Genomic DNA, 573,921 nt, shown 5'->3' on the forward strand with positions numbered 1-573,921 from the left:
ATTAGTTGAACCCTCTGGTAAAGAGTTTATCCAAATATCTAGATTGGTCTTGGACAGCCATCTATCACTGGTCCTCCCTGTCAGGGTTGTTAAGAAGATCATATGAGATAATATTTATTAAAGAAAAAAATCACTTAGCATAGTGCCTAGCACATAGTAGTCGCTATATAAGACTTATTCCCTTCCTTTTCCCCTTCACAGCTTGGTAAGATCTCTATGAATTCAAACTCTACTGACAAAGACTTAGAAAATCTAAGGTTATCTCCTCAAGGCATTGGAGGAGGAAGAAACAACTACAATATAAGACAGAAAAGAAGATTAAATGAATAAAAGTCAGATAGTAAATAGAAATTTAAGGGCAGAAGGATTACTTGTAACTGGGAGAGGGGAAGGATATCAAGGAAAGGTTTCATGGAGAAGGTAACACCTGACCTGGCCCTTAGGGAATCAGAAGAATGTCAAGTCAATTCACTTCAATTCAAGAAGTATTCATTAGGTGGAAACCTTTATCCATGACAGCTGGGCCCACCCCCCAGCCCAGACAGCTGCATTTCACTGACACCTGCCTTTCCACATCTGCAGGCACATGATCATTCATGGATCACTCATTCTGCATTTCCAATTCATCTCTCTCCTCCCCCAAACTGATATCAATCCAGTCTTATTTCATATGCACTTAGGGATCTACTAATCAACAAATGAGCCCTGAGGGGAATGCTTTTGTAAAAGGAAGTCTTTCCCACCATTTTTCTCCCCTTAATTATAAGTCTGAGATTCATATATTGGCTCTGGAGGGATTGGAGGTTTGATGGATTTGGGTTTGGGGTTTTTACAGTGGATCCAACTTGTGATACATCTAGTTTTAGGGGAGCAGGGCTAGTCCTCAATAAAATTATGAATTTAGTTAAGCCTCTCTTAGGTGTTGCCAACCTCATTCATATTCACTTTCTCCTTTTCATAAAATCATAGCATCCCACTTTTGGAAGGAACCTCAAAGGTCATCTATTCTAACCTGCATCTGAATAAGAATCCACTGTACAACTTTCATGAAAAGTAACCATCCAGCATTTCCTTGAAGACCTCTATGAAGGGGGAAACTATTTCTTCCCAAGGCAACCCATTCTACTTCTGGTTATATAAAGATTTTTTTAATATCAAGACTAAATCTGCCTCTGAAACTTCTAGCCTCTGCTCCCATTCTGCCCTCAAAGGATCTGACTCCTCTTTGAATACAGTTTCCATGTAGCCCCTTCCTCAAAGTCTTCTCTTCACGGAAAGGAAAAGTCTTCAATTCCTTCAACCCTGTTTCATGTGGTAGGATCTCAAGGTTCTCCATCATCCTGTCTCTTTTCATCTAGAAGCCTTCCAGTACATTAAAATCATTCTTAAAATGTGGTAGCTAAGAGGGAGCACAACACTATTGGACACTAGTCCTCTCAAAATACAGCCTACACTTTCCTTAGCTTTTTTGGCTGTCATATCATACTGTTGACCTGCATTGAGCTTGCAGTTCATTCAAATTTCCAGTTGTTTTTCTTTTTCGGAAGAATTCATATCAAGCCATCTCTCTCATGTGAAAAATTTAAAAAAAAGGAAACCTGAACACTAAGAGAATGTCATGATATTAAACTTCATCTCGTTAGGTTGGTTCATTGTTCTAGGCTGTGGAGATCTCATTGCATTCTGAATATGTAATTCAAAGGGATAGCTCTCCTCATCTTTGAATCATTTGTGATTTTGATAAGCATGTACATATGCTTGTGTCAAAATCATAGATAAAAATGTTTAAATAGTGCAGGGATAGGCACAGGTCTCTAAGGCACTCCACTGGAGACTTTCTTTTGATTTGACATATTAATAACTATTCTTTGGGTGTGGTGATTCAAACTATTCCAATTCATCAAAATGTAATATTGTCTAGCCTACATCTCTCCATTTTTCCACAAGAATAACATGAAATACTTTTCCTGTGCTTTATTGAAATCTAAGCAACTAAAGTCTATGGAATTTTCCTTATCTACCCTATGTAGTAACTGTCAAAAAGGGAAATGGCCTTAGTCTGGAATGGTGTTTACTAACCATTTCTTCAGTAACAAGTACTAGATTTGTTTTTTTAGGAATCAAGTAAATCATCAACCTATTCTTTGTGAACTTCATTTTCTTCCCCTTTTAGAAAATTAGAACATGTATCCTTTCAATCTCATGAAACTATCCTCATTGATATTTCAGAATTTGTAGAAAGCTATCCCATCTGCCAGTTCTTTCAGTATTTGGGAATATTGTTAGTTTGACTGGAGCTGATGAATTAAATCCGCCAAGGACAACTAGGTGCTCTCTTCCTATTTCCCTACTTACAGATGTTTTCAACTCTTTATTAATAATTTTTATTCGAGTCTTTCCAGTTCAGAGCTGAGTTTATTCTCCTTGACAGAGAAGATAGAAGCATAATAATAGAGTAGTTTGCCTTCTCTCTTTCATGGGTCATCATTGCCTTATCTAGCCCAGAGCAGTGGTCCTTTTTTCTTGGACTCTCTGTTTTACTCCAATATAGCTTTAAAAATAATCATATCTGTCACCTGGATGAAGCTCTTTCCCCTGTTTCTACAGTAGCAAGTTTCTTCCTAATTTCATGCCTCTCTTCTCTTTAACCCTTTGTCCAGGAAAAAAATCCAGTCTTCAAAATTAATCAAGACCTTCCCATTGGTAGCTGTGTTCTTATAGATGACAAGACCTTCAGCAATAACAGTGGAATGCTAGGCATCATGTTAGGGAGGAGATGGGGGGAATATGTGGGGAGGAAACCAATGAGAACTGCCTGGGAGCCCTTAAATCAAACTATATAATGACCAGCAATCTATCTTGATAGAAAAGCCTTTCTTCTCAAGGCCAGAACAGAGGAGGTATATTTATGGCATTCTATATTATAACTTAGCAAATATTTTCCGAAAAAACAATGATATAATTGATTCTCTGATACTATTAATATTCTAGCTTAGCTTCATCATAGCAGAAATAGACTTTTGCAGGCTGGCCTGAAGCTAACCACCACTTGTCATACTATTTCCATCAGAAAATGCATTCTGAGGTTCTAACAAATAGATTACAAATGTGATTTTAAAACATTCTCTGTATGTATCAGAACCTACCCGCACTCTAATCACTCCCTGATTTCCCTCTTCTGCACCTTTGTTTATACTGTCCCCTCAGTAAGAATGACCTTTCTCATATTTTCCACTCTCCAAATTCCATACATCCTTAGTTCAGAGTTCAAGTCCCATCTTCTGTAGGAAGAATAGTGTGGTTTTTCTATCTCATACCAATCTCTCTATTTTTTTTTCCTCCTATAGCACTTAGTTTCCCAACCACCTACTCTAACACTTGATTTTGTTCAATCTTGCATTCTCTACTGCTTAAGTCATTATAAGACAGAATGATTATGTGGGACTTTAAGTGGATCTTGAAAGGTAAATGTTTGGGACCTAAGCAAAAGAATGAGAGAACTAGGTGAGGGAGGGGGAGAGCATGTGAAATGGCATGAGAAAAGGCGAGGAGATGGGAATGAGTATAACACGTTCTTTTTTATTTCATCTTCTTTTCACTTAATTAAATTTTTTCATCATCAAAGATTTATTTTTTTTCCTCTCCTACCACCTGTCACCACTGGGGGGAAAAAAGAAGAAAGGAAAAATAAAACCCTTGTAACAAATATTCATGGTCAAGCAAAACAAATTCCCACGTTGGCCATAGGCAAAAATTGTTGTCTTATTCTTTGTATTCGTATATCACCTCTCTGTCAGGGGGTTCATAGCATTCTTCATCATTGGTTCTCTGGAATTATACTTGATCATTGTATTGATCAGAGTTTCCAAGCTTTTCAGAACTGTACATTTTACAATACTGATGTTATTACATCAGTGCTTCCCTTGATCTCTGTATTTTTTTTACTCTGTATCAGTTCATTCAAGTCTTCTCAGGTTTCTCTGAATCTGTCCTTTTCTTTATTTCTTAGAAGGGAATAGTGTTACATTACATTCTTATACCATAATTTGTTCAGTTGGTGGTCACCCTCATACTTTCCTAGTTCTTTGCCATTACAAAAAGAACACCTGGGATAGCATTTTTAGAGCAGATGAGGAAATTAGTCTGGTTATATTAAAGGTATGAGTTGGAAAGGAGGTAAATTTGCTCTCCTAGGAAGGCTGATAATTTCACTGGGGACGTAAGACTCATAATATATGAAAAGGTATGTGCTAGTATATATACTCTATACTCTAAGTACTATAGGAGTTTAAAAAGGGGAAAGACTAAAACACAATAAACTTCCAGGCAGGCATATCCACTTCCTAATAGGAAAAGCTACAGAAACCAAAGTAAGAGAGGACTTTGGCCTTTGGCAGTAGCCTCTCTGTGCAAATTCATTGTTATTTGAGTCATCCAGCAGAGGGTAAGAGGATTATTTTGCAAAATGGACCATAGAGTCAGAATCCCTGGGCTTCTGATTTGACCTGTACATACCAAGGTACAGGGAAGAAAGTAAGAAATGGGAGCCCTGTGTGATCACAGCAAGAGGGATGCTTGCAAAGACTGCTTCTCTACAGGAAGGGGTGGGAGTGAATTTCCTAGGACCCTTGGCACAAACCTATAATGAGAGAAGAGCTATTAGGCCCTGTCCATGTATAGCCATCATTGTGTTATGGATAAAGCAAAGAATAAGAAAAAATGAACAAGAAGTAATGAACTATCGGTGACCCAGAAATCAGGAGTTACCTATTGTTCCCCCATTCTGTTTCACTAAAGGGAAAGAACTGGGTTATTGCCCGCTACTTCTGGCATTCCTCCTTGTCTCTATTGGAATTGAAACCACTCGGTGATGCTCATAGTGAGACTAAGTTGAGGAGAGCTGGTGTTCCGTAGCAGCAAGTATGGATTACAAAAGGTTTCCAAAGACAGATATGCTGCAGTCTAGCCCTGTTGTGCCCAAGCAGCAGCAGAAAGTTGCCTAATGAAAGGTTACCAGTGTAATCTTCACCAGCCTGCAGATAAAGGTCATTTGTTTAGATGCCAAGAGGGCCTGCCAAAGTGCTTCTCAGTGGTTTGTTTTCTTAATAAGGTTGCAAGTTGCCCCTGTGATATTGCTTGTACTATTTATTTGGTCAGGATTTAATTCAACAAGGAGTTATTAAGTCTCTACTCTGCTAAGCATTCTGAGTACAAAGGAAAGAAAACTGCCTTCTCTCAAAGAATTAGGAAGGCCTAGGTTCAAGTTTTGTCTCTGATACATGCCAAGTGTTATGACACTGCCAAGTCACTTAATTCTCTAAGACTGTAAGTTGCAAAGTAGTTGTTGGCCTGCATTGATTGCAGACATTTCTTCATTGGGAGTACCCTACCCCACAGATCTAGAGAAAGGAGAAAAAACAGTAATTTGAGGGTGAATAGCACTAATCCTTGAGAAGACCAGGCAAGAACTCTCAAGGGAGGTGGCACCCTTGCTGAGCTTAGAGGGAGCTAGGGATTCCAAGAGGCCTCTGAGTCATGACAGACGTAGGGAACAGTGTATGCAAAGATCTTCCCTCACCCTTTTCTTCCCCAAACTAACATGAGATTTTTGACATCTAAATTCCTCACTATCCCACAGGGATTTATCCAAATGAAGTAAGTCCACAATAATGGTTTCATCTAATTATAATTGCTCTGTGAGATAGGTAAGTGGGTATTATACCCATTTTACTGCAGAGAAATGTTGTGGATAGAGAACAAGTAGGGTAGTTTGGTTGAAACTATATGCTTTAAGGAGAATAATATGAAATCAGTCTGGGAAGACAGGTTGAATTCAGACTGTGAGGGGTTTTATATGATAGAGGAATTTGTGTTTTATTCTAGATACAATTAGGAGCCACTGAAGTTTCTTGAGGAAGGGAGAGGCATGGTCATTACTTTGGAAATCAGTTTGGTGGCTATGTGGAGGAGAGAATAGAGACAGTGGGAAATGGAAGCAGGGATACCAGTTAGGAAGCTATTACAGTTCTCTGTATGTACCCGTGAAAGATTTCTCTACCTGCAAGAATCAACTCAGATGCCACTAATTTCATGAAACCTTTCCTGATCCCTCCAGATGAAAATGACCCCTGCATCCTCATTGTTCTAGAACAGTTTCTCTGGTTGCCTTCTTTTGTCTCAAATCTTATATTATGATAGCTGGATCACCATTAAACTACAAACCCCTTGAAGATACAAGCATTTCTTACGCTCTTATCTCTAGCACTAGCACAGTGTCTTACATGCAATGGGTGCTTAATAGTTGCATGTTGGATTAAGTTGGGACCAGGGGAAAATAAATCAAGGCATTGATTGGAGATTACTAGATATAACTTTCTAGTAACTTATATGAGAATCTAAAAGAAATATAGATGATCATCTACAGAGCTTAATTGGGAGGTGCTGATAGAAAGCATTCCATGGATGGTAGTTCTGTTGGGCTGAACACTTGAGCAGGAGAAAAAAAGGAAGACAGAAGAGGAATGGGTCAAGGGATAGTGAAATACACCTTATTGTCTGAAGAAAATAGTTTGAATTTGTCATATAGAGAAGTTTTTCAGCCATCTAGTTATTCAATAAACATTTGTTAAGTGTCCACTATGTGCTAGATGTTGACTCTCAATTAGCTATTCTCAGGGGTAAGTGGGTTGACATTACAGAAAGTAGATAGTAGTGAAAAAACTCCCCTGATGGGAGGTTAGGAGACTTGAATTCTAGTTCTTGTTCTATTACAAGCTTGCTCTGTGACCTTAGTGGTAGTCAGCTTATCTTTCTTGGCCTCAGTTTCCTCATCTGTAAAATAGGTATAATACCCACCCATCAATCTCACAGAGCGATTATAATTAGATGAAACCATTATCATAGACCTACTTCATTTGGATAAATCCCCATGGGATTGTGAGGAATTCAGGTTCCAAAAGTCTTATTTATATTAGTTTGAAGAAAAGGGACTGGGGTGGGGGGAGGCAGTAGTTAGGGTAATTGTCATTTAGCTAAGCTGCACAAACAGGGCCCAAAGTTAAACTTCAGAAAGAAGGATAGAAAACAAGGAGATTGATAGAAACAGTCCTTATTGCCTTAGGAAAGGCTTCAATGAGAAAATGGAACTGAAGCTGGTATTTAAACGATGAATCAAAAAAAAATTAGTCAAAAAAGTAATATATCCCAAAGGATGGAAGAGTGCACACCAAGATCTGATTGAGTGGACACAAGGAAGCCAAACTATCACCAATGATTATGTAGCACTTTAGGAACCATGAATTAACTCATTTCATTGTCGTAACCATGTTGAGGCATTCTTATTATAGCTATTCTACTAACTTTGGGATTCCATAGTTAACATAGAATTCCATGTAACTTTAGAAAAACAGCAGAATTCTAATTCTATAGGAGGAATTCTAATTCCAAATGAGGAACGTCAGGCTTGAAAAGGTTAAATGACCTACCTATAGTCGCATATCTACTAATTGTCAAATTTGAGGATTTAAGCTAGAAGCTTTCTTAACTCCAAATCTAGAATTCTTTCCATGATGCCATCCTGCTTCTCCAAATGGAAGGGACGATGTGTTGGGGTAGAGGAACATTGGGCTGAGACTCAGGAGCTCTGGACTCTAAGGAGGGTTGTTCTGTGCATCTTCAAGCCTCTCATTTAATCCCGCCAATCCTCCATTTCTTCAACTGTAAAATGGGCATACCAGTACCTGCCTGGCGCTCATAACAGTATTGCCACACTTTGCAAGTGCAAAAACACTAATCCAAGTATGAGATGTAGTTATAGACCCAGAAGTTTCTAACATGCAGCTGGGCACATGGTAAGCATTCCATGAAAACAAATGCATATGGATGAGAAAGCTTATTATTCAGCAAAGTAGCTACTAAAGACACTATGACAGTCAGGCAGGAGTGAAAGAAAGCTTCAGGTTTGTATAGCTTCCAGGCCTGCTTTCCACCCCCAAAGCCTAACCCCATTTAGTTCTTCCAGGAGACAACAAACCATATACCCAACAGAGTTCCATGCAGGCTCAGCCTTTCTCAGGGGAAATGGCCGCCTGGCTCCCCCCACTGCAGTAAACAGCTGTGCTTCGGGAGAGAAGTTCATTTCCAAGGAAACCAGAAAAATTTCAGGCATCAGGGGAAATTTCCACCACAAAGAAAGTGATTCCAAAGGGGTTTTGATAGTGCCTTGGAAAGAACTCCAGTGGATGGAGAAAGATAAACTGAGGGCATATGAACTTGGGTGCCAGGAGGGAGATAAATTTACCCCCAAAGTGGAAATTTAAGTTTTTCTTTTTTTATTCTTTTGCCATAGGGATATTCTTTCCGACTAGAGTGCCACAAAGGGAGAGGGGAAAAAATAAAATTAGTGGAACCTCATTATTAGGATATGATTAGCTTCAGGCACAATTCTGCCATTCGGATCTGTATGGCCAGTCTGGATGTCTGTTGTACACCACCCCTGAGTGGATGGGTCTGTCTCCTTTTGGGAAGGTCAGAAAACTGAAGCTGAGCTTCTCCACGCACATCTGAGAACTGAGCCCTATCCTCTCCCCTCTGTCCCTAGCTAGACTCAAATTTAAACACACACACACAGAAATCTGGCCTCTGGTGTTTAGCCCATGGTCACAGACTTTTTTTCCCGAGTCAGTTATCCATCCCCGTGGAGATCACTTTACATGTACAATATCAAATAATATACCAACTTACAAAATAGCTAGCTACAACAGACACATGCATGCATGTGCATGCACACACACGCACAACTGTGCATGGCATGCAAAATGATTGATTGAACTAATTTTTCCCGTTACTATCATTTTATCCTAACATGATAAAGTGAGTCAGTTTCTGTATCTCTCTATGTACGTACGTCACAGAATTGTGTGGGGACCGAGAGCTGGTCTGGAACTATGTAATTCAGAGAGATGTAAGACATCGTGAGCTCTTTGGAGAAAAAGACACTGTTGCCTTCACAAATTGTTCCAGATTACAGAATTACCCTCATTTAGCATTTCTGAAATTCTCCGTATTCTAGCTGTTGTACTGAATAGGAAAAAACACACACAAACATATGGTGTTTGAACGCTCTCAAGGAGCGTTCACCCTAAAGAGACCGAATTCTACAGACATCCAATATGAAATAAATTACATTTAAACATATTTCTATAGACTTCTTTCTTCCCACCATCATATGCTATGTAACCCTGAGAGTCCCCATCTTCTCTTTACTCTCCCACAATGTGCAAGAGAGGAATGATAATAGCAACTCCCATTTCTAGAGCTTTCCTCAAAGTCACCCCATGATGCTGGTACTCCAAGCAATACCAGCCCCATTTGACAGATTTGGAAGGGAAAGTCCAATAACTTGTCCAGGGTGGTGCAGCTGGCAAATACTAGAACCCAGGACTCCCGATTCTCAGACCAGGGATCTTTCATCTACTCCCCAATGATGAAGAGTGAACATAGCTATTCAAGAAGATTCGGTTTAGGCAGATGAAGCCACTGATTCTAGGTCCCATGGCAATCCAGTTTTCCACAAAGGACTGGCAGGGTCTTTGAGGTGGCATAAATGAGTAAAGAAATGAGCGGGCAGAACAGGAAGTGACCAGCCCGTCATGAAGTCTCCTGGAATACTTCTTAGCACTTGGGCTCTCATTTATTCTTACCCCATTTTGAAAAGTGTTGCGTAGAAAACTTGCCCCTTGGTTACTCAAGAGAGCATTTTGCAAACATCAGGCTAGCCAACTCTACTCTTAATTCCTAGTTCTTTCTCTCCCGGGCTCTAGCTGCCTAGAACAACAGGGTAGAGCTACAAAGTGTCTGCATTCATATTCAATCCTCTCTTTTCTGCTTCTCTCCTGCCTCCCTCCCCCCTCCCCTTTTTCTTTTCTCCTCCTGCCCTGGGGATGTATTTTGCATCCTTTAAATGATCTTGTTTATTCTATGTGTCGGAATATAGTTATCTGAATATTAATTATGGCTTTAGTGAAGTTCATCGGTTGAATGCAGGAACTGAGAATTCCTCCTTCACTTTCAGCCACCTGCTTTGATTTCTCTGTTTATCTGCTTGACTGAGCCGAAATCAGTTTCTGTAAGTGAAAGTCGGCTGCTCAGAGCAGATGTTAATGCTCAGAAATAGTGTACGGTCTGCTATTACCATATAAGTAGCATAATACTAATAAATAGAGGCATGTGTCACCCTGGAGGTGGGGCAGGAAAGGAGAGGGTCCCAGAGCAGGCCACCAAGGACCAGAAAAGAGGAAAGGCTAGAACTAGCTTAGGCTTGCCCCCACCTCAGACTGGACTAGGGCTGGTCCCCCACTTACCACCAGCACCTAGGGCCTACAGCCCAGTTCTCTGCATGTTCCTGGCAGATGATTAATGAAAGCAGGATTTGTAACCAAATTGTAGTGCCATTAGCACCAAGTCACGACTGACAACTAGATATATCATCACTGAGGTTTCTATCCAGCTAACTAATTTAACTATGTGAAGATGGGAAATGTTCCCTGCCAACCACACTGCATCGGAAACCCACATTGGTAATGGAAGCAGGGGTGAGTCTGCTCACTAACGAACCAACCAACCATCCAGCCTGGTGGGGGACACCAGCGTTGCCATTGAAAACAAACAAACCACTTTGTTTTTCAAAGGCTTTGTAATAAGTCAGCCAGAAACAGAGATGAGGACAGATAAAACACAAGAACAATGCAAACCAGATTCTCCAAACTCCTGAAAAAACAAAGACAGATGTTAAGGTTGGTGGTCTTCCTTTGAAACAAGAAATGAATTCAATTCAGTAGAGGGTTGTTTTTTTTTTTTCCCTTTTCATTTTCCCCTAATTTCTCCCCATCTCTGCAGCTCCCAGCTTTCTCCAGGAGAGGGACTGCCAGGCACGCTAAATAGATACAGGTGGGCCTCGCTTTACATAGTAGTTCTGTTGCCTAATGTTTGCATGTAAATTAAATTTTTTGTAAAGTAAATCCTATTTTAAATGCACTGTGGGAGCTCATTAGAAAAGGTCCCATGGGACTCTTTTTATAAAGTGAAGAATCCTTTTTTAATAGGAATAGTCTCTCCTTAATTGATCTGGTTTGCACGTTGGGATTTATGCATAGCCAGGTTTCTTAAATCAGGGTCCAACCATATTCCTTTGAGGGCTCTGCCTCCTGACCTTCAGAAAGTACAGGATGAAGTTTTCTCTTCAGCTCATTGGTGATACAGCTTTCTCCATTATTCTCATAGCATATATAGTCAACTCTGGGGAGACTACCCTAATGCTGTGCAAAGAGAAAGCATCAGATGACCCTGCGTTCAAGTCCCACATATAATTTTGGGCAAATCACTTATCTTTTAGTTTTTTCATCTGTAAAATGGGGCTAATGATCCCCAATTCTACTTGTTTCATAAAACTATTGAGAGGATCAAATGAGTTAATTGATAGGAAAGGGGCTTTAAAAAGCATAAGGTACTAAGTGTAAGTGGTTATCATTAAATGAGGGCCTCAGCTAAGAGTCATTCCCTTCCTCTTCTCTACCTCCTCCAATGCCTCAAAGTAGGCCCTGGGGAATGAGGTCAGTCAGCAGAGTGGCCCCAAATTGGTAGCAAGCAGCTCTTGCTTCCCAAGCTCATCAGTCGGCCAGCCTATGTCTATACCTGCTAGTCAAAGAAAAAAAAAATCTGAAAATTCATGACAAATATATCACTTCCACCTGAGTTAGCAGGAAAATTGGCAGGAGGGGAAAGTATGCTTGGGACCTGAATAATTGTCTCAGTACTCCACTTCCCTTGGGAGGTGAGGGTGGGGGTGGGGGGGTGTTAGATTCAGCCTCAAGCAATATCATCTGCATTTATTATAATAAACTCTAACACTGCTATAGCATTTTATGCTTTTCAAAGTATTTCCCCAACTATTATCTTATTTGATCCTTGACAATAACTGTTGGTTGTCAAATTATCCCTATTTGACAGATGATAAAACTGAGGCCCAGTTTATATTTTGAGGCAGGAAAAGAAAATTCTTTCTACATATACATATAGGCTTTTCTTTGGTCAACCAAACATAAACCAATTTGTTTGCTTTTTTCTTAGCCAAAATTTAGAGAGATGGTTGCAGGGCAATGGAATGGTTACCAAGCTAGGAAAAGGAGTCCTAGTTCTATACCTATCTCTTCTTTACCTAGCAGAATGTGCTTAACCTTAGGAAAAGCCGAACTCTTTGGACCTGTTTCTTTAGCTTTAAAATTAAAGACATTAGCTAAGTAACTTCTAAATTCCCTACCAATTGTAAAACTCAATGAGTCTTCAGTAATCATAAGTAGCCCAAATTTAGCTAGAACATAAATTATGTGTTGGGAAATAATGTAGAAAGTCTTGAATACTAAAACCAAGGAATTTGGATTTTATCCTGTAGACCAGAGGTATCAAATATATGGTACATTAAAATACAACAGGGAAATACTTCATAAATAAAAATACAGTAGAACAGAGATAATGTTACTATGTGATTTTCTTAGTCAATATGCAGCCAGCAGGGATCCTTAGAGCTGGTTTAGTGGCTCGAGTTTCTATTTGAGTTTGACACCACTGCTATAGACTGCTGGTCTCCAAAGTGAGGGCTGTGGCATGACCCTAAAGAGGTATGTGTGTGTTTGTCCTTTGATGACAAAGAAGACTATGCCATCAGAGAAGTAATGACATGGTTTGCACTTGACTTTGTTTTGAGTGAGGGAGGGCTGTGCAGGTCACCAGCTTCACTTCTCCTCCAGAGCCATTTGAATCCAGTAACCAAATATTCATCAGGATGAATGACCCAGGATGAGGCAGTTGGGGCTAAGTGACTTGCCCAAGGTCACACAGCTAGGGAGTGTCAAGTGCCTGAGGTGACATTTGAACTCAGGTCCTCCTGACTCCTGCACCGGTGCTCTATCCACTACACCACCTTGCTGCCCTGGTAGGATGGGTACTAATCCAAGGTTGGTAGGCCTGTGAATTGATCTAATTCACAGGATTGTGCACACCTTAGAGAGCAAGTGATTAAACACTCTTAGGCACAGACCTCAGAGACAAAGGGAAAGACCACACATGAGCAAATTTTTTACAGCAGTATTTTGTTGTAGCAAAGAACTAATAAGAAGGTGAGTTTCCATGAACTGGGGAATAGCTGAATGATGGTTGAAGATATCCATCTTCATGCAATGTCACCTATATTCTAGCCTATTGTAATCAACTCGGGAGAGGATGAGAAGATAGTAGGTCCCACTACCACCCTCAGATTGAATTATGGACTTATTTTCAACACAACAACCACAGCCATGCCTTTCAACATTCCTTCACTCAACCCTCTTCCACCAATGGCTGCTAGGATCATGGGTCCTTCACTGAGGTTTTAACCTAAGCAGGCCCAGCCATCCGCAGTAGGAAAACTTTCTTCCTCTACGTTTCATTAACCTTGGCAATGGTCAGTGAGCAAGTCCACCATATTTCTCCCCTCTCCCCAACACCACACACACTTTCCACTTTTCAGTGGGAAAGCACAGGATGAATAAGTTCCAATTGCACTCCCCCCCCCATCCCCACCCTGATTCCAAACCCCTCTTTCTAATTCTGTAGAGGACACCAGTCAGTCAACAAGCTTTTTTTGAGGGTTTATTATATTCCAGGCACTGTGCTAAGCTCCAATGATAGAAAGAAAAGCCAAAATACAAGGAACTCATAGTCTAAAAGAATAGACCACATTAAACAATAGTAGTTAGGTAGGTTACCAGATAAAGGTAGTTAGAAAATGCTTTCAGATGGAAGGTATTATCCTTCTAATCACCCAGAATTAAAACCTCAATGTCATCCTTGAACCCTAATTCTTCTTCACCCCACATAAGGAATCCCTGGTCAAGTCAAGTTCATCTTGACATCATTTCTGGTATGCATCTTCTACTCACTACTGACAGGGTTACCACTTCAGTTCAGACCCTCACCACCTTTCCCTTGGATGACTTCAATGGCTCCTTGATTTGTCTCCTCTGCCTCAAGTATCCCCTCACTCCTCTTCATACTCCATTCAGCAGCCAAAGGGATGTTCCTAATGTGCACGTCTTACCATGTCACTCCCCTGGTCACTTAACTCCAGTGGTTTCCTATTACCTCAAGGATCAAATATTATTTCTTCTTTATGTCTTCCCTTTTATTTAGGTTTGTTTGCTTTATAACATATAAAATCATTAGCCCAATATTGCATGGATAGGGATAGTAATGCAGGGATAAGGATAGGAACTGTGACTTTATGGATACAGGGAATTCCTGGGTGAGGAATCATAGGTAGACACCTTCTCTGTAATTTATAGTCTTGGAGAGGTACCTAGAGCACTAAAAAGGTTAAGTGCCAGAGTCAGACAACTAGTATGTGTCCATGGTAGAATGTGAACTCAGGTCTTCCTGGCTTCCAGGACAACCCTCTAGCCACTAAGTGCCTCCCCAATGCATGGATATTATTTATAAATAAACCCACCCCCCCAAAGCTTGAAGATAGCCCTGGTAAATGTAAAGGTAATCAGATCTAGACTTGATGTTTCTTATCCATCCTCATTTTTTATTTAACTGATTTTTTTTTCATCTTTTCTACCTTTCTTTTTTCCCCTCTCCTTTCTTTTTATTTCTATTGATTTTCTATTTCTATTGATCTCAAATGAAGAAAAATTCTACTAATCCTGAACCTAGAAAAGATGAAAGATAAGGCCAAAAAAGCTCGTCAGTACAGAACAACACAGAAAACTATCTCTTGGGAAAGGTGACCAACTCGTCCCAATGGGAAGGAGGAAAGAGAAAAAATAAAGAAAGAGAAAGTAAAACTAAATGGCATATATAGACAGTAAAGTCAAGGAGATTAGATTAACTCATGTCTTCTTCTTGGACTCTTAACCCTTGTCCTTCATCTGGGACTCAGTACAAGAACCTGTTATAAACATAGACTCCTAGAACTAGAAGAAATCTCAGGGGTCATCTCACCCAATCACCCCACCAAGGCAGAAAACCTCTTCTCAGCAAAGTGCTGGACAAATGACCTTCTCATCTGTGCTTGAACTCTTAACCTGTATGGGACCAAGAAAAGCAAATCTGGTCCTTCTTCCACTTGACAGACCAAATTTTATTTTTCTCTGTCTATACTGTCTGGCATGTTACTGGGGAACACAGGAGGGATGCTTTAGAGAGGTGGCTAGGTGGTACAGTGAATAAGAACATTGGATAAGAACATTGGTCAAGAAGTGCTAAGTTCAGATGTGGCCTCAGAAACTACCTGTGTGATCCTGTCATTTACCTTCTATCTGCCTCAGTTTTCCTAAAATAGAGATAATAATACCTCTTTCACAATGTTATTGTGAGGATCAGTTGAGATAATATTTGTAAAGCTTTGTAAACCTTAAAACTTTATACTATTAATACTAGCTATTATTAGCATAAATACTTCTTAAATTATACTGAATTGCATTGAACTGACTACAACAGATCTTAGAAAAGAATGAAAAACACTAATGGTGTAAAATGTAAACAGTGCCCCCCCCCTTTAAGCAAATAGCATACATGAGCATCTACTTTAAACCAAAAAGATAAATTAAGACGTGATCCTTCATTTTACAGATAGTTCTTCACTCTACAAGAAGACTCACTAGACGAATCCTTTAAATGGTGATCTTTCTTTGCATTTTGTAATTAAAAGGTATCTTGAAATTCATTCAATCCACTTCCTCATTTTCTAAATGGTAAAATAGTTGTGACTTGTTTTACCAACGCAAAGATCTATGGGTGTTTTTTTTTCTTATTAGGATCATAGAGGTAGGTCTAAGTTGGGGACAACCACTCCATGACTTAATAGATGGGTCCTTAAGTGCTGTGATGATGAGAAAGAACCCATCCAGCACCATGCAGTTCACATGGAAATGAACCTCCCCAAATTTTGCTAGAGTGATTCTTTCACAACAGCCACTGAGTCTATCACCAGGTTCATACGCTTCTCTTATCAGTTTAGTAGATTCTGCCAAAGTTTGTATTCCATAGTCCTAGCCTTTGAGAACCCAGGCTCACTTCCACTCCAAGATGAGGCAGTGAAGGAGGACTTTAATGAAGGGGGTGTGACTTAATTTACATAACCAATTAATTTTACAATTGAACTTTTCAGGGACATGGTAATTGTGAAGCATGAGGTTCCCTTGTGGTTTCTCAGGCTTAAGTGTTGGAAATGACTATTCCCCTATACCATGTGCAGACAAAAGGTCTCCCCAGTGGCAAAGGAGCCCCTCATTTTGTACCTTTTTTCCTCTGTCCCCCAAATTTCAGTATCTGCTTGGGCAATGCTTCCAGTACCCAAAAAGCTCAACTTAATGTTAGGCAGAGCAAGCAGTGGCTTATAATGGAGTCATGTGAACAATATCAACTTTTTCATCTCCTTCCTAAAGTATCTCCCCCAATAGCCTATCAGATCAATGCAACACTATCAGCATTGTACTCTCCTGCTAAAATGCAAATCCTCTTGAGAGAGAACAAATGAAGCCATCACCACCCAAGAACATCTGAGTGTGAATGAGCCTATCAAATTCTTCCCTATGTAACAGCTAACTGAAAGCAGGGTTTGATTGGAAGGTACAGATAGGACAGAGAAAAAGAGATAGGTCCAGAATATAGGGCACTTCCCAAGAAAAACAGACCCAGGCGAAGGGCCTCAATATTAGAATACTTTGTCCTAGAGGATCTGGGGGAAAGGAGGACTGGAAAGGTTGGAAATGTCAAAGACAAACTTGTTGGGCTTCACAATTTTGTAGTAAGTTTGTCCTTGAGCCCCAGCATGGCACATACCCAACACAACACACATAACTATTAAATTCATTTTGCACATTTAGGAAGGGGAGGGAGAAAGAAAACTCTCTTAGACAGAAAAGGCCCTCATATTTCTTTGACATATCCATAAAAGATGAAAGGAATCGTCCTTGTTCTCCTCTCAAAGCAGATTCCATAATGGACTAGATTTCTCCTCAGTGTACACCCCCTCCAGCCAGCTGGGTGTCTCCCCAATGCACATGGTGTCTGGAAGCTAGATATTTTCCTAGTACTCTGGGGATATGACTATTTTAGTGTATCTCCAATGAAAGAAATATGTGGGAAAGTGGAGAGCTGGGAATGAATGCTCCTATTCTTGGGAATATGTGATCCTATGAACAGGACTGAAACATTTGCAGGCCTCTCTAATGCTCTCTCCTTCCCTCATAATGCCCTGCCTTCTCCCTGTCTGGGTCTGGGAGTCATGGAGGCTATGGGGAGGATTAAAAGAAAATTCTTTTACTGCTGCTGTATTTTGTGACTCAGACTCAGTGTTATAAAAGTTTAGAAACTGGAAAGATCAGTATGGATTGGGAGAGTTAGGAAAGGCTTGCTCCTTGAGGAGCAAGTAGAGTTCAAGATGGGTCATAAAGGATGTGTAGTAGTATCACCTTAGATGTGGAATTTGAAACCAGGTTTCCCTGACACGAGGTTCAGGTCCCTCCCACAATTCAATACTTAACACTAATGGAACCTTCCCATTCCATTCTTATGCATAAACCCAACTTTAACTTCCAAACAAATACATACATCTAGGTTATCTGGTCCTGGTTGGGGGTGGGGAAGTGGGAGATACACACATAACACACACACACACACACACACACACACACACACACACACAGTTTTATTTTAGAATAGATCTGGGAAATTCTTTGGTATGTGACACTCCCATGTTTACACCTAATACTTTGCAAAGTATTTCTTGTCTGCAATCTCATATGATTCTCACAACAGCTCTGAGAGGTAGTTAAGATGCATAGATGTTGTTTTCTCCCAATTTTATAGTTACGTCCATTTCCAGAATGCTTTTAACTTGACAAAGTTCATTCTTCCCATTGTACAGATGAGAAAACTAAGACTTATAGAGGTTAAGTGACTTGCTCATGGTCACAGTCACACAGCTAGCGACGTTTCAACGTCAAGATCTCTTGATTCAAACTGATTCCAATTCATTGCTAAGGAACATAATAATAATAACAATTCTCATCCCCCCACAGAGGCCACAAAAGGATCTGCCTAGGCTCCCTCGACTGAGTTAGAATGAGAACCTAGTTCTCCAGTTCTTGGTATAGTTTTCTAGTCCTCTTCTTACTGCAATCATATTTCTCCCCTTCATTGCCTGGGGATCAATCCTGAGTCAACTGGTTAGAATTCAGCTGCACTACCAACACCCCTGAGGGTCTAGAAGAGAGTCCTCCTCAGAGGCAGAGAGAGGACCACAGATATTGCTGTTCTGACTCTTCATGACCCCACAGACTGTATTGTCCATGGAATTTTCTTCGCAAAGATACTGAAGTGGTTTACCATTTCCTTCTCCAGGAGATTTAGGCAAGATGTTACGTGACTTTCCCAGGGTCACACAGTTGGTATCTGAGTATCTGAAGCCAGGTTTAAACTCAGGTGTTCCTGATCTGAGTGCTTTATCCACTGAGTCATCTAGCTGCCTCAGGACCATATTACCTATAAAGATTTCTTTTCCATGAAGCCTTCCCTGGATGAATTAGATTATTTCCAGTTACTACTTTCTCCTCATTTTTTACAGCTTCTCAGGATTCTTGTCTATACCATGAGGTTGACATATGCCCCTGTGTCTCTATAAGGAGCTCACAGTCCAGGTGGGGAGACAAGACTCAAACTATGGAGCAATGGGGAAACTACGTCAGTCAAAGTAGCATGGAACATGAGATTATATGGTTCAGACACTAAGTGATCTGGGAATACGGAGGAAAAAGGGACTAGGATAATCCAAGAAGACTTCAGGGAATAAAATGGTTTGTAGATATGAAACTAGAAGTCATCTAATTCAGTGATGTCAAACTCAAATAGAAATTTCAAAATTCAAAAAACAGATTTTCATACATATGTGCATTTAAAACGAAGTCTACCTAAGTGAGGCACCCAGTGGGCAGTGTCACTAAACCACACATAAAGATCCCTGCCAGCTACATATTGGCTTAGAAAACCACAAATCAACATTATCTATATTCTGTTGTATTTTTATTTTGTTCAAATATTTCCCAATTACATTTTTAATCTGCTTCAGATTCACTTGGGAGCGACAGGGGCCCACATTAGATACTACTGAGCTAGTCCAAACCCTTCATTTTATAGATGGAGAAACTGAGGCCCTTAAAAGCTAAATAACTTGCCTAAAATCATATATGTGGCAAATTGAAGGGCTGGGAGTTGAACTCCTGAGTATCCATAGAGTCCTCTGACTCCAAATCTGGCTCTTATTCTATTGTATCATGCTGCCTCTGGCTTTAAACTGAGTCTTGAAAAGGGATATGTGTTCATTCTGCATTACAAGCTATAACTCAGTCTCTGAATCTTCTGTGCAAGGACTTGAATCTGGTGAAATAACAAGATAATTCATGTTTGTCTCAGGGCATCTTAGGATATTCTGACTCTTATCAAGTTTCAGTGCCTATTCAAGCAGGTCTTAAATGTGATTTCTTCTTTAGAAAACGTTGATTCTGTTTAGAATTGGGCAGTGGGGACAGTTATCTTGAGTTATTAAATTGATCAGGAAATGAGGTTTCTTCTTAAGTAATTGTTAAGGGCAAGGGGAAATTAAGCCCAGACATTTTATGTTTCAACTTTGTTTAAAAAAAAAAAAACAACTTTGTTTCCAATAATCACAGTAAATTAATTGTTGGAGTAGGATCCTCTCAGACCACACTTTAGTGCATGGAGATTCTGGGTCCAGAACTGAGGATGATGATGAAGAAGATGCAGGACAATGGGCCAGATATGACCCATGCCCCCAAAATTGTGTGTGTGTGCATGCACGTGCGTGCGTGCGTGTGTGTGCATGTGTATGTGTGTGTTTGGGGGAGAATAGAAAGGAACTCTAAAATCTTGACACAGAAATAGACCATAGTCATTCGTTAAATGCTTCTCTAAGCATAAGCAGATCCTCAGGATTTGCTCCTGCCACCAGGAAATGGATTTAAGGAAACCACTCCAATTAAGTGAGCATTCTGATTAATCCAAATTTCCCTGCCCAAGACTGACTTTGAGATTCAGAAAATTCACAGAATCATGCTATATTACAAACATTACAGAATCATGTGATTTCCTTCTGGAGGAGGCCATCAAGATTACCTACTTCAAACTCTTTATTTACAATCGAAAGAACTAAGGTTTAGAGAGGTCAGAATGACTTACCCAAGATCACACAGGCATTTAATGACAGTTACAACTACAATCCAGGTTGTTTTAATACCTAGCCCAAAGTTCTGTCCATCATATCTTACTGTTGGTTAATTCTAGGCGTTTTATTTTTGTTTTTTGTTCACATACATACCTAGTCCCACTTTCCCATGCCACCAGCTAGGTGGCACAGTAGATAGAAGACTGGACTTGGAGTCAAAAAGACCTAGATTCATTCTTCTCCTTCTCAGTCCAAAGGTGGTTTCCTTCACAGAAGCTTTTCCTGAACCTTCTGTTATCAACACATATACACATATCGAATATATTTTATATTCACTTTGCTCCTTGAGGGACTGGGTCCCCAGGACCCAGCACAGTATTTGGCTCTTAGTAACACTTAATAAAAGCTTATTGATACTATAATAGGATCATAGATCTAGAATTGGAAGGGCTCTTAGAGGTCCCTTCATTTTATATATGAGGGAACTGAGACACAGGAAAGTTAGACGACTTGCCCAAGGACCCAAAGGTAGCATTAGAGGTGGAATTTGAACACCAAAGTCTCTGATTCCATAGTCAATGCTTTCTCATTGTGATAAATCAATTGGTATTTAGTGAGTGCTTTCTATATAAAACCCATCCTTATCCACTGTCCACCTAATCACCCCTACCCTTCAAATAAAAGTCAGTATCTATTCAAAACTCAGTTGTATCCCTAGCAGCTAAATTAAGAGAATCATTACATTCCACTTCCACACAGAGTCATACTCACAATCCTCTCACACAAACACACACACATAGACCCACACATACCCTCTCCCATATAAACTTTTATGTCTACTTCCAGAGTCCAAGATGTCTGAGCTAGATGAAAACATATAAATTACAAATTAAAATAAAAAACATTCAGAAGTCATTAGCCCCAAATAATAAGTGCCTATTTCTTGGTTCATCTGAGGAATGATGGGTGTTGATAAGCATGAAATCTTAAAAAGAGATCTGCCATTGTTCCATCCATCTAGGGCTGTCAGGGCTGCCCTGATCGAGTAATCAGAACACACTCTGGATAATGGGGAGAAATCAAAAGCCATATTCTGGACTGGCAGATGTATGTGTACAATTTGGCCAGAGAGTAAGAGAGACAGACAGATAGACAGCATTAGGAAAAATGGAGGAGGGGGGGAAGAGGGGAAGGGGGGGCAACCAATATAGGCAGAGAAGAGAGAGGCAAAGAAATGAAGTTGATAGACAACGATAGGGAGGAAGAGGGAGAGAGAGAGACAGAGAGACAAAGAGACAGAGAGAAACAGTAAGAGAAGGGGCAGTGAGACCAACAGAAAGCCAGAGGCAGAGAACAAGAGCGGGACAGATGTAAAGAGGGGGTAGAAAGAGGAAGGGGGGAGAGAGATAAAAGGGAGAGAGACAAGCAGAAAAGAGCTAAGAAAATGAGAGGGTGATGGGCACACAAAGAGAGACAAAGAGAGAGAGGCAGCTTGCCCACCCCAGCCCGGCCAGGGAGACAGAAAAATCAGGAATGACACAAAGGCAGGAGGAAGCAGGCACCGGCCGCCCTCTTGGCTCACCAAGGTCTGACGTAGTTACCCGGGCACCACTTTGTCTACCTTGTCATTCCAATAAAATTATTGAAATTGAAAACTGAAAGCCACTGGAAGGAGAAGAGAGTAGAGCCTGTGGCTCACTTACTATGCCTTGGGAAGCTAGTGGCTTCCCCCTCCCTCCTGCTCCAGGGGCAGACTGTTGGGGGCCCTGACCAGTCCTGCTCGTGTCACGTCCCAACAGCAGCCCTCTGCTCTCCAGGCTCCCACCACTCCACACCTTGGTTAATGAGTCTGTAATTGTTCCAACGTCATATTTTCACATCAGGACAGACGTGTGCTAGGTGAGCAAATATCAATATTTCCAGCAGATGCTTCATGGTATAAATCCTCCAAGCTCCAGCCTGGCCCAGCCGGCCAGAGAATTTACCTTTGGTTTAACAAGAAATAGGAGCTGAGTCAGGGATTAAGGCATGTCAAGTCAACACAGATAAAAGAGACAGACAGACAGAGATAGAGATATCATAACATAAGAGAGCCAGCTGCTAATTGTAGGGAAGAAATAGGGAGAGGAGGGAGGAAGGGGAGGACAGAAAGGAAGAGAATCGAGAGAAAAGAAAGAAGAAAAGTAAGAGAAAAGGAGTTAAGACAAGGCAGAACAAAATAAGGAAATGAAAGGATTGGGAAAGAGATTAGGTAAAGCCCTTTGCCAACCATAAAGAATTATATAAAGAGTGTCCCAAAAGTCTTAGTGCAGTTTTAACTTATTAAAGGGAAAGACTTTTTAGGACATCCAGCATAAATGCTATCTGATATGCTTTTCATTATTGTTGTCATCATTGTCATCATCATCATCATCATCAATATGAAGTCCACACTTTCTCAGAATTTAAGGCTCTTCAATAATCTGGCTTCATCTTATCTTTCTGCCCTGATCTATCCCCAACCTCCCCAGCACTTCACCATTCCAACCAGGATGTTATCTTCATTAGCGTCATGCACACCCTATTATTCCTAACAGATCACCCTCTCCTCTCCACCTACCCAAATTTCACTCACCTTTCAAGGTCCCCTTCAAGCCCCACCTCCTCCACGAAGTTCACATCGATATGCATTTTTAAAGCTCTTACAACTCTTCAAATTTGGAGCCTGTAATATAGACTTTGATTTCACTATTCTCTCTCCTTCCTCTAAGTCTTGTCTCCTGAACTAGGATTTGAATTGTTTGACATCAGGAATCATGTCTTTTCCTTCTTTTATATCATTCCTAACACCTTGCATGGAGCTGGGAATAAATGTTTGTTGAGTTGAGATAAGTCAGTGTTAAAATGGATTAATGAATGGACAGATGGATGGGTTGTTTGCTACTGAAAATTATTGAAAATAATTTGTGCTTTGTCACAATATAGATTCAGGTAAGACCCCAGGGAAACTGAGTGAATTGGTGGAGCGAGCTGGTGGAGAAAAGTCTTAGCAAGTACCTTGGAATTCAGATATCTCTCTCTCCTATTACCTAGTGCAGTAATAACCTGAGATTTCAAGATGAACCTATTGGGAAGCTTAAATGCTCAAGTGGATCCATGAGTTTATCAATTTGGGAGTTTCCTCTAACAATGCAGATTGCAACCTAGCCATGCTGGTTAATTCCTCATGCCTCTTGCCCATGTCCTCATGATCTGGTTATCCTCACCAAAGTTCAGGTTCATCACTAGGGGGCCACTCAACATGCCAGAGGCTTTCCTCACTTTATCCTGGAATCTCAAGAGTACCAGTGAAGTATTCTGGCCATGTACCTGTTATCCCTTACTCTTCCCATTTTTTCTCTGTGTCTTAAAGTTCTTTGGTGATATTCCTTATTCTTGTCCTTCACAGATCCTCATTGGTTATAGTTTGCAGCCTGTTCATAGTAACTGGCGTCTTTCCACTAGACAGATCTAATGCTGTTCCAGGTCTCACTATCATAAAGCAACATCAGTAAAATGTTTGTAATGAAAAGATTACCTTCACTCTTAGGGGCAGCTGGAAGTCAGTAAAGATAAAAGAAGGAAGTAAACAAATATTTATTAAGTGCCTACTATGTGCAAAGCACTTGTACAAATATTATCTCATTTGAGCTTCACAACAACCCAGAGGAATAAATGTTATTATTGTCACTGTTATACAGATGGAGAAACTGAAGCATATAGTTAAGTGACTTGCCCAGGGTCATGTAGCCAGTAAGTGACTGAGGCTAGATTTGAATTTGGGGTTTCTTGACTTCATGATCAGCACTCTATTCACTGTACCACCTAGTTGTAATATTTTACAACTTCCCCAAAACAATCCAACCTTCTCTCTTCTTCCTTTTCAACTCTGGGCACAGAGCACTATTCATTTGTATGATCTGCTCCAAATGTACATTGTTAGACAAGTTCTGTAGGGCATCCACTCAGAGTCATGTTGAAATCTGACCAATTAACATTCTTTATCCAATCGGTCTTTTCTGTGTGGTTGTACCTGCCACAGTCCTTTGAGTGATTAGAGATCTCTTCTAGGAAGTTCAATAATACTTTGAGACTTGCTGCAATCATCACAACATCCACCACAAACGAGAGCATCTGGAGGACTTTACCATTCACAGGAAATCCCTCCTCAACCTGGCTTCTACACTGGATCTCTTCCATCACTGTAGTGAATACTTCTGGCAAGCATATGTCTTTCTGTTTTATGCTTCACCTGATGTTTATCATCAGAGGGTCATTGAACAGAGTTATTTCTGTTGTTACATCTTTCCAAGGAATTTTGAATGATCTTGATATATGGAATGGAGGAACTTTGTTGTAAAAGGACTAATAAGACAGCATTTTGTTCTGCCACGTTGAATTTTTTCCTCAGTAATCAACAAACAATGAGCATAATGGAAACTTACATCTCATCTTTTGATCAATTATGATATAAGAAATATGTGTTCCATTGTTGAAGATAACTTGTGAAAGTCAATTTGTTTTTGACTAATACACTCATCAAGGATGGCTTCAGTTTGTGTATAGTTGACCTTCAGGAAGCTTATGTATAGATGGGAGAGTAGAAAATATAGTCAGTTGCTGTTAATGTTTTATTGGTCAACTTTTGTTGATATTAATAAGGGCCAAGATTTTTCCCCACTCCTTTACTGTTTTCTGGTTTAGAAAGCTTATAAATCAATCCCACCATGCTTTCCATCATCTGTCTATCTGTCTGTCTGTCTATCTATCTATCTATCTATCTATCTATCTATCTATCTATCTATCTATCTATATGTCTGTCTGTCTGTCTTTCTGTTTATCTATCTATCTGTCTGTCAGTATATATATATATGTTATTACACATATGTCTGTCTATATGTATGTACAAGGAATCTCAAAAGTCTTGGTGCAATTTTAAACTTTAGTAAATTAAAACTGCACTAAGATTTTGGGGATAATTTGTATATCTAATCTAGTCTGGCTGCTTTTCCTATCTTTGTTCTCTTTTGTACCATTTCTGTTTCCTTTATAAGCACCCCAGGGACTGTGATGTTAGGATTCAACTATGCTTAATGGAGAAAACAATTTTTTGTGAGGTTTTTTGCAAATCTTTATTTTTTTCTCTTTGCAGTCCTCTTTTGATTTTCATCCTTGATTGCCCTTAGAATGGCTTTGCTTAGTTGGATATTTTGCCAAGATGTCTTTAGAATGACTTCACTCTCCACTACTCTCTGCTTTATAGAATGACATTGCTCATAATCTTCCATAATCTTCCTTCTTCATAAGAGTTTACAAATAAGTTTATATTATAACCTAGCATTGTCTTTGGCAACCCCCTCTCCATATAGCAAGAAAGTCAAATATTTGCTAGCTAAGGCACATTCTAGGCTCTTTTAGTTTCCTTTTTAGCCATTAATTTACCTTGGTTTAACTCTAGAGAAATTACAATTGGTAGTGTTGTCATTTCTGTTGCCTATTTCTCTTCTTTATTATCAATCATTTGTTCAAATAATTCAGAGTTAAATATTCTTAATTTATGTCAAATCTTTTTCTTGCTACTATTATTTTTTGTTTATTGTAAATTCTGATCTTAGCTCTGATAAGTCAGTAGTCTAATTGTATACAGACAGCTGACTCAGGGATAATTGAAAGTTGCAGAAGAGGTGCTGACCTGGAGTAGCAGAGGGAAATTCCTCATGAGGGAGATCTCTATATCAATGGAATCACAAGTCTAGTCTCTAATCCTATCAATAAGCAAGTACTTCCTGAAAACCTACAATGCATTATGGTGAAGTTCATACTAGTAGAAAGATAAAACCAGGAGAGCATAGACTCTTGAAACTTGAAGGGCATGATCAGTATGGGCTATGGTGGTCTGGAAGGGCTCTGTAGAGAAGGCAAGAGATTTGAACAGATGAAAAAGAGTTGAGGATGGAATGAAATGCTGGAATCTAGCAGGCAAAAGAGGTGAATCAGATGAAATTTGTGTCAAAAATAGGGAGAATTATAGGGTCATATGGTATCTCTACCACCCCCATCTGTGGGGTGATGAGAAACCAGTGAACATAGATAAATATAACACAACTTCTCGATATAGTCCTACCTGCATCCCGGTCTTGTTATCAGACATAATAGGTCTTGATGCAACCAAAGTGCTGGCCTCAAACTAGTTTCCTATTTACAAAGAAAAAGAAAAAGAAATCTGTTCCTATAGAAAATGACTTTTCTTCTTTTTTGTTTTTTCAACCTTCCTGGCTGACTTGGGAAAAACAACCCAACCAATAAAAGAACCTCAATTAATTTGGCATCTTCTACACCTTCCACATGTTTCCCTCAGCTCAGAAGTGAGAACACTGGCCTGACCTGGAAGAGTCTCTGTAGATAGAGAACAGTTTTCTTCACTTGTACATTTGATTTCTTATTCCCAATTTCCTTCCACCAATCACCTTGTATTTATCAAACATCTAGGTGCATACTCAGCCTTATGCTAAACACTAGCTGGGGAGATTCAGAAGAAAACAAGGTCTCTGTTTTCAGGAGGCAGGTCGATGAGTTGGTGAGGCTGCCAAGATTCTTCCACACAGCACAATGAAAGAACAAAAGTAGGTAGTCTGTGACTTCACACTATGGTACAAGCAGTGCTGGAGGTGTTCTAAGCAGGAAGGGATCAATATAGGGTGGAATAAAAGCCTTCATTGAGGAGCTAGGACATGAACTAGACCTTGAAGACTGGGTAGGACTTAAATCAGTAGAGCAATGAAAGGAAAGAGGGCTTCCTAAGAACAGGCACAATTTTTCATGCAATCTCCTTTTTTCCATCCTTTGTATATGAAAACATTTGTGTTTGTTGATAACTACTGAGTTAGTAATTTAAAACAGTTAAGGGGAAAAAAGAACAAGCCCAGCCCCATCTGCCTAGAGTAGTAATTTACCTCGAGGCAGGGGGTTGGATGAGATGACCTTCAGCTTCTTCTGCTTCTTCATCTTTGCATGTTTGTTTCCCCACTTGGCAGAATGAAGGATGGGCTTTCACTGCAAGGGCAAGGAGATGAAGGGTCTCTACTTATGAGTTCAAACCTAGTGCCAGTCCCTGCCACACAGGTCTGCCATGTAGTCTGATCCTCTACTGAAAATGTCACCAGAAGACAGGTTCACTCTGATCTTTCTTGGAGCTTTGGCATCTGTGATGACATGTGGGCATCAAGATTTGCATATTTATTATAGATAAGCTGTCAAAATGTATGTTGTCAATTTCACCTTATACTCTGGATTTAATGATGCGCGTAAAGGACAGAAAATCTTTAATATTAATATTAATATGATTTTAGATTATAAGACCGCATTGTAGATATCAATCAGCCAACCCTTAAGGACATGTCACTCAAGTTGATATAGTTTATAGAAAATTAATGTAATCCATCCCATATGATCTATTGCAGGGAGCAAGAAAAAGGAAAAAGGAGGAGGGGGGAAACCATTATTACTTGCCACAATCTTCCAAATGTGCTAATTTGTGCTCTTGCCTGAAACATTATAAAATAGAATCATTGTATTTCAGAGCTAGAAAGGACATTAGAGAGCATCAAGTCCAACTTTCTCATTTTAAAGATAAGGAAACTGAGGCATAAAGGAGGTAAGTGCCTTAACCAAGGTCAGTCCAGCAATCAGTCAGCATTTATTAAGCACTTACTTTTGTGCCTAGTACTGTGCTACGTTCTAGGGACACACAGAAAGGCCAAAAGGGGGGTGGGGCCCACCCTTAAGGCATGCATAGTCAAATTTGGTAGACACCCTACAAATAACTATTATGCACAAGATATTTACAGAATAGATGAAAGTAATCTAAAAGAGGAAGACATTAGCAGCAGAGGACCAGGAAGGGCCTCTAATATATGTTATTCAACCGTAAACCTCTAGGCTGGCTTGTTGGGGTACATTTTAACCAGGAGATATTTTGGTTTCTGGGACCTTAGATGTCAAATCCTCATTACAAAAGAGAAAGAGAAGGAATTCATAATGGGGTTCAAATGGAGTGGAATGTAGAGTCCACACTCAAGATTTGCCCCAGTAGCCAAGCCTTATATGTATATGTATATGTGTGTATGTATGTGTGTGTGTGTATACTCTCTCCACTCTTAGGCATCTCCTTCCACTTGCCTATGATGCTTGAAATCTTTAGAGTTCATTCACCAGAAGTAGATACTTTGAAAGAACCATAATCTTATGGAGGGGTGGCAGGGGGCACTGTTTCTACCAATAAAGACTGGAACTATTTGAAGTTTGATGAGTTTCCATGGCCGGAAATTCATTACCTGATTGCTGACATTGATAAGGCTCTCTAAACTTAACTGTTATGCTTGGACAAAAAGCATACAGTCTGCACTGGGCTCCATCTGCTTGAGGAAAGCTACCAGATGTCTATTCCAATTTGTTAGGATCACATGACAAAAGGTAAGGCTTGACCAGAAATAGTACGACCATATCCCATTATAGACAAAGTGACACAAAGAGTTTCTTTGTTGTTGTTGTTGTTGTTTTTAATTGTGAACACACCTACTAAAAGCAGAGCTTCTACAAGCCCCTCACTGGGATTCACTATGCTATGTTGTCTCTGGGCTGCCATTCTGGGATAGTCTTTATGAATGCTTGACTCCACCATAGATCCCTTTAGCCTTGGCTTCTTTTCAAATGTAAATGCCCCTGAAACGAAGAGTGAATTAATATAACAACCTAATCATAAAGAAAATCCTCAGGGACCCTATGTCCAAGACTCTTGCCCTGCCTGACAGCTTTTGCCTCCCACAAGGCTCTAGACCCCCTTAGTGCAGATGGGTCTACTGGAGGATACTACTAATGTAAGAGCTCAGCTGAAAACTTCTGAGGGCCCTTTAAAAACAGTTGGGGTTGGACACACTGGGATAGCTGAGCCCATGGACCTGAGCTAGCCAGGTTGACAAAACCCAGTTGTTCCCTGGCTTCTGTTGGAGTAAAAGCTGCCATAAACTTCTCATGCTTGCTACCAGCCCAGGCTCCAGCACAGGCATTGAGTTCTTTGGTGTTAAGTCAACAAGCAAGCACTGAGGATAAAAAGAAAAGGGAAAAAAGCAGTCCCCATTCTGAAGAGAGAGTGTTACGCAAACAACTATATATGTACAAGATATATGCAGGATGAATTAGAGATCTCAAAGGAGAGGCATAACTATTAAGAAGGACCCTGAACAATTTCTTATAGAAGGTAGGATTTTGGCTGATATTTGATAGAAACCAGCTAAGTCAAAAAGTAGAGATGAGGAGGGAGAGTATTCCACTCATGAGAGACAGCCAGTGAAAATGCCCAGAGTCAGAGGAAAATGCCAAGCCTAAGGAAGATCAAAAGGCCCAGTGTTACTGTCACCATCACTGCTAAGTGTGTGAACAGGAGTAAGGTGTAGGAACACCGGGAAGGTAGGAAGAGGTTATAAGAGGTTACAGGTTATGTATGAAGAGTTTTAGGAGCCAAGCAGAGGTAATAAGAGGCCGCAGCCTTTGACACTGCCTCCTGGATGTCAAGACCACAGACTCTTGAACTTCTCTGTATCTGTTCCCTGTCCTACTGCCTTATTCTCCAGTGACTGGCCAATTACTTTCATACCTGCCTCAATCTTCCTTCTTCAGTACTGGGATCACTGACTTGAGACTCAGCCCTCTGGCTGGAGCAAAAATAAGATTTATTGATATTTAGTTTTAAAAGTTAGAGTCAAGGACACATAAGGCTCATCCTCCCTGACCTGGTCTCAACTCCCTTCCTGTTTTGTCCCACTGTCAGTGACTTAGGACTCTTCCCAGGTAGAGCAGAAGCCAATTAACAAAGGGGATACCCCTAAAGTGGGTAATTGAAACTGTATTTGTACTTCTGAGTCAACAGGCACAGTTCTGTGTGTGTACCTGTTTAAAGTACATTGAGCAGAGGGTGATATTATATATCTTCTCCAAACTCCCTGTCCTTTTTATCACCTGTTCCAGGAATAGACTTAGGAGAGTAGGTGGAATGGGTTTTCCATAGAATCTGATATAGTGCTGAGAACAGTTCCCTGACCCTCAAAACACATTTCCATCCTTTCCCACTTCCTGATGTGTGAGATCCTCTGCCAAATGATAAAATGTTTTATCCCACAATAAGAGTAGAGGCTTCAAATGCAAACACATCCAGGAGAAGGCCACATGATTTATATTCACACTCAGGTGTAAATGATCCATAATGGTGCATCTTTTCCTGATGTGGACTTGAGGGTCCTAGCTTGGGAAAGGAGGGAGGGGACTCTAGAATGGGGGTAAGGATGTTATTCAAGACACATTTAACTGACTTTACAACTAGGATGGCCTGCTTTGTTCTGTTCAGCTTTTGATATTTTTCCCCAAACCCATCCTGATTTAATAAAACTATGGGACTCTTAGTGAGGGATTTCCTCTACTACCCTAGCACTTTCTGATCTTAGAAAGTTGACTAGAGGGCATTGAGAGGTTTTGTGATTTACTCTGTAGCCCACAGCCAGTTCATGAGAGAGGCAGGACTTTCAAAACTTCAAGACCAGATAGCCATCCAACAGTCCTTGATTCCCTTCATCTTTCATTTTCATAGTCCGTATTTATATAGCACTCTACCACTTACAAAACAGATCCCTCTGAGCAATTCCATGAGAAAAATAGTACTGAAATTATTATCCCCATTTTACAGAAGAGGAAACTGAGGCTTGTAGTGCTTAATAGGCTATTCATGGGATTAGGAAGTGGCAGAACCAAAGGTGAACCTAGTTTTCAGATTTGAAGCCCAACGATTTTCCCACTAACCTTGTGGCAATCATATGTCCTGGATTTTCTTGGGAATGGTGAGAAAGACAGAGACAGAGAGAGATAGAGACAGACAGAAAGAAAGAAAAAGAGAGATGAGAGAGAGAAGAGGGTGAACAAGAGAAAGGGAGATAGGCAGAAACAGAGAGGGAAAGAGAAAAGACTGAGACAGAAACATAAACAGAAAGACAAAAGAGGGAAGATATAGAGAAGGACAGACAGACAAAAAATTGAGAGACAGAGGGAAGAAGAGGGGAGGAAAGAGACAGAAGCAGAGAGAGAGACAAAAAGAGGGAGATACAGAGGGAGGAGGAGGAGAGATAGATAGACAGAGAAAGCAAGAGAGAGAGAGAGTTTTGTACTTCAATGAGACCTTGCAAAAAAAAAAAAAGAATATCTTTTGTCAAACCATGCATCCTCATTGCTCTCCACAACTGTACCTGCCATTTTACCCCTTCATGCTCTCCTGAGTTTTACTCTAATAAGAACCGCAGGAGCCTGGGAGCTGACATAAGGCACTGAGAAGTGCATGGGGGTCTCCAAGAAGAAGCAGCGTCAGGCACAAAATTCCACCTACTCTGAAATTTTTCAGGGCTTACTCTTGAAGAGGAACAATGATAAATGAGCATGACCAGAAAAGGATAGTGAGGGGTCAAGAAACTATGTCCTTTGAGAGACCTTTGAAGAAGCTGGGGATGTTTAGCCTAGAGAATAGAAGAATTGGGGAGGGGGAGGAAGTGGAAGCTGTCTCCATACAATGAAATGACTGTCACATGAAAGAGGGTTTAGACTTGGTCTGTGTTATTAGAGAGGGCAAAACAAGAACCAGAGGCTGGAAGTTACGGAAAAGAAGAATTGTCCAACAATGAAATAGGTTGCTATTAAATATTATTATTATTAAATAGGCAGCATTCAAGTAGTCTGGGATGCTTGCCTCTCAGAAATGCTAGGGAAAGGATTCCTAAAATATGGGGAAATTTAGACTAGATGACTTCGGTAGTTTCTTCCAACTCTAAGATTCTCTGATTCTGAGATTCTGTGTCAAAGTTTGGAAAAGGGATAAAAATGTACAAATCTCAAGTGTGCCTTCTATTTCAGGATTTTCTAGCTCTAGGGCACTATTTAGAGAACCTTTCTAGTGAATTGTTGACTTCTTGAACAGTAATTTACTATATGACCTGAAGTGATTTCTGTGACCTCTTTGAGTCTCAGTTTACTCACGTGTAAACTGGAAATAACTGTTCTAATTAACGGGATTGTTGTGGGGCTGGAAGGATGTCAAAGTACTTTGAAAAGTATAAAGCTTTATACACTAAGACAAACGTGGGAGGTTATTACTGCTGCCTTGTGCTATGAGCATACACATAGATACAAGCTCGAAAGACCCAACTTGAAAGAAGCAGTCAAGAGGAGATCTGGACAACAGCTCTTTTTCCGAAGGAAATGAATGTTCGACACCAGATCATTTGGTCCTAGGGCTAGGGCTAGAGGGAAGGAACATTGTTCTTAGTCCCGTCAGACAGTCTCTTGTGTCCTGCAATCTGCCTTCTAAACAGCCTCCACTCCCAAGAGGCCCCAGCCTTCTCTGACTGCTGCAGGATTGGAGTCTGATATAAGATGGGACCAGTGGTTCTGAGACCAAAGTGTACCCGGTGGGATCTTCCCGGCTGAGAAGCTCCCTAGGGATGCGCCGATGGTCCAGCGCTCAAAGGAGACAGTATCTTCCACTGGAGCCCATAAATCTCCGAGCTGCTCAGAAATCCAGCCTCTTACCTCCCTCCCCCTCCACCCCTTCCTTCCAGTGCTCCCCCCGCCCCCCCATTCCCCTTCGCACGCGCGGAGGAAATCACGAAAGCCCTGACTGGTGTAGTTAGTTACCGCTGGAGTTTATATACATACACACTTCTTATCTGAAATAAGACAAAGCCTGGCTAGGTTCAATAAATCAAACCCTGGGGAAGAGCGGGGGAGGGGGAGGCGGGCAGCTGGGAGAAGGGGAGGAGGAGGAGGCAGCGGAGGGAGCCCGCCTGGGATCGGGCTGCCTGCCCGCCCGCCTCCTCGGTGACTTCTAATGGGGCCAAGTTGCTGGAGCCCGCCGTGCTCTCCCTCGCAGGCCCGCAAATCGGCTGGCATCTTATTTACATACAGAAGCCGATGGGATGAACACCTTGAGCATTTTTCATCCTGTTACGATTACAAAGCCTCCTCGGATACCTCTGTGTTAGCGCCTCTCTAACAATGGCAAAATGCTGATAGGAACGGTTTTTATTATTATTATAATATTTATGTTTTTTTAATCTTCCACTTGAGGTTCAGGGAAAGATGACCGGGAGGGGGAGGAAGGAGGACATCCTACACACACACACACACACACACACACACACACATACACACACACACACACACACACACACACATTCAGCAAGGCAAAAATAAATAGGGGGAGGACTCACTCGCCTTAGGGCTCCTGTGCTCTTCCCCTTAGCTTAAATCGAGGAGGGGGGTTGTTTGCCTGGGGAAGGGGGGGTTCCTCTGTAGCTTTCTTCCAGTTTCCCTGGAACGCCCCTTCTCCCCCACCTCTTTTCCTCCTCCACACTTCTTCCAAAGCTCCAGCTGCCCAGAGCTGGACAGCTCATATCTCTGCCTTGGGGTTGTGCCTGAGGTCGTTTATCTCCAGAAAAAGGGACACTGACAAACTAGAGGCGTTCCAAAAAGGGCAGCCAGATCGGTGGAGGAGCTGTAAACAATGTCAAAGAACGCTCCGATGAAGGAACTGGGGGTGGTTATCCTGGAGAAGTGAGGATTGGGGGATTTGATGATGTTTGGCTTTCAGTGTTAGACTGGTTCGTGGAAGAGGGGATAGCCCTCTTCCGAAAAACAGGAAGAAATAGTGAGAACTTAGGTCCAAAAGAGGAAGCCGAGGCGGGGTGGGGTGAGAGGGTAGTTTTCTGTTTAATATTAGAGACAATTTTCTAGCAAGTTCTCCATCTGTAAAATGAAGGGATAGGAACGAGATGAATTTTGGCGCTGCTTACGTTCTTAGGGTCTATGATCCTATGAACTCATGCCAGCTAGCTGCTAATGGAATGAACTGACTTGTAAAGAAGTGAGCTCCCCATCCTTAGAAATGCTCAAACTGAGAAGCTTCGCGGGCTTCTGCGGAGATTCCTGCACTGGGTAGACGATTAGATTAAATGACCTCTAAAATTCTGTCAGACTCGAAGCTAGGATTCTAAGATCCTATGTCACCTGGCCCCCACCAATTATTCCCAAGCTAGGCAATGTCTTTATCTCCCTGTTGCTAATATCTACTTTTATCTCTTCGCATGTATCCTTCCCATGTTTTCTCCCTTAATGCCTCTTGTTCAGCTGAGGATAAACGGGGTCATAATTACACCATAAAGTGAGGCGCATATTCTGTGTCGCTTATTGCTCAGGGGTCTGCTAATTGGAATTTATAAAGTTCAATAAAAACCGTAATCCAATAAGGGCCGAAACTCTTCTTCATTTATCTTAGGGGTAATATCCTGCCTGCCTGCCTGCCTGCCAGCAGTGGGGGGCAAAGTCTATCCTCTACTGTTCTAGAGTGTGGAAGAGCCCAGCTGTGCATACATCTGGAGACACCTCCAACCTTATTTAGGGGCGTAGGTAGGGGTTGAAAGGTGGGTATGCAACAGCGTTGCTAAAATTTTCAGAGCATGCATGAAGAACTGGAAGTAGAGATCAGAAAGTATCAGAAAGGCAAGGAGCAGTGGAGGAATTGAGGGGAGAAGGGGAGCCAGGGAAAGAAAAATTATTCCATGGGCTTAAGACACACAGCCAGCTGTCATAGAAAAGTGCTTTGAATAATAATAACAACATCTGGCATTTATGTAACATGTTAAGGTTTGCCAAGTACTTTACACATATTATTTCATTTGAGCACCACAGAAACCCTATAAGGTAGATAGTACAGTTTTTAATTATCATTATTTTACAGAAGAAAAATAAGGCTCGGTAACATTAACTGATTTGCTCATACCCACATAGCATAAGGACCATAGGTGGGGTTCAAACTCTGGTCTTTCTATCTTCGAGTCTAATTCTCTATCTACTATGTCACAACACCTCAACAGGGAACGTGATATAGGGATGTTACACCTTATCCTCTTTATGATATCTTCGTTAAGGTCCTCTGTGCTCTCACCCCAGCCCACCTTGTTTCTCACTACACAAACTCTATTTCTAGCTAAGCTGTACTATTCATTGCTCCCCAAACATATCTTAAAATTTCATGTCTCTGTTCCTTAGTGTGTTTTGTTCTCAAAGCCTAAAATGCTCTCTTCTCATCCCTGGTTCCATCTGTCAAAATCTTACCCATCCTCCCAGACCTGCCTCAAAGGTGCACCTCAGTTTATGATAAAGTTAGTGCCTCAGTTGAAGAAAAGGTAACCAGAAACAGTGTGGTGCAATGAGAAGAAATATGGACTCGAAATCAGGAGAGCTGGGCTCCCACGTCTGCAACAAACTAGTCGTGAATTTGACCTTTGATGAGACATTTAAACCAAGTGGCTCAGTGGATAGGGCATCAGATCTGTAGTCAGGAAGACTCATCTGCATGAGTTCAAATCTGGCCTCAGATACTACTAGCTGTGTGACCCTGGGCAAGTTGCTTAACCCTATTTGCCTCAATTTCCTCATCTCTAAAATGAACTGGAGAAAGGAAATGGCAAACCACTCCAGTATCTTTGTCAAGAAAATGTCAAATGGGGTCACAGAGAGTCAGACATGACTGAAAATGACAGAACAACAACAAAATCGGGAAGAATGTCTACACAGTTATCTCTTCCACTTCACAGGGGTTCCAGGCATGACAGCACTCCCCTCCACAATCTGGAAAATCTGTGTAAAATATTTTGGCCCTCCTTTCATACTAAAGAAGTCTGATTTTTTTCTTTTTCTTTTATGAGGTGTTTACAATAGCTTACAGTAAAAATTGGGTTAATATTATTCAATACTCTATGTATATTTTAGGCATTTCTGAGTTTCTAAACTTTTTTCTGTGTCACCTGCTGGTCTTTGCATGTCATCTGTGCCTTCCACAAAAGTCCTCCCCAAAATTCCCATTTAATCTCTTATGTCAACCCCCAATATATTGCAACCTCGATGAGGAAAGTTGTGACATAGGAGGGATAACTATAGTACCAGCTTCGCAGGGTTGCTGAGATAATCAAATAATACCATGTATGTAAAGTGCTTTTTCAGCCTTTAAAGCACTATAAATGTCAATTGTTATTATTGTGCTACCTCCTTAATGAAGTCTTTCCTGATTGTTGAAACATATGTGATCATCCCTCTTTTCTCTAAAATTCCCCTCAGCCTCCGTTTGCCACCCTACAGCTTTTTGGCAGGGATCACACCCTGCCTAGCTATTTGGATATTTCTCTTGCTTGCTTGCTGGACTGGGAGTACCTAGAGGGAAGAGATGATTCTCATACTTATTTGTATCTCTCTCAAAGCCTAGTATGATAGCTTACACGTAGTAAGGGCTCAATAAATACATGTGCATTGGAACAGAATTGAAGAAAATAGTCAATATTGCAGAGAACAGTATCTCAAACTAAGTTGATTGTGGTTCACCAGAGGTGATCCTGGTTGAGCTGCTTCCTAACCAAAAGTTCAACCTCAAGGAAGTTTCTTCTGTGTATCAAGAATAAGTGGGAAAGTGAACATGGATTAATGGGATCATAACTTTAGAGTTGGAAGGAACTTTATAAGTCTTTAGAAGTCCAATCTTACATTCTACAGATGAGGAAATAAGGGCTCAAAGGGTTTTAGTGACTTGCCCAAGGTCACATAGCTAGAAAGTACTAGAAAGAAGTGGAACCTGACCTCAGATCTTTCTGATGCTAAGGAGAGTTCTGTTTTGATTCTATCACAGTGGACAGATCTCAATCCCAAGGAAGGAGAATTAGAAAGGGATGCCCCTGGATTTGCTCTTCCCAATTCAGAAATCCCCAAATTCCCATTGCAGCCTAATCAGGCTCTTATTTCTTTAATACATGGATGAAAGCGTGGTATTATCAAACTGGTTACTCCTTCCATCCAAACTGTATCATCCTCTTTGATTCTTGTCCATATTCTCTCATATATCTAAAATAGAATATTTACCCAAGGCCCAAGGCCCTGGATAGAAGTCTTCCACTAAGTTTTTTTATGATTCAGTGAGTACCAGTGCAGGGCATAGACTTCCATCTATTATCTCTTGCTGCTACTACATGATTGATCCACATCCTTTTTCAGTCAAAATGGAAGATATCTTTTATACTCCTTCTCGCATACAAGTGATCTCTGCTAATATTCTGCAGTCTACTTATACTACCACATAACTCTGTACTGTCCTTTGGGGTCATGAACAATTTTAATTTATCAGATATTGATGTTCTGTGATTCTAAGATACATGGTATTAGTGGGAAAGAGTATATTAAAATATGGTTTTTGGGTCAGAGAGCAACTTAGGATCATGGAAACCACTACACAGTTTCACAATTGGAATATGGCTTACTTTTTCCTTCCTATTCTCTTCTGAGATCAGATCGTTGCCTACCTGCAATGCTTGTCTAAGATATATGCCCTGAAGAACTAATTCAATCCTCATGCAAAATGCCTATCCAAATCTAAATAATAGGCATTCTTCATCCATCTGGTTTTTCCTATGTTGATTGTTAGGCTGATCTCTTTTGAGTGGCTATGGATCTCATCGAGAAGAACCTGTAGTATTTCAGGGCCTGATGAAATCAGCACAATATCATGTGCAGAGAACAACATCCGGACAACACAGTTATCTATAGGGAATGCCCCTTTCATTTGAATTCTATGCAGTACATCCTACACGACAGCAGCAAATACCTTTGGTGAAAATATATTTCTCTGTTTTATACCTCACTTGATATTGATAATCAAAGGATTATTGAACAAAGTGATCTTTTTGGCTTCATCTGACAAGGAATATTATATAATATATGTGTTTTATAAATCTTAAAACGCTATAGAAAGTGAGCATTATATTAACATATGCATAAGAGAAGACTTGTTAGGAAGGGGTGTTAAGGCTACATCATGCTCTAACAAGTTATGTTTTAATGTAATCAGCAAACAATAAGTGCAATGGAATCATGTATACTCCATACCTTTTGGCTAATTATATGACTATGAAAATGTAATCTGATATGGAAAATTGTTTGAAGAATAATGCCAGTTCCCTTTTCATGTTTTCATTGAGAATAGCATTGTATAGATCATTCTTTCAAAGATTTTCTAGAGATGAAAAGTAGATATATTGTAAAGGTGATACCGGGTACATTCTAGCAGGACTCTCCCCAAAGGGCTAGGTTATAAGTCTAAGGAACCCTAAGGACCAAAGCACCATGACTCCTTCCTCCATGCTGGACAAGAGACAACTAGACAGGATTCTCAATGTGGACTCAGCACAACTGTTTCCCCTGCAAATCAGTAGGTACTCAATAAATACATATTGATTTGATTTAATGAGATGACCACCATAAAATTCACCTAATGTCACCTATAGTTATATAGGACTTCCTCAGCTTCCCCAAAACAAGTGATATAGAGCAGTGAGAGATTCATTCTCTTTGGGGAGCCACATGAGTCCTGATAGCATGACCTTGGACAAGGCACTGAAGCTTTCTTAGCCTCAGTTTTTAAATCTAAAACAAAAGATGATTTCAGTGATATGGGGAATTCCTATCTGAGGAAACTCCTACCAATCATATCACCTTCTTTATAACTTTAGTGTGTACTTGTCCTTCATTGCCAAAGAAGACCATGCCATCAGAGAAATAATGACATGACTTGCACGTGACTTTGTTTTGAGTGAGGGAGGGCTGTGCAGGTCACCAGCCTCACTTCTCCTCCAGAGCCATCTGAATCCAGTGACCAGATATTCATCAGGATGACTGGAGATAACCCAGGATGAGGAAATTGGGGTTAAGTGACTTGCCCAAGGTCACACAGCTAGTGAGTGTCAAGTGTCTGAGGTGAGATTTGAACTCAGGTCCTCCTGACTCCTGCACTCATGCTCTATCCACTGCACCACCTAGCTGCCCCATTCTTTACAACTAATAGTCCTAGGAAGTTGTATAAAAGCAAGGTTGTGACTTGCCCAGAGTCAGTCAGTATGTGTCAAATGTAGCTCCTGACCCCAGGTGTTACAGGCTCTGATGCCAATCCATTACACCATACTGTCTATCTTAGAAAAATAAAGCTAAAAAATTATAAATAGAATTGCTTTAAACAGCTCTTGTAAATGCTAGATATTGATATGCATTTTAAAGAAGAAAAAGTCAGTCAACAAGAATTTATTGAATACCTACTATGTGTCAGGAACTGTACAAAAGCTGGGGATACTAAGAAAAGCAACGGTCCCTGACCTCGAGGTGCTTAAATTCAAATTTGGGAGACAATATGCAAACAACTATGTAAGCAATATGTCACATGGAATGTAATCTCAGAAGTAAGATCCTTGCAGAGTGAAGGTAGTTAGGAAAGACCTCCTGCAGAAGGTGAGCTTTGAGCTAAATCCGGAAGACAATCAAGAAAGGCAGGGATTGGAGGTGAGGAGGGAGAGCATTCCAGGCAACAGAGACATTCAGTGAAAACTTAGAGAGTTGAGAGATTTTCTATTTTATCCTGGAGTTAATAGGGAGCCATTTGAGTTTACTGAGTAGGAAGGGTGTTGTGGTCAGACCTTTTGTGGTTCAGTCATTTTCAATTGTGTCCAAAACTCCTTGTGACCCCACTTGGGGTTTTCTTGGCAAAGAAACTAGAGTGATTTGCCATTTCCTTCTCCAGCTCATTTTACAGATGAGGAGACCAAGGTAAACAGAATTAAGTGACTTGCCCAGATTTGAACACAGGAAGATGAGTCTCCAGGTCCGGTACTCTTTGCCATCTAGCTTCCCTTGATAACTGTATTTCAACATAATTTCTTTCCTTTGTAATTTTATGAATTTTGTGTATTTAAAAACATTGTAAGAAAGGGTCCATAGGCTTTACTATATTCCCAAAGGAGTCCATCACATACACACACATACACACACACACACACACACACACACACGCATGATTAAGAATCCCTGGTGTAGAGGAAGAAAAAAAAAGGATCCTAGACAGACCTTTAAAGTAGTAGTAGTAGTGGTAGTAGTAGTAGTAGTAGTAGTAGTAGTAGTAGTAGTAGTAGTAGTAGTAGTAGTAGTAGTAGTAGTACCTAAGTAGTACCTACTTAAGAGTAGTAGTAGAAAGAGCACTCAGACAGGGAAGTAAGTTGGTGAACCCAGGAGACAAACTTAGAGGACAGGATCCAAGAGAAAATAGTGATAAAAAATGGTGAGAAGCAGCAGATGGGGTCAAGAAGGATGACAATTGGGAAAAGGCCATTAGATCTGGCAATTAAGAAATCATTTGGTGACTTTGTAGAGAGCCATTTCAGTTGATTGATGCGGTTAGAAGTCAGATACAGAGGGTTTAGAAACAAGGAAGAGGAGAGGAAGTGGAGGCACCTAATTTGAATGGCTTTCTCAAACTGCTTATCGAGGAGGGAGACAGAGAGATTTAGGACAGGGGCTTGCAGGGAGGATTAGATCAAGTGAAAGTGTTGTTGTTAAGGATGAGGGAGACATGGATGTGTTTGTAGGAAGGAGAGGAGGAAACAATGGATTGGGGAGCACTTAAAGACTGGAAAAATGATGGAGGGGATTATCTGCTAATAAGGAACCAAAAATTTTCACTAAATAATTTTGTTGTGTAGTTGTTTTTCAGTTGTATCTTACTTTTGTGACCCCTTTTGGGGTTTTCTTGATAAAGAGACTGGAATGGTCTGCCTTTTCCTTCTCTGACTCATTTTACAAATGAGGAGGATCAGGCAGTCAGGGTAAAGTGACTTCCCCAGGGTCACATAGTTAATAAGTGTCTGAGGCCAGATTTGAACTCAGGTGTTCCTAACTACAGGCCAGCACCATGGCATCACTCCTTTTCCTTTTCTGTCTTTCCCTCTCTTACTTTCTCCCTCTCTTCTTCTCTCTGACCATCTTATTCATAAGTAATACAAACATAATGATAATAATAACTGACATTTTATAGCACTTCAGATTTTGCAAATCACATTCCATAAGATCACAGATGTAGAGCTAAGAGAGACCTGATCCAAATCTTTCATTTTATAGATAAGAAAATTGAGACCAAGGGAGGCTGTGACCTATCCCAGATTGTCCAGCTAGTAAGTGACCAAGGCAGGCAGGATGAGTACCAGACTGTCTAACTCTGAAGCCAGTGCTCTTTCCCCGAACACCACATGCATGAGCTCATTTCAGCTTTACAACAACCTTTTGAGGTAATGTAGGGCTATAGCTATAATTAGTCCCATTTTACAAATGTGGAAAGTGAGATATATGGAAACTTACATACATGAAACACTTAGGACAGTTAGGTGGGGAAATGGATAGAGAATTGGATTTAGAATCAGAAAGTCATGAATTCAAAGTGAATTTTACAAATATGGAAACTGAGTGAGACATATTTAAGTAACTTGCCCTGGTCACATAGCTGGTTAATTGTCAGAAGTGGGATGTGAGCATATCTTCCTGGCTCCAGGTTCAGCCCTTGCCACTATACTAGGCACTGCCTCCCTTCTAACTGACCCTCTACCATAGACCAACCCAAGTAGCATCATTTTGCATTATCAACAAATTTAAGTATGGGCAAAGACCCTGCTCTTAACCTAGGTGCTAGGAGAGAAACTATAGGCGATTGTAGTGAGCATCTGAAGGAAGTGGAGGCTCCCCTTTTCCCTCAATTCTACTACCCCACATCTTCCTCTACACCAATCTTTCCCTCCCCTTCCCTCCCGATGGGAACAGTACAACAAACAGAACTTGACCTCCCAAAGTTCAGTTCCTTGAGGGGCCCTCCGCACTCAGATTGGCAAGCACTCTGGGAACTCCACTCCCCGTGCCAAGCCCCTGCCATGCAACAAAACCGTGCAGTTTTCTCATTACCCTCCAAGAAGCCGTAATTAGCAAGCAAGGCAGCTGTATTCTCTTTCGCCCTCCTGTTCTCTCTTTCTCTCTCAAAAATAAAATAAATCCCATCCATCAGGATAAATGCCTTTGCCATGGTCCAAAATGCAGATCAGCCAGCATTTCCCTCTCCAGGCCCAAGCTTCAGGGACCCTCTAGGCAGGGATGAGAGACAGGCTGCTGAGCTAGCCTCAGGAATGAAGGCCCTGAAGCGGCCTTCCCCCTGCTGCAGCCATCCACCAGGGGCAGGGTGGGAAGGGAGGATGATATGCAGTGGCATTCTGCCAGCACTAGGCCACACTGCAAGGACCAGCAGCCCACAGCTAATGTTTCAGTCAGGAACAGACCAGAGCTAAACATCCCCTTCATCCCTCCCTTCACCATCCTGTAGGAAAGTTCAGCCATCCTTTGAAAACAAAACCCATGGTCCTCATCCATAGAGAGCCTTAGGTCTAATGGGGAACTCATGAATCCTGGTCTTTGGACCTGTCCAGCCCAGCTTCCCCAACCTCTGACCATCTCCTTATGGGAGACAGAAGACATAGACTTCCTGCTTCAGGGGAGGTAAAAGACATAGACTTCCTTCCTCAGCCACTTACTACATGTGGAACCTTGGGAAAATCATTTTCTGAGCCTCAATGTTCTCATCTGTAAAATGGGAATAATGATACTTGCACTCTCTTTCACAGGGTTGTGACAAAAAGAACTTTATGAACTGTAAGCACTCCACAAATATAAGCTTTTATTATGATCAGCAAGCACTCATTATCCCAACATAGCACAAAGTGTCTACTAATAGCTCCCAGAGGGAGAGAAGGCTGATGGACATACGGTGAAATGTGGTTTGAGGACATGAATGCGCTGAGTTTAGGTATGCTAACTGCACTCTTGCCCACAGGTTATGCTGGCAGGCTCAGCTAACAAGCCCTATTTGCTGCCTGAATTTCTTCACCCCCATCCCACCTTACTCATAGTTCATCCCCTTGATATGAATATTACAGGCCACATCCCTCCAATACTTGAAATTCCACTTCTAGCAATGGAAATAGGCTACAATGAGCCATCTATACCTCTACCATAACCCTGTGACATCCTAATGCCCTGTGATGCCCAGGCACAGTCATTGGCCAAAGGAAGGGGGATAAGCTTAGATTCAGTCTAAGTTTGGGTCATTCTATAGCCATATCTATGGGTCACTCCATGGTGGACTATGAAGTAATTCCTGTCAATGTAGGCTGTCACTGATCAACACTAGAGATGACTCTATGCTTTATCAGATTAATTTGTGGTCTGGGTTAGAGGTATTCTTGTGGTAGGGTCTAAGGGTCAGTGTGTGGCCAGGTAGAAAGTTCATCATCCATGGCAGGTTAGTGAACAGTCTGGGATCGGGATTAGGAGTCAATGTGAGGTCAAGGTGACTATTCCTAAATAGTCAATAGTCAGGGATAAGAATCACTCCATGACTGGTGATAGATATGTGTAATTATGTGTAGGGCCAGTCTGTATCTAGTTTCAAGAGTTATACTACATCTGGGATTAGGAGTAAGTCAATAACCTGGGTGACTAGAATCTGAAGTCCATCTGTAGTAAAATTTGGAGGTCAGTTTAGGGCCAGGATATATGGGGAGAGGAGGGAAATTAGGCTCTAGAAGGAGATAATTTTGTAGAGATGCTTCAGGATGAGATTTCAGACTATGTCATAAGTTAAGGGTCAGTTGGCATCCAGAATTAGAAGTCTTTCTGGGGCCAGGGCTAGAGGCCAGGTCTTCTTCAAACTTGATGTTGCTGCTTAGAGTAACAGCTGCATCCTAGTTTCTAAATAAATATTCATGAGGTTAGAGGGCCAAGTCAGCTTTCATGAATTCTCATAAGAGAAAGGAAATTCCAGACTCAACTTGGAATACCTAATACCCTACAAGAAACACCATTCCCCTCTTATCCTGAGTGTCCTTTTTTCTTTCCTCAGGGCTAGAGGATGAGAGTGAAGGAGTAATGCAATTTGGGGCTCCTCCTTAGGTTTTTAGAAGGTGTCTAGGGACTCTTTAGTCCAGCTGGGCTCTTCCCATTTGGAACAGTGGTTCCAGAGAGACCTTTGGTTATGGAGGGGTTTAACATGCTATTTTATGGACAAAAATAGGTTTAAAGGGCTATTATTTCCCCCACCCTATACATGAAACCTTGGCAATCAACCATCTAGAGCAAAGATATCTACCCTCATTCTCTTGCTTTGACTTTATCTCCCCCTCCTTCCTAGCATGCACTGTCCAATACAACTAGACTTTTCTCTCCCTCCACCCATAGAGACCATGCCCAATCCCATCTCTCTATCTTTGTTCACCATATTTCTCCATTTCCCTGGCCTCTATAATACCCTCACTCCTCCTCTTCACCTGATAATAATAACAGCAGTTACATACCATCTACTGTCTGCTAGGCAGTGTGCTACAAACATTATTTCATTTGATCCCTATAACAACCCTGGGAGGTATTATTATCCCCATTTTACAGGTGAAGAAACTGAGGCAAACAAGTTAAGTGAGTTCCCCAAGGTCACACAGCTAAGCAGTGTCTGAGACGGGATTTGAACTCATTTTCCTGACTCCAAGCCCAGTGCTTTATCCGTAGTACCACCAAGTTGCCTAATACAAAGTTCTCAATACCCAGCTGAATTCACATCTTCCTCAAAAGTTTCCCTGACCACAACAGTCTTCATGGAGCTCTAACTTATGTAGGGAAAAACAAAAAGGTAGAAAAGGGTATCTCTGATATTAGCGATTATGTAGGGTTGGGGTGGGGTGGAGGAAAATAAAGAGGGGAAGGAAGAGAGAAAGCAATCTGTTAACAGAACTAATAGAATCATGGTAATGATAACAGTTAATGTATGCAATGGATTTTATCAGAGGGCTATACATTATGAAAGGAGATGGTCCCATCATGCAGTGAGAGCAAGGGATAGCCAAAGGGAATCTCCCATGCTTCATTGGTGTCTATTCAACGTCAAGAGATCTAGGGAGAGTTCTTTAACAAACTGTTGCACTCCCAGGGGAAAAGTTCCAGGATAAGAAGATTTAAATGAGTCATGACTTCAATTATTTAAGGTCACAGATCCATGTAAACATCAAGTATATAGGCTTCAAGATATACAAGAAACCTTAAATATATTATACATAGAATAAAAAGGTGGAAAGGCAGCTGTAGCATGAATTGTACTGAAAGCTGGCTCTGGGTCAGAGAATCTGGGTTCAAATCTCAGTTCTCTTACTTATTAGCTATCTAATCCTGGGCAAAATGCTTCCCCTCTCTCAACTTCAATAGCCTCAGCTACAAAGTAAAGAGGAGGGGGCACAGTTAGATTATATGATATCATATTGTCACTTCTATCTCTAAATGCTATGACTGTGGGGACAACCTAGTCTAATCCTTTCATTTTTAGCAATAAGGTAACTGAGAACCAACGTTATTTTTTAGTTCATGATCATATATAGTTTTCTGCAGTTCTCAGTTTCATGTAGACCAATCCTATCTACCCAACTAAACTGCTAACTTCTTGAGGGCAGGAATTTACTAAAGATTAGATTGATAATTAACTGTCATCTTCATTTGCAAATGAATTCTGGATGGGGGGGAGAGAGAGAGAGAAAGAGAGAGAGAGAGCACCTAGTGCAGTGTCTTATAGATGGCAGGTGCTCACTAAAAATTTGATGGGGAAGATGATGAGGATGATCACCAGTGCATATATCTTATGGGGTGGGTATGCTGGCATACCTCAAGGACCTCCTCAAGTCAAGAGCAAATGAGAATGAGATGAAATAAATGAAGAGAGAGAGGGAAAGAGAGAAAGTGAGCTAAGTTCCTCATACAGACTTGATACATGGAGCAAATATAATACCAATTTTTGCCCAGAAGAGCTATATGGGGGTGTCAAGATTTTAAGCCCCATTTAAATCCTGAGAGGGTTGACCACTTGTAGCCTGGTAGAATAGAGGTCTTCTAACCATGTGTTCCAAATGTGGAGAAGCTTACAGGACAGAAAAAGATAGACAGATGTAGTAGAAAGCCTAGCTGGATCACAGATTGATTTTTAAAAAGACAAAGAGGAATCACAGAAGAAGTAGTTAAGATAGGCAAGATGGAAAGAAATCTGAAACTGAACAGCTCAGTTACCCCTCCCTGCATCTTAAAGCTTTTCACTGTACTATACAAACCACTGCTATACAGCATGCCTGCTTGATGACAAAGAAAGATAATTGGCTCTCATGCAGATTTAAGCCCAAAGTTATCAAATAATAATCACATGCAGAAAGACAGGCAGGCAAATGGGCCTAGAGAGCTGCCTTTTCCAAAGGACTGGGATTTGTTAAAAGTGTCTAAATCATGCTCTCACAATGGAACAGGGAAATGGAGATTTTATAAAAGAAAAGCTTTCCTTTTAATGCTTGGATACATTCTTTAAAGTTCCTTTGTAATTAGGGCCGTAATTTATATAATTTATTTTTAAAATATCTTTTTTTAATTTCCACCCGGTCCAGTTAAAGTTGAACTGGAAAGCCGTGGTAAATGATTTTTTTAATAAAACTGTTTAAAGGATCCCCAACCTGAAACAGAATAAATATGTGGATTTTCAGAGGGAAGGGAAAAAATCATATATTGAAAAAATAAATTTCCTTACCCATTTTGCATCCTAGACTTTATTACAACTAGAAAGATTTTTTTTTTTAATTTCAATTCACTTCCAAATGAAGAAGCTGTTTGTTTATAGCTGGTGGTTCCAATGGTAAGTAGGCTAAATAAGTGAACTTCTAGGTGTGTTATTAGTCTATTTTAATTCCAACTTCATATAGTACTTAACCTATGTTATACTGCATTATTTGTCTTTTTATGAATAGGCCCTATCTCTCCAACTAGACTGGAAGTTCATTGAGAACAGAAACAAAGTCATATATTTTTATATTCCCTATAGCACCTACTTAAGTATCTTTTAAATGATAGGTACTCACTAAAAATTTGATGGGGAGGAAGAGACGATGATCACCAGTGTGTATATCTTATGGGATGGAAACACTGGCATACCCCAAGGAGCCCTCCTATTGGCCCTTCCCCTCAGGTCAAGAACAAATAAGAATGTTCCTCCAGGATGTGCCCACCCATGGTCCATGCTCTCCTGTAATGATGATATGCAGTACCTCACCAGAGGTAACACACAAATTCAGGAAGCCAGAGGGAAAGGGCAACACCCAACAAAGAGTCTATTGGTGTAGGAAAGACAGAGAAACGAGAATGGTTTGAAAAACAACATGAGTTGTTCACAAAGCTGGTCCTTTGCCTAGGCCATTGGCAGCTGCTTACATGGTGTAAGTAAAAGCTTCAGGAAGCCTTTAGATACATTACATGCATTCCTCATTATTCCCTTTTTTAATGGTGATACTTAAATAAGATGTGTTGAATAGAATGTCATTCCTTTAGCTTAAGGTTTTAGGATTCAGATTCAGATCCCAACATGCAACTGTTCTCAGTCATTTACCCCTTAGTGTGAATGAAGGATCTAAGAGCTGCTTTTGTCAGTGACCCAACGTCATATGATCAGAAAGAGCAGAGCTCCACAAAAGGAGATTGACTGCTCTACAGACAAACTTGAAAAAACATTCTAGTTTTGCCTTAGATCATCCCTGGACATCACAAAACTGTGCAGAACTTTGTCAAAGGTTGCATGCACTTGAACCAGGCTTATTTCAAGAATTCTGTCCCTGACTTAGTGGGCTTCTGTCACCAAAAAAAGAACAACATTCACTGGTGAAGAAGGCAATTATAGGTCAATTGCCACCATCCTCCTCCTCCTCCTCCTCCTGGTCTCCACAGTTGTAGGCCTATAGAAAAAACTCTGGACTAAAATTCAGGAAATGTAATTCTCTAGCCCTGAATCTGTCCCTGATATAACCCTGAGGGAGAAAAACCATGGAAACAGCACAGAAACATCCTGACTCTTCATGTGAGCAAGATAAAAGCTGAGAGATGCCAGAAATGAAGTTTCCAAAGGGTCCAGAGAGGAGGAAGTGAGGAAGAGAGATGAGATCACGAGAGTAGGTGAGGGAACAGTAGAGAGAGGCAGGGATACATAATAAATGCCTTTCAGAATTCTAAAGGTGACACTCAACACCTGAAAACCACCACTCTGAGTTTCAGTTTCTTCATCTATAATATGTGAATAACAATTGAGAAGGCCTGTGAGGAACCAATAAAATCATAGGTGAGAGGGTTTTCAAAATGACAGAGTACTTTAAAGGAGATAACGAAGTGAAAGGAAATAGATGTGTGTATACACAGAACAGGCAGGAAAACCAACAACAACTATAATAATAGATAACGTTTAGATAGTGCTTTACAAAGAGTATCTCATTTTAATCTCACAACAACCCCTTTTACAGATGAGAGAACTGAGGCAGAGATTAAGTGATTTGTTCAGGGTCACCTAGCTAGTATCAGAGGCTGGATTTGAACTCAGAGATTCCTGACTCCCCATATTTAATTTAGATTAGATATATAGCTCAGGCAATTTAGTGCAAGAGGAATTCAGAGCAGTGAGTGATTACTGCAGGCCAGATTTGTTATTGGTGGCACTCCAGTTTTGCCCTAAAAGACAGTCAGAATTTGGATACAGTCGGGGAGGGAGGGAGGACACTCCAGGCAAGTGAAAGGACACAGACAGAGAGCGAGAGCCCAGGGCATGCAGGGGACTGTGAGGAGACCAGAACAGCTGTAGTTGAGGATTCATGAAGGGGAGAAAGGAACATCTTTATGAGAATCATCAAATGTTTCCTATCAGAAGTCCGTTTTATAAAATGCTCTCCAGGACCACTCTCTCAGAGGAGAAACTGAACTCAGATTCCAGGAGGCAGAATTGTACAAGGCGGGTGATGCTCACCAAAGAACTAGTGTTGATTTTATACTTTCCACTGAGAATTGAGCATTCACTGAATGGGGATAGAAAGACACATACATAAAACACATTCTGTGACCTCAAGAAACTTACAGTCTAGTTGGAGAGGAGCCCCATGAATGGTATAGATTCACATATACATAGCAATCTGGAGCCATTTGTGCTAGGCTAAGCTTCAAAAGTGCAGACAGGAAGTCCTCCAGAAGTTGGAATAAAAGGGACATCAGTGAGGCTGAGGCAGTTACAGAGAATTCCTAGAGGAGTCAGGACTGTAATGGAACTTGAAAGGATGGATATGATTCAGATATGGGAAGAGATGACCTGAGAGGGAGGGAATGGTGACAACCTCGGACCAATTAGTTCTTGACCTCTCTCCTTCCTAACATGTGAGATAGAGAATTTTCTCACAACCATTTGGGATACCAGCAAGAAAAATATCATTCCACTCTCACACAAAGACTAAGGCTATATTTGCACATGAAAGAAATGTTTCTTCCATTGCTCATTGCTTCACCAATTTTGCCTACGTTTCCTGAGTGTGTCAGGCAAAAGGGGAGGAGAGTAGAGAGGGGGCACTGATCTACAGCCCCTAGCCAAGTGCTTCAAGAACAGCCCACTTTTGCAGCTCACTTCTAGAATCAAGACAGGAGAGAAGATCCTTCCATCTTCCTTCTCCATAAAATCACTTCATCTCCTTTTCTTCCTTGTCCCCCTAGTCACTCAGCACAATACCTCACCTTGTTTCCAGAGATTTGGGATGTTCACAATCTGTTCACATGCAAGTCCTCCCTTGTAAAACTGGGAAGTTGGTCAAGTTGTTTTGTGGACCCCTCCTACCTGCCTGCCCTCCCAGGTACCCCTCCCATGTACAATCTTATCCCTCCTCTAGTGCTCTCCAGCACCACACCTTGCCTTCTTCTCTCCACCTCTATCTCCAGTGTTTGTCTTCCCTGGATAGCAGCCCATATCCCAGACCAACCCTATGGGATTGGCAGCAGGAAGAGATGGAGATAAGATACCTTTCCCCCAAACTCCACAGAGGGATAAAAATTCTGCCTCTCCAGCACCTCAGCCCCCAGCTGCTTTTCTCCTCTCTCAGAAAGACTGCAGGAGCTGAGAGGCCCCCAGGCCACCACCTTGTTGCCAAGGAGACAGCAATTACTCTGGAAGGTTGGGGGGAGATCTGATGAACTGCCCGCCATTGCCCGCCTCCCAACCTTCCCAACCCCCTCCCCGAAGTCGCTGACTTTGCGTTAAAGGTCACGTTGAGCAGTAAATGTTTGCCTTCCAAAATGACAGATTCCCCCTGTTTGGGGGTAAGCATGGCAAGAGAGAAACCATTTGTCAAAGTATTTATAAAGTGGGTCTAGATACTGGAGTTGCATTCCCTTTAGGTTAGGAAAAAAAGAAAGAAAAATCATATAAAAACTTCAGAACTGAACGGAAAAGAACAATCTAGTCGAAGTTGTCTTATGGACCAACTTTTCTTTTTTCTACATGTTATTTCCTTTTTCAAATTTTACTTATTTTATTTTTAACTTGTGAAATAAAAAAAGCATTTCTATGACATAGTAGAATAAAAAAAGATGATAAATCTTTGACTGATTAAATCATTTTGACTATTATAAATACCTAAACTTATTTATGTAAATTTTATATAAATATACATAAATAAATAATATTTATATCACTACAAAGGACCTATGAATGAAAACACTGTCTGCATCCAGAGAAAGAACTATATAGAATGATTTTACATTTATATATGTGTGTGGGTATACATATATGTATACATATGTGTGTATACCCACACGCATATACACAGACATGTATATATGTATACATACATATGTGTGTGTCTAATGATAGTCATGGGGGAGAGAAAAAATGGGGGAGAAAGAAGTGTACATGTTATTTCTGAGCTTTTACTATATGCAGGGTCTTATGATAAACTGGAGTGAGGGATATAAAAAAAAGATGAAGACAAGGTTCCCTATCCTAAAGGAGCTGATGATCAAGTAAAGGAGACAAGGCTCCTAACAACAACCAAAAGGTCTCCTGGTAAGTCCCACAGGAGAGTTACAAGGGACAAGTACCTTTCAAGTACAAGCAACTGAAAGTGAGATCAAGATAAGCTAGAGGCACTGAGGGAAGACTTCTTGGAGGAGGAAGGATTTAAGTTAGGCATTGGAGAATAAGTGGGACTTGGATACGGAGATAAGGGAGAAGTTATTAGGAGATTTGGGGAAAAGATGGTAGGAAAAAACTCAATTGACTCAAATAGCATCTCCAGTGTGACTGCAAAGAGGGTCATATAACCTGAGAGTTGGCAAGATCCTTAGAGATATGTGGTAGGTCTTCCTTATTTGACAAATCAGGAAATATGTCCGGAGTAAGAAAGTACTTTACAAAGGTCACATAGGCAAGTCAGTGGCAGAGCTAGATAGCTTGACTTGCTCCAAGTCTAGAACTTTCTCTCAGTTCAAGGTCTCAGCTGCTTTCTGGTTATTTGCAGTTTGCATAAATATAGGTTTAACAACAATAAGCACTGTAACAAACAGCGACAAAAATAGCATTTATGTAACACTTTGAGGTTTGCAAAGCACTTTGCAAATATTATCTTGTTTTATCATCACAACAACCTGTTGTCATTAGTTCCATCTTACAGGTGGGGAAACTGAGGCATGCAGATGTTAAGTGATTTGTCCGGGGTCACACAGCTCGTGGGTGAAGTGAAGAGAGGTATGAACTCAGGTCTTAGTGTTAGGACCCCAGGCTCCCAGAATTTTAAAGCTGGAGAAGACCATTAACTGTTTCTTTTACACAACACTCATTTCCACCCCTGAGGTTTTGAATATGTAGGCCCCCAGATCTGGAACACAATCCCCACCCGAAGTGCAGTTCAGGTGCCACCAGTCAGAGAAAGCCTTTCTTGATTCCCTGTTATCTCACCTCAGCCATTCCAACAGCTGGGTACAAGGAAATGTGGGGCTCACCATGACGTAACTACTGATACAAACAAAGGGCAGTCAGGGATAATGATGGAGATGGATTTCTTAGACTCCTAGATGGATGGGCACCACAGTAGGGCCCCACAGAGAATAAAACACTGTCTCTCAAATCGGTAACGTCTGGTGAGTTTTTATAAGGTTCTTATCTAACAGGGTCAGGCATTGGTGGAAGGAATGGAAGAGCCTGGACCTAGGAAGTGAAGCTGATTCATGCTGGTTAGGGAAGGGAATTGGAGGCTAGTTAATATTCAAATTCCCCAGTGACCCAAAAAAGGGCTCTGGGCTATTACTCTGGTCTTCTGGTTTGTTTAGTTTGTTTTTGTTTGTTTTTTGTTTTGTTTTTAATTTTGTTTTCTTTTTAGCTTCAGGGACTGCTTTGTTTACCAAGTCAGGGAACTGTGGTCCTTACAGTGACTCTCTCTCTCTCTCTTTCTCTCACTCACTCTCACTCTCTCACTGTCTCTTTTCTTTTTCTATCTCTATTTTTTTGTCTCTCTCCCACCTCTTTAAATTAATTCATATAATTATCTTAATACTTTGTATTTACTCATCTGTATACATTGTACCTTCCCACTAGACTGTAAAGTTCTTGAGGGCAGGGGTTGTCTCATTTTGGCATTTGTCTCCCTAGCACCTAGTGCACAACCTTTCAGTCTGTGCACAATAAGTGTGTGTGAAATTTAATTACAGGTGAGGAAACAGTTTTAGTGAGCGTAAGCACCTTAGAGTCACACAGGTACTAAGTGGTGCAGTCCCTCTTTTGTCTTCTGGACTTTTCCCCTTGAAAAGCATCTGTTATCTCTAATGGGTCATGTGAATAATTATTGTCTCCTATCAGACACGGTAATGTGGGGCAGAATGATATCTGGGAAGGATGACAAAATCACCAGATGAAAAAATCGGAGAAGGAAAGAAGTTTGGGTTTGGGTTTGGGTTTTTATAGGGGTGGGGCATTTCACAGATGAATAGCTTTGTAATGGGTCCTATCCCAGCCCAGCACCAGTCACTCTACACAAGAACTCTCCCAATTCCTCCTTGCCCTCCCAACTCCTCCTGAGAAAGGGCTTGGCTTTGAATCTTTCAAAGAGGATTATGAGCCCTCTCCACCCTCTCCTCTAAGGAGGCTGCTTTTGTCCCCACTTCCAGAGTGTCTTCCCCTAACAGGCAAGAGAGAGGGTGCCTATGAGCTCCTGCACATGCACACACACATATACACAGGACAGGAACAGCTGGCCCAAGTTCCACGTGGCTGCACCCATGGCATTTGTCAGCCTAGAGGAGGGCCAATCTACCTGGGCGTACCTGGCACCATCCATCAGCACAGCAGGGAGCAGAAAAATGAGAGCCATGCTCCTCCTTCTCCTCCCCCACCCCCACCACACCCTGAACAGGCTTAAACAGCTGAGCACATAATGGGAGCCACAGCCTAAGTCCAGAACACCTGCCCCAGAACTTCTGTCAGGTAATTAGCAGAAGCACATGGGTCACTGAGGAACCAGCCTCCCCTCCCCACTACCACCTCCGCCAGCACGGAAGTATTCTCCATCTCCCATCCTCCCCACTGAATCCACCCTGCATATCACAAACTGAGCTTTTTAATGCCCAGATAGGGGACCAGAGGCCTGATGAGCACAAGTGAAGCTTTGCTGCAGCACACTGACAATGTCAAGCTGGGGGGCAACACCCTTCCTCTCCAAGGTGACTGCCATTCCTTTGCCTCACTTTAAGGTCTTCCAAAAAATTTAGCTCATGCAGCAAGATCACCCCTAGCTTTACCACTCCTCCCAGGAACCAATACAGCTTTGCAACTGAACCTCTTCAACCTCCTCCCCTCCTTCCCTTCTCCCTCCCTGTCCTACTTCTCCCCTTCTCTCCCTCCCCTCCTTTTCCCTTCTCCTCCTCCCTTTCCCCACCTCTCAATTTTTTTTATTCTAGATAAAAAATATTACTAATTTCAGTTTGCACTGGCAAATTTTGAGATTGAAGGAGTCTCAGAAATAATTTACACTAATTCCCCCATTTTACAAATAAAATTGCAGTAGCCTAATGGTTGTCTGAGATCACATAGGTGGTAAGTACCAAATTCAAGTTTCATGTCAAGATCTTTTGACTTCAGACCCCGTGTTCTCCCCATACTCCTCTGCTCACAAACCTTCAGTGGCTTCCCATCAGCAGACTGGAGCAGATTTTCTCAGAAGGCCTTTCCCACTCTAAATCTTATCCTCATGTTCTTCATATCCCATTCCTTTCTCCACTCCAGTTCAACTATACCTCACATTCACCCAAGGCCTGCTCATTCTTGACTTGAAACCTCTGTTCATGCCTCAACTCTCCTCTCTACCTATCCAAATCTTATCCAACCTTTAAGGATCATCTTGAGCCCAGAATGCTTAGAGGTAGTCAGTGGCACTGGACCTGAAGTCTGGAAGACCTGAGTTCAAATTTCCACATTAGATTTACTGTGTGACCCTAGTCAAGTCACTTAATTTCTGTTTCCACCTAGTCTCAATTTCCTCAACTACAAATTGGGGGACATAATTGGGGATGTACCTACCTGGCAGGGTTGCTATGAAAATCAAATGCCATATTTGTAAGCAGTGTTTAGCACAATACCTGACACAAAGCAAGTACTATACAAATATTGATTCTTTCTCTCCATCTAACATCCCATCTCCTCCATGAAGCTTTCCTGAATATTTCATGACCAGGTGATTTCCCTTTTTTATGAACTCTTATTACACTCATAGTCAGAATCTCATAGCTTAGCATGTCAATAAGTTACTTTGATTCACATGAGCTAATTCATTCAGTTATTCAATCAGTCTTTATTGAGTGTCTCCTTGGTGCAAGCCATTATGCCAGGTACTATAGGAGACATGAATAGTCTGCCTTCAATGAAGTTACACTCTATTGTGGGGAGAGGAGGGTACTAGAGAAGGACTAGGCCTATGACCTCCTTAGGTAGGGAACCCCCACACTGAGAGGTTAGGTAACTAACCCAGGATCACCCTGATCATGAGTATCAGAGACTTATATGCAGGACTTCCTGATTTGGAAGCTATATTTTATTCTTATATTTTTCAATGGAATTCCAAAAGCAGTGGTCCTGGGACAAGTCAATATCCTACTATTATTCTTTTATATTTAATGTTCTCCAGACTGTTCACAAGTGGATAAAATCACTGTCTTTTCGAAGTTGAATAAAAGTATTAGCAAGTAAGCTCACCCTCTCTAGACTCAAGGAAAGCATTCACAGCACAACTCCAGCATTAGACAGTACAAGAGATAACATGTATCTCATCCTGTTCATGTAAGAATTTTTGTCTACTAGGTCTCTATATTTTGAAAACTTCCTATTCCAAAATTATGACGATTTTGTGCAGCAGCATCTATTAAAAATGTTGTCAAGTTTTTATGAATCAATGCTATATCTGGGCAACCATAAACAATAGTTTCGTCTGTGATAATAGACACATTCCAAAAGAGTTGAGATCTCAAAGATACTTTGAAGTTCATATTTCTAGTGCTGGAATTTCTGAGTTGTCAGTCCATGAAAATCAGCAAACTTCTGCCAGATTATTCTAGCCACCAGATCACGTGTGGCTAGAGATTCAAGAAGTGTTGAACTTTTATAGCCTTCAATGATGTGTTGCAGCTTCTACTGTTTCCATGAATAACATATGAATAACATGCATTAATCTCTAAATCTGGGTTCAGTAATCTCTACTACTGAGAATCTGGAAGTCCGAGGCTGATGAGTTGGGGAATTCTGAGCTACTGTGGGCTAAACTAATCCAGTGTCAATACTTAGTCAGCTACAAAGTTAGCTCCTGGTAGATTGGGGAGGGGGTGGGGGTGGTGGAACAGAGGGGAGGAGAGGGAAGGTCATCAGGCTACCTAGGAAGAGATAAATAAACCTGCTCAGGCCAGAAATGGAACAGGTCAAAACTTCATGGCATCAGACCCATGAGGGGCTTTTGCGCTTCCAGTCTGGAGAAGATGGGGAAACCCAGTCTCAAAAAGAGAAATCAATAAAATAACACTTTTCTCATTTCTACCAACATCTACCTGGTCCTGAAGTACCACCATAAACTCCTCTGCTTCCATAAACAAATCTACATTTGTTCGATGTGTTTTGTCAACATACTATTGACTATGTTGATATGGATTTTGACCACGATGGGCCCTTTTATTCCATCCTTGAATCTTATGCATTTTATAGACTCTATCCAAAGGTAAATCACTTTCAGTTACTTTCAACAAATCCAGTGAAGTGTACCTAGTACTAGCTTTGGCTATTACTCACTGAAGTAATATCTACTAGATCCAAAGGATTTCTGTGGTTCATGACTTATTTATCATGTAACTTTGATGTCTATCAGCCTTCTTCCTCCTTTTGGTATGGGAGTGTTGATTTTTCTACAGTTGCCTTGAGTTGATTGACACTATGTTTCATTAATATTGTATGGATTTCTGTTAAGGCTTTCTAAATTTGTTATGGTCCATTTTTCAGTAATGAAAGTATATATTAAGATTGATAATGCATAGATGTTAATTGACTTAAATATATTCTTTGTGTTACTATTTCTTTCTCATCTTTATGTTTGATTATTCTTCGGTGAAAGGAGACCCTAAGAGAAATCACTGTCCTACAATTTATGTCTAATGTTTGATGAACATTTGATAAATAAATATCTCGGGTAGAAAAAATTATCCTTATGGCTATTAGTAATGGAATAAAAGTATTGGGATACAAACTCCTCTTCTATGGAATCATTGAAAATATCTTTAGGATAACTTCCCTCAACTACAGGAAGATGGAGGCCATTTCTATTTATTCCTATTACCTATTATTCCTATTCCTATTCTATTTATTCCTATTTATTACTTATTCCTATTACCTATTTATATCTCTTTTGCTAGGTCTGTATATTCTGAGAGTTTTTCATTCACTATAACTGAGAGGCTATGAATATGTGGTATGGTGACCTCTATTAAAATTATTTTCTTAAATTTTTATGGTTCTATGCTTTTTTGTTGTTTTTCAGTCATGTCTGACTCTTCATGACCCTGTTTGGGGTTTTCTTGACAAAGTTACTAGAGTGATTTACCATTTCCTTCTACAATTCATTTCACAGATGAGGAAACTGAGGCAAACAGGGTGAAGTGATTTTCCCAGGGTCATATAGTTAGTAAGTATCTGAGGTCAGATCTGAACTCAAGACAATGAGTCTTCCTGACTCCAGGAACAACACTCTATTCACTAAGGTGCCACCCATCTTCCCAGATTCCATGTTGTTTCTTGGCAGTTATGGGCAATAGCTTTACCTATGATGGTGTTCCAGGTCTAATATAGTTTATTTGTTGAATTCTCAAGGATGTTTTGAGGTTTGTACGTGAGGTATAGGAATTTCTAATCTATGATTTTATGAAGAATGGAAAGCTTCTAATGTCTCATTCTTGCCACGTGAACATGTTTTAAGAGGTATTTGGCAAGTGTTATATCGTTGCAGGGTATGTAGGTGGTACAGGTACAGGTCACAAAGAGCTGAACATGATGAACAACAAAAATATTTTGCAACCTACACTGATATGTTGTGGTTATCATCACATCATTATCATCCTCCTCCTCCTCCTCCTCCTCCTCATCATCATCATCTTGTTTTTCTCCTATTTGTATACATTTCAGATAGAAACAGTCCTGGAAAAGTCATTATCCTGATATTATTCTTTTATATTTCATGTTCTAGAGACTTTTGCATAGGTAGGTAAAATGGCTGCTTTTGTAGCTAAGTAAAAGTGTTGGGCACTTACAGCAGCAGCAGCAGCATAACATAGTCAACTGCCTTGCAGCCAGAAAGACCTGGATTCAGAACCTTCCCCAGGCACATATGGCTATGTGACCCTGGACAAATGAATTAACTTCTCAGTACTGCTAAGAGTGTAAGTTTCATAGAAAGTGCTGACCTGCAAAGGTAGAGAGAATGTCCTCATCCAGGAATTCCCTCTATAAATGAAATCACTGGTCCAGTCTCTATCCCTAATTCTACTAGTACTATTTGTACTGCATTAGATGGCTCAGTGGATAGAATGCCAACTCTAGAATCAGGGGGAACTGAGTTCAAATCTGGTCTCAGACACTTACTAGCTGTATGACCCTGGGCAAGTCCCTTAACCCTGTTTGCCTCAGTTTCCTCATCTGTAAAATGAGCTGGAGGAGGAAATGGCAAACCACTCCAGTAGCTCTGTCACAAAAATCCTCAATGGGGTCATGAAGAATCAGACACAACTAATTGATGAAACAACAACTATTTGTACTATCTGTGACAGCAGTCAGCTAGCTGATTATCTAAGGAGCTAAGTCTAGAATCCAGGCTTTCTGAGTGCTTTTACCACACTACCATATTTATGCTGAAGAAACTACATGCCTCTCTGAAGAGAAGAATTCACTCACTTCTCAGTCACCAGATATAGGAACAGTCACAATTGTAGTATTTTCTAGTCCAGGACAGCTCGCAGACCTCTGGGGGCCTGACTATCCACCCTGATGTGAGAGAATCATAAATGACTGACTGGTGTGTGGATTCACTGGAGAAAACTTCATTTTGTCTTTCAATGAATAAAACCAGACCTAGCTAATGGTTTCTAGCTCTGATGTCAAAGAAACTAAAGAAAAACTTGCCTTTGGGCTGGGAGAGGCCAAAAGGGATTCTGGGCACGAAAACATGCAGCGTGGCTTTTTTTTCTTCCCCACTGAGTCTGTTTTAGTCTCTCTCTCTTCTTGGCTGTCCAGCACTGTGACTGTCACTGGTGCTCCAACCTAAAGCTTTCTCTGCCCCAGAACAACAAAATGTTCCCAAACAGGTAGGCTTCATATCGAGTTCTCTTAAGCCAGACTTTGAATCAGTAACTATGCTACTGACCTCATTTTGAAAATGCATTCATTCAACAAGCATTTAGCATGCATCTGCCAAGAGTTAGGCGCTGAGCTAGATGCCAAGGATACCAAGTCCCTAACAACAAGCACTACCGCCACCACCTAGCATTTACACAGAAGAATAAACATAAAATATGTACAACATAGCAGCAAAGTAATTTTGTGTGTGTGTGTGCAGCACTAGCAACTGGGAAACGAGAATAGCTTTCCCACAGAAGATGATGTTTTAGCCGAGTTTTGAAAGAAGCCAGGGAATCTAGGAGGAAGGAAGGAAGAGGGAGTGCTTTCCAAGCCTAGTTAATGTCAGGTTTAATGGAGGGCTTTGGATGAGATGACTTGACAGGGGGCCATAGTTAATACTACCAAGTGGGTCTAGGAATCTCTAAAGCATTTGGAGACCTGAGAAGACTGAGTTGTCTTAAGAACCCGTCTCTTCCTGGATTATAAGGAAGTCCCTAAATTCAGAAGCCCCTAAAATGGAGTTGAAAGGATCAACTCTGAGTTCTCAAAATGAAAAGATGTCCTTAATAATAACACTAGCTAGCATTCATATAGTGCTTTAAGGCAAGCAATGCTCTTTACAAATATTATTTCACTTTATGCTTACAACAATCCTGAAAGGAAGGTGTTTTCATTAATCCTGGGAGGTAGGTGATATTATAATTATTCCCATTTCACAGATAAAGAAACTGAAGCTGACAGGACAGTCAGGGCTGGCAAGTGACTATTTCTTAAGTAACTTGCCCGGGGAAATACAGCTATTGTCTGAGGTAGGATTTGAACTCAGGTTGTCCTCATTCCAAGTTCTATGCACTATCAACTGTACCACCTAGCTACTTCATAGGTAACACTGGCAGAGTCTTCTCTCTCCTTGTCTTTGGTAGTTACTTTATTTTTCTAAATAATTGCTTCATTAGCCCCCATTTTCTTTTCACATTGCTGTCACTTGTTCACCCTAAAATTTCTAACAAAGAAGTATAGCTAAGCAACACATTGGCCATATCTTGACAATGTATGCCTCATCTCTCACCTGTAGTCCACCCCTGTCTGCAGAGACGAGGAAGCATGCTTCCTCACCAGGTCTATGAAAACTGGCCCCCTTCGTTGACCAGAATTACAATGCCTTTTTCCTTTCCGTTACTGAATACCTTTTTCCCTTAAAGAGTTTGATCCATCATAACTTGGATTTAGGATTTAGAACTAGAAGGTACCTTAGAGATATCTATTTTTAACCCTTCCTTTTCCAGAAGAGAAAACTAAAGAGCAGGAAGAGAAGGCACTTGCCTATGGTCTCATAGGTAGAAAGTCATAGCAAGTTGCTTTGGCTCCAACTTCAGTACTTTAGCATTTATATCACATTTGGTGAGATAACAGGGAGACACCGCAACAGGGGCCATGTTTGCGTCTACATTTGCTTTATGTCCCCTGTGAGAGTGTGAGATCCCTGAAGCCATGGACTGAGGCCTTTCTCATTGCTATATTTCCCTTACCTCACCCCAACTCCTACATATCATATTAATTAGTTAACAAGCATATATTAAGGATGCACTATATGCCAGGTTCTGTGCCAAGTGCTAGGGATGCAAAGACAAAAATGAGACAGCCCCTGTTCTCAACAAAACATGTGCAAAATAAATACAAGGTAATTTCAGGCAGGGCGGCACTCGTAGCCTGGGGGAAGGGGGGTTAGAGGGGAGACCAGAAAAGTCTTCATATAGAAACTGACACCCATATTGGGCAATGAAGGAAGCTAGAGATTCTTCCAGGTAGAGGTGAGGAAGTGCATTCCAGGCATGAATAACAGGCAGAACAGAGGCATGGAGGACTAGTTGGTCTGAACCATAGTGTATGAAAGTGAATAATGTATAGGGACTCAACACATGTTTGTGGAAGTGAATTGGAAGTTTCTATGTGGCCCTCCCACCCTGTGCTAAATACTATGGGAGAGACAAGAGAAAGGAAAGGTCCATGCTCTGGGAAATCTCACAGCTGAGTTGGGGAGACGTGACTAAGACATCATGAAACAATTAGGAAATCATCCAGGAAAAAATATAATTAACACAGTAACATGGAGGGTAGGGAAAGGAGAGGTGGTGGGTAATAGGAGAATATGGATCCCAGAACAAGACCATAGACAGTATCCACATCACCCTAGCCTTCCTCCTGGTCATTTGACAAAATGAAAATCCATGTCCTCAGAGGGCACTATGCCATCTAATGGAAAGAGTCAAGAGATTTGAGTTCTGGTCCTGATCCTGGAATTGCCACTTGAGGAAGTCATTTAATATCCCTAGACCTTGGCTTCCCCATTTGTCAAGTGGGGACAAACATTTTTCTCCTCCCTACCTCACTGGGTTGATGTGAGTATCAAATGAGATCATGTCTGTAAAAGCCTTAGGAAACATAAAAATGTCAAGAGAGTGGCTGGTCTTTGTAAAGTTAAAAGCTCTATCTTAATTTAATGCAAGGTTTTAATATTGGTTTGGGGTCTGACTCCCCCCACTCTCCACCCCTACATGACAGATTGTCTAGAGAAGTTTCACTGAAACTAAACCAGGCCTCTGCTTGGGCTCTGGAGATTGGATGGTGTGGAAGAAAAAAACTCAAAACCCGAAACTGGAAATTAGAGTAGCCAGGTTCTTTCAAATCCAGGATCTGCTGCTTAGTAGCTGGACAATCTTCAGTTAGTCCCTTAATGTCTCAGGGCTTCAGTTTCTTCTTCTTCTTTCAAGTCTCTTGTCTATCCCACCATGGTGAGATTGAAATGGGATCAGGGATGCTATCTGCACAAGAGAGATGATGAGTAGTTCACTGTCCTTCTCCACAAGCTACCAGCTTTGGGTAGAGAAGGCTGTGGAGCGTTGCAGGCATGGGCAGAGGGCATTCATTGTAGGCATCACGAGGGCAACTGCTTGTGTCAATACACGGGTGGGTCTTAACACACCAGGAACCAATCAGTGGACATCTCTTGGCCGACTTGGTTTTTTGGGTCCATTGTGTTTCCCCAAACAAGCTTATACAATTAGTTTCTTCTTGTTTCCTAAATTATTTTTGCCACTGCTAATTATTTCACACTCCATATACAAGAGTTATTGGGGTGGGTAATGGGAGGCGAGGGATCGCTTCAAAGGAGCATCACCAGCTCCATGAGGTTCAGGCAACTCTGATTTGTTTTTCCACTCAACCACCCAGAGAGAGAACGTTAAAATGCCGACACAACAGGGGAGGAGGCAGAGAAGAAACAAACATTGGGTCTGGGCTAGGAGGAAAGCAGTTTCTTCCGACCTCCAGCCAGCCATGATGATGTCTGGGCATTTCAGTGTCTTCACCTAGAAAAGACAGTGGAGCTACTTCCTTGACCTGAGGAGCAGGGCTTGGGGCAGGGAGGGGAGAGAGTGTCCTTTCCCTTCTGTACGTAGGAGAAGAAAAATAATATCAGTTTGGGGAATCTAAGGGACAGAACTGGAATCTGCAATAGCATAAAATGCTCAGAAAGGAGAGGTACAGTCAGTTCTCAGAAAAAAGGATGAGGTGGCACTTGATGATGAGGCCCTCTAAAATCAAGAAGAAGGTCATTTGCAACCCAGGCTGAATGGAAGAGATCCTGAGGGAATCATTCTTCCCAGAGGTAGCCCAAACTAGGAAGAGAAACTGTTTTAGAAAGGAGAATTTATAGCCTGACCCTGCTCTATGAGGACAGGAATCCGACACAAGTTCTAAGCCATCCTTCAAGGCTTTGTCAGAGATAAGATCCAAGGCAAGAAGCTGAGAAAGGTGAATCACAGAACTGATTCAAAAGATCATCAACCTGTGTGACCTTTGACAAGTCACTGGACCTCAGTTTTCTTATCTGTAAAATGAATTGGGGTGGTAATCTGTTACTGGTGATCTCTAAGGTACCTCTTGTGGGCTGCTTACATTATAATTAGCTTTGTGGATAAAACCTCCCTGTCACAGGGCTTATCCTCTGCCCTGGGACCCTTTTTAATCTCTGACACTCCCCGGTGAAAGAAGCCCAACAGGGTTTTTAAAAGTCAGAATGGAGATCAAAGCTAACTCAGAATAATAGCCATTCCACACTCAAATACACATGCAGAAAATAATTAAGCATATACTAACATCTGGTATTTGTATTAACACTTAAATTTTTCAGACACTAGTTTCATGGATAATATTTCATTCATCCTTAAAACACTCCTAAAGAGTAGGGAGTCTGGTATTATTATCCCCATTTGACAGATAAAAAACAGCCTGGAGAGATTCAATGGCTTGTCCCAGGATACATAGCTAGTAAGAGTTAAATCAGAGAACTACCAACTGACTGCCAATCTAGGACTCTTTTCCACTAGAAAATTGCCAAAGCACTTATGAGATTTCATTCTCCTGGGACTTGGTGGGATTAGTTTTCCTGTCGTAGGGGATAAAGTTCTGGACTTAAGAGTCAGGAAGACCTGAGTTCAAATCCTGCCCACATCCTTACTAGAAAAGTCACTAAAAAGAAAAGTTATTTAGCTTTACCCTCAGCCTCAGTTTCCTTATCTGAAACTGGGATAATAATAGCACTGCCTCCCAGGATTGTTGTGATGATCAAATGTGATAATATATATAAAGTGCTTTGGAAATCTTAATGTGGGCTATTATGTCTACCATCATGGTGTCCAATTCTAGCACCTATGTGGTTTCTCTCTTCTTAATCTTGCCACTACATTTTCTGTGGTTTATTGACAAAAGGGAAAAGTAGAAATAGAAACATTATCTTTGAGGACAAGGTCTGCTTATTTCGCTGTTATTATTATATCCCCATTATTTAGTACAGGGAATTGCACACAGTGGGCACCTAATAAAAGTAGAACTGAAATAGACCATACAATCTAAAAGACTGTTTCTAGCCTAGACTGGATGAGGCAAGAACTTGCTGTCTAATTTTTTTTAACCACCATAGTTTGGCCCCATGACCTTTTGTCTAGGCTAAGAGCCCACACTACTGTCTGCTTTATGGCCCCTAAAAGGCAATAGAGATATTCTATGAAGACCACTACCCATGGATTTTGAATCACCCACATGGACCTAGCTCATTTGCTAGTTTACAATTCCATATTTAGTCTCAGTCAATCTGGAACATTCCTTTTTCCATTAGTGCTCAACCCATATGTTTAGGCAATCATCATGCAGTAGTTTCTTCCTCCTCTCTAATCTGTGAGGAGACAAAAGCACTCACTGAAAATAATATTACAATGTGTCCATCACCCAGAACAGGAATAATTCAGCTCACTTAATAGCTGACATTTATATGGCTCTTTAAAGTTTACAAAACACTTTGCGCATATAAACTCATTTGATTGTTAATACTAACTTGTGAGGAAGATTCTATAGGAATTATTATCTCTATTTTACCGTGAGAAAATTGAGTCTCTGAGAGGTTAAGAGACATGCCTGTGGTCATCACTCAGTGGCAGGATTCAAACTAGGTCTCTACTGATTCCAGGTTCAACACTCTTTCCACCACACCACAAATAACAATCTTTTTTATTACTTTGGATTTTATATCCTTAGGGAGAACTAAGAATTCCTGCTTGAAATATTCAAAGGGAATGGTGAGGGGATGGGGAAAGATGGAAAAGTGTCTCTGATGTCTGCTGATTGTGAGAGAACTGGGTTGGTCATCAAATAAACCCTGTGTTCCACCCCAAAAAGCTCCCTAATTGCTACGACTCTGCATCTGATGGCATTAGGGTGAAGGATAATTTGAAAGGAGGTCAGGATTACCATCCTAACGTCTTCCTCCCAGGTATAAGTCAAACCCTCTGAACTCCTCTCAGGTTCCAGATAGGAATCTATCCTGTGGAAATATTCTTAAACATTCCCTGAGCCATCTTGAATGTGAGACTAGAAAGAACCATTGTTTAGTCAAGTGTGGGAAAACAGGAAAGAGAAATGGAGAAGGGGAAGAGGACAAACTGAATTAAACACTTTATAAGTATCTCATTTGATCCTCACAACTACTCTGGGAGATAGGTGAGATTATTATCTCCATTTTACAGATGAGGAAACTGAGGCCCATAGAGATTAAGTGACTTTCCAGGGTCACACAGCTAATCAGTGTCTGCAGCTAGATTTGAGCTTAAATCTCCCTGTCTCCAGGTCTGGTGCTCTATCGACTGTGTGACCTAACCACAGAATCCCTGTGGGATTGAAATAAATTGGCAGAAGGCATAAAAACTGTACAGGAGAACTTTCAATGCTGAGACATCCCTCAGATAAAGAAGGGCCTTGTGAAATTTTGCAGCAAAATAGAGGAAAGCAAACCTATGTTTATATCCCTGAGGAACCACATGAAAAAGGATTTTTGATAGATACAATTTTTTTCAGATGTTAGCATGTACATTTCCTCCCAGAACCTATATTCACATCATGCAGAATCTACACATGGTTCAATTAAAGAATGATACAAGAGAGATTATAGTCAACTACTGGAGGATCCAAAGTCAGAGAAGGCTCCTTGGATGAGCTGGTACTTGGGTTGGGCCTGGAAGAATGGATAAACTTGGATTAGGTTAAAGTGGAGAGAAGTCAAGTAAGCATTGCAGATGTGGAGGAGGAACAGATAAGACAAGGGGAAAAGTTGGGCTTGGTACATAGGAAATCCTCAAGAGAAAGTGATCAGCGTAGTACAATAGATAGCTTACTGGTTCTGGAATTAGAGGATATGAGTTCACATCCAATCTCTGACATTTACTAGATTTGTGATCTTGGGCAAATCACTTAACTTCCTTGCCTCAGTTTCCTCATCTGAAAAATAAGAGAGTTGAAACAGATGGTCTCTGAGGTCCCTTCCAGATCTGGGTTCTATGATTCCTCATTAGGAATATTGTAGAGGACATTCATATTCAGGTCAGGGACTGCATAAGATTACCTCTGAGGCCCCTTCCAACTTTGTGATTCTATGATTTGAGGAAAAAGCATGAATATATCAGGGTCAATAAAGTAACTAATCTTGTTGGAACAAAGGAGGTAGAAGAGAGAGAAAGGAAACCCAGAAGAAAAGGAGAGGGGGAGGCAAGATAATCAAAGGTTTACTCTGTTTTTAAAGACCTTATTGTCTAATCACTCACACACACTCCTTCCTCAGATGAGGCAAGGGAAATAGTCCAGGATGGGGACAGATCCTTTCTCTCTCTGCAGCTGAAGATAATACAGGTGAGCAAGTCGAGGATCAAGGAGCAACACAGAACATGGTTCACTTCATTTTAGGCTAAATGAATGAGAGAAGGGACTAAATAATTTGACATTCAAAGTTCTCTTTCCTATTGTCATATTTATAAGAGGCTCTTATATGACTTTTTCTTTGAGGAAAGAGGAAGGAAGGAAGGAAGGAAGGAAGGAAGGAAGGAAGGAAGGAAGGAAGGAAGGAAGGAAGGAAGGAAGGAAGGAAGGAAGGAAGGAAGGAAGGAAGGAAGGAAGGAAGAGAAAGAAAGAAAGGAGGGAAGGAGGAAAGAAGGGAGGAAAAGAAAGGAGGAGAAAATAAAAGATCGAAAGAACAGAAAAAGAAAGAACAACATTGCTCTCCCTGCCTCCTGGCCTCCTTGCTTCCCTCCCCCTTTCTGTTGCTAAGTAGATGGTAGGTTTATTTGCGGCTGTCAGTTCCCAGTAGAAAAATTCTGTTTTGGAGAGCCGCCTAGATGGAAATGGCTTCAGCACCGATTTCACCGAGAAAGTCTGCACGGTAATTAGTGTTCATGAGGGAGGAATTGAACTGGCAAACTCCCAAGAAAACTACACCCCAAAAGTTAGCTCTAGTCCAGAGGGCCACATCAAATCCAACTCCAGGACATGTGTCTCTATTGCTATATATAGATGCATACTCACAAACAAGCAGCTCTGCTGCTCTCAATTTGTAATTCTCAGGCATTCTCCTCACAAGCAGCTTTCTCATGGGGTAATGGGAGAAAGAAGAAGGTTTTTTGAGAAATGAAATCCACAGATACTCGCCAAATTTAATGTGAGTCAATAGTTTTAAGATATTTGCTAGGACTGGACATATAGTAGGTGATTAATTAATGTGAAAGGGGGGAGGGTTCAATGAAGGGAGGAAAGAAGGAAGGAGAGAAAGAAGGAGGGAAGGATAGAAGAAAGGGGAAGGGAGGAAGGAAGAGGAAAGGAGGAAAAAAGAAAAAAGAAAGAAAGGGAAAGGGAAGGAAGGAGAGAAGGAAAGGAAGAAGGGAAAGAGGACATTATGATCAAAGCCTTTTTGTATTTCTAAAAAAACTTAGCATCTTAAATCTCATGCCCACTTGTCTTCAACATACGACCTCTGTTCTAGCCTTCTAGAGTGTGTCCTTGAAGTACCGTCTTTTTGCTTGTGCTATTTCCTCTGCCTGTAGTACCTCAGTCTCCTTTCTGCCTATTTGAACCCTGTCCATCCTTCAAGGCCCTGCTTAAGTCTCTCTCCCCCAAAAAGGTATCCCTAACTTCTCCAGCCCATAGCACTCTCCCTCTCTGATCTCCTATGCCCTTGATATCCAAACCACACCAGAAGCACTTGGTTGAACCCTACCCTACCTTGTTCCCTGAGTGTTTTATCTGTGAGTCTTTGGTCCACTATCTAGATTGTGTGAGTGAGTACCCTACTCACAAGCAAAGACCCTCCCTTCTTACTTCATCCAAATACCCTGCAGTGACTGATACAGGCCCAGACAGAAGGGGCTAAGGAGATATGGGTTAAATTGAATTAGATAAATCATTGTCCTAGTGGCCTGCCAAATGCCAACTGAAAATATTCAACTTAACCTCTTGCCATCTGTTTCTTTTTTCTTCTAAAGACATATGCCTTGGATCATGAGTGGCTAGTTTGGAGGGTTAGAAGGAGAATCAGAGAGCACATCTGGGCTTACTTGCTACAGCCCCTTCTGCGTGGGCAGCTGGAGAGCTTGTAGCCATGAAACCCACCTAGGGGCATCTTCTTCTTCCTAGAAGTAGCAGATGATCTTAGAATCAGCTGCTGAGAAGCAGCTGGAGGTAGGATGGGAACACAGTTGGAACAGTCTGGGAGTACAGACGGAGTGGTCTGGGAAAAGATTTGGAGTGGTCTGGGAACACAGCTGGAATGGTCTGGGAGCACGCCTGGAGCTGTTCCAAGAGCCCAAGACAGACTGGTCTGGGAACATGGCTGGAAGCAGTAAGGGCTTCACAGCTGGCTCTTCTCCTGCATTCCCTCCCATGCCTCCATGGAGGATTTGGAGCTCTTCTGTTGGAGGTCTTGGGAAATTATCTGTTCTTTCTCCTACCCCCTTTCTCTTGAATGAAAAATTGCTGGTGTAATAGTACAACAGTACAATCTTGGACCAATTATTTAAAAGCAATAAGTGATGCTTTATGACAGTCAGTGAGGGTACATGGGGCACAGGTAGATTCAGATACAGAGGATATGGGCAGAATGTAGCTTTGGTGGCAGCTCCCCCTATCTAGATGGATAAATCTCAAGCACCGAAAGCAGTCCTCTTCTGGTCTAAGGTTCTTTCTATAAAGGATATTCTGTGTCTCTTCCATAATCAGCTATTTCCATCACCCACTGGGGAGACTGCGAAATTAGTCTTTCCCCACTCTAGCCTTGGATATCTCCCTGCCAACCCTTGTCTACCCAGAGGAAGCAAGATATAAGAAAACAAGGCTGTCCTTGAAGGATCAACCCCCTTTCACCACTGACATGTAGACCTTTTCTCTTGGGATACTGGACATTGTATCCACACTCTTTGCTGGGCATCGTCTTCCTGCCCAACCTTTGCCATTGGCCATTCTTTGTGGATGCTGACCACAGTTTATTTGAAATTTGCTTCCTTTCTTCTCCTCCAGTTCTTTCTGATTCCTCAGTGGATGATCTCAGCCTACTTGTAAGGATTCTGCTTCCTGCCTATTGCCTCCCAGTTACATGGTATTCATGCACCCTTCCTCAGAGCAGCTGCTCCTTCAGCCATGACCCACTGCCCAAACAGCACTCCATGATCAGCACAGCACGGTGGGCAGAACATTAGATCTGAAGTCAGAGGACGAGGGCATGAATCTAAGCTGTGCTGCTTGTAATCTACAGGACCCTAGCTACATCCCTTTCCAACTGGGGTTTCCTTTCCTTTATCTGAAAAAGGAAGGGGTTAGAGTAGATTATCTCTAAGGTCTCTTCCACATCTAAATCCATGATTCTGTGGGAGTTCAGAGAAGGAAGAGAAATACGTGGGCTGGAATAATCAAGGGAAACTCCATAGAGAGGGGGACCCTGAAAGATGAGGAGGATTTGTCAGACTGAGAGGAAAGATGACGTTCCCCCAGCTGGAGGAACACAAATGCTAATCAGAAACAGAAATGAACATTGTGTGAAGTGCAAACAGTGAGGCAAATAGCCTGGATGGGACAGAGGATGCATTTGGGGAAAGAGAAAAGTAAAAGTCATAGAGTGGGGTGGGAGTAGTTCACCACAGACACAGCTGGGAGGGAATCAGAAACCATACCATGAGTAATATTAGGACCCTGACTCTCTGTGTCCTTGTCAGCTCCACTCTGGCCTAGAAACCATAAGACCAGAGAAGTACTGGTGTTATGGGTATATGTGCTCAGTAATCCCTGATTATTGAATGAATACTTGATGAATACTTCTCTGAGACCCATGAGCTTGAGAAGAAAGACAAGGAATAAAGCTAGGGTTTTGGGGAAGATAAGAAAAAATATTTTAACCTTCAGAGGGGAAAGAGGGTCAAGAAGTCTGCAGGTTCTTTATTCCAAACCTAATTTTTTTCTTTTCATATATCACCCAGAGTTCTACAATGCTACACTCAGGCAATACTCTATAATAATGAGTGCTGAGAAATGGAGTGGGATGGGATGGGAAGGGAAGGGATAGGCTGGGATGGGATGAATTGTTTCTGTTTCTTTATTTGTAAAATGGTCTAGGCAGACACTCAAGGGTACATACACAACTGAAACCTCAGCAGATATAAAAACATAAACCCTTCATAAATGCCCTACTGGGACAACACTGTATTCATTAAAGTCCTGGACTTGATTTCTAGTAGGGGTACCAATGGTTGGTCATCTTCAGGCATGTTATTACCTTCACTAATACCATCCTCCTAGGACAAGGATTGATTCAGACAAACTGTTATTCTTCCTTATGAGAAATTAAGAATCCAAACTCTTCCTGACTCTTTGTCAGTTTCCAATTTAGATAGCCTTTCAGAAGTAGCTCCTGGTATGAAAGGAAAGGTAACCTGGGATTTTGCGGTCATCAAACTATTCACTTCGAACCCTAAGGAGAGATTTCAATTTTAGCCTTTGGAGTTTTAAATGTACCTCAGTGTTGGCTCATCTTTGAAATCCTTCAATCTTATCTCTTCTCAGCCTTTCTCAGCTCTCTTCTCTTTAAAATTCCTCCCTAAGTAAAGAGGCACTCCCAAAGCCAAGAAGAACTGGACTCAAATCTCACTTGGCAAGTCAGTGTTCTAGACAATTCCCTGTGGCTCTAAGTAGCCTAGAAGCTTCTGACCTGAAGTGTTGGAGGCACTCCCTCACCAGGGATTCCCCTACATCACTGAACAGGTCTAATCCTTATCCCTCATTTTTATGAATTAGGAAAATAGGTTCCCCGACCCCAGTAAAAATGTTAAGCAAAATCAGTGATTGGATCATCTAAAGACAAATCAGGTCCCAACTCTGCCACTTACTCACTATGTGATCTTAGGCAAGTCATCTAATCTGTCTGTTCCTCAGTTTGTTTGTGTGCAAAGAGAGAAAACTGGACTAAATAACCTCTAAGGTACCTTACATCTCTAAATCTATAAACCTTATTCTTTAGTTGTTTCAATTATATCCCACTCTCTGTGATCCCGTTTGGGGTTTTCTTGACAAAGATACTGGAGCAATTTGCCATTTACTGCTCATTTTACAGATGAGGAAACTGAGGCTAACAAAATTAAGTCATTTGTCCAAGATCACACAGCTAATAAGTGTCTGAGGCTAGATTTGAACTTAAGTGTTCCTGGCCCCAGGCCATGTGCTCTATTCACTGTGCCATCCATCTGCCCAATCTATAGATCTAAATTAGTTGTTTTGTTTTGTTTTTTCATTTCCAACAGATTGCTTGGGTTTTTCAGTGTACTTTTGAAGAGAGCTCCAGGTCTTTGTTACAGAAATGCATCTAATCTGTAGGCTCCGTTTGCCCCTTCACCACATCTCCTCAACCCTTCCCTCTCCCTCCTTCCCTCCCTCCCATCTTGTTCCATCAGCCTGGGATTCGACCAGAACACTGGAGATGTCATCTTTGCAGTCCACATCCACTGGCTCCTCCCACCTTTAGGGTAGATATTTTCCGTAAGATGAATTACTGATGACCTAACCATGACTCTAATGATGATCTAGCCATATCTACAAGTCCAGCCAGCTGACTGGAAGACAAAACTCCAAATGCCCATCCAGTAAACCCCCTCAGAAAAACAAAATAAAAGGAGCAGAGGCATACCATGGTATCAATTCCACCTGTGAACCAAAACTTAACCATTTGAGGGCATCACCCAGTGAGGATTTCCCTCTCATCCTCTGAAGCAGCTCAAAGGTTCAATACTGCTAAGTGCCCAGGATTTAACCTATACTATTGATGTTGGGTTAAGCTCAAAGGCTAGATGTAAGAGTTGCTTAAAAAACTGAATGCATTACTGAGTAAAGCACTCCAGCTTTGGCCTGTCGCATTGTTTGCCTCAACAATGTTTTGTTTTCTTTAAAATATACACACGCACACACATACACACAGATACATACGGAGACACATGCACATGCGCATGCACACATGCATATTTCCCAAATATTGATACTACAATAAGGGACTCCTCATATCTCTCCTTTTAAAATGACCTCTCTTTGATTAGAAAAGTAAAATTAACTTGTTTAGGATCCTTTCTTGTCTTCTTTTTAACACAAATATTTAAAGGATCTGTAACTTTTGTCAGCATGGGAATGCCCCATGCCAAGTGATCACAATCTATCTATGACACAGTAGATCAGATCTAAGGACCTTAGGGTAAAGGGCTTGCAGAGGTGTGTGTGTGTGTGTGTGTGTGTGTGTGTGTGTGTGGCCCAGGGTCACCCATCTCATGAGTGTTTGACTCCAAGTCCAGCACTCTGCCTCTGATTATATTTTAAATGAATTTCAGAGTACTGAAAAGGTGAAAGACTGAGGGGTGAAGTAAGGATAGAATGAATTTACTATCCCCAATTTATAGGGAGACAAATTGAGAGTTAAAACTCTTGGGTTTGAGTTCTATTTTAGTCACTGCTAGGGATGGTATAAAATGAGAGTATTGGACAAAATGATCTCTAAAGTCCCGTACAGCTCTGAGATTCTACTATAACAAGCACTTGTTATAGGTTTAACAATGAATAACAGTTAACATTACTATAGCACTTTAAAGTTTGCCAGGTACTTTGAAGGAAGTAGAATGAGAAGGGCAGGGTCTCTGCCCTCAAGGAATTCACAGTATCATTAGATTTAGAAAAAGAAGAGAGCTTGGAGGCCCTCCACTACTTTACTTTATAAGATAGGAAACTGAGTCACATAGAGAGCGAGTTGCCCAGGGTAACACAGCTAGTAAATGTCTCAGACAGTGTTCCAACCCAGTTGTTCTTGATCCCAAGTCCAGGACTCTCTCTATAATGTAATGTTGCCTTTCTTTAGATCCACAGAGGGAGAATAGAGTGAGATAAGGCAGAATACTATCAGGGACTAAACTGTATGGTTCATGGACAACTAGGTGGTGCAGTGGATACAGCACCAGGCCTGAAGTCAGGAAGACTTCCAGAGTTCAAATCTGGCTTCAGACACTTATTAGCTGTGTGATCCTGGGCAAGTCACTTAACCCTGTTGGCCTCAGTTTCCTAATCTGTAAAATGAGCTGGAGAAGGAAATGGTAAACAACTCCCATATTTTTGCCAAGAAAAGCCCCAAATGAGTCAAGAAGAGTCAGACACAACTGAAAAACAACAAAACTATGTAGTTCATAGTCCAGTAGGTCAGAACAGCTTGGACCAGAATAGTTCAGGAAGGCTTCATGGAGGAGGAGGTACTTGAGCTTGGCAGAAAAGAGAATAAGGACATTCCAGTTTGGAAGAACAGTGTGAACCAGAAATACACATGTTTCTTTGTTTTGAGTTTTTTTTTTTTTTGGTGGGATGTCTGTGTTCGTCCTTCGTTGCCAAAGAAGACCATGCCATCAGAGAAATGATGACATGACTTGCACTTGACTTTGTTTTTTGAGTGAGGGAGGACTGTGCAGGCCACCAGCCTCACTGGGAGTGGGGGGAGAAGAGAGCAAGAGTCAGAGAGAAACTGGACTGATTGAAGCGTGTGCAAAGTCTCAGGGAAAGACTTCTAAATTCTATCTGCCTTTGTCTCCTGCCTTCCTTGGGCAATCACCTATTCCTCTTCTACCGCAGTTTCCTCCCCTGAAAGAAGGGAATAGTAGTGGCCGCTCCCTCCCTCTGTCACAAGGACAGAGGGAGGTTAGATGAGATCATGTTTGGAAAGTCTGCCTATCCCTCCAGAGAGAGCAGCTCTATCAATAGGAGGAGGCAGAATTACTGTCTTTTTCTAAGACTTGAGTAACAGTGGAAGACTCCTTTGCTTCTTGCCTTTGACTCTGCCCTACAAAGAAAGGTTCCTTTGGTGGGGGTTGGGGAGGAGGGGAGAAGGACCATCCCCCTTATCTGAACATTCTGTTGAGACACAGGGAGAGTTTCATTCAAATCAACAAGTGTTTATTCAGTCTTCTTCCCTCCCTGGTCTTATGCAAGATCCTATGGAGGATTTGGAAGAAGATAATTCCTGGTCTCTGAGAGGTCATAGTTTAGCAAGAAAGGCAAGAGACAGTTAGGTGGTATTCATTCAATAAACATTTATTAAGTATTTGCTATTTGCTAGGCACTACGTAAGGTGTTGGTAAAGTTTATGCTGGGTAGTGCACTGGACTGGGATTCATAAAGACCTTACCTTGAACCCTGAACACTTACTGTGTGACCCTGGACAAGTCACTTCATCTCTTTCACCCTCCATTTCCTCATCTGTAAAATAGGGATAATGTCTGCACCTACCAATTAGGGTTGTTATAAGGATCAAATTAGATCATGGATGCAAAGCATTTTGCAATCTTCAAAGTGCTATTTAAATACATACTAATTTCTATTATTATTGTATGATATTGGAGAATAATACAGGACAGATTGTCCCAAGAGCTACATCCTGATGTTCCAATTCTAGGCAGTGCTTTAAGATGTTGGAGAGGTGTTGGAGAGTCCTTCAGGAAGGTATGACTTGAGTCCTGAAGGAAAGATTTGGACATGTGGCAAGATGTAGGAGAGGCATTACAGGATATGTGGGGTGGCAAGAGCAAAGATTCAAAAGAACAAAGTAGAGTATTTTGAGACAGACAGTAGTGAGTAAAAGTGTTTTACTCCATTCATGCTTAGACATGGAGAACACAAGATTGGATACATCTATCTCTGAAGGCTTAAGATTGTATCTGAATTCACATTTCTCCACCTAGAAGGTTCAACAAGTCCATTTCATCAAAGTTTACTGGATATTTGGAGTCCTATTTCAGAAAATCTAACATAAAACTTATTAACCAGGTGAGTTTAGGGAGGAGTATGTTTCAGGAAGTTTATCCAGTTGTAGAAGTCATCTCAGTATCTCTTTAATAGCAAGATCTCATTTCTCATATCAGAGTGGCAACATGGCTCCTTTCCTCAACCACTGCCTAAGAAATAAGCATAAGCATGCCTACATTTATATCTTGAAAAGGATCCCTCTGAAGGTATCAGACTGTACCCACAGCCCAGAAAACCAGAAGGATCCACACCTAAAAGGAAAACTCATATTGACCAGAGAGCATTCCATATTTCTTAGAAAGGTGAAAGAAAGGATCCCAATAAAAGGAAGGCAGAGAAAACAAAAAGGAAACATAATGGTTCAGAACGTCTCTCCAAAGACTACTCATTCTCTCTGTCTAGGAACCTGATTCTTAAATTGAACAAGTGAACTGCCTATACCCACACCAATGACCGTATGGTACAGTGAAAAGAGCTCTGAAGTCAGACCCTGAGTTCATATCCCACCTCTGATGTTATCTGTATGACTTTACACAAGTCACTTAATTTTGCTAGACCTCAGTTTCCTCATATGTAAAATAAAAAACTGGTCTGTATGGTCTCTAAGATCTCTTCAAGCTCTCAGTCTATGATTCTTTGACAAAGGGACTGTGTTTTAGAACCCACCAGAAGTTACTCAATAAGAGTATAGGAGACCCAAGTCCTTCTCTCATCTTTTCCATATAAACTAGGGTCAATCATTGCAAGTATCTGTGCTTCAGCTTTTACATCGATAAAATGGGAATACTAACCCCTACTTTGTCTCCCTCCTTTGAGAGTTCAGTGAGATAAATGATATGGAAGCCTAAAATCAGTAAAAGGGGTGATGGTGGTTATCCCAGGAGAAAATGGGAATGGCCAACATAGAGAATGGAGGAAGCCCTTCCAGTGACTCAGGGCCTAAAGTTATGACCCTATGCCAGAGTCCTAGAATGGCTGTAACCCTGAGGCAAATGTGCATAGCTAGACTAGGTTTGACTTCTCTGATAGGCTAGGCTATTTAAAAAGCCGACATCTTTCCCGTGCCAGTCTCCATGTCCCTTAGCGACTCGTGTCTGCACTGCCTAGAGACGGAGGATCATTTTGCCAAGAGAAGGGAGAGGCCCATCAACATGTCATGTCCACTTTTTGTCCTTTTTTACGGCATTGTAAAGGCTGAGCAGCTAACACCAGACGTGTAATTCTCAGCATTTAAGATGTAAGTGAGGGCATGCTTGCAAGGAGAGACATCTTTTAAAAAGGTTCAGCTCTCTCTATTTTTAACCCTCAGGATGTCAACAGAATTCTTTCTAATCCAGCAGATATTGAGGCTGACACAACAATGGTTTTGGATTAACAAATATTTATTAAACATGGACAATATGCCCAGGTACATGTGTGACAGGCACAGGAGAAGGCACAGACCATCTCTTCAAAAGTCATAGAAATGAAAGAATTAGTGAAGAAGCTGGGTATAGTGGAAGGGACACTGGATTCAAAGATGGCAGATCTGGATTCCACTCATTAGTCTTGTGACTTAGAATGAGTCATTTCATCTCTTTGGGCCTCAGTTTTGCAATCTATCAAATGAGAGGGTTGTATTCAATGATCGGGAAGGTCTCTTCTAGCTCTAAATCCTATGAGTTAGAGAATAATTAGTGTTTAACAAGGTATTGTTAAGTGTAGAGAACATGAAGATCATTTCACAATACTTTCTATGTATGTCGCCATTTCCCACGCATTGTCTCATTCCCGTGAAATGAGAGAGATGAACTATATTTTGGATTCTAGGATTTAGTGACAGGATGCACCTTAGCACAGGACTTGAATTCGAGAGAGAATTGAGTTGAAATCCCACTTCTAACACTCACTGACTGTGTCCATGGACAAATAACATCCTCTCTCAGCTTCAGTTTTCTTATCCATAAAATGGAGATTATTCTCATTTGGTCATTTTTTAGTTATGTCCTGTTCTTTGTGAACCCATCTGGAGTATTTTTTTGGCAAAGATACTGGAGTGGTTTTCCATTTCCTTCTCCAGCTCATTTTACAGATGAGGAAACTGAGGCCAACAGGATTAAGTGACTTGCCCAGGTTCACACAGCTAGTAAGTGTCTGAGGCCAGATTTGAACTCAGGAAGATGAGTCTTTGTGACTCCTGACCCAGTACTCTATCTGCTGCACCACTTAGCTACCAAATGGAGAAGACAGCAATAATAACAATACCTGTGTGAGGCTTACACACACACACACACACACACACACACACACACACACACACATAAAACATATATATGTGTGTATATACATATATATGAAGAACTTTGTACATCTTAAAGCATTTTTAAAATGGCTACCATCATAATAAAGTCCAACTCCCTCATTTTCCGAAGGAGAAAACTGGGGCCAGGTAAAGCAAAATGACTTGCTCAACATCACACAGGTAAAAAGTAGATGACCTGGCATGTGGATCCACCTCTTCTGTCTCCAAATCCATTGCTCATTTCCCAATACTATGCTCTCCCCTTAGTTGATGGCTCAGGTCCCTTCTAGCTCTGATAATCTATGATTCTATGCCCTTCATGCAACGCCTGATAAGCTCATCCCCACTGAATAGGTAGGGACTGAATGTGTTCCTTCTTAGAGGGTGTGATGACAGATATGGGTTCTATGACCAGTGAAGCTCAGAAAGTAGTGAAAGGGAAGAAACCTTGGGCCAAGGGCAAGGTTTCCTGGATGCATTCCAAAAAATAAGCCGATGCCCTTAAAAGTTGAACTGATCAGCAAGGTCTATGGCCCAGAGCAGGATGTTTTCCATAGGGCTCTCTGGATTTTAGAAGTGGAGCCTGGAGAGGGGAATGCTTAATTGGAATGAGCCCCTAGTGGTAGCATCTGAGGAACTGTGGCAGGTCAGTCATGTGGGGCAGTGGAAGGAGGATTGAACTGGGATTTAGGAGACCTGGCGCTGAGATGTTAATGAGTTATGTGCCCAGGAACAAATCACTTTATTTCTTTGAGCCTCAGTTTACTCTGTAATAATCTGTAAAAAGTGGGGATGAATACTACCTGTACATCAGAGGGCTATTATGAGAAAAATGCTTTGGACACTTTAAAGTTCACATAGAAAGTGAGCTATTGCTATGTTTTGAATGGGGAAGGAGAATTTCTCTACTCATGCATAAACCTGGCTCTGCTTCAAGTTAATTTGCTCCCCTCTCACCAGGCCTCCTGTTCTTCTTCATTCCCAATTCTGCCCCCACCCAGCTCTTCGGATCCTTCACAAAGGAAGATGGATGACTCTGTGCAATACAGGGGGGCCTCAAGGACTTCCCCACTGCTCACTCCCATCATCATATCCTCCCTACCCACCCCAAGCCCACTACTTAGTCAGTAGCAGCCCTTTGATGTCTTGCTATTTCCTCTATAGGGTTTTAGGAGCAAAGCACTTTGTAAACATTAAAACATGATCAAAATATAAGTTTTATCATCATCATTATTATCTGACCCTCTCCACTGCCAGGTGGGTCAGAGAAAATCTGGAGCTTCACAAATCCAGGACTCCATAACGTCTTTCATTTGTGTAATTATGGGCAAGCTAGGGGCAGCTGGGTGGTGCACTGGATAGAGCACCAGTGCAGGAGTCAGGAAGACCTGAGCTCAAATCTCACCTCAAACACTTGACACTCACTAGCTATGTGATCTTGGGCAAGTCACTTAACCCCAACTGCCTCATCCTGGGTCATCTCCAGTCATCCTGATGAACATCTGGTCATTGGATTCAGATGTCTCTGGAGGCGAGGTGAGGCTGGTGATCTGTACAGCCCTCCCTCACTCAAAACAAAGTCAAGTGCAAGTCATGTCATTATTTCTCTGATGACATGGTCTTCTTCAGCAATGAAGGATGAACACATAAGATGGGTAAACTATTGTATCCTTCTAGAAATAGATACCAGCTACCATGAACACCTCTGAGACTCAGTTTTCTCATCTGTAAAGTGGGAATGACAATTCTCATCCCACCTACCTCACAGGATTGTTTTGAAGAAGGGCTTTGTAGACCTTAAAATGCTATAGAAATGTGAGTAGTTATTATTTCGTCATCTGTCAAATGGTATAATAGCACCTGTCCTCCCTCCCTCTAATGTGAATCTTCCCTGATGAGTATCTTTAAGTTCTGTTCAAGTGTAAGGTGCTATTAACTTTTCCTTTGGCAAGACTGGGGAAGGCCCAGTTCTCCAGGGTTCTTTCCATGACCAAGTCTTAACACTGTCAGGGAGCTCTTTTTGCTCCGAAAAAGTTGTTTAAGTTATCTATATTTTTCAACTAAAGAGGGACTCATTGTGGTATACTGGGAAAACCACTAGCTATTGTTTCCCAGAATCTGGGTTCAAATCTCAGCTCTGCCACTTACTACCTGTGTAATTACTTACTACCCGGGCATATTTATCCTTTCTGGGCCACAGGCATTCATCTATAAAACAAAGGGGTTGGACTCAGTGACCTCCAACATTCCTTCCAACTCTAAATCAATGATTCTGTGCTTTCAGAAGCCAGTCCTTGCTCAGAAGGTCAGGCTGGGCCACTCCTGGTGTTACAAGTGCTGGCAATGTTTACTGCCTGGCTTGCAATTTGGATGTTGTTACTCATGATACCATATGGCACTTCTTTGTGGACTTCAAGGATCTTCCCAGGTCTCCAATCCTAGCATGAAAGGATATCAGAACTAGGAAGGACCTAAAAAATATCCAGTACAACCCCTCCCCATTTCAGAGATGAGATAACTGAGGCTCAGAGACATGAAGTGACCCATTTACTCAGGGAATAAATAGCAGAATGCAGATGTGGACAAAGGCCCCATGATCGTAGATTCAGAGCTAGAAAGAATCTGAGATTGTTGAGTCTGATCCCTTTAATTTTCAGATGAGGAGGCTAAGAGCCAGAGTGGTTTAGTGACTCAGTCCAGGTCTTTCTGACCCCAAGTCCAGATCCCTAACCACTACACCATCCCTCCCCAAACCAAGAAGAAATATTTGTTAAGTAATAAAACAAGTTCAAAGGCTATGTTCCCTACCTTTTATGATCTTCTTGTCTAAGTGAGGCCATGACAGAATGGAGAGGGTTTCTCCAAACAAACATCATTTATACAATATTGGCGTGATATGCAAACTCACACCTTAACAAACATGAACAAGTTGATAAGAACTGAAAATCTGGAGGGGCTTCCTAGGGGAGATGGAGGGTGAGCAAACCAGAAAGGATAGTGGGACTTGAATGGGCAAAGAGGAAAGGAGTAGACATAGTTTGGTTACTGTGGAAAGATCAACATTTCTAGAAGGGATTCAGAGGAAGGTGATTCAAATTCCCTTCCCACACTTTTGGGTTATATCCTTTAATTTCTATTGACCTCAGTTCCCTCATTTTTAAAATGACGGAATTGGACCAGATGACTACCAAGATCCCATCCAACTCTAATACTATGATTCTATGAATACTAGCTCAGAGTTAACAATGTTAAATTTTAGATGTTAATTTTTTCTAGCAGAGACAGAAAGATACGAGTTATATCCCAGGGATGGGAAGCAGGTTTCTATTTCATCAAGCTAGTGGAGGCTTTCTGGAGGAATCTCAAGGACCATTTGAATACTGGTAGGGTGTTGGCTTGGAAACCTGGGGATCAGGGCAGAGAAGGTTATTCAGAACACAGAGGGTGAATCCTTTGTCTGGAAGGAAAAGGAGAGAAGCTGTCTTTGGAGCAGGAGGAGACTAGGAAGGGCTCACACACCCAGAATGAGGATTTTGGATCCTCAGTGCAGTGGGACAGTTGAAGGGCAGTGTAGAGGAAAGTGGTGGGGGTAGGGAGATGGGATAGGTCATTGTCAAAGTGACAGATGGAGAAGATAACTTTGGCAGCTGCACTGTGGGCAGGAGGCAGGGAGTCCAGAGAGGAGAAGGTTGTGATCATCCAGGAAAAAGATGGCTGAGACTTGGTTTGGATAGTGCCAATGGTGGGGGGCAGGGAGGGGGAGGGGGAGTCCCAGGGACAATGAAAGGTAAAAAGAAGGATTTGGACCAAGGACTAGAGGAGTAGAGAGAAGGCTATTGAAGACATTGACAAAATGCTGAGATCCTTTTCATGGTGACTTTATCCACAAATATTCAGCATACTTCATGCATTTAATAGTAGCCTACTATATGAAAGTTCTCCTAGGGAATGCACAGTCCCTGTACCTGATGAGCACACAGTCTGGGTGGGGATGGAGAGTCACACACAATAAAGAATCACTGAGGACAGATAAGTTCCTCCCAGGAGTGGTACAGACAATAAATGCTGTAGGATTTCCAAGAAGTGAAAGTACAGTGCGGTCTAGAGTAGTGAAGCCTTCCTAGAGCATGGACCTTTCAGGATGGGTAGGATCAGGACAGATGGAGAGGAGGGAGGGAGGAGGGCATTTCAGGCCAGGAACAGTGTGAGCAGAGACACAAGCTGACAGATCTCTCTTCACCATACCTAGTGTGAGTAGGGAATGAAACATTGGCTCCAGGATATCTGGGGAGAGTGACCTCTGTAGGCCTGTATTTTGGAGGACAGAGAGCTCAGGGGTGGATAGGAAAATTAACTTAGCTTCTATTTACAATGAGTTCACTCCAGCAGAGTGGGTGACTTCCCCTTAACTGGTTTTTTCCAAAAGTCATACCTATAACTACTGGTTTTCTTTTTCTCATCCCCAAAGGGGAGTGATAGTTCCTTCACCCCTTCACCTGCCTAAACAGAACCTGGTGTGGGACATCTTTGTACGCTGACCTAAAAAAGTGAAAATTAACCTAGAATAGATTGAATACCTGCTTCCACCATGTCACTCTAAGTCAATTTCCTCTTCCTTCCCAAATCATAGATTGTCCTTCAGCCAAATTAGTCTCCTCATCACTCCATGAACATATGTGGTATATGCTTTCCTCCAATCACTTGCTCATTTTATTTCATTGTTGGGAATACCCTCCCCCATCTCCTTCTCTGACCCCCAGAAAGGGTCCTTAGACAGGAAAGCTCAAAACATCTATTGGGACTATTTTCAATGAAGCAAAGGTGGCTATACAACTTGGGAGCTTAGTTTATTTGTTTGATTTTTTGGTTTGGGGCTATGATTTCATCAGTAAAATGAACAACTGGTGTGAAAATTCACTTTATCTGAGCAAATCAACAACCCAACAGTTTGGTCCTAATAGTCTTAGAAAATTGCCTAAGGCACTGAGAGGTTTAGAGCCACTTAGAGAGTGTGCTGTTATTATTGGTGGTGGTAGTCCTTCGTTCTCATTTTCAAGGAAGACCTGTGATGAGCTCAAGTCTTCCTGACTCCAAGGCTACCTTTCTAGTCACTGCATCACTTTGTTGGGCAGGTTGGTGACATAATGGAAATGATGCTTTATAAAGATCAGTCTAGAAGGAGGATGTAGCAAATGGTAGAGGGGGAAGAGACAAGAAGGCCAGGACTGGTATAGTACAAGTTTGGAACAACCTTCAACTCACTTTATATGCCAGCCAAAGTACCCTCCTGTACTCCTTCCCTCTATAACACCAATGCATGAATCTGTAGAAAGAATGCTAAATTTGGAGTCAGTGAACCAGGGATTCAAATCCTCAGTCTACCACCTATTGCCTGTGTGGCCTTGTACAAGTAACTGAACCTCTCTAGGCCACAATTTTCTCATCTATAAAAGGAGTGAGTTGGATCAGATCAGAGGTGGGAAATTTGCAGCCTCAAGGCCACATGTAGCCTTCTAGGTCCTTGGGTGTGGCCTTTTGACTGGGTCCAAGTTTTAAAGAACAAATCCTTTTATTAAGGAGATTTGTTCTGTGAAGTTTGGAGTCAGTCAAAGGGCCCCACTTGAGGACCTAGAGGGCCACACATGGGGTTGAGGCCACAGGTTCCCTACCCCTGGCACTAGATCATTCTGACAGGTCTTTCTATCTCAAAATCTATAATCCAATGATCTTCCCCAATTCCCTGAGCTGTAATGACCCACCTCCTTAGATGATACATAGAATTTTGTTATGCACTTCACAAATGCTGTTATCATATTATAGTTGTCTGTGTTAATATCTTATTTCCTCACTAAACCATAAGCTCTATGAAAGTAGAGACTGCCTTATTCATCTTACTATCCCCAGCTCATAGTACAATGCTCTGCATGTGCGAGGTGCCAAAGAAATGCCTATTATATTATTATTCTAAGAGTCTGATTTTTTTTATTTTTCTTTTACTACATTTTTTGTGTATACACGTCTATCACCTACAAGCTCCTTTTGGACATGAGTCAAATCTTACTTTTTTGTATCCTCTCCTCCAACCCATTCCTCCACACACAGTGCCTAGCACAGGACTGAATACATAGTAGGTGTTTAGTTAAATTTTCCTAAATTGAATAAGCTGGTATAGAATCAACCTGAATATCATCATTATTCAGGCTGAGATGAGCCAACAAAAGTGGGTCAACTTCAGTAAAGCAACTCATTACTGGCTTGGGAGGCAATGTGGCAAAGAGGAGAGGGTGTAGGTCTTAGAGTCAGAAAGACCTGCTTTCAAATTCGATCTCAGACACCACTAGCTGGGTGACAATGAGCAAATCACTTGATCTCCCTAAGCATCAACTTCATCATCTGGAAAATGGGGATAATGATGACTGAGCCTGTATGATTATATTATTATGAGATTCAAAGAAGGTGCTGTGTGTACTGTGCTTTGAAAACTACCAAGGACCACATAAATGCCAGTTATTGTGCTCATGTTCACTGGCCCATAGCAGTAAGCCCTCTAGCCTGTGAAGTTGTGGTTTCCTTCTATAGAAAAGGAGGTATAGTTCAAGTCAAAAATCTTTCTCCACAAACCTTGATACCTGGCTCCATCACACCATCTCAACTACATTTCTTCTTCCTGCCTAAATTATACCCTCTTCTTTAGCCATATTGATCTCCTCACTGCCCAATGAACATGTGGTGGATGTTTTCCTCCTGTCCTTTTCTCATTCTGTTCCATTATGGGGAATACCCTTTGGAGATAGCTTTGAGGTTACTTTGGCTGAAAATAGGGAAATAGATGAGATCATAGAATTTTGGAAGAGGCTGACCATAACGTGTGCTACTAACTCTAAGAGCAATATGAGAACAGAAGAAGGAGAGAGCCATGTTGTGGGAACCACTGGAGAAGGCTTCATGGACAAGGTGGGAGTAGAGCTGAACCTTGTAAAGGCGGTAGGATTGGAACAGTTGGACAGTCCAGTAGGGGAAAAGGAAAGAAACAGGACCCGAATAAGCAGAGCCACAGATGTAAGAATGAGTAATGTCACTCATATTAAAGACAATGAGTAGAACGGTTTGACTAGAGTGGAGGGAGCATATTGGATTACAGTGAGAAATTATGTTAAGTAGATGAGGTATGGCTAGATCAAGATCGTCCTTGAAAGCCAGGCAGAAGAGTTTGGACTTGATGTGGTAGGAAATAGGGTAATAATGTAGGTTTTTGAGTAGTGAAACAAGCATTTGAGGGAAGATTACTCTGACATCAATAGAATGGACTGAGAAAGGGACTATAGGCAAGAAGACCACCCAGAGATTATTGGAGTAATCTAGGCTTGAAGAGACTGGAAGAGGACCCTGAAGATGGAGGCAGGGGCCAAGGTTTCTAGCTAAAATGATCAGGAGCTTTCCTGGAAGAAATGGGGGTGTTGGGAAGAGGAAACAATTCTGTTGGAAAGACCCCAGGGTCTTGGGTGTAGGTATTTTGAATCTGATGATAATTTAAGTGGTAAGTTAAGCATTTATAAAAACAGGTAGAAGCGAGACATCAGAATTGTAATGAAAGAGGGTTATTAATGGAGAAAGGGTGGTTGAAAAGAATGGATGGACTTCCTAGAGAAGAGGGAAAAGGGTAAAGGAAAAGATCATCATAGAGAACAATCATATTTAAGGACTGGAAAGAGAAGGAAGAGCTAGCAAAGGAGATAGAGAAGAAATGGTTAAAAAGTGAGAACTGAAGTGTGCTAAGGCCATAATATCACAGAGGACAGATGAGAATGGGGTGGCTGACAATGTAAAATGCTTTAGGAAAGTCAAGGATTAGGAGGGGCATGGAAGGTCTGACAAAGTTGGTCACACTGACATTCATTCCCATTCTCTAACCTTTTTGGACACTCTCCTCATAGCTCCCTATCTTGCAATTTCATTCCTACGATTCCCTTGTATTCAGCCAGCTGTCAATTTCACCTAAGGGGTTAAATACCAAACCCAAAGGAATGAAGATCTAAAAGTGAAATTGCATATATTATGACTGTCTAATGGAGATTATCATTTCAAGGGGTTCTTCCTCATATCCATAATATCAAGCCAAAGGTTTCTTCTTCTTGACCCCCTAAAGCAGAACTAGAGCAGATGAATAGAAGTTACAGGAAGGAAGCTTTTCGATCAATGTAAGAAAAACATGAGAGTGATACAAAAATGCTCTTTTGTGGAGTAATGAGTTTCCTGTCACTGAAAGTATGTGTACTGTGTGTAAATTCAAACTGGATGACAAGGTGACAGGTATATTGCGGACAAGATTTATTGTTAGTCTTTCCAACTCTAAGATTCTATGACTCTTGGGCACCTTCCTGTTTCACCTCCATGTAAGGCCTACCCACCTCCTCTCCCCTTTCTCTTTGCTAATCCACTCCCTTGTTGCCAGTTTATTCCCTCCCCAAATTCCTTTCTCCAAGGCCAACTGAGTCTAACCACCCCTCCTGAGGCTTTTTTCAATTTGATAGACCTGATGTTTTATTTAAAAAAAAAAAAAAACAACAGATCTGCCTTCCTTTGGTTAATTCTGTAATTCAATTAACAGAAAGGTAGGCCATTGGGGAGGTAAGTATGTATGTTAGGGAGGAGAGGTAGGAGAGACTTGAGGATGTTGAGTCCCTCCTCCTGAGATGATTACACCATAGGCTTTCTAGTCCTACATTTCTCAGGAAATCATATTTCGCTCACTTCATGCCTTTTATTCCTAAAACACAGAGACTTTTTCAATTACTGAGATCTCCATGAAATTAATTTTACTGGGTTATTTGTTTTCTACTTCCCTCTTTACACACACACACACACACACACACACACACACACACACACACACACACATACCCACCCCTAAGATTGCATCCTCATACTTTCTCAGAAATCAGTAGCACCATCTCACTTCCATCCCATCTGAGTTCTTCACCTGCTAAATAAACAATACCCTCTTTATAATCCCCATGTTGGACCAAGGTCCCACGGTGAACTCTTAAAGCTCTTGAGCTCTGTAGTTATCTAGAATAATAGCTGGCATCTCTTAGGGTTTGCAAAGCACTTGGCTTTATTTGATCCTCTCTCTAGAGCACGTCTGAGGCAAATACAGGAATCACTACCCCCATTTTTTAGAGAAGGAAGCTGAGGCTCAGAAAACTTAAATGACTTGTGGTCATATAGCTAGTGAGTGTTAGGGCCCAGATTCACATCTACATCTTTCCTAACACCAAGTCATGTGCTCCTGTCACTATGATTCTAATGCCTCCAAAAAAATATTTGCCTTCCTTCAACCACCATTCTTATGTTCCTTTCTGTCTCTCTGCAATATCTTCATCTTCTTCTCTATTCCCTTATTGCTCTTTACTCCTTTACTAGAAGAATGTCTTCTCGTTAGAGCAGGAAAGGACTTTAGACAATGACGTCAAACTCAAAAAGTATTAAATCATACGGTAAGGCTCCATATAAGTTACATGTTGACTTAGAAAACCACAAATTAACATTATCTATGTTCTATTGTATTTTAATTTATTCTGGCAAATATTTGCCCATTAAATTTTAATCTGGCTCAGACCACATTGAGGATGTTGAAGGACCCCATTTCTGGACACTTCTGGCCCTAGAGACCATAAATTCAACAGCACATTTTACAGAAAGGGAAATTGTACCCTAGAGATGTGAAATTGTTTGTCCCTCTCTCATCCCTTTGCCCCCTCATCTCTTACATTTTCTCTGATTATCTATTCACTCCATGATCTAATGTTAGTATTTTTCCCTCACCCTCTTTTTCTCCCATTTTTTCTGCCTTGCCTCTACCCTCCATTTCTACTCTCATTTCTGCTACAGAATTTCCAAGGATGAGGGATAGTACAGTTGGAAAAGCAGTAGTAGCTTTAAAGTCAGGAGAATTAGATTCAAATTCTGGCTCCTTTTACTATCTGTCTGACCTTGGACAAGTCACTTAAAACCTGTGAATCTTGCTTAATTCATTGGATTGGACTAGATGGATTGGATTGGATGAAATGATTTCTAAAGTCCATTCCAGCCCTAACGGTGCTATGATTCAAGATCCATTGAGATATTAGACAGAATGAGGACTAGAACTGTGATTTCATTGGCACAAGAAGTTCCCTCTACCGAAGAAAATCACACCTTCTCTGAAACTTAAAGTCTTAGAGTTGCCCAAAAAACTGAGAAATTAAGTGATTTTTGTCCAGTCTCACAGCCAATATGTGTCAGAAATGGGACTTATCCCCAAGTCTTCCTTCCTTTAAGGCTAGCTTTTTCTCCATTATGTCATGCTACTTCTTGAGATATTGGTTATAATAGTGATTTAAAAACTAGAAAATACTATACAAACTTAAGGATCATTAATAATGGTTTCCTTTTCTAGGTCTGTTTCTTCATGTATTAAATATGGGAGCTGGACCAGGTGACTTCTAAGTTCGATCCCAATGCTAAATTGGGGAAGGGCTTCTGGAAGTAAGGATGTTTAATATTCACGTATGTGGAGAGGCAATGATGTGACATGCAAGGGGAGAATTCGATTTAGATTAGGTTTAGCAGTTAAAGACATGAAACTGAAAATAAGGCAAGAGGAAAAGGATGGATGTGAATCTCCACCATAGAGGTGATAGTTGGAGCTATGAGAGTGAAGAAAAGTGTAGAAATTAGAAAAGATCTGACAGACTCTTTGGAGAGATGTCTACAGTCAGCAGGAAGGAGAAAGAGAAACCAGTGGAAGATAACTAGAAGGTACAGTCAAGAGGGAGGAGGAGTACTGGGAAAGTGTAATGTCATAGAAAACAGAGAAGGAGCTTTCCTTTTTGCAAGAATAATAATAGCTAATATTTATATAGTTCTTTCTAAGGTTTGCAAAATGCTTTAAAAATATTATCTCACAACAGCCCTGCAAGGTAGGTGCTATATTACCCCATTTTAAAAATAGGGAAACTGAGGTTCACACAGAGGTTAAAGTGTCTTGCCCAGGGTCACACAGCTAATAAGTTTCTAATGCTGGATTTGAACTCATTTTCCTGACTTCTAGAACTTCACTGTTCACTTTACTACCTAACTGCCTCCAGCAATTAGCATTTCTGTCCCTCTTCTCTCATGGGGCATCAGAAAGTGTGTCAGATTTGGGGTCTGAGGACCTTGATTTAAATCCCAGATTTTTGACCTTTGGCAAGTTCCTTAATCTCTTTAGGACTCAGTTCCCTAATTCATAAAATTGGGGGGAGGTTTGAACTAGATGGCATTTCAGGTTCCTCTGAGCTCTAAATCTGCCCTGCTTTCCCTCAGTATTTAATCCTAGTTCTTAATCCCATCCCATCCCTATGATTTCCTTCTTTGTCACTCCTATACCCTTCCATAAACATTATTTTTCTCAGTGCCTCTTCTATCCATCATGACACTCTCTGGCATGTGACAGCGGGTTGTAGGGCAAGTAGCTGGGACAAGTTTGAAGGAAATTTGGTTCACAAAAAAGTCTGGTGATTGAAAATGAAATGTTAGTCTGTCATTTGCCATCACTCAGACCTTGTCAAAGGCCCTTGTCCTGGTGAAGGGAGCAGCTTACAGTTCTCTTGAATTAGGGATGGGTCAGTGTTTATGCCCATAGAGGCAGCCATGGAGCTATTGGCTTTTTAAAAGGTCACCTGAGCAGGTGAGCCATGAGAAGTCTCCCTGAAACAAGAGTCACTGAAAGTTGATGTTCCTAAAGATTCACCCCAGCAAGAGGTCACTACTCTGTTGGATTAGCTTCACACATAACTCTCTGTCTCTCCAAATTTTGTCAGGACCCAGCTTAAGTTTCTCCCCCAAAAAGCCCTCCCAGCTAGTCCAGCTCTGGGCTATGCTCACTCTCTGACCCACAGCTTGTGATACTTAACACCCATTGTCTTAAATAGCTGCTTAACTCTTTACTTCTATGATAGTGGAAGGAGGATTAAAATAGAATTCCCATCTCAGTGACTAAGAAGTTGTATGACTTAAGCAAATCTGTTTGGGCCTCAGTCCCTTCATCTATAAAAAGGAGGGATTTGATTGGATGATCTCTAAAGGTCACACCTCCTAATTTTCTGTGATTTTATGCTTTAGTATGTGAGTTCTGTCTCCCAGCTAGAGTATAAAATCTATGAGTGAAGAGACCAGTTCTCCTTAGTCTTGTTGAACTGAATTGAACTGAATTGTCTTCACCTTCTGAAGGAGTAAGCTCCCAGTTGCATAGCTCATTCTGGCTCTAGCCTCTCACCTGAGCCCCACATCTCCAGATACCTAGTGGACATTTTAAACAGTTTGTTCCACGAGCATCTCAAACCAAATACATCCAAAACAGAATTCATTATCTTTCTTTTTAAAATATTTTTATTCTGACAAACATCAACAAACACGAATATTTCCATATATAAAGAACAGGAAAAGGACTGTATACAAAGCTATGAATCACTATTACTTGCAGATTTTTTAAGTATATAATAAATTCAACACATTAGTTTCGTAGCTGTCCTCATCTATCTCCCTCTGAATTTCCTTCTTATCTGAGCTATACATTTTAAAATGCTTCCATGAGTCTCTCTTTTCTACTTTCCTTGAGTAACCCCTTCTTCACTCCAATCCCTTTTCCCCCACAAAAATAAACCAATCATTTATAACAAATATGCATAATCAAGCAAAACAAATCTACTCATTAGCTATGTTCAAAAGCTTATGTCTCCTTTTGTGCCTCTAATCCATCAGTTCTCTGTCAGAAAGTGGGGAAGTTAAGGTTGGTCACTGTATTGATCAAGATTATTAGGTCTGTAAAACTGGTTTTCTTTACAGACCACTGTTATCATATGAATAGTTCTCCTGGTTCTGCTCATTCCACTCTCCATCAACTCATACAAGTTTTCCCATGTTTCTCTTAATCTGTCTCTTTCATGAATTTTTTTATAATGCAATAATATTCCATTATATTTATATACTATTATTTCTTCAACTATATCCCATTGCCTGGTGTGCTACAGTCCATGAGGTCATGAAGAGGTGAACACAACTGAATGACTAAATAACAAAAACAAAATATTCCTATTAATGAGTCCCCTTGGTTTTCAATTCCTTGCTATAACAACAACCAACTGCATCTATTAATAATTTTACTAAGAGAATTTTTTCCCTCTTTCTTTGATCTCCTTTGAGTATATTCTAGTTATGGTATAGTCCACATAGTATGGGTATATGGGCTTAATATACACTTCAGTCACTTTGGGGTATAGCTCTACTTTGCTTTCCAGAATGGCTTCAACCAATTCACAACTCCACCAACAGTGAATTAGTAAGCTTGTCTTCCCACAGTGCCTCTGACAGTTGTCGCTACCTGCCCCCCCTGCCATTTTTCTTCATCATCTTTAGTAATCTTATGGTTTTGAGATGAAACTCAACAATGTTTTAATTTAGATTTCTACTATAATTAGTCACGTGAAGCATATTTTTATATGGCAACAGATAACTTGGATTTCTTCCCTTGGAAACTGCCTATTCATGTCATTTGACCATTTATGAGTTTAGTAATGCCTCTTGTTATTATATATTTGGACAAGTTCCCTATATGATGTCAGATGCTTATATTAACCTAATTTCTACCAGACCGATTTCCAGTTATCCCAGCACTGTTTATCGAATACTGAGTTCTTACCCCAGTAGTTAGAGTCTCCAGGTTACTGAGCACTATATTATATAACTAATTTGTTCCACTGAGCAGCGTTTCTACTTTTTAACCAGTGTCAAGTAGCTTTGACAATTATTACGTTGCATTACAGTTTATCTGGTGTTGCTAAGCCCCTTGACTTCCTATTTTTTTTTCATTCTTTCCCTTGAGATTCTTGACCTTTCCTTCCTTCAGATGAATTCTGCTATTATCTTTTCTAGCTCTATAAAATAATCCTTTGGTAGTTTGATTGATATGGCCCTGAATAAATTACTTTATATAATGTCATTATTTTTGTTATGTTGACACAGGACAAAAATAAATGATTAAATCTCTCCCAATTATTTAGGTCTGGTTTTATTTATTTTTTTTTTTTGGAGTATTTGGTAAAAGAGTATTGGTAAGGAGTATTTAGCAGTTATATTTATATACTTCCTATGTGTTTTTGGTAGGTATGCTGACAAATATTTTATACCTTCTATAGTCATTTTGAATGGAATTTCTATAGCACTTTCTATTATTTTGTTGGTAATAAACAGAATAGTTGACAACACATCAGTCCTTTATATCCTGTTAGTTTTCTGAGGTTATTATTTTTTTAACTAATTTTAGTTGAATCTTTAGGATTCTCTAGATTCCCATCCATCTAAAAAGTTATCATTTTGTTTCTTCTTTGCTATTTTCTCAATTTCTTTTTCATTTATTTTTGCTACAACCAGCATTTCTTACCCTATATCAAATAACAGCAGTGATAATAGACATCCCTGACTTACCCAGGATCTTATTGGAAAGGCCTTTAGTATTTCTCCATTATGTATATTGCTGGCATTTTGCTTTAAATAGATATCATTGGCTTTATTAAGGAATGATCAATTTATTCTTATGCTTTGTAGTGTTTTTAAGAGAAAAAAGCATTATATTTTGTCAAAAGCTTTTTCTACATATATGAATATAATAATGTGATTTTGGGTTGATTTTGTCATTAACATGGTCTATGCATATAATTTTTAATATGTTACTATTGCTGACTTTGTTACTTTTTATTCATTATATTTACATCAAATCCATTAGGAATATTTTATTTTCTTTCCTTGCTTTTTCTCTCCCTGCTTCCTATATCAAGATCATATTTAGATCATAGAAAGAATGTGATAGAACTTTTTCTTTTCCCATTTTTGCAAACTTTTTGTAGTACTAGAAGTGTTTTTGAATGTTTGGTAGAATTCATTTGTAAATCTATCTGATCTTGGTGTTTTTTCTTTGGAAGCTCATTTATGGTTTGTTCAATTTCCTTTTCTAATATTGGGTTATTTAAATTCTCTATTTTTTGTTCTGCTAATCTGGGTATTTTATACTTTGGCAAGCATTCATCCATTTCATTGATCAATTTTGTAGGCATATACTTGAGCAAAATCATATCCAATAATTTCTTTTATTTACTCTTTATATGTTGTGAATTCTCATTTATTTTTGGCACATCTATTCTCAGAGCACTGGAAGTTTTCAGACGCCCTTTGGTTGCCTACGTTCAGAGTACTATAGTCTTCTGGTGTGGGAAACTCACTGAGCCTCAGGGAGTCCGGGTACGTGCAATCAGCTCCCAGTCCCACATCAGAACTCTGGTTTTGGTTTTGGTTTTTGTCTTTTTACTATCCTAGAGCTTTCTTATCTGAGTACTTCAGCCTTTCTACCCCTGAACACAGAGTACTATTGGCTTCAAGTGCCCCTGGAGTATCTCTCACATATATTAAAAGGCTTCCTTTTTCATTTTGTTTCCTGAACTCAAATTCCTTTTTCTGGTGGGAACCCTTTCTCAATTCCCCCAACTTCTAACTGTCTTTTTATTCAGTCCTGATCTGCATAAAGGTGCTTCCTATAGCTTTTCTTTGTTTTTTTAATTTTTCAGACTGGTGCTCTTCTTAGACCTTTGCTGGAATACATAGGGTTGAGCTAGTCATCCTAACCAGAGGCGGAATTATCATCCCCACAAACCCACCCCTCTTCTGATCTTCCTTATTTTGGTTGAAATACCACTATCCTGCCAGCCACCCAGGTTTCAGAATCTTGGTGGCTTCTTTGGCTCCTCATTCAGTCACCACACATATTCAATCAGTTGCCATATTATGCTGTATCTACCTCCACAAATTCTCTCACATTTATCCCCTTCTCTCCACCCACATTAGTTCAAGCCTTCATCACCTGGACTATTGCAATAGCCTTCTAATCCTTCTCCTTGACTCAAGTTTCACCCTGCTCCAATCCTTCCTTCTCATGGCTACCTAGGATTTTTCTAAAGTACAAGTAGAAATGTAGCACTTCCATATTCAGTAAAGGTGAGAAGCTGCCTGTTACCTCTAGGATGAAAGAGAAACCCCTCTCTTTAGCAGTAAGATTCCTTCATAACCTTCTTTTCCAGCTTAATTACATACTGCTCCCTTTCATGGATTCTATGAACCAGTCAGTCTGGCTTTCTTACTGTCCTTCATATGTAGCACTCTGTTTCCCTTCTTCCTATCTTTGCACTGGGTGAAAACCCATGCCCAGAATGTATTCTTGCCTCACCTGTCTTTTACAATCTCTATTTTCCTTCAAGATTCAGATTAATGTCATTTTCTATATGAAGCCTTTCCTTAACCCCTAAGCTACTAGGGCACACCCTCAAAAATCACTTGTTTGTTCACATCTAGTTCCCATCTCTTTTACATATGCATACATACATGCATACATGCTGTCTCCTCTGATGGAATATAAGTACTTTGAGAGTAAGGACTATCTCACTTTTGTCTTTGTATTCCCATTGTACATTGACTGGCATAGAGTAGTTACTTAATAAATGCTTACCAATTGATTGCTCAGTTCTACTGTGTTGGCAGCTTGTGACTGGTTCTCAAAGTCCTTCATCAATTTAGTTAGTCTGCATGTTAGTACGGCAGAGGATCCCCATGGAATCTTCAGTTTGGGGGATAAGGGGAAGAGATTTTTTTAGTCTCAAATATTAACAAAATTTTGTAGTATTTAAAAGCCATCTGTTTTTCTTCCTTGGGGTTTTGGGGCAGCCAAAAACATTCTTTTCCTATTCCCATATCTTTAGGCCTATTTCTTCTTCCCAGCCCAACTTCTTTGCTTTTCCAAGTCCCTGAGCAAAATGGCAAGAAGGAGAGAAAATCTATCCAGCTTCCAATCTTCCTGGAGAAAATAGGCTGGACCTTTGAGTTTTCCTGGATTTATGGGCTCTGAGATTTAGCATTAAAGGAGCCTGAGAGGCCACCCAAACCTCTTGATATCCTTGATGAGGATATCAAAAACTAAAGAAATAGAATATCTTGTGCAAGGTTACATAGGTAGTAAGAACTAGGTGGATCTGAGCCCAGGGCCTCTGACTCTAGAATCAAAACTTAGCCCTATACTATCCTGCCTCTGCCATGGACCATGCTTCCAGGCTCAAGCCTGATTCTCTGGGAAACATCCTTAGAATGAAAGACATAATGACTATAGAGCTAGGGGGTTGTTGGAGGCTAGATTGAAACCAAGATATCTTTGCAGTCTGAGACCAAAGAGAAGACAGAGTTATGAATGCAGTTGCCATAGATATGATCCAAACATCAGAACCTAGAAGTATAAAGAATAAAAGGGAGTTAGTGTAAAGGAGTTAGTTAGGTTAATGTAAAGGGCACTTGACTTGAAGTCAGGACAACCTAGATTGCACTTCTGCCACTGACACTTGATGAATCATCCTGGGCAAGTCACTAATCTGTGATCCTCAATTTCCTTATCTGTAGAATGGGGAAACTATTTTGACTACCTACTTCATAGCTGTTTTTTTATAAGGAAATTGATCTGTAAGCCTTAAAGTGTTATAGAAATTCAATTCAACATGAATCTGTTAAATATCTATTACAGGTAGTTCCAAAGGCAAATAAAGAATCCCTTGAAGTAGACTCATGTATTTGAATTCACATTATTAAGTTATAATTCTGTAAAATGTGGTCATTGGTTACAATCCAGTGGAAATAATGTAAATTTGAATAATACTACCATTTTACAAGATTTATTATTTTTACTAATTTGGGACCCAGTTATATGTGAAAGGTACTGTGACTGGGGAGGCAAAGAGGAAATTTAAACAATACCTAGCCCTCAACAAACTTATATTTGAATGGGAGGGGGAGTGTTATAGTCAATCAATCAATAAATGTTTTTAAGGGTCTACTATGTATACTATGTGAGATATCAGAAAAGGCCTTCTCCTGTAGGAGGTAGCTGATAAGCTATGAAGTGAAGGATTACAGATTCTAGAATTGGGCATGAGGAGAAAGTACATTCTATACATGGAGAACCCCTCGTGGAAAGGCAAACAGTCTTAGATTCACTGGAAAGGAAAGACCTGCCTTGTTAAAGACAACAGAAAAACTATAACAATGGTTCATGTGATCACAGATTTAGAGCTAGAAGGGATCTTACAGATGAGGAAACTGAGGGAGAGGGAGAGAAAGTATTTGCCCAAAGTCAGGCATGAAATAAGTGGCAGAATTGAGATGTGAACCCAGACCCTCTCATTCTAAATCCATTGCAGGCCAAATCTGAGTTATGAGTTCTGTTATTTAGGGGAGGCCATGGAGTATTCACAAGGCAGTACAATATTCACAGTCAAAGCTAATCTGCCACCAGTACTATCTGAGAGCAAGTGGATATCCATAAGAATTGATATTCTTGCATGGGGTGGATTGATCAGTACAGATACTCTCACCCAGGATGCCTCCCCATGCACATCCATTTCATTCTTCTCCACATACGTCTGCTGATCATCCCCCTTCTCTAGTCTATCAGACACAGGGTATGAACCACACAGTCTAGTACTACATCATACACTCTCATTAATGAATTTTTTAAAAGTTTATTATATGCTTACTATGTGCCAAGTCCTGTACTAAGCACTGGAGATACAAATACAAGCAAGAAAGATGTTCCCTGCCTTCATGCAGCTTACATCCTAACAAGGGAAGACAACACACATGAGGGAATGAGTGTTTTTGGTAGCCCTAGTTTGATTAATGCTTTTAGGGCCATATTTAGAAATAGGGGAGAAGGGCTAGGAGAGACATCAGCATGGCATGAAGATGGCCAAGGTGTAACATAGTGAGTCTGATTCTAGGCTGCATATGGTGAATGCTAACCAATCAGAAGCCCAGCGTGCCCAAGTGGGAGCTTAGAGCACCAGGAGCCCTAGAGCATGGTTGAGAAAGACCCTTGTAGATCTGGGCTTTTGATGAATGGTCACCTGTCAAGTATTGGTCTGTTATTTTTTACATGAGTCTTATCTCTCCAGAAAGGCTTCCCTAAGATAGGAAGAATGTTTTCTTCTCTACCCCACCTATGACACCTGGCAGAGGAATGGACACACGGGAGGTATCTACTGATGCTGGGGTTGAATTGTACTTTCTAGGCTAGTATATGCCACACAACCTCAGGTTCAGCAACCAGGGAGGGGTGCCAAAACTGCTTGACACAAGACAGCTACCTATATGCCAAGGGGATATGGGATTAAAAAAAGAAGAAAATTAGACTGCACTGAGTTTCATCAGGGAAGACATTCTAGGCAAGTGAGGCTAGATAGGCATAGAGGGAAGAAAGAAGTATGGCTAGCAGGCGATGGGCAGGCTTTTCAGGCTAATGAGAAACAGGATGAATGAAGTTCTGACATTAACCAGCATTAACAATATTCTTTATACCATTGGAAAAGTCACTTTAGTAATAATAGCTAACATTTATATAGCGTTTGCTATGTGCCAAGTTCTGTACTAAGAATTTTATAAATATCATCTCATCTGATTCTCACAGCCCTGGGAGATAGATGCTGTTATTATCCCCATTTTTCAAATGAGGAAACTGAGACAGATTAAGTGACTTGCCCAGGGACACATAGTGAGTATCTGAGGCTGCATCTGAACCTGACTCCAGGTTCTATCCACTGGGCCACCTAGTTCCAATGGGCTCAGCTTTCCCCATCTAGAAATGAAGGGATTGCTAATGATTTCTAAGATTCCTCCAATTCTTAAGTTCTATGACTCTATAGACTCTTTTAAAGTCCCTGAATCCCAATTAAGGCAAATTACATGTGGATGGGCCTATCTACCTTCCTTTGTAGGGATCTGTCTTTAGGTTGGAAAAGTGACTTCCTAGACAATTGGTATTTATAATTAACTATCTCCTCCACTACACACATACACACACCTGCCCACCCACACCCACACCCATCCCCCCTCCACACACACACACAGTTACTTTGTTCCAGAATATTATTCCTGGTCCTTAGGAAAATAGGTGAAAAAAGTAGATGTCTCCCACATCTTCCATATCCCCATTCATTAATAATAACTCTCCTTTCTATAACCTTTAAGATTTACCAAGTGCTTTCCTCAATGATGCTGGGTTATCAGTAGTGAAAGTCCTATGATTTTATGGATGAGGAAGATAAGTCTCAGAGGAATGGAGAGATCTGCCTATAGTCGCACAGCCAGTCTGTGTCAAAGTCAGGTTTTCAACCCTGGATTTCAATATTTCAGCTCCAAACTCTTTTGCTATACTATATTGCTTCTCAGTCAGCTCGACTCTGGCCTCAGGCACTTACTTGCTATGTGGCTTGGGAAAGTCACTAACCGTGTTTGCCTCAGTTTCCTCATCTATAAAATGAGCTGGAAAAGGAAATGGCAAACCACTCTAGGATCTTTGCCAAGAAAATCCCAAATAGTCACAATCAGACATGACTGAAATTATAATTCATTATTGGTTGTCCTTCACTCCGATGCCTATAGGGTTGCATATGTTGAACCTCACATCAGCCCTTGTCAGCCTAGGACAGGAGTTCTTAATCTGTTTTGTGGTATGAACCCTTTTGGGAGTATAACAAGGCCTATAGATCATTTCTCTTCATGTTTCTAAATTGCGAAAGAAACAAACTATATTGAAACACAATTATAAAAATATTTTTTAAAACAAGTTCATGGAAACCATAAGACCCCCTGGTTTAGAGCTTCCTCCTCCATGACTCCTCCTTAGGCAGGCTTATCCTGGAAAATTTTTCTTCCTAATCAAATTTCCCATTTCCTCAGGGTCATGATTACAGCTTGCTATGGAGACAGAACTGATGCAATAATCTAGTTCCCCCTACAGGTACTAATAACTGATGGCCTGACACCCTTCCAGGGATTTTAATAGGGAATGATGCCTAAACTCGGAGAGTTAAAGCTCTAAGCATCATGGCAGGTTGATAGGGAGATAGTTGAGGGTGCCAGGGCCTTCCCTGCACTCGTCAGCTCACACTAAAAAGGCAGTTGCCTATGTACACAGGACCAATCTTACCCTGTATTAATGGAGCTCTCTTTTCTCCAACCCCCTCTCTCTGACTTCTGTTTGTGCTCCTCTTTTCTGTTCTCTTCAAAACCTCATCTCTCCCCAGGGACTACTTCAGAGATCCTCATATTTCTAAGTGACTACAGTTCAATAGGTTGAGGATGAATTCCCAGCTGGGAACTCCTACATGGGAGTAAGTAAGCCTGGGCCCAAAGAACTACACACCTGGCAAAGTGTACAGCTGCAGGAGTGCATTATACTTAATGACAGTAGATCTTATGATGGCATTAGACCCCAATTAGTGCTTGGGCAGCTGAGGGAAGAGCCCCACCCTCTTCCACATTCATCAATTCATGACTTTCAAGAAAAAAGGTATCTTTAGTTTGGGAGTTTGTTTTCACAGGCCATCTGAGTGAAAATGGTGGGGAAGTTTGTTTCAATCAGTGTGTCTGTCTGACTGCCTCTCTATAGGAGGATCATGGCCCTGGAAGCCTCTCAGTTATATCACTAATTATTCTGTTTCTAAGCAAGGATGATTCCAGGATGGATCAATGCATATATTATTCTTTAAAGGGAGAAAAAACCCTCTGGAGGATTGATATAGCAACATCACATTGTACTATATGGTCCTTCTCAGTCTATACCAAAATCTCATCCTGCCTTTACAATGCCTCATCACTCTTAGAGTCCACAAGCTCTTCCAAATGGATAACAGTAAACCATCTTACTGTAGTCCATTTCCTCTTTTGCCTTATGAGTGGAAATTTCAATGGAAATTGAGCAAAGCAGTAATCTGGATCTCTCTGTCTTTCCCCTGCCTTTGTTTCTTCTTCACCCCATGTCTAACCCTGTTCTTCCTCTCCATCTCTTTCTGCGTCTCTTTCCATTTGTCTAGCCCATCTGTGTCCATTTCTATTTGTCACTGTCTTTATCTCTCTGCTTTTGTCTTTTTCTTTTTCACAATCATATACCCAGTTCAGGAGTCCATAGTTTTGAAGTCAGAACTGTGAGGTGTTTGGTGAAGCCATGAGGTATGTCACCGAGGATGTGAGAACAATCATGAATGAGTCATGGAAAATAGGGGTTGACAAGGAATCGTGACTGAGTTGCTGAATGCATTCCCTATTCTCCCCTCTCTTCTCCCTTCTGGGAGATTCACAGACACCTCCTCCCCAATTTCTGTGAGTGGGCCTTTCTCATAATCTTCCCACCTACCCCACTAAGACTGACAACAACTGGCAGAAACCAAGAGCTCTTAAGAGCTCAAGGTACTCTTCCTCTGGCTCCCATATGTCCTTTCTCTGTCACTACCCTTTAAGATCGGGTTTTTCCATACATAATTAAGGGAGGGAGGGTACCACAGTTATTCAGTGAACAGTGGATTCTTCCACTTCCCATTTCTATCCTTTTCTTCCCTTCTGCCTCTGCTACCCACTTATCCAAAGCCTTTATGAAATTCTGGGCTATCCAGAATCTCCCACTCTAGATCCAATCTAGACTTGCCCAAGTAAGTACTCTGTGACCTCCATACTCACCCAATACATACATCACAACCTCAGATACTTTAGGGTCCTAATTTCAACAAACTATACCATTATAATAAACTAATTCATAATGAGGTACAAGTGGCTGATAACTAATTAGTGAGTTGTCCCTCCTTATTATTGATCCTTTAATAGGAACCTTTGGTACTTTATAAGATGGATCATTAATAGTAATGGGGCAAGCTATAAGGGAAATATTTGGGAGTGACTGAAGCCTTCGTAGAGCCTCCACACCACAGTTATAACATTTCTCCTATCTACCCCCTTCTCTCCATTCATGCAATCATCATGCTAATTCAGGCTCTGATTTCTTGTCACATAGACTATTGCAATAGCCTCTTCATTGGTCTCTCTGTCTTAAGTCTGACCCTACTCCAATTTCTCTTCCACCTAGCTGCCAAAATACTATTCCTAAATTACAGATTTAACTATGTCACTCTTCCCCTCCCTTTCTCCAGGGGCTCCCTATAACCTCAGGATCACATATGACCTGTATATACATATGATGGCATAGAAGAAATGATATATACCATCTCTTCCAGATCTAAATCTGTGAACTTATCATTATAGTTATACATATAGTCACACATATATGTCTATTCTCTCTCCTTCTATAGAATTCAAACTCTATAAGAGTTCTCTATTCTGTTTTTAATTTTGTATTCCCAGCTCCTAGCACAATGTTTGACATGAAGCAAATGATTAATTTTTATTATTTTAATTAATATTTTAATATTTGAGCATTGATTGGCTAATGTGTGTAAGGCCAGCCCTCAAGGTGTATTGAAAAGGAACCAGACTCTGAATCTCAGGTGTTCTGTTTACTATCCATATGACCCTGAGCAAGTCATTTCCCCGCCTTTAGCTTCAGCTTTCTCATCTCTAAAATGACATGAACAGGAAGGACCCTTCTTCTAAATCTCTAATTTGGAAATCCCTCAGTCATGTATTACAGTGCAGAGCTAAGTTAACTCACTCAACAGCAAGGTTGTATGTTTTCTCTCTGTCACACTCTCTTCAGGAGAGTTTTCCATGACAGGCCTCTTTGGTTCAGTCTTGGGTTTTCCTTTCATCCAAGTTGTGACCAAAACAGGACACTTCCAGCCCAACTAGGTCTCCTCACATCCATCATAGTCATCACCATCTCCACACCTTCGTATATTTCATTCTCTTAGATAAGAATGCTTTCCCTATTTCCTTCTACCTAACCAAATTCTAATCATCTTTCAAGGGTCAAATCAAACCCCATCTCTTCCATGAAGCTTTCCTTGACTTTCCTTTCTCTGACCTGACATTTCATTTAAAAGTCAAGTCATACAATCCAGCCTTTGATGATAAAATTTCCTGTGTTCTAGCACCTAGCTCCCAGGGTTATTATGAGGATCCAATTAGATAATGTTCATAAAATGCTTAGCACAGTTCCTGGCACAAAATAGGTACTATATGAATGCAAATTATTATTATTGTTATTTTATGATTCACTCTTTCAGAAAGTAGGAATTTTGTCACATCAAACATATTGTGAGCTTTTAAAGTGTAAAACATTGTCCTAGGGGTAGACACATGGCAGTTGCTCAGGTCAGTTACGTTGAATGAAGAAGAAATCAAGGGCCACATCGGGGAATTTTCCTTTGTCTAAGAATTCCTCTTACCCTTAGGACCATGGCATGATCCCCTGAATTGAGTTGTAAGCTGTGCCCTAATGCTCATTCCAATGCAAAAGATCAATTTACTAATCCCAGATATGCCAATAGCTTCCTTGTCTGGGCCTCAGTGTTCTCACCTTTAAAATCTCCAAGATGGTATCTGTCCTATACTCTATATTCTGAGACATGAAAAATAAAATAATAGTTCTGAAAATGCTTTGATGAAATTAAAAGGCATGCAAATGCCAGACACTATTGCTAATATTTCACTTGTATAATATTAATATATGTGAACTGTAATATCATATTATTGAAGGGCAGCATATTGTAGGGGAAATAAGGCTAAAATTTAGGGTAAAGTTTTTAGGTAAAACTTTTAGGTAAAGCTTTGAGGTAAAGCTATGACATTTACTAGCACTGAAACCATAGTTAAGTCATTTTATATGTCTGAGACTCAGTCCCCTCTCCTGTATAATGCAGGTAATAATACTTATGATATCTACTTTGTGAAGGAGTTATGAGATACAAACTACTCTGCAAACCTTAAGGTGCTATATAAATATGAGTTATTAATATTTTTACTTACAAAACTAACTTTATACAGTAGAAGTATTCCTGAAAACGTGTGCACAAATAAAATATTTGTATTACAAATTATGTTTTAAATGAATAAGAGAAGGTGGCCAAAGTACATAGTGTATATAATCAACAAATCTTTATTGACTTTAATTAAATTGAAAGGAAACTATAATGAACATTTCTGCAAAGTGAACAATGAATTTCTGTAAAATGAATAATCCCTTTCCCCAATTTACCTCATATTGGAAACTACTTATTCACAGAGCATTGGTATAAAGTGGAAATCACCATTTATGAAATGTGAATGGCATGGTGAAGCAGTATGGACAGCATTAACGGGACAGATGTGGGGTTGGAGTGTGACTCCCTAGATGTCAGTGTCTTTGATCTGAAAAATGAAGCCTGTCAGTTCTCATTCTTTGATTGGTATATGGGAGTCAGGGTTTAGGTATAAAGCTAGCAATAATAGTTGATCTTTCCATGATGCTCTGATGTCTGCAAAGCCAAACCCTCAGAAAGTTTCTCATGTTCCAAATGAGACAACTGAGGTTCAGATAGATTTACTGACTTGCCCAAGGCTCCCGTAAAAATAGAAGCAGCATTTGAACCCAAATCTTTCCTGATGTCAATACTAGCACAAATCCTACCATCTCTCAATTGCCAAGTCCTGACAGTGCCACGCACACTGCAGCACTGACCACTGTAACAATCTCTGCCCTGATTCTTGCTGTAAAATGATCAAGCTGAAGAAGTCACCATGTTAAGCAGTTATGATAGCAAGAAACAAGGAGAGGTGGTTGCTCTGGATTTTGAAAGAGTTAAATGAAACAGGTCTCTGACATCAGTAAGAGGGTAGAGATGGAGCACACTGTGTTAAAGAAGGAGGACATAACAATCTATGGAGAGATTTTGTGGAGCACAGACATAGATGAGCACCTTCAAGCCACTTCGGGAGGAATGGAGTGCACATGAAGGCCCTGAGTGCCAGATTAAAGGCTTGTGAGACACCCTGGCTTAAGTCCCTGGGTTTCCTTGGGAGAAAGATCTAAAGAGGATGGAAGACCCTGGGCAAGTCATTGAACTCCAATTGCCTCCAAAAATAAAAATAAAGAGGATGGGAAATAATCCAAGTAGGAGAAATCTAGTTCCTGGTCTGTATAATTTAGTTTTAGTAGCAGTAGTAGGATATTGGTACCAAGTTCCCTGTTTCATTATGGGGTTCTAGATCTTTACTGATATGAGAAAGACCTCTAAGAGAAACTTTGCTGGTATTTCTATTTTTCTTTGGAAATACAGAAGGAGACAAGGGGACTCACAAAGGGTCAGATTCAGGACCCTTAGAAAATGTGGTCCCTTGACCTTCCCACCTGGGATGAAAGGAGACAGACAGGCAGAAAGCATGCAGCCCAGCATGTGGTCTGGGGTGTGCAGATAGATGGCTCATAGCCCCTATCAAATCAAATTCCACTCAACAATAATTTATTATGCACCTACTCCATGTCAGGCACTGTGGTAGGCACTGGGGATGCCTCTCCTTCCCCCAAAATGGAGTCTCTCCTCTCAAGGACCTCCCAGTCTATTTTGAATTTCTAAGTTCACCAGCAGCTGCCTCCTCGAAGCTATTAGCACCTATCCTGGCTCTTCCCAAGGTCCCTTGCTCTCAGCTGGACAAATGGTGGAAGAAAGGGTCTGGGTCTATGACATCAGTAAGGGAACGGAGGCATGTGATGTTTCCTTGTTCTCTGAACCCACAGACCAGGATCTGCCCTCCTCCCTAAAGATTTGAGGGGAATATTTAGGGCCCAGTTTCAGGCTACCATCAGTATCTTAGCAGAACTGACCCTGGCTGTCAATTCATTCCCCTCTCCCATGGGCTAACTCCTAATGGATTATGACATTTGGTGCACACACATCCCTCCCTTTCCCCGTGGCACCTCCATTTCCTTAGAGAGCCCTTAGAGACAAAAATAAAGCCTTCAAGACCCAAAGGAGGTGATGCTCTGATGGTGGAATTTCAGGCGCGGTGGCAGGCAGGTGAGGAAGAAAGCTGTTACGTGGTTCTCTGTTTCCACACAAGTGCTGCTCTGTACCTCGGGCTGCTTAGGGGACAAGCATCTTCAAAGCTGCATTTCACCATTCCCTTGCCTGCCTGCTGGCCTGCCTCTCTCCCCACCCCACTCCCCTCAAAGTAAATCAATTTTAGGTTGAAAAGGAGAAATGAATTCTTTCAATTAGGGAGGGGAAAAAAATTCCTCATGGCTCTAAGCCGGTCTGGCTGTGCTCGCTGCGCACTGTTGGCTCACTTCTGAGATGCAAACCGAGTGCCTGATAAATGGGAATGATTTGAATATCCTGAAAAGACTCAGCCCAGGGCCAGCTCCTGCATGGGAAGGATAAGACTGGCCGGATCGTAGAGCTTTTCTGCCTCGGCTTTTAGTGGCAAAGTCAGGGAGCAAGGAGGGTCCTGGAGGGTAGCTTAACCTTCTCCCCTCACGCTTTATGTCCTGGCCCTCTCAGGTCACAGGAAAAGAAGACATCTTTAGTGGAGAGTAGCCCTCTAAATGCTTCTTCAGATGGAGTGGTGGCAGAGCTGGCACGAAATGATGGTGGGTAGAAGGGAAGGGATGTAGATTGTAAGAAGCTGGCTATAGCTTATTATAAAATTGGGGGGGAAACATGTGGAACTTAGGAATTTCTGTGTTCCTTGGTGTAGACATACATGCATATACACACAGACCCACACATGTAACCATGTCTCAGACCATCCATAGACACATATTATACACACACATCCATATCCATGCATGACTATATACACATAGGATTTTATGGGATTATATACACCCAGGATTTAGAGATAGGGAGAGCCTTAAAGGTTATCTTATCCAATGCTCTTATTTTACAGTTGAATAAAGAGAATCAGAGAATGAAAGTAATTTGCCTAAGGTTGCACAAGGAGGGAGCAGCCTACCTGCACCCTACTACCTATCAGCCTGACAGCTCCCTACTACCTATCAGCTTACCGCCCACCAACTAGGTCCTCTGACTACAAAATCACTGCTCTTTTCACTATACACAATGACTCTTATAAACAATCCCCCACTTACAGACAGGTGCTAGAAGTACACTCATTCACACACACACACACACACATACACACACAGATATATACACACATATATATGCACAAGAGAAACACACTCCCATGCTTGAACTCACAAACATAGTACAGACATACAATTATGCATATACATAACACTGTTGTACATGTCTCACATACAAATACACAGGTGTAAATGTCCATGTATACACATACAGGTCCATACCCACATGCTCCTGTCCCAGCACGGTACACATGCTTACACACACACACATACACACACACACACACACACACACACACTCACGCGTGCGCGCACACAAGCATGAGCATGCGCACACACCTCCTTTTTCCTCTTTCCTGGAAGGCAGGACCAGCTTGGCACTTAATTGGTGTAGTTGGTTTCTTATTATTGTTGTCATTTTCAGTCATGTCCTACTCTTCCTGACTCCATTTGGGGTTGTGTGGCAAAGATCCTGTCATGGTTTGCCATTTCCTTCTCCACCTCATTTTAAAGATGAGGAAACTGAGACCAACAGAGTTAAGAGACCTTCCCAGGGTCACACAGCTAGGAAGTGTCTGAGGCCAGATTTGAACTCAGAAAGATGAGTCTTCAGCACTCTATGCACTGCGCCACCTAGCTGCCTACATAGTATTATGTGGAAGGAACCTGGAAGGCCCCCCACCACATTATATTATCTCCTATGTCCCCTTGTCTTGGCCTCTGAAATATCACCATCCTTGGGGATAAGCATTGATGTTTCCAACCTTCTCTTGAGAAATATGAACCTCACTGTCTTTCAGTCCACAGCTCTTCTGTGTGAGTATACTAAGGGGAAGGGATTGCTATGGGTATTAGAAAGAGCTCTGAATTTGGAATCAGAGAACCAGGGTTCAAATCTCCACTCTGCTATTTAACACCTGTATGAGCTTGGACAACTCGCTAACCCTTGAACTGACATTTCCTGTAAAATGTAGAAGGTTGGGCTAGATAATCTCTAAGAAAAATTTCAGTTTTACATCATATGGCCCCATATACTTCCTGAAGTAGGTAGGTTTTGATCCTGTGGTAGACAAAGGGAAAGCACATGTAAAGAAGACAGAAGAAGGAAGTTCAAGTTAGGACCATACAGAATGGCCTTTGCAAAGGCGTTTCCAACTGACTCTGCTTTCTTCCTCCTTCTCCTCCTCTTCTTCCTCTTCTTAGACTCAGGGGTCTCTCTAGTAATTCAATTTTATTGAACCATTAATTAAATACCTAGTTCGTGCCAGGCCTGTGGTAGGTGAGGGAATTGCAAAGGCAAACAACTTCTCCTCGAATGCTTTTCCTGAGAACATCTTCAGATTCTTACTGGGCTCTGCCAGCATGCTTTGTATAGAGGCACTTGAAGCTGGAGCCTCAGATGTCGGTGGAACCGACAGCCAGATGACACAATTGAGGAGAAGGGGAAGGGAAAGACACCCCAGGGAGAGGAGGGCGACAGCACGAGGAAAGACGTCAGAGAGGTCTCTGACCACTATTCATTTTCCTCCCCGGGTGTCTCCATCAATAACCGTCTATGGAATGGATGGGGGAAGGTGGATGCTGCCAGGCATGATCATCAGGGATCAGTGGTGGGGAATGGGAGCAGGAGAGATTCTGCTCCAGGCTGGCCTGGCTCATTTCAGGAGGATAGGGCTACATGAAAGGTAGAAGGAGGGAAGGGGGGGCCTACAAGGCAGCAACCTATATGAAAAAAATGGAAAATATTTGTCTTCTGTGCCCTCCACCAAACCTCTATTTTCTTTCTCCTCTCTCCATGTCTATCTTTTCCCCCCTCTATTTTTTGTCTTTTCCTCCATCTCTATTGTCTTCTTTCACTTTCCCCCTCTACTTTCTGTCTCTTCCATTGTCCCATCTCTGTCTCTACTATCTTCCTCCTCTTTTCCATCTCTTGTTCCTGTTTCTCTCTGTTTTCTCTCTAGAGTCTCTGTCTTTTCTCCAACTCTTTCCTCTCTTTCTCTGTTTCTGTCTACCTCTGTCCCTCTCTCTGTCTCTCTATCTTTCTCTTTCTTCATCCCTTGCTCCCTCTCATTCTCTCTCCTTCCTTAGGGAAGGGAACAATAAAATTCGATGATGAGAAAAGGTTTAAATGTAATTAAATTTAGCCAGTCTTTGCTGAGTTCTTCCATGAGGTTATCCCTGTCCGAGGTGCTATTGAGGAAACAGAAGAAAAATGGTTCTTGAGGAGCAGAGTTTCTCTGGAGAGACAAGAGTCACACACATCAAAGAAGTAGACAGAGGACAATGTGTGATCAAGGGCTGGATCATATGATTCATGTTCTAAGTGCTGTACAAGTTCAGAGAAGGGGAACTCAGAACAAAGGATCATAGGAACTTAGATTTAGAGCTGGAAAGTACCTTAGAGATAGTCTAATCCAAATCCCTCATTTTACAGATAAGGAAACTGAAGTCCATAGAGATTAAATAATTTTCACAAAGATATGTGGGTAGTAAGCAGGTAAGTAGAGCAGGGATTTTAATTCAGATCCTTGACTCCAAATTGGGTGTTCTTTAATACAGGGTTGCTAGAGAAGACTTTATAGAGAAGGATGGATAGGATTTAGCTAGAATGAGGGAATAGGCTTCAGATGAGGAGAAACTTAAGTAAAAACACAGAGACCCAAATGCTTATGATATACTCAGGGGAAAACAAGGCAGTCAGCTCAGCAGGAATAGATGTATATAACTCCTTGAGATATATATCTTAAGAACTCTGACTTTGCTCCTGATATTGAAAATTTTTGCTCACTGGCAGACCTATAAATGTAGGCATCATCGTCTAGCTAAATTCAACTTTTCTCAGAATTACCCTAGCCAGGGGCTCACCTATATAGCGAATAAGTACTTAACCACATATGCACGATTCTAGGAAGATACTGTTACCTATCCTTCTTTGCTCTGTCACAGTGACTAAAATTACACAATTAGGGAGTCAGGGAGCCATTCTTTTGCATTAAGGCTTTGTCCCTAGTTAAAAAGCAAACATGCCTTGAAAGGGTAACTATTAAATCACTAGTACTTGAGTATGAATGGGTTTCTCAGATTATTTTGCTCTCTATTAAGAACAGCTTGGAAACTAGATGTCTGAGCAGGAAAAGGAACAAAAAGGGAGGTGGGGGAAAGGAGCTAGAAGTGGGGACCAGGAAAAAACATCAGGCAAAGCCTTGCTACGAAGTCCTCTCCTCTCCTCCTCACTGGAAGGGAAGAGATGGGCATCCAAGGAGACGTTGTCATTCTGTGTCACCACAAGAGAGTGCTGCTGCTCCCACCTCGTGGTCAGAGAGTAAACCAGGTGGTGAAAGAGATCTCTGAACTCAGGAACTGGGCTTGTAGAATCTAGTGTGGATGTCTGCATGTGAAATCTTGTGTGTGCACATGTAAGGAAGCATGGGTGTATCTGTAAGCAATCTGTGGGTACAATAGGAGTACATACTCTGAGGGGTTGGGGAGGGTGTAGACTATCTAAGTCCTTTAAGCATATATAGATTACAGTAGCAACTTTTACACAGGAAGGAGAGAGACAAAGGCAGAAAAGTAAGACTTTCAGAGAGAGGAGAGGAGAAGTACAAGGAGAGGGGGAAGGAGAGAAAAGTTGGAGAAGAGAATTAAAGAGAATGAAGAGGGATAAAGGACACAGAGAGATGGCAGAGAGTAAAGAGATGAGAAATAGGTGAGGAGAGGGATAAGAATCTGAGGAAAGAATCAGGAAAAGGGGAAAGAGAAAAGGAGAGAGGTAAGACGAATGGACAGTAGATAGAGGGGCTGTGAGATAGGGAGAGATAGGGAAACTTGGGGGAACATAAAGATGATGATGATGATAGAGAGAAGCTGAGAGGAGAGATGGAAGGAGAGGAGAGAGACTGCAGTGGTGAGATGGGGAAAGGGAATAGAGGTGAGAGGGAGAGAGGAGAGATCCAAAGAGGAGATGGAGAAGAATGTTCAGATCACTGCCTTGAGCTGAGTGACAGAAAGACCTAGCCCTCATATAGCCTGTGTCCAATCCTCTTTGGGTCAGCTGCCATCACTGACCCTTTCCTGCCTTTCTTTTCCCAGGCTGTGCCTTCCTCACATACTGCGAGCGGGAGTCAGCCCTGAAGGCCCAGAGTGCACTGCATGAACAGAAGACATTGCCAGGGGTGAGTCCAGCCTCTGCATCACCAACTTGGGTTCTCTCCTATTTCCCTTGGGAGCTGGGGAGGGAGAAGGGACAGTGGTTATGCCCAGATACCTAGGACTGTGGACTCAAAGTAGTGTTGCTGACATGTTGGCCATCTCTTATGGCTATGGGTAGAAAGTAGACAGAAGGCAAGACTAGAGCTGAGGATGTGAAATCCTAATCTACTCTTTCCCTTTCCTGAGCAAAGGATGGTGGTAATATTGGAGACACACTCTCAACTTCTCCCTAAGATATAAACCCACTGCACGTGATAGATCAACCTGACAGCCTGTTCTAACACATAGGATGTTGGTGCAAACAGGAAGGCGTGTGGAATAGGACAGGATGGAGGGGCGAGAGGAGATGAAAGCAAGATGAACTAGTAGAGTTTTACCTAGAACTAAGAATAGGTGCCTTCTTATTCAGGAAGACCTGGAGCATGAGATGGGGAGAGAGACCTTGGAAAAACAGATACCTCTTTTTATAACTCTGTATGTCCTTTCTACTTTCCATACTCCTGAAGTTCTTTGGGTTGAAGATACCTGTCAGAAAATTTAAGCTGTCCCCCTAATCAGATCTGGTACAGGTGAGGCTTTGCATTGCCCATAGGTGCAGCGCCCACCCCCACCCCTGCCTGGTGACAGCTCTGTTCTAATCAGTCTTCAGCTATCAGTAGACTTCGTGGAGCCATGGAAGACCCATTTTCTTGTGGCCTTGGAAGAATCCCACATATGCTTCCTCCTTCTACCCCTTCTCAGCTCTGACTTCAGAGAGACAAGGGGCAAGAAAGACGAAGGTATCATCTGCTGATGGGGCTAGAAGTCTAATGGGCGAAGGAAACTCTTAACACAAGGGAATCTAGAGCCCAGTGGTTTTTTAATGAAATTGGCCTCTTCAAAAGCCAGGCAAGAAGAGGTTTCCTTGATCCCAGGACAGACACCAAACATGTTCTGAGCTCCTTTGCAGGGGTGTGAGATCACCTAGGTTTATTTAAGGAGTCAGCCGTTGTCTTTGATAAACTATCATGCCCTGATCCTGTTTTATAGCTTCTCTGAGTGGGAGGAAGAAATTATTTATGGCCCCCCTAACTGGGTGTGATATCAGCCATTGCTATTATCTAGGCGAGTTCATCATCATAAAATAAGAAGCGTTCTTCAGGTCAAGGGTCCAAGTTTTCTCTCCGAGTGCTCAGTGACAGGGATATATAAATGGTTCTCTCTGTATCTAAGGATCAATGGATAGATGTGTATGCACATTCACATATATCTAACATAGATATGACATGTACATATGTCTAATATATACCACTCTGAGGCACACATGTGCTACATGTATAGGGACTTATGTGTACTTCTATGGATAGCTTAAACACAAAGAGGTGCAAGTGAATATAAACTTGTATATGCAGATAAGCACATAAGCTTACATTCCCTTGCCCCTGATGACACACAATGAAAGGGAAGTGGCAAGCGCACCATTAACAAGGGTGGGAGGGATTAGGAGGAGGATGCAGCACAGCCAGGAGACCTTCGAATCAAAGATCAGTTGGTTTGGCTTTGGGGGGTATTTTTTTATTTCCAAATTATACAGTGTCTGCCCTCACATTACCACAGCCTTCCTATTTGTTATTGCCAAGCACAGGCTGAGTCATTTTAATAATATGCACATGGATGCAAATGTATGGAAATGATGCGCCACGCAGATTCTGTGCGCAGCCTGGGCTCAGGCATGGTGGCCGTGTATGGTTGTGTGTTTTAGTGGAGTGGCTCCCTGCACATATTTTACAGTAATTACTTTCTGGATGTGCTCCGTGAGGTGACAGAAATATGTTCCACCTCATCCCATGTTATATGTGAAACGTAAAGCCATATTGTGAGATAATCAAAAGACTTCTGAGAAGGTATGTGTTGATTAATAAAGTGTTTATGGTACTTTGTTTTGAGGAAAATTGTGATAGATATTTTACAGCAACCAGAACGGAATTGAAAATATCACATTGTTATGGGAGGCCCTTCATCAGCCTGCGGGAGATTGCTGGAGAGTTTCAAGATTGCTAAAACCAAGGAATCAGACGGGGATAAGAGAGGAGAGGCGAAGAGATGTGAAGAGGGGGAAATTCAGGAAGGTGGAGGAGTGGAGGAGGGGGGTTGCTGTGAGGAGTCCAGCGGTGAGGAGAGGGGGTGGGGCAGAGCGCAGGCCTAAGTGTTGATTGTTCAGGATCCAACATTAACTTGTGGTTGTTTATTTTACATATAATAGAATAGCTGAATGATGGAGTGTATTAGTTCTTTAATAATTTATAGAAATACTTTGATGTTGCAGTAATTACATTAAAGGTCACATATCAAAGGTAATTTGGGTGAGCAGCTGTGATGGTTTCTCAGAAGCAATCAATATCACTGTCCGTGGTGCTGATTTCACCAAGGGGCCTGCCAGATTAAAGAAGGCTTATTACCAGGCAGAAAGGCCCAGGGGAAATCAAGAACACACTGGAGCGACGCACTATCCTCTTTTTCCACCGATAATTAACACTGTTCACCATAATCTGTGCTAATCCTTCATACTGGGAAATCCACTGGCATTTTCCAACATCACAAAGACAAGTTGGGCAAGTTTGAGGAAAAGAAGTGTGTCTGTTTGGAGGTGGGAGCAGAAAAGAAAGGACAAAGGCTGGGGATGGGGGGAAATCAGAGATGCTACATGTTATTCAGGGTAGCAGGGTAACGAATAGGTAGGGAAAAAAACCTTGTGATTGCAGTTTGCCATTCCTAGAGAATGCTGCCCCCACAGACTCACCCAGGTGCAAACAAGGAAAATTAATAAATAAAAATGATGCTTTAAAGTAGTCATTCTGATTACAGACAGTGGAACTGTTGTTATTATTATTGTTCGTCTATCCCCCTCCTATGAGTCTCAGGTTAAGAGATGATGCTAGGCAATGCCAGATAAGGGGCCTGATTGCCAGATAATCGGTGTTCCTGCCAGCTGAGTCAAGGGTCACATTGACTGGCATGGTTGGGGGTGTTGGGATAGACCACTTATTTGGGACAACCACCCCTGAATGCCCTAGCCGGACCCTTTTTTATGAAACTCAGGGGAATAAATATGAAAATAAGAACCTGGAAAACTGGTAACCTCAGCGATTTAGGCTTTTTTCCAGACTTCAAAATCCATTAAAATCAATCCATTAAAATCAGCCTTACACCTCCCTACTGAGGGGAGGGAGGGAGAGAAAGGGGGGAGGAAAAGAGAAGGGGGAAAGGATAGTACTAACAGCAGATTCTGTTTCTCAGCAAGTTACTGAATTGGCATCTCGCCTCTAATAGGAACAAAATCTGTTGCATTTCTACCACACATACTCACGCCACCAAAGAAATAAAACATGTAGCACTGTGTCCCACCCACCCTCAGTTAGATACAGAGAAAGAAAGGTGGTATTCTCTCTGGGAGACTGAAAATACCGAAAGAAGACATGTACAGGGCTGTTCTTGAAAATGGGGGCAGGTGCAGATATTACAGGCACGTCAGTGGGAACAACCCTTACCAAAAGCTGCATGCCAGCTGAGAGAGTCATTTCTGTGCCAGGGTCACAAATGGATTATGATTTCAGAGCCAGAAATGATTTGGGAAGAATGGGATTACCAAACCATGAAGCTTCATCAGAGCCTTTCCTTTGAACACAACCTTCTGCCCACATCCATGCAGGGTTACTCTACTCTGTCTCCTGTCCCTCTGCTCCTCCTTACCCTGCCATCCTCTTCTATTTCCAAAGTTTGTGATACAAAACACAGTTCACATTTCTATGTGGGGCAAATTTTCAGTCCATCAAAAAACCAACAAATATTTTTCAAATGCTTATTATGTGCAAGTATTTGAGGAGTTACAAAGAAGATTGTTATTCAGGTCCTGTCCTCAGGAAACTACAATTTAGTTGGGAAGACAGAAGAAGCATGAACAGATAGATGACTAATAGTACAAGGCAGTATATTCTAAGGGCCAAATGAATGACATAAAGGTAGGAGGCAAAGACAATAGAGTACTGAGTCAGGAAAACCTGGGTTCAAAACTCACCATTCATGCTTACTAGGACCTTTGGCAAATTATTCAGCTGTTCTGAACCTCAGTTTCCTCAGTTATAAAATTAAGGTTTTACACCTGTAATGATTAACCTCACAAGGCAGTTGTGAGGCTCTAATGAGATTATCCGGGCAAAATCTTTTGCAAACCTTTAAAGCACTATAGAAATATCTATTATTAGTGCATTATTATTCTGGTAATAGGTGCCATGGGAAAGAGAAGGAGGTAGGGTCCAGCTATGTTAGTCTGAAAAGGCAAAGTGAAAGAGACTGAACTTTAACTGGGCCTTAAGGGATTTCAACAGATAAAGAAAAATAGGAAACAATATTGCTACACAGGGAATATGATCAGAAATTGGGAGGGGTCTGCTATGTAAAGGATGGATTGGGTTTGTTTTGCTTTCCTCAAGTTCACCACAGGGCCTCCTGGATGGGTATTATTAGTTCTGCATCTTTGGAGGTCTTCAGGCAGAAAGACACTACTTATCCAATGTACTATGGGTAGCATTCCTATTTTGGATCTAGGTGCTACTAAATGATAAAAAAACAACAATCATAACTCCTCACATTTCTGTATCATGTTAAGGTTTACGTGGCAGTTCATTCACACCCTTCCTATAAGAATGGATATGTAATTATTATCCCCATTTTTTGAGATGAGAAAACTGAGACTAACACAGGTTACATGATTTACACATTGTAGTACAAGTGGCAAGAGCTCTAGCGGTCAAATGCAGGTCTCCTTATTACAAAACTCAGAACTTTCTCCACTACTTCATTCTGCTGTCATGTTCCTTTCTGGCTCTAGAATTCTATTGGTTTCCCTAGCTAGCTGGAGTGAAATTTGGGGGTAGGAGAATCAACTGGGAACATCAAGTTGAAAAGGTCACTTGGGGATAACTTGTCGAACGCCTTGAATTCCCAGTTAGGTCAGCTTAGAAGAAATCTATTAATTAAAATAGCCCCACTACATACAGGTATCTTTTGGATTTTGAAAGAAATCATCCTCCCAGGAGAACATGTCTGTTTCCAAATTAAAAACTGAGGACCCCAAAGGAGCAGACCAGATGTGAGGAAAGAGCAGATGCTTGCAGCCTGGACCCCCAGTGTGAGCTTGGCAATGGGATGGAGTTAACAGCCAAAGCTCTGGGCACTCAGTTGCTCTGCAAGGAAAAGGCAGCCTTCCTCAGTCTTCCTCTCCTTCTGCCCAGGAGATCAAAGGTTTTGGAGTGTCTCTGGGGAAGGGGAAAAGAGGAGTGGCATTCCACTTAGCAAAGGCCTCCCACAGTTTGATAGTGCAGCCTGGCAGCTCACTGGGCTCCGGGGGAGAGGGAGCTTCTATCTGCTTGGTAAACATTAAAGTTCCGATTCACTAGTTAAAGATTGGCTTTTGTGTCCTCACTCTGGCAACCTCTGGAATACAAAGCAAACTAACACTCCCTCTCTGTCTTCCTCAACCCCCTCATGTCAGCAGCAACTGACATGGACCATCCCTGCCACTCATCCCCCCTGAATCAGGTCCTTTGTGACTTTAAAAGGGTCATTTCCATGGAAATGCCATGTGGTCTTCTCTGAGCTTGGGGTGGGGGGAGGGGAGAGGAGAGAGAGTGCACAGAAGAAGTTAACATGGTCAAAATATACAATCATAGTTTTGAATAAAACACTTTCTCTTCCTTTCTCCCTCTTTCTCTTCCTCTCTCCTTCTCTTCTCCCCTTCTATACTTTCTTCTGTCCATTCCTTTCTCTCTGCTTTACTCATTGTACTCCTCTCTCCTTTTCCTTTCTTTTCTTCCTTTTTTCTTGGCTTCTCACTTCCATTCTCCCTCTATTCTATCTTCTGTTTTCTCCTCTTCTCTTTTCCCATTCCTTTTCCCTCTTTTCTTGCTGGATGATTTCTTTCTTTCTTCTCTTCTATTTGCATCCCTTCCCTTCTTTTTTTCCCTCTCTCCCACTCCTGCCTTTACCTTGACACCCAAAGGACACTCCAAGCTCTTCATGGGCTTTATGTGTTATTCAATGACAACTTCTCTCTCTCTGACAGTCCTGCCATTGGAGGATCAATCTAATTTTATGTACAACTGTAAAGATGAATGATAAGTAGAAAAGATCCAGGCAAGTACAAGATGAATAAATTATAAAGGGCAAATGATGACAAGACGGGGGTCCCTGGAGACAGTGATATGATAACAGAAACTAAAGACGAATTTATGATGGATGTAGTTAGCATGTACTGAGGCTGTTAATTCTTCAGGGTAGTTTTACAACTACTTGTGATTGGAGCAATCAAAGTATTTCATTTTAAAGAGAAACAGTGAATTTCCACTCATCTGCTCTGCACGCACATCTATATGGATGACTTTGTTGTTACGCATTGCCTGGGCCCCTTGGCATTTCTATCTTTCTTCCCACCCTCTGTAGCCCTGTCATCTGCTTCTCACCTCCAAACTCTGGGGCACTGAGCAGGAAGTGGGGAAGTTATGCTATGGAATGGCACAAGCTGCCAACAGTGCCCCTCTCCCATAAGTTTCTGGCTTCCTGACCCTGCTGCTCTTTCCTTTTGAGGACAGAGAATGTGCTCAGTTATGACTGAAAATTAAAACTGTTCTGTTCATGAATTTAGAGTCAGATGGGTAAAAGAAATCATCTTATCCTAGTCTTTTATTTTACAGGTGAGGAAACTGAGCCAAAGAGAGGGTTAATAACTTGTCCAGGGCTATATGGGCAGTAAGTGACAGGGCTGGTAGCTGAATCCAAGTCTTTTGACTTCTGATACAGTATTTCTCCAATCATTCTGAGCCCTTGAATCATGAGCAATATCTCCATCAATATATTTTCCTCATCTCTTCATTTTTTCTTTTTCATTTAGGAAATAACTAACAATTATCAATTATATACTGCTTTGTGATTTTCAACACACTTTACAATTATTACTTCATTTTATCCTTACAGTGACCCTGGAAAGTAGGGGCTATTATCTTTATTTTCACAGATGAGGAAACTGAGGCAAACAGAGGTTAAACGACTTACCCAGGGTCACACAACTAGTAACTATTGGAGGCTAGATTTAAACTCAGGACTTCCTAACTCCAAGCCCAGCATTCTATTCACTGCACCACCTAGCTTCCCACACCAAACCTTTCAATTCTCCACCTCTTGAAAATCTATCCACCAGCCATGCTGGAACTAAGAATCTGTATATGTGGGAAAAGAGAGAGACAAAGATGGAGCAGTTGGGTAAAATTATGTTGTAGGGTGTGTTGTCCTTAATGGAGGAAAATATACCTCACCATCAGGTCTACTCTTAAAACAACACTAGTCAGATCCTCCCTCATATGAGAGAAGAAGAAACTGTATTCATTCAGTCCCTTCAAATCAAACATTAGAGCATTAGTGCAAGTGTTTCTTTGTTCTTTCGGAGCCTTCAATCAGCAAGTATTCACAAATGCCTACCCTGCCCAGCTCTAGGTTAGGGGCTTTGAAAGGTCTTCTATCCAGGGAGTTCGCAGTCTAGTTTACCCACCCACAAGGAACAGAAAACAACAAAGTACAGCACACAATCAAGGGTGAGAAGGTACAGTTTATACTCTGAGTTATGGAAGAGGTCAGAGAAGGAGAGTAGTGTGGGTGGAAGTGGTCAGAGAAGGCCTGTAAAGGAGGTGAGTGGAGTAAATTCAGCTCTAAAGGTCAGAAAGGGGTCTAAAGGACAGAGTTGGGAGAGTGGGAAGAAGAAATGACATTCCATACATGGGAAATCTTATAAGCAAAAGTTCTAAGGCTACAAATGAGTGTGGCATGGGCAGAGAGCAATGAAAAAGTGAGATTTACTGGTACATATTGGAGAATAGTTGGGGGAAAAAAGTAAGAAAGACAGATTGAGACAGATTCCAGAAGACTGGTCAGAGGATCCTAAAAGGCTATATAACTGTTGGTGGTCAGCGTTCACAGAGGTCACAAGGTTGACCTCTGTTCAGTCAGTGTGTCAGTCTATAGCTTTAATCTTGAAGCCTCAGTTTTTCCTTCTGTAAGATGAGATCTCATTGTGCTCACTGTGTGCTGCAATAATTGCATATAATGGGTTCTGCTGATAATTCCCAACTTTCCCATCCACGGAGCAATAAAGTGTTAAAATGGACTTGGTTCAGTCCCCACTCCGGAGCTGACTTTCTCTGTGCCCCTAGGGGTAACATTGTTCCTCTCTAAACATCACCTTCCTTTCAGGATAATTGCAATAACACTACATGAAAAGTAGCTTAAAAGGCATCATCAAGGATAAGTATGACCCGGAAAGGAAAAGTCAGGCAACTGTGCAGTGAAAACAGACAGAGATAGATAGCCTGAGTGAGGCCCCAGGAACCTGGACACGTTCTTCTTTGGAGGATTTATGGAAAGACTTGAATAAGAATCCAAGGGTGGGTGAGCGTGGTGGAGGAACAGAGATCTGCACCAGTGGAAGGATGAGATCCCAGTCCAAATACCTGTTCTCCCCTGCCTACCTCTCACAGAGTTTTGGTGAGGTCTCAGTGGCCTCGGTTTCACTGTTGGTAAAATCCTAGGAGCTGAATAAACTCTCTCTCAGTTGATTTCTTTGTCTTTCTGTGTCAGCAAAAACTTTGTAGATTGTACAACACTAAATTAACATAAGGGATCTGGAGCATGGATATTGCAAACAACTGTGGTGATGATAAGAAGCTGTTTTTCTTTTTAATTTTTGTCTTTTGTTTCTAAGCAATTGTGTCTCAAGAAGAAAGGCCTGAAGGTGCACAAGTGCAAAGCCTTCTCTTTCTCTTTAGACTTCTCTAAGGGCCCAAGGACAATAAATCTGTTGATTCTCTTGGGAAGAGCATTCCCCACTTTTGGTCACCAAGGGGCTCCAAGGAGCACCTGGAGACATCTGTGGTTACACGTCCCCCCTGGTGACCAGTGAAAAAGAATGCAACTTTCCTTCTTATTCGGTATTTACTAAACACCTACCAGGGCAGTTGGTAGAACAGTGGATAGTGTCAGGCCTGAAGTCAGGAAGACTCCTGTTCCTAAGTTCAAATCTGGCCTCAGATACTTAATAGCTATGTGACCCTGGGCAAGTCACTTAACCCTGTTTGCTTCAGTTTTCATAATCTGTGAAATGAGGAGGAGAAGGAAATAATAAGCCAACCACTCCAGTATCTTTGCCAAGAAAACTCCAAATGAGGTCACAAAGAGTTGGCCACAACTGAACAACGAAAACACCTACCATGTGCTCAGGCCTGTGCTGGCAGGGTTTCTGGCCTCCAGGCTAAAGTCTAAGTCTGAGACGAGTGACCCAACTAAACCACAGTCTCCTAATTAGCCATGTGACCCTGGGCAAATGCTTTCCCTCTCTGTGTCTCAGTTGTTTTTTCATCTGTAAAATGAGGAGTTTGGACTAAATTACGTCTGAGGTTCCTCCCAACTCTAATATTCTCTGATTCCCAGAAATATTATTCAGGTAATTAAAGAAAATTACAAGAGAGTATAAAGTATCTGCCTATAAATAACACCAAAGTTCAGAGAAATACAGATTTGAATATCACTATGCTGCATAGTAGTAAAGGAAGGCTTCATGGAGGAAGCAGGATATAGTTTTTCACCAGATTGGATAGGGATAGGTGGAGAAGAAGGGGGTAGGGCATTCTAGATTGGGGGTATCAAGAGCAAAGATTCAGAGACAGAAATAAGAACAGGATGTTTGGGGAACAAGGAAAAGAATAGTCTGACCTGGGCAGAGGGTATACATTGGAGAGCAAGCAGAAGAAAGTCAAGTTTGGTGTAATGAGATTATAGAAAGCCTTGAATGCTAGCCTTACCCATCTGACTTTAATTTTACAGAGCACAAAGCCAGGGGGGGTTCTTCAGCAAGGAAGTAAAGTGCCAACAACTTTCCTATCCATATATCCTTCCCTTCTCAGGCTGAAATCTAGCTAACACATAACCTATGACCTAGGCACGTAATAAGCTCTCACTGGTTTTATGGATTCTTAAGGAGAGGGGCTCAGTTGAGTAATAGTATATAGTGAGATGATCCCTGCCTGTGGAGAGCACTTGGGCTCAACCAAGTTGAGTTGGGTTGAGGACAGAGCAAGATAAGTATCCAACAGGCAGACACAAGTCTGAAGAGGGGAGTAAAACCACTGAAAAGACCCAAGCCCAAGCCTGTCCATGAGAATGCAGGATCAGAGGATCCTGGGTCCAGACCTGGAAGGGACCCTCAAAGCAATCTAGTCTGAACCCCACGTTTCTGAAACTCAGAGAGATCAAAGGATTTGCCCAAAGTCACACTGATACTAAGTGAGAGAAAGATTAAACAAAAGTTCCTGTAGCTCCAAATTCAGCCCTTCTTCTACTACACAAGAATTCTCTGATTTGCCACTTATAGACGTAAGTGACATTGGCCAAGTCTAATCACCTTTTCTGAGCCTCGGGGAGGATAGGCTAGATCCTTGGTGACAAAATCAAATAGAAACAGAGGCCACTCCACTATTGATATGAATCCCTGAGCATAGCATATGGACACACTAACATTCTCTATACTGTATTGTATTATATTGATTTGTTAAACATTTGTCTATTACATTTTCATCTGGTTTGGGATATACCCCAAACGGTTGTGTATTTGACACATCTAGGACAGATGATCTGTAAGGTTCCTTGACACTCTAGCAGTCTACCATTGTAAAGAGAAATGAAATCCCCCAGGATTGTTAGTGGCTATTGTGGTGGAATTGGTTGTTTGTTGTTAATATTGTGGCTTCTGCTTTAGGAGTGTTTGTGTGAGTGTTTGTGGGGGGTGCATTTTTAAAAGGATGAAGGCCAAAAAAAAAAAAAAAGAAACAATTTTGGTCAAAATAAAGCCAAGTGGAATGAGTCCCAGACAGCTTGAAAAAACAGGGTTGTTTTCAAGAAGACAGAGGTCCCTGCCCCAGATGCACAATTTGGGTTTGATGGGATTCTAATCTGATTACCAGAGTCTCTGTAGAGTTTGCAGGCTTGTAACTGGCCACAGTCCTGGCAGTAACTCTCCTGAGGCTTAGAGAGCAGAGGTGGTAGAGACGGAGACAAGAATTGCCATTGCATGATCCCTGGCATCCATGCTGAACAGGAGTAGAGGTCAGGTGGGAGCTTGTTAACACCTCTACTTTAGGAGATGGGAGTCTGGGAATGGAGCCCAGTTCTGGGACAGAAAGAAGGGGGAATTCAATGAGTTTAACTAGGGGGTATTAAGTACCTGCATAGGACTGAACACTCAGCTATAAACCCTGAGGGGAAAACAAAGTTAAGGCATGGAGAGATTCTAAGCCTCATGGAGTTTAAGATTGGATACTCTGACAGACATTGGCTTCTCTGACCATCAAAATCTAAACTGGACTCACCCTTCAAGGTCCATTTCAACTACCTCCTCCTTCTCTGCCATTCTTTCTGAGAGAGAGACAGAGAGACAGAGACAGACAGAGACAGAGACAGACACAGAGAGACAGAGAGATACAGAAAGAGAGAGCAACAAATAGATTTTGGTATTTACATGTACATATCAACATGCATGTGTACATGTGTGGGCATGATTGGGGTCACATAGCTGGTATGTGTATATAAGATCATAGGATCATAGATTTAAAGCTAGAAAGGACTTTAGAAGACATCTAGTTCATCTCCTTCATTTCACAGATGAGAAAACTGAGGCACTAATAAATACATGTTGAATTGAACTTTCTAAACTGTCCTTAAACTTGCTGATACAGATCTAAAGGCATTAATGATCTATGCCCTCTCAAGATGGGCATCTCCTTTCAGACAGAATCCTGGCAGCCCACAGTCTTTTCCTTTAGGTACCAGTCCTATTTTCTTTGCCAACTGCCCCTGCACAGAGCTCAACCCCCTCTTACTCCAGGGAAGAACAGGGAGCTATGACTCTGCTACATTTGCCTACTCCACCCAGATGAGTGAGTCATCAATGCATCAAGGAACTCATCAGGGAAATCCAAGGAACTATACTCAGACTTTGCTTGATCTACATTCATACACTGCCCCCCAAAGTACAGAAGAGAATCTGCATGGTGTGATGACATGAGTAGAGGACCTGGATCAAGATCCCCTTTCTGACACTAGTCAGTGGACTACAAAAAAGTCACTTGGTTTCTCTTTCCTTATTCGTAAAATGGAGATGACAGTTTCAGTGGCTACCTCACTGAGCTGTTGTGGAGAAAGTGCCCTGTAAACTTTTAAAGCCATATATGCCTATGAATCATTACGAAAGGAACTGGATTAAGATCCTATTCAGATCTAAAGTCCTATGGTTATTGTTATTTGAAACCTTGCTATAAGGGACAGACAGTTGAATCTCTTTTCCAAAAATAAGACAGTTTTTCATCTGACAGGGTTGGTTTATCTGTGGTCCTACAGAGATGGCAGAGAGAGTAGAAATGAATAAAAATGACCCGGGCCTGCCAGGCCTTTCATGCTGTTTTTGCATAGAGCAGGGATTGTTAACCTGAGGTCCACAGACATAGATTTCCAAGGGTCTATGTAGTTGGATGGGAAATATATATGTGTGTGTACATACACATATGTATGTATATGTATGTATGTGTGTACACATATACATATACATATATATAAAACATCTTTTTTCCCACTAACCTCTAACTGAAATCTAGCCTTTCTGTGAATATAAGCAACAACATTATTCTGTGAGGGGAATCAAAGGTTTCACCAGACTGCTAAAAGTGTTCATGACACACCAAAAAAGTCCCTGGTGAGTATAATGGAATAAAGATAAATCTTTCAGGCCCTTGCTTTTCCGTACATTTCCCTATCTAAGGGAAAACAATAGGTTGGTGTTATTGTGCCCATTTCACAAATGAGAAACCTAGCATTCAAGGAGGTTAAGTACTTTGCACAAGGTCACATAGTCAGTTAGTGGAAGTTCCAGGACTACTAGCTACGTTTTCATCTTTTAATACAGCATTCTTTTCTGTACTCCCACACTACCCCTCTCAGGACACCCTAAGATTCCTTAAGGGTATGAACTGGGCCTTTGACCCCCTCCTTAATTCCCCACAGCCTCTATCTCAGTGCCAAGAACATAGTATACACTCAGTAAATACTTGATGGATTGACCAAGGTAAGCCAGGGCCTGGCTTTCCACAAGGGGCTCTCTGGTGGCAGATTACTGATGTCTCTTGCCCACTTGGGCCCGGGAAAGCCAATGTGTACCATCTTCCTCTCTCTTTATTAAACTATTTATCTGGGGGAACTTAATATTTTCTTTTAGGATAAACTGGAGATAATACGATGTGCTTGTTTTAATTTGTGAGGTTAACTGATCTAATTATCTGTGTGTGTTTATTTAAATCCTTTTGCACAGGGCGGGCTGCAGGTGTCTGCTTTGAATTCTGCCAACAGGAAATCTCTTAAAATGAGCTGATCTATCTCAGCAGGTCTTCTGGTATAAGGGATTTTCTAATAATGCATGAATTTATTAACAGCCAAAGATAAATAGAGGATTTATTTACATTAAACAAATTCATAAAAAACTATCTTTCTGCAGGCACACAGCTCCCCCTCCCAAATTCTACATAGTTAGCTATCTAACTATGAAATCAAGGGACAACTTTGAGACAGCAATGATGAAGATTCAAGTCCCAAATAGCTTCTCAGCACCACAATTACAAGATGGAAGAGGCCTGAATTGGGAGCACATTCCTTGAAAAAAGATCTGAAGTTTTTAGTTGACCCCAAGCCCAGCATGAGTCAAGAGTGTGATGTGATAGCTAAAAAAAAAAAGTCACTTACTCTCAGTCTCAAGAGAAGGAGTTAATTAATCATCTTCTTGTACTTCTCCCTGATCAGACCCCATTCAACTCCATTCAACAAGCAATGATTAAACCCCCTATTAGGTGCAAGGTACGACACTAAGTGTTGAAGATACAATGATAATGATGGAAAGCAGTAAACAGATCATGAAATAGAAGGTCCTTTAAGGGAGAGACAATTGTTGAGAAATGACATTTATAAAGTGTTTTAAAACTGGTAAAGCACTGTGCACATATTGTCTCACTAGAGCCCCATAAAACTGAAAGATTAGTATTCCAGATATTATTTTAATACTCATTCTACAGATGAGGAAACTGAGGTTCAGATGGGGATTGCATGATACGTCCATAAAGTGAATGTGGGAAGCAGTATTTCAAATCAAGTTCTTCTTGACTCCAAATATAGCATCTTAACTATGGCCATAAATTCTCAAATTATCATCCTGGGACCCTTTAAGGGCTTTCAAGACCCTTTCAGGGTGTCCAGAAGGTCAAAACTGTTTTCATAATAATGCAAAGACATTTTAATTTTTAATATGGTAAATATCAATAGCTATAACCCACATAAATAAAAAATTCTTGTGGAAGGTTCCTGAATAAATTTAAGAATGTAAAGGAATCCTAAGACTAAAAATTTCGAGAACCATTGTATGATGACACATGAGCTAGACTTCGATGAAACTAGGGAATTTAAGAGGCAGAGAGGAAGGGAATGCATTCCAGGGAGAGGGGATAGCCTGTACAAATACACAGAGGCCAAATTCAGGGGAAAGTGAGTAGGCCAGATTGGCTAGAATGTGTAATACCCAAAAACAAAAAAAAAAAGAGAAATGTAAAATAAGTCTGGATAGGCAGAATGGAGACAGACTGCGATAGACTTTAAATGCCAAGCTGACGAGTTTGTATTTTATCCTAGAGGCAACAGTCACTGAAGTTTCTAGAGCAGAGGAGTGTTATGGTCAGATTTGTCCTTTAGGGAAATTATTTTGGCATACAAATACTGTGTTCTGAGCACTGTTGTTTTTTTTTTTTTAAGGGGACATTAACAAATTAGAGCACACCAAGAGAACAATGACTACAAAAGTAGAAGGTCTAGACACTATTCTATGCGAAAAATGATTAACGAAACTAAAAATAGGAGGATTTGGGGAAGTAGAGTAGAAGGCATTGCAAGATTTCATAGTATAGTAATAAGAACCCAAGATTTGGAGTCAGACAACCTGGATTTGAGTGTTAGCTTTGCTATTTACTTCTCTTATGACTTTGGGTAAGTCACTTCTCCACAGTGGACCTATTTATCTCGAAAATGAAGGCCTTTGTCTATCATAGATTCCCAAAGTGGGTGATACCACCTTCTGGGGGGTGCTGGAATGATGGGAGTGGGCCAGCAGTAGCCTTGGGTGCAATTGGAGGTGAATTGAATAAAAATGAGGGGGCAGTGGAAACATAAGGGAGGAAGAAAAGAGAAGAAAATTTTGAAAAACCATTTGTTGTACAGCAGAGTTAAAGTAAACTAGTGATTACATTATTTTGCAAATAAACACACAAAATGCAAATTACAGCTGATCAGTGATCAAGTCCATCAAGTCCATTAACAAGCAAGTGTTGGGAGGTGACCATGTTATGCATTGTAGAAAGTATACCACGTATTGGCAGGAATACGTATTTGTAATGACTTGTTTACAATATGACACCATACAGTTACATGATGCAATATTGTATCATCAAAACTTCAGTGCAGGAAAAAAATACAAACTTACAATGAATTATTAAATTTGAGATGCATCATTTAAAAAATATTTTATGTCATTTTGAAATGATGCAAATTTCAAAACAACCATTAAAAAGTTAAAGAAAGTAGGTTTCGGGGGGGTGCAGAATTTTTTTAAAGGGGACAGTAGGTCAAATAAGTTGGGAACCTCTGGTCTAGATCAAGAATTCTTAACCTTTTATATGTCATGAACCCTTTCAGCAATCTGGAAAGCCTATGAAGCCCTTTTCAAAAGAATGCTTTAAAAAATCATGAAATAGAAAGGATTACAAAAGAAACCAAATATATTGAAATATAGTTATCAAAATATTTTTAGAAAACCAATTCACTGACCCCTAGGTTTAAAAGCTCATGGTCCAGATAAAGGCTCTAGGTACTAGAAGAAGTTCTTTCAAAATTTTAAGGGTAATCCTGTAGAAGAGGCATTAGATTTCTAGTCCTGAGCCTAGAGAGATGATGTAGATTGATAGAGATAGAGTGAATATAGTGATCATCTAGTCCTTACTCATCAAGGGTTTCACAGTTAATTAATGGCAAAGTTAGGTTGTAAGCACATGTCTCCTAGCTCCTAATCTAGTGTTCATCTGCTTCTCAAGAACACAGTCTGAGGGGAAACTTCAGGAAGGAAGGCGTCAATGTCCTCAGTTGTCCCAGGCTCTCCCCACCTCCTCATACCTCATCTCTCTATCTACCCCAGCTTCACTCACCTAGCTTAGGCTCCTGAGCCTAAGTCAGATCTGAGCTCCAAGGCATGTTGAGAAGCCAAGCATGGAAGAAAGAACAGCCATGCAACACAGGATCCTGGGAAGAATCGGTGGAATTGGGGGAGAAGGACACAGTTGGGGAGAGGACCAAAGCTGGATATAGCTGTCAGTTCCTTCCCAGTTAAGGTTTCCCCTCACACAAGACAGTGTATTTTGGCAAAACTTTGTATACATACCTACAATTACAAAAGTGTGTATATGTAGGTATATATATATATGTGGTATATATGTATATGTATATACATATATAAACACATATATAATCTGCTAGGTGGTGTGGTGGATAAAACACTAGGCTTGCAATCAGAAGATTCATCTGGCTTCTGACACTTAATAGCTCTGTGACCCTGAGCAAGTCACTTAACCCTATTGACCTCAGTTTCCTCATCTATAAAATGATCTAGAGAAAGAAATGGCAAACCATTCTAGTATCTTTACCAAAAAAACTCCAAATGGGGTCAGAAAGAGTTGGACATGACTAAAATGATTCAACAACAACAAAATACATACATATATACATACATACATATATACATACACACATGTATGGATACATGCAACATGTCCACCAAAAAAGTCTAACTAGAGCAATCTAAAAAATGGAAGGAGTTTTCCTGTGGAATAGTGACCTTACTGTCACCAGAGGTATTCAAGCAAGATTTGAATGATCATCTATCTCTCAAGAGCATTTTAGGAGAGATTTCAGAACTAATAGGTTCAACTATATGTTCTCTAAAGTTTCTTCCCACATCAAGTTTCTGTGACCTTCATTAGTATTCCTAATTAAACTTCCTTCTAATAGATCTCTCTCATTTACTCCATACAGGGTGTCCCAAAAGTCTTAATGAAATTTTAAGCTATTAAAGTTTTTTTAAAAGTACACTAAAATTTTGGGAAACCCTGTATAAATTGATTGTGGTCTGTTCCTGGTCTGATATCAAAATGAATAAACTGAGAAAGTTAGGAATGAGCCCTATGTGTATGACTTAATTAACAGATAGGCATGGAGCATCCTCTTGTGTATTCAGCCTTGTTCTGAACACTAGTGGGTAGAGAAGAGAAGGAAAGGCAGTGTTGACCTTTGGGGAGCTCCTGGTAAAAGAAGCAAGACACACTCAGGGAAGAATGAGAAGACAATCCAGTGTATGATAGTTACTACTGTTCTGTGGGTCAGGATCCAATTACAGGGCTTCAGAAGAGGGAGACAGCAGCACAGAATAGAGGAGGCAAGGAAAGTAACCCTTGGTATGTGCTCCAGATGTCCTAAGTCATGGAAGCTGAGGTGCCCAGAATTCTGAGTTGTTGAGTATGCCTATAGGTCTACATGCCTCTGTCAAGATGAGCAGAAACAGCTGCCTTTTAACTAGAGAGATCTTTTCACTTTTCTATGTACATGATACATGATAGACATGAATACAAATCCCCATGGAGAGATACATACATGTGTGTGCATGCAGGTGCACATGTGTGTACATGTTTGTATATGTATGTGTGCATACCTGTAAAGTAACACATATGCTCTCTTACACACAGAATACTCACATATACCTGCAGACAGATACACATGTATGCCAGTGCAAGGGTGCACAAACATTTTCTCCCTTTCCTGGGCCCTATTGGAATTGAAAGAGAACTGTGAGCTCTGTAGGGACACCTGAAGATAAACTCCTGATTTCTGATTTCCAGAGCAATTTGGACAAGGTCCTCTGAAATGCATTAAAATGCTAATCACAACATCGACTGAAACTCTGTGGCATCAGCGGGAATCAGGCAGCAGGGTGACTTGGGGAGAAATCGAAAGAGAACAGGTTCTGAAGTCCCAGCCTCCTCCTAGGCCTTTGTATCTCTCCAGCTCCATAGGCACCCTCTCCTTGGTCCTCTTACTTCCATCTTCTCCCTTTGGTCATAGGGCAGGCCCCAGCTCCCTGGCTTCTCTCCAAACACTTCCTCCCTGCTCCCCCCCTACCCCTTGTGAGAAGGTGACGGGCCCCAACAAGGTTCCTTACATTCTGTAGAGGAGGGGTGGGCTCACATAGACAAAGACAAGGAGAAATGGATGAAAGCTAAGAGAAGGAGAGAAAAGAGGAAGGAGAGGTCAGAGGGATAAAAGAGGTGTGCCCATGCTGGATTTGGCAAAAGAATGCCTCTGCCCTTCCCTCCCTGCTCTCAGTCCCACTTGGACCCCCTCCGATGCCCTGTGCCCTCAGGCTGCCCAGATCTGTCAAGGAGAAAAGGAAACAGTAAACTCACCCACACTGGGGGATAGATATTGAATGTTCCCCCAACAGGACCTGCATTTTAAAACAGAAGCCTGGAGAGGACACTATAAACAGCTCACATTTACAAAGCATGCAGGTTTAGAAAGCCCTCCCTTGTAAGGGCACTTGTGTAAATATAGAGATCCCATTCACAGGTGAGGAAGCTAAAGTTCAGGAAAGTTGTGTGGTTTGCCCCATCACACAGTTATAATAGGTAAAGCCTGGGTTCAAACCCAGGACTCCTGACTCACAGAGCAGTACTATTTAGACCACTACACTGTTTATCAAATAGTGGATTTTCAGGAACCCGAGTAAATGGATGGATGAGACATTGTGGCGGGGGTATGGAGGAGGAAATGAGACTTCCCATTTTCCTTCACACAGAATTATACAGGTGGCTGCCTACTCCAACTGCCATTAAAGACCACTTTGCCCTACCTCTAACTATAGGGACAAGCATGTGGTTGAAAATGAGAATGGGGTCACATAAATCTCTGTGGGGGGGGGGAGTTGGTGTTGGGGTATGTGTGTGTGTTTTCAGTTCAATTCAATAAATATTTATTAAGCACCCATTCCATGCCAAGGACTATGCTTAAGAGGTAAGGCTAAAAATAAGAGAGACAGACACTGTCCCCAAAGAGCTTAGAATCTAATGGTGTTCCAAAAGAAAGATGGATGGAAAGGGGAGAGCGGAAAGGGTTGCACCAGGGATACCCTGTGCACAGCATGATGTTCTCATGCAATGAAAATCAAACTTGAAAGGAATATATACATGTGTCACACTTATATTTTACATGTATGGTTCCTTGTTGTCTCTAGGAGAAAGTTGAAAGTCCTTAGCCTGCAGTCACAATCTAGCCCCAATAATCACCTTCCTCTTCCTCATTAGTGTGATTTCATTGTGGTATAGGCCTAATAGTATGAGAATCTCCTTTTTTAAATGAAAGTATATATACATATGTGCGTGTGAGGTTCCAAGGTGTGTGTGTGTGTGGGGGGTTAATTCTGAACTTTCCCAATGCCTTTTATTCACATTCTGTAAGTGACCTCACAGTTCATCAATGGTTAGGGTCAGTGCTGGATTTAGAAGCTGCAGCTTTAGGAAACTAGGAGCTCACTAGAATAATTAAAAAAAAAAAAGAAAGAAAGCAATGAACCAGTCCTGTCCATTCACAGATCTCCCCTGGTGAAGACCCAAGAATGCCCACAGGCCATAATTTCACTTCTCCTCTTAAATACCAAATTGTCATTTTGCTGCGTGACATCTGAAGACTTGCTACTCCATTCCTTCTACTTCACCCTTGAAAGAAAAGAAGGAAGGGAGGGAGGGAGGGAGGAAGGAAGGAAGGAAGGAAGGAAGGAAGGAAGGAAGGAAGGAAGGAAGGAAGGAAGGGAGGGAGGGAGGGAGGAAGGAAGGAAGGAAGGAAGGAAGGAAGGAAGGAAGGAAGGAAGGAAGGAAGGAAGGAAGGAAGGAAGGAAGGAAGGAAGGAAGGAAGGGAAAGAAAGGAAGGAAGGAAGGAAGAAAGAAAAAGAAAGAAAGAAAGAAAGAAAGGAAGAAAGGAAGGAAGGAAGGAAGGAAGAAAGGAAGAAAGAAAAGCAAGACTCTACTCTTCTTATTATAATGTTGTGGGGATTTTTTTTTCTTCCCTGGGAACAACTTAGCTCAGTGGCCCACAGACATCATCTTATCTTTGGGAGCTTAGCTCTGCCATAGGAAGGCTGCTATCTCCACTCTGCTTTGAAGTAGCTGACAGTGATAAAGAGCAGAGAGAGACAGGTGCTAATCTCTCCCAGGTCCCAGCTCCCCTGGGAAAATGTGCTGGTGTGATCTGGCTTGCCCCTCCTCCATTCTCCCCTTGTAGAAAAGGAAGGTTCTGGGCTTAGCTGAAACATTATTTTGGAATGGGGGAGGTATCATGACAGTGAGAAGCTAAACCAAAAGGTGAAAGAAAGGGAGCCCCACCCTATGGCTCAGGGTGGGCACTGAAGATGGTAGGCAACAGCCCTCAGGTTATGCTTTGAGAAATGTTTGTGAGGATCAATAGTGCCTTTGAGGGGTCTCTGATCAATCCAAGAAAGATGTTGAAGGAAGAGGGCTTTTCAAAACTTGGCCTGCTGGTCAGCAATGACTAACTGACTACTCATAGAAAATATCATAGATCCCACCATCACTTTGGCCTCTGCCTTCTGATTCCTCTTGGATTACAGATTTGCCAGTGGCTGGATTAAGCTTTCTAAAATATTCCTTTCATCCTTTCATCTCTCTGCTCAAGAACCTCCCATGGTTTCCAGTTGCTTATAGGAAAAAAATGAATGTACTTAGCCCAGAACCACAATCTGGTCCCAGGTTATTATCTGCCTTTCCCACTATCCTCTTCCTTCTCCTTCTCCTTCTCATTTTTGTTATTACTATGTCTTTGGATTATAGCCCTAATGGTATCAGATTATTTTTTGACATCTCATTCTTTCCCCACACAAATCTCCTGCTCCAATCAGGCTTCTTTCTCTGTTGTCCCCTATACATGCTATATGCTCTTTCCTACCTCTTTGACTTTACTCTTCCCAAATCTAAACCCAAACCCATCCATGGAAAGCCTGACCTACTTCTTTCCCTGCCCAAGTTTCCCTCATGACCCAATCTCTAGCCCACCTCCTCCAGTCTTCCCAGACCATGCCAGCATTTACAGATCTCCCCCTCCCTCAGGATCTACATTGTGAACCCCATACTTTTAACACATAGACACTACCATATAGTTGTCTTTTGTGCACATGTAAATTTTGTCTCACTGAGGATGAAGATCACATCTTCTCCAACACAAAGATGGACTGAATCCATCAAGCTCTCAATAAATGTATCCCAATTGAATTGTAATTGGACTAGATCTGTATTGGTAGCCTTAATGACACTGAACAATACAAGCAAAGATATAATTAGAGGCTCACAAAGTTAGAAGGAACCAGAGGTATCCTCTAAGCCAATGATCTCATCCTGAATCTGCATATTTATTTTCAGATTATAGAACTCATTTCGTTGCACTTGTATCTAAAGCTTTGTGTCACTTCAGAAAGATTTATAGATATAAGTTCAGGAGCATGCTGGAGCCGGCTTGAACCAGCTCTTGAGAGCTGAATTTTCAGTTTGAGCACTGACACCCCAGAAATCAGCAAATAGGCTACAAATCGGGGTTTTATTGTCTTATTGTTTAGACTTAAGCAAGTAATGGGGAAAGTGCAGGTTAAATTTAAAAGTATGTTGTGTGGACATTTTATTTTCTGGGCAGCCAGCTGTCAAACATTTACCAGCATATGCCTAGATGTAATTATATTGTCAAATGAACAAAAAGACGTAGGGTCTCATAATATAAGTGGGATGGTGTTACTATAAACCGCCTGAGAAGGCACCCTGGCTTCAGGTTGGGGTGGGGGGGTGTCAGTTTCTCCATTCTAGCCAATGGGCTGTGGAGGATTCCCCAGTCACTTTTCAAACTGGTTTTCCTAAAGCAAACATGTCACCCTCTCCCTATTAAATCAATTCCAGTGGCACTCTCTTGTCTCCAGGTCCAAATATTAAATCCTTTTTTCTAACTTAGCCCCTTCCCATCTTTCCAGTCTTCTGTTACCTTAAGATCTCCCTACCTCCTCCATTTGATCGAGTGACAGCAGTCTCTTGCCTATTCTAGAACTAGACAGCCATCTCCTGACTCCAAGCCTTTTCACTTGTTGTCTCTATACCTGGAATTCTCTTCCTTCACATTTCCACCTTCTGACTTCCCTTATCTTCCTTTAATCCTCAGATAAAATCACACATCCTGCAAGAAGTTATTTTTCCAGCTAGTGCTGGAATGCTAGTACTGGAATGCTAGTGCCTTCCTCCTATTGATTATTTCCAATTTATCTGGTATATATCTTTTTTAAATTTTTTAAATTTATTTTTGTTACGTTTGGAGTTTTGAGCTATCTCACTCCCTCCCTCTCAGTCTTGCACTAGAGAAGGCCAATGTTTGACATAGATATATATATAAAACTATACAATACATATCTTCATGTATCAGTTTTTCCTCTGGATCTGGATGGCATCTTCCTTCGTGGGTCCTTTGTAATTTATTTGAATATTCATATTTCTCAGAATAGCTTAGTCTATCTGGTACATATCTTGTTTGTGCATAGTTGTTTGTATGTTGCCTGCCCCATGTAGATTGTGAGGTCCTTGCCTTTTGCCTTTCTTTGTATCCCCAATACTTAGCAGAGTGCCTGACATGCAGTAGATGCTTAATAAATGCTTGTGGCCACAATATGATGTGAGAGTATAGTTCTATGTTCCACATGGGTCAGGAATCCTTCCTACAATAAACCTTGGTGTATAATCTTTTTAGTTGTTGAAAAAAAACCTCTCTCCATTTTATAAAGGGGGGAAACCAATTCCTGTATGGTCTGGTCGATAGGACCTTTCCCTTTTTTCCCTAGCTTGAAGAGCAGTGTTTTTCTACCACTGACCTGCCCCTGGCCTGAGCGAGTACTCAGAGGCTTGCAGATTCCCCTGCCAGAGCATTAAGTTAATGTGTGTTGTATCTCATTAGTGCCATTTTGTCTATGCTTGGGTTGGGTAATCTGATTGGGTATTTGATTGGATATTTTGTTTATTTATCACAGGGAAAACATTCCTTATTGCAAGTCCTTCATCATGTTTCCAGCCCCTCATCACTAAAGCAATAGAGATGATAAATTAAGAGCGAATAAATAAAATATAACAAAAGAAAAGGTAGCCTCTGTGCTATCGGCCTCCCTGAAGAGAGATTGGGTATCCTCCATGCATGGTGGCATGCCCTGGCCTGGGAAGAACTAGCAACTACTAGCTTCTAGGAGACCTTGAAAAATTCATTTAACCTCTCCCTGTTTCATATTCACAGTATGTAAAACAGGGATCATAACAATAAAATAATGATTGTTATTACTAGCATACCTTAAAGTTATGATACCTAATTTTTTTAAAGTATTTTCGCATACATTATCATATGTGAGCTCACCATAATTCTTCTGTGACCCAGGTTCAGGATCTTGGAGTCATCCTAAATTCTTCCCCCTTCCTTCTTGCTCTTTCCTTCCACTGCTACCCCAACACTACCAGCCCTCACCCTCAGCCATCATTTTCTAGGTCATTTTGGCTTTATCTCCACATTTCTCAAATATGCCCCATCCTACCCCCATGTCTTTCTCTGTCACTGTTTCTCTTTCTTCTCTGACTCTCTGTCTCTGACTCTGATTCTGTCTCTCTCTCTGGCTCTGCATCTCTGTCTCTCTGTCTGTCTGTCTGTCTCTCTCTCTCTCTCTTGCCCTTTCATACAGAAAGCCTCTCCTGATTCCTTTAGTTATTAATGTCCTTTTCCTCCTCTAAATCATGTATAGACTTGAATATCACATGTTACATCCCTTCAGTGAAGCAGGAACTGTTTCTGTTTTATCTATTTGTATCCTCCATGCTTAGCTTTTGGCCCTTACACATAGCAAGCATTTAATATATTTTTGTCCAATTGGATTGGATTGACCAGAAGTCATAGAATTTAAAGTTTAAAAGGACCAGCCTCCTTGTAACTTGTGAAGAAGGCAGATATCCCTATTTTACAGGTGAGGAAACTAAGACTCCGAACAAATAAATGACTTGGGATTATGTAGTCCAACTCCTTATGACTGGGGAAGATGAGGCCCAGGGATTAAACTGGTCAAACTAATAGAGCTAGTCAAATGAAGTCAGGACAGGGATGGACCCAGGACTGCTGACTCCAAACTCCTGAATTCAAAGACAGATAAGTCCTCTGGAGAGCTCCTAAAAGTCTTCTTGGGGCAGGTGGGGCTCACAGCAGTCCTTGAAGGACAGGAAGGGTTTAGATAGAAAGAAAAGTGGACAATAATAAATAATAGCTCACATTTCTCACCACAACCCTGTGATATAGGTATATAAAATGCCATTAGCCCCATTTTACAGAGGATAATTTATATTTGCATAGTATTTTAAGCTCTACAAATACTTTCCTCACAACAACCCTATTGGGTAGGTAATTTCAGTATTTTCACCCATTTTACAGAGGTGGAAGCTAGAGGCTGAAGGAGGAACTTCCTAGATTTACTTCACCATTATAAATGGGAGAACATTAACTGTCCCTGGAGGATTCTTTAAAACTCTGGGGACAGGAAGTGCCTTGCAGATACTAAGCATTTAATACATGGTTGTTGAATGGAAATGTCCAAAGAGTTGAGGGAAAGAAGACAATATGGTATAGTGGACAAGGAGTCAGGAGAAGAAAGCTTTAGTTCTGGCTTCTTTTCCTATATGTAAGATACCTGTAGCCGACACATAGAAAGAAGAGTATTCGATTTGCAGTCTGAGACCCTGGGTTCAAATCATAGCTTTGTCAGAGTCCAGGATCAAATCCTACCCCCAACATTTACTACATATGTGACCATGGAGAAGTTACTTAACCTCTCTCTTGCCTACTGTTTCTTTCTCTATCATGTCTGTCCTTCGTTGCTGAAGAAGACCATGCCATCAGAGAAATGATGACATGACTTGCACTTGACTTTGTTTTGAGTGAGGGAGGGCTGTGCAGGTCCCAAGTCTCACTTCTCCTCCAGAGCCATCTGAATCCAGTGACCAGATATTCCTCAGGATGACTGGAGATGGCCCAGGATGCATTGGGATACCTTGGGTCCTTTACTCACTTAGGGTGAGGCAATGCTCATTCATTGAATAGGCCTGTTTAAGAAGTAGCCAGGGCATTAGCTATAAAATCAGGAGGAAGAATGGGGAAGGGAATGGAACTATGAAGTTCCTTCTCTTCTCAATCTGTTATCCTATGATCTTGAATAGGGTTGGGGAACCTTCGACCTTGAGGCCACATGTGGCCTTCTAGGTCTTTGGGTGTGGCCTTTTGCCAGAGTCCAAGTTTTACAGAACAAATCTTTTTATTAATGTGATTTGTTCTATGAAGTTTGAATTCAGTTAAAGGGTTGAACCTGAAGACCTAAAGGGCCTCACTTGGCTTGGAGGCTGAAGGTTCCACACCTCTGATCTAGAACAACTGTGATAAACATCTTAGAAATTAGGGTCTCTGGAGAACTAGCTTCTCAAACCTAATTCTCATCCTGACATTGCCTGGGGCCAGGCAATAGTTTGGAAGTACAGGCTGAGCCTCTTCTCTGTCCAGGTCCTCAACTTGTTGAATATTCCCCAAGCCTGGGCCTCTTTGGAAACTGTCTTCTTGATGAAAAAATGTTCTTTATCATATCCATTCTTCTTGGGCTACTCAGTTCTACCGGCAGCCCTTTGCAGCCCCTCCCTTGGGTACCTGGAGTCTGGCGGCTTTCTTAGACTGACCAAAGGGTGGGTTGGAAAGCTTAGCTATCGCTTAAGATGCACACCAGCTGCCAGTACAGGTCTTCAAGGGCAAAAACATCAAGGACATTTCTGCTCTGCCTGCCTGGGTCCCAACTGCCCCTCTGCCCCTTGCAAGGCTCCAAATTTCCAGTTAAGGTGTAAGGGAAAAAAAAAATCTTGTCTCACCAGCGTGTGAGCCCTATGCTTTGAAGAGGTTTATGCATGAAACTAATTATGCACCGCTAATTTGGTCCCTAGCAGTTTTGCCGTTTAACATTCATTTGATTTGGGTTGTTCTGCTGACTGGCATTTCTGTAACTATGCCACAAGGCAATGAGCCCAGCCTGTTAGGGAGAACTGAAGGGGTGGCATGAGGGTATGAAGAAGGCGATGCAGCCAGTGCTTTGGGAGAACGAAGGGGCAAGAGGGGACTTTTCTGCCTCTACCTCCCAAAATAGCACCGGGAGGAAGGGTCTTTGTAAACCTGAAAGTGCAGCTAAGAATATGTGAGCTATGATTTGCCCCATTCTCTGAGTAATTCCATTTGGCTTCTGCAGGGAGACAGGAATTTGGGGAGGACGAATGGGTAGAAGGGTGCAGCTTCCTGATGGCTGCGATGTTGGGGATCTTAGGCATCAGAGCAAGGAGGAGGAGAGAGCTGCTATTACCGTAAACCAGGAGATAACCATGCTGCGCACAGGGGGGCTCATTAGTAGCCCATGATGGCCCTGTTGAGAATGAGAGAATCTTGGCTTTCAAATGTCACACTCGGCGGGTGGGGAGGAGAGAGGGAGGATGGATAATTGCCAATAAAAGTTTTAAAAAGTCCAATTTATGGGGAGCTTTCTGGAAGGAGCTGCTGGGACAAGAGGCTTGCAGTGTGAGCCTAACCAATCTTGGGGTTCTTGGCCTGCTACTGGGAAAATCAGGGAAGGGATGAGATACTGGAACCACATAGGATGAGAAAAAGGGCTCCCCTTTCATAGTTGCCTATGCTTCTATTTCATGGAAAAGGGACTTCTGATAGAATCTGCTTTATAATTTAGGGACTTTCCCTGGTAGCCCTGTCAATTCCATCTAGTTCAACAACTATGTGTTAAACTCCTACTAAACTTAAGGCAAGAGAGAGTGGAGTGTAGAGATTTGGAGTCTGGAAGACTAGTCCTGCCTCAAGTCACTTACTAGCTGTCTGACCCTAGATAAGTTACTTAACATCTCTCAACCTCAGTTTCCTCACCTGTAAAATAAGAATAATAATAGCACCTACCTCCCAGGGTTGATGTAAGAATCCAATGAGATAAGGCATGTAAAATTATATATAAATAGGAACTATTATTAATACCATTGGTATGGCCTTGGGGCATTCACTCAACACCTCTGAGTTTGAAGCAACCTATGAATGCATTTACTAAGTTATGAGGTAAGCTTCATCCCCACAGTTGGAAGGAGTTTCCCTGCTAAGGAAATCACAGATCCTTGACTGCCCTTGAAATTAGTTAGGGCTCTAGGAGATGGGGAGATAGGAAAATCATCGTGAAAAAGTCTCTGTCCTTCCAAGGAACTTAGATTCTCCTGGCAGGGTAGGAAAAATAGGATGTAGAAAGATATAGTACAAGAAAAATTGAGGAAGGAGACAGTACTAATAACTGGGTCTGTGGGCTTCCATCCTAGGCACAGGCAAAGCAGTTAGTTTGGATGCAGTAAGCCAAAAGGAATTGACATGACGAGCTGGAGAAATTGGACTGAGTAGAATTTTCACACTCCCTAAATTAAGTGGATTCAGAAAACCTGGGTTCTATGGCCAAATTCTGCCAGTAATTTGTGGTAGGGTCAATAATTTCACCTTCCTAGAGAAAAGCTTTGTAAAACAAAGATGTTTGTACCTGTCTCATTTGTTTTACAGGGTTCTTCTGATCTGTCAGGAGACATGAGTTCCAGTCCTGTCTCTGACCCATCATAGCTGTTTGACCATGGCAATTCAATTAATCTTTCAGATCCTGTTTCTCACCTACAAAACAAGGATAATAATATTTGTACTGGTGACCTACAGTACTTTTATGAGAAAAAAATGCTTTGTAAATCTGAAAGGGCTATTGAAATTTGAGTTATCATTATTATCAAACCAAATAATACAAATAAAGGGTGTCCCAAAAGCCTTGGTGCTGCTTTAAGCTATTAAAGCTGATGCTGAGGGCCTGTGATTTCTTATAGTCTTAGAGAGATGCTTGAGGCTCAGAGAGACTGAATGACTAGTGCTTGGGTAAACAGTTCCTAAGTGACAACTGCAGGATTTTAAACCCAGGTCTTCCTAAATTCCAAGTCCAACATGCCATCTATCCACTCTTCCATGGTAAGTAAAACTCAGCTTTTAAAAATTGCAGAGCACTCCAGTGAAGCTACATCATCATCATCATCATCATCATTGTCGTCGTCATTATTATTATTATTACAGGGTGAAACCTTCTTTGGGGCATTAGTGAAAAGATGGAGATATAGCTAAAAGTAGACAAGGTAAAAAGAAAATGAATTTTCTGACAGCAGGAAGGGATATTAGATTTCAGGCTGAACTTGGTGGCACTGCACTATTAAGACACTTGTTCAGCCCACCATAGGATGGTTATGTTAACTACAAAGATTAGCAACATTCTTCTGAATGGACAGAAATCTTTCTTGGATGTATAGTGCTGTGGTAGAGTAGAAAAAGTACCTGGCTATCTGGATTCATATCCATCTCTAATACTACCTTTGTAACTTTAGGCCAGTTATGTTACCTCTCTTCTCCGGATCTCAGTTTTCTCACTTGTAAAACAAGAGGGTTGAGTTACATGGCCTCTAAACTTACTTTTGACACCAAATCCAAGACTCTGGTTAGTACAGTTCTGTCTGGAGACAAGAATGAATCAGATGTATTCCTTCCTTTCTCACCATTTAATTGTTACACAAGTAGGTGCTCAACACATACTATCCAAGCCTACTATGGAACTGTGGGAGGTCCAAGAGGAAAGAGCTACCCAGAAAGAGCTGCTGTCCAGGTGGAAATAGAAGAGATAGGAACCACACATGTAAACAGTTGTGCAAAACGGTACAAGAAATACATTGTAGAATGTGTGTTGTAGACCATAATGATTAAAGTAGGTCAGAGAAGAAAGAGATCGTTGTGAAATAGGATTATCTAGGGAGTCTTCATGAAGAGACGAGCTAAATGTGAAGGTTAGGGTGGGACAGGATTTGGGTTGGGGGGAAAAAGGAGCCAAGGACATTCTAGGGAAAGGGCAGCACAAACAAAGGCGAGGTTTGCCTTTATATAACATGACTTGAAAATTTCATTGAAGCTTCACTGAAACACAAAACCAGCTTTGAGTAAATTGGGTATCCCATGATTACTATGCTCCCAGTCCTTCCCCAGCTACAGAGCCATGGCCTCCATGCTGTGAACTTTTCAGGTGCTGGCACAATGCATGATGGAAGTCAACTTCTTTCAATAGAAAATGCCTTTCATTATGTCCTCTACATACCTAATCTTTGCACATAGGCTACAGGAAAACCCAGAATGTAGCTTCTGTTAACATTAACCACATTCATTCATTGGCCAACGTCCAAGTAATATTCAGGAAGTCAGACATTTGCCTTTAGCCAGTGGATCAAGTCCAAACTCTTCCACTTAGCATCCAAAGCATTCTGTGATGCTTCCTGAGTGGCCAATCAGATCTCTTTATTCAATATCCTCCTTTACCCTAGGCCAAGCCAGTAACTTTGTCTCTTCTCCCCCCAAGCTCCACCTCCATGTCTTCAGTCATGCCATATTCCCCCCTCACCACAACTCCCTTCTTCACTTGCTATCAAACTCTAGCCCATCTTTCAAAGCTCAATCTAACTCTACTGGGAGGAATTAAATTCTATTCATAATCATTCCAGCCTATACTGATGTATCTCTCCTACAAATTCTCCATCACTTGTGAATATATCTCACCACCTGTATTATACTCTAGTTGCTTTACTGGCATTTGTCTTCATGAAGGATCCATGATCCAGTCTTGGGTCTCTGATTTCACTGACATACAGTCAATCAATCAACAAGTAATTATTGAGTCTCTATTGTGTGCTAGGAACTGAAGACAGAAATATAAAAAGTGAGACAGACTCTGCCCTCAAGAAGCTTACACTTAAGCTCCCTGGTACACCTGAACCAACTCTCACAGCTGATCCCAGGGCTTTCATATTTCATTACTTGGTAACCTTCCTGATTTCTGAAAACCAGCTTGTGAGCATAATCTACCTGGCCTCTGATCTAGGCTGGCTCCTTGGATTCATGGACCTCTTTGATATGACCCCAGATTACCCATCCTTTTTCAGATCCTGACACGGTTTCCTTGAGAGCTCCTCTTAGCACCCACTTCCCTCTTTCCCTCAAGCTTGTCTTCAGACCTCCTTAATACATTATCTAGAGTGTATTTATCAAGGTGACCAACTCAGAAACAATACAGCAGAGTAAAGTAATTCAAAGTTCAGAACTGATTGTCACCTGTGCTGTCTAACTTTATCTTTACCTCATATTCCCTAGGCCTAAACTGGTGTCTGGTCCTCCTTTGGTCAGGAACCCTTCTAAACCAATTCCTGGCTCCCATCAGAACTCCAGAAAAGAATGACTTCTTGCCTTCAGGACACACCTGACCTGACCCAGAGATACTTTCCCATTGTACTCTCGGTACAGAACTCTGACCCATTCTTCTAGTCTCATCAATTCAGGAGGCCTCCTCAGGGCACAGCAGGTTTGTTGGTGTTTCTTCCATGTGACTAGGGAATCACTGGGCTTACTGAGCACCCTCCTCCCTCTACTAGAAGGGAGTCGTGGCCTAGAAAGAATTATCCTGTAGAGCTTTGCTTTCTTCTCTTCCCATCGCCTCCAAAGCTGAATAACTCAACCTAATTCACACGTCAGTCCCCAAATCCATCAAACACAAACTTATTCTTTAATGGCATATCTCTACCAATATTTTGGGGGACAGGGACCATATTTTCTATTTCTCTTGTATCTCTCATATGCTGGGTACATATGTTCAAGGGAGGCCTATTCAATTGAATTATCCATATAACACATGATACACTTCATATCACATAACACATACCACATATTCTTAGGGTTTTTTCTTCCCTTGAATGGAACTTGAATGTCATTTCCCAGCAGTCTTGTTAGGTTCCCCCAGCAAACCTTTGGAGACCCAGCTCCCACATCAACACAAATGAATGGATATCGTTGCCGGCCTCTGTCGGCTGCTCCGAGGATGCTAACAGCATCACTGTCAACTCAAATCTCCCATGACAATGAGAGCCCGTCTGGATGGCAGCTTAGAAGTCCTGGGGCGGGTCCAGAGGGGGACAATCAGACAATCCTTATGTGAGCCTGTGGGAGCTTAAAGTTCTCCCTGTAAACAGACAAGAAGCCCTCAAGGTTAGCAGAGACCAGAGTCAGATGAGAAGATCTGACCCAAAGGAGAGCTAAACCAATTGACAGCTTTATTGCTCCAGGATCAGATGACCTCTGCTCTGCCACAAAGCCAAGTTTTCATCCCATACAGCCTGCCTGGTGTGGTAGAGTACTCGAATTAGTCAGGAGACTGGAATTGGAATCCTAGCTCCTCTCCTTATTAGCTGTGTGACCATGGGGAAATCATTTGACCTCTCTGAACTTTACTTTCCTCACTTGCAAAATGGGGCCAATAATGCTCATACTATCTACCTCGTAAGGATGTTGTGGGAGGGAATAACTTATTTATAAATCTCAAAACACTGTGTTAACATGAGCTATGAAGATGGAAGGCTGTTCGACCCAGTTCCCAGGAAGTGGATGACTTTCAGAATGGTAGATTATCTTGGTCACATTTCCTCCCCTAACTTCTAAAATGGGAGTTCTTAACCTTTTCTGTGCCCTGGGGCCCTTTAGTAGTCTGTGGAAGCCTATGGGCCTCTTCTAAGAATCATGTTTTTAAATACATAAAATAAAATTCACAGGATTACAAAGGAATCCAATCATATTAAAGATGTAATTCCCCCCCCAATCTAATTTGATAACCTCTACTCTAAAATAATATACCACTCCCCCAGTACAAGTGAGGAAATCCCACCCCAACGAAGGAATAACCAAGGTGCCACAGTGAGATTTTAAAAGGGTCTTCTATTTGGGATAAATTATACTTTCTATACTATACTATGAAAGATCCTATATTGAAAAAATCTAAAGTTAACATATCTTAACCAATAGTCTGAGTAAAAAGAAATGCGGGCTGGAAGTAGAGTCAGAAACTTTTGTTCTGTGAGGGGCTTATAAGAAACCCCTTAGTTCATGAGAACCTGAGAGAAATTAGGATCTCTTATCCAAGAGGATCACACTGTGGATTCAAAGGATCCATACAGTACTTCCAGGAAGGGCTAATCTTTACTAGATTTCTCACTTGCTCTCCCAAGAGGTAGATCTGCCAGGAGGCAGAGACTAATTAGTTCTGGATTGCCTACAGCACCCACTCATACTACTGTGCCAGGCTTAGTCCCACATACTCAGAAAACACTGGGATGAAAGAGATGGGTGAGTATTCAAAGGCAAAAGCACATAGGAACTTCTTACAGTGCAAATGTATTACATACAGATTTCTTACAAGAACTAGGTAGGTGAAATAGTAGAGTTGAAATAGTAGACTTGGAGTTAAGAAGGTCTGAGTTTGAATTCTGACTCAGACACTTGCTATGTGACCTTAAGCAAGTTACTTAACCACTTTGTCTCAGTTTCCTATCTGCAAAATGAGCTGGAGAAGGAAGTGGCAAACCAATCCAGAATCCTTGACAAGAAAATCTCAAAGTGGGGCCACAAAGACTCTACAAATGATGAGCAAAGAACTACACAACACCAGGACAGAAGAGCTGCTACTGAGTCTTGTCAGTCTAGACTACATTTCATGAAGGACAAGTAAAAAAAGGAGATATGGGAAGATAGTGACCTTATGGGGAATCAGACTACAGACCACAAAACCACAGAATTTTAGAACTGGATGAGACCTTTAAAGCTTATATAGCACAGCCCCACATTTTACAAACAAGAGACACTTAAGCTCAGAGAAGTTCAATATTTGCCCAGAGTCACCCAGGTAGTATGAGAGCTAGGGATTCAAACTCTGCTACCCCTCATTTTACAGATGAGGAAGCTGAGCCCTCAGAGATGTGAAATGAGTTGCTCAATGTCATAGCTAGTAATCAACAGAGCCAAGATGCAAACTCAGGTCTTATGACTTCAAATATGGTTGGGGGGAGGGGATTACACCAAATGGAAGGTGCACCAAGCAGAGGTCACGGGATGAAGTAAAACTCTGAAGTTCTTTCTTGGGCATTCCCACATCAGTACTTTCCCTTTTATTATGTTCTATGTAAAGGTGCAACCAAGCAAAGTCATGTTCATTAATGAAAAGGTTTATATCTAAGACCTCTGGGACTGAACAACAAATGAAAAGGAACCTCAGGTTTCTAAATGGAAGTCAGAGAATAGGGGAAAAAAGACAGTGAATGTTGGCCATAGAATTTTAGAGTTAAGGAGACTAAAATGTCTCTGATGTGATCCTCTCATTTTACTGATAAGGAAACAAAGGCCCAGAGAAACCATCACACAGCTAATTAATGGCAGATCTGGGACCATAACCTTTCTCCTGATACCTTTCCCTAAACTTCCTAACCCCAACTCTACTTTGGACTGGTAAAAATTTTAAATATTCTACTGAGAACCACTCAATCCTTGAAACTCCATCCTTATGACTCTCAGTGGGTCTGTGGGGGTGGGGGGGGGAGGACCCATGCCTGAAAAAAAGAAGGCAGCTGCAGCAGAAGGAGGAAGACATGTGGACAAGAAAGAGCCCTTAAAAAAGAAGCAAGGATCTCTAGTACTAAAAGTTTTATAGCTAAGTAAAAATTACATATACACACACTCAGACAATGGCAGCAGTTGAGAAATATTCCTCTGCACCACACTGGATCCAAGGAACCCAATGTTTTAGGAAAGCTGAAGAACAGCTAGAATCTGCTTTTCTATGGACCCAAAGTCCTAGGCCTCAGAGCAGCAATGGTGCCCTGTCTGATAAGGGTCAGGAACTCAGGAATCAAATCACATAGAAAGGCAGGATCCCCAACAAGGAGGAATTTAGCCAGTCCCTCAGCATTAAATTGACATTGATGGCAACATAACCAGATTGGACTGGACATGTGTGAAGATGGGATGACAGCAGGATCCCTGAGTGGCAGTAATGCAAAGACCCAAAAAAAGAAAACTACAAGGAAAGCTTAAGGAAATACTTGTCACAGCAAACAGACACACACAACTTCCAAACAAGAAGGTAAAGCCATCAGTAGCCAAGCCAGCCTAGCTTTACAGCCTTAAGGTCATAGGATTGGAGATTGGAATGAAACTTAGAGATCAACTATGCCAACCTTCTCAGGAAACAAAGGACTCTGGGTAGCAAAGAGGTGAAGTCAGCAAATGGGAGCAGGTTTCCCAAATTGTAGCAGACTTATGGGTTCTGTTGTTGTTCACCCTTTGTTTTCAAAAAGAACCAATCATGGGTGATGTCTTGACTTTTGGTGAATTGGATTTAAGTGAGTCATAGTTGCACAAAAATAAGCAAAGCTGAGAACACCAGGCTGAGAAAACTTCAGGTCAGACCATTGTCTTCTACCTATGATTCCCTCTGCACCAAGGATAGGTGCCAGAAAAATGGTGAAAGGGAGGGAAAAAGGCAGCATCACAAAACCCTAAGTGGAGATCAGTTGCAAGAACTGGAGAAGACAAGAATTAGAGAGGACAGGATGGCTGTCTTCAATTATTGGAAGACTAGGTTTTGGAAGAGAGATCTCCAGATTTGTTTTAGTTGGCCCAGGAGGCAGAACTGGGAACAGGGGGTGCTGATTTAGGCTCAACTTGAGGAAAAACTCCCTGACAACTGGAGCTGTACAAAATTGAGCTGTGATTGAGGAGCTAGTGAGTGACCCTTTACTGGAAGTCTTCAAGTAAAAGCTAGATAAACACTTCCAATCCCTGAGATCCAGAGTGAAATGAGTTTAAAGCTTGGTCTTTGAGAAAGAAATCTAACCAGTAAGCCCCAAATTAGCTTGGTAGTTTTTGACCATCAAAAATTTCCCTTCCTTTGGGCAGAACACCCTCAGGAGGAGAAAGTGAGGCTGGGGACTTGGCGCAGTCCTCCCTCTTTCAAATCAAAGTCAATTGCAAGTCACCTCATGCCCCTCCCTGATGTCATGGTCCTGTTCAAGAACAAAGGACAAACCACACAACCACAAGACGAACACTTATCAGGGATGTTGTAAAGGCATTTCCTTTCAGAGGGTAGGTTGGACCATTTTGTTGTTGAGTCGTTTTCAGTCATGTCCGACTCTTCAAGACCCCACTGGAAAGATTGGAGTGGTTTGCCATTTCTTTCCCCAGCTTATTTTATTGATGAGTAAACTGAGGCAAACAGGTTTAAGTCACACACCTAGTAAGTGTCTAAAGCCAGATTTGAACTCAGGTCTTCCTGACTCAAGGTCCAGGCCTCTATTCACTGGACCCTAGGTAACCTCTGAAGTACTTTCCAACTCTCAGCTCCCATGATAATGCTAAGGATTAAACATAGACACCTAAAACAGAGTAATCCTTTCCCCAAATCCACAGATACTCTGATTCTATGAGAGGGTGAAGAGGAAAGTTGGTTTAGAAAAAGGAAGTACTCTCTGCTGAATTCAGACAGATGTTTGAATTACATCCAGGTGTAGGTGACCCCAGGGTGAGTAATAAAGGCAGCTAAGAAAACTCTGAGTGTACACATCTGGCAGAGAATAAAGGGTAAAATGAGCCAGCTTTAGGCATAGCTTGTCTGTGTGGGGTGATTTGAAGGGGAGCTGGAAAGGTATCACCCCACCCCAACCATTAGTTTCTGGGTAGCTTAAAATTCCACTTTTAGAGCTTTATTTCTCCGGGTTAAGGCATCATCCCATTGAAATGCAAATGCCCTTGGGAAGGTTTATAGCCCATTATCCACCATTAGCACCACTGTGAATGGCTTATTGGGTCTTTCACTTAGAGTAAGAGCTAACTGAGAGAAAGATTTGATAGCCAGCCAGGAGGAGGTGAAAGTAGTTGCCCAGCCAGAGTCCAGGCCTGAGGAGAGAGGGGCTAGAAGTAGTCTGGGGACCAGTGAGTGGGATGCCAGAGCCAGCTGGGTTTTTGGGAGAGACTACAAAATGCCCAGAAGGGTGAAGTAGGAAAAGCAGGTTTACAGATCATAGATTCAAAGCTGGAAGGGACCTTAGGGCTCATCTAATTTTACACATGTAGAAACTGAGGGTCAAATGGAATTAGGAGTTTACCCAAGGTAACATTGTGAGTCTAGCAATAGTAAGGTACCTCCTGTACCCTTTCCGGGACACCAGCCTCACAATTACGTCCAGCAAGTAGCAAAACAAGGGGCCAAAGGGAATTAGAGGAGAAAGGACCAAAGCCCAGTTTGGGTCTCACAAGGGAGTCAGTAGCCCCTTCTCAGGTCCCAACAGTGGGAAGGGATAGGAGAAGCTGGAGAGAGAGGCTACAAGCTGCTTCACAGTAGGGGGTCTTCCCATGGCTGAGCACACAGAACCTTGTCAATAGTGAGGCTCCTGCTGTGTTAATTAATGAGTTACTCCAGTTGACCCTTGACCCACAAAGCAAATAAAGGGGATTTGTTTGGTTTCTATTAACTCCTCTGTTTTTTCAGCTGGGGACTGGAGAGTTGGGTGGCTTGATTTATTTCCCCTTTCCTTCCCTAGTATCCTCAGGGTCTTCGGAAGCCCTTAAATTAAACTCTTCTGCCCCAGACAACCCCAGAATGGAGAGACAGACTGACATTCAGACAAATGAGAAATAAATGAGACAGATATGGAGAGAAATAGATGGAGGTAATATAGGTTGATACAGCTTTTATTAATTGTTTGCCAAATACTAAAAGCTTGGGTACCAGGTTAAGTGTAGCAACCTAACCAACTGTAAGAGTTTCAGGATGAGCATGAGCAGGTTAACAAATTTCAAGGCACACAAGCATGATGGAGAGGAGGCTTCAAGCCATCTCATTTGTCCTAAGACACACTTTTGCGGAACTGTGGCCTGGCCACATGGTGCACTGTGGCAAAAGTCCGATTTGGAAGAAACTTGAGACAGAGACCACCTACCATCTTCTTTCCCTGCCATGGAATCTAACATAACTTGTTTGTCTCCAATATAGAGTTTATTCCCAGAAAGCTTTGATTCCTAATTAGCCTAGCCCTGGCCTCAGGTCATGACCCTTGCTGCTCAAGAATGGAGCCCAAGAACCTGAAAAGGAATGGGTCCTCTGTGTTCAGAAAGATTCTGAAGAAGGAAAAGAAGACCTACCCTCTGAGAATTCGTTATTATTGAACACAGTCTGTGATTTCAGTGGTGCTGAGAACTCCATCTTCTTATGTAGATCAGTATCTGCTCTTCAATTTATAGTCTTGGAGCAGGGATTCTTAACCAAGGGGTCCAGGATTACAGGGATGCACAAACCTGCAAGGGGAAAAATGACATCCTTATTTTCATTAACCTCTAAGTGAAATTTAGCATTTTCTTCAATCATTTAAAAACATTATTCTGAGAACACTGTAACTTAGCATCCTCGAAGATTGTCTGGGGGCACTTGCCGAAGGTCATATAGTCAGTGTGAGTCAGAGACAGGTCTTTCTGTTCTCCCATCAGCTTCACCAGATACCAAAAGGGGTCCATCTCACACACACACACACACACACACACACACACACACACACACACACACACACAGGTTAAGAACTTCTGTCCTGGAGAGTTACATGGGACACTGAGACATCAAGTGACTCATCCAGGGTCACATAGCCAGAATGTGTCAGAGGTCTTCCTGACCCTGAGGCAGATTCTCTATCAGCTAAGACAGACTACCTCAGAAATAAACATAGAATAGAAGGAAATGAATATATCTGGTCACCCCTCTCCTCTGCTCCAAAACCTTCAGTGTCACCTAACTCACATTCCCTTCCTGTCATTCATCGCTCTCCATTATCTGGCATCAGACTATCCTACCATCCTTATCTCATATTATTGACTTCAATGAGCTCTCTGTTGCAATCCTAATGGACTAGAAGTAACTTGTCCAGGGTCACACAGCTAGTAAGTAGATAGGATTTGAACATCTGTTCCTGATTCCAGGGGCAGCATCCTTTCCACTGCCCTTTGGGGAGCCAAGGAAGTTTCCATCCTCCTGAAGATTGTCAGAAAGATAATAGATAGCCATGGATGATGGATGGATAAGGAAGGAATTAGCTATTCAACCATCCAGAGTCAGGGCAAGGGGCCAAAGATTCTCTTCTAGTTCTTGGATTCCAAGGTTTAGCTCTGATCCTTGAAGCTAAAAACTACAGCTCGATACCCCATGTAGATAACCACTCAGAACATATTACCAGCTGTCTTGCCACTGCCCCAATTTTTCCCACCTGGCACAACACCCCCCCCTCAGAAAAGACCTCTAAAAACTATGTCCCACCCCCTTACTTCATCCCTAATTCCCTTTTCTGGAGAAATTAATTCACTTAGTTTTGGAATGCCCCTTCTGGGGCAGAACTACCCTGATTGGTGGATGAGGGAGTGAGTTCAAATTCACCAGGTCCCATTCCTTTACCTGGCTACAGACCAGACTAAGCTTCACATCCAATCCAGTCATTTCCCTGAGCCATCTTACCACATTCCCTACCCCTTTTCAATTCTTGCTTGGAGAACAGTGGTCATCAAAATTACCACTGCTTCTTCTGGAAAGGGCATTCCAATGCAGTGCCTATGGATCAGCTTGTCATCTCTGTGATTCTCCAGGCTCACCACTCCCTTACATGTGTAGAATATAAACTCCTTGAGGTGAGGGACTCTTTCCTTCTTGCATTGTGTTCCCAGTGCTTAGCATGGTTCCTGGCACAGAGTCAACACTTAAGAAAGGATCTTCTTTCCATCATTCTTCCATCATTTCCACTCAATCTTTGATTCTACAACCCTTGATTCTATTAGCTATAATTCTGCGTTCTATTACCTATAATTTTATTAGCTATGATTCTGTGATCTATAACCTTTATTGCTGGATCTGCCATTCTGTGAATAATGATGTACAATCTGTCAGTTCTGGGATTCAAGACTCCTATTCTTGGATTCTCAGCTTTATCACCTCTGGTCCTGTGACACTGGTGCCTGAAAGGGAGTTGGAAGAAAACCTGAGGATTCTTGAGGGAAATATCCAGTGTATCCCCTTTCCACCTCTTTATGGAAGAGCCAGAGGCATGTCCTGTATTAGCACCATGGGGCTGGGCAGTGTCGTTCATCCCTTTCTGTGGCCTTGGTCTGGTGCTTTGTGCCTTTAACTCTTTTTCTAACTGAATGCTCCAGAAGGGAGACACCTTAAATACAGAGAGAAGGAATGGTGTAGTGTTTGAAAACAAAAGGAGATTTAGGAGGGGGGAACTCACAAGAATCCCCAGAACAAATTAAACCTTAAAGCCTTAAGACAAAGGGAGGGAGAATTAATTTTTGTACAGATATGAAATGTGCTGGATCAGATAAGTTTCGTCATTAGAAAAGGCACTGAGGAGCCGATGCCTGGGTAAAGGTGCCGACTCCCATCTTCTCCTGCAGTCTCTAAGTACATTAAATCCATAAAACTCAATGAAAGCAGCTGCAGTTTTATAGAAATAAAAGGCTCTCATATTAAAAAGCCTAGAGATTACAAAAGGAAAAGGGAAGAAATATACACATACGTCTGTATTTTTTTTCTCAAAAGTACCACTTAGGAATGCAAACCCCTGGGAAGACCTGATGGAAAACATTCAAAACAATGAGGTTTTGGAACTGACTTCCTCCCATGATGTTCAGGAGGATGTATGCTAATGTGGATGGATGCTGGTTTAGGTTCATTCTCAGTCTTCCAGATGCCTGTGATTGGTCACAAGAGGGATTGGTCCAAAGAGTGCTTAGAGGCAGTGCATACAATTGCCTTTGGAATCAGAAGACGTGGGTTCAAATCCCAGTTCCCTGTGCAGCTGTGGGCAAGTTAGTTAGCCTTTCTGAGTCTTGTTTTCTTTATCTGTAAAAGGGAAATCATAATACTTGTACAGGGTTGTTGAAAGAAAGAAATGTTTTGTAAAACTATGAATATGAGCTATTATTGTAAACCAATGAATACAGCCCTTATTCAAGTGTTATTAATACATCAAAAGTCTATTTTTTGAATCTACAAAAGTAAATAAATACACTTGGGTTTACCCTTTTAGTCTCCAAGCTAATTGTTGTGCTTTTAAAATAAACTCTGTTGAGGTGATAACAACCCCTAATTAAGCAAAATGTTAACTTGAAAATAGAAGTGTTCAACACTGGAACAATTTTTGTTAAGCTTTGACAGAACTTAGCCTATTGATCATCTTAATCAATCAATTAAATCAGTTCACCAGTTAAATACCTGCCACAGGACATCACAAAAAAAATGTACACATGTCTCGTGCCAAAATACTGAATTTTTTAATAAAGCATTTGTGGGCCACTAAAATAAGTTTGATGACATAATTATCATTATTGATAACATATTGATATCTTATGCTAATACATACAATATGGAGAGAGTAGTATGGTACAGGCACTGTCCATAGTCGGTAGAGTCAGGAATATCTGCATTCAATAACTGTCTCTTATATGTGTGTAAGTGTATCTATTTATTTGTTCATATACATGCATATATCCACTCCGGGCTAGAGGCTATGAGAAAAACCACTATTAGGGTACAATTCTGATCCCCCCAAAACTTACCAATCTAGTTGGAATAATACAACCCAGCACAGGGAGGATCAGAGGTAAGTGTGGCACACGGTGAGAGTGCTGTAGTAGGAGGTTAGAAAAGAAAATCCCAGAAAGAGGGCCTCTGTTGCCTGGAGTTCTCTGTCTTAAGAGGGATGATCTACATAAGCCAAGAGGGCGGTGTGCATCATTATGATAGAGCAGAGCTGCTCCAGGTCCCTATGTCTTCTCCCAATAAATCGAGCCCGCCTCTCTCCCCTCTGAAGCAAAGGCCCTTGAGATGCCTGGAGTTGAGAAATTCCCCGTCATAGCAACGGGTACCTTTCAAGGCAACATTGAGCTGCTTAACGCCTGTTAGGATGCAAAGTGGTGTGATTTGTTTTACCGTTTCTCGGTGGACAAATCTTTTCCAAAGCTGTTTACAGTCATTTTTTGCCTGAGTTACAACTTCAACTTTCCTAATGTGATGGGTTTATCTGGAGGCGAGATGATAGGTTTTTGGCTAGAAAGACAAATGAGTGGATGAGGCGACATGGCAGGGAACAGAGACAAGTTATATGTTTGGTGCTTTTGAGTTGGGCTTTTTTTTTTTTTTTTGGTTTGTTTGATGAAGTGCTCTGTTAATTTAGTTCAAGTCCACAAGTCTTCACTAAGCATGTCTTATGCGCGTAGCACTGTGCTAGGTGCTGTGGCAGAGAATCAAAGAATAGGAAAAAGCATCTACTAGACTCAGAGATCAAAGCAACCTTAGAGGCTCCCTCATTTTTACAGAGAGGGAAAGTGAGGCTGAGAGAAACTAAGTGACTTGCCTAGACTCATACAACATGTAAGTGTACTTGATGAGGGATTAAAAACCCAGATTTTCCTAACTCCATGTCCAGCATTCTATTTCAATTACACCATTGGAACACAAGTCAAGGACCACAGATTTAGAGTTTTAGGGGACCTCAGAGGTTATTCCAGTTCAATGATCTCATTTTATGAATGAGGAAACTGAGGCATAGGAAGATTTGCAAAGTGTATCACAAATATTATATCGTCTTATCCTCACAAGAATTCTGGGAAGCACACTCACCTTGCCAATATTATCTTCATTTTAACAGGTGAGGAAACTGAGGTCTAGAGTAGTTCAGTTATTCCCCCAGGGTCCCACATTGAAGAAGTGACCAAGAAAAGGATTGAACCCAGGTCCTCTGACTCCAAAGCCAGTCAGTGCTCCTCCCAATCTACCAGACTTTATCCCTAAGATATCCTCCCCATCCCTCCCTAATTAGGAAGGCAAGATTCAGGATACAGGGGAAATGTAAGATATAGTGCTGAAGTATGTGCATGTATAACAACTAAAGATGTGTGTATATATAATGTATGGTGTATGTATATATAATACAGATGGATAGATAGGGAGATTCAAAATTGTGATCTAGAAAGCAAGAGAAAAGCATGTACTTAGCTATCAGGAGAGGCCTCATCGAGGTGGTGGGACTTAGACTTAGCAAAAGTTATAAATAAATTCCTTACCCTGGGGATGATTTCATATATTGGGGGGAAGATGGGATGATGAATGGACTGAATATTTGGAAAGAGATTTCTTTAAGATTTCTTAAACCTTTCTGATTTCACTTGTACTATTCCCCTAGAAAAACCACTACTTCTAACCTTCCACCCTCTCAACTGGTTTTTTTTTCTTTCCACTCTCTCAATTTTTTTTTCTTTCCAGATCACCTTTGATGTGCTAACAGCTCCTAATGGACATTGTTAATTAAACAAAGTGTTAAGCTGAAAATACAAAGTTCAGCATCTAAAACTTTGCTTATGTAGGTTCCTATCTTTTGCCTCACACCCACCTCTGCTTTGCTCTTTCCTTGATCTACTTCAATCTTGGCCAATTCCAATATACTTCCAATCTCAACCACACCTCTAGCCCTGGACTCTGCTTTTGTTCTTGTTCAATCATGACCCCATTTGAGGTTTTCTTGGCAAAGATTCTGGACAGGTCTGCCATTTCCCTCTCCAGCTTATTTTACTGATAATGAAACTGAGGCCAAGAGAGTTAAGTGACTTGCCCAAGGTCATACAGGTAGTAAGTATCTGAAACTAGATTTGAACTCAGCTTTTCCTTACTCCAAGTCTGGCTCTTTATCCACCTACCAAGGAGCCCCCTTCTCTCTGTAGTTCCTACTGCTTCCTGAGTTTGAGCTCTGCTTGTGCTGTGGAGCAGGACAGCGAAGTTGAAAGGGCACTAGATAAAGTCAGAAAATTTAGGTACATGTCTTAGCTCAGCTATATGACTGTGGGCCATTCACAGACTCTCTGGGCCTCAGTTTCTACATCTATATAAGGGGAATAATAATATGTGTACTACTTCACTAGAGTTTGTAATTAAGATTGAATGAGATAATTCTATAAAATGCTTTACAAACCTTTAAAATGCTATACAAATGTATGCTGTCATTGTTATCCCAAGTAGACTGCAGGGTCTTTAAGGGAAGGGATTGTGTCCTCTTTCTTGTGCACTTGTCTTAGAACCACAGTTCCTGCCCCTACCCCAAGACATATCACCTAGCATTGACCTGGGCATTCAGTAGACATTCAAGAAAGACCTGTGGGCTTGATTTGAATTTTTACCTCCTTCCTGACCTCCACAGACCTGGCTTCATATGGATTGATTTGAGATTTTATTATAGAAAGTTGATTGAGTGCAAACATTGTGCTGGCAGTTAGGGAGGGCATAGCATTCATCAAGGTCCAGACCCTGGGGTGTTTTTCTCTGAACTGACTGTTTTGGTGAATTAATTCAAGCAGCGGTTATTGAACACCTATTAGGTAGGCTGCGTTGCAGGGGGCGTGGAAGTGAAGGAGAACAGGGAAGTGGGAATGGAATAAAAGACACAGTCCTTGCCAACAAAGCTTACTGTCTATAGAGGGGAGATGGAACACAACCCCACCGGTGAAACAGTCGTGAGTTTTAAACAAGTCTGTGATGCTATAGTCAAAATCTTAGTGTTGAAATAAAGCCAAACCAGGAGGCTCTCTGAGCAGACTGCACTCAGTCAGGAAAGGTTTCCTGGAAGTTGTAGCGGTAATGGAGTGGAAGGTAGGATGGAAAGGATGAAGAAGGAAGAGAGAAAGAAGCATTTATTAACTACCTACTATTTGCCAGAAGTTATGCAAAATGCTTTACAATTGTTATCTCATTTGATCCTCATAACAACCCTGGGAGGTAGGTGGTTATTATTTCCATCGTGCAATTGAGGGAACTAAGGCAGAGTGAGGTTAAGTGATTTGCCCAGTAAATATCTGAGGCTAGGTTTGGCCTCAGTTCTTCCTAACTCCAGGCCCATCGATCTCTGCAGGATGGCACTACCTAGCTGCTGAGAGTCAAGAGCAGTGGATAGAGTACCAGACCTGGAGTCAGGAAAACCTGAGTTCAAATCTGGTCTCAGACAACTTACTAGCTGTGTGACCCTGGGCAAGTCACTTAACCCTGTTTGCCTCAGTTGCTTCATCTGTAAAATGAGCTAGAGAAGGAAGTGGCAAGCCACTTCAGGGTCTTTGCCAAGGAAACTCCAAATGGGATCATGGAGAGTAGTGAAATAATTAAACAACAAAACATTTAGAACACCACTTATCAGCTGTGTGACCTTAGATAAGTCACTTCAGTTCTCTAGACTGTTAAGTTTCCTCCTTTGAAATGTGAGAGGATGAGGCTAGATTTTTAATATCCCTGCTAGCTCTTTTTATTATTCTATAAATCTTTAGGAGAGAATTGAGCAAAGATTGTTGTTTATGAAGACAGAGACAACATTCCCAAAAACTTCTAGTGACAAATCAATAAATTTATTGAGTGAATTGTGCTTTGCACTGGGATATAAGGACAAAAGTGAGACAATGTCTGCTCTCAAGTAGCTTAAATGATAATTGTGGAGACAATACGTATACATAAGTATATATAAAGAATATATGGGGAAACAATCCAAGTAGTTTGGAGAGGGGAGTGAATTAGTTGCTGCTGTGGGAGTAGGGAGGGGAGAAGGTTCAGGAGAAGGGACTAAAGGTTTTGTGAAGATAGTAGGGATTGAACTGCATCTTGGAGTAAACTAAGGATTCCAAGAAGCCCCAGCCCATGTATGGAAAGAAAGAAAAGACTCCTGGGTTCTTGGTAACTAGTCCTATAATAGGGCACATGAATAAGTTCACTGCCCTGGAACCATTTTTCTGTTTTTGAATGTATGTACCTAGAGCAGATTGGGGTGGGGGGGAACATAGAAGAGACCTGCCTAGAGACCACAGACCCTGGAGTTAGGAATTCAGACTCTTGAGTTCTGCAAATATTTTGATTCCAGGAGGAAATAATTTTGAGTTCCTTTCCCCACTCCTTTTGCTTGTTTCTAATAACTTTTAGTTGACTCAACCCCTGTGAGATTTAGGGTTGGGAGAGGGTTAGGTACTTCAGCAGGTTTCTCTAGCTATACAAAATAGCTTATTTCCCTGAAATGGAGTGTCTAAAAGTACCTTTTCTTTTGTCACTCACATCCATTAATTTACAGTATGCTTTCTGAGAAGTCTCTTTTCTAGCCTCTCTAGGTCCTTCCTACTCTTTTAGCTTTTAACAGTGCTATCCCAGAGTCTATAAACAAATCTGTAAACAAATGCTTAAATACACCCTGACAGCCCAGCAGTGAATCTTTTTATCATGGGAAGGAGACTTTTTTTTAACACCCCCACCCCAACACACACAAAACTCATACCCAGTACATCTACTTTAGAAGTTCAGATTTCATTAGATTTTCTTCAAGTGGGACCTGCCACTGGCATCTTTTTCCACCACTGTGAAATGTGTCCCAGTTAGATTTTCTCTTTCTTCTACTCCTTCTCTGGGGCATTATGGACAGAAAACTGCCTCCTAGGCTTGCTTCAACACCAGTTCTTTCCTGTTTCACTACCTCCCCTCCAATAGGAGAGCCAATCAATCCACAAGCGTTTATTAAGCACTCACTAGGTGTCAGAGCCTGGGAAGCAGGTGACCTGAGCGGGAGGCAAAGAGCAAAGGAGATGGGTTGCCAGACCAGGATGCTCAGTGAGTAAGGCTAAATTGTTATTGGAAATTGACTTGGAAATTGGCCTTGGAAACTTACGCCTTCCTGTTCAGTATCTTTCCTTGCTTTATGCCTGGTAACTAAGGTATCCCGAAATGAAAAGACCCTCCTAGGGAATATAGACACATAATCATCTTCACTGGGGTGGGCAGGTAGCGTGAAAACCTGAAAAGAACCTCTTCACTAGTGCTGTTTCAAGACCAGGGACAGGTGAAAGGGGAATATATTTTTGGTGGGGACCCTCCCACCTCGTAAGGAGTTGTCTGGTGCCCTGGGCCCACCCCTGCATTTCGACTGGCATGGAAGGGAGCAGGAACGGAGAGCTAGGAGAGGGCAAGCATTTCAGCCACAGGGAGATCATCAAGGATCGCCATGGCAACAGGGGTGCAATTAAGGCCCGTTTCAGCTGCGAGCAGCTGTGAACACTTTATCTGCCTTGAATAAGATGGGGGGGGGGGGAGGTAGAACATGAGGAGGAAAGAGGAGTGGGGGGAGGGAAATGGTAGTCATTTGCAGACTTCTTCCTGTTCAACGTGAGTGAGAAACAAGAGACGGGGAGAGAAAGAGGAAGGCAAGAAGAAAGTAGCCCGCCATGGTTCATAATCAGCCTGGGCTTTCTATAAGAATCAAAGTCCTAACGAAACAGGTGAAAAGACACACTCGCCACACACAGACCACCTCTAACCTCATCTTCCTTCTGTCTCCCCAATACACACACTCGACTCCAGGTAGTCAGGATCTCTCAGTTCGATATACCATATACCCCCCCACACACACTCACACATCCCATTACCGTCAGAATATCTTCTCCCACCCCCTCCTGACCATCTGCCTCCTCAGCCTTCAAATGGTTGTTTTTCGACTCCCAATATCCAAGTCCCATATTCTTTAAGAAGTCTTCTCTGACCACTCGGACCCACGTGATCTCTCCTAGCTAAAACACTTCAACCTCCAAGACACAAAGTGCATCGCTTAAGTACTTATTGTCCTGTATGGTTCTCCGACTCCTCGCGGATATGCTGGGATCGCCCCCACTACTCCCTCCTTCCATGTTCCCATAGCTCATCACGGTGGGGAGGGAGTGTTGCCTGCTTATGCTAGTTAGATCAGAATGGTGATGATTTCTTGTCTGTCCAGGTGGGAGGCAGGGTCTGTTGAGAAGCCAGCATGACCCATTGCAAGGAAAGCTATAGCCCCAACTCCAAATGGTTTCTTAATTCCCAAAGAAACAGACAAGTCATGGGGTGGAGGGGGGGGGGGGAGCTGGGGAGAGGGGAGGAGACTTTGAGATGTTTTGGAAACAAACCAAAAGAGGGAGAAAAGAGGGCATTCTTCAGGCAGGGCTGGGGACAGCACGCAGAGAGGTCTGGTGGCTGTGTCTATTCCTGGCACTGCCCTTGATGTCGGTCATATTGGCTCACGATTCGGACCTCACTCAGAGAACCCTTCCTGCCTCAGGGATCACTGGAGAATTCTCCCAAGCCTGGCTTCCTTCATCTGAGACTCGAGTAAGAGTCCTAACCCTGTGCTTGTGCTCTGGGGGATACAAGCAAAGATGAAATAGTCCCCTACCTTCAGCGACTTCACAGTCTTCTGAAGGAGATATTTATTCACATTAAATAATTACAAAACAATCCGAGACAGCATGGGATCTAGGGCTAGGCTGGGAAGTTCAGATTCTAGTGTTTGAGAGAGTAGGTGGGTATTGGGCAGGTAAGTGGTACAGTGCATAGAGTTCTGGACCTGGAGTATGGAAGACCCGTTTTCCTGAGTTCAAATCTGGCCTCAGACACTTATTAGCCAGGTGACCCTGGGCAAATCACTCACCTTCTGTTTACCTCAGTTTCCTCAAGTATAAAATGAGGATAATTACAGATACCTACTTACAAGGTTTTTGTAAGGATCAAATGAGATATTTGTAGAGCATTTAACACAGCTCCCAGCCAACAGTAGGTGTTTAGAAATGCTTATTTCCTTCTCCTACCTTCCCTTCTTGACAAAGACCCAGGAGCCACCAATAATAAGGTGTACAGGTTTAGGTTTAGGAGGCTACTTACGTAGTCAATTTTCACCAGGTTCAATGAAGGGGAGATGTATTAAAGATAATTCAAAACCAGGCTGTAATAAAAAATAAATTTATATTAGACCTGGGGATATTTTAGCAGAATAATTCACTATTTTAATTATGGCTTAGGCTAATTTTACAATGAGAAATAAGTGCTTATGGGATACTTACCCTGTTCCTAGTGTCATGACAGAAGCTATGAGAGTGACAAAAAAAGAGAATCGAGCCCTTCCGCTTGGGAAGACAATGCATATAAGATGAAACAACCAAAGATAATCAAAGGAGGTTAGCACAGTGAAATGGATAGGGTATAAATAAGCTTTGAAGTCAAGATCTGGGTTCAAGTGTTGTCTCTGACATATACCAGCTGTGTGACCATGGGCCTCTCAGCGACCCAGGAAGCTCTCTAAAATGACAATTTACAAACTATAAATTGTAGAAGAGTGGATGATCTGCATTGGTGAAAGGAGTTTCCACACTGGGAAATCCCCATGCCAATTTAAACCACAGGTCCGGACTTTAAAGGAAGAAAAGTATACTTCTGTTTCATCCCGAAGTAAAAGACTGTGTGCTAGGCGATTTGTGCCACAGTTTTCAGTAACGACTGAGATCAGAAGAACTAACATTTTATATGCTGTAAGGTTTACAGAGGACCAACTAGGTGGCCCAGTGGATGGAATGCCAGGCCTTGGAGTTAGGAAGACTTGAGTTCAAATCTGGCTTCAGACACTTATTAGTTGTATGACCCTGGACAAGTCACTTAACCTTGTTTGCTTCAGTTTCCTCATTTGAAAAATGAGCCGGAAAAGGAAACAGCATACCTTCCTATATCTTTGCCAAGAAAACCTAAAATGGGGTCACAGAGAGTCAGACATGACTGAACAACCACAACAACAAGGTTTACAGAGCACTTCACTGGCAATATCTCATTTGAGCCTCAGAACAATCCTATAAGATTATTCACATTTTACACCGTGTACCTTTGAAACTCATGCAGGAGAAGTGAATTGCACATGTCCACACAGTAAGACTGGAACTTGGCTTTCTCATGATTCCAGTGCCCTTTCCACTAAACCTTGCTATGTGCCTTACCCCTCAGCAGAGATCAGAGATACTGGTAAAGGTTTCCTGGTCTGTGACTTGTAAAGAAATGGTAGGAAGAAACAGCCCACCCTCCATCCATCTTAGGCGGGAGACAAGCCTTTTTTATGGTTCTCAGGACAATTAATATATGTTGTCATGCCACATGAATTCTGCCTCTCCTAGACGTTAAGTTCCATGTAGGCAGGGACTGATTTTTTCTTCGTCTCTGTATCCCCCTTCCATGGAATAATAGAATACCCTGCTCATTGATGGCATTGATGGTGTTCTCTATTGGTTCCAAGTGGGCTCTAGCTCTCACAGGGCAGGGTTAAACATATAGTAAGCGTTGGAAGACTAACTGTTAAATAGTTAACGCTTCCCTTAGGGTGGGGCGCAGTGGAAGGGAAACAGAACTACTAAACCATTTTATGGATGATCTGCAAAGCAGCTACTATATAGTGGGAAATCAAAAGTTGACTGCCTTTCCCAACTTCACAGACTCTTTCCCCCCCATCCCCAATTTAATTTCCAGCATCTATTATGGGCTCTTATCCCTTATAGGCTTCTCTCCTTAGCTTAAGCCTCTGCACCTTCCTTCAACTGAGTTGGCAGAAGTCCATTTCTGTCCCTTGGGAGGGCAGGGCCCCTGTGTTCCAGCCACTATCAGCATCTTGAGAGAGGGCTGTCTTCAGCCAGCAGCTTCCTCTGGACCCCCCACAATCTGGAATTGTCAGCAGGGGCTGATTTATAGGCAGACCACCCCATTTATCCCCTTGTCTGTACCCCCTCCCCCAGCTGTTGTGCTAATGTGCTTCCCTCTTTCCCTCTGCCCCTACCTCCTTGGCAGACTCAGGACTGTACATCAGAGAAGATGTTTGTTTCCTCCCAGCCTGGGCACTTGGCTAATTAGAATAACAAAACCCAGAGCAAATCTTCAGGCAACGACCTGATGGGGCATCAATTAAAGTCATTGGAAAGGGGCACATCGTCTTTCTCTGTCTCACTGTCACCTTCCCCAGGTGTCTGCCTCTCTTTTGTGTTTTTTCTTTCAACAAATATTTAATGGCTGCCCACTATACGTTAGGTGCTTCACTGGGCAGTGAGAAAGAGGGGAAACAAAATAAGTAGGATATAGTCTGTGCCCCCTGACCGTCAGGCTGGCCCTTTTTCATCTTCTCCCTCTCAGGTCTTCATATACATCAATCTCCTCCTGTTTTTCTGTGTCTGTATTGCTTTCCCTCTCTCTGTTTCACTGTCTCTTTCTGTGTCTTTGAATCTGCTCCATTTCTTTCCATCTCTGTAATCTCTCCATCTCTCTCCTTGGCTTTTCTTTACACTGTCTCTTCTTTGCTTAGTCATTCTGTCTTCATAACTCAGCCCCTTTGCAGAAACTTACCCATAGGGAAGATGTTAGGGACTTCAGTTAGACACTGCCACCCCCACCCCTGCAAAAAACATCTTCTCTGAAATTCTCCCATTGTGTCTTCATCCTTTTTTGTTAAGCATGGCCCTTTTCTGGGGGCCTTAGTAGCCCTCCTCTCCCCAACCCTCTCCAAGGAAGAATATATTCAGATCTTTACAAAGTGTGAGTGAGTTTATCTACTACTTTTCTCCCATAAAGGATCTGGGCACCTGGTGAAAGATTGAGTATTTTTAGGGGAGGCTGGGAGTGATGCCAAAGGCTAACTTCACAATTTTGCTGAGGGCACAAATCTGTCCTGTCCACCTCATTTGCATGATTCCCCCAACCCTATACTGACCAATACACAGCCCCAGCTACTCACAGAGAGCCCTATGCTTTCCACCCTTGCCCCTGCTGAACAATCATCTGCCTTCAGACACACACACACACACACACACACACACACACACACAATCATTGCTTAATTCTTATTAGTCGTTTGGGTTTTGAACCTGAGACCCATTTCTTATTTTCTCAGTTTCTTTCACTATCCATTCCTCCCTCACAATTTCCACTTCCACTCACATTGCTTAAGGCAAGCTTTTAAAAGGCAATATGGTCCAGGTGAGAACCCCTAAACTGGGAATCAAAGGGCATCAATTCTAGTCCAGTGTTATCATTAATTTTCTGAATGACTTTTGGGCATCTCACTTCACTTTTTTCTTAGTCAAATGCAGATAATAATACCTACTTTGAGAAAGAACTCTGAAAAGTAAAAAACAAAAAAGGTTCATCCCAATATTGGTAGAAGCAGGTATCAATATACTATTGCTATTGATTATTATTGATATAGGTAGATAAATAGGTGAACCAAGGATCTCTCTCTCTCTCTCTCTCTCTCTCTCTCTCCCCGCCTTTCCCAAGTCCAGAGGAAATGAGACATGGAAACATAAGGTAATAATGAGGAGACAGAAATTATAGACCCCCAGAGTTTTTGATGCTCTAAGGCCTGAAGGACTATGGGTAGAAGACAAAAGAACACTAAGTAGTGAAGCCCCCAGCACCAGCATATCCTAGACTTGAGTATCTACTTTCTCCCTTCCCAAGTCAATTTCATGGGTCCTTCCATATCTAGGCTGTAACCATAAGTAATGGTTTGGAAGAGGCTGTCATCACATACCCTACATCCTCACAGGATGGACCCCCAACTCCCCTGAGGGACCAGTGTTATGATTCTGTCCTTTGGGGATATCACTAAACCTTTCCTATCTATCAACTGATCAATCAACAAGCTTTAATTAAGCACCTACTGGTAGCAGGCCCTGGGCTGAATGCTAGAGATAGAAAGGCAAAGCAAAACAACTTTGCCCTCAAAGACCTTGCATTCTAATGGAGAAACATGCACATATATAGATATATTCAAAAACATATATATAGGCATATATAAAGCAGCCACACTAGACAACCTGGGTTTGGAGCAGAGGGAAATACTGACATCGGGGGAACCAGGGAGTTCCTCACACAAAAGGTGACCCTTGATCTGAGCCTTGAAGGAAGCCAGGGATTTCAAGAGTCAGGGGTGAAGAGGGATTCTGCATTCTAGATATGAAGGACCAACAGTCCTTTCCTGATGTCATAAAGCCCTCTTTCCATACAACTCTCTAGACTGCAGAGGTCTTGAATACCTTTAATCCTTTAACAAGTGTGCACACAGATACAGCATACACACACATGCATTTCATACTTGCATATGTGTACAAAGGCACATACCAAGAGCACCCTCTCCTGGACATTGGCTCCAAGTCCCAGTCCAGCATTTAAAGTCCAACTAGGGTCACTCTTCTTTTTATTTAATGTCTCTCAAAATCCTCCTCAAGGTTCAGAAAGGCAAATTGGGAAAGGGGTGAGGTAGGAAGCAGTGAGAAGTGGAAATACCATCTGGAAGGCTCTTTTCCAAGAGTTTTTCAAGGCCTTGGGCTGAACCCAGTACATAGAGATGATTTGGAGAAGGTTCCCCTAAGCAGCCAGATGTGTGGAAGCTGATTTGGGCCTCCCCTTCCTCCTTTCCTTCCCCTCCCCTGCTCTGTCTTTTCTTCCTCTGGAAAGCTTTTCTTCTGGTCCCTGGGTTGTTACTGCAGGAAGGTTGAATATATTTGGTGGGAGAGGGGGAAGGAAGAGAGAGCGAGAGAGAGAGAGAGAGCGAGAGAGAGAGAGAGAGAGAGAGAGAGAGAGAGAGAGAGAGTGAGAGTCTCTTCTGGAGAAGGTTAGTTTTGTTTATTACAAGTGTAACCTTGGCTTATGGGGAGGGGCAGGACAGTGGGAATCGCTGGAGCCTGGAGGTATAAGATTTAATATTCATAAATGACCTTGCCAGGAACTACTTCAGCGCCTGGCCCCCTCTCACCCCTCCCATCTCTCTACCTCAAGACACGCAGATGGAGCTCTCCTCATTGCTTCCCATAGAATCATAGACTTTTACAATTTTACATAGAATCATAGAATTTTAAAACTAGAAGGCTCTTATCCAGACTCCTCAGTACTTTCTCCCAGAAAGCTAATCAAATTCTCTCCTATTATTGTTGGAACTATGCTAGGGTCATGGATCCTCCCAGCTATAGGTCTACAGAGTCAATATGGGAATATGGGCACAAATATTTCCATGGGTCTGTGTGTGCAATCTGTGGGTCTCTGTGTGTACGCCCAACTGGGTGGATTTGTGTGCATGTGTCCATGGCATTTTAGCATGTGTTGCCCTGTATTCACATATGCCTATGGATATGGAAATTCCTATGTATGTATTGGGAGGATCTCCCACCCCTGGCACTAGTCTAGGCACAGAGTAGGTGCTCAAACACTAGTTTTATTGGACTCAAAAAGAATTAAGAGTATAAGTAGACAAGCAGCAGGAAGAGTCCCTATTCTAATTCCAACCCTGCCTCTCACTACTTGGAGGCATTAAGCAAGTCCCTTAATCTGCTTGAGCCCTGCAACTAAGAAATCTTTCTTTCATCATCTCTAAAATAGTGATAATAATACTTGTTCTACATACCTCATAGGAGTGTTGTGAGGAAAACGAAAAATAAAGTACCAAAGGAGTGTGAGATGCTATCAAGTAAAGTAGAAGGCTGTAAGATCTAAAACACTAAAGTCCTGGTCCTGTTATGTGAAAAAAAAAAATTTGGAATCTTTAAGTTGAAAGAAAGTCATCTACTCATTACCGCCCCCCTCCCCCACAAACCTCCTCTCTTCCAAACTTCTGTATTTCTGTGGAAGATAGCATTCTCTCCTCAATTTTCTAAGATGGCAGCCTTGGCTTTATCTTTGACTTCCCAGTCTCCCTCAATTCACATGTCCAGTCAGCTGCCAAATCTTGCCATCCCTATCTTGGCAACATCTCTCACATCTGATTCCCTACAAGTTCTTCACTCAGGTACCACCTTCTTTAAGGCTCTCATCACCTCTCACCTAGAATATTGCAACAGTTTCCTATTTCCTCTTCCTGCCTCAACATCTCTTCCCACTCCAGTCCATTCAACACATGCTGCCAAAGTAATTTTCCGTAACACAGATCTGACCACATCACTCTTCTACCCTATCAACTCCATTGGCTCCTGATTACCTCTAGTCTGGGATAAAATATTAGCTTTTAAGTCCCTTCACAACCTTGCCCTAACCCATCTTTCCAGACTCATTGAAAATTACTCCTTCTACACAGTGGAGTCCAATCAGAACATTTGGCTCTGTTCCTCTAGCACGACACTCCATTGCCTTGCATTACCTGTCCCACATACCTGGAATGATTCTACTTTTCACCTCTGCCTCATAGAATCCTTCTTTTCCTTCATTTTATATTTATTCACTACATATTTATATGTGTCCTTGTTGTTTCCCCCATTAGAACAAAAGATCCTTTAGAGATGGTTCCATTCTTTGCATTTGTACCCCTAAGACACTGCATAAAGTAAACTATTTGTTGATTGACTGATTGATCTATTCCAGTTCTCCATCTCTAAATAGATTGGTTGAATATACAAACCTTCCAAAATAGATAATCAAATGGTTTTTTTTCTTGAAGGTGTCCAAAGATAGACTTCAGGGCCTCCCTTTGTCAACCTCTTTCACTCTTTAATTCCCCAAAGGTCAGGAAGTTACCTCTTATGTCTAACCAGGATCCCTCCTGCTTTAATTTCAGGCAGTCCTTGGCAGACAAAGGTGACCTCTACAACCTGCCAAGTGCTTCTCCCAAGAACTATAGGCAGGTTCTGACAAAAATACGAGAAATCTTTTCTGTCCAGTACACAGTCTTAGCTGCTAGGGACTTAACATTGGCTTTAAAGAGGAAAGACATGGATCACTTGACACCTACTCCCAAAATGTGCCTCCATGTGGCAAAAACCAGTATATTATATGTATAAAATTAAAAAGCTTTCATGGGTGCTGTTGACTTTTTTTTCCTTCCAAATTTGTAAGCCAAGAAAAAATGAAATAGAAATCAGTGGAGGTGAAGAAACAAGGGGCACTGTTTTTGTGGAGTTTGGGCCACTGGTCAGAGAGCAGCTTTCACAGGTCTTGGCCCAAGTCAGCAAGCACTTTCAATTCAATTTGACAGTATGAATAAACAAAGACCTACTATGTTCCAAGTGCTTAATAGGGGAATGCTACTGGGGTATAAAGACAAAAACCAAATAGTCCCAGTCAAAAGAATCTTACGTTTATTTTACTGGGGGAAACAACAAGTAAATATAAAAGAAATCAAAATAATTTGCGGTGGAAGGAAAGCACTAATGTGGGGAATGAGGTTTTTTGTTTTACAGAAGGCATTTGAAGTCAGCTAAAAGTTCCAAAAGACAGAGGTGAGGAGGGAGGCATTGGACACAGCCTATACAAACATGGTGATGGGAAATGAAAGACCATGTATAGACACCACTTATAGAAGATCATGCACTTAGTGTGTGTTCGTCCTTGGTTGCTAAAGAAGACCATGCCATCAGAGAAATGATGACATGACTTGCACTTGACTCTCTTTTGAGTGAGGGAGGGCTGTGCAGCCTCACTTCTCCTCCAGAGCCATCTGAATCCAGTGACCAGATATCCATCAGGATGACTGGAGATGACCCAGGATGAGGCAATTAGGGTTAAGTGACTTAAGGTCACACAGCTAGTGAGTGTCAAGTGTCTGAGGTGAGATTTGAACTCAGGTCCTCCTGACTCGTGCACTGGTACTCTATCCACTCCACCACCTAGCTACCCCACATGCATGTAGTATTGCTTGGCTGGAACGTAAAATTCATGAAGTAAAATAATGTGTAAGGATCCTAAAAGACTATGAAAGGCTTTACATGTCAAACAGAAGAGGCTGTATTATGTCCTGAAGGCAACAGGAAACTGATAAATCTCCTTAAGTAGAGGAGGTATGTAGTCACTTCTAGAATACCCCTTGGGTGCCCAGTCTTGTGCTAGGCTCTGATATTTGAGAAGATGTGAGTAGGAAGAGATTACTCTCTGGGTTTGGGAAACTAGATTCACATATATTAACAATAAAGTATATGTGATCTTAGGAAATATTTCATTGCACTTCTATGCTCAACACCTAGCACAGTGACTGGCAAATAACAGGCACTTAATAAATGTTCATTGATTTACTGATTGATCCACTATCTAAATTCACAAATAACTGCAGGAGTTATGAGGGGGTCAAGGAGAGAGCTCATTATAAGCAGGAGTAATCAGGTGAGGCTTCCTGGAGGAGAAAGTACTGATCTGGAGTGAAAGGTTGAAAATGTAATGCCATTAGCTCCCCCTGGTTTCACACTCCTAGGGCAATTTTGTGGTGAAACTTGAGCCAAGGTTGTCCAGGTGAGGTCAGGGAGCCCCTGACCTTTCCATCTTCAGAAACATAGGCTATACAGAGTCATCCCAGAAAAGTCATTGTGACTCACTCTCTACTCTGATTTCCTAATTGCCCTATTACTGTAAGTGATCTCCAGCCAAACAATTAGTTTCCTCATTTTTTTGAGCTACTTTTTTTTATTAGTCTCAACCTTCACACCCATGAAGTCCATAATTGGCTGAATGTCAGTGTTTCTCTGCAAAGTTGGTGGCATCAGCTAACTTATTCTCTCTCTCCATCTTTTCTACCTCTCTCCTTTCTCCGGTCTTGGCTGTTCCTACTGATACTAGGTTGGAAGTGCCAGCTACTCAGTGATGTCTTAGACATTCCAGCATGAGCTCTGTAGCTAGAGCCAAAAGGGGCTGTTTTTCAAGAACTAAGTGCTAACCCAAAGGTAGGATGTCCTTTAAGGACAAATCACAGGCTGCCTTCCTGGGAATGAAATTAGAGCTCCTTTCCCAAAAAGGAGCTTTCAGAAGGGTTTGGAAATAATACTGGCAATGCAGTCTGAGGGCTTCAGTTCAAATATCACTTCTGACAATTACTACCAGTATTACCTTGGCCAAATCACTTATTCTCTCAGAGTCTCAGTTTCCACATCTATAAATTGAAATTGGAATGGATGGCCACTGACATATCTTCCAACTCTAAAGCTCTAATCATATAATCACTGTCATTGGGTTATCATGGGTACCCCAGGACAAGTCTATGAGGGTGGCAGGGTAGGGGTTCTGATCCCTATTTACAGATGATGAAAACAAGACTAAGCAACTTGTCCAAGGATGAATGATAAGCCCACAACAGAGTTTTCAAGGGTAGGTGAATATACACAGATAGGACAAATACACAGAACAGCTCCAGCTAGCACTGATTGAAAGATAGCCTATGGCTTGAATTGTCCACAGCACACATTCTAGAATTTGGAGCCATATGCAAATAAGCCCATGATCATATACTATCTGACACTGTTCTCTGATCTTTAGTTTGCTTGTCTCCTCAATTAGACTAGGAGTTTCTCAAGGACAAGGACTATACCTTCTCCTTCTCATCTCCCTCACAAAAGTTCAATAGATCCTTTTAAAATTAATTTCTCCCCTCCCCTCCACCCCCTTTCTTCTTCCTGACTCCATTCTGCTGGATGTCCTCTGAGCTTGGAGGGGAGAGAGCAGACCGGCTGCCCCTCACATCCCAACCTGGTTATTAGTTCCAGCACGTTCTCCCTCACCAAGGTTCCTCCAGCCAAGATTGCCCGGAAAACTCCATGGGGAGTGTATAAGGGACACCTTGGGTCTAATGTACTAACATTTAATGGGCAAATCTATTCAGGCCCCTGCATTAATATAAAACTGTTTTGTTAGTTCTAAACTAGATAGAAAGTCACACTGGAGAAGGCTGTATGTGTGATCCTGGAGATGAGATACTATAGAGACATAGCAGGTACTTAGTAAAGGCTTATTTCTTTCTTTCCTTCCTTCATTCCCTTCCTTCCTTCCTTCCTTTTTCCCTCCCTCCCTCACACCTTCCCTCTTCCTCCTTCCCTCCTGCCTTCCTTCCTCCCTTCTTCCCTTCCTCTCTCCTTCCCTTCCTCCCTTCTTGCCTTCCTCCCTCTCTCCCTCCCTCCCTCCCTTCCTTCCTTCCTCGCTTCCTTCCTTGCTTCCTTCCTAACATGCCTTCCCTGCTGCACTGGCTATGTTCTATCCTCCATAGGACTCTCATCTGGACCACACCTCTAAACTCTAGGGATTGGTCAGGGTGAACACTAAAGGAGGCAGAGCTCTGAGAGTGCTGAGCACCAGCTGCATCAAACTGTTGTCTGGGAAACAAGACATGAACAAGACCCAATTCAAGGATATGCATATGAAACAATAACTAAATGAAAGGTAGTAGATGATCACAAGGTTCAACAAGTAGGGCTGAAGTTGCTCAGGGGAAGAAAAGAATTCTTCTCTGGCCTCATGTATACATGTCACAAACTCCTAATCTCTACATCCATCTATCTGTCTCTTTCCTTCTCTCTGTCTCTATCTGTCTGTCTGTCTGTCTCTCTCTCTCTCTCTCACACACACGCACACCCACACACACACACACACACACACACACACAAGTTAATAAATGAAATAAAAGACCCATTAACTGAATATTTTACTCATCTGAACTTCCCTGCCCCCTGCCCTGTCACCCAGACACTGCCTGACTCTTTAGCTATTCCTAAGCCTTTTGCGAGGAGGGAGAAACCAAGGGACTGAACAGGCTTACTTCTCAGAGCAGACGGAGTTGTGATTCCAAGAAGCATTGAGCTCACTGAACAAGACAGGTGAAACTCAATTCAGGGGTGGAGGGACAGCACTAGACAACAGGCTGGACCCAATAGATAGGGGTCAGTGACTCCTCTGCTCTTTTCTTCCTTCTCCTACTTATTCTAGCCAAATTCCAGAGCACAGGGACCCAGTATTGGAGGGGGAGCCCTTTGTGTCTAGATCACTTACCTACAACTGGACTAGGAACTGGGAGTAGTGATCAGGACAGACGATTGCATCGATTTTGATCCATGTCTGGAATCCAAGCCTAGAGATCTCAGGCTAAAAACAAAAAAAAAGTCCCCAGCAATCTGAAGCATCCATCCATAAGCCTATGACATAAGGCAAAAAAAGTCAACATTAATTAATCAATGGGCATGGGGCCCCCAGACATATGAATAAAATCCTGCAGGATACTGAAAGAGACATTGATGAAAAGAGTGTCACTCAGTATGGGTTAGACACCCCCCCAATTTAGATGGCTTATGTGGGCTCATATATCACTCCATCTTCACTGGTTCATGTAATAGAGCCCTTTCCTGTCTGTCTCCATCAGTTCCACCACCATACTATTCTTTACACATGTCATGCTCATTTCTGTCTTCTCTTCTCTCATTCTTGGAATTCCTACTCCCTCCTCTCTGAGGCATCTACAAGAAGCTTGGTGGTGTAGTAATCGAGCACTAAGCTTAGGATCAGGAAGACTTCAGTTCAAATCCAGACTCAGACACTTAGCTATGTAACCCTGTACAAGTCACTTAATTTCTATCTGCCTCAGTTGCTTCAGCTGTAAAATGGGGATAGCAATAGCATCTGCCTCCCATAGTTGTTGTGAGGATCAAATGAGATAATAGCCTAGCACATTATAAGCATTTAATACATACTTGCTTCCTTCTTTCCATTCTTCCTCCCTTCTTTCCTAGACCCAAAACCTCAGCTGTCCTTGCAGCCCCCAATCTTCTGCAAAGTCTTCTCCTGCTATATAGAAATTCTCCTTCATGTATATTCTGCACTACTCAATCTAATAGTTGGCCAAAGCACCTGTACTTAACCATCTAAACACTTAACTATCACCTGTGCCTCCCTAACTAGACCAAACTCCCCAGTACAGACACTTTGTGTCCTTCTCCCTTCCCCAGCAGAGTAATGCAGGACAGAGCTGAGCACATAATGTGGAGTTACAGGTTATTTGATTCAAGCTTGAGATTTGGGGTATCTACTGCCAACATGATAAAATGTTATCAAAGTGATCATCCCCAAACCTAGACCTCACTCTTTGATGGCCCCCATCAAAACCAGGATTCAGAGCCCAAGGAGCCTTAGGGATAACCCAGAGGGTTTTTCTGACAGATTTTTAGTCCTTTAAAGTATCAGTTTGCCTTCAAGCCTTGGAATCCTCTAATATGCTGGTCAGATAGATACGTTTAGGAAGATAGAACCAGCCTTAAGCAGAGGCTGAGTAAGCAACTGCCTATACAGGCATTCCACGGAGCACCCCCCCCCCAATAGCTACATAGATATGTGTAAAGATAGGGATATAACTTGCACCCACTTCTTCTGATGTTAAGACTTTATCTTTCTTTCATTTGCCTTTCATTTCATTTTCAATGGTATGTTGTAGTGAAAAGCACACCCAACTGAGCATCGGAAGACCTAGCCATGCCATGAACTAACAGTATAACCTTGGTCAAATGTTTTCACCTCTCTGGGCCTCAGTTTCCTCAGCTATAAAATTAGAGGGTTAGACAGATGATTCCCTAAGGTCCCTTTGAAATCTAACATTCTCTAATACCAACTAGTTCTTGCCCCTCCTCCAGCCAAGATAATTTCCCAGTCTACTGAGTCCCACCTGGACGCTATTGTGTGGGGCTCTCTCTTGGGTATTATTCATCTGGAAATATCTCCATCCATCTTTTTGACTTTCTGGTTAAAACACTCACCTAATCCTAACCTAATCCCTTTCAATTTGGGGAGAGAATTGAAGGGAAAAAGCATGTAACCGAATGGCCTAATGCTAACAGATGGGTAAAAGGTATGTATAAATTACGCCTGCTGCTGTCAATTCTGCCTCTCCAGATAAAGTGATATGAAAGGTGTTTCATTTATAGGGGAAATTAATTGCCATCTGTATGATTGGACAGTGTGAAAAAACCACAAGAGGTGTCCCATATATTTTTCTTGCTGGGCTTAACACCTTTTGTGTTTCTCTGGACCTGGGAGATTGTTAGCATTTACATGGCTGTGAGTGTTCCCCAATCTCCAGAGCTTCCAGGGCTGTTTAAGTGGTTCAGTCATCAGAGTCTGGCTCAGGAATTCACAGCTGCACATGGGTATCAGTCAGGAGAAACACAGAAACAAATCCAATCGTGGGTTCTACTTGTGTCTCACTCACTCATCTGCTAGGCATGGCTCAGCTAGGTGATTATTGAATGGATGGATAAAAAGTCTTCTGTACAGATTGCAGATAATCATTGTGGGATTAGCTTGCTGTATGAGCTCAGGCAAGGCACTTTGATCCTCTGGACCTCTGTTTTCTTACCTGCCAAACATAAGACTGGAAAGGTTGAGAGGATCAAATGAAATCACAGTTCATATAATTTAGCGTTGGAAGAGACCTCGAACTCCACCATTTTATAGATGAGGAAACTGAGGCCCAGAGAGATGAAATAAATGCCTAAATAGATTGTCTAAAGGAACAGAATAAGAAAGTAAGCAGAACCATTGCTCAAACCCAAGATCTCTGACTGAATCTAGTGTGCTTTCCACTACACAAGTGCTGTTTCCAAACATACTGTTGTCAGAGAATCAGCATCCTCAGAGCTAGGACTGTGACTTAGTCATCTTTGTAGCTCCCACTGACTTAGCACAATGCCTTAGACACAACCACAGGCACACAAGAAAGAGTTGTTAAATCCAAGTGGGGAGTTCCCAGTTCTATACATACGTAGGAAATATTCTTTGGAGAGTCACTAAACTTGGTGACCTTGGGTAAGTTGCTTTCCCTTTCTGGACTACCTTGTAAAATGAGGGGGTTGGACAAGACAAGATTTCTGAGGTTCTTTTCAGCTCCCACACTCTATTATCATTATTTTTATTGTGGTGAACTGGACATTCCCTGGAGAAAAGGAAACTTATTAGAGCTTGGACATCCATTTTTGTTTGGATAATGGGGAAGAAAACCAGGCAGTGATTCTAAAGAAGAGCAAATCCAAAGATCAGGGAGATATTTAGGGGCAGATAGAGTTTTCTTAGTGTTTTTTTATATCACATGGGTGGTTGCCTACTTCATCTCTACCTAGAGCCAGCCCTTGTCCTTGGTCAAATGCCAAAGCCCTCGGAGCTGGGGCCTGCAAAGCATACAGCTTTTGGCATTGGCCTGGTATTTTGTTCCTTCAAATCTCCTAAGGAGACATAAGGAGGTTGAGCTTGGGCAAAGGCAATTTCAAGTTGCCTGGATGAACCTTGCTTGACAAAGAGTAATAGCTTACATTTGTATAGCACTTTGAGCTGTCGTCATAACCATTTACAGATGAGAGAACTGAGGATCTGAGAAGTCAGGGTTTGCCCAAGGGAACTCAGCCAATAAGGGGGTGGAATGAGAACTTGAACCTAGGTCTAAAAAGACTCCAGGTCCAGAGCTTTTCCCATATCATCATGTTCAGTGCAATAGAAAGAATGCTAGGTTTGGAGTCCGGGGGCTTCTGCCACTCACAGCCTATGTGACCCTAGCCAAGTTGTTTCACTTTTCTGGTCCTCAGTTTCCTCTTCTCTCAAAGAAAGGAGTTGGGCTAGATGACTTCCCAAGTCCCTTGCCACTCTAAAATGATGTCCCTAAGACCTTCCTTCCCCACCACTACCCAAACCACCACAGGGTCCCTTGCTTTCTCCCACCTCTGGGTTTCTCATACACTTACTGTCCAAATGTCTGTTTTGGCATTTAGCATATCTCTCTGCTGCCTGAGATATCTCCTCTACTGTGGTCTAATTCTTATACTGTCATCTAAGTCTTTCATGGGGGTCTCTGCCCAGTCTCCAGCTGGGATCTCCTTGGGGGAAAAAATGCTGCTGTTCCCATGGATTCCCACAGGCCATAGTACGGGGCAGGATGCGAAGTAGTAAATTTCACTAGTTGGGTGATTGGAAAAGTCTTCTCTAATATTTTCCCATGAGTCAATCCTCACTTCACTCTGAACCTCTGGAGCATAAGAATGACTATGGCCATAGGGTCATGGGAAGAGTGCTAGACTTTGAGTCCAGAGTTCTGGGTTCTGATTTCTGGCTCTGAGGCTTACTAGCTATTTAACCTTAAGCAAGTAACTTCCCTTGTTTTGGCCTCAGTTTCCTCATCTGTGAAAAAAGAATAAGAATACTTACCCCTCTCCCTTACAGGAGTGTTGGAGGAATATATTATATAGATATATTGTCATTATTCTTATCTTTCAAGTATTGACATTTGAATTTCTATTAACTAGATATGGAATAATCATCATGACCAACTTCCTTATTTTATAGAGGAGGAGACCAGGACCTGTAAAGAATATGTGACTTTCCCAAGGTTCCAAAGGTAGCACAGGTAACTAGGTGGCATAAAAGTAGAGCAGTGGACCTAGGATCTGGAAGACCTGAATTCAAATCCACATAAAGATATTTGCTTGCTGGGTGAAACCTGTCTTCTTCAGTTTTCTCACATGTAAAATGGATATAATAATAGCATCAACCTCCTAAGGGTTGTTTTGAAGTCCAAACAATAATATTTGTAAACTTTAAAGGGTTTTATAAATGCTAGCTGTTCTATTATATTATTAGAAACTATTTCTTTTTACTGTGAAACAGTTTGCTGAGTACCTTACGCTTATCCAAATCAAAGTTAGCAACAGAGCAAGAAAATAGTCCCTCTGATGCCCAGGCCAGGGTTCTTTCCTCTCCAACAACTGCCTCCTTCATTTTACTTGTGCTCCCCCAGCCTCACATGGTCATTTTCAATCTGGCAAACTGAGGCTCACATATCTGAATTTGCTAACAGTGAAACTGCAAGTGCTTCATAGACCCTAGTCTAGGAGGTTCTGAGAAAGCGAGACGGACACAGAGAGAAAGAGGCAAAGAGTGTGTGGGTTGCTTTTCACTCCCTAGAAGCATGCGGACATCCACTGTCAATAATTTCTCTTGCCCCTAGGGACCTAGACCTGCCCTGCAGCTGGGGACAGTATGGGGTTGGGGAATTTACCTCTTCTAAGTCAACCATGGGAAGCTCAAGAGGGAAGGAAGAAGTAGGAGGAAGAAAGGTGTATGTCAAGGGGAATGGGGGCAGGGGTGGGGGGGAGGCACTGATGTCAGCCCCTTTTCTCCCCCTCCCTCTGCCAAGGCAGCTGGCTGGCCTCCAGCTTAGTAAATTGCTTTCTGGTTCCCTGAATTCACCTTGTTCTCATTCCTTCCTTCCTTCTTTTCTTTCTTTCCCAGGGGTGGGGCCTGATCAAGCACCACTGCACTGAGGGGGACTTTACAGTTATCCAACTGACAAATAGGTCTGCTGGACCTCTGTGAGGAGCCCCAAATTCTTCCAACCCCACCCCCAAAATGTCCCAAGGACAGAACCTTGGCAGACATAGGAGTCAATCAACCAGGTGCTTACTATATGTCAAGCATTGTACAGGAAAATGCTGGGGGCAAGAAAGATGTGAGGAAAGAGTGGGGCAGGTGCTATCTGAGGAAAGGGGAGATGGAAGAGGGAGGAGAATGGAAAAGAGGGGCATATATAGGAGTGAAGCCAGCTAACTAGATGAACTAGGACGCTGGTGGGGAAGGGGCTCTAAACATCTATGATGCTAAACAATGGGTTGGAGTAAGACAAGGGGAACCAGACAGGGAAATAAGAGGAAAGGGGACTGGGAAGTATTAGAAGGGTAGAGGAGAGAGAATGAAGTGGAATGGGTGGGGAGAAGGAGGTGCTTAGAAGTGATCTGGATTCAGAAGCAGACATTTAGAGTGGAGAGACTCTAGGTAGGGAAGGATTGAGGGGAAATTTAGTCGGAGCCAGCGAGGTAAGTGCTGTGGCTGAGTGTGATAAGCATTTGTAAGTTCGTGGTCTGTTTGTTTGTATGGTGGTGGGGGAGGAGAGTATGCATGTGTGTGTGTGTGTGTGTGTGTGTGTGTGTGTGTGTGTGTATGTGTGTTGATGCTTAAAGACCAGTCTCACTGCCAAAGTTACCAAGTCAAGACTCTTGTCCTGGGGAGCAGTGGCCATGGCAGTGGCGATGGTCTACTCAGGGAGTGCCACAGTATAGCTTCCTATTCCAGGTGCCTCTTCCTGGCTCCTCCCCCCACCCCAAACTAGGGAAGCAGGTAGAACGGCTTTCTCCCTCCTCCTGCTAAAGTGATCCCTTGGGGTACTTTTTCCTTCTGGTCTCCGTCACTGGAACATTGGCCTGAAGGGATGTAGGCAAGAGGCTAGAGTTGAACTATAGGGGAGAAGGGGCCAGAAAAAGTAGGGGAGGGGAGAACAAGTGCCATTGCTTAGGAGACTTAGCTAAAGGAAGGAGACTAGAGAAGAGAGAGTACATGGGAATGCAGGAAGCTTGGGAGATGGGGTGGAATGGCAGCAGGGAAGGGATGTGTGGAGGTGATGCTGATGGAATGGGTAGAGTGGAGGGAGCTTAGGGAGGCAGGTCATCCTCACCTTTCCCCCAAAGGTGGCCTTGTCCTTCTGGGCTCAGGTTACATCTCTCCCCAGTAAACTGCTTGGCCAGCAGCTCTAGAGAGGGAGGCTTGTGGAGAGGAAGTGAAGAAAGTTGGGATGAAAGCTAAATAACTGGAGCAATAGTGAAGGTAGCCTCTTAGATCCCACTACACTAGAGGTGGGGAAACTGGGACCTCAGATGGTCCTCTAGGTCCTTAACTGCAGCCCTTTGACTGAATCCAAACTTTGTCTTGAGGCTGACAGTTCCCCACCCCTGCACTAAACCATGTTCCTTCCTATCCATCTATACACTGTTAGCCACATTATATAAAAACACATGTATACAACACATATGCATGGTTCTGTGTACTAACGTGTGGGAGGGAAGTCTGGAGCACCCTGAACATTCAAGTCCCCCAGTCTATTTGATGAAATTACAGGGTGTCAGACCAGCCCATTTGTAGTTTGTAGGGATATTGAGCAAAAAGTGGTTTCCAGGTTGGAATGCCTCCATTTGCAGGATGAAAGGGATATGTAGCAGAGAAAATGAAAAGGAAGGGTATGCCCTCCCTCACCCCCAAATACACACACTCATTCACACATGTGTACACATCTGTACCTACATTTATACACCTACGCATGCCCATTCAAATACCTTCAAAGAATTTTGATTGTAGCCACAGCTTCTGGTAGGATAACATTCTCACCAATTTGAGTGCGGAGGGGGCAACATCTTATGTTATGGAAGACTTTTGAGATAATTGAAAGGGCTCCTGTAACAGAGGAAAGTGGGAACTCCACATTTCCACCATACTGTAAAATGAAGTGTTTTTCAAGAAAATTAGAATGTGCAGGGTGGGGAGCATGTCTTCTGCCTTTGAGTGAATGAGCATTTATCAGAACTATTAAGACAATGAGCTAATATTCTATTCAGATTTAAATAATAAATTAATCTGCATTATACTGAGGAGGCCTGAGAGAGACTTAATTATCTACTGTACTTTAGGGTAGAAATGAAGGTTGGGATGCGTGCTGGGAATATACAAAGGTACCCCTACTGCACCCAGCAGTGTAGGAGTTTAAATTCTCAAGCCCCCAGGGAAGATGTTGGAACTTGTTCTGAACTTCCTGCTCCAGAAAAGCCCTTACCACACACCATAGGGGTGAAGTGCCCTCTTCTGGGATCCTGAAGCCTGATGAGGAGGTGTTGAGGGCAGTAGGTACTTCTATAAGTGCCCTGTGTATCTCTTCTTCCCTTTTTACCCTGTTAAGTCACCAGTCTAAGATTGGGGAACCCACAGGAGCAAGTGAAATGTTGGGTTACTTGGTACTTGAAGCCTAAGGGAGTCACCAGTTTGGAGGGGGAGACAGTTCCAGTCTTGGGAAAATATTTCTGAACATGAAATTGTGCCTGGAGAAGAGCCCTCTAGACTGAGAATGTGCAGATCCAGCTTCACAAGGCACCAATTGACCTTCTGAAATTCGAACTTGGACTTCAGTTCTCAGGGCTTTCAGCTTTCACTTCCTCATCTTGGAAGCAGTGATGCTCCCAGGCCCCAAGTCTACCAGGCTCTCAGCTTATGGTGTAAAGGTCCCGCATACCCAACCTCTACCTTATTCTTCTTCTCAGCCCCTATCCCATTCTCTGGCAGCCTGTAGTCTTAGCTCAAATTGCTCTCTTCTTTCTCCATGTATTCCAGGCCATAAGAGAGTGTCACCTAGGTTTTATTTGCAAAGAAAAATAAAATATGAACTTTTGGAAATAAAATTACCTCACAAGAAAAAGGTAGTTGAGAGTATAAATAAAAGAAATCTACCTAGTCCCAGGAGGAATGTCACCTAAGCTTTTTAAGTTTTCTTAACTAAAGTTCTCCAGATCTTGCTTCATCCTTGATCTTTCCTAAGGAGAAACTTACAAGCCAACAGGTCAGCACTAAATCTCCAAATGGTCTCAGATCAAAGCACCATCTTCAAATGAAGAGCCCATCTTTCCCCTACCCAAGGGGAGAGAAAGAGAGGGTGACAAAGAGAGCATTTTTCTACACAAAGTAGCACAGCAAAAAAGAATTCTATGGGAAACCATTAATCTCTATTACATATAGCATGCCTTTTAAAAGTATATAATAAATTCGATATATAACTTTCAAAGCTGTCCTGCTTGTCTGTGTTTTCTTCTGAACTTCCTCTGATCTATTCTGTGTATTTCTAAAAAAAAAATGCTCCATTGATCCTCTTTTGTTTCCTTTCTCTCTTTTTTTGCCAACACTATCACTAGCTTCCTCCTCTCTCCCTTCAATTATCACCCCCCCATAAGAAAGAAAAAGATAATCTTTGTAAAAAATAAGCAAGCCAAGCAAAATACATTTATTTATTTGCCATGCCCAAAAATGTATGATTCATCCTGCACTTTGCATCCATCTCCCCTCTGTCAGGAGGTCAGTGCCCATACTTTTAGGGTGAATGCACCTGGAGCGAATAAATTAATAATGATGATAATAGTTTACATGACTCATAAGATCATATACCTAGAGCTGTAAGGGACCTAAGAGGTTTTGTAGCCCAACTTCCTTGTTTTCCAGATGAGAAAAGTAGACCCAGAGAGCTTAAATGACTTTTTAAAAATATGTTTTATTATTTGTTATTTTAAAAATTTATTGTTTTATTTATTATTATAATTGTTATTTATTATTTTATTTTTATTATTTATTGTTAAAACAAGTTTTAACATTTGGGTTTTTTTAAGTTTTGATTTCCAAATTAAGTGACTTTCTTTAAAGTTTGTAAAATGTGTTCCCCAAAAATTCTATGAGGTAAGTAGGCCAAAATTTTTGTCCCCATTTTACAGAATTTGAAACTGAGGCTCAAAGCGGGTAGATAGTATGAATACAGCCACAGTTACATCAGACTTAGATTTTGAACACAGGTCCCCTGACTCTCTAAATACACCTTTCTTTCTACTATCCCATGAGCTCACTGGATTATTCAAATAATCCAAAATTCACTCTTAGCCCTTCCTAGCAGTCCTCCCCAACCAAGATGTGAGTTCACACTGGCAACTCCACAAGCATCCTCTGTAGTCAGTCCAGGTGTTAGCCTTAGAATTGATTACACAAGGAGCTTTGGCCACTGCCCTGGGGGTGGGAGCTTAGTGCTGGCTGGCCAAGCCCTTGGAGGATGGGGAAATAGGACCCTTATGGTACTATGAACATGTTTCGTTTCCCAGCACTCCTGACAATATAGAATTGTACCCACTACTCTCAACACCTCAGCAGGCACCTGGAGTGATGGAAAGGTTATGTGTCAGTCTTATAGTGCCCTGCCTATATTTTTAGAGTTGGGAGAAGAAGGATGAAGTCTGTGGTTTCATCACTGTAGGAAATTTCCACAGTAAAAGCTGGGAATCAACAACTAGCCTGTAATTTGTAGTCCTAAAATTGTTGTTGAGGCCCACTGAGAGTTTAAATGACTTAACTGTGGTCACACAGCAGCTAATCAATCAACCAACATTTATTAAGCACCTAATATGTGCCAGGCACTAGGCTTGCTGCTGGGCACACAAAGATAAAAAAAGAAATCACCTCTGCCCTGAAGGAGTTTATATCTTATGTAAGAGGATCCTGTATTATTTTACAAGACTTAGGTAAATAATTTCCCCTTCACCCTACTAAAGGAACACCAAAGGAATACAGACAACATAGATACAGGTATGTCCATTACCTCAAAAAAAGATCAGAGTTTAGATGAGATAATGGATTGACTACAAAGTTCATAAAAAGACACCCCCTGTCTTTAGTGGGAATGAAATCTGGATTCTGGTCTAGGCTCCACTACTCATTCATTAATTTGCTGTGTGACCCTGGGAAACTTCTCTACCCTGTCTGGGACTCAGATCCCTTGTCTATAAAATGGAGAAAATAATATTTTGACTTCCCTGCAGAGGTATTGGGGAGATCAAATAAAATCTGTCACTGGATGTTCTTTGAAATGTCTAAAAGCACCAAATAATGTTAGTTCCTATTATTCAGAATACTTATCTCACTGTCTTCTGCTTTCTCATTTCTTTGACCCCTCATTTAATCTCTTAGACCTACACTTTCTCATTGGTAGGAGCAGCAATATTTGTACTTTCATAACTGTCAGAACTGGTTGTGAGGAAAATGATTTGTAAACAATGTAAACGTGAGTCATTGTTATGAGGTATTATTGAAAGCTCTTTAGGACAGGAATTCTGAACTTGGCATTTCCTTTTGTTGAAATCACAAGGATTTCATGATATTTTTTTTTCCTTCCTCACTTCTGCTTCTCTTCCTGAAAGGGAGGTTTTTCACACCCTGGGTGAGCCCAGCTCAGAGAATGCTATTTTCATCCCAGAAGCCCCAGCAACTGAGAGGTGAGCTCACACCTTTAGCTCCTCAAACATCTTCCCCACCTTGTCCAGGTGTAAACCCTAGAGCTAAGCTGGGGTACCAACACCACAAGAAGCTGAGCTGCTGCTCTGAAAATGGGGCTTGGAGCTAGGTTGGCCAACCCTTAGGACAGAAGAACATAGAGCCCTCATGGTACTTAGAACAAGCTTCCCTTCCCAACACCCCTGCTGTCATTGCCTAAAACCTCCAGAAATGGGTTCACAGGATTTTGAATTAGATGCTACCCTGGAGTTCAGATTACCCTGCCCCTTTGTTTTATAGAAGAGAAAACTGAGGCCCAGAGAGAGGAAGGGATTTTCATGAGGGTCAATGTGTGTGTGTGTGTGTGTGTGTGTCCTTTGTTGCCTGAAGAAGACCATGCCATCAGAGAAATGATGACATGACTTGCACTTGACTTTGTTTCTTTGTTTTTTTTTTGAGTGAGTAAGGGCTGTGCAGGTCACCAGCCTCACTTCTCCTCCAGAGCCATCTGAATCCAGTGACCAAATATTCATCAGGATGACTGGAGATAACCCAGGATGAGACAATTGAGGTTAAGTGACTTGCCCAAGGTCACACAGCTAGTGAGTGTCAAGTGTCTGAGGTGAGATTTGAACTCAGGTCCTCCTGACTCGTGCACTGGTGCTCTATCCACTGTACTATCTAGCAGCCCCTGCAGGCCAATGGGCAGCAAGTAAAAGGTGGTAGTGTTGTGGATTGAGTGGAAAAAGCACTGGGTTTAGAGTTGAAAAGACCTGGGTTCAAGTCCTGTCTTCAACAGATACAAGAGACCTCAGACAAGTAATATTGAACCTCTTTGAGTCTCAGTTTCTTTTTTTTAATATAACATAGGAGTAATTATAAGAATGTTGAATTTAGATTCAGAGGATCTCATTCAAATCCTGATTCTGTCACTTCCTTTCTCTGAATCTCACTTTCCCCATCTGTAAAATGAAAGGAGTTAGACTAGATAATTTCTAAGTCCTTCTCACTCTAAATCTATAATCCTATGAATCTGTTTCACAGATTGTCAAGAGGTAGGTGCCATAGAACGGTGAGCTATTTGTATTGTAAAGTACCAGGCCTGGGATTTGACCCTAGACCCAGGGTTCTTTCTACTACATCATGCTGCTTTTTCTTCTGCCATCCCTTCTCCCCCTAAGTGCTCCTACTTCCTAGTCAAAACAGAGATCCGGGGAATCACAGTAGGACTGTCCTTGGAGAGGTCATTCCAGAGACACTAGGCTTAAAAAAAAGCCTAAAAACTAGGATATGGTGCAAAGAGAACTGGAATGGAAGCCAGGAGCCCTGAGTGCTAGACTCTGCTCTCAATAGCTGTATGACCTTAGTCAAGTTGTTACCTCACTAGGCTTCAGTTGTCTCCTGTGTAAAATGAAGAGTTTGGTCTAGGACAACTTCTGGTTCTAAGCTTTCATAATGGTGTGACCAAAATATCCAGGCCCCTCAGGAAGGGAACTGGAAACAGAGATGGTCTTCCCCATCCCCTCCCCTACAATGTTATCTAGGGTTATCTATTCCTGGGACAGTGGGAGAACGTTTTAGCATTGCTTTTTGGAGTAGGCACCTAAGGTGACCATAGGCCTATGGAGGTCTTGTGAGGCCAGGTAAAACTGTTAGCTTCCTTTGAGGCCCACATCAAGTGCTACCTCCCACACAAAGCCTATCTTTATTCCCCAAGATGCTGGTGCCCATCCTCAGTGATTCTATTTTGGACATAAGCAGCTAGGTGGCATAGTGGATAGAAAACTAGATTTGGAGTCAGGAACACCTGAATTCAAATCCTTTCTTAGATAGTTTCTAGATGTATGACCCTGGCCAAGTCACTTAATTGCTTTCAATCTCAGTCTCCTCCTCCAAAAAATAGAGATGATAATAATACTGCCTACATTAGGGTTATTGTGAAGTTCAAATGTGACTACATGTAAAATGCTTTTCAGTTGTTTTTTCAGTGTGTATAACTCTTTGTGGCCCCATTTGGGGTTTTCTTGGCAAAGATACTGGAGTGGTTTGCTATTTCCTTCTCTAGCTCATTTTTCAGATGAGGAAACGGAGGCAAACAAAGTTAAATGACTTGATATACCCACCAGTAAGTGTCTGCAGCCAGATTTGAACTCAGAAAGATGAGTCTTCCTGACTCCAGGCCCAACACTCTTATCACTGCACCACCCAGCTACCTGTAAAAGTGTTTTGCAAACCTTAAAGAATATATATTATATATATGTATCTATATATATATTATATATGAATGTATGTATATGTATATGTATGTATGTATGCATGTATGTATAAGGCCACTACCTAAGATGATAAGATGCTCAGAAGGTATAAACTTGTAGAGTGGGTTTCTTCACTGGGAGTTCCCTATGCCAATACAATCAAAGATATAGTTTAAAAAGGGGACCTTATCATTCTGAATAAGATAGATGCTTAGTGCATTTCACAGCTTGAGGAAAGAGGGGAAAAAGGACAGGGAAAACTGCCCTTCTAGGGAGATATTTTGCATATCTTGCCTACCTCAGCTATCTCTCATCACTTTTCCTTGGTTCATCCCTCTTGGCAAAGGGTAGGAAACCTGTGGCCTCAAGGCCACAGATTCTGAACCCAAACTTCCCAGAACAAGTCTTTTTACTAAGGATTATTATTTGATCAAGATTCTTGACCAAAGCACTAAAAAGGGCCCCCCCAACACCATCAAAGGAAGGGAAAAATGGCCTTCTGCCTCAGGATGGTCTAGTTGGACTTGGCACCTGAGAGGCAAGGAGAAAAATTAATTCAGAGCTTCAGACTTCGCATCCTCTTTATAAACATTTACAACCAATCCTCAACTGACCAGGAGCCAATCTCAATTAAATTACTTTAAGTGGCAATAAACTTCCAACATGGAACTTTTGCTGATCTTCCCATGCTACAGTAGAAAGAGCACTGGATTTGAATGTCAAAAAGACATGGGGTTGATTACTATCTCTAGTACTTATAACTTGCTGCATTCCCTCTATGGGTCTCATTCTCCTCATCCATAAAAGGAGTAAGGATGGATTCAGGGGTGGGAAACTTGTACCCTTGAGGTCACGTGTAGCCTCCTAGATCTTCAAGTGGGGTCCTTTGACTGAATACAAACTTCTGATCTTGAGGCTGCAGGTTCTCCACTCCTGACTTCAAGGTACCTTCTAACTTTCAAGTCTATGAACCTAGTAAGTGGACAGTAGATCTGTCACCTCACTGAAGTGACTGTTCCCTCCAGGGTGCAGATGGCAGCCCATCCATGTCTGCCTATCATGTGTGATTCTTGGCCTTGTCCTCCCATAAATTGAGCATATGAGTTCACTCAGTATGCTGGAAGGCTTAGCATATCTACTCATTGGTTGGTGGACAAGGATCTCGCATGCAGAGCACCAGCACCCAAGTTTGGTATAGTCTAAATATTGTGTGATTCTGAACATCTTTGGCTCCATTTTGCACCATTTTGCCACTATGATTGAAGAATGCGGAGTTCTTATAGGACTGAGGACCATTTTTCATTTTCCTTTGTTTGCCATGGCCAAAGAATTCATCACCCAGTGGCTAGCCTACTGGTGATGAACTTCCCTCTCCTTAGCTAGGCTGGCCCATGTCCCATTGCTAGAACTCTACTAGACACCTTTAGAGTATAGTGGAGGCTGATAGAACTTCCACTTTGTGGGCATACCATTTGAGAACCCACAGTCAATTTCTTTCCACAGTGAGGTGTCTGAGCAGGACTTTGTGGAGGATAAACTATGTAAGTGATCCAATCCTTAGACTAGTCATTGAACTCATTCAGCACTTTCACCTAAGACCTCTGAATATCTCTTCTACTGCTGTCTTGAAATATCATTAAAATCTTGTCTTGTTATTTGACCTTTCACATGTTCATGTTCTGTTTCTCCAACTACATCTTAAGCCCCTTGAGGGTCAAGGATAAGGTCTGATACCTCTTTATACCCCTAGTACTATTCTTTGTGTATAGAAGGTACTCAATGAGTATTTGTTTATTTGATTTAGAGGTTTCTTATATTTTGCTTTTATTTTTAAAAATCTCAATTATAAAAGAAGGAAACTGATTGCAAAGATTCATTCTGAAAAATGAAACAACTTTCAGGGCATAACCTGGGCTTAGGACACATCCAACCAACCTTCCTATTTTTTCTCCATCTCTATTATTAGCATCATGAAATCTTATGGTTGAAAAAGACTTGGGAGATTATCCAGTTCCATAGGGAAATCTCTACAACATCTCCAGCCTCTCCTCAAAAGCTTCCAATGATAGGGAAGTCACTCTCTCATTAGGTGTTGAGTTCTTTTGTCGAACAGACAAAGTAGTCTTTTCAGATGACGGGGATGCTTATGTTCAGAATGATGACCCTAAACCCTGTAAAATATTCAGTCACCCGCAAATCACTTATGGTCACTAGTCTCAACCATAAATATAGTTGAGATAGGCAGAATATTTTAGGAAATATTTCAACAGCCAATTTTATCAACCAATGTAGCACCCATGCAATATTCATAGCACCAACACTGACTATGAATATGTTGGCATAGTTCTGAATCACAAAGTATAACAGATTCTCCATATAGAAAGCAGAAGAAAAACATTCATTCAGATACCAGAAAGCTGAATCCCAATACCAGAAAGCCAAATCCATCATAACAACAAAGAAATCCATCATGGTAACAGAGAAGTCCATACACATTATCAGGCTTTCCCACAAACAGGTTCCCCTAAGCAAAATGCCCTTCTCTTGCTTGCAGCCAGCTGCCTGCTTCCTCTGTCCTTCCCAGCTCTGACTAGTCTAACTGCCTTCCTCTCAGCTCTGCTCCAGCTCTTGCCTCTTCCTGCTCCACCCCTTCCTTCTCCACCCATTCAGCAAGCTCCTCCCATCACTGATGCATGTGACTCAGGCTTCCATGTGACTCAAGCAGGTCACATGGACGTGTTAATGGATGGGAAAGATCTTCCTATTCCATTAAGAATATATTAATTCCATTAAAAGTACATTAACCATATAACCCATCATATATTTCATATGTGCTCAAGACTGGGATGGGCACTTCATTGAATTCAATTCAATTTTACCAACTCTTCTAAGGTGCCTATAATACACAAGGCTCTGTATTGCTGCTGGGAATATAAAGATGAAAAATGACATAGTTTCTGCTCTCAAGGGGCTTACAATGTATGAAGGGGGTGTAACACGTATATAGAGAACAATTTAATACAATGTATGGTGAAGTGAGGGCAGTGGAGAGATCCAGACAGTTCTCAAGGGAAACTGAGGAGAAAGAACAAGGCTGGCTGGGAGCAGATGTAGGGGAGAATCAGGGAAGGTTTGATGGAGGTGGTGACTCTTGAAGGAGATAAGGCCCACTCTTGGAGGCAAGAGAAAAGGTGGGTAAGATTAGAGAGCAATTAGCATTCCAATTTAAATATAAAAGTGTAAGAGAAAGGGAAGGGTGTGAAATGAAGCTAGAATGGTAGACTGGGAGGGAGGAGGGGCACACTTCTTACTTAAATGTCAGGCTGAAGAATTTGTTGTTCATCATGTAGACAGTAGGGACTCCCTGAAGGTTTTTGACTAGGGGGTGATGTAGTCAGATCTGTGCATCAGGAACGCACAGATGAAACTTCAAACATCATCCCTGTACTCGAGCTACTTCCATCCTCATTTCATAATCCAGGTATATGCACATGCACCAGTGAACAGTACAAAAGAGGAGAGAAGTGGATGCAGATGTGGCTGAGTCATGCTGATTCATGCTGATTGTGTGTGTGTGTGTGTGTGTGTGTGTGTATGTGTATGCGTCTGTGTAAGCTTAGTAGACTAAAGGAAAAAGATACCAGGGAGAGGGGAAGCAGTCAGGGCAGGCTTTAGGGAGGACACTTTTGGGGACTTAAGGAGGGGCTGGATTTTTCTAAGTAGAAGGAAGAGTGTGGATATTTCAAAGGTATGGGTACAACATAATTAGAAATGAAATTATTAAATACATTCCCTTAGTCTTGGGCTTGCCAATTAAGCAACATTTGCATATAATTTGTATGTAATGTTGTAAATATGTGTGTGCTTTTCTTACTGTGCAACTCTACTTTCTCTCCTTCTTCTCTCTCTCTGTCTCTGTGTGTCTGTCTCTCTCTGTCTTGGTCTCTCTCTGTATCTCTATCTACCTGTCCTTGTGCCTCTGTCTCTGTCTCCTCTCCCTTTCTCTTATCTCTCCTCTCCTTTTTTTCCTTTCCTCTCCTCTCCTCTTCTCTCACTGTCTCTCTCTGTCTCTCTGTGTCTCTGTCTCTCTCTCACACACACACACACATACACATACACACACACACACTCACTCACACACTCACACACTCACACACACTCAACCAGCCACTCCCTACAAGCCAGTCAATCAATACCTCCTATATTCTTAGCCTTGTGGTTGGCAGCTATGGAAAAGACTAGAGAACTAGGACCACTGTTCTTACCCCTGAAGGGCTCAATGGAATGCACAAGTCACAAACCACACAGAGGAGAGATCGTCTGGACTCTCACAAGTCCGTTTCTAAACAGGGAGAGATACAGACATTATGCATTATCTGTATAAGTACCAAGACCAGAGGTAAAGGCAAAAAGGACTGTTCCCCCAGAGTTCAAGGGGCCCCAAAGCTCCTCATTCTTATTTTGAAATTAGTTTTAGTGGAATTTTATTTTATATCATGAATGATAATAAGCATGAATAACTTTAAGTTTTCTTTTATTAATACCTTTTGTTTTTACATCACATGTATTTCTGAATATACCAACCCACCTCCCATCCCCCTTGTAACAAAGATTTAAAAGGTGGGGGGAAGGCAGTTCAGCCAGACCAAACAAGTGTCAGTGATGTCTGACAATGTATGCAATGTTCCCCACCCATGGTCCCCTTCCTCTGCAATGAAGTGGGCCTGCATTTTCTCTACTCATCTCTAGGGCCAAGTTTGGTCATTATAATTACACCACATTCTGCTTCATTTTGTCAGCATGAATAGATTTTAAAGCCTAAGCATATTGAATATGATGCAACCGTGGCATCTTCATATTTCCAAAAGCATCAACTCCTACTTATAGCTCATTAATTGAAATAGTCAAGTGACTGATTTGGGGTAGTGGGGGAGCCATGCAACTATGCTGGGCCAAGCAGAATAATGCAACATTATGGGAGGTAAGCCTAAAAAGGCCTCCTGAAGAATGCAAATTTTGAGCCTTGCTAAAACTATGCTAGTTGATAAAACACCCACCCACACCCACAGCTGAAGCACAAGTGACAATATTATCCCCAGCTGATCTGCATTAAACCCCTACTATGCTCATGAACAAAGGGCTATGTAATCCAGGCACTGTGCTTCATTTGTTTTTACTAAAACGCAGAACATCTAAACATATATAAGTAGGCAATTTATTTTCATTTCATATCTGAAGCGTATACACCTTGTTATATTCTGCAGTTTTATCCTGTTTTGCCTTCCCAAAGATGTGAGCGTGGAGGCTTATTTATTAACATAGTGGCCATTAAGTAGCAGAAATGTTTCCTATTACAAACTATTCTAATATAAAGTTCCTCTTAATAGAAAGATAAGAAAATGGGGATGTAGGATGGGAAAGAAGGAAACAAACATTTACTAAGTACCTATCACACGGGCAGACACTGTGCTAACCACTTTACAGATATTGCCCCAGTGGATGCTCACAACAGCCCTGGAAGGTGGATACTCTTATGATTTTTTTTCTTTTGTAAAGGAAAATGAAGCAGAGAAGAATTAAGTTACTTGTCAAGGCTAAACATCCAAATCAGAATTTGAACTTGAGTCTTCCTGACTCCAGGTCTAGCCCTCTATTTACTGTTCCACCTGGCTGCCTCTAGGCTGTGAGTGGGAAAGGGGGGTGCACTATCATTCACTGCATATCTGTTGTTTTTGCTTATATGTTTTTCTCTGTTACAATGGCAACTTCAGCAAGTGGGAAAGGGAAAGGTGTGCTGTAAAAACAAAAGATAGCAATAAAACTTTAAAAAACTATTCTGAATAAAACTCTCCCTCATAAACTCCCTGTTCCTTGTCTTTTTCCTCAGAACTCTTTCATACTGTTTATTTACTTATTGGAAAACTGGAGAATATAAACTGCAGACCAACTAAATCTACATCTTCCCCATCAAGCCTCTTCTGTCCTTACAAGGCCACCTCCCTGGTTCAGACCCTCATCACTTTCCCCTAGACCTGGGGGTAATATCTCATCTATTACAGATTGCCGCTGACTACCTTTGTGGCCCTGGGGCAAGTCACTTAACCTCAGGGACAGTTTCTTGATCTGGAAAATGAGGGACTGGACTAAACAATCTCTAAGGTCCTTTTTAGCTCTTCTTCTATAATCTTCCAACCCTATTAGTTTGAAATCATTGTTTTTGCTATGATAGATACAGGGCAGGGAATTTGAAAGCAGGAAAAGTCAGTCAGTCGATAAATATTTAAGTGCCTACTATGTTCCCAGAATGGTATTAAGCACTGGAAGAGTATAATAGGAAAACTCTTGAAAGACTAAAGAATATTTGGCAGAAGATAGCATTAACTCACAAGATCAAGGAAAGAAGACCCAGAGGATGAGATTCTCAGGGGACAGGGAGAAAAACAGTGTATTTCACAGTTTTTCTGGGGGTTAGCTGACAATGCACGTGAGCTCAAACTCCTATTCATTGCAGTTGAAGAGAACAGGATTGTTGTTTGTCCCTTCTGTTTTTTCATGCCAAAATTTTTTAGGGTAAAAAGAATGGTACAGAAAGAGCATGATACTAAGAGTCAGAGTCCTAAGACCTGGCCTGGGTTTTGCAGATAGAACGCTAGGCATGGAATCAAAAAATTTGGGTTCAAATCCTGCCACTTACAAATTGTGTAACCTTCATCAAATCACTTGCCCTCTGCAAAAGGCAGTTCTTTGTCAGTAAAAGGGGAAAAAGAAACTTATACTACCTAAATTATGAGATTTGGTGAAGAAAGCATTTTGTAAATCCCCAAACATGATCCAGGTGTGAGTTGCTCTTGCATCCATAATATGAGGATGAGGCGTATCATTGGGTAGTAGGGAGAGAACTGGCCTCCAAGTCAAGACAAATTTGGTCAAAAGCCCACCTCTGAGACATACTGACTGTGTGACCCTAGACAGGTCGCAACTTCTCATCATTCCCAGGTCCTGCTCTGAGTTGCAGAGGAAATGCTGATCTGCACTGGTGAGGGGGATTTACTGATTGTGGCTTCCCTATGCCAATAAAATCACAGATCTGATTTTAAAAAATGAGGATAATACTTGTCTCATCTACCTCACAAGACTGGTATAAGGATCCAGTGAGATAATTTATGCAAATCCCATTGTAAACCTCCAAGTGCTATATAAATATAAGTTATTAACTTCCTGTGGAACCTCAGGCAAGTCACTTAACCTCTCCCAGATTCAGGTTCTCCAGCTATAAAACAAGAGCAATAGGGCCTGTTCTGGCTGCCTCTGGTGAGGTTTTTTGGGGTCAGATGATATAATGGATATGAAAGAGCTTCAAAAAGTATAAATCATGGAAGGATCATGATGATAATGATGATGGCACAACTTTAAAAAAAAAATGCTGCCTCTTAAAAATGAAGCCCAGAAACAGTGTGGACTGTATTAAATAGCTACCATTTCCAAAGTCATGGGCAAGCTTAGTCCCCAGCCTTCCTATTTCTCCTAAATCTATGAGCTGGGTTTGACTTAGATCCCAATATGGAAGATGTGAGTAGGAGAAGACAGTCCCTGTACTTCCAGTCTCATTGGAAAGTGGAGTCACTTCATAATTGTTAATCCAAGACCCAGTGAAGAGAATGGATGCATCTATTTATTCCCTCCCACAGCTGGAGCTACAACTCAGTGTGTGTATTCTACTACAGGGGATCAGAAGGACCATTTCCAATTGTGACTTTGAATTACTGATATAGTTCACTCATAAGGATTGCACTGGCCCAAGATAACAAATGTAGATGGCTATAGCTAGCATTTTAAGTTTTGAAAGCCACTGCTATCCAGTCATTCAGCAACTACTTTTTTTAGAATTTTTTTTTACTTTTTTAAACATTTCCACATTAGTCATGTTGTGAAAGAAGAATAAGAACAAAAGGGAAAAACCATGGGAAGAAAAAAAAAGAGAAAATAATACACTTCAATCTGCATTCAGACTCCATAGTTCTTTCTCTAGATATAGATAGCATTTTCCATCATAAGTCTTTTGGAATTGTCTTGGATCATTGCATTCAGCAGGTATTTCTTTTTTAAAAAAATTTATTTATTTTTAGTTTTCAATACTCACTTCCAAAAGTTTTAAATTTTCTCCTCCTCCCTCTCTTCTTCCCACCCAACACAGAGTGCAATCCAATATAGGCTCTACATATATATCCTTATTAAATATATCTTCATATTAGTCATGTTGTATAGAAGAATTAGAATGAATGGGAGGAGTCATGAGAAAGAAAAAAACCAAACTAAACAAGAAAAGAGAGTAAAAGAGAGGCTTTGATCTGCCTCTATATTTCTTTCTATGGATGTGGCTGGCATTTTCCATCATAAGTCTTTTAGAATTGTCTAAGATCATTGCATTCAGCAGTATTTCTTAAGCACTTATTATGAGCAAGGTACCTTGCTAAGGGCTGGGAATCCAAGACAAAAACAAAAATAAAAATGTGGTTCCCTACCCTCAAAGAGTTCACATTCTAGTGGAAGAGACGTAAAACAACACATTCATAAAATAGATTGAAGGAGTCCTGAGAGGGAAAGACTCTAAGAGTCAAGGGACTGAGAAAGTCTTCATGTAGAAGGTAGAAATAGGAGTTGAAGTTGAAGTAAACCAGGAACAGCAAGAGGCAGAGGTGAAAAGGGAGAGAGAGTATTCCACGTGTAGAAGACAGGAAATGCAAAAGCATGAAGAGGAGATATGGTATGGTTCAGTGAATTTGGACTGAAAAATGAACAGAAAGAGGGAAAGTGTAAAAAGACTGGGAGATTTGGATGGCGCCAGGTGATGAAGACCTATAAATGCCAAACTTAGGACTTTATATTTGATTCTAGATGTAAGAGGCAGTCCCAGAAGTTTGTTGAATTGGGAGGTGTGGTCAGATCTGTACATTAGGAAGTTCACTTTGGAGAATAGGAGCAACTTGAGAGGGGGAAGACAAGTCCAAAGGCTGTTTCAGTAGTTCAAGTAAGAGTAGATGAAGCCATTAGTGTGGGTGGTACTTGTGTGAATGAAGATAAGGGGAACTGTATGAAAGGTGTTCTTGTTGTGTTCATCCTTTGTTGCTGAAGAAGACCATGTCATCAGATAAATGATGACATAACTTGCACTCGACTTTGTTTTGAGTGAGGGAGGTTTGTGCAAGGTTACCAGCCTCACTTCTCCTCCATAGCCATCTGAATCCAGTGATCTGATATTCCTCAGGATGACTGGGGATGACTCAGGATTCACTGGGAGACCTTGGTCCCTTTAGGCCAAGGTCTATGCAGGTACTCACTTAGGGTGAGGTAATGCCCATTCATTGAATAGACCTCTTTAAGAAGTAGTCAGGGGATGGCCCCTTTAATGGGCAAAGAAAAAGAAAGATATCCGGCTTGGAGGGAAACAGCAACAGTTACTATTGATAATCACTCTGAAGCCAGGAGGGTCAAGAAGAGAGCCGGTTACAAGACAAAAGGTTGGGAAGACAAGGATAACCCTGGGGTTTTGACTCTGAGTGACTGAGAGAGTGGTGGTGCTCTCAACAGTAACAGAGAAATCTAGAGTAGGGGATGGCTTGGAGGGGAGGGAAGATTAAGAGTATCGATTTAGTCCTGTTGAGTTTGAGATACCTATGGGACATCCAATCAGAAATGTCCAAAAGTTGGTTCTCACACCTGAGTTTCCTAGCTCTATCTTTTGGAGAAGAAGCTGACAGAGGGAGTGTGGGTGGTGATGTCTTTTTCCCTGGAGACACTCTGCTGCTAGAAAAAGCACCTGACCCCACCTTCAGACCAAGTGAGAGCTGCTAATATAAACAGGCTGATTCACCTCACTCAACTCCTATGAAGGTTCAGAAGATGACTGCAAACACCGGGATATGGGAGACTTACAGGCTGTTAGAATTAGGAAGGATTTTAGAAAGTACTTAGTCTAACCCCCCATCATTTTATAATAGAGGAAACTGAGATCCAGAGAAATAGTAGATTTAGAACTGGGAGGAGCCTCAGTCATCTAGTACAATGCCTTCATTTTATAGATAAGGAAACTGAGGTCAAGTGACTTGTCCAAGGTCATATAGGGAGCAAGTAGCAGAGCTTGGATACAAAGCAAAGTCCTCTGACTCCAGAGCCATATCCAGTGATATATCTTGCCCAAGGTCACATGGTTATCGACTGAACTGGAACTGAAAACCAGGGCTCCAGACTACTAGTCCAGCACTCTTTCCTGACCTTCCTTTGCCATCACTCGGCAAAAGCCAAGCACTCTTTGCTCTACCTGGTGAGATTCATGGAACTTGCTGAAGCTTGGCAACATCTGGAACTCAGCAACACCTGTATATGCCAACTTCTGCACGTCTGTGTTTGCAAAATGAAATGTCCTGAAGTGAAAGTGCATGCAGCTTAATTTCCTTGTGAGGTTGAGAATTTTTTTTAAGTTTTGTTTTATTATTTTGTTTAAAAGCCAAGATTATTTGAGCTGCAACAGAGTGGTCTAATAGCACCATAGCAAGCTGCCAGGGCGCCAGGTTCTCACTCTATGGGGATAGTAGAAAATCCAAAGCCTATCACCCTGCTATTACAGCATTTGCATTTATATGAGGCACCGACCCCAAGTCTCTGAGTGCTTTACTCCCGTATACATAATGCATTTTTGTTGCTATTAATCAGTGCCAGGTTGAGATGAAAAGCTTCTATAGGCTTCTACAACTTTCCATTCAATTCAAGTCAACCAGTATTTACTGGGGACCTTCCCATGGGACTGGCCCTAGGCTAGATACTCTGTGGGGAGACAAAGGAAGTCATTGCCCTTAAGGAAGGCACAATCCAGATGGGGGTGATAAGATTCACCTCCATGGACAGGTTAGAGAAGAAGAGGACAGTGTGTGATCAAAGGATTGGGTTGTATAGCTCATACTCTCTGTGGGCTGTAAGATGTCAGAGTAGAACAGAATTATAACTAGCAATTTTGACAACCCAGGCCAGCACTATAAAATTTGACAGGGCAAAAAAAAAAAAATAGTAGGGAGAGTGGACATTGGGCAGTGACCTCAGAACTTGGGACAAAAGGAAATATCCTGGAATACAATGAGGGAGCAGGATGGTGGGGAAAAGACCAGGATAGAAAGCCTTGGGACATCCAGAGGTCATTGCTAGGGAGGCTACCAGAGGAGAGAAGGGTGAGGCTTGTCTGAGAGAGGTTGCCCTACCCTAATCATGGCTCTGGGAGAAAGAATATGTTCAATTGCGGGTTTTTTTCCTTCTAGAGGAATAAAATGCTATCACTGTCCTCTAAATTTTGGTATCTTGGGAAAAAAGTTCCTGCGCACCTTGCAGGAATTTTACAGGGGATATCTGTGAGGGCCAAGATAGTGGATAAGGCTAGATGAAGGAGGTAAAACTTATACTAAACCCTGAAAGATGGCTGGAATTTAGCTGACTGGGAGGGAGGAAAAGGCATTTCAGAAAATGACTAAAGCATGTGGACAGGCTTCATGATTAGAGTAAGGATGGAGAGTAAATTGGAGCCAAAGAGTAAAGGGTCTTTGTCACTCCCACAAGGAGTCTGTGATCACGAGGCCCAGAGCTTTTCAATTCCTCCAATCAATCATCAATATATATATATAGATGCATATATACATATGTATCTATATATATATTAAGCACTTATTATGTGTCAGGCAGTATGCTAACTGCTGAGAATACAAAGAAAAAGGAAAAAACAGTCCCTTCTTTCAAAGAGCTTACATTCTAACGGGGGAGACAACATGTATAAAAATACGTGTGTATATAATACACATAGAATGTCTCTTACAACAACATAATTCAGAGAATAGGACACTAGACTTAGAGTCAGAAACAATTGAGTCCAATCCTGTCTCACGTACTTACTAGTTTTATCTCTGGCCAAGTCACTTAAATTCCATTTGCCTCAGTTTCTTTAGTTATAAAAATGGGAATAACAATAGCACCTCTTTCCCAGGTTATTGTAGAATCAAATGAGATAGTATTTGCAAAATACTTTGCAAATTGTAAAGCACTATATACATGCAAGCCATCACTGTTATTAAATCTATGGCCCTTTAATAGTAGAAGGTAAGTAATCTTGAGAATAAGACACTAGCAACTGGGAGACCAGGGAAGGGGTGCTGACGGAAAATAGCATTTGAACTGTTTCTTTTTTTTTTTTTAATTCATTCTTGTAATTTTTATTCATTAAACGATTCAGTTTAAGAAACATTTCTTTTTTTTTTTTTATTTAACTTTTAACATTTATTTTCACAAAATTTTGGGTTACAAATTTTCTTCCCTTTTATCCCCTCCCCCCTCCAAACCCAAGCATTCTAATTGCCCCTGTGACCAATCTGCTCTCTCTTCTATCATCCCTCTCTGCCCTTGTCTCCGTCTTCTCTTTTGTCCTGTAGGGCCAGATAGCTTTCGTGACCCCTTAACCTGTATTTCTTATTTCCTAGTGGCAAGAACATTACTCGACAGTTGATCTTAACACTTTGAGTTCCAACTTCTTTACCTCCCTCCCTCTCCACCCCTTCCCTTTGGAAGGCAAGCAATTCAATATAGGCCAAATCTGTGTAGTTTTGCAAATGATTTCCATACTAGTTGTGTTGTATAGGACTAACTATATTTCCCTCCATCCTATCCTGTCCCCCATTACTTCTATTCTCTTATGATCCTTTCCCTCCCCATGAGTGTCGACCTCGGATTGCATTCTCCTCCCCATGCCCTCCCCTCCATCCTCCCCCCCACCCTGCTTGTGCCCTTGTCCCCCACTCTCCTGTATTGTGAGATAGGTTTTCCTATCAAAATGAGTGTGCATTTTATTCTTTCCTTTAGTGGAATGTGATGAGAGTAGACCTCATGTTTTTCTCTCGCCTCCCCTCTTTATCCCTCCACTAATAAGTCTTTTGCTTGCCTCTTTTATGAGAGATAATTTGCCCCATTCAATTTCTCCCTTTCTCCTCCCAATATTTCTCTCTCACTGCTTGATTTCATTTTTTTTTTAAGATATGATCCCATCCTCTTCAATTCACTCTGTCTCTATGTATGTGTGCGTGTGTGCATGTGTGTGTGTGTACTCCCACCCAGTACCCAGATACTGAAATGTTTCAAGAGTTACAAATATTGTCTTTCCACGTAGGAATGTAAACAGTTCATCTTTAGTAAGTCCCTTATGACTTCTCTTTGCTGTTCACCTTTTCATGCTTCTCTTCATTCTTGTGTTTGAAAGTCAAATTTTCTTTTCAGCTCTGGTCTTTTCATCAAGAAAATTTGAAAATCCTCTATTTCATTGAAAGACCATTTTTTCTCCTGAAGTATTATACTCAGTTTTGCTGGGTAGGTGATTCTTGGTTTTAGTCCTAGTTCCTTTGACTTCTGGAATATCCTATTCCATTCCCTTCGATCCCTTAATGTAGAGGGTGCTAGATCTTGTGTTATCCTGATTGTATTTCCACAATATTTGAATTGTTTCTTTCTAGCTGCTTGCAATATTTTTTCTTTCACCTGGGAGTTCTGGAATTTGGCCACAATGTTCCTAGGAGTTTCTCTTTTTGGATCTCTTTCATGCGGTGTTCTGTGGATTCCTTGAATATTTATTTTGCCCTCTGGTTCTAGAATCTCAGGGCAGTTTTCCTTGATAATTTCATGGAAGATGATGTCTAGGCTCTTCTTTTGATCATGGTTATCAGGTAGTCCCAGAATTTTTACATTGTCTCTCCTGAATCTATTTTCCAGGTCAGTTGTTTTTCCAATAAGATATTTCACATTATCTTCCATTTTTCCAATCTTCTCGCTATGTTCTGTGATATCTGTCTTTCTCACAAAGTCCTTAGCATCCATCTGTGCCATTCTAGTTTTGAAAGAACTATTTTCTTCAGTGAGCTTTTGAATCTCCTTTTCCATTTGGCTAATTATGCTTTTGAAAGCATTCTTCTCCTCATTGGCTTTTTGAACCTCTTTTGCCAATTGAGTTAGGCTAGTTTTCAAGGTGTTAATTTCTTCAACATTTTTTTGGTTCTCCTTTAGCAGGGAGCTGATCTGCTTTTCATGCTTCTCTTTCATCCCTCTCATTTCTCTTCCCAGTTTTTCCTCCACCTCTCTAACTTGATTTTCAAAATTCTTTTTGAGCTCTTCCATGGCCTGAGCCCATTGGGTGGGCTGGGACACAGAATCCATGATTTCTGTGTCTTTGCCTGATGGTAAGCATTGTTCTTCCTCATCAGAAAGGAAGGGAGGATATGTCTGTTCTCCAAGAAAGTAGCCTTCAATAGTTTTATTTCTTTTCCCTTTTCTGGGCATTCTCCCCAGCCAGTGACTTGACCTCTGAATATTCTCCTCACACCCACCTCGCCTCCTGGTCCTCCCAGCCAGCGTTTGGGGACTGAGATTCAAATGCTGCTTTCCGCCTTAGGGCTTTTGGCGGGGGCAGGGCTGCTATTCAGTATGAGAATTAAGTTCAGGTGGTCAGGTCGGGGCAGGGCCGCCTCTCAGTCTCAGTTCCCTCAGGGAGTTTATGTACAGACCTTCCACAATGGATCCAGGCTCCCGCCCGTTTGGGGAGCCCCTGTCTGCAACCGCCTCTCAGCTTCTATCTCCCCGGGGGGGCCCAAGCCATGGGGGCACCCCACTCCCCTCTTGACCCGCCAAAGAGACTCTCTCACCGACCCCCGTCACCTGTGGGTGAAGGGGCTTGTGCCTCTGCTGGAGATCCCATCCCTGAAGCCTGCTCAGATCTGTACTTCTCGGAGCCGCGGCTGCCGCAGGTCTGGGCTGGGCTCCGCGTCTGCAGCGCGACGGACCTTTTGCGAGAGGTTTGCAGGTCCCTCTGTGGGTGGAGGGACCTGCGTGGCCGCTGGAGATCCCGTCCCCGTAGCCTGCTCAGATCTTTTCCTCACGGTGTCGCGGCCGCTGCAGGGCTGCCCTCTGCTCCCAGTCCCGGCGCCCAGTCCGCAACGCGAAGGACCCCCCGCGAGAGGTTTGCAGGTCTCTCTGGAACAGAAGTCTCCCTCACTCCAATATTCCGTGGCCTCTGGGTGCAGAATTCACTGTGAGTTGGTCCCCTCTAGCCGTTCTGTGGGTTGTGGGTTACGGAGCTATGTGTATGTGCGTCTTTCTACTCTGCCATCTTGGCTCCGCCCCCCTGAACTGTTTCTTGAAGGAAGCCAAGGGTTCTAAGAGCTAAATGCAAGGAGGAGAGCATTCTAAACATAGGGGAAAGAGGAATATCTGCTACAAAGGTAAAGAGGTAGGAGATGGAGCAATATGAGTGATGAAAGCAAGTAGGTTGATTTGGCTGGATTGTATAATATGTAAGATGCTGTATGAGAAGAATGGAATATAAGAAATGGCCAGGTTGGAAAAATGTCTATTTAATCATGGAAGTAATAGGATGTCACTGGAGTTGAATGAATAGGAGAGTAACTTTGGCCTCTAGTGAGAGATAGACTGGAGTGGGGAGGAACTTGAATGAGGGAGACAAAATAGTAGATTAGTGAATTCCTCCCTGAACTCCATGGGTTCCTTGACTGTAGTAAACTGAGACCACTTCACCCTTACCATATGCCACTTCCCATTCCTACTAATCCAACCCTCTTGCACTTGGCTTTAGCTGGGATAGTTCCTGTTTCCCTTTGAATTTATTTGAGAAAAGCATTTACTTCTCAAAAGGAACTTTATTAGCTAACAAGGTAAGAAAACTAAAAAATAAATAGAGCCCAGAATTGTCAAGTTATAGAACATGGGACTCATACTGAACTGGTCAGAAATGGTGAGCACCACTTCCTGAGTCCAGCCACCTAGCCTATAATCAATTAACCAATCAATCAAAGGTGCATTTCATCCCAGGCTCTTTTCCATGGGGCATAGTTTCAATAATAGCTAACATTTATAAAGTGTTTTAAGGTTTACAAGGTTTAAGGTTTATACTTTCTCATATAATCCTCACGACAACTTGGTCAGTCAATCAGTTGGTCATTAAGCATTTATGAAGTGCCTACTCTGTGCCAGTCACTTTGCTAAGCACTGGTGATACAAAAGAAGACAAAAAAATAGCCCCATACCCTCAAGGAGCTCAGAGTCTAGTGGAGAAGACAACATGAAAACAACTATGTACAAACAAGATATATGACAGGATAAATTGAGATACTATTTTATATCCATTTTATAGGTGAGGAAAGTGAGGCAGACAGAGGCTAAGTGACTTGACCAGTCACTTAACTGTGTCAAGTGGTTAAAAGGTTAAGTGGCTTGGCCAGGGTCACACAACTCTAGGTATGTGAGGTAGGATTGTGAACTAAGGTCTTTATGGCTCCTAAGTCAAATGCTTTAGTCACAATGCCATCTAGTCTTGTAGCCAAAATTTGATTTTCAGGAAGTAGCAATTAAAATAGGGGATGTCCTGCCTTATAATACAAGAAACATGCTATTTAGAGCCTTCAAGATCAGTCAATTCCCTTGTCTTACAGATAAAGAAACTGAAGTCCAGATAGGTACAGTGATTTGTTCAAAGTCATGTAGGTAATAATTGGTACAATCAGAATCTGAACTGAGGTTCTCTGGCTCAGAATCCAATATAAGAATATTCCTACAACCTGAAAAGCATGCTATCTGGAGGAGAAGACACCTGGGCACAGTACAAAATGAATACTAGTATTTCAATAAGAGCTTGGAGGAAAGACCACCCAGGTAGAAGATTATAGTTCCATCACCTTATGTGAAATAAATGCCTTTGAATGATTAACATGATTTTGTTCAGGCTTTACCACTAAAGAGAAGAGAATCCATTGTGGCCTAAGGGGAATAGAAGGCAGTTTTCTGAACAAATGAGCCTTTCTAATGCCATCCCTGTTTCCGATATGGTCATATATATGAATACACATGTATCCAGGCACACTAAAATTATGACTATGAAAGACTTTCCTGAGTCTGGACTATGAAAGATCTTCCTGAGGAGGGTGCACATATCTTGGACTGATGCTCAGTGATAATCAAATCAACTATTCTAATTGATTGTTCAAGATAGTTCTGTAATATAAGACAAAATGCCATTGCCCAACAACAAAAAAGTGTCCAAAGAATATGAGCAGTTTTCAAAAGAAGAAATGCAAACTATCAACAACCATGAGAAAGAATGCAGCAAATCACTAATGAGGAAAATGTCAATTAAAATGACTCTCAGGTTTCTTCTCACATCCATCAAATTGGTAAAGATGATAAAACATGTTTAAAGTTGGAGGGACTGTGGGGAGATACACATACTAATAGATTGTTGGAAGAATAGTGAGTTACTACTATCGTTCAAGGGGGGAAAACTACTTGGAATTATTGGAGGAAATTAAGTAAATTGTTTCATTTAAACTTTAACCTTGTTACTCATTCTTATACTGCTAGGAGTTTATAGACAGAAAGACATGTCCCATATATAACAAACTATTTATAACAGCATTGTGTGTGTGTGTGTGTGTATGTGTGTGTGTGTGTGTGTGTGTATGATAACAAAGCAAACAAAAGGAAACCCTGGAAACAAACTATGTGTCTTTTTATTGGAGGATAGCTAATCAAATTGTGCATTGTGAATATATGTTATATATTGTAAGAAATGATGAATTTGAAAAATTCAAAGAAACATGGGAAGATTTATATGAACTGATGCAGAGTGACATAAGAAGGACCTGGAGAATAATATATGTACAGCCTGGCTATAATAGAATAAGGAAAGATATGGACAATGTTGATTCACTGAGTATCATTGTTACAAGGGAAGAGATTCTGTCTTAAATCTGGAAATGAAAGTGATAGAAAATAGCAAAAAGCATTAATAAAATTTAACAAAAAATCATCCAGATAACCTCTTCGGGAAATGCCTTCAGATCTTGCCTAAAGAAGCAAGGCATAGGGACAGAGAGGGAGCAACTTGCACCAGTCTAGTCAAAACACCAGTACTACCACCTTGACTCCCATTTTCCCTCATAGCTCAAAGGAGATAATAAGGTCTTGATCTTTGGAATAGAAAGGCTACCAGCTTATTTCCCGCAGCCATGATCCTGGGAAGTAACCTCTATGAAGATACAGCCTTGCAACTGTTCTGCTTGAAGACCCAGCTACACAACTACCAAGGACCCAGAAAAGACTCACCAAAGTCCTTGGCACTGTCAAGTAGTTCAATATCAGAAACAATATGATTTTTAAAAGTAGAAATTACATTATAGAAAAGGCATTACCACCAGCTTAGCTGCTGCAACCTTTAGATCATGGAAACCTGCAGCTGAAATCTTCATCTATGCTATCTTTCTCCATTAGAACCTTAGATGCTTCAAAACAAAGACTCTCTCTTTTCTGTTTGTATCCCTGGCTCCTAGCACAGTGCTTTGCACATAGTAAGCACTTAATAAATGGTATTTTGACATTCATGAATTCATTCATTTATTTCCATTGGTGCCCTTTGAGGGTATATTTGATCTTTAGAAATTGCCAAATTTATGTAGAGCCAAGTCTGGTAAATAAGGTGAAGAATTCCATTTTGGAACCCAAACAAGAGGTTATAAATGCCTCTAACACTTACCCCAGTGAGTTCATGGCACATAATAAGAGTTTAATAAATGTTTGTTGATTGATTGTGTAGCTTGGAATGGATCATTATAATAAGGTACTCTGCAGGGTCTCTAAAGTGGCTCTGAAGGCAGAACTTCAACGGGTAAAATACTAATTTGGACCAATGAATTCTGATATATTTGTAAAAAAAAAAAATATTCACACTATGGTTACATCTCATTGACACACATATTCCTCAACCTCCCCATCCCCAACTAGAGATACCCACACAGCCATCTTAAACATGATTCACATATAAACAAGATATATATGTTCTTTAACACAGACACATTAGGTTATAGTAGTTATTAGAGCTGAAGGGTAGCTTGGAGACCAGCAAGGCTTCTCAAATTCCACTGTCTCCATCTTCATTTTCCTCACTCTGCCACTGTCTCCTAAACCAAACTCCTTTGGCTCACAATCCCTCTCTCCAGCCTTGATGTTTGGGCCAAGCCAGACCTCTTCTCCTCTCTCTTTCATTTGTAATCACTCAGCCACTGACCAAGCCTTTTATTTTCCTCTTGTCATCCCAATTATTCCTTGTTTAATTAAAATTTGTTTCAGCTAATAGGCCTTAAATTAGTATTTTCGAATATTGACATCAATGAGACCTTCATTCATTATTTTCAAATGTCCTGGGGCTAATTGCTTTATCATTTGCCAATTATCAGTTCATGGGACAGGTAGCCACTGAATCAGGGGCTTGTACAGTGAATATGTTCAGGTGAGCAGATGTTTGCACACACATAGAGCCCCCCTCCCCATGCCTAGTAGTCCAAGTTTTATCCACATTTATTCCAGTACAGGGAGGATAGAGTAGAGAGGAATATGTATTTATGAATGTATATGGAGGGGGGGATGAAAATACATTGAAGGACTATAAGAGTTGCCTGAAAAAGTAGAATCAGAGAGAATCTGGAGACAGGCTATTATTGAGATCATTGCTCATTTCCTTTACTCCCAAAGTTCCACTCCACCCCAGAAGTGTATTCCATAAATTGGATGATATTCCTTACTATCTCTCCATGCTTGAAAGCGGGGTAGAGATCTGGGTGCTGCCTCACAAGTGAAAATAGAGAAAAGGAAGATTTGGAGATCAATTGCTATGTCTTCAAAGCTGAGAAATTGCCATGTGAGACCAAACTGACCTAGGGAGATTTTTGTAATCCAGAGAGAGAAAGCCAAAAAAAAAAAAAAAGAATGAGGTTCTAATCAATCACTAAGGGAATGGAAAGGTGAGACATAGTCATGTTCCTCCAAATTCTGGAATAAAGTTTGTCCTCCAGGAGGGGAGATTCTGAGGTCAATCCTAGCTCAGTCATCTCTCTCCCATAGGGAATGGCTGTAGGATACTCCTATCTCTAACAAGAGGCCCTGTCTGAAAACAGTCAGCAAAGCTTGGAGGCTTCCCTGAATGACAGATTCCTATTAGATCCCAGCAAAAAGTTCAGGGTGTGAGAATACCCTCAGACATGGCCTTTCAGAGAACTAGGTGTGATGGTGGATAGAGTGCTGGATTTGGAGTTAGCAAAATATGAGTTCAAATCATGCCTCGGCAACTTTCTAGCTGTGTGATTCTAGGCAAGTCTCTTACTTTCAGTTTACCCCTCTGTAAAATGGAGAGAATACTTAACAAGGTGTTAGAGGATCAAGTGAAATATTTATAAAGTGCTTTATAACCCTTAAAGTACTATCTGAGTGTTGGCCATTGTTATTTTTATTATTACTCTTTTGACCCCATCACCATCATCATCATCATCATCACCATCCTGTGATGCTCCTATCAGAGTAAGGGTTGAGGGTTGGTGGAGCACCTGAGTGGACCTCTGGGCCTCCCACTTGGTCCGGGAAACCTCTCTCTCCCTCTGGGCCTAATTCCACACTCTTCTCAGATCGAGCAGTGCCTGTAAGGAAGTATAAGTCCATTGCAATAAGTATTTTATTACTTGTAAGCAGAGCCTGGATTGACGGCGGATTAAAGGCGCTGAGTTCCTGGTATTGCTTTTCGGGATAGTCAGGCAATCCGTGGGGATTAAAGGAGCAACGGTGCTCATCTACCGCAAATGAATATCTGTCAGAGGCATTGACCTGTTAAAATAATGAATTTAATGTGCAGCAAACCGCACGCGGCGATGCGACATGGCCCGATAAATTGTTTTCCACGTGTGCTAATGAGACTCTTAAGGAAACAAGACAACACGTTCAGGTCAGCCCCCGGTTGCTCTCTCCTCCATGAGTTTCATTTCACGTATGGTTTTGTACTGTGGGGCCTGAGATCAGCTTCAGTGCTGAAGGAAAGAGGTCAGGTCATAAAAAGTACTTGTTCCCTCTTTGCTGACCCACTAGAGAAACAGCCAGTGAATGCTCTCATTTTTTTGCAGATGGAATATCTGCTTTGGGGAACATGGGGGTCCTCCTTCAAGGAAAGGCTCTCTCTTCATAATTATGAATGTTATCTTCCTCTGGTACTGGCATGGAGCCCTGGGCAAGGATCTGGGGCAGGAGTCAAGCTGACCATGGCAACTAGACACCCTCTAAGGTCCCTTCCTGCTCTAAGATGATTTTATGAACTAGGTTTTCTTACTGAGAGTTAGTATCTACAAAGTCATGTGCTGTCTTCGAGTGAGAGACATACAGAATAAAGCCTGTGGGCAATAGTACAATTCCCTGATCCTATAGCCCTTCCAGCAACTATATCCTGGCTCTGACAAAGGCACTTGAAGGGCAGCGTGAGCACCTTCCTGACTGCGGCTTTCCCCGAACCAATTTCTTCAAAAGGCAAGTTTGAGCCCCAGACCTCAGGAATTCCTCTCTGCAGATGCATCCAAATATCTCCAGATCCAGAGCCTTCTTGGACTTAGAGCCAGAAGATTTGTGTTTTGAGTCCTGTAACCATCCACAAGTCACTTGAGCATCAGTTTCCTCACCTGAAAATTTGAATAATAATACTTACCCTACTTCACGGGGCTGCTAGAAAAATCAAAGGACTAAAGTAGTCTTATGATGTTTCAAAAATATTAAATATTTTAATTAAAATATTAAAACATTTAAAATATGATATATTTTTAAAGCTATGAAAAGTATATTTCAATTTTGTTCCTTTCTTCCTAAGTCTTCTAAAGCTGGGGCCCCAATAATCTGATATGACCTATTTTTCAGAGGATAAATAGGTGTGAGTGGGAGTAGACTTGGTTGAGAAATACCTGCATTTAAATCATGTCTCTGACGTTTAACAGTAATATAACCAAGATATTAACCTCTTTGAGCCTCAGTTTCTCCATCTATAAAAGGGGATGATCATATCTGAAGAACCCACTTCTCAGGGTGTTAGTCATATATTATAGAATCATTTTGTAAGGAGCAAATGAAAGATGTATACAGGACTTTGTGAAGCTCAAAAGCCTCTATAAATGTCAACTATTTCAGCTCTTCCAATTAATATCTATGTAACCATGGACAAGTCACTTAACTTTTCTGGGGAACAGTTTCTTCATCTGTAAAGTGAAGAGACTGGACTAAGTAACCTCAAAGGTCTATTCCATATCTGAATCTATAGTCCTAAACTCAATGATTATTGCTGGAAGAGGAAAAATTCGTTTTTCTTTTAGCAAATGATTTTAAATGAACTCTTTACTCTCTTTCTAGAGTGCTTGCTCCCTCCCTAAGATGGAGGATATGAGTCACCATTCAGGAATTCTTGGGAGCAAACCAGTGATTTCTTTCATGAATTTTCCCAATAAGTTTTCTCCCTTCCCCCTCCCCTGATGAATATATAATTCCTGTCATAATTAAGTTTATTACAAGATATATTGGAACGCCTTGGTGAAAGCTTCTTCTTTTCTCTTCCTTCTTCTTCTCCTCCTCCTCTTCCTTCTTCTCCTCCTCCTCCTCTTCCTTCTTCTTCTTCTCCTTCTCCTTCTTCTTCTTCTTCTCCTTCTTCTTCTTCTTCTTCTTCTTCTTCTTCTTCTTCTTCTTCTTCTTCTTCTTCTTCTATTCTTTCTCCTCTTCTACATAAGTTGATTAAATGATTACTTCTAACCATCATGAAAAATAAACCCGTAACTGAATGGACATTTTGGGGAAAGGAGGGCTTCTCCATCCATAACTACTTCTCAAGCTTTCTTGATCATCTGTTTTTAGAACCTGTTCCATGTATTGGAGCAGAATTTCAGAATCACAAAATCTTAGAATCATTGAATAGGCCTTGGAGGCCATCATCCAACTTCCTCATTTTAAAGATAAGAAGTTAAAGCCCAGAGAAAGAAAGTGATGTTGCCAAAAATCACATAGCAAGTCAACACCAAAGTGAAAACCCAGGACTCCTAATTTCTAGTCTAGAAATATTTTCTTGCCTTAGAGCACAAAGGTTCTAATTGATGTTCAGGAGGAGTTGCTACACTCACATCCAGTATAATTAACTTTGCATTATCAATGGACTGATTATTTCACTGATGGATCATTCATATTCATTCATTCAATCTGTATTTACTGAGCAGCCTATCCCAGTGGTGAATAGGTAGAGTAGAATTAGGAGAATATTACAGCTGTGTGAGAAGAGAAGGGAGAGAATAAACAAAGTCATGGAAAAATGAATGACCATGGCATAGTGAAGAGATTTATGCTTTTAGAACTGAAAGGAACCTTAGATGTATTCCCCTCTCTGCCACTTACTGTGTCAACCTGGGCAAGTAAGGTAACCTCCTTGGGTTTTGATTTCCTTACCTGTAAAATTTAAGGTTTAGCCTAGATCAGTGGTGTCAAACTCTAATAGAAACAGGAGGCCGGTAAAACATACATAAGGGTCCCTTAGGACTGCATGTTGACTTAAAAAAAAACACAGATTAACATTTTTATCTGCTATTGTATTTTTTATTCATTTTGTTAAATATTTCCCAATTATATTTTAATTTAATTCTGACAAACTAGGGAGTGCTTCAAGCTCCAAGAGACTCTTTTAACTCAAGTTTATAATCCTAGAAGTCTCCAGTTTCTGTGGTCTTTTCACTGATTGGAGCAGAGGGTACATTCAGAAGGAAGAGCCAGGTAGTAGCATTTGGATTTTCTCCAAGAGAAAGAGAGAATGAGAAAAAATACAGGGAAACGAGCGTAGGGTAAAAGTAACCACTGTCTGCCTATGTGGCCTTGGGAAGCCATGGGCCTTTTCTAGGCCTCTAGTTTCCTTAACCGCAAAGAAAGTAACAGTGATCTGTATTGCCAACACTCATGTGAAGACAGGCTGAAGAACAGCTGGAAAGAGCTACTCAGGGGCCAGCAAGCCATATAAATGACAGCTCATCAGATATTGTTTTGCAAGAGCCACTAGAGACTGAGAAAGCCTTAGCCATGAGAGCCTTCAAGTAAGCACCTGCCATGGAGGCTCACTCACATTCCTTGCATTAAGGTCCATAAAGATATAGGTAAAAGTCCATGAAAAGTATAGTTTCCAACCTTGAAAGCAAATGTTCCTTCCATCACCTCCTAGGGGAAGCTATAGATAAAGCAGTTGCCTGGAGTCAATCAAATAAGGACTCAGATACCTTACCAGCCATGAGACACTGAGAAAGTCACTTCATTTCTTTGCCCAGGTTTCCCTAACTGTGAAATGGGGATAATAATAGTACCAAGGATTAGATGATATCACTTGTAAAGTGCTTAGCACAATACTTGGGCACATAGTAGGCACTTTAAAAATGTTTATTCCCTCCCTTTCTTCCTTTCCTCTCTATGAGGCTAGCCATCTCAGGCAGGCATGATATGAGAGTGCTTTGTGTTTGAGAGGCCACTTTAAGAGATTACATTAGATATGTGTGTCTTTCTCCATGTCAACATAAACCACTTCTCCATCTAAGAACATCCTTCTCCTCTCTGTTTCTCACCTTTTCAAAATCTTTCTTAGAAAGCCAGCTACTTCAAGAAATCTTCCTTGATTAATCCCACGGAAATTTCCTTGCTCCCTGACTCAGCACTTCTCTATGAAGATCCCCAATGCATCTGTTCCTAGGTTGTTCTACTGGTAGCTGAAATCAACCACAACTATTGACAAGGGACCCATAAGTAGAATGGAACTGTGTGTTTTATATGTGACCTGGATGTGAGGGAGAAGAGAGATGTTTCCTGTACTCAGGGGATTCACAGTTTAATTGGCTAGAATGAGGCCAACCAATGAAGAACCCATAGAATTAGACTGAAGCAGCAAATGCCCCCCAAGGGCATTGAATAGAAGGAGTTGAATGGTAAGTCAGGATGAAAAAACAGACAGATCAATCTAGAAGGGCTTCGTAGGAGAGGTGGCCCATGAGCTTTCAAGTAAGAGGATGAGAAGATGATACAGATAGGAGGAAAAAGTCAACCTGGAAACCCAGCAAAAAAAAAAAAATCTGCTCCTTCTGTAATAAAGGAGAATTGGGTTTTGTTGTAGGGGAAGATAGGAAAGGAAAGGAGGAAGGCTGCAGTTTAGGGGCTGGGAGGATGGAGAGGGAGCTCAAGCAAATCAACAGCTCAGGAGATGGATGATTCTAGGCCCACCTGTCTGTCATGGAAACTTGGAAGTCACTTCATGAAGGTCACTGGCAGGAAACAAGGAGAGCATCTGAATGGGAGACCTCTGTCCTAAGGCAGGTGGCAGGGAGCTGAGGATGAGCCACTCCTGGCAGACCTGTGGATCCCTATAAACTAACTGGGTGGGGCTATGGTTGTTTGAATCTCATTAACATAGATTCACAGCCCACCCCATCCCATCAGACCCCCACACTGCCCAGATTGCAAGGGGGCCCCCATCTTTGGAAACTGGTAAAGTATCAGCAATGGAGCACACAGCCTGGGAGAGGAGAAGGGACAAGGCAAGATCAAAGTGTGTTGCCAAAGAAGACCATGCCATCAGAGAATAATGACATGACTTGCACTTGACTGTTTTGAGTGAGGGAGGGCTGTGCAGGTCACCAGCCTCACTTCTCCTCCAGAGCCATCTGAATCCAGTGACCACATATTCATCAGGATGACTGGAGATGACCCAGGATGAGGCAATTGAGGTTAAGTGACTTGCCCCAGGTCACACAGCTAGTGAGTGTCAAGTGTCTGAGGTAAGATTTGAACTCAGGTCCTCCTGATTCCTGCACTCGTGCTCTATCCACTGTACCACCTAGCTGCCCTGGCAAGATCAAACTATTTAGAACTGAAAGGAACCTTAGAGAATAATTAGTCCCAAATTCTCATTATATTTATAGATGAATTTAACTGAGGGCAGAATTCAAACCCAGATCCTTTCAGCACACCAGGTTCAAGCTTCATGATACAGTTTGTTGCCTTTCCTTCTTCCTCTGAGGGCTTGAAGAACTTTAGAATGAATCTGAATCATCCCCCTAGCACTAGATTCTACAACACTGTTTTAGATTAATAACATTGTTCTCATATTGTTCCAAGAAAGCATCTGACCATCCAGCTTTTTTGTGAAAACCTCCAATGAGGGAGAACCTATTAGATCCTAAGGATACCCATTCTACTATTATATATCTCTCTTTGTTAGTCCCCTTTTTTTCTCTTTAAAGATAGACAATTTTATTAATTTCATTTACATATAAGGCAACACAAACTCATGGAGAGTAAAAGAATAAACCCTATTTATGATTAAACACAACAATGTTTCCTTTATTCCCATGGTCCCTTGTTCTCTAAATCAGCATTTTCCAAACCATTCTGTGCAATGTATATAGGTGTCCTATGAGAATATGTCAATGCTAGTGACACTTTTCCCCCTCTAAAATATATGAAATAATGTATGAAAAAAGTTCAAGATTCAGGGCAGTTTCTCCAGCTTTAAAATAGACTGTTTCTGCCAAGGTCCCTTCTAACTCTCAAGATGTATGACTCTATGTGTAATTCCTCTATTTCCCACTAGAAATGAACTTACATGCCCTCACCCCATCCTGGGAGTACTGTTTATTCCTAGACTCCCTGGTTTCAAGACTTACAGGTTTTGCCAATGCATTTCAAACTCAAAGGGTTCTGTAGTCACAACACAGTTGGTAAGTTTTTCCTTAGGTCCCTAAGTAGCCCTTTCCACCTGGTAATCCTAATTCTTCCCTCTGTAGTCAAACAGATGTCTACTATCTCTTCCACATGCACGACAGCCTTTCAGATATTCAAAGATGACTATCATATCTTCACTGAGTATTTTCTTCGCTAGGGTAAACATCCCCAAGTCTTTCAATTGACCCTCAGATGGCATGATCTCAAGGCTCTTCACTATTTTTAGTATGGGCCCCCTCTAATCAATATTCTTCCTAAAATATGGTGCCCAGAACTGAACCCAGTACTATCAATGTAGTCTGACCAAGTACCATAGTGGATAGAGCACTAGTCCTGAAATCAGGAAGACTCATCTTCATAAGTTCAAATTTAGCCTCAGACATTACTAGCTATGGGACTCTAGGCAAATCACTTAACCCTGACTGCCTCAATTTCCTCATCTTTAAAAGACACTAGAGAAGTAAATGGCATTCTACTCCATTATCTTTGCCAAGAAAACCTCAAATGAGGTCAGAAAGAGTCAGACATGACTGAAATGACTCAACAACAACAACTAAGTCTGACTGAGGCAAAGTACAGTGGGATTATCCCTTCCAAACTCCCAGAAACTATGTCTGTCTTAAAGTAGCCCAAGGTCTTTTCAGCAGTTTGGGGTCCCATATCACACTGTTACTTATCTTGGTCTTAAAGTACACTACAAGTCTCTTTTTTTTCAGATAAGTTGTTGTCTAACTATGCCTATCCCTTCTTAAACTTGTGAAGTTTATTTTTAAACCCATGTAGGACTATAAATTTATCCCTATTAAATTTCATTTTATTAGATTCATCCCAGTGTTCAAGATCTGTTGACCTTCTGACTGACACCCTTCTTCCAGGGTATCACCTCTCCTTCCAAGTTTTGTGTCATCTGCAATCTGGTTAAAGATGCTAGTCTTTGATTTTTTAAAAAATCTATTATCCTATGATCCTGGGTTAGCACAGGGCCATGTACAGATCCCTAGGGCACTCCACTGGAGACCTACTAGCATGTTTTCATCTCACCAATGACACTCTTATTTGAGCACACATTTTCACAACTCAGCCATAACTAGATCTTTAGCATGGCATGGGTGTTATTCATGGCCCAGGAAAAATTACTCCAGTGACAACAGTGAGAAAGTTAGATGGCTTATACATAATTTTTACTGAAAGTAAAGGCAGTGGGATGGTGTCTACTTTGTTCCACTGGGGAAATGAGGAAGGGGCACGGTTTGTGGGCCGTTGCTATTAGTGAAAACAAGATGTGCTTTCATATGTGTATTGTTTCTATTAGGTAAATAGACCGGTGAGATAACCCATGAACCCACTCCACTGGAGAAATAGGGAAGATGACCTCTGTGTTATTTTTGTGGGAGAAGAAAGGCAGTAGCTTAATTGTGTATCCGTTCCACTGGAGAAATAAGGCTAGGGGACAGATTATTCATAGGCATGAAATTAAATGAGGCAGCTTAAGAAGGGAGTGGGACAGTTCCAGACCCTCCTTCCTGAACAGGATAAGATGGTCTCTATCCCAGTTTACCCACCTCCCCCATTTTTAGACAGTCGTTTTACACAGCTCTTCTCTGTCTTCTTCATCCTCCCACTTTCTGCAGTCTCCCAGACATCTCCCTTCCTCCCCCTCTCATTTCCCAACCCTGCTGGGCTGGCTCTGCCTTCTGAGTGCCGGGCTTAATGAGGCTGGAGGTTTGGAGTAAATGTTACAGGGAAGGGGGTGGGAGATATATATATATATATATATATATATATATATATATATATACATAGAGAGAGAGAGAGAGAGAGAGAGAGAGAGAGAGAGAGAGAGAGAGGGCAGGCACTGCCTTCTCAGGTGATAAATATCCTGTTTGTTTCCACTGCTAAGGGCCAAGAAGGGGGCTAGGGGTGGGGAAAGCAGCTGTTTTTTTCCTAATGGGCCACAATGGTAGCAGAAGCAGACATGACCCCACCACCCCTTCCTGGTCTCCTAATCTGTTTCTTTAACCTTGATCACAGTCAGCACTGGGAGGGAGGTCAGTAGAACCAGGGCACTTGGGCTGTAGTCTTTACTCTGTTACTGATTTTCTGGGTGAATTTGGGCAAGTCAAGTTGTCTAAATCTTCTGACTCTCAGTTTCCTCATCTGTCAAAGGGGACTGTGTACTACTGGACTGGGGGCCCATTTCCTTTTCTTTCCCCTAATTAGTTAAAATAAGAAAGGGGTGGGTGGACATATAAGTTCCTGATTCTCTTAAGAGTCAGAGATTTATAGACCCAGGGCTCAAAAGGAACTTCGTTGTCATGTAGTACAAGCACCACAATGAGGAAACTAAAGCCCAACAGAAAGAGAAGTAACTTGCCCCAGGTCATGTGGCCAGTAAATATCCAAGATGGAATTTGAACCCAGGTTCTGTGACTCTGTAGGTAGCGTTCTTTACCATGAAAGCCCATTTGACTCCAAAGAATTGATTCCTACTGTCAGAATCAATAACATGTCAGAGCTATAAGGGAACCTTACAGATCATCTATCCCAACTTCCTCATAGTATAATACATCAAAATTTCTCATCTCTAAAATGAAAAAAACAGGACCTTCCTCTTATTTATGAAGACCAAATAAGATAGAGTATGTAAAGTGCTTTGTAAATCTTAATGAGCTATCAAAACGCCAGGTAATAGTGATCATTATTATTCGACACATGAAGAAATGTATCCCAAGAAATTAGATGACTTGCCTAAGGTTGTGGCATTTTTTCTAGGTCTTAGGACCTATAGTCTTCGATATATAAGATCTCTGGGAGAATGAATGTACTTATATCCTTTGACAAGAATTTAGCTCCCTTTCATTACACTGTGACAACCAAGAGGGCTGGAATTAAGTTCGGTCAGTGCTATTGAGGTGGAGAACTCCCCAAAGGATCTGACCACTTTTTGTACTAATTCCTCCAAACCTGGAGGTCTCCAAAGAAGCAGGTGAGTGTCAGCACTGGGCCAATGCAGACACATGGGAACACCCCCAACTCAGCAGGTTGATAACAGGGAAGAAAGATCCACTACCCAACATCCCAGCATTATTCCTTCCTGCCTCATTCAGTCTCTCTGTTTGCCTCATACCACATACTCATAGCACACTTTTCATTTCCATCCCTGGAAGTTACACACCTTAGGATCTTCTCCACTACATGGTGTCCTGGCAGAAATTCTGTTGCCTCCCATCTGTCTTATTCTTCTCCTGAACTTCTGAAATTGAAGTTATAGGATCATGGATTTAAAACTGGAAAAGGACCTAGAGGTCAAGTCCAACCACATCATTTTACAGATGAGGAAACTGAGACCCCAAGAAGTTAACAGACTTGCCCAACAGCACAATGCTGGGAAGTGTCTAAGGCAGGATCCAAAGCTGGGTTTACTCCTGATCCTCCAAACAGCATTCTGTGCGTATAGCATGTTTCTGAGGAGAATCTCCAGCAAGTTATATAGGGTGCGACCTGGGTCTTCCCTAGAAGTTTGTTTCCCCCTCAGGCAGAGGCTAGGGAGCCACTTGTATGTGTTAGTCCAGCTCAGCTGGTCAATTAGCATGCACTTACAAAGTACCTATTATGTGCCAGGCACTGTAGATACAGACACAAAAATGAAGCAATCTCTGCCTCACAGAACTTACATTCTATTGAGGGAGATGGGTACACATGGAAGGATTACCAGAACAATTAGAAAATAAATGAAAGATAATGAAATACAAGGTATTTAGGGAGGAAAGGTGCTATAGCCTTTGGAGGCAGGACAGGAAAGGCTTCATGTAGAAAGAAGGACACTCTGAGTTGAGTTTTGAGCAAAGTGGGAGATTCTGTGGGTCTGAAGTTTGGATTGTCTTCTTCATTATATGGCTTCTGAAAGGGGACCTTAGTTTGACTGACAGGTGGCTAATTCGGGTACAGGTTGGTGGAAATTCAATTCAGCAAACAATTCTAGGTCACCTACTCTGTATAAAGCACCTTATTGGGTGACGGGGATGCAAAGACGAGTGACATTGCCCTTGACTTCAAAGAGATTACATTCTATGGTGAGGAGGCAATATGTACACAGGCAAGTTGGTACAAAGTAGTTTCAAAAAGGAAGAAATTGCTAATCACTAGGGAGGCAAGAAAGGGAGAGAAAAGCTTTCTGCTGGGTTTTGAAGAAAGCTGGGGGGATCCTGCTAGTCAGAGGTAAAGAGGGAATGCATCCCAGATATTAATTCTACCTTTATAGAAAGGGCTTGCTAAGGAAATTGATCCCACAATTCTATTAGGGTTATTAAGTACCTACTATGCACAAAGCTCTGAACTAAGCAGCAGGGACAAGGAGGAAATAATAGCTTACATTTCTATAATATAACACTTTAAGGTTTGTTCATCTGTGTGGGCTATGTACTGTGGGGGATGCAGGAGAAGGGAATTGGGGGAGACCTAGTCCCTGCCCTTGGGGAGTCACTGAGAACAATAAAGGACTGCATGTGATTGAGCTCTGAAACGTGTAGTTCAGACTCTAAGTGCTGAAGTAGTTCCGAGAAGGGAGAGATGAGTGAGGGCTGAAAGAGCTGGGGAAAAGCTTCCTGAAAGAGGTTTTATGAATTACTTGGATCTGTAATCATAAGGTTTTATTGCATTAATATGACAGAGACTCACAGATCTGGGATGGCAGACCTAAGTGCTCTCCTACCTGGAGACAGAGGAATGGATGAGGGGAGCTCTGGTGTCAGGAAGGGGAAAAGAGACTTTCCACTTTGAGAGCAGAATGAAAGGATGGAAGTCTAAATGCATGATCTCAGTTCTAGTCCCAGGTCTGTGAAAGAATCCTTTGATGCTTAGGAAGTAAGTGAACCTCTCAGAATGTCCATATCTGTAAATTGTATAGTGGATAGAGAATACGGTAGATACAATTAGGAGGACCTGGGTTCCAGTCCTATTTCTGGCCCAAACTCATTGTGAGACCACACTTTACAATCCTCTGAATCTATAAGTCACAGATGAAAAGCTGATCTGAATTGGTGGAGGAAAGTTTCCCACCAGGAGTCTCCTTTACTGATGAAATCACAGGTCTGGAGAGGATATAAATGTTGTCATGATACCTGTTCTACCTATCTCTTGGGGTTGCCTTGAGAAGAAAGTGAGGCAAGAGGTGTTCAAGTATTCTCAAATGTACAAAGTGGGCAAGAGCAGAGAAGAGAGAGCTGCCAACTATTCTGAGATATGCAGGGATGGGAGAAAAATGAGGAGCCAGCTCCAGCTAGTGCTGGGCTTAAGAAGCAGGATTTAAGTTCCGGCAGTGCCCACAACTTGCTGACTCAAGACAAATGAAGAAAAAAAAAAGGAAAGAAAAAAAAGGAAAAAAGTTCCAGTCAAGCAAACCTGTAATATCAGAGGTTCACGTAAAGCTTTCACTCCAGTGGAAGGCTGAGGCTAAGGAGACAGAGCTGGAAGCAACCTCCTGCTGAAGTCTAGTAGATCCCCTTGGGATGCTACCAGCCTGCCCAGGGGAGACAGAACTCCAGGGGATCAGGCCATTATCTAAGCTGGTTCTAATGCAGAGCTTTGAGGGGTATTTACATGTAGGGTCTAACTGTGCTGTCTCTTTGCTCTCTATCAGGAACATGATAGCTAGCTTGAGAGTTCCTTCCATGCAGCTTTCAAGTGCTGTCAGATCTCCCTGCCTTCCTTACCTTCTCTATTTGACCTGCTTCCTACCCCATTGGTTTCTACCCAGAACACAAGTCACTCTTAGCTTAGTTGAAGAGGGTTGGAAAGCATACCCAGCCCTATAAATCAGTAGTTCTCAAAATGTGGTCCGGGGATCCCTTGGAGTCCCCAACATCTTCTCAAGGTATCTAGAAAATATTACGAAACTATTTTCATTTTAATATTAAGATGCTTTCATTTCTAACAAGTAAATATTGATCGATATAATGCACATAAAGAAGCTCTTTGGAGAATCCTCAATAATTTTTAAGAATATAAAGGGGTCCAAAAAAATTAAGCAACATTGCTATAGATCACAGAACCATAGATGTTAGAGCTGGATGAAGAATCCAAGGCACAGATAGGTTGAGTGACTTGCCTAGTGTCACACAGCTAGTAAATGTCTGAGATAGATTTAAACCCTTGTCTTTCTGACTCCAAGGCCAGCTCTCTATCCACTTGAAAGGAAAGGGACAGGGAGATACTGTTCCCTCTCCCTGATTTATAGCCTATTGGCTTTTTTTCCCCAAGAAAAGGGTATGAGCTGGAGTCACCTATCTGAGCCTCAGTTTCCCCTTCTGTATGCTAGAGACAATAATATTTGTAGTTCCTACCTGACTGGATTGTTGTGAAGATCAAATAAAATAACATATGCAAAGTACTTACTTCCTCCTCCAAACTTTCTTGAATGAGCACCATTTCCTTTACATCTCTGCCACCATCACCTTAGTCCACTAACATATCTGTGTAACTATAATAATTAATGATAACAATAAAGCAATAGCTGGCACTTCTGCAGCAGCATAAAGTTTGCAAGTATGCTACCAGGTAGAGTACAGATGCAGGTGTCATATTCCCATTTTACAGATGAGAAAACTGAGGGGGGTGGTTAAGTGACTTGCCCATGGTCACATAGCTAGTAAGTGCAAGAGGCAGGACTTATGCCATGATCTTCCTGGCTCCAAGTTCAACACTCCACTCTGGATCCTTGCTTCTCCCCTAGCTCTTTTTCTCCCTCCCTGCTCCATCTCCTTAGTTCATTCTGTATAACCAACATTATATTTTGTTACAGCAAACGTCTGAGCCTGACACTTCCTTGCTCTAAAACCCATTTTAGCTCCCTAGTTACCTATACCCCTCTAGATTGAACACAAATTATTTTGCTTATTGATCAAGGCCCTCAATAGTAGTCAGTCAGTGAGCATTTATTAAGCCCCTACAATGTGCCAGGTACTCTACACATAGCTGTGCTGGGTTACAAAGAAACCTGCCTTTAAGGAACTCCTTTTGCCTCTCCAAACTGATTCTTCATTACCACTCCCTTGCACTCATCCTCTGCCATGGCCAGACTGGTCTGCTATCCTGCCCTGCTCCACCACAAGCACATGTGGTCCATGTACATTCCAACACCTTTCCTTATATGATTCCCTTCCTTCCGAGTCCCTACTTCCCTTAATGCCCACATGGTATTTGATCCTTGACAATTTCACATCTGGATAATTCTTCTTTTATGTCTCCGTGTCTAGGATTGTAAGCTTTCTGAGAGTAGGATTCATGTCCTCTTCTTTTGTATCTTCCAGAGAGCCTTATAATGTGCCTTGAATACAGGAAGGATTCAGTGAATTTATCTGATAGATTTAAGTTGTTTTTTTTTTTAAATGGCTCATCGACATAGCCAATCAGAAAATGGGAATGACCTCTACTTGATTAGCTTCCCTAAGTGGGGGTATTCCCTATTAAAGCTTCAGGCTGGAAGAACTGCTGACAAGTCCATTCTCACTAAATACTGTTTATTCGTTGATAGGTTGGTGCTCAATCTCTTCTTAGAATTAATACTGGGAAAATTTCCTGGGCAAATGTCAACTTGGCCCACATCAGTCAGTGCGCAAGAAGTCAGAAGTATACAGTGGGGCAGCAAAGGGGGAAGCAGGGGACACAGGAACACAGGGAGAAGTGTTCTCCTAACTTTACCTCCCTGAAAAGAAGGACCCGAAGAATCCTTATGAGCCTTTCTTTATGGCAATAGGCTGGGCGTATGCCCATCACCACTCTCCATAATATGTCCCTGTTTGTAGATATGATGCCTCTCTCAGAATGTAATATCCTTGAGGATAAGGGCTTTTTCTTTTGTATTCCCTGGCACAGTGCCTGGTACATGTTGTTGTTTCTTTGTTCAGTTGTTTTCAGTCATGTCTGATTCTCCCTGATCCCATTTGGGGTTTTCTCGGCAAAGATACTAGAGTGGTTTGTCATTTCCTTCTTCTGCTCATTTTACAGATGAGCAAACTGAGGCAGAACAGGACAAAGTGACTTGCCCAGAGTTGCCCAACTAGTTATTATCTAAGGCCAGTGAACTTAGAAACATGAGTCTTCCTGACTCCAGATCCAGCACTCTATCCATTGGTCCACCTGATTCATAGGATCACAGATTTAGAGCTGGAAAAGATCTTGGAGGTTGATTCTAACATCTTCCTTTTAAAAAAAAATTACCCAGCACATATGAAATACCCAGTGTGCACACTGTGCTAGGTCAATCCTTTCATTTTTTTTAATAGATGAGGAACTGGGACTTGGAAACATTAAGTGACTTGCCCACTGTCACATGTCTAGTAAGTCAGATCCAAACCCAAGTCTTCCTGACTTTCTGGTACATTAACAGCGATATTTATATCCCAGAAAATTCACTTCCTTTGTGAACCCATCCTACACTCCTCTAGTAAATGGACTAGCCCTCAGCTCTCTGAACTCCACGAGCACTCAGGGCCTTCTCCTCAAAGGAAATCTCTACCTCCTTTCTGGCCCTTTTTCTATCCCATATCTGGACAGTTTACTCGGGGAACTGTGTTCCCAGGATTATACTCCTTGGTGATGAAGGAAAGTTTGAGGCTAGGCCTCCTATAGCCTCCTCTCAGTTTCCAGGAAGTCCACTTCCTAATTCTTGAAGGTTAGGAGCATAACTTTTCTTCATTCGCTTCCTGATGGCATGGACTTCAACCCTGCCCTTCCCTAGCTCCAACTCCCCAAATTGTAGAGACCTCATCCTTTCAGTCCAGTCTCGCCTGACCTGGGCCCTTGCATCCCCCTCCCCCACCCCCAATCCCAGCCAGGAGGTCATTATAACAGCCCTCCTCAGGACCTTGCTTAACCCCAACAGACATTTCTTGACTTGGGGGCTCCAGAAGAACATAGCACGCTTCCGAAGTATTGTGGAAGAAGTATCTCCTCTCTGCGTTCATGTGGTAAGTAACTGCAGCTGAAATAAATCTACCTCAATGCAGAAATTATAGAGGTAAGAAAAACCTAGGTTTTATTATCATAGGTTCAGATCTCAGACAAAAAATAAACCTGAATGAAGATGAGGATTCTAACAAGGCCTGTTATAGACAAAACTATGTCAGGATGACAGAGAAATCACTCTTTTACGTATTGCAATCTTGTGCTTTCCTCTTAGGCCATAAAAGTTGAAGAAAAGACAGATTCATAATTCCATGCTTCTTTCAATGTCATAAAAGTTGAACAAATTTAGTTAAGCAAAGTCATAATCTCATACATCCTCTAAGGACACAAACTTAGTTAAACAAACTCTGTAGGTAAGCTAAGTCAGGTTATAGATTAAGCTACATTTAAAGGGTTCACAAATAGGTTACAAAAGAGAAAAGGGATTTACGTGTCTCCAAGGAGTCAGGGACAGCTAAGAATCTTCCACTGGCTTCTTATGTAAGAAATGCTTAAGACCCTAAGGAAATTTTCAGATCCCATGGGTCAGGTTTCAGCCAAGTCAACAACCTCTCAACTAGGAAAAACAACCCAACCTTCCCTTAACATTATTATTCTTTGAACCAGGTTGTAGTCAGATGAGGTTAATATTACCAGAAGACAGGATTTTATTTACCTAAAAGTTTCAGGAGTAATGGCCTTGAATGCCAAATAATAAAATAAAAGGAAATCTAAAATTCCGATAACAAAAGAAATACATTTTCCCTGACACAAAATGCAATACATTTTATAAACCCTACCATAATTGGTAAGTAAAATGAGGTCCCTCTCTTGCTCATAATTTCATTGCTTAGGCTCAATCATGCTAAAGGCACATTAGAGGGATACTGGAATACTAAAGCCATTGGTTTGAGAAAAAAAAAACAAAAACTGTCTCACTCAAGACTGGCTTCCCTATTTGCTCTTGTCCCAGATATGACCCTAAAGGCAGCTGACTGTTCTTAATCATGCAAGAACCTTTCTGGAGGGTCTGAGTATCAGATCAGTCATTCAACTGGTTATTGAATTGAATTGAATACACTGATTACATTCTGGGCACGTTAGGAAATGCAGAATCTAAGGAAGCTCCTTATCCTAAAGGAATTTACAGTCTAGGCCATATATAACAAGTTAAACAATTCAAGAACAAAACAAACTCTCTTCTCATGCGATCCTCCCAGTCTTATAAGATGGGCAGGGAAGGTAGGTAGCTTCATAGAGTGAAGGAAAATATAAAAACAAAACAGAAACAACACTAGACTTGGCTTGAGAAGACCTGAATTAGTATTCTGACTGTGTCTTAAAAGCTGTGTGACCTTAGGCAAATCACTTAACTGATCTAGATTTGTTTTCTTGTCTGGAAAATGGGAATGTTAATACCCCCCTACTTCATACCAAATAAGATGATTTGTGCGAAGTGCTATTTAAGTGGGACTTGCTATTATCATCCCTTTTTGTAATAGATAAGGAAACTAAGTCACAGGAAATTATGTCATTTGCCCCAGATCACAGGGTATGTTATCAAGACAGCCCAAACTCTACCCCTAGTCTCCTGACTTCTGATCCAGTCTTCTTTGCACTCATGAGAAGACTGGACAAATTCATCTCTAAATTCCCTGCCAGCCCAAAGGTTCCATGACTCTAGGTCTAATAGATTGTGTGGAGGTTTATTAGAAGGTCATTCATTGTTACCCTTGACAAGTGGGTCAGATGGTACCGTAACTGACCCTTAAATTGCCATGGCTATGAGGGATTGATTCTTGCCTGCATAAGAGAAGGAGGGTCCTGAGGGACCAAGAAAGCAGAACCTGGGCCGTCTGGGAAAAGAAAAGGAGGAAGGAAGGAGAGAGAGAGCAGAAATGAGAGAGCAGGGCTTGCTGAATGCTCGGGATTTTATGACGGGACGTAAATCAGACCTGCCCGTACTTGACCAAGGTTGAAACCTGCCGTGCCGCACAGTAATTAGATTTTTAGACGATGTTCCCCCTCTGGTTTATTTATACAGCGGTAATTACCTCTAACAGAGCTGGGCACCAGCACTGCTCTTCTTTTCCAACCACACATTTACCCTTCCATGTTCCTGTTCCATGGTGTACAGAACAAGGGAAGGGAGGACTGAGTGTGTAAGGAGGAAAGGGGGAGAGACAGGAGGGAGAAGGGCTGTTAAATGAAGGTTCCTTCAGGGATGGAAAACCTCCAGGGGACAGACAGGTAAATCTTCAATATGCCAAAGGCACATTCATTAAATGGGACATTTTTTGGAGAGGGACAGGGACCCCAGGGGATGAGGCTTATTGAAAATACTTCCACGTATTTGTCATTTCACCAGTTTTGAGGAGATGTACAGAAGCAGTTAAGGGCTCAGTAGGTCCACATTAGGTTCTGAGGTCAGATCGTTGACCAAAATCACTTGTAGAAAAGAGATAATGCCTTAGATTGCAGTCCACCACACTAATACGATGGACACTTGTTCGTTACTTAGACCTCATCAGTGGGGACAGTTTCCTAGCACCATACTCTTGTCCTATGCTCCTGGTGACCACAATCATTTTTTAGGTATCTGAGTAAAGATCAGTCTGTGACTGTGTGAAAGTGTTATTTAAATGTCTAATTTAATGCTTCTATTGAACAATGACTATATATTCAGTTTTATGCTATTTCCTCCCATTAGAAAGTAAGCTCTTTGAAGGAAGAGAGTTTCTATTTTTTGTCTTCTATCCCCCTGTTATACCTGCTACTTAGTGGATATTTAATGTTTAATGAATTTTAAATGAATGAATGAATGTGCTTTGGGAGGATTTTAAGATGAATAAGAGGGCAGCTAGGTGATGCAGTAAATATAGCTCCAGGCCTGTAGTCAGGAAGACCTGAGTTCAAATCCAGCCTCAGACATTCACTAGCTCTGTGACCCTGGGCAAATCATTTAATGCCATTTGCCTCAGTTTCCTCATCTGTAAAATGAGCTGGAGAAGGAAATGATAAACCACTCCAGGATCTTTACCAAGAAAACCCCAAATGGGTCACGAAGAGTCAAACATGACTAAAAAATACTGAACAATAACACAAAAGATGAATTAAAATACCATCCCTGCCTTCAAATCACTTACAATCTCCTGAAGTAGGTAAGACATGAGTGGGATTAAAGGAACAGAAATGGGTTAAGTCTTTGGCCAAAGGTGAGGCTGGATGGGTCGGTCTGTGACTAGCATCAGAATATGGCTGCGTCATGGGTCAGATTGCCTTTAGGAGGAAAAGTCCAACTCTGCCTGAAGACCATGAGGTAGAGTAGAAAGAACACTAGCTCTGAAGCCAGAAGACCTAAGTTCAAATCCTGCCACTGATGCTTACTGCCTTCGCTACCTTCATCATGTGATTCAAACTCTTTCAGTTTCCTTATCTATCAGATGAGAAGCCTGGACTAGGTGGACTCCAAGGTCTCTCCCAGCTCTGAGTTTATATGTCAGCTGGGACCTTGTAAGATAATGTAGATTTCTCTGCATGGATCTAACTTTTTCTTATGCTGATCAAATCTACAAATTTAGCTTCATTCACATTTTGTAGTAACCACTGGACTTACTTGCCCAAAACAAAATTAAAGCACTTTGTTCACTGTGTCTCACAGTGAAGAATAAGCCTATGGAACTCATTTCTGCAAGAGATTAGAATGTACACAAAACAAATATCAAAAAAAAAAAAGAGAGAGATTAATTTCTGAGTCAAAAATCCTTATGGGTCTGTTATAGGGAGTTGAGCATCATTCTTTTTTTAATAGCTTTTATTGAATGATTACTGTATGTCTATTGCCAAATTGGGCTATACTTTTGAGGCTGGAGGCTGAGAGGAAAGACAAGCAACAAGAGGTGATAATGACATAGTCCTTGACCTTTGGAGCACAGTCTAGACAAGACCCAGATAAATGAAACAAGGAGTTACAGGGTAGGAGAGAGTCAAAATGAAGAAGAAAATTGATCCCTAAATCTCCTATTCCCAAATATGGGATTAAAGGGCATCTAAACCATGAGGAAATGAATGGTAGGAGTCCAGCCTTGACAACCCTCTATTGTTTCTTCCACCTCAGTTGCACTGATACAGATTCACAAGAATCTCTCTCCTTCTGAGCACGTGGCTCCCAAGGCTGGATATATCCCCTGATAAATGGACACATTTACCAACCTCCCCCCACCCATCTCTCCTCAAACCCCAGCTTTTCAGCCTTCCTACCTCCTCCACCCTTCAGCTCAGTCAGCAAGTTCTCTGTCTATAAACTAGGAGAAGAAAGCTGCAACTCTGCAGTCTCACCAAGATTTATGGATGGCCTCAAATGATAGAAAGGGGTTTTCTTTTTTCTTCCTTCCTTCCTTTCTTTCTTTCCTTCTTCCTGCATTCCTTCCTTTCCTTGAACTTCCTAGTTTTTCCTCCATTTACTTCTTTCTCCCTTCCTTCCTGCCATTTTTCTGCTTTTCTTTATTTCTTCCTTCCTTCCCTCTTTCCTTCTAGGCTTTCAGTTTTTTGCATGAATCTGGTGTCTAAGAAGCCAACTAAGAGACAGCTTTTCTTTAACTCTGTCACCCCACGGAATGATGCTCATGTTGCCCAGTGAAAACCCACGCATTAATTACATGAATTCCATCCTTACTGGATGAGGGGAGAGGCAAAGAGGATAGTGTTGTCAGTAAAGAAATCAAACCTCCTTGTGACAAACTGAGTGAAGACCAGCCACTTATCATTATTTACCAACCACCAATTGTGTGCCCAATCCTGTGCTGCCCTACCCTTTGAGAAAGGAGGAGGAGACATATTTCCTGCCCTCAAAAAGTTTAAAGTCTAGTTAGGGAATTGAGATGCAAACAATAAGACAATCAGAGAATAATTAAGGGTGAAGACCTCCTGTAGGGTATTCAGAGGTGCATGGTACCAAAAACAATAAGAGAAGAAGAAGGGCAGGGTGAGCCAGAGTGGTCAAGTCTTGTAGGATGGGAGACTGGAAGTGGACCCTGAAGAATGGGTAAGATTCAGATGAGAAAGAATGAAAGGTGATGTAAAGCAATCTAAGTAAAGGCTTCAAAAACAGGCCAAGGAAGGAAGGAAGGAAGGGAAGAAGGAGGAAAAAGGAAGGAAATAAGGAATCAAGATACATACATACATACATACATCAATAAATTTCAATAATTGATTTTGGCAGTCTATCATACTCTTCCTGTTCAGGTGAGCATGGCTTCTTTCAAGTCAGGTCTTGAGAGAGTTTTTCAGCTCCTATTAACACCTTCTACACTCAATTTCCCTTCTGGCTTGTCTCCTTAGTGGGGGGGGGAAGGGAGGGAAGGATGACATGTCCCATTAGAATTCAAGCTTCTTGAAGGCAGGGACAACAGAGAGGGGTTATTTTTGTGTGTTTGTATCCCAAAATTCTTCTCATATAGTAAACATTTAGTAATTTCTTGTGGAGTGGAATTCAACTGAATCAAATGCTACCTGACAAGAGGATGAAGGTCAAAACGAGGCAGACAGTCCCTCTTCCTAACGTGCTTTACCCCCCACTTCTCCACCCCCCAAGTAGCCATACAGTGAAGAGTTAAGTGACAGAGCCTTATTCCCCCCTGTATGAATTAATAATTGATTCAGTAACAAATCACTAATATTGCAGAAGTCTCGGTGAATGAGATAATGAATGTGTCCTGTCCAGGGAGCTCCGTGTGGTTAGGATTCAGCTGAAATTATTCATAAATGTGCTACTTTCCCTCATCCCCAAGTGCTGCTAGTTTAGCTCCTCTTTTTAATCTCCCCAACCTGTCACATTAGATGGTGAAAATAGTCAGACTCCATATACAGTGGAATATTAAGGGGGAACCGCCAAGACATTATGTCAAATTTCAATAGGTAATAGAAACAAAGTACTTGCAGACAGACCCTCTCCAGCTTCTCTTACAGTTTAAAAAACAGGAATTTTAAATACCTCCCTAGATGCTACACCCTCCCTATCAGTGAAAGAGTCCATGTCATAGAAAAGAAAGAACATGGCACCAAGATCTGAAAATCTGGACTCTAATCTCTGTTTTGCCACCAACTTGATGCATGATTTGGGGCAAGTTTCTTAAGTTTTCTTACATACAAAATGGTAATAATTCACATTTCTACAGCATTCTAAACACTTTAAATGACTTCCTTACAACAACCCTATGAATTAGGTAGTCTAAGTTTAATTATCTCAGATGAATAACATGAGGCTCTGAGATGACATAATATGCCTAGCTCAGATTGTGAAGCTAGTAAAGGTCCTGACAGGATTTGAACAGATCACCTGATTCCAAGATTGGTGTTGTTTCTACATTCCCATCTACCTTGCAAGGGTGTTGGTAAAAATCAAATAAAACAATACATGAAAAAGTGCTTTAAAAAAGTTTAAAGTGATATAGAACTGGAAGGCATTTTGATCAGGTAATTAGACTGAATTTCACTTCTCACTCCTCTCTAAGGAAGTGTTTACCTTCACTTCAGCCCAAGAGGACTACTCACTATTTCCCTGAAAATTGCTTATGTTTCCACCTCTACTCTTTTCTCATGCTATTAAACTCACTTGGAATGTCTTCCTTCCTATCCCTCCCTATTGAATAGAGATCCTCCAAGGCCTAGACTCAAAGCTTTCATTTGTATTTTGCTTCATGATTTCAAAATACTTTATAAATATTGTCTTAGTTCATCCTCACAACAATCCTAGGAAGAAAATGCTATTATTTCCCCCATTTTACAGATGAAGAAACTGAAGCAGATAGAGGGTAAGTGACTTGCACAGGGTCACACAGCTAGTTTAAATCTGAGATCACATTTGAACTCAGGTCTTCCTTAATTCGAGGTTCAGCACTCCATCTACTTAGCTACCTAAGTAATTGTCTCTGTCTGGAGGAATCTTGCCTTCCTCTGAACTCTATGGCCCCTTGTCACACTCTTATGGTCCTTACCACCTTCTGCCTTGGAATAAAACTATTTATACATGTACTAGTCTCTTGGAGAGCTGGGACCATGTTTAATTTGCTCTTGCTTCTCATAAAGTTCCTAGCAGATAGTAAACACCTGCAAGCTACAGGGTAAACAATAATAATTTTTTTAATAAATGGGTCAAAGACTTGAGATGAATCACATCAGATTCAACTAATCAGTATTTATTCAGAGTCTCATATGTGCCTAGCACCGTGTCTTCTCTTTCTGCCAACTATGGCTGCTCAGATTTGGAGTGGGGGCGGGGGAAGATGCTTAGAGGTCAGGGGGTAGGAGATGCCTTCTCAGAATTGGTGTCCAAAATGAGCAGCACTGGGAGACAAAAGAGGGAACAAGGAGATATGAGAAGAGGAACTCCCTGTTTGAAAGGATGAAACAAGGGTTTATGGAGAAATCCTCTGAGAGAGAGTGAGCTGCACTCCTACCCAGAGGGAGAAGGAGCGATGAAGGAAGGGATCTCTGGGTTCAAGGAGTTTGTACTTGTTTTCACTAGTTGAGTCAGGAGGGTGGCAGCTGAGCTGGGATAAGGAGAGGTCGGCAGCCAAGTCATAGGATCATAGAATTTAGACCTTAGAGATCTCCAGTCCAACCAGGCAGGCAGCAACATGCATTTATAAAGTGCTTACTATGTACCAGAGCCAAGAATAAGCACTGGGAATGGAAACAGAAGCAGAAAGGAAGGCCATCTCTGCCCTCTGGAATTTATATTCCAATAGGGGAAGATAATTCTCAAAAAGTAGTTGAAAAGCAAGGGACAGGGCAGAGAGTGTGAAGGAAGGTACCCAAACTGGAGAAATAATGAGGAAGCCTAGAGTGGCAAAAGAGGAGCCAGGAGGTGAATGATGGATGGAGAACCTCCAAAATAGAGTAACTTACCAAGAGGAGGAGACCAAAGGAATGGAGAAATGTTGCAGATGAGAGGGAAGCTGAGCCATATAGGTGAGAGTCCAAAGAGTCACAAATGTAGCCAGGAGTGGAATGCCCCTCCCCAAAATGGAGCTCCCCAGAATGGCTCTTTGTGCTTTCTCCCTCTAGAAACTGTCATATTTTTCTGTTTATACTTCCAGCTTTTAGCACAGTGCTTTGGATATTTTTATTGTTAGTCGGTCGGTTCAGTCATGTCCAATTCTTCATGACCCCATCTGGGATTTTCTTGTCAAAGATATTATAGTAGCTTGCCATTTCCTTCTCCAGCTCATTCTGCAGGTGGGTAAACTGAGGCAAACAGATTTGCCCAGGGTTACACAGCTAGTAAATGTCAGATTTGGTCAGATTTGAACTCAGGAAGATGAGTCTTCCTGATTCCAGATCCAGTGCTCTATCTACTGCACCACCTTTGTACATAGTAAACACTTAAATGCTTTTTTTCATTCACTCATTCATTTATTAATTTATGCACAGTGGAAAGATCACTGGATTTGGAGTCAGATCAGTTTTCAGTTATGTGATCATTATTTTCTGGGTCTCAGTTTCTTACCTGTAAAATGAGAGGGGATGCACAGTGAGTCAGATAATCTCTTAGGTACTTTCTAGCTCTAAAACCATATATTCCTCTCATTTTATAGAGAAGTTCAGTGACTTCCCCAGAGTCCTACACTAATATATTGTGGGGCTAGGATTCAAACCTAGCAACTCTGACTCCAGGTCCAGCGAGCTTTTCCCCTCTTCACTGTCTTGACTCAAAGACTGAGGCCAAAAGGCATTGTGGTAGGTGAGATTGATGGAGAGACTATCACAAGACCAGAGTTGGGGGAGGGATTCCAGAATTATCTTCTGTCCCTAGTTCCATGAATCCCCCCTCATACCCATCTCTGAGTTAAGCCCCAGTCATCCACCCCAACCCTTCAGATCAAGCTTTCCCCTTTCATCTACCACTGAACTTTCACACATACATACACAAACACACATTCCTGATCATGCCATAATAGTTACCCTCCCGAACTTAGCACAGACAAAAACATATGCAGATACAAAACCATGGAGAAACAGATATATAAAACATTTCAGCATATCTAAGCACACATAGACATGCAATCACAATATGTGCGTGTATGTGTGTGTATAAAATATATAACCATCTGCATAAAAACCTAGATTGGTACATGCATTCAAGCACATTTAAACATATGAATTTACATAGACCTACATGCAGTCTCATGCATGCCTGTATTCTAGGTAAGTTATTAAAAATGTAGACATCACTGGCTCCCAGGGTCAATATGTTGTTTTTAAATTTAAACATGAATTTCCATTTCATTGAGCCTCCAGGGCTAACAAGATGTGCTGTGACAGGAGCAGCTAGCTGGAAAAGGCATGATTGAGGGGTGAGCCAATAATGTGAGTGCACAGCCCAGAGTAGGAGGAGAGCAGCCAGGCCTCTCACCCTCTTCATTCCTTGATGCAACTTGGCCCCCAGCAGCTTCCATGTGGCCTGAGAGCCCTGAAGTCACATGTCACATCCACTCACCCAACTCTGAGCTCAGCCCTGGCTGGGCCCCTACATTCTACAGACCTAACTCCTTGTTTTCAAGAATAAGAAAACCATGCATGAGATAAAAGGAGATATCCATCAGTCAGTTCACTTATTAATCAATCTGTCTACCCATCAATCAGTCCACCCAACCATCAATTCATTAATCCATATGTATATAGGCATCATTTTAATCCAATTCAATAAACATTTATTAAGCAACTACCATGTGCAAGGCCCAATTCTAGGTACCAGAGATAATACAAAGATGAATAAGACATGGTCCCTGCCCTCAAGGAGCTTGTAATCAGTTCTGATTCAATAAACATTTATTATGTATGTACTATATATAGTCAGAAAATCAGGCTATACATCAACAGAGAAGAAACTGAGGCAGGAGCAGGCTTATTTGGGCAACAGCAGAGCCCAGGGTGGGGCAAAGGTTTTGTATTATATAGTTTGTTATTAAATTTGGATTGCTGGAACTGGCAAGGGGATAGAGTTTTAGTGGAAAATCTACAATCCAGCAATCCAATTCAACATAGAGTAATGAAGGACCCAGCCTGGCAGACATGGTGCTAGGCACTGGGGTCACAAAGATCAAAAAAGTAAAAAAAAAAAAATGGTACCAGGCCTGCTGGAACTGACCTTCTTCTCCATGGTGCTCCATTGTACACAGATAAATACATGAATTAATGAATGAATGAATTAAAAATACATAAATAAAGTAATTGCAGCTAGGAGAGAGTCCTGGTAATTAAGGCAATCAGGAAAGGCTCTGAATAGGAAGTGACATTTGAACTGAGCCTTGGAAGGAGTTAAAAGACCCCGCAACAGAAGGAAAGTGTATTTCAGGCATGAGGAGCAGTGTCTGCAAAGGCATGGAGATGGGAGATAGAATGTCGAAAACCTAGGAAACATACACCAGCTGTGACCTTAATCTAGAAGGGTTATTGTTCTAAAATCCACTGTACGTGACATAAAATCAAAAGCTATTTGCTTTGCAATAGGAGTTGTCAATTCACTGTGATTGGGACAAATGCTGAAAGGCTTCCCTGTGAGGGAGCTACCTGTCTTCCCCATCCAGACCCCTCAGTCTCTCACCCCTTGCTCCCCACCTTTGCTATACACAGATAGAGTTACCCCTCAGACTGATGGAAGTTATCAGCCCGACCAAAGCCTTCCCATTTTCATGGGGATTGAAGTTTGCTATTGAGGAAGCACAGAAATGCATATGTGAAAGATCCAGGGTATCTTTCAGTGGTTGTGGAAATCAAAGTTTAAAGGCAAGATGAGATGGAGAAAAGGGGAAGAATGGATAGAAATCTCACAGAAACTCATAAACTTCTCAATCTCTGTTTCTTGACTCAGCCCCAATGCCAAGGCACTCCCTTCCCCCTAGACAGCTCAGTCTTCCCTCTAGGGAAATATTCAAACACTAGCCTAAGACCAGAGTGATATTCTCTTACTCTCTTGAGGAAAGGGAGAATCTTTCTGTCTGGATTACATCACAGAATAAACTAAGTATGCTGAACCACAAGGACTTCTCTGTCTGTGCACGTTGTTCTCACCCTTGCAAAGCTCCATGCACAAGGATGTGCTCAGCAAAGGATATAGGTATGCAAGGACACATGCATGTCCTAAACAGTGACAATGTACAGGCATGCTACACATGCAAGCACATATACCTACCAGTACTAGCTTGTGTAACACATATCCACATACATGCATATATACACACACACTCAGTCACTAGGATACGCATGGATAACTTCCTAGGCCACACACCTATACAAACATAAGAACACTCATAAATACATCTCTATACATATACCTCTCCTACTTGCTAACACACACCCCAGATACTCAGGCACATACACATACGATTACAAACATTTGAATCCAAGAGTATGGCCTTTGCACACATGTGTAAACTCACATGAACATATACATGCATGTCACCCATGCTGGTGTCATACCCAAACAGAGATCTATGTTCCCCACTGGGCCCCACCCTGGTCTGTCTTTTCCAGTCACCATCTTTCCCTTGCAGTGGGCAGGGGTCTCTGAGATCCTTCTTGTTCCTCGAGAAAGGGAGGCTCAGATCTCTGACCTTTCAAAAATCCTTTTCAAGTTTAATCTCTCTGAGATTTAAGCAAACAAATCCAGCCCAAAGGGCACCTTCTCATTTCTGACTCTCCTGGGGAGAGGAGAAGAGGGGGAGGGGAGGAGAAGAGGGGGAGGGGAGGAGAAGAGGGGGAGGGGAGGAGAAGAAAGTAGATTAATTGGGCCTGAAAAATGAGCAAGTGATTGTACGGTCTACAATGGTCACCTGAGGGGAGCAGGGAGGAGACTGGCTAAGCCAAAGAGATATTTTCTTTATTTTTCTCCTCTTCTGCCTTTAAAGTGCCACATTCTCCCAAAGTGAGGCCAAAAGGGCGGGCAGCATCTGTTGTCCCCTGTGATATATCCAAAGGCTGCCATTCAGTCAGGATCTGATCACTCTGTCCGGTGCAGTATCACAGAAATGGATTGCTTCTTACTGATGTGTCATGTTACGGCCGTGGGGTTTGTTCAGTTTTGATTTTGGATACCTGAGCAGTGAGACCTCCAGGAGAAAAGATGAGGTGGTTCTGAGGGGTCCAAATCACAGAATCCCTTGTAAACCCAGAGCCGAGCTCCAACACCCCCCCTTTGTGGGAGACGTATCCTTAGAAAGTCATGAGCAGAAAGTGTATCTGTAAAAAGAGCCCTTTCTTCTATGCACAAGGGAAGTTCGATGTCAAGGGACCCGGAATACTTTTGTCAAGCAAATCATGACCTCCAATGTATGCATTCTGTGAATCCTTCCTTTTTCCAGCCCTTGTAGATTTTTGGCTTCTTTCTTACCCAATGTCTCCCCTTTCCTCCTTCTTATCCATTTCACCTCCCAACCTTGGGTTCTCCATACCTATCTTGATGCTTGCCTTGATCCTAAGAATAGGTTCTCTCTCTCTGGAGTCTGTCTTTTTGAAATTCGAGGATAATAGATCTGGAGTTGAAAGGAAACTTGGGGACCATCTAGTGCAGTCTTCTTATTTTATAGATGAGAAAACTGAGGCTCAGGGAGATGAAGTGATTTTTCCAAGGTCATACACATGATAATTACAAGCATCAAAGGTAAGACCTAAACCCAGACCCTTAGACTCCAGTGCTCTTTTTACTGCCACCAATCTTGTTCAAGAGAAAGGTTAATGCTCTGCTCCTCTCAAAATCCTTTCCTTCAGCCCTTAAATATAGCTGTCCCTAACTGTCTTCTAGTTCCAAATCTACTTTCTTGCTTCTCCTTTATCTCTCCGTCATACGATGTAGAGCCAAGGTGGTACTTTTTATCGAGGATTGTTCACAAGGAGAACTTATTCATATACGTTATAGACATATTCACATAGGTATAGGCAATCAAAAATATTCGCCTAAAGAAACCACCCAGCCTATACTGGACCATTCCCAAGTTTATTGAATGCATCTTAGTCCTTCCAAAACTCATCCAGGGTTTAGTCCCCGAACCATAAGGGGTGATTCCCATTTTCTCAGGGAAACACACTAGCTTTCCAAACTGCCTCCATTCTAGCCACCTCCCAAATGGCATGTCCCATCTCAGCAAATTTGTTCCATATCGCTCTGTCTCTCTATCTCTCTCTGTCTGTCTCTGTCTGTTTGTCTCTCTTTCTGTCTCTCTTTCTGTCTCTCTTTCTGTCTCTCTCTCTCTCTCTCTCTCTCTCTCTCTCTCTCTCTCTCTCTCTCTCTCTCTCTCTCTCTCTCTCTCTCCTCTCTCTCCCACTTTCTCCCCCCCTTCTCTCAACTACGTGTGGGGATAGGAGGGGGCAGGGTGAGGAGGATTCAAATAGGGAGGGAGTATACAGGTATTCAATGTCCACAATAGGGCAAGCTCTGTTTCCACCATACAAAAGAAAGAATCGTCCCCAACAGTTCACAAAAACAAAATATATTCATTACAGCAGTAAATGATATGAAGAAGAAGGTGAAGGAAGAGAGAAGGAAATGATCATTTTTTTTAAAATGAGGATGGGAATAATCCCCTCCATAGCCCCTGTTTCCTACTTCCTACATCTCCTTTCTCTAATGCCCGACCTGAACAAAGTACCTGTGTACTTGGAAATATTCATTCAATCACTTCTTTTAAGAAAAGAAAAAAGAAAATAAACCCCTCCCTTCTATTTCAAATCAATGTAAAATATTCCACAATAAAAAGCTATTTTGATTAAAAAGAAAAAAAGAATGCCTGAAATGTGTGTTCCACCACCACCACCACCCCCCAAAAGGTAAATTTGAGCTAATGGGAATCTTATTCTTTATTTAATATTCTGCTTATCTGAACAGGACCAAAAAGGAATCTAATATGGTGTATGTGTTGCTGTCCTGGTGGGCAGGAGGGAGGAGATAGGGGATAAAGGCCTGCAATTTCACTTAATATATTAAACCTGTCTGCTGGCTTTGAACCAGATTAATAACAGGAGAGGGCCTGAAAATCCCAATAAACGTATATATATTTTTTTATTTTATTTTATTTTATTTATTTTTCCAACATCCTTTCCTGTGCACTACACTGTGATTCATAAGCTAGCCCACCACTGGACTTTATTAAATACAAATAAAATATGTCTCCTCTTGCAGAAGCCCACGAGGTAATGAGGAAGTGAAATGACTAGGGAAGTCACTGTATCTTACTCACTTATGCTGTGATGGCAAAACCCCTGATCCAGTACCAGGGACAGTCTTAGTGCTAGGCAGAGATGGTGTTGAAGACCTCTGGGAAGCCCTCCTGAACAAAATATCTCCCCTAATCTTCTGATGCCAAACCCAGTTTTCCTTTACCTACACTACATTATTTTTAAATAGGTTGAGCAGGGAGGGGCCCAAGCACTGAAGAAAGGAATAAGGTGTAGAAAATGACCCTTGACCTCTCTTCAAGGGTCAATCATAATAACTCACACAGTTGTTGTTCAGATCAAATGATATCATGGATATAAAACCCTCTATGGCTACGGAATTGTGAGTTATTATTACTTTGTTCTACAGCAGTACTCAGTACAGCGACCCTTTAAATAATGTACTCTTGAGGCATGTAAAATCTTGTGCTATTTACAAAAATTGATTTGCCTGAAACATTTTTTTTAGGAACAGGGCACACTCTTTACATAAAATGCAGGGCTTTCATGGATGATTTAAATAAGTTATTAATGGGAGGGTTCTAGTGTTCTAGTTCTAAAGCACACTGGCCACTGGGGCCATGGTTGACCTCCTCTTTTTCCTTCAAAGGCTCATTCCTTTTTCTCAAAGTCTACTGCTCAATTGTTGGACAGCTCCAATGGTTAGGAAGTGATTCCTTCCATTACATTGAAATCTGCTTCCTTCTACCTTCCACCCACTGGTTCCTATTCTGCCCTCTGGTTGCACACAGAACATGAATGTATCCCTTAAATCGTCTTTTCTCTAAGTTAAATCGTTTTTAGCTTCTTCAACTGCATCTAGTACCATGTGGCTTCCTGACTGCTTCACCATCCAGGTCACATTCTATTTTGTATTGTTCTCTGATTGTTTCATGGGAACAACTTTAGTCTCCTTGCACCCAGGAGATGAAGACCTTGCCTAGGCTAGGACTATATGCCCTCCATCAGAGCAGGGACTCCCAGTGAGCAGGGACCATGTCTCTTCCATCTTTATTTTCCTCTGTGCCTGGTACAAGACTCTATATGTAGGGGTCATTCATTGTGGGGCATGTTTTTGATACCATGCCCCTGGGTATAAGGGAGAATGCAATAAAAGAGTTGTTGCCTATTAGCAGGTGTAGGGTCAAATGTCAGGGCATGTTCTTTCATTGTATGTTTTGTCATGTTAGCCACTAAACTTCCCAAAATCCAAACACCACACCCCCTCCATGCTTCTCTTTCTTATTCCAAGACCATGTTGACAAAGTCTATCTCTAGGTGGAATTCAGTATTCACCTTGTGGCTAAGGAAAGCATTAATCCCAACACCAAGGTGCCTACTCCTAGGAATCCTTTCCTTTAGCCATCCTTGATGGTGTTCACTATGGGAATATAAACTATTTTGAATGTTAAGTGAAGGAAAATACAAATAGCCAAAAGTTGAATCAGGATGATTTTTGAGTGGTCTGTTTGGGATTAACAGTAACTGTTACCATGCCCTGCAATTATGCAGCACTTTATACTATTTGAAGCACTTTTATATTCCTTATCTCATTTGATTCTCACAACAACCCTGTGAGACCAGGACATGTGTTATTACGTTAATTTTACAAATAAGGATCTTGAAGCCCAGAAAAGTTCAATATATGTCTGCAGTAGCACAACAATATAGGGACATATGTCTTTTTGTTCAGCTATGAGTAGAGTGGATTATCCTGTTTGGAGAAAAGGAACTGAGGAAATCACAAGAAATGGAGTTGAGAGTAGAAAGAGTGAGGGAAACAGTACAGCGGATAATAGAGAGAGGTGATGGACAGAAGGATAGATCAACTGATTGACAGATAAATTGATGGTCAAATAGTCAAATGTAGAACTAGATGACTCAGTGGATTCATAGAGGAACTGAGAACAATATATAGATGGACAGATGGATGCATGAATGGATGCATGGATACATGGATAGATGCATGGAGAGATGGATGAAAGCTGGGTAACTGAATGGATGCATGGTTGGATAGATCCCAATACCCCTCTACACAAAATTTCTGCACCAGTCAGACTGGTCATCTTCATACCACCTACGCATGCATTACTTACTCCTTCTCTGAACATGTGACCTCACCACCACCACTTTCTAGGATGCCCTTCCTTTGTATTCCTACCTAATCTTCACCTATCCTTCAAGGTTCAGCTCGGGACTCATTTTAACTATGCACCTTCTCTAGTTACAAGGTTTCATGAACTTTTTTTATCTACTTTTCTAACAAGTATTTATTAAGCATCTAATATATTCCTAGTATTGTCCTAGATTTTAGAAATTGAAGATAAGAACTGTAACAGTTCCTGTCCTCAAAGATCTTACATTCTACGAGGAAAAGCAACATGTATATATCTGTAAATGGAATCTTAAGTAACTGGGAAGGAGGGGGCGCTAGCAACTGAGAGGATTAGGCTAGGCCTTTTGTAGGAAGATGCTCTAGAGCTAAAGACTTGATGGAAGTTAGGAATTCTAAGAGGCAATGATGAGGAAGGAGTATGTTGTAGGCATGGAGATGGGGGGAACATGGAGATAGGAGGTGGAATGCATTGGAGGAATAGCAAGTAAGAGAATTTGGCTGAAACTAAGAATGCATGAAAGGGAATAATGTGCAATGAGCCTAACAGGGTAGATCTAGCCAGATTGTAAAGGATTTTAAATGCTAGAGAAGACTGTACAATTTACCATTCATTCAACAACCATTTCTTGGGTACAGTGCAGGATTCAGAAATACTGCAACCCCTCATCCTTACCATCAGCAGAGCATAAGTGATACCTTTTTCAATTCTGTCACACTGACGAGTGCCCAAATAAATTCTGTCACCACCAACATGCTTCCTAGATACCACACAGAAGAATCATCTCTACGACTTTGAACACAATAAGGTGTTAAACTTAATAAAGTTTGTTGAATTCAACCGAATCCTAAAACAACTCCCTCCCCTGAAAAAGCCAGGTGCCAATCATGAGATGGCGTGGTGCAGCATAAATAGTGTTAGATATAAAATCAAAGGACATGAGTTTAAATCCTGGTTTTGCCACTTACTTGTATGATTTTTGACAAATCACTTAACCTCCCTGGGTCTCAGTTTCTTTAGGGGTTGGAGTTTAGGGGTTGGACTAGATAACTTCTGATATCCCTTCCCATTCTAAATCCTATGAGCATCCACATGCAAATTAGTCATGCAATGGATTACCCAACACATCACCTCACCCTCACCCAACCCCATTGCCTGTCATTCTCCTGACTCCAAACAATAGTTCTTTTCCTCCATCACTCATAGGTTATAAGATTCAGAGCTAGAAAGGTCCTTAGAGATCAACTAGGTGAGTAAACTATGATGCAAAGAGACTGCATCAATGGATGTTGAAGGGAGACAATTGCCTTTGTTTTGATTAGTGTGGGCCACACAGAGGTGTGAGTTTTCTACAAGAAAAAGTGGTACTTTTAAAAGCCAAATAGAAATGATTTTTCAATTATCTATCATTTTGGATTATTCAGGCAAGAACTCTGCCCTGCCTACATCATCCACTCCCTCAGCATAGACAACTGACAGTTAACCATATGGAGCCTAAGGAGCCTTCACACAACTAGAGGCCTCCTTTGTGGGATTTAGAAGGCTGAGTTGGGCTGGGCTGGGCTGAGTATCGCCAAACCCATGGACTTTTTATTTTCCTTCTTTAACATCAACTAGGGTCAGCTTTCCATTCTCTCTTCTTGGAAAATTCACTTTGAACTATTGGGGAGTTTAAAAAGCAAATGCCCCCAAAATGCACAACAGCAAACCAAACAGCCCACAAAACATCCCACCAAGGCAGTTTCTTCCCATAAGCCTTTCTTATATCTTCTGTGACAAAAAAGATTTATAACAATTTTTTATTAAAAAAAAGCGAGAGAGGGAGAGAAGAGAGAGCTACAGATAATCAGATCTGAGGCACAGAAATGGGAGAGTAGGGGGTGAGGGGGGAGGCTATGAGTGTAAGTTATTTTAAAATATATGTTAGGGGCATGATGGATTTTTCCACTTCTGTCTGGAGATAGGGAGGGGGTAGGGGAGTGAGTGGCAAGAGCCTAGCCCCACCCAGTCTGAACTGATGGAAATGATGTGTGAAGGGAGGCTTGGGGAAGAATGTGATTCAAGGGGAAGGCTAGATTTTGCTTTGTATTTCAAAGGAGTATTCTCATGATTCTCCCTTGGCTTTGCTGATCCAACAGGCAATAACTCAGTATCTTTCTCCCTCCCCTTTCCTACCCAGCATCTTGCTAGTTCTTCCCACAACAGGTGGAAGAACAAGGAAAGAACTGAATGTTAGAACTTAAAGAGGCAATAGAGATAACATTATCCAACTCCTTTATGTTTATGATTGAGGAACCTAGGTTCCAAAGAGGCTGATTTCACAACCATTTAGTGGCAGAGATAGGACTGGGACCTGGTCTCTTGATTTGTAGCCCAGTGCTCTTTACAGCACTGGCTTTGGAATCAAAAGAACAGAATCCTGGCTCTGCCCCTTACTAGGCAACTGCTCTGTGCCTCAGTTTCTCCATCTGTTAAATGGGGTTAATCATGTCTGCATTGCTTATCTTACAGGGTGACAGTGAGTTTAAATAAGGTTTAATTTTATAAGTTATAGTACAAGCTATTAGGAACAGGAGCTTGTATTTGTACCATGGGGTGGAAACTGGTATCCTGTTCTCAAAAATGTGTCCCAGGGAAGGGGCAGCAGGAGGCACAATGAATGACCCCTACATATAGAATCCTGTACCAGGCACAGAGGAAAATAAAGATGGAGGAGACATGGTCCCTGCTCACTGTGAGTCTCTGCTCTGATGGAGGGCATACAGTTCCAGCCCTGGAGGAGGTCCCCATCTCCTGGGTGCAGGAAGATTAGAAGTTGTTCCCATGAAACAGTCAGAAAACAAACAAAATAGAATGTGACCTGGGTGGTGAAGCAGTCAGGAAACCACATGATACTAAATGCAGTTGAAGGAACTAAAAACTGTTTAACTTAAAGAAAAGACAATTTAAGGGACACATTCATATCCTGTGTGCAACCACAGGGCAGAACGAGGACCAGTGGGTGGGAAAGTAGAAGGAAGCAGATTTCAATTTAATGTAAGGAATCACTTCCTAACCATTGGAGCTGTCCAACAATGGAGCAGTAGCCTTTGAAAAGGAGTGAACCCTAGGAGGAGTGTTTGGAGAAAGGTTGGCTGACTGTCAGTCACAGATGATATAGAGGAGATCCTTTAGCCTAGAACCGAGGCACTCCACAACTTTTCTAGTCATGTGGTGTAGAGGTGAGATCATTGGACTTAGAATCAGAAAACCATTCCGAATCTGAATCCCAGCCCCATCACGAGTTATATGCAGAGAGTTAGGCACTTAACCTCTCTGAGGCTCAGTTTCCTCATCTATGGAATGGGCATGATAATAATAGTTGCACTAATCTACCTCTTGAGGCTGTTGTGAGAATGAATGACTGAATAAATGGTAAAATGTGGTACTTACAGTGTAACAGGAAATGTGCTAAAAGTTGAGATGCAAATAGAAGCAAACAAAGGAATGTGTGCCCTCAGGGAGCCTGAATTCTATCAGGGGAAGGGAGGGAGGCAAGAGGAAAGAGAGGGTATGCATCAGCTTTCTGCTTTGGAATAGCTCAAAAATACCATGGAGGCTGGGTTATCTAAGAGGAAAACTCATCTGTCAGAGCACAGAGATGCAAGAACAGAATCTAGGTGAAAAGCAAATGAGATAATTCACGTAGGCTAGGGAAACTGTAGAACATGACATGAATGTAAATTGTTATTACCCCCTTACACACACACACACACACACACACACACACACCCATACATACATACATACACACACACACATCATTCTACTTCTACTACAGACCGTTCTGTGCACACACTCTCACTTTTCTGCTTTTGCTTACCTCATTCCCCCAGCCTACTGTACCCAACTCCATTTTTCCCTTCTGAAATCTGGGCTACCTCAAATGCCATATCTCCATGAACTGTTCCTTTCTCAGACCTTAAATAGTGTTTTTTAACTCCTATAGTTTCTTCTCCATCATATAGTTATAGAATAGGATGCCAGCATGGTATAGCACAGGAATGGGGAACCTGTAGCCTCAAGGCCTAGGTCTTCAAGTGAGGCCCTTTCACTGAATCCAAATTTCACAGAACAATATCAAGAGGATTTGGATTCAGTCGACGGACTGCACTTGAGGACCTAGAGGGCCACATGTGGTCTCAAGGCTGCAGGTTCCCCATCCCTGGTATAGAAGAAAAGCCAGGGACTGGACAGTTTGCCTGCAGACCAGTGTTGAAATTGGGATTCTGCCATTTATTTAGCAGTGTGTGCAAGGTATTTCACCCATCTAGGGTGCTTATAAAAAGCATAGCTTTCCTTTCTACTTCTGAAACTCTTGATACTTTATATTAGTAGGTGTTATTTCCTTCCCACTAGATTGCATTTATATCTTAGTTATTTTTATATCTTCCCCAGCACCTGCCACAGTGTCCTGCACATAGTAGGCATTTAGTCAATGGTTATATAATGAGTTAATTAATGCTGCAGGAATATATGACTTTTAAGCTCTCCTAAATGCAATGTTTAGAGGATCTATGAAAAGAGATAATATTCACAAATGAACTTTGAAGAAAAAAATCCACAGACATAAGAATATAACTTACAATCAACTTGTTGCAGAGAAAAGTAGACATGGTAGAGATGTGTGTGTATGTGTATGTGTGTTTGTGTGTAAAGAGACAGATAGACATAGGGAGGCAGAAACAGAGACTACATATACAAAACATATATACATAGAAAGAGACAAAGAGAGACAGAGACAGAGAAAGAGAGACAGAGACAGAGAGACACAGAGAAACAGAGACTAGATATATAAAATATACATATACATTGAAAGAGACAGAGACAAAGACAGAGGAAGAGTAAGACAGAGACACAGAGAGAAACAGAGACAGAGAGGATAGATATAATATGTATATGCATAGAAATATATACATATACAGACATAATATATATATATATATATATATATATACATAAAAACGACAGAAACAGAGACAGACAGACAGACAGACAGAGATTCAGTCGTACCAGATAGTATCTGCTAAGCACCAGATGAGCTATACACATGAACAGGTGTTCAGAGAAGGGGTGGATCCCTGTGGACTGAGGTGGTCAATGAAGACTGCAACAGTGGGATTTGATTCCTAGGTGGGGTAGTGGAAAGAATAGTGTCATTCCTGACTCAGAAGATAGGCCCATCTAGCTCAGACACTTAAAAACTGTGCTGTAATCACAGGCAAGTCACCTTAGCTCTAGGGTCTCATTTATAAAAATGAGGAGGTTATATTCAATAGGTTGACCCTACCTAGCTGTTTATAGAACTGAAAGGTCACCTTGTCCAACCCCTTCATTGTACAGATAAGGAAAGCAAATGCCAGAGAAAGGAAATGGTTTGTCCAAGGTCACACAGGTAGTAAGTAATAGGGTCAGCATTCAAATCCAGTAGCTCCATTATCTCATTCCTAGGGAAAGGGATTGAGAGTGCTTACCACACAGGAGACACTTAATAATGCTAGCTGACTTACTGACATGAGCTCAGTGATGGTTTGAAGGGGGACAGTGAGAAAAGCAAAGATTTGGAGATTGGATCTTTACTCTTCCAAATGTCTCTATTTTGTCAAAGGCAGAACCATTCTTCCAGTCTCCCAGGTTCATAACTTTGGTGTTATCATGAACTCCTCACTCTTCCTATCCCCAACCCATCCAATCAATTGCCAGATATTTTACTTCCATAACATTTCTCAGATGGTAAATTCCTTAAGGGCAGAAACTGTCTTTTATCTCTTTTCGAGAGGCACTGAAGTGAAGAGGGACTTGAGGTCAGGAGATCAATTAGGAGTCAGTCCATTACAAGAATCTAGGTGAGAGGTGAAGAGGGTCTAAGTTAAGATGGTAAGCAGAGAAAAGGGGTCAAATCAATAAATAAGTCAATAAACATTTATTAAGCACTTACTTTGTGCCAGGCATTGTGCTAAGCCTGGAGGATACAAAGAAAGGCAAAAGACAATCCTTGCCCTCAAAGAGCTCACAATCTAATGGAGGAGACAGAAAAGAGAAAAAGAAAGGAAGGAAGGAAGGAAGAGGAAGAAAAAGAAAGAAAGAGAGGAAGAAAGGGAGGAAGAAAGAAGGAAGAAAAGAAAGAAAGGAAGGATGGAAGAAGGAAGGAAAGATGGAAAAAAGAAAGAGAAAGGAAGGAAGGAAGGAAGGAAGGAAGGAAGGAAGGAAGGAAGGAAGGAAGGAAGGAAGGAAGGAAGGAAGGAAGGAAGGAAGGAAAGAAAAAAATGTCCTTGTCTCCTCCAGTCAGAATTTAAGCTACTTGTGAATAGAGATTGTTCCATTCATTGTATTTGTCTTCCCCAGAGACTACTGACACATAGTAGGTACTTAATAAATATTTGTTGATTGACTGATTGGTTGGTTGATTGATTGAATGTGAATAGGAAATAAGGAGGCCCTATCGTCTTGGCATATCTTTCACAAAGGAAGAAAAACTAGGGAGCAGATTGGAAATGTTAACTGGTACCTTGAATATCTAGGGTCTCCAGCATCCCCTTTTGTACCCTTTCCTCTTTCTACAATTTCAGCTCACTGTATCCCCTTCCTCAGCCCAGGCTGAGTGTCCTCAGGTCCTAGTCACTCCTATGAAGGAGTAAAGTGTCAGAAAAACTCATTCACACTGAGATGTTAGGGACATGCTTTTCCCAATCCCTGGGGCACTGATATTTGAAAAAGCGGAGCTTAGAGAGAGATGCTCCCCCTAGGCTATAAACCCAAGCACCCCACTGTCACACACACACACACACACACACACACACACACACACACACACACATTCCCATCCACTTCTTTCCCACTCCTCCCATGAGCCTGCCTAAAGGAGGGGAGGGGAGTAAGCAAAAGGAGTGGGTGGACTGTGGGCTTCATGGATGGTGATTCCGTTCCGTTTTTAAACATTCTCCTCGTTTGCTAAATGAGGCTTTCGCTCCCATTCCCTTTGAAGCCAATGCTCATAGCTCTGTATGTGTGTGGGGGGGTGAGGGGGTGCTAGGGAGGGAAAGGGGAGACTGTAGCCTGCCTGACAGATGCTTAAGAAATTATGGGTGAAACTTGCTGACTCAGGACCAGAATTATTTGCAGTCCCAGGACTGTATTTAGTCCAATAAGCACTGTTCACGTACTCTCCCCTCTCCCTCCCTTCCTCCCTCTCCTTCCCTATATTCTCTTTCGGTCCTCTCCCCATCTCCCACCCCCCCACCTTTGAAATTCTTTTCTTTCTCTCTGTTCCTCCCACTTACTCCCTCTAACTCTCTGATTCTCTGCCTCTGTATGTGTGGTAGATGAAAGATGCATGGAATCTGACATCAGATCTGGGTTTGAATCCCAGCTCTGTAACACACTACCTAGACAACCTTAGAGCCTTGTTTTCTTCAATTGTAAAATTAAAGGGTGGATTTAGGTCTCTCAGGCTGTATTCCTATTCCCCACCCACAGCCAGTATCTTCTTTCCCTCTACTTTTCTCTGTTCTGTTTTCTACCTCTCCCCTCTTATTCCCTTCTCCCCTTAATTTCCTTTCCTTTGTTCTTATTCCCCATCCTCTTTCACCTCTCCCCTACCCTGTCCCTCTCCTTTACCTTTAGTCCATCTACTGGGGGCAAGTTCAATCATTTCATTCAGCAAACCTTCCTTTGATATAAAATCCTCTGTTTAGTGTTCAAAGCCTTTCATAAATACTTCTCTCTGTCTCTCTCTCCTTCCCTCCCTTCCTTCCCTCTCTCTCTCTCTCTCTCTCTCTCTCCCTCCCTCCCTCTTGTTCCTTGAACAAGATACTCCATCCCTTGATTCTGGGAATTTCCCTTGGAATGTTCTTTTCATCTCTGAAATCCAGCTTCCCTGTCTTCTTTCAAGTTTTAGTTAAAATCCTTCCTTCTACAGGAAGCCTTTCTCCTCCTATATTCTAGTGCCCTCCCTCTGTTGTGTATTTCCAGTTTATGCTGTATGTAGCTTATCTGTCCATAGTTTTTGCATGGTGTCTCCCCTTTTGACTGTGAACTTCTTGAAAGCAAAGACAAGCCTTTCTTTGTACCCTCAGCACTTAGCACCATGCTTGGCACAGGCACTCAGAAATGTTTATTAACTGCCTGACTTGAGTGCATAATATGTTCCAGATCCAATGTAGATGATGAGATATACAAAGATGACTAAGGTAAAGGGCCTCCCCTCTTTCATTGACCAGTCCTGTGCAGGAAACAGGAGCAGGAGGAGGAGAAGTTCTGCTCCTTGACATCAGGTTGAGAAGACCAGAGTCAGGCTCATGAAACAATGAAGTTCTGGACCAAACAATCCACCCCTCAATCTCACACTGTCTCATATTGCTTTCACAAGGCAATGTTGGTAGGAGGGAGAAATGAAAGAGCACACAGCACTTGAGCAAGGCCTTAAAGGATGACTGGGATTTGGAGAGTTTGAAAGGAGCAGCAAGGACATTTCAACTGGGCGATCCAGGATGAGTAAACACAGAGGCAAGATGGAGCCTGCTTTGAGAGGGAAGGAGTGATGATAGACTTAGAGTCAGGAGCCCTAGGTCCAAATCTTACCTCAGATACTTCCTGTGATGCAGACAGAAAATCAGTCCATTTTTCAGAGGCTCAGCTTCCTCATCTGTAAAATGAAGTTGATAATACTAGTGTTAATGTGAAGAAGGTGGTTGTGTTTTGCCTATCTTAAGGTGCTATAGTAAAGTGAGCTTTAATTAAATTCTAGTAGAATGGAACTGAAAGAATTCTTATATGTTACTTAATACCAACATTCATTTTATACCTCTGGGCCCATGAGTAGATGGAATTGGACCTTGGGTGCTCTGTCTAAAGATCCCCTCCTCCCCTTACCCTCTATACCACAACGTCCTCTGATACACCTTAGAGGTAGATAGTGCTTCTACTCAAGCCCAAATGAGAATGGTGAAAGCCACATACTTCAACATTTAAATCAGTAACGACTTTCCATCATTGTTGATGCTCAATTGTCTCCGACTCTCCATGACCCCATTTTGCAATTTTCTTGGCAAAGATATTAGAGTAGTTTACCATTTCCTTCTCCACCTCATACAGATGAGGAAACTGAGGTAAACAGGCTTAGGTGGCTTGCCCAGAGTCACAGCTAGTAAGTGTCTGAGGCTAGATTTGAACTCAGGAAAATGAGTCTTCCTGATTTCAGATCCAGCATTCTATCAACTGTGACAGTTAGCTGCACAAATTTCCTGTACTCACTGAATATTTAAATTGACCCTCAAGATGCAAACTTGGCACAAAAGAAGCCATTGTTTCTGTACAGGCTGGCCTCGTTTTATTCAATAGTTATATAGGAAAATATTAGACCTGAAAAAATTAGCAATTATCTAGACCCAGATTATTTTATAGACAAAGAATTTAAAGTCCAGAGAGTTACATTGAATTGCTATCAGATTTAACACACTCATGACACAGAGGGATCATGGGATTGGGAACAGAGAAGTATGACAGTCTGGACTGCAGCAATGACTCCATGTGTTAGCCCAAGTAAGTGATTTCACTTCTCTAGATGTCAATTGGCCAATCTCCCAGAAGGTGAAGATAATTCCTGCTCTACTTAATCTGCAGTATTCAAATAGGGAACTGAGAGCAAAGTGTTTTGAAAGTTGAACACACTTTACACATGTAAGGTGTTGTTATTAGCATGTGAGAAACTAAATAAAGAGACACGTTCATTTCTGTAGAAGATTGTCACAGCAGTAAAGTTATTTGTCCAACATCTTACAGTTCTTGGGGCACAACCAGAGGTGGAACCCAAGTTTTCTAACTTAGTCTTACACAATTCAATTCAATAAACATTTATTAAGTGCCTACTATGTGGCAGTTACCACCTTCATTTCTAGTCCTATAATTCTGATGACAATCCTTGACACCACTGCTCCTATGTAGGTGTTCCTTGGTAGTATGGCATGCCCTACTCATATGTACCATGACCCACAACTTGAATTCTTTGGAGACTGTGGTACTGCTTGACTGGTAGCCATACAACATCCTACACAAGTACAGATGATGAAAGGATGGGTCTTTGTTCCAAGGAGTAGCTTAAGTCACTAAAAGCTTTATGCAGTTTCCAAAAGAACCTCTCCTCTACCTCTACCTCCTTCACCTTCACCTTCATCTCCCCCTCCTCCTCTTCTACTGTCTCCTCCTCTTCCTCTTTAATTCTGGACCAAGTTCGTTGCCACAAACAATGAAAATGTTCCTTACTCATCTAGCTTTCTTCTTGAATCATGTCTTTGCCCATTTCCTCCTTTCACACATTATTTTCATCAGTTCAGAATGGGCAGGGCTAGGATGATACCACTTACCCCCACTTTCCCCTACTCTCTCATGCTCTCCCACCCCTCAACAAGAGTGAAAAAATTGCTCCCAACATGCTTTAAAATAATTTATACATACAGTCACGCCCCTCAACCCTTATTCTCCCAATGGAAATGCATCAGGGATAAGTTTGATGAAATCTGGGAGGACATCTTGAGGGAAGTGTGCTTAAGTGACTTTTTGTGTGTCATTGTGTACTGTCTGACCTCTTACAATAAACTGTTCACTTCCTGAGGGCAAGGGACAGAGTCTTCCATTTCTTGAGTATATCCCCTACAAGGTAGGGAGTGTAAAATTCTTCAGAAATGCTAATATGCCACAAATGGTTAACCTCACTTTCTTGCTACTATCTGTATCTGGGCTCAATTCACAGGACGTAGGGTAGGATTGTAAAGGAAGAAATACCATGCTCTGTATCTGTCTTGATAAACACCAGTGGAAATGGCCTCCCCACCTGCCACTCCCCTGCCCCCTTTGTGATGAGAAGGATGTGTCAAAAGACCTGGCTCTTGTCCTACTTTTGCTGTCAACTAAGCTGTGTGATCTCTTGGGCAAGAAGCTTCTTCTTTTCTGGGACTCTGTTTCCTCATTTATTAAAAAAAAAAGAGAAAAGGTTGGGCTAAATAACTTATTAATGAACTAGATGATCTCCATAATCTAATATTCTATAATTTCAGGAAATTCACTGGATGCAAACAGATACTTAGCAACTGAGTACTAATATTAGCAATAGTTGATTGTGTACAAAATGATTAAAAGTTTGCAAAGGTCTTTACATATATCATTCCATTTGGTCTCCACAAAGATCCTGTGAGTTTGCTTCCATGCCATTTTGCTGATGAGGACACTGAGGGTCTAAGTGCTTGGGTGATAACTTGTCCAGGGTCACACTGTTAGAAAGCATCTGAGGCAGAATTTGAACCCAGGCCTTCCTGACTCCTAATCTACCACTCTAGTTACTATACCAGGTTGCCCCCAAAGGCAGGCTTTACCAAAATGATTCCTTGCTCGCCAAATAACGGCATGAGAATTCCTTCATTAGGAATTAACCTGCCCTAACCAGTACTTCTAGAATGGAGTTCAGCTTCTTCCTACATGTTCAGGAATGTGATACTTGGGTGAAATCTCCTTCTGGCACCTAGCCCTAATGGGTAGCAGCACCTTGAAACTCCAAGGGACTCTTTACACCCAGGCCTGTGCACACTTCGGGAAGTGTGCAGAGCGTTTGGGGTTGAGCTCTTCCAGCGGCAAGATAGGAGCCTGCCTCTGACAACGGCCTTACTATTTTGCCAGAACAAAATTCATGAGCCTCTGATAAATAATTCAGGCTCCTCCATCTGTGGAAATGTTAGATTTGGCCTAATTTCCCTCATAAACAAAGAACATCATCTGCTCTGGAGCTGTAGAATAGGCACAAGTCACATTTTTAAAAATATATTACAGGAAAGCCTCATTCATTCAGAGTTTGAGATAAGTGAACCTAGGCCAGGACTGTAGTTGACCTTTCCAATATCAAGGAAGACAAAATTTGTTGGGAAACTGAGTCAGATTCAAAGGCAGAGGGAAGTGTCAGCTCAAGGGAACAAAATTTCTGTGGTAAGTAAATAGACCCTGCTAATTATAAATTATTCTTATCTATTCATTGAAGCCAGCACTGTAGATTTCAAAAGAAGGAATTTGGTACATCAAACTTGCATGTAAATGGATGTTGATAATTACAAATTATTCTTACCTATTCATTAAAGTGGACCCTTTAGAAGCTTGCGTTTGAAATACTTAGCCATAAGGTAAAGTAATAAAATGTATTTCTTTAGAAGTATTGACCATCTCAAGCTGACTTCCTTCTGTTTTCCTGCCTCCAATTATTCTGAATTAGTGGGGTTTGAGCAGGAAATATGCCTTGGACAAGCTACTTTTTTTCTCTGTATATGTCTCAATTTCTTCATCTGTCAAATGGGGATAATGATCCCTGCTCTTTTTATCTCTCTGGGTGATGAGAATCAGATGAGATCATGTATGGGAAAGTATATTGAGAAACATAAAGTGCTCTACAGATGGGAAGCATTATAAAATCATTGTCTACAAATGGAAGCAGGCAGAAGGGCCAATCCCAGGTACCATATGTTCATTTTAACCGGGACCTTCTGGAGACACTGCTCCTGACTGTTGTGTAACCCTTCAGTAACAGCCTAGAGCACCGTGGTTTGCATGTATATAGGTGACCAATAAATGCTCAGGTGAATGAATGACTGGTCAGGGGCCAGGGGTTTGAATACTAGAACTCTGTCCTTTCCTATCCAAGTGCCCTTGTACAAGCCTTCATTGCCTCATCTGTAAAATGAAGGTTGGATTACATGATATCTGAAGTCCTAATGTCTACTACCGTCTAAAATCTAGTTACTAGTATCTAAAATCTCTTCACAAAGGACAAAGTCTTCCACAATGAGAGATTCATTCATTCATTCATTCAATAAGCCACTAATATATGAAAGCCCTGAACAAAGTGTCAACCTAGGCCAAACCATTCATATGAGCCTCTATTCTCATAGACCCTATAGCCTAAGTCATGAGATATGACACTTAAAGAAGTAACTATGATAGAAAATAATGTATTGTATATTCCAGTGGTTTGAACCAAAGTGCTCTGTGAGGTCTGAGGGAAGAAGGTTGCCTGATTTGTCCATCAGGGGACACTTCATGAAGGAGAAGGTATTTAAACTGGACTCAAAGGATAGGCAAGAATTCAGGAGATGTTTGGAAGGGGGGATTCCAGGATAGCAAACAGTATCTCCCACAATTCAATTCAACAAATGTTTAAGTATTGAATATAAACAAGACAGTGCTAATTGAGGATTATAAAAATGAGGGAGGGTGCAGGGAAGATCCATTGATCAATTCCTGACCACAAGAAGTTTACAGTCTCTTTTGCCTACAGCCAGGAATTAAAGACAGGTCCAGCTGGACCTGAATTCAACCTGGGAGACCATCCAGCTCAACTCCTCATTTTATAAAGGAGGAAATAGAGACCAAAAGCGAGTGATTTGCTCAAAATGGAGCCAAGATCCAAGCATTGCCTCTTTCAGGGCTCTGCACCATACATACTGTCTGTTCTTCCCATCATCTCCTTCTCCCTTCCCTTCCCCACCTCTAGCTACTCCCCATCCCATTCTCTGCCCTCCTCCCTCCCGCTTCGAGGAGATCCTCTCTGATTCCAGAATGGCCAAGGAGTCACTCTAAAGCGGAAGAGTGTTCTCATTGAAGGTCATTGAAATTGAACCATTCCCCACCTGATCCTTTGAAATTCCACCCCTCCTGCTGGGGCTCTCCTTCCCACTCTTTCCCAGCCCTGTCTTCCACAGGTTCTCCTCTCTCTCTCTCTCTCTCTCTCTCTCTCTCTCTCTCTCTCTCTCTCTCTCTCTCTCTCTCTCTCTCTCTCTCTCTCTCTCTCTCTCTCCCTCTCCCTCTCCCTCTCCCTCTCCCTCTCCCCCTCCCCCTCTCTCCCTCTCCCCCTCCCCCTCCCCCTCTCTCTCTCCCTCCCCTCTCCCTCTCCTCTCTCTCTCTGTCTCTGACTCTCCCTCCCTACCCCCAAGCGCAAGCACATCAGAGGAGGAACTAATTTTGTCTGGACTATTATTAGATGGTGAGAGAGACAGGGACAGCGTGCAGGCTGTAAAATGTCTCCTTTCTGTGCTTGGGTCGGCTGGGTTCTCTGGCAGGTAGTATCCAGGGCTTGCTTAGCCTGCAGATTGCTCTAGCAAATGGCACATTAGCCAACCTAAGCACCTGTCGTTGGCATTCATTATTGGCCAGAAGCCCCCTTTTATGGTCTCTCCTGGGGTGGGGGGTGGCTATGAAAGGGAGGAGCCTGCACACAGGTCAGAATCATAAAGGACACAATAGGAAGGAGCTGAGTAGTACAATGCAAGCAAGACCAGAGTCAGGGCCTGTGTTCAAATCCTGACTCAGCCACTTGCTTCTCATCTGCAAAAGGAAGAGAGTTTTATCATCTGATCTCTAAAGTCACTCCCGGGACTACATCATATGTCATTATGACTTAACAAGAAACTCTTTTGGAAGATGTCAAGGAACCTATTCCCAGATAGGTGGGCAGAGGGCAACACAGGGTCCCTTTGGTATGGGATGGCAATGTATCTGAACCCAGGGCACAGTTTTCTTCCAACAGTATTTCCAGAAAACCTTGGATCATATTAATTCATCCCTCAATAAGTCTTTCCCTAAAAACCCAGCAGGGGAGCTGGGGGGTGAAGGAGAAACCCCAGGCCTTGCCCTTGGGTGAGTTCAGTTGGTTGGCTAAGATTGACAGAGATGGACTAATCAAGCACTTAAAGTTCTGGTTCTGGCTATAAATATTATAGAGGACCAGAGGGAAAAAAAGAGTAGTCAGGGACCTTCCTGGGGAAGCTGGGACTTGATCTAGGTATTAAAGGATGGTTTGAATTTAGATAGGTATAGAGGGGAAAAGAAGGCATTCTAATCAGAGAAAAGACACAAAGAGGGAAATGGGCATCACATAGATAGATTCATAGATAAATATGTTTTTATTTATGTGTTTGTGTATTTGCATACATATTATTAATACATATATGATGCTCATTTCCCATTTCACATATATTTGTGTGTATATGTATATATACATATATGTACATGTGTATGTGTGCATATAGACATATACGTGCGTGTGTGTATATATAGAGAGAGAAATATATATATACACACATATGTGTATGAATTCTTCTTCTCCCTCTCACATATGGAAGAAAGAAAAATGAGGCCTGCAAAGTGATAGATCAGTCATTTTGAAGTAGATGGTAGGTATGTGTAAGGAGGAAAAAGGAGATATGGCTGGAAGGCTGTGATTTAAGAAAATACAGAATGTTGAACCTAGAAGGAACCTTAGAGAAAATCTAGTGATCCAACTCTTTCATTTCACAAATTAAAAAGACTGAGGCCCTGAAGCAATCATATGACTTGCTGGAGGTCACGTGGCTAGTCAGTGGAACAGCAGGGCAATGGAAACCCTCTTCTTCTGGCTTCCTTTCTCTTTTTTAAGAGTCTCAAACACCACAAAAAGAAATGTGGTTATCATTAAGAAGCTCGTCTAACATACTGGATTGGAAGCTCTCAGAGGGTAGGGATCATATCTTTCCATTCTTTTGTCTTCCCCAATACCCATTTTTGCCCAGCATAATGTTTGGCACATAATAGCAGTTCAATAAATATTTGTTAGCTGTAACTTTTCCTTTCTCCAAAGTATCTATGGGCTCTGAAATGAGAAGGTAGCAGGGAAGTTGGCCATAATATATTAGGGGTGGGAGAACCTCCAAAAAGTTCACAAACTCAAGAGGGGAGTCTGAGGGGGGAAATTGCAGAACTCCAAACAGCTGTGTGAGGGGTCTGTACCTGCCAGATGAGAGCTGCAGGTTGCTTCTTCTAAAGTGGGTCAGGGAGGAGGAAGGGGCCAAAGCAGGCCTTTAGGTAGGGGTACAGGGACAGGATGCAGCATGGGTGGATCCCGGGTGCCATAAAGTCGTGTAGGAGCTCATCCAAGGCTCAAGTGGCTCTCCTCCCCAGCAGAGCTTTGGAGAGATCCCCCCGCCTCTCACACTGCTAGCGTGAGAATGCTGGGACAGTCCAAATGAAGACATCCAGACAGGAGGCTGTATCTCTGGAGACGGAATCCTGGCTCCTGCTACTTTAATTAAGAAAAACAAAAGATGTGAGCATTTCCTGGGAGACTCTGAGAGAGGTTAAAAGGATGGGGTTTTGGCTTCTTCCAAGAAGGCTGTCTGGGAAGGTTAGCTCAATGGACTGAAGTGTGGAGCTAATGAGACTAAGGTCACAAGTTCAGTTCCAGCATGGGCCAATTAGAAAAACTCAAGGACCTGATGCCAAACTGACCCTGAAATCAAGCTCCAGACTGACCCCAGACCCCAACCACACCTTGACCTCTTCTTAGCTGAGGTTGGCCACCTAATTTCTCCTATAGACTGACCTCTCCCAGAATGACCCTGACCACAGATTGATCCCTGGCCTCAGGTCTAGAAAAATCCTATATATTTCTCGTACATGTTGGTCACAAGAGACATGAGGTGAGAGTGTGGAAGATGAGGTAAAAGTGTGATGGTTCAGTGCAACCCATCTCCACAGCTAGAAACACACAGCTCAGATCACGTGTACAATAGAGGGCATATTAGAATAAGAAAGAAATCAGAGTGTGGTCTGTGTCAAATGTTGCCTCTCTATTGTTGTGACACCTCCCCAATGGTCCTAAAGATATTTGGCTAAGAGGGGATCCCTGGAGGTAGGAAAGAAGCGAACATTTATTAAGCACCAATGAAAGTACCAGGCATTTTACAAATATCATCTCATTTGATCTTCATAAAAACCTTAGGAGAGAGGTACTACTATTTTCCCTCATTCTGCAGTTGAGGAAATCAACCAGGTTAAATGACTTGCCCAGGATCTCATAGCTAGTGCTTGAGGTCAGATTTGAACTCAGGTCTTTTCTGATTTGAAGCCCAGAACTTCATTCACTGAACTACCTAGGTACTGCCAGTCCTGATGCTTCACCTGGTCCATTTCCCAACTATAGACAATCAGGATGATGTGGGTGGGAAGGACTTTAAAGATGCACCATTTCAGCCCTATTCATTTCACAAATAAAGAAACTGAGATCTGATATCCAAAGTAATATGGTGAATTAGTGCCAGAGCCAAACTTTAAGCTCAGGAGGGACCCTGTAGCCCATCTCATTCAGTAAAGACTTTTTTTTAGCCTCCTTCTATCTCTGAATTGAGTATTAAGGTCCTCTTTTGAGAAACTCTTTGCCTGTGTGAGAGGCCACACCCCAGAAGTCTTTCTTCCTCATGGCTTTCTTTCCTTATATCTAACTCAAATCTCTCATACTGTAACTGAAGGCTAATTTTTCTAACTTTGTTTTGACATATGGAGAAGGAAGACCTAGTAAAGTCAAGCTAGAGAGATCCACAACATTGTGAGCTTCTTCATCCATAGCCAGTTTCCTAAAAATGAGGGGGGGGGAAGGGGAGAAAGGATGGGCAGAGGGTGAAAAAGACCTCTCTGTTTAGCTCCCAAGACTGAGCAGACTCCTGTCCACTGCCAGGTGGCTTCTAAACTCCTGAAGATACCACCCTGGATTCTTCAGTTGAGGATATCTCAGGATGCGTGGGGGAGGGGAGGGAGAGGCAGGGGCAGTCAGTTATCGCCATTGTTCCCAGCTCCACCCATTAACCCATTAGCCTGTACCTTGCTCCCCACTCCACCTCACCTCTGCTCCTCAGGGCTGCCATTCAACATTAAAAAAAAAAACAACCCAGCTTTCGAAAACCTGTGAATTGAAGCACTTAATTTGCTTGTCCAGAGCTGCATCCTTAAGTTGACAGTGACAGATCGGTTCCTGGTTGCGTTCTTCTCTGATCAGGATGTTCCCATTCCTTTCCATAGGCCAGATTCCCAGCTTTTGGACTCAACAGACAGGCACATGTGAACGGATGTGTGCCTGTAGGAGAGCATCTGTGTGTACTGGTATATTCGTGGGGGTGGGATTAATGTGTGTATTATATAGATGGGTGTGCCAGTCCATGTGTGAAGACATGGCTGGAGGAGGGGAGTAGATCTACCAATGTGCCTTTGCATGAATGTGGACAGTCAAGGGCATGCCTGTGGATGGAAGTGTGTGTACATAGGTGTGAATGCCTGTGTATACAGGTGAGTGTACATGACCATATGGGGGAGAGGGGCATGATCTGCCTTATACTATGTACATGTAAGTATATGTAGCCAAGGGACAGCTGTGAGCATGTATAGGTGCCTTCTTGCATATGTATGTGTGTGCTCGGGGCTCTGAACTTCTCCAGGGGCTATTAATAGGGTGTTCAGTCCATGGAGCCCACGCTCAGGTCAATGGGAGGATGGCAGAAATGGGACCCTGAAGCCTCTTCCTCTAGCACTGTTTTTCTCCACAAAGATACCATTTTAGCTCTGAAGTGGTGCCTGGCAGTTCTGAGTGAGGTGACAGGGTGATGGAGAGAGAGATTAGTGTCCAAAAGAGCTGAAAAACCTAAAAGAACTTAGCCCCCACCCCAGGCTTGCTAGAGCAGGCTTCCCAAGTGCCTTCTGTCAGCTGCCCTTGTCAAGGGGTGTGGAGAAGGCAAGCTGGAGGGAGGAAGTGGGGGCCTGGGGAAATGTGGGGATAGAGGAAGAGAAGGAGAATAGGCCTCTGCTCCACCCCGTGCTGGACCACTTAAGTGTCAGGGCTGTGGCTCCTGAGGCCACGTGGCCAGATGTTCAGCTGTGCCTTCATCTAGCTTTTTATGGTTGAGACCAAAAGGGATGATTCTCCCCACACCCTCCTTGCTCTTTTCTCCAAGAGTAAACCAGAAGCTGTATTTATTTTCATACTTCTTGGAGCACTCTCCCTTCCATAATTGCCTTTGATCCTCACAAAGGCCCTTCACGGTATTTAGGACAAGTCTTTATTATACCTATTTTACAGAAGTGGAAACCAAAGTTCAGAAGAGCTGTGAAACTCCCAGAGATTCCCAGCAGGTTGACCCCCCCCAAAAGCCAGCAATAGTCTCTTGTTTCTTAGACTAGTTCTCCCTATGCTCTGTCATATGGAGAGCAGATAACCAATCTGACTTGTTACCAGATTATGTTATGTGAGAAAGTCACAGTAGAGTGTGTGTGTGTGTGTGTGTGTGTGTGTGTGTGTGTGTGTGTTAGAAAAGGAGAGTGGTTGTAACAGAAGGGACTTTAGGGCCAGGCTGGGGATAAAAGGGAAAATAAGGGGCCATTACAGATTCCTAAATTGAGGAGTGTCAGCCCTGATAGTCCTAGTCTGGTTCCAGGGGAACTTTTCAATCATTCATTCTGCAAGTTCATTCAACCAGAAGGTATTGAGGCTCCTATGTGTGCCTGTCTCTCTGTAATGGTGATAAGGGACACTGGAATAAGGGGAGGGGGAAGGTACCTAACTTTAGAGTGTTCATTTTCTATCTGGGAAGGCCAGAATCAGACCCATGAAATAACAAGAAAACACTACAGGATAACCCATGGTCAGTGATTTGATATTTCAGTTCATGTTTTAAAATTAAACTGAAATCTTAAAGGACAGGTAGGATTTGAGCAGCCAGGTGCCATAGAGCACTGGGCTGGGACCTGAGTTCAAAGCTGGCCTCAGCCACGTAGCAACTGTGTGACTCTGGGTAAGTCATTTCACCCTGTTTGCCTCAGTTTCCTCATCTGTAAAATGAGCTGGAGAAGGAAATGGTAAACTACTCCAGTGTCTTTGCTAAGAAAACCCCCAAATGGGGTCACAAAGAGTTGGACAAGACTGAAACAACTGAACAACAAAGGATTTAGGAAGGTAGGAGGGAGGCAAACATTTCAGGAAAAGAGAACAGTAGCAATCAATTAGTCAATAAGTGTTTATTCAGCAACTAATATGTGCCAGATCCTGTGCTAGGCTCTGGGGGTACAAGTGCAAAAGTGAGACAGCCACAGCCCTCAAGGACCTTCATAGAGGCTGCCCTCCTGGACCTGGGATCTGGAGACAACACACACACGCACGCACGCACGCATGCACGCACATACACATATGCACGTACACATGCACACATGCATACAAGTGAAATCAGAGCAATCATCTATTCATCCATCAAACATTAATAAACATTCCCTGTCCTTATGGAGCTAACAGTTTGGTAGAAGGAGGAAACCTTTATTACACAAGATTATATGATAATAGATACCACAATGCTTTAAGGTTTGCAAAGTGTTTCTATATATATATGTATATACATATATATGATATATTATCTAATTTGATCTACACAACTACCCTATGAGGTATTATTATCACCCCCATTTCACAGATAAGAAACTGATCCTAAAAGAGTCTAAGAAAAAGTGACTTGTTTAGGATCACAAGGCCTATAACTGTCTGAGGAAGGAGCTGAACTCATGACCTCCCTGACTTCAAGCCTAGTTTATTCACTATACCACCAAGCTGCCTTGATAATGAGTGCCAACAAAAGTTATAAAGCATAGTGATGTGTGAGGTCCAGCAAAACTGCCATCACAGATCAGTGAGGGGTCGGGGGAGTCTTCCTAGAGGAAGCAGCATTTACATTGGGTTTTGAAGGATGAGTGGAAAGTCACCAGTTGAAGAGGGGGAGAACAGGCATTCTAGGCAAGGGAAGAGCATGAGCAGACACAAAGATGCCTAGATGTAAAGCACATGCAGGAAGCAGAGAGAGATCAGATTTGTTTAGGAATATATGGAGGGAAGTCAAAAGGAGTAATTCTGGAAACGTATAAGAGAGTCAAATTGGGAAGCTAGGGGGGCTTTGAATTTCAGGCAAAGGTGCCTGACCTCTTCTAGGTGGCGAATAGGGGACTACTGAAGGTTTTTGAAGTATTGTGTGACCTGTTAGCCTAACAGAGTAAGCAAGGATGGGTTGGAGCAGTGAAAGAATAAAGGGAAGGAGTCTAGTTAAGAGGACATTGTAGTAGTCCAGAGAGGCAATGAAAGTCTGAATGAGGTGACATAGTAGATAAAATACTGCTTTTGGAATCAGGAGAATTCCCCTTCCTGAGTTCAAATCTGGCCTCAGACACTTACTAGCTGTGTGACTTTGGGGAAGTCACTTCACCTTGTTTGCCTCATTTCCTCATCTATAAAATGAATTGGAGAAAAAAATGGCAAACTACTCCAGTATCTTTGCCAAAAATACACCAAATGGGGTCGTGAAGAGTCAGAAATAACTGAAATGACTGAACAAGAAGAAGTGATGAAAATAGATAAGATAAGTTTGACACAAGAGATGGAACTGATAAAATGGGCAAAGAATTGGACATGAAAATTAAGGGGCAGGGAAGAGCAAAAGATAATGCCAAAATTTTAAGCACAGGGCAAAGGGTGAATGATGGTAATGCTGATATATATATATAGTGAAAATGCTGATATATAGAAAGAGGAAATACAATCAGCTCAGTTTGGGACATATTGACTTTAAAGTACCAGAAGGACATTCAGGCAAAGATAGACAATAACCAGACTTGTATGGTATATCGGACAATGGGCTTGGAATTAGGAAGACACAAGTTCAAATTCTGCCTTAGACACTTACTGGTTATGTCACCATGGGCAAGACACTTAACTTCTCCAAGTCTCGATTTCCTCATGTATAAAAATAAAGCAGTTGAATTAGATGGTTTCAAAGGTACTTTCTAGCTATAAATCTATGATTCCTTAGGCAGTTGAAGGTGAAAGTTTGGAGCTTAAAACCAAGACCAGGCCTGAAGATAAAGATTTCTAAAGCAACAGCACAGATGGGGTACATGAAGCAATGGGAATAAATAAGATCCAGGAAAGAGTTGTAAGAGAAGAATATTTGGATAATATTTGAGGTTAGGTGTGGGGAAAATAATGAGCCAGTGATGGAGCTAAGAGGAATGATTTTATCAGTACTCAGAAAAGCTAATAGAGTTCAGTGTCCCTGAAGTCAGAGGAAGAGCCAGAATCCAGTAGGAAATGATACTCAGGAGTGTAGATTGCTACAGAGAGGTTAAAAAGGATGAAGATTGAGAAGAGGTCTTAGGACTTGGGGACTTGGTCATCACTGGGGAACTTAGAGAAGTTTAAGTCATGGAAAGTAGAAGACAGAATGCAAGAACTTGAGGAGAGAGTAGGTAGTGAATGAAAGATGGCTTTGGGTTATTAATGATTTCAATTCCAAATAGCTTTTTATGGGTGTTCATCCTATTTGTGTATGAGCAAAGGTACAGGAGACAATTGGTTGTAAGTCCAGGGACAGCTATGAGGAGAAGGGTAGGGTTTGGGGGCAAAAGATAATGAGGTCTCTTTCAGATATGTTTGAGATGCCTGCAGGACATCCAGTTTGAAATGCAGGACTGGAGCTCAGGAGAAATATTAGGTCTGGATATATAGATCTAGGAATCATCTGACAGCATAAAGACTATCATTGAACCCATGAGAACTAATGGTATCAACAAGGAAGATAATATAGAGGGAAAAGAGAAGGCTCAAAACAGAGCCTTGTGGGATACCCATGGTTAGTGGGTATGACATGAATGAAGTAAAGGAGTAAAGTAAAGTAAAGTAAAGGAGAACTCACTGAAGGAAGAGTTCTATATTATAATACAGAATAATATGGAAAGTATTTGTGTGTATACACACACACACACACACACACATATATATATATATACAGTTGTATGTATATATACACACATACACAGATATTGATAGATAGATGTAAATATTGCTTTATAATGTAATCACTACCAGGATCAAATTAGGGTTGGATCAAATTACGGTTTTTTAAGAATGGGAAGGAGGGAGAAAAACGGGAGGAATCAGTAGATAAGGAGAGATTTTAAATAAGAGAATGAGGATGACAATTTTGTAGAGAAGTTGGGAGAAGATGGTAGGAAGGTGCATGTAGAGGGATCAACTTTGGCAAAGAAGATTACCTCTTCATCCTTCAGGGCACAGACTGTGCTTTATCTATCTTCACATATTCCATATAATCATTTATCTATCATTCACATGTTAAGAAGGAGGTTACCTTCCAATAATGTAGATAGAGCACCTTGTTTTAGAATTATATCCAAACATAACTACCAAGCAGCATGTGGTAAATGCCATATAGACAGTATGTATTTTAGTTCAGTGGATGGAGAGAACACTGTGGACTGGGGTGATTTCAAAGAAGACATGGGATTCAGGTTAGATCTTAATGAGTAGAATTTGGATAAAAAGATGTAAACGTCTTGAGGGCAAGGACTGTCTGACTTTGGTCTTTGAATCCACCACCTAGTATAGCATCTTACACATGATAGACACTAAATAAATGTTTGACTTAAGAAGGAAAGGCATTTCAAAGTAAAGAAACCCACCATCTCTCGGCTCCAGGTATTTCCTCTGGCTGATTCCCAGGACAGGAACATTCTCCTCCTTTCACTCAAACTATTTACCTCCCTGGCTTCCTTTAAATTCCTACTAAAATCTCACTTTCTATAGAAAGCCTTCCCCAACCCCTGTTAATTCCAATGCCTTCCCTCTGTTAATTATTTCCTTTTTATCCTACATATAGCTTGCTTTGGATACATTTGTTGGCATATTTTCTTTCCCATCAGAGGAGTGCAGGGACAACTCTTGTTGTATCCCCAGAACTGAGCACATGGTAGGCCTATAATAAATGTTGATTGATTGAATAAAGGCATGGCAGTGGGAATGGATTTGACATATTCAGAGGACTGATCTGCCTGGAATGGAAGGTTCTATGACAGAGGTGGAGTGAAAAGAAAGTATTTTTAGGCCAGGTCATAGATGACTGGACCTCAATTGCCACATTGACAAGGTTAGACTTCATCTTATAGGCACCAATGATGGCTTCTTAACCTGGGGTCCAAGGATCTCCAAGGGGTCCATAGATAAATTCCAGGGGGTCTATCATTTTTAAAATGATTTTATAGCTATTTTATAACTAGTAAATGGTTCCCTTTATAATCCTATGCCTTTTACTTCATACATTTTGAACCCTTATTCTGAGAAGAGGTCTATAGACCTCACTAGACTGCCATAGGGGTCCATGACACACAAAAAAGTTAAGGACCCCTGGATTATAGGCTTTGGGGCAAGCAAGAGATCAGTGTAATGAAATATCATTATTGAATGAACAAGCTGGCAGTGATATTCAAATTATATGGGGCAGGAACAGAACAGAGGCAAGGATTCCCTTTAGGAGAGGAAGATATTACAACAGTCTGGGTGTGAGTTGACATGAACCTGGGTTAGGACCAAAGCAGGGTATCTACAGAAGAAAGAATGGGTGCCAGAAATATCCCAAAGAAATAACTGACAAAGCTTGGGAAGTAAAGATGAGATGGTAGGCAAGCAAAAGGGAGAGGAAGGTGTGAAAGGCCTTGAGCCTGGATGAATAGTGGGAGAATGGAGGTGCTATTCACAGAGACAGAAACACAGAAATCAGGAAAGGGAGCTGGCCTGGATATTCGATGCAAGGGGAGCTAAACTCTACCTACTTCTAGACAAAGAGGTATCTTAGCTAAGGAATGGTCCCTAATTTCTGTACCCAGAAGATGAGTATCCAGAGTAGATTCCCAAGTCTGAGTGTCCCTCCAGTTTTCCAATCTTTATGCCCCTCCCTATACAGCCTCTTGCCCCCACCACACAACCAAAGTGGAATCAGGCCATTCTGGGTTGACATGAGAGGGCCCTGGTGAAAGTGTTATTAAGACATCTGTGTCTCTAATGAAAAGTTACCGGGCAGGAGAGAGACACAAATCATTATGAATCAATTTAGCCCTGGCCAGCCATCTGCAGTGTGATTCATACTAGAGGCTGAGTTAGAGGCCGGCATTTTAAATGGAGTGCAGCATCAGGGCTGTCTGAGACAGGCTCTCCCTGAACGACTTACAGTCTTTCCCCCGCCCACCCAAACTGCCTTGGCTCAGTGCAGGAAAGAACTCAGAGGCTGATCAAAGGAGGCTGGATAGCTGAAGATGGTGGGGCTATCTCCCCAACTCACTCATCCCAACCTTCTTCTCTGCTTATAAATGCATATAAATCACACATGTGTGTGTTAGAAGCCATGTGTGGACATGAATACATATATGTGGGCATTAATATCACTGTGTATGGGTATAATTGTGTATACATTCATGTGTGTATATTGTAAGGATATGTCTAGAGACTATATCTAGAAACCATATGATTTTTAGTGTGTGCATATGTGTATGGAGAGAAACTGAAATATAAGCAAAGTTCAGCTAGAACCTTCTGAGCCCCCATTTTCTCCCAATCTCTACTTTTACCCATCCTTTTCTCTTTGAACATCCTCAAAATTTTACCCATCAAGGTTATGCCAGCTAACCTCCCCCCTCCCTTCTCCTCTCCCCCCTTCCTTCCCAGGATCACTCCAAGGCTCTGTTATCACTCCTAATTCTCCTCCTTCCTTTCAGACAATCATCTCACTCTCTCAACCAATGCATTCAATTGGCTCTATAATATATTGATAGAAGAGAAAGGAAAGCCAAGAAAGTGTTGGAATGCAAGGTTTTACACAGAATGAAAAGCTGGGTGAAGGAGCTGGGTGAGGGGATAATAAGCCTTAGAGCAGGTCTGAAAACCAAGGGAAGCCAAACTGAAGGAGAGGAGACAGTTCATTGAAGGGAAGGAAAAGACAACAAGAATTTCTATGTCCCAGGCATGGTGTTAAGCACTTTATAGAAGTCTCATTTGATCCTCACAACAACCCTGAGAAATAAGTGCTATTGTTATTCCCATTTTACAACTGAGGAAACTGAGGGAGGAGGTTAAGTAATTTGCCCAGTAAGTGTCTGAGGCTGAATCTGAACTCAGGTCTTCCTCCCTCTCAGATCAGCACTTTATCCACCGTGACACCTAGCTGCTTTATTGGTTTTATATCCCCTCCCCCCCCCAAAAAAAGATCTATCTCTCCTCCAAGCTTCCTTATTTCTATTGAGGTCAACTTATGTCTACCCTACAACCACCCCTGGCAGTCACTCATCATTGACTCCTTTCTCCCTCTCCAAATCCAAGTCTTGTCAATTTTATCCTTACAAGTCAACATCATTTATATCGGTAACTTTAATCCCATTCATACCATCCCTAGATTTGTTCAGGCCCTCCTCACCAAGGTCTTGCCTGGATTATTATAACACCTTCCAAATTGGTCTTATTGCTTCGGTTTTCTCCCCTCTCCAATCTGTCTTCACTCAGCTGCCAAAATGATCTTCTGAAGGTGCAGATCTAACCATGTCACTCTTGTGCTCAAAAGCCTTCAGTGGCTCCCTATTAAATGTTTTTAAAAATAGAAATAAAAACTCCTTTGTCTGCCACTGGAAGGCCTCTTCATCTGGCTTCCACTTACATTTTCAGTCTTACTGTATGCTTCTCCCTACAATCCTGAAAACTGAGCCAAATTGGTTGTATCCATCCTTCTCCCTTTCCCTATAGAATATAATGCTTCTTGAAGGTGGAGACTGTTTCCTTTTTCTGTCTCCAGAGCCTGGCACTTAGTGGGTGTTAAATGATCAAATAGATCATATTTCTATAGTCCCTTAAGGTTTAAAAGTGTAGGTTTTCTTGCAACAGCCCTATAAAGTAAGTAGTGGAAGTCTTATTGTCTTCATTTTATAGGAGGAAATTCACTCAGGGAAGTTAAATTACCCATAGTCACATAAGCATGAAGTGTTAGGAGGATTTGAATTCAGGTCTCCTGACTTCATGTCAGGAGTTGTTATTACTTGTGTTTGTCCTTCGTTCTCGAAGAGGACCATGACATCAAGATGATAACATGACTTGCAGTTGACTTTGATTTGAGTGAGGGAGGGCTGTGCAAAGTCACCAACCTCACTTTCTTCTCCTGTGCCATCTGGGTCCCCTGTACTGAACTGCATAGAGTTTTTCCCTTGGGTGTAGGAGTTTTTGGAATGATCTCTCTCAGTAGGTTCCTGATGAGACACCTAGAGCATTCATGGGAAAGGCTTCGTGGGGCCATTGAGAAGTAGTGAGGGGTACCCGCTAGATTACAATCTATTACTGAAACAATCAGTGACCTCCTCGGTATCCTGCCCTGAACTCAGACAGGAGAAAGAAGTCACTGTCCTCATGGAGCTTATATGGGAGACGTGATAAAACTGCTAAGACATAGGACATGAGGAAGAGCTGGCCTGTGTAGTTCAGATGCTAAGAGCTGTAGGAAGTCAGAGGAGAGCAAAGTTCTTGTGGGCCCCAGTAGTCATTCTGGAGAAATCAGGGCTTCAACTGGGCTTTGAAGCATGGTAGGAATTCGATCATCTGAGTTGGGTTTGGGAGAGAGGAAGAGGGCTTTGAGGAAAGGCATGCCATGCGTGAAAGCCAGGAACCATGAATAAACATAGGCCCGAGGAGGTGAAAATTCAATAATAAATGGAAGAGCTGGGGAAATGTGGGGAGAGGGACTTGGAGCTGGAGTGAGCTGGAGCCTGAATGAGGCAGGGCCCCTCCTGGACTGCATTAGCATCAATCCCCCCCATCTCCACCTCTGCCCCCACCACCCCTCCCAGAAGCAGCTGCCAAGAGGTCACTTCCCCACCCATTCATGGATTGGTGTCTGCCCCCCAGAGAGCCAGGAATGAAGGAGCTCTCATTGTCATTTGTGCCCTGTTGGCTCAGAACAAGATGGCAATTTGTTGTTATTTGTTGATTTCTTTTGTCATGCAAATCCCGGAGGCCCTAGCCCTCACTAGCTTGCCGACTGGGGTGGCTTTGGGGGTTTTGTCTTTCCTGCTGCTATTGCTGCAGTTGCTATTGCTTTTTTTTTCCCCTTAAGAAGTGGGAGGAAAGAAAAAGAATATTACTCATTTAATTTCTTGTTAGTGTTTGCTTTTTCCCCCCTCAGAGGCTGCTTCCCAGCTCTAGGCTGTAGCAGCAGATGGGGATGGGGGAGACTGATATGAGTGAAGTCCACATCCTGCCCCCCTCCAATCCTCCCTCCACTTCTAGGATTCCACATTTTTAACATTTTGAGTGGGGATTTTGCATTCCGGAAACAGATTCCAAATTCTGAAACTAGATTCTGCATTCTGATCTGGACTCTGGAGTCAAAGGACCTGGGTCCAGATCCTTTGTCTGACCCTACCTGTATGACCCTAACAACTTATTCTGTGTGGATTTCAGTTTCTTCATCTATCAAATACAGATGGTCCCTAAGGTCCTCTTGAGCTTTAGATATCCGATCCTTTGGTCTTAGGTTCTGAAAGTGATAGTGTGGGACTGGACTGGGAATATGGAGACCTGGATTCTGGTCCTCCATCTTCCTCAAACTAACTCACTGAGTAAGCTCAGTGGATCAAGCAGCTTCATCTGCCCTGGCCTCTCTTCTTTGTCTATAAGATAGGTAATATCTGGTGGGCATCCCAGATCTATGATTCTGTAAAAGTAAACTGAGTTCCCACCTGGTCTCTTTTTGCCCTTTGTCACCAAGGATCATAAGGCCACAAAGCAGCAAAGGTGTAATTTATAGAGTTGATTGTAGGAAATGAGACCTAGAGTGCCAGCCTAGGGATGGGACTCAGAGGCCACCTAATCTAGCTTCCTCATGGAGAAATGTAACCTGCCTCAAGTCCCCAGAGGTAGAGGTGCTAAGTGTCAAAGTGTCAAAGCCAGGATTCAAACTCAGAATGTCAACTTCAAATTAGAGTCTTCTAATCTCAGGTCCAGTGCTCTTTTCATTGGGCCATGCTCCTTCCAAAGATACTAGTCGAAAGGACTAAACTATGCATCATTTCCCTTTCACTTGGTAACTCAATGATTAAAATGTTGGACTGGAGGCAGGAAGACCTAAGTTCAAATCCTGTCTCCAGCACTTAGTAGATGTGTGATCCTAGCCAAGTCACTTAACCTCTTTATGCCTCAATAAAATGAGGATTATAACACCTAACTCTTTGGGGCAGCTAGGTGGCCCAATGGATAGAACCCAGGGCCTGGAGTCAGGAAGACCTGAGTTCAAATGTGGCCTCAGATACTTACTAGCTATATGACCCTGAGCAAGTAACTTCATCCTGTTTGCTTCAGTTTCCTCATCTGTAAAATGAACTGGAGAAGGGAATGGCAAATCATTCGAAGTCACAAAGACTCACACATGTCTGAAATGACTGAACATCAAATGTGCCAGACACTGTGCTAAGTAGCAGGGATACAAAAAGAGGCAAAAGATAGCCCCTACCCTCAAGGACCTTATGATCTCAGGAAAAAACAACATGGAAGCAGACATATGCAAAACAAGTTATAGACAGGATGGAATAGGAAGTAATTAACAGGGAAAAGGCACTATATATTAAGAGGGGTTGGGAGGGCTTTCTATAGAAGGTGGGATTTTAGCTGGGACTTAAAGGAAGCCAAGGAGGTCAGTAACCTGAGTGGAGGTGGGGAGAGTGTTCTAGCCCTGGGGGAGGGGGGGTTGCAGCCAGAAAGAATGCCCTGAGCTGAGAGATGGATCGGCTTATTCGTGAAACAGCTGGAAAGGTACTTGGAACCAGGTTGTGGAAGACTTTAAAAGCCTTTAAAAACAGAGGAACTTACATTTGATACTAGAGGCAATAGGAGCCAATGGAGTTTGTTGTATAGAAGAAAACATGGTCAGACATGCATTCTATGAAAACCACTTTGGCAACTGAGTAGAAGACGGCGGAGGTGAGGATGAGGGAGGGTAGGAAAGACTTGAGCTACAGAAACTGGTGAAAAGGTCAAGTGAATTGTACTGGGAAGCTTCCCAAGAACTCTGAGAATAGCTGAGGAAACAAAGCATGGGAGTACACATACACATACATACACACACACACACACACACACACACACACACACTACTACCACCACGGTAGCAGCAATGCGTGTGCCCTGAGGTGATACCCCAATTCTAAATCCATGATCCTCATGTTGCTCACTTTACCCCTCTACACCTCAGTTTTCCCACTTCTCAGATGGGCAAAATAACACTTCCCATACCTACCGCACAGGGTTGTTGTGATAATCAAGGGATAGAATGTGTACAGCACTTAGAAACCGGCACAGGGAATGTCCTTTTTCACTTCAATAAATAAAAGCTTTGAATGCCATAGAATGCTTCATGGAAGGCATTATTTTTATTTTTTAAATGATGTCTCAGTACAGTGAATGAAAATTTAGGTACACAGGCATGTATTTGTAATCACAGGCTGTAATATTTGAATTGGTTCTCTCCAGATATTGCTGGGCATCAGAAAACCTCATTAAATCGGACCCCAATGGTTTAGATTTTGAGATTTTGCTAATGGAGGTCAGTTGACTGCTCACCTTTGCACTGACTATGAAAACAGAGTTCACTCAACAAGACTGAGGGGTCAGCATTTATATTTTTTAATAATAGTAACAGCTAACATTTATATAGTGCCTACTATGCACCAGGCACTGTGCTAAACACCATAAATATGATCTCATTTGATCCTCACAAAAACCTCATGAAGTAAGTTCCATTATTATCCCCATTTTTAAGTTGAGGAAACCTAGGCAGACAGATTAAGTGACTTGCCCATTGTCACACAGCTGGTAAATGTCTGAGGTCAAATTTGAACTCAGGTCTTCCTGACTCCAAGTCCAGTGCTCTCTTCAATGTACTACCTGGCTGTACTAAGTAGTACATTTTAAAAGATTAGGAGGGAGAGAGGGAAGAGAGGGTTTAGTGACTCAATATGAGTCAATAATGTGTGAAGTGAGAGTTTCAAAAAGAAAACCCTCTTAAATTGTGTTAAAACCTAAATCTGTTGTCCAGAATGAGGGAAGTGAATGTCTTCCTATTTTCTACCAACCATGGTCAGACCACATGAGGAGTCTTGTGTTCAGTTCTGGGGGATGCAGTTTAGAAAAAAATAAGAAAAAGTTAAGAAATGGACAGAGGACAGGGTACACTTGAAAACATGCCACTAAGCAAACTGTAACATTTATTCTGCTCAAGAGGATATTTCGGGACAACATAATTGATGACTTAGAATATATGTGGTTGGGGAGGAGCATCATATGGAAGAGGGACCAAACTTATAGTACAGGACCAAGGGAAAGAAATTACAGGGAAGTAGATTATGGCTCAGGACACTGGCAGGAGAGAGCAGGAGAAGACCAGAGAGCATTTGAGAGGCTACTGATGAGGGCCTGACCTAATGTGATGGATGACCACAGGAATTAAAAAGGAAAGGGTATATTTAAGAGAAAAGGAGAGGATGAAGGCAGAGAGAAGAGTCAATATAACTCCAGATGTTGCCCTTTGGAGATGGATAGTACCACTGACAGAAAGAGGAAAAGAGGAAGGAAATCAGAAGAGGGAGCTGGTTTTGATGTTGTGGGTAAGGAAGACATTTTGAACAGGGCGTCTCTTCTACCTTCTAGTTAGGTCAGATTTCCTTTTCCATCCTGGGAATATATGAGGCCTTCTCAAAATAATGCCCTTACCTCAATTATCTCCTCAGTTTCAGTGCCTCTGGATATCACCAGTCCTGTGCATTAAATGAAGTAGGTGGGCACCTATACATGATTTAAGAGGTGCTGCAAGATTTCCCATCCACTCCTTTCTGCTTCCTGAGTCCCTCCGGAGTTTCTAGATCAGACTTGGTATGGGGGAGGTCCTGTGGACAGATGCCTGCCCTGCAGCTTCCTGACAGCTGACAAAGTTACAAGGACGGAGATGTCAGGAAGGACGGATGATCTCTCTCCCTCGAGCAAATGCCCCTGTGCTCCATTCCATTAGGATTGATCAAGTTGGGTCAGGGGTCCTGCTGCCCTCAGCCAGTCACCTGGAGCTTTCACAATGACTAATGAGGCTGGTTCTGCTGCTAGAATCTGGGAGAAGAAAGCCAAGGGCCTGGCCTGGTGGCTCTCCCTCCCAACTCCTCAGTGCTCCCCAGTCCCTGGATGCCTCTAGTGCTGTTTGGATGGCTTCCTTCTTCTATTCTCACCCTTTGCCTCTCATTCAGTTCCTGTGTATTGGTTGTATTTTCTCCAGCTTTTCCTGTCTGGTTCTTTCCCTCCTTTCCTTCCTTTCTTTCATCTTCTCTCATTCCCTCTTTTCTTCTTGGTTTCTTTCCCTTCTTTTCCATCTCCCTCTTCTTCCTTTCCTAAAATACCGATTGAGCATCAATACACACTTCCCAGCTAAATTGTGTTCCCTAACTTGGTTGCTGTTTTTCCGTTGTTTCAGTTGTGTCTGACTCTCTGTGACCCCGGGGGAGTGGGGGGAGAGTTTCTTGACAAAAATATGAAAGTGGAATGCCATTTCCTTTTCCATCTGATTGGACAGATGATGAAACTGAGGCAAAAGGGGAGAACTGAATGGTCAAGGATCACACAACTAGTAAATGTCTGAGGTCAGATTGAAACTCAGGAAGATGAATCTTCCTAACTCCAGGCCTGACCCTCTAACCACTGTGCAACCTAATTGTCTTAATAGTTCACTAACTACTCCTAAATTTTTAAAGTACCCCCTTACACTACCCCTCTGCAATATACACACATAACCTGTACACTACCACCACTACTACCCTCATACGTATATATGCACACAGCCAGACAGATCAACTCTGGATCAATAAACCACTCTTTAGTAGGCACATACTATGTGTTCAGCCCTGAGCTGGGCACTGTAGGGAAGATGGCAAGAGAAATTGTCTCTGACTTCAGAGAGCTCACAGTCTATCTCAGAAGACAAAACATAAAAAGAAAAAAGGCAAGGGTTTAGATTATTGATCAAATAAAAGTTGTACAGAATGGACAGAATGAGGGAGGAAAGATAGAGAGATAGTGATAGAAAGAAGGGGAGAGGAAAAAGAGAGAGGAAGAAAATGACAACGGCAGAGAGTACTTCATTCTCTACTGCTGGTCCTTAGAAAAGTGTTGACAAAACTATATTTTATGCATATGTGCATGTAGAACTGTATGCCAGAGACTTTGTGTGTGTAACTGGATTTGTGAAATTGTATGACTATGTGTATTTACGTAAATGTGTAAGATTTTTTGTGGTTTTTATGTGTGCATATATATGTATGTATGTGTGTATGTATCTATGACTATACATTGTCATATATAGATGTGAGCAGATTTTTTTGTATGGGTAGTGAGTATGTGTGTCTTATATGTGTATGAACATTTGAGAGGGGGCAGCTAGGTAACCCAGTGGATCAGGAAGACCTGAGTTCAAATCTAGCCTGGGCAAGTCATTTAACCCTGGTTGCCTCAGTTTCCTCATCTGTAAAATGAGCTGGAGGAGGCGATGGCAAACCACTCCAGTATTTTTGCCAAGAAAACCCCAAATGGGGTCATGAAGAGTTGGATGTGACTGAAATGAGTAAGCAACACGAACATATGAGCAAAATTTTTATGCATGTGTGCACAGATATAATTACCTATATGTGTGATGAGGTTTGTGAGACTGTGAGTGTGACAGTGTGTGTGAATACCCATTTGTGATCCTTTGTGTTGTACTTATAGAGTATGACCATGTATGACACATGTGACTGCGACTGTGAAATTCCACATCTCAGACCACATAAGAATATGGGTACATGGAAGGCCAAGAATGCATAGGAATGCATGATCATATCACAGCTGCTTTCTCTCATTCTTCCTCCACTCTCCCCCTCCAGAAGTCCAGCTATCGCAAGCAAATTCCGTCCTTCCCCTCCCCCTTTAATCAATCCCGTGCTTTCTTGTCAGAAAGATGAGCTACGTACTTCCTAAGGATAAGATGATGGATGAAATATGAGGAATAATTAAATTAGTAGTGTAATGGTGGCGTAGACGTCAATTAAAAAAATATTTCCATTGTCATAATGTCTGCCCATAAATTTTAGGAAGCCTATGTTTCTGTGACCTCTCGTTCCTGGCAGCTAGAGTGTGCTTGGCAGCTTCTAGCATACTGTGAGGGTTTAGGTCAGATGGGGAGGAGGTGATCAAGGTAGCATCTGATGTGAGAATTGCTAGTACGATTTCATCAGCTTCAGAGTTTCCCTTTTCCTCCTGCTCCTGCCCCTGTGGTGTACCCGAATCATATCCACCAATGACAGTCATCTAGTGGAGAAAGCCCAGGACAGGCAGTGTGGATACTGGGCTTCTGGCCCAATCTCTGCCATTGTACTGTGTGAGTCTGGGCAAATCACTTAACCTCTCTGGGCCTTGGGGTAGCCATCTGTAAAAGGGAAAGAATGATTGAAGCTTTGCCCATTCACAAAGAGACACTGGAAAGGGAAATGGGGTTAAAGACGGAAGAGCATTTGGGAATGTGAACGTGCAGTATAAATATCAACCACGGTTGGGCTATTTCTAGTTCAGCCTGACCCAGGCTTCCCTTCATAGAACAGCCCAGCTCCTCCCTACTGACCAAGGATATTCAAAGGGCTATTGTTGGGACAGAAATCTCCTGGAGAGAAGACAGGTGTCTAGAAGTCTTCAAGATTCATCTTTCTGTACTTGTGCTGAAACATAATAGAGCCCAGATCTGTAACCCATTCATCTAATAAACCAAAACCTCCTCCAACTGGCAACATGGTAACTGATGTTTAACTTGGTATCCTTCAGCTTCCATATTTGTCTTTCCTCTCCAGCTAGAGCCACAGAATAATTTGTTGTTGCATCCTTTTTTTGTTTTTGTTATTGTCCAGGGATGAGAATGTATTTTTGTGCAGAGTCTGGTAATATTTCTAAGTAATTCAAGCAAATCTCTTCAAAAAGTTTGCATGGAGCATTTTCTGTCCCCCATTGGAATATAGGCTCCTTGAGGGCAGGAGCAGCCTAGAGGGTTTTGTCTTTTGTATCCACAGGGCCTAGCTAGTCCCTGGTACCTAAAAGAATCATTATAAGTGTTTGTTGAATTATGCCCAACCCTTTGATAGGCACTGTGATCACTGGCCTAGAGGAAACACTAGTAAAGAAGTAGAGAGAGGAAGGAAGGGAGGAAAGGAGGAAGGGAGGAAGAAAAGAAGTGAGAGGGGAGGAAGGAACAAAGCGAGAGAAGAAGGTAGAAAAGAAGAAAAGTGAAGGAAAGGAAAGGAAAGGAAAAGAAAGGAAGGGAAGGGAAGGGAAGGGAAGGGAAGGAAAGGAAAGGAAAGGAAAGGAAAGGAAAGGAAAGGAAAGGAAAGGAAAGGAAAGGAAAGGAAAGGAAAGGAAAGGAAAGGAAAGGAAAGGAAAGGAAAGGAAAGGAAAGGAAAGGAAAGGAAAGGAAAGGAAAGATGTAGGAAGGGAGGGAGAGAAGGAAAGGATTAAGTACTAGACTGTGTGGTTCTCATATTGGTCAAACCCATAACTAAGTTGGTGCAACCAATGTTTTACTCCAGAATTTCAATATATAGAAGGCACTGGAAGCTCTTCAAATTCTTCAGAAGTTTAGAAACATCTATGCTTACTACCTAGTTAGCAGGAAAAATTAATTAAGATAGGAAGCTACTGGATAACACACCCATCCCCTTTAACCCCACCCCATGACATTTTCCAGATGAGTTTCCCTCTGCCACCACAGGGAGTCACTGTGTCTCAGGGTCTCTGCATCCCCTGAAGCTTGAACTGAATTTGTTTCAAAAGTCAGTTTCACAGTGAATTTCATGCTGATTGCCCTTGGCATGAAAAATGTTTGTTATGGCTCTGACAATGACAAATAAGTTAATGTTAAGTACCAGCAGAGATATCCATGCTCTGAGTGGGAATGAGCTTAAATCAAAAATTAGCAAGAGATGCATGTTGAGTGAGAATCAGGGTCACCTCAGAAGAAATCCTAGAAGGCTTCCTTGAATTGGAGGGAAAGTTAAGAATCTATTTGAAGGTCAGGAGGGGAGACCACTGTCAAGCCTGGGCAGGGAGGGTGTTCTAGCCCGCCCCCCCCCCCCCCAATGGCAACCTTGGAACCTTTCTAGAAATACACTAATAGGCTTGGGTAGCTGGGATCAGTCAATATCACTCCATTCTTTTATTAGCTCTTATTATCATAACTGCTCCCTGTATTGCCCATTATGCTAATGAATTAGAACAACAGACCTAAATTCCTGTTTGGTGTTCTGCAGAACTCATTAGTAACTGAAAAGGATTCCAAGTGTTGGGAAGGTAGAGGCAAAAATGAATTACAGGGATGTTACCAAAGGCTTGCAGAATTAGGGACAGAGGGAGGGAGGGATGTAGGGTTCCCACAAGAATGAAGAAGGAATCCCATGGCTCCTCCCTAGAGTTCATGCCCATTGTCACAAGCTTCCCAATCACGTTGAGCCATAAGTCTTACAAGAAATCTCCCTACCCCAGGCCTCTTATTTTATATGACTTCTTGAATAGACCTTTGGTGGGTGTGGGATCAGGGCTATCCCCCTGACAAATAAATGGGGTTAGCAACATTAGTTCACTCTTTGCCCTTCTTATTCCTCCCTCAGCAGTTCTGATTTACTTTTTTTGGGAAAGGGAGGGTTAAGCAATCAGGGTGACTTGTTCAGGGTCACTCTCCTTAGACTGGATTTGAATTCAGGTCCTCCTGACTCCAGGGCCAGTGCCTACCTGCCCCTCTTGTTCACTTTCAAAACTTTACCCTTTCCTATTATCTCATTATCTCAGGTAAACAATTCTCATGAAAGTATAAATGATACTTCCAGCGATTTCGTGTTTGTTTGGGGGAGGGGGAGTTTCCTTAACCTAAAAGATTGAATCCAATGGTGAAATTTCAGACATTTCTCAATAGGTTTAGTGTTTTGTAGGGGGTAAGTGAAGCTTTCTACTAGAGAGTCTTGAAGTATCACCACGTGTAGACAGTTACTTACCATTGTTTACCAACACGTAAGGTTGGATCTGAATGACATATTACATTTTCTGTACCTAAATGACTATATTCGTACATACTAATTGATAATGGGTATAGAGTCTTTGAATCTAAAGAGAGGCTAAAGCGCAAGAAATTTTGGTGACTAGGTGAGAAGAGATCTGTAAAATAAAGAAGGGAATGACTTACTTTTATATAAGTTTGAGACCAACATTAAATTCAGGAAAACAAGGCAAGAGCATTTGGTTGTGCTTGGTTCAGAAATAAGGAGTGATTCGATGCAGGGAAAATGTGATGTGATGGGAAAGACCCTGGATTTGGAGTGAGAAGACCCAAGTTCAAATCTTGACTGTACTACTGGGTAACCTTGAATAAATCATTTCACTTCTTAGTGTCTCTATCTGCATAGAACAGTTGAAAGAACTTTGGATTTGGAATCAGAGGGCCTTGATTAAAATCCCAGCTCAGATGTTTATTTCCCATGTCACCTTGGGTAACCCTGAAATTGACTTTTGAGACAAATTCAGTTCACATTGGAGTGGAGAGGGAGGGACAGGTACAGAGACTCTGAGACACAATGACCCCTGTGATCAGATATGGTGTATACCACAGTTTGGTGTGGAGTAAAGGTATGTGTCACCTGGCACCTATCTTAACTTTTCTGGGTTTCAGTTTCTTCATCTGTAAAATGAGGAGGTTGGACTAAATAAATGGCCTCTGAGCCACCTTCCAGCTCTAAATCCCTGAGACTAGAGGCTCACTCATGTCCTTTCCAATTCCAGTTCTTACAGGGGAAAAAAACAATCTAAATAAATAAATAAACATTAATTTCCTGAATGACCTTAGGTAGAACTTAAGTCTGGACCAGGGCAATCATAGATGGACTGGAAGTGAAAAACCACTTCAGCTCCTGTCCCTGCTAAATCTAAGGGTGAAAAGTTCAGGTAAGTCTCGTTGGGCTGGAAAACACTTTGAGTTTCTACTTACCTTATTAAGGTCCATTTAAGTGTTACTGGTCAAAGTTTTGGTCTGATGTAAGTTCAAGCCAGGCTTCTCAGGGCCTCAGTTTTCTCATCTGTGAAGGGGTAATAACGTGTATTCTTTTGCCTTGCAGAGTTGCTTTGAGGAAAATATTTTGGAAACCTTAAAGCAATTCTAAAATGTGAGTTACTATTAATAATAATGATAAATCTGTAATTTTAACCAAAGGTTCCAGAAAAGAAAGCAAGCTTTGTCAGAAGAGAAGCTGTAAAAGACGTGTACCAGTGAGGGCCACCTCAGCTGCTAAGAGAAGGGCTGAAGGATTTACATTCCAGTCAGACTGAGTTGATGATAGCACCTAGTTCCTTTTGGGAGGAGGGTCCTTACAAATGATGAGACTGCAATCTCTCTCTGCTGAGAAAGCTGGGACAGAAGGGTGGAGGTTGGGGGAAAGTCTTTCCTCACACACCATTCACATCCCACCTCCATTTCCTGTCTCCTTTTCTCCCACCCCCCAGTTTCTCCTCAGATAGTTGAGCAAGGAGAAGACTGAGACATAGCCCACTGCTGTAAAAGAAGCTATGGGGATTTTTATTATATGATTAGCAGCCTAAACTTGAGGGTTTTGATGTCAGAACAAATAGGTGAGGTAGAGGCTAAGAGTCTCTGTCTTTGAAACTGTTAAGAGAAAACAGGGAAAGGATTTGGAGTCATACATGTTAAAGACCCTTAAGAAAGGTACCAAATTGTACCTAGATACTCATTTAAAAGCTTATTTTCATGACTACTTTCCTACCTAATATTGTTATGTCCAATACATTTTAACCAAGAGTTTATGGAATTTAGAGCAGGAAGCAACCTTGAAATCATCTCAGTGGACTGCTTTATTTTAAAGATAAGGAAACACACTCAGAACTGGGGAGACTTTTCATCAGGTTGCATAGGTAGAAAGTAAGAGCTTGCCTGGTGCTGAGGGTATTGAGGGTATGATCAGGAGAAGTTATGACCCCTTCCTGAAGAGAGCTCAGTCTAACTGGAAAGACAAGACTAGCACATGTAAAAGAACAAAATAGCCATGCAAGACCATTTATAATTAAATCTCTGATTATATAGGACAAAACTACAAGTTACAGAATTTCAAAGAAGAGTGACATGTTGGCTGGAGAAACCGTGGTGGTTTCTTGGTGGAGGTGGGTCATATTCTATAAAAGAATGGATGGGATTTTTATAGACCAAAGGTTCTTAACCTGGTAATCTGTGTACTTTTAAAAAAATAATATTATTTTGATAGCTGTATTTTAATATAATTGATTTCCTTTGTAATCATATGTATTTTATGCATTTAAAAACATTATTCTGAAAAAGGGTCCACAGGTTTCAGAAGACTACCAAAGGGGTCCAGGACACATAAAAAAAAATTAAGAATGAGTGGGAAAAGAGAAAATATTTCATGTCTGGCAAAAACACAAAGATAGAAATGGAAATGATTTGTTTGGAGGACAATGAGGGTACCTATCTAGCTAGAGCATAAAATGTATATTAGGGAATAGTAGCAAAGATCTTGGATAAATTGTGAGGGGAGAGGGTGGCAACATTGTGAAGGGTCACATCACCAGCTAAAGAATGGATGGTGTCTGGGAGCCCTGGTGGGAAGAGTGATAATGGGGTATAGAGACAGAGGGCCTGAGTAGGATGACTGCGATGAAGTGAGCTATTCATATCAGGTGAAGGGAGCACAGGTGGAGTGGCAGGGCATTGCCCTCTGCATCCTTTCCATTTGTATTTGGTCCCTATTGGAAGTGTCTTCTCTGCCTCAGGAAGGAATGGGAAAGGAGTAAGCAGCTAGGATGAGGTGAATACCTTGGAAGAACCATGCCAAGGTCTAGAGCAGGAGTTCTCTACCTCGAGTCTGCAAACATTTCTTTTAATATAACTACATTTCAGTAGAATTGGTTTCCCTCACAATCCTATGTACTATTTTTTTTTTGCACTTAAAAACACTAGTCTTTAAAAGGGTCCTATAGGCTTTCCCCAGCTGCCAAAGGGCTCTGTGACACAAAAAAGGGCCAAGAACCCACAGTTGAGAGAGAGTTTAGGGGCCCAGGCCACTTTGTGAGCAAACGACCTCATAGAAAACTCTGAGGTTGAAAGCATCCTTGACCAGGACTCACTTTCTTCCCATTCTGGGTCCAAAGCCAGTCTGGTCAGTGAAGGGTGTTCAGCAGCTCGGAGCTAGATACCCTGGCTCCTTCTCTGCATTCCCACATTCCACCACCCCTGCTTCTGCTTTCACAGGATTATACATCCAAGCTTCCCTCCTCCGCCTTTTCCTTCCACCAGCCCCAAGCCATTTTTTTCTAAGCAGACTTATTTATTTGCAAACTTTAAAGCATTGATAAATGTCAGTTCTTCTTTTTATTATTACTACCATTTACCAAGTAAAGAGTACATTCAGAGATAATACTGAGGGGCCCAGGGAATCTTGGTGCATCAATGAGCTGAATCTGCGCAGCGCTGTCACGACCAGGCTACAGCTCACAAACTTATGAAGATTCTCCAACTCCAGAGAGCTTTCCCACATTCTCTCACCAGTCTGCCCCATGATTGCCACCGATGGTTTCATTTAGGGCTAGAGCTTTGGTGGACTTTGGTTTCTGTTTCTGCTTTCTCACTCACCTACCAAGGAAATGAGGGCATCCTTTTCCCATCCATCTTAATGATTTGGCTCCCCCACCTTCTTCCCAATTCTAAGCTAGTAGCCATTTGTTCAGTTTCTTTTGTTTTTAAAGAAAAAAAGAAAAATTCATTTCATAACTCTCAAAATTAAGACCTTCTCAACCTTTCAGGTTCTGTTTCCTATACTATGTGATAAATAGTATAGGAAAATTTAGGGCTAATGGGATCATTGAGATCATCTAGTCAACCCAGTTTAACTTGGGAGACAAAATTCATGAACAGGAAACCTTCCGAGAAAGCACAGGCTAGCAGCATATCAAAAGCTTCCTATTGCCCACTGAATAATGTATAAACTCTTAAACCGGATATTCAGTACTCTCCTCATTTCACATTATCACCCTTTACTTCTATTCTAGCCAAATGTGCCTACTCTTTTTACCCCATGTTAGTTCTCCCCATCCCCTCTCTGGCCCTTTAAGAAGGTGCTGTGCTCTTCGAGCAAAGCAGAATTGCAGTAGCTCAAAAGAAATATGAGATGCACAAATTTAGAGACATCTCCACTCTAAATGTTTATATGGACTATTTGTGCCCAACCTGTGGTAGAGCATTCCAAGCTCATATTGGCTTAATCAGCCACAGTTGCACACACTGTACCTTGACTCCAACATAGTGATGTCATTTTGGTCCTCTTCAAGAAGAAGGGACAACAGTGGACTCATTCCTTCTACCTCCTGTCACCCCCATCTCCAACCCCTGTACTACTTATCTGAAGCTTTCCCTGATTGCTAACCATCTCACACCCCCCACAGGTGAAGGTCATTTCTTCCTTCCTCAAATATAGCTCTTGACTTGGACCCCACACCCCCATACTGTAATTTAGAGTTGCCTAAAGACTAGAGAAGTTAAGTAAAATGTTGATGGTCATAAAAGCAATAACCTTCAGAGGAAGGATTTGAACCTTTCTGACTGAGACCTGATACTACACTCTGATGCTTCTCATTTTCCCCTTGGGTCACAGTTATTGGTGTTCTCTTGTTTCCAATCCTTTGGCCTTGAACTCTCTGAAAATATCATCTTAGGTCATACTTATCTATGTATTTGGAGGACCTCATTCATTGCCTTGCACCTAGAAGGTGCCTAATATAAATGTGAATTGAGCTATTCTGCAATGCCCAATGATTCAATATGTAGGAATGTAAAGGAGCTCAGTCCATTCTCACTGTTGCAGAGAGGCAGCAAGTCTTGTTGGACAAGGTAGAACTGGGCAAGCTGAAGCTGCCTTAAGGGTCATCCTCACTATCTTCCCAACAAGGCGCTCTCTTTATTCTGGGTGCCTATCTCCTTCCTGCTTCCCCTAATGAATCTGTGAATCTGCACCTTGCACACACACAAGTGAATACATATGCACACACTCTGGAATCCCCCCCTTTCTTATAAGACAGTCTTCACTGAGGAACAGTGAGAGAAGGTTGGAAACAAATAATACTTACACCTGTGTTATCTGACGGCGTGTGGGCCAGATAACACCCAGTGATTTTCTACTTTCAGTGAACTTAGGCCTGGAAAGTGGAAAGGGTCAATACAAACTATAGGAACATACTGAAGAATCTTTTGAAGTTATTATTCTACAAACTTACCATACTGAAATTCTAGAGAAATGTGAGCCTGAACATTACTTTAATGAATATCAAGATCCAAAATATTCCCCTCCACACCCTCAACTGATTAATATTGTAATACTCATGAAGTCACTCGTACAATGTCTATGCCTGTTCTTATTAGGGGCCAGCAGAACTGATCTGGAGAGATGGCCTGTCTCTTGTTCCAGCCCACCTCCCTTTCCTACAACCATCCTCCCCCTTCCCCTAGCCCTCCATCAGCACTCCAGTCCGGACTCTGACAAGGGCTTCTCTCTCACTAATGTTCCCTCCCTCCTCTCCTCATCTCCTCTCTTCCTGCTTTCTCTTTCCACAGAGGCAGGCTGAAGACAGATATTAATGTGCAAATTAGCGCAACCCGACTGGGTCCAGATTGCCACTTAGAATTTGCATATTAATAAGTGTTTTTTTGTGACAGTGTTTAGCAGATCACGGAAGGGCAGAGATTCTCCCTACCCCGCCACCCCTCCCCCCCCAAATAAAGGAGGGAAACAAGAACACTTCAGAAACTGGATCCTCCCATCCCAGATCTGCCTCAATCAACCAACCACCCAAACAATCAACCAATCAATGCACATGTCTGCACTAAGATGGGCCCAAGGTGGGACCCCTGTAGATGGGCTTTATATAGAGACCTGGGAAGTCAGGAAAAAGAGAAATCCTATAGGGCCTGTGGTGTGCTTGAAAAGATAGAAGTCATCCAGATATAAATAACATGTGTGATTAAGCACTAGATAATACAGTCTGGACTTTGAGGGCAAAGAAGGCAGGGGGAGCAGCAGTAATCAGGGAGGACGTCCTGGAGGAGGCTGGATAATGGGCCTTGAAGCACATCGGGGTTTACTGCATAGCAATGTGAGCAGCTCATTATGGCCACACCACAGCTGCTGGCATGCCTGGATAACCATAGCCACAGACGTATGTGTCACCTCCTGCCCCAAAACAGATTGGGGTACAGTGGGAAGAGAACTGGACTAGATATCAGGAGACTGAATTTGAGTCCTAGACCTGGCTCTGCTACTTACCCTGGGCAAATCAGTTTCCTCATATGTAAAATTTGAGATGATACCTGCTTCTATCTCATGGGGGTATTTTGAAGCTCAGAAGGAGATAACTGATGAAAAGAATAAAGGATTATATAAATTCAAAGAGCTGTTTGGAAACCAAGAGAAGAAAATTAGACACTTAATTATAAATTCTGTATATATGTGTGCATAGACATATATGTAGACAAACATCTCTCTCTTCCCCTTTCTCCTCTCTCTCTTTCACTCTCCTTACACACACACACACACACACACACACACACACACACACACACACACATACACACGTTTAGGGCCTGGCATGCTATGGTCCGTGGGGTCACCAAGAGTTGGACATGACTGAACGGCTGAATAACAACAAAAAAACCACAAATAAACAGATGTCTAAATATATAATATAGAAGCCAAATGATAAGAATCCTTTAAGGAATGACATTTTCTGGGTAGTTGAGGTTTTACCATTTTCTACTCTAAAACATTTTTAACATATCATACTGGAAAGAGCCAAGTTCCAATCCAGAGCCATTTCTCCCAGCTGTATACATCTGGGTTAGTTACTTCACCTCTGGTAAATTTTCAAGGTGATCATTTATCCCTTAGAAACTGGCAAACTACAAAATTAGGACTTTATTGTTTGTTGATTCTCTCAACTTGAGAAAGTGATAGAGAAAATTTTAATATTGAAGGTCAGACTTAAAACTGTCATGACTTTTTTTTTTTTTTACAAAGAGCTGGTTGTGAAACATTTATCAGCATCTCCCTGTTTTTATGCCTGTTTTCTCATCTATAAAATGGGGGTGATAATAAAAGTTGTACTAACTACTGTACAGAGTTGCTGTGAGGATCAAATGAGATAATGTGTGCACATAAAGTGCTTTGGAAGTCATGAAGTACTACACCAATCAATCAGTCATCAAGCATTTATTAAGTGCCTCCAGCATGATACAAAGAGAAAAAAACCAAAACATTATTCCTGCCCTCTTATTTGGTATCTTCTAGGCAAAGATACTGGAGCGGTTTGTCATGTTCTTCTCCAGCTCATTTTACAGATAAGGAACTGAGGCAAGCAGGGTTAAGTTACTTGCCCAGGGTCACACACACACACACACACGTAATTTTGGAGCGGATGAGGCACTGGCAGCTCTGGGCGCGTGTTTTGAGCTAAGCTTTTTTAGGGATTCTAAGAGGCAGAAATGAGGGGAAGACACATTCCAGGCAAGGTTATGGGAGGTAGAACATTATGTGTGAGAAGTAGTGAAAGAATTATTGAGGCCCAAGTATAAAAAGTTAATATTTCACTCCCATCATAGTAAAACTGGTCCAGGAGCATTGGGCCCCATTCAGGACCCGTGGAAAGAGCTATATCAAAAAGCTAAGAAGCCCCATTCTATGAGATCCCTTCTGTAAAGCCAGGAGGAGGGTATGAATAGGTGGCAGCTGAGTTAAATGAAGTACTTCAGCACCCAGACACCAAAGGATTACTAAGGAGGCTGGACAAGAGAGTCTATGGAAGGGTGTGCTTAGTCTGCAAAGTGGGCTAGAGACAGATTGCGTAGGACTTTAAAAGCCCTTTACTGCTGTTAACAAATTTGCCTTTAGCAACATCCCCACCCTTTCTCTACCTGACCTTATAATTGATTGTGGGCTAGGAAAATAGATCACAAAATCACAATATTTCAAAGTTCAAAGAAACCTTCAGTGCTCTCTAGCCCAGCCAGTGTTGGCAAACGAATTCCCTGTACAACCTGCCCAACAAATCTGTCCCCTAATGAACCTGGTAAATATTCAAGCTTGTTGAAACTGTACAATAAGAGTGAGTAGATACCAAATGAGGAAGTTTCCCTTGAATCAAGTAGGTGAACTTTGTGACATCTATTTTGACTGCTCAAAAAATCATTCCAAATTCTCAACTATATTGCAGATAGGTAAGATTGCCAGATAATTGAGTTTCCAAGAAGGGAAGTATTGAGGTGTGTGAAAGGTTCCCCTAAACTTGTCTTTCTGAGTTGAGATAAGCACTCATTAAGCACCTGCTATATGTCAGGCACTTTACAAAATCTTATTTGATCCCCACAAATGGCCCTGTGGGGTAGGTGTTATTATTTCCATTTTACAGTTGAGGAAATTGAGGCAGGCAGAGATTAAGTGACTTGCCCAGGATCACACAACTATATTAAGTGCCTACTGTGGGCAGGTATAGCTGGGGATATTTAGAAAATGATGACACAGGCCTTGATCCCAAGAAACATGCAGTCAAATAAGGGGAAGGACAAATGTTCCAAAAATGGAAGGGCAAGTGAGATGAGTATGCATAGAAGAAGACCAAGCTAAGTGGTCCAAGAAATATGAGAAAGGAGAGATAACTTTCAGTTGCAAGGAGAGGTGAACATCAAAAGAGGCTTCATGGAAGACATGACGTGAGTTAGACCTCAAAGTAAGGGAGGACCTTAAATAGATAGAGATGGTGAAGAGAATGTGGGATGGCAGGAGCAAAAAAGCAAGGAGGGAAAGGACTGAGTAACCACTTAGGTTTTTAATGAAATGCTTAACTAAAGTTTACTCAGGCCTAGCCTGGCCCAGAGACTTTCCTTCTAGACGGCTCTAGGGACCATTTTGGAATTCACCACTCTTTCTTCCTAAATGGAGCTCATTCCCAGGTTTTACAATCTCAGGCTTACTCTCAATTGGCAAAGCCTCCTAATTAAATGGTATTTTTGTTTTGTTTTTATTTTTCTATTCCCCCTCATAATTACTATGTAATAATCAAAAGTTTTTCCATTACATTTTAAGGTCCTTGAGGCAGAAACAATTTCTATTTTGCCCTCAGCTCCCTGTTGCCCTCATACAGTAGGTGCTTAGTAAATGCTTGTTGAGTGATGAATGCTGAAAGGGGCTTTAGAGATTAACTAGTCCAAAACCCTTAATTTTATAGATATGGACACAGAGACCTACATAGAGGAAATGATTTGTCGAAAGTCACACAGCTAGGAAGTAATATTTGAGGAAGAAGGAATAAGGTCTCTCTGGACAAAGAAAATGGTACTCACTGCTTTTCACTTCCCCTCTCCAGATCAAGGAACAAAGGAGAAAATAGAATTAAATTGCTGTGTGTTTGTCCTTTGTTCCTGAAGGGACCCATGACATTGGGGAGATGAAGACATGACATGTAGTTGACTGTGCTGTGCAAAGTCACCAGCCTCACTTTCTCCTCCAGAGCCATCTGGGTCCAATGGCCAAATATTCATCAGGACTACTGAGAGATCCTAGCCATTTTACTCTGACCAAATATACATACATACATACATATATATGTATATACATACATACATACATACATAGTTCCCATTACCTCAAAAGTCAGAATAATTCCCCAATTTAGACTAATTTTACTAACACATGGGTCCACCCCCAAGGTCACAGACAATGTCTTTCTTTACATATGTGCATTCATTCTTTCTGATCTCCCCAATGGTCTCTTTCATCTGCTTGGAGGGAATAAATTGGGTCTCTGGAAAACTGTGATCTTGACAGATGTGAGCTATTTCCCCAGCTGTCCTGGGGGAAAATAAAGTGGGTTGTCCCATCCCGGCCAGCCTAACATCCTGGCCCCCCCCCCAACACACACACACACACACACACACACACACACACACACACACACACACACACACACACACACACACAAAACACCTGGGGTTCCTGGAGCTGACAGGAATGGTCAGAGAGTGGCAGAAAGAGGATTCTACTCCAGGTGTCAGACTCCTCTTTCTTTTTTGTTCTTCTACCTCAACAGATTTCATTCCAATGTTTTCTTGGACAAATAAACTTTAAGTGTCCGTTGAAAAGAATGACAATCTCTCTTAGGAGGCTTCAGGCCAGGCCCCAGGCCACTTGCTACTCTGGCTTCTGGGTGAATTAGGCAAGGTCGAGCCATCCTTCAGTTCTCCTGGGAATCCCTCCGCTTCCTTCCTTCCTTTCTGCCCCTCTCAGCCCCCTTATTCCTCATAGGGCTCATCAATAAATATTCAATTAATGTTTCCTGGTGATAAAGATCTCAGGCTGAGTGATCAGGACATAGGGAGGATGAATGGGGCTGCTAAGTCTGGCAGCAAATTCTGTGCAGATGTAAGAAGCCTTCTGGAGGGGAGGGTTGAGAGTCAATTTGACACAGACAGGGGGCCTACTGGGGTTCCCACAAGCCAACGCAGTAATATGAGCATCCTTTGTGTGAGTGGGTAGGGGGAGATGCAGGGTAAAGAGGGGACGTAAGCCCCATCCTCAGGGGGGAGACAGTCCTTACCCCCAAGGAACTACATTGGATGCATTATTAACTGTATATACAATAGAAATTCATAGAAAGACAAGATAAGCTAGAATAGTCAGGGAAGGTTTCATGAAGGAGACAGAACATGGAAAGCGTGCTGAAGGCTGATGGCAGGATCCGGAAAGAGTTAAAGAAGATGTGAGGGCATTGAGGGGGTAGAATGGTGGGGAGTATGAGTACAGACAGGAACGAACGAACGTGACCTGGACAAGGGACAAGACGGAGAGTTCCCCCAACCTGGCTGAGGGAGAACATCAGTGTCAGGAAGTAAAGGGAGAAGAAATCAGACAAACTGGGAACAGATCAGAAGGCCTTGAATGCGAGGGGGATGAGTTCTGATTTTATCAAAGAGATCTTGGGGAGCCATTTCAAATTCTCGAGCAGCAAAGTGATATGATGAGATCAGTCTCTGAGAAAGATTATTCCAACAGAAGTATTCAGGGTGAATAGTAGGTAATATTTGCATTTTAGCAGAGACCTTGCAATCTAAAGAAATAAAGCTCTGTTAATGGAATTTCAGAACCTCTCTTAGGACCCTTCAATTTATACCAGGTATAAGCAAGCATAGTTTAAGGACACCTCAACCAATATCTAAAGGTACTTCATTCATTTTGCCTTCCCCTCTCCCATGTGGAAAACACTAGTGAAGGTTCAATCTAGGGACCCCTGGAAGTTGAAGAAGGGAGGGGCTCAAGAGCCTTAGTGCCGAGTTTTCAGCTACCATTCCCATGGAACTGTTGTCATGGAAGCCCTTCTCAGAGCTCTGTAAACCTTCACGAGACAGAAAGTCGCATCTCCAGGCTGTCCTGCATTCTCTCTACTTGTGTTTGTGAACCCTTTTTTTTTTTTTTAAAGGGGCTAGCCAAGGGTGAAGACCCAATCTGAGGCTCATTCCATGTCCAGCTGAATTTTCTTAGGGCAAGGTGGGGGCCAGAGGCAATGAAAGGGAGTTTCTTTAGGCCTGATGGAATCCTGATCGTGGCAGCTCATTTGGGGCAAGAGTTGGTTTTTTTTTTCCTCATGGCCCCTAATTTGCAGTGTCAGAGTTACCCATTATCGAGGCGATTAAATTTAAAGACATTGCAGTAAATGCTAGCATACAGAAGGCATCCAGCATCATTAAAATGTAATTGGAACCAAAGCTTAATGAGGTAAAAGAGAAAAAAATACCCACAATCCCTTTAAGGCTCTCTCTCCCCACTCCTCCCTCTTCTGCTCTTCCCTTGCTCCATGGGTCTTGTTGGCCACTGTGAGAGAGAAGAAGAGAGAGACAGAGACAGAGACAGAGAGAGAGAGAGGGATGGAAGGAGAGAGAGAGAAATTAAAAGTTACTACAGAATTATCCCTTCAAAGAATGAGAAACTAGGTGACAAGTACCCTGATCTTCCAAAGGAACCAGGCCCCTCAAATAGCTGTTAAGTATACATACATATATGTATTTATGTATTATATATGTACACATATATTATAATTAGCTAACCTTTATACAGTGCTTTCAGGTTTGCAAGTACTTCATGTTGTCTCATTTGCTCCTATGAGGTAGGTGCTATTATTATCACCATTTTACAGATGAGAAAATGGAGGCAGGCTAATGTGAAATGACACCCAGATAGTAAGTGTCTAAGGCAGGATTTGAACTCACTCAGTTCCTCTTGATTCCAAGTCCAGTCAGTTCTCCAGTCTGTCACCACAAGCCTGTTACTTAGGCAGTGTAAATATTAATATCCCCATTTTACAAATTGAGATTCAGGTTAAATGACTTTTCCAAGTTCATACAACCTAGTCCTTCTGGCTCCAAATCCAGACTTCTTTCCAATGCCACCAATTGCAATCTGACAGACACAAGAACCCAAGGTACTGATGGATACCAGGACACAGAAGAAGCTGAATATTCATAGTGTCAAAGGAATTCTAACTGAAAGGGACCCTAGTGCTCCCATAGGCTAACCCCTTCATTTTCAGTGACCTGCCCAATGTCATATCAGAGGTCAGGGTTTGAAGCCACGTCTCTAAATTCAGCACTTTTTATACTATATTGCTATTTCTCCATGTTTCACAAAACAACTCTAGAGCTAGATTTAGTCATTCCATAGACTGAGACCACAGTATATTAGGTTTGTTTTACATGAGGGGTACAAAAATAAGGAAAACCATTATGTGTAACTCAGCTACAGGGAAGGGTGGTTTGGCAGGAAGGGTAGTGGTCATCAACTCAGAAGATCTGAGTTCATGTCCTGGTCCATAACTTGGTATTATTAAAGTTTCAGTAGGAGAGCACTTACACCTTGGAAACTGGCAAATACAACCCATCCCAGCTTGATTTATTGTTTTGTTGATTGTCTAGACTTAAGAAAATGATGGAGACCATGCAAATAATGCAGATTAAACTTGAAAATGTATCATGGGTAATTTTTCCCCTGGGGAAGATCATTAAATATTTTTAATAGTATTTTATTTTTGCCAATTACCTGTAAAGATCGTTTTCAACATTCATTTTTAATAAGATTTTGAGTTCCAATTTTTTTCTCCCTCCTTCCCTTCCATCCCCTTTTCCTCAAGACAAGAAGCAATATGATATAGGTTATATTGCACAATCATGTAAATGTATTTCCACATTAGTCATGTTGTGAAAGAACAAAAGGGAAAAGTCACAAAAAGAAATGAAAATAGTATACTTTGATCTGTATTCAGACTCCATAGTTCTTTCTCTGGAAGTGGATGACATTTTCCATTATGAGTCTTTTGGAATTGTCTTGGATCATTGTATTGCTGAGAAGAGCTAAGTCCTTCATCACACAATGTTACTGTTATTTTGTACAATGTTCTCCTGGTTCTGCTCACTTCACTCAGCATCAATTCATGAAAGTCTTTCCAGGTTTTCCTGAAGTCCTCCTGCTCATCATTTCTTATAGCACAGTACTATTCCATTACATTCATATACCACAATTTGTTCAGCCATTCCCCAAATACTGGGCATCCCCTCAATTGCCAGTTCTTTGCCATCACAAAAAGAGCTGCTATATTTTTGTACATATAGCTCCTTTCCCCATTTTTATGATCTCTGTGGGATACAGACCTAGTAGTGGTATTGCTGGATCAAAGGGCAGACACAGTTTGATTACCCATTGGGCACAGCTCCAAACTGCTCTCCAAAATGGTTGAATCAGTTTACAAGTCCACCAACAGTGCATTAGTGTCCCAATTTTCCCATTTTTTCCAACATTTATCATTTCCTCTCATATTAGTCAATCTGGTAGGTATGAGGTAGTACCTAATATTTTTCTAATCAATAGTGATTTAGAACATTTTTTCATATGACATTTTCATAGATAGCTTTAATTTTTTTATCTGAAATATCCTTTGATCATTTATAATTGGGGAATGACTTGTGTTCTTATAAATTTGATTCAGTTCTCCATACATTTGAGAAATGATGCCATTATCACGAACATTGGCTGTAAACATTGTTTACCAGCTTTCTGCTTTACTTCTTTCTCATCTTAGTTGTGTTTGTTTTGTTTGTGCAAAACCTTTTAAATTTAGTGTAATCAAAATTATCCATTTTGTATTTCATAATGCTCCCTGCCTCTTGTTTGGTCATAAATTCTTCCTTTCCCCATGGATCTGACAGGTAAACTATTCCTTGTTCTCCTAATTTGCTTATAGTGTCACCCTTTATGTTTAAATCATGGACCCATTTTGACTTTATCTTGGTCTGTGATGTGAGATGTTCTGTACCTAGTTTCTACCACATTATTTTCCAGTTTTCCAAGCAATTTTTGTGAAATAATGAGTTCTTATCCCAAAAGCTGAAGTCTCTGGGTTTATCAAACAGTTAATTACTACAGTTATTTACTACTGTGTCTTGTGTACCCAATCTATTCCACTGGTCCACCATTCTATTTCTTAGCCAGTTCCAAATAGCTTTGATGATTACTGTCTTATAATTTTAGATCTGGTAAACCTAGGACACCTTCTTTTGCTTTTTTTTCATTAATTTCATTGATATTCTTGACCTTTTGTTCTTCCAGATTAATTTTATTATTTTTTTTGAGTTCTATAAAATAATTTTTGGTAGTCTGATTGGTATGGCACTGAATAAATAAATTAATTCAGGTAGAATTGTCATTTTTATTATGTTAGCTCGGCCTACTCATGAGTAATTGATATTTTTTCAATTGTTTAAATCTGTTTGTGTGAAAAGTGTTTTATAATTCTGTTCATATAGTTCCTGGGTTTGTCTTGGCAATTAGACTCCTAAATATTTTATATTGTCTACAGTTATTTTAAATGAAATTTCTCTTTCTCTCTGTTGCTACTGAGCTTTGTTGGTAATGTATAGAAATGCTGATGATTTATGTGGGTTTATTTTATATCCTATGACTTTACTAAAGTTTTTAATTATTTTAAGTAGTTTTTTAGTTGATTCTGTAGGATTCTCTAAGTATATCATCAGCAAAGAGTGATAGTTTTGTTTTCTCATTGCCTATTCTAATTAGTTCAATTTCTTTTTGTTCTCTTATTGCTAAAGCTTTCTATTTCTATTGCAATCTTGAATAACAATGGTGATGATGGGCATCCTTGTTTCACCCCTGATTTTATTGGGAAGGTTTCTACCTTATCCTCATTACAGATAATGCTTACTGATGGTTTTAGATAGATACTACTTATCATTTTAGGGAAAGCTCCTTTTTCCCTATGCTCTCTAGAGTTTTTAATAGGAACAAGTGCTGTGTTTTTTCAAAAGCTTTTGCTGCATCTATTAAGATAATCATGTGATTTCTGTTGGTTTTGTTATTGAAATGGTCAATTTTGCTAATAGTCTTCCTGATATTGAACCAGGTATGTATTTCTAGTATAAATCCCACCTGGTCATAGTGTATTATCCTGGTGACAAACTGCTTCACCTCTTTGCTAATATTTTATCTAAATGTTTTGCATCAATATTCATTTGGGAAATTGGTTTATAATTTTCTTTCTCTGTTTTGGCTCTTCCTGGTTTAGATATCAGCACCATATTTGTATCATAAAAGGAATTTGGTGAGACTCCTTCTTTGCCTATTTTTCCAAATAATTTATTTGTATTGGAATTAATTGTTCTTTAAATGTTTGGTAGAATTTACTTGTAAATCCATCTGACATTGGAGATTTTTTCTTAAAGAGCTCATTGATGGTTTGTTCAATTTCTTTTCTAAAATGTGGTTAAGTATTTTATAACCACTTCTTTTAAGTCTGGAAAATTTATGTTTTTGTAAACATTCATCCATTTCACTTAGATTGTCACATTTCTTGGGTTAGATAAAATAGCTCCTAATTATTGCTTTAATTTCATCTTCATTGGTGATGATTTCACCCTTTTCATTTTTGATACTGGTAATTTGGTTTTCTTCTTTTTTTTAATCAAATTAACCATTGTCTTCTTTGTTGTTTTTTTTTCACACAACCAGCTCTTAGTTTTATTTATTAGTTAAATAGTTTTCTTACTTTCAATTTTATTAATCTCTCCTTTGATTTTCATAATTTATAATTTGGTGCTTAGTTGGAGATTTTTGATTTGTTCCTTTATGTAAAATTTCCCCTAAGTACTGTTTTGGTTGCATCTCATAAATTTTGTTATGTTTTCTTATTATTGTCATTCTCTTTAATGAAATTATTGATGATTTCTATGATTTAATCCATTCATTTTTTAGGATTAGATTATTTAGTTTCCAATTAATTTTTGATCCATCCTTTCATGCTCTTTGTTACATATAATTTTTATTGCATTATGATCTGAAACAAATGAACTTAATATTTCTGCCTTTCTGCACTTGATTGTGAGGTTTTTATGCCCTAATACATGGTCAGTTTTTCTGTAGATGAGAAAAAGATATCCTTTTTCTATCCTTTCTATCTCCATTCAATTTTCTGCAAAGATATATCTAACTTTTCTAAAATTATATTCACCTCCTTAATTTCTTCTTTATTTTGTGGTTAGCTTTATCTAGTTCTGAGAAGGGGAGGTTGAGGTCCCCCACTAGTATAGTTTGCTGTCTATTTCTTCCTGTAACTCACTTAACTTCTCCCCTAAGAATCTGGATGCTATACCACTTAGTGCATATATATTTAGTATTGATATTACTTCATTGTCTATGGTACCTTTTAGCAAGATGTAGTTTCCTTCCTTGTCTCTTTTAATTAAATCTATTTTTCTTTTGCTCTGTCTGAGATCAGAATTGCTACCCCTGCTTTTTTTACTTCAGCTGATTATATTATGCTCCAGTTTTTAACCTTTACTCTGTGTGTGTGTGTCTCTGCTTCAAATGTGTTTCTTATAAGCAACATATTGAAGGATTATGATTTTTAATCCACTTCCATTTCATAGGAGAGTTCATCCTATTCACCTTCACATTCATGATTATTAACTGTGTATTTCCCTCCATTCTATTTCCCCCTGTTTATACTTTTCCCTCTCTCTCCTTTTACCCTGTCCCTCCAGCCACTCCCTTCCCTTCTCTTTTCCCTTCCCCTCCTACTTCCCTTTAGGGTAATATACATTTCTTTATCCAACAGAATGCATTTGTTATTCCCTCTTTGAGCCAAATCTGATGAGAATAAGGTTCAAACCATGCTCACTCTTCCCTTCTTTCTCTCTATTGTCTCTGCCCTCAGGGAACTTATAGTTGACTAGGAAGATATGACATGTACACAGAAAAGGAAATCCAAAGCATATAGAAAGTATGGCAAAATAATATTTAGAGGGAGAAGGGACTAATTATGGGGATGGCAAGGTGGAAATGATGAATAGCTCATGGAGGACAGAACACTTGAACTATGCTTTGAAGGAAAGTAGGGTATTCTAAGAAGTAGAGGTAAGGGGAAACAATATTCCAGAAATACCTTCTTTCCCCTATTACATGCTTCTTCCATGTAATATAATTTACCCATTTTGCCTCCTTCTTTCCTCTTCTCCCGGTACAATAATTTTTTCACCCATTTATTTTTTTTATCATCACATCAAAGTCAATATGTACCCATACCCTCTGTCTGCATATACTCCTTCTAACTGTCCTAATAAAGATACAGTTCTTAAGAATTACAAGTATCATCTTCCCATGTATACATGTAAACAGTTTAAACTTATTGAATAACTTTTTTCTTTCCTGTTTACCTTTATATGCTTCTCTTGAGTCTTATATCTGAAGATTAAATTTCCTGTTTAGCTCTGGTCTTTTCATCAGGATCCCCTATTTCATTGAATGTCCCTCTTTTTCCCTGAAAGATTGCATTTAGTTTTGCTGGATAGTTGATTCTTGGTTGTAATCTAAGCTCCTTTCCCTTCCAGAATATCATATTTCAATCCCTCTGATTCTTTCATGTAGAAGCTGCTAAGTCCTGCATAATTCTGACTGTGGTGCCCTGATATTACAATTGTTTCTTTCTGGCTGCTTGCAATATTTTCTCCTTTACCCAACAGTTCTGGAATTTGGCTATGATATTCCTTGGAGTTTTTATTTTGGGTTCTCTTTCAGGAGGTGATTAGTGAATTCCTTCAATGACTTTAATCCTCTGGTTCTAGGATATCAGGCCAGTTTTCCTTGACATTTTCTTGAAAGATTCTGTCCAGAATCCTTTTTTCAATCATATTTGAGGTAGTCCAATAATTCTTAAATGATCTCTCCTGGATCTGTTTTCCACATCAACTGTTTTTCCAGTGAAGTAGTTTACATTTTCTTCTATTCTTTCATTCTTTTGATTTTGTTTTACTGATTCTTCATTTCTCATAAAGTCATTAGCTTCTACTTGCCCAATTCTAATTTTTAAGACATTATTTTCTTCAGTTAGCTTTTCTACCTCATTTTCCATTTGGCCAATTCTATTTTTAAAGGAGTTGTTTTCCTGAGTGATTTTTTTTCCATTTGGCCAATTATATTTCTTAAGGAATTGTTTTCATCAGTTTTTTGTGCTTCCTTTTTTATTTCTTTTATCACAGTTCTCTTGCATTACTCTCATTTCCTGTCCCCAATTTTCTTCTACATCTCTTATTTGATTTTTAAAATGTTTTGTGAGCTCTTCCAAATAAACTTTTTGAGCTTGAGACCAATTCATTTTCCCCTTTGAGTCTTTGCATGTAGCCATTTTGACATTGTTGTCCTGTTGAGTTTGTGTGTTGATCTTCCCTGTAGCCATAGTAGCTTTCTATGGTGAGGGATCTTTTGAGGCTTTTTGCTCATTTTTTAAAATTTGAGCTCTGCTCCTGGGTTTGCCTAATATGCTAGGGTGGCCTGGACTAGTTGTACCTGTTGTGTCCTGGGTTCTGGGGTTAGCAATTTGCCTGCTGCCCTGGGGCTAGAGGCCTCACAGCTATCTTGCTGAGCAAAGACCAAAGGGCATAGGTTGCTGATGTATGCTGTGGCTAAGAGTGTTTGACTGGTTGCCTAGACACTGCCTGCATTGATCTCCACTCCCCTTTTACTCAAGTGAGGCAAACTTTTCCTAAAGTCCTCCTAAATTATTTTGGGCTAGAAAAATCATTTCATTCCATCTTTTTGTGGGTTCTTTTACTCCAGAATACTTTTAGAGGCTTGATTTAATATTGTTTCTGAGGAAAACTGGGGAGAACTGAGAAACTTCCTGGCTTCTCTCTGCCATCTTGGTTCCACCTGTTAAACATTTATCAGCCAGACCTTGCCTGGTAATTGTTTGATCCTGAGAAAAACACTTTACCCCTTCATATCAGTTTCATCATTTGTACAACTTTCCCATATTAAGAGGAAAGTGCTTTTTAAACCATAAATTACCGTATAAATGAGGCATTGTTATTATTGTGTTGTTATTATCTGAAGAGTAGATCATATAATGAAACAATTTTTAATTTCTATTTAAAATCTCTAAAAAATTTTTGGTTTTCCTCAGGGAAGATGTACCGGCCATTTTTGAAAACAGTTTCTATATATAAGGTTTTGTATCAGAGGTAGTTTGTAAAAGGCTTTGGAGAAGTGGTGATTGGTAAGGGGCCATTGTATGTAAATTATAGGCAAGTATGTGATATGTATGATAGAGGAGCTCTTGCAAATGGGGAGGCAAGGGTGGGATGAGGGAAGATATTAGAGAAACTCCTGAATGGGGGGGGAGGGTGTTAGGGAAGAATGAGTCTTAAGAGAGTTTCTTACAGAACTGTAGAGATATCCAAAGTAATTGTAATCTCTTTTTGCGTGGTCTTTTCCTTGACCATAAGAGAGAGGACTAAGAGAAAAACCCAACACAGTGGACCTTTTAGTTGATTTGTGAGGCCAGGAAGACAAACTAGTGCTGTGCCTTTAATTAGCTCACTTGCCCAATCAAGGTGACTAGCCTCCTGTGGTTGTGACCTAGGGTAGCTGTTGGCTGCTGAACAGAGTCATCCAGAAGGGCTTTTGATGCCAAACTGGCTTGAATCCTGGGATTGTAGAATGGTTTAATTCTAAAACAGGAGTTAGAATAAGTTTAAAAGGATTATTTCAAAAAGTCTCCAAAACCAATTAGGTTAAACAGTGACTAATAGTATTAATGACTGACAAGTTAGTATTAATGTTAAGTAATACTATTTTATTAATATTACTTAGTAAGTAATACTAAGTTACTAAAATGTAATTTAGTAAATGGCTAATAGTATTAAAGACTGCTGAGTTAATATTAATGTAATACTACTCTATTAATATTACAAAGTAATACTAAATTACTGATATAACAATTATATAACATATAATAATATAAATCTTTATATAATGTAACTTAATTAATAATTAATGACTCATAAGTTAGTATTATGTAATACAATTTTGTTATTACTTAGTAAGTAATACTATGTAACTAATGTAACTTAGTAGCAAGTAACTGAGAGTATTAATGACTGGTGAAGCTAGAACCAAATTTCTACCTTAGATTCTGCTTAGGTTAGTCTGTATGGATTGTCTTTTAAAAAAAAAAAGTATGGTAATATTGCTTAATCTCAATCATTCTATTAGGAGGTTGTTTTTTGCTTGCTTTCCAAAGAAAAGAGGACATGTCTGTATCTCTGGCACCCAGGACAGTGCCTAGCACACAGGAGATGCCCAGTAAGTACTTGCTGATTGATTGATTCATGTCATGCCCAAAACTGACTCCAATTTCCACTCCAATACTTGAAGATAGCGATCAGGTTGTCTTCTAAGTCTGCTTTTCTTTGGACTAGCAACATTTAGTTTATTGTATTCCTTCTTCTATGGAATGAACACCAGACTCCTTACTATCTTAGTCACCTTCATCAGATTTCATTTTAGCTTGTAAATATCTTTCTAATATTGCACCCAGAACTCAGTGCAATATTCTAAATGTGGTCTGACCAGGACAAGAGTATAATGGGAGTGTCAACCCCTCATTCTAGACAGTATATCTCTCTTCAAACCCTTCATTATATAGCTCTCACCTACCATTCCAGTCTTTTTTTTTTCATATCACTCCTATACAATAATTCTCATTTCTAGTCATTATTGGCCTGCTAGCAAGCAGCTGCCTGTACATGAAATTCCATTTCCCTCTTCCTTACCTTTGAATTGCTGGTCTCGCATTTCTGGAATATTGTTTCCTCTTACCTCTACTTCTTAGAATACCCCATTTTCCTTCAAAGCATAGTTCAAGTGTTCTGTCCTCCATGAGCTATTCATCATTTCCACCTTGCCATCCCCATAATTAGTCCCTTCTCCCTCTAAAAATTATTTTGCCAAACTTTCTATATGCTTTGGATTTCCCTTTCTGTGTACATGTCATATCTTCCTAGTCAACTATAAGCTCCCCGAGGGCAGAGACAATTTTGTTTTTGTCTTTGAACTCCTTTACTTATCAAGATTCCTTGTATGTAACAGGCTCTTAAGAATCTTTATTGGATACAGCTTCACATTGCATTAGTTTTCTTAGACACTATGTTAACAAGACTCATATTGATCTTCCAGGCTACTAAAAACTCCAGTTACTTTTCACAGAAATCTAGCTACACCTCCTCAATCATATGCTTTGTAAGGACTTTGCATATATCTGCATTAAAATTTCATCCTATTAGATTTGGCTCAGCATTCTAGCCTGTGAAGATCTTTTTGAAGTAACTCAGTTATCCAACTAGGTAACTATGCCTCCCAACATTGTATCATTTGCAAATTTGATATCTCTGCCTTTAACTGATAAAAATGCTAAATAGTCCAGAGCCAAGAACAGATCCCTGAGGCTCTCCACTAAAGACCATATTTCTTGATATGAAACCATAAATGACTATTCTTTGGATTTCATCATCCAACCAATTCCAAGTTAACATCACTGTATCCTCCATCTCTATTTTGTTCTCAAAGGCAGGTTTGAGCCCCAATTTCCTTGTCTATAAAAGAGTTATGGTATTTGTTCTACCTACCTTACATGGTTGGTGTAAGGAAAGTGCTTTTTAAACCTTAAATCATCAAATAAATGTAAGTTATTATTCATAAACCAAGTCCTTCTAACTCCCAAGTAATGCTTTTGTTCCCCTGTGCTACATTTCCTATGACTGATATAGGATTCTTTCTAGGTGCTCTTGTTTAGTCATTTTTCAGTTATTTCTGACTCTTTGTGACCCCATTTGGGGTTTTCTTGGCAAAGATACTGAAGTGGTTTGCCATTTCCCTCTTCATTTCATTTTACATGTGAGAAAATTGAGGCAAACAGAGGTAAGTGACTTTCCCGGGGTCATGCGGCTAGTTAAGTGTCTGAGATCAGATTTGACCTCAGAAAGATGAGTCTTCCTGACTTTAGGCCAGGTGCTCCATCCACTATGACACCTCAGTGCCCCATATATATGATCATTTAGAGCTAGAAGGGACTGCTTAGAAGCCATGTAGCTCAATCCTCTATTTATACTCATAAAGAAACTGAGACGCAGAAAAGCAAAGTGAATTGTCTAAGGTCCCATAGCTAATAAGGTGGAGAGCTGGGATTTCAACCCCGATCCTCTGACTCTAGACCCAGGACATTTTCTACCATAGTGTGTTACCTCAACTAGAGTTCACTGGTGTCCGTCCATATGATCTCCAAAGTCTCCTCCTCTTAATATGTCCATTTTACCCATATTTCAAGGCCTACCTTAATTCCTATCTCTACAAGCAAGCCTTCCCTAACCACTCATTGATTACACTCTACTCTGAACTCCTATAGCATGAGGATCCCCAAAATCCAGGACTTGATCCTATGCTGTTTTATGTGTTGGAATCTTTTCCCCTAACTAGACTGGGAGCTCCCTGAGGACAGGGCTTATGTCTTCTCCTTCTCCTACCTCTCCCATAGTTCTCAGAACAGGACTGTGCCTTCACTTGCTAGCTAACTTGCTGATTGATAAGTTGATGGGGCAGAAAACCAACTGCAATTCTCCTACACTGAAGCCCCCAAAGCCCCCAGACCTTCCCACCTCTCCCTGAGGCTGTCCTCAGTCCTTGGTCCTGTCTCCACCCACACACAGCTGCTGTCTTTCAGCTAATAATCAGGCCTGGGCAAACCCAGCTGTGTTTTGCATAAGTTGATCATCGCAGAACTATTTTCCCAACATTTCTGGGTTTTAATAAAACCCTAAAAAATAAAAGTATGTTTTACCCCAAGAACGATTTCCCCTTAATTTTTGGTTTAATTTTTTTTTTTTACTTCACTTTAAAGCAGGGAATGCTTCAGAAGGACATCTAATCATTGCATGTACATACATCTGACTGGTTACCCCCTCCATTCTGCAAGATGTTAATAACAAGAAGCTCTCTCATTTATAGAATTGTTTTTGATTTTTAAAGGGCTTTCAATCTATTATCTCATTTCACGGATCCAGAGATCAAGGAATCACAAAGCTGAAAGGGACCTGGGAGGTCAGCCAATCCTACTTCTTTTCAACATGAAGACCCTGAGCCCAAAGAATGTGCCCTGACCCAGGAGCAGCGGAGCCAGACTCAAATCCACTTCTCTTGACTCACAGCCCATAGCTCATTTTATCCTCATACCTCTTAGAGGTAGGAAGAGTAGAAAATATCATAATCCCCATTTCTTAAATGAGGCAGTTGAGGCCCAAAGAGATGTATTTACTTACCCAAGGACACAAATACAGTCAGTTCTAGGTAGAACCTCCCAATATCTGATGAACCAATTAATACCATCCCAAATTCTTTAGCTCTGGCAGCCATGTTGTCACTAGGGCATGATCCCAGCACTCTGAATCTATGGGGCATCAGGTTCTTCAGGAGGACTCTTCTGAGAGCAAAAAAAGCCTAGCAGCTATTTAGGAAAAAAAGAATGAGGCTGGGTGTTGATCTGAGGTAAGCTCTTCCCCCTTCTCCTGCAGCCACTCACTAAGGCAGACAGCAGGTTCCCTAGCAGTGACCTCCAACGGATCTCTGCCTCTTGTCCCTTAGTTGAGGGCTCCCTGTCCCCTTTTATGCCCCCTTCTACAGTGGGAGGAAAGGAGAAAATGAGTGCCAGACACTGTGCTAAGCATTTTTTAAGCATATGTTATCTCATAGCTGTGACAGGAAAACTGGGAAATGGCCTGTATGCACCTCCCCATGCCCCACACCAATCTTCTCTTTCAAAGGTCCTGCTTATGGCACTCCCCAATTTCCACATCCAGTTCTGAGGCCTGCTTCTGATACAGATGCCCTCTGAATCTCTCTCTTACCTCCTCCCTACCTAGCTCTGCTCTCATTTAGCTATCAGCTTAGGGAAACATCTTATAAACTCTTTTGCCCTTGTGGTTTGATAACTGATAATAGCTTAATTTTTTAAGTTTTCCTAGTGTATTCACATTTTTATAGGGGCCTTCAGTGCCATAAGTCAAAGCAATGGTGCTCTAAATGCTGGGATTTCAGGCACATGGCAGGTAGGTGGAGGAGACTGCTTTGTGCAAGGGGCCCTTATATCATAGTATGCGGGCTTTCTCCTGTGTGTAGGTACAGAGCTGTCTGGCAACTGGTTTTGTTCCATAACATAAGGAGAGGATAAATTCAAGACAGAAACAAATAACAGAACACCATCAAATTGCAAATACTGCTACTAGGAACTCAAGCCATTGTTTTCTGGAGCAGGAGGAGAGGGAGGGGACCTTGATCTCTTCCCTTTTTTTCTTTCTCTGAGTCTTTCCTCTCTTCCTCTCCCCCTCTTCTTACCCTTTCCTCTCTCTGTCTTTATTCTTTTTTATTTCTTTCTCCTCTTGTTCTATCAAAAAACTCTCCTCCTGAGCCCCTCTACCCCAACATTCAATTCTCAAATCCTATCTGGTGAAATTATTGACCCAATGGTCTCCGGGATCTGTAAATTCTGGTTGTTGTCTGTCCTTGGCTCAGACTGGAACCCCTGTGAGGGCTATTCCTGGGTCCCAGGGTCTATCTTAGACTTTTCAGACTGATAAACGGGCTGACTTAGGTCACTTTAAGAAGTTATCGACAAATCCAATTCAACAAATTGCCACAACATATTTCAACAAAGTTGAGTGTCAGCTAATTTCTATGGACAAAACCCTATGTCTTTCCTAAGGCACAAGGGTCCTAAACCTTCATCTTTACAAGGTCTCTACCTCATGTTTTCCTTCAACTTCCCAGTCTCTCAGTCTCTCAGTCAAACAATGATTGTTATACAACAATCACCAAGCCAGGGAGGTATCTGAGAGGAAGCTGGGACTGAGGTAGGGGTAGGGTTTGGGCGTAAAGAGTGAAATCACTGAAGCGCCTTTTGGAGTCAACAGGAAAGGGGCACAGGGTATGAGGAGCTGGGATAATGACAGTAGGATGTGAATTTGATCATGGCTGGTCCTCGCTCAATCTTCTCCTCTGCCCTGCAAAGGGAAGCCGATTTAGCGAGGACATTCCCAGGACCTTTATAGGCTGCTGACACACACAAATACGTTCCTCCTCCTCTCCCATGCTACAGGCTCCTCTGCCCCTTTCTCCTCCTTTCACCTCCCTCTTTTAATTTCTTCCTTCTCTCCCTCATGCTTTTGTACCTCTTCTGGCTCTACATCTATGACCCTTCCCTTCCTCCCTCCTCCATCTCTCTTCTCACTGTCTTTCCTCCCATTTTTCTCTCCCTTTTTCTTATTTCTCCCCTCTCTGCCTCCTTCTCTTTTCCCTCCTTCATCCTTTCATGTAGCCCTCTTTCTCTCTCATTCTTTTTACTCCTCCTTTCCTCTCCTCTCCTTGATCTTTTCCAGGCTTCCTCTGATTCTGATTACAGGTGTGCTCCCACTTTAAGCAAAGCCAGCGTGCATAAGTCTCAATGCATCCAAAAGATAAATTAAGGAGAGATCTTTCCCCCCACTTTACTAAAGGATACTCTGCTTTAACAAAGGGTTGCAGAGCCCGGAATCCTGCATATAGACAGTGCCCCCTGGTGTCTACAAGGGAGGATTCCACTGACAGAAAGGTGATTCTTCCCCATGTTCAGGTACTCAGCGCTCCTTGGCTTGACTAAGAGCCAGCGCTGGGTCATTAGACGTCGTCTCGTCTGATCCCATCCTATTGTAGATGAAAACGATGAAGCCCATGCCTAGAGTACTAGGAGCTAAGATCTAAAACCAAGCACAAGAGCTAAGATCTAAAACCAAGTTACATGATTCCAAGATTCAACTCTTTTTACAACATTACTCTGGTTGTCCTGGAAGAAACCTTAGCAATCATGTGGTCCAACCCTCTCCCCCTTCAACCAGTGAAAAAAACGGAGGCTGAAAGAGGAGAAGGGCGTTGCCTAAAACTATAGAGATAGCGGCAAAGCCAGGATTAGAACCCAGTTTGAGCCCTCACACCATCGCTCTTTCTACAATGTCACATTTTTATAGGAATACCATTCTGCATAAATTGAAGTCTACCTGTTCCATGAGGAGCAGGGGTCTCTTTTAGTAATAATAATAACTCATTTACATAGCACTTTAAGATTTGCAAAGCACGCTCTGAGTCCCAAACCTGTCCAGTGGTTGGCAGAAGTATTTCACAGATAAGGATGACAAATCTCAGAGTGGTCAAGGAACTTGTCAACAGTGGCACAGTTCAAACTCCAGTTGCCTCACTCTGGATCCAGTAATCCACACATCCCTATACCATACTTCTCAATCTTAATCTATCTCAGCTCTTTCCCATCCTCATCTCCCAAGCAAGTCTCCACTAGAGTCTATTTTCTTAACATCAGGAAAACAAAAGAGACATTCTGGTTGCCCAACCTCTTGATGAGGACCTGGACAGACATAATCCCTTTTTGAACCTCAGTCTCACTATCTTTACAATGGGAATGATTGTCACAGCTCTGCCCACTGCCTTCAGGGCTACTGGGAGAATTAAAGAAGGAAATGTTCAGAGAGTGAAGCCTCAGTCATGGATGAGATGGAAAAGTTTCATACTAACTTCTTGATGTATATCTAGATGTATATCTTGCAGTTTATTTGCAAAGCACATTCATTCTACTATTTCTCGAGTCTCATAACAAGTCGATCAGTGGAGTTGGACAGGTAGTCTAGTTTGACCTCTTTGTGGCACAGAGAGACTAAATCATTTGCTCAAAGTCACACAGCAAGTCTAGACAAGAACCCTAGTCACCCAGCTCACAGGTATCCCATAGTCCTGGTTATGATAAATTTAGATAGTATAGTCATTGACCAGGGACCCAGAACCCTGGGATACAACTCAACTCCTGTTTCTTCCATGAAGCCTTTCCTGATTATCCTAGTTCACTTGGATTTCTGAGTCACTAAATAAACATTTATTAAATACTTATTGCATGACAAGCGTTGTGCTAAAGACTGAGGAGACAAAGAAAGGCAAAAGAAAACTCCATCCGTCAAAGAGCTGACATGCTAAAAGTCAAGACAATATGTCAGTTTGATATGTGTGTGTATATATACATATATACAAATGTATGTCTATATATGTGTATACATATATCATGTGTGTAGAAATGCATGGATATATGTTTATATACTTGTATGCATATACATATATATATCTGTGTGGTTTTATATATAAATATACATGGATAGATGATAAGTAGACAGATAGACGCAGAGTAGATTGAAAGTAATCTCCAAGGTAAAATGCTAACAGTTCTACAGAATGTGGAATTTCAAATGAGTCTTGAAGGTAATGAACCTGAGTCAGAAGTGAGGAGAGCATTTTAGGCATAAGGGGCAGCCAGAGCAAAGAGATGGAAAGAACAAATGTTGCATGTGAGGTACATCTATATAAGTTGTATTGTGGAGTACATGGCCTTTAGAAAAATGTAAGAAGACAATATAGCTGGATTGTTGGGTACATGGTGCATGACGGATGCGTGTAGGGTGCATGAAGAAAACTTCAAAGGTAGGAAGGGAGGCAGGTTGTAAAGAGCTTTCAATGCCAAAAAGAGGACTTCGTATTTGATCATGGAAGTAGGAAAGAGTCACTGGAGTTGATTGAAAAGGGGGTGGCATGATGAGACTGCTTTAGGAAAATCACTTTGGCAACTGAGTGGAAGATGGGTCGGGGCAGGGAGAGCCTTGAGTCAGTAGACTATTGCAATAGTTCAAGGAAGAGGAGATGAGAGCCTGTTCTGGGTGCACGGGGTGAGTGATGAGAAGGGGGTAAGACTTTGGGGACATCCTGCATCCTGAGGTAGACACTGCAAGTTACATTGTCTCTGTTTTATTAATAAGGAAACTGAGCCTCAGAGAAATTAAGGCACTTGCCCACGGGCACACAGCTAGTATGAGTAAGAGATCTCTGCTGATTCCAATTCTAGCACTCTTTTCCAGACTGCCAGATTGTGGAGCGTATTGAATGCCTGGGTGTCTGAACTCAGCTCTGTAAGCACTGGGGAGTCATTGGTGGCTTCCAAGCAGTGCATGCCATAAGCATGGGGCTGTCTCTCTTATTTTTATTAGGAATAGCTCACAGTTATGTAGTACTTCAAAGTTTACCCAATGATTTCCTTAGAATGGGAAATGCAAGTACCCTCCTTGTACAGATGTCCAATGTATCTCCATTTTATAGATGAGGAGATGGCCTCAGTGGCCCAGCATCACATAGCTAGGAAAAGCCTGAGATGGAACCAGAACCTAAATTCTCTGACTCCAAGGCCAATGCTCTTTCCCCTACCCTTAACATCAATTTCTCCAAAGACTTTCTCCAGCTCCCCATAGCCTGGAACTGTTGGAAAGCAGAGCCTGTTGGGAGGAATAGTAGGAAGTGGGTGTAGGCTTTCGATTCAATCCAGCAAACGCCTATTACATGTCTACTACACACTATGGCCCTGTGCTGGACAAGGAGAATGCAAGCATAAAAAGACACAGCCTTTGTCCTCAAGAAGCTTGTAGTCTAGTTAGGGAAAAGGGGTAAGACACATACATAAATAAATACAATAAAGTTCTGTCCTTGCAGTGAGAGATGAAAGGCAAAAGAGGAGGAGGAGGAGAGGAGAGAAAGGGTGCATTGCAGCAGGCCTGGAATCGACCAAAGGCCTCCAGAAAGCTTCTCTCGTATACTCGCGCCTCATTAAGAACTCCATATCTGCTCAGTGACTAACCTTGCAAATGAGTTCGTGCTCAGTAAAGGAAATTGATTACTTTCCATTGCAATTAACATCTGGTCCCGGGTCACATCGTTAGGATAATTTGTTATAGAAAAACCAAAGGAACTAGCTACTGGGTAATAAAGGTTCTAGTGGACCCAATTAAATAGGCCTCTTCCAACTGCAGTTAGGCAGGGGAAGAAGCAGGATTAGGAGTAGGAGTAGGGAGGTGGCCTATAATGGGGAAGGACTTCTTGGGCCAGGGGCCAAGAAATTATGAGATAGGCCCAAAGAGATGATGTCATCTTTGCTAAGACTTCTTGGTTGACAACTGGCACAGTGCTGGCCCTGGAATCAAGAAGACCTGAGTTCAAATCCAACTTCAGATGACAACCAACTGTGTGACTCTGGGCAAGTCACTTATTCTCTGTCTGCCTCACTCTTCTCATCTGTAAAATGAGGATAATAATGGAACCTATCTTCCATGGTTATTGTGAGGATCAAATGAGATAATCGTAAAGCTCTAAGTATAGTGCCTATAGTGTATGTTTTGTATATACATATATATATGTACATATATATAGTGCATATGCTATAAAAATATTAGCTGGTGGTGGTGATGGTGGTAGTAGTAGTATAGTAGTGGTAAAGGTCAGAGTGTAAAAGTTATGAATTTAAAAGCCATAGATTAATTCCTAATCCAGGCCATAGTCTAATGCTTAAACTTTAGCCAGAGAATGACTTCTGACTCCAGCATCACTGACTCCTAACCCCTGGCCACAGAGTGACACTGACATATGCTCTTAATAATAACCCGAGTCTCTGACTCCAACTAAGTTATTTCATTAACATGACATTGGTCCCCAAGAAGACCAAGGACCAGAGTGTAAATGGAGCTTTGCATCCTATCCCTACTCTTGAAATATGTCCCACAGCACATAAAGAGTTGTTTGAGAATAGCAATTTATAAACCCATGATACACGTGACATATGATGATGATGATGATGATAACTTTCAGTCAATCAATAAGCATTTATTAAATACCCACTAAGTGCCAGACACCACGCTAGATGCTGGGGATATGAAAACAAAAGTTAAATAATCCCTGCCTTTAAAAAGCTTATACTATAACTAGAGAGAAATAAAATGAAAAAGTATAAAAACTGAAATGAGATCATTTTGGGGAGGAAGGTACTAGAAGCTAGGGGTGGAGTAGGGCAGGGTCAAGAAAGGCTTTATGGTGCTTGAGATGAACTTTCAAGGGAACCAGGGGATTCTGAGGAATGGAGGTAATGAGAAAATGCAGTTCAGTTATAGTCAGCTCCCAGTGTGAAGACATATAAAGAGGAAAGGAAATACCACGAACAGGGAATAGGATGGATGAAGGTCAGTTGAGGTGAAGGGAAGCTATAGGTAACAAGACTAGAGAGGTAGGTTTGGACCAGGTTGTCAGGGATTTTAAAATGCCCAACAGAGGAGTCTGTAGTTGAGCCACTGGAATTAGTAAATAGACCACACTTTTGAAAAATCGTTCTGGCAGCTTTGGGGAAGATGAGTTAGAGAAGGGAAAACAAGGTTCATTGTTGTTCAGTTGTGTTCGACTCTTTATTAAAGACACTGGAGTGGTTTGCCATTTCCTTCTTCAGTTCATTTTACAGATGAAAAAACTGAGGCCAACAGGGCTAAGTGATTTGCCCAGGGTCACACAACTAGTAAATATCTGAGGCTGGATTTGAACTCAGGAAGATGAGTCCTCCTGACTCCATGCCTGGGCACTCTATCCACTGTGCCACCCTGCCACCTAGAAGAGGTAGGGAGACCAATAAGGAGATGATTGCATTAGTCTAGGTGGGAGGTGATGAGGCCCAAACTAGTGTAGTTAGTTAGAAAGAAGATGCTACCCCAATACCAGGAAGTGACATGATAGAAGAAGAAATGGAGCTAGAGTCATAGAATCCTGATTTGGCTCTGACTGTGTTGCTTATCTAATTTATACATTAGATCAGGGTATCAGTTTTCTTGTCTGTAAAGTAAAAGGGTTGCCATAATTGATGTCTAAGGTTCCTTCCCACCCTAAATCCTATAAGGAAACTCCCAGAGGGGAAAGCCCTTCCACAATGCCATTGTGGGGGTGGTGTATGCCCTAGCCATTCATGGCAGGCTCGCACCCCCTCCCCTCAAATCAGTGTCCATCAGTCCATTAGTCCAAGCCTAATGGCTTGGTAGCTACCTCCCTGTCAGGCTCAGTGAAACAGCAACTTTTTTCTTGGGACAGGCAATCCAGCAAACCTAGGCTGTACTGCTGTTAATTCTCACTTCCTTCCGCTGTTCCTCAACTCTAAGTTCTTCCATAAAAATCCCCCAAAGTTACCTTCGCGGCGCATACATTTGCCAGGCAGACAGATTTATGACAGTTACATGTATAAATATTTATATGCTGCGGCAATGCAATTTTGGAGGGCACACATACAGGCTTCCTGACAGGTTGACACACACCTCTCCCCACCCTAGACACATCCTAGCCTGATCACCCTCTTTCCCAAACCAGACTTTCCCAACCCAGACCCTTCTGTAGATGTCCAACATTCACACCCATGACCATACTCAAATGGAAATACACAAGTCACTGGGCATTGCAGTGTAGCAGAATGATAATAATTACTGATATTTCAATGATATTTTAATGTTTATATCATCTCTCTCTCACACACAAACACACACACACACATACATACATCTCATCATCAAATCCTTCGCTTCTCCCAAACAACCCAGTGCTATTATCCCCATTTTACAGAAAAGGACACTATAGCTCTAAGGGATTGAATGACTTACCCAAAGTCACACAGGTGGTACATAGGGAATGACAGGATTAGAACCTAGATCTTCTAACTCAGAGTCCATCAGTTTCTCTACAATATCACACTGCCTCTTGTAGACACTCCTCCTACCCTGACAAAAGAAGCATGTTCATATACACAATTCAACACACAAACATATGCATACACATGGCACTTACCCCCAATACTTACACACAGACCCCTGAGAATTCACACAGCACCCCCAACTAACCTAGTGGATGCAGAAACCAGCATGCATAAACATACAAACTATGTGCTGAGAGAAGAAAGGAAGTGAGTTGTTTCTGCTGGAGAGTCTTATCCCCTTCCATCCAGTGCTCAGTGGAGCCACAACGAGGGCAGAAGCTATGGAGGTGGGGGTGGGAGCTGGGGGCAAGGAAGAACATCCCACGGAAGGAGAAAAACAGAAGCAAAGGAAGAGGAAGAAACAACACTGGGGTCGGAGAGGTAGAGAAGAGAGTGAGAGTGAGAACAGGTAACAAGAGGCAGTGAACAAACCAGAAACAGAGGGTCAGTGCTACCCAGGCCAGTCATTTAAAAAAAAAAAAAGGCTCTTTTGAAGAGATGAATATCTACGTGGGTTGAAAGCAATGTGGGGAGGTGGGGGAGGAATAAGGGGTACCAATCAAAAGGAGTTTCCCTGGGGAAATCGTACCACATTGGTGAGTTAATGTGGAAATGAATCACCCGGCCTCTTGGCGCTACTTGGCTCCTGCGAGCTGGAGTCTGCCTCCTCTCTGGCGCGTGAATTACTGTAGATTTGGGTAAAACACACGCTTCCAGCCCATCGCTCAACTCCTACATTCCCTTTTCGCATTTTTCATTTGGCAAGAGCTGATGTATGGCGGCTCATCACTCCCCAATATTATTGCACGATTAAAGGACGTATTTAACAGTGCTGCTGTATATCATCGGAGCATCTCACGGAGCCGGGCTTTCTGCATCAGAGCTGGGCAACTCATCCTGTTGAGAAGGGGAGGAGGGGCAGTGTGATGAGGACTGAAAAGGCCAACGCTTCTGGGTCACTAGATTCCCACCTAGTCCTTCGCAGGCAGCCCTGGGAGTAGTTGAGTTTGGTTCAGCTAATGGATTGGAATTCACTTGTCTTCTTTTCATGAGCAAGGCAAGAGATCACCCTGGTGATGTCATTGGTCCCACCCCACCCCAAACAAGTCCCAGTACTTGCCCACAATCCTCTGGCAGGAGCAATAGATTTAGAATTGATTGTCAGAAGACCTGCTTTTAAATTCTGGTTCTGCTACTTACTATCTAAGTGACTGTGGGTGAGTTACATTACTACTCTAGACCTCAGTTTCTCCACCTGTAAAATGACAAGGCAGGACTAGATGACCCCTAATAGATAATAATAGACCTTACAGCTCTAAGTCCTATGATCTTTTCCTCACATACCTTGCTCATTACCACGTCTGACTGCCTGCTTCCTAGAGTACCCTCATCAGTCTTTTCTACCTTTGAAGTCTATCTCCAGAGTGACCTCATCTTTGAAGCCTTTGTTGACCACTCCAGCTGTCAATGGTTTCCCCCACCTCGTTGCTTCTCTGAATGGCACAACCTTGATCACACACTGCCCTGAATTGTTCTTTCATTGTTGCATGCGAACTCCTTGAGGAGTTCCAGCCCTTAGACTTTATTCTATCTCATCCCCACTACCCCCCCCCCCATTTGCATCCATTGTAAAACTAAGCAAAAAGTATGCACTCAAATATTCACTGAGTCTTGCCCACTGTCCCAGGGCTGGGACCTTTTGTCTTCTTTGTTGATTCGTTCCTGTCATATCCAATACAGGGCTGGGCACATGTAAGATGCTCATTAATGCTTGTAGATGAATTGGCCAATTTTGCCTAAACCTGGCAGAAAATATGAGAACTAGAACAAACAGATTATTTCTCTGTTACTTGGAACTGGAGACTAAAGGTAGGAGGAGAGAAGCCATTCACAGAATCCAGTGTTCTTCGGGAGCCTGGGAGAGAAGGTCACTAGTAGAGACATGGGTCTCCTCTCTCATTCTTTCTTTAACTGTGGTTTCCATGGCTTTATTACCTTCCTTAATATTAATTATTTACTGGGCACTGACAGCATCTTCTATATTGTAAGACACATGAAAGTATAAGCTGAGTGTCCCAAATACACATTCAGTTGGGATTTAATAAGACAGTTATTTATATCAACCAAACACCCTAGAAATGCTATAAAACCCACGCCTGGCAGTCTCCACATATGCAGAAGAGACTGTGGTCTCTGAGGTGCTTGCGAAGCGGGGAAATAGGGTCATGTTCAGAGAGAATAAACAGATGCTTACAGTATGTAGTGTGATGTGAAGGCACTAGGAAGGTTTCCCTTAACTCTTCACTGAGACTCAAATTCCACCATTAGAGATTCATTTCTTTGGATAAAGTAATGTTCTCCTCAGTCTTCTTTTTGAAAATGCAAATAAATACCTCTAGGAAAGGCATACGTTCCATCTCTGGAAATGGAAAGTGAACTAAATTTGCCAAATGTTTTTTATTTTTCTTTTTTTTTTATCAAGAACTGGTACACAAGAGCACTGAGTGGGACAGGGAATACTGAGAAGGGGAAAGAAGGGGAAGAAACATACTAAAGGGAGTCAAGATAAGAATTCATTAACTTTAGAGAACTCAAGAGAATTTCTTTCTGAACTTGAATGATTTCCTATTCTGCTCTGTGCCTCCATAGCTAACTGAGATATGGGGATAGTATTTGTCTTAGATTTAAGATCACAGAAATATTATTCTATCCCACTCCCAGGTTATCCTTGGATTCCGGCTGTGACAGAAGGCCAAAGACTGGGGGTGGGGGTGGGGGGCAGTCAGGGCAGGATTGTCCACTTTGATGTTGTCCTCATAGGGGAAAGTCTGGTTCCCAACACTCTAGAAACTCCCTTCTACAACCTGTTTGGGAATCTGTCTCTTAGAATGTATCTACACATCCTTCTTCAAAGGTGAAGACCGTTTCATTTTTGTCTCTGTATCCCCATTGGCTAACACACTGCCTGGCACACAGAAGGTACTTAATAAATGCTTACTAGTTGGTTGATTGATTTTGTATTAGTTCATCACTGAGGCACCCTGTCCAAGAAATAAGTCCCTAAAAAGTTATGTATTTACCTTCAAGGGATGAAATAATCTAGAATTAAGGCTTACATTTACTTCCTTTCACTTCCCTGGGTCCTCAAATCCTGGGTACTGAGACTATCTGTGTCCCTTCCTTCCCTCCTTTTCTTGAGATTATATTCATACCAATAGATATTTGTAAATCACTGCTTCTAGTACTGTTCTAAGACTCTTTTATAATATCAGAAGTCTCTGCTCAGACTTTATCTTTCTAGTCTTAAGACCTTTAGGAATAGCAATGACCCCAGTTTGTTTTAAGTGGTGCAGTTCACAGTCATGGCTGGAAGCAGTAGGTCAAGTGAGATGATATCAAGGCATCTTTAGACAGTATATGAATATATATTATTATCATTGTTGTCATCAATCTTGCAAACAAGGGACAAAGGAAATACAGCCTAGTGGAGGAGACAAAATAGGGAATAACTAAGAGGCCAACTATATACTTAAGACAGTAAATCCCATAGGAGCTTAGAAGGGGAAAAGATCAGTATGAGGAATGGCAGTTGTGGAAGCTTCTATGAAAGAGATGGAGCTTTAATGGGTCCTTGAAGGATGGAGAAGATTTGAAGTATGGAGAGTATTTGGATAGGTAAAGATGTGAAGGCAAGACATTTGGGAGAGGGGGCAGGGGGAAGGAACAAAGTGAACAGAGACAAGGACATGGGATAGAGGGATCTAAACTATGGTAGAAATCAAGGAATGCTTGCTCCAGAGTCAGAGGTTCTGGGTGATCCCCAGAGGCTTACCTCTGAAGCTACCTGTGTGACCTTGAGCAAGTCACTTAACTTTCCTGGACCTCAACTTCCTTATCTGTCAAACAGACATTGCATTAGATAGTGTCTAAGATTCCTTCCAGCTCTAAATCTATGGTGCAACTCTCCTCTGACAAGATGAACCCTGAAGTCCTCTCCAGGTCTAGTTCTCTGATTCTGTGAATGTTTGGGGAAGATGCAACTTCTTGTGTTCCAAGGACAGAGGAATGTGGATCTATAGGTTCCATCAGGAAAAGATATCCAGTAGCATTCAGAGGAAGAGCATATGAGTGAGGATTCTTGGTGACTCTCTGCTGCAAAAAAGTACTAGGACCATGGGGTAAAATACTGGAATCATGGACTATTGCCAGGGATGGAGTGCAACTAGTAAGGGCTAGAAAAGGCTTTAAATGAAAAGTAGAGGAAGGAAGAAAACTGTCTACTTATATCTGCCAAGCTCAAAACCATAGACAATAGTAGACACAACAGAGGAAGAACCAGAGTAGAAATGATCAGTAATTTCCAGGAAACATGTCCAAGAAGAGGACAACAATGACTTTACATACCTCTACTCAAATACCCAAAGTATGGGTAACAACTGAAATAGACAAATAGTGAAATAGAAATCTGCCTCAAGGAGGTCATTTCTACCTCATAGATCCAAGTTTTATGGTATGAGACTTTTGACTGGATTACAGCTCTGGAAGGTATACCCTTTTTAAAACGAACAAGAGAGAAATAGAATACAGGAATAACATTGTATATTAGGAAATCAACTCATGGGAAGAAATCCAGGGACTGGAAAGGTAATCAGGAAGAACATTTGAACAAAGATCAGTGGAGGAAGAAATAGCAGTGCAAGTATACTATAGGCCATATAGACAGACAGAGGAAATAGACCAGAAGTTTGGAAAAGACATCACAAAACTGGTATGGAGGCATGGTATGGTAGTGATGGGGGATATCAGTGTACAACATCTGCTAAAACTTTCTCTCTGCCTACAGCATGGCAGCTGATAAATTCTTGACTTACTTTCATGACAATTTCTTTCTTCAAAAGATGAAAGAGGCAATGATGGGGACTTCTCTTCTAGATCTGGATTAGTTAATTCAAACTAATATGTATGATGAAGCCCTGGGAAAGTCAAGCACATAATTTGACATTAGCCCTAGATTTAGAAACTGTGGATTTCAAAAAGTTCAAAGAAAGGCCATGTGAACCTTGGCCTAAACTTGGGAGGAACCTAGAAGTCAATCTAAGAGGACAGATAGTAAATTGTCAAGAATGAATGTCTAATGATTCAAATATAAGAGGATCTGCTGTGGAAGAAAAGGGGGAGCTGATTGAAGAGACTGAACTGGATGTACTCATCCACCAGGCTAGAGTAGAAGCTAGGACAAATAGATTAAGATGAAGGCAGAAGGGCTGTCAGGAGTGCTAAAGTTCAGAAGAAGCTATGCCTAGCAATAAATGCTAAGGACAGCAGAAGAGGGTTTTTTGTTTATTTTGCTATATTGGGGGCAGAAGAAAGATCAAAGAAAAGACAGGGGCTCTTGCTCAGGCTAGATGAAACTATGATAACTGATGATGGAGAGAAGGTAGGCCATTCAACTTTGATTTTGGTTCTGTTTTCCCTGCAAAGGAGAATGATCTTTAGATGGGAAAGGATAGATCAGAAAGGGAGTTGTAAAGGAAGGGAGTTGAAGCACAAACAAGAAAACACACATACACACACACACATATATACATATATATACATACATATACCTCTCACTTGTTGTTAATGAGTTCAGTTAATGAGGCCTTGAAAAATTACCTCCCAGGATATGAAAAAAAAAATAGTAGCTCTGATTGCTGAGTGTCTGGCAGTAGTCTTAGATAGGTGGGTGGCACAGAGGATAGAGTGCTGGACCTGGAATCAGAAAGAGCCTAGAGCACTTAGTAACTGTGGGACCCTGGATGAATCTTAACTTCTTTGCTTCTCTCAGCTTCAGTTTTCCCCCTCTGTAAAAAGGCGACAATAATGGTACCTGCCTCGCAGGGTTGTTTGGAAGATTGTGAGATAATATTTGTAAAGTACTTTGCAAATCTTAAACTGCTGTATATAAATCTAGCTATTACTGTCCTGGGGAGAGTACAGGAGGTGCAACAGGACTGGAATAGGGAAAAGTCAAAAAAAGATGAAGATGGAGTCTGGAAACTGGAGACCAACAAGCCTGTTTTCAAATACTGGCAAAATTTTAGAACAAATTTTCATTTAAGTGATGATTTATGAGCATTTAGGAATGGAAGAGGGGGTCACCAAGAGGACAGATGTGTTCATCAATGACAAATCTTATCAGACTCTCCTCACTTCCATTTTGAAGACCCATTGAGAGGAATGCTTACGTCATAATTTGCTGTTGTTTAGTCATTTTTCACTCACGTCCAACTCTTTGTATCAGGTTTTATTGCAAAGATACTAGAGTGGTTTGCCATTTCCATGAGGAAACTGAGGCAAACAGAGTGAAGCAACTTCCCAGGGTCACACAGCTAGTAAGTGTCCTTGGCCAGATTTGAACTCCAGACTGTAGCTCATCAACTGCCTTGATGTCATAATAGTACACCTAGATTTCAGCAGAGTATTTGACCAAGTTTCTAATGTGATTGTGGTAATACTGTTGGATCACACTGACCCAGAATTGTGAGTTAGGCTCATAGGATCCTAAATCAAAGGTGTAGAACTGGAAGGGATCTTAGAGGTCCATGAGTACAACTCCTTCATTTTACAGATCATGAAACTGAGTTCCAGAGAAGTTAAGTGAGTTATCCAAGATAAAGTAAATGGCATAGATAGGATTTAAACTCAGGTCAAAACAGGTACAATTAATGGGGGGTAATCATTAATGCATGCATGTTGGCTTGAAAAAAAATTTTTAGGGGATTTCCTCAAAGACCTGATTGACCCTGTGCGGTTCAACATTTTATGACTTTAGAAGAAGATAGAGATGGCATGCTTATCAAAATTGCATATGGCACAAATCTGGGTAAGACAGCTAACGTTGAAAGTTGAAAATTGGGGTCCAAAAAAAGTATTTCAACAGGCATAGGAAAGAGTACTGAAACAATGAATAAGATGAAATCTGCTAGAGGTCAATGCAAAGTCTTATGCCTGAGTTCAAAAAATTAATTTCACAAGAACAAAGTGCAGGGAGATTGGCTAGAAAATAGTTTATGTGAAAAAGAGCTGGTGGGTTTTGTGGCTTCACAAACTCAAGATAAGTCAGTAGCATGATGAAGCAATTAAGAAAACAAATGAGAGCTTGGACTACATTAAGTGATTCATCATGTACAGAACATGTCAGACCACATGTGAAGTATGTGCTCCGTTCTGGGGACCATATTTTTAGAAGAACAAAGGCAAATTGGAGCACATCCAAAGGAGCAGCAACAAGAGCGGTGAGGAGGCTACAGACCCTGTCATACAAAGGAACTGGAGATGTTTAACCTCAAAAAGAGATTTAGAAGAGGCATATCAGCTGTCTCCAACTACTAATATGTTTGTCATGTGGACAAGGAGTAGATGTGTTTTATCAACCGCAGAGAGCAGACCTAAGATCAGTGATGGGGTGGAAATTACAGATACACATTTATCCTCAACATAAAGAAAAATTTCCTAACAACTGCACAATTGTGGGAAAAGGCTGCATCAGGAGGTAGTGGCTTCCTTCCCCTTCACTTGAGGTCTTCCAATAGAGACTGGATGACTACTTTCTGGGGATCTTGTAGATGCCCTTTCTGGAAGAAATAAGGAGAAAGGTTGAATGCAGCAGAGGGCTGGTAGTAAGAAGAAATGAGATTGGAAAGAGAGGTCCTTGCAGAAAGGAATTTAATATCAAGCTATTATTTCAATAGTTACCTGGGAGACATGTAAGGCTTTTGAGCAAAGGGATGATATAACCAGAGCTATGTTTTGGAAAGTCCCAACCTTAACATGAAGGATGGAGTAGAAAGGCAGAGATTGGTGATAGGGAGATGAGGTAGGAGAAAACTATTGCAATAACCCAAGTCTAAAGTGAGGAGCTCCTAAATCAGGGTGGCTGTAGGAGAGACAAGAAAGAAGAGTCAAGAGATATGTATGGAATGAAGGGGGGGGTTTCTTCTTCATTCCCTACATCTCTCTTAACTCTTCTTTTGAAATATCTCATGTAAAAATGCATATATGTTGTCTCAAAGGGGAGAAAGCTTTGACTGAGGGAGGAAAGCCTTCTCCAACTCTCTGCCATTACCACAAGCTTCTGACAGAATAGTTAGAAATAAGAAGGTGCAAAATGACTGTGCCCTAGGAGACTGACATAGGATAGGGTTTTTAATGGCCTTAGAGCGGAGAGATTTCAGGATAGAGACACTGGATAGGGCATAGAGGATCAAGGGGCAAAGAGATCAGACAGGTTTGGACATTGGAAGCTGGGAAGAGTGTGTGTGTGAGTATGTGTGTGTGTGTGTGTGTGTGTGTGACAGAGAGAGAGAGAAAGAAAGAGAGAGAGAAAAAGAGAGAAAGAGAGAGAGAGAGAGAGAGAGAGTATGTAGGATGTTTGTCTCATTAAAGAATAGTCCTTTAAACGGAATAGGAACTCATCTAAGCTTGAAAAATCAGGAGCCCCCCTCCTTTTTTTTCTCCTCTATCCTTCTACTTCCTTATTCTTCTAGAATGCACAGGCTAGAAAAATGCAAATCCCCAGAAGAGTGCAAGTATATCAGTTCCAATAAACCTATCCTCCAACACACACATGCACACACACACACAAATACAGCCAAACAAGTCATACTAAGACACATGTCTATAAATATATGAGTGTGCCTGCAAATGTAGGCATGCACGGTGATTTATAGATGTATGCACAGACATATTGTGTAGGCAGACACATAGATACACATCTGTGCACACCTGTACGGGTATGCCCCCTACATAATCTGTATACCCAGGAAAACATACCCCTGCATGGAAACCCACAAACATGCATCCTTCCCAGTATTCTGGAACTTGTAGATTGCCTCTTTGCAATATACCAAGGTTGCCTCAAACCCTTGGGTCAGTCTGGGAAAAAATGACTTTGCAGCTGAAAATGACAGAGAATGACCTCAAAGGTGGGAAAAGTAGAAAGTTCTACAGTTGAAAAAATGATTTGAAAGCAAACCATCTTCATGGGAGAGGTAGACTGGGAAAAGATACAGATACAGCTGAGAAAGGAGATCTCAGAAAGGAATAGATGTGGACAAAAAGGATGCAGATAGAAAGCTGAAAGTTCCACCTTTAGCGACTCTTCCCATTTCCCCCAGAAGAAAACAGAGAGTATCCCTGGGAAACCAAAGACTATCTAAGAGACACTCCACTGCTGTGTAGGCAAGAGGAAGCCTATGGCGAGTGGGGGCAGGGTGTCTCTTCTTAAAAAAGAAGGGAACACTTCCATACATAAAGGGCAAGTCATATGAACAGAGGGGCCAAACGTTAGTTTCCCTTCAAAACCTCCATTCCAACTATCCAATTAAATTTAGCTAGAAATGACTAAATATTTCCCATGGACTCAGCTCCCTATTATGGGAGAGATGGGGGAAAGGCAGGTCCCTGTCCTCAGGCAACTCATAGAGAGGACAAGAAGAAAAGCTGTAAGGAGAATTAGAGAATCATCAATTGTTTAAAAATCATTTTTAAGTGCTTGCTATGGACCTACAATCACTAAGCTAGGTTCTGGAAATATGAAGATGAAAATAAAGCAAGTCCTTCCCTCCAGAAGCTTCCGTTCCATCAGGGAGACAATACGTTCATAAGTATCTGGGAAATAGGTATAAGATGATGGAGAGAAAAGTTATTAGCAGCTGGAAGCATCTGGGAAGGTTTCAGCTGGAAAACAGCTCTTGAGCTGAGTCTTAAAGGAAAGTAAGGGCTCTCAGAGGCAGAGATAAGAGACAAATGTATTCTAGACACGAGGATGCCCACTTTAAGGTGAGTAAATGGGAAAGGGAGTGTCACGGATGAGGAACAGTAGAAAGGCTAGATTGACTGGATCAAAATGTATGAAAGAAAGAAATGTGTGATGTCTGAAAAAGCAGGTTGTCAAGATCTTCAAAATGCCAAGCAGAGGAGTTTATATTTGTTCCTAAAAGTAATAGGGAGCCTTTGGAGTTTATCGAGTAGGAGAGTTCCATGGTCAGATCAATGCCGTAGGAAAATCATTTTGGCAAAATAATACAGAATACTGTCTAGTCAAAAATAACAAGAAGAACTCAAAGTATTTTCATTATAACCCCCTGAGGGAGCTAATATTATGCCCATTTTACAGATGAGAAAAATGAGTCTTAAAAGTGAGGTGACTTATTTGAAGCTAGTTAGAGGCAGAGCCAGTCATTATACAGAAATATCCTGATTCCTACTCTAGCACACTTTCTTCCTGACATTTATGATTGTATGAGACCATGTTTCAGACTGTAAGTGTCATAAGAGTTTGAAGGCCAAGTTCAGCTGTGTGAGTTGGAGCATTTTGGGAAAGCATCACAGAAGAAGACAGTTTCGTGTGGCCATTCCAGAATAGGTGGGATTTAGATGGGGGATTTTGTGGGGACACAGAGTGAGGTGGAACAGGGTAGGAAGCAGTATAAACAAAGACACAAGTTAAGAATAATGGTGGTGAACATCTCACCTTTATCTAACACTTTACAGTGCACAACATGCCTTCCTCATAACCAGTTTTTGTGGTACGTAGTTAGCATCTGCCCCATTTGACTGATTTTAAAAAGTGAAGTTCAATGAGGTCTAGGGCTGCCTCAAAAATCACACAACTATCAATGAGCAGGATGTACTTGGGGAGAGTGAGAATACTAGCCTGCCTACAGCAGAGGATAATAGAGAAGAGGGGAAGGTGACATTGGAAGGACAGTTTGGGACATGGTCAGACTTATTTTCTCCTTTCCTCTCTCCTCCATGGCTGGGTACAAAAATGGTGCTCAGTATGTACTTGTTGAAGGAATAAATGAATGAATAACCAGAGAATCATATTATTTGGAACTGGAAGGTATTTTAATCCAACTTCCTCATTTTACAGGTGAAGAAACTGAGACCCAGTAGTACTTTGAACCTCTTGAGACCCATAGGATTGTCCCCATATAATAGGAAAAACAACAACAGCTGAAGTTCAGAATGACTCATTGACTCCTTGAGGGACATACAGTGAATTTGTGTTAGGGCAGGAACTAGAACCCAGGTTTCTGATCTTGAAGACCAAGAACCTGCCCATTAGATGACCTTACTCCTACATGACTTCCTTCCTTGCTCTTGCCCCTCCCTGAAGCTCCCTCTTTCTCCCAAATACTTGGAGACTGGGGTAAGTCTCCAGCCAGTTAACAGGAATGAACAATTAAGTTGCACAGTGGTAGAGAGGGAGAAGGAAGGGGGGAAAGAGCTCTCGGCAGTGTTGGAGTGTGCATGGAAAGATGGATGAACTTTCCCATTTCTTCGGCGCCATGGAGCCTACAGTAAATATCAGAGGTAATGATATTGACTTTAAGGTATTACAGCTCCAAATGTCACTTGTGCGCTCTCTCTTTTTTTTTAAACAGTCCCGATGATTTGATTTACATTTTTCCTCCTTCCCCTCCCCCTGTCCTTAGACTGGGGGAGAAGGAAAGGAGACAGGCTTTAGATACCCTGTTCTTTTCCTTCCCATGAGTCCAGCACAATCACAAAAGGCTTCTATTATGTCACTACCCCCATCTCCATACTTCCTCATGTTCATGAACCTTCAAGGGTTCCCTAGTGCCAAAAGGATCAAGACCCAACTCCTTAGCCTGGCATTCAAGGGTCTCCAGTGTATGGTAGCCTATGTTTCCAAGCTTATATCTCCTGCCTCCCTATTCAATTTCTGAAGTCCATTCAGGCTGGTCTCACTGACCTCCAGATATACCATGTTCATTCTCACCTTTTCTCTCACCTGAAAGGTGTATCCACACCATCGCCATGTCTTGTCTGCCCTTCTTCCAAGGTCCTGCTCAATATCCCTCTCCTCCCAAAACTTTCTCTTACTACTCCAGTCCTTGTAGTTCTCTCTGACCTTCTCATAATTTAGTATTAACTGCATGCTCCAACACTTCATCATATAGTGTTCTCTGTTCCCTGATTCATAGAACTTATGTGAGTCTTGTTGACCAAACAGTGTGCTTCCCAAGTGCAGAAGCAGAGTACAGCACAAGACTAGGAACCCAGGAAACTTCAGTAAATGCTGGGTGAATGAGAAACAAAAGTCTGGCCATACACAGAAGGTGAGCATCTCAGGACTTCAAGAGGACTAAAGGAATATGAATAGGGCAGGACAGAGCTAAGTCCAATTCTGTATGAAGTAAAAATCACAATCATCACCATCTTTTAATTTAGAAGCTGAAAGCATATTTTGAGATTCAAACCCTTCATTTTACAAATGAGGAACCTGAGGCCAGAGTGGTAAAATGGCTTGCCCAAGGTCACACAGCTAGTAAGCAGTAGAGCTTGGATTCAAACCCAGATTCGATAACTCCAAACCCTGAGCTGTTTCCACTTTACCACTCTCCACTATGATGTCAGTATCCTGGCTACTAAATCAAATCCAAGATTTCCACTTCACAGTGACCATGTTCCTAAACATGGGGTATAAGTCAAATTGTTGACAGTTCCAGCCCCATTTTAAAGGCACAATTCAACACACATCACCAAGCATTTATTGCAAACTTCCAGATAAATGTGTTCATAATACTAACTGCCAGGGTTAGAACAAATTGTGAAAATGAGGAATTCTGCAAAAGTTTACCTCTAGTAAGTGGGCCCTTCCTCTATCTTTTCCCAGTTCTGTCTCCAGACACCCAGTACCATCATGATGCCAGAGCTCTCCCCTTAGGGAGCAAGGCATAATCCCTAAATACACAGGATCATAGAATCTCAGAGCTGCAAGGGAAAGGAAGGGTCATCTAACCCAACCACCTAGTGATTGCAGGAATCCCCTTAATAGCATCCCTCAATGTCAATACAACCTCAGTGTCAATACCTTTAGTGACAGGGAACTCACTCCCTCAGGAAGCAGTCTATTATTAGAAAGTTCTTACAATTAGAAATGTCTTTCTTATTCATATGAAATCTCTCTCCCCCATAACTCCTGTCCATCAGTCCTAATTCTTCCCCCCAGAACTACACAGATCTTTCTTTAAAGTAACAATCCTTCAAATAATTTAAAAACAATGTCCGTATTCCCCAAAATCCTCTCTCCTTGAGGGTAAAATTGCCCAAATTATTTGACCTGCTTTTGAGATCTTCCACCATGCTGATCAGCTTCCATTCACATAGCATTATGATATAGATAATATATTTGCTCTCCCAGGGAAGGTTTCTATTTTGAAAGAAGGACTTGAAAAGAATGATGCTCTAACCATCAGGAAGTAATCTCTAATGGTGGAATTTCAGGCACTGTGATACATGAGAGAGGGAAAATTTGGGAGGGGAGGGGGCAGAAAGCCTTTCCAGAGACCTTCTAATTAAACCCAGAGAGGCACCATGGGTTACAGGAAAGATCACTGGACTAGGAATAGGACATTTGTTTGGCAGCTTTGATTCTTCCCCTGACTCACTGTGTGACTTCAGTCAAGTTGATTAACCCCTCTGGTTCTTAGTTCTCTCATCTTTAAAATGGAGATAATGATGCTTTTTTCCTCCTGTTTCACAGGGCTGTTGTAATTATCAAATTAGATAAAGAATATACAGTGTTTTATCAGGTCCTATAATGAATATGAGCTATTATTATTAAAGCACCTAGGATGAAATGGAAATTTCATCCACCCCAATTTCCCCTTCCCCTTCAAAGAGAGCTGCTGCAATGGGGCAATCTTACCCACCCATCTTTAAGTGCATCAGGCGATGGAGGAAACTGCACAGGACAAGATCACACCTCTGGACACTTCCTACTGACACCCAACAGGTTCCCCTAGAAAGGGATGGGAAGTACATAGGGAGACAGGATTGACAAACAGCCAGTTAGCCTAGACAAATCATGCTTTCAGGAAGATACACAGAAAAAGGGAAGTCGCGGCTCTGGTCACCTGGTGGTACAGAGGAAGACAAACCAGGAAGTAATTTCTCTGTTGTTCCTATTTGAGCTCCCATCTGTACTAGGGATTGGCAGTGGGGGAGGAGAGGGGAAGGGGATGGCAGAAAGAATATGTTTTTAATTTCTTCATACATGCCCTCACACATGGTGTTACATTCCTATTTCTTGGCCTGCCTGTTCCCACTGGGGATTCAGTCTCAAAGGTCAAGGGAAAGAGAGAGAGAAGGCCAGGCTACAGGGGAGACCCAAGTGTTTAATTATACACAAGTTCACTGCTGCCTGGTGGGGGCAGGGAGACTGGGAGCTGGTCCTATGCAAAGGTCAGGTATTGTGTGGCTTTCTGCAAAATTACAGGAGTAGCAAGTGAGCCAGAGACCTGACCCCAGAGTCAATATGATGGTGTACAAGTGCATTCTCAGAACTGGCCCATTCAAGTTAACTCCTCCCTCCCCCTCACTTGCCTTCTAGGGTTGGGACAGCTCAGGATCTGCTAATGGTCTATCGCAAATGTAGGAGATTCATTTTTTGGATAACTTTTGTGGTGCAACAATTAATTTAAACCAGTAGTTAATCCAAATATCTCCCTTTCATTGTGTTACTCTACTATCCAAGAATCCACAATGGCTCCCTATTGAATATGCCTTAAAACACAAGCTTCTTAGGTTGTCATAAGGCACTCCGTAATCTGTCTTTGCTACACTTACCTTCCATTATCACTCAACAAACACCATCCAGTCTAGCCAGGTCAGTTTCTTCCTTGTTCCCCAAACACATCATGTTCCTTCTTTTATCCCTCCTTTATTTCATTTCCCCTGCCTGAAATGACTTCCCTCTCATTTCTACTCATATAAATCCCACCAATCTTTCTTTGCTTCAGCCTACACTGAGTATGCTGGAGGTGGGGAAAGAGACAGGGCAGTTTACAACCTGGGCATAAAATTTCTCCCATAGAAAACACACCAAGAGGACAGATAATAGAGTTGTACATAAGTATGATCTGAGACTCTGAGACATTCCCATAAGGAAATGCCAATGAGAGTGAAATCTAAGAGATATTGGTCACCAGAAAATGACTGAGACCAGTTCTGAGCATGCACTGGTGGTTTGAGAAGCCTGTCTCTCATCCCCAGAGCAGAACTCTTAAAGCCCAATCCCAACATCCAGGTCCTCCTTACAGATTGTAGCAGAGGCAGGTTATCCTTTCCAAAAACAGAGGTCAAACACAATAACCTGTGAACAGAGACAAAAACCAAAATGGGAGCCTAGAACACTTCATTGGTGAGACTGTCACCCTTTCCCCCTATCTAGCTGGGCAGAAGAGGCTCCAGCTATCATCTGTGATTCCCCAAATTGCAATCAGCCAAAATTGGCATAGGCATTGATTTTTGCTTTTGCTATCTTGACCCTGACTTTAGATCCCCGGTTTCCTGGGAAACAGGTCTTTTAAGGGCTGTCATGTGGAAGAGGGATTAGTTCGTTCTGCTTGGCCCCAGAAGGCAGAACTAAGAACAATGAGTAGAAGCTGCAAAGAAGCAGATTTCAGTTCAAAGTAAGAAAAATCTTCCTAATGATGAGAGATACCCAAAGACGGAATGGGATGGCTTGGGAGGTTTGCTCCCCATACTAGAAGTGGAGGACAGCTAAGATCTTGCAGGGAATGTCTTAAAGTAGATTTTGGCCAGGTTTGGGGTGGATTCAATGACCCAGATATGCAGATGGTTCTCAGTATTACCTATGGTTGTATTCATTGTGAGATGCACATGAACTGAATTCTCATGATATATGTAGCAATGAAAGTACATCAGGAGAAATAAATACCTTTCAGTATGTATTATAGCAAATGCCATCTTCTCATGGTCTTACATTCATAGGAGAGAAGAATAATTAGCAAATTCCTGAGCTGATCTCCTTTTACCCTAGGCAGTGGATGCAGCAGTGAATACCCTAAAAACCTCAGTTATCTGGAATCCTTAAGGAATGGTGCAGAGCTAAAAGTGAGGGCAGAATTAGGTACAATGGGCTGAAGTTTCAGAGAGGTGACTTTTTCTCAAAGGAAGGAAAACTTCCTGACAATCTGAGCCATCCCAAAGTGGAATGGGATGCCTCAGGGAGCTATGGGCTCTCCCACCTTCAAAGTCTTAAAGCAGAAGAGAGATGTAGAGATATAAAGAGATGGGAGAAAAGACACAGAGAAAAAGAGGTGATGTAAGAGAGAGAGGCAGCAATATAGACATGGAGAAACAGAGAGACGTGGAAACAAGGAAATAAATGGAAAGACAAAAAATAAAGGCACACAAGAAGGGCAAGAGTTTCATCTCAGACAAAACCCACACTCAGCAAAAATTCGATATTAGCCACAAATCTTTTTCCTGCCCCAATGATTTCTTGTGTACATGTGTTAGTCTCCCATGGGGTCTCTGCAAGGAGACAGGCTGAAGGACGCTGAAGGGTCCTGGAATATAGTGGACTTTTTATTCCCCTTCGTGGACATGGGTCTGACCAGCCAATCTTTCTGTGGCCTGGGACACCCTCATTCTCATCCTAGGATGCTGTACTCATTCAAATGAGCCTGCCAGGCCAGAGCAGAGCGGGACATTTGCAAGCCCCAGGATGGGGCAAGAATTGTAAATTCCAAATTACCATGGCTGCCTCCTCTAAGACAGGAACCTTGACCTTCCATGGTGGGCTTGATTGGCAGGCGCTTGCTGCACCCTGACTCGATTAACATTTAAATGCCATTTGGTGTGACTATGAGTGGTGCCTTTGGAACAAACAAATCACAACGGAGATGTCTTCCGGCAGAAATGGTATAGCAGACACCCTACTAATTGGACACCTAATTGAAAATCTTTCCTGATCCCTTGGGGGTCAAGGAGAAAGAGTGGGGCAGTAGAGAGGTTAGAAGGCTAGCTTGGTGGAGGGGACTCTGGCCAAGTCCTTCCTTTACCCTTGAGTAAAGCCAAGGTGTTTCTTTTTCCTCTAATCCGTTCTATGTACCACCACCAGGTTAATCTTCCAAAATCCTTCTGTGGAATTCACCCAATCTGCTTGAAAACCTTCAGTGAGTCATTATAGCCCACAAAGTACAAACTATGCAGACTAACAATAAGGGCCTTCCACAATATAGTCCCAACTGTCCCTTGACCTTCCCAAGGTGTGGAGTGAGTGGATAGAGCCCTGAAGTCAAAAAGTCTTGTTTTCAAATCCTAACTCAGATACTTGCTAGCTGTGGCAACCTAGGCAAATCCTTTAATCGCTCTGAGATTTAATTTCTTGTCTTTAAAATGGGGATAATAATAGCACCTACCTCACCGGGTTGTTCTCAGGATCAAATAGGGTGATGCTCATATAGTGCTTTGCAATATTGTAACTATTCTTCTACATAATCCTTTTCTTCAGTTAGGCAGATCACACTGTTCCCAGAACATACTATCTTTGTTTATGTACTAAAATAAAATAAATTTAAATAATAATAAAATGCTAAAAAAAAAAAAGTAAATTTATAGATTGGGAAGGGCACTAAATTTGAAATCAAAGTATCTGTATTCAAATTATATCTTTTCTTACAACCTGTATGACCTTGGATAAGTCACTTATTTTCTCTAGGCCTCAATTTCCTTAAATGAGAGGATTGGACTAAATGGCTCATGGACCACTTTCCAGCTCTAAATCCCAAATTGCTTTGACATATGTGGCCATTGATTCCATGTGTTTCTTGTTGGTATTATAAGATAAATGAATAAAGAAAGAGAGAGGAAAAGAGAAAGAGAGAAAGAAAAAGAGAGAGAAAGAAGCATGAAGGAAGGAAAAGAGAGAAAGAAAGAGGAAGAAAGGAAAAGAGAGAAAGAAAGAAAAAAGAAAAAAAGAAGGAAGGAAGGAAGAGAAAAAGGGAGAAAGAGAGAAAGGAAGAAAGAAAGAAAGAAAGGAAGAAAGAAAGAAAGAGAGAGAGAGAGAGAGAGAGAGAGAAAGAAAGAAAGAAAGAAAGAAAGAAAGAAAGAAAGAAAGAAAGAAAGAAAGAAAGAAAAAGAAAGAAAGAAAGGAAGGAAGGAAGGAAGGAAGGAAGGAAGGAAGGAAGGAAGGAAGAAAGAAAGAAAAAGAAAACACTAACTCAAGAACTAAGGAATAAGAGAAAGAGCTGGGTTCAAATTTTCCCTCTGATGCTTACTACCTATGTGACCTTGGCAGTCTTCCTGGGCTCCTGAGATTCCTTCCAGGCCTAAGCCTATGAATGATGGGCTGCTAAAATGAGCAGTAAGTTTGGCAGAGTAATAATGAGACCAGAAGGAAAATCATAGCATCTTAGAGCTAAAATAATAATAGCTGACATTAACGTAACACTTAGAGCAATGCTTTCAGTTCTGTATCTTCTTTGAAAATGGCAATAGAGACCATCAAGCCATCCTCCATGGCAGTGCTCTCTACTATATCCCCAGCTGCTCAGCTGGCTCCTGCTTGAACCCAAGCTATTTTCAGTGACAATGCACATCATGTGGAGGGAGTAGGTCCTATTGAGAGGATGCACCCTCCTGAGAAGGTGCTGGTCTTTTCTCTGGCCTGATTCTCCTTCCCCAAGACAAAGAAAGTGTGTTGAACTTGACTCCATCTGGTCAAGGTGTGGAAGGTTCAAAATTCACCTTCCAGGATGCTTGCCTAAATTAACCCCACTCCAGTCTGATCATTTGAGATGTGTCCTCTGAGACCAAGTCTTTACTTAATAGCATATATATATCATCACCATCTCCCTGTTCTCCTCTGTGTGTAAGTTCTAATTCATCAAATAATTAATCAACAAGCATTTATTAAGTGCCTGTTACATGCCTGGCATTGTGCCAGTTGCTGGGGATACAAACATAATGAATGAAACAATCCCTACAAGAAGAAAGCTGCACTCCATTTCACAGGACACATATACACACGTCATTGGTCATTTTCAGTCATGTCTGACTTTTCATGACCCCATTTGGGATTTTCTTGGCAGAGATATTGAAGTGGTTTGTCATTTTCTCCTCCCACTCCCACTCCCACTGAAGAAAAAAAGGGTTAAGTGACTTGCCCAGGGTCACACAGCTAGGATCTGAGACCAAATTTGAATTCAGGTCTTCCTGACTGCAGACTCTGTGCCCTATCCACTATCCTATCTACCTGCCCTGATATAAATACATACATATACTCATAGGGATATGTAGACTCATGTATATAATGTGTTCACTCATGGAGAAACAACCAAATACACACAGACAGATCTAGAGGGACTCATACACATATTTACCTACACATATGCACATTTAGAGGCACAAAGATGCTCACATAATACATTCTTACGTATAACCATAAGATCAGAAATCTGCATATCTACATAATGGGAAAAGTGCTGAAATTTTAAGTCAAAGGAACTACTTTGTAACTTGGTTACATCGTGGATAGACAGTTGGATTTGAAGCTAAGAAGATCTGAATTAAATTCCTGTCTCAAACACTTACTAGCTTTTTAACACTAGGCTGACTATTTAAACTTTCTGAGCCTTAGTTTCCTTATATAAAGTAAGAATAATGAAAGCATTTTACCCACAATAGCATTGTGAGGATTAAATGAAATAAAGTTTGTAAAGTGCTTTGCAAACCTTGAGCTATATATGTAAATCATCATTATTATTACTGGGCAGCTAGCTGGTGCAGTGGATAGAGTGCCAAGCCTGGAGTCAGGAAGACTCCTCTTCCTGAGTTCAAATCTGGCCTCAGACACTTACTAGCTGTGTGACCTTGGGCAAATTACTTAACCTTGTTTGCCTCAGTTTCCTCATCTGTAAAAAAATGAGCTGGAGAAGGAAATGTCAAACCACTCCAGTATCTCTACCAAGAAAATCCCAAATGGAGTCACAAAGAGTAGGACATGACTAAAAAATCACTAAGTAAAATTATTACTATTATTACTTGTTGAATCTTGGGCGAGTCACTTGGTGTTGATGATCTTGTTTCCTCAACTGGAAAATGATATAGTTGGATGAGGTGAACTTCAAGGTCCCTTTTCGCTCCAGTTCTATGAATCACAGACACAGACTTATGTACAGAACACACACTCAGACATACGCACAAGCACCAGCGTACAATTCCACAGATATATGCAATTACAACCATACACACCTTCATGAAGTGTAGCCCCTTGTGTATCCCAGCTGGGGAGAGAACTGTCAAAAAAACAAAACACGGCTTTCTTGAAGACATCTCTCTCAGGTAGAATTCTCACTGGGCCCTGAATGCTATCTTCTTGGCACCTACCACAAACTGGAATTGCTGAAGTGATCCAAGTAGCAGAGACAGGCATTTGGCAAACTCCCAAACCCCTATCACAAACTCCATATGAGAGGAACAGAGGACAGAAGAGGGTTAGGGGCTCTTTTCATGAACATCTCTCACAGCTCAGGCATTTAGCACAGTGCCTGGCACATAATTGCTACTGTTCAGTCATTTCAGATGTTTCTGAGCCTTCACGACCCTGTTGGGGGTTTTCTTGACAAAGATACTAGAGTAGTTTGCTCTTTCCTTCTCCAGCTCATTTTATAGAAAAGGAAACTGAGACAAACAGGGTTAAGTGACTTGCCCAGGGTCACCCTAATTTAGGATGGAGGTCGTTGCAACCCCAGCAGAATAAAGTTAACAAAAAGGAGCATGTGTTTGTTGAGAACATTATCTTTTAACCTACTTATCAAATGTTAAAGCTTCCATTTGCAGATGAGCTAAAAATGTATTCCATATAAAGGAGTCTTACATGTTCAGCATTGGGGAAATGCAGAGTCCTGGGCTTAGAGTCAGGAAGATCTGAGTTCAAATCCTAACTCCTTGCTTAGCTGTGTGACCCCTAACCAGGTCATTTAATTCTCTGAACAGCAGGCATTTCGCTGAGTTTTATCTACTAAGTCACAAAGGAGTTGCCCACACATTTATGAAATCACAGAAACTTCTCTATTCCTTTGTTCATTTAAATAGCCTTCTCCCTCATTCTGACCTCTCCTTGGCATCATCTGGTCCTGCCAAGGCTCTCTTTCAAGTGGATATGTTGGAAAATAATTAGAATCACAGAATTGTTCGATCTGAAAGAGACCATAGAGGTATTCTCATCTATTTGGGGCCAGGCCTGACTCAGGCCAGTCTACTTGTTCAGGTTTTAGAAGTGGAATGAAATGAGACACTCATAGACCATATAACATTTTTTAAAAGGGTTTTTTTTAGACAATGTCATGGAAAGGTTATTCAACAAGGATACAGTGTTGATTCAGTTGGCCACAATTTCTTTGCCCCCTAATTTGCCTTAGTGGTGTTCCTAGTCAAAAGAATTTGTCAAGCCTGAGGAGCCCAGACTTCCAGAGGCCTGGGATTTTATACTTAGGAATCAAGGAAGAAACCACATCATTGGTTCAAACTTTAGTTCAATGGACCAATCAAGTCTTGAGAATAGTTTTATTGCCTTTTTTGAGGAAAGTTAGCCTAGGTTACAAGGAGCAGATTTACTGCTATGACAACATCCAAACTTTTAATTTTACATATGAGGAAATTTAGACCAAGGGATGTTAAATGACTTGCCCAAGGTAGCACAGTACATTATTAGTAAAGCCAATTCTCTGACATCCCCATTATCATACATTTCCCCCCTCTAAAAAACTCACACCACTAAATGAATAGACTTCTGCTCTCTATGGCATTCACACTACTTTTTCTATACCTGATGTTTAACCCTAGGGCATTGGAGCTCACTAAACCTGACCCTTCTGTAAAACTCCAGTCCTATAATCCAAGACATTTTCACCTGGAAGTCCATCAAGACCAAAGCTAATCCATTTTCCTAACTTTCCGATTTTGTCAACGGCACCACCATGCTTCTAGGCTCAAAGTGTTATCCTTGACTCTTCCTCCCTCAACTGGTCACCCACTCTTACTGAAATGTCTTTTCTTGTACTTCGTCTAATCTTTCCCTTTAGCCAAGACAGTCTACTTAGAGTCATTGAATGTAACCTCGATGATTCCACCTTTACTTACCCCATTCTCCAGCCTGGCATGCCTTTCTTTCTTTTTCAATACTGAAAGTATAGGTGAGAGTTGTATTGCACTTGAGAGTTCGTAAAGCACATAAATTATCTATTTAGTGATCCCAATAGGTATTTTAAGCATTATTATTGCCCCCATTTTACAGATGAGGAAAAGTAAGAATTGGAGAGATTAAGTGACTTTCCCTTTGTCTCCCAACTTGTAAAGTGTCAGAAGGAGGATCTGCATCTAGGGCTCTCAAAATTCCAAAAACAACTGTCAACTACACTGTATTTATCTCCTCTGGCAAGGCCTCTTCTTCTTTTAAGGTCCATTTCAAATATTTATTCTTCTGTGAAAGAAGAATCCCAAACCATCCCACACTGAACTCTTCATATACAGTTTGTGTATAAATTCTTTTTTATGTGTATATATGTACACATACTGAGCTACAAAATGCAGTGGACAGAGCATTGGGCTTGGAGTCAGGAAGACCTGAATTCAAATCCAGCCTCTGTCACTTGCTGTATGACCCTGGACTTAACCTTCATCTGCTTCAGTTTCCTCAACTGTAAACTGAGGATAATAATAGATAATAATAATAAATAGATATTATTATATCTATTGTCTATTATTTATGTAGATAAATATATTTTAATATAATAGACATTATAAATAATAATAAATAGATAATAATAGTTAATGATAACCTACCTACCAAGATTGTTACATGAACAAAATAAGATACTGTTTGTAAAGGACTTTGCAAGCCTTAAAGCATTATATGAATGCTATTACTATGATTAGTAGTATTACACATGCATACATGAGAGGCTAAATTACGAAGAAGGAGCCATCCTGTATTGATAGAGGGAGTTTCCTCACCTGAAGTTCCCTATATTAATGAAATTCCATCATATTTGGAAACATAAGAGTAAGGAAACCTTTACCAAAGCTGATAAGCTTCTACTCTATAGTTCTGCATCTTAGAGACCTTCTGGGAGCACTAGGAGGATCTGTGGTCAGAGACTAGGCAGGGCTCAAATCCAAACCTTCCTGACTCCAGGCATGCTCTGTATTCACTTTGCCACCCTGTCTCACACCAGGCAACATCCCTCACCCAAATCAAAGTCAACTGCAAGTGATGTCATCATCTTGATGTCACGGTCCTCTTCGAGAACGAAGAACAAACACAATTTGAAAAAGTAAGGACAAGAAATAAAAAATGCCATAGTGGATAAACAGATATCTTATCTTCCTAAAGAGATGGTAAGTTTCCTGAGAGCAAGCCCATTGTTTCTGCATCCACCACCACCACCTATCGAGTGACTAAGACGGTTAGTGGTCAGTCCATGTTGGAGGACTGGTATAAGGAGTAGGCAGTCTGGGTTAACTTTCAAGCCAAGAAAAAGGTAGCTATGGTATTAAAGGTCTCAGGGTTCTCCTCTGGGGAGTGGGCTGTTCAGTTTTCTTGAAGGCTGTGGTGTTTCATTCAAGACTTGTGCCTCTACCTCATGAATCCTGACAGTGACATTTTTTGTCTCCAAAGCGGTAGTCCTACTTTGGTTCTAGATTGTTCTCTCTGTTCTGACACTTTACTTCTGCATCTCTCACCCTGGACTGTTACTGGAAAGAACAGGTTGATTTCAGTTGTCTGAAAAGAAGGACCTTACCCACTTCTCCTGATTGTGAGGGATACTTTGTTAGCAAAGATTTCTTCACAAATCAGTAAAAAACAAAACAAAACAAAACAACTACAACTTGTCGTTCTTCATCCTCATCATACCAGCATTTGTATAATATTCAAGGTTTGCAAAGCTCCTTGCCAATAACTTTATCTAATTTGATCCTTACAACTCTAGGATGAAAAAACTGAGACAGATAGTTAAGTGATGTGCCTAAAGTCATAATCTAGTAAGTGTCCAAGGTTCACATTTGAACTCAGATCTTCCTTACTTCAGGTTCACTTAGGTGAAAGGTTGATAGAATATTATATTTGATATGGTGGAGGGAGGTTGGAACTTTAAAAAATTTTTTCAATTAAAATTTTCTTTTCTCTCTCTCCCTTCTTCTCTGAAAAATGAAATAAAACTAAAACCCTTATAACAAAAATATGTGGTTAAGCAAAACAAATTCCCTCATCAGCCATGACCCAAACTACATGTTTCATTCTACCTTTTGAATCTATCCCTTTCTTGCCAGGAGGTGGGCAGGATTTTCATCACCAGCCCTCTCAAATCAAGGCTTCTCATTACACTGAGCAGAGTAGTTCAGTTTTTCAAAGTTGTTTGTGACACTTTATTATTGCACAATACTATTAATCCAATGATATTCATCTAAACAATATGTGTTCTTCCCAGAGACAGTGTGATATGATAGGAATATCCCTGGCTTTGGGAGTCAGAACTGGGGTGAATGAAATACAAGTTCCAAGATTTGTCGGCTGGGCAATGATAGATTGCCCCTTCACATCTCTAAAAAATAGGTCTCTCCCCTGTAAAATAGGGATACTACTTGCATGGAAGTAGAGTTATGGGGGAGATGTTCTGTGACCCATGAGACACTGTCTAAATGGGAGCAATTGCTGTACTCTTTGTACTCCCTCTTGCTCATTGGTGCATTTTCACAGATGGCAGGAGATGGTGGACAATGTCAAAACTAGGTGAAAGCTGCTTCTTTGTGTGTAGGCAGTGATATAGATGGACCTATCACCTTCTCTTTTGCACCAGAAATCAGCTTGTAGGAAGTGAGGCTGATGGAGTTGAGGATGAGACTAGAATTGAGAAATATGGATAAGGGAAGGGGTATAATAAGCCAAGCAGACCATAGAAGGACTTGGGATCAGTTGTGGAGTTTGGAGTAGGAGGAGCTGTCTAGGGAAAGGCCAAGGTAGCCAACCAGAGGAGAGGAGGAACGGGGGGAAGGAAGGAGGGTTTCCTTGGAGAGGAGGCAGTATGTACATAATGTGTATAAATGTATATAATAATCATTAGCAGCATTCAGCCGTCTGCCGCTGGTTTGCAAGATAAATTGCATTAATCAACACGATGCCTTCAGAACTTTTGGCGAGTCATTTGTTATGCTAATTGGGCCACTTAAAGTAAACTGTCAATGCTTCCGGATCTTAGGCTGTGGAGACAATTACAGGCATATGCAAGCCCCTCCCTCCCAACCCCCTCTCCCCCTCCCCACTACCTTTTCTTTTAACATATAATATTAATGAGAGGAAAGATGCTAATTACCTGGCCAAAAATAAAACCCCTAGTGAAGAAGGGGGAGAGAGGAGGGAGAAAGAGAGTGTGAAATTCAGAGGGGTTGTCAGTCACCTTGAAGGAAGCGTATTGCGGTTCCTTAGAGGTGAAGGCAAAGAGTTCACAGGAAAAGGGTGGTATGAGCAGCCCCCCCTCCCGACTCCTTCTTCCTTCTTCCCTCATCTTTCCCAAGGACCAAGCCACCCAAGACTACTTGGTGCCAGATTGTCAAAGACCTTGAATGCTAGTCTGAGATGGAAGGGATTGGGGATTTTTAGTCTGGAGTCTTCAAGTGTTTACCAGGATAGGGTTCATAGAAGAGGGATTAGACTTGCGCTGCATGACTCCCCCAAGACAGTACTGGGAGAGCGAGGGGTGGAAATGGAGAAGATGGGAATTTAGACTTCGGTTAAGGACACATCCCAGACAGAGCTGGTGGAAAGGGAAGTGGGCTGCCTCTGAAGACAAATAGCTTCCTCTTCAACAGCAGTCTTCAAGCAAAGGTTGAGTGGCCATGTTTCAGATAGGTCATAGCGAGGATTCTTGTTCAGGTGCAATTTGGACTAGATGGCCTCTGAGGTCCCTTTCAATTCAGATTATGACTGATTGATAATAATAGGGAATCATTGACCATTTTAGAAAAGCTGAGTATCATACATAAAGATTAGCCTGACAATTGTGTGAAGGATGGATTAGAGCAAGGGAAATCACTAAAGAAGAAAGAGAAAAGGGGAGAAGAACTCTTAAGTATCTACTATTTGTCAGGTACTTATAAATGTCATCTCATTTGATCCTCACAATGACCTTGGGAGATAGGTGCAATTTTTATCCCTATTTTACAGCTGAGGAAACTAAGGCAAACAGAGATTAAGTGACTTGCTGTGGGTCACACAGCTAGTGGCTGTATTTGAATCCAGGTCTTTGTCTTTGGGAAACTTACAGTCTAATTGGAAGGAAACTGCACCTACCAATAAAAGATAGATTCCCATGCTAAGAGGGAAGATCAGAAGGCTTCATGGACATTCTTTTGACTATAATCTCTAAGGAAGCAACGAACAGGTTGGAAGGGCAGGAGATTTTCCAGGTTGGAGGCATGCTATCAACAACAGCATGGAGCTAGAGCCGAATGATCCTTCTCCTCCTAGGAGGAGAACAGATTAACAGTATTCATCTAATCCAACATCTTTCCCATACTGGAACCCATTCTACAACATTCCTGACAAGTGGTCACCCTTGAATCCTTCTAGCAGTGTTAAGTTCACTACCTCATGAAGCAGCTGATTCTACCATTGGCCATCTGCCACTTAGAAGCTTCTTATATTAATCTAAAATTTCCCTCCTTATAACTTCCATCCACCAGATCTCATTCTGTACCTGTAGCCAAGCAAAACAAGTTTTTTATTTCTTGTCCCTACCTTTTCAAACGTTTGAAGTCAGTTATCATCTCTTCCTCAAGCCATCTCTTCCATGGGCTAAACTTCTCTAATTGCTTCATGGTCCTCATGTGGCATGATATCCAGACCTCTAACCATTATGATCAACCCCTCTGGTGGCTGTCTAGACTGGCAGTGTCTTTCTCTATCACTAACTAGCCACATGGCCTTAGGCAACTTCTCCAGGCCTCAGTATAGCCATTTTGTAAAGTAAAGAATTACACTTAATTCTTATAGATTTTGTTAATCAAACTGATCACTATTTCACAAATGTATGTCATTTGTCACAAGAGAGACTCTGCAAAAATATGAATGGCTCAGTGCAGTCTATCACCACTGGTATAAAAGCTCAGGGGGTTACTGAATCCCTACAGAGAGTGATTTGGGAGCATTGTCTTTACTTTGATATAGGCTATTGATTCTACTGCCAGTTCTGTAATTAGGTGTGTGATGTAGACAAGTCACTTCACTTTCTAGGACTGAATCATGAAACTGGATTCCACAACTGGAAAAGAGTGACCTGGGAGGTCATCCAAGCCAACCTGGCCAGAATTTTGCTTCCCTACAGTCTCCCTGACAAGTAATCATCCAGCCCCTCCCTAAAATCCCCTAGTAAGAGGAAACCTCCCTTACCTCCCAAGGCAACAACACAGGGTGCTTTGGGATAGCTCTGCTCGTTAAGCACTCTTGCCTATTTCAAGCCTTAGTTTTCTTCTTTACAATTTCTATACATCACTCCTAGTTCTTTCCCTACTGTGGCCAACTGGAACAAATCTAATATCTCCCTTCCACATGGCATCCACTGAAATACATGAAGACAGCTATCATGTTACATTCTGTCTTCTCTTCTCCAGGATAAACAGTCTCAATTTCTTCAGCTTATATGGAGTGGGCAGCTAGTTGGCTCAGTGGAAAAAGCATAGGGCTGGGAGTCAGGAAAACTCATCTTCCTGAGTTCAAATTCAGCCTCAAACACTTACTAGCATTTTGATCCTGGACAAGTCACTTAACCCTATTTGCTTCAGTTCTCTCATCTGTAACATGATCTGCAGAAGGAAATAGCAAATCACTCTAATATCTCTACCATGAAAACCCTAAATGGGGTCACAAAAAGTCTGAAACAAATGAACAACAACAAAGTTCTTTATCATCCTGATTGATCTCCTTTTGGTACTTCCAACTTATCATGGTCCTTACTAAAACAGAGTGTTCTGAACAGAGGACAATACTCCAGGTGGTTTGATAAGGTCTCTCTGTTCTGGACATTATACACCTATTTTAAATAAAGCAGCCTAATATCACAGTCTCTTTGGTTATTTGTTTTTTCCTACAATGCGAGACACATTCACAGTTTTCCACTTTCAGACCAGTCCTGTCTCCCCTTCAGCTTCCTCCTCTCCAACCCCAATCTTTCTGAAATAATTCAGAAATGACTAGGTCAAATGGACTAGATTTTTGTTACCTAGGATTCTTTTGACAGTTTAAAGTTTAGCTAGACTGAGATATTTAATCAACGAATTCATAATTGATGATTCTTTGATCTTTGATTCTATAACCTATAATTATATTACCTAAGACTCTATGGTGTTATCAGAGGGAAGAGCAGTACAGTAGCCTATAGCCGATAGGCATGGCCCCATAGAATCACAGGATGATGGAGACAGAAAGCTTTCAGAAATCACTTAATCCAATCCCTTAATTTTTTAGATGATGAATTTAAAGCTCAGAGAAGGTGACTGGTAACTCACCCTAAAGTCACTTAGATAGGAACTGGCACAGCTCAGATTCAAACTCAAGTCTTATTTCAAATTCCAAGTCCTGTGCTTTTCCTATAGAGGATACCACCTCCATACAGGCCTTTCGTTTGCCTATAAGGCACCCAAACTCACACTGCCCATCAGCAGGTAGCATTTCACCTCCCTGGTTTACAGAAGAGTAAGCCCAGCAGCACCAACAGGCAGTATCAGCCAATGTCAAACCATTAATCATCTCTTAGCTGGACTTGGGTGCCCCTGTCACTTGTCACTTTGAGACGCATGCAAATCACTCTCTGGCTAGTGTTCACAGCCTGACATTTCCCAAGCTGATGTGGGATCAACCTGGAAATGACAGCCTAGTCTCTCTCTGCATGATATGCAGGGGAAATAGCAGAGATTTCCAAATCATAGGCAGAGATCATAGAATCACCAATTTCAGATACATTGATCACAGAAGCATAGATCAAAGAGCCACAGATTAGAAAGCCCAGATCTATCAATCAGAGAATAATAGGTCATAGTCACAGGTTGTAGTAAATAAATCCATAAATCATGGTCTCAAAGGTTGCTCAGCTATATATTAGATCATGGATCATAGGTGGACAGTATATAATCATATAGCATCGATTATCACAGAACACAGATATATAGCTCAGAGGATCATAAATTGTAGGTATCAGGTCACAGTTTTATATATATATAAATATATATATATATATATATATATATATATATATATATATATATGTAAGATAATATAATATCATAGGTCATAGAATCATGGATTACAAAATCACAGATTGGGAATCATTGATTATAGAATCATAAATGAAAGATTTTTGTGCTGAGTATCAAGGCTATATGTAAAATTCAAGAGCTAAAAATTCCTACCTCCTGACAGATGAATATTTGACCTACCCAGAAGAGATGGTTTCTTCCTGAAGATAAGCAGGGAAAGAAACCCTACAGCCTTCCTTGGGTGCTCCATACCAGCAGGATCTACCAACAGGCATTTCTTCACTATATCTGAACACAATCCCCCCTGTTTTAGTGCCTATCCCTTAGCTCAGTCTTTAGGACTAGAAAACTTTAATAATAAGATTATGTCTGCTTTAAAATAGAATTTATTTTTGGGTGTTTTGTAAATACTGAAAGTATGAGAAAGTAGAAGTGACTTAGACCAGGACACTAAAAAGGAAAACGCTGTGTAATGCTCACAGAATATTTTCTTAAGATGAGAGCTAAAGATACCCTCATCCTTCAACTTCTCTTTTCCTTTTCCATAGTGAAGCCCCTTCTCCCTTCAGCTCCTCAAATATGGACCTTCTTACCTACAACCTTTGACCTATCTTCATTAGAGGCAGCTGCATGGCACAGTAGATGGAGTGCTGGATCCTCCCTTTCTTTTGACTGTCATTAAAATACATAAAAACACCTATGGAATCTCTCTCTGTTCTCCAACTGATTCTAATTTGGTGTGATTTTACGAATCTTGGCCATGACCATGGCTTCCAGCATATCAATGTTCTTTCTGAAATGTGGTGCTCAGAAGTAAACCCAATACTCCAGAGATGGTCTGACGAGAAAAGAGTGCAGCAAGACTCTGACCTTGCTAATTCTGTACACCATGCCTTATTTAATGTAACCCAAGAATAAAATGGGTTATTGACCATCATGTTATACTATTAGCTCATCAAATAGAGAGTCCAGTATGAACCTCATATTTTTCTCAGGTAAACTGCTGATTTGTATACCTAAGAATAATACTTGCCTTGATTCATCTTAAGAGATGTAACCTAATGGTTTAGTCTGCCAAGATATCTCTAGGTCCTGATTCTGACTTCCAAGTTTAATGCCATTCTTCTCAACTGTGTGTCATTTGCAAATTTGATGAATTTGCCTTCAATGCCTTTATCTAAAATATTGATAAAAATATTAAACAAAAAAAGTTTAGGAAAAGATCCTCAGGGCATTATACTAGATATTTCCTACTAAGTTTACTTTGGATCACTAATGACCACTCTTTGGGTCTGACCATTCAAGCCATTCACAGCTCAAAAGCTATGTAACCATGTTATTGTCCCAGTTCACCTCTCTCCATCTTTTTCACAAAAAAAATGGCACGAGAGACTTTGGCAAATAACTTGCTAAAAGTTAAGTAAACCGTATCTACAGCATTCACCCAGTTTGCAATGCTGGTAACAATGTCAAAAAAGAAAACAAAAGAAATAGTCATTCTGTCATGACTTGTTTTTGATGGAGCCATGCTGGCTCTTTATGATCCTTGATCCACTTTCTAAATGTTTATTAACTATCCCTTTAATAAGGAATTCTAGGATTTTTCCAGTAAATGAAAAAAATTGCTAATACTTTTCAGTTCTGGGGACATAATTCCCCTGAATTTTGGCGACTTCAGCTGATCAGCAGCAGCTAGGTAGTTTGGTACTATCTCCATACTGATCTTGGGTTTGATCTGTCCTTTCCAGTACAAAGATCCTTCTCCTTGGCACAGACAGCAGAAGAATTGAGTAGCTCTTTCTTTTCTCCATCATCCATTATCATCATTATATTTACCCTAAGCATCAATCTATTCCCTTTGTTCCTCTTCTTTTTGCCAATATAGTTTTATTTTTTTTAACAAAAACCTTCTTTTACCATCACCTGCAATTCATTTTGTGCTACTAAAATTATAGTATCATGCCATACTTTGGTATTCATCTTCTATTACTTCCCTTGCTTTCATTCTCTACAAATGTCTTTTTAAAACTTAATGAGTTCTCTGTACATTTACAATGGTCTCTTTAAACTTCGTTTTTTCCCTCATAAGAATTATTTCTCTGAAATTCTGAAAACACATTCTTGAAAATTTTCCATCTCTCTGACCTCCCTTGTAAATTTTTAATTCACAGGTAGGATAGTCCTACCTGTCCTACTGACTGCTTCTACCCAAATCTAGGAGGCTTGTCTGACTGTTCTCAGATTAACTCTCTTCTATCAAAAATTCTAAGAATGACTTCTCAGTCCCTAGCCATAAGGTTCCCATAATTTCTTCCCCAGCAGTTTATTCTTGTTAAAGAGAATCAGATCTCTCATCATTGATTTCTGTTTTGAAGGATGAAATTATCATCAAGGCAAGTCAGGAAAAATTACGGACCATTCTACTGTGGGCACAAAGAAAAGTTCAACAGAAATTTAAATAATTTAAGTACTCTACCAGTATTATATTGTGCCAGAGTTGTGATCTGCTTCCTAAACTGAAAGACTAAGATTACCTTTTCCTACCCAGGTGGTTTATAGTAAAGTCCAATGACAATATTGCTCATTTCAGTCTTCAGTTGTCTTTATCCATTGTCCTCCACTATGCTAATCTCTCCCTCCTGGTTTTCACCACATGATTTTGCCTCCTGTAAAATCAAATCAATCAAAAAGGATTTATTAAGGGCTTAATGTGTGCCAGGCGTTGTGTGAAGTGCAGGGATATATAGAAGGGTAAAAATAGACACTGCTCACAAGGAACTCTCTTTTTAATGGGGGAGACAACATGTCAATATATACATAAATAATAAATATACACACATGTTTATATAGACAAATGTGTACACATACATATAAATATATTGTATATAATTTCTTCCTACATTGAATCACTGAATTGGTGCTAACTAATTTTGTAAACTGTTTTCTTCCTCCTCTTTCCTTTTCAGTAGAGATTTAGATTAATATATTCTTACCAGTCTTTATTAGTTACACTCCATCCTTGGTCAGGAGCTCATAATTCCAATATTTTATGCCATGGCCCAGAAATCCAAATCTCATTTTCAGATACCACCTTCTTAATCAGCCATTCATTTCCCAAATCTACCTTTGCTTTATGAAGCCCTTGTTTTTGATGGATAGCAGATATTTAAAATATCACCTGTATTTTTAAGGTCATCAGTCCCTTGTCCAAAATTTTGTATCTTTATTTAGAAATGGCTTCTGAGTTCTTTCTGACATTATCATTTCTGTCCATATGAATTGATCAGAAGATATAGGAGCTATACAGTTTGCCAAGACTGGGAAGGTTTTCTGTCACCTCTTGGATACATGGGCTAGGAAAACGATAAGGACTCTCTTTTATTGCTGTTAGGTTACTTGTCCAAATAGCTACCTGTTTCCCTCTTCAGGGAATCACCAACCACCACTTTTTGTCTCTTCTTCCACTAACTTTTATTAGATCATCCCTCATCTGACAAGACCTTTGAATTTATAGCATCACTCTTTGAAGAACAAGGTGTTCCTTTCTCTTCAAAATGTCCACTTCCCTTCTCTTTGAGAAGAGTATTAAGTTTTCTTCGTTTTATGAAGTCCATGTACTAGATCTTGAGGGATTTGTGACCTGCAGATGAAATCAGAGATCCTTTGAATATTGAAATATTGAGTAACAGTGATAACTTCTTACATATAAATAATGTTTCATAATTTCCAAAGTGTTTCCATGTGTATATTCCCAATGGATTCTCATAAGACCCTTTGAGGTAAATAGGGCAATTATTTTTCCCATTTTATAGATGAGGAAACTAAACTCAGAAAATTGAAATGTTTTGCCTGACCCCAGCCAAAACCACACAAACCCTGGCAAGCAATCCATCAATAAACAAGAATTTATGAGGCCCTATGTACTTATTCAGTACAGAGTGCTAGGATTAAGGTCACAGGATCATAGGTACAGGACTAGAAACAACCTTAGAGACCCTCTAGGCCAAACTCCTTATTTTGCAATGATGAAACTGAGGGTGGAGAGGCTTATGAAGAGAAAAAAACAAAACAATCCCTACCCTGAGGGAGCTTACATTCAAATAGAGGAAATAACCTAGTTGCATATTAGTATATGCAAGACATATACAAAACAAATACAAGTCAGTTGCGGGGCAGGAATCTAGAAGCTGAAGAGTCAAGTCATCCCTTTGACAACTGAGTCAGGGAAGGTTTAGAAAGGGCAGCAGAGAGATGTCAGTCCACAAAAGATGGTAAGGGGTGTGGAACTAGGGTGAATGTGTGGGGTATGTGAGTAGAAAGAAGAGGACAGATGAGAGAAATGTTGTGAAAATTGAAATGGCAAGAAATGTTCCAGTTATGTTCCACCTCCCCTTCCTCTCCCTGACCCCATGAATTGTTTTGATGATTTCTAAAATATTCCTTCATACTCAGAAGCTCATGTTTACTGAATATGGGGTATTTTGGATGGGAGTGGAATGGAACAAAGGGAAAAAGGGTTGCTGAATCTTGAAGGAGGGGGATGGGGGTGACCTGGTGTAGTGTGGAGGGAGACCTTTCTGCAGGTCAGTCTTCAGACATGGATGATGATGCAGGCTGAGGGTCCCCTGGAGCCTAGATTGAGTATGTCATTAAAGGAAGAGTTTAATTATGATGAAGGCAGTAGTAATGAATGGCCTGTGTCCAATGTCAGGGAAACAGCATCTGGTACTGCACTAAGGTTGGAGCAACATGCAGTCCCTGAAACCAGCTGCTACTTACACTTTACTGACCTGGACTCTGACAGAGTCTAGACTCCTTCTGACCCCTGCTTCTGCTCCAGTAAAGCAGAGATTAAAAGAATAAACAAGGGAAGGTGGCCAATTTGTAATGACCAAAATAGAGACTAACACAAACTGAGAGAGAGACAGTGTGAAAGAAGCCCAGAAGGTAGGAGCTGGGAGGGAACTTATTTTCTAGATTAAAAAAAAAAACAACAACCTGAAGCCCAGAGATTTAGCAAAGGTCACACAGTTGACTATCGGCAGAGATAGGGCTAGTAATTATCCAGGTCTCTGGACTTCCAATCTCAGTCTCCTTCCATTAAAAGACAATTCCTTTCAGAAAGAGAGAGGGAGATAGACAGAGAAGCAGGAGAACTAGAGACAGTGAAAAGAAAAGAGACAGAGGGAAATCAGTGACAGTGAGAAAAAGCTAAGCACAAGGAGAGAGATAATGTAAAAGTTAATGAGAGAAAGACCTTCTAGATTGATGCAAACCACTTGCTTAATGAACAACTGTCCTCTCTCTAGACAGCTGACTCGAGGAAGTCATGCATATGTGAAGAGTGGATCGATCTTTGGGCATAACCAAAGAGAAGAGTTCCTAGGACTTCATTCCTCCATGAAACTTGAGGCTGAGAGCATTATTTTTTGGGAAAAATAATAGGTTATAATATAGCTAACATTTATATAACATTCACTAAGCACTAATTGTTTTCTCACTTGATCCTCACAACAACTCTGGGAAGTAGACACCATTATTTTCCTCATTTTACAGATGAGGAAACTGAGGAAAAGAGAAATTAAGTGTCTTTTGCCAGTATCACACAGCTAGCTATAAAGTATCTAAGACCAGATTTGAATTCAGGTCTTCTTGACTTCAGGGCAGAGTTCTTACAATCTTCTTGTGAACATATCCCTTTCCCCTTGGCAATCTGGTGATATTTATGGACTCCTTTTCAAAGTCATGTTCTTAAATGCATAAAATTCATTGACTACATTTTCTAGAAGGCAGTAGATCTGACTATAGACTGGTGGCATCATCACTGAAATACTTTAGTGAGGACTTTTCCATGAGGGGAGCCACAAGATTAAGTAGAAACAGAAAGGCAAGTTGTAACTATTTGAGCAGTGGTTGATTACACAGAAGCCATCCATGTTGGAGCATTACTGTCATAGTCTCCAAACCCAGGAGTCTCTGCAGAATCTGGTCAACCACTCCAATATTGAGTCTAGAGGCTTCCCAGATACCCAACCTGCCCCACAGCTTCCATAGTCCTTCCTATCCACTGCCACCCCCTCCATTCCCCAGAAAGTTGAAGGAAACTCTATCTGGTAGATGGTATGGAACACTGATGTTTTGCCCCTGAATTGTAACTTCTGAAGCAACAACTTGATGTCTAGTCTCTCAATATTCTGAGAATACTGAGGGGATTTGATTATAATTCTCCTGCAGCCTGTACGCGCCTGTTTATGTACGTGGGCAGATGATTCTACAACCTGATTCCTTCTTATTTATATTGACTTTATGTCTTATGTCTCATTTTTATACTGATTGTGTTTTATATAAATGTTTTTGCCATTAAATTGGTGGTTTGCATGGTCTATAAGTAGCGAATACTGCATTGATGGAGGCTCCAGTTAGCAGAATCACAGTTAGCAGAACTGATTGACCTATACAGCCCAGACTGGATATGGGAAAAGTAGCAAGGATCTCTATCTGGAACCAGAGTTCTTTGAATTATCAGGGGCCCACTTAGAGTGATAATTAAGTGTTTTAGTTTAATGATATGGATTTCAGAGTCTTTAAGTTATCATGGTTGAAAAGGTTCATTGCTGAGCTAGCTACAGGCTATATACATAATCTCTGGCTTGGATAGCCTCCTTCTTGGATCATGAGAGGGCATATGCTTCATGGAATTCACTGGAAGAACTGGAAATGAGTCATCGCTAGCTGGGGAAAATCTTTTCTAGTTGGGCATTCTAAGGGAATAAAGAATAGGATAGGGGTTCATAATCTTTTTTGTCTCTTGGACCTCTTGATCCTTGGAAATCTTGTGAAATCTATGGACCTTTTCTTAGAATCATGTTTTTAAATGAATAAAATAAATACATATGCTTACAAAGGAAACCAGTTTTTTTTCACATTTGTAGACTCTAAAACTCCTTGCCTTTGTGATGGGCTGGAGAGGGACAGGGAAGGTGGGTGACTCTTGGCACTGAGTTGGAGCTTCTGGCACTGCACACTGAGGGTGGGTGGTCTGGGATGGGCTAGATGACTTTCAGGATAGTGGAGTACCACCTTAGAAAGAAAAGCAACAGAAGTTAGGATCACAGTAAAAACATGAGTAGCAAAGTGTCCTTGGCCCAAACTTTGGCTCTTAGTTATCTGAAAGCAGAGAGTAGGCCTTAGCACCTATAGCACTGTGAGCTCTCTGACAACCCTCCTTATCCAAGACAGTAGGGGGCCATGGCTACTAATGAGGCATGCTTGGCCAATGGATCCATGGAGGAGTTCTGTTCCAGTTTCTGCAGATGCAGCTGGGCAGGTAATACACATTTAATTACCATTAATTAAAAAACTGATTTTTCCAAGTGGCTTCTTTCCCAGGGAACTTCATGGCCTAACCTTTCCAATGAGGCAAACTCAGGGGACCCTGAGCAGAGGAGACCACTAGAATGGGTGCTGATGAAGGGGTGCCCCTGCCTCCAAATAGCTCTCTGGTCACAATGTCTAAAATTTTACCATTAGGGTTTTTTTTTAGTTAAACTTCACTTTCCCTTCATCCCTTCTTTTAAAATTTAAACACATAGTCCCTAATAACTTAATATGAATTAGCCATTTACTTCCTTGAGACAGGATGATTGGCTCTATTGAATAGAAAAGAAGCTGTTGAATAGAGAGAGGTACATATAAAGGAGAGGGGAAGCATGCTATAAATGCACAAGGGGACACAGTGGACTGAGCACCGGCCCTAGAGTTAGGAGGGCCTGAGTTCAAATATGGTGTCCAATACATACGAGCTGTGTGGCCTGGACAAGTAATTTGACATCTGTCCAACTTAGTTTCTTCCATAATAGCACCAGCCTCCCAGGGTTGTTATGAGATCAAATGAAATAATATTAGTAAAGTACATATTACAGTGCCTGGCACATAGTAAGGTAGTGCCTAACAAATTCTTGTTTCCTTCCTTCATCATCTTTTGCCTGGGCCAGCTTTGTTTCCAAGAAATGCTGAGATCTAAGAGACTCACCCCAAATGGCAGTAAAAAGCCTTTGTGTGAGGCTTCTGGATAAAAGAACAGTGGATATAAAGGGATTAACCTCCTTCTGGGGGGTTTTTAAGAAGAAGATTAGGATTCATCACCCCTTGGGATAGTTTTAAGGAGATCTGGTCTAGGATAAGGTTGGGGAAGGGGGACGGAGAAAGGAGCCAGAGCTGGCTGATGGATCTGATGATTGCAATTTCTACATTTTCCTATTCTTAACATCAATGAGGGGGAAAGCAATTTCAATTAATTATTGATTAATAAGGTATTTATAAGAACTTCCATCCATGAAGACTCCCTCTTTAACATGCCTGAGCACCAGCTTTTTTCCTGAAAATGAAAAAAATTTAACCCAATAAGGTGCTTATCTCTCCCAACACTTTAGTACTCCTCCCTGACCTCTTCATATCCTTCTGACTCCCTCTCTTCCCCTCCTTGATCCAGTCCCAGTCCCTAGATTTCCCTATAACACTCACAACCAGTCTTTTGGGGGAGAGATACATCTGTCAGACTTGTAAATAAGTTACATTTTGAGGAAACACCTTCTCTCCCCTCTCAGCATCCCCTAAGTTCCACTTATGTTCTCAGGTCTGTACTGGGTACCATAGAGAGAGGCTTATAAGAGTTCCAGTTCTCAACTAAGTAGACAAGATATACACAAAATACAAAGCCAAATAAGCCAGTGTGGTGTCTGGACTTTACCACTTTGAGAGTTCAGGGAAGGGAGAGATTCATGGGGGTTTACGGAGTCATGGAAGTTTTCTTGGAAGAGGTAGGATGAAAACTGGGACAGGAACATTGGCCTCCTAACTCACAGTCTAGTTGAGGAGTCAAGACTCACACTGATGAAATATGTGTGAAAATGGTAGAGGGCAGATTGTATTTAGACACTAGACTCTGCAAATGACAAAGGACAGATTGTATTTAGATGCTAGATTCTGTGGTTCCTATGTGGTTTATATTCATAAGTACTATAGGAGGCCAGAGAGGGAAAGAATTAATTGTGAAATGAATGGACTTCAGGTCCTTTGATGTCATCTTTCCTCTTGGACTTGGCTAGGGGTCTTGGGAAGGACAACTGTCATCATCTAAATTCTTCCATTGATGACGCCCAGGGTCAATGATATCCTTCCAACTATTCCCCCTATGTCCCCCTGCCCCTTCAACATGCACATACCTAATATTACCCACATTCTACAGCAGAAGTCCAATTAAGTAGTTTCTATATTTGACACAGAAAGAGTATGAACCAGGGGGTGTCTGGGGAAAGTAGAGGAAAAGTGGCCCAGATTTCTCAGCACAATAGGACTCCAACAGGTCTATAGAGTTGCTTTTTCTGGCTTCTCTGATGGAAAGATGATGTCCCTCCTTCTCCTTTGTACATATTCATTGAGTATCTCCTGCATATCTAGCCCAGTAATGGGAACTATGGAAAAGGCAGAAGAAGACAATCTCTGTCCTCGAGAAGTTCACAATTTGCCTGAGATTCCCAGAATTATATTTATATAAGGTGCTCATTCTCAACTGGACTTTTTATTTATTAAAAGAGGAAGAAAAAGGGATATTTATGCGAGAAAAACAGCCTTTCAAGGAAAAGCACTGAGGGGAGCATAGAGAAAGCAAGACCTTGGAGGAAAAAGTACTTAGTGAATGGAAAGATGATTGAAGGTTTTTTTGTTTCTCAACAACTAATTTACATGAGACTATTATGTGGGCTTTAGGATGGATAAATGAGAAACCCTGATAACTAGATCTTTTTGATAACTCTGATATGATAGTCAACTATTAAACTACATTCTTCTGATATGCTAGTAATTATCAGTCAATACCACAGTAACTAGCCATAATGTATCTGACAGAATTGTGAATTCTGGGAATTTGGGTTTCTCACCTTGAGTTAAAAATGAGAGATTTGAGCTCAAAGCAGGAAACCCTGCTTTGAGACAGGATTCAGTAAAGTCCCAGAAAACAGAAGCCTAATGCAAGAGACAGCAGCCAGATGGCACAGTGAACAACGTACCAGGACTAGAATCAGTTCTTCTTGAGTTCTTTCTGAGTTCAGATCTGGTCTCAGACATTTGCTAGATGAGTGACTCTAGCCAAGTCACTTAACTTTGTTTGCCTCAGTTTCCTTTTTTGTAAAATGAGCTGGAGAAGGAAACAGCAGACTACTCTAATGTCTCTTTCAAGAAAATTCCAAAAAGGGGTCACGAAGAGTCAGACACAACTGATTTCAGACAACAGCAACACAAGAGAGATAGAAAAAGAGTAGAAGAGAAGTAAAAGTGGAACAACTAAAAGTAGTGGCAAGAAGGAAGCAGAGAAGAGTCATTGATTTGGTCTGTGCCCAGCCAAGACCAGCTGAGTAGAGGAAAAAAGGACTCTGTGACTGATGTTAGGAGCTGATCTGATTGGAGGAATGGAGATTCTTATCTGTCTAATCAGAAAGAAAAGATGAGGCTGTTTTTACTATGTGTTGCCACTTACAGCTTGAAAAGTAGAAACTTGTCATAGATTTGGCCATTTTGCTTTTTACTGTCATCCATAGATTGAGAGTGGGGAATCCATCAGAATCCAGTGAGCTTGCCTGAATAACTCTGGAGATTCCAGACTGGAGATTCCTTTGCTGAAAGAGGTTGTCAAGAGATCACACATGAATAGCTTTGTAGATCCCAGAATTAAGGTAGAAACTTTGACTAAAAGAGGTTAATACCACTTCAGCAAGCTGAGAGCACTAGCCAGCTAAGATGTAGCTATGCCAAGTGACTTCCATCTATATTAAATGGGTAGGCTAGTCTCTCTCCCAGAAGAGAAGAAAAAGGAGCCTAAAAATACTTTTTCTATACTCTAGGTCATCAGAGTGAACTATTCCTAAAAGAGAGGTGGGGGGAGACAGGGAAAGAGAGTCTTAACATGAAAACAAAGAAGAAAAAGAGGTAGAGGATATGTTGGAGAGTGGGAGAATATCCTACAGGGGAGAAAGAAAGAAAAGGAAGACCATTGAATGAGGTAAAACAATGACAACAGCAACCTATCATATGTGGAACCTTCTAGAGATAAGTCAACTTAGTCCAATTCCTCTATTAGCAAACATATAGTCCATACCCAGGTCAGTATTCCTGGGTAGGACCTGCCATAGATCTTACTCTACTAGGTAGTCTTCTAGAGCCTCAGATTATGTTAACACTCTGGCAGTGTATTGTAGTAAGACTTTAGTATTACTGCTGAAAACATTAATTACTCCCTGGAAAAGAGAACGCATAAGTCTAAGGAGACTCAAAGTCTCTTAGTTTCTTGCTCCCCTCTCCCTAGATCTATCCCTAGAGCTTCCAACCAGCATCTCCAAATGGCCTATTGATTTTTGTCTGAGGGAAGCCAGAAGGACTGCCTGAAGTGATCCAAGAATGTTGAATGGGAGTGTCACTGGTGCTTTTTACAACACTATCTCATAATCTGCAATGTCATGCAGGAGAGACAGATGGTAGACCTGTGGGTGGGAATTTTGTTTTCAATCAACCAGCATTTACTAAGCACCTACCCTGTGTCCAGACCTTTGCTGGATTATGCTGTGTAGAAAGACAGAAAAATGAGAGTTACATAATCAAAGAATTTCAATTGAAAGGAACTTTAAGGGCCATCTAGTCCACCCAGTACCTGAAAAAGAATCATCCCTACAACGTACCTGACAAGTGGTCATCTAGTCATTTTTTTTAAGACATGCAATCAATCCACTAACTGCTGAGATAACCCATTCCACTTTTGGTTCTAGTTGTTGGGAAGCTTTTCCTGACATCAAACCTAAATTTGCCTAAAGTGGCTTCTACTACTCGTGGCTCCTACTTCTTCCCTCTGAGGCTAAAAAGAGCAAAATTGATTCCTCTTCCACATGTGAGCCCAAGGGTGGAAGGAAGGATGATGGCAGGGCTGCACTTGAGGGCCTAGATGGCCACTTATGGCCTTGAGGCCCTGGGCTAGCCCCTCATATAAATGAATACAGGAATCATCACTCACACACCTACACACACACACACACACGACTGTTTCATTTCCTATTCTCTATAAACATGCTAAGTTTTCCCTCATCCTTAAAAATCTCTCACTCTACTATATTATCCCCTTCCAGATATCATCTTATATCTCTCCCCTTTCTCAGTCAAAGTCTTACCAAATACCATCCATACTTACTGCCTCTTCTTCCTCTCTCCTCATTCACTTCTCAGCCCTTTTTAGTCTGGCTTCTAACTTCATCAATCAACTGAAATTGGTCTCTCTGAAGTTACTAATGATGCTTTACATACCAAATTTGAGAGCCTTTTTTCAAGCTTCAACTTTTTTTCATTTCTCTGCATCATTTGAAGCTGTCATCCATCCTTTCTTCCTGGTTACTCTGGCCTTTCTGAGTTTTCATGAAACTACTGCCTTGCTTCTCCTTCCAGCTGTGTGAACACATCTCAAGCTCCTATCCTCATCCATGTTCTGAACTCTTACTATGAGTGTCCTCTCCTTCCCCCCAATATTTTCTCCTGGGCCTTCTCCTCTCTCTTGTTGACCTCATCAGCTCTCATGTAGATCACTCCCAGATCTACAGAATATGGCCCTAGTTTCTACTGAGTTTTAGACTCATCCCTAACTACATGGGAGGTATTTAAAAACAGATGTCCTGTAGGTTTTCAGGTCCAACATGTCCAAAATGAAACTCATTATCTTTTCTCCAATACCCACAGTCTCTGTTCCTGCCTAGAATGCACTCCCTCCTTACCACCTATTAGAATCTCAAGTTTATTTCAAAGCTTGGCTCAAATGTTTCTTCTTCCTACCTGTAGTCTTCCTAGATTCCTCCAAATGTAGTGTCTTCTGCCCCTTCCCAAAAAAATTATTTTGTACCTATTTTGTTTATGCTTATAGTACATGTAGTCTCCTATGTAAGCTTTTTGAAGAAAGACTGTTTTATCTTTGCCTTTCATACACAGCCTCTAGCCCAGTGTCTGGAACTACTGCTTAAATAAGACTGATCTGGCACAGATGTGTAGGATACATCGGAGCAGGGAGAAACTGGAGACAGAGAAACTACTGAAATTATTGCAGTGGCCTAGGTGCACAGAGATAAGGGCCTGAATCAGAGCCATGGTAAGGAGAGGAAAGTGAAGGGAAGTGAAGTTTAGGAGAATAGCCTAGGGGAGGAGAAGGGGAGTAACGGATGTCTGAGGTTTGGGGAGGAGGGTGGGGACATCAGCAAAGTTGAACCAGACCTCAGTTGTGCAGACAGTTCCAGGATGCCAGGACCTAGAAGCCATTGTGGGGTTGGAGGCAGAGAGACTAACAGAAAGCTGCTGATCGGTCCAGTTGTTTGCCATTACTGACCCAACTCTGTTGCAGGGCCACGCAGGCTGGAGAGGACTTGCTCTAGGTTTGCACAGGAAGACCCTCCTGGGGGTAGGGAGCGGAATTGGAAGAGGGGGTGATGGGACAGACTGGCCCTGGGAAGGAGATGGAGTCAGTCTGTGCACAACTGAAGCCCTCCAGGCCCCTGTCCAGGCTCCAGATCCCTGCCAGTGCCTGGGGCCAAGCGATTCTGGGGACCTTTGTATGCATGCAAACCTGCATACCTGCACCAAGGTGTACATGCACGCCCACAACCACCTGCCATGCCATGCACACACGTGTGCGTGTATGCACACATGCTCGTTTCAAACGCAGGGGTGTCTGCCCCTGTCTGAAGGAGGATGGCAAGGGATGCACCCTCCAAACCCACCTGGCCCTCCCTAGATCTCCCAGCCCCAGGCCGAGGGAGGGAGGAGGGGGCGAGAAAGGGCGGCCGGCTGCCAGGCAGCCCTGCTCTCCGCTCCTCCCACCCCGGGCTTTCTCGCTTGCTCCGGAGAGGACAACAAAGCCGGGGCCAGCCCCACTCAGGGTTTTGGTTGCTCCTGCGCTCCATCTGGTGGCTGCACGGCGCTCTGCAGCCAGGCTCGCGTCTTTCTGAGCTCCGTCCGCCCTAGGAGACTAGAGAGTTACGATGCCTCTCGTGCAAGCACACGTTCACACAGCTTCAGGGACACAAGCACACAGACACACGTACACAAACGTGAAGTACACAACCTCAGGAACCCATCAATGCACAGAGGCGTGAACACACACACATACACACACACACACAAAGCTACAACAGAGGGAACACAGCTGGGAAAATGCAAGCAAGCACACACACTGTGAACACACACACTGAACACACTCATGCTGTGCACACACACTGTGCACACACATTGTGAACACACACACTGTGCACACACACACTGTGAACACACATACATACTGTGAACACACACTGAGCACACACATACCCTGTGAAAACACACACATCCCCTCATTCAAAGGTACACATAGCTCTCTCCCTGGCTCCAGATTCCCTTGAATATGCTCATCTTCTCTTTCTGCCTGTGTGCCTTGTGTGAGGCCCACGCTATCACAAATTGCACCTCATTCTCCACTTCCCCCTACCCCCACCACCACCTCCACTTTCACGCACTCCCCAGTGGGGACACGATGTGGGTTGTTATTCCTGCTTGGAAGCTGGGGGTGGGATTTGAAGCCAGGAGAGGTAATAGGGGAGAACTCAAAGGTCTTTAGGGGAGCAGGAAGAGGCTGGGAAGTGAACATTTTTGGGAACCTTTTCTCAGCCTTCACAGGTCAGCCGCCCATCCTTCCGGGCTCTCATTTCAGTAAATACCTATTACAAGTCAAGAGCTGGTCCTCCAGTTTGTGGGGCTGCGCTGCCGGGAATCAACATAAGAAAAATCATATAATCCCAGACTCTCCCACGGAACATGGGAGCATAATCTCAGAATCAGCCTGGGAGCTACAAGGGGCCAGCAAGACCATCTATTCCACCCTCTTCATTTTACACAGGCAGAAACTGAGGGAGGTGACATCTTGCCCAAAGTCACATCAGTAGTGTCCACACTTTTCCCAATCATACTAGAATTAGAACCGGAACTAGAATTCGAACCTAGATCTGCTGACTCGAGAGGCAACCCTCTTTCAGGACCATATTTCAGACTAAGGCCTGTAGGAGGTCAGGAAAGGTGGAGATCACTATGAGTAGTTAAGGAAGCCTTCTCCAGAGCCAGTTGGGACTTACAGGATAAGTAAGATTTGGCTAAGAGGAAGGGGAAGGACATTCCAAGAATAGGAACCAGTGTGAACAAAGGTGCGAGTCTGGAAATAAGTGTGGTGAGTTAGGAGGATGGTAAAGAATACAGCCAGGCTACAGTGGTGGGTTCTGGGTGGAGGGGAAGGGAAGGCCAATTTGTCTAGACTGGTTGGGGCTAGATCAGGGAAGGCCCTGAATGCCGGACTAAGTTTGGTTTTTATTTTGTGGGTTGTAGGGAGCCCCTGGAGCCTCAAGAACTGGGGAGAGAAATTAAAGTGACCTTTTATGAAGATTAAGTTAATTAATTGTTCCCACACCCACATTAACTCTCCTCCTCTTGGATTCTCCAAAACTTTCTCATCCTTCAAGCCCAGCCTAGCCTTCCCTCCTTCAGGAAGTCTTCCACCAGCTTCCTCCCCTTCCCCCCTTTCATCCCTGTTACATTTAGGCAGGAGGACCCATTCATCACTTGCTGCTGCTCAGTCTTGCTTCCTAATGGTTTGATGTCTAACAGTTATGTATTCTCAACCAGCCTGGGGCTCCCAAAGGACAGGTGTCTTCTGCTCCTGGCTCCCTCACATCCAAGATCGACACAGGACTTGTACCCCAGCAGGGCCCAGCAAAACTTAGTAAATCAAATAATGAATTATGAGCATACTTTTCTACGCTTCTCCTTTCTTTGGCTGGCCCCTCAGACCTCACTCCTGGCCAAAGTTTTGGAGGAGCCAAGTGAGGAGAGAAGGTTGCTGTAGTCTTTATAGGCTTCAGGGATTACAGGCAAAGAGCAGGAGGAATCAGGAGAAGGGGAGAGGCCTGGGTCACCATCACTGTGGGCTTGTTTTTCCCACTTGTAATCCTCAGGCAGAGACAAAAATGACTGCTGTGCTCCTGGGACCGGGGTGCCAGCAAGGAATCAGGGAGGACTCTTTTGTATGCTAAGGGTAGCCTCAAAGGCTAAGGGGACCAAGCCTGAAGGTGAGAGAGAAACATCCACACACACTGAGATGTGTAAATATACAGAGAAACATAGGTGTGCATTCACCTGTATACCTATACATATCTCTTTCCCTTCCCAATCTTTCAGTTGGAGATGGGATGACATGACACATGAGAAAAAAGTCTGAAACTCATGTTTCAAAGTACAGACAGTACAACATAAATGAGGTGACTTGGGGTAGAGTACATACTGAATCCAAACCTACTGAGGGGGACAGAGGGAGACTACCTGTAGGAAGTCCAAATGGTTCGGCAGCTTGGCCACCACTGAGAGACCAGGAATTGGAGGTGTTCCTATTATGTCATTTCATAGAATGTTTGAGTTGGAAGGGACCTTAGAGGCCACTGAGCTGGACACTTCTTGGAGACCATTCCATTGCTCTTAGAGACAATGCCAGGCAGTATAGTGAACTCTAGGTTTGGCACCAGAAGCTCTGGTTTCCACCGAGGCTGTTATTTACTCCCTGTGTGACCTTAATTAATGTACTTCATTCTCTAGGTTTTAGTCTTGGCATCTATAAAATGAAGGAAGTGGGATGGGTGGCAGCTCCTTTAAGCTCACTACAAGCCTGTAATCTCCTCCCTCCACATTTTGATTTGAAGGATTTCCCCTTTAAAGGTTGAAACCAGTTGGGGCATTGATTCTAGACAACCCTTGAATGTAGGGCACCTGACAAAAGAGGAAACTGAGTCTCAGAGTGAGAAGGTAACAGTAAATTATAGTCAGGATTTGAACTAAAGTCTTTCAACTACAAGCCTTACCCATTGTACCACAAAGCTTCTTGTTCTACCTCAGTTCCCATCTATTCTTGGAACTCCTAGTACAATGCCCTGGCCCACCCTACTTCATCTACACCTTCTATGCTTGGCCCCTGGCTCAGTTCCTTTTCTACTTTTTCAGTTTCAAGGATACCTCTTCTCACTTAACCACATGCTGCCCAAACCCCATGAGGCTTAGGGACATGCCCCAGACCACTTCTAGGTAAAGCTTCCATTCACTTGGCTCCTCCTGGTGAGCTGGTGAATGGTTTCTACCAATGCCCCTGCCTGCTGGTCTAGCACCCCGAGGTGGACAGGTCCTCTCTGGTATCATCCTAGACAGGTCTTGGATGCCTACAATGATATATAGTGCTTAGTACTTCACAAAGTAGCCCTCCCTCATGTTCACTGGCAATCACTGTTACAACCATCTTCCTCTGAAATCTGCCTCTCTACAATTTCTACTCATTACTTTTACTTCTGCCCTCTGGGGCCAAGCTGAACAAGGCTAATTCTTCTTCCATGAGACAATCCTTCAAATATTGCAAGACAGCTATCACATCCTGCCGAAGTTTTCTCTTTACTAAATATTCTCAATTCTTTCAACCACTTCTCAGATGATATTTTCCAGATGCCCTCCCTATCCTATCATTATTTTCCTCAATACTAACTATAATGTTTACATCTCTCTTAAAAGCTGGTGCCCAGAAATGGTCATAATACCCCAGATATAGCCTGATGTGGAAAGAAATTATTGTGCCTCTTGACCTGGATGATTTGTTGCTATTTATGCAACTTAAGATTTTATCATGGGACAGCTAGGTAGTCTGGCGGATAGTGTGGTGAGCCTGGAGTCAAGAAGACTAATCTTCCTGAGTTCAAACCTGGCCTCAGATACTTATTAGCTGTGAGACCCTGGGCAAGTAGTGTAACCCTGTTTGCCTCAGTTTCTTCATCTATAAAATGAGAAGGAAATGGCAAACCATTCCAGCATCTCTGCCAAGAAAACCACAAATGATGTCACAAAAGTCGAATTTGACTAAACAACAATAATAACAAAAATTATATCAGCTTTTTTTTACAGTTCTGATATCACACTCTATATATTGACTCATACAGAGCTTGTGGTCAGCTAAAACCCCATGGTCCTTCTCACAAAAATTTCCTGCCAAGCAACATCTCCCTCATCCTCTTGTGGCACAGATGATATTATTAAACCTAAGTACAGAATTGCACATTTACTCTGTTGAATAGTATCTTGGGTCAGCCCAGCATCCATGCCTGTCAACATCGTTTTGAGTCTTCAGTCTGTCACTCATCATTTTAGTGCTGTCCTTCGGCCTTTCGTCAACCACAGATTTGATAAACATGACTTCTATGTTTTTATCCATATCAACTATTAAAATGCTGAAGAAGACCCACGTGGAAGCCGAGTCTTGTGGTCCTCTACTGGAGACTTCTTCTAGGTTGGCATTGAGCCATTGATCAACACTCTTTGAGTAGGGTCGTTCAGCAAGTTATAAATTTACATGACTGTCAATTTTCCAGCCCACATCTCCTAATTTGTCCATAAGTATATTGATGCAGATTTTTTCCTTGTTGAAATGTAGATATTCTGTATCTAAGCTATTCCTTTAATCCACAAAAACTCAGTAACCCTGTCAAAGAAGGAAATGAGGTTAGTCAGTGAAATGGTGAAGCCCTCATGCAGCCTAGTGGTGCATCACTGAAGAGTGTATTGGTGCAAACAGAAATCATTTTTAATCTTATTTTTGTGGATATCTTTTGTTTTTCTGTCACCCTTACTTCCAAATATATCCCTCTCCCCTCTCCTCCCCATCAAGGCATCCCATGTAATAAAAATGTTAAAGGGAAGAGAAAAAGTTGATCAGCAGAACCAACCAATACCTCAACCATATCTGAGAGTGTATGCAATGTCCTGTGCCTGTGCCCATAGGCCCTCTACCCCTCTTTCAAGAAAGGGAGACAGGTGCAGCAAACTTCCCTTAGAGTAGCTAGTGGATAGATTGCTCTTCCTGGAGTCAGGCAGACCTGAGTTCATCTCCTGTCTCACATACTTTCTATTATGAAGGGGGCAAAGTTGGTGGCTTGGAAGACCCTGCCCTTCCCACCCCTGGGCTCAGGATAATAGACCATCTCCATCCCAGTTCAAGAGGGGGTGGCAAATAAGATATGATCATGTTTAAAAAAAAGATGAATAAAATTGAAACAAATACTTAAAGCTATACAAAATGGTACACATGAAGAACTAAATGACATGTGTGAATCAGACGATGAATAATTTTAATTTGGAGAAAGGGAAAGAGCACTGTGGTTTTGGAGTCACCAAGTGAAGCCTTCTTGGGGAGGCTGGACATGACAGGGTCTGAAATGATGGGCAGGCTGGGGATCACTGGTGAGGATGGAGCCGGACATGGCAAGTGGGAGAGATGAACTTAGATGACATGGAGATCGCTTTTGTTGGAAACCAAAAGATATGAAGGGGAGTGACAGATAAGGATTGAAGCCAAACTGGGAAAAGGTCAGGAATGTCAGGTTATGTAGTTTAGACTTAATCCTATCGGCAGGGAGGAGAGTGACATGTCCAGAGCAGCATTTGGATCATGTTAATCTGACAGTGGCACATGGAATAGATGAGAGTGAGAGAAAGTAGGGAGAGGAAAATTTTAAACTCTGCAGGTAAATCCTGAGGGGCTCCTTGTCCTCTCAATCCAGGAGAGTCAGACACCAGGGAGGGAAGAAATGAAAAGCTGATGTCTGCTGCCTCTTCTTCCACATCTTCATTCCTTTCTTCCCTTTGGTTCCCTTTCTCCCTTCTCCTTTTTCCACATTCTTTTCTCCCCCAAAACTTTCCTTTTTATTTATAGTCAATATCTCTTAGATGTGTAGAGGAGTATCTGCTGGTAGGTCAAGAAGACGAGTTAAAATCCCCCTCAGTTTCCTTCTAGCTGTGTGACCCTGGAGCAAATCATTTGACCTCTGTCTCAGTTTCCTCCTCTGTAAAAAGGGATGATAATAATAATCTCAATCTCCTAGGGTTGTTGCAAGGATAAAACGAGATAACATAAAGAGCTTTGCAAACCTTAAAAGTGCTATATAAATGCTAGCTATTATTTTTGCTGTTGTTGTCTCAGAATCCATCCTGAGAGGGGAAGATACACTCACAAGTATTCAAACATGCCAGCATACACACAAGAAAACTAGGCATATCCACTCATGTGCACCTATTCAGATATATACACAAGGGCACATTTTGTTGTTTTTAGGTGTGTCTGACTCTTCGTTACTCCTTTTGTGGTTTTATTGGCCAAGATACTGGGGTGATTCACCATTTTCTTCTCCAGCTCATTTTACAGATGATGAAACTGAGGCAAACAGTGACTTGCCCAAGGTCACACAGCAATGAATTGTCCGAGACCAGATTGAACTCAGGAAGAGGAGTCTTCCTTACTCCAAGCCCAGCACTCTATTCACTAACTCACATAGCTGCCCTGGGCACCTACCTACATACAAATCAGAATCTGCCTACAATTAGATATATCTATACAAGTCAGCATGTACGTGCATGTGCATACACATGGAAACAAGAACACATGCAAACACAGACACATCCACGTACATCTGTGCCCTGAGTCTTCTTGAAGCCCATGTGTTGACCCCACATCCCAATAGCGGTTCCTATTTGGGGAACAAATATGCTCTCCCTAAGTGTGCACTGTGGGCATGGCTTAGTTTCAGGGTAAAATTCATCATCATTACCCTAATATCATCTCCAGGCTCGGCGGTGGCAGCCACTAAAGAAAATACCAAGGCTTAATTCGGTGAGCGCGGGAGAGAGAGACAGAAAACGGGAAATATGATTTATGGTGGAAATCAATGCAATCATAATACTTTATGCTTGTAAAATTGGGCTGCTCGCTCTGTGCTCACGGTCGCCTCCATGTGCCTTGCCCATCAAACATGGGCTGTTGGGCGAAGGGTGGAGGTGGGGGGAAGTGGAAAGACATGGAGGGGCCGGGGCAGCTAGCTATTCGCTTCCCTCTTTTTCTATAGAGAAGGGGTCACTGGCCTGAGCCACAAAGCTCTGAAACAAAGGCAAGTCTTATCACAACTGGTGCTAGACCTCTCCTGCCTGAAAATGCCCCTCGTACTCAACCATCTGTGATGCTGCCTGATATCCCCCTATTAGAGCCTCCTTTTTCATAAGCATGGTCTGTTTCTGTATACCTCCATTAAAATGCAGCAATTTGCCATAGGAGAGGAAGCACAGTTATCCTGTAACATCTTAGTGGAGTTGAGGCAATTGAAAGCTTTCCTCTCAAAATGAAACTGAGCGCTCATCTAGGCCCATTCCTTCATTTTACAGAAAAGGAAACTGAGGCCTCCAAAAGTGAATCACCTTGTCCAAAGTCACACAGATGTAAATAGCAAAGACAAAAATGTGAGCCCAAGTCCCTTTTCTCCAAATGAAGCAGTGGAGGCATAGATGGATACAAGGGGGTCAGAATGGTTGGGCAGTAGACAAATTTCATTCACTTCCTATTTTTCTAATAACTTTAGCTCTTCGATGATTGCTATGGGAAAAATCTGAGAGTAGCATGTAAAAACTTCTCTCTGGGAGGTTTCAGAGTGGAAAATTAACTTGACACCAAAGACAGAGTGGAAATAGCCTTTCTTGAGCACTAGGGTACAGAGGAGCACATTCCATTGGCCTCATAGTCTGCCCATGTCTTTGGTCTAGAAAAATGTGATGGAGCCTGGGGTTATGTAAAGCCTTGTAGTCACCAGCTGTGTTTTTTATTCCGTTCATCATCATCTCCCTGCCCTTAGACTATGCCCAGGCTCATCACAGAGATGAAGCTTGTACATGTGAAAGAATTAGAGAAGAAAATAGGACTCTGGAAGTAGGCTCATCATATCACTAACATCTCTATAGTGCTTACCAGGTGCCAGGCGCTGTGATAAATGCTTTATAGTTGTTATCTCATTTGAGCCTCACAACAACCCTGGGAGGTAGGTGCTGTTCCCATTTTACAGATGAGGAAACTGAGGAAAACAGAGGTTAAGTGACTTGTCCAGGGTCACACGGCTAGTACATGCCTAAGGCTAGATTAAGGCTGGATTGGGTTTCATATAATAAACACTATAAAATGATTGAGCTGGAAGAGTCAGGGAAAATCCCATGGAGGAAAGGGGATATGTGTCTTAAATTGTATCTTGAAAGATGGTGAAGGATGTAGGGAGTCAGAAAGGAGGAGGAAAAGGAGGAAAGGAATTCCAAGCAGGTGTAACAATGTGTTCGAGGGCACAGCAGTTGGAGTAAATCTCTACCCCTTTGTGCCACATTCCTATCTTCCTTTACTGCTTTCTGTTCCACACTGGATTCCAGGGTCCCCTAGCTTTTTTTGTTATTCTTTTTCTCCCTTTCCTACATACCATTCTCCTGGCAGGTGACTCCCTCCTTACAAGTGATCATTTATGAACCCTGGCACACAGTAAGCACATAATGAATGCTTGTTGATTAACGGTCATCTACTGGTCATCCATGAGACAGAAACTGAAAGGGGGATGGGCAGGAACAAATAGAGAGGGAGAGAGAAGGAAAGAAAGCCGGAAGTCAGGGAGAGGGAGGCGGAGAGAGAGAGAGAGAGAGAGAGAGAGAGAGAGAGAGAGAGAGAGAGAGAGAGAGAGAGAGAGAGAGAGAGAGAGAGAGAGAGAAAGAGATACTGATATGAAGAAAGGCAAAGGCAGATGGGGACTCAAAAACCCAGGGTCAGAGAGAGAGCGAGAGCCCTCTGTCACCTCATGGTGGGGAGGGGCTAGGGGGTGACAATGCTGGCATTTCCATGGGCACCTCCGGGGCCCAGCACCCGCCTTGACAAGACCCCAGGAGCTCGATAGACTTTCCAAACCTAATTAGTGCTTAATGGTCTGGAGAGACGGCGCGTCCGTCACCCCGGCCTCCGCTTCCCCGTTAGTCTTCAGATTCTTAATTAACCTTTAAGGAGATGATCTGCTGATGGGCTTCTGAGGAGGCCACGTTGATTCCCTGCTGGCACCGCACTCCCCCCACCCTTCTCACACATATGCACATACATACACAGGAATAAACCCTCACATGCATACACAGAGCCTCCCACTCCCACACGTTCGCATTCACATTCACATTCACACATTCACACAGACTTAGAAGGTGATCAGTGGCAAAATCACACACAGACACATTCATAGTCTTGCTCACGCATGTGATCACTGCACACACACACACACACACACACACACACACACACACACATCTCTGAACGCATACCAGACTGGCCCTCAGTAGGAGTGGAAAACTGAAGGCATTGTTCCTGAGAATTCCCAGTCCTAACTCTACTCCCTTTTCTATGCCCTTCCTCGAATGCCCTGTTCCCTACAGGACCCCATGCTCTCCTCTCTTTCTATCAAAGCCTGCTCTCAGAAGAGGGTCTGATAAATTAATTCATACCAAGGCATTATTCAAGGTGAACCTCTCACTCTACTTTCATTTCACCGAGGATGGCAAAAGAAATGAAGTTCTAATGGTGGAGTTTGAATAGTCAATGACAGATCAGTAAGAGCAGGGAACTGTTCCTGATACCCTTCAGTTCATGCCATTTAGGCATCTCACTTTTTCTGTGCATAAGAGTAACTGAACTAGCATTCATACATCGGATCGTGAATGGAGTGCATGTACACACTCATTCGGACACCATCATCCTAAACAAATACTTGTTTAAGTTCCCATTATGAGCTTCAGAGCACTGTGAGTGCTTTGGGGATGAGTAAGACTTGATCCCTTGCCTCAAGGAGGGAAGAAAAGCTACCATATATAAGTACAGTCCAAGCCAAATGGGCCAAGGGCCAAATGAGTGGTAGAGACACTGAGCATTGCCCAGGGGAAGGACCACTCTGGGCTGGGACAGTCCAAGAAGTCTTCTGGGAAGAGACAAAACTTGAACAGAGCAAGACAAATAAGTAGGGTTTAGAGAAATGAGTAGGCACATAGAGTCCATCAATAACAACTTACACTTAATTAGCACTTTAAGGTTTAGGAAGTACTCTCAATACCCATTTTACAGATGAGGAAGATGAGGCTCCAAGAGGTTAAGTGATTTCCTCAGGCTTACACAGCTGATAAGAATCAGAGCCAAGACTTGCTCTTTCTACTACATTGTGCTACCTCACTAAAGATGGCCTTTGGGGGGACAATGAAGGGGCCAGTTTGCCTGAAGTGGACACTACATGCAGAGGGGTAGCTTGTGATAAAGCTAGAGAGATGAGTTGAGGTTAGATTGTGGAAGGCCTTGAATGTCAGACCAAGGAGTTCCTACTTTTTTCTGTGTGCAAAACAGCAAGGATTACTGGTTCTGTTTCCCTTCCTGACTGGTATAAAAACTTTTCATCAGAGTTGGCATTGGTGGAGATTGTCACTCGTCAATGATATGGCATGGTGGCTGGCCATTTGCTGAAGCTTTGTCTGTGTACCAGTCAGATGGGAATGGGGGCCAATTAGCCCTACAGTTTCACTGTCCTGCTTCACTAGCTACATTAGAAAGACATACCTTAGGATAGGTTATTCACTTCTGGAATCCATCAGCTCTGGAAATGGAGAGTTGAAGTGCTAGAAGGATATTTGGGGGAGATGTCCAACAGGTAACTGAAGATGCCAGACAGAAGACCCAGAAGGAAGTTCAGGCTGGTAGTATAGAAGGGGAAGGCATCCATATTGAAATGAGAGTTGAAAATATGAGTAGGAGAGATCAACGAGAAAGATAAAACTTGGGGTGGGGGGAAGGAAGGAGAGAGAGAGAGAAAGGGAAGAAGAGAGAGATAGGAAAGGAGAGAGAGGAGGAGAAGGGAAAGGTGAAAGGGAAAAAGGGGAAAGGAGAGAGAAGGGAAGAGAGGGAGGAAAGGAGGGAAAGATAAAGGGAGGAAAAGAGACATAGGAGAGAGAAAGAGAGGGGGGGATGGAGAAAGAGAAAGATGGGGAGAGAGAAAGAAGGGAAGAGAGAGAGGAAGGGAGGGAGAAAGAAGGAGAGAAAGAGGGAGGGAGGAAGAGGTAGAAGATAGCTGAGGACAGACTCCTGGAGAATATCCATATTTAGATAGGCAATGGTAGTGCAGTAGAAAATGTGCTAGATTTGAAGTCACAAAATTTGGGTTCAAATCCTGGTTCAACCCCTTGCTACTTGTGTGAGCCCCGGCAAATCATTTACTCTTTTGAACCTCAATTTCCTCATCTGAAAAATGGGAAGGAGTAGATAACCCCTGAGGTCCTTTCCAACTCTAGATCTATGATTCTATGATCCTAGGAATTGGGAAGGGGACCAGGAACCATTGAAAGAGATAGAAAATAAGCAATCAAAGTGGCAAGAGGAGAACTAGGAGAGCTCAGTTTGGGGAAAACTAAAGGAAGGAGGAGTTTCAGGCAGACAGCAGGCACATAAGTAAACATGTTCAAACATCCACACCCTGGCACAACCATGCATGCATCCACAGCCACACGGTCACAGTCACACTCAGGTATGCATGGATTCACACACACACACACACACACACACACACACACACACACACACACACACCGGAACAGCTCCTCTGAGGCTCTGAAGTTCTGACGGGTTCCACACGGAATAGCCTGTGATCGATGCTTATTAATGAAGGTGCCACGAAGATGGTTAATTGATGGTGGTGCACAGGCTGTTGTCTGGAATTTAACCTGATTCATCATTTAGCCTGTTGGAGGCTGGAGAGCTGTGTTAATTAATGGCAGGAAAACAGACTTGGACAGGGTGGCAGCGGCAGCAGCTTAGATTATTAGAATGGGAGGGAGGGAGGGAGAGAGAGAAAGAGAGGGGGGGAGGGGGAGGGAGAGAGAGAGGGAAAGACAGAGACACAGAGAGAGAGATAGAGAGACAGAGAGACAGAGAGAGAGAAGCAGAGTAAAAGACAAAGACAAGAGGACAGAGGGAGAGGCAGAGGGATATGATTAGATCTAAAAGCAAGCAGAGAACAAATAAATAGGATGAGGACAGTGCTGGTGCCTTTTCTAAGATGATTCTGGCTGGTGCTTAACCGTCACAGTCAGGATGAGCCAAATCAAGCAGACTGAGAACAATTCTCTCATAGGTCTGCCATTTCATTATCGGGTTGGCCTCTCCTAGGCACTTACCACATTTCAGCTTGCATTACAGATATTTCTGTACCTGTATTACTCCCCTCTCCATTCAAATGTAATAATAGATAGCGTTTATCTAATGACTTAAGGTTTGCTAAGCGCTTTATATTTATTATCTCATTTATCCTCCCAATAACCCTGTGGGAAAGGTGCTATTGTCATTATCCCCATTTTACAGATGAGGAAAATGAAGGCCAAGAGAAGATAAGGGACTTACTCAGGGTCACACAGCTAAATAAGCATCTGAGACAGGATTCAAACTAATTCACCTCTTTTTTACTCTAAGTCAGGCATTCTACATATAGGAACCACATAGTATCCATACCACCTTCTTGAGGGCAGGGACTTTGTCTTCCTTCATTGCACCCCCAGTTCTAGAGGGAGCATGACAGTGAGGGAAGAGCACAGAATTTGCAGCCAGGGGGCCTAGGGTTCAAATCCTGGCATTCAATAACTCTTGCCTCTCAGGGTTGTTGTGAGGAAATGAAAATCACTTTGAGAAACACTAGAGAACAAACACTAGAGAAATGTGAACAATTTTTAGCATAGTGTTATGTGCACAGTAGGGATTTAATTACTAAGAAACAATCTGAAGTAACAGGAGTGAGTGACCCCAGAATGGTGTATGGCATAGCAGGGAGAGGGGAGTCTAGGATCCCCTTCATGTTCTAAGCCCCCAACAACATGCCACCTCTGGGGCTGGTCATGAGCCAGGATCCAAACCCAGAGACCCAGACTCCAAATCTTCCCCTGTTTCCAAATTGTCCCATGAGGATCAGTTGGAAAAACTGAGGATGTTTAGGCTAGAGAAAAGAACATTTCAGGGTGATGCAGCTGCTGCCTTCCAATATTCGAAGGGCTGTTAAGAGGAAGAAGGATTAGCTATGTTCCATAGACATAGTTCCTTAGAGCAGAACTAGCTCTAATGGCTCAGCATCACAAGATGGAAGAGTAGGGTTCAGTCTAAGAAAGAGATTTCTGATAACTAGCACCAGTATGAGAGAGTGAGCTGCTTCATGAAGTAATGAGCTCCCTGTTATGGAGATATTCAAGCAGAGATGTGGTGACTTCTCATGGTGGGATATTGATTGGGGGTTGAACTGACAATAACTTACATTTAGAGAGCTTGGAGGCTCATTTCAATTAAGCAAACCTTTATCCAATAACAAGGCAATAGAAGAGATACCTTGCTCACAACAATTCTGTGGGGTAGGCAGTGCTGACATTATCCTCTCATTTGATAAATGGGGAAATGGAAGCTGAGAGGTTAAGTACTTTAACTAAAGTGACAGACCTAGTAAGAAGGAGAAGTTAATTCGAACTCAGGGCTCCAGACTCAAAGTCCAGCATTCTTTCTACTATACACTGTGTCTAGACACCCCTAAGGTTCCTTCTCTTTTTCTTACTTATCTGATACTAATTCTTACTGTTGTGGTAATGGCAGAAAGTCAGTGCCCGGTAAATATAGACTGAATTCAACTAAATGTCTAGGTTCTAACAGTAGCCTTCTAGAGACAATGCCTTTTCTCCTTACTGTCTATTGAAGAAGAGGGATTTAGATACTAATGCCTTTGATCAGGTTGAAAGGGAGAACAGAGTCTAGACAAGAGAATGAAGAAGAAGTGTTTGGGAATAGTTAAGGACTCTCAGAATTCCTCAGATCACACTGGGTCAGCCCCTCCTCCCAGCTTTGTAAAGCAGTTGTTCAGTTATGCCTAACTCTTCATGACCCCATTTTGGGATTTTCTTGGCAGAGATACTGGAGTGGTTTGCTATTTCCTTCTCCAGTTCATTTTACAGATGAGGAAACTGAGGCAAAGAGGATTAAGTGGCTTGCCCAGGGTCACACAGCTAGGAAGTGTCTGAGGTCAGATCTAAACACAGAAAGAGGAGTCTTCCGACTCCAGGCACAGCACTCTATCTACTTCACCACCTAGCTACCCTCCTTAAGCAGATTCCTTTTTTTTTTCCTTCCCCATAACCAGGTGGAGTTATATCTCCTTTTCCCTTTAGTTCAGACAAGACAAGTTGGAATTTTTCAGACGGAAATTTGCTAGGAAATTAAGGATGGAAAAAACCCCCATCGAAATCCTCCCCAGGAGTTGGTCTGCCACTGAAGGAAACTTTTGGTTTTCAGGTACACCTGGCTTTAAGGAAACCCATAGAAACTTGCATGACGTCAGGGAGGGATCACACAAATTACAGGCACGTTCTGCATTGGCTAGTAATAGCTGCGATGCCATTAGCGGGCATTGTGTAGCGCTTGAAATTTACCAAGCCCTTTATAAACATTATCTGGTCTGATTCTGACATCAGTCCTGGGGGGTAAGTGCGATTACTGTTCCTATTTTACAGATGTAAAAAGCTGACTTTCTCACCCAGGGTGATCTGGGTAGCAGGTGTTGGAAGTCAGCTGTGAACGCAGACCTTCCTGGCTCCAGGTCCAGGGCTCTAACCACCCCACCACTAAGCTGACTGTTTACCCAGGTTTCACAGCAGGGTGCAAGCTTACCAACAGTGTGCAACTGGCCCAAGACTGGGCTGGGGCAGATCAGAGAAACCCGAACTAGGATCCTGCCCTAGGAACGGAAATCAGAACTGAGGAATGTCTCATGAGTGCTTATGTAAGTCGGTGGGAAAATTGATTAGACTGGCACAGATAGGATTTACATACAATTTATCATGGGGCTGGGCACGCGATTCAAAGCAATAATTTACTCAAGCGCCCCCTGGTGGCTTAAAGAAGTCACTGCAGCTTCCGAAAGATAACCTGCTTTGAAATGAAGGGATCCCTCTGGTAGGAAAACGAACTCCAGCTGGAGATGCTAGTGGTAACTCTTGTTGTAGCCAGAGAAAACAAAGAAAAATTGCCGATTCCAGACTTTGGTCTTGGGTAGGGTTTGTCCCCCCGCTGCTGGGAGAGGTAGAAGTGTGATTTCCACAACATTGACGACAAACCTCACATTGCCCAGTCTTTTTTACTTTGCAAAGTCCATTTCCATCTACTATCTACTCTAACCAGACAAGACTCCACAAGGGAGGCATGCCAGGTTTTAGCCCCATTTGACACATACTGCCTATGTGACCCTGGGAGAGTTCTTTAACCAATCTGTGTTCCAGAGACAACTCCCTAACACTGAAAGTAACGCAGAAGGGACTGACCTCCTTTAGTGGAGGGTGTCTCCTGCCCTAGGAGTTCTTAGACCAATGAAACCATAGGTTTAATTCCTATCCCTTGATAAATGAAGAAACTGAGACTCTGTGATGCTAATTGACTTGCCCAAGAACCTCCTAGTCAGTGGAGGACTCCAGATTTAGTCTCAGGTCTCCTGACTCCAGCATTCAAATCAATTAGTTGAGGAAGGCAGAGGAAGAGGGAAGAAGAATTCTAGTTTCCCTCCAATCCCTTCCCCAAGAGGATAGGAACCCACCCCAGATTGGTTGTATGGTCTAATTAAAGTGCTGAGAGGGGGGTTGGTTTCTCAGAGAAGCAGCTTAATTAAAATCTTGTAGAATCATCCCCATAATTACTATTGTAGCAAATTATTCATTAGGGGGATTGTTATAATAGATATGGGACAGAGGCAGAACAAGAAACAGACAGACTAGCCATCCTGTGGGCCTCCACCAAACCCTGCAGAAACTCAGCTAACCAAGAACAAGTGGACTGCCGATCCTCGAGTTTGAGAAGAAGGTAAAAGTAGGTAGAAAGGGACAAGAAAAAAATACAGCTTGCACCCATTTTACAGATTTATTAAATTCAGCAAGCAATTATTGAGTCATCTCTATTCAGTCACCAAGCTTTAGCAATCTACATCCTTGAACTCAAACTTACCGTGGCATTAGACCTGAAAGGGACCTTCAAAATCCTCTAGTTCAAAGGACTTACTTTACAGGTGAAAAAACAGAAGCCTAGGGAGATAAGGTGATTTGACCAAGGTAATACAGCTAAATACATGCAAGAGCTGGAGGTTGTGTCCCAAACTCTATGACTCAGAATTTTCCTGCCCAATCATTGTGCCTTCATCTATCCTTCCCCATTGTGACCACCCTAGAGCTGGCATGAACCATTTCATGCCTCATTTATTACAACAGCTAATTTCTTCTGCCTCCCAGTTCATCCCCACTCCTCCAATCCACCAACACATCATCCCCAGGTTAATATTCCTAAAGAACTAATTTCAAAAATAAAAAGAACTAGTTTCAGCATGTCATTTTCCTGCTGAAGGCTTATCCATGGCTCCCTACTGTCCACAGGATAAAATACAAGTCCTTTAGATTGGCACTCAAGACCCTCTAAAATCTAGCCTCAAGTTTTTATGGTAAATCCCAGGTGGAAAGGAAGAGATCTCAGTTACCCCCTACATTCTGTGTTTCCTCAGTATCTGCCTTTGCCCTGCCAACTCTTTCTGATCCCCTGGGACACTCTGGTTCCCTTGGGCCCCCTTTCTATTCTGACCTATTTATGGATGTCTATTTTCTCTTAGTTTAGCCAAGACAGGACAATATTGGAATTATTCAAGTCAAACTTTACCAGGAAACTAAGGAGAAAAATTTTTTAAAAACCCTAAAGTTTAGAAGAGATAAATTCACAAATGTTGTGGTCATGATTTTCTGACCATAGAGTACTTAGATCAGCAAAACCAGTGGGGCCACCTCGTCTCTACTCCAAGAAACCCCAGGGGAACAAGATGCTCCCCTGTTTATTTCCCTTGATTTGAGACTGTTCTGCATGGATCCTCTTTCATCCTCCTGGAAATCTTCATCTCCCATGCCTGGAAATCTTCTCTATATGCCACTCTGTTCCATGACTTCTAGGTCCATTTGCCTGGTTCTTGGGAATGTTATACCCTCTCTGATGATGCTCCCCTTTTCTACCCAAAGTTCTAGCCTTAGGGGCCTGAGGGACAGGGATCAGCTCCTCCAGAGTTCTCTTCTATGCTTCAGCTCCATCCAGAAATCTGTCACCTGTCTCTTGCCAAAATTCTGTTATTTATCTGACAAACAAAACTGAGTGACAGACCCTGAATCCAGTCTTTCCTTGTTACCACTTATTAGCTGTGGGACCCTGGGTGAGTCACCTGCCTCACTTTTCTCATCTGCAAAATAGCACGTACCTCCCAGGATTGTTGTGAGGATCAGTGAGATGATATTACCAAGCATTTTGCAAACCGTAAAGCATTATGTGAATGCTAGCTATTATTAGCATTATTGTGGCCAGTTCTGCTCACCTGCCTTGGTCCTTTTTAATGATTTATTCAGGTGTCCCCTCCCAGATGAGTGCCTTTCCCAGAATCTTTTACTGAAGCTTTCACAGGGATCAGAGATCATGGGTTTAGGACTAAAAGGGACCATGGAAGCCATGAAGTGCATCCTCCTTATTTTACAGATGAAGAAACTCATGCCCAGAGAGACTGATGATTCACCCAATGTCACACAACCTGTAAATATCTGAGTCAGGATTGGAACTCAAATCTGCCTGACCTCATACTTAGTGTGCCATCTACTCTCCCACCAATGTGGGTTCTAACCCCATCAGTTCAGATCATAACCCACCCATATCTCTTTATTGTGGGCAAATTGTGTCCATGTCTTCCCATGAAGCCCTCCTCCAGGGGGGCACCAAAGGTGTTGGAAGCCTTCCTTTGGGTTTCTTGACAATGCAGGAGTACTAGCGGCATGGTATAGTGAAAAGAGCACTGTCTATGGAGTCAGAGTACCTGGGTTCCAATTCTGAAAGTCACACAACCTCATTGAACCTCCTCAACCTCCTGAGACTTGGATTAGATTCCTCCAAGGTCCCTTCCAGCTTTAGATTCTGTGGATTCCTTTGATCTGTTATCCCTCACTCTGACTATATGAAAACCTGAGAACTTGGATGTGGAATCATTGATTCTACCCCATTATCAAATCCTCTTGGAAAATCTGTGGGAGCTAGAGCAGTGAGGAGAAGGGGAGAAGGAAGGGTCATGTCTTAACCAGTCTGAGGGAAGGAGGAACTTCTGGGATCTCTCGCCCTTTTTTCCCATATTCACCATTGCCACTCCTGACTAGTTCCTTAGCAGTGGTACAAGTGGGTGGATGGGGAAGGGGAGGTGCAGTATATGTAATAACAGAGTCATAGAACTGAGGGTAGAAGGGAGGGAATAAGAAAAGGAAAGAGGAAAGAAGAGAAGAAGAAAGGAAGGATGAGAGGAAAAAAGGATGGGAAGAAGAAAGAGACAAGGGAAAGATGGGAAGAAGAGAAAAAAGATAAAATGGAGAAAGAAAGGAGGAAAGAAAAGAAGGAAGAAAGGAGGGAGGAAGAGAAGAAAGAAAGGAGGGAAGATGAGAAGAAAAAAGAACAAGAAGGAAGAAGAGAAAGGGATAGGAAAAAAGGGAGAGAGAAAGAGAAAAATAAAGGAAGAAAGAATGAGAGGAAACAGAGGAAGGGAGGATGGGAGGAAGGAAGGGGGAGAGGAAGGGAGGGAGAAAGGGAGGAAGAGAAAGATGGGAAGAGACAGAGGAAAGGAGGAAGGGAGGAAAGGAGGAAGGAAGGAAAGGAGGGGGAAGGGGGCATGTGAAGAGGAACACGTAGGAAGAGACAAAAGGGGAGAAAATAGGAGAGCTGAGGGAGAAAGAGATAGGAGGGAGAAGGTGGAGCCAGAAGCCCAAGTGAATAGCTGTGCTGAATGCCTGTACAAACTCAGGGCCCTGGATGAATGGTGGTTGCCATGGGCAACCTGTTGCATCATCTCAGAGCTTTCCTTTGGAAATGATAGAAGGTGGATGTGCAGCACTATTCAGAAGCTACTGCTGTTTGCAAAGGGAACCAGGGATGAGGCCACAGAGTCTCATAAAACCTGTGGCAGCCAATGCAGCGAGAAAACAAAACCAAAACCAAAACATCAAAACAATGAACTCTAAGGAAAAGGACCTGGGTTTAAATCCCAACTACGCTCCTTATATCTGTGTGACCCTGAGCAAATCATGTCCCATGTCTGGACCCTGGCCAGCTGCAAAGGGAGGGCCAGATGGCCCATGAGGTCCTTCTCAGCTCTAGCTTCATTCCTTTTGCACTCACCCTGCCACCACCCACAGGAGTGAGCACAGCATCCTGATAAACCAGTCAGTCTTGACTAAGTGGCTGCCATGTGACCAGCTCTGGGCTAATTGTGAAGAGGCCCAATCCCCGCCTCCCCCCCCCCCCCACCACCACCACCCAGAGACAGGAAAACCAGGCTTGCTGTGAAACAATCAGAAAAAAACAAAAGGTAGGACAGTGTAGTGAAAAGAGCAAGACCCTTGGAGTCACAGAATTTGTCCCTTGTCACTGCCTGACTTTGGGGCTACCCTAGTGAAGTCACTGAATCTCTCTGAACCTCCATTTCCTTCCCTGCCAAATGGGGTTAATAACAATGCTGGTGCTACTTACGTGAAAGCATTGCTGTGAGGATCAGATGAGGTAATGTGTCTGAAAGTGCTTTATTATCCAAATGTTATTATTAACAACTGTTGTTTTCAGTCATGTATGATTCTTTCATGACCTCATTTGGGGCTTTCTTCACAAAGATACTGGAATTCTTTGCCATGTTCTTCTCCAACTCATTTTACAGATGAAGAAACAGAGACAAAGAGAGCTGAGTGACTTGCCCACTGTCTAGTTAAGTGTCTGAGGCCAGATTTGAACTCAGGAAGATGAGTCTTCCTTACTCCAGGGCCTGTGCTCTGTGCACTGGGTCACCTAGCTGCCCATTATTAACAATGTAAGATGGTATATGACCGTGACCTGAACAAATTTGCACAGTGTGCAAATGCTTTAAAGGAGTAACAGAGGACTCAAGGAAGGACTTTTTGTAGCCACTTAAATTTACCCTCCAGTCACTCTTTGGCAAATCTGGACAACTGGTAAAGTATTGACGAAGGTCGGGAAGCTGGCAGGACAGCTAAGTGGTAGCAGTGGGTAGAGCGCAGACCCTTGAGTTAGGAAGACCCAAGTTCAAATCTGGTCTCAGACACTTGCTAGCTGTGTGACCCTGGGCAAGTCACTTACCCCTTTTGGTCTCAGTTTTCTCATCTGGAAAAGGAGCTGGAGAAGCAAACCACTCTGGTGTCTTTGCCAAGAAAACTCCACAGGGGTCACAAAGAGTCAGACATAGCCAAAAAGACTGAACAAAAGCAAAGCTAGACTTTTTGGCGGGGAGGATGAGGAAGATTCTTGGCTCCTTTCAAACCACATGCATACACACACACACACACACACACACACACACACACACAGCCTACTCTCAATTATTCATTCCAACAGAAGGGGAGTTAGATCACAGATAAAACAAAACATCATTTAATACAAAAATGCAACCAATTCACCAAGTATTTGTTGAAAGCCTCCTTTGGGCCTCATTCTAGACTGGGTACAGTAGGACAAACAGAGAAGAGGAGGCCTGGTCTATGTCTTGAGATATTCCCAGTCCAGGTGAAGAGACAAGACCCATAGGAAACCAGCAGCCATTAGCTCAGCCCAGCCCTCATTCTCTGGTGGATATTTAACTTAGTAAATTCCTGTGCCAGATGTGGGTACCTTATGCCACTACTGATGTTGTGGAAGATTCAGATGGGGAACAACAGAAAGGGTACCAGACTTGAACTAGCATACCCTGGGTTCAAGTCCTGGCCATGCTCCTTGCTAACCTCATCATTATTTCAGGCAAGTGAATCTGTAAAATGGAGATAATAACTCATTTTTTTTTGCTCAGATCCCAGGATTGTTTGGGGAATCATTTAATTAGATATTTAACATAAAGAGCTTCATGGAATATAAAAGAAGGGCTATATGAATGAAATCCATTCATATCAACAAAGCAGCATCTCATTTATATAGCATTATTAGAAAATGCCCTATTCCACATAATGAATTTTCTTTCTTTTTTATAAGAGAATTTTCCATGTAACCAAGATTTTGCTTTGTTTTTTCCTTTAAAAAACTGCTTTTTTTAATGATCATTTTGGATGGAAATTATATTATGCTTTCTATAATATGCTCTCCTGCTCAGCATCAGTATTCATGACTATCAATTATTATCATGTACCTTAACACAGTAATGACCTCAAAACCTTTGGAGACTATGTACGGCTATTTACTAAAAGGCCCTAGACTATTGTACTTTCTTAATTCTTGTTTAGTTAATTCTTGTTTAGTTTGGAAAAGCGTTTCTGTCTCTTTTCTCACCATTAGACTGGCAGCTATCAGGTATGCCTGAAGCAGCTTCTCTCTTTCTCTTCTCATTTGCTCCTCTAATTTGCTGTGGTCTAGGACACAAAATCACTCAGTGTATTAGAATTGTGTGCAGAACGAGAATAAACAGGGTCTGAGTGAGGGCCCCAAGTCATACTATGTGAATAAAATGCGTGAGTTTTAACTCAAGGACTTTGTGACATCCTCTTTACCTATTCAAAGGCTTTTTAGGCTACTTTCTTGGTTGCCATTTGTATTATGTTTAAATCAAATTGCCTTATAAGTGACCTCTGCATGAGTGAAATGTCATTGGACTAGGAAACTATGTCCAGCTTATTCTTATTTCCACCTAGGCCCAGATAATTCACCTCCCTGGTTCATCTGACAAGCTTAAGAAAAGAATGTCACCTTTTCTAAATGTCCCTTTTCAATGAAGCAACTTTATTTCTTTACTTTTAAACATCCCCATCGAGTATTTAACAGGAGCTCCCTCCTCCTAATCTCCTAGGACCTGTTGGATTCCTACCTTGAAAGGTAACATTTAAAAATTCCTCGAGTGGCAAAGCAGATAGACAAGACTGACCTGAATGCCTGTAGGCCCAAAGGTCCCCCTGAGAACTTCTGGAATCAGGGGAGCATCTGCCATGGACAGAAACCCCAGCCTCACACAGAACACTGTTTGCCTAGATGGAGTATGTCTATTTCATTAAAACAATACATCTGATTCATTTTTGGTTTGGTTTGCTTTTGTGGCTATTCAAATCTGTCTTTAGGCATTTCCCCTGAAAGCTCCTGGGCCATCAGAGCACAGCCACAATTGACCCATCTGAGTTTTCGTCTTAAGAGAACAAATGAGCTATAAATAGAGGGTAGTGAGCAATCAAATACTAGATGTGATGGCTCAGACTAGAAATGTGCAGGGTTTCAGGGGAGGAAGAGGTTGGTCTTAGGCACTGATTCAAGACCCTGTCTTAGAGGCCAGGTGGAAGGAATAAGATCTTAGGACCCAGGGAGTGAGAGCCGGCAGGGACCTTAGAGATATCCAGTCTGATTCCCTCTTTTTTCAAAACAAGTAACAAATATAAGACACCAATTCCTGCCTTCAGGAAGTCCCCAGTCTGATGGGGGATGCAGAGCCCCTACCAATAGGGAGCAGGATTAGCCCACATTCCAAGATCTAAGAATACTGATGAAGCAGCATGCTATATAAATGTTAGCTTTTAAGCCAGCTTGAAAAGGAGGCCCTTCCAGGTATAAACAAAATCAGATGAGGTCAACCATAGCAGACTTTCTGGAGGAGGTGAGAATGGCTTGTTTTAATTTGCAGCAGATTTTTCAGAAAGGCAAAGATGAGGGCTGAGGTTGAGGAAGGTTGTGATCATCCTAGGCTGGGGCAGGGAGAGTCAGTGATGGCACAGTGGGTCACACAGAGACAAGAGGGAACAAATTGGGTTGGAGAATAGAGAGCAAATCAGCCCTCTTTCTCTCCCTGCTCTCACTGTAGCAGGCCCCCTGTTTGTACTGAACCATCAAACAGAAAGTTCTGCATGAGCCAGGATACACACCTTATGAAACAGGCTTATAAATTGAGAATAGAGGTGAAGCGCTAATAGATACTAGGTTCCAATATGTGGGCCTGAACTCAATAAACATTAGGTTACCTTCATGCAGTGGGGGGCAGGAGGAAGACCAGATTTATTAAAAAATCTTATCTGGAGGGTTTGCATTTCAATGGACTGTGGATTTGCATATTTTAACAATAACCTCCCATCATTCTGTCTGATCCATGCTTGGCCGGCTGTACGGATGGCTGTATCTTGAAAAGATGATCGTTGCTTTAATAAACCCTCCATAATTCGATGGTATAACAATGCCATTTTGTTGGATAAAGGAGAGGATTAAAGGCCCCTTCTTTTGTGCCGGAAATAGGGCCATCCCAGATGGTGAGTGACTTCCTACTTCCTTGCTCTCCCATATTCACCACTTGGTTAAAGAGCAAGCATCTCTGTTCCCCATACTTGAACCCTAGCTATGTCTCTGATGGCATCTAAAATAAGAAACGAAGAGAGAAGAATAAGGAGAGAATCATGCACTACTGAGGTTTTGTATCAGGTATCAGTATGAGGGGAAGTACAGAATAGGACCATACAGCAGAGAAAGGGCATCACTATGTGCAGGGAAGGCAAACATATAAGAACATCCTAAAAGCTAATGTTTCTATAATGCTTTAAGATTTTCAGTGTGCTTTACCAATATTATCTCCTGAGTCTTACAACAACCTTGGGAGGTAGTTACTGTCATTGTTTTACAAATAAGGAAAATCAAGCATACAGAGAAGACTATGGGTGAGTGCGTAAATGAGAACAGAGATCTCCTTGTCAATGATCTTTGGAAGATTGTGAAAAAAAGAGAATGAAGAAGCAAGACTGCAAAAGAGCAAATATTTCAATTTTCAGAAATAAAAAAGGGAGGAGCAATGGACAGAGAAAGTGAAGACTGCAAATGAGTGAACTTGACTTATTACTGGCACCATTCTAGAATGTATTATTAAAGAGATTCTTGGTGACCCTGTGGCAAAGGAACAGGTTCAGGAAGTTCAAGGGTAGACTGAACATAGTTCAGGAAGCCAACATAGCTCCATCCAAAACAAGTTGTATAGCAGGTTCACTTCATTTTCTTTAGTTGACAAAGTGACTAAACTGGCTACTTTGCCTTCCATATTGAGGAGAAGCAGAAATGACCTAGCAGATGGAAAGTCATTCTCAGAGTCAGGAAGGCCTAACAGGTACTGGCTGTGTGACCCTGGGCAAAATCCCAACCTCTCAGCATAAGAGTTGCTGGGCAAATATCTGCTTATGCTGACAGAGGGAGTTTCCTCACCTGGGAGTTCCTTGTATGAATGAAATCTCATTGCTTTAAAAAATAAGCAACACTAACAACAAAAAACCCTAAACTGGGAACCCAGGGAAGTACTGGAAGTATTTAGATTCCTAGAGTAATCAAAGTATGTGACTAAGTCATGTTCTCCTTGTGAACAAAACCATGATATGTGGGTTAAACAACAGAAATAATAATAGTAGTTATCATGTACGTAGGACTTCAAGGCTTGCAAAGAGCTTTACACATATTTTATCCTCACAATGACCCTTGGAGGAAGGTACTACTAATATCCTCATTTTATAGATGAAAGAACTGAGGCAGACGGAGCTTAAGTGACATAACCAGGGTCACATAGTTAGTAAGTGTCTAAACCTGGATTTGAATAGTTAGATGCATTTGTAACTGGTTTATCAAACCTAAAGTGTAGTCATTAATGCTGTCAACAGAGAGGAAGGGAGGTGGGTACTGGAGTGCCCCAGGAATCAATCTGTCCTGGCCCAGTGCAATTTCCCACTGTTATCAGCTGGCTTGGATAAAGGCATAGATGGTGGCTTATATTTGCAGATGTCACAAAGCTGAAAGGGACCATACACTAGATGATAGTCAGGATTGAGAAAAAGCTTGACAGGCTAGAACATTAAGCTAAATCAAATCAAATCAAATGTAATAGGAACAGATGTAAAGTCCTTCATGTGGGTGCAGAAAACCAACAAATACAAGGAAGGAAGGAGGCATTCATGAATAGCAGGATAAATCCACCATATGCCAGGCCCTTTACCTTTACTTTTCGTTTGATCCTCCCAACAACCCTGGGATGTAGTTCCTATTCTTATCCTCGTTTTATAGATGATTGCTGTTGTAGTTCATCCTTCATTTTCAAAGAGGACTAGTAACGTCAGCGATGAGATCTTGACCAGCCAGTGGATTGGATTTAAGTGAGACAGAGCAGCACAAAACCGTCAGCCTCACTCTCTCTTCTAGTCATCGAAGGCAAACAGGTTAAGTGACTTGTCCATGGTGAAGTGGCTATTTAAATGTTTGAGACCAGAACTAAGCTAAGATCTTGTTGACTATAATAGTCTGTGTACTATGGCACCATCACTTAGCTATCTCTGGGGGTGGAGGCATGGCTAGACCTCTATTTCAATGGAAAAGATCTAGCGGGGTAGACTGGATAAGCAGTTAGTTTGATATGGCAGCCGCACAAAACTGATTTGATATTAGGCTTCTTGAAAAGAGAAGAAGAAAGGAGAAAATAACTATGTCTCAGGATCTGCATACCACACCCACACCTAGAGGGACTTCCTTCTATTCCTCACAAAGGTAGCTAGGATTCTGCTCCAATGTAGGAAAATAATGAGATGGACCCCTCAGACAAAGCCCTCACCATCAGGGAGTACCGGTCTGACAAGGAAGCGCAGAGTACCCTCCGAGGCAATGACTTGCAAACATACACACAGAAAGGCTTGTTTACTAGAGAAATTAAAAAGAGCTCACGTTCCTATAGTGCTTTAGTTTATCAAGCAATTTGTCTGAGCTAGCTTGTGGTAATATCGGTCAGAGAGGCATCCTCAATTCCTCATTCTTTTTTTTATCTCATTTCCAATCTGTTGCCAAATGTGAGTGTGTGAGAAAAGAAGTGACTTATCTGTGGTCATATGGCTAGTAGCCACCAGAGGTAAGGTGTGAACTGAGATCTGGAGGATATGGTGGTATACTGAAAAACTCACTAACAACCTGGAGTTAGAGGACAGGGTTCAAATTCCATTTCTGTGTGATCCTGGGCAAGCCGTCTCATCTCCCTGGGTATCACTTTGTTATGTGTAAAATGAGAAGGTTGAACTAGATGACCTCTGAGGTCCTTTCCTGCCCTGGAATCTATGATTCTGTAATCTGTTGACACCAAGTGCCATGTTATTCCCATCACATCCACCTCTGAGGACACTGAGCAAAGGAAGCTTTATAGGCAGGTGGGGCTAATCATGGAAAGCTTCCTGAAAGAATCAGGCTTCCAAGACTTATATGACCTGATGCTGAGTGAAAGGAGCAGAACCAGGAGAACTTTGTGCACAGCAGCGACCACAGTGTGCGAGAGTTTTTTCTGGTAGACTTGGAATTTTGTAATAACGCAAGAACTTCTTAAAAAAAAAAATCCCAATGGTGGTTTTCTAAGGCAAGATGCCTTCCACACTCAGAGAAAGTAATATGGAAGTCATTCGCAGAATGTAGCAGATCATGTTTGTGTGTGTGTATGTTTTTGTGTATCATGTTTTGATTTGTTATATGATTTCTTCCATTTATTTTAGTCTGACTACATAGCATGACTATAGTGAAAATGTACTCAATAGGAAAGTATATGTAGAACCTATACAGAACTGTATGCAGTCGTGGGGAGGGAGGGGGGTAGTGGGGGGTAGGTGTGGGAGGGATAAAATCTCAATTGTATGGCAGTGACTGTTAAACATTAAAAAATAATTAAAAAAAAAAAAGAATCAGGCTTCCATAGCAAGTAAAAATGGGAGATGACAAGAGTCTGAAGTGGGTCTGAGACCCACTTCAGCAGCTGCCACCTAATAGTGGAAGAAAGGCAGTAGAAGCCAGGGAGGCCAGGAGGGGAAGAAAGAGTAAAAAAGAGGAAGAGAAGGAAGGAGGAAAAGGAGAAGAGGAGAAGGAAAGGAGGAAAAGAAAAAGAGAAAGGAATCAGTAAAGACCTTATAGCGGTCTCTCTCCTCTTCTCTGCCAGCCTTTCTCGCTGTGGACAGGTGAAGCCTTTTGACTGAATCAATCATCGTATTTATTCTAATTGTATCATAATCGTCCCCAAGGAGCCTGGTTCAAATGAGCTTGACATTATTAAAATTTTAATGCCCAGTTTTCATAGCTGAATGAATATTTAAAGGGTATGTCCTGGCTCAAGTTATGATGATGAAGAAATTAATGGAATGTCTTGTTTAATGCATGGTTATGTGTTGATGCAAAAAGTGGTGGAAGGGGGGTGGGGAGGAGACGAAGGGTCTGAGCCAAAGAGGCCTGGAAAGCTAGTGTGAGAAGGAGGGGTACAAGACATCCAACCTCAAACCATGCTCCTCCCCCCAGCAGGAGTGATCATAATATGCCCCAAGAGGGAGAGGGGTCCATAGACTGGGAGCAAAAACAGAACCAAGAAGGATTTGGAAACATCCCTAGAGTATAGAATACCAAAACATCATTTAGGGAAGATTAGGAGTTTTGAAGCTACAAGTGGCCGTGGCCTTCCCTAAACTTTCCCTTACATTAGGGCTAACCCCACATGCAGATGTTTTAATATTTTCTCTTTATTCAGAAGATAACAAATGGGGCGGATTCCTTCTCCCCTCAAAATAAATCCTCCCACCCCACCTCCTCCCCACAGATACCCAAGATCAAAGAACTCCAGGGAGCCTTGACTCTTCTCGGAGACTGGCTCCAAGCCTGAACTAGGACAAAAAGAATGAGCACATTGGGAGTGGGAGACAAGTAAGAGTGAGGGGCCCACAGCCCATAAAAGAAGGCAGGAGCAAAGGAGAGAGGAGAAAGAAAAGACAGGGTGGAAAGTGTGGGGACAAGGAGCTGCCATGGATGTTAATCAGCTTTAAGAGAAGCTTCACCCACAGGGAGTCTCTCAGGGGTTGTCTTGCCAACAGAGAGGGGTCGAACTTTATGAAGTTGTCATAAGGATGCTCTGACTTTCTTACGAAAGATAGGGAAGTGACGAGAGAGGCAGTCATAGCCAGAGATGCAGGAAATTGTTTCTTTGTCTTCAGTTCTCTCTCTCTCTCTCTCTCTCTCTCTCTCTCTCTCTCTCTCTCTCCTTCTCTCTGTCTCCTCTCTCTCTCTGTCTCTCCTCTCTCTGTCTCTGTCTCTCCCCCATCTCTCCCCCCTTTCCTTCTCCATCTTCTCCTCCCTCTCTCCTCCCTCTCTGTCTCTGTCTGTCTTTCCCTCTCCTTCTCCTTCTCCCTCTCTTCTCTGCCTCTTTCTGTCCCTCCTTTCCTATCTTCTTCCTGTTTTTCAGTGTATATCCCACTGTCGCAATCTTTTCTTTATGTCTCTTTGTTTTTGTATCTTGCCTCTCTGTCTCTGTCCAAAATGAATTTCATTAAAGGACAGTAAGGAGGACAGTTCAGGACTGGGACAGAAAGGCAGGAAACTTTCAGACTGAGTGAGAAAATTATCAATTCCTCACTGAGTCTCATGTACCCTGGCCCACACCGACTGGAGAAATATACCTCGCTGAGCTCTGACACTTCATTTCTGCCGAGAATTGAGAAAGCACTGGGCCGTATTTCATCGCTCCATCTAGTTCGGCGCCCGTCTGACAGCCGCTCTGCCTGTGAACGCTCCCCGAACTCCAGCCTAAACGGGACATGAAAAATGGGGCCCTGCTTGCTGTTCTTTACTTTTAGGACCCTGAGGGTGGTATCCAGTAATAGGAGGGGGGAGTTAAAGAAAGGTAGTGAAGCTGAGGAAGGGATGCTTTGTGGATTCAGTCTGGTTCTATTTATCAGCAAATCTGTTTTGCATACCTTCTCTCTAACTTCACCTTGTGGTGCTAAATGGTGATGATGAGAATTGGCATTTCTGTAGCGTCTCCTACATGCTAGGCTCTGTGCTAAGTGCTTTACAAATATAATTTTATTGGCTCTTCACAACAACCCTGAGATGTAGGTACTGTTATTATCCCCATTTTACAGTTGAGGAAACTGAGATGACATTGTAAGGAACATAAGAGAGAGGGAGACAGTGTGTGTGTGTTTCTCCTTCGTTGCTGAAGAAGACCATGCCATCAGAGAAATAATGACATGACTTGCACTTGACCTTGTTTTGAGTGAGGGAGGGCTGTGCAGGTCACCAGCCTCACTTCTCCTCCAGAGCCATCTGAATCCAGTGACCAGATATTCATCAGGATGACTGGAGATGACCCAGGATGAGGCAAACAGAGTTAAGTGACTTGCCCAGGGTCACACAGCTAGTAAACGTCTGAGGCTAGATTTGAAATCTGGGCTTCCTGGCTCAAGGCCCAGTGCTCTATCCACTGCACTACCTAGCAAGTCAGACTTTATAGTGTACGTTTGTTTTCAGGGAGCTAGGTTTCTGAGCATTCACCAGCACCCCCTGGATGGAGCAGTTATTTTCTTTTCTCTCTTTCTTCATCAGTTCCTAGCACCATCTCTTGAACTTCCTACCAAGTTCTATTTCTAGGTATTCTAGACGAAGGAGAAGGGATCTGAACTGAGATAACCATGGTGATGGTGATGAAGATGATGATGATGAGAGTTAGCATTTATATAGTGCTCTTAGTTTACAAAGTGTTTTACAAATGTGCTCTCACTCTATCCTCACAACAACCCTGGAAAGAACGTGCATATATCTTCATTTTATAGATGAAGAAATGGAGGCAGCCAAATGTTAAATGACTTGCCCAGGGTCACACAGCTAGTAAGTGTCTGAGGCCAGATTTCTCAGGTCTAGCAATCTATGGGGGACATTCTGCATAAAAATCTGTATAAAATGTCAGTCAATAAACATTTAGTCAATGACTATTCATATTCCAGGGACTGTGATAAGCCACAGAGATACAAAGAAAGGTAAAAGACAGTCCCTGATGTCAAGGAACTCAATATAATAGGGAAGACAACATGCAAAAAACCTGTGTACAAACAAGCTATATGCAGGATAAATTGGAAATAACCAAGAGAAGTAAGACACTAGAATTAAGGGGGATTGAGGAAGGTTTCCTGTAGAAGGTGGGATTTTAGCTGAGACTTGAAAGAAACCAGGGAAGACAGAATGTGAAATGAGGAGGGAGAGAATTCCAGGCATGGATGAGAGCCAGTGAAAATGCCTGAGATCAGGAGATGCATTTTGTTGTTTGAGGAGAGACAAAAAGCCAGTATCACCAGATTGCAAGTACAGGGTGGAGTGAGAGGGAAGAGGAGAGGGGAGGGAAGAGAAGGGAAGGAGTAGGAGGAGAGAGGAGTATAGGTTATTAAAAAGGTTGGGAGAGGGGGAAATGGAGGCAAGTTAGGAAGGGCTTTGAACACTGAACAAATATTTTTATATACAATCCTAGAAGCAGTCCAGTGAATTAGCCAATGGATCCCTTTTAAGAATAATGTTTTTAAATGCATAAAATTATAATACATAAGATTATGAAGGAAAGCAATCATATCGAAATACATTTGTCCAAATGGGTGTATGTTTGTGTGTGTGTGTGTATGTTTAAAACACAAGTTCATAGGTCACAAGCTAAGAATCCCTGATCTCTTCCAGCCCCTAGATGATGGGGTGAGGATGAGGAAACTGAAGTCCAGAAAAATTAAGCCCAAAGCTACACAGACTGTAGCAATTCAAGATTCTAACTAAGGCAGCACAATGTAGTGGAGACAATACTGGAATGACAATCAGAGGGCCTGGGTCCAAATCCCAGATCTGCTACTTTGTACCTCTGTGTTTTGGGACAAATCACTTAACTTTTCTGGTCTCAGATTGGGTGGTTTCTAATCTCCTTTTCAGCTCTAAATCCATGACTCTTTGATCCAATGATTCAATAATTAGTACTGCTCCTGATACCTTGCCCTCACCCTCTGCAGAAGGAAGCTTGGCACTGAAGAGGGGGCTTCCCTTGGTCTTCCTATGTCCCCACTCCCCAGCCCTGCCTCCAGCCCTCTCCCTCCCTAAGGTCTGAGGATCATAGATCTACAGCTGAAAAAGAACAGAGGAGCAAATAAGTCTGGAGACATTAAGTGTTTTGCCCAAAATCATCCACCAGTTGAGACAAGTCAAAGAAAGACACTGTTTTTTGAGTGCCTACACAGCGCTTGTTCTGAGGATACAAACCCAGCCTGAAAGAAAGCTAGTTCTTACCCTGAAGGAGTTTAAAGCCTAATGGTGGAGAGGCAACACATAAAAAGAAGCTAAAGGGGAGAATGGTAAGGAGAGAAGGTACCAGTCCAGGAGAATGGTAGAGAAAGTCTGGAGAGGTAGAAGTGGATCCTGGAGAGGAATGAAGGCATGGCTGGCCTACTAGAAAATGGAGGTTCTGGGAGGAGCCAGTCAATTAGAGGCAAGGAATGCAGGGCATGAGTGTCACACAGGCAAAAGAAGAAAACCAAGATTTGGGAGAAAGAAGGATTCAGCAAGTTAGGAGTCCCACATTCTGTCACAGAGAAAATCCCACTGCTGGAACTGGATTCTTCCCAGAGTCAGGCACTGAGTTCTGGAATTTGGAAAGGGAAATGGGACACATATAAAATATTCATACAAATAAAATACAAAAATGGTGCAAAAGTAACTCTAGTTATAGCCAGTAGCTTCCAGACCAACACCAGTGCTAAGTGTCAGTGGAGATGTAGAAGAGAACTTTGACCAGGGATTGGGCATGTCTACAATAACTGCAATTGGGAAACTGAGGCTGGGGCATAAATTTGGTTTGGGAGCTCTGAACGGCAGCAGGATTAAAGTGAATTCCTGGGAGTGAAAGTGGTAAAGGAGTGTGTGTAGGGAAGTGTCCTTCAGGTCAGGGAGAGATAAACCATCCCAAGTCCAAAATGGAACAGGCCAAAGTCTCATGGAAGCTGCTGTACTTCTAGCCTGGACAAGATAGGGAATGTCAAGATAGATGGTAGGTAGGTAGGTAGGTAGATAGATAGATAGATAGATAGATAGATAGATAGATAGATAGATAGATAGATAGATAGATAGATAGTAAATAGATAGATGGATAGAAAGATGAATGAATCAGAAGGCAGAGAAAGAAAGAAAGAAAGAAAGAAAGAAAGAAAGAAAGAAAGAAAGAAAGAAAGAAAGAAAGAAAGAAAGAAAGAAAGAAAGAAAGAAAGAAAGAAAGAAAGAAAGAAAGAAAGGAAGGAAGGAAGGAAGGAAGGAAGGAAGGAAGGAAGGAAGGAAGGAAGGAAGGAAAGAAATGGTGAAAGGAGAGTACTAGCTTTGGAGTTTGAGGATCTAGGCCTGAACTCCTGTTCCAGTTGTTATCTGCAGACTCTGTGACCCTGTAAGTCACTTTTTCTCTCTGGGACTCAGTTGTTTCATCTGTAAAATGAAGGAGTTGAACAAGATGACTTTTAAGGTCACTCCAGCTTTACATTTTACGAATTTGGAGCATCAAAGGCTGAAGATGTTTGCCAGGAGGACTGGAAGTAGGAGTGGGGAAATCTGGGTGGCTTGAAGAGATCCAAGAGACTGATGGCTTTTGTTTTTATTTTTTTTAGAGAGAAACAGAGAAAATGTGACTTAGAAGAGGGGAAGGAATATCTTTTTTGTGGGTATTCCAGGAACGGAGGGTGAGCTGGGGTGAAGGAGTGACCATGACAAGGCCCAATGAGATCAGAGAAATCAGAAAGTCTGGCATGAGTGCAAAGACAATCAGGTACCTGTCAGCCAGGGCTCAGTGAGGGAGCGAGAGAGGAGGAAACCAGGAGTGACCTGATGTATCAGGCCCCTTCCTCAAATTCTATCATCACTCCTTTTTCCTACCAAGGGCCTGCCCACCTTCAGGTGCCCCCCATGTCCTCCCCTCAAAGGGTGTGGTAGCCGAGATTCAACACGAAGCAAAGGAACTCAGTCTTTTCTCTTTCTGTGCCCTCTCTATGTCTCTTCCTGTAATTGGTATCTTTCACATTCAGACAATCTCTTTTTGGTTGCTTGGATTCCCACCCACGGCATATTTCTCTGGCTCTGCCAAGGGATTATCAAATGGGTACATCACCAGAAATATTAAATCAGCCACTTACTTATTAATCACTCCTGTTGTGTGACTTTTTGTTTCACTCCTTTCTCAGCGTGGGACAGCACAGAGACACAGAGAAAACAAGATAGAGACACAGAGGGAGGGAGACGATTCTTTTTCAATGTGTCTCTGTCTATTTTTTTTCCGGAGATTGTTTCAAAATGAGAATATGTATTTCCTGTCTTCAATGGTTCCCAATCACTTTGGGGAAAACAGGAATACTTATCCATAAATACACACACATGTACATGTGCATACTACACATATGTTATATACTATTGTATATAGAACATATATGTGTGTGCATACACATATATTATACATTAAGTAATTAGATGCCAATGTAAGTCAACATATGACCAAAGGCTAGAGTATGTGGTTCAAGCAAAAAATATTATAGGACAGAAAAAATGTTTGATGAAGTAACAGCTCAAATTTATATAACCTTTGACAGTTTGCAAAGCCCTTTGCTCATGACAACCCTGTAATCTAGATAGATCATGTTATCTCTGTTTCACAGATGAGAAAAAGAAGTCTCTGAGAGTACAATGACAAACTCAGGATCACACCATTAGTTTAAGATTGTACTCACACCCAGATCTCCTCGTTCTCAAGTTCAGAGCTCTGTTCATTGTGACATGCTTTTAGAATGAGATGCCTAGTTTTGTTTTACTTAAATATACATGAGAAGGTACAGGAGGTAGGAACAAGGCAAAAGCAATTATTGGGAAATGACCATGATTTCTCTTTAAGAGTAATTTAAAAAAAGAAAGATTTCCCAGAGAAGTTGGGTCTGGAGGGCTTTGATTTGGGGATGGATGAAGGAAAGACCCCAGGTAGAAAGAAGGAACATTATAATCAAATAATGAAACTCTACTTGAAGAGGTTTTTTTTTCTTTTTTCCTTTCCTAACAAACTACCAGATAGTGCAAGGTATCTATTATTTAATATATTTTCATTTGAGATTAATATCTGTCTTTAGCAAAATCTTTCCAAGGAGCAGCTCACAACCAATCCAGATCCTGTCGTGGATTCTGTCTCAGACTCCCCTTCTCCCCATCCCATTTTTCTGTCTCACTCAGTAGCTTAAACATACACCCTCTTCTATGCGTATGTCAGATTCTCCATTAAGAGACTTTCACCTCTTGACCTGACTAGTACCTAGGTTTACTCTGGACTTTGTCCATGTGTACCTTAATGGCTCTGCCTCACTCTGTCTTTATTATTCTCCCCTCACCTCCACCTGATAGGTGGCTTAGGCTCTTTCCTTAAAATGGCATCTCTGGGAGATGCTGGCTAATCAAAGGAAAAGGCCACAGGGATGGAGTATCACACAGGCAGAAAGTAAGAGATCTCACAGAATCTTTCTCTTCCTTCAAGACAAAGCTCAGACACTTCCCTCAGCATACATCCTTTCTTGATCTCTCAGATTCCTGGCACCATCTCATTCAACTACCTTGCATTTATTCTATATTTATTCCTTTTATGTGAATCCTATATATACTTATATATGGATACTTATCTCCTTCAAGAGAATGCAAACGTCTTGATAGCAATTACTTTTTTTAATATTTATATTCCCCAGTGTTTAGCACAGTTTGTGGCACATAGTAGGCACTTATTAAATACTGGGTGATTGATCAATTGGCTTGCTCTGGGCACTGCTAAATACAAAGATCAATCGTATTTAGACCCATTAAAAACAGGAACTTGCTCTGGGTTGTGCCTATTGCCTTAGCCAGTACTAAACTCAATGTCCTTTGACTGGATGATTTGACTTCTTGTGAGCTAAGCCCTACTCTTGTGAAATTGTTTCCCATACCTCAAACGTCCAGCAACATATTGAATGTTTTGACCTTCAAGCATTTACCTCTCCTCCCAAGTCAATCTGCCCCTACCCCTGCTCACCCCCTGCCCAAGCCCTGCTTCCCTACACCACATACCACTATAGCTAAGGTAAGCCTTGGGATAGGTTTATTATGGGGAAAGTAGAGTAATAATATCTACCTATATTTATTAGGTATAAGCACAGCCAGAGTGCCAATGAAAACATCTACCCAGGATACAACTAAATGATTTAGGTTTTGACCTTGCTAATTTTTTGGACTTTTTGTTTGTTCTTCTGTTAATTAAAAAAAAGTATTTACATTTTGTTTTGAGATAACAGATACTGCCCAAACAAACCCCTTTGCAAAGTCAGTTTATCTTTTGCTAACAGAAAGGATGGATGGAGGCAGCCTTTAACTTTGGCAGTATGGTACTAACATTGACTCTTGTCATTAACCAGTTTGCTGTGTCTCCATAATGACCTAATTTACATTGCAGAAATCATTGTGTATATTATTCTTTCAGTTCTGCTTTCTCCACTTTGCATCACTTCATACAAATCTTCCCATTTTTCCCCTAATTCTTTTTATTCATCATTCTTTATGGAGTGTTAGTATTCCATTATATCCATATACCACAATTTGTTCAGTCATTCTTCCAATCAATGGACATATTTTTTGTTTCCAATTTCTTGTTATCAAAAATTATGCTGCTGTGGACACTTTTGTACATAAGAATGTTTTCTTGCTATCAATAACTGACTTGGGATATAGTTCCAGCAGCAAGATCTCTAAGTCAGAGTATAAACAAATATCTGGGTCAATGGATATGGACAATTTTGTAACTTTTCTTGAATAATTCCCCATTGTTTTCCAGTTGTCAAACCAATTCACAGCTCTACCAAAAGTGAATTAGTACACCTGTCTTCCCTCAACCCCTCCAATAGTATTTTCCATCTTTTGGCATCTCTGCTAGTTTAAAAGGTATAAAATGATCATTCAACCTAACCTTGCTAATTTTATGCTTGAATCCTAATATTCCTATAACATCCAGGCTTCTGAGCCTCCATCCCCATAACATCTCCCTAGAATCACCTCATCAAGGACTTGGGTCTATCAAAATGTATGCAGCCCAAAGATGATAATCCTATTCCCCAAATCTTCCAGTCCAAACTCCTCCAAAATTCTCATTCTCTGGGTTCAGTCTATGCTTTGTTTTCAAATCCCTACCACAAGTCTTGAGTAGAAGTAGACAAAATATCTAAAATTGGAAAGGATCTTATATATAGTCCAATTCCCTGGGTTTTCCGATGAGTACACTGGCCTACAACATGTAAGTAACCTATCCAAAATCACACATATAAGAAGTGGCCAAGTTTGGACTTGACCTCAAGAACCATGGCTCCCAAGTTCAGCATTATTTCCAGTACACCAAGTTGCCAGGGATGCCTGGACCCTGACACCCACCCACATACAATCACAATAGGAATCTCTACTATATGCCCAACCCACCATTCTTTGATTATCTCCCTCCATTGTACAAGGACACTTTATTCCTTCACACTGACTGAAAGCCCATTTCTCAGACAAGGTCCTCCCTTTTATGCCCTAAGACAGACTATTCCTGTTTTAAACCTTACACAACATCCCCAGCCCTCCATATTACTATCTCTTGGGACTCTTATCAAATTTCTTATTCCTTATTAAGGGTACTTCTAGCCCATAAATCCCTTTGGTAGTCTGGTAAACCCCTTCTCAGAATAATGTTTTTAAAGACATAAGATAAAATACTTAGGATTAGAAAGAAAACCATTTGTATTCAAATACATTTAGCAAAATAAAAGTTTGTTTAAAAATTCCTGTGACCATATGTTAAGAACCCTGATCTAGCCTCCCTTCCATCCCATGACAAAATCTAGATACCAGAAATGCCCTGGACCCAAGGAATATTTATTTCTATTTTCTGCCTAGGCTGCTAGCTCTACTTTCCTCTGTTTTCTGGTCCCTGCTTCCCATCCCCTGAGGCTGTGGAAGACCTGGAATGCCAAGGGGTTTTAATGGTAGTAAGTCAACAAGCAATTATTAAGCCCTTACTCTGTACCTGGCAGTACCAAGGCATGGAGATGAAATACTTTACCTCCTAATTACCTTTCGGTTTTTTCCCTTACTCAGCTGGAGGGGACTTAGAAATAACCCTCAACTTTTAGACCCTGCCAGGGTAAGTCATAGTTCTCTCTATACACTAGATCAGTGTATGTATATCCTGGGAACAGACATTTGCCAATTCTCACTGTCTAACAGAATTTCTCACCCAGGATCTCACACTCTCCTATACTCTTCTCCATATGATGGCTTCATGTTCACGAGTCTTGTGTTCCCAATCAAACTACAAACTTTCCAAGGGTAGAGCCCAACTAAACTGTTCCCAGTTTCATCCCAAATCCAACCTTAAAGATTGTCTAATCTGAGCATCTTATTTCTAAAGCTTATTAACTCTTTTTGTTTCCCTAGTCATTTCCTGATATAGATAGATATATAGATTTTTTTTTAATTTAACAAAAGATGTTTACTTAGCCATAGCATAGAAAAGATATTCAGTAAGGATACTGCAGCACTTAACTTGGGTAGTCTCAGCCCCCCCTTAACTCCATATGGAACTGCCTCTGGACAGCAGGGCAGGGAATGGTGACTCATGCTACCTTGGGACATCTGCTGAATCTGAAGTGATCCAGATATATTTGTAACAAAGAAGTAGTTTTGTAAAACTAACCAGTACTAAGACTTTATCTGATGTGTATGTAACACTGTGACCCGCACATCTCCCATTTCTCCAACAAGGTAGGAGGGTGTAGAGACGAGATTCATGATGTGTTCTTTGGGACTGAGGCTAGTCATTACAATTAATGAGAGCTCAGCTATCTTTCAGTGTTATTTACATGACTATAGTGGCTTTGGCTATACACATTCTTTTTTTTTACCTCCATCAGTTCCTATAAATCTTCCCATGTTTTTTCAGAATTCAGATCAAGTCATTTCATCAGATTCCCAAGAAGGAGTAGACACTCATAGGGAATCAGCCCAGAGGATTAGTCCCAAGGTGCTTATCACCTCGCACAGCAAAGTTAATGGACTGCCTTACACAGACTGCTTCTCTTCACCCACCATCAGCAGGGTACTCTCTGAAATATGGCTCCAGCAATGGGCATGAGCTGCACAGAATCATCCCCACTCTTCCAAATGACAGACACATCTAGGTGAAATGGAAGGATGGGGCAAGAGGCAGTTTATAGGCACTTTGAGCTTGGGTCTGCTGGGGTCAGTCTCTGGTCAAGTTTAGGAGTCAATCTGTGGTTGGATCACATAGTCAATCTGTGACTAAGCTCAGGGTGAATTTGTCACCAAAGTTAGAATGATCAGTCTGTGGTTGGTGTTGTGGGTAGTCTGTGGCTGAAGTTAGAAAGTCAGACTATGGCTGGAGAATGGTGTTTGTCTCTTTTAAATAAGTGACTCATGTGGGTATTAACTCTGTGACCTATGGGCTCTATGAGCAAAGAAAAATTGAAACAGCTCAAAGGAAATGCAGGATGCACAAATTTAGAGTATCCACCCTAAATGTTCAAATGGACTATTTGTGCGTGATTCTATGGTAGCACATTCTGAAATCGTATTGGTCTGATCAGCCACAATCAGACACATTGAAACTTGACTTTATCATAGTGATGTCATTTTGGTCCTCATAGAGAACATAGGACAACAACCAACCAATTCTGTGATCTGGAACTCCTTAAACCTCTAATCAGTGAGCATACCTGCCCAGATAAGCTATTCAGATATATTCAACTACTGAGTCAGAGGGGCCATTAGAAAGTGAAGGAGAGAGGGATGGGATACCTGGGGGCTGCTCAATGGTCTCTTGTCTTTAGAAGGAAATAGTTATTTAAGTTCTTGATAATAGCATAATGTGGGAGGGAGAGCCTGTCGCAGGGCAGGGGGGAGGTGTAAAGCCCATGGGTAGGGGAATATAAATCTCACTGAGGTCCTAGGGGAGGTAGATCCTAAAATAATGAGACTGCAGCCATCAACCCTATGAGCAAGGATATCTTTGAAGTAGGGGAATATAAATCTCACTGAGGTCCTAGGGGAGGTAGATCCTAAAATAATGAGACTGCAGCCATCAACCCTATGAGCAAGGATATCTTTGAAACATACATGTGTTTGTGTCTGCATAGATATGTGTATGTATATGCAAACAAGTGGCTTTCCACACAGGTGGATCTCTGTGTGTCTGTGGAAACATATCAGTGGTTCTCAAAGGGTCTGTAAAGACATATGAATGTGCCTGGAGTTCACTAGTTGTGCTACAAATTGTATGATTCTTATATATATAAAGACTCTATCTAACTCTTGCCACAGTGTGCCAGGATTCCTCCCTGCAAAGAATAATATTGTGCTGTGAGCAAAGAAAAATTTAAAACTATTGTGTATGTGTGTGCTTATGCATATGTATGTATGTATATCTACATTAAATGTATATATGCATTGTATATTAATATTGCTGATATCTGTGAGTGTCTGTTTCTCCAATGTGTGTAGCTCTGGGGGTAAAATAATGTCACTGTCATCATCATTGTGAAATCTAAGACCCTAGTTTAGAGTAGCAGCTATTCCTCTGCCCACATTTCCTGGGTCTCCCTTTCTAATGCAAACTACCTTGGCTTCCTTCAAATCCCTGCTATCCTACCTTCCACCTGGAAGCCTTTCCCAACCCTTCTTAATTCTTAATTACAATCCATTACATTGTAGACTCCTTGAGGACAGGGAGGGCCTTTTGCCTCTTTATATATCCCCAGCTCTTAGTACAGACCCTTGCTCATAGTAGGTGCTTAACAAATATTAATTGAGCGATTAATAGTGCCTTTCCTCTGTTGATTATTTCCAAGTTAGCATACAGACACATACACATACACACACACACGCACACACACACATACACACACACATACACACAAATACATACACATTTCATATATATATGTATATATGAGTGTGTGCACGTGTGTACATATGTATGTATATGAGTTTATATACATATGTGTGTATATATATATATATATATATGCCTATGTAGCTTGTCCATAGCTGTTTGCATGTTGTCTCCTCCATTAGATTGCAAGCTCCTCCATGGCAAGAACAGACTTCTACCTTTTTTTGTATCCTCAGTCATTAGCACAGTTCCAAGCACATGATAGGTAAATAAATGTTTATTGATTGACTGACTGACCTGATGCTCAATGCTAACCATTTCTCTCCTTCTGTGTTTTTCCTTGCAGATGAACAGGCCCATCCAGGTGAAGCCTGCGGACAGCGAGAGCCGAGGAGGTAGTAGCCATCTGCGTTGGCCCCTGTACCCAAAGGCTTATTTATCTAGGTCCCCTCATGGGCAAGGCCTTGTCCCATCGGCACCACCCTCACTGGCTCAAGTCCTGGCCCTTGAGCACCACTTCTGCTCACTCCCACCACACCAGGAATGTGACGTTGAAAGACTTGAGTACTAGGGCCCCGGAGTGGGTTGGACATTTGTGGAATTCCACTCACATCAAGCCTTTCTGCCTCATAGGCTAGGCTTGTCCCTAGCCATTATATCTCTCTTGCATGGGACTAGGGGAGAGGAAGGTCATGTGACCCCTAGCACGGGAAAGCTCAGAGTTACTTTGACTTGGGAGGTTTGGGTGGGTTGGTGGCGGGAGGGAGATGGTGAAAGTTTTAGAATGGGGGATTGCTTTGGAAAGAGAGAGGAGAGAGGTTGGGAGCCAAGAAGGGGAAGAGTTTGGAGTGGGGGATGGCAGATTGGGGTTGTGGAGGACCAAGATTTGAGACAGGAAGTGGGAGAGAGTTTGGGGCTTACCAAGAATGAACGGCCATGCTACCGTAGCATCTGTGATTTCTGTGGGATGTTTGTGGCTTGGTCACCCCTGTATCTCTACCCTTTTTCTCCAGTCCTAGGTCTCAGTTCCCTACCCACTTACCTCCTCATTCCTCCCAGGGATGTCTAAAGGTAGCCTGGGAAACTACTCCCAACATCTCTGATGAAAAGTCTACAGTGATTATGACTCTAGGATCCCTGCCCTGAGCAAGAAAAAGCCTTTGGAAAGAGATTTGGATTAAGAATCAAGAGCCCTGAGTTCAAGTCCTTCATATGCCACTAACCCTCAATATGATCTAAGATAAATCGTGTCACTTCTCTGGGCCTCAGTTTCCTCTTCTGTAAAATGTGGGATTTGAACTAGAGGACCTTTAAGTTTCCTTCCAGCTCTGAGGTTCTATGACTTGGGGGGATCACTTATGAGATGTTGTGATGGAGGTGGCTAGTACTGAGCTGGGCTGCATTAGAAAATGGATTGGAGTAAAAGATATTTGCCTCCCCTCAGACATACCTTGAACATGTTTACCTAAAACTTGGAGGTAGGTTTTGTGAAGGGCTTTCAGAGGAGATAGAAAAGAACTGGAAAAGGACCTAGGAAGATAGAGCTAAGGTAAAACCAAAATAGTTGAGGACTGCATTCTGGATTAATAAAAACAAAGGTACACAGAGTCAGGGTCCATTACACGAAGCAGGGGAAAGGATGCAGCCTTATTATCCAAACTACCACAATAGCTCTGAGCCCCTACTATTCCCACCCAGTAGTTAGGAAGATGAACTCAGTCTTGGCTTGTTCTCCTTTTCAAGAAGAGCAAACTGAGAGAAGCTATTGCTCCAGAAGGAGATGTAGACTAGGAACAGAAATAGGTTTAGGAAGAATTCAAATAAAACCCTAGAGCAGCATGTACAGGTCAATGAGGGGAGCTGAGGTGTCGATGCAAATTTGTGAGTGGAGGAACCATGATCCTAGTTGACCCCAAACCATTCCTCAGATTCATCAAAGCCAGGATCCAAGTCAAGGGAAACTAGATGCTGAGTCCAGAGGCTAGTATGTTGGGTATATCCTAATCTCCTATCTAAAGAGCCCTAAGGTCTAAAGGCTAAGTGACCTATCCAGGGTCAAAAGTGCTACTAAGTGCCTGAGGCTAGCATTCTATCTATGGAGCCACCAAGTGATAAATGTCTTCTAAACTATAAAACCTAAGTACAACAGGAATTCAGAGGAAGAAGAGATCACTATCATTTCTGTCATCAGAAATAATATATGTGCTATATGTGATCCATAAACCTATGGGACATAAAATCAGATGAAATATTTAAAGCACCCTACAGACCTTACAATGCTATATAAATGGTTTTTGTTGTTGTTATCATTATCAGAAGGGACTTCCTGAAAGAGCAAGGCTTTGAAGTAAAACTTGAGAATGTGTAAACTTTGAATAGGCAGCAGAGACATGAAAGGACATTCCAGACCAGGAAATATATAATCAAAGACAAAAAGGCAGAAAAGCAATTATACACAAGTTGGCCTGGCTGCAAGGGAGGAAGCATCTGGAGAAACAATGAAAAATCAGGTGGGGGGACAGTTGGGTAGGAGGTTGAGGGCCAGAATGTAGATCCTAGAGTACCAGACCATGTTGGTGTTTGATTTAATAAAAAAGATCCCATCTATGACCATACATTTGGAGAGAATTATCCATAATCTCCTTTGTTAAACTGGGCTTCATCCTGCTCCAAACTAAATACATTTTCTCTCTCTCCCCTTGGACACAAAAGTTTCTAACTTGCAAACTTCATGTCCTTTCTCCAATGTATCTACTGCCTCTGACACTTGCCCCAAACCAGATTAATCAGCTCTATTGTTTCTTGCTAAGAAAAAGTACATACACCAAAAAGGGGGGAGGGGGGAAAGAAGGGATAAAACCAAACCTAAATGTCTATCTCTTAATTGTTTATTCAGTATTTTAGTCAGATTGTTCTAAGTCAGCAGAATTGATGGGTTATTACCCCCCCAAAAAAAGACAAGTTGGTTTTAAAATAATCTGATATATAGTTAAATATTTTAAGTGAAAGGAGAGGAGATTATGACTAAAGGAGAATAAACAAAATGGGACAATTGAGGCAAAAGGGAGAACCTATGTGCCAAAAGGGTGAAGAAGAAAATGAGAAAAAAGAAGAGGGAGAAATTAAGAGAGGGAGGAGAGGAGAATGGAAAAGGAAGATGAAAGAAGAAAACAGGGTAAAGGAAGAGAAGTCAGGCAAAGAATTAATGGAAGAAGAGAAGGTGGAATTGAAGGAGGAAAAAAGGAAGAGGAAATACATAAAGGCACAGAGGGAGCAAGGGAAAGGAGATGGAAGGAAGAAGGAGAAAGTGGAAAACAGAACAGAATGAGGACACATGACAGAGCTGGGGACTTAGATTCAGAAAACCTGCATTCAACTCCCATTCCCGCTTACTTGTTCTGTTACCTTGGGCAAGTCATATCATCTCCCTGAGCTCCAGTTTTCCTGTCTATGAAAATGAGGGGACTAGAATGAAGGTTTAATTTAATTTAAGGTCCCTTCCAGCTTTAATTCTTTGACCCTTCTTGCTCTGACATATACATTCTTTGGCCAAGGGAATAAGAGAAAGGGAAGCTTCCCTTCTCATGTAGTCAAAGGTCAATGAGGAATTCAGATATCATATTTGAGACCTTCCAGTTCTCTCCATCCTCTCTATGAGTGTTCAATATGAATGTTTCAGTATGAAACCAGCCATTTGGGAATCATGGAGCCATGACTTACACCCTAGCAACTTTATGACTTAGGAACTACTACTGCCCCAAGAAGGGATGGAAAGTACCCTAACTCACTAGTCTTCCCTCCTTCTTTGTTGCATGTTTTTTCTTCCCCCAACCTAGTTTTCCTCAGGTCTGGCAAAGGGAGCCAAGCCAGTCCTTGGCATCTAGGCTTGAATCCAACCTGTGAAGGCATAGGACTAGAATAGTCATGGCAGTAAGGTTTGTCTGCAACTTGATCTGCTTCTCTCTTACTCATCCCCCATAAGACAGGCTAGTACCCAAAAGCCCCACTCACATTGAGTGATTAGGAACTAAATATGCTCACATCCTTAGCAGGCCAGAAGAAAAAAATGCAATGATGATTTGTTCTTAGATTGCTACTTTCATGTACTTTCCATGTCCTTAGAATCTGGAAGAGACTGCTAGCCAAGTGTTTGTAAGCAAATGTTCTATCTATTGCCAAGGGTATAAGGTTAGTCTATGACTAGTGCCTCTCTGTGGCTGATACTCAAGGTATCATCTGTGGAGAGAGAGATAGGAAAAGTCTATGTCTGGGATAATATATCTCTAGTATCATAGATTTAGAGATGAAAGAAGTCCCAGAAGCCATCTAGTCCAACCCCATCATTTAATGAGAGGCAACTGAGATTCAGGAAAGTGAAATAAGTGATGTGCTCAAGAGTACACAGCAATAAAAGGTGGGGTTTGAACCCAAGACTTCTGACTCCAGAGTCTGTCCAATGTAGCATGCTGCCAGGGATTTGAATTTTTCTCTATATGAAGTTAACCAGTCTGGATAGGCATCTTATCTAAGACCTTGACCTCTTCCTCTGCCCTGAATTCTGATCCCTGTATTAATGGGCCCTATGAAATGTGGAATGAAATTACTTTTTTCCCATTTACTATCCTGACTGGTTTGGGAGAAAGGTGGGGACTTTTCACTGATGCAAATATAAGACACTACAGAAAGGCTGTGTGGGCAAGGAACATCTCTAACTGGGAATGTTTAATGAAGTCCTAGAAAAGTCAGTACCCAACCCCACTTAGTGGGCCCCTGCCTTATACAACTTTTCCCAAGAGATAGAGGAGAGTTGTGGGCTAAACCCTGAGACTCTTGGGCTCTAGGAACAGATTCAGCCAGCTCTGAAGAGCTCTCTAGTGAAGAATAAATGATTGGGCTTCATAGGGAATCAGCTGAATTTTTTTTAATTAAAAAAATGCATGTTCTTTCAAGTACAGCAAAATAGTAATAGAGAGGCCGCTCACTACCAAGGCTCCCACAGCCCATACTCCCTAGCCCATCTCCTGAGTCCAAGGTCAAGGTACCCATATTACTTCCTACCAGAGGCAGAAAACACCTCCCACCCCCATCCTCACCCTCATTCTTGTTCCACATAAATCCTTCCCAGATTTATGATGGTGGCTTGAAACCTTGATCACATCAGTTACGACTAAAAATTGTTTTTATTCTTTCTCCTCCATCCTCACAAAGCAACCTCTGCTGAGCAACACCCAGAGTCAACCTCTCCCCAACCCCCCCCACTCTGCCCTTACACATACGCGCGCACACACACACACACACACACACACACACACACACACACACACACACACACACACACACACACACACCAGAACACCAGAACAATAGTTGCTTCTCCTCCAGGGCCCTCAAGTCTCAGCAAAACACAACCCAAAAAAATACAATCCAACAGCATCCCAAAACTCAACACAACTTTATGTACATACACCCCAATATACAAAAACCTGACACAACCCAACCCATACATCACATTGAGGAGACCTTAGGAAAAAAATATGAAGTTGGAGGTACTTATACTCCTCCCCTTCTCTGTACCCTGTTCCTGGCTTTCCATAGTTCCTCCTTCCTACCTCCAAAGAGCCCAGCTGAACCTGACCATGAGCCAAAAGAATAAAATTCTAATAGCAGAATTTCAGGCACCAATCACAGCTAAGTTGGGTAAATATTTGGAGATAGAAACCTTTCCAGTGCCAAGATGGATGCAACCCCAGCAGAGTAGTGTGGTAGGAAGAACAATTGATTTAGACTTGAAGGACTTGGGTTTGGATCCCAGTTCTGTTCCTTAACATCTATGTGACCTTGAGGATGTAACTTCACCTCTTTCAGACTCAGTTTCTTCATCTGTAAAAAGAGGGGGTTGGAACAGATGATCTCTAATGTCCTAAATTCTATGATCCTATGACCATTCCTCCCCTAAAATAACAGCCCTATAATAATTTAACCTCCTGGAAGCCATTCTAGATAGCTTATCCAGTCCCACAAACTCCAGTTCAGTTTAAGCTCAATTTACAAATATCCTCATCTAACATGCTCCCCCACTTCCTTGACTACATCTTAATTCTCTACTATGTGCAGGATAATGTGCTAGGCACTTGGAGAGATACAAAGTTTAGGTAATGCACAATATTAAATGATGAGTTCATTAGAGAGGTTGAGAGAAAAGTACTGGGTGAAGCTGGAACCCCAAAGCTGTTACTAATGAGGAGAATCAGGGAAGAGAAAACTAAGACAGAGAGAATATTCCAGTCATAAGTAAAGTCTAAAGAAAAAAAAGAAGGTGCAGAGTGGATTCAGGTATTCCTGACCTCAGAACTCTAATCCCTCTCTACTACATCACCCTTCAAAATTCTGAAGATAGTTCTCATCTCCCCTAAGTCTTCCCTTCACCTAGATGGGCACTTTCATGCTCCTTCAGTACAGCCTGAGGTGGTATCATTTTGAAGCCTCTTCCACACTACTCACTCACCTCTAAATGCTCTTTTTCTTATCAATGCCCTTCCTAAAATGTGGGTCCAGAACTGAACACAATATTTCTCTGCTCTTCTTTGACTCAAGAAGAGGACAGAGGAATGATCACCTGTTATTCCTAAGGGCAAGGCTTTTTAATGCCTACCGTGATGTCAGAAACTTTTCTGGTTGCCATATCACACTGCTGGCTCACATTTGGGCTTATAGCTTATGGCTTCCAACTTTTCCCTACCTGTCATCTCTAGGTCTCTGCCTCTATCATATCCTCTCTCTCTGCCTCTCTTTCTGTCTCTCTGTCTCTGTCTCTCTCTCTCATTGTTTCTCTTTTTCTAATGACATGAAAATAATTAGGTATATATAGACATATGCAGACTAAATGGAAGGTAATCTGACTCTAACATTTAGGAAGACCAAGAAAAGCCTCCTGAAAAAGGCAAACTTTGAACTAAGTCTTAAAGGAAGCCAGAGAAACTAGACGGAGGAGGTGAGGAGGAAGAGCATTCCAGGCTTGGGAACTAGCCAGTGGAGAGGCATGGAGAATTGTGCAGGCCACTGTAAGGGAAGAATTGAGAGTGACATCAAGGTTTCCTGCCTGGATAACTGGGAAGATGCTGGTGCCTTCAATAGTAATAGGAAAGTTGGAAATAGAGAAGTGCTTGGAAGGAAAGATAATGAGATCTGTTTTGGACATGTTGAGTTTGATATGCCTATTGGGACATCCAATTCAAGAGGTCCAAAAGGCAGCTGGTAATGTGGTGCTGGAGCTCCTGGAAGAGATAGGATTCATATATAGATCTCAGAATCATCTACATAGAGATGCTAATTGAACCCATTGGGGCTTATGAGATAATCAAACAAGAGAGTATAGAGGGAAAAGAGAAGCAGGCCCAGAGATGAACCTTGGGGGAAGCCTACAGTTAGTGGGTGTGATGTAAATGAAGATCCAGTAAAGGAGGATGAGAAAGAGCAGTCCGACAGATAGGGAGGAGATACAGGAGAGAGAAGTGTCACAAAAACCAAGTTTTCAGGAGAAGGTGATTGAGAATGTCAAGAATTGCAAAGAGGGCGGATGTGGACTGAGAAAAGCCCATTTGATTTGGCAATTAAGGGATCATCAGTAACTTTGGAGAGAGCAATTTCAGTTGAAAGATGAGATCAGAAGCCAGATTACAGATCCAAGGGCAATAATGTGAATATTTAGAAATGGTACATGACTCTTAACCACCACCTTCACCCTCATTCACCCCATCGATCCTTGGTGAGGTAATATGATTGATGTGACCTGGACTATGCACCATATGGAGAAAGTAGCACAGACCCAACCCTGCCCTACTTCATCCATAGGTCTTGGATCCCTGATAGGGGATCTAAGGATAGATGGATAGATCAGCGTCATTGATGATAAAGGGATAGGAAACCACAAAAGCTTAAGTAAGGGATGAATTAAGAACACAATAGTATCTTTAAATATCAAATACGTGAAGCTTCTTTTGGGGGTGAATGGCTCAGGGAATTCTAAATTGTCATTTCAGGACAATCTAGGAAGACTCTCTGAACAAGTCTCTTGAAAGAACTCTCTACTTTAACCAAGCTACTATCTTCCTCACTCTCTACACATACCATGATCATTCTGACTTTTACTGCTTTACTCATGCTGTTCACTGACCTTAAATGCAGGCCTCTCCCTATCTAAATCCCATTCATTCTTAAAAAGTCAATTCAAGTCCTACTCTTTCCAGGATGCTTTCCTACGCTTTCCATTCTATACTAACCTCTCTCTCCTCTAAGCTCCTAAACTTTGAATAACAAACTCTCATGCCTGATTATATTCTATTTTGTATTATTTTACAATCGTTTCTTGTATCTTATCTAGGGAAGTACATTTAAACTAGCTATGGGGAAATATGTCCCCTTCTTATTGTTGTAGATTTGTAGATTTGAGGGTACTTCTGTCTGTGTGGAGTAGGTGCAATCACAAAGCGAACTGGCAATTCAGAAATGAAATTGTTCCTCCTGAACTAGGTAGGATAGCTTGAATGTGGGCTATATGGATGATATGTCGACAGAAATCTTGAATGTATGATGATGGATGGAGAAGATTCATAATGAATATATTGTTGCTGATAGTAATATAAATGTTGTGCTAAAATGCTGGGATAGGATAAAATGTTGTGCTAAAATGCTGGGATAGAATAAGCAGGAGCCGTTGGGAGGCAGCTAGATCTATGATTTTGATATAGGTGGGATGATGGGGTAGGTAGGTAGCTAATTGAAAAGGTGTGCAAGTTTAAAAGAAGAAGCTTGAGAAAGTGACCTAGAGGCTATATATCCTAAACAGATTGACCCCAGAAAATCTGAGAGAGAGGGCACCAAGGAAGAAACTAGAAAATATGGAAAACTTTAAAAGACTGGTATTTGCATTCAGTCACATGTGACATTTTTGTGTGTGTGTGGATATTTGCAATTTACCCATGTGTATAGAGTAACAACTCCACCCACCCCTCCAGGTCCTCCACAAATTCTAAGAAAGTGCTCTTGTGCCCTGACCAATTGACTGAAAGTATGTTGGGAAGATAAGGCATCTCCTTCCACTCTCCCTCCTCTGAAAAGAAGGGAGGGGAAAAGGCCAAAAACTACAGGTATGTCTTTGAAGGAATAATTCCACAGTCTTTGAGTGGTGATGGTGGCATATTAGCTGGCTGAGTACATCAAGTAACCTTCTATTAAGGGTTGTCATAGAACCTGTCTTGTCCGCTCCCCCCCCTCCCCCCAGTATAGTGAGGTGCCATCCTACTTTTCTAGTCCCACCTCCTATTATTTTCATCCATATACTCTATAGACCAGCTAAATATTCTGCGGTACTCTCCTACCCACCCAATCCTACATGCCCCCCCACCTTTGCTTTCCTCATCTCCAAGCCTTTGCTCACCCTGTCCCCTATGACTAGAATATACTCTTCTCCTTCCTTGTTGAATCCTTTCCCATTCTTTAAAGCCCAGTTCTAATGCCACCAAAAAGGCTGCTATGATTCTCCTAGTCAGTCCCCCACAGACATCTCACAGCACTTTGCTGTGGCATTTATCATATATTACTATTGAGTATGTATTCATCTGTGATTTGTTCTTATCCCCCAACTAGAATCTAAGCTCCCTCAGGTCACAGACCATGTGGGGTCTAAGTTTCTCTCCCCTGGTACCCAGGACTGTGCATTCAGTAGTCACTTAATAAACATTTATTCAATTGAATGGCAACTAGTGCAAGATGAGCAGTGAGCAGGCACTCAAAAAATATTAATTGATTAATTGCTTTCTCCAGACCACTGAAATGGCCCAACTCAGCTCCCCACTCCAATAACTATTTTTCTAATTAGTAACGTGTCTGTACATGATAGGGAATAGAAGTAAATATGCTCCCACATTATGTGGTCACATGGGTCACGCTTCAGACACACTGCCTGGCTATGTGTCTGCCCTTCGCAGCTCCTGCCTCTCAACTTGGTTTTATTTCTCTACTTGGAGTTGGGGAGATGAGGCTGTCTGAGGGGAGGGAAGGAGAAAGGGGAGCAAGTGGGGGGGGGGGAATTGAACAGACTGTAAGTCAATCAGTTTCAAATTAGGGGTCCCTGTGGCAGATGTTGGGTGAGTCATTTAGCCTAACGGAGTTCTTGAGACAGTTTGCTTCTTCCACCTCCGGTTCATTTAAGGGATCTTTGGAGGCGTATTTTCCCTTCTCACAATGTCTTTAACTGCAGTGCCGGCATTCCCGCTGGGCAGGCTAATGAGGTTGGACACAATGCCTGTGAACATCCCTTCCGAGGCCCTGTCCCGGAGGCGACATTCCCGCCCATAAAACCATTGTTTATTTAGTCCTCCTGGCCCCAGCGCCATCTGTAGCCCCACCGGCTCCTGGAGCTTTTAAAGTCCTATTAAGTTTCCCCACTTCTCCTTCAAGCATTATTTTATTTCTAAACAGACACAGACAACTTCCTGTCAGCATTACTTCTGCAGGGAGGATGGAAGCCCACAGGCTCACTCCCATGTATGTGTGTGTGTGTGTGCGTGTGTGTGTGTGTGTGTGTGCGTGTGAGTGTCTATTCCTACACATGGGTTTTGGGAGAGAGAGGGAGTGATGGTCCTGTATTCTTTTGTTTACTTTCTATTTCCAGGAGTTTGGGGGGGAATTTGACACACATGTACTCCAACTTATTTTTATTTGTTTGTTTGTTTTAGTATTTATATTATGGCTTCCAGGCCTAGAGTCAGGAAGACTCATCTTCCTGAGTTCCGAGTTCAAATCCAGCCTCAGATACTTACTATCTGTGTGACCCTGGGCAAGAAGTTAACCCAGTTAACCTCAATTTCCTCACCTCTAAGAGGAACTGAAGAAGGAAATGGCAAACCATTTCAGTATCATTGCCAAGAAAAACCCAAATGAGATCACAAAGAGTTGTACATAACTGAAATGAATGAACAACAACAAATCTGGTTTCAGAAAATGCATTTCATAGGATCTGTATTTGGAAGTGAAATGATTTGCCTTCTGACTACAGATGCAGTCTTCTTTCCACTACACCATATCCTAGAACCAGGGAGTGATCCTAAGGGTACCCACATAGATCCATAAAAACTTCTAAGAGGATCCCAACCTTTAGGGTGCTCAAAGGTATCATAGAGACCCAGAAATCTGATCCTCAGAACACCCCCAATTCAGCTGATGAGCATTTATAACCCTCAAATCCCTCTAGGTACCTGGAGGCCCTAACAGCTGAGAATGTGAACCCTGCCTCAGAGCAAAACTAGCAAAGCCTTCAGTGGGCTCTAAGTCCCTTTTCTCCACTCCTAGTTGAAGAGGATTAAGGCTTTACTATGAGCTATCCAGGGTCCTGACCTGGTTCAGAATTTTAGGGCTTCAGAATTTTAGAGCAAGAATGGTCATTAGAGATCATCCAATCTAGCCTCAATTCTCAATCAACAAGTCTTTACTGATTACACATTGTGTTCATAGTTCATTGACATTGGAGCCAGAACAGACTTTACAGGTCATCCAGTTCAACACTCTCATTTTACAGATAATAAAACTGAGGAGTAGGGGGGAAAGGTCACAAAAATAGCATGTGGATTCTAAATTTAGTGTCATTTCCACCACACCATGCTACACCCAGTCTGTCTTAGGTACTATCAGGAAGGTAGGATAAAATAGAATTCCTTTCCTGAAGAATTTTGCTACAGAGACAAGACTGGCACAGACAAGTTTATAATCACTCAAGATCCCCAGCTTCAGGGAACCAGAGATAGAAGACTCACTACCAGAAATTAATAATAATAATAAAAACAGATACTGTGAATGCATTCTCCATGCAAGCTTTCTTCTAAGTCTGCCTCATTCATTAACATTTTGGGAATAAGGTTATAGAACTCATGCCAGTTATAAGTTCAGGCTGTCCTGAATGACCCAATCATCAGGTATTTTTATTGAACAAGACTCCCAACCAAGACATTCAACCCAAGCCCTCTGGTGGACAGAGTGTTAAACTGTGAAAGCTGATGTTGTCACCTTTGCACTTGAAAATTGTCTCAGGATCCTACATTTTCAGGGCCTTGATCAACTAATTCTTGTTTTGTCCAGTGAATGGAATGCTCCTACTTCTTATTCCTCCAAACCCCTGATTCTGAGTTACCATGTCTAAGGTGAAAAACTTTCTCCTCTGCTAATTCTCTCCAAAACTTCATCCCTATAGTTCATTCCTTTTCCCTCTAATTCTGTATCTCCTTCAATATATTTTTTTCTGGAGCATTATCATTTTCCTAGTCATCTCACCCATGTTCATAACCTTAGAGTCATTTTTGACTCCTCTGTCTTTCCTTCACATCCTATCAGTATCAAGTCTTGTAAATTCTAGCACTACAACTTTTCTTATACTTGTCTCCTTTTTCTAGTCACACATCCACCATTCTAGTTCAGTTCATCATAACCCCTTACCTGGACTACTATAATGGCCTCTGTTATTGAGGGGTTTCCCTTCTCCAATCTCTCCTGTAGAGAACTGCCAAAATACACCTCCTAAAACACAAGTCTGCCAGGTTTACACCTTATTCAAAAACATTCCGTGGTTTCCTTATCGATCTGGAGACAAAATCCAAATTCCTCAGCCTGGTCTTTAAGAGAAATGTTACACTTTGGCTGCAACCTACCTTTCTAGTCTTACTTTACCTTAGTCATCTTTACACACAGGACTCCTAGCTATTCCTCCAAAGTAGCATTCCATCTCTTACCCCCATACATTTGAAAAAACCAATCCCAGTGACTGGAATGAACTTCGTTTTAAATTCAGCTCTCAGAATCCTTATCTTCAATCAATCAACAAACATTTATGAAACAATGATACTAGAGATAAATACAGTAAACAAAACAATCTGTACTTTGAAGAGTGTACATTCTAGATTGTATAATACGGAGTTAGGAGGGGCAGGACATAGTTGAGCTTAGGTTCCTTCTCCAAAACGGAAAGCCACTAATACACTCTCTCTCCCCATATTGTACTGATTTATCCATTTGTATGCTGTACCTCTCCAATAAAGGGTAAGCTCCTCCAAGGTAGGAATTATTCCATTTTTTCCCCTTCTTCCCTATTGCCTTTCATATCTTAGGTGCTTAGTAAATGTTTGTTGAAATTAATCATAGGATTTATAGTTAAAATGGACATTACATAGCATCAATCCCAACCCCTTCATTTTACAGATGAAGAAATCTAGGCCCAGGGAGTACATGAAGTCACATCGGTATTAAATAATACAGTCAGGATTTAAATCTAGGTCTTCTGATTCCAAATACATATAATACTTTCTACTATAGCATATGTTGCCTATATATACATATACACACATATATGTATGTGTGTACATATATGTAGTATATATATGTATGTATGTATATACGCCAAATGTTTCACTTGAATCCACGAAATAAGGGGGAAAGGAAGGACGAGGGAATAAGCATTATGTAGCACCTACTCTGTGCCAGGCACCATGCTAAGCACCTTTATAAATGCTATTTCATTTGGTCCTCACAACCCTCTCAGGTAAGTACTATTATTATCCTCATATTACAGTTGAGAAAACTGGAGCAAACAGAGGTTAAGTGACTTGCTCAGAGTCACACAGCTAGTTAAGTATCTGAGATGGAATTTTAACACATCTTCCTGACTCCAGGCTCAGCACTCTACCCACTACATCACCAGCTGCCTCTATAACAAGGGATTTTAAAGACAGAGGGTGGACCTGTGACTTCATTTGCATAAGTGATAACCAAGGAAAACCTCTCTACCAAAGCAAGTCATTGCCTTACCTGCAACATAGAAAGGCTTAGAGAGTTGCCTAGAACAACATGCCCAGGGTCATTCAACCAGATATCATGTGAGAAATGGGTACTAAATCTAGGTCTTCCTGACTTCAAGGCCAATTCCCTATCCATTGTCTTCTATCTCATTTAAAAAAAAAAGAGGAAAACCTCCAGTGCTTTGAGAGGTTCTCTCATGGAAGATCTACAGAGAAAAGTAATAGAGAGGAATCCTACAGAATTTTCTAATTCATGAAAGGTTTTCAATTTACAACAGCTCAGGAAATGGCTACACTGATGAGATCACAAATCCACTAAAATACTGTGGAATCTTTGACAATCTGTAATGCTCACAAAATGGTTAACTACATTATTTTACATGATCCTCACAACCACACTCCTCCCTTCTCACCCCTCCCCCACCTTGCATCAGATCATCTAGGTATCATTTGATCATCTGCATTTATCAAATGAGGAAACTGACATAGCAGGTATTGAATGAATGCTAACTCTATATTTATTATAGAATTTCTGAGGGATGGAGAAATCACTACAGGTGTGTGGTGGGGATGGCAGCAGGAAAGAGAAAGACTTCACTGAAGAGGAGGCACTTGAATTGAGTTTTAGAGATTTGGATAGAAAGAGAAGTGAGAAGATATTCTCTACAAAGAAACAGATTGAGCCAGAATGGGGAGGCTAAAAAACACAGAAAGGATATAGAGCTTCATGGCAAGGGTGGAAAGATACTAGGTAGTAGTAAGGAGATAAACTAAGTGTTTAGGAAAATAGATTGTGGAGGGCCTTGAATGACTGGCTGAATTTCTTTGTAAATAATAATAATGTTAATACCTAACAAGTATTTACCACTTTTGAGGCTTGCAAACTAGTTTACATATATTGCCTCATCTAACCTCACAACAATCTTGGGAAGTAGGTGCTATTATTATTCCCATTTAGCAGTTGAGGGAACCAGAAGCTTACAGATTAAGTGAGTTGTCCAGGGTTATAGATAGCTAGTAAATACTTTGGGCTAGATTCAAATGCAGGCCTTCTAGACCTCAAGGCCAGCACTTTTATCCATTTTTTTCCACCCAGGATGTTTGTGTGTGTGTCTGTGTTTATGTGGAAATAAATGTTTCCCTACATCCTAGCTCCTACCAGGCTTCCTGTTGGAGGAAATCTTCCCCAAACCACCTCTTTCCCATAACCCATATTGCAGGTAATTGTTTCATAAGTCTGAGTGCAATCCCTACTGCATATTTTGCTTTACAGGAAGATTTTCCGTTGATTGGTTGGGTAGACAGCTACCAAGTGTTCCTCTCAGTCAGTCCTTCTAAGAACTGATTAACTTTCATTGCTTGACTCAGATTGGGATTTCCCCATTGTTTCTATCATTTTCCTTTTAAAGAATAATATTCTCCCAAATCGGTCAGTTATCTCTGAAGTGAGGAGTGCTTAAAGGATGGGTAGGATTGGAATAGACAGAAAGAATGGGGGAAGTAATTCCAAATACTTAGAAACAACCTAAGCAGAAATGAGGAAACTAGGATGTACATTATCCACTAGGCTGGGGACAGTGTTAGTCAAGGAAAGCTTTGTGGAGGAGGTGGAAAGCTAATAGCCCATAAATAAATGCAAGGTAATCAACAAGAATTAGAAATCTTAGCCAAGTCCAGAACTATGGTCCGTATGAAGTGACAGAGTTTATGGGTAAAGATTAAGGGGAGGAAAAGAAAGGGAATGATCAGGACAGTTGATTGCACTAAGCAAGGAAGACTTCTTGGAAGTGGGGGGTCCTTTATTTAAAAAGCAAAGAAGCAACCCCAAAAACCTGTTTCCAAGACAGCAGAATGGGGAAAATAAGACGATATTTCAGTGCCACTGCAATGAAATAAGGAAGGCAAGGTCAGCAAGGTCCATAGAGAATGCCATTCTCTGGATCCAGAAAGGTACACATAGATTACAAATGCAGTTACAGCTCCTTCCATGGGTGTGAAAATGTAGTTAACTGCAAACTGGCAGAGTTTAAAAGGACTTTTAGATTTTTCTGTGCTTTTAAATGTGGGTTTATTATTTTTTTCCTCTTTCATTCAGAAACCTAAGTTGAAATTTGTGGCTACCCCCCAAAACTCCCTCCTGACATAGCTAAATTAGCGCAGGATTGGTATAGAAGTCTAAGGAATTAATCGTTAGTCACCAGGTCCACAGATGCTATTCAAAATGCACCACATCATGTGTTCCCAGAGTAGAAGAAAATCAAATTGGGCCCTTCTTGATTGGTGAACCTGGTTCCCACTGAGCCCCTTTGTAGAGCCCTGTCCTGGCCACACCAGGAGTGCAGAAGAGGAAGGAAATAGTATCACTTCTATGGAGATTTCATTCTAGAGAAAAACACACACACACGCACACATACACACACATGCATGCATGCGTATGTATACCTGTACCCCCATGTAAGCATGGGATAAAAGACATCAACTTATTTATTCCCAATACTAGACTAAGAGATATGGGGAAGGTAGAGAGATATGAGACAGCTCCTGCCCTCAAGGATCCTATAATCAACAGAGAGATAATGCCTACCCAAGAGACAGTGCAGTGTAATACAAAGGACACTAGATTTAGAATCAAGAAGGCCTGGGTTCACTTGCCCCTTTCTACTTGTGTGACCACAGGAAAATCACCTCATCCCTTTGGGAAGGGAGCACATTGACTTAGACCTTCTTTCCTTTCTCTGAAATTCTGCTTCACCCAGACTGGGCACCTAGGAAAGTATTAGCATATGCTTATTAATTAATTGATGATGATAATGACAGATTTATTGATCCAGGATAAGGCATTCAAGGGACCAAATTCCTGGACCTGCCTTACAGTACAACTGGAATTTGGGGATTCAGGAGTTGGGGGATGGGTTCCCATGTTTCCCTGTATCATTGGTACCATCTGTAGCTAGAAGCTTTGACGTGGGCAGCTCTTCCCTGGCACGAGATTCTGCCTTATGTTCCTGGTCCCTTTGCCCACCTGAATCTCTAACTGGGAAATGTTCCCCCTCCATCCCAGCTGCTCCCCCCAAGTGCAGAGCCTGATAAGGAGCCCACTTCCTCCCCCAAAGCTGTTGGGAAAGCAGGGTGAGGCTGACATTGGTATTCTCCTTGCAGTGCATCTTAATAATTTAATGCCCATTAGCAGGACCACTGTGGTGGAGGGGGAAAGATTTATGGAGAGAATTCACTCCAGGTTAGGGTTTTGTCTTCCTCTGTTTTCTTGGCATTTATCATGCATGTTTTAATTTGGATCTGAGAGTTGCCACCATCTGGCCATTATTGCAAAAAAATATTCATTTTCTCTGAGTGACATAGGCTTCATTCATCACTGAGCTCACTGATTGCCCCTCAAGTTTGGGGCTGGGTTTTCCCCTTCACTTGAGAGAAAATCAGGAGCTACTTAACCAGTTCCTCAGGGCAATCTGGCAACATCTCCCTCCCTTAAAGAGAAGGGGAAAGGTAGGACAATACAGAAATGAGGGCTGAATTCAATCATTTCCTCCATCCTCTCCCTGTCTTTCACCTGAATTCTTCTAGCCTTGGATTGAATGTAAACTCTTAATTGGCCACTGTCCATATTGTGTTCAGATTTTCATCTTTCCTGTTCTTGTACCCTGGGGCAGGGGGAATGGTGAAATTGAGGAATTTTGTCTTTCCCCTTGCCTGACCCTAACTTCTTTCTGTGTCTTACCCACCTCACCCCCATCCTAATTCCCCTATCTTGTAAGTGTCCAGAACCTACCATCATGGAGTCAGAAGGAAAACTTCAGACTCATAGAAAATGAGAGGGGGTAATAATTAACCTCAAGTAGTGAATCATTAAAGCACAAATGTCACCCTCTATGATAGGTTACTTGGAGAAATAATTTCTCTTGGGAGAAAGAGGACCTTCTTGGTATTCCAATATTCTGGAAGTAGTTCCTGACCCTCCCTATAGGTAGTTTGTGTCTGTCTCATATAGTGAATATAGAGAAAGTGTTGGCATAGCTCACCCTGTCCAGAGCCCAACAAGGTACTCCCAGTGTCTACTGAAGGCTTCTCAGTGACAATGGTGATGGAGCTGATAGACAGGAGGCCTAAGAGAAGAAATAATTAAAGAACTTGAAAAAAGATGATCCCAGCTTTAAGGGAAACTTAACATGCAGAAGAGAGGCAGCCTGGGGTATTAGATATAGAACCAACTTCAGAGACTAAAAAAAAAACAGGGTTCGGATTCTGCCTCTGACATATACTGGACTAGCCATGATTCTGGGTAAGTCGCTTAACCTTGTGGTGTTCCAGGCAACTGCTTAAGACTGAAAAGGGCAAACCTACATTGTTAGGGAGTGTCTCTTCACCAAGGAGCTTCTTCTACCAATAAAATCAGAGTCCACCCCACCCCCAAATACCAAACCCCAGAATGACAAACCACAATTAGAAAGTGATTCTTCACTTTACAAAGAGATACACACAGAGATCTTTTCCATAGTGAAACCTCTGTGTGCCCTTTAAACATCAATCTAACTTTTTAAGCCACTATACTAATCACTATAGAGGACTAAAGAAAGGGAGAAGACATAGCCCCAAACAGTTTGGGAGACAACATTTACACACACAAACCAAATAAAGAACACAGTGCAAGATGGCATATAATTAAGTGTTAGGCTGTAGTTTGAACACAAAGTCCTAGAGAAATCCAGAGAAAGGATAAATCAATTGAGGGTGTCAGAAGGAAAAGGAATAAGCAATTATTAAGCACCTACTATTGCCAGACACTGTGCTAAACACTTTTACAAATATTATCTCATTTGATCCTCACGACAATACACTGGGTATTCAAGTAAGTCAAGCAAGGTTCCTGGCAGAGGTGGGAGGAAAGTAACTGAGCTTGATAGAATTTGCATCCAATTTGTAAGAATTCAATTTACACATACTCTGTGTTTTCAGGAACACAGAGACTGGGTAATGTCAGGTCAGCCTGTAATCCCATTCATCCTCCCTGTTCCCAGACTTTAAGGGCTGGGAACTGGAACTAGAGACCAAAGTTTTACATACATTCAAAGTTCCAAATTCAAAAAAAAACCCATTCATTCTTGTGCTAATGGAAAAACCCTTGGTTGTACAAAGGAAACTCATCCCTGACCAAAGAAGTAATTGTCAAAGCTCTGATGGTTCTGCAGGTTGTTCCTCTGGTTCCTTTTCAGAACTTCTGGAAGCTGTGACAAGTTCACAGACACCACACTTTTTAGTTCAGTAAGTATTTATTGAATGTATGTTATTGTGTGGCTAGCCTGGGACAGTGGTATGTTATGGGGAATATAAAGGTCTCTAAGACAAGGTCCCTGCCCTCAGGGAACTTCCAGTCAGGTAGGAGAGACCATTTCAACACGAATGAGGGCATTTCCTTGTGTATAATCAGGACAGACTGTCTTCCAGCTTCTCCATGCTGCCTTGGATGGATGCATGGAAGGGAAGTCAGTGAAAGAAGAGTCCAGTTTCAGTTGTGGTGGTCAGGGAGAGGTTTCAGGAAGCAGGTGAGGCCTGAGCTAGACTTTTTTATGACAGATAATAATATTTGTTCACATTTACAGACTTTTTCATTTGCAAACATGTTCCTCAAAAAAAACCAGTAAGTAGGTAGGCCAAAATGGTTACCTGTATTTTACAGATGAGAAAACTGAGGCACAGAGAGGTGACTTGACTTGCTAGAGTTCACACAAAAAATGACATGACAGAGCTTGGTTTCAAAGTGAAGCCTTCTGACTCCAAAACTAGTCCATGAAGTTTCTCTCTACTACAGTGTTTGCTAGTCTGCTGATCATAAGTTGAATCACAGAAGTGGGCAGGAGGAGGATATCCCTGTGAGTAGCATGGAAAGAGGTCAAACAGCCTGGCTGGAGCCACTTGTGTACCTCAAAGTTGAGAGTGAGGGTGGGTCCTTCGCTCCTGTAGCACTTGAATTAGCAATCTTGCACCTGTTGCATCATCTGAAGACTGGCAATGTTACCCTGCCCCTCTACCTGCCCCGTAGCTAAAGCCATGATCATAAGGCCTCTTAGCCATAGGGAGCTGAAGGCAAGCCTGCAGTGAGGAAGCCACAGATGTTTGCCAAGCGATGGGGAAATTGTGCCTTCACCCTCCCCACCCCCTCCCAGCTCTTCCCCATTAACGATGCCACCAAGTGTTGTTCCTTTCCTTTGGAATTCATTTCATGACACCAGCGGCATGGAAACATCTGCTCCCTCCAATCCAGACCCGCAATTTGAATAAATTATCCTGATCTGGCAGCAGCCTATTATTAATGGCTCGAGTTTTATAAGATGCTTTAGTTTAATAATACTGTAGCTCACTCTGGCACTTCTCCCAGATATTTTTGTATTTTGTTCCTCCCCCCTTGCCATTCCCCTTGCTCCCCATCACCCCCATAACTCCCCCAATGGCCTCTCCTTCTCCCCCTTTCCACACCCTCACAGTTGCATGCTTCTGCCACCTGCTAGGTTTCTCTGCAAGTACTCTAGGCACATGAACTGTTTGGGACCCCAGAGTCCCTTCAATCAAACCCACACCCAGCTGTTTGGCCAGGGCTGGAGACCTGTCCTAGACAAATCAAAGTTGCATGTGTTCTCTGGATTGAACTCCTCTAAGGAGCCATGCAGCCACCTATCCCCTGGATGCCCCCCTTCATTCCTGGGAACAGAGGACTTGTATTCCCCCTCCTTCCCCAGCATCTCTCCCACCAACTAATGACGCAGCACAGTCTCCTAGCCCAGCTAATACCGGCCGTTTGTCAAATGCCACACTGGGGGCCGGGACGGCACCACAGCCCTTCACGATGATCAATTGGCACCAACCCAGTCGGGTGATCCATCTCTGTTCTAAAGAGCCTCCTCTAATTGCCCCGTTAGACTGGGCCCAATTTGGCTGCCTTCCACCTCTTCCAAGCACACCCCGACCAAAAAGATATGGTGGGGGACAAGAAGGGAACAAATAGAAGGAGGATTGGGTGGGAGATCAACACAGCAAGGTTTTCCTAGAATCTTAATTTCCTTTATCCACCCCCTTAAAAGGTAACCTCAAAGTGAAAGTCATTGGAACCACACAATGAGGGGAAAGGGAGAGGAAAGGAGAGGAGAGGAGAAGAGAGGAGAGGAGAGGAGAGGAGAGGAGAGGAGAGGAGAGGAGAGGAGAGGAGAGGAGAAAGAAATCATTGCTTCAGAGAAAGTTACAAAGTTGGAGAGTTGAAAGGGAACTTAGAGTTTAATCTAGTCCAATGCATATGCATATGCTTCATAGATGAGGACACCGAAAGAAACTCATGAAGCCAAGTTATTTTTTTTCTAAGGTCATATAACTAGTTAGTTGCACATCTGGGACTTAAACTCAGGTCTTCTGACTCCCAGACCAATTGCTTTATCTGTGACATGCTCACCACAACATTCTCACCATTCAAGGTAGCTCCGAATGCACTCTCAGAATTTATGTATGGAAATAATTGCCACCAGATGGAGAAAAGAGGAAAAAAAGATAAGGGTTCAGGAGAATGGGGGAAGAGGGTTGGTGAGGTGAGATACATGTTGGCAGACTCCAAATCTCTCCAGAAGTATTATTCAGCAACTAGCTGACCAGCTCAGAACCAAGAAAGTCAGGCTTTTGCCACAAGAGGTTAGCTCCAAGATAGGGAATTCTCTCAGGAGGGCTGCATACTCCCCAGGAAGGAAAAGCAGGGAATCTGATTTAACAACTTTGGGGTAGAGTGCACTCATCCATTTGTCTATTCACAACAGTTATATAGTTCCTGGCAGAAAGGGAACAGATAAGATTATCCCTATGTACCCATCCATGAGATTCTTACAGGAAAAGAAGCTCTGATTGGCCTTTACCCCAGACCAGATGAGGGCCCTTTTTCCTAATCGAGACTAAATGAGAGCTATGGGAAAAAAGAATCCAGAGACTAAAAAAGAGATTCTTTGACAAAGATGATGACTGCTATGCTCCCCAGGGAAGCAGAATGTTGATTTGTATCAAGCTATTTGTTTCATTATTACCTTGATCTGCTTATTGGTTTATTCATTTATTCATCCACTTAAAACATTTTTGAGCCCTCACTGTATTCCTGAGTGCTGAGGGTTAACAATTAAAACCCATCCTTCAAGGACTAACTCTAAGTCCCACCTCTTTCATAAAGCCTTCCGTGATTATTTCAGGCTACAGAGATGTCTTTCTCTTCTGGTCTCTTGCAGCATTCACAGATCTTGGACAAGTCACCTAAGTGCTGTGGCCTTTCAGTTTATTCACATGTAAAAGAAGTGAATTGGATAAGGTCTACCAAGATCCCTTATAGTTCTAAATCTCTGACCCTATGTTTAAACCTCACAACTTGCCATTAGATCATGTCATCTTGTAGAGTCCTTTAAGCCAATCTTATGTGGGAATTTGTCTCCTCAGTTGGTATAATGTAAAGAACCTTGAAAGGTGGTTTAAGAGACTTGATTTCTAATCCTGCAGCCATTAACTAGCTGTGTGACCTAGAGCAAGTCATTTCATTTCTTTCCCTCATATGTAAAATGAATCACTTAACCCTGTTTGCCTCAGTTTCCTCATCTGTAAAATGAGCTGGAGAAGGAAATGGCAAATCACTCCAGTATCTTTGCCAAGAAAACCCTAAATGGGATCATGAAGAATCATATACGACTGAAACAACTAAACAACAAAAAACAAAGGGTTGGACTAGATGATTTCAAAGGTTCCTTCTATTTCTAAAAGTTCTATGACAGTTTTTAACGTAGACACCATGAACTTTTAATATTTGGATAATTATTTCAATAAGTGATTTTCTTTGTAATACTATGTTTTGTTTGATGCACCTAATAACATTATTTTGAAAAGGGGTCCATAGATTTTGCCAGACTGCCAAAGAAGTCCAGGACACACTAAAAAGCTTAAGAATTTCTGTTCAATTTTCTAGGAATTAGACTGTAAGTTCTCTGAGACTATCTTCCTGAGACATCTCTCAGCATAGGGCTGAGCATACAGTAGGTGCTTAATAAATATTTGTAGAATGATTAATTGCAGATGCTCAATAAATTAATTTTAATCACTTATTTGTTCATTCAATATATATTAATTATCTCATTGTATAAGGTACTGTGATAATAAATGAGGAAAGAATGAATGAATTACAAAAAATTCAATAAAATAAATCAAATGGTTGATAGCTTCTATTGCAGAGGATGGGGAGGGCAAGAAGTCTGACCTCATAATTTCATCCATGTATGCAGCTTTTCATCAAGAAACTCCCTAATCAACGCAAATGGCAACTCTTCTACAACTTACATGGTATAGTAGAAAGAGCACTAGCTCTGGAGTTAGAAGACTTGAGTTCAAATTCCATATCTGATTCTTCCTACTTATCTGACTGTGGAAAAATCATTTCACCTTCCTAGAATTCAGCTTCTTCATCGGCAAAATGGGGAGGGTGAACTAGATGCCTCTGAGATCTACAGTCCAATGACTTTATCAGGACCACGCAGCCAGTACATGATGGAAGAAGACTTGAACTTATCTTGCCTGACTCCAGGGCTAGCTCTTTATCCCCTCTGCCCCTCACTGCTCTCATATAATGCCAGATAACCAGTCTAATTCATGGTTTTTCTAAAGTTTCCATTGTAGGTATGAACTCAAGGTACTCTAAAAATAAATAAAACAATCCCCCCAAAAAAATTCACAAAAGAAAGGGAGAAGGGAAAGCTCTACCCTTGTTGGATCAAAAGACAGAAGAATTATGAGCCTGACTATGGGATTTCTCCCTCCATAAAAAAGTGTATAGCAAATGCTAAAGCAGAATCATAGATCATAAGTGATTCAGGTGGCGAGAATTCTGAAGAATCACAAAGCTGGAGGCTGGCGGCCCATACTATGGGGGATTCTACCGGAGTTTTTTATGCTACGTTCACTTTAATGTGGGAAGAAAATGAAGTCATTTGTTAGCAGGAGGGCTGCTCTACTCTTTGCTTCATTGACACAGGCCAGGCAGTCCTGTGGAGGAGTAGAGCTTAGAGATGCCCAGAGCTCTTGGGGATGATTGTGCCTCTAGTCTAATTAGGATTTTCTTTGTGTTGGCTGTTGAAGAATATGTAGATACTTAGAGAGAATCTACAGGTGAAGAGACCAAGCATGAGGTCTGAATGCAGCCTGAATAGAGCTAGTTAGTATGATTAGAGGGGAATCAAACTGGGAATCAGGAGGCTTAGGTTCTAGTTTGGCCACTGCATGACTCCGCTTGTCACTTTGCCTAATCTTTGGTGGTTAGTTTCCTAATCTGTAAAATGGACTTAAAAATGGTTATTTCCATAGGCAACATACTGTTGAAAAAATACTAGAGTTGAAGTCAAAGGAAATAGATTTTAGATTTAGATTTCTACTCTGCCACTTACCCGGCAATGTCACAGCTTCTCTGAACCTCATCTTCCTCATCTGTAAAATGGTGAAGGGGCTTGGTCACATGACCTTCAACTGTCTTTAAAATTGAGGTGCAAATTGTCCACAGCTTAAACTATTTCTTGGACCACCAAGTCTATATCTCTCCTTTCCCCTTAAATGAACCCAGAAAAAATCTTGCTCCATTTATTTAGGATCTGTGAGAACCAAACTTAAATGGAATTAGTTACATTCTGTTGTCAGCTTTCTCCCCTATCTCCCATGTAATGGGCTTCCCTACCAAAAAATGGCGCACAATCACTTCTTCCTTTATTTTCCTTGAACACAGTGGGCAAGGACCAAGGTTGTATCTGGCCAAAAGTCACATTAGTGGTTCAGTCTAGGACCACATCTCTCCCAGCTCTTCTTTCATACCAGCCCATGCTGAGCATATTATACTATAGAATTTTCTATCTGTCTGCTTGTCCTTTTCACCCTGTTACATTCTCTCTCTGCTATATCTATCTTCCTTTCTCATTTTGTCTTTGTATTCTGGTTATCTTTCCCCTTTTGTCTCTTCTTCTCCCCTTCCCTACAATTTCTCCCTGTCTCTATATTTAATATCTATTTATCTTTTACCTCATATTTCTATTTTTTCAGGAAAGGAACTTAAAATTATCTAATTCGACTCCATGATTTTACAGATGAAGGGAGTCAGACTAAAAGTCACATAATGAGTTAGTGTCAGAAACAGAGCTAGAACTCAGTTCTCTCTCTCTCTCTCTCTGTCTCTCTGTCTCTGTCTCTCTATCTCTATCTCTTTCTTCCTCCCTCTCCTCCCTCCCTCTTCCTCTCTCCCCCATGTATCCCACATCCCTATCTCCTCATTCTCCCTTTTTCTTCTTCATCTCCACTCCCTGCATCACTTGACCTCTGACTATGTCTCCTGTTATATTTTTTTTATTTTTGTATCTGTCACTGCCCTTTCCACTCAGTCCCTCTGGATTTTAATATCTTAGTTTCACAATCTTCCTCTGCCTCAGTCTTTTGTTTCAATCTCTCTAATTCAATTGCTGTGTCTCTTCTGATCTTCCTTTTGGTGACCCTGTTTTACCATCAACCTTTATCTGCCTGTGGTTCTCTCTTTACTTTCTACTCCACCCTTTCAAATGGTACATAACTATTGTGAGGAGGAGGGGGGTGATGTACAAGAGTACAAGAGTCACCAACCATTGAAGCTAGCCATGTCTCCTCAGATAGTGATTCAGCACCATGGACAGCAGTGCACAAAGTCTTGCTGGCTAAGAGTATACTAGAGCCCTTCTGAGGAATTCACAGACTAAGAAAACACAAAAGTCAATCCCTGTAAGAATGTTCCAGTTTTTTTTGTTAGGCAATGGAGGAGAAAAATAGCCCTGGCCCTCAAGAAGTTTGCAGTCTAAATGGAGAGATAAAAGTCACATGTGGAACAGTTACAAAGTAAGATAAGATGGTATATTAAGCTGGGTTGTAATGGAAGAGCACTGGATCTGGCAGCAAACGACCTGAATTTGAATCTTGGTTCTTCTGAGTCTCAACCTCCTAATCTGTAAATGGAGATATCTCCCTCACAGTGTTGATATAAACATAAAGTGAGATAATGTAATTACTATGCTTTGTACATTATAAATCATTATGTAAATGTCAGTTATCATCATCATTATCCTCATCCTCATGCTGTAATAGTTTCAAAAACAGCAAAAACAATGTGGGCTGGTCTACATATGGAGGCTTCAGGGAGGATATAGATCTTTAACTGAACTATAAAGAAAAGTAGATTTAGATTTTAGGTACAGTAGGATTGATCCAGGGTTTGCTAATGAAGGGAAATAACATGTGTGAAGATCCAGAGGAAGGAATGAGCATGGGAAGTGCTAGAGATGATGAGAAGACTGGTCTGGATTCAGTGGAGGACATATGTTGGGAAAGAGAAGAAAAGTAGGTTAGTTCATTGTGCTTAAAGCCCCCATAGTTTCTGAAATTGAAAGTTTTTCTGACCTATGGTGGCATTTTAAAAATAAATGTATAGTGCCTCTGCCCTATTAAGGAAAAGGCAAGGAAAGTTATGATTAAGTCAATGCAGAGTATTCAGGGAATAAATAAAGAAATCTCTTGCCTCCATAGGCCTAGTATAATGCTAAATATCTGAAAGGTCTCCATGTGGATGGAGCAGATGACTTTGAGAAATAATATCACCCCATCGTCTATGTTTCTGCTCTATCATCTTCTCTGTTTTCAGCCAAAGTGGGACTTGCAAGGTGCATCGGGTACCTATAAGCCACACAGACAATGGCACTATTAAAGGATCTCATTAAAAGAGAGAGATTAAAATTTGAAATCTAATAGGTTGGACTCCTCCTAGTCTTCTTCTCCTGCTCCTTTCTCCCCTACTCCATATTCCCCCCTCTCAAAAAAGGAAAACATTCTGTGAAATTGAAAAATGGTGTTCAGTGGAGGGTTTAAAGACATTTTGAATTTAAAATATATTTTAAAGGTCATTTTCAGCAGTAATTATGTTATAATGGTGGAGCTTTTAGCAAAAGCATAGTCCCAGAGTAATATCTGACCAAATGGAAAGTGGCAGTAGCCTCAGTCTCCTTTGGCACAGTGAGGGGGGTGACACGTAGGGTCAGTCCATTTGAAGAATTCAATTCAATTCAGCCTGTATATACTTAATCCCTCCTCTGACCCAGCCCTGTTCTAGAAGTTATGTTTTCCCTCCCTTCTAAGAGTATGAGCTTGATTAGGTTAGAGATCCTCTTTTATTTATCTCAGTAGTTTTTTAATCACTTAGCACATAGTAGGTGCTCAATAAATAATATGTGTTGAGTGAATAAATTAGATAATAGGAAGAGCATAGTCCCTGCCCTTAAGGATCTCATGCTGTAGTTGAGGAAATAAGATTTACATAGACAAGAAAATTATGAGATAGCATATGATCAGGAGTGTGAATCATTGGTTCAAGTTAGGTTCAATCCTCCTACAGCATGGAGTTCAACTCTATTCCACAAATTCTTCTTCAGTATCTACTACGTGCAAAGTACTTGTGTTCAGTTACAAATGCTGTAGAAGATCAGAGGATGGAGGGAGACGTGTGCACTGGAGTTTTCAAGGAAATCATCACAGGAGAGATAGGATTTGTGTGATGCTTGGATAGACTGAGAGGAAAAGGAAAGGAACTCCAGAGAAGAGAAATGCTGGGAGCAAAGGCAAAAAGCTGGGAATTAGCATGGCTAGTTTAGAGGATATAGACAAGATGTGCCTAGCAGAGTCATAGGGTCCATTCTGGGGACCCTATGATCAAGTTGTGAAGGGCCTTGAATGCCAGGCTGAGGAGTTTGAACTTGATCCTTGCAAGCAGTGTGGAAGCACTGGAGATTTTTAAGTAGGGAAGAACATGATCAAAGCAATGTCTAGGGAGATTCATCTGGCAGCATAGATTCATCTGGCAGTACAGGATAGATTGGAAAGGAGAGAGATAAGAGAAAAGGTCAGCTTGACACCTGCTGCTGCCCTCTTCTATGTCTCTCCTGGGGACTGAAACTAGCAAGTCTAGGATAACCTTTTGGAGGATGGTCAGGTGGTTGGTTTTTGTGTGCCCAGGGTCTAGGGCTCCTGGATTTTCTGACTCCATTAATTATCTCCTCCACACACCACTCACTTATGCTTTTTTCCTAAGTCACTGTCTGCATTTGAAAATTTCTCCTCATTCCTCTCTCCAACCTTTTCACTATTTATAGGATTTTAGAGTTTGAAGGGGCCTTAGACATCATTCAATCCAAGCTTCTCATTTTAAAGATGACACTGGGGTATAGAGAGGTTAAGTTCCCACCTCCTTCAAAATTCACCTTCTCCAGAAAGCCTTCCCTTATTAATCCCACTGGACTCTGATTATTTCAGTTGACTCTGTTTCTATCATATTCATTTGCAACACTATAGAGGTATTTTAAAGTCAGTTTTTATTTTTATATTTTGCACCCCCACCCCTGTCAGAACAGGGTTCTCAAAGGGTAAGACCTGGATCTATCCCACAAGAACTACTTTTTTCTTCCATGATACTGGGAGCTACCCAAGGCTGATTTTATCCTAGTCTGATGGAACTGACAGAGACTGAGCATGAGTGCACACACACACACACACACACACGTGCTCACGCACACACACACACACACACACACACTCCTAATCTGTGTTGAGGAGGCATACATATGAGTACTAAGTAATCCAGGATAAAAAGGATTATAGTGAATGTTAGATTATCTGTACTATCTCTGGTAAATCTTACATCTAAGTTCTCATTACTATTGTCACCTACTCTATTCCTTTAGGGAGCTGTTCAAAGTTCAGCAGCAGAGGTTAGAAGGAAAGACATTTATTTCTTCCCCATACCCAAACAAAAGTCTCAAACACAGCAACTCTACTTAAGCTGGTACTTTGCATCAGTCTGAAAGGTGATATATTTTCTTTTCAGTATGCAGTGATGACCAAGAAGTCATGGAAAAATGGGATTTATCTCCAACTCTGTTACCTGAGTTGCTGCTGTTGTTTTGCATGGTGGCACTTTCATTTTCACCTAAAATGCAGTGAACTACCAAGATGTCAGATGAACACATGTTCACTAGCAAAACATACACACACTCCAAAGTCACCATAAAATGACTTGAGAATTCTCTGTTGCTTTAGATGTCTTCTTTTTTTACTATCTGCACTTTTGAGTGATCTACTATTATTTATAATAATTGAATCTCAGCCACACATAGAGAGGCATGATTTTCTCTTTCAAAGAACAGGAAAGAGTCAACACTCACCTGCTTCACAATAAAACAGGGATCAGAGATGAGGGGGACAGAGAAGGGACAGGAATTTCAGAGGAATGATGATAATTTCTGAGTTCCCTGGGATCTTGAGTCACATTCAGGAAGGAACAGGATTGCCAGGATATTGCTGGAGCAGTGATCCCTGTGACATTTCTTTGGAGCCAAAGTACAGTTCTTGGAAATGACACTGCTCAGGAAGGTGCCAAAAAGAGCAATTCTAGTGAAAACAGAATGGATGGATTGAAGAGAGGTGATGGAGATGAGTGGTATACGAGGGCAAATTTTAATGATGAGACCACAAAGGTGAGGACTGAGAGGAGGTGCAGTCTTTATTACTGCAAAAACCTCCTGACTAATCCCCCTGATGCCAAGCTTTCCCTATCTAAGCCATTCTGTAGGTTGCCTCCAAATAAATCTTCTTAGAGTTGATTTCATCATACCACAAGTTCCCTTATTCAATGGTTCTCTTGTCTCTATTGCATCAAATGCAAAAACTACCTCTTAAAATATAGGGATAAGATCTGGACCTGTGATTTCACTGATACAGAGAAGTCTCCAATACGAAAGCCTGCTCTTCCAATGCAGGTTAGAAATTTTTTTGCATCTTACAGTCTTATAGAGTTAAGTGACTTTCTCAGGGTCATAAAATCAATCTACATCAAAGGAAGGATTTAAATCCAAGCTTCCCACGTCTGAGGTCAGCTTTCTATCAGCTATGTTACACTGCCTCTAACTTTAGAATATAAAGCAATTTGTTACATACCTATCTTCTAATGATCTTTATTTTGCTTTGTATGTGGTAGTACTCTCTCCCCAAGAGTTATAAGCTCCTTGAAGGTATAGTCTGGGTTTCATTCTTGTTTATATGCATGAAACTGAATGCATGGCACATGCTCAGGAAATATTTATCAATCACCCAGTCAAATGAATTTAGCATTAAGAAATGTGTGATGTGATGTTATTTCTATCATTCCTCAAACCTTATATACTAGATAATTCCCTATCATCACCACCAGCTGTATACACATTCTGAAACTTTAAGAGATAATTTTGTCCAAGTCAGATAGAGTAGGCAGACTTCAGGCAGATTTCAACTAATCAACCAATTAATAAATATTTATTGTGCAGCTACTAAGTTTATGACCATGGGTTATACTCTGTACTTAACCCTAAGAAAAGACCCAGGCTGGGAACAAAAGCAATATGAGCAAGGATTTAGAGATGTAGATGGAGGATGGAAACCTGATAGGTCATTCACAGGGAATTTGAGAGGATGACAATGGAAAGAGGGATCTTAGCCTTCCCTAAATAATCCCTCAGTATGCTTATCCAAGCCCAGGGAATCAAACACTTTAAGAGACATCAGAGCTCATTCTGGAAGGTATTTCTGATGGGTTGATACTCCATCCTTCCACACTTCACTCTTGAAAGGGTCCCAAGGCCAGAGAGGCTCAAAACAAGGGCTGCCAAGCAGCCCTACCTAGTCAACCCTTCTCTTCTAAAGTTACAATCTCCCAGAGGCTTGGCAACAGCAAGCACAAGGCACTGAGGATGTGGGAGGAGGTGTCTAGAGATAGGAAATTTTAAAAAAAAACACACACACGCACGATGATGTATAGTAACAAGAGAATGCATCGTTTCCCATACTGTATCATAAATATCGTATTTATAACATTAATTAAATGCTGGAGACTTAAATCATTTATAATAGAGATGCAACCACTCAATGAACTGTTAGCAGAGTCAGCGCATTCTTGCTCGGGCAGGATTGGACAGAGAGTGATGGCTCCAGCTCCCAGCCCCACTGATGAGAGCAGACCTCCCAGAGCTTTCTTCACAGAGCAGAAGTGTGGTCACAGAGCAAGAAAGCCCCTCAGTCATCCTCCTGTCTCTGAGAGGGCTGCCACTCAGACAGCCCTGCTTCAGGAAAATGTCCCTTCTCCTCACCCCCTGTTCACCTTCCAATCAGTCCATTAAAAAGCATTACCCTCCACTATCTACTCTGGCCTATGTTGAACAGTGCAAGGAAGTGGAACATAGAGATAGGAATAGGAACCAATGTGACTGGAGGACCAAAGGTCACATACGTGAAAGCATTCAAGAACAAAGTCATCTGTTAGCAAGTCTTCGGGGTAGCTAGGTGGATGGAATGCCCTACCTGGAATCAGGAAGACTCATTTTCCTAGTGACCTCACACACTAGTTGTGTAACCTGGGCAAGTCATTAACCCTGTTTGCCTCAATTTCCTCATCTATAAAATGAGCTAGAGAAGGAAATGGCAAACCACTCCAGTATCTTTGCCAAGAAAATCCCAAATGAGTCACAAAGAGTCAGACATGACCAAAACAACAATTTTATATATTGTTTGTGTGATGTTATGAGCCTATGACATGCTCAGTGTCTGTTTCTCAGATTAATAGAGTCATGCTAGCATAGAGGTCTAATTGTGACCATGGTGCCAGCTTTGAACAATGGAAGTTGGGAGGTTGTATGAGCTCCCCTGTATGGGACCATAGATTTAGAGTTCAGAGGGACCTGAAAGGCCATCAGATACAAACTGTTCATTTTACAGATGAGGGAACTGAAGTTTGGAGAGAGGTTAAATGGCTTGTCCAGGGTAATAAATGTATTTAAGACAGAATTTGAACTCGTGGCTTCCTGACTTCAAGTCCAGTGCTCTATCCACCCACTGTGTTCCTTATAAATCTATGTATGTTCTTTGTTGTTATAGAGCACATAAAAATTCCTCTTCCCCCTTCCTCAGGAGAATTCAGAAGTTTTGGGGTACAGAAGGAATAGTAGTTTAAAGGAAAACCCAAGAGATAAGGACAGTGCCCAAAAAGGAACAGTGACAGATCTGTTTTGAAGATGCCAACAGAGGGTCAGGGACCTCAGTTCAGAGCAGGGGGTTCTAGTCTTTTTTGTGTCCTTTGGCAGCCTGGTAAATCTGCTTTCTCAGAATAGCATTGAAAATTCATCAGAATGAAATACCTAGGATGACAAAAGATTCTGATTATATTGAAACAATGATACTTTCTCCCCATCCAAATGCATAGATCCCTTGAAATCTATCCACAGACCCCAAGTTAAGACTCAGAACAGAAGCAAAGGAATCAGAAAGAAAATTCAGATTGCTCTGGGACTTGGAAAATAAAGAAAACCTGAAAATTAATCAATTAAGAGAAGAAGATTTCTCAAGAGTTTTCTCTTGAGGCAAGACTGAAGCTTTTTCTACACTGGGGCCATGTCCTGATGTCAGGTAGATAGCAAATGAGCTATTATTGGTTACCTTTCTCACTAAGAACACAACAATAATGACGTCAGCAGCAACAATGACATTAAACAAAAAAAAAGAAGAAAACTGTTCCAGGGCCATTTATATCCAATTTCCATCAAATGTGAGAGGAATGAGAATGAGAATAAAAACTGGAATTTATATAACATGTTATGCTTTTCAAAATACTTTATGTGTAATATCACATTTGATCCTCTCTCTGTGTGGTAGAAGTTAAAGGGATTGTTCTCCCCAGTTTACAGGTAAGGAAATATAGCTTCAGAGGGAGCAAAGTGACTCACCCCAGAACCACACAGCTAATAAATGTCAGCCAGATTCAAACCCAGGCTGTCCTGACTCCAAGTCCAGCACTCTATACACTCTGCTAGTTAAGTCAGATTCTGTGTTCATCCTTTGAGTTTGAAGAAGACCATGACATCAGAGAAATGATGACATAACTTGCACTTGACTTTATTTTGAGTGAGAGAGGGCTGTGCAAGGTTACCAGCCTCACTTTCTCCTCCTGGGTCATCTGGATTCACTGACCAGATATTCATCAGGATGAGTGGAGACAGCCCAGGATGCAATGGGAGACCTTGATCTATTCAGGTACACACTCAGAGTGAGGTAACACCCATTCAGTGAATAGGGTTCTTTAAAAAGTAATCAGGGAATGGCCCCTTTAATGAGCAAAAGGAAAAAAAAAAGTAAATCAAGCTGAGAGGAAAAGAGAAACAGTTACTATTGATAATCACTCTGAAGCCAGGAGGATCCTGAAAAAAGAACCATTAAGTGGAATTTGGGCAGGGACCTATTGTTGTACGATGTATGATAAACCAGATTAGAGATGTCTTAAGAAATTCTCAGTACAGTATCTTAGCGTCTTGTGGTCTGTAGTCAGTCAGCAAGCATTTATTAAGTGCTTTCTATGAGCAAGGCATTGTGCCAAGTTCTGGGGATACAAAGAAAAACACACAGTAGGTGCTTCATAGATATACTTTCTTTAAATGCTAGTGAAGTTCTTAAAAACAAGCAAACATCTGTCTCATGGTGAAATAAGGGGAGAGAACTGGCCAGACCCAGGTGGGCAAGGACCAGCAGCAGCAGAAAGAGCCTGGCCTCAGGCCCTGGCAGATGCTGGGTGAAGGGCCAGGAAGGCGAGGACAATAAAACCCCAGGTCAAATTGGCATTGGGTCTCAGAGAGAGCTAAGAGAATTTGCCCATCTCCTTCTGCCTAGGGTCCTGTTATCTCCCACATGCCTCCCTCAGGGCTGGAGCATTCAGGATCTGGTAGGGAAGAAAGACAGAAGGAAGGAGAAAGGAGGGGAGGGAGATGAGGCTGGGACTGTGATTCAGGCCTGGCCAGGTTCCAGAAATCTCTGTGCAATCAACCAAAGAAACACATTTGAGAAAACAGAATTGTAAAAGTAACTTTGAAGACTCAGTTGCCATGGGAACAGATCTGTAAATACTTAACTGCAAACATTAAGTGACATGCAGCCGCGATTCCGGCCTGCACAGGGAAGGGATGGTAAATTTCACCCACTCTTTAAATAATCAACTCTGATGTTTTCTGTCTCTCTCAGCCTGCTCCCTCCTCCTCCCTTATTCCTACTCCTTCTCCTTCCCACACTCTCTCTGTCCTTGCTCCCACTCCATTTTATCTCCCTCATCCTTCTCCCAATCCCCTCCCTTCACATTCTCTCCTATTTCCAGATCTCTTCTCTTTGTTCTCGAATACTCTGAAACCTTCCTGGTCTTCCAGAGAAGATGGAGCCTGGACCCTGAGCGCTTTTTGTCAATCCTGGGCCCACCTAGAGGGGTGGAGGAGACGGGGGGAGGTCCCAGTCTGATGGGGAATTTGCCTCTCCCCATCTCAGCCTCTAATCTGATGAGGGAGAGACAGAGGGCAGCTACTTTGGAATTGACAGAGGGCAAAATTCTACTAGTGAAGTCCTGGCCTTTCAAACATGCTTAATCAGAGAGCAAGATGATAAATAGTTGCCCTGCTCCTGGCAGGGGTGTTCTGCATGAAATCTGTCATCTTCTCATGTTAGTGCCCCTTCTGCAGGATTAGAATCAAACTCCCCTGGGGGTAAATTATCATCATCTAGGCTAAGGAAGGGGAGAAGGGGGAGGTGGGAGTCATTTGCAGGTCCTGGGGGAATGGGTTTGCTAAGACTGGAGGACCAAGGTTTGCAGCATGTTTGGGGGGAGTGGGGGAAGGTAGGACAGAGGGGTGAGTCCTCAGCAAAACACATCTGCACCAGACTGATGCCCATAGGACCAACAGCCAGGATGCAATCAATTCAAAAAGTACAGTGCCAGGACACAGAAAAGGATACTTGTAATGTCAACAGCCACGGCCTAGGGGGCAGAGTCTGAATGACTCTGATTGTAGCTCATCATGAGCCAGGGCTAGAGAGGGTGGGGTTCAGATGCCTTTGGAATATCTTGAGAGAGGAACTCCCAAAAAAGTCACTTCCCAAGGAAGGTAAAGCACACTCTAGTCAAGGGGCCATAGCAACTCTCCAAGTAGTGCTTAGGTTTAAGACAGAGGATTTATCATATCCAGCAAATAGGTGATTGTCTGTGACAATCACTGTACCTACACTCTTTAAGTGATAGAAAATGCCTTAAACTCCGAAAGAGCACCAAGAGCCAGGCTAGTTGGGCTCCCTTCACTACTCTGTGACTAATTAGCTGTGTGACTTTGGTGAAAGCCTTTCCCGTCTCTAGGGTTCAAGGTCCCCATCTGGAAAATGAGGGTTTTGGACAAGGTGCCTTCCGAGTCTTATCATGGGGATTCCTTAGAATCCTGTCTTAGAATCCTTCTAGCTATATTTTCGTTATCAGGGTACTCTGGGAAGAGCACAGGATTTGAAATCAGATGGCCCTAGACAGAATGGTGTAGCAGAGAGAATACTAGACTCAGCGTAAGAAAGACCTAAGTTCAAATCCTGCCTTGGACACTTAGTAGCTGTGTGACCCTGGACAAGTCACTTGAGTGACTTACTCAAATATGTTTCAGTTTCCTCATTTGTAGAACAAGAGAATCAGATTAGGTAGCTGCTTTGGTCCCTTTCCGTTCTAAATCTATGATTCTATCACCTGGATTCAAGTCTCAGCTGGCTCTACCACTTAATGCTTGTGTGATTTTAGACAAGCCATTCCAACGATCTAGACTTCATTTTTCTAGAGGACCTCTAAAGCCCCTCCCAGCTCTAAAACTCTGAGCATGTTATCTTGGGATTTGTTCTGCAGGGCTCTGTAATAAACTAGGAAAAAGCAGGTCGGAAAGGGCCTTCCAGTGTTTCTAGAAAATGGCTAAGTAAGGAAAGCACGCCCCCTGCTGGATTTTCCAGGTGGTGGCTTCAATTGTCTGAGCTCTTGACAGTTAGAAGGGGGCAAGGCAAATCCCATGGCTCACAGAGGATGCTGTCATGCCCAGCCAAGTGGCATTCATAGCCAGAGAGGCTATGAAAGATACCTCTTTCCTTGGCATCCCATGGAGACAGGACTCGGGGATGCTTCCAGAAACACCCCAAAAAGGGGATAACAGTGTGGTGTGGTAGAGAAACCACTGAATTTACAGTTAGAAGGCCTAATGTGGAGTCATGGTTCTGTTACTTCCTTCCTATGCCACCTTGGGCAAGTCACCACCTCTCTGGGTCTCAGTTTCCTCATCTATAAAAAGAGAGACATGGGCTAGATCAGTCAAGGAAAGAATAAATGAAAGAAAGAAAGAATGAATGAATGAATGAATGACAAAAAAGTTAAGTACTCACTTGAGTCAGGTGGTGACACAATGGATAAAGTGCTAGGCCTGGAGTCAGAAAGTCCTGAGTTCAAATTCAGATACCTACTCTCTTTACTTCAGTTTTTTCAACTATGAAATAGAGAAAATAATGACCTCTCAGCCTCCCAGGGTTGTCGTGAGAATCAAATAGGATAATATTTGTAAAAGAAAAAAGAAGCATTTATTATAGTCCTAGCACATAGTAGGTGCTATGTAAATGCTTATTCCCTTCACTAAATATGTACCAAGAATTTCACTAAATGTGGGAATTCAAATATATAAGTGAATATACTCACTGCCCTCTGAGAGTTTACATGCTAATAGAGGATATATTTATATCTACCTATCTACAGATAGCTATCTATCTACAGATAGACAGATATAGATATCTAGATAGGGAAGTGGTGGCAAGGAATGAAGTATTTTGGTTTGAAAGTTTATGCAGAGTTGGTTAATGGAACCAGAACGATGTAGATTGGCACATTCTTTCCAGTTACAATGACAATATTGACTTTATTATGGTTCCAAAATTGGAAAGTGGATGGAGAGGGGGAAGGAAAAGAGATAAGAGGAGAGGGGATACTTGAAGAGGGCACCTGAGCAGTCAAAGTGCAGCATGGCTACAGCCATGTAAATGGGTCACCTGAGCTGCTGACCAATCAGAACAGTGACACCCCAGGGTAGGAAATCAAATTGGGAAGACAAGACTCCTAAATAAGAAACAGAGATAGTCTCTAAAGTCCCTCCTGGCTCTCAAATCAGTGATCTATAAGCTGGCTCTCCATTCTTGGTAGCAGTGGAAAAAGTGCCAAACTTGGAGTCAGGAAGACCCAAGTTCAAATCCTGACTCAAACACTTCCTAACTGTGTAATCCTCACCTACTTAATGTGGCTGATGTGAGGATAAAATTAGATAATATCAGAAAAGAGATTTGTAAACCTTAAAATGCATATATAAAAATTATTATTATTGTCATCATTATCTTGCCTAAAATGGAGGCACAAGGCTCTTCTCTCCAGCCAAGAAATCAGCCTTTGCAAGTTGGTCTGAGAAGACTATTACAGGTAGCTTTGAGAGGATGTTTTCTACACTGTTCATGGTAATTCTGTATACTGAGGACACCCCATGGAATGTCAACTGAGGCAAGGTGGGTAGGGAAGGATGCGGGAGTGCTGTTTCCTGTTCATGGCCATATCTTCCCAATTTGATCATGCACTTTGCCATGTTAAAGACTGTCTCTTCCCTTGCCCTCTCCCTTCATAGGGTTCAATAAATGTTTGCTGATGGATCAATCATTCTTTATCCATATGCATACGTGAGATAGACCAGCACAAGCATTTATTGCAATATACCTGGCACCATGTAAGCATATTCATAGGTATGTCTCTATGTGTCTGTGTCTGTGTGTGTGTCTGTGTGTGTGTGTCTGTGTGTGTGTCCAAAAGACATCTTAAAAAGGGTGGTGAGAATGGGGTTAGTAAAGGAGGTCTGCATCAGACCAGATTAGAAGTAGACTTGCCCTTGTGTATGACTTGGTGGTAAAATCACAGGAAAGGTTGTCAAGATTGCCTCCACCCTCCTAGTTCAGATGTTTAAAATCCTAATCCCTTTCGTATAGCCCTTTTTATATTGGTTATGGAATCCAAGTACCTACAAATAAGAGATACCACCCTAAGAGAACTCAACAGGGCCTGAGAACAACAGATTAAAGGAAACCCTAGGGGTCTGGGCAGGAATTGGAAGGCAGACCTAGAAAGAAATACTAAAGATCAAGAGACTTTTTTTGAAGGTGAGACAGCTCATTTTCCCCTCAGATGAACCAGAGAGAATCTTAACTTATCAGGGAAGTTGGACCAGAAAACCCTGGGCCAGAAATGGACTGGCCTTACAGATTAAAAATAGACTCCTAGATGTGAAGGGTTTCTAAATGCGGTAGGATTCCTGAGTGGAGCACAGCTGGTCTCTCTTTAGCCCTATGTCAATGCCCTGAATCAAGGCTGGGCCTGCTCACTGATCAGGCCAGGACCCAAAAAGCTTTTGCTATACCAAAACACTGAAAAGGTCTGGCTATTAAAGACTCATTCTAAGGAAGAGGCAGTAAGAGCAAAGGAGAAGCACTATCCACAAGGCCAGAATCTTGGGGGGAAAGGTCAGGAATAAACTGAGGTAGCCTTTCAAAACCTTAGACTATCAGATAGATTTGGACTCTTAGGTCCACTTCTACTTGCTGTGTCTATCAGCTACCAAGAGGCCCAGTCAATTATGGGAAATGAGATATCCATCAGTCCTGTATTTCCTATCACACAACAATACCACAACTAAGTGGTACAGTGGATAGAGTGCCTGGAGTCAGAACAACTCCTCTTCCTGACTTCAAATACATCTTTAGACACTAACTAGCTATGTGACCCTAGGTCAGTCACTTAACCCTGCTGACCTCAGTTTCCTCACATATAAAATGAAGTGGAGAAAGAAATGGCAAACCACTCCAGTATCTTTGCCAAGAGAACCCCAAATGTGGCCATGAAGAGTCGAACATGACTGAAAATGATTGAACAAAATGTTACTACAAGTTGAACAAACTCAGATGCCTTGAATCTAACCTAACTAGTCTTCACTTAGCACCTGCTATGTGCCTAGACCTTTTCTGGATGCCAGAAGTGAGAGAGACAGAAAACTTCGTTCCTATCCACAACAAATTCTCAGTCTATTGGGGGAATATTTTGCATTTTTGAAACAATCATAGGATAGTCTTGGTGGGATGTTGATGGTCTGTAGAACCACTCAAGAGAACAAACCCAAATGTCATGGTCTTTAATGGGACTGAGTAGGACTGAAACTGGGGCTGAGGCTGAAAGTTCTTCAGAAAGTTCTATTATCATTATTCTTTATAGCTCAAGACAATTTAGACATAACTACCCTCCACCTTTTCAAACCATGCCCATCCTTAGAGCTAGCTCGGGTCCTATTTGCTTCATGAATCTTCCCTTGATAACTCCTATCTGCACTGTTCTCTTTGTTCTCTCACCACCTATAGTCTACATGGTCTAAAGTATACCATCCTATTCCTTATTATTCTCCAAACTGTTCTCTAATTCTTTTGTTTTTGTGAATCCTGCCTCTTCATAGCCAAGCCCAGCACTGAGCTGGACACACAGATCTTTAATACACATTTTCTAGATTGAATCAAATTAGCAGCACAAACCCTTCCACCTAAGGCCATTCCAATAGATAATTATGAGGAAAAAGTTTCTGTGTAACTGGACGAAATTTCTGAAATGCTACCAAAACAGAGCAGATCTCATTCTTGAACATGTCCTGTTCCTGTATTGAAAGCTCCTCAGATGTATTAGGCAGTAAAGTGTTACAGGTACACTGGATGTTAGATTTTTGAATCAAGAAGCCCCGAACTTAAATCCTGACTTGGACACTCATTAGCTGTGTAAAGGGACCTGAGGTCCCTTCCGACTGTAAGAACCTATGTACTGTGTCTAGTAGACATTCAATAAATGCTTGTTAAATATTGAATGATAACATTCTGGAGTGCCAGAGATGAAAGGGACCATAGCGGTCACCTAATCCAACCCCCTTATATGACAAAGGAGGAGACTGAGGCCCAGAGAGCCGAACAAGCTTGTCTAAGGTCACATAGTTAGCTGGTTCTCAGGTGTGTTGAATCGAAAGCCCAGGTCTTTCAACTCCTCAGTGAAAGCACTGCTCTTACCGATGAGTACAATATCCACCTTGTTTCCCAGGGTTTGTGGGTGTCTAATTCTGGTTCTTGCCCACTGCATCTTGGGCATTATCCTGAATGTCCTAAGGCATTACCTCACGTAATTTGTTACTCCACTTATGAACAAAACACCAGCCTTTTGTTCCACTGGTGCACACCTCAACTCTAGCACACAGGCATGTATACAGGAAGTGCCAACCAATGTTTATTGTTGATGACCATAACACTCTTGAAGCTAATAATGAATCTGAATTTGGGGGCAATAGGAGGAGAAGGGAAAGGGAGAGAATAAGCATTTATATAACACCTACTATATGCCAGGTACTATGCTAAGTGCTTTTTTCAACTATTTTATCATTTGATCCTTATAATAACCATGAGAGGTAGGTTCTGTTATTATCCTCATTTTACCATTGAAGAAACTGAGACTGGCAAAGGTTAAGTGACTCACCTAGGGTCACACAGCTAATTAAGCATCTGAGGTTGGATTTGAACTCAGATCTTCCTGATTCCAGGCCCAGTATTCTATCTTTACTGTACCATCAGGTACCTGATGGTTTTCATATAGCCTGTGTCATGGATCACTATTTGTAGACTCCAGTTCTGGGTAGAAAACTTTTCGTGGTGGGGGGTTATAAGTATATAGATTTAGAGCTAGGAACACAAATGTCATCTAGTCAGATCCCCTCATTTTATAGACTTAGGAACTGAAGCTAAGGAGGTTCCAAGGTCACACAAGGCAGCATGGGATAGAGCTGGGCATAGCGGGCCCAGGACACTGGGTTTGGGGTGAGGGCAAGCTGACCTGGGTTCAAATCCCCCTTCAGGCATTTCTAGCTGTATGACCTAAGCAAGGTACCAAACCTCTCTATCCTTCAAATTCCTCACCTGTAAAATGAAGGGGCTGGACCAATGACCTCTAAGAAGCCTTCTCTCTAAAATCTATGATCCTCTGCCTTCAGATTTGGAGTCTTTTCCACCATATCATACATGATACATATTCTTTGCAAATCCTAACCTAGGAGCTAAAATTCCAAAGGGAAAAAAATCTGGTCTTTGCAGATGTAAACCTCAAGAGTCAGAGGGAAGGAAAAGCTGGGAGATAATTTTTTTTTCTAGGGATGTTTTCCTCCAGAAAAGACAAGGGAAGGGAGAAAAACCCTACCTCTTTCCATTGAATATTTTCATTTTTTTCCCCAGGCTTTTACACCTCCAAATATACCAAACTTGGTTATTTTATGTGCATATCAAGTTATATAATACATAGTATGTTCATAAGCTAGCAAAGTAACTAGATCTGCAAAGACTGATAAAAATAAATATCTCATATTTCAGTTTTATCCACAATTTCATTTTTAAAGAAATCTTTTTTTCTGTTTTTCCGTTTTCTAATTAGAATTTCTGGGAATTTTATACTTCTAGCCTAGGATTAGCCCAGCAAAATTGAGAGCATTTTTGCCCCATTCCCACAGCTTCCCAGAACCCCCATTGAGGCTCTACCCAAGCTTGTCCTCCCCAAGTAGAGTTCAAGGTTCTAAAATTACTCTTCCCTCTTCCTCTCCATCATCAAAATTCCCATTCACTCTGGCCACAGCTCTCACTTAGTTGGCATAGAAAAAACCAACCTGGTAAATGAATCTACTTATGTATTCATGGCTGATAATTTTTTAATGGTAGCCTTCCCAGAGGAATTTACATTTTAAGAAAGGATCCCAAAGGACCATACATACAGCTAAAGAATGAAGTACAAAAGGAGCATTCAAGGCACCTCAGTGGAGTAGAAGGAAGGAGGAGAGGCACACAACCCTGGGCCTGGAGTGAGGAAGATCTGACTAAAATCCTAGCTATCTCCTACTTACTACCTATGTGATATCAGGAAGTCATTTATCCTCCCAGAGCCTGTTTCTTCATCTGTAGAATGAGGGAGTTGAACAAAATGGTCTCTATGGTACCTTACAGCTCTAAATCTCTGACAATTTAAGGGACCTGCTGGTCATCGATGGCTGACTACTCTGTTTCTATGAACAAGAAAAAAGGATATTTTGAATTCTCAAACTCCACCCCTTTGTCTTTACCTTCTTTCTGTTTGCCCATTTCTCTCTCCTATCTCAGCTCGCTCTTCCTGCTGCTTTCTCATTCACTGATTCTGATTTCAAGCTAATGCCCACTGGATCAAATTGTTCTTGGTGAGCTCCTGAATCCTTGATCCTGTCTAGGAAAGACACATGAGGTTATCAGGAACATTACAGGAGGAAAGGGAACTAGTACAGAGGGGAAAGCTCAAGATATGATCCAGCAATGGGTCAGCCCAGGCTCAGACCTTCTTCTTTATTGAACCTGAAAGATCCTAAGAGATCTCAGAGCCTCAATCTACATTTGATCCCATCTACACCAAAACCAACAAGTCATCAGAGGGGTTTTATGTAGTATAGTAGAGAGGCATTGGATATTAAAGACAGAAGAACTGAGTTCAAATTCCAGTTATACCACATGACCTTGGGAAAATCATTTAACCATTGTGGTTTCTTCATCTACAAAAATAAGAGGTTGAGCTAGAGAACTGTTTGTGTCTTTTCCAGATCTAGATCTATAAATCTCTAAAGGCAGCTCAGAGAACCTCCTCTGTCTTGCAGAGTCCCTCTCCTGTGCTCACTCCATTCAGTTAGCTCATTCATCATCATTCACTAGGCACTTGCCATATACTCAGTCTTTGCAAGGCTGGCCTGTAGAGAAGAGGGGAGAAAGAGAAATTATTATCTTTGCCTGTTGGGGAGTTCCCAGTTCAGTTGATAAGATAAGACAAATACTTCTAAAATAATTTGAGACAAATACAGGAAAGTATGTGATTAAGAACAAAGTTGTATGGGTCACAAGGTGTTGTAAGAAGGAGAGGATAGTGTAATCTGAAGGAGGTGAACTTGAGATGGATCCTAAATGATGACCAAGATTTGGATCATAGGACTTTAGAGCTGAGCTGGACCTTTATCTGGTCTAACACCCTCATTTTGTCAATGAAGAAACTGAGACCCAGAGACTTTAAGTGACTTCCTCAAGCTGATTAATGGCCAAAGCAGGACCCAAACCTAGCCATTTTGATGCACTGCCCATGGCTTTCTACTACATTTTAACTAAAGAGAGAGTGAGAGTTGAATTGGGGGGTGAGGGGGAGAGGGAGAATGAAATGAATAAAGGCAGAGAAGCAGAAATGAGCATGGTATATACCAGGAACTAGCCTGGCTAGAGTAGAAAGTCCATATTGAAAAAAGGAGGGCAGGACAGGGTTGAAAAAGGAAGATGGGGCTTAGAGAATATTTTAATATGCTTGTTATAACTGTCATTATTATACTTCATGTTTCACAAAACTCATATTCACTCTCTAAATCAATCCTCACACTATTCCTTTTAGGTGGGCAGAATGGGGATAAGTATCCCCATTTTAGAGAAAAACTGAGGCTCAGAGAAATTAAGTGACTTGCCCAAGGCCATCCCATATGTCAGTGGCAGCATTGAAAAGAGAACCCAGACTTCCCAAACCAGTTTCCACTACACTATTCAATTCAACTCACCAAATATATATTAAGAATCTACAATGTACAAGACACATTGAAAAAAATAATAGATAGAGAAAGATGAAAAACAACATAGCCCCTGCCCTCAAAGACTGCAATCTACTTGGGGTAAAGGAGGGCCATAAGACACATATGTAAATAAATATAAGATAGGATTAATAGAGGCAAAGACAGATCTAGACAAATTTTTTAGGAAAATTGGTGGTGGAGTGGGGAGAAATCCCTTTTAACTGGTTCAGAGAAGGCTTCCTGGAGAAAGTGGCACCAGAACAGAGACTTGAAGACAAGACTTCAAATAAACAGAGATGAGGAGGAAGTGCTTTCTATGTTCCTGAGAGTGGCCTGGATGAATGACAGTGGTGGTAAAGGGCAGGATAATATCAGAGCGTCCAGCTTGCCTGGAGCAAAGGCTTGCATGAAAGAAAACACCATGAACATGAGGCAGAAAGGTAGATTGAAGGCAGGTTTGGAAGGACTTCAAGTGCCAGGCTGAGTTTGTGTTTTATTCTATGGGCAGAAGGGAAACAGTGATGGGTTTTGTCTTGGTTTATTTAGCAAGGAAGTAGCATTGTCAGACCTGTGGATGACAATGATGATTTTTGTAGCTGTGTGAAGAGACTGAAGAGGGAAGAAATTAAAGGCATTAAGACTGGTTAGGAAGCTTTGATCACAGTCCAAGCAAGAGGTGATGAGAGCATGAATTAGCCTAGTGGTAGTGTGAGTAGAAAGAATAAATGAATGAAAAGGCATTTATTAAGTACTTGATACATATGCCAAACACTGTGTTAAGCTGCCGGGGTGGGGGGGGGGGGCGGGGAGGGAGATGTAGTTACAAATACAGAAGTAGAAACAGTCTCTGCCCTCAAGGTACTTACAGTCTATAGAGATAAAATTATATAATGGGAAAAAACATATACACGCTAATAGTATTTTAATTTGGAAAATTATAGGGATGATAAGTGGAGTCACAGGGGAGTAGACTGACAGACCCTTTCCAGTAAAAATGACAGTATTGATTTGGTTATAGTTCCAGAACTGGAAAGGGAATAGGGCAGGGTGTACACTGGACGATAGAGAGGCCGGTGAAAAGAAGATGGGTGTAAGGTAGAACATAGCTAAGGCTGTCTAGATACAGAGGGCATTGGACGGGGGGGGGGGGCCAGGGACTGAGAGACTGTTAAGAAAAGAAAAGAGATAAACAAGAGATAAGAAACACTGTGGAAGAATTAATGTGATTTGGCACCTGATTGGATATAAGGAGCAAAAGAGAGGGAAGAGTTAAAAGATCTACAAAATTTCAATCCTGGGTAACTGGAAGGAAGCAAGGAATAAGCATATATTGAGTGCCTACTATGTGCCAGACATTGTGTGCCAAGTGCTTCACAATTATTACCTCATTCAATCCTCCAAACAACCCTGTCTGATAGGTGCAATTTTTATAATACCCATTTTATAGCTCAGGAAACTGAGGCAGACAGAGGTTAAGTGACTTTCCCAGGGTCACATAGCTAGGTAAATGTATGAGGTCAGATTTGAACTCAAGGTTTCCTGACTCTAGCCCTAGCATTTTATCCACCATACCACCTAACTGCCATGAATTCGGTGGTGCAATGGATAAAGTCCTATGTGGCAGATAATAGTACTCCAACACAAATAAAGAAGTTGGAAAGAGGGGCATGTTGATGAGAAAAGATGATGAATTCATTTAAAGATGTCTGAGGAGAGAACTAAGAGGATGTGAACAGCAGACAGTTAATGATGCAAGACCAAGGCTCTTGGGAAATATCATAGATGGATATAGAGATTTGTGGAGCCATCAACATAACTCCATGGGAGTGGAAGAGATCATCAAAGAGGGGAGGGGGGATAAAGAAGGAAGAAGCCAGAAAATGTAGGCTGGATGAATACCAACATTTGGGAGGTCAAATAAGGAAAAGGAATCAGTAAAAGAACTTGAGGAGAAATAGTCACATATCTATAGTTTATGGAGTATATATACCATGTATCATATATGGATTATATATGCCATATATATTATATATATATCATACAATATGGAGAATTAAATGACGTAAACAAGGACAGCCCACCCCACCCCCAAATTGTGAATAGTTTGAAAAAAAATGAGAATGCTAATATTATTTATGCTTATGGGTTAAGTGTGCGAGGAAAGAAAGAAGTATCTTCTTGGGTTCTGTCTGTATCTACTAAGAGGGAGTGGTTGAAAACTTGCTAATTTTTAACATTCAATGAGTTAGCTAGAGGAGTGGGGTTAAGCAGGTTCCAAAGCAATGCTTTTCCAGAGAGTCATCAACCCAGGAGCTGCATGAACAGAAGCAGAACCAGGTAGGTGGGGGTGGGGGGAGGGGGTGGCTAAGCAGGGTGACTGGTTTATCTAGATAGGAAAGAATTTGGAAGACAAGGGAACAGCTGCAGTGACCTGCAGGGTAGGGGCTATGTTTATGCCACCACCAGAGACAGTCACCAAATAATCATGCAAATACAAAAGTCTCTTGGTTGAGAGGGAAAGTGAATGTATGTGAAGACCACCTCTTTACCTCTGATAAACCTGATTTATCGGAAAGGTTCTTATCAGAAAAGTTTTGGGTGGGAAAGAAAAATATTCAGAGGGAGTGAAAGGGGGTGATGTGTACTGGAGGGAAAATGAAGGAGAAAAAACAGTGCAACCAAGCTCCTCTTGGACAGGGTGATTCTAGACATTCTGAAGAAGAAACTTCTTAAAACCCTCAAGAGGATTCACAGGCACCGGTAAGTGGGTGGAATCCTGTGACCTCCCTCACAAAGAAGAGATGTATCCCTGTAATTGCTGATTCCCCGCAGAAGGGCACACAGGTATGTAAACCTGACATGCTAATCAGGATGTGTGCTGTCTTCCCAGACCATGTATCCATGAAGTGGTGGAAAGAATTCCCCATCACTGTCCACTTCTGTTGATGCACATGGGAATAAATGAGGTCATCAGAAAAGAAAAGAAACTTGAACCACATCTCTAGATACTTTGAAGTTTTGATTAGCAAATGAGAAGTCTGGGGAACACAGCAATATGAAGGATGGCCTGGAAAGGACAAATATTTTATGGTGTAGTGGAAAGACCACTAGAGCTGGAGTTATAAGATGTGGGTTCAAGTCCTTGACCTGCCACGTGCTGAGTGGCCTTGGGCAATTCACTTCCTGTCTCTGGGCCTCAACTTCCTCATCTGTCAAATGAGGGGGTTGAACGAGATGATCTCTAAGGTCCCTTCCAGTTCTGAGATTCTGTGACTCATCTCTTCTTTCATTTGAAGGTCATGACTATGGACGTGAAAGGAGGACGAGGGAAGTAAATAGCTGGCTATATAGATGGTGTCAAAGAACAGGATTTGTTTTTCTGGATCATTGCCATGGAAACCAGAAAGGTGAGCTCCTGGCAATAACAATAAATAACAATAATAATAATAATAGCTCACATTTAAAGTGTCTGAAGGTTTGCAAAGCACTTTCCTCCCAACAGCAAGTATGATTGTCCCTATTTTACAGATGAGGAAACTGAGGCTCAAAAAGGGTAAATGATTTGCTCAGGGTCACACAGCTAATAAGTATCAGAGCTGGGACTCAAATCCAGGGCTCCTGACTCTGAAACCAATGTTCTTTCTATTACACCATGCTGCCTGCCTGGTAAGAGGCAGAGAGTGCCACACGAGAACTGGAGAGGATGTGGCTGGTGCACAGCTCTAAGACCTCCCAAATGAACATTAAGCAGAAATTTGAGTGGGAGGGAGAAAAGTGGTTATTATGCGGAAGAACATGTGTGGCATAGAAAGAAACAGTATAGCAGAGGTGGTGCTTGGTTCTTGGAGGAATGTAACAAAGAAGCTAGTTTGGAAATAATGTTTATGTTCTAAGATGTCTGTATACCAAAGTACAGAATATGGGTTACAAAGTCCATAAGAAATTTTAACATAACATGGTAAGTATGACTTCATGGTATATGGAGTGTGGCAATGGGAGAATGGAAAGAGATGCCTTATTCCAAAACCAACAGATCTGATCATAGTCGAGATGGGTGGGAATAGCACTGCATCTCAAGAAGGTATGGGAATTCATCAATCTGACATAGGGAGCACGATTAGAGAATTTGGATAGGGATAAAAAGAGAAGTTAAAAAAAGGAATATCATTGTGGGAGTATACTATAGACCACCAAGCCAAATGGAGACAATTGAAGATGCTTTTCTATAGAGTCCCCTGGTATGGAAACTCCCTCCACTGAACAGGTCAGCAGCTTCTCTGTCAGTCTCAATTACCTCATGCTCTGAGAGGTTCTAACTTGCCCACAATCACACAGTATGTTTCAGTGGCAGGACTTCAACCCAAGTCTTATTGCCTCCAAGGCCAAGCCTCTAGCCATGATGGCAGACTGTCTCTTTTCCAACACAGATTCTAAATTCAGTTCAGAAGCAGTCATGTTAATGTTAGGGGTTTCAACTCTCCTCATCTGCTAGAAGTTCCATTAGACTGAAATGGTAATTTTTTGACTTGTCTTGCTAACAATTCCATCTCTAAGAAAAGCCATTAATGATATGAAAGGCATGGAAACAAGAGATTGGGACTATGCCATTTTAGAGATCATAACAACTAAGAAAGGAAAGACATACCAGGCATAATCAGACATGGTCCCTAAATTGGAGACAAACAGCTTTCAATAAAATGTAAGCTTCTTGAGGGCCAGAATTTGTTTGATTTTCTGTATGTATCCCTAGGGTGTGGCACAGTAATTTTTATTTTGGGGCTGAACTTCTGTTTTCATCAGTATAGGGTACTCTGGGTAAAGAAATTCTCTCTGTCAAGGCAGTTAGCACCTACTCTGCCATTGTAGTCTTAGAGATAGCCATGGATGTTAAGAAGTTAAGTTACTTGCCAAGGTCACACAGCTAGTATGAGTCAGAAGTAGAACTCTGGTCATTTCAGAGCTCTGAGGCCAGCCCCAGTCCATTAGGTTAAGCTGCCTCTCCTCTGTAATAGATTAGCTACTTAATAAATGTTTGTTGAGTGAATCATGGATCACCAGGTTCGGAGGCAAGAAAGGTAGGGGTTTATGACCAGAAACTCTAAAAGGAAAATGGACTCAGTTCAGTTTGAGTCTTAGAATCATGCACAGATCTCAAACAAAAGAGACTGAATGTCCCATGTTCAAGTACACAAAAATTAGATTTATAATCCTTGTTCTCCAGCAGTTTACAGAATAAATAAAACACATCACTGAAAAATTATTACACAAATATTATAGCTGAAATTTTCAAACATAACCCTATGATGACAGGGAAGAATTTTGGTCAGTCACAATATAAGATATGCAGCCTTGGTTGTGTTTGACTTGCCTTGTCATCACACACTAACCCTTCATAGTAAATGGATCCAGTTCTTGGGGGCAGGGCAGACTAAGCCTGTTCTTCTCTTCCCCCCCATCCCCCACTTTCCCCCAGAAGATAACACAATTACACTTCCAGTCTGCCTTTTCACAGGTCAGTGCATTGGCTATGACACAGAGAAAAACACCCACATAAAGAAATCTCTATGGGAGACCTAGAAAATGCAGTGGGATCCTTCCTGAGCCCAAGGAACTTACTTGAAACTGATCCTCTTTCTGCTAATATCCAGATCAGTCCAAAGGGCCAGCCTTTCTGTTCATCAGTAGTGGTCACTATACTTTCTCTTCAAACATCTCAGCTAAAATCTCTCCCTATACAGTAATAGTGGGACTAATTACTAGTTAAGCTAGTGATTTCCCTTACCTCTTATGCCAACATGCAAGACTCAGATAATGATATAGAATATGCCAAACACAAAGACATTTGGCATGGTCTTCTGACAAGACCTGACCTATACGTCACCTCAAAGGCTAGAAAACTTTCCAACTTCCAGAGTGATGGAAAGAATTCATCCCCAGCATGGGAGATAGCCTGGAAAAAGTATGGAAGCATCATGAAATCAAGGGAATGGTTAGCAGTCTAGTTTAACTGAAATATTGGTGAAATAAGGTCCAAGAGGAATGGGAGTCTCTAAAAGATAAGGGAGAAGCATCTGATGAAGGTTTTGTTACTGTACAGGGAGTCTCAGAAGAACTCATGTTTTTAAAAAGTCATGCATGAAAAATAAGTCATGTGACTGAGGAAAGGATGCAAAAGAGTGACATGAACCTAAAAGAACAATCAGGAAGCCCAGAATGAGCTGACACCTGTGAAACATGATAGGGAAAATAAAACAGGCACATACATACATATATGCAAATACACATACACATACACACCTATATGCAGAGTAAGTTGTTGAACAAGGAGGGGGAAGGCCCACTGATTGGGCAAATAGTGTGACGCTAACCAATGATAAGATAGAAGAATTTCTTGACCCCTTTTCTTCCATTTTCTTGATCAGGGAGATGGATGTTCAAACTAGAAACAGTAGGTCAAACACCCTAGAAAATGGTTTAAAGCTCAAGACAGATGGAAAGATAAGGGAGCCCCTAATTACTTTGAATATTAAACTATCCAGGCCCAAGCAAATTATTATCCATGGTGCTAAATGAAAGGGAGAAATGGTGGAGTGGAAAGACCTGGAACTGATAATCAGGAGATTTAGATTCTGGTGATGGTTCTGTCACTAACTAGCTATAGGATTTGAAGCAAGTCATTTAATCTTTCTATGCCCCAGTTACTTCATATGTAAAATGGAGAGGTTGAACAAGGTAACAACTTACATTCCTTTTAGCTTCAGCATACTAAGAACAGGCAGATATGATCACAGAACCATTGTTCATCATTCTTTTGGGGGGTGGAGGAGGAGGAAGCAAGCAAGAGGCCAGTAAAGGACCAAAGGAAAGAGAACAGTGATAGATACCAGAAACTACAAACCAGTCAGCTAGATTTCAATCCCCTGCAAAATTTTAGAACACAGAATTAAACAGATGATTTGTGAACACTCAGAAAGGGAAATCAGATCACAAGGAACCAGGATGTGTTCACTAAGAGCAAGGCATCCAAAGTAACTTCATTTCCTTTATTTTTTAACAAGATTATTAGATTGATAAATCAGGGAATTGCCATAGATAAAGTTTGTCTGGATTTGACAAAGAATCTTGTAATATCTTTGTGGACAACATAAAGAGATATAGGGTCCAGTTTAGGTGGATTCTCAGTTGGTCAAATTAAATCCAAAGAGTGACAATGAATGTATCACTATAGACCCAGAGAGAACTCTGCCTGTTCTTTTCAACATTACTATCAATTCCTTGGGTAAAGACATAGAAAATATGCTTATCAAATTTGTAGAAGACATGAAGCTAGGAGGAATGGCTAATATGATAGTTGATAGGATCAAGACTCAAAATGCTCTCAACAAGCTGGAACACTGTCTGAAACCAATACAATGAAATTTAACAGGGATAAATCCAGAAGGCTGCACATAGGCTCTGCAAGGGGGAAACCCTGGCATCTACTATCACAACCTACAATCTCTGCCTCTCCTGATCCTAAATTCTCACCTCTCTAACAGCCCTCAGGTTATGCAGCTTAGTTCCAGGTGCTGAAGAAGCTGTTGCTGCTGCCACTGCCATGTCTAAATATGACGAGGGTCCCTGATTCCTCTTGTTCTCTTGGGCTAAGAAGGAATTTTTATCCTATTCAGTCAAGATGAAGTTGAATTTTTTTTTTATTATTATTAAAGGAGCTTTTCTTTGTTACTAAAGGGAAAAAAATAAGATCATATTAATTACATGAGCATAGAATGCATGTCTTATTCTAAAATCACTAAATATTGACTAGACATATGGGACACTACTCTTCTCCTCTCCTTCCCAAGGAACCCTGAGTGAGGAAACCTATCTATAACCCAAACATTTCTCTCCTGCCCTTCACACTACCTGTCCTAGTACCCTTCTTGACTTTTTTGAAAGTCTCAGTAGTTCCTGATTCTGGCAATCTTGTGCATTCCCTGACACATTCCCTCTCCCTCTCCCTCTCCCTCTCTCTCATAGTGTCTCTCGTTCTGTCTGGGATAGCCAGCTTAAAGTACATACTCTAGTCAGCTGATAAGGCTGACTTTATCCTGAAGTAGAATTCAACTTCCTGCATTATAAAGGCAAGTGTCTACATGGCCTTGTTGAGCCCCTGCCATTTCCTGAAGTCTATCTGAATTATGTGTCCTTATGTGTAATTCTTTTCTTTAATTACCAAGAGCAGGTCACATTCTCTTTCAAAGCACCATGTTAGATGTCCCACTAAGTTCCCTTTTCCTGGCTAAGGGACACCTTCAGTAATCAGTGCTTTTGCAGAGTAGAGATGACTGGCAAACCAAGCTAATGAGTAATCATCTCCATTTCATTCTAAACTATCAACTCCACCTACTTCTCCAAGTCCTCATTGATGACTCAGGACTCCCATGTCCCTCAACATAGTAGTCTTCTAAAATTCTATCATTACAATTTTACCATAGAAAAAAACTCTCACATATAGTGATGAATGGCTGTTAATACTAGAAAAATAAGATTAAGTAATAATAAGCAAGTCTTTTTTGACAATTCCAATACTCAACTGGATCAATATGAGTATTCTTCCCTATGATACAGATCATACCCTATCCTTGCGTGCACATCCTGTGTCACTTTTGTGTATGACCTCCCATAAGTTTGCCATAAGAGGTACACCCAATTTGTTGGGGCCCTTCACTCTTGCCAAGTGGCCAACCCATATACATTTTTTTATAATATATTTCTTTCGTACATTTTTCACATTACTTTTCCCATATGTTTTATAGTATGTTTGCACATATACATACCTATTTGCATGCATATATGTATGTTTACATGTGTCACACACCAATACACACACACACACATACACACACATACAATGTGTGCTTCCCTCAACTGGCTTACCTCTGCTTGAAAAGCAGATTAAATATTTACTTCTTAAGGAAGTTTTTAGGTTATTTTGTTCTTCCTTGTCAGTCAATTGATTCACATAAGTTAAACTTCCATATACATTGATTATAATCAGTATCAAACTCCTTTCTTCTGTCCACTTCATTTTCTTTTCTTTCTTTTTTTTGGTATTGATAGCTTGTTTAAATATATCATATAGAGTTGTTTTAATTGAATTACATATCTTCTCATGATTATTCTTTCTTCTGATTTGGTTTCAGTTTGGATCTTTGCTCTGATAGGTCTGTGGCCTGAGTGTACACAGACAGCTGATTCAGGAAAAAGTCCCACATCAATAACAAGCCATTTCCAATCTGTTAGAATATAATCAATTTCCTTTTATTGTGATGTTATCTGGCACTCTCCATGTCCAGAACTGTCTGATTCTTTTCTCAAAGAAAGTATTAAAGATTTATATGAGTGAGATTTCTATATAATCTCTAAATCTGATTCCTCTCATTCTTTACCCCTGAACGGTATTTTCATATATATGTGTGTATGTGTATGTGTATATATATATGTATTTATAAATATACCAGTTTCAATCCCTATCCTTCTTTTTTCTGACCTTGCAAATGTCACCTTTACATTGAAGTCTCAAAGTATTTATCCATAGAACTTCTTTACATCATCATCCTTTGGGGGGGGGGGGGCAATGATCCTGACTAAGCTTCAGTTACTTGAATGGTGGTCTTGCAAATGCCTGTGATAAGCAATGTAGATTTAAGCCAAATAAAGGAAAAACATCCCAATAATTGGAATTTTCCCAAAATGTACTAAACTGTCTCAGGAGGCAGTGGTGGAGGATAGATGTCTACTTAGAAGTTACTGTAGAGAACATTCCTGTTCAGGATTGTATAGGGATAGATAGGCTCTGAGGTCTCTTCCAGCTCCAAGATTCTATATCCTGTGCATTTGGCAGCAGTTCACGTGGGGAAAAACAAAAGCAAAAAGCCTCAGGATTTTAGTGAACCATAAGCAACTAAACTATAAGCTCCACAAGGGCAAAGTACCTATTAAGTGCATGTCATTAATTTTTACTTGTTAAATTAATAGGAGCCAGCAATTTAATTATGATGGAATGGAAGGAAGGAAGGAAGGAAGGAAGGAAGGAAGGAAGGAAGGAAGGAAGGAAGGAAGGAAGGAAGGAAGGAAGGAAGGAAGGAAATCTTAAGCAGTATCAGTAGAAAGATAATGTCCAGAGTCAGGTGGAATTTCATCCAATAATGATCAGAGAAAGAAGACAAAAGTAGTGGTGGTTGGCAGTTCTCTGATGACAGATAACAGGCAGATGTTTGTTAACCTGATAGAAAGAACAGAGACATCTGCTATCTTCATGGAGGTATCCATTCTGGACCTGAAGAAGAGCCCCTAAAGAACTATCAAAATTGATGACCACTCCCTACTTCTTGTGATTCATATGGGAAGAAAAGATATTGCCAGAAGGAACATAGAAATTTTTGGCAAGGATTATGAGGTCCTGAACAAAAAACTGAAGACCTTGAGCATCCAGGTGGTGTTTTTATCACAAGTGCCAATTAAAGTTAGATGATTCATAAGAGAAAGGCAGATTTGGGAAACAAATGACTGGTGGTAAGAAGGTGCTGTCTGAGAATAGAATTTGGCTTTCTATACCCCAGTTCAAAATATTGGAATAAGGGCTGGTAAATACACACACACACACACACACACACACACACATACATACATACACATACACACACACACAAATATGTAGTGAAGATTAGATTGAAGCATTTCCTGTGAAACAGAACCTCTTCAAGTGAGACATGATCTGGTCCCTTGCTAAAGGATATGCATCACCAGAGGCTCTTGATTCATTCCTTGGTTCCCCCTGAAGAGGGAGATAAATACTGTATCAAAGATGATTGACATATGAGCTAGGAAGAGATGCTCCCTCTTCTTTTCAGAACTAAGGAACCAAGTGTTGAAAGTACCAAGGGACCAAGCATTCCAATCCAAAACCCTGCTACACATATTTGCCTAGTCTTGCAAATCTAATCAAGGGAGCTTTAAATTTAAAAGGGAGGAGGAGAGAGAAAATTGCACATAGATTTGATAAGCCTGGTATTACATAGAATAAGAGACACAACATAGGAAGAAAAATAGCAGAAGACAGGTAATTCATGGGAGATAATATCCAAGAAGAAAGCTAGCAACAAACCCCATAGTGTCAGATATCTATACAAATGCACAAAAGCATGAATAATAAATAGCATTTGAATGTGTAGGGGAAAGGGGACCTGCCTAAGGAGACCAACATGGATACACATGGAACTTAGCAAACAACTCAGATTTTTAAAAGGTATATAGAGAAGAGAAAAGGTCAAGTAACTGATGATGAACACCAAAAAAAAACCTTGTCCTGTAAGTAGGACTAAAAATTAAATAATATTATTTATTATATAAATAATACTAATAATTATAATTATGATCATAATTATAATATATAATATAATCAATACTATTATTGACTAATTAAACAGAATAAATTTAGGCTATCAATGGATGCTAAGTGCATCCATACATAGGAGGGAGGTGGTTAAAGTAATGTTGGGGACAAGAGGGAGATGGTAAAAGGCATAGGACCACTGCTCTGAGTAGATGTGATGATGATAACAGACAACAGAAAGAAGGCTCTACTACTTAACTTGTTTTGATTGTGTTTTCTCTTTTAAATAAATGGATGACCTTTGAGCTTTGAAAAAGAGAACAAAAATGGTTAACAGGTAGCAAAAACTAAGGATAAGTGACTGGACATCAATTTAAATCAATAGTCCTAATGCCCAAGGGGGACTAAAAAGAAATGAGATGTTATGGCTGAGCAGCTGGTGGTGATCTTTGGAGAACTGGATAGTTACTAGAAAAGCATTTGTCTAATTGGCAAAAAAAACAAAAACCAAAACCCAGAAGACACAGTGGAATGTGCAGACAGTAGATCAATGAGCTTAACTTTGTCTATTCTTGGAAAAAACCTAGAACCCATTATCAACACTTAAAAAGATACATGGTGATAACTAAGGGCTTCATCAAGAATAGGTCACACAGCATTGGGAGGTAGTTCAGGGGAATGGTATCAGCATAATAGATTTAGATTTCAGCATTTGACAAAAAAGCCTCTTGCCCTGTACTTGGTTATTATCTGTAGAGATGGAGGCTAAATGATAGGACAGTTAGGTGAATTTTAAAAAGATGGAATGAAAGTAGTCAATTTAACACTTAAAAAAAAAGTCTTGCCTTAACTCTTCCAGGAATTCTGACTGGACTCTTGTTTGAGCTGCCTTCTTTTTCTTTCAAGCTTTGATTGTTGTCTTTAAGACATTCTTTTCTGGGTTTGCGAGCTCCCCTGTCACCAAAACAGCTCTTTATGCTGGTTTCTTCTCCATTTTCTCATTCTTTCAGCCTCCTTCTTTGACTCTGGACTTTGCATTAGTCCTGGGCTCTGGGCGCTTCTGGGGAAAATGTCTGGCCTGGACTTCTGTCCTCTTTCATTCTCCTGCTGCTTTCATGGTTCAGGCTTGGGCAGGGGCGGGTATAAGCTTTCAGAGCTCCTCAGATGATTTGATCTGCAATGATATCTGCTCACTGCACTATAGGGGTAAGCTCTGGAATTTCCTGACCCAGGTTTGGGTCTGTGGGCTTGTCTCTGGTTGGGAGTTTAATAGATCGCTGATAGATTCAGCTGCTGTTAGCCTGCTGAGAGGTGCTGCAGGTTCAGAGCAGGCTCCCCTTTGGCCTGGCACTCCTGTCCTAGTTATTGCACTGCAGGCTTCCATCCTGGATTGGAAGAGAGCTGAGGTTCCCTCTACTCAGAAATACACAACTACTATTTACTTCCTTCCTCTGTACACAGCTAAGGTCCTCCAGGGACCAGTCCTCTCCAACTACCCCCTCTCTCCCAGTCCAATCTAGAATTTGGTAGTCAGCTACAGAGCTGCCAGATGGCACTTATTCCTATACCCTGCACTAGTTCAGAAATCCCCTGGGATCTCTTCCTGCTCTGGTGCTTCCTAGCCTAGTGCCCAATCTTGACTCTTTCAGTCCTTGGGCTCTGAAATGCCCAGTATACAACCAGACACCCCACTCCCAAATGTCAGCAGTACTCCCTGTCCATTACACTAAACTAATTGCTTTGGGCTGGAAAAAATGACTCGTAACTTTTTTCTTGGCTTTCCCAATCCAAATTCATTCTGGTACATTTTCTAGATCTTTGTGAAGGAGTAGAAAACGAGATTATACTTCCTCCTCCTACTTTCCCATTTTTGACTCTGCCTTTCCTGTGTCACTTTAGAAGGAGGTCCCTAGTGGAAGATCCCAGAAATCTGTCCTTGGTCCTGAGCACAAGGCTTTTATCATAACTTGGAATAAAGGTATGCTTGTCAGATTTACAGATGATATCAAGCTTGGAGGGACAACTAACATATTGAGAGGAAAAAAAAATTGAGATCCAAAAAGATTCTGACACAGTAGAGCAAAGAACCAAATCCAATAAGTGAACATTTAAAACGTTAATATAAAGTTTTACAGTTGAATCACTTCACAAATACAGAATCCCATAATTCCAAACTTATCTTAATGTGCATTTCCTTTTTAGAGTGTTCCTCTGTCCTCCTGCCTTATCATTATGGGTCTGCTCATGTTAGCCTATTATTACCTTCATGTGCCCACCAGTGAATCCACAAGTTCTCCCCACCTTACCACACTCCTCACCTCACCCCTCCAAACTGTCTGGGATGAAGGAAGCAGCCCACTCATCTGATAAGCTGGGTTACTTCTTATAGGCTAATGGCAGAAGTTTAGCAAAGATCACCTTCATGGTTACACATGCCCCAGAGACAGTGCTCCCTCCACCCCCACTGCCGGTGTTATCTAACCCAGAAAAGTGACATCAGAAGTGACATCAGATTCCTATCTGCTTAAGAGAGAGAACATTCATTCCTTTGGGTTAATGCCAGTTCCCCTGGAAAAACTAAAACTTAAGCCTTATCACTAATACCTTTGTTGGAATGCCTAATTCAGATCTCTTCCTAAAAGTTGGACTGAGAACTTAAGGGACAGATGTTGGCAAATAAAGAAAAGTAGCAGAGGGAAAATTCTAAAGACAAATCGCCCCTTGGAATTTTTTCTGGGTTAGGTCCTCTCTCCACCCCACCAGCAGTCAAGGTCCTACCTTCCACATATCAATGATGACCTCCTCTCCATCTAGTAGACAATCCTCTGATTGTCTACTTGTGACCCAGGCACCGAGCAATCAGTGGGACTGTGGAGGGTTAAGATGGTGGTAGGCAGGAGGTTTGGAAGGAGGGTTTGGAGTCTGAGCACATTCATCTTCATAAGTTTTATTACAGCCTGCCAGTTTAAACCTAATGACTAATTTATCGTATAAAATACCACCAATATATTTTTTGATTTTGCTAATTAATTATCTCAAACAAAGGTGATATTTATAAAACTGTCCAGAAATGGTGTGCACAGGAAAATTGCCTTACAGCAGGAGATGAAATTATTACTAATATGGGATCAAATTATTGCTGTATTGACTTAGTTACTTTATGACTTTGTAATGGATTTCTTCATTATTTTTCCTGGATTGTAGCATTCGTGATTGCATTAAAGTCTGTTAATCTATGCAAATATCATTAGGCACCACTAATAACCACTGCAACTTTCCTTAGTTTCGGGGACTGTGCTAAGTACTTGCATTCCTGATTTGAGTGGGTGAGTTTTTTCCTGGTTAGAGGAAGAAATGAGAAATTGAAAGGATCTAGGGTGATGATCCCACCTGGGACATTTCCATGGAAACAGAGCAAATGGTGGAAAAAGTGGGATACCCAGAGATTTTTAACTAGGGTGGGGTGACTGGCGATTGGTCCCAGGGTATTGAAATTTAGAGGGTGCTGATAGCACTTAGGAGGTAGAAATTACTGAACTTAGTACCTAGTTAGCAGTAGTAATTATTTAAGGAGGAATCTACTAGATGATGGGCTTTTTCACCATGAAAGCAATCCCTCCCTTGCCTGTGCTGGCCCTATTTCCTTCCTTGGTTATGTTCTCAGCAGTAGCCCTATAGTATTCTAGTGTCTCTGCCTGCCCAGATCCTTGTGTCCCAAGACATATGGCTTATACCTAAGGTGTATATTCCCATAATTGAATTTGTCTTAAATAGTTATTTGAGGTCTCTTTTGATTCCTGTTGTCCTGGGTGGCAAAATGACTGGTTATGGTTCTTAGGTAACTTTTAAAATAGAAGGCAGTGTTGTACATTGAAAAGTATACTGGATTTCAAGTCAAAGGACCCCCCAAGTTGAAGACACAACTAGGTATTTAACAGCATGCAAATCACTTAATTTTTCTGGCACTTAACTTTTTCTTCTGTAAAGTGAAGAAGGTGGAACCCTTATCTAGCACTAGAAAGACCCCTTTTTACTGAAAATGTCTCCCTTATCACCACATTACAAAGACTGAAATTTTACATTACCAAACTTCCATCCTTTGGAATGAGGCATTGAAGGACCCTGTTAGAATTCAAATAACTTTGAAATGTGTTCCACATTATCATTCTATTAACATCCCCATTAATTTATTGTGGTCACTATGTGTAGGAAAAAATAGAGGCTAGTGGGAAAAGACACAAAATTAATATGTTTTCATGAGGATGAGTAGGAAGTGACCATGTACTTCCTGAGGTGAGCATGCCAAGGTAGGGGCAAGGGATGCCAGCAGAAGGCACCAAATCTCATAAATGGTGTACACCAGGAGGGGAGAAGAAGAGTGCATTGACAAACTGATTCACATGTTTGCTGGACATTGCACCAAGGTTTACAATTCCATGCAGGGATCTGTGGTTTTCTGATCAACCTAATACAGCCCCTCAGATTATAGGTTTGTTACTTCCAGCATCGCAAAACACTGTCTTTAAAGCAATACTTGTGAGTGCACTGACTGAACTATGATAATTCAACATGCTAAAGCTAGGGAAAAAGAGGTTCAGAGATGGGTGGTGACTTGCCCAGGATCACTAAGTTTGTGATGAAGCTAAGGGTAAAACCCTAGTCTCTAGATTTTAGACTAAGAAGCCTTCTGTTTCTTATGCTCTTGCCCCTTAAAAACCATCCCTAAGTATTGTGGATGAAGAGTGAGGGAGTAAGATTGAGAATCATGTCTCCAGCAACATTCATATCCACGAACCAATATTGTGGTAGTTTGTACCACACTCTATACCCATTGCGAGGAGGGGAAGGCACATGAGCATCCTAGGGGCTCCTCATCAGGCACAGAGCTCAAAACCCACAAGGTCAAAGGGTGGTAAATGTGTATGACTTCGTCTGAGAGTCATTTTTTTCTTCTGCATCATCAATACCAATAGCATCATCATCATCATCATCATCATCATCATCATCATCATCATCATCATCACTTTTGAGTTTTTATTAAGATATTAAGATGAGGTGGGTCACTGAGGATCATTAAGAAACCAGCCCAGCTGGTGCTTTACTTCCTTAACATTCTAAAATGTTTCCAAGATTCCTTGGCAAACAAGGCACTTGAGATGAGTTAAGTCACTTCTGCTCTCCTCTCCTCTGCTCTCCCAGTCTCAAGGGTTTTCTTCCTTCTCTTTCCTCCCACTTCTCCCTCCCACCCCCCACTTCCTCCCTCCCTCCACTCTCCTCCTCACTAATTCAGTGACTCACTGGGGGATAGGCTGGTCTGAATTTGGGACACATATGAATAAAATGTTAGTGGGTCTATTATTTTCAGATGCCTATTGCCCTAATAATACCTTGCACGCTTACACAGTGCAAAGCATTTTATCCTTTTCAAAGTGCTTTTGTAACTAGTCTTGAATTGCATTTCCATAACACTTCAGTGAGGTGGGTATACCCCTACCATACAGTTGGTAAAACTGGAGCCCAAAGAACTTCCCAATGGTCACGCTGGGAGTCAGTGGCAGAATCAGGACTAGACCGTAGATCTTGGGGCTCTTAATATGTAAGCTTTTTATTAGCCTATCCTACCACTCTATGATTTGAGCTATATAGTAGAAAAATATCATCAAAGAGGAATCTTAAAGCAGGGGACTGCTTTAATCAATCAATCAAAAATCAACAAGAATGTATTACATGCTTACCATATGACAAACACTGAATTAGGGATACAAAGATATTTTTAAAAATTACCCCCTGCCCTCAAGAAGCTTACCTTTTAGTGGGGGGGGGGGGGGAAACACACAATATTTAAATAACCAGAAAGATAAAAGATATATGGAGTAAATGCAAAGTAATCTCATGGGGAAGTCACTAGCTGCTGGGGGGGAGGGGTGCCAAAAAGTCCTCCAGAAAAAAGGTGAGATTTGAGCTCAGTCTTGAAAGAAGTCAAGGATTCTAAGAGGTGACAGAAAGGTGAGATTCCTTCGGGTTTTGCTTTCTCCCTTGTTCTCTTCTCTTTCTCTGTCTCTCTGTGTTCTAGAAAGTGGCAAACTCATCTACTGACTACCACAGCTTCACCTATATCTATCTATACCAGATCACTCTCTCCAACCTCTCTCTCCCTCCAGATCCAAACTCCAACTATTTTAATATCTCCACACAGATGATCACAAACTCAATACATTCAAAGTCACATTGATTTCTTTTCCCCAACTCTGCTCCCCTTTCTGACTTCACTATTCCTGTTGGTGCAACGACTGTTCACAAGGTGAATGGTCATGACCTTGGGATTATCTTTGACTTTGCCATCTCCCTTATCTCCCACATCCAATCAGTTGTAAGTCCTGTTCATTCTCCCTGATGTCTCTAGGATAAAATACAGACTCCCATGTCTGGTATTTGAAGCCCTTCACAAGTTGGCTCCAGGCTACCTTTGAGGCTTATTATACATCACTCCCTTCCATGCCTTTTATATTCTGACCAAACTGGCATCTTTACCATTCCCTACATGCAGCATTTTGTCTCCCATCTCTGTCCCTTTGTACCAGCTGTCTTCCTTTCCTCCAGTGCACTCCCTCTTCACCTCTTGGAGTCCTTCAATGTTCAGCTGAATCATAGCCATCTTTCCTGATACCCCCTCGCCTCCAGTACTCCCCCTGTCAATATGTGAGTGTATTCAAAATACATACAAAGAAAATACTAGACAGAAAAGATTAGACCAAGGCATGGGAACATACAAAGATAAGTAAGATTCACTTCTTGCCTTGTAGAACCTTATAGTACAGAAAGGGAAATGTCACATATACAAATAAGCATGACGTAGAATAGTACATGATAATAATGTCTCACATTTCTAAAGCATTTTGGAGGTTTACAAAGTGCTGCTGTCCTCACCACAAACTGGCAAGGGAGGTAGGAGAAGTATTAAATTCCCTATTTTACATAGGAAGGAACTATGTCTGGGAGAGATTAAGTGACTTGCCCAGGATCATACACCTCATCCATGTCACATCTGGGATTTAGACCCAGCTCTCCTGATGCATTTATTTATTCATTCAGCATGCATATGAAAAACACTCTGCTACTCCCTGGAAATACAAAAACAAAACATCCCCTGCCTTCTAAGAGATTATATTCTGCTGGAAGTAAACATAAACACAGATGGAGAACATATGTGTATATACAAAGTTACAGCTAAGGAAGGTGTAAGAGGAGATAGCACTTGACCCAGGTCTTGAAAGATGCTAAGGATTTTAAGAGGTAGAGGTGATGGGGGAGCACATTCCAAATATGGACCAGAGACCACGTAAAAATTCAGAGATGAGAGAGAGAACAGCAGGTAATTTAGATGGGATGGAACATAGAGTGCCTTCTAAATCCAAGGTGACTCCCTAAGCCACATTGTCCCAAAATTCTGGAGAGGGAAGCAGTAGGAAATAGGTACACATCCTTCTCCATCTTCCTTTAAAATAATTTGTTATTGAAGGGCAAATGCCCACACTGTTTGGAATCAATATGGTGAGCTCTTAGGGGTCAGGTGTGTCAGGTCAGAAACAGAGCAGATCAGATCTCTCTTGCTGATCAATAATAGGATTGGACCACTGGGTAGTTGCTACTCTTCTAGACTAGGCAAGATGGTTGAACTCAGTTTTTTTTTTTAAGTTTGCTCTTTAAAGTAACTGACTGTCACCCTGCAATCATATTGGCTTACTCAACAGCCCCTTTTAAAGCAAAGCTGTAGTCTAACTGTGATTTAATTATCTCCAATGTTTATCTCAGTCACAAAGACCTCAACCCTTACCACACCAAAAATCTTTATTGTTCCAAATTTATTAATTTATTTGTTTCTAATTTTAACAATACTTCCATAAGTTCCAAATTTTCTCCCCTTCCCTTCCCAAGACTGCATGCAATCTTATATGGGCTCTACACATACATTCCTATTAAACACATCACACCAAAACATCTTTGCCACCAGCCTGCCCTGATGCCTGAAATTCAACGACCAATGGGTTAAATACTTCCTCCTTCAAGTTCCTCTTTTAATCAGAGCAACAGTGGACCACGTACTACCACTTATTAGCTTTGTGACCTTGGTCAAGTCACTTGATGTCATCAGCCTCAGTGTCCTCATGTAAAATGAGGGGACTGAACTAGATAACCACTGTGATTCTAGTTTTCCACCTTTTGTTCTAGGAACAAGTAATGGAAATTAACACCACTAATGCTTCTGGAATGATTGTGTCAATTGTCTGCCCTAAAATTCCATCCACCATCCAAGTGACTTCTTAAACCAAAAACTCCTTTCCCTGTCTGCCACTCCTTTATATATATGGTATCCTCTAATGGGAATACAGATTCTTTGAGAAAAGCAACTATCTCTTGTATTTGTATCCCCAATGGTCAGCACAGTGTCTGACACATAGTAATCAAGCACTTAAAAGTGATTTTTCACTTATTTTCATTCATTCTATAAAAATACAAAATTCCTTGAAGTAAGGAACATTGTGTGTTCTTGTGTTAGATGGAAGGTGAAATGACTGAGCAAACAAAGGTTTGAGGTTTGGAGCACATTTCCCTATGGAGCAATGCACACCAATTGCCTAACCAATCTGCCCCAGACCCTTCCTCAGCTTGAGCTGAACCTCAAATACAGAAAGAGCCAGACTTTTAGATATTAAAAGCAATTAACTAAATAGGACCAATTAATTAAAAGGAAACAATAATCACAATACATAAGGTAAGCTGATTTCTAAGTGGAGGAAAGATTAGGGACTTTGCAAATTGAGGGGGAGAGACAGAACAGAAACAAACCAGAAAAAGAGGTGTCCTGCTCTTCCCCCCCACTCCCCGCAAGTGTCTGTGAACAATCAAAGGAACATGGAAACAATAACTGATTGTTCACTATGGGGCCAATTTTCAGATAAGACATATGGGTTTCTTGAGATGTGTAACTGTAAGAAAACTTCTTGCATCAACCTTTAGATCTGACCAGTTTCCTGGTCACAGTCAGTTAGGTGATTCCCATTCCTCACCATGGAGCACCTGTGAATTGTCACAGACTCACAGAATGAAAGGATCTTAGAATTAGAAGGAATTTCAAAGGCTACTGATGACAAGTCACACTTGAACAAAATCCCCTCTACTTCCCACTTGGTAAGTGGTCGTCCAAGTAATCAAATTTGCCCATTTCTGATACAGATGGTTCTTAGGAAGCTTTTTTCTTACATCAAACGTAAATCTTCCCCCATGAAGTTTTCACCTGTTGCTCTTAATTCTGCCCTCTTGAACAAAGCAAGATCATCCTAGGCCCTCTTCTATAGGATAGGGGCTTAAAACACTTGACCACACTCATTATGTCTACATGAAATCTTCTAGTGTTCTTTTTTAGCAAGATCTTAAAATCCTGACTACCCATTCCAACTTGTGTCAATCTGCCATTTGAGTTCATCTAAGTCACTGATTACAAAAACCCCCCAAACATTAAATAGAACAGAGTCAAATACAAATCCCTGGGGCACTCCACTGAAGACTTCTTTCTAGGTTGATGGGAACCTATTGATGGCTACCTATTGGGTCCAATTATTCAACTGGTTCCAAATCAAATTAATTTTACCATCAACTAGCCCAAATGTCTCCATCTTATTCATATGAATAACATGAAGGAAAGACTATTAAATGCTTTGCTAATATCTAGGTAAACTGTACAGCATTCCCCTCTTTTATCAGTCTAGTAATATTAAAAGCCTTGATATTAAGGATTATTTCATTCTTTTTATTTGTTTATCTAGTGCCTAACAGTTCCTGGCAATAGTAGGCATTTAACAAATGATTGTTAATTGCTTAATTGTAAAAAGGACATGTAGTTGTCTAGCATGACATATTCTTGATATGGGTCTTTTGTAATCACTATTTTCTTTTTTCAGCGTTTTAATAATATATTCTAGAATTTTATCAGAAACCCAAATTATACTTGTCAGCCTATACTTTTCAGCCTCCATTTTCTTCCCTCTTTTTTTTTTTTTTTTTTGAGAATTAGGACAACACTTTCCCTTCTCCAGTCCTCCAATATTTCTCCAGTTCTCCACATCTTTCAAAGATCACAGACAATGGTTCAGCAATAAAATCTACTAATTCCTTTAGTACCTTAGAATATAGTTCACCTGGCCTAGGTTGTCTTAACTCATACAAGGCAGCTGGGTGCTCTTTTAGTTTTGGAATCAACTCTATATTAGCCATTTTTGTTGTGTCCTTTGTACCCAGAGATAATTTTCTTTGGTACAGAAAAGAAAATCAAACTAAAAGTTAAGCAGCTCTGCCTTCTTCCCATCATCAGTTATCATGTGCCTATTAACCACAAGCATTGTTTCTATCCCTTCTTTGATCCTTCCCTTTTCATCAATATAGCCACAAAAACCCCTTTTCATTATTCTCAGCTTTCATTGCCAGCCTCAGTTCATCCTAGGCTTTAGCACTCCTGACACTACTTTTATAGAGCTGTGCTATGCTTTCATATTCACCCTATCCTTGCCCTTATCTTCTGTGGAATGTGTGTGTGTGTGTGTGTGTGTGTAGCTAAGTTGGTTGGTGAGGTGCTCATGTGTCCACATCAAGTCTATTCAGACACTTCCCTTTTTTCCTCATCAGAATTGTTCCTCTTTGTATCTTCAGAATTAATATTCTTGAAAGATTCTCATGCTCCCTGGGATAATTTCCCCTGGAGATTTTAGTCCATGAGATGCTACCAAAAGTATCTCTTAAGCAGGGGAGTGCTGGAGTCAGCTGGAATCAGCTTGTGAGAGCTGAAAAATTTTCATTGTGAGCATTTATACTTCAGAAATTGGCAAACTATACAATTTATTTATTGTTTGGTTGATTGTTAAGACCCTAGAAAGTTATAGAGAAAATGGTAATAATGTATATTCGATTTTAAAGTGTTTCATTCATATTTTTTCTTTTTTTGGAGAGCCAGTTGTGAAACACTTATCAGTGCACCCTGGTTTTTAAACCTCTCCCCAAATCTAGGATATGTTATATAGTATTCCCAGCTTCCTATCCATTCTCTACTACAACATCTCTAAGAAGGAATAATTACTTCTTCACTAGGTTCCCATGATTTACACCCCAGCAAGCACTTCCTCCTTGTTGCTGAGAATTATCTCCAGAATAATATTTCTTCTTGTTGGTTCCTCCACTTTTTAACAGATGATATTATTGTTAAGGTACATAAAAAGTTATTAGCTGGCCACCTCCTGGCAGAAAGAGTACTCCGGGATGTATCTGGAAGACTGAAGTTCTTCCATCATCATGATTTCACGACAGCCTCCTTATTTATTTCCTAAATTCTTCATCTATTTCCTCTTTCTGATCAGGAGGTCCAGTATATTTTGATGATAATATCACTTCTATTTCTGCCTCCATTAATCTTCAGGCAAATGTTTTTCTCCCTCTCTGGCTCCAGGATTTTGTCACATGGTTATATATCCTTGATATTTAATACTATTCCAACGCCAACCCATCAACATATGCAGACACACCCTATACTTTCCCGTTCTTTTTGAAAAAGGCATATCCTCCTACAAGCCATAGTACAATCATGGGTTTTATCTCACTATATCTCATCATATCACAGTGATCCCTATGAAATCAAATTTTCTTCATTGGTTATTGCTCATATTTTGTATTCTTTGTGCTTTTGTGCATAATTATCTGAAGCCATGGGTTTTACCAACTGGTTCCTTCTTGAGTTTTATGAATTTCTGGAGGCTGAGTATGAATTTCCACTGCTATTTTTCTTCCTTTATTGTAGCTATCACTCTGCTCTCTTTCTGTGTAGATATACGTAGCCATCTCAAGTTGGTACACTCCATCAGGAACCTGCCATTCCTATAATTTAAACCATGGTCCAGAAATCTGACTGTCATTCTAAAGCACCATTTTCTTAACTGGCTATTCATAATCAGCTTTCAAAGTATATTGACACTTTGGTTTAAAACTAAACTTGGAACAGTCAAAATAAGCAAAACATGAAAACATTAGAAAGTATTTATGAGATCTCGAGGATCTGAGAAGTCAAGTTGGCTGCTTTTCCTGCTTTTATAAAGATAAATCAAGTTGATAGGCGTATTTGAATAGAAGTTTATTTATTCTGTTTAGATAAAGACTGAATTAGTAATCCTAAAGAGCTTTAATCCAAATCAATTGGGGGGAGGCCCAGAGTGAAGAAAGACTGTGAGGATAAAAAGACAAAAGTGCAACTCTCCTTGCCCTCAAGGTGATGATATTCTACTGGGAGGATACTAGAGAAATACAGATAAGTCAGTGAGTACAAGAGATTAATTAAGGAAAGAGAGAGAGTAAAACAATAACTCCTACAATTGATAGATGGGGTAGGGCATGAAGGTTGACAGGCTTGGGCTGACTAAAGATAAGCATGCAAGTAAAAGAATCTTCCTAGACCAAAAAAGAATGAGAAGGTGAAAGACTGTCATAGGACCCTAACCTGGGAAACTAGAGAGACAGTATGGGAGAGGAAGGAAGGAAGGGAACAAGCATTTATTAAGCACCTACTATGTACTAGGCACTTAACAAACATTATCTCATTGGATCCTCACAACAACCCTGGGAGGTATATGCTATTATTATCTTCTTTTTACATTTGAGGAAACTAAAGCAGCTTCAGTGACTTGTCCAAAATCACACAACCAGGAAATGTCTGAAACCAGATTCAAACTCAAGTCTTACTGAATCCAGGCAGAAGAAACAAGTTCTAACTGAACTGATTAGAGGAATAAGTCCAGAATTAAGCAAAATAAAATCCCACTGAGTCAGAAATTACTTTGGATTGATATGTGACTTTCTAACCATTTTCCTCATGAAACTTCTTCCCGTTACCCTCCGTGAATGGGAAAGAACAGAAAAGGAAAACCCAGGGCAGAAAAGGAAATGTGTTAACCAGGGTTACTCAGTCTCCACAACCACAACTTAATTCTCCCATTGCAGTCCAATAATTAAATGCTTGAGTTATGCAAACCCAGAAAAGGAGATGTGGTTGATCCTATGGTGAGGGGTCTGAAAATCATGGCTTATGGGATGATAGACTGAAGGAGGAGAATTGGTGCACAGAGCAAAAGAAGGCTCAAAGCTGATTGTGGTTTTTGTCCACCACTCCCCAGGTCTGTGGAAAAATAATCAGGGCATTCTCCTGATGCTGGTGACTGGTGGAATAGGCCTGGCTAGGAAGCTAGGTCGTAGAATATGGGGAGTGTGGAAGTCAGATGTAAACAGAGTTAGTGTTGTGACAAGCATGGTTACTATCATAAGTCAGAGAGACCAAGCAATTAGAGAATGAGAGGCTGTGTGGAAATTGATGCAATGTCATACAGTGAGTGTGTTTATGGGTATGTCTAGGGGAAGATAATTTTGCTTTGTGACACCCCCTCCCCCACATCCTCATAATACCATGGCCAACCCTATCCATTTGTGGTAGCTTTTTACCTTTGCTGAAATAACGCCCTTATCTGTCTCCTTGAAAACTAAGGACAAACTGGCCATAATTTATGTTATATGAAAGAAGGGGATAAGAAACCACAAGTCTACCTTATGCTATAAATTATCATGTGATAGGTGAAACACCAGAAAATATGCCAGATGCCCATGGAAACCCCATTAGACAATAAGGTTCTGTGGCAGAGAAGTTCTCACAGAAATTTTGAGAGGCTTGCAGTAGACAGTGTGCCTGGGAAAGAAAATGTAGCATATAAAATTTCTAATCACTCAAGTGGAGAGATGAAATTCATACAGATGCCCCCCCACATACATACATACATACACATACACCAAAAAAAGGTGACTTCCATTTATAATGTCTACATTGTCTAGTATACCTTCCTGATTTGTACTCATGACTTTTTTCAACTAAGATGAGATTGGAGATGATTGTGGGTGTAGGGGTGGATGGGGATGGAGACATTATCAGAGGTCTAGATAGAAGATGATAACATCTCTGCCTCCTGAACTTTACTGTCATGCCCCTTGGGTTCAGGGAGTCTTCCAGCCTCCAAGAACACTGACCCCCACAATCTTTTGTCAGTGACTCACAGCATTTAAACTCAATTAAACCATAAAACCTCATAGTAGGCACTAGGGATCTAAAGATGAATGTGATCTCAAGGATCACTAATAGGAAAAAGGATCAGGACAAGTATGGGTTGGCTTCACAGGGCTAGAGAGAGGTGAACAATCTAGTTGCAGCTCACTTAGGCATCTCCTTGAGGGTCTAGCCTCTGGCATTACTTCAGTATCAGCCCAGGGTCTTGGCTCTTCTATCTCTCCTCTGATTGTCTCATCCTTCCTTTTCTCTATCTGCCATCCCTTTCCATGAGTCTCTCAGTTTTGTTGCTTCATGGGTTTCCCTCTCCTTGGCTGTCTATTTTTCTGTGTGTCCCTCTCTCCCTTTACATCTCTAGTGACTAAAGGCTAGTCTATCATAAAATTATAGAATATTGGAAGTTCAAAGACACTTTAGAGGTCATAGGGTCATAGATATAGAACTCAAAGAGAACTTAGCTAAATCCCCTAATTTTACATATGGGGAAATCGAGACCTAGAACTATATGGGCTACTCAAGGGCATACAAGCAATAAGTAGAAGCCAGGATTCAAACCCAGATCCTTCTCAGCTTAAATCCTCGAGAAAGCTGTCTACAGTCAGTACCTACACTTCCTCTCTGTCTTTTAAACACCCTGCAATCTAGCTTTTCATTCTCATCATTCAAATTGAGCCTGCCCTCTCCAAAGGTACTCTTAATAGTCTCTTAATAATCTCTTAATAGTCTATCCTCCATCCTCATCCTTCCTGACCTTTCTGCAGCCTTTGACTCTCACATCTTTCTCTTCTGTAGGTTTACATGACCCTGTTCTCTCCTGGTTCCCCCTCTTACTTATCCAACTCCTATTTCTCGGTCTCTTCTGCTGGATCTTTATCTGTTTCATACCTATTAACTGTGAATGCCCCCAAAGGCTTTTAACTTGGGTGATCTTCCTCTTTTCCATCTTCACTATCTCACATGATGACCTCATCAGCTCCCATGGGTTCAACTATGCAGATGATTCCAAGGTTTTATATCTTCCCCTAGCCTCTATCCTGAGTTTTTTCCCTTCTTTCTATTTTTACTTTTACTATCAAGGGCACCATCATCCTGCCAGTCTCACAAGCTTAAAACCTCTGTGCCATCCTCAACATCTCCCTACCTGGTATTGGGAGCTGTCCCTGACTGATGAGTAACTGCTGTCTTCCCTCAATAAAAGCTTACAGCCCCTCCTTCCTTTATCCAGGGTAGTCAACCAACTCCCAAGTTTTGCTTCTCTTTCCAACTTCCTGAGAAGTCTGCATTCTCCCTCTGGTTCTCTTGCTTCTACTCTGAGTCTAGACCAGGGGTTCAGACCCCGAAGGAATCCATGGATAGATTTCAGAGGTGAGGGTCCATGAACTTGGATGGGACAAAATTTTTCATCTTTATTTCAGAATAATTGGCTTTCTCTGAACTCCTCTGTATTTTATTTTATGCATTTAAAAACATTCTGAGAAGGGGTCCAGAATCTTCAGTACAGTGTCCATGAGATAAAAAAAGGTCAAGAATTGCTGTTCTATATCATCTTGTTTATCTCATCATCTCCAAAAGGTTCAATTGTCATCTCTATGTGAATGATTTTTATATCTATATATGAATCCCTAACCTCTCCCTTGAGTTACCATTACCATTACCATTACCAAAGGCCTTTTGGACATCTTGAATTGAATATCTCATAGGCATCTCAAACTGAACGCATCCAAAGCAGAATTCATGATCTTTCTTCAAAACCTTCCCTTTTCCCCAACTTTTCAATTACTAGTAAGGATTACTCCCAGTCAGATAGACTCAAAACCTCTGTGCTATGTTCAGCTCCTCACTAACCCCTCCCAGCTTGATTTATATTTTTTCTTTTCTATTTAAAGGGGTCATCCTCTGACTACTTTTAAAGAAACCTATTCACTAAATGGGCATTACCTCACTTTAAGTGAGTGCCTGAAAAGGCCTTAGTCTAAAAGGCCAAGGTCTCCCAATGCATCCTGGGCCATCTCCAATCATCCTCGTCACTGGATCCAGATGGCTCAGGAGGAGAAAGTGAGGCTGGTGACCTACACAGCCCTCCCTCACTCAAAACAAAGTCAAATGCAAGTCATGTCATCATTTCTCTGATGTCATGGTCCTCTTCGAAAACAAACACAAGCACTCATTCCAATATTCCATTTGTCAAATTACTTCTACCTTCAAAACATCTCTCAGATAGATAGATAGATGATAGATGATAGATAGATAGATAGATAGATAGATAGATAGATAGATAGATAGATAGATGATAGATGGATGGATAGATAGACAGATACACACACATATATACATACATATATACATATACACACATTCCCTTCTCTTTCCCCTCACACAGTTAAAAACCACAATACAGGTCTCAATCATTTTAGTCTTAGACTATTACAATTGTTTTCTAATTGGTTTCCCTGCCTCTCCTCATTCCAGTCTATCCTCCACTGAGCAGCAGAAGTGAGTTTGCTAAAGCAAGGGTCTCATCATGTCACCTTCCTGCTCAATAAACTCCAGTGGATCATTTCTTCCAGGAACAAATATAAAATCTACTTGTACTCAAAGTCAACCTGGTCCCTTCCTCCCTTTCTTGTCTTTTTACAGTTTACTCCCCATCATTCACTCTACAATCTAGTTACTCTGACTGTTTTGCAGTTCCCCATATATAATCTTCCATCTCCCAACTTTGTACTGGCCATCCCTCAGATCTGGAATGTTCTCCCTCCACATATTCCTCCCTTCTGGCTTCTTTTCCTGAAGAGTCAACTCAAATCCTACTTTCTGTAGGAGACCTTACTTAACCCTCTGGCTGCTAACACCTTCCCTCTGATTCTGCCTTCTGTCTATTCTCTCTCTTCTCTCTCTCTCTCTCTCTCTCTGTCTCTCTCTCTCCTCTCTATCTTTTTTTTTGTCTCTCTCTATCTCCACCTCTATATATGCATATACAAATATGTATATGTGTATATATGTATACATATACACAATAAGTATATACTTATAGGTATATATGTATGTGTGTGTCTCTGCACACACATACATACATATATGTGTACCTCTATCTACCTTGTATGTTCTCAGTTGTTTAGATGAAGATAAATAGAAGATAAGTTTTCTTAGAACAGTGTCTTCCTTTCTGTGCATCCTGGAACATAGAAAGCACTTAATAAATGCTTGTTAACCAAGTGACTGACAAGAGCGGACTTGGTGTGATCAAGGGCTAACGTTCACGTGGTTTAGTGTCAAACTATGAGTTTGGAGGAGAGGACATGCAAGGGGCATGTCTCACTACTGGGAAGCCTTCCTAGAGGATGGGGGAATATGAGCTAAGCCTTGAACGATGAATTAGACTTAGTTAAGGGGAAAGGAGGCAGTGTAGAATGATAAAAAGGATACAAGATTTGGTTCAGCCAGATCTGAGTTTGAATCTCAGCTCTGCTCTTCCTTCTATGACCTTGGGCAACTTCCCTGGGCCTTTCTTTTTTCATCTGTAAAACAAGGTCTCTTTCATCTCCAAGTAACATTATGATCCTAAAGAAAGAAGTAGTTTTGCCTAAGGAGAGAGGTGGGAGCAAAGCCACAGAGGTGAAACCAAGCATGGTTTCTGCAAGACAAAATCTAAGAAGCAGCCACCTATCTTGCCAAAGGCAATACATGTGTCTGGTGTGCTTTTTCCCCTCCTCTCCCTTACCTTCCCTTCCTTGTTCCTCACCGGAGACCTTGACCATAATGGCCTGTAGGGTGACTGTTCTGCCAGGGCCCCCTGTGCTCCAAAATGGTTAAAAGGGAGCCTGAGACTTCTCTGGGTTTTGTTTTGGTTTTGGTGGGGCAAGTGTATAAAAGTATTCTACAGAACAGAAGAGAACCTCTGGGAGAAGTAGGGTAGGAAGTAAATGATGATGAAGGCTTATAGCTTCTCTAGGTCTATGGTGGGGGCAGGGGGAGGAGAGTGGGCACTGAGCGGACATGGGAGAAGATAGTGAAGGTGCTCCTAGCCTCTCTCAGTGAGTGGGGTGGGGGAAGAGTTATGCATATGGATGTGGCTTTTTCTGTCTCCTCCCCTCCTCATCTCCCCAACATCAAACAACTCCAGATACAGCACCCGACAGATCAAACAACCCAGCCCAGCCTGCCCCACTGGCTGCCTTGGAAGGACTTGAGTGAAAGGCCTCATTTGCATCCTGTGTGTGTGCCCAGAGAGATACTGCTTCCCCAGTGGCACGCATGCGCGTGCGCGCACACACGCACACACGCGCACACACACACACACACACACACACACACACACACACACACACACACACACACACACACACACACTTCCAGGCAGCCCTTTGATCTGGTTTGATGTCTCTTTCAGTTCTTCTTTCCAACCAAAAAGGCTTTTATCCTCTGAAACCTCCATCTTTCTGGTTCTCTCCACCCCACTGCCCCCCACCATTTTGTTCCTCTATCTCTATCTCTGTCTCTCTCAGCCTCTCTTGTCTCTCTCTCCCCCCTCTGTCTCTCCTTCTTTCTCTGTCTCTCTCATTGTCTGTGTGTGTGTGTGTGTGTGTTTCTCTCCCTATGTGTATATATGTCTCTCCCCCCCTTCCCCTCCCTTTCTTCCTTGACATAATAAGGGCTGAGCAATTGCATTATTTTAATACTTTCATAGATTCAAGATCTCATTGATCCCTCTGCCCAGTGCAGATCACTATTTACCTAGGCTATCTCATTCTTGGTGATTCTTATCCTTATCCTCTCATGAATTCTTTTTGTTTTAATTAAATTGAATTTTTTTAAACAAAGATTTGCCTTCTCTCTCTAACCCATGCTTCTCCCCCAATGGAGAAAATAAGAAAAATAAAACTCCTGTTAGGAACATCTATAGTCAAGCAGAACATATTTCTGCATTGGCCATGTCTCCTCAAAACATGTCTCAGTCTGCACTCTGAGTCTATCATCTCTCTGTCAGGAGGTCCTTCTGTGACTGCGTCCATAGACAGCGTGTTTGCCCCAAGCATTCTTCACAGGGTCCGTGAACTTGTCTTTAGAGAGAGAACAAATATTCAATATAATTTGTTTCCTTCATAGTCTTTGTATTTTATTTGATGTATTTAAGGATATCATTCTGAGAAGGGGTCCATAAGCTTTACTGGACTGCCTACAGATGCATGATTCACACCAAAGGTTAAGAATACCTGTCTATTCAATGCCCTGGAAACTCTCCATGAAGTCTTTTACCATTGCTGGGTACATTCAGGCCTTCCAGCTGTTGTCTTTCTCTTTGGCTACAGAATGTGTCCTTGATAATGACTTTCACCACTTCTTATATGGAAGTCATTGTTAGTAATGTGCTGCAGACAACTTACCCCTGCCTTGTATCTTTCCATTGACCTTAGGGTCACCTGCAATTCTGAATCTACTGAGATTGTTATGTTCAATGTGTCTCAACCATATCTAGCAAGATGGGGAGAATATTGCTGTGAAAAGAGGTGAGGTTTTGCAAAAGTGAGCAACTTTCCTTGGTGACTAATGTGCAAATAAATTGGCTTCACTGTTTAGAGTATACAGAAGTCTAGAGTAAAGGCATTTCTGAGGCAAGGTATAAGAAGATTCTTGGGATTATCCATTTTGAGAGCCACCTGAGAAGGCTTTCTGGAGGAGGAGGAGGCTGACTGGTGTTAGGAATACATGTATAATGCCATTCCGGCTAGGACATACCATGAACTAGAAATCAACTGATTCCTCAGCACTCTAGGACACATCCTTTTGCATATACCCTTCCCCTCTGGTGAGGCTAATCTCACTACCCTCAGAAAGGTAATAGTCACTCTCACCTTTGTGCCTTTGCTCTCGCCATTTGTTTTCTGGCCTGGCATGCCTTTCTACCTCCTTACTGCCTAGACAAATCCTAGACATCCTTCAAGTTGCAGCCCATTTTCAACTGCTTCCATTAAACCCTCTCTGACCACTCCAAATCACATTGATCCCTCCTTTCTCTGACCTACTGCAGCACTTAACCTGAGTTGTGCAATCTTGGATTTAATCAATCAGTCAGCAAGCATTTATTATAGACTTATTCTATACCAGGCACTGTGCTGATACATGGCTGTCTTAATATCATACTATATCTTCTGTCTTGCTGTTTTGTGTATAGAAGTTTTGCCTCCTTCATTAGTGGGAGTGTCTACTTTCAGAAGGCACACAGTGAGTCTTCCTCTGTTTCTCCAAACTTGAGTAAGCACAGGCCTAACCACACAGGAGGTACTCAGTATAGGTTCTCGGGCTGACTCTTTACTGACTACTCACTTATGCATAGGATAGGAATAGTAGAGGCTACTGAGGTAGATTGCCTTTGAGGGCTCTGCTCCCCTGGCCTGCATATGCTCACCTGGAAGATGACAAGCCAGGATCAGAATGAAAAATGTGTATGAGCCCACATATTAAGTCAGTTGACATAACGTATGCAAACAGTGCAATCTTCCCATTTCCTCCTTAATGCAAATGCTTGTATAAACCTACCATTAGAGTACATTGGCATGCCTCATGCCTTCCCTCCCCAGTGCCAGAAAGTGGCTGCCTAGAAGCTGTGACCATCAAGACCCTTTACCTGGCCATTCGGCAACCTAGTCATTGGGAGCAAATCAGATTATAAGGGAGATCAATAGCCACTAACTCCTGTAAGTCCATCCCCTCCCATTCTCCTTCCTCCCTATAGTGGGGTCAATACAGGCCCAGGAGCTACTACGTGCATGAACTTCGGGCTACAAGAGCACCCCCAGGGCAGGGACCCCAGAGCAGGGACTCCCAGAAATCCCCTTTCTGGTACCAGCCCTTTCTCCTTCATTTGTGGTCCCCTGACCTCCCAGAGAGATAAGAGCTGACTTCCCACTATGCCTGATCAATGAGAAAAGCTGGGACCATGAAAAAGCTAAACATTCAATCAATAATAATAGCAGGTCTATTATGTTATTATGTAATATATGAATGAATAAAGAAGCATTTATTAACTGCCTGCTATTTATCAGATACTGTACTCATTATAATTGTGATGAAAGTTAGTAGAGCAGAGTGAATAGACGCCTGGCCTCCGACATAGGATGACCTCAATTTAATTCTTACCCCTCATGCAGACTGGCATTATGAGCCTTGAAAGCCACGTAACATCTGTTGGTGCCCAGGCAACTCTCAAAGACCATAAGCTGCAGCCTAAGTATTGCTCTGCATTGGGAGAAGGAGTTTCTCATTGGCAGCCTCTAATTGGATGAAATCACAAGTCTGGTTAAAATGATGATGATGATGATGATATTTTTATAGCACTTTTGAAATTTACACCTAGTGCTTTTCTCACAACATCACTGGGAGGCAGATGGAGCAGGTACCATTTTCATGGGTAAGGAACCTGAGGTTCAGAGAAGTTATATGACTCATCCATAATCACACTGCAAAGAAGTGTTGGAGGGAGAATTTGAATTCAGGTCTTCTGAATGTCCAACCCTCTTTCTACTACACCTTTCGCCTCCTTCTATTCTCTAAGAGAATAAATTCTACTTGCCAAGTAACAGCATTTGGCCCAGAAAGGGAACTTAATTTTTTAGAAATCCCTAAGTAAATATCTGGACAATATCAATTGTTTTCAAAACCTGAGCCAGCTGTGAGACCAAGAATCTATCTTCCAGGAGTCTGCCTGGGAGTCCACACAGGAGGAAAAGCTGACTTCTGGATGTGACTTGAATTCATCCCCTTTTCTTTGTCCCTAGCTCTTCCCCCAACCTTTTAACCTATTGCAGTGCCTAAGATTAAACCATTAGAGGCCCATTCCTTTGGATCAATGTATTGAAGGTCTCAGCTAAAATGGAAATGCTCCTAAGAAAAGTCATTCATAAAATCCAGGTTGCTTAAGCTGCAGTCCATGGATGCCCCAAATGATCTGCAGATGGCAAAGAAATTGGATGGCAAAAAAAGGAAACCTTTCTTTTCACTAACTTCACCTGAAATTGAGTATTTTTTCCAAATATTTAAAAACATTATTCTGAGGAGGTAGCCATAGGTTTCATCAGGCTGCCAAAGGGGTCCATGAGACAAAATATCAGTTTAAAAAACCCTGCCTTAAACCTTCATCTTTTAATTAGCCGACACATTACCAGAGAGAAATGAAAGATGTTTTAAATCCTAGGATAATGCAATTATGATCCCAAGGGGACCCACTATAGTAAGAGGCAGAGTCAGGTAGCTCAAGGTGCACTGTACTTGGAATGAGAGGGGGAAGGTTTGGGTGACCTAGAGCAGAGGTGGTGAACTTTGGCCTTGAGGCCACATGTGGCCCTCTAGGTCCTCAAGAGGGGCCCTTTGACTGAATCTAAACTTCACAGAACAAATCCCCTTAATAAAAGGATTTATACTGTAAGATTTGGACTCATTCAAAAGGCTGCACCCAGGCACCTAGAAGGCCACAGGTTCTCCATCCCTGCAAGTCACTAAGACTTAATTTTCTCATCTGTAAAATGATCTTAATGATTCTTGCCCAAATTACCTTCCAAGATTGTCAGAAAAAAAAGTCTTCATAAACATTAAGTTGCTATATGATTTAGCATAATTAATTATTTAAAGACCAGTGAAGGGTGAGGAGGGAAGGGAGAGGAGTTCCTCCATAGAAGGGACCTCAATCGTCTCTACCTGTGGCTAGTCACAACCCAGCTGGCCTCTTCTGGCTCTTGGAGGTAGTGAGTTAAAATCCTCCATCATGCCTCTTCTGAGGGAAGAGTAGATCCTTCACTGGGTACTGGAATATGGCCCAAGTTGGGAAGAGGAATTATGAGTGGGTTGGCTGGATGGGAACAGACACCCTCACTCACATAAGCACAAAGCTTTTGTCCAAACTGACTCTGAAGGTTGTTTTTCCAAGACAGAGGTGGGAGGTGGGTAAACACCTCAGATCACAGATTCATAGAGATCTAGTCTAACGCTTTCATTTTGCAGATGGGGAAATTGAGGCTCAGAGTAGTGAAGGGACTTTGCTTAAGATTTCATGTGCTTAGGATCCTTGCCCTACTAGAGCAATCTCACTCATGCTAACACATATTTGTCCCATCCCTTCTCATTCCTGCTTCTGTAACTCTGTTGTTGTTATGCCTATGCAAAGTACACAAGACTGCAGGTTCAAATCCTCCCTCCTTTAAGGTGTTATTTGTCCTTCATTCTTGAAGAGGACCATGATACCAGGGAGGTGATACTAGGACATGCAGGTAGATTAGATTTAAGTGAGGGAGGGCTGTGCAAAGTCACCAGCCTCACTTTCTCCTCCTAAGCCATCCAGTGGTCAGATATGGATCAGGAGATAGCCCTGTACCTTCTTCATGAAGCCTTCCTGACTACCCCAGTCCAAACTAATCTCCCTCTTCTCTGTCTTCTGACACTTGAGGCTAGTAGCTGATCTTACACCATGCTCTATGATTCTTTCCCTGTTTCAGGTGTGTGAATTTTGTATCCTAACCAGAGAGTTCTGTCTCCCCAACCATTTAGCTCAGAGCAGGACTGAGAATTGGGGGCACATACATGGATGAGAACAAACTCATTCCTTAGTGAGGCAGCTAGGTAGGCTACTGGACCTGAATTTAAACAAGACCTCAGGTCACTTAACTTCCTTGGGTCTCATTTTCCTCATCTGTAAAATAAGGAAAATGGACTTCATGGCCCCTGACATACCTTCCAGCTCTAAATCTATGATCCTATTAATAGAAATTATGAGTTTGACGCTGGAGCACAGATGGAGAATGAGGAGCAGAAGTGACCCGAGGCCTATGAACTGACCTTTCAGGGATGGGGGGCTGCCGGATCACATTCTGTAACCCCCATCAATCTCTCTCTCCCTCTCTCTCTCTCTCTCTCTCTCTCTCTCTCTCTCTCTCTCTCTCTCTCTCTCTCTCTCTCTCTCTCCCTCTCCCCCCCCAACTGTCTCCTCCTTTTGTCTCTCCCTGTTTCCTATCTGTCTCCCCACCTCAAACCCAGCATTTTCTTCTATCTCCTTCCTTGCCCACTAGGATACATTGGCCTAAGCTACCCAGTGGCCTTGCTTGCTGCAATATTATTATGGCTTACAGGGATTTATGAGGACGCCTTGTCAATTCCTGCAGACTGCCCCATGCTGTGAGTTATGCAATAGGCCATTGCCTTAATTAAGACAAACGGCCTTTACTAGATCTGTCCCAGGGAAAAATTACTCCCTGGGCTCCCTCTTTGTAGCCGAGGCATGACAAATGCCTACCCAGGCAGGTGTGGTATAGTCCTTGTCCCTGACTCACACAGCCTCCACCTCATCAAGAGCCTGTCCCTTCGTTCCCAGGCCAAGCCCCAGCCCTAACATTCATAGAGGTCCTGGCTTCACCAGTAGGACCTAGGCAGTGTGCTATAATGGACAGTACACAGGCTGAGAGTTAGGAGTCCTTTTTCAAACCCTGCCTCTGTCTCTCTCAACCTGATTTCTTATTCGTAAAATAGAACTAATACCTGCAGTACCTGCCTCACAGGGATGTTGTAAAACTCCAAGAGAATACAAGTAAGGCACATTGTACACTCTAAAGCACTATACAAATGCCAGTTATTATCCAGTTATTATCTGGAGTTAGAGGACCCAGGTTAAAATCCTGCTTCTCCCCACAACCTTTTACCCCAAAGTCCCCCAAAAGGTGACTGTGGTCAGTCATTCGACTTCATAGGGGAATTTAGACTGGACCAGAGATGAGATACCTGGGGCCTTGAGACCTCATATGGCCCTCTAGGTCCTCAAATGTAGCCCTTTGACAGAATCTAAACTTCACAGAAGTCCCCTTAATAAAAGGATTTGTTGTGCAAAACGTGGACTCAGACAAAAGATGGCATCCAAGGACCTAGAAGGCCACATGGGGCTCTGAGGCCACAGATTCCCCACCCGTGGACTAGATAATCCCAGACTTTCCTTTCTACTCTAATGTTTTCAGCACCCTCAGCCAGACCTTAGAGAAGGCTGAGGAGATAGCCACATCCTCGGAGGTGATTGTTTTAGTGCTTTCAGAAAGTCCTCCCTCCTCCCACTTGCTTGTCAGTGTTGAAAATTCTTGTCATGGGATACAACTCATCATTCCCCAGTGAGAGATCAGGCCAAAGTACAAACTTCCCCAGCTGAGCAAATGCAGTGACCCACATTAGTGCTTTTCTAGACTGGACCTGTGACATCTTTGGTACATGGAACTCCCAGTGAGGAAATTCTCCAGTCTACCAGAGCAGTTCAGGGATGACTCTGCAACTTAGAGTCCCAGGCATGGAAGGGTTAAAAGACCCACCAAGCATGGAGGAGCCTGGATGAGTCAGAAGTAGGACTTTGAAATCTAGGTTTTCTGGTTCTGAAGTGGGCTTGCTATCAATATATAGAAGTGCATGAAGCAGTCTAGGGAACTTGACAAGATGTTCTTATAATCTACATTATACTGAGGTGTAAATGACTGATGTCAGAATGTTTCCAAAGAGTAGGATGCTTGATGTAAGGATGGAGGTACCACAGAGAAATGAAGGGGGGCTGGATCACTACAAGCAAATTTCACTTCAAAATATTGCTGTGGGGGTCTCTTTCAACCACATGGAGCCAGTCACCTCTTCATTCTCCCCTACCTTAGGAGGGAGAAGATATTTCCAATTTAGCAAATGATCCCTTAAACAGAGAATTAATAAGGGTTCTAGAATTTTAGAAGGTGTTTATGCAAATTTCAACACACACACACACACAAACACACACACACACACACACACACACACACACAACCTCCATACCTAGATAAGTGTCCATCCTAATCAGGAGTCTATCCCAGCTCAATTTGTCAGTGATTTCCCCACCACCACTCCTCATCCTACACTTGGGAGAATGGGAATCCTGAGTACCTAGTGTTCCCTGAGGAAAGACAGACCTTCCAATAGCAAGAGGGGAGCATGGCCAAAGACTGGGGGTGAAGTTGTACTTGCCATCCTCTCTCACATTTTCTTCCTATTGAAGAAGAGATAGGAGAGAATAGTCTAGCTACTTCTCAGTTATCTGTGCTGGTGGATGGGAACAACAACACCGATAATTGCAATGGTGGATTTTTTTTAATAGCCAAAAGCAAATAATCACAAAGAAAAGAAAATCCAAATGCTGGTTCCATTTGAGCTTTATAACGTCTGTCTTTCAGTTCATTTCAATGAATTAACTGTTCTTAAATATCAGAGCCCAGGCTGCCTTAGAGGAGACCCTTCCTGACAGGAGCAGAAGAGCTCCCCAAAGGTACAGCTGAGGCTCCCAGCTTTCCCTATTACTGTTGGCTTCCAATAGTTCAGGGTTCTGCCCTGTGCTCTGTCCTCAGGGAATGGAATCCCCTTTCCCCTGTCTTTCTGTCCTGGAGTGCTTCTATCAGCTGGAACAATAGAAGCTCCCATAATTCCAGCATGAGAAAAGACTAAACCCCCAGACTCCATCCCATGATGTATCACAAGACCAAAGAATAAGACAAAGTCCAGCTGTGTCCAACTCAGAAATCCCATCTCAGCTGTAACCAAGGTGGGGGTGACTGGGATGTTGCCCAGAGTGCCAAAATTTAGAAGGTACTGACCACACTTGTAGTCCTTTGTCAGTATAGAAAGTTTTCAGTGTCCTGGGTACTCTTTCTTCCCTGCACATACCTTAAAAATGGAATGAACCCCGAATGATCTCCTCAGCTAATTCCCAGTCCACCCCCCAGGCTAGCAGCCTACCCATACACATACAAGAACAGAAGAGAGGGAAAATACATTTAGTAGGCTCCTAACTATGTGCCAGGTACTAAACACTTTACAAATATAGTTTATTCAATCCTTACAACAATCCTAGAAAGTTGGTAATGCTGTGATCCTCATTTTACAGTAAAGGAAACTGAGGTAGACAGAGGTTAAATGATTTGACCAGGAACATTCAACTAGCATGTATCTGACACAGGATTTGCATTCAAGTCTTCCTAACTCTAGGCTCAGCACACTGTTCACTATACCACCAGCTGCCTCCCCATAGTTCATGTCCCTCTCCCTGGAAGCAAAAATTCCTAGATCCAGCTCTTTCCTGAAGTCAAGAAACCTCTGTACAATCACTAACTCCTACCCCAGTCCTCCATTATTTGTGGCCTTCTCTGCTGAGATTCTCTGAGAAGGCTAGATTCTCTGTCCTCTTCCTCTAGATCATCAGCCATCCCTGAGCATCTTCTTTCCCTCAAGAAGCAGTCAGTGGCTTTGTTCCCTTAGCCTTAGCTCTATCCCAAGTTGAGTCCCTGTTGAGCCTGATTTGCTGGCTCTCCAAGCTTAGGGTTTCTCAGGTCTCTAAATCCCATAGGGCTAAAAAAAACCAACCTATTTCCTGCAATCATCCCCAGCTTTCCTCCTGAGTGCCTGGATTCCCTCTGCTCTCAGTTTCCCCTTTGCTCCCCAGGCCTCTTGCTCTCTATCCTCCTCCTAGGATCTCACCCCTGCCTCCCTCTCTCCCTGAAAGCACAGCAGCTGGAGGGGAGAAAACAGTAAAAGTCTATTGCAGCTATAAAAGGCATTAACCATCTGAGCACTCGTCCCCATCAGGAGGAACAGCCCATTCATACTTTAACAGGAAATATTGTTTAATGCCCATGGTAATGAGCGAATCAAATTTTGAAAATTAAACCCGAAATTGAGCATTAGAGCTGGGGCACCAGCATTTGGCAAACCAACTGGCAATGCCGCTGCCCACCCACAGCTCCCCACCCCCTTTCCCCGCCCCAGGGCTTGTCTAGGCCCATAGTCCAGCCACGCAGATACTTCCTACATGCTGTGATGAGAAAGGCCATGGAAGACTCCCAGACAAAAATACTTCTGCCTACATCAAACCTGACATGATGCCTGAAATTCGACCATTAGTATCTCCTTTCTTTGAGTCTGTCATTGCTTCCTCTCTCTCTCTCGCTCTCTCTCTCGCTCTCTCTCTCTCTCTCTCACTGGCTAGCTATTTTACAGGTAACTCCGTCTATGAAGGGGAGTGAATGAATTAGACAGATTTTCTCTATGACAAAAAAGAAAAAAATAGTATAAGGGCTCTAGGTACCTGTGAAGAAAGAAGGGAAGAGGCTTTGGAAAACCTGAGAGGAAGAAAAGGGATAAAAAAAGGAGGAATGCACAGGGCAAAAGTACCAAAGACATGCTTCACCAATTAAGTCTTAAAATTTCCTTTTCTGTAAAACAGGCCCTTTCCCCATGCAGTCAGATCCAAAGTCAGAGGTGGGAGGGGATCACCTTTGACCAGAATCCAATTCACCCAAACTCTTAGTTAAACAGAAAAATGTTATCAGAGTTGGATGGACCTCAGAGGTAATCTGCCAACTCAGACTTGCCCTCCATCAAGAATCAAGCCTCCACATGAAAACCTCCAACCAGGGGAATGCAGGTATATATAACATATCACATTACACATTTCTCTGATGGCATGGTCTTCTTCAGCAATGAAGGGCAAACACATACATACACATTACACATAAGTGTTAGGAAGTTTTTCTTAGTTTTCTCCTCCAAAGTGTATGTACCCTGGCACATAAATCAGCTGCGAGGCTTCTAAAAAGGTGGTAGCCATCCAACTGCCACTGACAAGGAACACTCACTCTTAAAAAGAAAAATTTGGGGGATTATTAATATTATGATTAATCCTCATCATCATCATAAATAATCTCTTACCTATGTAGAGCACTTTATAGTTCTTCAGTATATTTTCATATCCATTAATTTGTCTGATCTCACAAAATTCCTCCTGAGACGGTTAGCACAGATGTTCATTTTATAGATGACAAAGCGGAGGCCTAGGGGCTAAGTAACTCACCCAAAATACACAGAAAATCAGAAGCATCCGCTATGCTAGAACTCAGGTCTTCTGCTGATGCCAACTCCTCCTCCTCTTTCTACTATTACTACTACTACTACTACTACTACTACTACTACTACTACTACTACTACTACTACTACTACTACTACTACTACTACGACTATGAACTACTTACTATTACCTAACATTTATATTGTACTTTTTAAGATTCAAAGTAATCTATCTTTTACTCCACATATTTAAATATCAATTGACGCTTCAAGCCAGACATTGAAATGAGGTAGGGTCTAACTGATGAAATCTGAGTGCTACTAAACCCTTTTTAAAATGGTCTTTTAAAAGTTGTTGTTCTTGACCTCTCTGTAGCATTTGGCACTATTACCCCCACCCCACCTCCTTCTTGGGCCTATGCTCAATCTTTTTTCCTTCCTCAGATTCTCTTACCTTTCTGACCTCTTCCATCTCCTGTGCTGGATATTTCCCTTACACATTAAAGTGGGTGTCCCCCTAAAGCTCTGTCTTGGACTCTCTTTTCTCTCTCTATTTTTTCTCTTGATAATCACAGCACCTTGAGTGGGTTTAGTTATCATCTTCCTGCAGATGACTGGTGACATGACTGACTGCATTATATTACATAGTCTTGAGGTTCAAACCAGTATAGTCACCGAATATATCAATCTGTCCACCCTACTGACATCTCAAACTCAACCTGTCTAAAATGGTACTTCTTTCATCTTCCTCAAACCAAACCTCATCCAACCTTCCCTATTTCTATTGATGAGACATCCTCCCAATCAGCTAAGTACACAACTTTAGAGTCACTTTTAACTTCTCCCTAATTTTGTTATGACTTTTTCTGCCTTCCTCCTTGCATTCATATAGGTTATCCCCCATGCTTGGAACATACTTCCTCTTAATAGCCATCCATTGAAAGCCTCTCCTTTCAAGGCTGTGTTCAGATACCACTGGCTACAGAAAGTGTTCCCTGCTTTCTTAAACTTCTTATGAGAAATCCTTGTCCTTGTCATATTTTACTTTGGTGTCACATACTCATGAATATGTCTTAATCTCCTATTAGATTATAAACTCCTTTGAAGACAGGGTCTATGTCTTCTTTTTTTCTGCCTCCAGGACCTAGTCACTTGATACATCTTGTTGAATTGAACTCAACCCTTATTTTGCTTACTTTGAAGAATGATAAAGTACAGAAACAAAGGATAAGGTCAAAATCACCCCACCCCAGGTAGACCTGATACATTTATCATGTGAGAACACATCTTAATTGCCTAGCTAGTGGGAAGCAGAAATTGGTAATCCATTGTTTGGCAGCATACCCCTAAGAAAGAGCTACCTGGGAGAGGGAGAGAGGTGGGAGGGAAGGGGAAGCAGGAGATAACCTTGGTCTTGCTTCCAACTAGATACCATAGGATATGACCAAATTCCTCAACTAATCCACACAAAATTTCTATTTCACCTAGGGAGGTATTCAGACCTTGTTCACATTGAGTGAACAATAGGATATGTTGTCAACTGATAAATATATCTGTTAGACTTGGTGGGGGTTTAGGGAGAAGTGATTTTGGTTCTATCTTCACACTACCACAGATATCTCTTTGAAGGTATAGTCAGATTTTCTCTGGGTCTCTAGATCAATGGGCACCTAAAATTTCCCTCAGTGGATCCCTGCTGCTGTAAGGTCAATCCAAATGGAGTTTCTAACTCACCTTCACTTGGACAAACAGATCAACTTAAAGAAGGAAAAAAAACTCAGAAAAACTTAATAGAGTCTTAGGACCCTCAAAAAAGGGATTAAGCACTCAGGATTGATTATTACAATTTTTTAGGCCAAGCTTATCCTAGAAATCTGTATTCCATAAAAGATCTCAGACAAGCTGTTTGGACTCATGTCATCATAAGACAAGCATTCCACATCTTAAAAGTTAAAAAGAAAAATATGAATGTTTATGAGCTTTAAGAGTGCGTTGCTAGACAAACTTCCAGAAACTAGTAATTCAGGGAGGCAAGAATCCAAATTTTTCTTTTCAACCTAAATATAAATTCTTGAAGAATTCAGTAATATAATAAATAGTAATGCGTGAACATTTCAGCAATCAAAAGTTATAAAAAAGAAACTGACCTGACTTTTAATTTAATACAAAAAAACCACACGAACATATAACTGTAGTCTATAATAAGAGGGAAAATAGCTCAAAAATGAGGGTATCCAGTAACAAAAGCCCCAGAAGATAATCTCTCTAGTGGGTTCCCACAAATGCAAAGAGCCCAATGCTTCTCCCACATGATCCCCCGTCCCCTGTCTGTAGCACATATAGGCTCTGGCATTCTATTGTAAGGGAGCACCTGTCTGTCATTGGTAAGTTCAAGTCACAAAGTACAAAAAAAAAATAGCCTTTCAGGGTACCAAATGTTGGGTACCCTGCAAATGTGAGTTTGAGAAATTTTTTAGGCCAAGGCAAAGCTTATCCTATAAACCTGTATTCCATAAAGATTTCAGATAAGCTGTTAGGATTCATGTCACCATAAGATAAGCATTCCATATCCTCTTAAAAAAGAAAAAAGAAAAACATGAACATTTATGAGCTATAAGAATATGCTCTCAACAAACTTCTAGGCACTAGTATTTTAGGAATGCAAGAACCCAGGTTTCCCATATCAACCTAAATATAAATTCTCAGCCACCGTCACTGATCTTTGAAAAATTGGGGAGTAGGAGATTGGCTGCAGGATTGGATGAGGACGAATATGGTCCAGATGTTCAAAGAGCACAAGAATGGAGCCTGAAAACTATAGGCCAGTGAGCATGACTTCTGTGAGGTAAAATTCTTGACTCTATTTTTAAAGAATAATTAATGAACATCTAGAAAAGCAAGGGGTAATTATGAAGACACAGCGTAGCATCAATTCAGTTCAACAAACATACATGAAATGCTTTCCATGCTCTGACCACCAGGCTAGGCCCAAAGGATACAAAAATGAAACAATTCTTACCCGCAAGAAGCTTACATTCTACTGAGGAAAACAACATGTAAAGAAAGCACTAAGTAAATACAAAATATATACAAAAGAATTTCATGGGGGGGGGGGGAGCGGTATTAGCAACTGAGGAAATCAGGACAGGCTTCCTGAAGGAGGTTACCTAAACTGAGCTTTGAAGGAAGCTAGGGTGATTCTATGAGGCAGAGGTGAGGAGGAAGAGTACCCTAGATATTAAGGGACAGTCTATGCAAAGGTATAAAGTCAAGAGACAGAATAGCAGGGAGGAGGACTAGCCATCCTAGGATATCAAGGGCTGTAAAGAGATTCTCACTGAGCCTAGAGTAGGTTGTGAAGGGCTTCAAAAGTCCAAGATAAGTTTCTATTTTATCCTACAGGCTGTAGGGAGCCACTAAGCTGCTTGCACAGCAGAGTGACATGGTCAAACCCATGCTTTAGGCAAGGGTATACTGGTAGGTGTTTAACAACTGGTTCTCTCTCCCCAAAAATATACACACAGCACACTTTTAAGTTTAATCTGCGCTATTAACTTTTTTTCTATCACTTCCTTAAGTCTAGAAAACCAACAAAATAATAAATTAACTCTGATTTGTAGCATTTGCCAATTTCTGAGTTGTAAGTGCTCAGACTGAAAATTTAACAACTGGCTTTTGTGATCTGGTATGATCCTGTATGATCCAGTATGTGATCCAGTATAATATGTTGGCTCCAGCATACCACTGGCTTTAGAAATAGTCACTTGGTCATTGTGTAGACAGAAAGGGACGAATGTGGAATATACAGAGGAGATAGAACTGACAAGACTTAGCAACTAATTGGATACGAGGGGAAAGGGAGAGGGAAGAGTTGTGGATAGATGGTGATAACCTCAAGAGAAACAGAGAGGGTTTGTGGGGAAAAGTGATGAGTTCTGTCTTGGACATGTTCAGTTCATCGAGAATAGGTTGTACCCCATTTCCTTTTTTTGACGGGTAGATGAGGGAAATGCTATTAAATGTAGTTTATGTAGATTTTATCCCAGCATTTGACAGTCTCTCATGTTCTTGTAAACAAGACAGTAGTACCATTAGATACTCAGAATAGATAGACTATCTGCAGCAGAAATGTAGTCATCCATGGTTCAATATCACCTTCCTGGAAAGAGGTCTCTAGTGAAGTGTCCAAGGGATCTGTGTTAATAAACATTTTTATCAGCTACTTAAATTAATGTACAGCTAGCATGCTTATCAAATTTGCAGGTGACAAAAAAGCTGGGAAGGAAAGCTAGGTACCCTAGGTATCAGAATCCAAATCTAAAAAGATTTGACAGGCTAGAACATTGGGCTGCCTCTATATTAAGATGACATTTAATAGGGATAAATGTAAAATCATACACTTGGATCCAAAACATCAATGTCACAAGTGTTAGGTGAGAGAGGCATGGCAGTTCATCTGAGAAAATATCTGGGCATTGAAGCAGACCTCAAGCCCAATATGAATCAACAGTGCAATGTAAGAGCCAAAAAGTCAATGTGATTTGAGACTGCTTGAAAAGAGCCACTAGATTCAGGCCTAGGGAGGCAATGTTCCCTGTGCTCTGATCTTGTCATACCATGTAAGGTATTTTGTGACCATTTTTGGGCATCCCATTTTAGGAAGCTGAGTAGGTCTAGGTGAGTCCAACGAGGACTCCTGAAAGGCCCTGAGATCATGCCATGTGAGGATCAGATGAAGGAACTAAGAATGTTTAGTCTGAAGATCAGAAGATCTAGGAAGGACATGATAGCTGCCTTTTTTTGCAGGGGGTTAAGTGACTTCCCTAAGGTCACACAACTAGTAGGTTTCTGAGGCTGGATTTGAACTCAGGTCCCTGTGCTTTATCACACTGTACCACCTAGCTGCCTCTCTGATAGATGTTTTCAAGGGTCATCATGTGGTAGAAGGAATTGTCTTATACTGTTTGGCCTCAGAAAACAGGAAAGCATGGTCCCATTGCTCTAGGAACAACAGAGAAATTTTAAAAGAAGTTAATTTAGGCTTGAGGTAAGGAAAAATGTCCTAACAAACAAGCTTTCCCGAAGTAGCACAGGCTGCTTTGAGAAGCCATAGGTTCCCCACTCCCTGGAGGTTTTTGAGCAAAGGCTGGATGACCATTTGTCAGGCGCCTGGTAGAAGAACTTCTAGTCCAGCCACAGGTTGGACTGGATGGCCCCTAAAATCTCTTACAACTTTGAGATTGTGTAATTTGATGAGTTCATTTGAAACAAGGCAATTTGGGACACTGGTAGCTGTTCCTCTGATGTCTTCTTGACCCAGGCTGAGGGAGCCTGCATATATGGAAATGGAGATATCAAAAATAAGAGGCCAGCATCATCAATTCACCTCTGCCCATGTTTGCACTGAATTAACATTTGGCATCTTTCATGAAAGGTCATGAAGCTTGACCCCTATCATTGTGAAGTGGACTTTAAACTGAATTTCCAGGTGTGGGGATGTATTATACTGAACTATCCCCCTAGTGACCAATGGCTAAGGTTTATGAGTCACCCAATGGGGTTAAGGGATTAGATTACGCCCAGGATTAAGTGGGTCAATCAGTAACTGAGATAAGAGATGCTCTGAGCCCAAGGAATGAAATTTTACTGTGCAAGAAATTGACTGATAGGGATAGAGTTCAAATCCCAAACTTTGGCCTTATTAGCATCATTCATCCCAAGGCTGGTGTGTGTGGCTGGTTATCCCTAGCAGTGTGAATTGAAAGAGGCACTGTTTTGAAAGGAGGGAATATGAAGGTTACCCACCTTGGGTTCTTGATTATGAATGAGGAGAGGTCCTGGCTGCCATGATTCTCTTCCCCCAGCTCCAAAACTCTTCTGTCTCTTTATCCCCAAGGCTGTGTCCATTCCTAATATTCCTCAGTAGACCAGACCAGCCAGAGATAGTTTGCCTGCCCCCCTAGCCATCCTTGGCCTTAATCCCCACCACTCTGAAACCTCTGAGAAAGACAAGTCCCCAGCCTTAGAGAGTCCTCCCACATGAAAGAGACTTTCAGCACACAACAGTCTACAAACAATGCATGCAGAGTGCCAAGTGATCACACTAGGGATACCAAGAAGAGCAGTCATCAGAATGGTAGAAGCATTAACCAGGGGGGCTTCCTGGAGGAGGACTCCTTGAAGCCAGGTTTTTTCTGTGAACAACCTTCTGCAAAGAACTTTGCAATGCATATCCCTGAAGAGTTCAGGGGCAGGAGGCAAAGGCCCAACCCTGCCCCAAATTTAGAAGCGCTTCCAAGAAGCACTCATATATAAGCATTTAATATACCTTATCAGTGTATTGGGCAGGTTTGGTGGGGGTGGGGTGAGGGTAGGGGTTAAGGGTGGAGTAGAAGAGAGAGTTGGCAAAAAAAAAAAAAAAAACCTGGCAAAAGACAAGTGGCAATGTGGAGAGGAGCGTGTGGATGAATTTTAATGCAATCAGAAAGCTGTAATAATGATAATAAAGGAATATATTCAGACGTCAGGAGAGGGAGAAGGGGACCAGGCTGCAGCTCCAGAATTTAAATCAGGCAGAGGCGGAGAATTCTCTCTTCCCTTTTTTCCTTTCCTTTTTTTTCTCCCAATGAAAGAAATGGAATTTTTAAGCAGGAGGGCTAGAGATTAGCAATTGGCAGGTTTTCACCTCTTTGTCTTCCAACAAATCCCATTTAATCAGGGACTTTAATAGAAGGAGGCTTTGGCCCCAAAGGCTGGCTGGGGCATTGGGTAAGAGAAGAGTCACTGATCCCTTGGGCTGGGGAAAGTGCATATCCATGCCATACACACACACACACACACACACACACACACACACACACACACACACACGTTTCAATAACCTCCACTGAAGTCTTTAAAAGCCCAGGTTTAATTTGATCTGAAATGTCATCACCACTTCTGAGAGGGAAAATATGTTGACTTTTTCCTCCACCTTTGCCTCTCTCCCTCTCTCTCTCTCTCTCTCTCTCTCTCTCTCTCTCTCTCTCTCTCTCTCTCTCTCTCTCTGTATGTGTGCTTCTCAGTCTCTGTCTCTCTGTCTCTTTCCATTCTCCCCCCCAATTTCTTATCTTCCTTTTTCATCTCCCTGTTTCTGACTCTAACTCTATTTCTTCTCTTTCTATCTCTCCCTTCTTTCTATCCCCTCTCTTCCTCCACCCTGGTCTCATCACCTGCATCAGTTCATTCCTCTGGCCATCCTTAGCTTTGCTGTTCTGATATGGGTAATATCTCAAAAACCAAGCCAATCTGAGGATTGGGAAGGGAGCTTAGAAGACCGCCCAGAATGCTAATGATCCCTTTGGCAAAAGGCTTCCCCCAACTAAAGTGTGTGTGCTCCATTCCCTTCTATCAATCTAGCTCCAAATTCTCATTTGCCATAAAGAAAACTTTCCTGACCCCAAACCTGAGGAAACTGGAAGGGAATTCAGATTTTCTAAGGGAGCCTGGAAGAGTAGGTCCTGGACAAGGAAGGGACTGGCTTTGAGAATAGGACACAAGTCTCTAAGGCTCCAGGGATTGATATCTCCTGAAAGTCCACAGCTGGTCTCTGGATCTCTCTCCTAGCCACACTACAGTTCTAGACTGAACCTGGGTTTGATCCTTGATTCCCTCCTCAGATCTGGGATGTAAGGGTTTCCACTGCAAAAAGGCAGCAGGCTTGAGAGCATGCACCTGCTCACGATTCACCCAAGGAGGAGAGAAAAGGAGGAGAGCTCCTATCCCTTAAGCCTCTAAGGAGAATATATCTCTGAGGCCTTAGTGTGGGGCAAATAAGCACCACAGCCTGCTGGGGGAGGCAGCCTGGTACAGTGGAAAGAGTATTGGCTCAGCAGACAGAGGTCCTCTGATATTGATTACTTGTGTGACCTAGGGTAAGTCACTTAACAACCTTTTACTCCAGTTTTCTCATACGTAAAATGAGGGTTGAACTAGAGGCTATACATAAGGTAAAAAATAAAAGTCCCAAATGGCCAAAGGAAAATACTAAGGGGGTGGGGGTCAATCAGAGACGGCTTCCTGGCAAAAAGGCAATTCTGAACAGGGTTTGTCAGGAGAGCAGGTAAAGGAACAAACACCTTGTCTGCATTTTTCTATCATGTCATTTTGAACTGGCCTCAAGTCAGTGGATCTAATATGATGGATGGATGGGAGAGGAGAAGCAACATCAGGTGCTTAGACATATGTGTGTGCAAGGAGTGAGTGCTACCTGCAGGGAACAGTTCCCAGTGTAAGAAAGGTGTGTGCCTCTGAGTTCTTTGTATACCCATATGTTGATCTGTGCCCCTGTTTGACTGTTGGTGTATATATGTTGGGGTGTATGCCCTGAGTATATGCTCTTTATGTCTTTTGGAGCACATTTGTAGACCTATGTATATGGGGGCACATTTTTTGCATGTTTTTGCATATGTTGTACGGGTATTTGCAGGTAAGTGTGCATGAGTGCATTTGTATATGCTTGTGAGTATGTGTTTATACAGGTAGAATAAAGCCTTCTCTGCTCTGAAGGCTATGTTTGATCACTGTATCAGGAATCAAACTACACTGGACCTGGGTTTCCTGGGGAAAATGTAATTCTATTCCATGTGGGAGGGTGGTGAACATGCCTGCACACTAATCTGGACATGTCTGTGCATGTACACATGCATGCTTGAGTGCATACATGTATGTATGTATGTGTGTGTGTGAGAGAGAGAGAAAGGTATGTAAAAATGTGTGTTTGAAGGTCTATCTTTTATTATCATGTTTGAAATGAGGGAATGCTAATCCTTTTGAAAAGCAGTGTGGCAGAAGTGAAGGCAATGGTGTGGTAGGGTGCATTGAGCCAGGAGTGGTGGGTGAGGAAAGGAGAATCTGGAACCTTTAACCTTGTAGCACTTTTCCCGTGGTGTGATCTAAGTTCATCCATCTGCTTTTTCATGAAGTTTCATAGCCTTCTCCACAGGTGGAGGTGTGAGGTGGTCTGAGACTGAGAATCTCAAGCATCACACCTTCTGCCTCCTAAGTCAGTTCCCCTCAGTCCTCTTAGGGCTCCCCAGTTGGAACCCCGGTAAGCATCTCCTAATTTTGTTCCAGAAGACAGAAAACTCTTTGTTGGCATGCTCAACAAGCAACAATCTGAGGATGACGTCCGCCGGCTCTTTGAGGCCTTCGGAAACATTGAGGAATGCACAATCCTCCGGGGGCCAGATGGCAACAGCAAAGGTAGGAGACGGGCCAATCTGATGAGGGAGATGTGGCCCCCACCTTTAGGGGTTTCTGCTGTGCAGAGAGAGAGATGGAACACATCTGGAAAACCACAGGCAGAATCCACTGCTGCCAGACTGAGCTGGGGGGACTGTGTGGTGAAGGGTTTTCCCTGTTGAAGCTATGGGTGGAAATAGGTGAGGGAGGCTTCCTGAAGGATGAGAGAGAACAGATTTTAGAAGAGGGAAATGCCTTTGTCCAAGCTACCAAGTGGCAGAGCGGAGTTAATGGGTCTGGAGCTGACATCAGTTAGAGCCTCTGCACCCTCTGCCTCTGCCTCCATTCTGTCTCTATCTCTCCCTATCTGCTTCTTTCTCCCTCAGTGTCTCTTTTCCTGTCACTGTAGCTCTCTCTGTATGTATCTCCCGGTGCCCTCTTCTGCTCCATATCCTCAGGGTCAGGGTCAGGATTTGGGTTGAATGGGGTCCAGAATTCCATTTTCTCACCAGATCATTATCCCCCCACACAGGGTGTGCCTTTGTGAAATACTCCTCCCATGCTGAGGCCCAAGCTGCCATTAATGCCCTGCACGGCAGCCAGACCATGCCGGTGAGTGAAGATCCTCAGGTTAGGGTGAAGGGGAGGGTACCCTGGAAGCTAAGAACACCTGGTCCCCAAACACATGGCTTTCCAGGGATCAAGAATCCTATCTGTCCCTTGAATGCCAAGAATTAAAGTTTATTCTGTGTTAATTCTCTGCTGGGCACTAGTCATGATTGGGGGTCTTTGAGTTTGGAAAGGCTGTATGTAAGGAATAAAGTAATGGGGATGGGGACACAGTATGGTGTACATTAAGTGGGTGGGACAGAAGCTAAGTACTCATGATTATTAAGATGGAGAACTTATCATGAATGAACAACTAATGGGGGATAAGTGCTGGGGATGGGGGCTTGGGACTGGGATAAAAAAAGCCAGATGTAGGGGCTGTGTCCACAATGATGTACAGGTCTTGCTCATAGGATCCTAGAATTTAGTGCTAGAAAGAACCACAGAGAAAATCTAGGCCAGGAGTAAAATTCTTTACCCCAGATCAAAGAGGAAGCAAGTGTCGGAGTCAAGATTTAAACAAAGATCTTTTTTTTCTTTTCTTTTTTTCATGAACCAGGCTTTCTGCACAGTTTTTTATGTCCTATGTTGTCATAATCTCCTTTCTCTAAATGTCACTGAGTCCTAGAACTAGAAGGGACCTCAGAGATCATTTATGTAGTCCAACCTTTTCAGTTTATAGATAAGGAAATGAGGCCCAGATGGGGGAATTAGCCTTCCTGAAGTGGCATGGGTAGCCAGCCTGTAGCACGATGCCAGAAACACAATAAGCACTTAATAAATGCCTATTGACTGACTGAATAGTATTCCAGTTCAGCATTTTGTACTATTGTTTGTTGTCTCCATTCCCCAGGATGCCTCAGTTCTGAATTGGTTACCTGGTCCATCTGGGGTGGGGTGGGGGGAAGGAGGAGGATTCTCTCCCCTGAGATTTCCAGTAGTTGTTTTTCTCCACCCACTTCTTGCACATGGGTCACTTTCTACTCCTTCTCATTGGAAAATACAATTTACAGCTCCGACCTTACCCTGGTGTCTCTGAAATACACGTGTCTCTTTTCTTTTTTAGTATATTTGTGAGAATTTTCATTATTCGACGTTGTAGGGAAAATAAGGATTAAAATAAAATCAATTGAAGATGTTTTATATATTTTTAAAAAAACCATTATGGTATAGATGTTCTTGGTCTTCATGGAAATGCCCATTGGTTTGGGCTTATTGGTTCTTAGTCTTTTTAACTGACCCATTCCTTAGGGGCGCGAAGAGCCATTCTTATCCAAGGCTTCCTTTACTATCTGATATTCCATTGGGCCCATAGGATTTGCCTACATCTCAGAGGGTCTCCAGACACTTTAAGAATCCCCTCACCTGAAGGCATTTCCTCACAGGTGGGGTTTTCAGCGTTAGGGATGGAGATCCAAGGGCCAGGGATAGGGACAGAGTAAGGGAATAAAGGACTGAGTTTTTTGTAGGGGAGGCTGAATACTGATGATGAGGCCTGAGTACCAAAAACCAAGATAAAGACCTCAATGTCCAGAATGGAGATTATACATTAAGGAGAAATGCAAAGGATAGAGACAGGGGCCAGGTGTGAAGAATTCAGGGAAAAGGTTAAGAACAGAAGCTAAGGATTTTGGTAGGGGCTTCCAGTCAGGGATCAGGTCTCTATGTGAGGAATAAAACTAAGGATTAAAAATATGGGCTAAGGGTCAGGATGGGTGTTCAATGTTAGATATAGGGACTTAGAATGGGGGCTCCTTCTTTGAGGGGAGATAAGAAGTTAGTTAAGGCTTTAAAAAAAGGGCAAAAAGCAATCAGGTCTATCTCCTCAACACTATACAAGGTACAATTTGGTGGTTTTTGTATCTCACAGGCCTAACACAGAGTCTGACAGTTAGTAGGTTATTGGAGAAGTAGATTGAAACTCAGTACTTGGAAACTTAAAGACTTTCTGAATGGGAATCAATGGAACAGCTTGAATTTCTCAAGTATTATCTTTTTGATTAAAAAAAAAAAAAGAAAATAGCTATTTTTTTTTTAAAAAGTACAGAAAAACCAAAGGTGACTTTAGGTGTATGAGTGTCTGGTATATTGTACGTTGGGTAATTTTGTGCATGGTTATTTGATTGCATGGTTCTATTATATTGTGTGTACATGCACACAGAGAGGTGAGAGTCAAACAGCTACTAATTTGACCTCTCAAGAAAGACCTGCACCTGCCTCTCCTAGCCTCCATCAATACCATAAGCTCAAGCTCTCCCAGGGAAGAAGCCATTTTTTACCCTGATCTCCTCCATCCAGGCAGGGAAAAGGGGCAGGTGCTTGGGTAAAAAAAATTAAACAGACAAAAAGTAACACTGGGGCAGGATCTTGTTTAGGATGCACTTGTATGAGGGAGACTCACAAGTTTCTAGAAACACTTCTCAGAGGCTAATGGAACATCCTATTTAATCTGCCCAGTTCTGTCCCTTGTTATTTGGGCAAGTCATTTAACCTTTATGAAGCTCAGCTTTTATATCTATAAAATGGGGATAATGAAACCAGTGCTTCCTAGTTCACAGTGTTGTAGTGAGGATTCAATGAAATACTGGATGTGAATACTCTGGGAAATTCCATAAAAGTTCTATAAAAATCACATTGAAATCAGCATTGGAAGAGAGCTTAAAGGGTGTAAAGTTTAACCTGTACCTGACCCAGAATCTGCACCTTACACAACCCCTAACTAAGGGGTCATCCAGCCTGTGTTTGGAGACTTCTAATGAAAAGAGAATCAGTCCTGCTTTTGGACAACCCTGATTGTTAGGAACATTTTCAAGGAAGGTAAGGAAGATTAGGATGGTATCTTGAGCCTAAATCTGTCCCTCTACAAGTTCTATCTATTGCTCCTAATTTTGATAAGGGAAAAAACCTTAGAATTGGAGAAGCCTTAGAGGCCTCTAGTTTCAACTCCCAGCCCAAGTTAAACCCTTTATCATCTCCACAAATGAGGAAATTGAGCTTCAGTGAGGTAAAATAACTTGCCAAAGGTCACACAGGTTAATAAGTACAAGAGTCAGAATTCCTACCCTGCTCTAATTCCTAATTCATCTTCCTTCCCACTATACATGGTACCAGCTGTACTCTAGTACTCTAAGAATTCTCTATTGCTGATATACAGACATAGACATGGATATAGATGAGGGCATACATAAACGTAGATATAGACAGACATAGACATAGATGTAGGCATAGATATAGACATAGATACAGACATAGGCACAAACATGAAATAATGGGCCTGTTTTAACCCCATCCCACCCCCACTCCCATAGATATTCATTTTTATGGAAATGCATATGAGATATAACCAGACCTTTGATTACATGAGCATAAGAACTCCCAAAGGAACTTACTCTACCAACACAGAATAACACCTTCTCTACAAGTCTTAGGGACTTGCCCAAAGTACTGAGAGGTTAATTACCATATCCACTGTCACATAACCCGTACAGGTCAAAGGCAAGACTTGAACCCAAGTCTTCCTCTAATTGAGTCCAGCTAGATATCCATTGTGTCACAATGTCTCTTAGATAGGTAAATATCAACAGTAAATAAATAGACAGAAAATAGGTAAAACAACTAGTGTTTATTTCTAAGTTCAAAGTTAATATACATACATACGTGGATGTGGATGTGGAAGTGGATGTGGATGTGGATGTAAAAACTTGACACTAAGAAATAAACCCAAGCTTACTTGTGGTTTGGGATTTGTAAGAGAAACATAAAGTTAAGTAGAATCCAGGTGTCTAGATGTCCTTTCTACTATGTCATAACAGCTTATCTCCATGCAGGTGAATCAATCAGTGAGCTAGCATTTAAGTGCCTCCTCTATACCAGGCACTTGTACTAGGCCCTGGGGATTTAACAAAGACAAAGAATAATACAGTCTCTCCTCTCATAGAGCCAGGACTTGTTGGCCATAAGTCAGCCAAAGAGATTCCCCAAGTGTATGTCCACATACAGCAGAGGAGCTGGGGAGAGAAGGCAGGGGTTAATGGAGGGATGGGAGAGGAAGGGGAGCATTAAAGGGGTAAGGGGAGTACAGACAGAATCAAGACCAAATCAGGGAAATCAGAAGACAGACCAAAAGGAGAGTCCACTTGATGTAAAAAGCCCACAACAAACATTTTTTAATATTCAGTCCATTCATCCTTCCACTCAACAAACATGTATTAAACACCATCTGTACATGGAGCTCTGTGCCAGGTTATTGGGGATACAAAATTTAGATAAGATCCATTCTCTGCCCTTGTGAAACTTATACTCCACTAAAGGAAGCTTAGTTAGTTGAGAAATCTAGAATAAGTGTTAACATTTTTTATGCCATTCTGGTGAAGTCTATGGACCCCTTCTCAGAACAATGCTTTTAAATGCATAAAACATAAAAGACTACAAAGGAAACCAATTACGTGGGAATATAGTTATCAAAATACTAAAATAAAAGTTCATGAATCTTAGGTTAAGAACCCCTAGTTAGAGGCAGTGTGGTATAGGGGATGGGCTGCTGGACTCAGAGTCAAGAAGATCTAACTTCACATCCTACCTCAGACACTTAATAGCTGTGTGACCCTATACAAGTTAATCAGCCTCTCTGGGACTCAGTTTTCTCATCTGAGAAAGGGGAGGGAGGAACTGGATTTGATGGCCTCTACAAGCCCTTCCAGCCCTAATGCTTTGATCCTATGATCTGTATGTGACTTATAAACTAAGATGTTTGGGGCTTACCCCACCCTCTAACAGTGTTATTTCACTTTCTCATTCTCCTAATGGGAGATCCATAAATAGCACCAGAGAGCACCTCTGGCAACGGGACTTGGGCATGACTCAGAGAATCACAGACTCACAGATTAAGAGCTAGAAGAGACCTTAGAAGTTATTTAGGCCAACACTTTCATTTCACGGGTTAGGAAACTGAGCCTCCTATTTTCCCTCACTCTTGTTCCCATCTTTGCCTTTAATTCCTCTCCCTGAAAAGTGGCTTGACTAAGAGATTTGTGATCCACAAATTGAGAGAGATACATGAGGGCAAGAGCCACTCAGGAAACAACAGAAAAAGACAAAACAAAAAGCTTTTGACATGTTTCCTAGGGTTCCTTACCTTGAGATTTCTCTTCCCCTCCAGCCCCCAGGACTCCAGAATTACCTGGGACTATTCCCTTAGGTCTAAGACAAATTAGCTTTGTTTGCCTGTTGTAAAGAGCTTCACCAAGTACCTAATAAAATGCACAGAAACTGATGGTTCCCTTGTTCTATTCTCAATGTGCTCTCTCATAGTTCCATTGGGTTTAAAAAGGAGCCGTTCCCCCCATTCCTATTTACTATCTGAATCCAGTCCCACATCATATACATCTCACATTTTAGAGCATTTTAAAGTTTATGAAGCATTTTGCTCACAACATCACATCCCTTCAAAATAGGAAGTACAAGATTCCTTTGCCCAGGTTACAGGTGAGTAAACTGAGGCCTTGAGAGATTAAATGACTTGTTCATAATTACAAAGCTAGCTAGTTGTTAGGACTAGAGTGAACCTATGATCTGGTAAAAGCCTCTCTTCTCTCCTTCTCTTCCTACTGTATTCAGGTCTAGTGTCAGCACCCATCCCTCTGGCCATTAGCCAGTAATCTCTTTCAACCAGGCTTACTCATGACCTTTTCCAGTCAGGGTCAACCAATACTAAACTATCCTCAACAGCTAACATTTATCTCTGGCTTTAAAGTTTACAAAGCACTTTGCCTACATTAAGTCATTTGATCCTCAACCAACCCTAGGAGGAAGGTACTATTATTATCCCCATTTTACAGATTAAGAAACCAAGGATGAGAGAGATTAAGGGACTTGCCCAGAGGTCACAGAGCTGTCACAGTCACAGAGTGACTGAAGCAAGATTGGAAATTAGGTCTTCCTATCTTCAAGTCTACCTTATCCACTATGCCTTCCCATTTCAAAATCCCTAGCCCAATACTGGACGTTCCATTGTCCAGTGTCCTATCATAAGGGGTGCTGCTAAGTCTCCTATTAGTAATAGAGCTGAGATGATGGACATATCATGAGACCAGTGGATGGAATGCCCCCACCTTATCCAGTCTAGAGTGCCAGATCTGACAAGCACCTAGGTAGCTTTTTGACAGTTCATCCTTAACATTTAACATCCCCCAATCTTTACTAACGCCTTACAATACAACAATCCCATCAAATGCTGCTTACAAGTTACATTTTCATCATAGGCAACGGTTTTGCCCGGGCAAGATGTTGTTCTTAGCCCGGTACGTTGGCTTTTTAATGTTTGAAAATTGGAACTGACCTGAGCAACTTTGATAGCTCTGCTGCTCAGTGATTCTAAGATCCAGTGCCTGGGGCAGGGTCAGAAATGGATATTTACCAACAATTGGCATCGGCAAAAATATTTTGGACCTTGTACTGGCCCCAAGGAAAATAATGATGCCATCTTATGTTAAAGCTGGAAAAGACCTTAGAGGTCATTGCCCTCTTCATTTCCCAGAGGAAGAAACAGAGGCATAGGAAAAAGTGACTTTCCATGTCTCCCCACTGTGGTTTTACAATACCAGTAACGCTTTAAGCAGTTTCTACCCAAAGTAGAGATAATGTGGTAGTAGAAGCCCAGTTGTGGAATCAGAAAGACCTGGATGAAAGTCCTGCTTCTGACCCATACTAACTATGTCACTCTGCACAAGTCACTGAAACTCTCAAGGACCCCAGGCAATGATAAATTAGAGAAGTTGACAATGAACATTGGTGGAGGGAGTTTCCATATAGGGAGCTCCTCAACCTAAAGATATCACAGGTCTGGAGAGAAGAAGAAAAAACAAAACAAAACAAAAAGAAAGTTCTATGTAAATCTTTGTCTTTAAATTTAAGAGATTATTTTTTTATTGGGGGGGCAGGAAGAGAAAGGATGTAGTTGATAACTCACATTCTTTCCACACGTAGTTTGCACACAATCACTTTCTTCAAAATAATCACTTCACTCATAAGTGCCAGAGTTAAGATCTAAACCTAGTCTCCTGACTCTTCTTTTCACTGTACCTAGAAGCTTCTGCCATTTTTTCAAGAGTTGAAGGTCAGATTTCCCACTCAGTTCACAAGGAGTTGGACTTTAGAAAGACTTTATTTCAAGGCCACAGACAGGTCAGGAAAATTAGTTTTTACCAACAAGGCCCCAGAGTTGGGGACTGGGAAAAGAAGAGGGCTCACACCATCCACTCCCATTCATTTTCTTCTGTTTGCTGGGTAAAGGAGGAAGACAACCAGGCTAGTGTAACAGAAGGGCCCAAGTGAACATAATCCATATGACACACTCACAGTGCACTTGCATACACACACATATATGCACATGCACATACAGATGCACACACACACACACACACACACACACTGCCAGGAAAGTAGGGAGAACAGGATACTTCAGGAATTAGAGATAGAAGAGAATGCTGCTCAGTCTTATGTGTTCCCTTCCTCTAATCCAATGGGGCATTGTGCTCATCTTGAAGGGAATGTCACCATGGTTTTTAAGGGAGTCATAGAATAGGAAGAGAAATGAGTTATTTGGCCCAGTGTACTCATTTAAATTGTACCAGTCAAGCTTGTTTCCAATTTTCTTTCCCTAAAGAGGGCTGCTTCATGAGCATCGACATATATGTGCACAAACACTTCATACATAGATGCACATGTGTACACACACACACACACACACACATTCCCACACAACTACAAACAAGTCCTAAGAGTAGGATTCTTCATAAGGGCTTGGAAGAAGGAAAATCTGTCTATAGGAAAGGCCTTGACCTTGCAGAGCAAGAAGGAGGAAGGACTGAGGCTGAGTGAAATGGGGAGTTAGGGAAGAATTTCAGTATTAAGAAATAGAAGAGGAGAAGAGGAAAGGGTGGAGGTATGGTTGAGCTAGAGGCAGGGAAGGTAGAAGGTAGGGTGAAGGCAAGACAAAGAAGAGGCTTGTCAAGGAAGAAAGGCCTGAGGGAAAGAGAGGGAGCAAGTCCAAATGAGTCTTCCTCTACCTTAAAATGGTTTAGGCCCTGAACAGGAGATCCCAGCCCAGTCAGTTCCCCTACAGTAGTGCTGGGCTCCACTCATTGTGGTTAATGATCCAGAGTGTGTCCATGCTACAGACTCATTAGGCCCACACCCAGTAATCACTAGCAGGAATTGTGTATATTAGGTAACTCAATGGTCAAAGAGCCATAATTATGAGCAGGATCTGGGAGGATCAATGACTCTCCCACCTCCAAAATCCATCCATTTGCCAAGAATGAAAACAACTAGAAACTGGAAGGGGGGCAAGGAAAGGCAGATGATGACATAATTCCCCTAATTTGGAATTTCATATCACAAGAAATCCTTCTTTCATACCCCCTACCATAGCTAGACTCTCCAGCCCATCCTCCAGTACAAATCTAGGGATCATCATGATTACAATCTATGCAGAGAGGCAGGATGTTGTAATGAAAAGAGTGGTAGATTTGTATTCCAAAGACCTGAGTTCAATTCCTATATCCACTACTTACTAAGCTGGGTGACCTTGCCCAAGTCATTGTCCTCAGTTTCCCAATCTGTAAAATGAAGGGCTTGGCCATTGGTGATTTCCAAGGGACTCTTCCAATTAACTAAAGTCTATGATCCTACCTCAGGCATAGCTTCTTCTACTTTCCAAATTATTTCATGTCATTTTTAAATTTGATCCCAATAAGTCTCCTGGGAGATTTTACAGGTGGGACAATTAAGGGCTAGAGATGTTAAATGATTTGGGCAAGATCATTTAACAAGTTACTAATGTGTGAAATTTTATATTACATAAGGGGATAGAATGTTGGGCCGCGAATCAAGAAGACTCATCTTTCTGAGACCAAATTTGGTCTCATACACTTGTTAGTTGTATGACCCTGGGTAAGTCACTTAACCCTGTCTGCCTCAGTTTCCTCATCTGTGAAATGACCTGGAGAAGGAAACAGCAAACCACTTCAGTATCTTTGCCAAGAAAGCTCCAAACGGGGTCATAAAGAATCAGACAAACTGAAAAATTATTGAACAACAAAAACAAATTATATAATTACTATTCCATAGATATACGTGTTTATATGTAAATTATGTATATATACATATATATGGACATATATGTGTGTGATATGGAGGAAGGGGTAGATAGAGAGATGGAGCAAAGACACAGAAAGAAATTCAATTTACTGAGTACAAGGTGCTTTGCTACTCCGGACTAAAACTCAGGGCTCCTGATTTCTGGTATAGGACTCAGTCCAGCATCTTTCAGTAAGCTTCCTCATTCTCTGTTGCCCTGGGTGGGGCTGAAAAGTACTGAGCAGTAATTTGGGAGCAGGGAAAGGGAAGGAAAAAAGAGTGGCCAGTCAGATGAGTAAATGCTTAGATGAGCTCTGAATATATAGCGGGAGCATCCTGGACTCTCATCACCTTATTCCTTCACTCTGGCTCCAGAGAGATCCTGGCATCACTGGCATTCATTTTAGCCAGATCATATTATTTTAAATAATGAAGCCTCTCCCAAGTGTCTGTCCCTGTTGGATTTTGCATTAGTGGGGTTGTAGACTACAGCCCTGAACTCTCTTCTTCTCCACACTTCCTCTTATCCCACCAATGCTACTATTGTGCTCACAGAAAACACAATGGTGTCTTTTATCGTTTTAATATCAACTTGATATTAGCCTAAGTCAGCCTGGGTAGTATGGTGGAAATACCACTGGATTTGGAATTAGGAGACTAAAGTTTGAATCCTGCCTCAGATACTTATTAGCTGTGTGACTCGGGAAAGTCATTTACACTCTCTGGACTTCACTTTACTCATCTGTAAAATGGGATGATAGGATTAGGGAACCTCTAAGACCTCTTCTCCCTCTAACAGTCTATGAATCAGGATAACCAAATGTACCATTGGAATTGCTCTAAAATTAGAGGGGGCTGGGTTGTTGGGGAATTTTGATGCTACAGTTGATCCATTCTTGTTCGATCTGAACCATGTTTCCTCTGTCCAGATAATAGGAAAGATATCATAGTTTGACACAAGACATTCTCTAGGATTAAATAAGAATTTCCCCAACACAACTCATCTCAACCCAGTCACCAGAAAAGAAGGGAAAGGAGATGTTTAGAATCAGGGGCATAATCCATGTCACGGAGGGAGATGCTCATGCCTGGGGGAAGGAGACAGGAAGGGAGGGAAGGAAAAAGGGAGGAAGGGAGGAGGGAGGCCCCAGTTGGAATCTGTCTCACACTCTCTCCTCCTTCACCCACTTCAGGGAGCTTCATCCAGCCTGGTCGTCAAGTTTGCAGACACGGACAAGGAGCGCACAATGAGGCGGATGCAGCAAATGGCAGGCCAGATGGGCATGTTCAACCCCATGGCCATCCAGTTCGGGGCATATGGAGCCTATGCACAGGCAGTAAGTGTAGAAATGGCTCAGGGGCAGGAGAGGTGACAGCCAGGGTAGTAGTGGATAGGGGGAGTTACTAGGAGCTATCCTGCGCCCCCATGTCTAATTCTCTGGAGAAGAACCAGAGGGAAGAGGAGAAACAAGGGCCCTAACTTCAGGAAGCCCCTGCTCTGTTACTGGAATTGAAAGAGTTCATGATGGAGAAAGCCCTAGACTGATGGGAAAGATAGAGCTCCTGGTCCAGTGAGCTTCCAGTACTATTTTTTGGGGGGGGAGGGGTAAGGGAGTAAGGGGGAAGAAGACTGTCTTTGGAGAGTCCCTGGTTTGTCTGGGCAAACAAGAAAGTCACTCTCACTCTCAGGGAATCAAACAGGTAAAACAGTGCAAATAACTACAATGCAAACAGATTAATTAATTGAAGCTTTGAGAGATTGCCTAAAGAGGTGATTCAAGTGTTGTGGGGTTAATCAGGGCAAGACTCTTTAAGGAGGGACATTTAATCCAGTGATTCAATATAACATTTATTACGTCTACCAAGTGAGAAAGTATTTTGGTAGCTGCTGGGGATACATAGAGAAAAGACAAACAAACCAAGACAATCCCTGACCTGCCTTCAAGAAGCTTACATTCTTCTAGGAGCAACCATGCTGAAGAGGAAGAACATGGATTGGGGGAAAGTGGGGGGAGAGAATAATCCACACTGGGGAAGACATTTTTCCAGAATTCCATTCTCATGAGAATTACAACTTTGCCCAGAATGGTATACTAATTACCTCAGTTGGAAGAATGTATTAGGGAATCTAATGAGAAAGAAAACTGGAGAACCTGGAGGCTAGGTAGGTATATATAGATGGTGGGTGTCAAGGAAAACCTGTGGGCAGAAACCTCATGAGGTTGGCAAGGCAGAGATTATTATCCCTATTTTACAGATGGGGAAACTGAAACTCAGAAAGATTTTTAGGATCATTGTGTTCATCCTTCATTTCTGAAGAGGACCATGACATCAGAGAAATGATCACATGACTTGCACTTGACTTTATTTTGAGTAAGGGAGGGCTGTACATGGTCACCAGCCTCACTTACTCCTCCTGAGCCATCTGGATCCAGTGACCAGATATTCATCAAGATGACTAAAAAAAAATTTTGTTTTTTTTAGGATCATAGATTTAGGTTTGGAAGAGACCTCAGAGGCCATTGAATCCAACTCTCTCATTTTACAATTGAGGAAACTGAGGTCCCAAAGGAGATTAAGTGACTTGCCCAAAGTCCCATGGCTAGAAAATGGTGAAGTAGGACTAGAACTCAGGACAAGAAAGAAAAATTATCAGCCACTCCCAACAACCCCTTTTTATATCCTCTTCCTTTCTTGATATTAATGTTCCCTCTTATGTACCCAGGACCTCTCTCATTCTCTACCTAATCCCCTTCTAAACTCATTCACACCCAGGTACTGATGACTGATAAAACTAGGCATGTGACAGCCCCTTTTCCCATACTCCCATCCTAGGAAAATTCGTATTTTAATGAGTGGCAGTATCTTAACTCAAAGGAACACAGATATAACAGTGGAATATCAGGCCCCATGACAGACTGTGAAGAAAACGTTTCTAGTTTCTTGGCCACCCTCTTATAACAGATAGTCAAATGTCTCCTCTGCTAATCAATAATAGAGACAGGTCAACTAGAAGGGTTGGGAGGGAGGAAGTCGATCAAATGGGGAAACATAGTTTTCTTGTTGTTGTTAATTAGAATGAGAAAAGTCAGCGTTAATTATTTCATTGTCCTTATGGCCAATTTTACTCAGGGTCTCTAGATTCTATTACCCTGCAGACATATAAAGAATTCCTTCTAACACTATCATGCCTCCAGAGAGGTCTTCTAGTATCCTGCAAAGTTTACGAGGCTTAGAGGAAAGAGAGACTTGGGTTCTGGTACCACTTCTGACATTGAATAGCTTGTACCACCCTGGACAAATCATTTAATCTCCCTAAGTCTTAGTTTCCTCATCTGTGAAAATGGGGATAGTACTTTATAATGTCATAGAAATGTGAATAGCTATTATTATGTCAGATCCTAATTATAACCCAATAATTCACAATATTGGAATATTGAGGAATAGAGCTGAAATTATCCAGGAGGGGAAAAATAGCTGTGTGACATAGCTCATCTTGTTACTAGATGACCTCAGTTTTCATGTCACTGAGAATATAGAGACCAAAGGAGCCTTTGAGACCACCTATTCTACCTTCTCATTTTACAGATGGGGAAACTGAGACTCAGAATGGTCACAGTGAGGGTTACAGTCAGGAAACAGAAGATAGGCTATGAGACCTAATGTTCTTTCTAATGGACCATGCAACTGTGAACTAGAGATCAGAAGTACAGAGCTTTTTCGGATCAAAAAATCAAACCCCTAGGTCCTAGTCTTGCCAGCTTTCTTTAGTTTTCTCATGGGTTCTACCTTTTCCCTCATCTTCCTCAGAATGGGTAAGTCTCATTGTAAGTCTCATTGACTGTGAGGATACAAAGTGCACACAGAGCATCCAATAAGTAAAATTCATGTACTCAGTTGGCTAGTCATGGGACTGGGGTGATCTTACCACAGTACAAACTTAAAGTAGTAAACAGCCTGCTGGCACAACCTATTGTCACCACATTCTCCCTTTGGCTTTAATATCTGAAATCATGATTCTTTGGGTTAATCAATCTGATAGTCAACAAACATTTATTAAGCACCTATTATGTGCCAGGCACTATGCTAACTAAGCACCTAACTTCTGCTTTCTAGTCCTTGAGTGAAACACTGCCTTGGTCACTAGGGAGCTGTGAAATTTTGGACAAGTCATTTCCCTTTTCTGAGCCTCAGTTTCCTCATCTGTAAAATTAAGGAGCTGAACTAGATTTCTAAAGTTCCTTCCAACTTCTAACATTCTATGATTCTTTGAGACTGACCTTAGGCACTAGTCACTGGATGTGTAAAATTTCCTTCTTGCTGTGTTGCTCTCTCTCTCCCCCTTTCCCTCTCTCTGTCCACTCTCTCCTCCCCTCCTTCTCTCCCTCTCTGTCTCTTTCTGTGCATGTGTCTCTGTCTCTCTGTCTCTATCTCTGTCTGTCTCTGTGTATGTGTGTGTATGTATGGGGTGTGGGTGTGGGTGTGTATGTGTCTCTGTCTCTCTGGCCTGTTAGAAAACCTTCTTAAGCCTGTTCCCTTTTCTATATCTAGACTGAAATATACTAGGCATTCCTCTTCCTTTTTATATTGTTCCTGTGTATCTTTGTTGATAATCCAACATGCTTATCTCTCTCCTCTAGCCTGCCCTTACTTTCCCCAAAGTATCCCCAAAGATATTCCTAACATCATTTGCCCAAACAATAGCCCACTGCTCTGCCAGCCTGGGATATGCCCCTTCTTCCCTCTCCCCCACCCGTCCTATTCCCATGTACCTCATCTCATCCCATGTGCAAGAATCCATATCTGCACTTTTTAGGATATCCCCATTTCCTAGGACTATAATTTTTAAAACATAAAAAACCCCTCAATTTATAATTTAATAGAGATAATTCTGTTCTGTTTCATCCCCCCACCCAAACTTCAATCAGTGTAGTTGGAGGGGAATGATTTCCTCTAATTTCATTTTGAAAGGATGGCAAATAGTCTTTCTCAAGATGTGACCTATAGGATCTCAATTTCTACCATGCCCTACCACCCACCCAGGCATTTGTGGAGAGCAAAAACTATGTTTCCCAAGAAGTTGTTAGGGCCAGAGAGAACTGTGATACCCAGGGATGAGGGGCTATATTAAGGGGAGTCATGATCCCCCAAAATGGTGGGGGCAGCCCCACCTGGGAGCGCGTGATATTTTTTCCCCGTTCCCTTTGCCCCAGCTGATGCAGCAGCAGGCGGCCATCATGGCATCCGTAGCACAGGGAGGCTACCTGAACCCCATGGCAGCCTTCGCCGCAGCCCAGATGCAGCAGATGGCAGCACTCAACATGAACGGCCTCGCGGCCGCCCCCATGACCCCAACCTCAGGTAAGTTGCTCCACTTTGGAGGTCCCATGGAAGGGGAGTGAGGAGCAGTGTCAGAAAAGGCATGAGGGTCTTTCTGCTCATCAGAGGTGACTAAACATTGGCTTAGGACAGCTCACCAGGAGAAAATAGTGCTGCTTCATGGGACTGGCTCCTCTACGGGCCAATGTAGAGACAGGAAGGCTATTTTAAGCGGCAGACCCTGAACTGTGATTAAAAGGAGGTAAGGGACGAGTATTATTATTGCCTCTGATTGTTTAGATAGACAAGTAGATAAATTACACCATCTCTGTCCCCATCATCATCATTGTTATAGCTCTGTCATTGCGCTACCCTCATTACAAACACATTGCCATCACTATTGTCATCAGAATCAGTGTGAACATCATCACCATCTCCACCATCATCATTATCATCACAGTTATCACCATGCACATTCACCATCCCTACCATCCTCATCACTAACATCACTGTCATTACTATCAGTACCATTTCTATCATCCCCATTATTGCCTTCACCATCATCATTCTTATCATGATGACTATCAAACATCACTATCACCACTATCTGATCTGGGTCTGACCTATAGATCATTCCTGTGGGATAAAACAAACCATGGAGGGAATGGGCATGTCCATAGTTAGTTTCTGTATTGACTTCTCAAAGGCTGTCTACCTGAATAGTGAGAGCTCCATCAAGGGAGATGCAGAACAGCATTCAAAGAGACCCAGGTCCTTACTGAGCACCTAATATTCTCCCAACCTTGTGCTAAACCATATTGTGATACAGAGGAGAAAACATGCAGACAAGCTTCACAGCCATTCACCAACAATGCCAGTCTGTGTATGGCCACATATCATACTCTATTCAGATCTTAAGTGTTGTAGGAACTCAGTGAAAGGGAGGTCAGTGGGCTTAGTTACTCAGGAAGAAGACTTCCTGGAGGAAAGGGAACTCAATTTGAAAGTTGAAGAATGGGTATGATCTGGATAGAGGAATTCGAAGGGCATTTCAGGTGTATGGGGGGATGGGGGAGGGAGGAATATCACAAGCAAAAGCTCAGAGGTTGGCCTGAGCCCGGCATGTTGAGGGGACAAAGAGATCATCAGACTGAATCTTTCCTCAGAAAGAGGAAGGCCAGTGAGGAAAGGTATTATACAAAGCCTGGGATCCTTCACCGTTGCTGTGCCTGTGTTTCTCTTTTTTTTCTCCTTCCCGCTATTCCCTAGGTGGTAGTACCCCTCCGGGCATCACTGCACCAGCTGTGCCTAGCATCCCATCCCCCATCGGGGTGAACGGATTCACTGGCCTTCCCCCACAAGCTAATGGGCAGCCTGCAGCTGAAGCCGTGTTTGCCAATGGAATCCACCCCTACCCAGGTAAGGTGGCTCCCTGAACCTTTATTCCCACAACTTGAACTTCCCTAATCCCCTGCCCCCATACTATATACCTTCCTTCTCAGTCACATAGGAATAGACATAGCACAAAGAACTGACACAGACAGGATGTCAGACAGCACACACAGCTGAACTCATGCTCACATTTATGGTTTCTTTATTCACTAAAAGGCCCATGTAGAGGTCCTTCCTTTCAGCTTGGGGGACATCCTAAGTCACTAAAGATCGTAAGGCAGGCAAAGAATGAAAACCTTTCTTCTGTTGACCTTATCAAAACATGACAGGATTGAAAATAAAGGATTTTAGGAAAGTAAATAGGAAGACTACATCAAGAAAAATGTAGGTGAACAAGATAACAAAGGCCTAGAATTTTTAGTTCATTGAGTCCTGCCCGCCAGATGTGACCATTCCTCCCCTATTTACTATCACCTTTAAGCATCTGTCCTTAACCTCATCATCCCATTCTTAACCCTTAAGGGAGAAGTGCCTTCAGCCACATACCTGTCAGGTACAGTACACATCATTAATAGTAAAGGTTTTGACTTGAGATCCTTAGGAGATCCCTGCCATCTCTTTCTAAGGATCTCTTAGAGATTATCCCGTACACAACCTGGTGTGAGGGGTGAGAGAAACCTAGATTTAGATTACAACTAGAAGAAATACTTCTAAAATTCCTTATTCCAACCCCTACCCCAAAGCAAAGGTCTGATCTGCAATATCCTCCACCAGTAGTCTTTCAGTCTGTTTAAAACTTCCAGCAATGGGGAGCTTTTTGCCCAAAACAGCCTTTTCCACTTTGGCCCAATCTGAATTGAATATTAATATTTTTTCCTCATGTTGAGCTGAAATCTGCCTCTCTAGAAATTTTGCCCTTCGGGGCTGAATTGAACAAGTGTAACCTTTATTTCATATAACAGCCCCCTAAATACTTCAAGATCCCTATCACATACACCCCACTACCACCACATCCTCTACTTCATAATAAATAATTGCTTGGTAAATACTTGTTTCATATGGTTCCTAATCACACTTATCATCTTTTATTGGAGTCACTCCAGACTATGAATTTTTCTTTAAAATGTGGCTTCCAGAACTTCTGCCAGAATGATCGGTCCAACTAGGGCCTGGTACTTTGGGTCCATCACCTTTCTTGCTTAAGATGCAAGAATTATAATTCTATGAAATCAACCTAAGAGATAAGGAACTTTGGTTACCATGTTACATTTTCACATTGAGTTTGCAATTTACTAACACTAACAGTCATAGGACTACAGATTTCAAGGTCAAATGAGACAATACTTGTAAAATGTTTAATACATTGCCTGGCACACAGTAGATGTGGTATAAATGCTTATTCCCTCCTTTCTCTTCAAGCTAAAGACACTATAGAGATACTTATATATAGGTAGAACTAATCCAAACTTCTCAATTTACAAATAAGATTTTTTTCCACATAAATTGCTTCCTAGCCATGCTTTTCCCTGCCTGGACACACTCAACTAATTTTCACACCCAAGTATCAGACTTACATTTATCCCTATTAAATTCCATCTTTACAGCTTCAGTCCAATGAGATGTTTTTTTAAATCCCAGTTCTATCATCCAGCACTTGCTAATCCTTTAAACTTTGCATGAACTGCAAATTTAATAAGCATGCCATCTATTTTTTTCTTTCATCCCAGTAAAAACATCAAGCAAAACAGTGCTAAAGACAGAGCCTTGAGGCACCCTACTAGAGACCTCTTCCAGGCTGATATATTAATCAATGCCATCTGGCTCCTTTCATTCTGCCAGTTCTGACCTCACCTAAATTTAATTTATTTTGTATCTTCCCACCTTGTCTCTGAAGATATGAGAAATGTCATCAAATCCCATGCTGAAATCAATGAAATTCATAGGAACATATCATAGACCTAGGTCTCAATCTATGGATATAAAAGGGAATTTGAAGGTTAACTAAATCATTCCTCTGACATTATCTAGCAATTAAAAAAAATAAAAGGAAATGAGTTTGGTCTATTGCTTGGTTCTCAATGAACCCATGATATAGAAGATCACTGCCTTCTTTTCTAAGAGCTCACAAACTATACCTTCAAATCCATTTTAGAATCTTGCTAGGAATCAAACTAGGTGGTGCAGTAGATAGAGCACTGGGCCTAAAGTCAGGAAGACCTGAGTTCAAATCTAGCCTCAGACACTTATTAGCTGAGTGACCCTGAGCAAATCGTTTAACCCTGTTTGCCTCAGTTTCCTCATCTGTAAAATGAGGTGGAAAAGGAAATGGCAAATCACTCTAGTACCTTTACCAAGAAAACCCCAAATGGGGTCATGAAGAGTCAGATATTACTGGAACAACAACAAGAAATGAAAGTCAAATTCATCAGCTTATCCTTTAAAGTATTGACATTCTAGGAAGTCTGTTATCCTAGAAAGAACACTAGATTAAGAATCAGAAGAAACATGAGTTCAAAACTTCCTCTTGAATCTCCCAATTGCATTCCATAATATCTCATCTCCTCTTCTACATAATCTATTCTTCTTAAACAAGGTATGGCCTTCAAGTCAATTTCATCCCACCAAATTACACTGATTCTAATGAAGGGCATTAGAGAGTCATAGCAATGACATCCCTGGCAGCAACATCTGAGAACATAAATGAGGAAGAAAAAAACACATAATAGGAGAAAAGCAATTCCTTCACACATTGCGTGGAGGCTAAAAGGGATACAGTGCTTGGCTTTAAGCCTTTATGACCCTCTGACAGTTTCTTGGGGTAGCAGTTACTTCTCTTAGAGCTAGTCAAGGAAACCTTACCTTCAGCTCTAATGGCTTTCACTTTTCAGTCCTGTCCTGATCTCTGAAGCCCTAACCAAAGTACTGAACCTCCTGCACCTTCCTAAGTCCTGAGTTAACTTCATTATCCTCTCTCTAATGCTATCCTCCCAGCTGTCATTGCTATTACACATTTTCTATTACACATATTCTAGGCCATGACTTGTTTTCTAGGGTTTGGTTTATAAAGGAAAAGAGAATATACATATCCATAAATCATATACCAGTATAAGATAATTAAAAATGCATATAAAAGAAATCTACCTAATCTCAGACTAGGAAGACCTAAATTTCCTAAGTCATCCTATACAACGTTTTCCTAAGCTCAGTCTGGTCACCCTTGATTCAGTCTTAGCTAAGAGTGGCCACTGGATCTGCAGCTCATATTGCCTCTAATAAGAATAGTATTTTCTCTTCAAAATACAAGTGACACTTAGGGATTTCTTCCTCCCCTTTGGGCTTTCTGGACCACCAATCTACTTGATCCATTCTTCTAATACCAGGTGTATTCTCACCCAATCAGGATGCTTCCTGTTGATATGGAGGACTTAATGCACTCTTCCCAGAGTACTACATACTCACTTAGCTAACTAGATACATAACTTCAACTGATTCACCAAAGGACCAAAAAAAAAGTAACATAAGCAGATAAATAAATAAAACAAATAAATAAGCAGAACAATCCCCTATCATCTTATAATCAGAATTCAACCTGAAATGCAGATCACCCCAGAAATTCACAAGACAACTACATCATTTCCATATGAGCTCAATGACTTTAGACTTGCATGATATAATGAAGAGCAAAATGAGTAGAACCAAGACAGTATTATATACAGTAACAGCAATATTGTAACAACAACTTTAAGCAAACGTATCATTTTGTCTCTCCTGTGCCCTTGGAAACACTAGTCTAGTGGGTGGAGAGGAGCCACAAGCCCTGCCCTTGGGTTCTTTCAGTCTGATGAGGACAGAACACAAATGCAAGATTCAGTTAATAAGCAACTATAGATTAATTGGATATAAAGAGACAACCCAGGACTGAAGGAATGATCATTCTTTCCCAGTGTTAATCAGGAAAATATGTCCTGGAGTATAAGATTCTGGTCCATAAAGAGAGAACTCTGAATAGTCAGTGTGCTCAATGTGTGATTGTTCTTAGCACTGACAAGACTGTTCAGAACCTAGGACAGCTCAGTGAGGACTTCTGATACCCAGGAGGAAAACTGGAAGTTCATTCCTGGCCCATTTCTTCCATACTAGATACAGATTCATTACAGGTAAAACTAAATAGTGTCTGGAAACATCTCTACTTTCCATTCAGTATCACAGAAAAGAGAGGGTCTGAATTAAAAGAGTTCATTGATTGGTGGAAGTAGCACAGCATAGAGGAAAGGGAACTGGGCCTGAAGTCCCAGGCCTGGTTCTGACACTTAGTAACTACATGACTTTAGGCAAGTCACTTTATCTCTGTGGCTCAGTTTTTTCATCTCTAAAAAGGGAAGTTTAACTAGATAAGCTTTAAAGTGCTTTCCAAGTCTAACATCCTGTGAATCTATAAATTTATCTATGCTCTTCTCCACTCTGTTTAGAATAAAAATATTAAATGAATAACCTTTAATGTCTGAATAACTTTTAAAAAATGCTTTCACTTTCATTGTCTCATTTGATTCTCACACATAATTCTGATAAATAGGTAGATGTCATTGTGTCCATTTCCCAGGTGAAGAGGAATGATGAGGGCACTTTAATAGGGGAAACAGTATAAAAAAATCTTTAAGTACTAAATGAGCATGGTCTATGTGGAGAATACTATACATGCTACCCTGTCTAGAGAGGAAAGTGAAGAAGAAGTTAGAGTAGAAGAGTGAGGAACAGAGGTCAGACACAGAGAGAAGGATCAAAGAAGCTCAGAATCTCTTGGGAACACCAAATTTGCATCCAGACTCATTCTGCTTCTCATCCCTCCTCCCTACCTCCAAATGTGAACTCCACTGCCACTTCCAAAAAGAGGCAGAGAAATCTCAGGATCTGATTTAAGGTGATGAGTATGTTGAATGTCTGGTTCTGATTCAAGTCCCAAGAAGCTTTTTTCTTTCTGTAATTGCTTCAGGCAAAGTGCTTTGAAGAGGCACAGGATGACCTTATTTTTGTCATCCACATATGTGTATACACAAATGCATACACACATACAGTCATCTACCTCTCAGTTTACTTACTCAAAAGCCCAGTTCCAGCTACATTTGGATGGTTTCTCTTCCTTTTCTGCTCTGGCAGACTACCCCTTTGTATCTCCTCTATCCAGAATGGCATATCCATTTCCCCACCCCTTTTTGACTTCTGTGAGCTACTTCATTATAATTTGGAAATGTTCCTTTCCCACATTTGTAGCAATCTGCCATGTTCTATAAACCATTCCCTGTTAGAGCAGGAGGGTGAAGGGAGAGAAAGAGAGAAGAAAAAAATGGGAAGGGGGGGTGGAGGAATCCAGCAAAAAGAATTGGTTATCTTTAAATGTGATGTTTAGAGCCATCAAAATAAATGAGATCCTTCAAGTTCTCCAAGCTTCAGGCTTTTTTCTCTAATGGATTATTAAATATATAGTATAGAAGAATTTGGAAGAGAAAGCAGTATATGTATAATCTATATTTAATTGCTTACAGCCTCAGGAAAGGAGAGGTAAAGGAGAAAGGGGGAAAATTTGGAACCCAAAATTTTTTAATGGAAGTTAAAAATTGTTTTTACATGTCATTTGAAAAAAATAAGATATACAAATTTTTTTAAAAATTTTTTAAAGAAAAGAAAGCAGTGATTACTAGGAACCAACATAGGTTCATTTAGGAACAAAACCTGACAAACTAATCCAATTTTCTTTCTTGATAATAATGCTCAGTTGATCAATCAGGGAACCCTCACAGATACAGTGTATATTGATTCAGTAAATAATTGGATAAAGCCATAACTTGTGATTACATGGAGAGATATGAGCAGAATTCATAGTTGGTTTGAATCTTGTACTCAAAGAGTGTTAATAAATATATTAATGTCATTCTGGAAAGAAATATCTTATGACTCTGTCCCGGCATCTTTATTCTTATAGTGTTCAACATTTTAAACAATAACTTGGATGAAGGCATAGAATTAAATTTGTAGGTGACCCAAATTTTGGGAAAAAAATAACTAATTTGATGGATGAAATTTGCTAAAATCCCTAAAATCTCAAAAGGTTAGAAAGGTATACTAAAAGAAACAAAATTAAACCTAAATGTGAAGTCCTACATTTAGGTTTAAAACATTAATTGGAAAACTGTATTTAACAGAGACTCATGTTTTCACATAAAATCCTTTTTTCTGTTCTACTTTAAATACAGAAATGTTCTTTTTTGGAATGTTTGTTAAATTTAGAACAAAAAAAGGAAAGAAAGAAAATTAATTGCAAAAGAACGGATGAGGAAATCTTAGTAATTGGGTGGGGTGGAGAACCAAGGGTATTTAGCTGACTACAAGGCAACTGGTGGCACAAAGGGTAGAGTACTGGGCCTGGCAACAGGAAGACTTGGGTTCAAATCTGAACTTAGACACTTTCAAGCTGTGTGACTCCTAGCAAGTCATGTAATCTCTGCTTCATTTTCCTCATCTATAAAATTGGATGATAATAATAATTTACCTCCCAGGGTTATCATGAGGGTAAAATGAGATAATATTTGTAAAGTACTTAGCAGAGTGTCTGACACACAGTAGATGCTTAATAAATATTTAAATATGTATAACATTATACTATAAAATGTATTAAAATATAATATATTATGAACATAGACACACATACACATGCCAAAAGTATCTGCCTCATAAGGCTATCAGATGAGTATCAGATGAGAGAGTGTATGTGAAACTGCTTTTCAAATTGTTAAGTCCTATACAAATGTGAATACTATCTAAATTATTGAAAAGCTAATGTGATCTTAGATTGAATTAATGAAGTATGGTCAGGCCCCAATTGTATTGAACCTATTGTATTGAATTCCAGATGGCACATTTTAAGAGGGATATTGATAAGTAGAACAAATCCAGAAGAGGACATGGAAATATAGTATCACCATCAAACACAGAGTCATGGAAGCCATCAGCTACTCTCATTTTCAATTGGGGCAAGTCTGTGGAAGGAGGAAAAAGTGTTTTAAAAAAAGATTCTGAAACAATATAGTATCTGGGGAAACTAGGAGAGAGACTAGGAGGATGCGGGAGGATTCAGGGGCCATATGGGAGTTACTGACTTCTGTTCTTTTTTTTTGCTGTCTCCCCCAGCACAGAGCCCCACGGCGGCTGACCCCCTGCAGCAGGCCTACGCAGGAGTGCAGCAGTATGCAGGTCGTTAGTATTGATGCTTTCTCCCAATAGCACTTTCCATAAGTCCCTCTTTCTATCCCTTAATCTTTCCCTCATTGTTTTCCCATCAACGTTAAGTATAGAGACCACCCCAGCAGCCCTTGCACTGATTCAAGTTCTGAGAGGAGGGATGGGGATGGCAGAGTATTTCCAGGATGAGAACTGGAGAGAAGGGGCTCTGTTTAGAGACAAAGGATTGAAACTTTGCTATTCCCTAACTTCCTCCTCCCCAGGAGTGACCAACTCTGAACTCTAGTTTGGGTGAGGGAATGCCATTCAATCCAACAGAGTGACTCAACCTCACTACATACCCAGCCTGACAGACAAAAGAAAAGAGGCACATGCAATTCATCCCCTTGGAAAGTTTAGAGCATAGTCAGGGAAATGAAACACACATATCAAATACAGAACAACACAGGAGAGTGTCTGGTCAAGTGTGAAATTGTGGAATTGTGAGATTCAGTCCCAAAGTGCTGAGAAGGAACATTAGAAAAAGATGATATCAGTGTGAGTGGCAACATTCACAGAAAGTTTCATGGAGGAGGTAGGACTGAAAACCAGACATTGCAGGATAGACAGTATTTGGACATGAATATGTAGAAGGAGAGAGGAAAGAAATGAAAAGTAGGGAGGGGAAGGGAAAAGAAGGGAAGGGATAGGGAGAGAAGGAAAGGAAGGGAAAGGAAGGGAAAGGAAAGGGAAGGGAAGGAAAGGGAAGGGAAGGAAAGGAAAGGAAAGGAAAGGAAAGGAAAGGAAAGGAAAGGAAAGGAAAGGAAAGGAAAGGAAAGGAAAGGAAAGGAAAGGAAAGGAAAGGAAAGGAAAGGGAAAGGAAGGGAAGGGAAGGGAAGGGAAGGGAAGGGAAGGGAAGGGAAGGGAAGGGAAGGAAAGGAAAGGGAAGGGAAGGGAAGGACAGGAAAGGAAAGGAAAGGAAAGGAAAGGAAAGGAAAGGAAAGGAAAGGAAAGGAAAGGAAAGGAAAGGAAAGGAAAGGAAAGGAAAGGAGTAGAGAGGGGAAAAGCGGAAAAATAAAGAGGGAAAAAGGGAAAGAGGAAAGAAAAGAAGGAAGGAGAGCAAGAAGAGGGAAGGAAGCAGAGTATATGTTGGGAACTGTAGGAAAGACAACTGATGATGCAGGGAGTTTACAGCATAGTTGGGGAGACTAGATTCACACATATAACATTTAGGAAACAATAGAGAAGAGTATGTGGTTCAAACAGTGCTGGAGGAGACCAGAGTGAACCCAAGTAAAAGAAAGAACTCTCTCAGAGCCCTCTCCATCCCCTCTCACCAGAACTTGCCATCCCCCAACTCCTACTCAGAGTCCAGGCTGTCCCTAGCTGCCTTGGGCTGATGGAGAAGGACATAGCCTAACTTAAATCCTTTGATGACCACTAACTCTTCCATACCTGTCCTTCACTCCCTTGAGCAGGGACCACTTCAGCTCATTTCTCCCTTTAGGCTGGGCACAGTCAATTCTGGATTATCTGCCCTAGCAGACTGAAACAGCAGCACAAATAATCCAAAATAGTACATGATGAAAAAGTGCAGCAACCATCAGATATTCCAAAACAGTGGCTAATATAAAAGAATGGATAAGTTCAAACAAATTCTTCTCCAAAAGTCTTAATTTATTGGTTCTGAAATTTTTGTAAGCAACCAAAGATTTTCCATCCTAATGCCATCTAGTTCAAAGTAATAAAACACACACATACATGCCCATGTACATGCATGTGTACACACAGAGTTCGCTTCTGCTTAACAAGTTCATGTTAATGAACAGACAGATTCTTAGGGGGCAAGATGTGATAATTAAGTCATAGAGAAGAAAGGAAAGAGTATTGATATTTGAGTTATCTAGACTGGGGGAATGAGTAACTCATTAAGACCCCATGTAACTAACAACTCATATTGATATAGTCCTTTAAGTGAATGGGAAAAGCATTTATTAAGTGTTCCCTGCTAAGTGTTGGGGTTACAAGTATTAGCAAGAGTTTACATTCCAATGAGAGACACAACACTCCCAAAGAAGAGGTGTCCAGAGAGGGAGAATAGTAGCAATAGAGCTGATTTGCTCCTACTTTGGGATTTAACGCTGGAGGTGGTGAGAGAAGAGTAGAAAGGCATCCAGGAAGTTGCGGAGGTTGTAGAGGAGATGGCAGGAGAAGGAATGAAGGGAGACATGCCTGAGACTCTCTTGAAACAGTGGTCTGAGAGAGGCAGCAGGGGCCCCACGGTGTAAACTTTGATTATAATGCACACACTACATTAGTGTTCACCATGAACCCTGCGCAGAGAAACAGTAGGTAAATATCTGCAATATGTGATATGAGTAGCAGGAGTCCTACTGTGCAAAGCATCTCCTCCAGTTGCCTACCATATCCTCTTCCACCCCCATTATAGTTCCTTCCCCTTGGGATAGGCATTGTCCCCCGCCAGGGTCCACTTTTTAAATGAAATCTTGCCCTGGCAGGGGAAAGCACATTCAGTCCCCAAAAGTTTTCACATACTTCTCCACCTAATATGGGAAGGTGATGGTGGTATAGAGAGAATAAGGAAAGAGAAACCACAGGAGCAAGGGATCAAAACAAACTTTGTTGATTTGACTACCCCTGTTAATGCCAGTGGTCCTTGCTAAAATGTTCCCTTTCTCCTACCTTAGCTAACTTAACATGAAGATGGAGACAGAGAAAGAGGAAGTCAGAAAACAAAAAGATCAAGGGAGAATTACACTAGAGAGGATAATGGGAGACAGAAAAGTCAGAGGAAAAGGAAGGACAGGAGAGAGAAGAGGAAGGGAGAGAGGAAGGGGAGGAGGGAGAAAAAGGAAGAAGAAAAGGAGGGAGAGAGTTCAAGAGGAAGAAGAGGAACAGAGATATGACATGGAGAAAAAAATGAGAGAAGAGATAGAGAGAGGAAGAGATAGAGGAAAAAAGAGGCAGCAAGAGATAGAAGGACAGAATGAAGAAAAGAAGGAAATGAAGTCAAGGCAGAGTGAATAACAAAAGGTGGGAATGAATGAGAAAAGATGAAGTAAGGAAAGAACAGAGAGAAAAAGGAGAGCAATAGTAAGAAACAGAAGGAATGTGGGAGGAAAGACAAGACATATGGAGCAAAGGAAATAGTGAGACAAAAGTAGACTGGGAGAGGAAATAGAATAACAAAGGGGGAGGAAACGGGGGAGAAGGACAACAGAAAAAGAAAGGAGAGCAAAAGACAGAAGGAAATAGAGCAGGAAGCAAAGGAGAGGGACATACAAAGAGAGGAGGAGAGAGGAGGGTCCAGAGAATTCCTGTGAGTGACAGAGGAATGTGTTTGCTCTTCTTGAAGGGGAGGGGGGTAAGAAAAAGGTCCTTCCTTTTCCTATTTCATCCCATTTCCCTGCCTTCCTTCACTTCTTCCCCTTGCTCCTAGGTGTAGACATTACACACTAACATGTCCAGTCTCCTGACTCAAACCATATGACCAAGGGAGAAGCAGGCTAGTTTGAGATAACTCAAGGCAACACCAGAGGTAGCACTAGGCAGAGACAAATTATGGAGTACTTGGACTTTCTTCCTCTTCCAAAATTAAAGGGGAAACTGGTTTTTAGCACTGTTTCTACAGCCTGGAACCCAAAAGAAAAACCAGGACCCCCTTCCCTTGAGCCCTGCAGCCCCTTCTCCTGCCTGGTCTTGACTGGCTAGTCACAACTCCCATCACTCAAAATAGGGAAACTAAACACCTCAGCCTTGGTTTTGACCAAGTATTAGTATGACAATAATGTACTGTGATCTCTCAGTTGTTTACACTAATAGGACATGTATTTTGTTGATTATCCACAACCTGTATTTATGTAAAGGATGGTTTCCCCTGCCTACCCCACCCCATGGTTTCCCTACCAACACCATTTTTACATAAGTCATCAAATAATTCATTTATGATGTCAGCCTGTTGACAATCTGATCAGAAAAAAATAAATCTGCTCAGAGAAAACATTACATTATGCATTACAAATGGTCTGAGGTTATCCCATGCTTGAAGATTACCCACCGTTTTGAATTATCTCTTATTTTGGATTATTTGTCATTTTGTATGAGGCATTGTTTGGAATTCTTTATTGTTTGATTTTATCTGCTGTTGATATTTTCTCTGCTGCTGCTTCTCTCCATTGATGCAGATAATCAAAAGTTGGCTTTATCTCCAATGACTGAGCTGAAAAGTGCATTTTGGCTTGTTTGATTTTTGCTGCCTGATACTATTTCTCTGTCTTTCATTCTGTTTCTCCCTTCTAGTCTCTGTCACCCTCTCTCACTCTGGTCTCCCTCTCTTTTCTTCCTCCAACAGCCGCCTACCCTGCTGCCTATGGTCAGATAAGCCAAGCGTTCCCTCAGCCGCCTCCAATGATCCCACAGCAACAGAGAGAAGGTAAGTCTTCGAGCTAGGCTGCCTGGATCCCCAGTCCCAGAACCACCCTACCTCCCTCCACTGCCCCTCCCCAAGCACAAACCCTTTAACTAATTGTCTAAATTAACTAACTTAACCCTTAACCATCAAATCCATTGTCTGTTCGGGAAAAAAAGAAGGGGGCTGAGTGTTTTCTATGATACAAGTATCATTTCTCTGTACAGATGTGTAGTCTCTTTCCTGGATGTTTCTGAAAGCAGTCTAGCCTGGAGATAGGAAAGTGGATGATATGTCCTTGAAATTACTCTGTTCACATAATAGTTTCTGTGACTGTAGTGGAGCCAACCTCCAATTTGCTTCTCAGCTTTGCTCTTCTACTCCCAGTCACTAAACCATCAACCTAAATTTCCTTCCTACTCAGGGGGGGAAATATATTGAACTGGGTCAAGGTAGGATTTCCTTCAAGGGCAGTGTCCTTCCCTCTAAAGGTTCTTGTCTTCCCTTCAGTGTGCCTAAGGTGCTACCTCAGGGTGGCTACAGAAGCCACCTTTCCTATTGACTCTTTTCCATGGGCAGAAAGACAATCACAAGTCTCTTTAGAGTAACTTAAGTGAGGTGCCAATATGCAAGAGTATGAAATTTCAAGACTTCCTTTACCTATCAAAAGGTATCATTTTCCATTCTGGGATGAAAGAGGACCTTCCCTCTTCCCAAAGTGAATCTAATTGTTAGCTACTACAGGGAATTTGCATTCAATGATTACCTTAGCAACAAGCCACTTTAATAAGTTGTCTCTGAACACATCTAAATGTAACAAATATTTTCCAAGAGAACATTTAAAATATTTAAACAGAAAATCAATTAGATTTAAACAAAGACTTAAAGAGCTTTCACAACAGAGATATGGTTCACATTCCTGGGGTGTCCCTAGTCCAATGGAGGAGACCTGGCTCACCCTTAGGGAATTTACAGTGTAACTTGGGGTAACATTGAAGAAAGCGGTAAAATGAAAAGGATGTTGAATATCAAGTCAGAGTACCTGGGTTCAAATCCTGACTCTCACATTTACTACCTGTATGACCTTAGGCAAGTCATCTAACCTCTTTGAGCCTCAGTTTTCTCATCTGTAAAATGAAAAGGGTCAGACAAGATGCTTCTAAGTCCCCTTCTTGTTCTCAGTCTTTGATTTTGTGAATGAATGGTAGACTTTATAGTGCTTTTAGGAATTACTGAAAGAAATGATAAAATCATGTGGGAAAGTTTCATTGAAGAACTGCTGTGGGCTTTTAAGGACAGGTAGAATCTAGAGAAGAATGGAGCAGCTATATCCAGGCAGCTATTCCAGGTTAATGAGCAATCATACAAGGAAGAGACTAGGGAGGGTGGGAAGCAGGATCAATCATGGAAGGACAGCCAAGAGACCTGGGGATAATTACAATCAGTCCTCACTCTGGTTTGGTTCATTGAATAACAGTGAGGGTCTCCAGTAGTAGCAAAGATCTCTTGTAAAAAGACATGGTAAACAGATTGGATTCAGGAAATAGTAATATCAACCATTCTCCACTGCCAGGAAAAGTTCAAAGATGAATAAATGGAGGAAATACTTAAAATTTCATAAACAGATGATACAGTATAGGCAGATTTCATCTCTACTATCATCATCAATTCACAGGAGAAGCCCGAGGAAAGTCCAGGCAGAAAGAGGTCCAGCTAGATCCAATTCCCTTTGGGTTTTCTTCCTTGACTCACTGTCTTACCTACGGTTTCACTGGCTGACACCCTAAACTTGTCAGACCATCATTTCCATTCTATTTCTCTCTCCTTATATCTCAAGACTCTTGCCTGGTCCCAAGAGGGATCCAAGTTCCTTCAGATTCTCTTAGCTTAAATGTGAACCCTGTCCTTCCCCCCTGTCTTCCCCTCAATGAATTGAGACCAGGATTGGGTAGTGGAAAGAGCCTGGACTTGCCAAGATACCTGAGCTCCAGTCCCAGCTTTGACACATTCTAACCACTTGACCCTTGAACAAATCACTTTTCCTCTGTCCATTTGTTTAATAGGCATAATTACATCTGAACTCCTTACCTCACAGATATTTCATGAGAAAAGTATTTTAAGTACTATAAAAAAATACTATAAAAATGAGAATTTTTTAGCTTGTTTTAGGAAGGATAAATTCCATCAGGGAATAAAAAGGAAGATCTAGACATAGCTCTCTCTGTATTTTCATAGAACTCTTAAGTTAACTTTGAAGAATTTTCTAATATTGTCATTTTCCCCTTTTGCTTGTTATTTTAATCCCAGTATTTCCTTATGGGAGGTAGTGTAGCATGAAAATCTCAATTCAAGTCTATCATACCAACTACAGGCCCTTGGGGAGATCATTTAACTTTCTCAGTGCACTAAGGCATTCTCTAAGTGTTCATAGTAAATAAGGGAAATTGAGATTTTTCTTCTATGGTATAAGACAGGGTAGCTCTGAAGGGGACAATTTACAGCCTACTAAACATGTAAGAATATTGAAGAGCCAGAATATTCCTGCCAGGCTACTCTCCCCTTATATGTGTTATCTTCCCTTATGAAAATATAAGCTTCCTGCAGACAAGACACTGTCTTTCTATACCACACACACACACACACACACACACACACACACACACATCTTCTGCATTTAGCACAGTACCAAGCACATAGTAAGCATGGAATAAATGCTTTATCATTCATTCATAAATGTAGGAGAGGCACCTGGATTCTTTCCCTTATCAATAAGCCCTAGGAGTTTCCTGAGACATACAGATGTTAAGTGACTTGCCCAAAGTGACTCAGCTAGGAGACATCAAAGGTGAGATTTTTATCCCAGGTCTTCCTGACTCTATACCCAGATCCTAATGACAAGACCATACTGCTACTACTAACACAAGTATATCAATAAATATGATCCAAAGTAGAGTGTGAAAAATATAAGAAAAGGACAGAGTACATTAGGAGTACAGAGAGCAGAGAAATTACTTCAAATTGGGGAGAATCTGAGAAGGTTTCATCTGAAGTAGCCTCTGAACTGACTGATTCCTGCTAGACAGGTAGCACTCTGAGAGGCAGAGTTAGAAGGGAGGTTATTCACTGGACCATGGATCTGGAAGGGACTTTAGAGATCACCTATTCCAACACCCTTATTTTACAGATTGGAGACCTGAGGTCCAGAAGACTTAGCCAAGGTCATACAGGTTGTAAGTGGCAGAGCCCAGGACTCCAGGTTCACTGACTAGAAATCCAGTGTTTCCCCTACTCTAGCCCACTGGCAGGTGAAGGGAACAGAAAGAGCAAAGAGCAACTAGAAAACCCCTAAGTAGTCTCATGGAACCAGGGACAGACCAATAGAGCTAGAGCAGGGAATTCATTTAGAGGGGGTGGGGGCAATGATGAGGGGAAGATGGGGCTAGATTGGCCTTTGAGCATGAAAGGTCAGGCTGACATCCTTAATGTGATATACAACGGGCACATAAAGCAATGAGGAATTTCTATAAGGCTCCAAACACATACAAAATGGCTCTTTGGTTTGCACCTTTAGGGTCCTCTGAAAATCCACTTCTATTGAAACACAATTCCAGTTTCCAGAGGAAACTAAAGTGTTTCCTCAACTGGTGCTATCATGCTGTCAGAAAGCCAGCCCTGTATGTCTTGCATGTATACAGTAACTCACCTGAAAAATGATATTAGAGAACAGATCCATTCCAGCATTAGCCTCATTTTTCTGGATTGGTGAATGGAAGATATAAGAACTTACCCTTGGAATCTTCCCTGAATAGCACCAGAAGGAAAGATACAGCCTCCTAGCTCTATGAAGCCTGTGAGCTGTGGAGAGTCCATCACTAAAGGTCATTCCACTTTTCTTTGTAGGCAAAACACCTCAGGGTTATTGCTCAGAGCCTATTTAGACTTATTTTACAAACCATTCTAACTACCCTTATTTGTATAGCAGAATTTGGAAAAAGCAAATTAGAATGGGCCTGGAGACTGCTAGAATTTGGTACAGAAGAAGTTAGGGGCTGATATCCCATCAGCAAGGGAGGAGTCAGGAATATATGTGAGAGCAGACACAGGAGCTGGCAAAGCATAGCAGTCAGAGACAATTTAATACAGGGGCAAATGCCTAAGGCAGCCTGATCTAGAGCAGGAGTGTCAGAATCGAATAGAAATGGGGGTCACTAATCTGCACAGAAGGATCCCTATGGGTCACGTATTGACTTAGTTTGAAATGTGATTGCTGTCTATGCTTTCTTATAGTTTTTTATTTATTTTGCTAAATATTTCCCAATTACATTTTAATCTGGTTCAGACTGCACTCCCAAGATTTTGGGCCACATGTTTGACTCCTCTGGTGCAATGCATAGAGAGCTGTCATAGGAGTCAAGAAGACCTAAGTTTAATGTCTACCTCTGACACATACTGACTCTGTGACCCTGGGCTTCATTTAACCTCTGCGTGACCCAGAAAGATCTCTAAGACTATAAATTGAAAAGCAGTTGCTAATTTGCATTGGGTGAAGATATTCCCTCCACTGGGAATTTAATACCCTTATGAAATCAGAAGTCTGGTTCCCCTCCCTCCCAAAACATGAGCATTTCTGGCTGCTATGGGGTGGTACTGTAGCACCATGGAAGGAGGGCTTGATTTTAAGTGAGGGGCTAGAGTATGCAGGGAAGGCTGCTTGGAGACTGTGGGATTGAAGATGAACCTTGAAAGATGGTTAAGATTTGGATGAGAGGGAGGAGATGGGGAAGTGGTGAGGAAGAAGGCATTCCAGACAGAAGGCAGGACATGAGAAAAGGTGAAGAAGCAGAAATCATCATGGCTGTATGCAGGGGTTATAATGGGAGGTTATGAAATACCTTTCCCAAAAGATCCAAAGAGTAAGGTGTGACTTTCTCCTTTTCAGATAGTATAAGTGCTATAAGAAAATGACAAGAGTATATGAAATATCTGGGTGATCCTCTTCAAGCTGGGAGGTCCCAGAAGATACCAGGGATGGAAGCGAATATTGGATGATCCAACTCTCTTTAGGCAGGGTGTCCAATTCCCTCCCCTAGCTGGTACCCACCTATGTTTATTTCTGAAGCTCTATAATGGAAATGGTCACTACCATCTAAAATGACAATCCCTCCGTTGGCACAGAGTTTCCTATTTTTTATATCTGCTATCTCATCTGATTCTCACAGAATCTCTGTGAAAGTGAGAGCCACCAAGATTATTATCCTCATTTTTCAGATGAGGAAACCAAGGGCACTTGGGTGAAATGCTTCTGCAGCATCACAAACGTCCTTACCCCTAATCTAGTGCTCTTTCCACCCACATACTGGCCTTTTTTTTGTTCTAATTCAAAACCTACTCATTGAAATATTAATCTTGGATGAGCTATTCTCTGTCTCCCAAACTTTGCCCCACCCTACCCCGCTACCCTGGGTTAAGCTGGAAGACTGCTCTCATGTCTCTTCTATCTCTGTCTGTCTCTGACTCTGTCTCTCTATCTCTCTGTCCCTATATGTCTCTGTCTCTGTGTCTCTTTTTGTCTGTCTCTGTCGGTATCTCTGGCTTTATCTCTCTGTCTTTCTCTGGCTCTTTCTCTGTTTCTCTGTCTCTTTGTTTCTCTCATGGCCTCCATGTCTCTGTCGCTTTCTCTCTGTCTCTCTCTGTCTCTGTTTCTGTCCCTGTCTTTCTCTCTCCCTCCCTCTCTCTGTCTCTCTCTTTCTCTCTCTCCCTTGTCCTCTCCTTCCTCAACCACAGGGCCAGAGGGCTGTAACCTGTTCATCTACCATCTGCCCCAGGAGTTTGGGGATGCTGAGCTGATGCAGATGTTCCTCCCTTTCGGTAATGTCATCTCCTCGAAAGTGTTTGTGGATCGGGCGACTAACCAAAGTAAATGCTTTGGTGGGTAAAGATAACAAACCAATTAGATTCACCTAGGAAAGGGCATTGCTCGCAACAAGTTACCATTTGCAAACTGCTTTTTATCTGCCTTCTTTTTTCTCCTCCCCTTCTCTTCCTTCCCCATCTGTCTTTCTCTGATTTTCCTTCTCTCAGTTTCCTTCCGTGGATATTCTTTCTTCTGTGAGCTTTCTGTACCTACTCTACACCCTTTCTGCCCCCATTCTGAGGACTGGGTACAATGCCACAGCTGAGGGGGTCAGTTAGGACCCCTCCTTATTCCCTTGATCCTCCCCTGCCAGTCCCCCTTGGAAGGAGGCTGGAGGGATAGGCCAAGGCCAGGAGGTTTGTGAGGAGGGAGGTAGAGATACTGTGGTGGGTGTAGGATGAGGAGGATGGGCACTCCCAGCACACCCCACAGAAGATGACAGACAACAATGGTGGTGCCAGGTCTTTTCTGGGAACATCCACTCCTTTTACACTGACCCTTGAGACAGAAGGGGTGGGGAGTAGAAGTTCCCGGGGCCTTCTCCTTTCTTGATTTTAAAGAAGGATTCTTAGGCGGAGGTGTGCCCTCCATCTGAGCTCCCTAGCCAATATTGGTGTCTGTCTGCCTCCTGCACCTTCAAGTTTCCTGGCCCTGCTAATCCCCAACAACCCAAGTCTCTTTTTTCTCACTGATGATACTCTGCACATTCTCAGTTTGCATAGTACCTTTCCTCATCACTCACTGCAACCCATTTTCCTCCCCTTCTACCATCAAATTTCCCTCCTCTCTTTCTTACTCACGTCCCTTCTATTTCTTTCCCGTTTCTCTCTCCTTTTCTCTCTAATTTCCCCTTTCTTCTCTCTCAATTGATCGAGTAGTATTTACTAATCCCCACTGTGCTCCTAGCCCTGAGCTAGGAGCTGGGAAGGACACAGGAGAAGCTGGCAGAAGTTCTTGCCTTGAGGAACTGGAAGTCTCCCTGGTGGAACAAAGATACACCGTGAAATAACAGTGAGCAGACACAAGGCAGTGCAGGGTTAAGTGTTAAACTGTGTGACAAAAGATAACCGCCAAAGGAACTTAGAGGGATCTAGATTGTTGAGTATTACTGGATCTAGGTTGTTGAGTAAGGCTTCATAGAGGTGGAGCACAAGATGGGGTCTTAAAAGATGGGTAGGATTTCAATTACTAGAGGACAAGGATGAGAACATTCCAGGTGGAGAGTAGAGTCCAGAGGTAGAAATGAGCAGCACATGATGGATGGTACAACAGCCTGGTTGGAGCTGAGGGGGCATGGTGGGGAGAAGGGGAGGATAAAGTAAGGTATTACAACATTGGAGAGGGGCTTAAATGTCAGAATTAGGAGTTTTGAGTTGATAAACGTAGGTACAAGAGAACCATTTAAAGTGATATTCAAGGTAGGAAAAGTGGTGTACATGATGGATTGAAAGGGGGAAAGACAAGTCAGAGAAGCTAGGAGCTCTCTATATCTCCTTCTTCAATTTCCCCTGCATTCATCCCTTCTGTCCTCTTCCTATCTTCTCCCTTTCTCCCTCCCCTAGCCACCCTCCTTCCATCTCCACCAGCTCACTCTCTTCTGGCATAATTCTCTGAAGAAGTACCCTGCCCTGGCTGCCACTTAAAATACTGTGAGGCCTGACCTCCAGGTGGGGGGACCTATCCCACTCTGGGGACTCTGGCTTTCTTTGGACAGTACAGTTGAGGCTGAATGTGGCAGCTGAATCAGCTCTCTAGCCTCTTTCCACTGCAGGGAAGTTGTACACCCAGTATCAGTCAGAGGTACCCAGATATCTAGGTACTATTATCTGTTCCCCAGGGGCTGGATTCTGAGACTGGAATGGGGAGAGGAAGTTTGGATAGAGAGTCCCTACTATTTCAGAAACTTGGAGTTGGGTCCTCTCTCAGCTTCACACAGGAACAGGGGATGTAGGCAGATAGAGGGAGTTTGTAGAGTAAGAATCCAAACCACAGCATGTGGGTATAGCGGAATTGTGTGTCTCTGTCTGTGAAAATCTGTGCCCATGAGCTATTCCTGTGTAAGTTTGTGTGTACATGTATCTCTGTATTCAATTCGGTTTGACAAACATGTATTAAGTGCCTACTACGCAATCCAAAGATGCCTTCAAGGAGCTTAAAATTTAGTTGGGGGTTGGGAAGGAGAAGAAGACATAAATTCCTATAATATAACTTTAAACATGATCCCATGCTTAGGAAAGGTCAAATAAATGGCCCAGGAGATTCAAGGAAAGAGAGATCACTTCCTGGATCTCTGGTGGGATGGGAAGGAGTGGGGTTGGGGGTGTCAGGAAGGGCCTCATGAAAGAAGGAAAACCTGAGCTGGGTTGTTGAAGAAGGGAAAAGATATCAATAAGTGGAGATAAGAAGCAGGGACTCGATTCCAGGCATGAGGGATGCACAGAGGCACGGGACAGCAGGACAAGATCTTGGAACAGTGAGTAGCTCACTTTGACTGCAGGGTAGTGTATGTGTGCAAAGTGGGGGGAATAATGTGAAATAAGTACGTGATAATAAGAAGTCAATATTTACGTATAATGCCTCAAAGTTTGCAAAGTGCTTTATATACGTTACCTCATTTGACCTTCACAACTACACAAGGTAGGTGCTATAGGTATTATTATCTCAGTTTTAGAGAAAAGGAAACTGAGGCTCAAAGAAGATTAAGTAACTTGTCTGTGATTACTTGGCTAGTAATTAGTAGAGGATGATTTGATCCCAGGTCTCTTCTGACTCCAAATCCACCAAGTACACCTTCAGTGAACCACTGTGTCCCTGGCTGATGTCAGTCCATGTAGAGCCTTAAATGCCAGCCTGAGATTGTAGCTGAAGTCAGAAGGCAAGCTTGGTTTTCTTCTCCTTCCTTGGAGTAGGGGAGTGATTGGTTCAGACCCGTGAACTGGGAAGATTACTTGTGCATCTACATGAAAGGTAGATTACAGAGGAGGGAGATTAGAAGCAGGTCAATCAATCAGGAGGCTAGTACATTAATCTGGTTCACTAGTTCTCAAAGGATGGTCCAGGGACACCTGGGTGTCCCTGAGACCCTTTCAAGGGGCCTGAGATGTAAACTATTTTCCTAATAATACTAATTTCTAAAATGGCAAATATCAACAGATGTAACCCACATAAAAGCTCTTTTGGGGAGGTCCTCAACCATTTTAAAGAGTATGAAGGAGTCCTGAGACCAATCTAACCTAACAGACATCTGTTAAGTACTTACCATGTATGTACAAGGTGCTCTGCTAGAGGCTGGGGATATAAAGACAAAGTGAAGACCAGTTTCTACCCTCAAGGAGCTCATATTCTATGAGAAGAGGACAACATAGAAACAGAAAAGTATTATACAGTGGGGTGCTGATAAATGTTTAAAAACTGGCTCTCTGAGAGGGGGTAATGTACACAGGACTCACTTTTAAGTTTAATCTGCATTTTTGCCATTTCTTTCACCATTTTCTTAAGTCTAGACAATCAACAAAACAGTAAATCAAGCCCTGATTTATAGTGGTTACTGATTTGTGAGGTATAAATGCTGAAAATTTAACAAGTGGCTCTCTCAAGTCAGTTCTAGTTAGCTCTAGCACACTCTAAAAGTATCCATAAGATCACAGGATCTTAAGATCACAGCTCTAGAATTGAAAGGGACCTCTGAGGCCACTGATTCCAATATCCTCACTTTACAGATGAAGAAACAAAGGTTTAAGGAGATTGTGACTTGTCCAAAGATCACATAGGTAGTGAGAGAGAGCATTAACAACCAGGAATCATGGATGAGACAGCACATGAGCTGAACCTTGAAGGAAGCTAGGGATTCTAGGAGGTGGATGTGAGGAGGGAAGTATACTACAGGAACAGAGGAGGGTCTATGGAAAGGCACGGAGGTGAAAGGTTGCATACCAACTTAATGGAATAGCAAATTTAGTTGGAAAATAAAGTATGAGGAGGGGAATAATATGAAATAAATATGAAAAGTAGATGGTGAAAAAGGAAGCTGGAAGCTAGAGAAGGCTCAAGTGGTTGGGGGGCCAGGAAGGTCTCCTGCAGAAGGTGACATTTGAAGAGAGTTGTAAAAGAAGCAAGAGATTGCAAGAGGCAAAGATGAGGAGGGAAAGCATTTCAGGGCTAATGGATAGCCTAGGCCAAGGGTGGGGAACCTGCAGTCTCAAGGCTACATATGGTCCTCTAAGTCCTCAAGTGCGGCCCTTTGACTGAATCCAACCTTCATAGAACAAATTCCCTTAATAAAAGGATTCATTTTTTAAAACTTGGACTCAGACGAAAGGCCACACCTAAGGACCTAGAAGGTCGTATGTGACCTTGAGGCTGCAGGTTCCCCACCCCTGGCTCTAGGCAAAGGCAAGGAGACAGGAGATGATACATCTGGGAGTAAACTACATGAAGGTAATAACAGAATGCATGGGAAAGGATGGGATAACCAAAGGAGGGCAGGGGTAGAGTGAAAGAAAAGGAAGAAAACATTTATTAAGCACCTACTATGTTCCAAGCACTATGATGAGTACTTTACTGATATGATCTCATTTGATCCTCACAACAACCCCTAGGGTATATGCTATTAGCATCCCAGTTTTACAGTTGAAAAAACTGAGGCAAACAGACACTAAGTGCCTTGACCAGGATCACACAACTAGCAAATGTCTGAGACTAGATTTGGACAGGCCTAGTACTCTATCCACTATGCCACCCAGCTGCCTCAAGAAAAGAAAAGGCAAGAAATGATGAAGTTCTTAATTAGGGTGATGGAAGTGGAAGAAAAGCAAATGGACGCAAAAGATATTCCAGAGGTAAAACTGATAGGGACTGGAAAACTATTTCACTTTAGGAGGCAAAGGAAAAGGGAATTGGCAATAACTCCAAGGTTTACCAATCTGGATATATGAAAGAATACTAATACTACAAAACAGGGCAACTGGGAGTGGGAGGAAGATTTAGGAAGAAAAAGATGATGGGTTGTCCATATCAGAGTGGAGCTCAAGGAGAGGTCAAGAGTGGAGGCAAAGATTTTGGAGTCATTTTGCATAGAGATGAAAATTGTCACCATAGGCAGATAAAATTGCCAAGGGAGAAAGTATAAAGAGAAAAAAAAGAGGAGCCAAGGATAGAGATAGGAAGGACATTTCTGCTGTCTATAACATGCCCAGATCTCCCTTATCCCTAAAAAAAAGAGAAAAAAAAACTTTTACCTGACCAGACCATCCCCTCAAGTGACCATTTTATATCTCTTCCCTTTCACAACCAAACTCCTAAATGTCATCATGGGTTGCCTCCTTTTCCTCACCTCCTACTAATTCCTCAGTCCCTTGCAATCTGACTTTTCTCACCCCACCATTAAGATTGAAATTGTTCTTTCTCCAAGGTTACCAGCAATCTCTCAACTGCTAAATCCAATGGCCTTTCTCAGTCTTTATCGTTCTGGACCTTCAGAGTTTGATACAGTGGATTACCTCTTTTGGGATACTCTCTTGCCCCTGAATTTTTGTGATATTACACTCTCCTTGTTCTCCTTCCTTTCCTGACCTCTCCAGGCTCCAAGTCTCCTTGGCTGGATCATTATGACTCACTCCCTTCTCTTGACTATGCCCCAGAGTTCTGCCCCAGACCCTCTTTGCTTCTTTCTTTCTGTTCTCTGGGTGAGCTCTTCATCTCCCAAAGATTTAATTCTTATCTCTATAAAGATTACTGCCAAATCTGTACATCCAACTCTCCCCCTCTCTCCTGAGCTCCCACATTAACCATGTCAGAGCCAAGCCTAAGAAGCAGTCAATGGCTTCCTGTTGCCTCAAAAATGGTTATAATACAGACAACACTAAAGCATATAGATCAAACCAGATCCCAGGTTTCCACAAGCATGTAGTGTATTTATATATACATTTGTGGAGACAGTGATGCTTCAAGAATGTTTCCAGGGTTCCTTTCAGTACCCTGCTTTCATCTATGGTGGTTGCCACCAGTGGTCTTTCATTATGGTAGCAGAGGTAGAGTAGTTTAGGTCAATGGCATAAAAATCAAGTAGAAATGGGGCCACTAAACCATACATAAAGATTCATGTGGGCTGCATATTGACATAGAAAACCACATATTAATATTATCTATGTTTTATTATACCTTTATTTATTTGATTAAATATTCATAATTACATTTTAACCTGTTTGGGGCTGCATTGGGGAGTGTTGTGGGTCTCATGGGGCCCATGGTCTTATCATAAAGAAAAATGCTGATTTAGAATCATGACATTAAATTCATCATTTAACTAGTGCCTTCGAGGTTTGCAAAGCACTTTACATATATTATCACAACTAGGCCTGACTACGACCCTGCGAGGTAAGTGCTACAGTTTTCGTTATCTCTGTTTTACAGTTGAGGAAATTGAAGCCGAGAGAGGTTAAATTATTTGCCCAGGCTCCCACAGGCAGGACTTAAACCCAAGTCTTCCTAACTCAGCTGCCACTCCCAACATAAAGTGTGTGTGTGTGTGTGTGTGTGTGTGTGTGTGTGTGTTAGAGAGACAGAGTACTTATGAACACAAAGCAGATGCTGTGTCACTTAATGACAAAACTCCATCTTTCTCTACTTCAATGTGTTTTTTCACAGCTTTGATATTCACTATCCCAGTGTGTTTTTAGCTGGGAAGCAGCTGAAGAGTTAACGGTATTTCCTTGCTACCTGCTAGAAACAACAGTTTCTCAGTATGCCCTGTTCAGTGCCAGTGCCCTCACAATGGGGCAAATGCTCTTAAGTGTTGAAGACATCCTTTTATTGGGAGTGCAGGACATCATTTGCCCCAGCTATTTCTGATGAACTAACTGGGGAAGATGGGCATGAGGGAAGGCTCTGGGTAATGGACCCCCTGTGATTAAGCATTTTTCAACTTAATTTGTTAAAAGACTTAAACTATTTTGGGGGAAAAAACCCTAAAATAATATTAAAGTTCAGACTAAAACATCCCAAATAATTGCATAAAATAACTTTCTTCTTTAAAAAAAAATGTTGGTTTTTTTTTCATGGAAAGCAGCAAAATACAGTTAACGAGCACTGAATTTGGAATCAAAGGACCTGGGTTTGAATTCTGACTCTGCTATTTGCTACCAAGTGACATTGGGCAAGTTATTTAATTTCTTTGAGTCTCAGGTTCTCATCTGTAAAATAAAGGGGTTAGAGTAGGTGGCCTTTAATAACCTTTTCCAGTTCTAAATCTATGATCACAGGATCCTTGCTATCACTGACTGGATGAAAAAGTTTCTTTTTCTCTCTTCCTTCTATTGTTGGAAATCTCATGTAACACAGAGAGCTGAGAAAAAAGGACTGCACGTCTTAGTTATCCATACACACACACACACACCACACACACACACACACACACACACACACACACACACACACACACACACACACACACACACACACACACACACACACACACACACACACACACACACCCTCTGTGTGCACATGGACCTGTGGAGAGTGAGGAGGACTATAGGGAGCCATATAGTAAGCGCTGAAGAGACTGAAAAGAAGTGATGTCATTCCTTACCCAGAATGCTTTCCATTGTCCTATATGCCCTCCTTTTATTCAGGGTCAAGGCCCAATAGGGACAAGGTTTATTCCACTAAGGCTTAGGAAATGAGAAGTGACATAGCCTCCTGGGTCCCCTGGGTCTCAGCAATTCCCCATACTGGGCTAGATCTCAAAAAAAAAATTTCCCAAAAGTTAGAACTGTGAGATTGGAGAAAAAGGAAATCTTTACAGTCTTCATTAATGGAATTTATAAACAGGGGAGATGATCCCCAGTTTTCATATTTGGGGAGCCTGTCTGCTGTAGGTGTCATGCTCAGGGAAATGCCTAATGCTATCTGATGGTGGATTCACATGGCTCTTGAGGACATAAAACCCCAGAGACTCCTCATCATGTGAAATCCCTCCAAGTTCCTTAGGGCTTTCAAAGACCTACAAAGCCAAAACCTTATCTACTGATCTGCCTCTTCTCTTTTCTCCCTTCTTTCATCTTCTTCCTGAATTCAGATACCCTGATTCTCATCATCTGCGGCTCTTATCTCTGTCTCAGATTCTTTCTCAGAATGTCTCTCTCTTTCTCTCTCTCATCTTAGGAATCTTCTCTACTTTTTAATCTCTCTTTCCTCTCTCCTCTGCTCAAATTTTGTAACTACAGGGCAAAAATGATCATTCAAAATCAGATAGGACTTTGACTAAAGGCCTACAGAAAGAAAAAACCAGTGGAGCTATTGTCTCTTCTGGTGCCCAAAGTCCATCCAGTATTTGTACATGCATGTGTCAGGATAAATCAATCGATTAAGGAAAATGTCAGAAAGTAAACAAAAACAACAACAAAATCCCCTGAATTGTGCTTCTGTTTACATTTTTCTTCCCAGAGGTAACTGTAAATTAAAAGCTCAGCATTTGACAAAGATGTGATAATCTGATAGGCCATCCATTTCATAGCACCAAGCAGATAACTCCATTTAGCAAAAGAAAAGGCTTCAGTGACCCAATTATAATTAGCCCATAGACTAGAACTCTAAACATTTGTACAATTCATGCATTTTATGCCTTTTCTTCCTTGCTACTACTACAGCACATTCAGATAATTCAGGAAGATAAAAATATTGAATTATAACAAATAACAGATCATTTCAACATTTCTGGCAACTGACACATAGAGACATGTTCATCAAACTCTCAGCCTATTCCTGACATTCTAGCTTTTGTTCTTTCTCCTCTTGCTTTCCCCTTTGGGGGACGAGAGTACTCACTGCTGGTGAGCAATCTACCAAAGGCATATCTGGTCAGAAGGGCTCCCCCCTACAAAATGCTAGGTTGGGGCCAGGGACAATGGCTCCTTGGAGTGAGGTCACAACAACCTCTAGGAAGGGAATTGGGGATCCCAGGAGCAGAGACCTTGGCCTAGACCTCCTGCTGTGGGACACTGGTACAGTGCTATCAAGAGGGCTGGGTCACAGAGCTCTGCAAAACTGCATTTGATGAAGTTTGAGTTTTAGTCTACAATGGCCCTGTCTGGGCCCTTTACTGGTTCCCTGCCCTATTAACCCCTATATTACTAGGTACCTGGCACCCTCTTGCCTAGGTACTAAGAACTAAATACATTCCTCTTGGGTGGAGGGAGGAGTTGCATTTCAAAAGAGAATCTTGAAGAAGGTCATACTCACCACAAAGAAATTAAGCAGTAATGCAGAACTGCAGGCAGTGGGAGAGGGGAGAGATTTTCACATAGAGAGAACTTCTGGCCTTGCTCATAAGGTGCCACAACAGGCAGCTATTTGTTCTGCCTATGGGTAAGGCCAGCCCTGGTATCTGAGCCCAAACTTCCTCAAATCCAAAGGAGGCTGAGGTCAGAGGATCGAGGTTCCAATCCTGGCTCTGCTACTTACTACTTGTATGACCTTGGGTAAATCCCTTTACTTCTCTGGGCCTCAACTTCCTCGTTTGTAAAATGGTGGAGTGGGGAATGGACTAGTTGATATCTAGGTTCCTTTCTCCCTCTAAATCCCATGATTTTATGACCCTGGAAGCTCTTCATGAGGGATTAGGAGGGGGAACAGGAAGGGCCGAGGATGGCCACTTTGGGGGCAGGATTAGGGGGAATTCTTATTCAGAAATGGGTTGCACTGGATGGTCTCGGAGGTACCTTCAAACACTGGGATATAGTGTGGCTGCTCCTTACCTGCAGGTACCCCCGGGGAGATGGCTGGGAGGGGCACGGTCTGGAGTCTGGGAGGGAGGCCCTAGCCCTCTGGGTTTCTGGATTGGGAATTGCATTTCCTTCTGCAAGACAGTGGCAGTACCGCGGGAAAGGGTTCCAAGGTCTGGGGAGGTGGGGGGGAGAGGGACAGGCTTTTAATGCCTGGAGCCCTGCCCTAGTGAGCCCCCCACTCCGGGCACCGTGAGGTGCCTGCAGGAGGCCTCGGGTCTGGGATCACGGGATTTCAGAGCTGAAAGGCGCCTCAGAGGCCATCTAATCCAACCCACCACCCATCCCCATTTTACAGATGAGGAAACTGAGACCCAGAGAGGTGAAGTGACTTGCCCCAGGTCACACAGGTAGTAAGTAGCAGAGTCGGGATTCTTACCCAGGTGTTCTGACTCCAAATCCAGGGCTGTCTCCACCACCCACACTGGAGGACGGCGCCTCTGTGGGGGTGCACCCGGGAGCGGGGCGGGGGGCGGCCTCGGAATTCCCTCCCAGCCACCTCATCGACGCCTCTCCCCGTCCCTTCCTTCCTCCCCCTGCCCTCCCCCTCCGGCCCCCAGTGTTTCCCCCCACCCCGGGCGGAGTCGCGGACGGCGGCGTGGACGGCCCCGAGGCGGCCCCGTGGAAACCCCGGCCCTCGGTCTCCCCGTGTCCCCGCAGGCTTCGTGAGCTTCGACAACCCGGCCAGCGCGCAGACGGCCATCCAGGCCATGAACGGCTTCCAGATCGGCATGAAGCGGCTCAAGGTGCAGCTCAAGCGGCCGAAAGACGCCAATCGCCCCTACTGAGCGCCGGCGGGAGCGTCCCCCGGGGGAAACCAGGACTCGCGCAGGTAACTGGGGCCGGGAGTGGCCGCGGGGCCGGGCCCGGGGCGGGAGGGGCCGGGAGGGCGCGGGCCCGACCGCTCGGACCCGCCGCTGGCCGCCGCCGCCTGCTCTGCGGACCCACCTCGCGGCTTTCCTGGGACCCGCCGACCCCGGTCCTCCCTGCCACCCCGTGCCCGGCCCCCGCCACCCTGCCTGCCCACGGGGGCGGGGTGGCAGGAGGGCACACAGGCTTCCCCTGCCGAGGGAGGACAGGAGAGGGGCAGCCAGCCGGCCCAGGGGAACCACGGCAGTTCCCCGGAGGGGAGACTGGACCCTCAGGATCCTGCTCTGGCTTAGGTTGGGGGGCAGTGGGGAGAACGTTTGGGTTCGAGTTAAATTGGGCGTCTGCTCCCACCTCTATGACGTCAGGCAAATTCTCCCCTCTCCCGGGGCCTAAATCTGCCCAGCCGGAATGAGGAGAATCATCTCCACCGCCCTTCTGGGCCTGAAGCGGGGCTGAGGCCGGGAGAGGACAAAGGGCAGGGGCAGGCAGGAGAGGGGCCCAAGTGGGGCCGGTGGGGAAAGGCCAGAACCCAGCTGAGAGCTGTCAGTCAGAAGACAGTCAAGTGGGACGGCTGGGTGATGCCCGGGAGCAGGGGAAGGGAGGGAGAGAGGCGCAGAATGACAGCAGGGATTGAAGAATGTTGGTTGGAGGGTACGTCCGCAGTTTGAACACCTCAGTTAGTCAGAGAGGTGAAAGAAAGATCTGGAGTCAAGAGCACATGGATTTAAACCCTACTGTGCTCCTTACTGACCTTGGGCAAGTAACCTACCTCTCCAGGACTCCGTTTCCTCATCTCTATAAGGAGAGGATTGGCCCAGGGTGTTTCCAGCTCTAAATCTTTGCTCCGAGAGATTGTCAGCTTGTTGAGAGCAGGGACAAGTTATGCTTTTGCCTTTGTATTGTCAATGCCTAGCACATAGTAGGCACTTAAGTGTTTGTTGAAGTTAGATGATCCTATGATCATACTTCTGGCAAGAGTTCAGTCCTACATGAACCCTCTCAGTAGCTGCCACAAAATTCTGTCCTAATATACTCATAATTCCAACAGTTTCCCAGCTCATAACCCATTATTAGAAGCAGTGGTTGGTGATACTAGTAACGGATGCAGAAAGTGATAGTAGTAAGAAAAGCTAATGGCACACTACTATTTTACTGAACAAATACAATAGAGGATCATAGTGATGACCTTAAGTTATCAGAAAAAATTAGATTTCATTCAGTATCTTGTCTTTGCAGCTAGGTGGCACACTGTATTGAGTGCTGGCCCTGAAGTCTGGAAGACCTAAATTCAAATCCGGCCTCAGAGGCATACTAAGCTGTGGGACCCTGGGCAAGTCATTTAAGCCTGTTTGCCTCAGTTTCCTCATCTATAAAATGAGCTGGAAAAGGAAATGGCAAACTATTTCAAAATCTTTGCTAAGAAAATCCCAAATGGGGTCTTGAAGAGTCAGGTACAGCTAATGGACAAAACACCAATCTTGTCTTTGATAAGTCAGGAATACATAATGCCATGTTTAAGAGTTCTGTTTAAAAAAGCAGTTTTGGCTTTTGGATGTAATACCTTTCAGGTATCTGGAAAAGTCATTTTTGTAGATTGCCTCATTCCTTGAAGATGTTATGAGGTGGCAGTATTCTTAGGATGAGGAGGATCCCTTTTGAAACGTAAATGAGATGAATTTAGGACATTTGAAAGGAATGCACACGTTACACTGTGAGTAACAAGCTGATGGAATTTATCCTTACCAAGTAGCGCAATTTATATTAGAAATCCAAATAGATCCAAAAAGGTTTTGGACAAAGTGACAGTTGTCAGGGTCATAAACAGATCCTTTTAGGTTCCATCATAGTGAATAACCAGACCCTTGGGGCCTTTGTTAGCAACAGAATACTGACCTGTTAAGGGCAAGGTTCTGACCTATAGAGTCACAGAACCGTAACATCTAAGAGTTGAAGGAGTCCTTAGAGGCCAAACTAATCTAGCCTCCTTCCCAGGCCCAGGAATACCTCCTGACAAGTGGTCATCCATCTAGCATGTCAGAACACTTCCAGTGAAGAGATACCCGCTATCTTACAGGGCAGCCAGTCTAAGCGATGATCTCATTATGGTATATAGTAGTTCCTCTGGAGGAGAAGGGATTGGGAGTTGTAGCCATCACTTCATTCTTCTTAGGTCTTGCCTTGGGTCTTGCTTCTTTGGATAGGGACAGTGCTCTGGAAGGTTCTAATTCAGGGCCATATACCTGGGCTGTAACATCTGGATTCAGATCCCTGCCTTGCAATACTTTTGTTGTTGTTCAGTCATGTCCAATTCTTTGTGACCCCTCTTGGGGCTTTTTGGGCAAAGATGCTGGAGTTGTTTGTTATTTCCATTTCCAATTCATTTTACAGATGAGGAAACTGAGGCAAACAGGGTTAAGTGATTTGCCCAGGGTCACATAGTTGGTAAGTATCTGAGGCAATATTTGAACTGAGGTCTTCCTGACTCTAGGACCAGCACTGTAGCCACCTAGCTGCCCACCTAGACTTGGGCAAGTAAGTAGCCAGCTCTCTAGGTCTCAATTTCCTCATTCCACTCAATTCAATAAACATATATTAAGCACCTGAACTATATGCTAGACAGAGTGCTAAGAGACAGAGCCTTTTTTTCAACTGGTTCTGGGATTTCATCTATGTAAGGAACTCCCTCCAGCTATATAGATCAGCAACTACTCTATCTGGATTGAGATGTAGAGTGACTTGTCCAGAGTCACACAACCTGTATGTATCAGAGGCAGGATTTGAGCTCAGGTTTTGCGCACTCTGAGGCTAGTTTTCTATTGACTGCTTCAAATCTACCTCTCCTCTAGCCCATCAGTCAGTAAACAACTCTTTATTAAATACCTACAATGACAGGCAGTGGGCTGGGAGCTAGGGATACAAGGTCAAAAATGAAATGATTTCTGCCCTTAGGGAACTTATGTTCTACCAGAGGAGGCAACATAAGCATAAAGAAGTCAACATGCAGAATAAATCAGAAAAAATATGAGGTTATTAGGGAGGGATCAGTGAATGCTTGGAGTAGAAGATGATACTTGTGCTGCATCTTGAAGGAAGTGAGAGATTCCATGAGGTGAAGGCAAAGAATTATTTTCCACACGTAGAGAATGAACAGAGAAAAGGCTGGAACATAGAGTATGAAGCTGAATAAATGGAGTGAAGCCAAGCCAGAAAGGGCTTTAAAAGTCAAACAGAGGAAGGTTGTTTTGTTTCTTTGCTTTTGTCCTAGAAGCAATAGGGAGGCACTGGAGTTTATTGACCAAAGGAATGATATGGTAAGACCTATACTCAAGGAAAATTATTTTGAGACCTACATGGAAGATGAATGAAGAGAAGCAGGGAGAGATTTGAGGCAAGGAGATAATTAGGAGGCCATTACAGTAGTCCAGGGCAGACATGATAAGAACCTGAACTAAGGTGTTAGCTGCGTGAGCAAAGAAAAAGGATTGAACATGAGAGATGTTGTGGAGGTGGAAATGGTAAGATCTGGTAACTGATTGGCCATGTGGGGTGAAAGAAAGAGAGAGAAGATAACAAATCTGGGAAGCTGGAAGAATGATGGTCCTTGTTAAAAATAACAGGTAAAGAGAAGGAATCTGGGGAAGCATAAATGGGTTTTGTTTTGGACATGTTGAATTTGGGATGCCTCCAGGATATCCACTTCAAAATGTCTAATAGATAGTTGGCAGTTTAATACTGGAGCCCAGGAGAGACTGGGGCTAGATATGTAGAGAAAAACCTGTGACTCATTTGCATAGAGATGATAATAAAACAATGGCAGATGATGAAGAGTATGATGAAGGTGATGATAATGATGACAGTGATGATGATGAGAATGAAAGAGGGACAAGAGGGCTCAGACAAAACTTTGGAATATGCCTACAGTTAAGAGGTGTAATACAGATGGTAAGGCAGCAAAAGAGACTGAGACAAGTAATCAGAGAGGTAGGAGGAGATCCAGAAGAGAATGGTGTTATCATAATCCAGGAGGAGAGGATGTTCAACAGTATCACCATAGCAGAGAGGTCAAGAATTAGTAGTGACTGTCAGTTTGGACAGTTAAGAAGTTGGAGAGAAATTTGGAGAGAACAGTTTCAGCTGAAGGATGTCAGAAGTTGAATGGCATAGGGTTGGAGACTGAGTGAGAGGAGAGGTCATGGGGACAGTAAGCAACAAAAGCTTTTCCTAAGAGTTTGAGAAAGGGAACACAGATCTATATAGGACAATAAAGACAGTATGGTCTAGTGAAGGTTGCTGCCCTCAAGTAGCTACTTTCTGCTAGGGGCAGCAGAGGAGAGTGGCAAACTCTCTGTACCCAGTCAGATGTGGATTTACATCTATCTTAGTTTGGGCCTTGGACTAATCACTTAATCTTTCTGAGGTTCAACTTCCCCATATGCAAAACAGGACAAAAAACTTATGGAGTCATGTGGGAAAAGCACTTCATAAATTCCAAAATAGTACATAAATGAGGGCTTCGTATATTAAATGAAGGAGTTGGAGTAGACGATTTTCCAAGGTCTCTCCAGCTCTAAATCCATGCCCTAAGTTCTGACCCAAATCTTCTGACTCAATGGTTCTGCCTTTCTCCTTGAAATTCAGTGCATCATCTAGTGTTTTCACTAAATCTACTCCCTCTAGTCCAGGGACTTCCAGGCTTTGTCAGTTCCAGTATTACTTGGCTTTCAGTAAACTTCCTCACTTCCTTCATTCAATCTGAAAGGAAATAAATTCTAGAGTTTAACATGTACAGGCATACTTCAGAGATATTGTGGATTTGGTTCCAGACCACTGCAATAATGCAAATATCGCAATAAATAGAGTCATACAAATTTTTTGGTTTACCAATGCATATAATACTTATGTTTACACTATACTATAGTCTGTTAAGTGTGCAAAAGTGTTATGTCTAAAACAGCAATATACATGCCTTAATTAAGAAATGCTTTATTGCTTAAAAAAAAAAATGCTAACCATCATCCGAGCCTTCAGTGAATTGTAACCTTTTTGCTGATGGAGGATCTTGCCTAGGTGCTGATGGCTGCTGACTGATCAGGGTGATGGTTGTTGAAGGTTGGGGTGGCTGTGGCAATGCCTTAAAATAAAACAGCAATGAAATTTGTCACATAGATTGACTCTTCTTTTCTTTTAAACACTTAGAAGCCATTGTAGGTTATTAATTGATCTAATTTCAATATCATTATGTTTCAGGGAGTGGGGCAGTCAGAACGTACATAGCATTTATCAGTTAAGTTTCCCATCTTATATGGGTACAGTTCATGGCAATAGTAACATTGAAGATCACTGATCACAGATCACCATGACAGATAGAATAAGAGTGAAAATCTTTGAAATATTGCAAGAATTATCAAAATAGACACAGAGACATGATGTGAGCACATGCTGTTGGAAAAATGACACTGATACACTTGCTCAACAGAGTTGCCAAAAACCTTCAATTTGTAAAAAAAACACAATATCTCTGAAGCACAATAAAGTGAAGTATGATAAAATGAGGTATGCCTGTATATGCAAATGAGAAACAAAATCTATATTTCAATAGGATAATACAGTTATTTATTAAGTATTTCTCATACCTCCCTGATCTTGCAAAGCTTCTCAAATCCAGAGGGTAAATATTCCCCAGGTTGTCAGCCCATCCTCCCAAGTTCACTGTTACTGGTCTGAGGGCCACATCTATTTTCAGCTGGTTTGCAGAGCAGAGATGATGATGTACACATGCTCAGCCCCATGAATTATCATCCCTTTCCTAGCTCAAGTTAGCAGTCCCACCCATTATTCTAGCTCTTACCTCCATCATCTACACTCACTACCTCATCTGCCTAAAGGGAATGGTTTTCCAAAATCCTAGCATTGAAGCCTCATAACATTTTACAAATACAGTAAACCATACAGGTACCCTCCACTAGTCAAGGGAAGTCCATTTTCACAACTCAGCTGAGATTTGAAATGAGTTGGGTTGTACTCTTAACAAGGTTAAATGGAACTCCAGGTATATTGAATTGGGTTCTGTGTTCTAAGTGAATGGTCTGGGTATTGGGATGGACTTCCAAGTCATCACAGTTCTGGCTTGGGGCCTTTGTTAGGATTCAGGGCTCTGTGCTCAGCTATGATGCGGGCTCTTGGGTCCAGGCTCTTATCCAGGATTTGTGTTCTGATTGGGTCCTCTAAGTCTACAAATGGCTGGCAGTTCCTAGGGATGGGGGCCACAGTAGCCTGTGGACTGCAACTTTCCAGGACAGCCTCATCTCTCTGAGTCAGATTCCTGTCCTACCTACTGGCAAAAGAAATCTCTCATTCTCTTCCAGCCCAGGGATTCTGATGCTAAGAAACAGATACCCATGGCAACAGAAGAGTTACAGAAACAAAGAGGGTCAGAGAGAGCAGATGATAAAAGTGGAAGATATAGTGCCCCCAATAACTAACACGACCTGTGAACAACCATTTAGCATTGACTCCTGGAGGAGAAATATATATGGAGAACGAGTGTAAGGGAATGTGTGTCTGGATAAAGAGAGAGGGGAAAGAGATGGAGACAGAGTGAGCACATTGTATGACTGCAACTGTTTATGAGTGTATATTTGTCCCATATGTGTATGTATATATGTCCCTTCCAGCTCTAAAATCTATGACAGAATGTGTAAAGTTATGTCTGTGAATGTTGGGTGCCTGATTGCACATGTGCTTCCTACCAGGGGCTCCAGCTGAGCTGTTAGAAGAAGGTTACAGAAGAAAGTTACTCATTGTACTTTATTCAGACTCATAATACACTGAAGAGTAACTCTCAGGTTCTGTAGGATAGAGCCTAGCCTTGAACCCAGGGACCACCATGCCTAAATTCATGCCCTGGTTCAGTGTGGAAACTGATTCCCTAAAACCCCTTTCCACCATTCTTTTTAATAGACTTGATTGACATAAGAGCTGGAGAAGGAAGTAACTGGGAATTGGCAAAGTAGGATAAATCAGAGTTCTTTTGGTAGAGTTGGGATTTTGTGAAGAGACAGTGTTAGAAAAGTCAGTGGGATAGGGCTAGTTATTAATGATGTGGGGACGTATATGTGTTGGCTGAGAATGAAGCCGTATGATGATGGACCAGGCCATCAAAGGTAGGCCTGGCAAAAGAATTGATTCAGGCCTTCCACAAGCTCAGAAAGACAGAAACACAGCCCTGGGGAAGGAGAGTTAAGCCCTTTTGGTACTACAGCCAGATTTTCTATAGGGCAAAGGCTGGTTCCTTTCAGGCCTCATCTCTCTGTAAATTCCCTTGTAACTCCAAGTAATGGCTTTCCATATAGCTAGCACATGTATACACAGGCCATACTTATATTCACATCACCTGAATATGTCAACATCCATGCTCTCAGAGAATCTAGAAGGGAGAAAAAGAATCTTGCCAGGTCCCTGTGCAAGAATTTTGTACCAAATGGAGTCTTAGAAATATATAAGGAGTGCGTAAAAATATAAGTAGAAGTATCCCTTCTTCACCTTTTCAGCAGTGTTACTGGTTTATGGAGCTGTCAGTCAACATCAGAAAAGACCTGGTGCTGATTCAAAGCTCAGCCAGCTAGTAAAAGGACAGGAAACTGCTGATTGAAAACAAGAAGAATGTTCCAGAGAGCAGCAGTCTAAGGTTACAAAAAGTCTGTTCTTATACTTAAGTCCTCAAAACAATAGAAGGCATTATTACCACTTGCTTCACTTAGGACATAGATGACACCTTTTATTTCACAAATGTTTGCTGAACACCCACAATAGGCAAGCACTTGAAAAATAAATTAGTACCCTGTTTACTTGGGAGTGGGACTTTGGGCCTTGAAAACCATTAGTAGCTATGGAATATGTCTGTGGATTCTTCTAATAATTCCCTTAACTAATTTATTTCTAACACATTTAAAATTTCTGAAGTGTATCTGTTTTATGAAGTGTTTTCTGTAATGTTCTGTGAGAGGAACTCAGGACAGGGTGGGAAGATTGTCATGAAATCAAGTCATCACTAGGTTGAGACCTACTTAAGGAGGCAATATGGTACAGTAGAAAGAACACTGACTGAAATTAGAAGACCTCAATTCAAATCCTGTCTCTGATACTTACCACTTGTGTGACCTTGGGCAAGTATCTTAATTTCCTTAGGCCTTAGTTTCCTCATCTATAAAATGAGGATGCTGGATTTGAGGGCCTTTCAGGTCCTTTTAAAAGTTCTAGAACTATGAAGCCAATTCTGTAATGTCTGCCAGGGGAAGACTGAAAACACGAGACCTCAAGGGAGTAGTAAGTGGTGCCTCTGTGATCATTTTGTCTATTTATTTCTGCTACCTTCTCCTCACCCACCCACCCATCCTAAGCCCCATCCAAGTCTCATCAAGCCAGACCGGGAACATGTGCAGCCACAGAGGAGCTGGGCAAGGGAGGGAGAGGATGGTGTTGGGGGAGAGAGGAAGACCCAAGAAGTGTAATAAATCAACACATCACTCATTGAGAACTGTGGTTGACAAAAGTGTGGTTTTCAGGGCTCTTTTGTATTTTTTCTGGCCTCCTCAACAAACCACCCTGTTATCTGCTTTCCTCTGCCCAATGCATGATATTGGTAGCAACACTGTGTGAGGTTCCCGCTACTGTTCACGATGTATCATGTGTCTGCATTAACAACCGTGTGTGTCCGTCTCTCTCTGCTGGCTTCCTACATCCTTTACTTAAGTTCATTTCTGTTCTCTCATGATTTGATTGCTGTTCTGCCATTAGAGCTTTTGGACTGATGCTGTGTTCTGGTGCTGTATATATAGATATTTTTTCCTTTTAATTTCTTTTAATTTCTTCCCTATCTTTCTCCTTCTCCAACCCTACCTTCCCTTCCACTTTCCCTGAGCCCCAACCCTACTCCTTCCCTTGTCCTTCCTATCTTTTCCACACTCTCTTTCTCTCGTTTTCTTTCTCTCTCGTTCTTTCTCTCATTCTCTCTCTCTTTCTTTCTCTCTCTCTCTCTCCATATATATATATATATTATATATAAAAAAAATCTTTTCTTCTTTTGTCATTCAATCAAATTCCAACAACCCAACCAGGGCCAGTCAAATCCACCACAGTCTCGCGCTGAGCTAGGAATAAAGTTCACGTAATCACATGAGAGTGGAGAATACAGTCCCCCATCCGTAAGTTCAAATCAACTCAAAGTTCACAGTGTGACATGATGGCGTCATGTAACAAGGCTAAGAATTGGTTGCATGACAATTGCCGTCAAGTTTCGTGGAGGTGCTGTGATTGGAGCATTTTTTTCTTGGATGTTGTACCCGTTGATGATTGGCCAGTCATGATCACACGTGCATTTCTTTGACTTTTGTGCTGCCACAACCTTTTTTGCTGTGCTCATTTTCGTTTCGTTCTTGGTGCTTGCAGTGGTTTTACTTTCTGTTGTTTGGTTTTTCTCGTTCAGCGTTTTTTATGCTTCTCTAGATGTCACTTAGAGAAAAAAAATGAAACAAAAAAAAATAAAGAACCAAAAAAATTAAAATAAAGATGGATTCCTGAATTCTCAGACATGGGATCATTTAACTGTGCAAACCATTATTTTTTTTCTTAAAATGAGGAAAAAGTTTAAAAAATATTTATGCGTGGTTGATTTCCTTGCACTTGAAAATATTGTGATTTTATTTTTTTCTGGAGATTTGGGGGCCTTTTTCAATTGACACTTTCCTGGGCTTGGGTTTTTATTTTTTCCCCACTTAGGCTATTTCAAATCTCACTCCAAAATGAAAAAAAAAAACTCTACAGTAACAGAATGATTTAAAATAATATGAACAAAAAAGCTAGAGTACAAAGCCTGAGGCCTCTGAGTGAGTGCCCCTGTAATAATTATAAGGTTTGTATTGTAGCCACCACCTTTGCTAAATTATTGGTTGGGACTGGGTGGGGGTTGGAGTTCTGGGTGGGTTTTTTTGGTTGGTTTGGGGAAAAAAATAGTCCTTACACAAAAGCAAAATGCATCTTTTTGTTTACAACTGAAAAAGGGTCCTTGACAAGTGTTTTTTAATTTTATTATTATTATTATTATTTTATTTGGTGTTGTAATTGTTTAGACTGCTGTGTACGGTTTGCTGTTTGTTGAATCAACAGTGTGAAAAACCTGCCAGCATGGATTGATATACGCATGACACTTCCCCCCATGGGGGCTTTGCAATTCTAACTTTCTTGATGTAATTAGTCACCCCCATGTATAAGTGAAAGCTGCTTGCTAGAATGAAGATGACTTTCTTCTGCTATTATGCAATGATTAAGCGTTCTTCTTAAATGGTGATTCTAGTCAGATCATGATTTTTCTTTAAAAAAAAGACTCCCCAAAACTACTATTTTTCAGATATTGAAAACTGTTTGAATTATTTGTCTCAGTTTGGTTATTAACTGTTTTAACTTCCTTTGCTTTCCCCTTCCTACTTCCTCAAACTCCCAAGTTTCTGCTAAATTTCCTTCCATATAGGAGAGAAATATGTTTATGTCTATATAGATATCAACATATTCCATCTATATATACATATATGCACAGATATACACATGAATACATATATACTTATTTCCAGGTATATATATATTTATACATATGTATACATAGCCTTGCAAACAGCTACCAGCCTAGGAAGGGAAGCAGTTGGTGGTTGGTGGGTGAAGATTCTAGAATGTTTCATTTCACTGGTTGTTTCTCCTCTTCTAGAGGGGCATGGTAGGGAGTGGGCTGCCAGAACTTTGCTGCTTTGTTTGCCAGGTAACTGTATACATATTGTATCCTCAGTAACTCCCTCACAGAGAACAAGTTAAATGAAAGACTCAGAACCCATTTTTTTCAATTCTTCTTTTTGATAATACCCTAGCACTTCAGAAGAACTCAAATTGAGGACTTGGGCAAACAGGTGGGACTTGGGAGGAACTGATGGATGAACACATTCTCACCACAACTCCACATCAACCACAATCACTTCACTTCACCAATCCCCAATCTTTTTCTTACTCAAAATATTGGAAAGAACTTCTTTTTATTTATCATGATCATGACTAATTTACAACACAGGACTCCTTACTCTCCCACCTTCCTCAAAGAACGCCCCCACTTCCCACTTCAGGGCAGGGTACCTTATGATGTTTGATCTTTTGATGCCTTGTTGCCCCTGTTACTCCTGTCTCAGCTTAATTGCCCTGATTTTCTTCATTTTAGGGCAGGATGCTGAATGGGCTACATTAAAAAAAAAACCTATATATATATATATAAATGAGAACTGTTGGATGACACCTTTGACATATCAGCCAATATCAATATCAATCAAGTTGAAGACTCCAGACACTCTCTTTGACTGTAATATTTCTTCAAGAAAAGGATCCCGTCTATGGAGTTCAGAGGATATGCACTTGGGGAAAAAATATACATATGACTTAAAGAAGATGATGAAGAAGAAAAACACAAGCATAAACATACACAAAAGGAAACTAACTTTAAAAAATAAAACAAAAATAGACCAGACAAGGAGGATGAAAGGCCAGAAATTGGGAAGAGACGCTGGTTATGGATCCATGGGCTTTTTCTGCCAATGGCGCCTCATTGGGTGAGGCAGGCTGGATGCCAGCCATTGGGCAAGGCGGGGCATGGTCCCCAGGTGTGGCCAAAATGGTGGCCACTGAGCATCTGTATCTGTCATTCCTTTAGCTATTTAGGGACCAAAGGACCAAACTTTTTATTGCAGACGTGTAGCTCTATGTCAAATAGAGGGGGAGTGTGGGAGGGAAAACAAGCCTCCTTCCCGCCTCAGGGCTGTTCCCAAAGCAGCCGAGAGCGATTCTATGAAATATGTAATAAAAAAATACAAAAAAAACAAAAAACAAAAAAAAAAACAAAAAAAACAAAAAATCTGCTTCAATGCTTTTAAACTGGCAAGATAATAGTTCTTTGATACTATGAGAGGCGCTTTGATGACCTTTATTCGAGTCTATGAACCTTTCCTATGGTTTTCTGTATCATATGTATGGATGGAGCTTTTAAGACAAGCAAGATGGATATTTGGGGAAAGCAAAATTTTAAAAAAAACCAATCTATAAATATCCTTGAGATAGGAGGAAACCAAGTAGTGAAACAAATAAGGGATATATACAAGGAAAGATAGTTGTTGTGAAAAGTCTGTAAATGCTTCTAACTCTTCCCTACCCCTTTTAAAATCCTAATAGTTGTACAGAATTAAAAAAAAGAAAAGTTTAAAATACCTATATAATAGAAGAAAAATTAGAGGAAAGAAAAAAAGCAAAAAAAAAAAAAACTATAGAAGTTAGCGTTCCTGCTAAAACTCCGAGATGTTGTAGAACTGTAACTTTTGTAGCGTTAGACTGAGCATCAACCCCCTTCTCTCCGCCGATCGCTGTTGGGCTGTGACTTGCGAGAGGGACCCGAACCTGCGAGCGCTCCAGCTTCGTGCAGCCGACGCATTGAAAGCCGCTCAGTGCCCGCTGACGCGGGGGACGGACGGATGGACGGAGGGCACCGGGTGGCACGGGGGAGGCGACGCAAGGAAGTCCCGACTGTCTCCGTCTCCAACCCCTTCCTCACCTCGAGACCCCCAGCTATAGACTAAGTGCTTCGTGCCCCCAAGGAGCCGCTCTCTCCGCAAGCCCCAACCACCTTCTGCTTCAATAGCTTCCATGCTCGCTCTAGAGACTTTCAGGGCAAGGGAGAACTGGGAACTTTCATCTTAAAACGACACAAACAAAAACCTTAAAAAACAAAAACAAAAAAAAGAAAGAAAAAACACAATCTTTGAAGAATTTCTGAAACTGTTTACAAGGAATTTTGAAAAACAGGGATGTTTAAAATGATGCCGGCTCTGTTTTTCTGTAAATAAATTTGCATATTTTGTAGGACTTTTAATTGTAATGATAGAGAAAAAAACAAGGAAAACTATTTAATGAAAGCACGATATTTATCTTTGGTAAATGACTTTAGAGCAGTTAAAAAAGACGTTGATTAAAAACTCGGAATCAGAGAAAAACATTGAATTATTTAAGAACACATATATTTTAAAGTATATCATATTTATTATAATTTATTTCCACCATTAGAAAGACTTGCTTTGGCATTCTGCCTTCACTCCCTCCTTGCTTGAGTACAAGCCACCTGGCGTGGTGGGGGGGTGGAGGTTTTTTCTTCTCCAACTCCCCTGTTTTTCTGTACTTTTTGATTTAGAAGCTCAAGTTTCTCTTCTTCCTCCCAGGCCTCTTTCCTTTCCATTCAGTTAGTTTGTTTGGGTTTTTGGTTTGTTTTTTTGTTTTTGCTTTCCTCTCTCCTTTGGCTCCTACTCTTTGGAAGTCCAGATGTAAAAAAAAAAAAAAAGAAAACCGCTGCAGTTTGGTACAACTGCTCTCTTCACTCTCAATTCCCTAAAACTCCTTGTAACCTTCTGTAACTATTGGATGACGCTTTCTCCAGCTTAGCCCTAAATAAAGCACAGTTTAAAAAATAAATAAAACAAAACAGGACCCTTCTTCAGTGACCTCTTCCTCTTGTACTCCTTGGGCTGGTTGTGTCGCCCCTACCCTTCGGCCCCTCCCACGCCTCACTGCAGGCTCCGTTACCAGTACTGTGTAAAACATCTGGCACTCTTCCAGTGAGTTCCAGTCGTCCAAGACTGCCTTTGCATGTGAGCAGAGGAGTTGGTAATCTTCATGCAGTCACAGAAGAGAGACAACTCATCACACACGTCTCCCCCTTTGGGCTGTAACATTGAATGGAATCCAGGAGAAGGGTTAATCTGTCCCCAGACGCATAGCTATTCACTTTAAAGAGAGGAGGTGGGAGGTTGGGGAGGGGCCTCAACATGGCTACATCTCTAGGGAAATCTCAGTTTTATGGGGGGAACAGGATACAGGTAAGGATGCATCTCTGAATGAATTTGCACCCACCAATTTCTCTTTAGTTCTCTGCCGGCCCCCTCCCTGAGACATGCAGCACTTTCTCATGCCAGCCAATGAAAGCATTTAAGAGGAGAGGGAAGATAAACTGGCCCAGAGACATTTTTGCCCTCCCAAGTGGTCATTTGAATGAAGAAGCTGATTTGGTTAGGGGTCGGATGTGGCAGGATAGTGTACTGAGGCAGAACTAGAACAGAGAGAAACCTTATTAGCTGGACTGCCCTGAACTGTTGTTTCCACTTTGGGGGGGAAAGGTCGGGGGGGGGGGGTGCTGAATGATCACAGAAAAGAATTTCCAGCTGGAAATGGGAAAGGCTTTGTAGTCTCAGAAATGTCTGTAAAGACAAATGTATAATTTCTCTTGATGCCAGCCATGTTGAAGGTAAGACTGGGTGATGGAGCTGCATTTGAATCAGGGGCCCATGAATAGCCAGCCTGTCCCAGGGAAGCAAGTGCTCTTCCTTTTCTCCCCATTCCTCTCTCCTAGAGACAAGATGTCTGGATGGAGGACTTCTTGGGCAGGCAACTACCTAGGGGCAAGGTTTTTTTGAGTGGGTGGCCTCCAAAAGGCAGAACACCATATGGTGGGATTTGTTGAGTGTGTCCTTCCCAGAGTGTGAAATTTCATGCTCATGGTGACTCTACTTTTTGATTTACCTATGAAAAACAAGTCGTTATGGCCATACTTCATTAGGAATTCTTGTGTGAAAGCAAATGGGACCATGATTTGATCCTCAAAAGATGCCTCTTCTTAGATAGAAGTGTCTGGGAGCACAAGGATGGACTCCAGAATAACCCCTTAGACACCCACCTCTTGTCACTCCCTAATACTACATTTTACCCTTTTCCTCTCACCCTTACTCAGCTTTCACTTCTAGAGGACTTCCCTGACCCTCTGTGGTGATATCACTATGGCCTGATTATTTGCGAGGGAGGATATGTTAAGATTATCTATCATATGGTTAAGATCCTCTGTGAAGATGCAATGCTTCATCTTGGTTTAAAAGTTATGCCAACAGAGACTGGCAAGTCTTATTGAACCAGGAAAACTTTCTTGTGTGAGCCCACCAACTGACCATGTGGTGGTTATCTGAGGACCAAACTAGTGCAGACAGCCTTGCCACTACAATGTTAGACACTAGGTTTGGCCATAGGGACTTGTTAAACTCTATGTATTAAGCATCAGAGTTGAGGACGTCCTCATTGTGATAAAATCATAAACCTTTGAAGAAATATTCAAATATTCTGATATCATTTTTTTCCTTAGGTATTTAAATCTTTATCTAGAGAGCTGTAGGCCAGGAGTGGGACCTGAGATCACACATGGGCATGCAAAAACAAAGAGAAGGGTCAAAGAAAATGATCTGCTGTTGACTAGGCCGAAAGCAGCTGTATTATAGCTACAGCAGTAAGAGTAGAATCCAGAAGTAGGATGTCAGCCTGCTGGAAGAAACTTCGATGGATATATAGTTTTAAACTGAAAGCTCAGAATAAGAGAGGCCTTGTGCTAGGAACATATCACATTGTCCTGACTAGTCATTTCATAATAACAACACTAAGAAGTTATAATCAAACTTTACCATGAGTTTGTAAAACCCCAATCATTTGACAATGCTCCAAAATACATTATTCCTGTGGAACTAGTTGTTCTTTGTAATGTTATTTCATTTAAAATATTTTCATGGAGCCAGCTTAGAACATGAAGCAGGATATGTCTGTAGGCTATCAAAATAACAAACTAGTTACTTTAACTATGAACATATATATGAATACATATATATGAAAAGGGAAACATAATCTGGAGCAAGATATAAAGAAATATCAATAGATAGGGATAAGAACTTGGTTTCTGATTAACTGAAATTATCAATCTCCTTTTTCCTTAAAACCTGCATTTATGTTTAAATTGCCTTTTTCTTATGTTAGACCTATTCATTAGCTCCCCTAGTTAAAAATGGTCCTAACTGGGGCCTCCAAAATGTTGCTGCAGGTATGACCTTTTCTCTTCCCACTCAAAACCAAATAAAGAGAATAAAAGCTTCTTCCCATTTTCTCCATTCACTTAAGATGGTGAAACCATATGAACAAAATCAGAATGCTTTCACCTGGGAGCCAGACTTCTGAATTAGGGGATGCCAGACCTCCCTCCTCTTTTATAACTCCCCTCCTTTCTGATTTATCACTAAACATGTATTTAGTGAAACTTAAATTTATAACCCAGATCTGCTCCACCTTCTTCCCTCCCCCCAAACTAGGTTCCTAAGGGAGTTGTCTTTTCCTTAATAAACATTTTAAATATTTTGAACAGTCATTTAAAAAAAAAGTGTTTTCTTTCCTCTTCTCTGCCTGTCTTGCTATGGTACAGCATGTTGCTATAAGGTAACAGGGTGACTGTCTGCTTTTTAACAAACATACCAACGTTTACACTTTGCTAGTTCCTTCAAAGCAGTACCCTGGGATGCTGCATATTCATTGCAATTTTTCTGATGTTGCCCAAAACTGTTCTGGAGTTTTTCTTACAGAATTGCTTTCAGAGACAGACTACATAACACTAATTATTCTGACTGAGGGAGTAATTTGAGCTTCCTCCTTTTCTACCTCTGCCCTCCTTCTACAAAGGTCCAGCAGGGTGGTTGGAAATCATGATGGAATTCCCCATACACACTTGAACCAGATAAAGGATTAAAGAGGAGTGTTCAGCTAAAATTCCCCAAACAAATTAAATTAGTTTTTATCCCCTTCTTCTCCCTAGTGTATTTCTTTAATAACTCAAGAAAGATGAATCATGTCCCAAACCTGTGCCTCATCTCACAGAATCTTTGACTCTATGACACTTATACAGATATGTTCACAACACTCATGTCTCTCATCTCTTTCTTCTAGAGACCCTAGATATCCTAAGTCCCTCCCCCTCTGTCCCTATTCTCCCTAGAGACATTCTTGGATCATTGAACCTGTTGGTGTTTTCAGATACTCCCCAGCTATCCCACAGGTCCTTCCTCTAAGAATTAACTAAGCCATAGAAAGTAGACTCAGAGCTGGAAGGAAACTTAGAGATCATTTAGTACAATGTCTTCATTTTACAGAGAAGGGAAATGAGGCCTAGACCTGTGAACTGACTTGCCTATGGTCAAACAGAAAAGCCTAACTTTGTTCAGATGAATAGATTCCTAGTACTAATATTAATATCTTTCATATAGCATTTTACATACGTTACATTTGGTTCTTACCAAAACTCTCAAAAGCATATTAGTGCAAGTACAATTGTTCCCACTTTAAAAGTGGGAAATTAAGACCTAGAGAGGTAGGATGAATTACAAGTAGTAATTATTGGAGGTGGGATGTAAACGCAGGTCTTCTGACTCTAATTTACACTAAACTAACCTGCCTCCCTCCATATAGTAAATAGGACCCACTGTCTATGCCCCCTGACCTTGGCTCCCTTCAGATTACTATTCCTAAAATACTGCATCCAGTATGACTTCTGCTGAAGAAACTTCAATGGCTCTTTATTGCCTGCAAGAAAATGTCCAAACTCCTCATTCTTACATTCAGAGGCCTTCAAAATCTGACTTCAACACAGCTATCCACCTCTAGCTCTCACTGTTCCCCTACATGTACTCTGTTTCAGCCAGGTCAGTCTTGCTCATACACCATCTGTACATCACACCTTTACATAAGCATGCACTTTTCTCATGCCCTTCTCCCCACTAGTAGGCCCTTCTTTTCCCTCTCTGCCTCTTCAAGTCTTACTCAGTCTTTCAAATCCCACTTCCTCCATGATGACTTCCTTGACTTCCAGGCCAGAGCAATACTTCTATTGTTTTTGAAATCCTATAGCTTCACTGTATGAGAGAATATGTCACTCGTACTGGCACTCAGTTGCCATATATGCACTTATTATACATAAGTATAATATATAACATAATATAATATACATAAGTACACATTTTTTCCAGTATTTATTTCATGAATGAAAGACTACATTATGAACTCTGGATGGAAGAGACTGAATTTTCCACTTTTGTAATCTTCTACATAGCCTAGTGTAGGACACCCAACCGATCAATCAATAATAAGTATTTGTTCTGTATAAAATAATTGGGTTTTCTCAGCTGTTGAAGATACATTGGGTGCCACCCCCAGTCAGAAGGTGGATTTCTTCACAAAATGACCTCTGCTTAGTGGGCAGAGACTTGCCAATAAGGAGGAATGATGGCACCTGTAAGCCATAGCTAAAAAAGGTGGAAGCAGGGAATTTGAGAATCCAAACTTAGATGCCAAAAGGAATCAGGAGGTGGGAGTGGATGAGGTCAGGAAGGGAACATAGTCTGATCAAGGTCCTATAATCAGTTGCGTATATTTTAGGATTTAATTCCCATGCCCTCAGGCTCAATTCTCTGCTGTTTTATAAGACTGATTTTATTTTCTTTCTTGTGGCTGTTGATAAAGTCCCCTTGAAAATCCCAGTCTTTGTCTTAGGTGAGCTGAGGGGTGTCCATTCTTTCAGCTAGGAGAACCTGAGGGAATTGGAGTGTCCTGAGGCCTGGCATAGCAGTAGAAAAATACAAGGAAGACCTGTGACCCCCGACAGCTTTAGAGGACCAACAAGAACTGAAGTCCACAGAAAGAAAACTAAAAAAAGAAAATAAAATAACGGGAGGATGGCATTGGAACCAGCTCCGAAAGCCGACCTGCTTTTGCCCATCTGCTCATTTGGTCACTAGCATCCTTGGCTCCAAAAGAAAAACAAAGTACCATGGAGTTTGGCTCTCCCTTTCCCTCCCTTCTCCCCCACCCAATTCCCCTCTCAGGGGCCTGCCACCTTCTAGCTCCAAAAGGATTTACCATGACAAACTCACACTCAAAAACTGAAAGCTGAATGACCATCCTCTGGGTAGATGAGGGTTTGAAGGTTAAAAGAGGAGCCAGGTACTACAATGGTGGAATTTTAAGCACTTTAGAAAGCTAGTGGGTGGGCTGAAAATATGTAGGAGACAAGAGGATCTTCCTAGGACTGCCCACGTCGTACTGTGTAGGTGGGCAGCTGCCTACTCAGCCTACACCCTGGGTGAGAGCAATAAAAATAAAACTGATGAAAGAACAGTCCTACAAGGGCTTTGTTCCCGGCCTCCTCCTCTTTTGCCCTACAGAAGAAAGAGGGGGCATGAGGTGAGGCCGGCAGCCTATCAGGTGAGTGGATTTCCCTTAATCTTTTCTCTCATTTTCTCATCTTTCAGCCCCCAAATCTCATCAGAAAGATCAAGGGAGTGGGAGGTAGAGAATAAGGGGAGAAGAAAGGCATTTAAATTTGTGCAATTTGAAGGTGAGAGAAATCTTCTATCTGGATTAGCAGAATCCTGGGGCCTTCAGAAAGTTCAAATATCCACTTTTTTGAGTAATGATGAACTAGTTTGCATTGATCTTAAGAATTTGCTTCTCATTTTCCCTGGAGTTCACTGTTCTAGGAAGAGCAGAGCTGACACAGCTCAAAAGTTTTATGAACCTCAGGTAGCTGTATAAAAGGAAATGTGAATAAATATTACATTTATTTAAATTTAACTTTTCTCCTTGTTAATAATAAAAGCCAAGCTGGGGCTGAGGGGCTTTTTGCTTTCTCCCTTTCCCCTTACGCTTGCTGACAGCTTCTGGGCAGGGGAATTATTTAGCTATTAACTTGATTTTCTGTAAATCATCACTCATTTACCTTCCAGAAGCCCCTGAATCCATCCATGGTGATTGGGGAAAAGAAGGGGATGTGTGTAAATCAATATTGATATGTCCATTTTTTAAAAAGTGGATGTTAAATTGCAGTTACTGAGGTCAAAAATATCTGCGGGAAAAAGAAAGGAGAGAGGGAGGAAGAAAAGAGGAAAGGGAGAAAGAGAAACAAAAGGAAAGAAGGAAAGAAGATGGAGATGTAGAAAAAGGAGGGAGGAAAGGAGAAAAAGAATGCAGTGAGGATGAGAAAGAGGAAGAGGAGGGGAAGAAAAATTCTTGAGGGTAAGGGATGTGTGTGTGCGCGCGCGCTCATGTGTTTCTTGAGTCCCCTTCTCCAAGCACATAGCAGTCAATAAACATTTTGTCACAATAGCAATCCAACTGTTAAATGAACTCACTCTATGGAGTGAGCCTTCAAATGGGCATCAGGTGGCCAGATAGAAGCCGCTGTCTCAGACACCAGAGTCATCATGGACTGGCCAGACACTTATTTCCACTATCAGGGTTTCCCAGAAGACTAATTAACCTGCTCTGCCAAAACAGATAATAGCTCCCTAGAGTCAATTCTTGCTCTCTAAGAAAACAGTGATGTGACAACCCTGCCCCAGCCCTGGACCAACCATACCAACTCACCCATTGGGAAGGACTGGCCGCTAAATTGCTTGTAGGGATAAAACTAGTGAATGAGAGGGTGACTGCAGTCACTTACTGCTAATGAGGATCACTGTAGGGAAATGATACAGCTACCCCAAGACCAAGTCTACGAGCATTAAATTAAGCACCTACTCTGTGCCAGCACTGCCCTAAACAACAAAAGGCAAAAAGAACCTTTGCTCTCAAGGATTTCAGAGTCTAATGGAGAGGATAAAATGCAAACAATTGTGTACAAGTAAGCTATATAAAGGAAAAATTGGGAAAAAACAAAATGAAGATATTAGAATTAAGGAAAATCAGGAAAAGCCTGAAGAAGGTAGGAGTTTAGCAGAGATTTTAGAGAAGCCAGCACGTGGAGATGAAGAGGGAGAGAATTCCAGGCATGGGGGACAGTGGAAAGTAAGGTGTAAGAAAACCAGAAAGGTAGAGGGGGCAGGGTTAGGAAAGGTTTTAAGAGCCAAAGGTCGGATTACTGTAGGGCAACAGCTAACAATAAAGGAAGCTCCTCCCAGGCATTTATGACTTCAGTGTCACTGGGGTGTTGGGGAACAGTTAAGCCTTTGATATTCCCAGCTGATCATTGGTGGTGGCCTCATCCATCAACCATCCTCCCATTTAGCACCATTCTTACAACATCAGCAACTGAATTATTTAAAGTACTTTTCCCTTCAGGATCCCTCTACCATGTCAGGACTGAAAGGCAAGACCTTTCCAGCTGTCAGTGACAGAACTGAGCCACTAAATGAGGTTCTCAGACTGGTTTCCAGGGTCTGTGTGAGGAACACACTCCCTTTCCAGTGAGTCAGGTAATCTGGCGGTCCAAGACATCCTTAACTACACACTCAACTACATCCCTTATTTGACCTGGGAATTTGGTGGGGTAAGACCAGTTCCATGTATAACACACAGAAGAATACTTGTGAGTCCTACAACTTATATTCTCCACAAAGTAGGGAAGTCATTGTACAGATGAGGGAATGGAGGCTCTGAGAGGTTGAGGGACTTGCCCAACATTATACAGCTAGTAAGTATTGGAAATGAAATTCAAACCCAGCCTTCTCTGGACTCAAGGCCAACATTCATATATACCATGCTGCCTGGGTATAGGATAAAGACAGACACTTACATACTACTAGGCAGTTCAGAATAGTGAAAAGAGCCCTAAGTCTGGAGACAGAAGTCTAAATCCTGCCCAGATGTTCCTGCCTCTGATGTGCGACCATAGGTAGGTCATTTCTTCTGTAGACTACGGAAGAGCTCATGCAGGTATGGTTGTTACTATGCCATCTGGGAGCTTTGTACTAATTGTTCTTGTTAATAGGTGCTAAACTCAGTGGATGTGAAACAGTGGAGAGAGAATTGGGTCTGTAGTCAGAAGACTTAGGTTCAAATCCTGCCTCTGACATTATTACCTGTGTCACCTTGGGCAAGTCACTTAATTTACCTAGACCTCAGTTTCCTCATTGGTTAAATGGGAGCATTAGATTAACTGGCTTTTGAGGTCCCTTCAAGCTCTATCTCTGTAATTCTATATACTGTCAGCACCCATTAAATTTCAGCACCCAGAGTCAGCCTCCCAATCATCTTACCCTACTTGTGGTTCAGGGAGTCAGGATGGTGAGGGGATTTGGGTGCATGTTAAATGAAGTTTAATTGAAGGACCTATGGATGTTTAGCTTAGGGAAAATGTAGTTAGGGCAAGAAAGTTGTTTGCAAATATTTGAAGGATATTCAGATTCAAAAGTGTTGGATTTCTATATTATTTGAGAGGGCAGAATATGACCAATGGTGGAAAGTTACAGGAAAGTACATTCCAACTGAATAAAAAGAATAACTTTCTAACAATTAGAGCTGTCCAAAAATGAGGTGAACTGCATTCTGAGGTTGGGAGTTCCTTACCTCTAGAGATGGGGAGTGAATAGGGATATTATAAATGGAATCTATGCTTCTGGTAAGGCTTGGAATGGATGGTCCACCTCTGAGATTTCCACTCCAAAGGAGACCTCCCCCAGTCCGCCACTCTTACTCTGACCCACAGGATAAACTGCTGACAAAAGTTCACCGTTTGCAAGAACAGCTGGAGCTCCCTCATCAAGTTTGGCTGTGAGTCTCAGAACCCAGGCAGCTGGGAGCTATGTCACATCAAGCAGGAAAGGGGTTGGGATTGGGGGAGAGGGGATGAGGGTAGCCTCTTGTACAAATTCGTGAGAGGGAGAGAGTGCTGAGTTAGCCCAACAGCCCTTGGGCAGCAGCTGCTGCTCCCTCTCATCACATTCTGCCCTGCCTGTGTGCCAAAGGTAGTTTGCTTCCCCTAGAAAAACCCTCTGCCTGGTCTTCAGTCCCTACTTTGAAATTATCTCAAATACTCATTGAGCTATTATCTCCCTCTGGAATGGAAGTTCACCTCCCTGCTCTTCTTCCAGCCTTCTCCTTAGGTGCCCCTTTGATTGGCTTTTCCTTAGTTAGAGCAACATACCTTGAACCTAGACCTAAAGTCCAGGGGCTTCACAAATGCTGCTCCGTTTGATGCCAGCCTCATCATGGATTGCCTGTTCTAGTTATCTCCCCAATCATATATCCCCTAGTCAACTGATTCATTTGTACTCTTAGAACAGATAAATAGTCCCTGCTCCTTGAGAGGACCCTGATGTGACAGTCCTGCCCCACCCCTGTACAGGCCACAGTGATTGGGAGGGGTTGGACACCAAACTGCTGATAGGAAGAGATTCATTCAAAGTCATTGCAACACACAGATTTTGCTCATTCAGTTTACGTATAGAACAATGGAGTAGAAGACAATCGTATTTTGCCCCTCTACTACAACATTTTAGTCTGCCTAGTTTCCATCAACTAAGTGACCCAGTGCATATTGGCCCTTTCCTTCATTTTCATAACTTTAAACCTGAATTAACCAAGACCATGTCCACTATCCTAAAGGCAAGCCAATCTGAATGAGCCATCAGTCAGCTAGTGTTTAATAAGGTCCTACTATGTATCTGGCACCATGTATGCTAAATAACGGGAATAAAGAAAGGCAAGAGACAGTCTCTGCTCTCAAGTTCACAGTATAATAGAAGAGAAAACATACAAATAACTATGGACAAAGGGTAAATCTGAGATAGTCTCAGAGGGAAGATACTATGAGGCAAGACTGGGAAAGACATTTTGCAGAAGGTAAGACTTTGGCTAAGATTGAAGCTAAGGAAGCTAGGAGGTAGAGAAGAAGATGGAGGGCATTTCTAGCATGGGGGACAGACAGTGAAAATATTCAGAGTTGGGAAATGGAGTGTCCTGTTGGAGAAACAGCAAGGAAACCTTTTGTCAATGGATCACAGAGCATGTGGAAAGGAGTAAGGTGGAAGAAGACTGGAAAGGTAGAAAGGGGCCAAGTTTTGAGGGCTTTGAAAGCCAAACACGGGGTTTTATATTTGATCTTTGAAGTAATTAAGAGTCACTAGAGTTTATTAAGTAGCAGAGGGGGAGACGGTGACATATTCAGTCCTGCCTTTTGGGAAGATCAATTTGGCAGCTGAGTGGAAGATGGATTAGAATAGAAAGAGATGAGGCAGAGAGAACAAGTGGCAGCCAATCTCAATAAATCCAGGCACGAGGCAGTAAGGGTCTGTACCAGGGTGGTTGCACAATCAGGGGAGAGAAGGCGATACATAAGAGAGAAGTTATAAAGATAGAAATAACAGGACTTGGCAACTAATTGAATATAATGGGAGGGGTGAGAGAGAGTGAGGAGTTGAGAATGATACCTAGGTTGTGACGCTGGATTATTGGGAGGATGGTGAGATTCTCATCAGTAACAGGAAAGTTAGGAAGAGGGGAGGATTTGGGGGGGGGGGCGACATAATGTGTTCAGTTTTCTACACGTTGAATTTACAATGTCTATGGGACATCCAGTTTGAGATGCTGAAAGGCAATTTAAGGAGCAAGCACAGAAGTTGGTAGAGAGGTTAGGGCTGGACAAACAGAACTGAGAGTCATCTGCATAGAGATGATAATTGAAATCCTGGAAGACAATGAGTTTACCAAGTGAAATAGTGTTAGAGGGAAAAGAGAAGGACCCAGGACAGGTCCTTGGAGGACACCTATTAACAAGTATCACATGGATAAAGATCCAACAAAAGAGAGTTAGGAAGAGTGGTCAGATAGGTATGAGAAGAAATAGGAGAAAGCAGTATCTAGGAAACCTAGAGAGAAAAGACTCTTGAGGAGAATGGATGATGGATAGTGTCAAAAGCCACAGAGGTCAAGAAGGATGAGGACTGAGAAGAGACCAGCCATTAGATCTGATAATTAAGAGATCGTGCTATATAAACTGTGTTAAAAATAAAAAAAAAAGATCATACAACCAGCAATCTAGGACCATTTCTTTGAAAACAAAGTCTCTTGCCAAGGTTCCTATCAAATGATTGTCAAATACCCTGACATCCACTTTATGGGAATCTAACAGGGTCCTAACTAGGGTATGATTAATGTAATTCCAATTTTCCAGTATCTCAGTGCCTTTCCCTCTTGAGGGACCTCACACAGTAATAATAGCTAACATTTATATCACGCTCTAACACTTATAAAACACTTGACATCCATTATCCCATTTGATCCTCACAACCACCAGCTGTGTATGCTAGCAAATGTTTAACAACTGGTTCTCTGAAAGAAAAAAAATTATATACATGATGTACTTTTAAGTTTAGTCTACATTATTAATATTTTTCAGTACTTTCTTAAGTCTAGACAATCAACAAAACAATAAACTAAGCCCTAGTTTGTAACATTTGCCAATTTCTGAGGTTCACAATGAAAGTTTAACAATTGACTCCCTAGAGTCTGTACATGCAAGCTCCAGCATGCTCCTGAGTCAACCACCCTATGAAGTAGATGCTATTACTATCCCCATTTTACTGATGAGAAAACTAAAGCTGAAGGAGGTTAAATGATTTGGTCAGGGTCACACAGTGAATGTCTAAGGCAGGTTTTGGAGCTCACATTTTCCTGACTTTGAGTACAGTGCTCCATCCACTATGCTACTTACCCACATCACTGTATAACCACGAGAGCGATAGAACTATGCCATAGATGGAACATGGCAATGAAGAGAGGATGTGGAAGAGCCTACAGGTAGTCACATGGAAGTATCAGAGTATTGTTAGGAGCATAAGAGATATGCATTTATTAAGTGCCCGCTGTGTGCCTATACTTGTACAAATACAAATTTGGGATAATCCAGTAACAGGGTCCTCTTTACACTTCCTCAAACAGGACACTCCATTTCCCAACTCTGTGTCCATTTCATCTCTTGTCCCCATTCCTAGAATGCTCTTTCTCCTCCCCTCCCCTCCTTAGCTTTCCTGGCTTCAAATTTGGTCTTCACTCTATCTAATCAGTTGCCAAGTCTTGACACTTGAACCTCTATAACATCTTGAACATCCTTTTTCTGCACTCACAGAGCTCATCCATGTCCTCATCACCTCTCATCTTTCTGGTATTATACTTTAAATTGGACTCCTGACTTCTGGTCTCTCCCCTCTCCAATATAGCCTCCCTTAGAACAGGTAGAAGAGTATAAAGTATAGGGCTGGAAAGGTAGGAAGGTTGTGAAGGGCTTTAAATGACAGAGAATGATAAAGGGGATGCCTTGTATGAAATAGTGCAGAGTGAGGTAAGCAGAAGCAGAACAGTTTATACAATAACAATAGATTGGAACAGCAAACAGCTTGGAAAGGCTTAAGAGCTCTGATTAGTGTGGTGACCACCGAGAATTCCAGAGGCATGATGAGGGGACATGCTATCCATGAAACATAGGTGATGAACACAAGATGCTGAATGAGAGGGATGTTTTTGGTCATGGACAATGTAGGAAGTGGTTTTGCTTGATTGTGCATGTTTCTTATGTGGTTCTGTTTTTCTTTTATTTTGGGAGATAGGTAGCAGGGAGAGAGATGATCTCTAAAAACAATGAGAACAGAAGGAATCACAAATAGAACACCTTTGAAAGTTACATATTGAATTTATTATGTACTCAAAAAGCCAGCTTTTTTCATAATAATCACAGTTCCATATACAATCCCCTCCTGTTCCACAATATACATGGAGAGGCTGCTTTTATTTGGAACTGGAAGTTCAGAATCAAACAAAATAAAATGAAGGAGAAAAGATTGCTGACTTTGGAGTCAGACGTTCTGGCTTCAAATCCTGGCCTGATTGAGGTATGACTCCAGCTCTGGGTCTGTTTCCTCATCTGGAGAATGAGGGGATTGGACTAGATCTATAACACTCCCCTCTGGCTTCAGACCTCTGATCCCATGAAGTGTGTCAGTGAAGCACATTACATTTTAGTAAGTGCTTTCCTCAGAAAGTCACCACAAAAGTCTTTTCTAATATTATCTCAACATGACAACAGATGACTGAGACTTACCAAGGCTCACACAGCTAGTAGAAAGCAAAGCCAAGACTTAGAGCTATGTCTTCTTACTGCAGGTTCTGTGGTATTTTCAATCCACCATATTATATTAGCTCTTGGTGTATTATGGAGTAAGCACCAATTCAGGTTCCCTGAATTCAAGGCCTTGCCACTCAGCATGACGCTATGTTCAAATCATGGCATCTCTTTGTGCCTCAATTTTTTCACCTATAAAATGGGGACAACAAGGATGTTGTGGAGATCAAAGGAGAGACTGTATAGCAAAGTGCTTTGAAAACCAGCAAGCACTTTAAAAAAAGTGAGGTTTTGTAGTAGTATTAGGAAGGGCATCTACAAATCCAGTGTATGTTTGTTGATTAGCCTGAGGGGAGAAGACTGAGAGACCTAAAAGATTCTATGTAATCCAATAAACTTTTTAAAGCAGCTTTTATGTGCAAGCTTGCTACTAGGGGTATAAATGCAAAAGCAACACAGTTTCTGATCTCAAGGAATTTACATTGGGAGGGAAGTGATGCAAGTTGTATACAGATTAGTCAATACAAAATATGTAAAGACTAATTTTCTTTAAAGTAGGGGACTCTTCACAACTGGGGGATCAAGAAAGGCCTTATCTAGGAGGTAGCACTGAATTGTACTTATCTATAGCACTCATCTCAAAGGTTTCTTATGAGGATCCAATGTATGTAAAATGCCTTGCAAGTTTTAAATACACATATATATATATAATATATATACACACATATATATATATATGTATATTTCCTATTAACAGTGATGTCTTGGTGCTCTAGTCTGATCAGAGATTATGTGACTGAGTGGATAAGAGGAATGAGAGGTGGCTGGGATATTATGGAAGGGATATGGCTGTTGCTCAGCAAGAGAGTAGTTTCCACCTGACATGGCTCCCAGTTATAGGACTGTAGTTGGTGTTCAACCTGCCTTGATCCTGTAGGCATGGGAAGGGGATATATATGTGTGTGTGTGTGTGTGTATGTATACATATATACACACATATACATACATATATCATTTCAGTGATTATAATTATTATGTAGTCTAAATATCTCATTTCACAGATGAGGAAACTCATCTAGGAGGCCTAGAGAGTTTAAGTGACTTGCCCAAGGTCACATTCTAATTTTTAAAAAACTATTTTCTTCAGTGAGCTTTTGAACCTCCTTTTCCATTTGGCTGACTCTGCTTTTTAAAGCATTCTCCTCATTGGCTTTTTGGACTTCTTTTGTCATTTGAGTTAGTCTATTTTTAAAGGTGTTATTTTCTTCAGCATTTTTTTGGGGTCTCCTTTAGCAAGCTGTTTACTTGCTTTTTCTTATTTTCTTGCATTACTCTCATTTCTCATCCCAATTTTTTCTCCACCTCTCTTACTTGATTTTCAAAATCCTTTAGGAACTCTTTCATGGCCTGAGACCATTGCATATTTATTTGGGAGGTTTTGGATGCTGAAGCCTTGACTTCCTCTGATAGTATGCATTGTTCTTCTTCATCTGAAAGGATGGAAGAAAATACCAGTTCACCAAGAAAGTAACCTATAGTCTTATTTTTTCCCCTTTTTGGAGCATTTTCCCAGTCAGTTACTTGACTTTTGAGTCCTTTGTCAAGAGGAGGGTATACTCTGCGGACCTGTAAGCTCTCAGTTCTTCCAGGCTGGCACAATCAAGGGAGAGGAGTTCACTCCTCTCCTGGCCTATGCACTGGTCTGGGAGCAACCAAAAACTTTTCTGCCTAGAACCTACGAGTAGAATTCCCTCTCCACAACTGCCTCCAGTTCCACCATGCCAGTGCTCCTCCTCACCCCAGGGCTGGGCTCAGGGCTGAGATTCTGATCAGTGGCTCAATTCCCCCAGGCGCTTTAGGTGGAGGGTTCCAAAAATGGATGGTGTCTCTGCAGTGATTTCTCCTGGCAGTCCAGACTGCGTTCCCTTCTCCTGGGTGAAGGAGCTTTCTCAGTGACCTTTGAAGCTGTCTGTGGCATTTGTGGGTTGAGCATTCTGGGAACTGCTACTGCCAGTGGCTCCCTGAAACCTGTTCCAAGTCCTATCCCTGCTGTGCTGTGCGACCCATGCTGGGTTATGCTCCACTCTGCGCCCAGTGCCATAGACCTTTCTTGTTGGGCTTCCAGGCTGTCTTGGCCTGGAAATCTCTTTCACTCTGTTGCTTTGTGGCTTTTGCTGCTCTAGAATTTGTTTAGAGTAATTTTTTACAAGTATTTTATGGAATGTGGGGGAGCTTCTACAGGTTTGTATTTCTACTCTGCCATCTTGGCTCTGTCCCCTCAAGGTGAGCTGGGGCTTGAACCGAGGTCCTCTGACATGAATCTGGTACTTCTTCCACTGTACCATGCAACTGTCCCATAAGGGGAAGAAATTCCCCTCCCTATAGGGGAATGTCCCTGTTTTATGAACTTATTTGGTCTAAGTGGGAAAAAATTCAGTCATGACTTGGATACTGAGCCAGGGAAGGACCTGCATGCTTGTAGGTGAGAAATGAGTCAAAGATAAGTGTTTGAAAAGGATTCTATCTGAGTGGCTCTTTCTAGATTATATCTAGACACACTCTTAGGATTGTGGACATGATTTTCATTCCTAATAAAGCCCTACATTTAACACCTCCTTTTGGGTTCAGTGGCATAGGATGCCTGTTGGTGGTACAGACCACATTTCTCCAATCCCAGGCTCTGCTCTGGCTGGAGAAGAAGATTTGTGTGATGCTGTGTTGGTTGGTTTGGTCTAGCTCTTTTACTTAGTCACAAGGTAGGTACCATAGGTGGAAGGGAGTTATATATTAGGTATATTTTATACTGCAGTGTAAAAAAGTCATCAATAAAGTTTTTTTTAATGTATGACTCAGAGCTAGCAAAGTGCTTTACTTATATTGAAGAAAATACTACTCTGCTGACATTCTTGTGAGAGGTAGGAACAGCAGGCTGAGATGAGAAGGAGCCTAGATCAACGGATAGGACCTAAATCACCTTGACCTTGGCTCTGACTCACAAATCTCTTGGGTCCCCTAGTCAGATGCCAAAAGGAGATCGGCTGTGTTGTAACTATAGATGGTGACCCCAGCTCAACACTGGGTAACTTTCTGAATGCAGTAAATCTACTACTATTATTCTCCAACTTGATATAGTAAGCTGTGTCACTTTGAAAAGAAATACATAACTGTATATTAGAGGAATCATGGATCTCCTCATTCATGCTTAGAACAAATTTATTACAATGTAAGAAAGCCTGAATAGCACGAATTTATTATAATGATTTAACACTTCTAGCACTTGAGTTAAAAATGCTCTGTCCATAAATAACTGTCCCTGGAAAACACAGCGAATTAATAGAGTTTACCATTTCCCAATGTTATATAAATCCAAGGGGCCTAAATCACCATCAGCTGGAAGAAGATTCCTGAAATTTGGCCCCAAAGCCCATCATATCTCAACAGGCTGAAATAAGGACCAAGAAAGAGAATCTTCTCTCTTTCACCTTCCCTAGGACTTTAAGGGTTGCCTCTGAATTGGATTGTGAAAATGGTGTGGGGGAGAGGGATAGCACAGATCCGCAATCTCTGCATTAAGGATAATGGGGAAGATCCGTTGAGAGGGGAGAGAGACTTGTGGGCCTGAATTAATGAACATTTCCTATTAACAGGGATGTCTTGATGCTCTAGTTTGATCAGAGACCATGTGACTGAGTGGATAAGAGGAATGAGAGGTGACTGGGATATTATGGAAGGGATATGGCTCTTGCTCAACAAGAGAGTGGTTTCCACCTGACATGGATTCAGGTTATAGGGCTGTAGTTGATGTTCAACCTGCCTTGCTCCTGTAGGCATGGAGTAGGGAGCAGGGTTCTCTTAAATTGTCTTCTCCTGAGATTGGTCTATCTTTAGATTTGTTCAAGAGATGCCCCAGAGAGAAGTATTTCAATTTAATTCAACAAGCATTTACTGAATACCTATAGTATGCTAGACTCATTGTGCTAGGGACTTGGACATATAAAAGCAAAATTAGAATAGTTTTGTACTAAAGGAATTACTTTTTACTGTGGGGACATTGGGAAGAGTTCAGAGAGGAGAGAAGAGAAACAGATACACAGAAAATAAGGATGACCTATAATTTCAGGGGGATAGGGCACTCTCAGATAAAGAAATATCCTCTACCAATGCAGGCCTGTGCTTTCCACCCAATCTATAGTCTGAGAGAGCTGTTTGGACCACTGAGAGGTTAAGTGATCTGCCCAGGATCACATAACCATTATGGGTCCAAAAATTAGATAACTATATATGCCAAATATAAAAATTGGGTTCAGAATTTTCTGATTTTTCAGTTTGTATTTGAATTTCTTAAATATGTCAGTAAGACAGTTGGCTAACCTAAAATATAAATTCTCTGGTCTGAAAGGTTCCCAATTTCATGTTCTAATAGTAGAACTAACTCTACTACTTAACCTGGTTGTTGGCAAAAACCGATTTAAAAATTGCACTAAAATCTATTTTGTAAGAAATTTTTAGCAGGAAAGGGGATCTCTACAAGATCTCTGACTCGCTAGAAGCTGCTCTGAAGTCCCACCAATTCCAGTGTGCCTAAGAAGAGATCTCAAGAGGAGCAGAGAAACAGCCAACTGTATGAGATGAGACATCTGAGCCTTCTGATATGATGAACTGATGACATGGACAATTTTAGATTTTTACTATTTACTTTTCCCATATGCACTTTTTATCTTTAAGTTCTGCTTATCTAATGGCTCATGTCAATGCCTCAGTCCATCTCTCTCCCTTTTCCAATTCATAATATTTCCCATCATAAGCTCCATAATAAAAAATCCTTCCTGAAGTATTTGTTCTATCAGTTATGATTCACTGACTCTCAAAAGTATCAAAAGGAGAGAAATAATTATTAATAGCCAATTAATAATATCAGGATTCAAGGATTTTTTTTCTCTTTTTAATTTTCTCATTCAAAGTTCAGTTCTTGTAGGTCAGTCCTTCTCTGAAGGACATGGCTGGCCTAGTCCTTGGGGAACATTGTCCTCAATCTTGGGCAGACCCCCACCCAACTAGGAGAGTTTATTTCTGAATAGATGTAAATAGAATCTAACTTAGGTGAATTCCAATCCTAAAGCATTAGGCTCACACCCCCTGAAATCCCCATTGTTCAGCCTAAGTGGTCTGGTTGGAGATGGATACTTGTCCAGATAGCTGAAGGCAGTTGAGTCTCATGATCAAACCATGTCCTCTGCAGGAGGCTTTCAGTCCATCTCTATGTCCATTGGTTGTTCACTAATCAAGGTTGATCTCTGTCAGGGGCACTCACTTTTCCAAAGGTATCTAAGCATTAGATTATCTCCATGGTTTGTTTTTGTTTACTGAAAGAGACCACTGATCATAAATTTATTGATTTGCTAACTTAATTGATAAATTGATTATTAAATACCCTGAAACTCTGTCTTTCTGGCTTTTGATTTGTCACAATTTCTTTAGTATTCATCCATAGCAAGTGTTCCAAACCTATTTCACTCTCCTAGATAATCTATCTTATCTCCTACTTTTTCAGATTGAAGCAATCCAGCATCAATTATTTCCATATCCTCCTAACAACTCAATAACTCCATACTTACACTCATACTTGGCTTTTTCCATTCATAGCAAAGAACAAGTCTTCCTAAGAGCTTGGATTGGACAGTACCTGAAGTCCCTTCTGGCTCTAGATTGGTGAGCCTCATTATATATCATCCTTTCCAAAGCTAACTGTTACGTAAAATAAGGGATATAGACCACTGTTGTTTTTCAGTCATTTCAGTCGTGTCCGATTCTTTGTGACCTTATTTGGAATTTTCTTTGGCAAAGATACTAGAGTGGCTTCCCATTTTATTCTCCAGCTCATTTTACAGATGAGAAAACCTAGACAAACAGTGGTAAATGACTTGCCCAGGGTCACAAAGCTACTAAGTGTCTAAGGTCAAATTTCAACTCAGGAATATCAGTCTTCCTAACACTTGTACTCTATAGACTTGTACTCTATAGACTATGGTACCACATAGCAGCCTATATATGATCACTACATTTCCTTTTAGCCTGAGATCCTCTTTTTTCTTTTTTGGACTTTTTTCCATCCATTATGTATTTGCTTATTTTCAATTTCTTCTTGATGTCTCAGTTGGATTTTTCTCTTTTTACTAAATACATTCAAGGCTTTGGTAAGACCCTTCACTTGACTCTGCAAGGCCCTCTAGGTAGAATCCCATTTCGTTTTTACAGAGAAATCACATCCATCCATCCATGGTGTCAACTTTTTTCACCACCCAATTCTTGAATACACTGCCATCTGGCTTCCACCATTTCCCACTAAACTGAAACTGTTGATCTTAACTCTTTTTCTTTTTCCTCCCCATATCTGATCTCTCACTAAGTCCTATCAGTTTTTTTCTTTCTAATAGCTCACATGAATCTTTTCTTTATTCCCAGTGTTTCCTTCATACCTACACTACATTACTTCATACCTACACTATTTTTGCAATGACTTCCTAACTAAAATCCTTGCCTCTAGTTTCTCATCTCTCAAATATATCCTAAAACAGTCTATTAAGTTGCTCTCATGCTCAAAAATCTTCAATGGTTCCTTAAATGTCAAGGATAAACATGTCAAACATCTTGATATGGGACCAGATTATGAAGGACTTTGAACATCAGACCTACCTCTCCAGATATCTGATACTACTTCTTTTCCTTTGTCTATGCCAAAGGAAAACTGGACTAGTCAGTGTTCTTCAAATATACTTTGTTCTTTCCATGTTCCAAAAAGTTCATGACATTCCCCTAGCTGAGATGCTTTCTCTTTTTCTTCTTAGTTATATAAATACTATTCATTCTTTAAAACTCTATTTAAAAAAAATAAATTGTATTGATAATTTCTCTCTTTTATATCATCATAGTTTTCCCTACTATTCCTCTGACCTCTACTCCCAGAGAGCCATTCCATGTAGCAAATAGTATTTTTTTAAAAGATGAAAAAAAGAAAGAGGAAAAAAAAATCAGCACAACTTATTAATACACTGAAAAACTCTGAAAGCATAAAATGTGCAGCATCTGTGAAAATCCCGCCTCCACAAAGGATATTCTCTCATATTTCTTCCTAAGAGTCATTCTTAATCTTTTTAATTTTGTTATATTTATTTTTGGTCTTTTTAACATATGTGGTTGTTCTCTCCATTTACATGTTGTCATTGTGTAAATTGTTTTCTTGACTTGGTTTACTTTATATCAGTGTATGTGTATCTTTCCATACTTTTCTCTATTCATTACACATATCATTTCTTAAAGTGTGGTAATATTCCATGACATTTATGTACCACAATTTGTTTTGCAATTCCCTAATCAATGCACATCTACTTTATTTCCAGTTCTTTGGTATCACAAAAAGTGTTGCTATACGTGTTTTATTGTACGTGGGGACTTTCTTTTTATCAATGGCTTCCTTGAATTATAAGCTCAGCAACAGTCTCTAGTTCAAGTGAAATTGACATTTGAATCACTTTATTTGTATAATTCCAAATTGCTTCACAAAATAGTCTTACCATTTCACAACTCTACTAACAATGTATGAATGTGCTTATCATTCCACAACCATTATGAGATTAACTGTTGCCATTTTTTTGCCATGTTTGCTAGTTTCCAGGGTATGAGGTGAACCCAAAGAATTGTTCTGATTTGCATTTCTTTTATTATTAATCATTTGAAACATTCTTTCATGTGGTTATGAAAACTGCATTTTTGGGGGGGGTAAATTGTTCAAATCCATTGACTATCACTTAGGGGAATAGCTATTAGTATAGGTACTTATATATGCATATATATATGTGCATGTGAAATATATATATATAGTGTGTTGTGCATGCCTGTATGTATGCACACACATATGTATTGTATATGTATTGTTTCTATACCTTAGATATTAAACCCTTATCAGAGGGATTAATAAAAATATTTTTCCCCATTCAACTATTTCCCTTCTTATTCTAGATGTATTAATTTTATCTATGCAGAAGCATTTCAGTTTCACATAATCAAAGTTATCTGTTCTATCTTTTGTGGTTGCCTCCATCTCTTATTTGGTTAAGTACATATCTCCTACTCATAGCTATGAGAAGTATATGTTCTGCTTCTCTTCTAACTTTTTAATAGTATTATCTTTAACATTAAGGTAACATATCCATTTAGAATGTATTGTGGAATATGGTGTAAGGTTTTGACCTCAGCCTAATTTCTGTCAGACTGCTTTCTAGTTTTCCCAGCAGTTTTTATCAAATAGTTTTTCCTAGGTAATTTATATTTTGTATTTTATTCAACACTCTTAATGAATTCTATTGTTTCTTATCCTACTTTGTTTACTTTATTCTATTGATCTATTTTTAACTAATAACCATCTGGTTTTGATGAATTCCTCTTTATATAGCGAATTCTGCTTTATGCAATTAGTTTGCATTCTAGAAGTGTTATTCCCCCTTTATCTCCATTTATTTTCATTATTTCCCTTTATATTTTTGATCTTTTGTTTTTCTACATTAGTTTTGTTATTATTTCATTACGTTCTATTAAGTATCCCTTGGGTAATTTCATTGGTAAACCATTAAAAGTGTAAATTAATATTATTATTATTATTGTAATTTTTTTATATTGGCACAACCTAGCCAAGAAAACTGAATATTCCTTCAGATATTTAAGATGGTTTTTTTAGTTTTCTTAAGCAACACTTTTTAATTGAATCATACGAGTCTTTTGTGTGTTTTGGCAGATCAATTCATAGCTATATTAAGATATTATGCAATGACTTAAAATAGGATTTCTTTTCTATTACTGCTTCTTGGGTTTTATTATAATTAATTATTATTATAAAGAAATGTGATTGATTTTTTAGGGTTTATTTTGTTGCTTGCAACTTTAATGAAGCTATTGTATCAGTTAGTATCTTTGTTGATTCTCTAAGATTTTGCAAGTATACTATCATATCATCAGCAAATTGGGATAGTTTTATCTTCTCTTTATACTTTTGCTTTCTTTCTCTTGTCTTATCACTGTTACTAGGATTGCAGGCCTCTGTCTGTTTGTTTGTGTTCGTCCTTCATTTTCAAAGAAGACCATGACATCAGAGAAATGATGACATGACTTTCCCTTGACTTTATTTTGAGGGAGGGAGGGCTGTGCAAGGTCACCAACTCACTTTCTCCTCCTGAGACTTCCGGATCCAGTGACCAGATATTCATCAGCATGACTGGAGATGGCCAAGGATGCAATGGGAGACCTTGGCCTTTTTAGGTACTCACTTAGAGGGAGGTAACGTGCATTGAGTCAATAGGCCTTTTAAAGAAGTAATCAGGGAATGGAATAGTGGGAAGAGTGGGCATCTTTGTTTTCCATCTGTATTTATTGGAAAAGATTCTAGTGTATCTCCATTCCATATGATACTTGCATGCTTTTAGTTTTAGTTAAATGCTTTTTATGATACTAAAAAAGATTCCTGTATGACTATACTTTGCAGAGTTTTAGTATAAATTAGTGTTGTACTTTGTCAAAAGCTTTTTCTGCATCTATTGAAATAATTATTGGTTTTTAATGTGATGTTGATTACTTCCCTAATGTTAAGTCTTATTTATATTCCTGATGTAAATACAACTTGGTCACAATGAACAAATGAATGAATTGATTCAAATAATTCTTATTTGAATCATTGTAGTCTGACAGAGTTTTGTTTGCAATTTTAAAATTAATATTCATTAATGATACTACTGGTTTTCCTTCTGTGTTTTATCTTTCCCTATTTTAAGTATTAGGACTTTATCTCATATAAGGATCTTGATAGGGTGCCTTCACTATTTTGGAGAATAATTTATGTACTAATTGTTCTTTACAAGTTTAGTAGAATTCTCCTGTGAGTCCTTGAGGACCAGAAATTGTCCCCCCTACCCCACCACAAATAATTACTTTACAACTGGTTTTATTTCCTTGTGTTAGATTGGGTTATTTATCTCCATTTGATCCTCTGACAATTTGGATATTTTATGTTTCTGAAGGTATTTCTCTATTCCTTTTGTGTACTCAGTTTTGTTAGTGCATTTATTTCCTCATTTTTACATATATATATATATATACACATATATATATATAAAACTGTGCTTAATTATGTTGATTATTTTTCATTTCTTACTTTGTTGTGACTTTACTTGACTCATTTGCTATTTTATTGATTTGATGTTTTTCTTTTTTTTAAATCAGATTAGTGAAAAGTTCACAAGCTTTCTGCTTTTATAAAAAAATGCATACTCAGTAAATTGATCCTCTCTTTTTCTATTTCATTAATGCAAGTTTGTAGAGATATTCCATTTTCCCTCAGGACTGCTGTAGCTGTATCCCAGAAATGTTGGTGTGTTGCTTCATTATCCTTTTTTTCACATGCTTATTGTTTTTACAGTTTGTTCTTTGACCCTCTCATTATTCATGATTTCATTGTTGAGTCTCCACTTGATTCTGTGTGTTTTGTTTGTGGTTCCTAAACCGATAAGTATTTTTAATTGTATTATGGTCTACAAAGGATGTATTTACTCTTTATGCCTTTTTATACTTGCTTGTGATGCCTTTGTGCCTTAATACATGATTAATTTTTGTAAAAGTTTCATGGTGGTGATGAGAAATATGTATATTCCTTTTTGTAGTTCCATTTAGAAGATGTCATAAATCTTTGGTAATGCGGTGGATAAAGTGCTGGGTCTGGAGTCAGCAAGACTGATCTTCCTGAATTCAGGAAGATCAGTGTCTCAGACATTTACTAGCTAGGTGACCCTGGATAAGTCACTTAATCCTGCTTGCCTCAGTTTCTTCATCTGTAAAATGAGCTGGAGAAGGAAGTGGCAAACTACATCAGTATCTCTACCAAGAAAACTCCAAATGGGCTCATGAAGGGTCAGACAGAACTTAAAAAAAAGACCAAGTAACAACAACAACAAAGTCTTTGAAGCTCCAATTTCTTCGGCAATTTGTTCAGTTCCATATGATTTTCTTTGTTTATCTGTTAGACTTATCCAAAAAAGAGAGGGACGATGAAGTCTATAACTGTTGTGTTACCATCTATATATTCTTTACGCTCACTCAATGTTTCCTTCATGAATTGGATGCTGAGACATTTGGAGCATAGAAGTTTATTGCTGATATTAGCATAATATGGTTTTGTTGTTTATTTCTTTTTTATTTTTTTAATGTTTCTTTTTCTTTTGTCAGATAGCATGATTGCAACTCTGGATTTTTTGGATTAGCTTGATACATAGTAAAATTTTCAGTTTTATTTTGTCTGTTTTTAAAATGTATTTCTTGTGAGCAACACAAGTAGTTTTGTTTTCATTTTTGTTACTAGATTGTTTAATCCATTCACATTTAAAGTAATAAAAGTTTATATTTTCCTTCATTTGTTTCTAATATTGGATTTTTATCAAGTTTCCCCTCCCCCTTTTCTACTGTGAAAATAGTAATATGCCTTTTCATTTACTTTAGCTTAATCTTTTTTAAGGTGTCGTATTCCCACTGGCTCCACTCCTCTCACCTCCTCACCCTCCTCTTCCATTTGTTACCCCTTTCCCTTCAGAGTTTTGCTCATTAGTTCCTTTTTCTTTCTTGACTTTATGTAGTTGTCTTCCCCTCTTTTTCCTTCTTAATCAAGTAGATTCTCCCTTCCTCACCTTCCCTTCAAATAACCATCCTTAGTTAAAAAATGTGTGCCCCTTTCCAGAGAAGATTTTTCTCCCATTCGCTCTTCATTATCCATCTTTTCTTTCTCTCTTCTCTACACCCTCTTATAGGGATTCATGATCCTTATACTTACTTAGTCCCTCTCTATTCTCTGCAATTGCTCATGGAATCAAAACTTCCAAGGTATCCATTCTGAGTCCTCCACTCTATGCAGCTTCTGCCACTGCCTTTTAGAGTTTGCTCTGCAGATTTCCCCTTTTCACTGTACCTCACACCCAGAACAAGGACAATTCTTTAGGTGACAGAGAGGACATTGCTCCATGTCAGGACACCCCCACCCCACCATGTCCTTTATTTTTCAGGCCCCCCCCCCCCCACTGACCAATCTCCTCCCCTGGTCATCTTTCCTCCCCATTTGCCTCAGTATCTCATTCCTTGGCCCATGCCCACTCACTCCCCTTGGGGTGAGTTCCCCCAAGGAGCTCCAATTCCCTCCCTCCTGAGACAGAATGAGTGATCTTTTCAAGAACCAAATCTCTGCCATCAACACTCAGAACAAGGCCTCCATCACCCTTTACAGAACTTCACTCTTCACCTATAGGAGCATTCATCAGTGGAACTCTTCCCATCACCAAAACAAGGCTTTTCCTCTTTTCCCCCTGCCTCCTCATCTACTCCCTGACAGGCTCTTCTTTAGAGATCACAGTAGTCACCCTCATCTCACTGATAGCCTTTGACTTGACCATGGCCCATCATACATGCCATCCTATCCTTTTCCTCACTACCCCCTTCCGTACATCCTCCCATTTTGTAAACTTTGATTCACCTGTAGACACAGAGTCATGAGATTCTTTCCATAATGCCTCAGACCTTCCTGTCCACTATCACCTCTATGACTTCTATCTTCACCCCATCTCCTTTTGAATATATAGAAAGAAGGCTCTTACTTGTTTCTCCACTATCATTTTGTTGCTGTCCTTGGCTGCCATATTTATTCACCTCTTCTATATTTCTGTTGCCTGAGGTGTTCAAGAAGCAAATAATATCTTCAGGTATGGTTTTCTTTCTAAGAATGTTTCAAATGCCTTTTTATTATTGAACATACATTCTTTTTTCATTATCGTTGAGTTCGGATTTACTCTGTAGGTCTGGACTACATCTTAGGCGCCATTGCTCATTTGATAACATTATTCCATTCCCTCCTGCATTTTCTGGTGGATGCAGAATAGTACTGTGTCATTCAAATTTCCTTTCCTTTGTATTTGAAGGTATTTCTCATAGTTACTTGCAGAATTCATTATTTCTCAACTGAATTGTTAAACTTAACCACTATGTGTCTGAGTTTGTAGCCTTGGTTTTCATTTTTGTTTTCGGTTTCTTTGGAAGTGATCTATGAATTTTCCAACTGGTATTTTGACTTCTATGTTCAGAAAATCATTGGCAATTTTCTTGGATTATTTTTTGCTTTATGGTATTGAGGATTTTTGACTTATGTTCTTCTGGGAGACCTATAATCCCTAGGTTGTTTCTACACATTTTATCTTTGAGATGAATATTTTACTTAAATAGAAAAGGTGTTTTCTTTTAATGTTATTGCTTCTTGCTTCTCTTTTTCTAGATTGTCCTTTACTTCTGTGTATATGCATTCCCAAATCAGTTGTCCTTTTCTCTGTTTCTTTGGTAAGACTTGCCATCATAGATTCAAGTTTTTTTCTTCTATCAATTATTTTTTGCTGTGCAGGCCATCAGTGCTGCTCTCACAATTCTCCTTTCTCTTTTAAACCCCTCAGGAACATGTTGTGCTTCCATGTTCTCCAAATGTACAGGGTCCTCGGTCTTGTCAGGTGCTGAACCATTTTCCTTTGTTTTACAGTGTATGTTCACAGAGGCCTGAGCTCATTAACTAGATCTAGAGGCTGTTATTTCCTTCTGATGTTAATGTTTGCCCTGTCGTTTTATCTGTTTATGCTCAAGGTCTCTGAGTTTTCTTCCTCCTGAAATCTTTAGCAATTTCCATTTTCCCCCCTATTTTTCTGTATTACACACTTTCTGACTCCTTCCCTTTTAATAGTAGTTCCCCTGGAGGCTGGATTTCAAAATCTTCGACTCCTTTCACACTGAGTAATTCATGGTTCATCAGCTTAGGTGTATGCCCTGTGTGACTTTTTGTGGAGGACAGAAATAGCCCCAACCAGATATTGGCCTCTTTCCCTTCAGTTTAGTGGAGTCTCATATAGCTACCCACCCATGATGTCCTGTCTTGTTCTGTCTGTTCCTCAGTTCTCTGGGCCGGTGTTGCCACAGTGGTACTATTGCAGCCTTAGTGTTTTCTGTCATTTGGAGTTTGGATGTCCAAGGCTTGGGGGATGGAAGGGAATTAGGGTGTTGGGGTGAGCTCTATTTCAAACCTAGGCATGTGTCCTGCCCTGCTTTCTTGAAAAGATCTTTTGCAGCACAGAATGCTGCTGTGGCTATCAAAACCATCACAAATTTCTCCATAGCACTAAATGGATCTCCACAGCACTGGAAATGGTGGTGTTGGTGGAGGGGAATTTACATGGAAGTTGTTTTGTTGCAATCTTCTAGATCAATTCAACTAGTGGGAAAGTAGTACTGAATGAACTCTAGGTAGGTGCTAGTTCATAAAGTTTTTTACCTTCTTTTAAGTTTCTGGTTTCCTAGACCTTGGAGACAGCAGAAGTTGCTTTATCTTTGGCATAACTTTTGATTTGGAGAAGTATGAGAGGTCATAAGGATCAGGGAAAATTCTAGTCCTCCAGATTGTTGGTTACAAAATTCAGAAATCACTTAACTTTAAATCTTAGTTCCTCCATAAGATTTCCCAGCCTGTTCTAGCCCATATTGATCTCCTCTCTGAATTTATAGAAGTGTCTATATTACTTACTGGGTAATTGATCCCAAATTCACATTCTTTATTGTATTACATGTTTATGTTTTTATGCTTCATTTTCCCACTGAAACTATATATTCTTAAAGGACAAGGGACTACTTTTTCCTATTTCCTGCAGCACTGAGCAGAGGTACTTCCTCAGACTGTTTGAAAAGAGGGCTTCAGGATGAATCCCTGGCTATTTCCTAGCTCTACTTTTGCCACTTAATATTTTAACTACCACCTGGCCAATCTACCCCATTCCATGGTCTTTCTGCTAAAACTTTCTTTTATTAGGGAAATAGTGAGGAACTCTTATCCTGGTTTTGGCCATGGTGCTTTAGGATTGTAAATTTAATAACTTTATATTTCTACTCCATGTTTACATTCATTGTGTCACTGCTAGTTTAAAGCCAGAGAGACAAGAACATGGATATGAAGAATGTAAAAATGAAGGGGAGAAGAGAGAAGAGACAAAATGAAATGATAAAATAGAAAGGTGAGCAAGGCACCTGGTGCCTGGAGAGAAAGTCCAGGGATTTCTGACCCCAGACATTTTATTTGGAAAGAGGAAAAGTCAGAAGAGATGCTGAAGCAACAACAGTGAAAAAGATTTGAGGCAGCATGGTTCAACACTAAACTTGGAGTCAGAAGGCTTGGGTTTGTGTGTTGGCTCTTCCATGAACCAACTATGTGACCCTGGGCAAGTCACAGTTTCTCTGAACCTCAGTTTTCTCATTCCTACCCAATGCACTTGCCTTACAAGGTGTCTATCTGCATACAACCAAAAAACCACAGTTATTTTGTAAAATGCTGAGGAGGGAGCAAAGAGTAAGTATGAAATTCGGGTTAAAGAAATGGATATGGAAGTCATCCACCCAGAGGTGGTAGTTGGATTCATGGGAACAGATAAATGAGCTCCAATTTAGGATTGAGATAAAAGAACTATGGACCTAGGCTAGAGGTTGGGGGTTAGGCAAAGAGAAGGTGCTGGGTAAACATGATAGTGGAAATCAGCCTAGCTCCTCAAAACATTTCTGTATGGAAGCCCAAAGGGTGAAGATGGTGTCTGATGTTCCTCTTGTACATAGTGTTAGGATCCCATGAAAGAGGACAGAGAAAGCATACACATGCCAATGCACATGATATACAAACTCAGGGCAGTTTTGGGCTTCACCATCATCTAAAGCATAAGTGTTTGATGTTTCTTTATTGTAGTGAATATTTTAGTCCAAAACCCAACTAATGGATTTTAATTATGCAGAGTGCCATGGGCCTTTGGATTATGGAAGAACCTCTTTTCTCCCCATCTCCCTAACTTTATTCTCATGGGTATGATAATGCATCCTATGTAACTATGGTAAAGGGCTATGTGCATCTATGGGAATGATATGGATGAGCAGATCCAAATCAAGAGACCTTTGAGATCTCTTCAGAACTGGAAAAAGCTGGTCTCTTTCTGTCCCTGTATAGAATCTGTGTATGAATCAAATCTTAATGGGTAAGAAGGAACTGTTGCATCAAGATTTCTAGCCTGATTGTTCATGATGTAATCTGAGGAGAGAGATGGAAGCAAAGTTGGGGGCCATTACCCTCAGATGAGTCCCAAAACTGCAGGGGTGGCATTAAAGGCTAGGACTGGCATTTTGCCATAGAGCTTAACCAATCGTTTTTGAGAAGGGTGATGCAACCAAGGCAAATGGGGACAGAAAACATTTCTTTCCATCATTAAACTGGAACAGACTGAGAGAAAAAGTCACTGACAGAAGGCAGTTTTATAACATGTAGGACAGGTTTCTAGAACTCACCTTCCAACCACTAGTTAATAGGACTTCCTACACTTCAACTTAATTGCTTTCATTCTGTGCATATTCCCAGATGTTACAGTGTACCTAATGTGTTCATGTTTCCCCAAGTCGGGTGGGTTCTAGTCATTTTCATCTCATGAGTCAGACAGTTAAGATGATTAGACTTTCCCTTAGTCTCTCAATGTTCAAGGTTCTTTGAACTTTGGATCCCAGGCATATTGTCTCTGTTATGAGGAAGAGGAGAAAAGAGAAGGAGAAGGAGGGGAAAAAGGAGGAAGAGGAGAAGGAAAAACTGCCTGATTTGGTTGCACAAACCTGAAAGGAAAAACTTCCCTTTGGGTATTTATGGCACTACTTTAAGTTCTAAAACTCAGACTCTCTCAGCACACAGGCCAACTTAGTAATGCCATCTAAAAAAAAAGTAAGTTTATTTTTTATTGATTTTTTTATATCACCATAGTATCCCATGTAACCCTTCCTCTCTCCCTTCCCTGAGAGCCAGTACTTAGTAGAAAGGAAAAGAAAAAAAAGTCAGCACCACTGATCAGTGCATTGAAAAAAGTCCAAAAACATGTACAACGTGTAACACCTGTGCCTCTACCACCTCCATGAAGGTGGAGGTTGTTGGAGGTGTCTTCTCATACCTCTTCATCTGAGTCCAACTTGATTTCCTTTAAATTTTTGGAGTGCTGTTCTTTCCATTAACATTGTTGTGGTTATTGTGTATATTGTTTTCTTGACTCTGTTTACTTTGCTGAATCAGTTCATCTAGGGCTTTCCAGTCTTCTCTGTGTTCATCACACCCACAATTTCTTATAGTACAGTAATATTCCATTACATTCATGCAGCACAATTTGTTTGGCCATTCTCCAATTGATGGGCATCTATTTTGTTTCTAATTCTTAGCTATCACAAAAAGTGCTGCCACAAATATTTTGGTGCATACAGAGCCTTTCTTCTTAACAATGGCTTCATTGGGGTATAAGTCCAGTAATGGAATCTCTGGTTCAAAGGATAGAAACTTTTTTCACTTAATTTGCATGCCATTTTGCATGATCCACCAGTAACATATCTGTGTGCCTATCTTTCCACAATATCTGTTTCCACAATGTCTATCACTCATATTAGTGATTTGGATAATTTCTTATGTGGTTTGAGTACTTTGTAGTTCTTTTGAGAACCATTTGTTCATATTCTCTGACCACTGGGGAAAGGATGCACACACACACACACATCTATATCTAGATATACACACATACGTATCTACATATCTATCTATCTATCTGTCTGTCTATCTGTCTATCTATCTATTTATCTATCCATGTGTTGGACACCAAACCCTTATCATAGAAATTTGAAACAAAGCCCCGCTCCTCCATTCAAACACTTCCTTTTTTTATAATAGATGCATTAGTGTGGTTCATGCACAAGTTTTTCAGTTTCAGGTCCCACTTCTACTATAAACCCAGTATTATATTCCTTCATTTTATCTTTTTTTAAGATAGCTCTGTTCCCCCGGCTTTCTTCATGCTCTCATTTGATGTTCCTTTCCCTTTAGGGTATTGTTTATTGGTTATTTTTTCTCTTCTTTTATCTAGTTTCACATTTCTTACCCTACTTTTTTCCTCTCAGTCAAATAGATTCCTCCTTCTTTTCCCCTTCAGCTATTTCTGTTCATTAGTTTTTAAAGTTTTGTGCCCCTTTCCTAAAGGGATTTCTCTTACTCTCTTCATCATCTTTCTGTTTTCTCTAGATCCTCCTTTTCTAATTCATGACCCATATAATTATCTGGTCTCTCTCTTTTCTCTTTCTTCTTCATGCAATCAAAACTTCCATGGTATCCAGTCTAGGTTCTACACTCAAGGCACTTTTTGACACTGCCTTGTAGGGCAGTGTTCCTGTTCCATTGGCCTCATTCCCCGAAGAATGCCAATTATTGCAGGTGTTGGGGAAGAAACTGATCCATGGTAGAGGCCCTCACTCATCAGATCCTTAATTATGCAGCCCATCATGGATCTCTCTTACTTTTTTTTCCCATTACATTTTCCTGAAAATCTCCATGCCCATGCTCTCCCATTCCTCTGGGTACCAGTTGCTCCAAGGGGTTCCAACTCCCTATCTCCCTTTACTGACCATCTCTTTTCACTTACAGGAGGATTGATTCATTAGTGGAATGTCTTCTGACATCCAAGATAAGTACTCCTTTCCTCCTCCTTTTTAATTCTCCCCGTTTTCTCCTTATCTACTCCCCTGCAGGCTCTTCTCTTTCTGAGACCAAAGGTCATCTTCACATCATTGGTAACCCTTGATTTGATCCAAATACCTCAATCACTCCTCTCTATCCCCTTGCTACCTCCTCATGTTATAATGTAGTGCCACAAAGATGCACCGATTCACCTGTACACAGTGTCATCAGGTTCTGTCCATAATGTCCCATGTGCCTTTTTGTTGCTACCTCTACCAGATTTCCACTTTCATGACTGTCTCCTTGTGTGCAGTTAGAAAGAAGTCTCTTACTGATCTCTTTGGTGTCACTCTGTTGCTGTCCTTGGCTTCTGCATTTATTCACAACAATTTCTGTTGTTTGGGGTGTTTGAGAGATGAATAATCTCTTCAGTTCTAGTTTTCTTTCTAAAAATGTTTCAAATTTTATTACTGAATGTCCATCTTTGGTTCTGTATGGCTAGGTCATCCTGGGCTGCTTCCTGAACTCCACTGCTCTTTGAAATACATTATTCTACTACCTCCTCCTTTTCCTAGTGAGTAAATAGTCCGGCATTATTTGAATGTCCCTTCCCTTGTATTAGGAGGTCTTTCTCCTGATTACTTGCAGAACTGATTCTGAGTTGAATTATTAAATTTAACCACTGCATCTTGGAGTTTGGGGCTGTTTTATTTTTCTTTTAAATGTTAGAACACTGTGAATTCCTTCATTTGGAATTTCATTTTTTATGTTCAGAGTTCTGGGCAGTTTTCTAGTATTTCCTTCATTACAGTGTTAAGATTTTTTGTCTTGCTGTAGTCTTCTGGGAGACCTTTGATCCTTATGTTGTCTCTGTGAATCTTTGAGGTCATTATGTTTTGCTTGCATAGTCAACAAACTTTCTTTTAATGTTCTTGTTTTTTGTTTCTCTTCTCCTAGGCTGTCTTTCACTTCTGTGTATTTGTCTTCTCAATCTATATTTCTCTTTAGTTTCTTTGGTGAGACTTGCCATTGCAGGTTCAAGTTTTTCTATTCTGCTCATTATTTTTGCTGGACAGGACATAAATTCTGCTCACATAATCTTCATTTGTCTTTTAAATGGTTTGTTACACAGCATGTTGTGGTTCCATGCTCTTAAATAACACAGGGTTCTCTGTCTCATCAAATTTTGGATCAATTATTTTGCAGCATTTATTCATAGATACCTGAGCTTTGTTTACTAGATCTGGAGACCTTATTTCCTTCTGTTGTTTTTCCTATTGATTTATCTGTGTTCAGGTCTTTCCGTTTTCTTCTTTTGAAATCTTTAGTGCTTTTAGTCTCTCCCCACCCCCTTTTTTTCCTTATCATTTACTTCCTGACTCCCTCCCCTCTGAATTGTGGTTTCCTGGATCTCAAAGTGTTACAGCCTCCTCCCACATTGGGCAATTCATGGTTCAGTATCCTTTATCTCTTTCCCAGTTGACTTGAATGTTCAGAACTGGCCCCAGCTAGATGCTGTGCTCTTTCCTTCAGGCTTGGAAGCCCCCATATGTCCAGCGTCTTGTCCTGGTGACCTATTGCACTCTCTCTGTTCCTCAGTTCTCTTACCTGGCAGTTCAGAGCCTGTTTTATCTGGCACTAACCATTCAGAATTCTGTATTTGCTGGCACTTCAGATTGCTACCCCTAGCAGGCTTTTGTTCCTAAAAGGCTGTGAAACTGGCAGTTGAGGCTTGAATAAACATCCATAGTCTGAAGCTGGGGCCTCCATGACACTGGAAATAGAGAGGGAGGATTGAGTTGTAGGGATGGGTTTTGATGTAAGTCTGTGTCATATTGTTGGGTCTATTAATACAGCCCTCCTGCTGGTAGCATAAGAGGTATGGGATGGGTACCAAGTGAGCATCAGTTCCTGTGTTTTTTGAGTTTATACCTTCTTTTGGATTTTGGTTGTCTGAGACCATGAACACAGCTAAAGTTGCTTTATCTTTGGTGTATAATTTGTTTTAGAGAGGTTTGTGAAGTCATGGGGACTGGAGAAAAAGTCATCTGCCATGTTGCTCATGTGACCTGCAAGTCCACAGAGCCATTTTCCATATCCAGTGGAACTTTGTTCTTTGTTCATCAAATGACTAGTTTATCTTTCAACTAAAGTTCCTTCTTGCTATCTCCTCTCCTTCATGCCTTGTTCTTTTTCTGGAATCCCCATATTGTGAATCTTTTTACACCTGGAATTTGACTTCCTAGATGATTAACATCTATTTGGTTGTGACATCAGAAGTTGGAAACTAATCAGACTTCCTTAACTGAACTCTCTCTACTGATCAGTATGAAACTCCTGCATCTTTTTATTATCTCTTGATGCATGCACTCACAGAGCCATAAATCCCCACCAAGAGATGACAAATGATGCCCATTGTCTAGATTTCATCATCTTGGCTTGGCCTGAAAACCATGGTACCTCTGATATTCTTGTGATAGCTCTGGTTATACCCCCTTTTACTCCCATCCCCATCCTGCTTTGAAAGTGTTGGATACTGCCTCACTTTGGGAGAGGTGGTAGATTCTTCCCCAACATTTTCATCTTACCACCCCTACCTTTCGCCTCTGTGCTCCTTTAGGAATCTCTTTCAAACTAAAATAAAGAGACTTACTGCTTTTAGCATGGATTGAATTACTTAATTCTTCTGTGAAGCTCCTTTAAGTTGGAACAATGGACCAGAATATCTCATTATTTCACCTCTGCTTCCAATCCACCTAGAAGGAGCCTAGTGTCTACATGGAGACTAAAGTGATGCTTGGGCTAGGAAGAAAAGCTTTAGGGAAGCTGTATCAATGTCCAGCGCAGTTTTATGTTTGCTTTTGCTTTCAAGGCAGGCCTGTGTTCCAGGTAAAAGAGATATAAGGATAAACCAATACTAAAATCATATGGAGGAAAACAAGCCATATAATTTATTAACTTTAAAATTTCATATGTATACAACCACTGATCCACATTGAAAAATATCATGTACAAAGCTGAACAGGGGAGAGGGGAGACTTCTCTGGTCACCACAGACTAGACATAACCAGAGGCTCCATGAATCCCCCTGCCATCCAACAGATTTCTGCAGTAGTTGCCGCAGAGCTAGATGAGGAGGTAAGTGTTAAGAGAAATCTTTGTGGAAGGGGTACAAGTGCTCCCCCTCATCCCATGATAGCTAGGGGTAGTCTGGACAAGCTAACCATGGGTAGGTACTATGTGGGTGCAAGAAGTTCTTCTGGAAAGGTCACCAGTAGAGGATTTTTTAATTGTCAAATTTTGGCTTTTAACACCAAGTGTTTAAATTACTTAGAAAATAAATCCTTAAAGATTTAGTTGGTTCTTTTCTACTTCGTAAACACTGATTACTTTTTCTTCTCAGCCCTATGGGGTTGAGGAAAGCAGAGGTATAACTGCATCCATGCCCCTGACTTGGGCTCTGTCTGTGCCCAAATGCTCCTCTGAGAAAGGGCTTGAAACTTGTTTGAGGAATGTTTCCACATAGCACCATCAGAGGGAGAACTCTTCTTTAGGATTCTGTCAAGTCTTTCAAACAGACAGAGGTAGGATGACATGGGTGTGTGTGTAAAGGATGGCGGTAGGGAGTGAGATGGACTCTTTTCTACTCCATATTTAAAAAGCCCACAAATGATCATTTAACAACTGGGACACTCTATAAGCAGGCTTAGGTCTTGAAACTCCTACCAATAGCTTCTTTACCTCCATATATCAATAGACATGTCAATATATTTCTCTCTATATATATGTACACACAGACACACACATCTATGTCAGACTAAAATACACATTAAAATGCAAAAACACACAACTCAGATGGTAATGAACAAGTTGAATCATTCAAATATACACAAATGCCCTTCCCCACAAGGAATTCAAGATCAAGGCTCACAAAATAACAAGGAGCAACCAAGTGGGGCTGGCTTATGGAAAGGGAGATGTAGGGATAAAGGCACTGCTGGAAATCAAACTTTGCTCTTCTAAATGGTTCATTCATTAGCTAATAAAAGAGAGTTCTTCCAAAGGTTGCTAGGTTTCCTGAATTTGGGACTTATTCCAGAGGGTAGAAAGACCGCTGAACTAATGGGGAAGAAGATCCATCAATTTAGTCACCTCTGTAAAACCCCCTGTCAAGCTGAGTTTTGGGGAAGTACACTGTGAAGCACAGCTAATCTAGGAAAATGGAGTTCATTCATGGCTAGTGAGCCACATGGGCTACTGAGGGCAAGGTGGCTAAGGATGCCAAAGAGGCTTACTGTTTTTACTGAAGAGAATGACTTTAACTCATATTTTGGTTCCTTTCACATTGGGAAAATGGTCCAAATCTCCAAGACTTGGCGGAAATTCAAAACTTGCCTAGATTTCCCCTTTCCTCTATACCCTCCTCTCTTTGCATACTTCCTCCCTCCCTCATTTTCTGTACCAAAAGAGGAATAGGACTGGCTTGGTTTCCTTCACAGAAGTGACCTTTTATTCTGCAAATGAAAGCAAGTTTTCAACCTTTCAAATGAGCAGCTGTATCTGAGGATAAAGTACTGGGGGCAGGGGGAGAGAAGAGGAAATTCTGGAGATAACTACAAATTTAGTGCACATGAAAAAATATAGGAGAAATAAAATTTTCTCTTTTCATTTCTCCAAAGCATAGAGCAATGAGACCAAGCCTGGGAGTCCAACCATAAGGGATGAGTTCATACCTAATAGCTTTGGGATCAAACTACTAATCAAATCACTTAAGCCTGCCTAGTTCCAAAAACTTCAGATCCACAGTATAGCAGTACAGGGCAAATTTAATCCAAGAATGCAGGGAGGTCTTTACAACAAACAATTTTATAAATCTGAAACTACTGTCACAGTGAGGCCTCTATATAGCTGGCAAGCTTAATTTTAGCTGCCAATACTGATATAAAGAGGCTTGGTCTCAGCTAAATTTGGGGGCAAATGAAAGGCAGAGTTAGCAGTACAAAAAGTTGCTGTCTGATAAAGAGGTGAGTTTGGTAAATAGGTCCCTGGGATACATAGTAGGGATTCAGAGTCCCTAAAATGCAATATTTGTACTTTCCCATCACTGATGTCCATAGTTTTGGGGGGGTGTCATAGAAACGCTAACCTTACAACAGGGATAGATGGAACCATCCAGTCTTTGGAACTCTGCGGTCATTTTTCATCATCTTCCCTTACACAAATGCATGAGGCATATAAGAACATCTGGCTGATCTCAAACAGATTCTATGTACATAATTAAATGCTGGTGGGCAGACTGTACCCTAGGGACTTGCAGTTTAAAAATATAGAGGGAGATTAATCTTATTGCCTATGGGAAATGGTGGTGACCACCAAATAGTGTAAACTGGTAGGATAATTGCTTCAGGTTTATTTTCTCTTCAGATATTTCCCCTGAATTCAGAGGTAACCATCCAATGTTTCCAGGTTTCTATAGTATCTGCTCATATATTATGGTGTAGTTCAGAGGACTTACTTGTATTTTTTTCCTCATTTATTCTTATGGGCCCCTCTTGCCAGAAAGCAGACATTTATGGGCTATTCCCT

The 573,921-nt window shown here is 41.6% G+C and overlaps 1 protein-coding gene and 1 long non-coding RNA gene across 2 annotated transcripts; both read left to right on the forward strand.

Moving 5' to 3' along the window:
- Positions 1–67,002: 67,002 nt before the first annotated feature.
- On the forward strand, positions 67,003–432,438 carry LOC140498027 (uncharacterized). The gene is made up of 4 exons (XR_011964986.1): positions 67,003–67,098; positions 109,067–109,149; positions 385,454–385,502; positions 431,926–432,438. It is a non-coding gene; the product is annotated as an uncharacterized lncRNA (long non-coding RNA).
- A 45,608-nt stretch (positions 432,439–478,046) lies between these two features.
- CELF4 (CUGBP Elav-like family member 4) lies at positions 478,047–534,378 on the forward strand. Its single transcript, XM_072599334.1, has 10 exons — positions 478,047–478,266; positions 478,778–478,857; positions 489,186–489,329; positions 493,206–493,353; positions 494,581–494,730; positions 501,886–501,951; positions 506,288–506,368; positions 512,129–512,272; positions 522,701–522,872; positions 534,165–534,378. Exons 1-9 carry the CDS (start codon positions 478,161–478,163, stop codon positions 522,826–522,828), a joined length of 1,047 nt encoding a protein of 348 aa, XP_072455435.1. The 5' UTR covers positions 478,047–478,160; the 3' UTR covers positions 522,829–522,872; positions 534,165–534,378.
- Positions 534,379–573,921: the final 39,543 nt, after the last annotated feature.

Source organism: Notamacropus eugenii, chromosome 4, assembly GCF_028372415.1.
Source record: "Notamacropus eugenii isolate mMacEug1 chromosome 4, mMacEug1.pri_v2, whole genome shotgun sequence".
Taxonomy (NCBI): domain Eukaryota; kingdom Metazoa; phylum Chordata; class Mammalia; order Diprotodontia; family Macropodidae; genus Notamacropus; species Notamacropus eugenii.

Coding starts and splice junctions, on each gene's coding strand:
- CELF4 (XM_072599334.1), top strand. CDS start 478,161: ATGCTCAACAAGCAACAATCTGAGGATGACGTCCGCCGGCTCTTTGAG. Junction 478,267..478,777: donor GCCAGATGGCAACAGCAAAG/GTAGGAGACGGG, acceptor CCCCCCACACAG/GGTGTGCCTTTGTGAAATAC. Junction 501,952..506,287: donor AGTGCAGCAGTATGCAGGTC/GTTAGTATTGAT, acceptor TTCCTCCAACAG/CCGCCTACCCTGCTGCCTAT.